At 50.0% G+C, this 570,608-nt stretch overlaps 8 protein-coding genes and 2 long non-coding RNA genes across 22 annotated transcripts in view; 5 read left to right on the top strand and 5 right to left on the bottom strand.

Annotated features, from left to right (window-relative positions):
- The window catches only part of LOC149853681 (complement receptor type 1-like), a 65,456-nt gene extending 42,144 nt beyond the window's left edge, over positions 1–23,312 (top strand). The window contains exons 48-70 of the mRNA XM_090026323.1: positions 372–554; positions 1,409–1,594; positions 2,399–2,584; positions 2,987–3,169; positions 4,586–4,682; positions 5,070–5,155; positions 5,784–5,966; positions 6,821–7,006; positions 7,811–7,996; positions 8,399–8,581; positions 9,998–10,094; positions 10,482–10,567; positions 11,197–11,379; positions 12,234–12,419; positions 13,223–13,408; positions 13,838–14,020; positions 15,531–15,755; positions 16,587–16,763; positions 18,040–18,219; positions 19,160–19,189; positions 19,994–20,069; positions 20,326–20,410; positions 21,744–23,312. Of these exons, the coding sequence (XP_089882449.1) occupies positions 372–554; positions 1,409–1,594; positions 2,399–2,584; positions 2,987–3,169; positions 4,586–4,682; positions 5,070–5,155; positions 5,784–5,966; positions 6,821–7,006; positions 7,811–7,996; positions 8,399–8,581; positions 9,998–10,094; positions 10,482–10,567; positions 11,197–11,379; positions 12,234–12,419; positions 13,223–13,408; positions 13,838–14,020; positions 15,531–15,755; positions 16,587–16,763; positions 18,040–18,219; positions 19,160–19,189; positions 19,994–20,069; positions 20,326–20,407 (3,350 nt within the window). The 3' untranslated portion in view covers positions 20,408–20,410; positions 21,744–23,312. The remainder of the gene's footprint in view (positions 1–371; positions 555–1,408; positions 1,595–2,398; positions 2,585–2,986; positions 3,170–4,585; positions 4,683–5,069; positions 5,156–5,783; positions 5,967–6,820; positions 7,007–7,810; positions 7,997–8,398; positions 8,582–9,997; positions 10,095–10,481; positions 10,568–11,196; positions 11,380–12,233; positions 12,420–13,222; positions 13,409–13,837; positions 14,021–15,530; positions 15,756–16,586; positions 16,764–18,039; positions 18,220–19,159; positions 19,190–19,993; positions 20,070–20,325; positions 20,411–21,743) is intronic.
- Positions 23,313–24,987: 1,675 nt separating this feature from the next.
- LOC149853680 (complement component receptor 1-like protein) lies at positions 24,988–33,595 on the top strand. Of its 2 annotated transcripts, XR_016438851.1 has the most exons (9): positions 24,988–25,382; positions 26,811–26,907; positions 27,656–27,741; positions 27,998–28,198; positions 28,874–29,053; positions 29,892–30,077; positions 32,113–32,142; positions 32,974–33,124; positions 33,448–33,595. XR_016438851.1 is itself a non-coding variant. In XM_090025152.1 (8 exons), exons 1-8 carry the CDS (start codon positions 25,307–25,309, stop codon positions 33,051–33,053), a joined length of 936 nt encoding a protein of 311 aa, XP_089881278.1. In that variant the 5' UTR covers positions 24,988–25,306; the 3' UTR covers positions 33,054–33,595. The 2 variants fall into 2 exon arrangements, 1 of the variants encoding a protein (XP_089881278.1); XM_090025152.1 differs by having other exon boundaries at positions 32,974–33,595.
- A 4,031-nt stretch (positions 33,596–37,626) lies between these two features.
- On the top strand, positions 37,627–48,753 carry LOC149853679 (uncharacterized). Its single transcript, XM_090026322.1, has 8 exons — positions 37,627–37,639; positions 37,804–38,325; positions 38,564–38,731; positions 40,953–41,369; positions 41,810–41,836; positions 42,655–42,721; positions 45,309–45,434; positions 47,668–48,753. The coding sequence occupies exons 1-7, from the start codon at positions 37,627–37,629 to the stop codon at positions 45,391–45,393; spliced, it is 1,299 nt and encodes a 432-aa protein (XP_089882448.1). The 3' UTR covers positions 45,394–45,434; positions 47,668–48,753.
- Positions 48,754–50,696: 1,943 nt separating this feature from the next.
- LOC149853678 (complement component receptor 1-like protein) lies at positions 50,697–70,399 on the top strand. Its single transcript, XM_090025149.1, has 14 exons — positions 50,697–50,880; positions 52,864–53,055; positions 54,343–54,442; positions 55,632–55,717; positions 56,961–57,173; positions 58,483–58,662; positions 60,065–60,164; positions 61,257–61,342; positions 62,603–62,812; positions 63,549–63,728; positions 64,393–64,599; positions 65,071–65,100; positions 65,747–65,807; positions 68,306–70,399. The coding sequence occupies exons 1-14, from the start codon at positions 50,781–50,783 to the stop codon at positions 68,355–68,357; spliced, it is 1,797 nt and encodes a 598-aa protein (XP_089881275.1). The 5' UTR covers positions 50,697–50,780; the 3' UTR covers positions 68,358–70,399.
- On the bottom strand, positions 65,746–72,847 carry LOC149853677 (uncharacterized). The gene is made up of 2 exons (XR_016438852.1): positions 72,292–72,847; positions 65,746–67,653 (listed from the first exon to the last, which is right to left on the bottom strand). It is a non-coding gene; the product is annotated as an uncharacterized LOC149853677 (long non-coding RNA).
- A 590-nt stretch (positions 72,848–73,437) lies between these two features.
- Positions 73,438–91,745, top strand: LOC149853676 (membrane cofactor protein-like). Of its 2 annotated transcripts, XM_090025150.1 has the most exons (10): positions 73,438–73,592; positions 78,787–78,978; positions 80,396–80,495; positions 81,913–81,998; positions 83,816–84,025; positions 86,006–86,185; positions 86,842–87,075; positions 87,539–87,568; positions 88,214–88,274; positions 89,948–91,745. In XM_090025150.1, the coding sequence occupies exons 1-10, from the start codon at positions 73,508–73,510 to the stop codon at positions 89,997–89,999; spliced, it is 1,230 nt and encodes a 409-aa protein (XP_089881276.1). In that variant the 5' UTR covers positions 73,438–73,507; the 3' UTR covers positions 90,000–91,745. The 2 variants fall into 2 exon arrangements, with proteins under 2 accessions (XP_089881276.1, XP_089881277.1); XM_090025151.1 differs by lacking the exon at positions 83,816–84,025.
- A 2,278-nt stretch (positions 91,746–94,023) lies between these two features.
- On the bottom strand, positions 94,024–125,624 carry LOC149853675 (uncharacterized). Of its 11 annotated transcripts, none has more exons than XM_090025159.1 (13): positions 125,493–125,624; positions 124,830–124,993; positions 124,201–124,678; positions 117,980–118,137; positions 113,974–117,523; positions 113,182–113,222; positions 112,297–112,514; positions 110,824–111,031; positions 106,400–107,015; positions 99,265–99,402; positions 98,075–98,209; positions 96,441–96,615; positions 94,024–94,651 (listed from the first exon to the last, which is right to left on the bottom strand). In XM_090025159.1, exons 1-4 carry the CDS (start codon positions 125,506–125,508, stop codon positions 118,109–118,111), a joined length of 687 nt encoding a protein of 228 aa, XP_089881285.1. In that variant the 5' UTR covers positions 125,509–125,624; the 3' UTR covers positions 94,024–94,651; positions 96,441–96,615; positions 98,075–98,209; positions 99,265–99,402; positions 106,400–107,015; positions 110,824–111,031; positions 112,297–112,514; positions 113,182–113,222; positions 113,974–117,523; positions 117,980–118,108. The 11 variants fall into 11 exon arrangements, with proteins under 11 accessions (XP_089881285.1, XP_089881288.1, XP_089881280.1 ...); XM_090025162.1 differs by lacking the exon at positions 110,824–111,031 and having other exon boundaries at positions 106,400–106,613; positions 106,951–107,015; XM_090025154.1 differs by lacking the exon at positions 110,824–111,031 and having other exon boundaries at positions 113,974–114,127; positions 114,591–117,523.
- Positions 125,625–167,864: 42,240 nt separating this feature from the next.
- On the bottom strand, positions 167,865–192,862 carry CD34 (CD34 molecule). Its single transcript, XM_090026005.1, has 8 exons — positions 192,604–192,862; positions 180,134–180,334; positions 179,069–179,334; positions 177,726–177,803; positions 174,499–174,649; positions 174,049–174,101; positions 172,091–172,255; positions 167,865–170,110 (listed from the first exon to the last, which is right to left on the bottom strand). Exons 1-8 carry the CDS (start codon positions 192,677–192,679, stop codon positions 169,919–169,921), a joined length of 1,182 nt encoding a protein of 393 aa, XP_089882131.1. The 5' UTR covers positions 192,680–192,862; the 3' UTR covers positions 167,865–169,918.
- A 10,031-nt stretch (positions 192,863–202,893) lies between these two features.
- On the bottom strand, positions 202,894–212,406 carry LOC149853673 (uncharacterized). Its single transcript, XR_016439026.1, has 4 exons — positions 212,285–212,406; positions 208,023–208,167; positions 204,301–204,567; positions 202,894–203,392 (listed from the first exon to the last, which is right to left on the bottom strand). It is a non-coding gene; the product is annotated as an uncharacterized LOC149853673 (long non-coding RNA).
- A 36,915-nt stretch (positions 212,407–249,321) lies between these two features.
- Positions 249,322–512,545, bottom strand: PLXNA2 (plexin A2). Its single transcript, XM_090026679.1, has 32 exons — positions 511,816–512,545; positions 480,561–481,836; positions 478,654–478,836; positions 398,309–398,443; positions 354,136–354,236; positions 347,673–347,796; positions 346,909–347,062; positions 345,456–345,552; positions 341,146–341,260; positions 329,826–330,026; positions 327,402–327,498; positions 325,379–325,572; positions 316,982–317,133; positions 313,500–313,617; positions 308,568–308,704; positions 304,355–304,522; positions 302,535–302,628; positions 295,950–296,189; positions 295,386–295,529; positions 292,986–293,220; positions 289,167–289,309; positions 287,122–287,390; positions 278,997–279,063; positions 277,719–277,865; positions 276,581–276,740; positions 275,611–275,714; positions 271,486–271,585; positions 261,935–262,125; positions 261,433–261,602; positions 259,000–259,212; positions 258,743–258,893; positions 249,322–257,662 (listed from the first exon to the last, which is right to left on the bottom strand). Exons 2-32 carry the CDS (start codon positions 481,746–481,748, stop codon positions 257,567–257,569), a joined length of 5,688 nt encoding a protein of 1,895 aa, XP_089882805.1. The 5' UTR covers positions 481,749–481,836; positions 511,816–512,545; the 3' UTR covers positions 249,322–257,566.
- Positions 512,546–570,608: the final 58,063 nt, after the last annotated feature.

Genomic DNA, 570,608 nt, shown 5'->3' with positions numbered 1-570,608 from the left:
GCCTGAGGCCTTGCCTATGGCAGAGGTTTCCTACTCCAGCTGCGCCAGCAACTGGTGTTGGTGCGGATGCCGCTTGCAAACACCTACATCTCTCTGCTTGTGTGGCTCACGCTGGGTCCCCTGGAAGTGATCCAGTCTCTGCTGCTCACAAGAACAGCCTCTTTTCAGCAAGGTGGGAGAGGTGGGCTTGCAGGAGGAACTGTACTGAGTTCCTTGTGCTCTTGAAGACAAACGCAACACAACACACTCGACCTGGACACAGCGGGCAGCCAGGGTGGGGCTGAGGGACCAGAGATGGATAGGGAGCCACCCTTTGCCGAGCAGGCTGCCCCTTGTGCCCCAGCCTATGTTTCACGTGGTTTCATTTGCAGCGGTCATCTGCACAACCCCAGAGATCCCGAATGGAAGGCAACTGGATGGACATGGTGCTAGGTATTTACCTGGGCACAGTGTGAGTTTTGAATGCAATGCTGACTATATCCTGAATGGCAGCCGCGAGATCCAGTGCCAGCAGGATGGCAACTGGGATCCCCCTATCCCAGTCTGCAATCAGGGTAAGCTTGAATCACAGTCAGTGGCCGGTCGGGGTGATGGGTAACGTGCAGCAGGCATGTGCATGGAGGAGAAAATAGAAATTAGCCTGGTTGGAGTCCCAGAATGAGTGACTGATCTGGTATGAGGAAAATGAACAAACCTGTCAGGAAGTCCTTGCCTGTCATTATATGTATTGGTTGGAGGTGGCCCCCTCCCTATGTGCAGCCCCTCTGAAACACAAAGCAGGTGATGTCTTTCCACAGGGCACCCAAGTGCTGGGAACTTTCTGTTATAAATAAGGCAAAAGGAGAAAGTGATTCTGATACAGAAAATGTATTTGAAATTTTCGTGGGAGTCAAGGACAGAGAAGCAGCGTAACAGAGACGTTCTCCCGGGCTGGAGGAGAAATTAAGTGATTGATTATTACCTCTTCTTGCTCTGTGCTGACTAGCTAGTATGATAATTGGTGCGACGTACATTTGCAGACTCGGTGTTTTGCCATGGCTTTTTGGCCAAGTTTGATTAAAATTTTAGGTAAGCTTTTTAACCTTTTTTTCCCCCCAACTGATGAAAAGTCAGCACTGTGGTTGCATCCATGGCATCTATTCCTGTAGCCAAGTGAGATCCTTAAACCAGGCTGCCTTGGGCCCCAGGAGCAGCATAGCCGCAGCCTAGCCAGATTCAGCTGCTGAGACCCTTATTAGGTCGGGTCTTTGAGAACGAGCTAGCAAAGGGCAAGCCAAAGCCGAGGCTGTCAGGTAGGTTAAACGTAAGTCTTGCTTGACGGACCACAGTCGCTCCTGTAAATGCAGCTCAGACGTAGCCTGTGTGTTTGTTTGAATTTAATGGAGCCATTCTCTTTCCCTGCTGTCAGTGCTGCTGTGTCCCCCGCCTCCAGCTGTTGCCAATGGGATGCACAATGCCCAGGCCCTGGAAACCTTCCCCAGTGGGATGTCTGTAAACTACAGCTGTGAGCCTGGCTATTCCCTTCGTGGAGAGGCTTCCATCCATTGCACAGAGTCTGGAAATTGGAGCTTTCCATATCCTCTGTGTGCAGAAGGTACATGCATTTCCTGTTGGCCTTCTCCTTTTGCTTACAGGTGCATTGGCTACAGAGTTTGCATTCCTATGATTTTAAATCAACGGATTGCAAACACTCAGATAAACCTGATAAAGATGCAGAGTTTTGGGCTGGGGAGTGAGCCTCCAGTGAGCGATACGGGGCCACGCTTGCGGCTGGCACAGCTAACTCCATTGGCTGCAGTACATGTTGGTGCTGAAACGGCAATGGGCTATGTCTCAGGAGGCTGTAACAGAGTACAAACTCATTTTAAAAATGAGGTAAAAGTTCTTTGCAGGAAAATGGCTCCATAGACAAACTAAGACATGGGTGTCAGGCTTTGGTAAACCCCTGCTCTTGCTTTTATTCAGTTTGTACCCATAATTTTTTATTAAAGTCCCTGGTACTATTGCCACTCTGGATGAGACTTTCTTGTATGAAGGCCTGTTGCAGTGGCAAATCGGTGATTCTTTGTTCAGCAACGAGACTCGCATCTAAGGGGATTATATCTGTATTGTGCCTGAAAGCCTTAGTAATGGGTTGGCCGCCCCTCGTTGTACAGAATAGATATCTAGAAGAGAATAACAGCCATGTCCCAAAGGGTAGTCAGTCCAGTATGTAAAAAAAGGAACAAAAGGAGGGGCCAACAAATAAATAGAGCAACAGCCCCAGATTGCAATGGCACTTTCCCATTTGGCGGCTGTGTGCATGGGAATGAAGCTAAAGAGGGTCGGGCTCCGTGGGCAGCAGCTCCCCTGTGTCCAGCAGGCATTTTGACATCCACGTGCTCCCCCCGGCTTTCAGCTTCAGTGGCTGGCTGTGGAGCCCCGCGGGCTCAGAACGGAAGGATAAGTGGATTAAAACATGTATATGATCCTGGAGACATTGTGACGGTGGAATGTGAACCCGATTACACCGTGAACGGCACGCGGCAGTCTCGGTGCCAGGGTGACGGTACATGGGACCCTCCCGTCCTTGTCTGTGAAAGGGGTAAGTCGACTTGGGGCTCTGCGGTCCGGGCAGCTGCGACCCCATTGGATGGGCCGTGTCTGTCAGCGGGGAGTGGAGGGGAAAGCTTCCTGGAACCAGTGTTCATCTCTGAAAAGCAAAATGCTCGTGTCCTGTATCGTGACCTCCTGGGGGTTTTGCCTCTCAAAAGGAACCCCAAGGGAGTGAGGTCTGGCCAGCCTTGCTCACCGATTAGCCTGGTGCCCAAATGGAGGGACCTCTGCGGCAGACATAGCAAGGCATGAGATGGTCCCGAAGGTCTGGACTTTGTGTGGTGACTGCAAACTCTGCAATGTGAATGGGACAGAGGGGAATGTTGACCATTAATTTTTTGTGTGGCACGTGACTTTTCTCTTCACTTACGACCTTCTTTGCTTCCTTCAGTGCTGCAATGTCCCCTGCCTCCAAGTATCAGTAATGGGAAGCTCAGCAGCCACGCGTCAGCAGTCTTCACTCCTGGGATGTCTGCAAGTTACAGCTGTGACCCTGGCTATACCGTGACCGGAGAGGCATCTATTTCTTGTACAGAGTCTGGACGGTGGAGCCTCCCCATCCCTCAGTGCAAAGGTGTGTTCCTTATCAGTCGGTTTGCTCAGCTGATACCGGACAACTTGTTCTTGGAGGGTGTTCTGGCAAGTCCACCGGCTCCATGCGTCCCAGCTGTGAATTCAGTCTGTAAAGAATCGGACACTGGTGGTGGTACCCCGAAGTGGTGCAATCTGTTTTTTAAAGTCTCCATAAATGTTTAAGTCATACTTGCAGACAGTTCTTGCAGGTAATTAACTAAAGATGTTAATGTGGGAACTTTCTGTCATTACAAATCCAGTGCTGCCATGGGTAAAAATAGCTACTGAAAAGGTAAAAAACAAAACAACACAGGAAGTTGCACTAAAGTGTGCTGTCCGCTGAAACCCCCCCAGGGGGACGGGCGGGGGGAAAGGCCTTGCTAGGGATGAACTAAAAGATGCACTGTTAAGCAACAGGTTTTCATCAATAACTTCTTTCTGATCCCAGCTCTGCCATCAGCTAGGTGGCCTAGTCAGGTCCTACCCTAACCCACAGGATCAGAGATAAGTATGTCCTGAGCGCAGGCCACTTTGGTATCATTGCATAAATGTTCCTTGTATACAGAAGTTATTATTACGGTGAATCAGATCCATATCCTAAAAGCTTTCGAGTCGCTAACTCCTTTTGATGTCTGTGATGATCAGAGTAAATCATCCCGCAGTTAGCTTGCAGTATTACTGAACAGTAGATGTTTTATCTTCCTGGAAGCAGACAAATCCAAAGCCGGATGTTACAAGTAGAGGGAAAGGCTGTAAGGGCAGGTGTGTGGTTTTCTGTCTGTGTTCATATTTGGGTGTGGGGGTATATATGAGCATCTGCTGCTAGAATATTTTTGAGGCAGACTGGTCCTTTTTCTGTGGCAGTCTATGGTACATACCTCACTCCTGAGATGCTCTCAAGTCACATGTCAGCATAGTAGACATGGTTCTAATTTCGTGTGTGTGTTTTCTTTCTGGGTAGGTGGCCATGGGGTCCCTCCAAGGTTAAGCTTTGCTGAGCTAAGGAACAAGTCTAAAACTCAGAATGGCTTTCCCGTTGGGACGACTGTGAAGTACACTTGCCACACACCCAGAAATACCTCTTCCCACCCCCTTACCTACTTTAAGAAAAGTGGATGTGGTCAGAAGTGCTAAAGGTCCAGTGGATAGCTCTGTCACCCCGGTGTCAGTTGTTAGGAAAAGGTCTTCAAGGCACCAGGTTTTGTCTGTGCTGCAAACAGAGAGATTTTTTTTTCTTTCTGTAACTGTCAATAAATACATGGCTTTACTTGTCACATACCTTGGCATTTTCTCTGCCTTTCAAAGTCTTCTCTTTGTGGGTGGTTTGAACTGTTGCAGATTTTGCAGAGAGAGGTGTCACTTGGCATGCTGTGGTGTATCAAGGCAGAAGCCTCATACTAGCCTTCTGCCCTCCCAGGGAAGTCGTGCAGTTATCCAGAAGAACCAGAGAACGGCACTGTTGTCATAACAGATCTCCTGATTGGGTCCACAGTGAACTACAGCTGCGAGGAAGGGTGAGTTTGTGGGTGTGTGAACTGACCGCTTCTCTTTGTTGGGAGCTGTGGGACTTTTAAAGCTGCTTCCTCACCTTTCTCAGCAATTGTGCAAAGTTCAGCATCATTTTGACCTGCCAACTGATCGGACAACCCTCACCAGGCTGTGCGGCAAGGCTCCAAGTGAGCAGGGAAAACCTTGGATTCACAGGCTCAAAAAATACCAGTGCATTGGACATCTACAGGATGCCCGACCCACGGCTGGTTGGTTTGGGCTGGCAACAAACTTTGTCCCTTAGACTCATTGGTCCAAAGTCAGGCATGTTGGTGGCCACCTCCCGTGCCTGAGACGTTAGGAGTTAAACTGGATGAGGTGGCTCCAAGTCATAACCCTCCTTCTAACTGTAGGTACAGACTGATTGGGGAGGCTCAGAGGCACTGTGAGATTTCTGACATGGATGTTGCGTGGAGTGGCACAGCGCCCATTTGTGAGCGTAAGTAGGTCACCACTAGTCAGGCTTTTTTTGACAAACTGTTTTTTCTCTGTTAATGCCAGGGAAACTGCACCAGCACTGCAGCTCTGACAGAGCCTCCAGATCTTCCAGGGCCAGGATGCAGTTTCTCTGGCTGTGCTCGCTCTGCTCCAGGAGCTGTCTGATGTGGTTGTGGAAAGCAAAAGATTTTGAAATCTCAGTGTTTCATGGAGTGGGAAAACTGTTTCCCACCCAGTTCTGATCACTCTTTGGGTGTGAGCCTGAGGCCTTGCCTATGGCAGAGGTTTCCTACTCCAGCTGCGCCAGCAACTGGTGTTGGTGCGGATGCCGCTTGCAAACACCTACATCTCTCTGCTTGTGTGGCTCACGCTGGGTCCCCTGGAAGTGATCCAGTCTCTGCTGCTCACAAGAACAGCCTCTTTTCAGCAAGGTGGGAGAGGTGGGCTTGCAGGAGGAACTGTACTGAGTTCCTTGTGCTCTTGAAGACAAACGCAACACAACGCACTCGACCTGGACACAGCGGGCAGCCAGGTGGGGCTGAGGGACCAGAGATGGATAGGGAGCCACCCTTTGCCGAGCAGGCTGCCCCTTGTGCCCCAGCCTATGTTTCACGTGGTTTCATTTGCAGCGGTCATCTGCACAACCCCAGAGATCCCGAATGGAAGGCAGCTGGATGGACGTGGTGCTAGGTATTTACCTGGGCACAGTGTGAGTTTTGAATGCAATGCTGACTATGTCCTGAATGGCAGCCGCGAGATCCAGTGCCAGCAGGATGGCAACTGGGATCCCCCTATCCCAGTCTGCAATCAGGGTAAGCTTGAATCACAGTCAGTGGCCGGTCGGGGTGATGGGTAACGTGCAGCAGGCATGTGCATGGAGGAGAAAATAGAAATTAGCCTGGTTGGAGTCCCAGAATGAGTGACTGATCTGGTATGAGGAAAATGAACAAACCTGTCAGGAAGTCCTTGCCTGTCATTATATGTATTGGTTGGAGGTGGCCCCCTCCCTATGTGCAGCCCCTCTGAAACACAAAGCAGGTGATGTCTTTCCACAGGGCACCCAAGTGCTGGGAACTTTCTGTTATAAATAAGGCAAAAGGAGAAAGTGATTCTGATACAGAAAATGTATTTGAAATTTTCGTGGGAGTCAAGGACAGAGAAGCAGCGTAACAGAGACGTTCTCCCGGGCTGGAGGAGAAATTAAGTGATTGATTATTACCTCTTCTTGCTCTGTGCTGACTAGCTAGTATGATAATTGGTGCGACGTACATTTGCAGACTCGGTGTTTTGCCATGGCTTTTTGGCCAAGTTTGATTAAAATTTTAGGTAAGCTTTTTAACCTTTTTTTCCCCCCAACTGATGAAAAGTCAGCACTGTGGTTGCATCCATGGCATCTATTCCTATAGCCAAGTGAGATCCTTAAACCAGGCTGCCTTGGGCCCCAGGAGCAGCATAGCCGCAGCCTAGCCAGATTCAGCTGCTGAGACCCTTATTAGGTCGGGTCTTTGAGAACGAGCTAGCAAAGGGCAAGCCAAAGCCGAGGCTGTCAGGTAGGTTAAACGTAAGTCTTGCTTGACGGACCACAGTCGCTCCTGTAAATGCAGCTCAGACGTAGCCTGTGTGTTTGTTTGAATTTAATGGAGCCATTCTCTTTCCCTGCTGTCAGTGCTGCTGTGTCCCCCGCCTCCAGCTGTTGCCAATGGGATGCACAATGCCCAGGCCCTGGAAACCTTCCCCAGTGGGATGTCTGTAAACTACAGCTGTGAGCCTGGCTATTCCCTTCGTGGAGAGGCTTCCATCCATTGCACAGAGTCTGGAAATTGGAGCTTTCCATATCCTCTGTGTGCAGAAGGTACATGCATTTCCTGTTGGCCTTCTCCTTTTGCTTACAGGTGCATTGGCTACAGAGTTTGCATTCCTATGATTTTAAATCAACGGATTGCAAACACTCAGATAAACCTGATAAAGATGCAGAGTTTTGGGCTGGGGAGTGAGCCTCCAGTGAGCGATACGGGGCCACGCTTGCGGCTGGCACAGCTAACTCCATTGGCTGCAGTACATGTTGGTGCTGAAACGGCAATGGGCTATGTCTCAGGAGGCTGTAACAGAGTACAAACTCATTTTAAAAATGAGGTAAAAGTTCTTTGCAGGAAAATGGCTCCATAGACAAACTAAGACATGGGTGTCAGGCTTTGGTAAACCCCTGCTCTTGCTTTTATTCAGTTTGTACCCATAATTTTTTATTAAAGTCCCTGGTACTATTGCCACTCTGGATGAGACTTTCTTGTATGAAGGCCTGTTGCAGTGGCAAATCGGTGATTCTTTGTTCAGCAACGAGACTCGCATCTAAGGGGATTATATCTGTATTGTGCCTGAAAGCCTTAGTAATGGGTTGGCCGCCCCTCGTTGTACAGAATAGATATCTAGAAGAGAATAACAGCCATGTCCCAAAGGGTAGTCAGTCCAGTATGTAAAAAAAGGAACAAAAGGAGGGGCCAACAAATAAATAGAGCAACAGCCCCAGATTGCAATGGCACTTTCCCATTTGGCGGCTGTGTGCATGGGAATGAAGCTAAAGAGGGTCGGGCTCCGTGGGCAGCAGCTCCCCTGTGTCCAGCAGGCATTTTGACATCCACGTGCTCCCCCCGGCTTTCAGCTTCAGTGGCTGGCTGTGGAGCCCCGCGGGCTCAGAACGGAAGGATAAGTGGATTAAAACATGTATATGATCCTGGAGACATTGTGACGGTGGAATGTGAACCCGATTACACCGTGAACGGCACGCGGCAGTCTCGGTGCCAGGGTGACGGTACATGGGACCCTCCCGTCCTTGTCTGTGAAAGGGGTAAGTCGACTTGGGGCTCTGCGGTCCGGGCAGCTGCGACCCCATTGGATGGGCCGTGTCTGTCAGCGGGGAGTGGAGGGGAAAGCTTCCTGGAACCAGTGTTCATCTCTGAAAAGCAAAATGCTCGTGTCCTGTATCGTGACCTCCTGGGGGTTTTGCCTCTCAAAAGGAACCCCAAGGGAGTGAGGTCTGGCCAGCCTTGCTCACCGATTAGCCTGGTGCCCAAATGGAGGGACCTCTGCGGCAGACATAGCAAGGCATGAGATGGTCCCGAAGGTCTGGACTTTGTGTGGTGACTGCAAACTCTGCAATGTGAATGGGACAGAGGGGAATGTTGACCATTAATTTTTTGTGTGGCACGTGACTTTTCTCTTCACTTACGACCTTCTTTGCTTCCTTCAGTGCTGCAATGTCCCCTGCCTCCAAGTATCAGTAATGGGAAGCTCAGCAGCCACGCGTCAGCAGTCTTCACTCCTGGGATGTCTGCAAGTTACAGCTGTGACCCTGGCTATACCGTGACCGGAGAGGCATCTATTTCTTGTACAGAGTCTGGACGGTGGAGCCTCCCCATCCCTCAGTGCAAAGGTGTGTTCCTTATCAGTCGGTTTGCTCAGCTGATACCGGACAACTTGTTCTTGGAGGGTGTTCTGGCAAGTCCACCGGCTCCATGCGTCCCAGCTGTGAATTCAGTCTGTAAAGAATCGGACACTGGTGGTGGTACCCCGAAGTGGTGCAATCTGTTTTTTAAAGTCTCCATAAATGTTTAAGTCATACTTGCAGACAGTTCTTGCAGGTAATTAACTAAAGATGTTAATGTGGGAACTTTCTGTCATTACAAATCCAGTGCTGCCATGGGTAAAAATAGCTACTGAAAAGGTAAAAAAACAAAACAACACAGGAAGTTGCACTAAAGTGTGCTGTCCGCTGAAACCCCCCCAGGGGGACGGGCGGGGGGAAAGGCCTTGCTAGGGATGAACTAAAAGATGCACTGTTAAGCAACAGGTTTTCATCAATAACTTCTTTCTGATCCCAGCTCTGCCATCAGCTAGGTGGCCTAGTCAGGTCCTACCCTAACCCACAGGATCAGAGATAAGTATGTCCTGAGCGCAGGCCACTTTGGTATCATTGCATAAATGTTCCTTGTATACAGAAGTTATTATTACGGTGAATCAGATCCATATCCTAAAAGCTTTCGAGTCGCTAACTCCTTTTGATGTCTGTGATGATCAGAGTAAATCATCCCGCAGTTAGCTTGCAGTATTACTGAACAGTAGATGTTTTATCTTCCTGGAAGCAGACAAATCCAAAGCCGGATGTTACAAGTAGAGGGAAAGGCTGTAAGGGCAGGTGTGTGGTTTTCTGTCTGTGTTCATATTTGGGTGTGGGGGTATATATGAGCATCTGCTGCTAGAATATTTTTGAGGCAGACTGGTCCTTTTTCTGTGGCAGTCTATGGTACATACCTCACTCCTGAGATGCTCTCAAGTCACATGTCAGCATAGTAGACATGGTTCTAATTTCGTGTGTGTGTTTTCTTTCTGGGTAGGTGGCCATGGGGTCCCTCCAAGGTTAAGCTTTGCTGAGCTAAGGAACAAGTCTAAAACTCAGAATGGCTTTCCCGTTGGGACGACTGTGAAGTACACTTGCCACACACCCAGAAATACCTCTTCCCACCCCCTTACCTACTTTAAGAAAAGTGGATGTGGTCAGAAGTGCTAAAGGTCCAGTGGATAGCTCTGTCACCCCGGTGTCAGTTGTTAGGAAAAGGTCTTCAAGGCACCAGGTTTTGTCTGTGCTGCAAACAGAGAGATTTTTTTTTCTTTCTGTAACTGTCAATAAATACATGGCTTTACTTGTCACATACCTTGGCATTTTCTCTGCCTTTCAAAGTCTTCTCTTTGTGGGTGGTTTGAACTGTTGCAGATTTTGCAGAGAGAGGTGTCACTTGGCATGCTGTGGTGTACAAGGCAGAAGCCTCATACTAGCCTTCTGCCCTCCCAGGGAAGTCGTGCAGTTATCCAGAAGAACCAGAGAACGGCACTGTTGTCATAACAGATCTCCTGATTGGGTCCACAGTGAACTACAGCTGCGAGGAAGGGTGAGTTTGTGGGTGTGTGAACTGACCGCTTCTCTTTGTTGGGAGCTGTGGGACTTTTAAAGCTGCTTCCTCACCTTTCTCAGCAATTGTGCAAAGTTCAGCATCATTTTGACCTGCCAACTGATCGGACAACCCTCACCAGGCTGTGCGGCAAGGCTCCAAGTGAGCAGGGAAAACCTTGGATTCACAGGCTCAAAAAATACCAGTGCATTGGACATCTACAGGATGCCCGACCCACGGCTGGTTGGTTTGGGCTGGCAACAAACTTTGTCCCTTAGACTCATTGGTCCAAAGTCAGGCATGTTGGTGGCCACCTCCCGTGCCTGAGACGTTAGGAGTTAAACTGGATGAGGTGGCTCCAAGTCATAACCCTCCTTCTAACTGTAGGTACAGACTGATTGGGGAGGCTCAGAGGCACTGTGAGATTTCTGACATGGATGTTGCGTGGAGTGGCACAGCGCCCATTTGTGAGCGTAAGTAGGTCACCACTAGTCAGGCTTTTTTTGACAAACTGTTTTTTCTCTGTTAATGCCAGGGAAACTGCACCAGCACTGCAGCTCTGACAGAGCCTCCAGATCTTCCAGGGCCAGGATGCAGTTTCTCTGGCTGTGCTCGCTCTGCTCCAGGAGCTGTCTGATGTGGTTGTGGAAAGCAAAAGATTTTGAAATCTCAGTGTTTCATGGAGTGGGAAAACTGTTTCCCACCCAGTTCTGATCACTCTTTGGGTGTGAGCCTGAGGCCTTGCCTATGGCAGAGGTTTCCTACTCCAGCTGCGCCAGCAACTGGTGTTGGTGCGGATGCCGCTTGCAAACACCTACATCTCTCTGCTTGTGTGGCTCACGCTGGGTCCCCTGGAAGTGATCCAGTCTCTGCTGCTCACAAGAACAGCCTCTTTTCAGCAAGGTGGGAGAGGTGGGCTTGCAGGAGGAACTGTACTGAGTTCCTTGTGCTCTTGAAGACAAACGCAACACAACGCACTCGACCTGGACACAGCGGGCAGCCAGGGTGGGGCTGAGGGACCAGAGATGGATAGGGAGCCACCCTTTGCCGAGCAGGCTGCCCCTTGTGCCCCAGCCTATGTTTCACGTGGTTTCATTTGCAGCGGTCATCTGCACAACCCCAGAGATCCCGAATGGAAGGCAGCTGGATGGACGTGGTGCTAGGTATTTACCTGGGCACAGTGTGAGTTTTGAATGCAATGCTGACTATGTCCTGAATGGCAGCCGCGAGATCCAGTGCCAGCAGGATGGCAACTGGGATCCCCCTATCCCAGTCTGCAATCAGGGTAAGCTTGAATCACAGTCAGTGGCCGGTCGGGGTGATGGGTAACGTGCAGCAGGCATGTGCATGGAGGAGAAAATAGAAATTAGCCTGGTTGGAGTCCCAGAATGAGTGACTGATCTGGTATGAGGAAAATGAACAAACCTGTCAGGAAGTCCTTGCCTGTCATTATATGTATTGGTTGGAGGTGGCCCCCTCCCTATGTGCAGCCCCTCTGAAACACAAAGCAGGTGATGTCTTTCCACAGGGCACCCAAGTGCTGGGAACTTTCTGTTATAAATAAGGCAAAAGGAGAAAGTGATTCTGATACAGAAAATGTATTTGAAATTTTCGTGGGAGTCAAGGACAGAGAAGCAGCGTAACAGAGACGTTCTCCCGGGCTGGAGGAGAAATTAAGTGATTGATTATTACCTCTTCTTGCTCTGTGCTGACTAGCTAGTATGATAATTGGTGCGACGTACATTTGCAGACTCGGTGTTTTGCCATGGCTTTTTGGCCAAGTTTGATTAAAATTTTAGGTAAGCTTTTTAACCTTTTTTTCCCCCCAACTGATGAAAAGTCAGCACTGTGGTTGCATCCATGGCATCTATTCCTATAGCCAAGTGAGATCCTTTAACCAGGCTGCCTTGGGCCCCAGGAGCAGCATAGCCGCAGCCTAGCCAGATTCAGCTGCTGAGACCCTTATTAGGTCGGGTCTTTGAGAACGAGCTAGCAAAGGGCAAGCCAAAGCTGAGGCTGTCAGGTAGGTTAAACGTAAGTCTTGCTTGACGGACCACAGTCGCTCCTGTAAATGCAGCGCAGACGTAGCCTGTGTGTTTGTTTGAATTTAATGGAGCCATTCTCTTTCCCTGCTGTCAGTGCTGCTGTGTCCCCCGCCTCCAGCTGTTGCCAATGGGATGCACAATGCCCAGGCCCTGGAAACCTTCCCCAGTGGGATGTCTGTAAACTACAGCTGTGAGCCTGGCTATTCCCTTCATGGAGAGGCTTCCATCCATTGCACAGAGTCTGGAAATTGGAGCTTTCCATATCCTCTGTGTGCAGAAGGTACATGCATTTCCTGTTGGCCTTCTCCTTTTGCTTACAGGTGCATTGGCTACAGAGTTTGCATTCCTATGATTTTAAATCAACGGATTGCAAACACTCAGATAAACCTGATAAAGATGCAGAGTTTTGGGCTGGGGAGTGAGCCTCCAGTGAGCGATACGGGGCCACACTTGCGGCTGGCACAGCTAACTCCATTGGCTGCAGTACATGCTGGTGCTGAAACGGCGATGGGCTATGTCTCAGGAGGCTGTAACAGAGTACAAACTCATTTTAAAAATGAGGTAAAAGTTCTTTGCAGGAAAATGGCTCCATAGACAAACTAAGACATGGGTGTCAGGCTTTGGTAAACCCCTGCTCTTGCTTTTATTCAGTTTGTACCCATAATTTTTTATTAAAGTCCCTGGTACTATTGCCACTCTGGATGAGACTTTCTTGTATGAAGGCCTGTTGCAGTGGCAAATCGGTGATTCTTTGTTCAGCAACGAGACTCGCATCTAAGGGGATTATATCTGTATTGTGCCTGAAAGCCTAGTAATGGGTTGGCCGCCCCTCGTTGTACAGAATAGATATCTAGAAGAGAATAACAGCCGTGTCCCAAAGGGTAGCCAGTCCAGTATGTAAAAAAAGGAACAAAAGGAGGGGTCAACAAATAAATAGAGCAACAGCCCCAGATTGCAATGGCACTTTCCCATTTGGCGGCTGTGTGCATGGGAATGAAGCTAAAGAGGGTCGGGCTCCGTGGGCAGCAGCTCCCCTGTGTCCAGCAGGCATTTTGACATCCACGTGCTCCCCCCGGCTTTCAGCTTCAGTGGCTGGCTGTGGAGCCCCGCGGGCTCAGAACGGAAGGATAAGTGGATTAAAACATGTATATGATCCTGGAGACATTGTGACGGTGGAATGTGAACCCGATTACACCGTGAACGGCACGCGGCAGTCTCGGTGCCAGGGTGACGGTACATGGGACCCTCCCGTCCTTGTCTGTGAAAGGGGTAAGTCGACCTGGGGCTCTGCGGTCCGGGCAGCTGCGACCCCATTGGATGGGCCGTGTCTGTCAGCGGGGAGTGGAGGGGAAAGCTTCCTGGAACCAGTGTTCATCTCTGAAAAGCAAAATGCTCATGTCCTGTATCGTGACCTCCTGGGGGTTTTGCCTCTCAAAAGGAACCCCAAGGGAGTGAGGTCTGGCCAGCCTTGCTCACAGATTAGCCTGGTGCCCAAATGGAGGGACCAAATGGAGGGACCTATGATTTTAAATCAATGGATTGCAAACACTCAGGTAAAGTTGATAAAGATGCAGAGTTTTGGGCTGGGGAGTGAGCCTTCAGTGGGGCTGAGGGACCAGCGATCAATTGGGAGCCACCCTTTGCCAAGCAGGCTGCCTCTTGTGCCCCAGCCCATGCTTCATGTGGTTTCATTTGCAGCGGTCACCTGCACAACCCCAGAGATCCCGAATGGAAGGAACCTGGATGGACGTGGCCCTGTGTATAGACCTGGAGACAGAGTGAGGGTTGAATGTAATGACATCTTTACACTGAATGGCAGTCAGGAGATCTGGTGCATGGAGAATGGCACCTGGCATCCCCCCATCCCTTACTGCAGTCTTGGTAAGCATGAATTGCAGTTGGGGGCTGGTCATGGCCATGGGGAGTATATGGCAGGGTCATTCACGGAGGGATACGTGAACTTGCTGGGAATCCTGGTTCAGCATTCGGAGGTAAACATGGAAAATACAAACTTCTGCCTGGACTCCCCCCTCTCTCTACTGCAGTAGTCCTTGTGATAGGTGTCCCCTTTCATTCTGCCACCCCTTGATGCTGAGAGCTCTGATTAATGGTCTGTCCCGTGGGTGTCCCAACAATGGTGAATTCCTGTTGGAAGTAGCAAAATACAGATTGAGAATTCATGTTTCTCCAGTAAAGTATTTCAGTTCCTTAAGACTGGATACCTGGGGATAGAAAAAAGTCACAGCATGGAGGGACCTTGCTTCTGGCAAGAGGGAAATCTTAGGAGGGTGAGTGCTGTTATGTGTGTGTGGAGTCAGTGGTGCAAGCATGAGTGACTTGGCACAAAGACCCTGAGCTTTTCTTACTCTTCCTGGTAGATCTGATTATTGGAAGCTTCTTGTTTTTAACTGGTTTACTATTTTCACTGAAAATCCTCCTTCCCCTCTCACCGCAGCATCTCCCACCTCCAGCCATCGCCTTTGGAAAGCACAGTGCCCAGGCCCTGGAAGCCTTCCACACTGTCAGCTGTGACGCTGGCTACTCCCTTCTTGGACAGGCCTCCATCCATTGCACAGGGTCTGGAAGTTCAGACAAACCTGCTAGCATACACAAGTCACAGCTAGGGACTGAACTTTCCAGTAAGAGGCTCACAGGGCCACATGTGCTGCAGTCTGAGGATTGTGCACACACATGCCACTGGTGCATGTGAGGCCTGGTGACTTTCAGGCTGACTTGGTGGTTTATAAAGTGCTGCCAACGTAAAGAAGTACTTAGGACTTCTACTGCTAATGAAGTGTTTGCCATGTCTGTGCATAGGACTGGTACCAATATTTAAGGAGAAGTTTAGTGGTGTGTTGGTGCATATTTGTGTGGGAGGGTTGCGTCAGTACTCCGGCCTAACTTTGGCTTTTATTGGTTTTGTTTGCACTGAGGCATTACAATCTGTTGCTGCTGTTACTGCTTTGATGTTTTCAAATAAGCACCTCTGACACAATGGTCTGGTTCTTCCCCTCATTCTTCTGGTGTTAGAACCATTTTCCATTCGTTTTCCCTACCCCACCCCCCGAATACTTTACACAAACAAACGAGTCTTCCCAGCCTTGGACACAATCCTGCTGCTGAATTAAGGGACCCTTGAGGAGGCCATGACTGCACAATTACATGGCCCTAAATTGGTGAAATTGCTGTTGGGAACACAGGGGAAGCTTGTTCTTTTTCATAGCTGAGGCTCTTGAGCAGGTGTGGTGTTAGGGCAAAATGGGGAAGGTGGGAATGCCTCTGGATATCTGGGAGGACCTGAACTGGATGCAAGGCAAGGTAGGTGAGTAACTTTATCCCTTGCGTGTGAGCATGTCTGCCATTCGGGTGGCAATGACTTTTCCTCTTCTAGATCAGCCCGACGACTCGCTTCCCCCAATGAAGTTCATATTGAAACATCAGTGTCCGTCTCCTCCAACAATCACCAATGGGAAGCACAGTGGCCAGGACCTTGAAGTGTTCACCCCTGGGGTATCTGTAAATTACAGCTGTGAGCCTGGCTTCTCCCTTGCTGGAGAGACCTCTATTCGCTGCACAGCATCCGGAACCTGGAACCAACCTTTCCCTTCCTGCAAAGGTGCATTTCTATTCTTTTTTTGGCTCTAGGTGTATCAGTTGCTAGACACCATTTCACCCCAGGCCATTAGAAAAAGGTGACAGCAGTCCCAGCAGGGGATTAGTTCTCTAGTTAACTGAACATGTTGGGGCTGGATTCATGCTTGGTCTGTGCAATGTCATTTCTTTTAGAGGAGTTCTGCCCTCTTAGACTGGTGGTGAATACAGCTCCTAAAAGATTGGATTGAACCAGAGTGCAAGCCATGCTTGTGTAAACAGTTACAGGCTCTGTAGAAGAAAAAGCCCCAATGGGCCTGTTATTTCCCCCTCCATCCTCTCTGCAGATCTGCCATGGAAAGCATGTGGGCATGGTACCCTTCTCTAAAGGTTTACTTCTGTGGAGGAGCCTTCACAGTGGAAACAGGTTCCCTGCAATTAGTGCTAAGCCACACTGAGGTAGTTGTGCGCACATGAGCAGTTACCCCTTGTCAGCAGTTCCGCTCACTTGATCTCGTACTTTGTACACATTGTGTGCAGGACATGCAGGGTAGTTTAGTTACTTGCTGGCATGCAATAAAGCTTGGACAAAGGCAAGGGTGCACACAGTTCTAGATCAGGAGTTCATGTAGATTTGCGGATGTGCTGTAAATTCATGCCCTCTTTTACTGTGTACTGGCCTCCCCAGACATACACACCCACAGTGAGGTTTTCAGCTGGAAATATGTAGACCTAGATAGATGTGATTTTGCTGCTTTGTGTTTCGACAAGGGACATTTCTATGGATTTGCTAACCAGATTCAGCTTTCCATTAGTGTGTAATGTCAACATTTATTGGGTCTGGGTTTTTTTCCAGGTTGTGCTGCACCTCCAGCCATTGCCAATGGGAACCACAGTAACCAGGACTTGAAAGAATTTGCCTACGGTTCCTCAGTGACTCATAGTTGTGACATGGGATACTTGCTCATTGGAGAAGCAACATCTCAGTGCACATCTTCCGGGACTTGGGTCCCTCCTCTCCCATACTGTAAAGGTGCCAAGTGTACTTATTTGCCCTTCTTGCTCCCTTTCCAGCACTCTAGCAGTAATGTAAGAATAATTTTAAAAACGGACTTGATCTGCCTGCTAGACATTGAAGCTTATGCAGCTACTTGTCTAAAAAAATGCATCTTGCCTCAGGAAAGCATTAAATAGACATTAGATAAAATGGATAGCAGCAGTAGTGGGGAAAAAGACTTCTTCTAATCTAGGGGAGGGTTCTTCTCACTGGGCTAGAGTCGGGATCCATTTTAGTTGCTTTCTTTGAGACCCCCTGGTTTTTGGATGCCTGTTTGTCCAGGACTTCCACACCAAGTGACAATTGCCCCTTTCACTAAGCTGTTGGATAAATGTGAGTGGGTCTTTTTTATCTTAAGGCTAAGGTGTATTGCAAAAGTAGGTGAAATAATGGTTTTCCCGGGACTTGAGAAGGCTGGAATAGGAATAGGATCATACTTAGAGACTTAGATGCCTAAAACCCAGGTCAGCATATCTTAAGATCTGGGTGTAAAGTTGATTGTGTCGTCCAGCTAAGGCCTTTTTCTATAATAAATCACATTACAAAACCGACACATTCATCATGGAAAGACTAAATGCATTTCTGACCCCTCCCCAAACCCCAGTTTTTAGGGGAAAAACATTCTGGCATCACCATTTGATTCAAGACAGTTCTAGTAGTGAACGGGGCTTTGCAAACAACCCGTAGTGAAATGGCAGCTGCTTGCACCAAGGAGAGTGAATCTGCACAACATGGAGCTGGCAAGACTAGGAGTAAACTCTGGCCTTGTAGCTGTTCATGGCTGTATTCCCACTGAACTAAGTGGGGCTTGCTGCTTCAGTCCTGGAAGGGCTTGGCCTGGTTCAGGTCCTTTTTTCAGGACTTCATCTTTATTTCTTCCATTTTATACTAATAGAGTGCAGTAAGCATCCCAGCCCCTGGGCCCACAGTCTTCTGCAGGGGTCTCTCTGTTCCCTTAGGCTGCTTGTCTGAGAGTTGTGCTCTGCTATAGGACTTTAGAGGACCCAGCTTGATGAATCTTCCCTGTTGAAGCAAGGGGCTCCTGGCAACAGTGTGATGCAACCCACCCACCTGCGGTGACTGACAGAGGCCAGGCTTATGCCCTGAATTGCTCTGCTTTTCCCACTGCCAGATAGTACATGACCCTGGGGATAGGGGAGAGATGGCAATACTGTAAAAAGCAATTGTTGTACATGCATCTTGGTTCTCCACCATTTATGAGAAGTACGTACTTAATGATTTCCAATTTCAGAGATCAGATGTGTAGTCCCAGATGTACCAGGTATTGGGAAGGCAATGATGGGAATGACATATCCTATAGGGACTAACCTTACTATGCAATGTGATGATGGTTACATGTTGGAGGGCAGCAGTTTAATTCAGTGCCAAGATGACTTGTCCTGGGATCCTCCTATGCCAGTCTGCAAATCGGGTGAGTGGAGACAAAATGGAAAGATGAGTTCAGTCTCTACCTTTCAGTGAAAGACATGTATAGTATTTGGCCTTTTGTAACCAGAGCAAAAGAGGGAAAAACTGCATGTCTGTTGCTTGGGTTTAGTCTTCAACCTAATGTTGAAACTGAAGTGGAAGGAAGCTGAGATGAGATTTGCCCTAGAGGTGATCTACAATTCACGTCCTGTTGATTCTGGAGTCTTGTCTGAACGCAGGCTTATTTCCCTTGGCTATTAATTTATGTATTTATCAATATTATATATAATCATGAATATTCATTGTGGTTACTATGACAACTGCTTGGGTTAAATTAGTGCATGTTTGTGTGTAGGTGTGGCACAGTTTCTTAAATTGCACAGACACAACTTTGTAGTCCCTCCTTACACTAGAGAAGATACTCTAGGGCTCAGTGGATTTAAGGTGGGTGTTAGAAAAGTAAATGATGGATTTAAGCACCCAACTCCCTTAGGCAGTCCTGAAGACCCCATGTGTAATCCCTGCCTACAACGTATCTCTCCGTGTCAGCATAAGGCAGCCTTCCAAGCAGTAGGGTAGTCCTTGTAGCTCAGCACTGTGTGAATAAAACCCAGACCCAAGCCCTTGCCAGCCTCTGAGCAACTGATATAGCAGGTGTGCAGATGTCAACGTCCTGGCCCAGCCACCTGGAACGGCACCGAGGTTTCTCTTTTGGTTTGTCAATGCTTACTCTCCCTTTCAGAGCTGCAAGGGCTTTTCTGCAGATTACGAGAATGCAGGGAAGATTTCCTGCAAACCTCATGCTGTAGACCTCTCCAATTAAAGCTCCCATGTGACCAAGATAGAGACAATATTTAAGTGTTGCTGAAGGGGGAATGGCAGGGCTGGTGTTTTTTTTTTTATTTTGCAGTTTCTCAAACATGTGTTTTCTTCTCCTTCTCTAGGCTCCTATAGCGCAATCTCAGCTGTCACAGGTAAGCAGCGTATCAAAAGCATTTGAGGCTGTACCCACAGCTGGTGTGAACAGATGTATCTCTATCACTGTGGTGGAGCTAATCCATGTTAGTGTAGCTGAGGGTCTGGCCCGCTGTTCCTTCACTTTCCTTGCAGAGCAGGATCTCTGCTCTGAAACCTTTGCTTGCCTCCAGTATTGCATCTGCACCAAAGGAGTGTTACTTCTGTAATCAGGCAGCCTTAGTTCAGAGCCTCCCTCCTCCCGGTTGTCTAGGCCCCAACAACAGCTGCATGGCCAAATGGGATGTGGCAAAGTCCCCGGGGCCTTGATGCTGGTCACCTCTGTGTTCTGCCATTCTGCTTTGTGACTTCCTTTGCAGTCGTTGGCTCAGTTGTTCAAGTTTGTGGTTTTGATTCATCACAATAGTGTCCCTTCTCTCAGTTCATGTGGCTTGAAGTGCCCTGGGCTCTGAATGGTAGGTTGTACTTCTTGATTTCTTTGTGCCACTATAAAAGCAAGTGCGGTACTGAAGCACCACCAGACAAATTGTTTCGCTGCGAATCAGGCCTTTTGAATTCAGTAACCAGGAATTAGGCCTTTGCATAAAAAAATCCAAGCCTAGTACGGGAGCAACATAAAGTGCTGACAACCTAAGCAATGAGCCAGCGCTCCACTTTACAAATGAAGAGATATACCCTCCAGTGCTCAGATTCATACTTTGTTTCATCAGGGATTTTTGAGGTTACTAATACTGTGCAAAAGCCAATAATTACGTTTCTATGTGCCTTCAACCCATTTCACTGGGCCCTTCTTGTTCATTCAGGCGTCTCGGGAGCAATGCTGCTGGTTCTACTGGTTATGGGCATTGTTTGGAGAGTTGCTTCTAAGAAAAAAGCAGGGTGAGGCTCTCTACAGTTCCATTTTGTTTCCTTGCATGTATGGGTATGAGTGAATTAATTCATGTTGTAGTCCTCTGATGTGATTACTATGAGCATCAGAACAGCATTCCAAACCATAAGCACAAGTATCTGCAATCAGTTGTGGCGGTACCTCATTTTGCTTGCCATCTCTCTTTTTTTTTTAAAAGCAGTGGAATTGCCTGTCCTTGGAAAACTAGCTCAATTTCTTATGTATTCCTTTTTCCTGATTGTTCAGGTACTATCATACCTATGAAAACTATGACTACCCAATCCCCATGACTGACATAACTGATCAGAAGTCTTCATTTGCACCTTAGCAGGTATGGGTTTATTTCAGATCATTTACCTCAATGTAAGAATATTGGAATTGTGGTGGAAACAGTTGAGGGATGCTTTGACCCCAGCTGACTTCTTGCCCCTTGGGCAGGGGGCTGGACCTGATGATCTTGTGAGGTCCCTTCCCGCCCTAATTCCTATGAAGTCTATGGAATCTATGAAGTTTGATTTGCTATAATTTAAGCTCAGTTAGTTGGTGAGTAGGAAATGAGCAGGAAATAACTGCTTTCCTCCTAATCCCCTGGGGAGAAACATGCTTCTGTGTGTCTGAATGCAAATGGTACACAGGTTTTTACCAGGAACACCATCAGCCAGCTTCTGTTCTCCTTCTAAGTACCTAAGTGGACTGAAGCACCCCGTTTTTATCTTCTTCGATCTTGTTTGAGCCTGGGGACAGTGCATGAGTCCTTGCTTTCTGGGCTCTCGCGTTGGGGCTGAGATGATGGTGTGTTATAAAAGCAGCTGGACAGAATCAAGTTGCACTTGAATGAGAGTGAGAAAAAGGCTGTGAAATAACAGTTTCGGTCTCTGCCTGCTTTAATGTGTGTGGCAATGGATGCTCGCTTGCTCTGCTCAGGATGCTGATACAGATGGGGAACGGCATGGTCAGCTATTGGCCTTTATACTTCCTATATGCAGCCCCTCTATTGTGTACCCCTCTGACAGCATATGAATGGATTTTGAATGTTTTTAAACACTGACTGAAAACAAGGAGGCTGGTTTGAGATCATTTCTCTCTGTGAAACGCACAAAACTTCTCCAATATTTACTGGAACCAGTCATTTTTATAATTTCAGTATCATGTTCATGAACTTGGTCAGGAGACTAGAAACACTTATTTTGGCTTTGTTTGTAATGGTGGGTGATCTCTCTGCCTGGTAGCAATCTTCTCCTCCTCCTGCCCAAGCATTTGCTGCTTCTCCACACCAGGCGCATTTGTGGGGAATTTAACTTTTTTTTTTTTTGCTCCAAATGGTTGGGAGTTGCATGGAAATATTTTCTTCCCCTTCTTGGTCAGCGGTTTGTGCTCTTGTTCTGATGTTCCCCATGGGATAGCGGGGGGAGCTTTGCTGTTTGTCATTCAATGCAAGTTGCTGCTGCTACCGCTGCTTCCATGAGTAAAACTACGGCAAGGATGCGATAAAATTCAGCCTTCTCACAGCAGTGACGTAGCTCCTGGGCTGACCTTCCTTGTACACTTCTACTCGATGCCCATGAGCACTTCTTGCCTGCAGACTTTTGCCTAAGCAAGATATGCTGAAGCATCCAGATGCTGGCCCCCCCAGATGAATCTCTGGCTTTCTTTCCTTTTCACAGATCATCTTGCTTTTGCAGAACAGAAGGCAAATGCTGATGATTTTGCTGCCTCAAATTGGAATCAAAAGAACAGCTCCTGAGCTTCCTCCTGAAGCAGTTTCACAGTCAACCTGGCAAGACTTCTTGAGAGCCTGGGAGGTGTAAGGAGCCTTTCCTGTGGAAGTGACTTGTTGCTGCCTTACCCCCAGGCACACTGACCCCCGTGCCTCAGTCTCTTCAGCTTTACTTGCTTTTCTGACACAGGGTACTACAATATGGCCCTTCACTGAGCTACAGCCACTTCTTTTGAATCAATTTCAAGGGTTTTTAAGACCTTTTAAAATTCTTTTACAATGCAAAGTGAATGCCCACAGATGATGCCTCTCTCATGTGGGAGCTTGCTGCATTTCTGTGCATAGAGGTTTACAACCTAAACTCGAATATGAATTGCAGTTAAAAGACCATGGACATCAAGAACTAGGTGCTGCCATGTAACGAGAACAAATGGTCTGATCTTGCAATACTGGATAACATCCGCCTATATTATATGCTCGCTGAAAGCATTTTTGAAGGCTGCACCTACAAACTGTTGCAGCTTGTTTTGCTCTTCCTTGAGAGATTAAGATTGATCAAATTTTCCTCGAGCTAATACTGTGGGCTCCCCTTGGAAAATGTTTTTGAGATCTACTGATGAAAGTGTTTCTCCGGAAGAAAACAGTCTTTACTTTAGATGATTCCTTTCTAAATAGTGTAAATTAAGTGATGCTGTTCTGGAATAACTGACAACTCTGCTTCCAGAGTAACTGATCTGAAATAAAGACTTGTATCCTAGAAGGGCATCCACGTAAGGGAATTGTACTGGTATATCGCTAGCAGGACTCTGATTTTGCTGAAGCTAGGCTTTCCTAGGGACATTTATATTTTTGAATCATAAAACAGAAACCCCAAGCCAGACAGACTATAACCAGAAAGGCTATAGGTTTAAATCTAAGAGTATGGACACCCAAAACACTCAAGCTTGGTTTAAATGCAATTTTAACCTGGAGCGGACTTATGTACAAACCTGTTAAACTGTTTCAAAACTTCCTGGAAAAGTTCAGAAATGCACCTGGAAAGTGAAATTCTCTTTGGAAACACTTTGCTGTGAACCAAGTCAGTGGTGCATACAGTCACAGAAAATGTGGGTTGGAAGGGACCTCAGGCAGTCACATCTAGTCCAGCCCCCTGCTTAAAGCAGGACCAGCCCCAACTACATCATCCCAGCCAAGGTTTTGTCTAACTGGGTCTTAAACACCTCCAAGGATGGAGGGTCCACCGCCTCTCTGGGTAGCTTGTTCCAGTGCTTCATCATCCTGCCAGTGAGAAACATTTTCCTAATATCTAACTTAAACGTCCCTTGCAACTTGAGACCATTGCTCCTTGTTCTGTCAAAAAAGGAGTGGATACAGGGTGTTTCGTGACACAGGTCAGCCAGGTTGGGTGTTAAGTGACTAGAACTCTACAGCTCCCCTCTTCTTTTTTTTCCTTTTGATTTGCACTTTATCCATAAGCTCCCTTGCACTGCTTGTTTAATAAAAGTGATCTTTTTGACACCCAGCTGTGTCCTCATTCCTTCCTTGACTGAAGCTCCTCATCATACCCCCCCAGCCCTGGGGAACCCAAAAGTGTGGGTCCAAGCACTGCCCTCTTATAAGTACCCCAAGTCAGGCAAGCACACTGGAAACTTTGGTCAGGTGTAGACTACTGCACTTGATCGAATTCATACTTAGGAGAGAAGGGAAAGCAGCAAAGTGAAAAGGCCTCAGCTACAGGACTCCTGGGACTCCTAAAATGTGGATGCAATCACCTCTCTACCCCACTCCCACTTGCCCACTGAGATGCATGCAGGGCTGGATGCTCACTCCTACCCCGTGGTGTCAGAGCCACAGCACTTCAACACCTACTAGGTGCCCATTCCACTTGGACCGCCAGGGCACTGACCCATGACAGCTGTGAGCCAGTTCCCAAAAAGGCACACTTGAATGGTTCAGTTCTTATGTCTGTCCAAATCCTGTGCCTAATGCAGCTTGGTGGTCACTGCAGATTTCTTTGGCATCTAACTGTATTTCATACATTTTTATTCTGTTGCTGAGAACTCGCTACTCATTGTTTGTACAATCCTTTCAACATGAAAACTGAACAGGCCCCCACCCTGCAGAGCTTCCAGTCCAGGCTAAACAAGATGCAGAGAAATATCTGGCAAATGCTGCGAATTTTGTGCAAGCGCAAAACTTGCACTTTGAAAGATTTTAAGTTCTGTTTTTGCTTGAGGTTCACTCTGGTGGGTACAGGAATTCCCTCCCCGGTAGCCGTCAGTCTATTAAGCTGGAACAGCGGCGTGTCTCAATATTGTTGGAAGTAACAGAGGAGTTGGAAAAGAGATGGCACATGTATTGTGTGATGCCTTGCAGGTTACCTTGCAGGGAGAATGGTTAAAATGCCAAGCCTGTTTATTCAAGGCAATAACAGTCTCTGATGAAGGACTGCTCCCACTTCCTGCTCTGTTTTCACAGCTACTTGCTAGCGGCTTCTAACATCCGTCAACACAGAAGTTTCAGTTTCACACGCATTTTTCTGTAGTCTTGGGTGCATGCTCTAGCAGTGATGGTAGAGGACAGAAAAAAAGTCTAACACGGGGGGTTTGACTTGAAATCTCTCATCCAATTTCCAACAACTAGAGTAGCAGCTGTAACAATAGGTGTTGTGCAGCTGGACCTGACAACCCCTGAAAGTGTCTGCAATGAAAGAGTTATAGAGGCAGCAGGAAAGGAGAAAGAGTCTGCAGCTCTGCCCAAAGCAGAGGGCTGTGAAAATGCTACTAGGAGTCTTCAATCCTGCATGGGAGCCAGATCCAGCCCTGAAGAATGGCAAAGGGAATCCTCAGAAATGTACCTAGGAAAGGGGATTAAATGACTGCAACAGGCAATAGGGCAACCCTTTGATAGTTAGCGAGTCTATAAAAGGGTGTACCTGCCCTGCCTTCTAAGCACCTAAGTCCCCCTGCTAATATTAGCAAAGGCCTCTGAGCCTGTTGGAGATGAGAGGAGACCAGTCCCTGCCCCAGTGAATGCACAAAAGAGAAGGGTTTGGAGCTGGGCCAACAAGGCGTGTTGATGCAGGAGGAGGCAGCAGAGGAAGAAGCCACGGCTGGGCCTGGGCGGAGCTGCGGCCAACTTCCTCCGGGACTTCATCTGCTTCTATTCTTGGCCTCTTTAAAAAGAATGGGTGCTCTGACTAAGAGAAGTGAGAATCAGGATCCAGATGCAGACTCATATGGCCTGACCACAGCGCTGGCTGTGAAGGCAGAGACTTTCCCGAGACCCCTCGTGCCCTCACAGTACTGAACCCGAGTCAGAGCTCAGGGTTGGGTACAGGCTTTCCCTTCAGACTTTGGTGCCTGCTAGGCCCAGCTGCAGCAGACTCCGAGCACAGCGGAAGGGGGGAGCTGCGGCTGCAAGTGAAAGGCCTCGGGGTCGACCCAGCCGCAGCCTTGGCACAGCCCGTGCCCTGTGCAGTGAGAAGCTACCCCAGCCGGTGCTGCCACGATGCTGCCGTGCTCTCTCTGGGCACCGAGTGTCCTGGTGCTGCAGGCTCTCATCGTCATATCCAAGAGCGCCAAGGGTAGGTGCGCCCCATGCTCTGCTCTAGCCATGCACCCCACTGGCCCTCTGGAAACTCCTCCTCTCTGACCTCTTGCAGGGAGCCCGCAGCTTGGGAGGAATAATCCAAAGTGGGTCCCATGGCAGAGCTTGCCCTGCTGCCTCACAAGGCTGTCCTTTGGTGCACACAGGCTTCTCTGCCCCTGGGGCACTGGTCTTGTGCTCCCACCTCAGTAGCAGGTGGATCCTAGTGGGTGAAGTGGAAGGAACAGGGTTTCTTTCAGGGCTTGTCTCCTGGCACAGCTCCCTGGCTCCTAGGGTTCCCCGGAGCCTGCAACTTGCTGCTTTTTCTTATGAGTTCAGAGGGTGCAGTAAGGAGACTCCTTCTCCACTAGGCTGTCACTGGAGGTGCCCCATTCAGGGGAGGTGGGTGATGCTGCACTTGTGGGGGAAGGAGGCAGAGGGAAATTGCCTAACCAAAATGATGCCCACTGCCTCTCCCTCATTCTTGGTTGTGCTGGTTTTCTGTCACTAGCCACGTCCCGTAGCGGTGTCTTCAGGAGCCACGTCCCAGCTGTGCTCCAGGACCGTGCTTTGCTTTACCAGCCGTGGGTTGGCCCTGGCGCGTTCAGTTTACTACAGTTTTCTCTGTTTAAATGTAGAGCCAGAGGAGTGGAAAAGGGCTACACATTAGTATTCAGTGTAACGAAGTACATTAAGTGCTAAAACTTTAAGGTCACAGGATTGGCAGTGTTCTGGTATTATAGCCCTTAATCTGCCCAGCTCCTGTTATTTTTAAGGTAGTTATTAGTGATTTCCAGGACTGCTATTAGAAGTTTTGAAAATAAGACTTGATAGCAGATCAAAAACTGGACAGTTTATTTTCAAGGCTTCTAAATCAGCCCTTTGGCAGATGTTTCCTCTTCACTATTGCTGCAGCAGCGAGCATACAGCACAAGAGCATTCAATTCAGTTACAAGTAGGTGGTGGGGTGGGGAGATGATATGTTCTTAAATAATTTATGCCTTCCGGTCTGCAGATAAGGGATGTTAGTTATTGTCAGTTAGGGTTTTCTTCCCACCCCTGAGTCTGACAGTGTCCCCCCTCAACAGGAATGGACAGTAGGAACAGCAGGGGCTGGTTTTCAGTGCTTTTCATCCCTGCAATGTCTGTAAATCATGCCTGCTGCCATTCTAGCCAGTCATAGGATCACAGAAAACAAGGGCTGGAAGGGTCCTCGGGAGGCCAAATAGTCCAACCCTCTGCTCAAAGTAGTCACGTGGCCTCGCTTGTGAAATGAGTCAAAGATAACTATCTGTTCAGAATAGGCCGCCAAATTCTGTGCTCTTCAAAATCACCATTGTGCAAGGCTTTAACTGTGAAAGAGCCTTTTGGGTAACTGCAGCACATTGAAAGGAAGAAGCCTAATTCTGTCCTTGTTCTGTCCCAGAAAAATCGTGTGGTACTCCAGAAGAGCCATTGAATGGAAGAATTATTATGACAGATGCCTTCCTTGGATCAGCAGTGAACTACAGTTGTAATGAAGGGTGAGCGTCAGGCTCCCTGAACATGTGGTTTGGAGCTATCCAGCCCAAGGTGTGCTGGGACGGGGCCTTTTCTTTCTTGTCTAGGCTACGTCATTTATTCTGAAATTGTTCTTTTCAATGTGGCCAGCTGAGCACATATTAGTCCATAAGGGCTGTCTCCATGGAAGAGAGGCCCTGCGGAGTTTTAACATCACTGTGACAGGAAGGACTGTATGCCTCTAATTTCTTACTTCCCAAACTCATTGTAGGATGGCAAAAGGGAATCATGTCACAGCAGCAGACGTGAAAAGCAGGGGGTCAGTGGAGTAGTGCTGGCCTGATCTCCAGGGATCCTGGTTTTCTCTGATAAAAAATAATCCCCAATTTTTGGAGTAAAAAAAATAACCCCAAATTCACACTTTTCTGTGATTAAAGTGAAACACCACTATATATATATAGTGGTGTTTCACAATTGTCAGTTGTGCTTGAGTGTTGAGGGAAAATGCAGCTGATGTTGGGAGGAGGACTGGAGTTGTGGGTGCAGGATGGAGACTTAAGTCCTTAGATCCAAGAATACCGGTGCATTGGGCCTCCAAAGGATTCTGTGCCAAGGACGGGCTGTTGAGGAAGTCTGAGCCGGTGAAAAATCTTGGCCTTTTGAACTGCAGCTTAAAAATAGGAGTATTGGTGGCCACCTCCTGGGGCTGAAAAGTTAGGAGTTAAGCTGTATGAGCTGAAACCAGCTAATAACCCTCCTGTCTAACTCTAGGTACCGATTGATTGGAAAGGATCAAAGGCGATGTGAGATTTCTGGCAAGACTGTTAGATGGAGTGGTGATGTACCCATTTGTCAAAGTAAGTAGGTCACCACTACCACTGATGGGGAATAGTTCAACAATAAAAATGTTCATCTGCTCATTAAAATGGAAGCTTTTGTAAAGACTCTCTTTTTCCTGGGTCCAGTTTCTGGGGTGTATATGTATGTGTGTGTGACGGGTATACTTTTGGGAAGTGCCAGTTTTGTAGCTTGCAAAACATTGGTGCACAACTGCCAACTGAAGCAGCTGCTTTGCTAGTGTTGATTTTAAAACCATCCTCTCTGTCTCTCCAGATATTCCTTGTCTTCCACCTCCAGATATCCATCACGGGAGCTACAGCAACACATTCACAGGTGACTTTGTGTATGGGTCAGCTGTGACTTACAAGTGTGACAAGGGATACACGCTCATTGGAAAGGACTTTATTTACTGCACAACAGAGGATAAGAAAAATGGAGAGTGGAGTGGGCCTGCCCCGGAGTGTCGAAAGACAGGTGATATGTCCGTCTGCAATCTTCCTCCTCTGCTCGTTTAAGCCAAAAAGGTTAGGTTTGGGGAAAATGCACAAATTTAAGAATTCTGCCAAAGCTGAGCTCTTAGGGGCCTTCATATTAGTGAGAGCTTTGAAGAATTTTCCATAGTTCGTGTGATGCAGGGACTGAGCGATGCTGGAGAAGGTATGCTGGGGAAACGATGCATTTGAGGCACTGGCAGAGGAGCTGTAATTGCAGAGCAGGTGAAGTTAGAAATATTCCCTTCCCCATTAGAATGGGCATTTGCACTCTTTCCATTAAAAAAACAAAATTAGACATGGTCCCAAAAGACAAAAAAGACAAAATGTGTGTGTACCACAGAACTAGCTACAGCTTGTTAGCAGTGTCTAAATGTGACTGGTGCTTGAGATGGCATAACGCTGTGGTTTGCTTCTTGGTACCCACTGTGAGCTTACGTGGAAGAATTATTTGTTTTCAGATGTAACTTCTGTCTCTGACCCGAACACAGGTAAGAGGAAAAGAAAACAGAACGTGGGTAGGAAACCCCTTACTGGTTACAGACCTTTAAGTGTGGTTCTGTGCCCACCTGGCTTTCACTGCGATGATGTGCTTTGATGTTTGTGCTCTCTCAGTGCTGTTTGATGCTTGTCAACAAAGGCCTTTCTCTGTCCACAGGGAAGCAGTGCTCGTATCCTCCAGCCATCACCAATGGGAAGCACAGTGGGCAGGCCCACGTTTTCGCCATTGGAACATCCGTCACTTACTCCTGCGACCCTGGCTACACTCTGATCGGAAGGGCACAGATTCATTGTACAGCATCTGAAGTTTGGACCTACCCCATCCCCCACTGTAAAGGTACGTTCGCTCTATTCGTTACTGCTTTTTGACTCTTTCATTGTGGCAGATGCACAGTAGGATTTTCCCCGGAGAACTTTGGGGCAAGCCACTGATTCAGCAGCTTTCCCAGCTGAAGACTAGACAGCCATGATACGCTGGCCAAATTCCTGGTGGCTAGAGGATCTCTACCACCTGCACTGGAATTACAATTATATCCCCCAATCTCAATGCTGAATGGCTTCCAGAATGTACCAGGGTATTTCTAATCCTGTTGCATGGTAATTAACCATAATGCTAGTTTATATTCATAGTTTAATGGAATCAGTAAAATAAAGTACTTGATAAAGGAACAACCTCCTGAGACAGTGCCCCAGAGCTTAACCTGCCCTGCTGCCTCATCTGCATGCCCCAATAAAAAGGTCTCACAGCACTTTCAGCAGACATCCAAGCTCAGGCTCTGATGGACTGAGTACAACCTCCCACGTGTGTTTTTTGCCACAGAAAGTTGGTGCCCTGATGGTATTTGCAGGAGGCTGCTCTTGGCTGACCTGAGGGATAGCAGTGGAACATGAGGGAGGCAGCATTCCCTTAGATGTGCCTGTGCCCACCTGTGATGCATCTTTTGACTAAAAGACTACATAAATTTAACTAAAAGGACCAGGTTAAATGGGTGCAGCTGTATACGTGAGAGGGGTCTGGAAGTGAAAATGGTTGTGCTTATCCTGTAGCAGCAGCTTGAAGTTCCAGTAGTTTGCCCTCTGACCTGGGTACTACAGTCTCATGAGAAATAGGTGCAAGGGGAAGATGCAACACCTGGGGGAGACAAGAGACAGAAAAATCTTAATTGTACTTTCAGTTTCATCAGCTGGTTGTAGAGTCCCAGAAGTTTGGCATGGAAAAATAAGAGACTTAAAACCTGCCTACAGTCCTGGAGAGAGTCTTCTGGTTGAGTGTGATCCTGGATGCACCCTGAAGAGCACGCAGGAGGCTCAGTGCCAAGATGATGGCACGTGGGCCCCTGGAGTCCCCATCTGTGAACCAGGTAGGTGTGACTAAGGCTGCATTGGCCAGCTGACTTGGATCCAGCTCTGAACACAGTGTGGCCAGGCTGTGCTGGGAGGCAAAAATAAAACCCTGGCCTGGCCCAAGGTCTTATTCATTAAGGAAGGAATCCTGACCAGCCTTGCCCACATAGTTGCATCTGCTCCCAAGGTAGGAGACCACAGCTGAGACATTAAATCATCCAAGATGCCTGGAATTCCTTTTGACAGATATGGTAGAAATTGTTCACTTGGACTGGTGGCAGCAAGGGACATGTCTACATGTGATGTAATCCTTACACAAGTAGTATTTGGGGAAGGTGCGTGGGGCAGAAGAGAGAACAGGTGAAAGGCAGGGCTGGCTGGCACCTTGTAGACCAACTGGTTCACAACTGTGTAAGCTTCTATAGGCAACCACCTACTTTGTCACACTCTTCACAGTAGGTGGATGACTGTGTCCCTTATGTGTGTGCGCACCTCTGCCTTTTTCAAGGCCAGGACTTAATTATAATGATGCTAGCTCCTTTTCCTCTTGGAGGTCAGCCTGTAACAACTTTTTTTTTCATTTGACATGCTTTCTTCCCTCCCTCTAGCACTCCAGTGTCACCCTCCTTCACACATCACCAAGGGGAAACAGAGTGGCCAGTCCTTGACAGTTTTCACCCCAGGAATATCTGTAAATTATAGCTGTGAGCCTGGCTTTGACCATGTTGGAGAGGCAGCTATTAATTTTACAGCATCTGGAACTTGGAATCAACCTCTCCCTCATTGTACCGATGCGTTCGTGTTCTACTTGCTTCTCTTTTCATTCCAAAGATATCAGTCACTGACACCACTTAGGTGTCTCAGGAGGCCTCCTGCATAGAGCAACATGGTACATGAGGGTAGCACTGCCAGGTGGGGCAACCTTCTCACCCAGACATGGCCAAATAAATGAAAGAGCAGCAGGTTGGGATTTGCACCTCAACTGCTTGTGTTATTCTTCCACCTAATGGTAAAGCAGAAGTGCAGGGAGTTTGAAATGAATTTTTCCTCTTGAGAATATGCAGCTGCGTCCCTGTCTATCTGGAGCCTGGCGGAAACAGAGCTCATAAAACAGGCTGTTGAGTTTCCCTTATTTCAGCTGGTTGAGGACACTGGCACTGACAAGGCTTATGTGTTGTTCACGTACAAAGAGGCACTGGATTAATTAGAGGAGTGTTTCATAGGAATTTAGTTATGTTGGTGCCTGGGATGGGCCCGCCTTACCTGATGCTATTCTGACTCTCAGCCTCTCAGGCTGCACTTGTACTGCAAGAATCATTTCTGAACGTCACCAAGTTCTGCACCCGGGTGACTAGCTCTGTTTAAATTCTGATACAAGATAAACCAGTGCAGTTTCCATGTGTTGACAAACCCCAGGTCTGGGAGCACAGGAAGCGAGCTGCAATGTAATGCGTTGTCTTCGTACAGCTTGCAGCGGGCTGTGTGAATGGGACCACCAACCAGCGTCGTGTTGTAGCTTCAGATTTACTGCGTGGAGAGCTTCATGCCAGAAACTCTTTGTGACACCCGAGTCACTTTGTGAGGCTCGCTGCAGTTAGGGTGGACAGTTCAAAACTACCTGAGGGAGTTAGATGCCTGGATGTACCCCACCAGGCAGTCTCCCAAGCAATAGGATAGACTTGTACCTCAGTTGTGTGCATGAGACCTGCTGCCAAGCCCTTGCCACGGTCTGAGAAGCTGATGTAGCAGGTGTGCTGCACAAGCTGCTTCCTGGCCCAGCCACGCAGAACAGCGCTGCACTTTCTCCTGTGTGTGTCAGTGGTTGTTTTCCCTTTCAAAGTTGCACGGGCCTTTCTGCGCAGTGGGAGAATGTGGGGATGAATTTCTGCAAAGCCCATGTTCTAGACCTCTCTAATTAAAGACCCCATGTGACCAAGATGCAGACACTGCTTAAATGCTGCTGAAGGGAGCGGCAGGGCTGGGATTGCTGTTGTATGGCAAAGCAGCTCAGTTGTTCTCTTTATATCTGTGTGTTTGTTTTTTCCTCTCCAGGTTCCCATACCATTGTCCCAGCAGTCTTGGGTAAGTAGCTTATCAAAAACATCTGAGACTGTACCCATAGCTGGTGTGAAGTGATGTTGCTCTGTCACTTTGGTGGAGCTAATCCATGTTAGTGTAGCTGAGGATCTGGTCCACTGTTCCTGCACATTCAAGGTCTCTGCTCTCAAACCTTTGCTTATCTGTCCCAAGAGAATATTACTTCTGTAATCAGCTGGCCTTAGTTCAACGGTTCCCTCCCTCCCAGGTGGAGTCCACTGGGACCACGCTTCCATTGCTTAGTTCACAAAAACAGCCAAACACATGGCAAAGTCATTTTGGCCCTGATGCTGGCCACCGCTACATTCTGCAGCTTTGCTGTGTGATATTCTCTCAAGCAGCTGGCTTATCAGCTCAAGTCTTCTAGTTTTGATATGTCACAACACAGTTGCTCTCCTCAGTTTCTATGGCTTGAAGTGCCCTGGTCTCTGAATGGTGGGTTGTGCTTGCTGACCCCTTTGGGAAGAATGGAAAGCTCCAGTTCTTTGTGCCAGTATGAGCACGTGTTCCATGCAGGATCGTCAGAAAATTACTTCACTATTAATGAAGCCTTTTGGATTCAGGAGCCAGGAGGCTGGCTTTTGGCTAAAGATCCAAGCCTGGTAGGGGAATAACCTGGCACGTTAACAATATAACTGCGTGCAATAGCCCAGCACGCTGTTCTGCCCGTGGAGGAATGTTGTATCCCCGCTGTTCACTTTCATACTTCACTTAGGGATATCAGGGCAATTCACACACTGCAGGGGCCAGTACCCGCATTTCCATATGTCTTCATCCTATTTGGCTGACTAATACTGTGTACTTCTGTTTGTTCAGGAGTCTTAGGGACAGTGTTGCTGTTTGTCCTTCTTCTGGCCATGATCGGGAGAATTATTTGCTGGAAGAAAGATGGATGAGGCCCTCCATACATTTCCATTTGTTTCCTTGTGTGCTTACACTATGGCCTAGCTGCACAGATGTAATTCTGGTAAATTGTTTCAATAAATCATAATCTAAAAATGCAAGAAACACTGGCAGAAAATAGAAGAGGTCGTCAGTAGTGTAATCTTGTGACTCTTTGGCTGCTGAGAGTTCACCGCCATCCTCGTTTCGTGGCGTATTCAAAAGAAAAAGCCTCCCACCGCTGGACTCCTTAAATTAAATTTGAGGGCCAGATTTTGGTGGTGTTTCCCCTTGGTTTGAGAGAAGGCCTTTAGGGAAGGAGCTTCTTTCTCTTTTCTGTCATACGCTGTTTAAAAATATTGGAGAAATGTGTGTTTCTGTTTTTTTATTTTCATTTTTTTGTTTCAGCTATCTGAAATATCAATGATGTGGCCTCCCCGAGATTTGTTTTATGGCATTTATGGGACTGTAAGAGAAGTCATTTACGTTACATGAATGCATTTTTTGTCTCCAGAATGAATGAATGAAGAAATAAATATGATCATTTTCTGGTGTACATGTGTGTCACTTTTTATGAAGCCAAATATCACTGTATTTTAAAACCAACTGACAGTAGAAGCTGAAAAGTCAAAATATTTTGACATTGAACAGTCTAAAAGTCAGAATTGAATTTCAGTTAAAACAATTGAATATGAATTCTTGAGTAGTTTTTGTTAAGAGAAATATTCATATTAAGAGATATTCAAATATCCATACTTTTTGCCTGGAAAGTTTTGCTTAGCTTTAAAGAGAGAAAATGGAATAATCAAGAACAGAAAGCTTTCCTTCTTCTTCAGTGCAGTCCTGAAAAAATTAACTAACTCATCTCTGTGTCTGCTGATGTTGTTCCTGAGACCACTGATGTCTTCATATAGGCTTCCCAACTTGTAACAGGCACAACAATTCTAGTTGTGAGATGATATAATTTTATTTCCAGTCATTCTTTTAAATCTGTCATTTCTTTGCAAACTGAATTGATTTATGTTTCAGCAAATGCCATGCAAATGCAAAATACACCACCCAGTGCTGCTGACACAACCAAACAGAAATCTTCATCTGTTCTGTAGGAGGTATGGAGTTATTTCCAGATCACTTACTGCAGCATAATTATATCGAAATTTTGGTGAAAGGTGCCAAGTTTGACTTGTTCTAATATAAGCTCTGTTAGCTGAGGGGAAAATGCCTGCTTTCCCTTGAATCCGCTGGGAGAAACTTTCTTCCCCCTCTGGGTGTTTAAACTGAAGAATCATATGTTTTTACTGTGAATACTGTAAGCCTTTTCCATGTCTTGGCTGCCTGTGATCCTATCCTACACTGCCTGAGTCCTTGAAGAAGAGTTACCGTCAAGGGGCACAGGTCTGGGCTCTGGCATTAAGACCGAGATGACAGCATGTTGCAGAAGTAGCTGGGGGACTCGAGCAGGGCAGAATCAAATCTCTCGTGGGAATGTAATTGCACTTAGCCACGTAAGAGGTGGAGGACTGCCCCTTTCTGTTGCTCTTGGCTTGGTTTGAGCCACAAGCAAAGCACGTGTTGCGTTCCACGAGCTTTCCGTGAATGCCGGATGATGGCGCAGGCTCTGAAGGCTGGCATGCACATAAACATATTTCCAGAATGGTGATCATGGGTTGTGTGCTATCTTCCTTCAACTGCTGGCTTGCTTGCTTGCGCGATGACTTTTGTTGTAAAGCTGTGGCAAGGCCTGTGGCTGTTGTGGTCCATAATGTAAACCAACCTTCCCTGTCACTTGTTCTGCTCAGGATACCAATACAGAAGAGAAATGTCATTGAACCTATCGGCCTTTATACGCTGCCTTTTTTGCGTTGTGTCCCCCCATTGAAAATGATCCCCGACCCACAGCAGGCACATTCGTTGAGAATTTTGCTTTCTTTTTTTGCCAGTAGTTTCTGGGAATTGCATGGAAGCATTTCCGTCCTATTCTCTGAGGAATTTATGCACTTTTCCTGACCTGCTATGAGAGAAGGTGGAAACCTTTGCAATTCTACTATGGAATGGGACTTGCTTCTGCTGTTTCCTGGGATGAACTGCTGCAGGGGTGTTGCCAAGTTCAGCCACTGCACAGCACCAGTGTAGCTCTTCAGCTGAACTCCCTTGCGCGTGCCGGCTGCTTGTCCACAAACACTTGTTGCCTGCAGATTTCTGAGACTGGTGAGGCACACTGGGGCATCAAGGAGTTACCAGATTTCTCCAAACCGTTGCTTATATAAAATGCTTTGAAATCTGCTGATGATAGTGCTCTTCCAGAAAAAAATGTATTCAGAATAATTATTCTCAAAGCAGTGTAATTTCAGGGACACTGTTCCGAAATAATATCTCTGTGTGCATAGTAATTAGTTGGAAGACATGTTGTAAAACGGGGGGTGTCAACCAGGGATACACTTACCCCCACATGGGGGTACTTGGGAAGGTCCCAGGGCATACATGGCGATGGCATGGAGAAGTGGGGGTACTTGAAGTGCCGAGGCTTCCTCGTGCCCAAGTACACACTGCTGAGGGGCCCCCTCACTGCCCGCTTGTCGAGTGGCTGTGGGGGGACCCCCCCCCGCTCATTGATTGTACCCCAGAAGGGTAGTCTGTGGGGGGGAACCCACCAGAAGGGGTACACCTGTTGCAAGTTGTTGTTGCAAAATGTATGTCTCTGTGTGTGATATATATACGTGCGTGTGTGTCCATTTCCGGGTCTGCTGCCGAGCGTGCTGGGGAGCCCCCAGTGCTTCTGTGGGACACTCCATCCTCCCCAGCACTGCAGCGATCATGAGCCCCTGGTACCTAGAGGTATGTAGAAAAAACATTTAAAGCTGTGTCTCTGTCCAAATCTTTACGAGGGTTCTGATTTGATTTCGAGAGATTAAAGGGCCCTCTGATTTGAATCGGACCGGATCTCTGCCAAATCAGATCAGGAACTGAAGCTTCGCACAGCCCTACTGGCAGTCCCATAGTTGACATGGTTTGAACCTGTGCAGGGAAACCCCAGTAGATTTCAAGCCCACCGCCTTTAGCACTCGGCCACAATTACTTTTGTTCGTAGAGAAGCTATCTGCACTCCGTGCGCTGCTGAATACAGAGCTAATAAAGCATGATTGATCATTTTGAAGGGAGTGAAGCTAAATGAGCCTTTCGGAGATGGAAAAAGGACTGCACTTGCCCTGAATTTGTCTGAGAATGGTCAATCCCTGCTTTCACCAGAGAGAGATCACGGGAGATGCTCTGTCCCTTTCATCATTGTTCCTGTAGGGATTGATGAATTTTAAGGAAGGCAAAAACCTGTCATCCTTTTTAGCTCCCTTTTGGTGTTTCTTTCTGTTAGTAATTTTGTCTGTGGCTTTCTCTGGTCAGCAGGGCAGTTTGCATTAGCATTAGACAGCTGCTGCCTTCTCTGTCTTGCAGTGTTGTTCTCCTCCTTGCAGTAGAGACTGTCCAGTTAGAGCTTACTTGATAGGATCTTAACGTGGCTCTTGAGCCATCTGAAAGATTTTGGCATCTTGATCTTGTTCTTTAAAGCACTGTGATTGGTATGAATTATTCTTTCTGAAGAAAGCACCCAGTCCTAGGTTGAGGCTATCTGAATATCCTTACACACTTTCTGTCTCAGGTTTGCCAAAGGTAATATGTATTTATATGAATGCAAAATTATTTCTTTTGCTGCTTGTGCATCTGCGTTGGACCTTTTGTATGATTCCCACTGTTTTTTCTCTTGGGGAACCTGAGCATAATCTCAGGCTTCCCTGGAGACTGCTAAGAACCAGATAGGATTCCGGGTCGGGAATATCCTCTTTCAGATTTCAGTTTATGGTTTCCTGATAAAAAAACACTTAATCAAGCAGCGTGTTCGCCAATAGATGCTGCTAACTGCAACACAAACTTAATAGCGAATAGTCCATCTCTGGACTACCACAATTATCAGGGTCGTTAGAACAGTGGCTTTACCTCTTAACTTCTAGATTTCTACCACGTGCACCAGCTGTGTCTGTGTACACGGACTGCCATGACGCTAGGAATAGATTTACAATCTACAATAGGTGCTTAGGTGTGTATATGTGGAAATGCTGAAAAGCTGGGCAGGGACATACTCATTTTGTGTTAAAAAAAATGTAAAAGAAAGATTAGCCACAGTTATTCTAGTGATATAGGTCAAAGAATTGTTGGATGTGGCTTTCTTACATTAGAAGTTGGTCCTTGTTATATACAGGTCAGTCTGAGGTCTCCGAGACCGCTGCCAGTGGTACCAATGCTGTCGCAGCGCTGCCCGTGCCGCAGGAGCCCACGCCCCGTGCAGCATGCGCGCAGGCATGTATCTTGTATTGCAGCACAACTCGGGCAATGCTAGGGAAGGAGCAACCGGGGAAGGGACTAGCGCCCCTTACTTTCAAGGCTGCCCACAGGAGGCCTGGACAGCTGCTTTGTTTGCTCATTATTTCTGGGGCAGCTGAACAGGACCATTAGATGCTCACAAAAGCAGCTACTAGGCTACTCGTGGGGTAGGACGTAAATGATCTAGCAGTCAGCGAGACAGCAAGATGCACGGTTATGTCATTTGAAGGTAAACTGCGCTCAAGGGCAGGCTGATGGTGCAAAGCGTGCACGCACACGCACCCCCCCCCTCCACTTAATGCTGAGCGCAGTGCTGTTTGCAAATGCCGGGGAAAGCGATCGCCCTAGCGCCCAGGCCAGCGCCCAGTGAACCATAGCCCTGTGCCTGTTCAGCGCAGTATAAACCACGCAGGTGCCGCCCTGCACGGGCAGAGGGGCTTAGGCTGCACCGCACGGAGCACCAGCAGCCTTCCCCGTTGCTGGTACCAGTCCCCGGGCGAAGCCGGCGCCGGCAGCGAGACAGAAGCGAGTTGCGGGCTCGACCGCAAACACGAGAACGCCCCTGGAGCGCTTCCAGCTACGACCCGACGCTGCCCGCTCGTCTCGGCCGCCTGGCAGCGCCGCCCAATGAGGAGCGGCCCGAGGGCAGCCCCTGCCGCCCAATGAGGAGCGGGCCTGGCGTAAGCCCCGCCCCTCGCTTCTCACCGCCCAGTGAGGAGGGGCCGGGCGCAGGCCCCGCCCCCCGCCCTCACGCGGCCGCGGAGGGCCGGGGCAGCGCGGGCCGCCGCCATGTCGCGCGCCGGCCGTTGCAGCCCGCGGCCCGCCCGTGCGGGAACGCCGCCGCCATGCCCCGCGCCGCCCGTTGGGCTCCGCGGCTCGCCGCGCTGCTGCCCGCCCTGCTGCTGCCGCCGCTGGGTGAGTGCGGCGCCTCGGCCGCCTGCCCGCCCCCCGCACGGATCTCGGCCCTTCCGGCCCCGGCCCCGTGTTGGTCTCCAGACGCGCTGGAAGCGCCCGACCTGTGGTGCTTTCCCTAGTCTGAGTCCTTGCCAATACGTTGCAGCCGGGGTGGGGGCAGACACCCCCGCGCGCTGCGGCTCTAGAGGAGCTCGTCGCCGCTGTTTCAGAGCTTTCTCTTGCATCTGTTTTCTTCCAGTGTCCGCGTGTCCGCCGATCGTGATCCCAAACGGGAAAGCCATGCGTGCCCCTGGCCATTACAGCAAGTATTACGCTACGTGCAATGAGGGCTACCAGCTTAACGGGCCTTCTACCATGTACTGCTCCGAAGCAGACACGTGGTCGACAATACCCACCTGTGACTTGAGTAAGTTGGAACGGCCGCTTAATTTCTTGTCTGATTTTTTGAATGAGGTTATGTGTTGTTTTTTTTTATAAGCCGCACGTGCGCTGAAGGCAGGTACGTGGGTACATAGCAGGTGCAGCTGGTGAGCTGCGAGACGGGCAGAGCCTCGCACCGGGAGCAGGCCTGCGCGGCTGGGGACAGTGGGGGCAAGCAATCCCTGTGCAGCCCCGCTGTCCTCAGCTGTGCCAGGTGGGGCCCACTGGGAGAGGAAAGTGGGATGGGAGCTTGAGCCCGCAGCCTGCCCCTGCCCCGGGTACAGTTCTGGGGGGCACGGGTCCCCTCGTGCCCCCCCAGGAGTGTGTGCAACAGCGTGGAACTCCCCCAGATTTGCTACCTGCAGCTCCAGGGTAGAGGAGCTCCAGTTCACCCACCCTTCAGCACCAGCTGCCCAGTCCAAGAATGAGCCCTTCCCATTCTGAAAACCGCAAGCATGGCAGGGAGCCTGGCTCTTGCTACGGGAACCCGGCTGCAGGCTCCCAGCCTAGCTAGATTCCCTTCTTCCCCTGGAACCAGCTTCTGTTGCAACACAGAATGGTTTGCAAATATCTTTCTGAGGTGCACTTTCGCCTGCACCCTGTGTGCCATTAGAACAGGGGCGGGCAAAATGCGGCCCACGGGCACCCACCAACTAGTTGTACCCTGCCTAGCCCGCATGTCTCTTTCCCACCCTTGTGGACGGAAGGGCCGACCCAGGCAGAACACGGCTTCTGGGCTGGGCTGCTGCTGCCATTGCTGCAGCAGTCGGGGTACCTCCTCGGTTTCCTGGGCATCCCACTCGGTCTGGGCACCAGGCACGGGAGTGGGGGGAGAGATGCAGCTGGGTCAGCGCATGGGGCTGGCAGCAGCATGGAGCCTGCACCCTGGGGAGGGGGTAGTGGGAGAGCACACCTTGGGTAGACAGGGCGTGCGTGGAAGGGTGTGCGACCCCCGCCCATGGCGTACAGCCCCTGCGGATGGTGGCAGCAAGCTCTTGGGAGGTTCATGGCCTGCATGGGCACTGCCACCTGGCAGTGCCAGCTCCAGCCAACAGTGCGCATGGTGGCAAGGAACTTCCTGGGCGCTACTTTCTCTGCCGACTGATTAATGTGAAGCTGGAGATCAGGTTATTGTTGGAGGGGTCTCCCTGGTCAAGAGGTGGGTCTTAGAGGATTGGGTCCACATTTGTGTATTTCCAGCATCGATCAGTAGTGTTAATTTCCCTTTTCTTCTGCAAGTCCTTGGTTGTTTCCATTAGTAGTGGGTATGATTCAGTGTCTTATCGCCTCTCCAGAAACACTCCTGAGCAGCATGGATCTGCTCTGCAGGTTATAGCTGTTTGAGCTTTGGCATGGGTGATGGGATGAAGCTCAGATGCAGTGGGTGCTCCTGCCTGTTTGCAGTGATGAGCCGGTTCCCTCTGCAAAGCAGCTCGTAGCTGCGGTTTTGCTGCTTCTGGGTGTCCAGGAAAGAAGCGAGTTGTCTTCATTCTTTAAATTTCAGTCCCAGTCCATCCAAAGGGCTTAGAGCAGCTCCCCAGCAGGTGGCACGTATTGTTCACCAGTAACGGGAATTCTTTCAACTCCATTTGCCTTTATTTATTCACATTCCTAGGGTTGATGTGCCTTAGGCACTGGAGCGTGGAGGCTTCTTGTCATGTTATTACCCTGCTGCATGAAGCAGGGTGGGAACGGCATACTGGGGAGTGTGTATAAGGACAACACATCTGAAATGGTGGAAGTAACATCTCGGTCTGTGTGTGTGTTTCACCTGGGGGTGGCTGCAAAGCGATGCTTTGATCATCTGCCTGCCAAGCTCGGGGTCATAGGTGGACAGTGATTGTAGGAGCACTTGATCAAGTGCCGAGTGAGTCCTGGATACTTCTGTGATGCTGTAACACTTGGAAAGGGTATGTGGGCCTCCAGCTATCTCCTTTGAAGATGTTGGTATGGAGACATGCCCATGGCATGCAAAGCTGTCATTTTCTGGGGTTCATAGATTCATAGATGGTTAGGGGCTGGAAGGGACCTTGCAGATCGTCGGGTCCAGCCCCCCTGCTCCAGGCAGGAAGACAAATGGGGTCAAGTGAGGTGAGGTTGTTTCATACAAGCTTGTGAGATTATACATTCAGGTAAGATTGGCCAGTTTCATGTTACTTGTGTTTTAGACAAAAAGTAATTTTTGGTTTGGCTTTTTCTTTTTTCAGTTACAACCACAGCTCTGCCAACCACGACTCCGTTGACGACCACGCCCTTGACCACGACTCCCTTGACGACCACGCCCTTGACCACGACTCCCTTGACGACCACGCCCTTGACCACGACTCCCTTGACGACCACGCCCTTGACCACCACTCCCTTGACGACCACGCCCTTGACCACCACTCCCTTGACGACACTTCCAGTAACCACCATCTCAGTTACTGAACCTTTACCTACCCCAGATAATCAGACAGAACTGTACATTCCTAATGGAAGAATAATCGGTGGGCCAAAACCACCTTATCTTATTGGAGATAACGTTACAATTCAGTGTAATCCAGGCTTCACAATGTATGGGGAACCTAGGATTCAGTATATCGGTGGAAATCAGTGGGAGCCTGGAATTCCATCTTGTCGGTTAAGTAAGTAAAAATAAGCAATTGTCAACACAGAAATTGGAAATGGCTCCCTTTGTGTGGTACCGTAATACTATCTGTGGGTCAGAGATTTTTCCTGGGGTGAGGGCGGGAGGAAGACGTATTCCTGGTTTTGAGAAGTCATCCATGCAAGTTGCTTAAGGCATTTTGAGGTTTGAAAGACAGCTTTTGCAATATTTGTAAAATGAGAGAAGTAGTTTAAGCTTACTGACTCCTTTGTTACCAAAAAAGCTGTGTGGAAATGGGCTCACTACAAAACACACAAGTACGTGAAGGAGTTTCACATGTCTTAAAAGACATTTAACTTAAATCCACAAGAAACATTTATCAATAAGTTAATGAAGTCAAGATAAATCTGTATTCCCTGTAATTAATTGGTATGCCTGCAGTTTTTATGATAATTAACTCACTTCATTTTTTTGTAGATGTATTTGCCATCATCATCATTAGTGGTGAGTGTTTTGGGTTTTTTTTTTAACTGTACAGGAGATGCCGTGAAACTTATTTTATTTCTTATCTGTTTGTGTGGGATCATAGTTTCTTTTTTGTTTAATCTCGCATGCCTGTAAGAGTGACGTAGGAATTTTGCCTTTGAAATACCTGTGCACTCTGGAAAGTGTGTGTTGTATTCCTGGAAAAGAGAAGAGAATGGGTTAGCTGTGCTTAGCAGTGTGTCAGTGTCAATCTGGCGTCTGCTTTTTGCAGGGGAAAGAAGGGGACTAAAGAGGTGAAAGGAGTTTAAACTGTAAGGCAGTTTTTCACTTTTCCACAGTATTGTGCTGAGCTCTACAAAGAATGAGAACTGTGCATTACTTTTTGTCAAGAGATGGAAGTTGTGTTCTTGTGGAATGAGAATTGCGCAACGACCATGGTACCTTGTCAGTCAAGATGCCTTGCCCAGCTTTGAATATGGTTGATTCTTATTTTTTCCCTCTTTCCCATTGGCTTTCCACTTCTTCATATTTTAGGGTTCTGAAATAAAAGATCACTCATGGACTTTCATTTCTTCCCACCTCAGTTTCTCTCATTTTCTCAGACCACAGGGTGGGTGACTTGAGTATTGTGGAGCAAGGAAGAAAGTTTTGTTAAAGCAGGTTTTTAGAAAACATTCAGTTGTAAGTTAGAGCTGCACAAGTCTGTGATTAAATGGCTACAGGCCTTTTCAGGAAAGCCTCAAAGCTCCTTCCCAAACCGATGCCGCCTGGGAATGGTCTGTCCTGTAAGTTAGTGGTGACCCTTGACATCAGACTGTGTCTTGTTTTTCTTCAAGGAACTCTCATCAGTGCGGTGTCAGTGGCATCCTTTCGGGCCTATAAGAAGTATTTTCCGCATGAAGTGTGAGTAAACTTTGATCATCTCCTTCTAGCGTCTCTGCTCTGGCATAAGCATGTGCTCCCAAGTTTTACCAGCCTCTGGTTTTAAACAATTAGGGATCCGTGAGTTTTAATGAAGGCAAAAACCTATCATCCCTTTCAGCTGCCTTCTGGTGTCTTTCTCTGTTAATAATTTTGTCTGTAGCTTTCTCTAGTCAGCAAGGCAGTTTGTGTTAGTATGGGACAGCGGCTTTCTTTGTCTGTCTTGCGGTGTTGTTCTCCTCCGTGCAGAAGAGACTGTCCAGTTAAAGACTCCTTGTTAGGATCTTAACGTGGCTCTTGAGCTGTTCAAAAGATTTTGGCATGTTATTCTTTATAGCACTTAGATTTGTATGAGTTATTCTTTCTGAAAAAAGCAGCACCCAATCCTAGGTTGAGTCTGTTTGAATATCCTTGCACACTTTCTGCCTTAAGTCTGCCAAAGGTAATATATATTTGTATGAAAACAAAATTATTTAATTTGCTGCTAGTGCAGTTTGACACGTTCTGCCATCCCCACATCGTCCCTGTTGGGGAACCTGGTAGTTACGTTAGACTTTTTTGGAGTTCCTTGGAGATTGCAGTTACAGTGCATTAATGAATGTGTAGATGCACCCAGATTGTACTAATTATTATTTCTGAAAAAGGCAGCACCTATTCTAAGGTTGTGTCTGTTTGGATGTTCTTTCACACTTGCTGTCTTAAGCTTTCCAAAGATAGTATATGAAAGTTGAATGATTCCTTTTGCTTCTTGTGCATCTGCATTAGACCTTTTGTACCATTCCCGCTGTTTCTCTGTTGGGGAACCTGAGCGTAATTTCAGGCTTCCCTGGAGACTGCAAAGAACCAGATAAGATTCCTTGTTGGGAATATCCTCTTTCAGATTTTAGTTTATGGTTTCCTGATTAAAAAAACTGTTAATCAAGCAGCGTGTTTGCCAATCGATGCTGCTAACTGCAACACAAACTTAATAGTGAATAGTCCATCTCTGGACTACCAGAATCATCAGGCCACAGAACACGGGATTATTTTATAATCTCTCTAATTTCTAGATTTCTACCACTTACACCTGCTGCATCTGTGTATGCAGACTGCCACAATGCTGGGGATAGACTTAATATTTACAATAGGTATTTAGACATGTTTATGCAGGAATGCTAAAAAACTGGGCAGGGACATACTCATTTCATGGTTGTGTGTATTAGAAGTTGGTCCTTGATGTATACAGGTCAGTCTGAGGTCTCAGAGCCTCTCAAGAGTTGCCTGTGGACTTGGGCTTGCATGGAAGATGGTAGCTGTTTAGGAATGTTTTAATCTCATGGCCACTGTTGTGTTTAAATTATGGCAGGCTAGGCAGAGAGTTCAGCCAGGGACTGACTTTTTGGTATAGAAGGTGGCCATTTCAACTCAGGTGGCTGAAGGCTTTGTTTATTAATGTGAAGGTTGGTTGTCCTTTTGATAGGGATGTGTGTAGTGCCTTAACACTGATATTTTTTAGTTGTGCAATATGATTTCATGTGATACATAACTTGTGCTGTGGGAAAATTATCCAAGGCTTTGAGTTAGTCTCAAAGTGAATGTCTAAAGTCTAATTTGTGTTGTTTGTACTCTTCCATACTGAGGCCCTGACCCTGCAGAGATTTCCACAGTGAGGCTGTGCAGAGACTGTGTAGGGTTGAGGTCTTGTTGAACTTGTTCCATTTTGGGAATTGTACCTCGATCGTGTCTCTAGATAATTTAGCGAGGAGTACATTGAAAATGCCTGTGTCATCACTGGATAAATCATCATTCTGCTTAGAGTGCCTTTTACCATATATTGTTGAATGCATATGCAAAAGGTACAGACTTATTACAGTAAATGTTTTGTCTGATATAAAGTACAGTAATAACTTCTTGTTTATAATGAGACGTGCATTTTAATAGGCACAAGTGTTTTGCCTATTATTTGTCCCTTCATCAATAGATATTCTGTACTTTTTCAAAGAAGTAGGTTCTAAAATTGTGTGGTATTCCTGGCATACCTGACAGGCTCAAAATTTGAAAGCCTGAGTGGGCAGAAATAGGCCACTTCATATTTGGGTGCTGAAGGGGAGTTAATCTGCCCTTAAAGGCACTGAGCAGTGTCATATTGACTTCAGTGAGAGTTGAGGGTTTGGCAGTCGATCTGGAAATTGCATCACTGGCATTTAGGGCTGCCTCACTCGAATATTTAGCAAATGATTTTGAAAGAAGAAAGTGAACCGGAGAATAATGACATTGATTATTGCATTAGTTGATCACGCTTACTCTAACTAGCTAGTGAGGATGCCTGAACATTGGCATGCTCGTAAGCTCCTGGGAACCCTCAAAGAATCTTTTGTTAAGTTTGTATGAGAAGAAACCCTGATCTAATTAGATCATGAGAAGGTTATTATTGTTATTGTCACTTTTTAGTTACAAATTACATTTAGGTCAGTTCCCTTTTTGCTAACAGCTGTGCCAGAAAGGATTGGTCTGTATAGTGCTGCTTTCCGTAAGAGAGCATTGAATTGTCGTTTGGGTTTGATCGTGGCACTGAAGTCCTTATTTCTAGGGTACCAACCACAGATGATGGAGCAGAAGCCAGTAAAAACTGGCCGCTTAAAATGTTCTCTGGCCTAAGACGTTCCGTACTGTGATGCTGCGGCAGAAGACTACGTGGAATCGCATGTCAAAACATGTAAGTCACAGGTTTCAATTTGATAGGAACTGGGGATGGTGGTTAAGTATATAATGAAAGCCTGGGCTAATACTGCTCGGCTTCATTTTGCAGCCAAAAAAGTCTTCCACAGCTGTGTCCAAATGAGTGAGAAGCAGGGGAATTGGCCTTTTACGGGGATGGGGGGAGCGTGGGAGGAAAATCTCTGCTTCATGGAAGAAGTGAATCAGATTGGTTGGTCAGTGAGAGGATGCACACGTTGGTGAGATGCAGGCAAGTGAGTTGGGTAGGGTGGAATTCTCCAAGTTCTGGAGTATGGTTTGGCAGCTGCTCTGTTTTATACCATCTTAGTTTGGTTTGGTGACTGTTTCTGTGACTTAATTTGTCTTTCACTTTAAGCCACCCTAAGCCCTTTTTCAGGGGTGGCACATAAATCTCATCAATAAAATCTTGGCTGCAAACTTCAACTTCTAAAGCGAGCTTGGTTGATGCTGTTAATTATGACCTCTGGGGAAAACGTGGCAAGATGGATGCATCTAGCATGTGCTAAAACAGCATGGACTGATGCAGGAGGCTTATCATTTGCTTGTTAATTTACTTGAAGGATGATTCTATATTGAAATCACTCAATCTGCCCTGAAGTGCTAACATTGAAGTACTAAATCAAAATGGTGAAGATGACAGTATTTTGGTTATCCTAATTCGGCCCAACAGGTACTGGTGGCCTGTAGTTTGTGTAAACTCGAGCTGGGTTGAAAGTAGTATGTGTGGAGAGGGTGTAAGAGTAGGTTGAGCTAAGTCCTGTGTTTTCAGAAAAATTTCCTCTGGGACTGCCAAAAAAAAAAAAAAAAAAAAGTCACCCTGGATGTTTTTGAGACCTTTTAGTGCAGGTAAGTGACGCTACAGATAAATGATTCTAGAGTTAGAGCGGGAAAAACACCCCCCATTTAGTCAGGGGGGGTTGTTCTATGTCAAACCTGCAGGTCACAGGACCACATCTTGTCATCAGCAATAGTTGCCAAAGCGTCATTGGCTGCTGCTGTTCGACTGAGTTATGACTCACAAAATGATGGTTAAAGCTTTCTTTCTAGTTCTGGTGGAACATAACTGTCCTGGCTTTGCTCTTAAAATGGTCCGTTTCAGTTGCCTGGCCTTTTGCTTTGTGGAGAATATAATCACTCTGTTAACACGACAGAATGAACAAACCGTACCCGCAAGACTGCAATGTAGTTTCATTCCTGAAATGGCCATTCAGCTGGAAAATGTAATGAATGTACGTCTACTTTCGTTCTTTTCATATAGGCCTCAATTAAAACAGTAAAATAAGTGACACTTGCCTGGCAGTAGGATTGCAGTGTGTATATGCTGTGCTTGTTACAGCAGTTAAAACTACTAATCTGTTTTTCTGATTGCACAACTGTACTGCAGTACAAACTTTCTACAACAATTCCCAAGGATTTTTATACTGAAAAAGGTGATATAGAAATGTGCCATGAAAGAATTGCTTTTTAGTTTGAAAGGGAATCTTCTGTTATGCTCAGTGCGGTTTCTGCTCTTTCCTATCTTTTTGCAGCATGTTGCTGCTATGTGAGGATCTTATTGCGCTTCACCTGAAACCTTTTCAGGTATATACTACTTCAGTTCACAAAAGATACGCAAAGTGGACTGATCTTTTAAAAGAGCATGATAGAGATCTCCAACTCTCAAGAATCCAGTGTATTCTAGGAAACTTAGCATTTCACGATGGTTTAGAAGTGGTAAAGAAACGTTATGTTATTCACCGTAGTCAATCTACTGTGAATAATGTATCATCTCCACCTAGCGGCAAGATTTAGCAGGAAGTAATATTTGGTTTTGTGATGAATCTGGATCAGGGGTGTCACTATCTGCATCCAGCGCACGGGGCTTTTGAGCAGGGCCTGGTACTAAATTCTGGCATTGAGACCCCCCCATCCCCGTGAAGGAGGCGTGTCTGTGGCAGAGGGGTGAGCGACAGCTGCTCCGCTGTTCCGTAATGCTACTGGTCCAGCTGCCAGAAGCGTGTTTGGATCCTGGCTATGAAGAACCCTGTGGTCCTGATCTGGCTGGGGCAGGGGGGAGAACAGGCAAGGGAGTTTGACACTCCTGATCTAAATGTTTTGGTCCAATTCTTCTGAATTGTATGACTTGAGAGAACATGCTTGCTCCAGAAATTAAATGATATTCAGGAATGTAAATGTGAGATACCAAATTGGTGTTTGTGTTTGTTTTGCAGTGCTTTCAGAATAAGAAGATGCAAACTGCACCTGGCGAGTGAGAGGAAGAAGCCTGTTTGTAGCAGCTGGATAACCAACAGAAAAGGACATGTCTTTGAGGCAGAGGCCAATACCACCTAGTACAAAATTTTATTTAAAATAATAGCTCAAAGTAGGTTACACTGTTTACAAGCTTACAGGATTGAACAGCCGCTTGTTTGCTTGCTAACAGTGAGGAAGGGGGAGGCACTTCTGCATATGCATGTGTTCTCTCTCGGGTCCCTGCACCTCCCTGAAATTCAAGAGTTTGGGCTACCCCTTTTAGATGATGCATTTTGAATACCTTAAGCATCTCTCCAAGGGGAATAGTACTACTGAATGTGCTTATTACACAGCATATTGAAAAGGTACTTACAACTAACTTAAGTTCAGAGAACATGAAGGTGCTCATTTGGAAACGCCTGCATATTTATGTAGCAATGTGTTGGTAATATGTTTTCTGATGCCATTCTGAAGCTACTGCAATGAACACACAGGAGTTGTTGGGGGTGGAAAAGTGAAGTTTCCAATTACTATTGCCTTTCCCCCTACATCATAACCAGTGTGTAATGGTGCTAGAAAAACTCTGAGACTCTGAACACCAAGAGAAATCAGTCAGCCTGTGTACCCATCAGAGGTTCCTCCTGTAGCGAAAAGCCATGTATTCGTTGAGGAAGACCATGCTGTACTGGTAGATGCTGCTTCTGGACAATCCTTGCATGTGACAGAATTTGAAGAGGCATGGTGGGTTTGAAGGAACAAGCTTAATTTAAAATTCATTTTCAGTGATTTAGAAAGATTGGCCTTATTGTAATAGAGTCCGTTTGAAATGGGCAGTATTTAAAATCCCATGATTAAATGCAATGTACATGAAGATATTTTTGAAAGAAGATAGCTTTTATATAAGAATACTGCCGACAAAAATAGTGTCATAATGTCGTACCCAAAAATGTATATAGCAGTGGGTTGTGGAGAAGAAGTCGGCATAATACAAGTTAATTAAATGTGTATGTTTTCAGGAATTTGTCAGACTGATCCATAAAAAACTTCAGTGTGAATTAAATTCTGTTGGGAGCAGCTTTGTGAGTGCATGAGCAAAGTAAACACAAGCAGCTGATTCCTTCCTCTCCTCCCTTCCACCTCCCCTTTTTATGGTAGACGTGCAGCAGCTAAAGCAATCAATTGTCTTGTTTATCAGATTTGAGAAGAATGTTCCACTGCTGTATCACCCTCTTGCCCTACCTTGTGATTTACTGTTAATGATGCCTTAACTGAAGCTGTTAACGCATCAAGTTTGGCATGTTACTTACTAGCCAGTACTTACCTGGAAGAGGGTAGCCACGTTTCTTACTCCATGACGTGCTGTCAGAGCCACACACTCTAGGGCACATGCTCTCAACAGCACGCTCCTTGGTTTCTTGGGTTATTTTTGTTCCTTTTTCATCTAGACCCCACACTTTAGTTAGCACAATCACAATCTTTGCCCGTCCTGCCCTGTGCAGATGTGGGGGCATCCCCTCACCTCGCCCATGCCCTGCCTGGGGTGTGTGCAGCAGCAGGAGCTGCCCTAGCCGCACCCCACCCCTATGAGTGACGGCTCCATCCCATGCCTCGCTCCACCCTGGCGGGGCAGCACCTGCCCCAGCCCCACTTTCTCCTTCACTGTGGGGGCTTTGATCTGCACCCCCCATGCCACTTCCCTCCCTCCTCCCCTTCCACTGCAACAAACTTACAGCTGCAAGCAGCATTTCAAGCTGCTGGGCTGTGCTTGCCACCTACGTGTTGCGCTGTGGCTGCGCTTATGTATGGGCCATTTACCTGCCACATCAAGCCAATTGCCGATGCACTCAATGTTTTTTATATTGGTGAGGATCTGATATTGGAGCGATGTATCAGTGCACCCCCGGTTGCTTTCCCTTTCAAAGTTGCAAGGGCCTTTGGGCATTAAGAGCCCATGGGGATGAATTTCTGCAATGCCCATGTTATAGACCGGTGTTTCTCAACCAGCGGTACACGTACCCTTGGGGGTACATGAGAGACGTGGGTGCTGTGTTTTGGTGTCTGCCGGCTCGGGCCAGAAGTTCTGGCCGTGCCGGCGGATAGGGAAGGAGACCCTGCCCAGTTTGCTTTGCCCTCGGCCATGGTGGAAAAAGTGGGACTTGGCTCGTAGCAGTGGCACATTGTGTGTCACGGTGGGACTTCCAGGTTCACTTTTGCCACGTCAACTGTAAGGTACCGAAGGCTGACAACCAGTGTTCCAGACCGCTGCAGTGAAAGCTCCCATGTGACCAAAATACTGTTTAGATGCTGCTGAAGGGAGCAGCAGGGCTGGGATTCCTGTTGTACAACAAAGCCGCTCCTTTCTCATCCAAAAGCGCAGCCGTACGGTACGTGGTGCCATGCTGCGCGTTCAGGTGTTTCCTATGCTGCTCCCTTGCAGTGTGTGTGTGTGTGTGGGGGGGGGTGTCTCTGAGCCTGGGAGATCAAAAAAAAAGCAGGGAGGCACCCAGAACTGCAGCCTGGCCGCTGGGTCGTACGTACTCCGGCTGCTGGCCAGGCTCCTAGCCGCAGGGGCCCGGTGGCTGCAGTGTCCCTGGCCACCAGGGAGGCAGCAGCCTTGCTGGCTCCAGACTCCCTACCCCACCTGGGGTAGCCTGGCACGGGCGTCCCCGGGGCCAGGCATCAGTGGCACAAGGTGAACCACAGAGAAGCGCTGTGGCCGCGCGGGAGCTAATCCGGGTTAACTGAGCTGAGGGTCTCGCCCACGGCTGCCGCCTTAGGGTCTTTTCTCTCCCCCCTGCGCTCGCACCCAGCACCGCGGCACCCTCCGCAGCAGGTGCGATCGCACGTGGTCGCCGACCCCGCCCCCTCCGCTGCGCCGGCCAATGGAAGCGCGCGGGCCCCGCCCACCAAGCGGAACGCCGAGGGGTACGAGGCTTTTTATCCCTTCCCGACGCCCGTCCTAGTCGCCCCGCGCCTGCGCGCTGCCTGGCGCCCGGCTGCCATTATGGCGACTTAAGACCTTCCCGTCGGTCGTACTGCTCGCCCCGCCCTCTGCGTCAGAAAGGGGGCTGCTGGGAGGGAAGCGGGCGCCATGATGGCTCGCAGCCGCCTCGCGCCGCGGCTGGACCTCACGCTGCTGCCCGCCTTGCTGCTGCTGCTGCTGCTGCTGCTGCTGCCCGGCGCCGCGCGCGGTGAGTGCGGCCCGGTGCTCGCCCGGGTCACGGCGGCTCCCGGGAGCGTCGGGCCCCGCCCCGCGCCGTGAAACGTGGCGGGCCGCGGCTGCCGCGTTCGCCCCTGGAAGTGTCGGGGCCTGGCTCCTGCCCGGCGGGCGCTGGCCGAGAGGCGCCTTGACCGGGTGCCACCGGCGGGGGTAGTGAATCGCGCCGTGAATGTAACGTGCAGCAGCGCCGCGAGACGGCCCCGTGCCCGCCGGGCGTGCGTACGAAAGCCGCCCGCGGACTAGCGCTAGAGTTGGTTCGCTGCTTCCAAGCACTGCCTAGGAGGCTGGCTCTTTCAGGCCCTGGAGAATTGTTTTTTTAGCGTGTAATAGTATAGCCAGCTTAAACACGTTCGTGACTCCCCAGCGAAGTGCGTGATGTACGTACCGTGTAGCAGATGGTGCCACAGCACGGGCCAGCATCGGGACCCTCGGAGGTGCTGACTGAAGGAAGGCTGTTTCTCGCCGAGCCTGTCCAACTCCCTGCTGCTTCCTTTCCTGGGCAGCGAGGAAACCAGTCCTTTGCCGTCTTTTTAACGCAGTAATGCTCCAGCTCCCTGGGGGGGCCTTAAATAAGTTTGTGTCAGGGTGCTGCAACGTTGGCACTGTTAGGTGCGCGAACGTAGTTTACAAGGCAAACCTAGGGATTGCCCATAGGTATCTGGAGTGTCAAAAGCTTTCTGCCTGTTGCGGTCTTCTTGAGTTCTTTGCCACACAAACCGCTCTGTTGTTCTGTGGTCAAAAAAGGAGTGAAAACTAAGAGCAGGGGTTTTCCAGGGTGTCCAGGGATGCCACAAGACTAAGGAGTACCGTGAGCCTAAAGAAGGTTGAGAACCTCTGCGTTAAGCCATCGCTAAACCAGCTAACTGCTGTCTTCTCTGGTTCCCCTTAATCCCCTTGTAAAGAACAGATGTATATTGACCGTATATCGCATCAGCACCAATAAAAGGAAAATTAACGTCATCATCAATCAGCTTTTTTTGGCTAGCGTAGCTAATAATGTTACCGATTAAATACTGTGTTCCTGTGTGCAGCCACCGCATGTGCCCAGACACTGCGGAGAGAAGCATCTGGCTTGTAAGTCTGTGAGGGGCATGGGGCAGGGAAGGGTAATGGGGGTGCAGAGCAAGGCCCCCTACAGTAAGGGAGGGAGTGGGGCAGGGGTTGCCCAGCCAGGGGGGTGAAGGTGACCCCAAGGGCTGGAAGCAGGATTTGGGGGAGGGGGGGCTGAATGCACATCCTCCTCCCCAGCAGGTAAGTCTGTGGAGGAAGGGATGGAGGGAGGGGGGCAGTGGATCTTTAAGTTGGTAATGTTAAGTTTCCTTTTATCGGTGCTGATCCAATATACAATCAAAATTTCAGTGCACCCCTATTGTCCATTGCTGCTTTGGTTGTTATTGCTATTCCCCCTTTGTGTGCTTTGCTTAAGATTTCAGGCCATGACTCTCCAAAGAACTGAAGGGCGTTAGATGCCCAGATCCCACTGAAGCTCTGAGGACCTGTTTACAATTCCAGCCTCCGTACCAGTCAAGATTTCCTTTGTTTCTTTGCTTCCCGCTAAAGTTACTGTTTTCTTCTTTGATAGGTAATTGTGGTCTCCCTGAAAGGTTAATAGGTGCAGAGCTAACGGATTAAGGGCTGCACGCCTGGCCTTGTGCGTGGCAGGTGCATGCAGCATTTATTGGTGACGTTATTGGTTACGCCAGCCAAAAAACGCTGATTGCCAGTCTGATGCGCAGCCAAGATATCCAATCTCTATTGTCCAGTGCTTGTCTGGCTGCTTTTCCTAGTCCTCCTTTGTGTGCTTTGTTTAAGGCTTCAGGCCATGATAAGGATGTTAAAAGGTCCTCAGAGCTTCAGTGGGATCTGGCCATCTAACAACCCCAGCTTCCACACCAGTCAAGATCTCATTTGTTTCCTTGCTTCCCACTAAGGTTATTGTTCTTTTCTTTGATAGGTGATTGCGGCCCTCCTGACAGGTTACCCTATGCAGAGCTAAGGGAGGAGTTTAGAGATAAGACCACCTTCCCTGTTAACAGCTCTGTGCGATACGTTTGTCGCCCAGGGTACAGGAGAGACCCTTTCTTGGAGGACACTCTAACTTGTCGTGCAGGTTCATCATGGTCACGTCCTGAAAAGTTTTGTATAGGTAAGTTCCTGTTCCCCTCACTCCCTTGTGTCAGAGAGAATGACTCAAGTGGTTGCTTTTAGAGTGGATTGAGCATTTTGTAAGCATTTAATTTGGGAATTAAAAGGGATGCTGATTTGTTTCTTTTCCACCAGAGTTGTGTGGAGGTGGTCCTAAGTAAGCATGCAGAGCTGTTAAAGTTCAAATAGTTACGTAGTTGATGTGACTGGAGACCCTAAGTTTGAGAACCGTTTACTTATGGCTTGACTTTTCTGAACACTAAACCTTGTACATTTGCCCAGGTTGCAGTGTTTTAAAAGGATAAGCTTAAGCTTAGTGATCCATTTTTTGAGGTCATTTACCAAGACTTAACTCCCTTCTCCCCTGTTTTCAAATATAGAATTATTCTCCCAGTATCTGTTCTTCTGTGTGCATGGATATCGGGCTGTTCTGGGAATATGCCACATGGTCTCAGGTGCACAGTTACTGTACTAATGCTTTTGGGTGACAAGCAGCCTAGACCACTACCATTTGGTGCAAAAATAACTCTGAGTGTAACTAGTTTACACTGGTATGGCAGGGTGCGTGGAACGTAGCTGGATAGGTGGCATTCTTGTGACCCAAGTGGCTCAGTCTAGGGGATGTGCTGTGCTTGTTGAACCTGAGCAACACCCAGCCAGCACCTGTTTGAAATCGATGCCGGGAACAAGCGGGAGTGGGGGAGAGGAAAGTAGGCGCTTGATTTCAGTCCAAGGGGCTTATGGCTTAGAAACCTGAATCTGAATATCAATGAAGTATGAATGCTGCTTTTTCAAAGGGAGTAAATGATGAGTGTGAGTGCTTCTGTCAAGGAATATTTGCAGGAGTAGAGGAAGGCTTGGGGTTCTGGAGAATAGAAGAGGGAAGTATGGGGACACAGGTAGCTGTGGGGGTCCAGTTCAGGGGCATCAGGGTGCTGAGATGGGGTGTTTGGGAGGATGAGTAGGTGGGTTACTGTTGGGAGCTGTTTGTCAGGCCAAGAGGTCCCCGACCATGTGTGCCAGGCTTGCGGGGGGCCTGAACCTCACTTCCTTCTTCCTACTCCCATGCAAGCTGAAGGCTGGGGTCCCTTCTCTCACTGCAAGATGGAGTGTAATGGGTTGTGCTCAAATGAGGAGGGGACTGACCCCTCCACCCCCTCCCTGCCCCAGCGGGAGGAGCAATCTGGGGGTTTCTAAAAGCAACTGACATTCAAGTCTTGGACAACTAGGAAGTATGACGTTAAAGGTACTATAGGGATGCCTAATTCCCGTTTGTGGTTGCTTTCAGGGAAGCTCTGTGGTCATCCAGGAGACTTGCCAGATGGTTCCGTTCATATAGAGACTGACCTTAGTTTTGGTTCAACAGTGACATTTTCTTGTAATGAAGGGTAAGGATTTCAATGAATGCTTTTCCTTCCTCTTGCTTGTACTACTGTGTTTTTTTGGAGCCAGCATTAAATTAAGACTTAATCTTTTAGTAGAATATTGTAGACTTAGAAATTTCTGGAGGCTGTTTGCAGACGAGGTTCTCTGGTTTAATCCGATATTTTTATTAGTCCCGTCCCTGAAGGCTATTGTGTGTTCTTGAAGAAATTGCACTTGTCTTGTATGTCCAATTTGAAAAGATTGAGTCTGGTGTTTCCATTATAAAAAGTGGGTGTCTTTTTGTGCTTTTTAAGATGTAATATTTAAATCTTACAGTTTTAGCAACCCTTTTCAGTTTACCAAAAAAAGTCTTTGTTCAGGCATAAATTTTTTAATTCTGTGAGATACTTTTAAAAATCTTTTTTGTTCCTACTAAATGAATTTAGCGTACTTTAAATGCATTGAGTACAATCATAATAGCTTTATTGTTGGTTTCTCTAGATCTGTGGTTCTCAGCATTTTGACACTCAGCTCCCTGGATCCTCTTGGAACAAGTTAGCTCTTAATTTTCACTTTTTTTTTTTTTTTGCCTACAGTAAAACGGATCAGTTTTTTTTCTATTGCAAAGGACTCAGAAACACCACAATTAGGGATTTCTGTTTAAAGTATCTGGGTTCTTCTTGTAAGTCACATTTATGCCCCTAACATATTGTATGGCATCCTGCAGCACCCTTGAAAGGATCTCAAGGCACCCAGAGTGCTACGGCATCCCGGTTGAGAATTGCCATTCTAGATACCTGACAACATTATGGTCCTGCTTCAAACAAATGAAGACAGAAGCCCAGAGATTTTAAATTGTTGGTAACTTCCCCCCGCCTTTTTTTACTGTATATTCATGCTGCTTTGGTAATTGCAACTGTGTAACCCTCACCGTGGCTCACATCTTGAAAAACAGATCTTCGTCGACTTATGAGTTAGAATCGCTGTTTTTATGTGCAGTTCTTCTGGCTTCGGTGTTTGGAATACTTGGCCAAAAAGACAGTTTTTCTTGGCAAACATAATTGCAGCTTAAAAACTTGGTGCTGCTGCTTCATTTGTTGGTGGGATAGAAGTGTATTCATGTGTATGAGCTGGTGGTTGGGAGCTTCCAGTAACTTAGTTGAAAGGGTTTTCTGTTTGTTTTGTTGTTGTTGTTGTTTTTCTCCAACTTAGGTACAGATTAATTGGACCACAGTCTGCTCAGTGTGAGATTGCTGGCAAAGGTGTTCGTTGGAATAAAGAAATTCCACACTGCGAGTGTAAGTGAACAGTGTCTGTTTATACGTTTTAAGAGCAAGTTCTCATTTTGCTACTCTATGCAACAGATAAACTACGTGAAAGGCAACTGATGACTAAAGAGAATGAAGTAGCTTCTTAACTATTTTTTATGAGCTATTGGATGCTGTGTGTAAGGCTGTCCAAGTTATGGTAGCTAGTGTACATGGGCTAAATTCATACTTTTATTGAAGGATTTACCTTTGTACAAATTTACCTTTTTGAATGATCCATCACCATGATTAAGTATGGGTGAATGGATCACTGGAAGTTGTGATTGGCCTTACCTAATTCAAAGTGTCAGATTGAATCGCAGAGCAAAGATTAATAAGGTAACTGTATTTTCCATTGAGCACATGTTGCAGACTTTTAGTCCTTTGAATTGATAAAATGCCAGCCTTGGCATCATTGCCTGAAGTTTTCATACACAAATCTTTTTATCCCCTACAACCATGACACTGTCTATAGAATTTGTTTGTATTGCCACTAGATTCTTATTTTGTAATTAGCTTTATTTGCAAATAATGTTAACATGAATCTGCAGCTTATTTTTTTTGTTTTTCATGTTCTGGCTGTTGATGTGTTGGGGAACTAAGCTTAACCTTGTGAGAGAATTTTACAGTGGGACTTCAGGAAATCATTAACGCAGTCCTTAAAGGGTGTAAATACATAATGTTCTCAGAGAGATTACTTCAGCTATTTGGTTTTTTTTGGAAACTGTCATTGCAGAAATGTTAATAGAATACTGTTTGTTTTCAGTTCTGTAATGAAACAGCAGTGTGTGTTGGTGTTCTTCAGCATGGTTTCCACACTTCCTGTTGACCATAATAGCATTACAGTTATCAATTAATTCTAATAGAAAAATCTGCGTTATGTTGTACATTTCCATTTTTTCTTTATTCTTTTTGATATTTTTGGTGATGTCCTAGATTTTTCTGTGGCCTTTTTTTTTTTTTTTTACTACACTAAGACAACTTATCGGATGCGTCATTTAATTTGGGGGAATTGCTATGTATAACCAGTATTCTTAACATGATGTCAGTTTGTCTGTAGTAGATACCTTGGCAGTTCATTCTCCTTAAATATTGCAGGAAAAATAGTTAAACCTGTTGTAATTAGTTTTACTTGCCTGAATGACTGTGCTGTTGCTTATAGATACTGTACCTTGTAAACTTTTGCTGTGACTTCTTAAACAACGGTTTTCTTCTTTATTTTAATATCTTGCAGCGATTCCATGTTTACCACCTCCAGACATAGAAAACGGGAAGCACTCTGGTGAACAGGAAGATTATACCTATGGGGCATCAGTAACTTACCGGTGCAATGATGTGCCGAGAGGTTCAGTCCCTTTCTCACTTATTGGGGAGGCAACTATTTATTGTAGTTCCGATAAAGATGATGATAATGGAGTTTGGAGTTCACCTGCCCCTCAGTGCAAAGGTGGTTATTTTTTATGTTGTTTATTCTTTGTATTCATCTCTCTCTATAGTGAGAAGCTCTTCAGTTTGGTGATCAAGGGGGATCCTGGCTTTCCCTGATTTTTAAATAAATCACAAATTCTCTGACTAAAAATCCCAAAATCCATGATTAAAATGAAAGGTCCCCAGGCTCTGCTGGGGCCCCCACTGCTATGGCTGTGGGGCTAGGGACCTGGGTTTGCAGCCCCTTGCCCTTGCCAGGAGGCGAGGGCTGCTGCAGCAGAGCAGATCCTGACTCTGCCTCCCCACCCCCTCCTCCACCCCACAGCTGCCTGCCTGCTACGGGCTCAGGTGTGGGGTCTGACCCCTTGCCGCTGTGCATACTTGCAGGGGGGACCTGTGCCCGCCTAATCAGTGTGTGAGGCAAGGGGCTGCGTGCTGTGGGCTCCTGCTCTGCTGCCCTTCCCTGGGGCCTCTGCAGCCTGGCATGTGCAGCCCACTACTGGCAAGAACAGCAGGGCCATGTAGGAAAGCTGCCTGTCACTGCATGCTCTGTGCTGTCTTGGCCACGCATCCCTTGCACACGTGCCCCAAACATGAGCAGAGAGAAATGTCAGAAGGTGGACATGGCCATTTGGATATAGGGAAGTAAGTGATACATTTCTCTTCCGGAACAAAATGACATGCTGTTTGGAATGTTTTCCTGTCCTGATGGGCTTACCATAAAGCCCAAGGCAGCTCTTACTTCAGTCACATACCCTAAATGCTGTATTTATTCACACGTACACCTTTTTCCAAATTCAGCTGCCGGAAATTGGAGTGTGTATTTTAAGCAAGTAACGATGGCAATAGCACGTGCTGTCTCTGCTGGGGGAAAGCAAAGACAACTCTGTAAGCGCCAAATCGGGCTCCCTAATTGCTGCCTGTGGACGCTTACTCTTTCCCCTTAGCTGGTGGAGGGGAAGGGATGGGCTCATGCTGCAGAAGCTGCTACTCTGTTACAGCTACATAGCAGTACTTTCAAGGAAACATCCTTTTTCCTTCATTCTGCCTTTCAAAACTGAGGCATTTCTTATTTGGGGGCACATTTTATATGAGAGAATATGGCATTATTTGCCTGGTAGATATTGATCGTAATATACTTTATAAAGGCTCATTTAAAACACTTGACCTTTGTTTCTTTCCTTGTCCAAGTCCTAGGAAATGTGTTGGAGGAATACTTTTTAAATTTGGTTCACTGAAAGTAAAAAATCCTGTTTGTGTTGTCTGTAAAATAAAAGTCCTGTCTACAAATTTTTCAGAGCTTTCTGTTCTTTTATACTTTCTTTCAGTGGTCAAGTGTCCAGAGCCAGCAGTTCCAAATGGGAGAAGAGAAACTGGATATTCACCAAACTATATTTATAAAAGCAAAGTTGCTATTAAATGCGTTCCCGGCTATGTCATGAGTGGAAGTGAAGTGATTGTATGCCAAGAGGATAATACCTGGCATCCTGAATTGCCAGTTTGTATACGTAAGTATGAACAGGAATTGAATTTCTCATCAGTGATGCAGTGAATCCTGCACAGATTATCTGAATTGCAAAATGAATCCGGTATGTTACCTGAAACCAGCAACTAGATGACCTGAGGAATGATTTGTTTGGCGAGCGAATGTGTATGACAGAGCTGAATTGTGCTACTGATGTGAACTGCATGCTTGTTTGCCAGGGGGAGGGGTTACGGGGGGGGGTTGGCCAACTGAAAAATACCTTTTTGTGTCAACCTTTTTTGGGTTTGAGATGGGATTTTGCAGGCTGTGTACTATAAGCTGGCATTGTGCATATTTAACATGCCGACATCAACCTAAATACAACTGCTCATCGAGCGTTAGAATAGTGTTAGCAGAGTACTGCTGGTGTATTTGTAAATGTGAGCCTGTAAAGTACCTCCAAAGTGTGAATGAGGGCTAGTGACCCTCTTGGTGGAGCAGACACAACTCTCTTCTCCCTTCTTTTCCAAAATGTAGAAGTATTCTCCCAATATCTTTTTGTCTGTGCACCTGGATATCCGGCTGTTCTGGTAATATGCCACATGGTCTTAGCAGCCCAGTTACTGCACTAACCCTTGTTGGGCGGGGGGGGGGAAGCAGTCTAGACCACTACCACTTGGGTGAAAAACTAACCCACGGTATAACCAGTTTGATATGATCACAGGAAATCTGGAACGTAGCTGAACAGGTGGCATTCTCGTGACCCAAGTGGCTCGGTCTAGGGAACATGCTCTGCTTGTTGAACTTGAGCAACACCCAACCAGCAGTTGTTTGAATTGGGCGCTGGGAAGAAGCTTGGGGGGAAAGTAGGCACTTGATTACAGTCTGTTTCAGTCTAAGCAGCTTACGGCTTAGAAATCTGAATCTGAACATCCGTGAAGTGTGAATGCCGCTTTTTACTAAGAGAATAAATGATGCGTGTGAGTGTTTGTGTCCTGGAATATTTGCTGGAGTAAAAAAAGATTTGGGGTTCTGGAGAGCAGAAGAGTGAGTATGGAGATGGATAGTTGTGGGGGTTCATTTTGGGGGCATCAGGGTGCTGAGATGGGGTGTTTGGGAGGATGAGTAGGTGGGTTTGTATTCAGTAGCTATTTGTCAGCCTAAGAGGTCCCTTGCCATGTGTGCCAAGGCTTGGGAGGCCTGAGCCTCGCTTCCTCCTCCTTGTCCCCACACAAGTTGGAGGTCTGGGGTCCCTTCTCTCCCTGCGAGATGCAGTGTGATGGGGTGTGCTCAATTGAGGCGGGGTCTGCCCCCCCCCCCCGTCTCAGGGGGAGCTGCGATCTGGGGGTTCCTAAAAGCAACTGACATTCAAATTTTGAAAAACTAGGAAGTGTGAATTTAATATATTTTAGGGACACCTAATTCCCATCTTTGTTCCCTTGCAGGTAAGTTCTGCGATCATCCAGGAGACCTGCAACATGGTACCATTCATATAGAGACTGATCTTGTTTTAAATTCAACAGTGACATTTTCTTGTAATGACGGGTAAGCTTTTCAATGAATGCTTTTCCTTCTTGTACTACTGTGTTTTTTCAGCCAGCATAGTAGAGTATTGTAGACTTAAACATTTCTGAAGGCTTTTTGTGTGTTCCTGAAGAGTCTGAAATTACAAGGCGCGTGTATGTCCAATTTGAAAAGGTTGAGTCTGGAGTTTGCATTGTAAAAGAAGTGGGTGTTTTTTCTGCTCTTTAGGGTTTAATATTTTGACTTTTCAGTTGCAGCAGCCCTTTTCAAAGGTAGTCTTGGTTCAAGCATTATTTATTTATTTATTTTTTTTAAATTTCCAAGAACTACTTTAAAAAATCATCTTTTGTTCCTACCAAAGAAATGTTGTATATTAAATGCATTGAATACCTTCTTAGTAGCTTTTCTGGTTTCTCTAAACGGGTGGTTCTCAAAACTTTATACTTTTTATACAAACCTTTTATACTTGAGAACCTCGTGGATTTACTCAGGGCACCCCTTGGAACATGCTGGGTCTTAGTTTCCACTCTTTTTTTTGCCTACAGTAGAACAGATCAGTTTTTCCTGTTTCAAAGAACTAAGAAACACCGCAACTATAGATTTCTGTTTAAAGTCTCTGGGTTCCTCTTGTAAGTCACAGTTGCGACCCTAAAATGTGGTGTGGCACCCTGCAGCACCCTTGAAAGGATCTTAAGGCACCCAGGGTGCTATGTCACCCTGGTTGAGAGTCACCATTCTAGAGACCTGACAATGTCAAGGTCCTGCTTCAAACAAATGAAGACAAAAACACCGAGATGCTAAATAGGTCAGTTTTTACCTTCTTTAACAGTATATTCATGCTGCTTTGGTAATCGCAAAAAGTGAGCCACAGTGAGGGTTACACATCTTGAAAAACAGACCTTCATTGACTTTACGAGTTGGAATCACTGTTTTTATGTGCCGTTCTCCTGGCTTTGGTGTTTGGAGTACTTGGCCAAATGGAATTGCAGCTTAAAAACTTGGTGCTGCTGCTTCATCCGTTGGTAGGACAGAGGTATATTCATGTGTATGAGCTGCTGGCTGGGAGCTTCCAGTAAGTTATTTGAAAGGATTTCCTTTTTTTCTCCTTCTTAGGTACAAATTAATTGGACCACAGTCTAGTCGATGTGTAATATTACACAAACAACTTGTTTGGGAGAAACCAATTCCACACTGCCAGCGTGAGTTAAACAGATACTGTTACATGTTCTAAGAGCAGGTTTTCCTTATGCTATTCTATGCAGTAGGTTTACTGTACATTAAAGAAGACTCATGACTACAGAAAATGAAGTAGCTTCTTAACTATTTTTCAAGCTAATGGATGCATTTGGGAGGGCAGGACTGGAGTAAGGCTATCCAAATTATGGTAGCTACTGTCTACGAGCCAAATTCAAACTTTAATTGAAGATTTTACCTTTGTACAAATTTCTTTTGAATGGTCCATCACAGTGATTAACTCTGGATTAATGGATCACTGGAAGTTGTGATTGGCCTCAGTCTAATTCAGAGTGTCAGACTGAATCAAAGGAAAGTCGCATTACTATAGGGTAACTGTCTTGTTTGGCAGTATTTTCCAGTGAGCACGTTACAGATTTTTAGTCCTGTGAACTGATAAGATGCAAGTCTTGGCATCATCAACTGAAGTTTTCATACAGAGATCTTTTATCCCCTAAGACTACGAGATTGTCTATAGAATTTGTTTGTATCGCCACTAGATTCTTATTTCATAAGTAGTTTTATTGGCAAGAAACGTTACCATGAATCGGTAGCCTTTTTTGGTTTGTGTTTTTATGTTCTGGCTATTGATGTATAAGCAGCTATGCTTAACCTAGTGAGGGAATATTACAGTGGGATTTTAGGAAAACATTATCCGGTCCTTAAAGGTGTAAGTACATAACGTTCTCAGAGAGATGACTTCATCTATATGGGTTTTTTGGGAAACTGTCATTGCAGAACTGTTAATAGAATACGGTTTGTTTTCAGTTCTGTAATGAAACAGCAGTGTGTGTTGGTGTTCTTCAGCATGGTTTCCACACTTCCTATTGTTGACCATAATAACATTACAGTTATCAATTAATTCTCATAGAAGAATCTGCATTATGTTGTACATTTCCATTTTTTTTCTTTATTCTTTCTGATATGTTTGGTGATGTCCTAGATTTTTCTGTGGCTTTTTTTACTACACTAAGACAACTTATCGGATGCGTCAGTTAATTTGGGGGAATTGCTATGTATAACCGGTATTCTTAACATGAAGTCAGTTGGTCTGTAGTAGCTACCTTGACAGTTCAGCTTCCTTTTAAATTTTGCAGGAAAAATAGTTAAACCTGTTGTAATTAGTTTTACTTGCCTGAATGACTGTGCTGTTGCTTATAGATACTGTACCTTGTAAACTTTGCTGTGGCTTCTTAAGCAACGGTTTTTCTTTTAATATCTTGCAGCAATTCCATGTTTACCACCTCCAGACATAGAAAACGGGAAGCACTCTGGTGAACAGGAAGATTATACCTATGGGGCATCAGTAACTTACCGGTGCAATGATGTGCCGAGAGGTTCAGTCCCTTTCTCACTTATTGGGGCAGAAACTATTCGCTGTAGTTCTGATGCAGAAAAAAATGGAATTTGGAGTGCACCCGCTCCTCGATGCAAAGGTGGTTAATTTTTATAGTTTATGTTGTTTATTATTTGTATTGATTTTTCTGCGGTGAGAAGCTTTTCAGTTTAGTGATCAGTGGGGATCCTGGTTTCCCTCATAATCAGTCACAAATTCTCTGACTAAAAATCCCAAAATCCATGATTAAAATGAAAGGCCTCCTGGCTCGGCTAGTGCCCCCCCCCTCCCCCCCCACTCCACAGCTCTTGCTCCCCCAGCCCTGCCAGAGGGGGGAGAGCCCCCACTGCTATGGCTGTGGGGCTAGGGACCTGGGTTTGCAGCCCCCTGCACTTGCCAGGAGGCGAGGGCTGCTGCAGCAGAGCAGATCCTGACTCTGCCTCCCCACCCCCTCCTCCGCCCCACAGCTGCCTGCCTGCTACGGGCTCAGGTGTGGGGTCTGACCCCTTGCCGCTGTGCATACTTGCAGGGGGGACCTGTGCCCGCCTAATCAGTGTGTGAGGCAAGGGGCTGCGTGCTGTGGGCTCCTGCTCTGCTGCCCTTCCCTGGGGCCTCTGCAGCCTGGCATGTGCAGCCCGCTACTGGCAAGAACAGCGGGGCCATGTAGGAAAGCTGCCTGTCACTGCATGCTCTGTGCTGTCTTGGCCACGCATCCCCTGCACACGTGCACTAAGCATGAGCAGAGAGAAATGTCAGAAGGTGGACATTTGCCACTTGGATATAGGGAAGTAAGTAAATTTTTCAGAGCTTTCTGTTCTTTTTTACTTTTCTTTCAGTGGTCAAGTGTCCAGAGCCAGCAGTTGAAAATGGGAGAACAGAAACTGGATATTCACCTAACTATATTTATAGAAGCAGAGTTGGCATTAAATGCCTCCCTGACTATGTCATGAATGGAAGTGATGTGATTGAATGCCAAGAGGATAATACCTGGCATCCTGAATTGCCAGTTTGTCTACGTAAGTATGAACAGGAATGGAATTTCTTATCAGTGATGCAGTGAATCCTGCACAGAGTGTTTGAATCACAAAATGAATCCGGTATGTTACCTGAAACCAGCAACTAGATGACCTGAGGAATGAATTGGTTGGCTGGCAAATGTGTATGACTGTTAAAGCTGAACTGTGATGCTGACATGAACTGCATGTTGGCTTGGTTTTTTGTGGGGTGGCGGTACGGGAAAGGGGGAAGGGATTGGCCAGTTGAAAAGTACCTTTTTGTGCCAACCCTTTTAGGGTTTGAGATGGAAGTTTGTAGGCTGTGTGCAATAAACTGGCTTTGCGCGCGTTTAACATGCCAGTGTCAACCTAAATATAACTGCTCATCACGCCTTAAAATAGTGTTGGGAGAATACGCCTGGTGTATTTGTGAAAGTGTGCCTGTAAAGTACCTCGGAGTGTAAGTTAAGTTAAAGGCCAGTGATCCTCTCAGGGGACAAATGCCATTGCAAAGTCACTAAGTAAATGGAGATGATGATAATTTGGCATTTAGTGTCAATTGATGCCCTGCCTGCTTCTGGGAGGTTGCCCATGGCATGCATGGCTGTCTGTTTCTGGGGTTGTTTTGTACAAGCTTGCAACTGTAAGTTCAGGTAAGGTTACTTGAGTTTTCTTTGTGTGGTAGGCTCAACTCCTACTGGAACTGCCCCGGTCATTCCTCATGGAAGAATAATTCATGGACCAAAGCCACCATATGCTGTTGGACATAGCATTACAATTGAATGTGATGCAGGCTACACATTACACGGGGAAGCTAATATTCAGTATGTTGGTGGAAATCAGTGGAAGCCTGGAATTCCCTCGTGCGAGTTAAAGCGGGGGTTAAGTACAGGTAAGTCAAAACAAGCAACGGTCCACGCACACAGACACAAATGACTCCCTTTTTTGTGGTACTGTAATACTGCCTGTGGGTCAGAGATTCCTTTGCTTGGCGTGGGGGTGGGAGGAGGACACATTCCCAGTTCTGAAATATCATTCATGTAAGTTTTTTAAGGCATTTTGAGAAGTGAAAGGCAGCTGTTGCAATATTTGTCAAAAGGCAGAAGTAATTTTAAGCTTACTGATTCCTTTGTTACCATAAAAGCTGTGTGAAAATTGGCTCGCTACAAGATGTGTATGTGAAGGACTTTTATGTGCCTTAACTGATTTTTTTTTTTTTTTCCCCCCCCTTTCGTAAATCCGCAAAAAGCATTTAGTTTGTAGGTTATAACCTCAAAATAAATATATATTTCCTGTAGCCTGTGTAATTGGTATGCACGCAATTTTTGTGATGATTAATTCACTTAACTTTTTTTTATTTTAGGTCTAATCGTCGCCCTCTGTGTTGTTTTTGGTAAGTAATTTCCTTTAAACTGAATAGGAGATGCAGTGAAGCCTGTTCTATTTCTAATCTGCTTATGGAGTATAGCTACTTTTCAGTTGATAGTGTGTGATTGTAAGGGTGACGTGGCAACGTTGCTTTTGAAATGCATGTGTTATCTGGAAAGTGTGCGTGCATTCCTGAAAAAGAAAAAACTGCTTGGCTTTTCTTAGCAATGGAGAGTATCAATATGGTGTCTGCTTTTTGCAGGGGAAGGAGGGGAAATCAATAGGTGAGAGAAATTAAATTCCAAGGCAGGTTTTCACTTTTCCACAGTATTGTGCTCTATTGTACAAAGAACTAGAATGATGTGGGTTCCGAAATAAAAGATTATCTCGTGGACTGACACCTCTTTGCTCAGTTTACCCAACATCCTCCGACCACAGGGTGGATGATTTTAGTATTGTGGAGACACCTTCTGAGCACGAAAAAGTTGTGTTAAAGCAGGCTTTAGTAAACCTTCAGCTGTGAGGAAGAGCTGCGTGAGTCTGCGATTAAACAGCTACAGGCCTTCTCAGGAAAGTCACGAGGGTCCCTCCCGAAGCGCTACAGTCTGGAACTGGTCTGTTCTGTAAGCCCGTGGTGAGCCTGACATCAGACTGTCTTGTTTTTCTTCAAGGTGGCCTTGGGTTGTCACTGGCAGGATATGGGGCCTATAAGAAATGGGGTGCACAGAAAAGGTGAGTAAACCGTGATCGTCTCTTAGTGTCTTTGCTCTGCCCCAGTATATTGAGCTTTACCAGCTTCTGTTTTTAAACACCCGAACACATCAGAGGAGTTCTGGTTTTGTACCTGCTGTCTGTAAAGTTTCAGAACATATTCAGTCCTTCGTTGCTGGCTTCTGATCGTTATCCCGTTGTTGGCTAATTTTATACAGGTTTACTGCAGTGCAGAGTGTTAAGTGCATTTAAGTTGGATTTGTGTGAAGATCACTGCTACTCCTCCCAGAGGAAGATTAAAGTTTTCCCTTTCTCTGCTTTGCAATGCACCAGTTGTTCCCCAGTAAAATTGGTGATGGCCCTGATTTGTGCTGTGTTCCATCACTTATGAAGCTTTGGCAGCATGAGGGCAGCAGCTGTGCCACTCCACAGTTGCCCAGTTGGCTGAAAACTCTGTGGTGTACTGCTCCAAAAGCAATGGATTGCAGGTGAACTAGAGTTGGTCACAAAAGCATATGGTAAAAAGAGCATGCAAACTTCTGTATATGAGTAGTTACAGTTGACTTAAGAATAAGTTGCATTTTTCAGTGTTTTTCTTAGTCGAAGGCTCCTTATGAAGGTCTGACGCTCATGGTTCTTTTACATGAGGCCCCATGGAGCTTTGAAAATTGTAACAAGGTTTAAACCCATTTGTGTTTTTGTGGTGGAATTGAGCATTTGGTGTGTCCTGTGAACACCGTGTTTTGTGTGATAAGAGTGTATGTGCATGTGTATTTTCACTTTTTTTGGCTGAAAAATTGTATTAAGTGCATGCTTAGTCCTTTGCAGCAGAAATGTTGTCACTTGAAACCGTGATGGACATCTTGCAGTGGTTATGTACCAAAGGATAACATTGCAGATTTATTTTCATGTCAATACGCTAATACCTTAAGTTATCTGAAAATGGTTTTGATTTTTGTGAAATACCTTTTGTAAGTTAGGAATATTGATGTGTGACATGGACCTGGTGGTTTTGGAGCTCTTGAGTTGGGTGCCTTCCTATTGCTTGTTGCCGCTGCTGCTGTTGGTCTTATGTGCAAATAGTCCAGTTGTACTAGAGCGTGAACTACCCTTTTGTTTCTCCATTGGCTTTGGCACTGTCCTGAGGGGTATAGTGCTAATATGCTGCACTGATTCTGCTGTGAAACGTGTTCAGTCCACAGTCCTATCAGTCTGGCTTCTTTCAAAACCACAACACGTGCGCTTGGGTTTCCTAAAATAAATCCCCAGAATGATTTGCTTCCAAACACTGGGTGGAAAGTGACCTCTTCCAGGACGTCTGATAGTGTGTCCAAAGTCTGGACAGATAGACCAAGTCATTCATGATTTGCTTCATTATTTTCCCTCCTGGCTTGTCGCAAAGGGTGTATTAGAAAACATCTGATACTGCTTTTTTTGGAGAGGTGGTAAGATATACTCATGTACAGTTTAAGTATTATGTAGATAGTTTTCTGTCTTCTGTGCATTTTTGCAGTTTTGTTCAGCCTGGAGCTTAAAAAGTTTCCCTTTCAAGTCAGTGTACCACTTGGAAAGGTTCACAGCTGCTTAGTAGGATGTTTCTAATTGAGTCTGGAGGTGAGTTTTGCTGCTGCTGAAGGGGTTACTGGCCCTTGTCGTGTGTTTTGTGAGGAAGAATCCATGTCTTGAGTCCACTGTCTTAGATGCAACACCTACATTGCTAACTTCTTCTTAATTATAACTTGTAGTTCTCAGTATGCAGCTCCAAGAATGCCTCCTGGTCAGCAGTTTAGGGCAGTAACACATACTTGGCCCTTTCGGGGTGTGGGAAAGGAGACATTTTCTATCTTTCAGTTCTCACGATTTTTTTCTGGAAACATAATTAAAAAATGCAAGTCAACTGTTGTTTCTTGAACAGTCTGAAAGTCTGCTGTACTCTTTGGAATGCATGAAAACAACTGTTAGTCAGTTGGAGGAATACCTAAAATGTCAGTCCTCGGGCGCTAACCTGAACCACACTTGACTACACAGTTGAAAAGGAAATTTTCTCAGTTCCATTACGACAGATTGTGGTTCTTCATCTGTGTGGTGTTCATGTGCCTGCAACAGTCTTTCAGAGTAAGGGAGTGGCTCACTTCTTAGCTAATCAGAGTTGAGAGCAGAGTTTATTTTATGCCGTTTTGCAATCTCTAATACTGTTATGACACAGTTTATTCAGTAACTGAATTTAATCTATGCTGCCTGATGTGTTTCTAGTATTCAGGTGTTTGCTAATTAATCAGTTCCCCAACTATTAAACAGAACAGCATGAACCTATTTACTGATGGTGCACTCCAGAGAGAGCTAAAGTTTAAGTACTTATTATGTCTGTGAAATATCAGGAACAGAACACTTTTTGCACTACTTCCTCCTTGTAATGGTAAAACTAGGGCACTGTTTTGCAGATCACTTATTCACATATTGAACAGGATTTTGTGAAAAATAGGTTTTTGACTCTTAACAGTACTTATTTTTGTTCACAGGGAATCTGCCCTCCGGACATCCACCGCTCAGTACAGAACTTGTAAAGCATGATTGATCGTTTTTTGGGGAAGTTCAGTGAGCCTTTGAGAGATGGTAAAAGGACTGTACTGCAATGACTCTCCCAGCAGTGTGGTGAATGAAGAAAAGTGGACCACGTGTACCCACAGCAGGAAGAATAAAAGACTATGAAAGCAGCCTAAAGGTGCTGGGAGAGGCTGTCTGGAGCCTGGGGTGACAAAGGGCTAAGCAGCTGCCAGGAGAGGTAGAGAGCAGGGCTCCTTCTTGGTCCTTTGTTGGTTTGTTTGCACAAGCCTGCAGGCTCTGTAAAGCCTCAGAAAGGTGAGGCCCAGAAGGGAAAGTGATAGCTTATTTGTTTAACTTTCTTTGCTTGTTTTGCATTGCTGACACGCCTCAGGTGGCTCCTGGCCTCTACTAGCCTTGCTGCAGCAGAGGTGAGGGCCCTGGAGAGCAGGTCCTTAGCAAAGGTGAGTATGGTCAGCGTCATTGGCATGGCCAAACATGGAGAGCTGTGATCTACCCAGAATCTGTCCTTTGCGGCTTACAAGGTTTAGTTCCTGCTTTCACCAGAGCTGAACATGTCACGGCAGAATCTTTCCCAGTCATGATTCTTTCCTGTATGGGTTGATGCGTTTTAAGGAAGGCGAAAGCCTGTCATCCCTTTCAGCTCCATCGGTTGTCTTTGTCTCCTCGTAATTTTGTCTGTAGCCATCTCTAGCTAGGAAGGCATGGTTTGCATTTGTACTAAACAGCTTCCGCCTTCTCAGTGTTGCTGTCCTTACAGAAGAGACTTGAAGGAAAGATGACTTGGATGGGCCTTAACATGACTCCTGAGTCCCCAAAAAGATTTTGACATTCAGATGTCATGCTTTTAAAGCACTTGAATTCCTTTATTTATTCTTTCTGAAGAAAGCCACATCCGTTCCTCTATGTGAATATTTTTCCACACTTGCTGCCTTAAATTTGCCAAAGGTAATATATGTTTCAACACTAAATTATTTATTTCCCTGCTTTTGAATACATTGTGGATTGACTTTGTAGTTGTTTTACCATTCTCACTCCTTCTCTATTGGGGAAGCTTTCTTGTAGGCTGCAAAGAACCCAATAGAAGTCGCTGTTGGAAATATCCTTGTTCAGGTTTTAGTTTATGGTAAACCGATTTAAAAAGCACTTAAGTGGTGTGCTGGTACATGTGCTGGTAACTGCCCTGTAAACCAGGATTATTAGACTGCAGGGATTACGAAATAATCCAATGTTCTAACGAACTTCTAAAATTCTGTCGCGTGCACCTACTGTGTCTCGGTGTTCAGATAAAAGATCAACCAAAGTTACTTCACTGACATAGGTGACAAAATTATTGGATTGGGCTTTCTTATACTGGAAGTCGGTCTTTGATGTGTACGGTTCAGTGTAAAGTCCCATGGCCTCCCAGACAAGTCTGCAGACTTCAGTTTGAAAAGGAGCTGATGCCTGTGACTTGTATTGTAATTTCATTACCAATATTGTGTGTATATTCTGGCAGGCTCGATAGACAATTCAGCCAGGGACTGACTGACTTTTGGTATAAACTCAAGTGGTTGAAGCCTTATTTATCAATGTAAATGCTGGTTGTGCTCTTGATACGGATGTATATAATAACTTAGCACTCTGTTTATGGTTGTGCAATATGATTTAATGTCATTTAAAATGTGCTGTGTGCAAAATTATGCAAGGCTTTGGGCAGGTCTCAAAGTGAATATCTAAAATCCTAATTTATCTTGTTTCTGCTTCTCCATACTGAGGCCCTGACCCTGCAGAGACTTGCACAGGGAGTCTGTCCAGAGTCTTTGCAGGGTTGAGGCCTTGTCAAAATAGTTTAATTTCAGGAATTGTACTTGGACAGTGTCTCTCTAAATACCTTACTGAGGAGGATACTGTAGTTATCCAGTGATGATACAGGTATCTAGATCCCACCTACAGTGCCTTTTACCATACTGGTTTTGATATGTATATGCAAACGATAAAGGCTTATTAAAAGTTCTGTCTCATGTAAAGTGCAGTAATAATGTCTTACTAATAAAGAAAAGTGCATCTTATTAGTGACAAGTGTTTTGTCGTTTATTTGTCCCTTGATCAATGGATATTCTGTACTTTTTCAAAAAAGTAGGTTCTGAAATTGTGTGGTATTCTTGACATAACTGAAAAGTTAAAAAAATTGAAAGCCTGAGTGGACAGAGAGAGGCCTCTTTGATATTTGGGTGCTGAAGGGGAGTTTATCTGCCCTTAAAGACACTGAGCAGTGTTGTACTGACTTCAGTGAGAGTTGAGGGTTTGGCTGTCTGTCTGGAAACTGTATCTCTTGCATTTAGGGCCTCCTTATTTGAATGTTTGGCACATGATTTTTGAAAGAAGGAAGTGAACAAGAGAATAATGACATTGCTGTGGCATTAGTGGATCATGGTTACTCTAACCACCTCGTTAGGATGCCTGTGTGTAAGCCCCTGTTAACCCTCAAAGGACCTTTTGTTAAACTAGTACAAGAGGACAGCCCGATCTTTTTGGATCATAATGTTATGGTCGTGGTCACTTTTTTTTAAATTACAAATTGCATTTAGCTTTGCTTTCCCCCCCACCCCTGGCATATACATGTATAGGGGTGACACATAAATTTAATCAATAAAATCTTTTCAGTAAACTCAGAGTTCAAAAGCGAACTGGGCAGACGCTATTATGACGGCTGGGGAAAAATGTGGCAAGGTGGATGCATCAAGCATGTGCTAATACAGCATGGACTGATGCAGGAGGTTTATCATTTGCTTTCTAATCTGTTTCAAGGATGATTCTAAATTCAGATCAGGTAATCTACCCTGAAGTGCTGACATGGGAGTATTGCATCGGCATAGTGAAGCTCACAGTATTTTGATTATTGCAGTTCGGTCCAAGAGGTACTCTTAGCACATTGGCCTATAGTTTGTGTCAACTTGAGCTGGGTTGAAAGAAATGTGTGGAGAGGGTGTAAGAGTAGGTTGAGCTAAGGGACTGAATGAAAGAAAAGTAACAGTTCCCCTTGATAAATTTTGAAAGTTTTTTTTTTTTAGTGCAGGCAAAGGATGTTCCAGATGAATGATTCTACAGCTGTGGCAGCAGAAACAGCCCCTTGCATGCACCCATTTATTCAGTGGAGCTTGTGTTGTGTCGAACCTGCTCATCACAAGACCTAATCCTTCAACTAACAGTATTTGCCAAAGCATCATGGATGGTAGGTAAAGGCAGTGGCTGCTGCTATTCTACTGGTACTTAGTTATCACTTGCAAAATGATGGTTAAAGCTGTCTTCCTAGTTCTAGCGGAACATAACTGTCCTGGCTTTGCTCTTAAGATAGCCTGTTTCGGTTGCCTGGGGTTTTGCTTTGGGCAGAATATGATCGCCCTGTTAACAGAATGAACAAGCTGAATGCAGTAAACTCCAATGTCATTTAATTCCTGAATTTGCCATTCTGATGGAAAAAGTAAGGATTGTTCATCTCCTTTCCTTCTCGTTATATAGGCCTGAATTACTTAGACAGTAAAATAAATGAAACATGTTTATGAGAGTGTGTGTATACTGTGTGTGTGTTACACCAGTTAGAAATAGCCAAATGCTGTTTCTACAGGAACTTCCAGGGATTTTTATACCAAAAGGTGATGTAGAAATGTGCTGTGAAATAATTGCTTCTTAGTTTGAAAGGGAATCTTGGGTCATGCTTGGTGCAGTCCCTGCTCTTTCCTATTTTTTTGCAGCGTGTTGCTAGGTGAGGAACTTCCTGCACTTCATCTGAAACCTGTTCAGGTATAAACTACTTCAGTTCACAGAAGACTTGCAAAGTGGACTGATCTTTCAGAGGAGTGATAGAGGGTCTCCTCCAACTCTGGAGAATCCAGTGTACGCTTGGAAACATTTAGCATTTCATGATGGTTTAAAAGGGGGAAAGAAATGTTAAGTTACTCACCAGTCGGTCTAGTGTGAAAAACACATCATCTCCACCTGGGGGCAAGATCCAGTAGGAAGTAAGATTTGGTTTTGTAATGAATCTGGATCGGGGTGTGACTATCTGCATCCAGCGCACGGGGCTTTTGGGCAGGGCCTGACACTAAATGTTGGGGCTCAGACCCCCATGGAGGAGGTGGGCTGACGGCAGAGGGGTGAGCGACAGCTGCACTGACCCTGCTGTTCCCTAATGCTGCTGGTCCAGCTGCCAGAAGTGAGTTTGGATCGGGGCTCTGCGGAGCCTTGTAGTCCTGATCTGGCGGGGGTGCGGGTGGAGGGGCCAAAGCAGTTTGACACCCCTGATGTAAACGTTTTGGTGTAATTCTGAATTGTATGTCGTGAGGGAACATGCTGGCTAGAGAAATAAAATGATATTCAGGTAGGTAAGGGTGAGATGGCAGCATCGTACTTGCGCTCGGCGTGCAGTGCGTTCGCCATAGGAAGATGCGAACTGCACCTGGTGCGCGGGAGGAGGAAGCCTGTTTGCAGCAGCTGGATAAGCAACAGAAAAGATCACGTCTTTATTTGAGGCAGAGGCCAATACCACCTAGTACAATTTTTTTTTTTCTTGAAAAGAGTTGCTCAAAGTCGGTGCCACTTCAGAGGTGCACACGGTGGTCTCCCGCGTTCCTTTTGTTCCTTCCTCCTGCAGCCCTGCCAGCGGGCGTCTGCACAAGAGGCATCTTGTGGCGAAGGGCGGGTTTTGGTCCCAGGCATTGCAGGACCCTGTCCCCTCCGGGCCCCGATCCGCACCCGGACCTTTGCTCAGTGGCACTGCGTGAACCTGCCCGAGGAACTGGGGCATGGGGCTCGTGCCAAAGTTGGTTGCAAACCACCAGCGGGAAAAGGAAGTGCTGCCTGCCAGCCGACGAAGAGAAGGCAGACCTAGCCCGGGGGCAACGTGGAGGGCGGCAGAGTAGAAAGGCCGAAGCAGGGGCGCAGAACAATCCTCCGCGTCGCCAGTGCTGTTGGCAGGAACAATCCCTGCCGGCACGGCGGCGGCACGGGGCGGGGGCACCGGAAGTGCCGGCAGCGCCTCTGTCTACGCGGGCAGCACGTGCGCCCCGGGCAGCAGCCCCGCACGGGGCCCGCCTCTTCGCCCCTCCCGGCCGCCGTACTCCTCGCCCCGCCCCCGCGCCGGGAAGGGCGACGGCCGGGAGCTGGGGGAAGCGGGCGCCATGACACCTCGCGGCCGCCTCGCCCCGCGGCTAGGCCTCGCGCTGCTGCCCGCCTTGCTGCTGCTGCTGCCCGGCGCCGCGCGCGGTGAGTGCGGCACGGGGCCGGGGGGGGCTCCCGGGAGCGTCGGGCCCCGCCCCGCGCCGTGAAACGTGGCGGGCCGCGGCTGCCGCGTTCGCCCCTGGAAGTGTCGGGGCCTGGCTCCTGCCCGGCGGGCGCTGGCCGAGAGGCGCCTTGACCGGGTGCCACCGGCGGGGGTAGTGAATCGCGCCGTGAATGTAACGTGCAGCAGCGCCGCGACACGGCCCCGTGCCCGCCGGGCGTGCGTACGAAACCCGCCCGCGGACCAGCGCTAGAGTTGGTTCGCTGCTTCCAAGCACTGCCTAGGAGGCTGGCTCTTTCAATCACCTCTTTCCGTAGCTGGGCCCCTTCCCCTGTGCAGGTGAGACCTGCCTGGGAACCAGCGCTAGAGCTTTTTCAAGCACTGTTTTTTTGGCAGACCCCACTGCCGCCAGCTACTCATTACAGATATTACGTATAGCCCAGGCAAATCACACAACTGACTCGGGCCACCTGTGCCAAGAGATGATAGTTTCATAGTTGGTCGGGTCGGAAGGGACCTGAGCAGATCACCGAGTCAGACCCCCTGCCATGGCAGGAAAGAGTACTGGGGTCAGACGACCTCAGCAAGGTGATTGTTCAGCCTTGTCTTAAAGCCCCCGCCCCCCCCGTAGGGGCCTGCACCACCTCTCTTAGAAGTTGGTCCCAGACCCTAGCCGCCCTGACCGTGAAGTCGCGCCTCCTGATGTCCAGCCTGGATCTCCCCTCTGCCGGCTTGTGACCGTTATTCCTGGTCACTCCTGGCGGTGCTCGGGGGAACAGGGACTCCCCCAGTGCCTGCTGGTCCCCCCTGACTAGTTTGTAACAGGCCACCAGATCCCCCCTCAGCCTTCTCTTGTGGAGGCTGAACAGGTTCAGCTCCTGTCGCCTCTCCTCGTAGGGCCTTCCCTGCTGCCCCCTGACCATGCGAGTGGCCTCCTCTGGACCCTCTCCCTGCTGCCCACATCCCTCCTGAAGTGCGGCGCCCAGAGCTGCACGCAGTCCTCCAGCTGCGGCCTGACCAGCGCCACACAGAGGGGGAGGATCACCTCCCCAGACCTGCTCGAGATGCCCGACAGGGTGCGGTTGGCCTTCCTGACCGCGTCCCCACACTGCCGGCCCACGTTCATCTTGGCATCAATGATGACTCCAAGATCCCTTTTTGCCTCTGACCTGACAAGAAGGGAGTCCCCCAGCCTGTAGGGATGGTGCTGGCTCTTCCTCCCCAGGTGCAGCACCTGGCACTTGTCAGTGTTGAATCCCATCCTGTTCTCATCCGCCCACCCCTGTAACCTGTCTAGGTCTGATTGCAGCCTGTCCCTCCCTTCTAGCGTGCCCACGTCCCTCCACATCTTAGTGTCATCAGCAAATTTGAACAGGTGCTTTTTACCCCCTTGTCCAAGTCGCTGATGAAGATGTTGAACAATGCGGGCCCGAGGACCGAGCCCTGGGGGACCCCACTGCCCACGTCCCTCCGGGTCGGACATGACCCGTCCATCACTGCTCTCTGGGTGCGGCCCTCCCGCCGGTTGGCGACACGTCTGACTGTGGGGGTGTCGACACCACAGCCCCCAGTTCCTTAATGAGAACGGGGTGAGAGACAGTGTCAAGGCCTTCCTAAAGTCCAGAAAGACCATGTCCACTGCTCCCCCTGCGTCTAAGGATTTGGTGACCTGGTCGTAGAAGGCCGCCAGGTTGGTCTGACAGGACCTGCCGGTAATGCATCCGTGTCGGTTGCCCCCAAGCATAATCTCCCCTGCTGACCCCTCGTGAACGTGCGCCAGAATAATTCTCTCAAAGAGCTTCCCCAGGATTGAGGTAAGACTAACGGGCCTATAGTTCTCCAGGTCCTCCTTCCTCCCCTTTTTGAAGATGGGAACCACATTGGCCTCTTCCAGTCCTCCGGCCTCACGCCAGAGCACCACGAGTGCTTGTACAGCTGTGCCAGGGTCCCGCAAAGACCACAGCCAATTCCCTCAGCACTCGGGGGTGGAGATTGTCTAAACCAGCTGATTTAAATACGCCCAGTCCTGCCAGACGTTCCCTGACTAGATCCTCCCTGACCCTTGGCCTGGGTGCGCCTCCCTTGGGGCCTGAGGGGAGCCCGGTGCGGGGGCTGATCTGGTCCCTGCTCAGGAAAATGGAGGCAAAGAAGTCATTAAATAGGTTAGCTTTGTCGTCTGGTGTGATGACCAGATTTCCTAGCATGTCTTGCAGGGGCCCCACGTTACCCGGTACCTTCTTTTTGCTCCCTGTGTATTTAAAAAAGGACTTCTTGTTGTCCTTGATCTGGGAAGCTAGTCCCAGTCTCACCTCCGCCTTGGCCTTCCTGGCTGCCCCCCTGCATGCCCAAGCAGCAGCAGCGTAGTCCTCGCTGGGGATGGCTCATCCCTTCCATTGGGTGTGCACCTCCCTTTTAGCTAGAAAACTTTCCCGGATGTTTTTGGTGAGCCGTGGGGGCTTTTGTGCCCTCCTGCTCCCTTTGGGCTTGGAGGATTGTCTCCTTAAGGAGCAACCGCTCTTCTTGGACCCCTGGCTCGGCTCCCCTTCCCTGCGGGACCTCAGTGCTTCCCCGACTATTCTCCATGATTGCACCATGGAAATAACTACAGCTTTAAAAAGAGCCACACCTCTGTGAAGGTAGTCTTTGCAAACATATAACAGTTCCAGAGCTGGTTTCTGTCTTTAGTTTGAATGTGTAGCTGAGCCCAGAGAGTCATTTTTGTTGCCTGGTAGTGATTTGGTCCATGTGGTCTGTCTAAACATATGTGGTTCACCAGTAAACTGTGTGGCGTTTATAAGGTGGAGCATGGGTAAGAAATAGCTCTTTGCCCTGTGGGTTGTTCCGCCAGTGACTCTTGCCCAGCCTGTTGCATGGCCCTGCTGTGCGTTTGTATGAAAGCTGCATGGAAACCAGCTCTAGAGTTGGTACACTGTTTTCAAGCACTATCTAGCAGGTTGGTTCTTTTAATAACATACCAAATCTCTTGATTTTGGACATGGTAGGGGTGGCAATACTCTCATGACACGATAAAAAAAGGCTTCCCAGGTATTTCGTTATATGTGTGAATACCTGGAGAGTCCTTTTTTTTTTTTTTTTTTTTTAAATCTTGTCATGAGAGTATTGCCACCCCTACCGTGTCCAAAATCAAGAGATTTGGTATGTTAATCATGAGATACTTCGTTCTAACCCCCCCACCCCCCTGGCTTCTCGCATGTGTGCCCTGAGCAGCACCCCTGCCCATTGCGGCCCCAGGCTCGGTGCTGATCTCTCCACGGCTGGGCCCTGCCCGGGCTTCCGGGGACCTCGTGCCTGGTGCCGGCCCAGTTGAGCGCTAGGCGTGCCAAAAGAAAAAAAATCCCAAGATCTGAGTTATATCATGAGATCAGGAGTCTGTGATTTCTACGTAAAATTAAATCTAAGCGCCAGGAAAAAGAAGGGGAGAGGAAAAAACAGAAGTCATGGGCTAACCTTTAAATAGATGGGTTTTTTATACCTTTTGTGTTGAGCAGAAGCTTCTTGTTTCTCATGGAAAAATAGCAACCAGCAGTTAGATGCATAATTGAATTAAGGGGGCAGTTATTGCTAAAAATTGTGCGCCAGGGTAATGTACATTTTCTTGGTAGGGATATCTGGAATATAACTCAGTCATTTTGTTTCAGGTTTTTGTCAAACCTTTGCTCCTCATCAGTTAGACAAATATAATGTGTACGTGTGGTCTGTTTGCTGCATTTCGCTAGTTTTATGCTGTTTTCTATGTGTGGGTAGATTTTGTGGGGACCGTGGAAAGCTTGGATGTTGGCACTGTAGAGTCTTGCTCTGCTGGTCCGCGTCTTCCGCTAAGTTATGTGTTGAAGTGCCTTGCTTAATCAGGGCTAGTTCTGCCCAAGGCGCGTGCCTGACTGCATCTCTGATTTCCAAGTAATTAATTTATAATCTAGTTCTGATGGGTGTTTTTTTTCTCTCCCCTCTGTTGGGATGACAACTTACAGCTTGGTACCCTTCAGCAATGACTTAATAGTTAGGTTTTTATTTTCTAGCATATGCAGCCAAATCAAGTCATGTGACTGTATTTAATGACAAGATTTCGAGTTCAGAAATCGAAGACTGTGTCAATAACATTTCTTAGTAGAACAGGAGTGGAAACCTTGGGTACCAGTCAGTGACAGCTGAGCATAACGTGCATGTTAGGATGTCGCTGTGCAACTGATATAGTAAGCAATGTTTAAGTTGAAATTATTAAAATAACATTAGGAGTTGAGGCGGTGTGTGAGGGGCAGCTCCTGCTGCTGTATGCACCCCTGAGGGAGGCACAAAGGGCATGTGCCCCCCCCCCCCCCCGGATGTGTGTGCGGGGCAAGAGCAGGCTGCCATTGTGTGCTCAAGGCTGGGGCTCCTCCAGCTTCTTGGTGGCTCTGCTCAGGACAGACAGCAGTGCCGCTGGGACGGGAGCTACAGGGGGTGGGAGGTGGGGGGCTACAGCCACACCAAAATTCACCATAGCCCCTCCCTTCCAACACTGCTACCTGCCCCGCCTGGTCTGAGCACGGTGGCCAGGAAGAGGCTGGAGTATCTCTGGCCCCACGCGCTCAACGGCAGCCTGTCCTTGCCCCATGCACAGATGCAGGGGACACATGCCCCCATGCCTTCTCCGGTGGTGCACGCAGTAGCAAGAGCTGCCACCCCTGGATGAGCTGCAGCTCCGTTTTGTGCCCCTCCCCTGCCCATTTCTCTAGCCCCAGCCCCAGCCCCACTCCCTCCGTCACTGCCGGGGCCTTGATCTGCTCCCACCTATGACCCTTTGCCGCACCCCCCCCCACCCGCAACAGACTTACCAGTGGTACACTGCTCTCCAGGCTCCTGAGCTGCACCCCTGGCCGTGTGTGTGGCAGGTGCATGTGGCATTTGTTGGTGACATTGGCTACACCAGCCAAAAAAGGCTGATTGCCGGTCTGATATGCAGCCAAGATGTCCAACCTCTGTTGTCCAGCGTTCCTTTGGCTGTTTTTCCTAGTTCCCCTTTATGTGTTTTGTTGAAGGCTTCAGGCCGTGATAAGGATGTTAGACGGCCCGATCCCACTGAAGCTCTGAGGTCCTTTTAACAACTCCAGCCTCCACACCAGTCAAGATCTCATTTGTTTCCTTGCTTCCCACTAAGGTTATTGTTCTTTTCTTTGATAGGTGATTGCGGCCCTCCTGACAGGTTACCCTATGCAGAGCTAAGGGAGGAGTTTAGAGATAAGACCACCTTCCCTGTTAACAGCTCTGTGCAATACATTTGTCGCCCAGGGTACAGGAGAGACCCTTTCTTGGAGGACACTCTAACTTGTCGTGCAGGTTCATCATGGTCACGTCCTGAAAAGTTTTGTATAGGTAAGTTCCTGTTCCCCTCACTCCCTTGTATCAGAGAGAATGACTCAAGTGGTTGCTTTTAGAGTGGATTGAGCATTTTGTAAGCATTTAATTTGGGAATTAAAAGGGATGCTGATTTGTTTCTTTTCCACCAGAGTTGTGCACATGTGAGCTGTTTTTTGTTTTCTGTCTGTCTTTAACAATCATCCTAAAAACACTCTTGATGTTTTCCATCCAATATAAACTGGACACACATGTGAAATGCGGATCTCATTGAAGGCAGTGGTAAGCTTATTGTCTTAAATAGCACAAGAGTATCACTTGGTAAATAGTGAGACTCTGGGAGTTAAATGAGAGATGCAAAGAAAGACAGTGCCTTGGTGATATATCTGTACTGCTATAATGGAAATGTTGGTTTGTTTCTCTTGCTTTCCCTTCCTGTGCAGACTGAGGGGTACTATACTTTCTGGAGGGTGGGACTATTTTGACTTGAGTATAACTCAGTAGCTAACACATCCTTCCAGAAGGTAGAAATGCTCCATGTATAGTTACTGCATTTTGGGGTAGAGCAGGAAAATAAAATACAAAGCACTGAATTTGTGAAGCTGCTCAAGCGCCCCAGGGTGGTGGTAATGGACCTGGAAAAAGGAAATGAACGTCAGAATTCAGTGCTGGTCGTGCGGCAGCGTGTTGACGTTGATCAGGATGCAGGAGTGAAGCAGGGAGTGGAGGTGGTCCTGAGTAAGCATGCAGAGCTGTTAAAGTTCAAATAGTTACGTAGTTGATGTGACTGGAGACCCTAGTTTGAGAACCGTTTACTTTCTTATGCCTGCGTTTCTCTGAACACTAAAACTTGCACAATTGCCCAGGTTGCAGTGTCTTATAAGGATCAGGATAAGCTTAGTGATCCATATTTGAGATTCCCCCCTCCCCTTCCCTCTTTCCAAAATGCAGATATATTCCCCCAGTATCTTTTTCTGTGTGCCTGGATATCAGGCTGTTCTGGTGATAAGCCACATGATCTTAGCTGCCCAGTTACTGCACTAACCCTTTTGGGGGGAAAAGCAGTTTAGACCACTGCCACTTGGGTGAACACCAAACGCACAGTATAACCAGTTGGTGTGGCAGCAGGATACCTGGACTGTAGCTGAACAGGTGGCATTCTCGTGACCAAAGTGGCTCAGTCTAGGGCAGTGCTTCTCAAAGCGGTGGTCTGTGGAACGGTGCCGGTCCACAGCGAGTTGCCAGGAAAGAAAGAACTATATTTTTAGAAGCATAACATTGATAAGTCATAGCACCTGCCCCCCGCCCCCTCCCCAGGGGGAGTTGGGATCTGGGGATTCCTACAAGAAACTGAGATTCAGATCTTGGAAAACTAGGAAGTACAAAGTTTAAGGTACCTTATGGACACTTAATTCCCATCTTTGTTCCCTTTCAGCAAAGCTCTGTGGTCATCCAGGAGACCTGAATCATGGGACCATTCATATAGAGACTGATCTTAGTTTTGGTTCAACAGTGACATTTTCTTGTAATGATGGGTAAGGATTTCAATGAATGCTTTTCCTTCTTTCTCTCTCATACTACTGTGTTGTTCTTTTTTAGCTAGCATCAACTTAATACTTAAGCTTTTATTAGAATGTTTTATACTTAGAAATTTCTGAAGGCTATTTGTGTTTTCTTGAGAAGTCTGAAGTTATACTTGTCCTGTATGTCCAATTCGAAAAGGTTGAGTCTAGTGAGTTTGGTTTTTTGTGCTCTTTATGACCTAATTCAGAGAGTCGGAGGGACCCATCCCTGGATCATCGTGTCGGACCCCCCTGCCCCTGGCAGGAAAGAGGACTGAGGTCAGACAACCACAGCCAGATGGTTGCCAGGCCTCCTCTTGAAGACCTCCAAGTTAGGTGACAGCACCACCTCTCTTTGAAGCACATGCCAGACTCTGGCCACCCTTATTGTAGAAAATTTCTTCCTAATGTCTAACCTAAATCTGCTCTCCATTAGTTTGTACCCATTATTCCTAGGTACTCCCTGGGGTGCTCTGGAAAAAGTGCATCCCAAATTCCCTGCTGTCCTCCCCTGATATATTTATAGGCAGCCACAAGGTCACCCCTCAGCTGTCTTTTGTATAGGCTGAAGAGATCCAGATCTCTCAACCTCTTTTTGTAGGGTCTTTCACAGTGACTACTAGTCATGCAGGTGGCCCTCCTCTGAACCCTTTCCAGATCCTCCGTGTCCCTCTTGAAGTGCGGCACCCAAAACTGCACACAGTACTCCAACTGCGGCCTGACTAGTGCTGCATAGAGGGGGAGCATCACCTCTCTTGATCTGTTGGTCATGCATCTTATATTTACATTTTTCAGTTACAACAGCCTTTTTCACTGTGTCCGAAGTAGTCTTTGTTCAGGCATTATTATTTTTTAATTTTAATTTATTTAGTTATTTATTTTTTTAAATTCCAAGAGCTACTTTTAAAAATCATCTTTGTTCCTACTGAGGAAGATTTTGTGGAAGGAAATGCATGGAATACAATCTTAATAGCTTTTTTGGTTTCTCTAGATCAGTGTTTCTCAGCCTTTGTACACTCAAGAACCCCCTGGGCTGATTCAAGGCACACCCTGGAAAATGCCAGCTCTTAGCTTTTGCTCTTTTTTTTGCCTACAGTAAAACAGATCAGTTTTTCTGTTGCAAAGAACTCAGAAACACAACACCTGTGGCTTTTTGTTTGAAGTCTCTGGGTTTATCTTGTAACTCATGTTTGCGTGCCTAACCGTGCTAATGTTGTATGGCACTCTCTGGGTGGCACTCATAAAAAGGACCTCAAGAGAGTTGCAGCTTAAAACTTGCTGCTGCTGTATTTTGTTGGTGGAACAGAAGTATATCTGTGTGTGTCAGGTGCTGGGTGGGAGCTTCCAGTAACTTATTTGTGAAAGGGTTTCCTTTTTTTCTCCTACTTAGGTACAGATTAATTGGAAGATCATCAATTCTTTGTGTGATTGATGGCAGTGGTGTTGGTTGGAGTAATAGAATTCCAGACTGTGCACGTAAGTGAACTATATCATAGATTTCTTGGGTCCGAAGGGACCTATTAGATCATTGAGTCCAACCCCCTGCTCTGGGCAGGAAAGAGCACTGGGGTCAAGTAACCCCAGCCAGGTGCTTGTTTAATCTCCTTTTGGACACCTCCAAGGTAGGGGAAAGCACCACCTCCCTTGGAAGCCCATTCCATATTTTGACAACCATCACCATAAAGAATTTTTTCCTGATGCCCAACCAAAATTACTCTCCTTCAGTTTACGGCCATTGTTTCTAGTAACCCCAACAGGCATCCTGGTAAACAGAGTATCCCCTGTTCCCGGCTGACACTCCCCGCCCTTTCCCCCCAGTGAGTTTGTAGACAGTCACAAGATCACCTCTTAGCCTTCTGTCACGGAGACTGAGGAGATTCAGGTCCCTCAATCTGTCTTCATAGGATCTTACCTGCCGGCCCTCAACTGTACAAGCAGCCCCCCTCTGAACCCGTTTCAGCTTATCCCCATCCCTCTTGAAGTGCGGCGCCCAAAACTAGACGCAGTACTCCAGCTGTGGCCTCACCAGTGCCGCACAGAGGGGAAGTATCACCTCCCTAGACCTGCTCATGATGCACCTACTAATGCAAGAAAGTGCAGTTAGCCTTACTTATTACCTTGTCTTAATGGCAACTTGTGTTCATTTTTGCATCGACTATGACTCTGAGATCCCTTTCCACTGATGTGCTACTTAGAATGGTTCTTCCTAGTCTATAGATGTATTGGTGATTCTTTCTCTTCAGGTGCAGCACTTTGCACTTATCTTGGTTAAATTGCGTTCTATTCAGATCTGCCCACTTCCCCAGTCTGTCTTAATCTGCCTGAATTCGCTCCCTACCCTCTAGTGTGTCTACTATACCCCATAACTAGTTTCATTTGCAAATCATGTTAACGTGACGCTGAAGCTTTTTTTGGTTTGTTTTTTATGTTCTGGCTGTTGATGTGTTAGGGAGTTAAACTTAATCTTGTACAGTAGTATTTTAGGAAAACATTTATCCAGTCCTTTAAGGGTGTAAGTATTTCACATTCTCAGAGATTACTTTATCTGTTTTGCTTTTTTATGGAAACTGTTATCGCAGAAATGTTAATATAATACTGTTTGCTTTCAGTCCTGTAATGACATAGCAAAGTGTGTGTTGGTGTTCAACATGGTTTCCACATTTCCTGTTGTTGACCATAACAGCATTACATTTATTATCTAATTATAATAGAAAAATCTACATTATGAAAAGCTGATGCCCTTTCAGTTTTTTTCTAACAGCTCATGAATGGGTTACACATGTCTGCAGTGAAGTTAAGTTTTTCTAAGCTAGCAACTGCTAATACAGATTCAGTGTTTTGAGGTTTCTTAAAGTTTTGTTGCCAGAGAGAGCTGCTATTCAGCCCCATTTTTTACCTGTCTGGCATCTCCTTTCTTTACCATGCCATTACTGTAAGGATTATACATTTACATTTTTTCTCTATTCTTTTGGATATTTTTAGTAGTGTCCTTGCTTTTTCTTCATTTTCTTTTTTTTTTTTTTCCTAAGCTAAGACAACTTATCAAAGGTGTCAGTTGATCTAGGGGAGCTGCTGTGTGTAACAGGTATTCTTAAAATGATGTCAGTTCATATATAGCTGATATCTTGGCAGTTCATTCACTTCAAAAAATATTGCAGGAAAAATTGTTAAACCTGTTTAATTGTTTGAACTTGCCTGAATGACTGTACTGTTGCTTATAGATACTGTACCTTGTAAATTTTGCTGTGGCTTCTTACACAACAGTTTTTCTTTTTTCTTTAAATATCGTGCAGCAATTCCATGTTTACCACCTCCAGACATAGAAAACGGGAAGCACTCTGGTGAACAGGAAGATTATACCTATGGGGCATCAGTAACTTACCGGTGCAATGATGTGCCGAGAGGTTCAGTCCCTTTCTCACTTATTGGGGCAGAAACTATTCACTGTCATTCTGATGCAGAAAAAAATGGAATTTGGAGTGCACCTGCTCCTCAATGCAAAGGTGGTTAATTTTATTTTTTATGTTGTTTATTCTTTGTATTAAACATCCTAGAATGAGAAGCTTTTGAGTTTAGTGATAAACGGGGATCCTGGTTTTCCCTGGTGGAAAAAAAAATCACAAATTCTCTGATATAACCCCCCAAATCTGTTATTAAAATGAAAGGTCCCCCACAGCCTCCCTGGCCCTGCTGGTGCCCCTCACCCCCTACTCACAGCTCCTGCTCCCCCAGCTGCCAGGGCTGTGAGGCCAGGGATCCGGGTCCACAGCCTCCTGCCCCTGACATAATTGAAAATGAGATGTAGCAGAATGTTGTTGAAATGAGAGAGAGGAAAAAATGAAGAAAGGAAAGGTCTTGTTCATTTAGAACCCGTGTGCGTTATCTTTTTCAGAAGCTTAAAAGTAATGGAAAAGCTCTGTTAACTCACAGTCCCATTTTATTAATACTTTGAAAGTGGTTGTCCAACTGTAGCCAACATCTCTATATGTTCCCTGAATTTAAACAGAAGTGTGGTGACATAGGAAGCATAACCAAACAATTCTAAGTTGCTTAGGATTCCTTCTCTTTTCCTATCGTGGTTTTGCTGGACTAGCCAAAAACAATCTGGTCCCCATTCAGGGTGAATGGACACCTGTCCAGTATACTTCAGAACAGTTGCTCATTGCCACTGAAATGAGTTGAATTGCATGAGACACACCTTCTGAAGGACAAGGAATCAGTCTGTCTATCTGACTTCATCCTAAGAGAGCAAACTAACTGCCATTGTGTGAAGTGCATGGAAATGGGCTAAAACAGGGCATGCTGTTCACCCCCCTCCCCACTGACATGCTACAGGTAATCCTATCCCCCCCCTAAAGTTGCACTGTGGGCACACCACGTCCTTGTTGCACTGGGCCCCTGGCATACCTGAGTGCTGGTTCTCATGGGCTGTACTTACACCCCTCCCCAGGGGCCTGAGGAGAAAGGAGCCTGGAAACCCTGACAGCTACAGGCAGAACAGTGTTTGGGGGAAGGGGGTTGCAAACGAACCCCTTGTTGGCTCAGGTCTCTGGGGGCTGGAAATTGAACAGCCGTAGGTTAAAAGAAAGGTGGAGCAGGGGGACTAAAAGACTGGGATACAGCTGGATTATAGGAGAAAAAAAGCTAGAAACAAAAGAAGTGAGAATAGCCTAAGGTTTGGATCTTGCGTAGTGTGATGGGAGGAAGGAAGGGGTGGGTACAGGGCAACAAAGACAATAAATACAGGACTAAGTAGGCTATAAAAAAGTGCACTAGGCATGAGCAGGGAGAACTGACAGAAGGTGGACATTGCCATTTGGATATAAGGAAGTAAGTATTACATTTCTCTTCTGGAACAAAATGACATGCTGTTGGCTACGTGGAATGTTTTCCTGTGCTGTTGGGCTTATTTCGATCATATTTCCTAAACAATGTATTTTCCACGTGGACACCTTTTTCCAAATTCAGATGCGGCAAATGGGAATGTGTATTATAAACAAGGAAATATGGCAATAGTAGGTGCTGTCTACTGGGGGAAAGCAAAAGCAACGCTGCAAGCACTGAGTTGGGCTCCCTACCTGCTGCCTGTGGACACTTGCTCTTTCCCCTTAGCCCGGAGGGCAGGAAGGAAGGGCGCATGCTGCAGAAGCTGCTACTCAGTTACCGCTAATTACCAGTATTTTCAGGCAAAGATCCTTTTTCCTTCCTTCTGCCTTTCAGAAATGGAGCATTTCTTATTTGGGGGCACATTTTATGTGAGAATATGGTTGCCTATAGTGTTATGATCTTCATCATAATACACTTCATGAAGGCTCATTTAAAACCTCTGTTGCTTTCCTTGTCTAAGTCCTAGGAAATGTGTTCGAGGAGTACATTTTAAATTTGGTTCACTGAAAATAAAAACCCTGTTCGTGGTGGCTGTAAAGTAAAGGTGCTGTCTACAAATGTTTCAGAGCTTCCTGTTCTTTTATACTTTCTTTCAGTGGTCAAGTGTCCAGAGCCAGCAGTTCCAAATGGGAAAAGAGAAACTGGATATATACCTAACTATATTTATGGAAACAGAGTTATTATGAAATGCCTTCCTGGCTTCGTCATGAGTGGAAGTGATGTGATTGTATGCCAAGAGGATAATACCTGGCATCCTGAATTGCCAGTTTGTCAACGTAAGTATGAACAGGAATTGAACTTCTTATCAGTGATGCAGTGAATCATGCAGAGATTGTTTGAATCACAAAGTCAATGCCTTGTGTTATCTGAAACCAGCAACTAGATGACCTGAGGCATGAATTGGTTGACTGGTGAATCTGTGTGACTGTTAGAGCTGCACTGTGACACTGATGTGAACTGTACTTTTTTGGGGAGGATATATTTCTGGCCAGTTGAAAAATACCTTTCTGTGTCAACCCTTTTGGGTTTGGAAATGGAATTTTGCCGGTTGTGTCCTGTAAGATGACATAGGCATATTAAACCTGCACAATGTCAATGAAAATTCTTATCAAATGTTAAAAGAGTGTTGGGAGAGTACTCCTGGTGTATTTGTAAAAGTGCCTGTAAAGTACCTCAGAGTGTAAGTTAAAGGCCAGTGATCCTCTCGGGGGACAAATGCCATTGCAAAGTCACTAAGTAAATGGAGATGATAATAGTTTGGCATTTAGTGTCAATTGATGCCCTACCTGCTTTTGGGAGGTTGCCCATGGCATGCATGGCTGTCTGTTTCTGGGGTTGTTTTGTACAAGCTTGCAACTGTAAGTTCAGGTAAGGTTACTTGAGTTTTCTTTGTGTGGTAGGCTGAAAAAGAAGTGGCTTTTTTGGTTTTCAGTTCCAGGCACCGTCTCAGTTAGCACAGCCTCAACTCCTACTGGAACTGCCCCGGTCATTCCTCATGGAAGAATAATTCATGGACCAAAGCCACCATATGCTGTTGGACATAGCATTACAATTGAATGTGATGCAGGCTACACATTACACGGGGAAGCTAATATTCAGTATGTTGGTGGAAATCAGTGGAAGCCTGGAATTCCCTCGTGCGAGTTAAAGCGGGGGTTAAGTACAGGTAAGTCAAAACAAGCAACGGTCCACGCACACAGACACAAATGACTCCCTTTTTTGTGGTACTGTAATACTGCCTGTGGGTCAGAGATTCCTTTGCTTGGCGTGGGGGTGGGAGGAGGACACATTCCCAGTTCTGAAATATCATTCATGTAAGTTTTTTAAGGCATTTTGAGAGGTGAAAGGCAGCTGTTGCAATATTTGTCAAAAGGCAGAAGTAATTTTAAGCTTACTGATTCCTTTGTTACCATAAAAGCTGTGTGAAAACTGGCTCGCTACAAGACGTGTATGTGAAGGACTTTTATGTGCCTTAACTGATTTTTTCCCCCCCCCCCTTCGTAAATCCGCAAAAAGCATTTAGTTTGTAGGTTATAACCTCAAAATAAATATATATTTCCTCTAGCCTGTGTAATTGGTATGCATGCAATTTTTGTGATGATTAATTCACTTAACTTTTTTTATTTTAGGTCTAATCGTCACCCTCTGTGTTGTTTTTGGTAAGTAATTTCCTTTAAACTGAATAGGAGATGCAGTGAAGCCTGTTCTATTTCTAATCTGCTTATGGAGTATAGCTACTTTCCAGTTGATAGTGTGTGATTGTAAGGGTGACGTGGCAATGTTGCTTTTGAAATGCATGTGTTATCTGGAAAGTGTGCGTGCATTCCTGAAAAAGAAAAAACTGCTTGGCTTTCTTAGCAATGGAGAGTATCAATATGGTGTCTGCTTTTTGCAGGGGAAGGAGGGGGAATCAATAGGTGAGAGAAATTAAATTCCAAGGCAGGTTTTCACTTTTCCATAGTATTGTGCTGCATTGTACAAAGAACTAGAATGATGTGGGTTCTGAAATAAAAGATTATCTCGTGGACTGACACCTCTTTGCTCAGTTTACCCAACATCCTCCGACCACAGGGTGGATGATTTTAGTATTGTGGAGACACCTTCTGAGCACGAAAAAGTTGTGTTAAAGCAGGCTTTAGTAAACCTTCAGCTGTGAGGAAGAGCTGCGTGAGTCTGCGATTAAACAGCTACAGGCCTTCTCAGGAAAGTCACGAGGGTCCCTCCCGAAGCGCTACAGTCTGGAACTGGTCTGTTCTGTAAGCCCGTGGTGAGCCTGACATCAGACTGTCTTGTTTTTCTTCAAGGTGGCCTTGGGTTGTCACTGGCAGGATATGGGGCCTATAAGAAATGGGGTGCACAGAAAAGGTGAGTAAACCGTGATCGTCTCTTAGTGTCTTTGCTCTGCCCCAGTATATTGAGCTTTACCAGCTTCTGTTTTTAAACACCCGAACACATCAGAGGAGTTCTGGTTTTGTACCTGCTGTCTGTAAAGTTTCAGAACATATTCAGTCCTTCGTTGCTGGCTTCTGATCGTTACCCCGTTGTTAGCTAATTTATATGGGTTTACTGCAGTGCAAAGTGTTAAGTGCAAATAGTCAAATTATACTGGAGAGTGGACTACCCTTTTGTCTCTGCATTGGCTTCGGCTCTGTTCTGAGGGGTATAGTGTAAATATGCTGTACTGATTCTGCTGTGAAAGGAGTTCAGTCCACACTTCTATCGGTCTGGCTTCTTTCAAAACCACAACATTAGCACTTGGGTTTCCTAAATTAAATCCCCAGAATGATTTTGATTCCAAACACTGGCTAGAAAGTGACCTCTCCCCGGACATCTGATACTGTGTCCAAAGTCTGGACAGATAGACCGGGTGGTCATTCATGATTTGCTTTGTTATTTTCCCTCCTGGCTTTTCGCAAAGGGTGTATTAGAAAACATCTGATACTGCTTTTTTTTGGGGGGGGGAGGGCGGGGTGGTAAGATCATGTACAGTTTAAGTATTATGTAGATAGTTTTCTGTCTTTTATGCATTTTGCAGTTTTGTTCAGCCTAGAGCTTAAAAAGTTTCCCTTTCAAGTCAGTGTACCACTTGGAAAGGTTCACAGCTGCTTAGTAGGATGTTTCTAATTGAGTCTGAAGATGAGTTTTGCTGCTGCTGAAGGGGGTTACTGGCCCTTGTGTGTTTGTGAGGAAGAGTCCATGTCTCCAGTCTTAGATGCGACACCTACATTGCTAACTTCTTCTTAATTATAACTTGTAGTTCTCAGTATGCAGCTGCAAGAATGCCTCCTGGTCAGCAGTTTAGAGCAGTAACACATACTTGGCCCTTTCAGGAGTGGGGTGGGAAAGGAGACATTTTCTATCTTTCAGTTCTCACGATTTTTTTCTGGAAACATAATTAAAAAATGCAAGTCAACTGTTGTTTCTTGAACAGTCTGAAAGTCTGCTGTACTCTTTGGAATGCATGAAAACAATTGTTAGTCAGTTGGAGGAATACCTAAAATGTCAATCCTCGGGCGCTAACCTGAACCACACTTGACTACACAGTTGAAAAGGAAATTTTCTCAGTTCCATTATGACAGATTGTGGTTCTTCATCCGTGCGGTGTTCATGTGCCTGTAACAGTCTTTCAGAGTAAGGGAGTGGCTCACTTCTTAGCTAATCAGAGTTGAGAGCAGAGTTTATTTTATGCCGTTTTGCCATCTCTAATACTATTATGACACAGTTTATTCAGTAACTGAATTAATCTATGCTGCCTAATGTGCTTCTAGTATTCAAGTGCTTGCTAATTAATCAGTTCCCCAACTATTAAACAGATCAGCATGAACCTATTTACTGATGGTGCACTTTAGAGAGAGCTACGGTGTAAATACTTACTATATCTAAAATAACAGGAACGTAACTCATTTTGCACTACTTCCTTTTTTTTATAGCAAAACTAGGGCACCTTTTTTCCAAGTCATTCATGTACATGTTGAAATGGATGGGATTTTGTGAAAAATAGATTTTTGATTCTTAACTGTACTTATTTTTGTTTGTAGGGAAACTGCCTGCCCTCCAGTCACCGCTGAATACGTTGCTTGTAAAGGATGATTGATCTTTGTGGGGGGGTGAAGTTAAATGAGCCTTTCAGAGATGGAAAAAGGACTGCGCTTGCCCTGAATTTGTCTGAGAATTGTTAATCCCTCCTTTCACCAGAGTCGAAGATGTCATGGCAGAATCTTTACTTTTCATTATCCTTTCCTGTTTGGATTGATGAATTTTAAGGAAGGCAGAAACCTATGTCGCCCCTTTCAGCTCCATCTGTTGTCTTTCTCTCGTAGTAATTTTGTCTGTAGCTTTCTCTAGTCAGCAAGGAAGTTTGTGTTGGTACTAGACAGCTGCTGCCTTTTCTGTCTTGCTGTCCTTACAGAAGAGTCTGTTAAAGGAAAGATGACTTGGTAGGGCCTTAATATGGCTCCTGAGCCACTACAAAGATTTTGGCATTTAGATGTTGTTCTTTTAAAGCATTTCAATTCTGTTAATTATTCTTTCTGAAGAAAGCAGCACTTATTTGTGTATATGAATATTTTTGCACACTTGCTGTCTTAAGTTTGCCAATGGTAAATGTATATTTTGCTTGAAAACTAAATTATTTATTTTCTTGCTTTTGAAGATATTGTGGATTGACTTTGGAGTTGTTTTACCATTCTCACTCCTTCTCTGTTGCGGAAGTTTTCGTGTAGGCTGCCAAGAACCAGATAGAGGTCCCTGTCGGGAATATCCTTGCTCAGGTTTTAGTTTATGGGAAACCGATAAAAAGCACTTAAGTGGTGTGCTGGTATGTAGATGCTAGTAACTGCACCATAAACCAGGATTATTAGACAGGCGGGATTATGAAATAATCCAGTGTTCTAACTAACTTCTAAAATTCTGTCGCTTGGACCTACTGCGTTTTTGTATGCAGACTGCCATGTCTCCAGGGTAGACTTACCGTGTTGTTAAATGGGTATGTTAATGGGGAAATGCTAAACAGCTGTGCAGAGAAACACTCATTTCATGTTTAAAAAAAAGTTAAATAAAAGATCAACCAAAGGTACTCAGCTGACGGAGGTCAAGGAATTATTGGATTGGGCTTTCTTGCATTGGAAATTGGTCCTTGACGTGTATAGTTCAATGTGAGGTCCCCACAGCCTCACAGACAAGTTGTTTGTAGACATGGGCTTGAAAGGAAGCTAGTATCTTGACTAGCTTGAAATGTTTAAAATTTCATTACCAACGTTGTATGTAAATTATGGCAGTCTACATAGACAGTTCAGCCAGGGACTGACCTTTTTTTGGCACAGAAGGTGGTCATTTCAACTTAGGTGGTTGAAGCCTCGTTTATCAATGTAAATGCTGGTTGTGCTTTTGATACGGATGTATATAGTGTCTTAGCACTCGCTGTATAGTTGTGCAGTATGATTTAACATAATTTAAAATGTGCTGTGTGCAAAATTATGCAAGGCTTTGGGCTGTTCTTAAAGTGAATATCTAAAGTCCTAATTTGTCCTATTTCTTCTTCGCCATACTGAGGCGCTGACCCTGCAGAGACGTCCACAGTGAGTCTGTCCAGATTCTTTGCAGGGTCAAGGTTTAATTTCCAGGAATTTTGCTTTGATTGAGTCTCTGGATACCTTAGTGAGGAGTATATTGTAAATGCCTGTATCATCACTGGATAGCTTAATTCTACCTTCAGTGCCTTTTACCGTATTGTTTTTGAAATGCGCATGCAAAACATACAGGCTTATTAAATGTTCTGTCTGATGTAAAGTCCAGTAATGATTTCTAATAAAGAGAAGTACATTTCATTAGTGACAAGTGTTTTGCCTTTTATTTGTCCCTTGACCGATAGACATTCTGTTCAAAAAAGTAGGTTCTGAAATTGTGTGGTATTCTTGATATAACTGATAGGTTCGAAATTTGAAAGCCCAACTGGGCAGATATAGTCCCATTGATATTTGGGCACTGAAGCAGAGTTATGGTGTCTTTAAAGGTGCTTGACCACTGTCCCATTGACTTCAGTGAGAGTTGAGGGTTTGGCAGTCCTTCTGAAAATTGCATCACTTGCATTTAGGTCCTCCTCGCTCGAATATTTGGCAAATGATTTTGAAAGAAGAAAGTGAACAAGAGAATAATGACATTGGTATTGTATTAGTTGATCATGCTTACTCTAACCAGCTAGCTAGGATGCCTGCACGTTGGCCTGTTTGTAAGCTCCTGGGGACCCTCAAAGGGCCTTTTTGAAACTTGTATAAGAAGAAATCCTGATCTCATTAGAACATAATACGGTTATTATTGTCTTTGTCACTTTAATTGCAAATTACAGTTAGCTCAGCTTCCCCCCCCCCCGCACCTTTTTTTTTTACGAAGAGCTGTTTGGTTTGGTTATACTGTCTTAAATTGTAAGCCACCCTAAGCCCTTTTTTTGGGTGGGTGGCATATAAATTTAATAAATAAAATATTGGCTGCAAACTCAGAGTTCAAAAGTGAGCTGGGCTGATGCTATTAATTATGATCTCTTGGGAAAAATGGCAAGGTAGATGCATCTAGCGCGTGCTAACACAGCATGGACTGACTGATGGAGGAGGTTTATCGTTTGCTTTCTAATCTGCTTGAAGGATGATTGTAAATTCAAATTGGTTGATCTACCCTGAAGTGATAACATTTAAGTACTAAATTGACATACTGAAGCTCAGACTATTTGGTAATCCTAATTTGGCCCAACCAGTACTGTTAGCACATTGGCCTATAGTTTGTGTAAACTTGCGCTGGGTTGAAAGCAGTATGTGTGGAGAGGACGAACTAAGAGTCTGCAAGAAAAAAGTTCCCTGCCTAAATTTTGAAAAGCTTTAGTGAAGGTAAGTGATGCTGCAGATAAATGATTCTAGAGTTGTAGCAGCAGAAACACCCCCTTGCATGCACCCGTTTATTCAGTGGAGCTTGTTTCGTGTCAAACTTCCAGGTCACAAGACCTAATCCTGCCATATTAACAATATTTGCCAAAGCACCATGGATGGTGGGCAGGAGCAGTGGCTGCTGCTATTTTAGTGGTAGCTATGGCTCACAAAATTATGGTTAAAACTTTCTAATTCTAGTGGAACATAATTGTCCTGCCTTTGCTCTTCGGATGGCCCCATTTAGGTTGCCTGGCCTTTTGCTTTGGGGAGTATATAATCACCTTGTTAACGCAACAAAATGAACCCTGTTTAAATCACCCTGTTAACACACCAATTCGTGCACAGAAGACTCCAGTGTCGTTTCATTCCTGAATTTGCCATTCAGCTAGAAAGCGTAATGAATATTCATCTACTTTCTTTCTCTTTATACAGGCATGGTTTAATTAGACAGTGATATAAATGAGTTGCCCAGCAGTAGCATTTATGAGTATGTATATGCCGTGTTTAAGAGGAGAGTCATAAAGGTCTCCTCCAACTCTTGAGAATCCTGTGTAATCTAGAAAACCTTAGCACTTCATGATGGTTTAAAAGTGGTAAAGAAATGTTAAATTACTCACCACAGTCAGTCTACTGTGAATAATACATCATCTCCACCTAGCGGCAAGTTTTAGCAGGAAGTAATATTTGGTTTTGTAACTAATCTGGATCAGGGGTGTCAAGAACCCAGCCTGCATGCAGCACAGAGGGCTTTTGGGTACTAAATTCTGGTGCACGGACCCCCATGGAGGATGTGTGCTTGTGGCAGAGGGGTGAGCGACAGCTGCATTGACCCTGCTGTTCCCTAATGCTGCTGGTCCAGCTGCCAGAAGTGAGTTTGGATCCTGGCTCTGAGGAGCCTTGTAGTCCTGATCTGGCTGAGGTACAGGTGGAGGGGCCAAGGGAGTTTGACACCCCTGATCTAAATGTTTTGGTGTAATTCTTCCGAATTGTATGTCTTGAGAGAACATGCTCGCTAAAGGAATTATATTCAGGAACGTAAGAGTGAGATACCAAAATAGTCAGGTGTTTGCACATGTCTTGTAGTGCTTTCAGAACAGGAAGATGCAAACTGCACCTGGCGAGTGAGAGGAGGAAACCCGTTTGCAGCAGTTCAGTAATCAACAGAAAAGGACATGTCTTTGAGACAGAGGCCAATACAATGCAGTACAAATTTTTATTGAAAATAGTAGCTCAGAGTAGGCTACATAGTTTGCAAGCTTGCAGAATCAAATGGCCACTTGTTTGCTTGCTAACAGGAAAGGAGGCACTTTGCGTACATACACATATGTGTTGTCTCTCGCACATCCCTGCACCTCCCTGAAATTCAAGAGTTTGAGCTAAATCTTTTTAGATGATGCATTTCAAATACCTTAAGTATCTTTCCAAGGGGAAATGTCTGCTCCATGCCCTTTATTTTACACAGCATATTGAACAGCCACATACAACTAACACAAAGGTGTTCATTTGTAAATACCTGTGTATTTATGTAGCAAGGTACCGGTAATACGCCTCCTGGTAGTATTCTGGAGCCGCTGTGGTCATCGCATAGGAATTGTGCACGGGGGGAAAAGTGAAGTTCCAATTACTGTTGCTTTTCCCCCTACATCATAACCGATTTCAAATGGTGCTAGACAAACACTGAGACTCTGAACACCAAGAGAAATCGGTCAGCCTGTGTAAGAGACTTTTTTCCAATTCAGAGGTTCCTCCTGTAGTGAACCGCCCTGTATTCTTTGAGGAAGACCATGTTGTACTGGTAGATGCTGCTTCTGGACAAGGCTTGTCCCTCTGCATGTATGACAGAAGTTGAAAAGAAATAGCAGGTTTGAAGGAGCAAGCCTAACTTGAAATTCATCGTCAGCGATTTAGGTTGATGGGGAAGATTGACCTTATTTTAATATGGTCTGTTGGAAATTGGTAGTACTTTAAAATGTCATGGTACATCAACATATTTTTCTTGGCAGATTTTGTCCTCCCGCCACTGGTAAGAAAGGAGTGGGATTTTCAGAAGTGCCAAGTACCTGTAGCTCCATAATGAAGTCTGTAGGAACCGGACATACTTATCACTTCTGAAAGTAAGACCACAAATGCCCCACGACTTTTGTTGGTCTATTTAAAAAACAGATCTTTGGCATAGCATGGCTTTAGGAATAGATTGTCAGCTATGCTCTTACTAGCTGTTTAACAAGAAGGTGCCCTGCGTCTTCAGTGTTCTGCTTGCAGTTGTGCAGCTTTATGCCTTTAGTCCAGACAGTTAGTGTGCATCAGTTCTATTAGGGAAAAAAAAGTCCAATAAAGTCTTTCCCTGCTACAGCCCCAGCAACACATACTGTAAATGGTGACCTGTGTCAGTGCCTAACACTGCCTGTTAACAGTTGGAATTAAATGATTTCTTTCAGGCCGAAGGAACTTTTAAAAGTAGACCCCAGTCGAGAAGTAAGCAGCTGCTTCTTCGATCGCTTCCCACGCTGTAATTCTTGCCCCTAGAACACTGATTTCAAATGGTGCTAGATACAAAGATGGGAAAATCTAAGCCACCATGTGAAACCAGCTTCCAGAGGAAGACTCATCTCCTTGCAGAGCTGCAGTCTGGAACAGGGAGTTGGCTGTTTATAAGGTTCCTAGAGAGAAGCTTCTGGTTTATTTTTGTCACTGATAAATGAGGAGACAGTTAGTTATATAAGAACAGACGGACCTCCAGATGTCAGTATGTAAGGTGCTGAGATATGGCTGTATTAAGATTATGAGTAGTTTCCCTTAAAATCAAAGTGAAATGATGGCAGTTAGTGAAGGATCAAAACCAGTGGAAAGAACATGCCAAAAGCATTCCTCTTAAGTAACTTGAAAATAGGGAAGGAAAAAGAGTAGTCTGCCCACATGAAGAAAGTTATCTGCTATGGTAGTTTAGACTGGCATATATACCTTTGTGTAGCAGCTAAATAGTGAGACAGCAGGTGCTTTAAAAAGGCTGAGTATGGGAGCAGGAAGTACTTACAGAAACTAAACCTCTGAATTACTTAGTGTTAGGCTGAAAAAGAACCACACATTCATGTAAGTCACTGCTACTACATACACCAGGACAAAGATGCACCGCCTGATAGTACCTATTGATAAATAACTATGAACTTGTCCTGCTTTGATGGTTGTAATGTACCATGATGAAAACTCTCAGTATGTGCACCGCAAGTGGAGGACAGTGCCTTTAGATGGGTCTTAAATAGGAATACTGCTATGAAAAAATAGAGCATCATAATGTTCTACCCAAGAATGTATGTAGAAGTGGGGCTTGGAGAAGGCAACCTATATAGTACATGTTCATTGAGCTGTGTTAGTATGAGCAAAGTAAAAATAATCAGGTTATTCCTTCCCCCCCACAGCCCTCCTTCAAATCCCCCCTTTTTAAATGGAAGATATGTAATGGCTAAAGCCATCACCTTATTTGTCAGACTTAAAAAGAGAAGCACATTCCATTAATGTATTACCCCTTGCCCTACCTTGTAGTTTATATTTAATTATGGAAAAACTGATTGTGTTGAACACATCAAGTATGGCGTCTTACTCATGAGCCAGTACTTACCTCAATGGGGAGGCTCTCCGGGAACAGGGTAGCCACGTTCCTTGTTCCATCACATGGTGTCAGAGCCACGAACAATAGGGCACACGCTCTCAACAGCACGCTCCTTGGTTACTTGGGTTATTTTTGTTCCTTTCTCATGCAGACCCCACAGCTGTAGTTAGCACAATGGCATCTTCTGTGGAAAAGAGAACATAATGTTCCTTACGTAAGGGGCAGGTTTTGTTCAAAGGAATCGTAGCTCCATGACACCTCAGCGGCCTCTCCCACTCAGAGCCCAGAGCCAGAACGGTTTGCTCAGGCCTGCTCGATATGATTGTGTTAACCTCCTCAGAAGGAATTTGGGAAGGGAATTGGTGCTAAAGCTTCTTCTACATCAGCAAATCGAAAAGAAAGTTACGGCTGTCAGCCAGTTAAGAGAAGACAGAAAGATCCAGGAAAAACGCGAAGATGGCACAGTAGAAAGGTGGGGTTTACGCTGCGGCTTGATTGTACACAGCATAAGCAGGAATGCAGAACAGTCTTCCTTGTGGCCAGTTATGTTTGAAACAAAATCCCTGGAAGCACATGGGCCGCATGGGGGTAGGGCAACGTGTGCACCCTTTGATTAATGTACTGTATGTGCTTACCGTGTCTGTCCACCTGCAGAAAGTGCTTTCTAAACATTAAACAAGTCCATTCTTTGTACTTGAGGAAACAGTGGTGAACACAAACATGGGGGAAAATTAAAGCTACAGAGGATGTCAAGAATTACTTGAGAATAACTGGGTCCCAATTCCACGCTCTGACTGGGGGTTTTTTGGTTGTTTTTTAAATGATCAGACCACTCTGAGGTGGATGACATTTTTCAAGAATATTCTTTTCCCTTTCATTTCCATCCAGTATTTTGTAACGACTTATACGGTGCCTAAGCTTCCACGCCAGAGGCCAGATGAGAGGCACAGTCTGCTCACGTCGGTGAACGATGCAGGACTTCAGACCCAGGTGGAGCCAACACTACAAATACTTGGTGAAACTGTTTAGGATGAGCTGAGCATTTAACTTATGTCCTAAAAACAAAATAGTACTAGAAAAGAAGTCCAGAATGGTGACTGTACATGCAGGATTCAGGAGGAGAGAAACTGTTCTTATTCCTGGAAAACTTACTGAGTTTGATCCTGAATCGTGGAATGTAATATATAGGAATGTGTTTGCCTCCTAGGAATTGGATGATCTTACTAAGACATCTTTAGTGTGCCTCCAAGTGCTGCTGCATGGTTGTATCTTTCATGGAGTACTAAGTGGGAAAGGCTGAGAGCTAAAGTCTTTAACAGAGAAGGAAATGGATTCAAAGCAAATGTTTGTTCCCAAGTATGCCAGGCACCACCTGTGTGGAAATACTTAGAGGGGAGTTGCTGGAAATTGAGCTGAAACCTTGCCAGCAACATTTCTACCATGAAAAGCAGGCTGCTGTCAGCAAGCACTCAAATTCATAACAAGCCGTTTGAGTTGCCTAACTGGGGAACTCAATGTGTCCCTTAATTCAGACATACAAACTTAAAGGAGTGGATGTATAAAGTGGCTGATGTTCAGAGCAGGTGGTGCTATTGGACTGTGAAGACTCATTTAAAATGTGTGAAACTGGCCTCTGTACCTACCCAGAAAGCAGACGTCAGTCTTGTCCTCACTTCACTTTTGATTCCTAGGATTGTATGGGACTTTCTAGTACAGTAGATGCAGCGGCAAGTTGACCAGAAGATAAGATGACAAGTAAGAGAAGCTTCTTGCAATCTCTAAATGGTTTTTGAAGAAGAAGAGTGAGAGATCAGTTTAGAAGTTGCTTGTGCTGTTGAGCAGTAGGAGTAGCACCACTTTGCCTGGCAGTCAGAAATCAGAGGTTAAAGAACATGGGAGATGGGATAGCAACACCTTTACAAGAGTCCTTAGGTCAATTATTTTAACCCTAACAATGCTAGTAGCTTTTAATGAATACCAAGAAAGAATGCGAAGTTCATCTTGGCTTTCAAAAAGTGCTGGCCACCTGTAGCTTTTGTTGAATTAGAGAAGTTTCTGGCACAGAGGTGAGAACTCCTGAGTTCCAGTCCCAACTTCAGATACAAGCCCTTCTGTCACCTGAAACAAGCTTTGGTTTCTGTGCATGAGTTTTCTCCGAGTGTTGAAATATTTATAATGCTCGTTGATCACAGGGAGGGAATGCAAGGAATAAGTATGATGGTTAGCATCTAGTCTCAAGGGCCACACCAGTAGAGCAAGCTCTAAATTAGAGGGAAAGGCCATTTCTATTTGAAGCTACCAGATTTGCACTATTAGTTTTGGGCGCTTATGGATGAATGTGCATTTAGAAATATAATTTGGAACTTTGTGGTTCTGAAATGCGTCCCAAGCTCTGGACATGCACGCTCTTCAGTTTTGGGGTGCTGATTCAGCTCTTTCTACTACAGGAAACCACTCTGCAATTTAGGTCCTTCCTTTGAAGCGTCTGTTCATGCTTTTGGGGTGGGCAGCTGGATCAAAACAGCCTCTTACTGATGCCAGAGCTTCACGAAATGCTCTTGAACATAAACTGGTCTCTGAACAGCTTGGACTCCATGTAAACTTTGTGGCCGCTAAGTGGCGGCTTTCCATTGCTCCATCCAGCAAAGTGCTCAGGCATGTATGTACTTCAGTCCAAACAGATCAGTTTTTGTAGTTAACATCTATAGTTAAGAACATACCCATGCACTTTGCTGAGGTGGGGCCAAAGCAAGAAAAACATTGGCTTTAGGCAGCTGCTGAACGGCCCCTGCCTTGATGGAACATGGTTACATTACCTGTTAAATATACTTACTGTTGGATTTGAATGTTTTTAAGTTCCCATTCAAAGGTAGCATGCAGTCTCAGCAAAGAAGAATGTTCCAAGTTAGTGTATTCCAGCTTTGTATTTCCATTCAACAGAGGCTTGTTCAACCACCCTCTTTTCCACACACTACAAAAGAAAGAACCAGAGAGAGACTATCAGGCTTCAGTCCATTCCCAAGCTTGTAGAGAGAGAAAATCATCTTTCAGAATGTTTATATCAAGTGTTGGTTTGCTTTCTTCAGCTCTGAGCTTCAGCATCAGCGGAAATTGTGTCAAATGAGCCCAAGAATGATGATACGCATGCACTGCTGCAATTGTTCTTAGACTCAAATTTTATTTTTTTAAACCTTCCATCTAAAAATGAGGTAAACAAAGATGTGTACAGAGTATCTTTCAGTGAATGAATATTTGGCCCTGTTCTGGAGTGGTATGCATGAAATCTTCAAATATATTATTTGGCAGGAACTAGAGGTTCGAGGCTTGCTAACGTTAGTTTAATCCGTCTTTCTTCATGGGGATATAGATGGTGATCCAAAAAATGGCCCCATCATTCTAAAGAAACCTGAAGAAGGGAAGTTTGCTCTGCGTTTGTATGAGACTAGGCTATGACACCACCCTCCCCACAGTGGGTTTGAACTGCCACGTCGCTCACTTCCAGCATTGTGCTCTGACCGCGAGGCCACAGCCGAGGCCTCTCCGAGCTGGAAACGATCATGCTGCAGGCAGGTTTGCCTTCAGCCTGCGGCCATGTGTGGTCCTGAGCCAGCACAGGGCAGGGGATCCTGCCAAGGGAGACAGAGGAGCTTCTGTGCAGCCCCAAGTGGGAGCAGCAGACCACGGGCTCAGAGGTCCCCCTACAGCCAGAGCAAGGCTCTGCCTCCCAACGCAGGACAGAGGAGGATGTCCTGCAGCAAGGGCTGCACCGGCTGCTGGCCTGCCCCTTGCACAGCTCCTGCGCCTTCACGCAGCAGCAGATCGCTCGGGCAGTGAGCGATCTACGAGGACAGCAGCCCTGGGGTGCTGCTCCAGCTTTTGACTGCTGCCTGCCCGGCTTGTGGCCCTTTGCCTTTTGGGGCCCCAGAGGCAGCTCTGCTGCTGGACCTTGGTCTGAGCCAGGCCCCGGGGAGGGTATTTAGGCAAGCGGCCTTCCCTGGGTCCCCACATATCCGTACTCTGCAGGACCCAGCCGTCCAGCTCCCTGAGGGCAGCCTGAGGCTGCTGCTGCCCCCCAGCCCCAGGTCTCCCCGAGAACCGGGGGGCCAAGGCACGGGCCTGGGAAGTGCGGACTGAGGCCGGATTCCCTTGTGGCTGGAGGCCTCCGAGCCCCTCTTCTCTGCACCCCCTTAGCTAGGGTTTCTCAGGAGCTGGCACCCCACAGCGGTCCCTGCTGAGCAGCCAAAGAAGATTGGTTCCCGCTGCCCAGGGGGATGTGCCGTGGGGTTCGCTTTTCCAGGCAGGTCCCGTGCCTGGAAACAAAGACAGACCTCCCAGTCCTGAGCCTGATGTCTCTGGACTCAAAAGCACAGGCAGCCCCTCGTGTCCCCTTGGCCCACAGCAGCTGGGCAAGCGCCACTGGGAAAAGCAAGAGGGAAAGCCAGACTCAGAGCTGCCCCCGGCACCGGCTCGTCCCAGCCCGGAGTGAGGGGCTGCCCCCGGGGGCGGCCATGCCCAGGAGAGCAGGCTCCTGCCTCCTGCCTCAGGTGGGGCTGCAGGGGAGCTGCCTCCAGCCCGCGCCCGGGGGTCGGGATCCAGCACGGGGGGGGGGCCGCCCGGAGGGCAGAGGAGCTCGTGGGGGGGAGGCACCGGTCCCCGGGCTCAGAGGCCCCCTGGCCAGAGCAACGCCTTCCCAGGGCTCCCCTTGCAGTGGGGCCAGTGCATGTGCACAGGGAAAGAGTCAAGGGGCCCAGAAGTGAGGGCGTGAGCTACCCTGCTCCTGTGGTGCAGCGTGCAGGGTGCAGGGCCTTTCTCTGTGGGTGCTGAGGGCCTGGGTTTGGGTTCAGGTCCAGCTTTCTCCCCTTCTGTGGGGAGGCACCTTCCTCTTGCTGTGAGAGGCCTGGCCCAGGCGTGTCAAGGGGCCCAGGCCCGGAATTGCTTTCAGCCTTCTCCAGTAGTCTGGTGGTAAGACCTACTACCTTAGGTGGCAAAGGTGGTGGGTTCAAGTCCTCCCTTGGCTGGAGCTCTCAGGCCCCTTGCTCCTCAGCAGGGGCTGGGGAAAGTTGAGTTAGGGGGTAGCTGGTGAGGTTTTTTCTTTGCACTTTTGCTTTTTCAAAACCAGGCCGAAAAAAACCCGGCAGACACCGGGTGGCTCAGGACATATCCAAACGGGCTACAGCTCCAAGTCCCCTCCGGCTTTCAACCAGGATCACCTCTGAGCACCAGCTGTTAGGCAAGCGCCGGAGGGGAAGTCGGTTGCATACTAGTTGGGGCCAGAGGACTCAAGCCTTGCAGAGACTTGAACCCGCAGCCCCTGCCCCCAGCGGCAGTGTCCCGAGCCACCCTGCTAAGGGGCCAGCCTGACTGTAGCTCTTCCCGCGTGTCTCTTGACCCGCCTCGCCACCTGCCCTACAAGCAAACAGGCACCAGGCACCCGCGCTGGGGCTTAAAAGGGTCAGCATATCAGCAGCAGAACTGAAACCCACAGCAGCGCTCCACCACCCTGCACCGCCAGCCAGCTCTGGCAGCCCCTCTCCTCCTGGCCCCTTGACCCGCCACCTGCACCGTGCACCGGGCCCATTGCACGGGAGCCCCGGAGCCGCACTGCGCTGGGATGCCGCCCCCCACCGGCACGGCCTCTACACGTCCCGTGCTGGCCGGGGCCGGGGGCTTCACTGCGAGCGGGGCTCCCCCTGCCCCCGGCAGGGCCCCTCTTCTCCGCCGCGCCGGGGAACCGGGCGGCTCCTGCTGCTGAAACCTGCAGCGACGACGGGCCCGACCCGCGGGCACCCGGCGCCGGAGCCCGGCTCGGGCACACGCGGGGCTGCCAGGGCAGGCGGCCGTGCCCGGGGAGGCAGTTACGTCGCGGGGCAGAGCTCTCCCCCGCCGCCGCGCTGTCACAGCCCCGTGCTGCTGAAACCTGCAGCGACGACCGGCACAACCCGCGCAGCCTGTGCCCTCGGCCCGGCTCCGGCACACGCGGGGCTGCCAGGGCAGGCGGCAGCTGTGTGTCAGGGCTCCGCGGTGCCCGGGGCAGACAGTTATGTCGCGGGGCACAGCCCCCTCACAGCTGCCGGGCTGGAGGGCCCCGCGCTACGGCCCAGCCCAGCCCCGGCTTTGCCTTCTCCCGCCCCGGGGCAACAACAGCGCTCGTGCTCGGAGCCGGGCCTGTGGAGACGACCCGGCTCCGGCGCTCCCCTGCCTGGCACGAGGCGAAGCCGCCGGCCCGGCTCGAGGGCGGCTGGAGCCGCCCGGTCCAGGCCCGGGCGCAGACAGCGCCTCCCCGAGCCCCTGCCCCGCACCACCTGCCCCCGCCCCGGCGCGCCCGGCTCCCGCGCCAAGTGCAGCCCGGGCTGCGGGAGGAGCTCGGCCAGGCCGGGCAGGGGCAGGGGCCGGCGTCCCCCGGGGGGCAGCCCCTCGCTCGGGCCGGGCCGCGCCGAGCTCCCCGCGCCTGCCCCGCTCCAAGCGCAAGCCCGGGGGTGGGGGGGCAGCCCGCGCCTGGCCGGGGGCGGGGCTCGCTCCCCTCAGTCAAGGCAAGGCCGCAGCCCGAGCATGCGCGGTAGCGCCCGGCGCCGGGGCCGGCGGCATCGCCTCGTGCCGGCCGGGAGCGCCGGAGCCGGGTCGTCTCCACAGGCCCGGCGCCGAGCACGGGCGCTGCTGCGGCCCCGGGGGGTGGCCCCGGGCCGGGGAGGCCCCAGGCGGGAGGGGGCAAAGCCGGGGCCGGGCCGTAGCGCGGGGCTCTCCAGCTGTGAGGGGGCTGTGCCCCGCGACATAACTGTCTGCCCCGGGCACCGCGGAGCCCTGAAACACAGGGCAGCCGCCTGCCCCGGCAGCCCCGCGTGTGCCCGAGCCGGGCCGAGGGGACAGGGCGGCACGCGGGTCGGGCCGGTCGGTCGTTGCTGCAGGTTTCAGCAGCAGAGGCCGCCTCGTTCCCCGGCGCGGCGGAAAAGAGGAGCCCTGGCAGGCAGGGGGAGAGGGGAGGCGAGGCCAGGCCAGGGGTGCGATGTAGCCCACCCCCACAGCAGCCAGTGCAGGGGGGCCCAGTGCAGGGCCTCTCCCCGTGGGTGCTGCGGGCCTGGGTTCAGGTCTGGGTCGCTCCCCTTTTGTGCGTGTCAAGGGGCCCAGGCCCGGAGCTGCTTTCAGCTCTCCCCAGTGGTCTGGTGGTAAGGGTGCCGCCCTAGGTGGTGGGTTCAAGTCCCCCCAGTGACTGGAGCCCTCAGGTCTCTCAGTCTGCAGTGAGTCCCTGGTGCCTGTGACCAGGTGTGGTGGTAGTGGTGGAGAGGCTGTGGGGTTGGGGGAGGCTGAGAGTGGCAAGTGAGGAAACCAGGGCTGGGAGCTGGAAAAGGGGGTGTGAGGAGGGTGGGGGTAGGTAGTGGGATTTTTAACTCTAAAAATAAGCCTGCTTTTTAAAAAAAATTTTTCCCCTCCTCCTTTTGTGAACTTGGCTACAGGGGCCAGGGACTTACCAACCATCCAGGAACCTGAGGGCTCCAGCCATTGGGGGATTTGAACCCACCACCTTTGCCACCTAGGGTGGCACTCTTACTGCCAGGCTACTGGGAAGAACTGAAAGCAGCTCCGGGCCTGGGCCCCTTGACACGCCTGGGCCAGGCCTCTCACAGCAAGAGGAAGGTGCCTCCCCACAAAAGGGGAGAAACCTGGACCTGAACCCAGGCCCTCACCACCCATGGGGAGAGGCCCTGCACCACAGGCCCTGGCTGGCTCAGGCCCTCACTTCTGGGCCCCTTGACTCTTTCCCCGCGCACACGCACTGACCCCACCACGAGGGGAGCCCCGGGAAGTCTCTGGCTTCTGCCTGCCTGGTGGCCAAGGCCCCGCGCTGTCAGGCAGGGTCCATGGGTTTGACTCAACACAGGGGCAGCGTCCTCCGGGCCCGGCTTTCGCTCTTGCTTGCCCAGCCGCTGCGGGCCAGGGGCCATCGTATTTGCCGTGCCGAGAGGACTTGTTCCAGCCGCCTGGGCTTGAGTCCGGGGACGTCGGGCTGGAGGCCGGGCGCTCTGTCTTTGTTTCCAGGCACGGGACCTGCCTGGAAAGAGCGAAGCCGCGCGGCAGGTCCCCGTGGGCTGCGGGGAACGGTGACCTCTGGCTGCTCAGCAGGGACCGCCGTGGGGTCCCAGCTCCTGTGCGACCCCAGCCAAGGGGTGCAGACAAGGGGGTCGGAGGCCTCCAGGCACAAGGGAATCCGGCCCCAGCCCGCGCTCCGCAGCACCGGGCCCTGCGGGGCCCTGGGCTTGAGCTGCAGAGCAAGGTTGAGCTGGGGAGATGCCTTGGTGGCCCCAAAAGGCAAAGGGCCGCGAGCCGCGGGGCGCCGGGCAGTACCCGGAGGGAGCAGCCCCCGGGCGGCTGTCCCCGTGGTGGGGTCACTGCGCCGGCCCAGGACGCCGCTTGCCCCCGGCGCCGGGGGCAGGCCAGGCCCCGCCACGGGACGCCCCCGCCGCCCTGCGCTGGGGCACGGCCTTGCTCCGGCCGGGGCCTCTGAGCCCGGGGACCGGTGCCCCCCCACCGAGCTCCGCTGCCCTCCTGGGGCCCCCCTGGCTGCATCACGACCCCGGGCGCGGGCTGGAGGCAGCCCCGCCCGGAGCCTCGCCCCCCCGGGCCTGCGCCGAGAGCCGGGCCCGCCTCCCGGCCCCCCCGCGCGAGCTGCGGCCCGGCGGGGGGAGGGGTCGCTCCCGCCGTCCCCCCCGGGCGGGGCCCGGCGAGCACGAACCGGAGCCGGGGCGGGTCCTGCCCGGCTGCGCCGGCACCGAGTGCCCCCCCGCCCGGCCGGCCGGGCCCGGGGAGCCGGTGCGGCGCCGGGGCTCGGGCCGTGCTGGCGCCGCCTCGCGGCCACGGCCGTGTCCGCTGAGGCCTGAGCCCGCCGAGCCTGGGCTCCGCGCGCCAGGCGGCAAGCTGCGGCCGGGGCGTGCGTGTTTCCTTTAAAAGGAAGCTTTTATGTTCCAAGCCAAGTGAGCCCGATCAAGTCCAAATCCATAAATCAGTCCAGAACCAAAGTGTCTCTACAACCCCCCAAACACCCTCTACCCTCGCCAGGGGCTTCACGTGTTTCAAACATCTTTTGGCGGGCATCCTACTGCAGGCCCAGGCTCGGAGGCGTGGGGTTCGGATGCCCCCAAGTTTCGCTTGCCCTCAGCCGTGTGGCTGCAGGAGCAAGCTAGGGAGAAGCCTTACCGCTTCCACAAAGTGGGCTTAAGGCCGCGACACCTCGGCAGAAGAGCAGTTATCCCGGGGCACTCAAGTAAAACTGCTTTTCTGGACCCAGATACATGGTGTTTCGCCTGCCAGGGGCTTGGACCTGCCCAGCTGCACTGAGGCCACACTGGAGGCTGGTGCTGCCCACGGGGCTGGCCCAGCTCGGGGCTCGGGGCACTGGCAGCAGCAGGCAGTGCCCTGCCGTGCTGGGAGTGCCCCGGGCCCCGGGCACACGGCACCCTCCGCCCCAGGCACACAGCCCCAGGGCCAGCGTGGGGTGAGGCAGCCCAGCCTGGTGCAGGTGCAGCCCTGGCTCAGTGCCCTTGCCCCATGCCCTCGGCCCCACCCGGGTGCTGCAGCAGCCCTGGGGGTGCCTGCCCCATGCCCGCTCCAGCCCAGGCCTCGCAGCTCCAGTGAGGGGGAACAGGTTGCTGTCCACCAAAAGGGCTGGGGCGTGGGAGAGCCGCTGGGTTTATCTGTACCCCGTGGTTTCAGTCGGGGAGCTCCTTCAAGGTCAGGGCTATGAGGGTGACGGTCCCTCTTCCCTGCACCAGGGATGTCTCAGAAGGGAAGGCAGCCCACTGATTCAACTCCTCTAGCCCCAGACAAGGCCCAGTTCACGTTCCCAGGGAAAGGGGCCCCTTCTCCCGTCCCTTGCCCCTGGAGCCCTTCTGCCCAGCCCACTCCTCGCTGCCACGCTCCCCACACCCGGGGCCCTCCCGCCAGCCACAGGCCTGCAGTAGCAAAGAAATGCTCCTTGCCTTTCGCGGTCACCGAGATGCCCATCGCTGCTTCCCTCAGGGAGTTCCTCTTCTTCCACTTGCCCTCGTCCACGTTGTACATCTCCACGATCTTCAGGGGCATCTGATTCACTCCAACCCCTCCGATCACCATGATCCGCTTGCCCAGGGTGGCCACCGCTACCACGGCCCGGGCCGTGGGGCACGGGGGGGAGGGAGTTCCACTGGTCGGCTTCTGGGGAGTACACCTCGAAGCTGTCCATGGGGACGCCGTTGTCATCGCAGCCCCCGATGGCAAAGACCTGCCCTCCCACTTCCACCAAGGAGCAGTACACCCTGCGGCTGGGGAGAGGCGCCAGGCTTTTCCACTGGAAGTCTTTGACGCTGGCCGCTTCCATCATGGGCCGTCAGGGGCGAGGGCAAGCATGTGCCGTGCCTGCCAGCTGTGCCTATGTGGACCACAGCAAAGCCTCCACGATCGATACCTCCATGTCCACGCAGTCTCCACGAACCCTGGGATCTAGCTACCGCACACATGCACACGCACACACACGGAAGCAGGGCTCTGGTACCTTTCAGCGTGTCTCTATTAATCCTCAAGTTCCCCATCCACCAGGGATTCGCACAGAGACCGGACCTAAAAAGGAAAGGCAAATAAGGTCGGATTCAGTTCCTTAGCCCAGTTTCACGTGCGTCCCCGCCCCCGAGTGACATTCAGCGAGAAGATGCTGCAAACTGTCGGCTCTCTGCCTGGCTCGGGGGTTTCCTGGCTTACAAGGAACTTTTTTTTGTTGAATTCTTCTCTGACACGATTGCTCTGACACACAGACAGACCAAACCTTTTATTATATTATGTATGTGTGTGTGTGTGTGTATACGTGTACGTATATACATGTATGTATATGTACGGACTATATATATCCACCCTGCAAATGCTTCAAAATAGCTGTGGCTGCATGAGATGGTGTGGATGGCAGCCAGCATGCAAGAGTGGGTGCTGCTGAGACTTCTGGCTTAAGGTGCCTTGTGGAGGCAGAATCGGGGCAGAGACAGCAGGCCTGACTTGCCAGGTAAGGTAGATGACTAGCACTTTGTCAGTACGAACAGAAGAAGTGTCCCCATTAGCCAAGAGAGAGCCTAGCACAGCTCCTCTGTGCCCCTATGACAGTACAGAAGCAGCTTGCAATGTACATTTTCCCAAAGCAGTCCTCAGCTCTCGGGACCAAAGCCAGCACTGCCTGTTGAGTTAGTAACGTCTACACTGAGAGCATGTTCAGCTGCGCAAGTAGCGTTCAGAGCTATGTCAGTCTTAGAGCCTGCTCTGCATGGAACAGCCCATAGCACCACCTAGGTTAAAGTTACACAATCGAGGAGTAAGATGATGACCAGGGCCCTTCCACCTTTTCACTCTGAATCCCCACACAGGAGTTAAACTCATAGTCTTAAAAATCTAAGGTCCCGCCTCTCAGCCTCAGGCTACAGGCTAGGCTTTACCCAAAAGAGCCCCCATTCCTCCTCTTGAAGCTGAGCCTTAGGGCAGGCAGGAGAAAAGATAATACAGGGACCTAGCAAACTGGCTGCAGTAGCTCAATGGGTTGCACTGTGCTACAAAAGTATGTAGAGAACTTAAGGGTCCTGAGTTCTAGCTTCAGTAAAGCTGAATTTAATTTGTTGCTGCCTACATCCATGCACTCTAGCTCACTGTCTCTTCACTTTGGCAGTGACAATTAAATGCGAAATACATAAGCACTTGGAAGCCACAATGGGGTCAACACAAAGACCCCCCGGCGCCTTCTCCAGATGGCTTAGTGGAACGGATGTTATACTCCATCAAGGCTGCAGTGCTTCTGGCTTCACAAGTCCTTCTCTTGGCTGTCCAGTGGGCCAGCTTCACCAGGGATGGCATGCTCACTAAGTCTTAGCTTGTGGCCTAGGGGCTAGGGTGCTTTGCTAGAAAAGCAGCAAGCCCTGATGGGACCACTGAACTAGAAGTTGAGAAGCTTAACAGAAAAGAAAGATGCTCTTAAACCTTCCTAGCTTTCAGTCTCAGCAGAGGCTGGAGACAAACCGTTAGTTTGGTGATTTGTGTTATGTAGACACCTGCCCATTAAGAAACCAGACCATTTAATGTTGGCTGCAGGCATCCATCAGATGCAAAAAGAGTCTCAAGCACCTGTCAAGGTGTAACGAATTGAAACAGAGTCGTGCTGCAGACTGCGGCGTAATGAATCGGCAACCGAGTCACCTATTCCCTTTGGTGTCGAGTTGCATGGCATGCTGCATCAGCTAAAATACCCAGCATGAAAGAGGCAACGGCGGACTTAGCCGCAGAGCAAAAATAAAGAAGACAGTCAACAGGGAAGAGCAGGCAGTCCCACTGACTCGAGTAGTGTTACAATACTAAAATACTGAACTTAAGTGCATTTCAGGCAGTCCTACGTCTGAGAAAGTAAGGGTTTACATTAAAAACAAGAACAAACCAACTGCGCTCTTCTTAATGTACTAAACACCCAGCTGTGTGATGCCAGTTTTCATATCTGGGCAATTAATATGGAATCATTTAGCACTGTCTGCAGCTAACCAGTTTCAAATGCAACATACACGTATGTTGCAGATGAGCAGGCAAAAAGTTTTGCAAAATTTTAGGGAGTCTACAGGATAAATGGGTCATAGCAGCTCACAGACACACTTGGATTAACTGTGCTTCCATTAAAAAGCTGCTCAGGCAGCACTGGGCAGTGGCTTCATGTCACCTGAGCATCAAAAGCAATTCCTGCCTCAGATGGATTAGTCCGACTGAGCGCCCTGCCAGATCTGCAGTGGAAACAGCATAACAGTAAGAGGCAGTGCCTCGTAAGGGAAGCGGGAAAGTGGGTGTTCAAAGACCTGGATCCTGTGAGTGGCTCACCTAAGGTCACACAGTACATTTTGAAGCTACAGTTGCCCCACTTCATAAAGCACGTTTTGATTCTGGGATGAAAGCGTGCAGAGCAGTATCACTTTACGCTGCTTCCCCATCAGAAAGGATGCATTCACAGCTACACTTGCTATACTGCATCAGCAATCTGGTACAGTTGGAAGGGAGCATCTGAAACCAGGCTCGAGAGAGGCAGCAGAAATGCAGCAATCATCTGTTACAGCTAGGGGGGCTACGTGCTTCTGCAGGCTCCTTGCAGCTCTCCTTTAGGCTCCACTTCTACTTCTGTCCCAAAGACTTGCAGTAATCCTCCACTCCTTCACGCCATGTCTGCTCCCTCCCCCTTGCCACGGCCCTGTTCTCTCCCATGCCGCCCCAGCGGCTCTGTACATCCTCCCCTTATAGCCCTTCCCCGTGTCTTCCCATGCACCTCACCGTTCCTTTTTTTTCCTCCTTTCCTCTCTCGTTCTCGCTGTCAGCATTTTTAACTGGACTGGAACGTGGAGCTTAGTGAGAAATAGGCATGTTCCTGCTCAATCATCTCATAGGTCCCTTCTGACCCTAAAATCTATTAAATCTTTGCCTGAGTGGGTCACTGGAACTACAGAAAACAGCATCTGACAGAAGTGCCAAATCCCCTGAACCATCTTCCTGGTTTTCCGGCATTCACCAAAAGCCATAGGGTTCTGTCTCAGAGATTCTCCCAGAAAGCCTGGAACCGAGCAGCTGCTTTGTTCCAAAGTTTCTAAGCTGCAAACAGAGAAATACCTGCAAGCGGGTTGTAAAGCCAATAATATTTTGCTTGTTTTCATCTTTCAGCCATGCCAGAAATGTCAATGGGATCTAGCAACCCCTATGCTGTGCAGGTACGTATTATTCATCTTACCACTGAAGCATAGTGAAGTTCTCAAGGTTACATACTAAGTCAGTGATGCACCCAGAAACCCTGAGCCAACCACCAGACCACGCAGGGATTCACACGTGAGCTACACCTGCAAGATTTCCACCCCCCAAGCACTTGTAAGTTCAACACGGAATATGTGAAACCCAGCGTTACTTCATAGCACCGAAAGTGCGTACTTCCTGTAATCTGCTCTGATGAAAGGAATTAATGGCCAAAGTCCATCTGAAGACAAGAACCAACACAGAACAGAGTGCTGGAATAGGGGAGAAAAAAAATCGCAGTGTTGTTCTCTGAAACCCCCCCGACTGTGTTAATGAGGAGGAAGCACTTGTGATTCATGTGCTACAGATGACGAGATGTATTATCCGAAGGCATTCAGAGGAACAGACAGCCATTTTGTTTCCTCAGGCTGAAACCTGAGGATGGCCAGAGCCAAACCGTGCTTACTCAGAGGCACGAGGAAGCATCGTGCCGCGTCCGTGACTGCACCGTCCGCTCCCACCCCAGGAGGCAGGTACGGCCGCGTGTACACCCACACCCACACAGCCTCGAGTCTCAGCTGCTCTCAGCCCCTTTTGTTCAGCGCACGTTGGTGCTGAGGGTCTGACCTGCCCGAATACCCACCCGCCGGCGAGGTCTCCTCTCTCCAGACCAGAAATCCGCGGGCTTCGGTGAACAGTCGTTTCAGTTAAACGCACAACGTTAGAAAGCACGACATTCAAAGGGGTCTTCCTGCTTCTGCTTTCGAGGCTTTGACTGCAGCCACTTTTAAGAGAAGTGACACACCTGCTTTTGGAGCACCGGGAACAGCGAGGGCCTACGGAAGGCCATCCTACAGGGAAGGCAGGAAATCAGCCTGGAAATGTACTGCCTCTGCCAAAGCAAGCTCACAAAACAGCAGAATCTTCCAACCGGTAGTCAGGTCCCCTCTTCCTTCCTCCACTATTGCTCTGTGCGGCCTACTGATCAGAGATTACCTGTGTCCCGAAGGCAGGCTCAGTAATGCACACTATCTGTTGCAGGCAGACAGCGTGCCACACCAGCAACATTACAGGTGCGGCAGCGGGACTGGAATCCAGATGCTTTCCCTACAACTAACATGCCCTGACTGTTTGCATCCAAGAGCTCCCTTTGCTTTTGACAAACAAGTCCCTCCTGTTGCCTTCAGGGTCAACTACAAGAACTGTGTAGGATCCACCTCAGTCCGACTCACAGCTGGGAGCCATCCCCTCGACCACAGAGTGCACATGGCTACACGCTGATGGAGGAGAGAGAAAACACCACATAAGCCGGTTCATCTTCCTGCCTTCCACGTGTGAATGCATTCTTAGATCAGACCTTGCTTCCACATCCGTAACCTGAGGGGGTGGCTTAGGATCTGAGCAGGAGGCTGAACATGAAGCCCAGCAGCATCAGAGAGGAGAAGAGGAGCAATGTCGCATGGAAGATGAGAAACTGAGCCCTTCCCAAAAGCCAAAAATCCCACTCCATTTTTGGTGACAGGAGGGATTTACTCTGTTGCCCTTGTCCAACATTTCCTGTCCCGTCAGGGGCCAGTTATCTGCTGCCTTCCATCCTGGAAGTGACCACACTTCAGTGACTCAACGGCTTGGGACCCTTTGCTGGTGACATGGAAGTGTTGCTGCATTCTCCCATTCTTGCCCATCTAAATCACTCCCAGTAACAATCTATCTGGAGGAAAGAAGAGCTCCCAGGCAACGGCTTGAGTAATGTTTGCCTAAGAGACTGTTTGCTCAGGTTGTGGGTAACAGAGCTACACGGATGTACTATGGTTTCACGGTGAGCTCAGCCATAATTAGCCAAACCTTTCTGCAGATTGTTATCATGGAACGTTTTTGAGACAGCCAGACATAGCACACACAACTCCATGTGTTCACAGCCAATTTCCCACCATCGTAAGGAAATAATCCACATACTATATTGTAGGTGGTCCCAGAAAGGAGGAAGGAAGTCCTTAGGCTAGTGTCAGAACTAAATTTTTCTTTCACTTCTCAGCAAATGTTTTGATTCTCACATCTCATTTAGAAATGAAAACAGACCTGTGGGAGGACTTGGCTTTCTGTGTGGTTGGCTTACCTCAGAACGTGCCCTGACTGTCTAAAGGGCAGCTGTGGGGAAACTCTTCATTCCCCACTCTCCACCGTGGTCTTCACTTGCATCCATGCCAAAAGCTGAGACCAGTTATCCCTGCTCACTGATCCGGAGACCGGCTGGATGGGCCACGCAGGGTTGAATGCAGGTTATCAAGGCAGCCACATGCACTTTCCACGGTGCACGTGGGCAAGAGTTAAGACCTGTTTTGGGAAGTGAAATAATTGTGTAGTATCTGAAGAGGTAGTTTTCCAACAACTGCGAAACAACATTCTGGCACCCAAAACCTTTAACAACGTTTCCCACTGCAGCCATTCACTTTTCCGAAGGCTAATGGGCATGCCTTGCAGGTGCACTTAGGCCGCAGTGTTTGAAAACATGGCTCTCGCACAGACACGTGGTAGGCTAACTTCAGAAACTGGATTTGTTCCAACATCTGGAATGCATAAATGTCTTGGCCAGGCTTTGGTTACTTGACCGGAACATTAGTTATATTTTTGGCATCATGAACCACCTGCCTCGTCACACTACAGGATTGTTTGCTAGTGGCAGACATTAAAAATGGCATTTAACCTTAGAACAGCGGAAAAGCCATAGCAATCACGCAGAACCTTTCAGTGCCGCTACGCTGTGCGACTGTGCAGTGTTTCCTAGAGTGGCCCCCAGGTGCTGAGCAAAAAAGATGGAGGTAGTCCATATGAATGACTTTCCCCTATGCTACCCTCATGTGTATTACAGAAAGAGCCTTCTGTAGTGGGGAAAGGAAATGCACTCCGTGGGATGTTTCAGTTGAGACTGCTTGCCAGAGAGTGCTTTCAGGCAAAGATCCAAGTTGGCACTCTGAAATGGGAGTGAGGTGAGACTACTCACCTTTAGCTCTCAGCTGGAACGCCAGGATCTTTGCCGCATCCCTGCTTGATAGAAAAGAGCAGTGCATTGCAAAGTGAGTCACTCAGGAGAATCATCCCAACTCAGTCAGGCCATTATAGCACAAGAACACTGAAACTACCGAGCCAAAAAACATCCTCTTCTCCCTTGAGCATATTGGAGGCATTAGTCCCCTAACATCACCCCCACCCAGTTTCTTGTGATCCCTCCGGGGCAGCGGCAGGGCTGGGCAGCCTGTGGGAGTGATCCGGCTGACACTGGGGTGGTGCGAAGAGCCAAAAGGAAGCACCTGTGGTGTCATTATAGTGAACTGCTCATGGCTTGTCCTTGAGTTCAGAGCTCCTAGCTATCAGGTTTATATTTCCTGTGCTAGAGCTTTGCCAAGCACCACACACAGTTGCAGTGACTATAATAGCAAATTGTCAGTAAACTCTGGTTTCCAAAGAAAGTAGCAAGCTTCAAAGCAACCAGAAGGCCACGTGTCATAGAGGTGACACTGCTGTATTTAAATTCAGCTCCCAGAGCCAAGCAGAAAAGGGTAAGAGGTAAAATTATGGAAGCAATTCTGCACCAGCAAGCCTGTGTTTGCGAGGAAGGGAAATGAAAGTGTGACATCGCCACAGCGCCTCTCAACATGCAAATTTGGTCCTTGGTGCCAGCTCAGTAATCTGCTTATAGCAAGGCGATGTGAAATAAATAATTGCCCTAGCAGTGGTTTCCACTGCAGTGACCCAGTGAGTCTTTCAGCCGTTCACTGGCGATGGAGACACTCACCCTCCCTTGCACAAACTCTGAAATCTGAATTCAGCTTCGGCTGGAGTTGTGTCTTTGCACACTGCTGCACGCAACTTCTGTGTAAGGCTTCATCGTCCTCTTCCCTCAGCATGTTCTGCCAACTGTTCTTTGGGGCCGTGCCCACTGTGCAAAGCTGCCACAATAAAAATGGGGAAGGATAAATAATAACTAGCTCCCCTGGATTGGCAGAAGCCAGGTCCAGCTCTGTGCAGCAGACCTGTCTGTACCCATCCATCCTTTCCCTTCTGTTGCTGTAGCACAGACTCCACATTCAGCTGATCTGAGCTAAGCTGTCATGTCTCACTGCTGCATAGTCAGGATTAAAGTGAGCATATGGATGCAGCAACAGTTGTTCAACAAGTAAAAGTGGGGTGGGGCTATCTGCTCCACAGTAACTTCCTGTGTGAATGCTCTTCACCCTGCAGTAAGTGGAAGCAAAACTATGCTGGTTTACCCCTTCCTTCACTGAGGGCAAGACAGCCTCACTTTGCTTCTGCTTACCATGGGAGAAGAGCATGCACAAGGAGCCCTGCCTCACTGCACCCCACACTCAATGATCTGCATGGCCATAACTCACACTCAGAAGCAGACCTCACCTTTCCCACTGCAGGGGTTGGCTTCTCAGTTGCACCTCAGGCTCCAGAGCATGAATTTTCCATCTTAGTATTGCAGAGCACAAAGTCATGGCAAATCACAGCACAGTGTTAGAAGGACTTTCCAGGGGAGCCAGAACAAAAGGGGAAGTGATAGGTCTGGGCCTTGGTCTGAATGACAAGTGACTCTGAAATGCAACAGTCTTAAAAATTATGCATCCTCAGGTCTGCCTGTCTTTTTTCATTTTTTTTTAAATAAAAAAAAGTACCCAGAAGCTGCTTCTTTGGGGGAAATATCACAACCAGCAGGAAACCCTCCTCCAGCCTTATGCCTGGTACTAGTTACTTGGATGCATTTATTATGGCCACAAAAGCAGCCACGTAAAAATGGTTTTTCTCATTCCTTGTGTCTGGGTCACATCTCCTGACTTGCAATCTTGTCAGCCTCACAAGAAGTACACCCTGTTCTGGGAGATAGGCTTTGCGTATTATCACCTTCTTTGCAACTATAAGCCATAACAGCTAGACCTTCAAGGTATGTAGGTGTCTCATTCCTCCTTAAATCAGGGGGAGAAATGCTTTTTGTTCAGGCTAAGGACATATTTGCCTACTCCAAGAATACTGTGTTTGAGAGCTGGTGATTTTTTCATGCGTCTCTTTAGGTTGAAAACATCACTGTTATTACCGGTGGATAGCGCTTTTCAGATGATAAATTTGTGTCAGCAATGTCCCCGATGATTCATATACACGAGCAGAATTAGCTGCCTGACATACGGCCATTTCAGTGCTTTAGGTGGTAAGAATAATTTGCATCTCACCTAGCAGAAAATTATTGCCCACTAATCCAGAAAAGTGCCAAAGAAAAGGCTGGGTCAGTATCAAATGCTGCCTACAAGTCCAAGCCATACAGCTCTGAAGTGAGCTGAGGTTTCATACTGCGGACCTCAGTTACGCTTGGCCCGGACAGCAGATTCTGCTGCCAGGTTTTGTAAGGGATCTTCAGGAGGCTGTTCAAGTTATGTTCAAATGAAGCAAGGACTGGCACTCAACTATTTATTAAGAAAATAAAACATATGCCACCACAACCAACTCTAAATCACGCCCTGATCTTTCCACTAGCCTCAGAAGGACCTCATCTGGTCAGCATGAGCAGTTTTACATTAACACCCAAATAAGCCAGAGGTGCCGAGGAAGTAGAGTATAGCTGAAAGCCCCCCGCTCCCTGCTTAATAGCTGGGAGCAGTCTCCATTTGAACCTGCCTGTGCAAAATGAATTGAATAGCCCAAGCTCAATTCTTGCAGAGCAAGAGACCAATTCTTCCCTGCCCCCGACTGTTTCTGGGCATGGAAAGGAGCGGTCGCACCAGGGAGCCCGTTCCAGCTCCTGCTTCTGAGGGCTAGTACCAGCCCCAGCACCCTCCTGTCCCTGAAGTACACAGTGCTTCGCCTGGCTGTCACCACCAGCCGCAGTCAGCACAGGGGCCAAGGCAAGGGATGAGGCACGGAGAAAGATGCCCTGGTTCAAGCGGGTGGCCCAAGCAAGCTGGATCCAGTGCCCACGCCCCTTCTATCACGTGCCGGTTCTGCGCCTTTGTGCAGATGCAAAAGGCCAAAAAGGAAAAAAAAGTACCAGATGCAAAACTCTCTTAAAAGAAAGGGAAATGGCACTGTGCTACTGCAGGATTGTGGTTTCTTTCTGCAGGAGAAATGGTTAATTGAAACAGTCGCATGAAACTTCGGAAACTTGGCATTACTCCTTTTTTTTCCTACTCACTTCTTCCAGTGAGCTCGCCTCCTCCACAGCGCTACTCATGTCTCATTAAGTTCATAGCTACTAACTGTCACACCTAGCAACCGTTCCCTCTGCGTGAACTAGTATCTGTTTCCGACTGTTCATCTCTGTCAAGATGGCCAGTCATTGTTATAGGCTTTCCCTGTCACAGTGGTTTGTTTTTTGGGGGGCGGGGAAGGGAAGAAAAAGGTTCTTCTTAAAATGAGCTAATCCAATTCCCCTGAGATTTGCAAGTGACCACGTCAGAAACCAATTTCTGATAAAAAAATAAAAAAACATGTACCAAATCGTAAGCTGAGAGCCACTGTTGGAAGCAGGAACTAGTGGTAACACCCTAACTCCTGTGCTCTAAAATGGGAACTAGATAATGCATCTAGTGAATTATTAACAGAACAGCATAATTACCAGAGGCAAACACTAAGACTCGGAATTTCATGTTTTTATAGCGCACAATAAAATGACCTTTCTCACCACTGCTAAATATCATCAGGTCTATTTAGCCTCAGACTTCCTGCTCAGGAAGCTTTAACTGGGTGTGTGTGTGTGCGCACGTATGTGTGTGTGTGTGTGTGTGCGCGTACGCGTATGTGTGCGGTTTACTTTGCCCTGCAACACTTGCAGTCACTTGCACCACTACAAGGTGGTGATTCACGCTCCCCGTTGCACACGTATCTATAATAATCGTTCAAGGCACAGACCTGGGCACCAAAGCTTTCCAGGAACTGGACACAAATGTGATGTTGTTTTACCTCTGGCCCCTCTTACTTCTCACAATTGTGAACGTTCTTGGGGTTTTTCCCTGCTTTCTGTCCTTTAACTGCATCAGAAACATGAGGGGAAGAGAAGCCAGTGAAGAAAGAAAAAAGAGATGGTATCAGGGCAATCCTGTTCATACAGGAGAAACAGGGAAGTAGAGGAGGAATTATAACCAAGATTTGCATGCTGACTTGAAACTACATTCTAATTTAAAGTTCATGCAGTTTAGTCTCTGCAAACATTTGCCCACTTTTCCCCACTACAAGGCTCACATCAAAAGCCGAGGCTCTCTCCCCGAGAATGAGTTACCGTCAAGAACTGTCATGTTCTCAGGTGACATAGACATAGCTTTGCTGGGTCCCTTTTGTTACTTCATTGAATTTTGCATCTGAAATATGAGCGGGAAACTGCTAAATTAAATGTTGGCTAAAGCCTTTTAACAAAACAGAAGCTGCATGCATGCACACAAAAGAAGATTAGGGGGCACTTTAATCAGCCTTGTACTGTTCATGCTCTCAGTTCTGACAGCAGCCACGCAACAGCTACAGAGAAGGAACAGAGCCAAAATGACTTCATAAAACAGCGACTTCGGTCGGTTAATGTACTAATTAAGACTGTACTCAGCTTCATAGTTATAGAAGAAAAGGGGAGAGGAGGGGGAAGGTTGCAGACACGTCGAAGTGGACTAACATTTACAAAAATATAACGAGGCAGCAGAAAATTAAAATGGCGCATTTGTTTTTAGACTTGCAATTGAATTTATGCAATCACTCATTCTGTGCTGTGTCGGTCAGAATTTGCAGTCTACAGCTTCAAGTAGAATTAAAACATAGATGCTACTCACAGTCAGAGGCGGATAAGTATTCCTGTGCCTTGCCGAGCCTCCCTTCCCACCAGTAGCTTTCCGCCACGGCTGGCAACTGCTAGCTTCACCTTCCCGATACATCGGTAGCAGTGGCGATTCCTTCAAAGCCTACGGCTTGCTTGGGCAGGCAGGTAATCCTGAGAGGGGGAAATTTTGACAACAAGTTAAAAAAATTAGACCAGTTCATGATGCCACACCAGGAAGCGAAAAACGACACATGGTAGAACTCCCCCTAAAAGTTGTGTGCGCGTGCGCCCCATCACCCAGTACAGTGGCAACGCAGACCTAGATGTTATAATGCAGGCACGGATGCACACACACATACACCCCTCTCTGGAAAATTACCACCGCTGGTGGGATCACCTGGGACATTTTTGTGACCAGTTTCCAATGGAAAACGGGAGAGCTGTGGAATTTCCACAAGGCTTGTTGGGATTTTCCGCTATCTCTAGTATCAGCAAATGCTTTGCCTCCAAGTGATTCGTATCCTCACGGCTGCTCCACGTTACTCGGACAGTGTAGGGGGGCCTGACAGCGGGCAGGGACTGCCCCCTGTGACTCTCCCCCAGCTTAGGGGGAATTCCTCACTTTTGTAAGTGCTCTAGACTGGCTCTGTAAAGGCTGCTGGTAGGAGGCTGGTGAAAACCACGTGTTTTAGCCAGTCTCTTTTTGCCAGGGCTGATGCTAAAGTGGTCCTGAAGCTGCTGGGACATGCACCGGAGGACACACAGGCTCCATCAAGCCTTTCCCCTTTGCCCCGCTCCATGTGCCGGCGCAGAGCGAATCGAGGATCAAAGCCTAATTTTCCCAGCCCTGACATGAGGAAATATGGTAGGTTGGGAAGCTGCCCACAGAAGACCTGTGAATGACACCCAGGGTTTGTGGTAGGGCCAGGGGCAGGCCCTAAAGACGTGGCGTTACAAGTGGGGAACTTTATAGGGAATGGAGCGGGGTGAACTTATGAAGTGTGCAACAAGCTCCGCGACCTGAGGCACGCGGGTCATTGCAGCCACTTGACACGACGCTCTCTCCCCGAGTGCTGGTGGGGGAGAGGCTTGTGCATCCAAACAGGCAGCCTTCTCCTCCGCCCCGATGCTAAACCAGGCCACCTCTCCGAGCGAACAGCCTTCTCCAGCTAAGCTAGGCCCAGCAGCGAGAGACACACGAGCCAACACGATACCTGTTGCACAGAATTTTAAAAAAGTGACCCTGCTCCCCAGACGCCAGCACCGCTTCGGCCCGGGACAGGGCCAGGCTGTGACAATGCCGTCTTCCCATCTGGCACCAAGAAGGATTGCAACAGGAATTTTGCTTCCTTAGGTACCGAATAAAAACTCCAGCACACCAGCCTCAAAGATCACAGCCCAGAGATGGCTTTGAGCCCATGTCTTGCACCTGATGCCATGAAACAACAGGTTCTGGTCCTCCAAGCGTTACGCACAGAAGTAAAAAGATAGCCAGAACACTGGTCGTGGGGCCTCCTCTCCAACACGTTCGTCCTGTTTCATCCTAACTGGACAACCGGCTTTCCTTTTCCAAATCAGCCACCAATTTTAGCTCCTATTAGAATGCAAAGTTAGTCTCCAAGATGCCAGCACACCCACACATATTTACCTTGGAAACATTTAACAGAGCAGAAGGATCAACAAGCTGCATATTTTTTAAACTGAGTAGCAAACAAGGGTTTGGCCTGACTGCGCACTGCACTGGGGGGAAAAAAGAGGCTAGGGCTTTAAATAGTACTTTAAACCCTGGGGAGAATCAGTTCCTAGGCAAGTGAATCACGCCAGGTATTCTTCTGGGGATGCGGGGCCGAGTGGCTATGTTGAAATGGCGGAGGTATTTGAAAACCAGCTGCTGAACAAATGTAAGAGTCACCCTTTATGGCGATTTGCCTTCCACGCTATTGCCACATGGAAACCTGCTACGGGATTAACTCTTGCTGCACCCGGTGATTTAATATTATGGCCAGTGATTCCTGTTCACACCGGTGGTTGCTAAACAAAGGCCGTTCCAAGCAGGAAAGCAGCTTGGAAATGATCCGTGCCGCATTCAGGCGCAGTTTCACGGAGCATCGAGCTTGCAAAGCCCTCTCCTCTTACCAAAAAAAAAAAACCTCTGCCAGGCTGGGAACGTAGGTCTTGGCGTCAGGCAGAGTTATGCCCTCCCAGACCGCAGACTGGCAGTGAGGTTGACGTGGCTATCGCAGGGGCAGTTTGGGAATGCCATGGGGGTAGTTTGGGGAAGCCATGTAGTTGTAGATCTACTTGCCCCTGCTCTTCCCGGCTTCTGCGGCAATCTGGAAGAAGTGCTCATGCCGCAGACCCCTGCGGCTCATCCTCCTGCAGCCTCCTACGGCTCTGCCAGCCCTCACACACAGGATACGCAACGGGCATTAACATGTGCCATTATGCTTATTATTGGACGGGACAAGGTAATGAAATAACGACCGGTCATATAGCTCGTCGCAACCCTTCCTACCGGCCCTGCAAGAATACGTGATACCCCTGCAAACCGAGCCAATTTGAGCGTACTCCACCGCACTACGTGTGGTAAATTATACTCAGTGCAAAAAAAATCACCCCACCTTTTTGACTCTGAACTGCCTGCCCCAAAGCCAGGCAGAACTTGAGGAAGCAGCGTTAACACAACAGCCTTATGAGAAGTGCTAATTATTGGGGCGCCATTTTCTGATGTTGCCGTGACTCATCAGGATGATCGTGCTGCTGCGCAGTTTGCCCTACGCTTTAGCGCTACACTTGAGAGCCCTGAGGTGGAAAAGCAAGTCCTCCGAATGACACAGACAGCAGGAAAAGAGGGTTTCTTTAAGGCAACGCAAGGTGCTGTAACTAGCAGGGATGAGATGAAGTTAAGCCAAGGGACGTTTTGGCTGTTAAGGAGAAGCGCTCACCATTTGGCTCTAGTAGACTGTGAAAGAGCTTCCCAAGAAAGGTGATAAAAGACTCGTCGTACTTCAGCCATATAAAACTAGTCTGGACAACACGCTGGGGAACAGACTGTAACGAACCGCCCTCTGCCGAACTGGACGAAGCCTAACAAGCCTTTTGCATTTGCAAGCTTTTTTGAAAACGTGCCCTCCTACAACGAACGCTGAATGCCGGGCTGGCAAGCTGTTCTAACACGTTCGCTGCCGCGACTCCTTCTGCCACTGCAGGACCCAAAAAATTCCCGCTGCCCCCGCTGCTATTCTCTAGACATTGCCCAAGGGAAGTCGGGACCCCCCGTGTCCTTAAAGGGATGACGGGCTGTTCCCAGCGAGTGGCTTGACACAGAAGGGCTCTAGAAGGCGGACACTGTAATGCCCGCAAGAGGCTTCCTGTAACATAAGCTGCCCTTGACGCATGCCGCAGGACAATGAGCTGTCTGTGTTTCAATAGATCTCCAAAGGTTTTCCCTTCTGCTTTTTCACCAGCTCCTTCAACTGTTAGTCTGAAGGGGCTAACTCACGTGTCCCAGACACTGGGCCGTGTGGTCACTAAGTAGTCCTGGGACCACAGCATCTTCTTGTCCTTCACTCAAACCATCATGGCCGTTTGGGAGCTAGACCTGAAGCTGTATAAATGGACAGGCTGCAAGAAGGCGCTCCATCAGGATACCAGGACTTCTGCGTGTTTTGCCTGAGCCTGCGATGCCCTGCTCTCTCCCTCTCCAAATGCCGTCACGTGCCCCTGGCTCGGTCGCAGCTCTGGAGCAAACACGGTTCAGCAGCCCATACACAGCCAGGGAGGACCGTGTGCCCCACTGGTGGTGCAGGGGAAAGAAGGCCTGGGTTTAACTAGGAAACAGTGTCTCCTCTATGGAAAACTTATGGTCTGATTCATGCTGCGTTGGCTTGGTGTTTAGCAGACAAGCTACCACATATGCCTCCCCGCGGGTGAAGAGTCAGCACTGCCATCAGGATTAGCAGGCAGGTTCCTTTCCCTGGAAAAATTATGTGAAAATGAGAGTGCACATTAGATTGACAAGGACCAGAGCTCCTTGAAAACAGGCGAGAGACGGGCAAAGAAAAGCTCGGAGCAGATTCAGCACTCGCCTCCATCTGGCAGCCCAACTCAGGGGATAAGAAGGCGGCCGAGCAGGGAGGACCGGCACTAAGAACAGACAAGGGTCACCCAACACAGAGATGGACTTGGTTCCCTTCTCCTTCCCCCTCACTCCAACACTGCCATGCCTGCATCTGAGAACAGTCCAAAAAATGGGTGGCTTCCTGCTCCCGAAAGCAGCTCGTGCCCCAAAACTCAGGTCTGGATTTTTGGAGACGAGAGATTTGATCGGCATTGAGACCCCAAAGCTGGAGTTGGCCCATTGCAAAAGCAGAGGGCGTCCGCACCACGCAGCTCGCGGCCCGGACGCCGGCCGTGCCGGGGAAACCGGGACCGAAAGTTCGAGAACCTGACGCCGGGTAACGGCGGGGCGGGCGAACGACCTTGCAGGAGGCAGCCTGACATTGGGCCCGCCAAGAAGGATCCCTCCCTGCCACAGACAGGCAGGGCCAGCCCAAGGTGCGAGCCCGCTGCATGCATCGCATAAATCCAACCGCAATGCCAGGAAAAATCTCTCACGAGGCAACACAATTATCCCATCCCGCAAAATAGGCGGGGGGCGGGGGGAGGACGGGCACCCTTGAACACGCAACAAGGGCGTCTCGGCAATGCGCGACGGCCATTTTGTGCACGAATGCTGTGATGAGATGCATTTTGCGTGCGTCTCCATCCACAGGCACCCGCTGGAGCAGATGCTTAGCTGCTGCGGCATGCGCCCCCATCGTGGGGACCGAAGACTGGCAATCCCCAACCACACCAGACACAAAAACATCTCACGCAAGGTTAAAACAGTTGCAGGGCAGGGGCTGGCTTCCCTGGATGGGCTTTGAGGCCGTTTCTGGTGCGGGGGGGGAAGAGGAAACAAACTGTCGAGGAGTTGACGGTAACAATGGATTTTCCCCAGTGAGAAAAGAGAAGCATTTGCTCAAAGCCTGTAACCTCCTCACAGCATCGGCCACACTCCTGCCACAGAGCACTGTATTTACATGACATGGAAATGAAGAGCAGCAGCAGCGCTGCAGGCTCACACTCTCCTCGGCAAGCAACAAAATGGCTAGGGGTGCTGTCGTGTTCGTCTGAATCCCTGCTCTGCTCTTGGTCGGCGAACCGGACAGGTGCCGATGCCCCTGCTGCTTCGCTCACAGATGCAAACCCCAGCACCGACGTCGAGCGCGCATCATTCCAGCCCCTGCCCTCACCATCCCGCTCCACAAAGCCCAGGCAACAGCCTCCAACAAAACGGACTGCGTCACAGATGTAACACGGCCGATGTTGGCAGAGCGAGCGCAGCGAGAGATCATGGCTGCCTCTGCTCAGACAGCCCCACTCCGGTGCAAAGGAATAAAATCAAGGTAATGCTCTCAAGCACGTACCGCCGGCTGGTGCAAAGACCGCACTTGCTTTTCCTCGCATGCATGGTCCTTGCACAGTTAAATCACCTCAGGAAATCTGCGTGGGTTGTGCCTCAAGTACTCAACCCAGCGATGAATAAGCCTCCTAGTGCCTCACTAAGGCAGCTATGTACAAGAAGACCCTCTTTACAGAGGAGGAAGCTGAGCCATCGAAAGACGAAGCCAAGTAACCAAGCAGCAGAGTAAGGAATCAAACCCAGACCTCCCAGCTCATGTTCAGCATCTTAGCCACCGGGCCACGTGAATCGGTTGCTTGTGCCCCTAGCACACTAGTATGAGCTCCTGCTCACACAGGAACCCAACAAGTCCGTCTCCCCCATCGCCCCTGCAGCAAAGCACCGCGTCTCTAGCACGTCATCAAGTCCCTGGGATTTCTTTCTCACAAAGAACTGAATTCCCACCCGGGGAGGGCTGAAGAACGTAGCTACCATTCGAGCTTAAAATCAGCCAAAAAAAGAACTCGGTCACTGACGCAAACCCCTCCGGGGCCGGCAGGCGACAAGGAACCCAACGTGAGCGTGCCGACCTGTGTCTGCTCGGGGCTTTGAAAGGACACCTGCTCTTCTCTGCACTGACGGTGTGCCAGCCCCACCTCCTTCCACGAATCCCCTCTGCCGCAGGAAGCCCTGAACGCCTGGCAAGAGCCCCCCGCCCCGCCGGCGAGAGGGGGCGAACGCAAGGGGCACCTGGACGGACCGCGTTCAACAGAAGAGATGCAACTCACCGCGCTCCCGAGCAACTGAGCGTCGGCTCTCGGTCCGGCCGCTGCCCGCGCGTGGGTCTCTCCGCTGCTGGCGTATCAGCGTGGAAGCGCGGCTCTGCAGCACTGCCGGCAGACGTGCGTGTACGCCCATCGGCCTCGCTGCAGGGACTGCCGCTGCGGCTGCTGTTCCTCCTTCTCTGCGGATCTCGCCCAGCAGGAAGCGCGGAAGCTCAGCGGGAGTCAGCTCCACGGGCGAGGGCCGAGTGACGCAGGAGGGTCGGGGACACCTGCAAGGGGGATGCTCGATGCGCCGTGGAGGGCGGGAGGCGGGGAACGGCGTGAGGACGGAAGGAGGGAAAAGGAGGCGCTTTTTACCCCGCTGGAGATACCACCCTTGGCTCTCCCTTTTGGAAATGGCTTCCTCCCTTCCGCTTTCCTGCCCCAGGGCTTCGAGCAGCCCTACCCGGCCTGATGAAATCGGGTCTTTGGCAGTGGGTGCCTGCGGGGATACGGGATACGCTTTTTGGAGACAAGCGGCCATCGAAAGCGATCCAGGCCGAGAACGCGCCACGTTCGCTCTGGTTATAACCAGGACGGTTGTTGCTAAATGACCGTACTTGACTCTCGAGCTCCCGGCAAATGAGTAATACCTGAACGGCGTCCGCCCCCTTATCCTTGAACTCGCTGGAGCCTCTACGTGACTGGAGGCTCGGGGCAGAAAGCTCCTTGCAGGATCCGGGGACCTCTCGAGCCAGGGAGCTGAGCAGCATCTGCCAAACACCTGGGCGGACCCAACCTCTCCCCGCGGAGCACTCTGGGAAGAAGGAGGGCAGGGAAACGGCATCAGAAACGGGTAAAAAAAATGGCCTCCTGTCTGGCTTGGACTCATGCTCATCCTCCATCTCCAGGCCTTGCTGGATCTGGGCTGTTTGTCCTCCCCAGCCCCATGTGCTGCACTCCTCCCTCCAACCCCACTCTCTAACTGTATTTATTTTTTAAATAAATCATCGCCGAAGGCCATATTCAGCCCTCGCGCGCTTCCCTGCGGTTTTATTCTGGCGCAGTCTACAGCAGAGCTGAGGCCGCAGTCGCCCTCGTATTCCCGCTCTGTATTTATACATCGCAAGTCACTCCGCCCGGGACACTTGGGCAGGCTAGCAAATCCTTCCTCCCGCAAGGGTACCGGCGCTCAGCAACGAGACCGAATACCCTTATAAGGAAGAGACACTCACAAATACACGACTTTCCCCTTCCCTGCGGGCTGCAACGCTGACGCGTCCTTGCGGCTTGTTTTGCAACAGAAGGAAACTCACCTGTCACCGATGCCATTCAAACGCCGGGTGATTTATCTGCGCCCACAACGACCCGCGCAGGCCGCGCCGGGGAACGTGCTGCGTTTCTCTTTTGCTTTCGGCCAAGTGACAGAGAGCTTTTCAAACGCCTGGCTTTAAAAAAAAAAAAAGCCAGAATGAAAACCCAGCTGAGCCCGTAGTCACAGAGCAGTTCCCAGCACTTTGAAGCGAGTGAAATCGACATTTAGATTTGACACCCTGCCCTCGGCCAATCCTGGAGAGGTTTTCACCTGCCATCACCCTCTCCTCCAATAGGATCCAGTGTTTAGACTCAGAGCCCACCCCAGCCAATGGTGTGCAAGCTCAGCCACTTAGTTAATGATGCAGCAGTACAGGGAAGACTATCACATGTGAGCTGGAAGGCTGCCAACATGGAGACACGGAGAGAGCAAGGTAAACAACTTCCCAACGCCAAAATGATGACATTTAATCCCTCCACGCTACCTTCCCTTCTCAACTCATCCTTAACCCCTCTCAGCTGGTCTGCAAGCCTCCGAAAGGCACCGCATACCTGTCCCTCCCCCCCGCCCCCGAGGCTTTTGCAAACTGGGCGACAATGATCACTGCGTCACCATTTCCCACTTTCCGAACTACGCAGCGACAGCCCTCCGAGCTCTGAAACGCGGGGCGCCGGGGAGTGCCCGGCGCCACACGCCAGCCTTGAATCGAGAGGGGGGGAGGAAACGAAAAAATAAAATCTAATCCACTCTCCCCCCCCAAATAAATACCCACGCGCTGCACAGCAGCCTCTGCGAAGTCGTCACCTCGCCCCCCACGACCACGACCGCGACCCTCCTCTGCATCGCAGCCAAGCCGGCAAGAGCGACATTAGTACAACCTGTGCAGTAGTCCCATTGAGAAACAGCTCTGAAGCAGAACCGAGCAGTGACATCCAGCCAAAATATTCATGCAGCCCACGCCAGGTTTTAAACTTAGGCAGCCTCCAAAGGGGGGAGGGAAGGGGGGGGACCTGCAAATAAATAAGTCAATAAAGAGCAATCCGGCACGGCGTGAGCCCCATCCTGATCAAAAGGTACGTACGTGGGGAAGATGGACCCCGAGCCGAGGAGCTCTGCCCCTTCAACATCTGCGCAGTCCTCAGCCCTCTGCTCGCTCGCTGTGCAGCACCGCAGAAGAGAACGTTCCAGAATTTTCCTCCCGTTAACCCTTCTCGCGTCTGCCCACCCTCCCTCCCCGCGGGATTAAGCGCGTCGTGTCTCCAGCATCGTCAATGGGCGAACCCCTCCGGTACCGACTCCGACCGAATATATTCTTTAAAAACGTCGCCGGACGGTGCCAGGAGCCCCGGCCCCTGATGGGGTTATGACTTCTGTTTCTGGATCCCTCTCTCTCTTTTGCTGTCTCTCTCTCTCTTCTCTTGCTGCAGCAGGGCTGTTGCTAGTAGACCTATCGACGGAGCTTGCTCTCTCTCTCTCCGAGCTCTGTGACGCAGCTCAAAATTCTCCAGGCTGCTCCTTGTGTTATAGCAGCGCAATTGCAGCTCTTCTAGAAGAGAGTCGGTGCCCACAGTGCCAGGCTGAGAAGGGAAGTCACTGCTGGACTCTGCACCTTGCGCTCCCTTCGCGCTGCTCCTCACCTCGGTGTCTCGGCTCCGCTTCCCAGCCTCGCACGCGTGCATCGTTCCCTCTGCTGCTTACTCACGCCGGCTCGGTTCGCTCCTTTAGGGTCGGTCGTCAGCAGTACAAATCTTGAGCAAGTGCAGCTGAAACCACGGCCGACTTTGTGGTGGTTTTTTGTTTTTAAAAGCAAGGCAAATCGTCTGAAAGAAAAAGAAGAACATACGTGCCAACAGGACGTTAATGCATCGTGTTAACTCCTTCAGCAACGTGCTGGATTTTCGGGAAGTCGCGTGCGCAGGCCCGGAGCCTGCCACGGCTCATGGACGTGCTCAACTTGAAGCACAATTGGGCCTCACACAAGCCACGCTAAGGCCAGCTGTGAGCATTTGCAAACCGGAGATGTAACACGACACCCCAGACAGCTCATCAATGGCAATCAACCCTCGGCCCTCTCGATCTGAAAGCCGGATCCTCTCCTGCCACGGCTGCAGGATCCGTTTGCATTGGCCTGGAGGCAATGCAACTCCCCGCGCAAGGCAACGCACTCCCGAGCAGGCCCGAGAGTGACACCCTGTGCGAAGCAGGTTGCTGTAAACACCGGAAAGCAATAGGCTCCCCCCCTACCCCATCCATCCAGATGTTAAGCTACACGGAGAAGATACAGCTTCTGCCCAGCCGGGGGATTTTGAGACTCAGAATAGCATTGCTTGGTTCACTGATAATATTCATTTCAGGCCAGGAAGTCTTACAAACAGGTAAATGTTTCCACATAGCGTGCGCGCATGAGCCTGCATTACCCAAGCAAAATGTTCCAGGGGGGAACAGCTCCTCGGGTTCACCTCAGTGTGACATACCCAACTTCACTGCTAGGCAAGGGAAGGTATCAAATTATTCATCCCAGAGAATGGGAAACCTAGGGGAGGAGCAAAGCTGGGGGAAGACGCCAGCAAAAAACCACCAGGCGTATAAGAATTTATGCGTCAGTTTGTGTCGCCACGAGAGAAAGTCTGTACGGGAAAGAAAGCCGTAAGGGAGACCACAACACAAGGCACACACTTGCCATTTTAATTCTGGATTTCGCTGTCGGCTGGGGGCTCTTGAGTTTTTCAGCGCAGCCGAAGCTGAAATAACCGATCTTTCTTTTCCCTTCGCAGAGCCTAAGCTATTTTGGGATTTCCCTGTACTACACTGAAAGTGACACCTGTTACACACATAGACGTGAGCAAGATCAATCACAAGCTCCCAACTTCTCAAATAAAACTCTGCAAAAAAAAAATGCAAGTCACCGAGTCTGTTTGTCTGGGCAGAAGAGCTAGCTTGGGGGAAGGAGAATGGCCTGTCCAAGCCCAACAGAAAGCAGAGCAGAAAACATGCAGTGCCTGATGCAAAGGAAAGCAGAGCATCCAGCTCTTTATACCGACCAAAAGGGGCAATGCTCCATGAAGGGGTGACACGGAAATGGGGGTGCCCATAGACACAGCTGCAGCAAGGACCGAACCCACAACCTTTATTCTCAAAGCAACAGGCCTTAGCTAGCTGAACCAAGCTGGCTAGAAGACAGGACCGTGGCATAACAGTTACTTGAAGCAGAGGCTCAGGAAAGCCATTACCCCATCAAATAACCCAGGGCTGCACGGTTGAAAGCAAGGAGCAGCATGCGGCTGGGCCCATCAGCAGCAGCGTGAAGGGCTGATGAGAGGCCGGAGGCTAGGTTTCACCATTTTGCACGTTAGCATCCACATTACTGGCTACTTTCATCTCCCCCCGGTTTCCAGGGAGGACGGGGGCGCGTTTTTGTGTATACAAGTCAGCAAACAAAACAGAAGCCAGGAATCCCTACTAACCACCTACCCAGCCGTCATCGGCTGCCGGGCTCCCCATAGGCCCCGTGGGAGATGTCTGTGAAGTAATTCATCCGTGACTACGCATGGCGAGCATAGGATTGCACTGTTTATATGCTAATCAATCACAAAAGTTTGTTGCATCTTCGTCTCTCACCCTGCCACTCTCCTCTCATTTTTTTTCCCCCTCGGGCCGCACGGTCTCACCAGCCGTTGACTTTTTCATAACTCTATATCTCACGCGCCAGCTCTCACGGTCCTCGGATAGTACCTGCGCCATGTGACAGCAGCGCTGCGGGCGACGCAAGAACCTCGAGGAGCCTCCATGACGGACGGAGAGAAATCCTTCGTCCGCCTGTCAGCTAGCATGTGGCCCAGGGCCACTGTAGATGACTGCACCGGATTTCCATCTTGGCCAGTGAAGCCTTGCCTTGTGTTACAGTTTAAATGCTATCAGCCCCACCTTCCTCTGGAGCACAGGAGACTGCCGTTGTTAAAAAATAGGGCATGTCCATGTTTAACTAAAAGCCCTAGATCAAATAACCAAAGGCCTGCGGAGTGCCAGACAAGCTCCTGCTGGAGAATAAATGGGGAGGTGGAGTTGTTAAATCTGCATAACCTCTTGACCTCACTCTCCACATAAATGACGCTGCAACATGTCATCTTGGGAAACAGATGGTTGTAAAGGGAACCAGACAAAGATCAAGAGCATGGTCAAAAAAACAACGCGACTTATATAAGTGCTTAGCACTGACTGCATCTGCCTACAGCCAACCCTCCCGACAGCACGCTGTAAAACATGCAGAGTGCTTTCCAAACATTAATACTATTTAGAAATGTGTCATTTTAAAGGCATTGCCTGAGTGTATCAGAACAGGGGGCCATCTAGTCCATCCTCCTTCTGGCTGCAGCTGTGTTTAAAGGTAGATGCAAGAGTTGAGCTAGGCAGCAAAGTGGTTTTCCATCCCATGCAGCCTTTTAGATTTAAAACGTTGTTTCCCAGCCCAAAGCATCAAAATCACAAAATCACAGTAAAAAAAAAATCAAAAACAAAAATCACAAAAATTTTAATCAGCTAGCTAAAACAATCCAAATTCAGGACAAATAAAATACTGTTACAAGAATTCTGAAAAGCTTCATTTTAGTGTTTATGGGTTTTTTTATAACATTTGAAAACATAAAGTTATGGTTTTTCAAAATAAAAATCATTTTGATTGGAAAACTGGAAGTGTACCTTTTGAAGATTTTGAAACAAAACCTTTGGGAACAACTTCTCCCCAAATGTTTGCACAACAGAAATCTCATGAAAGTCAACCCCTTGTCACCAGCAATTTTGCAATTTTCCGACCAAAATATGTTTGGAAGCAAAATTCTCAGCCAGGTCCACGTAAGGCATGCTACAGTGGGCAATGATGGATTACCGTGATTTCTGTAAAGTTTTAAAAATTGGGATGTTCTCATTATCCACATAAACATTCAATTTTTAAAACCCTTGCGAGGATCTTGGTCTCCATCCAGGACGATGGTTTGTGCAGTATTCCTTATGCCAATTACAAGTACAGAGGCAACATGAGTTAGCAATTCTAAAGCAACTAGCAAGCCTTGAAGGGGCAGCTTCTGAGGATGGCATTAACCCAGGTTTTCGGATGGGAGAACTGAGAGAGGAGCAACGACACGCATGCTAGACCTCAGGACAAGTCAGTACCAGAACCAGGATTCAAATACGGGCATTCCTGACCCCCAGACTTGCACTCAAGCGGCACTTGCTGCTTCGTTACAGTCCCTAATGTGCACCAAACCCTCACTCAGCGAAAAGAAAACGAGGTTTGTTCACTTGAAACAGATGCTGCCAGAACATTGTGGCTTTTAAAGGAAATCGAAAGGAAATTATTTAAAGGGGGTTTTTTTAAACTTAAGTAGGAACCTAACTTTTCAAATCTTTTTTAGATTTTATCATACATACCACATGCACATGTGTACATGCACACATACACATGCACACACGCAGGCTCACAGTTTTAGGATGCTGTATCAAGGACCACAGAAACATGGGGATGACCAGGAAGCTGGAAACACCCTATTTATTCCAAGATACAAGTCAGTGTTAATTTGTGCACATAATGTAGCCTATAAGGAAACATTTTAAGTGGTCAACATCGTGTTGTATTTCGTTCCAGGGCGTAGCTTAATCTCTCCTAGGGAAAAAAAGTTACCTGTAGCTCATCAGAGTTGGGTCTGGATTAACCATGGCAAGGTCATCTTACCAAAACTAGCTTGATCAAGACATGACGGGGAACCTGGCTTCTGTAAGCCTTCCAGATCCTCCTGGATTTGGATAGGGCAAAAACATGAGCAACACTCACTCCTCTGCCATGGCCACCCCAAGGCACGTACATTCTTCTCCGCTGTGTGCACAGCACTCCTCTTGCCGTTGTGGCTAGCACCGGGGAGAGCAGATGCATACGCAAACATTCAGAAAGGCTGAAACTTGCCCAGACTATTGAAGGCCTTGAGTCTGTGCACCTACTTGTACGTGTACAACCAACCGCAACCACAGAACTGACCGCTCCCATGCGCCGCTCCCACAGGTACACTGCAAAAGCACGCAGACTGAATTCCTCTGCTTCACAGAGACTGGCTGGGGCTCCCAGGTGAAGAGGCTATAGAAACTTTACACTTGGAGGTTGGGAGGGCACTTGTCACTGATAACCAAACCGATGGCATGAGCCCATGCCTGCTGGGCAGCTGCAGGCACACAAAGTGCCCGCACACCCACGTATGCAATCTCGGTCCACTGCACAAAAAGAAAAGCAGGACCTGAAACGAGCCCGGAGGTGAAACCGTGGCCCTACCTTGGAGAAAAAGCCATCCTACGATGTATCCCAGCAAGCCTGAGCAACACCCAGCTGCAGGCAGCGATCCATGTCTCCTACCCAGCCAGAAGGCGATAGTCACACGCAGGCCGAAAGGGAACCACACACCGCCCAGGCTGGAAGCCCGTCCAGCCGCGCTCGGCTACGCTGGCTGACTCCACCCCGCATCTTGCAGGGTTCATAGCAACGGTGTTAGAAAAAGGAGCCTTGTTCAGAGATTGGCACGTGTGGCAGTACAACACCCAGAACCACCTGCCACGCGGGGGGGAAAGCGAAAGGAAGCACCCCCCTCCATGAGCAGGAGGGTTTGTTAACTTCCAAACCTAAGGAGCCAACGGTGCTTAAGCGACCATAATTATTTCAGCTATTAGCTGCTAAGAATAGAGCCCGTGGGGGTGCTCCGCACAGCTGAGGTGCCCTGACAGCACAGTCGGAGGTAGCAGGGATTGCAGTGGAAGCATGGAAATAGCCGTTCTCTGCGCTCGCTGCTTTGCAGCATCATGAGTCACTGAAATAAATAAGGGGGAAAGATATAGCCCCTACACACGAGGCGGCCTACAGCACTGGAGCGTGTTTGGTGCTGAGGCTCGAGGGCCAACAAGGTAATCGACAGGCTGCATATCGCTCTAACACACAGCCATCTCTTATGTTTCAGAGTGTGACATGCTTCTTGCCTTTTGTATTCATGGGCGTGGCGAATTTTGGCATCTTTAATATTAGGTAACACAATAAAGCTGACCCTTCAAGTACTACAGCCCTTCTGGGCTCAGTTTTAGGAAGCGTGGACTATGCAACAAACCCAAGTGAAGTCATCAGCTCATCATCGGATAACGGCTAACCTGGTCTAGGCAAGCTTTAAGCCAGTCTATCCTTGTGTATTCCCATAGGAGTTGGGATGCCCGTCTTATTGAGGAAGATGGAAGACATCATTAAAAAACAATTATTTAATAAACCCATACTTTACAGAGAAGGAAAAATGCCGGACTCCTTGATGCCACTGCAGACACAGCAGGTCACGTTAGACAGATTTAAGCAGCATCTCAACTGGCGCACGGACAGGGTACCAGACGGCTTCCTGATGCACTAAAAATAGATGAATTCCCATTACAGCTACATTTCTGCTTTTTCAGGGTTTCTGGTTTCACATGCTTAGACAAAAGCCTATGAATGGATAGGGTGGGATTATCACCCATTGTGGGAGAAGAAAGGAAGGGTTTCTGCAGACAGCTTTATTGCATAATTCCAAAAAAACCCCGAAGTTCTTTGGCTGAGCTAATAAAATGATGATACATGGTTCCCCTGGGTTATGCATTTCTAGCACCAAAAGGCATCCTGATGCAATTAAAACTCACCCTTTACCAGCTCTGGAATGAAAGAAGGTACAAAATAAACTCCCCTGGAAAGCAAGGATTCAGACAACAACTGTCTTTTGTCGGTTAGTCCTTAGGGAATCACCATCTTCCTCTAGGCTTTTTGAACCATCCTAAAACCTTTAGATTTCTGTAGTGGAGTCCTAATTCTCTATTATAGCACAGTTCAGAAAAATTACTTCCTCAATTCAATTGTATAGGACTTGAATGTAGTTTCGTGTAAACCCCTTTTCATTCTCATCGATTTCCAGAGAACGTTTGTGCAACACTCCAATTTATCATTTAATGCAGGACTTTTTATGTTGTAAAAATATACAAAAATATGAATATTTAAACTCAAGCCTTTCAAAACCGACTGGGTCATTTATCTTGTGAAACTTTGTAAGCCTATGCAAATATTCTCCCCTCCCCTCCACCTTGAAATATTTCCATCAAGTAACACAGTCTAAATATTTAGCTGGTTGATGCATTCGTTCATACCCCCAAAATTATCACACTATCAGTACATTCATTTTTTTTTTTTTTTTTTTTACCTGAGGTAATGCCTACCTAGGGTTCAGGCCTGCAATAGGCTTGACACAAACCAGCTATAGGAACACAGCTCAGTAACTCAATGGCACCATCAAATAACTTGTGGACTCTTGAGACCAAGAATACTTCCTTGCTTTCGACAGTCCTCTACCACTATCTTACATTCGTTTCCCTGAGGTGCAAATGCCCTATGGCTGCTTTCAGCTGACACCTCTGTCTACGCATTGCTCATCCCTGCACAGATATTTTAAAAAAAAGTCTCTGAAAGTATTTTAGAAATAGTCACCGAAGAAGGAGGCATCTCAAATGTTGCAGCAGGGCCAACAAGCCTGGCAGTTTGAACTCCTTTGTGGTAGATGTTGTAGGGAACAAAGTAAGAGGCATTCCCCGACCCAAACAGCTCGGAGCCACTTCTGAAGTGTAACTTTTATACATTTACGTCCTACACCCTGGAGCCAGTCAAAGGAAAGGAACCATAGTTGTGCAAAACCAATTTCTGTTGTACTCTTGCTGAAAAGATCCAAATCTGGCAAAGATTTCAAGCTCCTCCAGTATCAACACAACGATACCTGACAGTGGCGGTGTCTACACAAGATGCTTTACTGCGCGGCAGACTAACCAACTTTGCAGTAAAGCATCACTGCCTACACGTACAGGCACTTACTGCACAGTAAGTTCATCTACTGCACAGTAAAGCTTAATAGCATGAATTGCGTGTGCAGACGCACCTAGCGATACCAACACCGTGGACCTCTTCATTGTCACTGATCCCTGCGTGTTCCACCGTTCCGAACAGACTCGGTGCTGCCACGTGTTTTCTGTCTCTTGTGCCCACCTGGTCTCTCACCTCCTGTTACAACTTTGATGGTAAATTCTTTACACAAGGACGCTCTTCTGATGATGTGGCTGCTCAGGGCTTCACACAAGATACCTCAAATCTAGACTGGAGCCTCTTGGGCTCCTATAAAGTCATTATACCTGCTGATTCGAAAGGATTTTCTTATTAAGGGAGATGATGACAGAGAAATGCCTCTTCCATTCAGATGCTTTGAAATATCCCCCCAACATCCTTTTTTTCCCCCCCTCTCTGAACCAAATTAATTCTTCCTCCAGCCTTTTAAAAACAAAAGCAGGTCACTAAAATGCAGCTCCTGGAATTCAGCAGGTGGTAAACCCAAGATTGAAAACATTGTACTTGGATGGCATCTTTCACCTGAGGATCTCAATGCAGATGTCAAAGCAGATGTCACATCTAACGAGGGGCACACTGAGTCCCGAAGCTAAGACTCAGAATTATATTTTTCATTAAATACAAGGCGGTTTTTTTTTTGCAAGATCTGGCCATTTTTCTAGATCAGAAATGCACTTAAATTTGGGTTGATCTTTTTCTGCTTTCAGGAATTCAACAGCAAATTTTATGCAAAATATTTGCCTTTCTATATTTTGCCAGCGTTGATGGGTTGTTTAGTCACGTGGCATTTTTTTCCATTCCTTTCCCAAAAGGAATACTTCTGTTTTGAAGAATTTCCCCAGGAAATTCAGAAAACCACCTTCACCACCCCAAACACACACCACACGCTGCAAACTAAACCGCTGGGGAATTGCCAGTATTCCTGCCAAATATTTTTCTGTTTTTGAAAACCTGCTTTTTATCAAACTGTCCATGACTCAGCATCTCTCTGTCCCTTTTCTGGGAACAGAGAGCTACAGACCAGATTTTGTCCTGCTGCAAAGCTAGCATCCAGGCCCTGGATAGATTGGGCCAGCAGCCTCCAAACCAGTATCCAAAGTGTCTGTCTGCTAATGGAAAAAAAGCAGTGCAAGAGGGGGATACTGCCCCATTTAGGAGGATCATTTTTACACAGCGTAACAGCAACTGCAAATAGGAAAGGAGTTTCTTTGCATTTAAGAATATACAACCATCGCTCCATATTTTCTTTTTAAATATGTCCAACAGGGCAATGGTAGGAGCATTATTTCATTTGTCCCGTGACATCTATGAACACAAGTCATTGCAACTTGCTGGTGATGATTTTCTCTCTCATTTTTCCCAGGAACGGGTAGTTGCAAGAGAGTCTCTCAAACAGAGGCGTCTCAAGAACTGGGCAAGCTATTGGGGGTTTTGTACAGTTTACTAGACGCACGTCTCCAAAGGAGTCGCTGTTAGTAACGCCGTCGTCATTTGCTGCTGGCTTCCAGGAGTCCAGGGGACCAGGCTCTATGGCCAAATCAGCGGGGCTAATACTTCTCCAGGCGTCATGCTCACTGCAGACTTCAATCACACACGTGCAGGCCTTGGTGCCCTCATGCTGCACGCGCATGCACAACTATGTAAGCACGTGGAGACCAGGCTCTTAAAAAACAGGTACGTGTTTGATTTGGAGCCTCCCTCCTTAATATTCAGGGCCTCAAAGCTTGGAGGAAAAAAAATCCAAAAACAAGACGTGAAAGGCTGCATAAGGAATTAAGATTTGGGCACATCAATAAGTAACAGCGGATCAGAGGCAGGATCTTTCTGCTGTTATCCCTTTGGCAGGTTCATTTATGCTGACCCCAGTTGCACTCTTCGGGCTGTGGCGCGCAATGATTCCTCCTGAGCGAGTTTCAGGAAGTTAACCTACAAACCAAGGCCCGGGTGGGGACCCAGGGATTTATGGTGGCAACCGCTCCGGTTACCGTTGCCTCAGGTGTGCGTAAAATGACGCAAGCCATCGCGCTGCATGCGACACTGGCCTGAGCTAACCTGAAGCCCTAGTTTCGATATGTAACCATGGTAACCTGAATTATCATTTGGAGGTGCACACTTAACCCCGTCATCATCGCACCCGGTCCGTCACCTCTGTACCTGGAAGCCTGCTGCCGAGCAGTCTCCGGCATGCCCACCTGAGCGACACGCGGCTGCAAAGAGACGGTCTCGACTGCGGCATTGTCATTTCTCCTCTAAATTAAGGAAAGGCGGAGTGGGAGGTGGGGGGGAGGAAGAGGAAGAAATAAGAATGCCATAGCAGTTCATACACAATGCTGGCTCTCAGCAATATGATTAGTTACTTGGCAACCAGAGAAAGGTGTGTCAGAGTAGACGGGACACAAATACAGGCATGCCGGCGTCAGCAACAGTTACAAAATGGATGAGGAGGAGGTCACGATTCCCGCGGCTCATCCAGTGGAGCAGTTTCGGAAAAAAAACAGGCCAGGGCTTTCGCTGCAAAGCAGGGTCCGCGCAGCATTTCTGAACCGTCGGTTCATGAGACTGCATCATATCGAGCAATTCATGCAAAAATATTGCATCTGGGAAGTCAGAACATGGCGTGTATCTTGACCCCCAACCTAGATGGAGGCTTCCTTGAATGCAGAGGAAAGAGGATCAGATACCAAGCTGACGAGCACGGTGCAAATGCCTTGATTGATTAGACTCGTTTGATGGAGTTCGTGATAGGCAGAGATTGCACAGGCACAGTCAAATCAACGAGCCTATCCGTTCTGGTTTTATAACCAGCCAAAGCCCTTAGAAAATACACACAAAAAAAAGAGTAAGGAAACACTAACCGCTGTAAAGAGAGGTGGAGATTTTTTTTTTGTTTCAATTATTTAACATATTACTAATTATGTAGGTTAAAAAAAAATTCTAGTGAAGGATCTTTAAGCCCACGGCGCCCCCCACTAAAACCGGGATTATAATTTTCACATAAAAGCCCACCGCGCCCCGCACTAAGACCGGGATTATAATTTTCACATTGTGATGAACTAAGATTTCAGTTGCATTTCATTATAAATGGGGTTCTCCTGTACACATCAATATGAAAAAAGTGCAAGGAGAAGATAGGTACTGGGTGGAGCGGCACACAAAGGTTGTTATGAACAAACTACCAAGCATTTCAACACAGACCAGAGCTGTGGTTGTGAGGCAGTGGAAGACCAGGGCTGACATGAATTTTTAATGGCTGGCAGGCAGCTGATGGAAGCAAAGTGGGTGAAAATGGTGCAACTGGAGCTTGCAAGGAAGAACCAAGGTGTGAGGACCCGGTGCTAGGTGTTCTGCTGCCCGGTGAAGAGAGAGATGAACCCCTGGACATTTGGGGACAAAGTGGCAGACTGTCGCTGGTGTGGATATGCAGGGAAGCTCTGCTTTTCCATTTTGTTCTAAGGCTCCTACAATACCACGTCCCCCTTGACTAATAATAACCCCTGCCTCGTTTTGGAAAGGCCATCCCGTGTCACTGCCAGCACCCGCGGGCTGCCAAGAGGACAAAGTCCCCAAGGAGTTCAAGTCCTTCTGGAGTCGCAATGAAGAGCAGGGGTGCTAAAGCCAGTGCTCAGCCATGGGAGACCAAAGGCTTCTGCTTGCAAAATGTGGAAGAATAAATGGGCTAACGTCCCAGAGGGACTGAACACAGCTCACAGCTGTGAAGCCCGGCACATGGATCCCACTGCAGAAGCAACTGCAATACACTCCTTGCTGTATGCCAGCAGTGTGACCGCCTAGCTATGCTGTTAGTTTTCCTTGCCATTACTGGGAACGAGGTTGCTTCTAGCCTTTGCAGTGATGAAAGGGTTCAACTGCAAATACCACTGCTGGGGCAGACATTGCATTGTTACCAAATACCGAGTTGAAAAGCTCAGAGTGACAGGGAGTACGGGGGCCTTAACCGTTGCCTTTCAGAAAATTAGTCACTGCCCTACCGCTTCTAATCGCAGCGTGACCCGGGCGACTCCCGGAACAGCCTTCATCCGGGCCACAGCAAAACCTTTCATTCACGAGCAAACCTCGCGCCTTTCTGAGACTAATTCTGCTGTAACCTGTGACCTTCTCTGTGGGGTGTTGAGAGAGAGAGGGGGCGTGCGGTCTCTTTAAGGTCATGCAGCGAGCTGGCAGCAGGCTCTGAAACAAAAACCACAGAGTTTCCAACTTCGATGTCATTATGTTCCCCATCGGGGCACCATGAACCCCTTCTGCAGCCCCCTTCCTCTTTTTCAATAGACTGTGGAAACACAGGTCACAGATTCAGCAATATAAAGCAGGAGATGCCCTTGCTTGAGTATAGCTATCTATCAGGGACCAGTTGAAGGGCCAATGCAGGGTGACTGGCTGCATTTGTTGGGCCTGTCAAGGATGCAGCATAACTCTTTGCCTATTGCGCTCCATCCTGCTGCCCTTGCGGTTATCCTTGCTCTTTACCCTTCGGATTCACAGACTTCGCAGCATGCCATGGGACTGTAGATCCTGCCAGAAAACAAGCAAAATAACAAGAAAGAAGGAGCTGCAAAAGGCAGAGCTGTAGAAACTCTGTCATCTACTCCTCCTAAACAGACAACATCACTCTACCACCCCATACAAGGTGCAACAGCCAACCATCTCAACGATCCTTGTGCATTGCTCTGATGCTGGTTTCTAACAGAGTTGAACACCTTTGATACCAGGACCTCTAGTAGTAACTTTAGTTTTACTAAAAATTTGGGTTTTTTTGTATTCTGGATGGCTCAAATGTTGGCATCTATATCTGGACACCTTTAAAGAGATGCGATTTTCATAGCTTTCATAGACGTTAGGGCTGGAAGGGACCTCGTGAGATCATCAGGTCCAGGCCCTTGCCCAAAGGGCAGGAAGTCAGCTGGGGTCAGATGACCCCAGCAAGATGAGTATCCAGGAGCTGCCCACAGATCGTTTAAAACAGCTCAAACTGAGTAACGAAGCATGTAAGGTGCCAGTATAACCACCCCCTTCAAACTGCCTTGGCTGAAGGTCTTTGCTTGGTGAAATTCTCAGCTGAGTGACTGAAGAGAGCAAAATGCGACAATTTCCCCAGAATCTCAACCAAAGAGGTGCGGATGATGCCAGAAGAGGGCAAAAGTGAGTCAGAGGACTTTCTGCTGTCCCTCAGTGTAAAGGGTCAGTAGAAACCCAAGACAGAAGACTCGATTGAGACATGTGAAAATGCGATCAGTAAGCATCGGCAGAAATCAGTAAGCATCGGTCTCTCATTTCAGAAGCTGCCTGGTTTTAGGAGAAACCTGACAAGAAAGGCAGCTCTGTAGCACAGGCTGTGAGCTGCTAGAGGAAAAAAAAAATGACTTGCCATCTTACCATGAGCCAGCAGATTCACAAGTGTGGGAAACCAGGATGCCAAGAGACAGGTTGGCTGACAGGAATGACCTGGAGTCAAAAACCCCCCGCTCTGTGCGTAATCCCGTTACGTGATTACCCAATATGAGGAGGAAATAAAGGGGCGGCAAGCACGGGTATCTCCAAATTCCCACTCAGCAAACATCACTGCATTATCTACTAAGCAGCAGATGACAGCTTTGCTCCAGAAGGAAACGGCTACTAAAGGTTAACCCAATTTATGCCTTATACCAAGATCTTCTAACTTGATGTGCCCAGAAGAATTTGATTTCAGCAACCGCAAACAGGACACTTGGGTGCGTGCAGAAACACGCGCAGGGAGTGAGCCAGCCAAATGGAAACCTGACCTGCCCACCTCCGACGTCTAGGACGTTAACGGAGGCCGGTCGGCTCTCGTCATTGCACCAGACGCGTCTGACCTGCCTGAATCTTCGTGTTATTTCCCCGCAGCACTAATGCTAACAAATCCCAACTCTCTGGCATGGGCTGCTGCTTTGCAGCAGCGATACATAAGAAATAAATGCATTTGTTAGGGGCAGTTGCCAGAACCTGCCCTTCCCCCTGCCCACCCCCCCTCCCCCACCCAGCCAAACTGCACGGAGAACTTAAAAATGGAAGATGGGAGCTGAGGAGGAAGGTACCCAAAATCAGGGTTGGCCCCAGCCTGGGAGTGTCTTTTCTCCACTTTCTTTACCACCTCTGGCAGGTTCATTGTGGTGCTGGCTGCGGCTTTGCTCACAGGGGAAAGACTATTATTCTGACGTGTGAATGCACACCGGCCAAAGTGTCGCACCTGGAGCCCAACAAGAAGCTAACTAAAGCTTTCGGAGAAGCAGAGCCCTTGTAGCTCCCGGGGAGAGCAGCCGGCACAGACATGCCTAGCACCAGACCCAGGGCCTTGAAAACTCTGCTGAAGAAAAATGCTAACCCAGACACGGCACTGAGATAAACCTCCAAGCATCCCCCTTCCCTCACGTGCCCAATGGGCAGCGCATGCAAACGTGCCAGCTGGCTCTTACCTGCACTGGGGTTGTCTAACGGTGGCAACCGTGGATCGAATGAATACTCCCACGTATGTGGGCTGGAGGTGTTGCTGCGAGACGGAGAGGATCCCATGAGACCAAAGCCTCTGTGCAAGATGCCACACACCCCAACTGTGCATAGGGATTAGAGACAATTTCTCATCAGCATTATTGTTCCCTAGCCCCAGGAAAGGGATTGTGCTGGAGTAGTAAGAAAGTCAAAATACTAAGCGTGGGATTTTCAAAATCCCTCACCACTGGCCTAGTTTTCAAAAATAACCAGCCTAAAATGACTAATATGATTGTCTATAGCCTGGATTTAAATATATGGCATTTCATCCACTCCTGTGGGGCTTGTATGCATTACAGACTCTACAGAGCACGGCCCAGGATGTTATCCACGTTTGCAACATGCCGCGCGGCTGCACAGCGCTGCATAAACACGGGGGGAAGAAATTTCGTGTCTAATGACCAAGCAAACCTGCTTATTTCATAGCTGGAAACAGCTGACACGGGCAACTCGTTAGGCATGCACACGCATATGTCTAAGGTGCACAAGCCCCCACTTTGCTTATCCTTTACAGCTGAGGACTTACGAACCCACCTTGTTCAGTGGTACACAGGAGAAAGACTCCTACAGGACAAGAACTAAAACCAGATAAGAAAGGTCAGGATTGCACAAACCCTCCCCAATGAGTCACACTTTGAAGACAAACTTCTCTCCTTCACAACACTAACCTAATAACCTTTAGAGCAGAAGGAGCAAAGCTTCCTTCTGGAAGCTGCTGCATGCAATAAAGCACTTGCTCAGGACTCTGCAGAATCTGTTCGATCCATTTACCAGGGAACATGAGACAGGGAAACGTCTCGCATTCAGGAGACTGATCTGTAAACCCAGGGCCAGCAGCATTCAAAGTGGCTTCCTCCAAAATTGCAAGGAAATACACCCGGGCGCCTTAGTCATTCCCTGGTAGTTAGCGGCACAAATGGAAACAAATAAGGCCGAAGAAACTGCCAACACACTGGTGCCTTGGAGCTCGGGAACACGGCGGAGGGAGAGGAGAAAGGAGAGAAGTTATCGAGACCGCACAAAAAAACCTGGAGGCTTGTTCAGGAACTGAAACTGCCACCTTCTAATAAACGTATGAAAAAGTACTTGATTTCCCATCTCCATGGTAACTTCCTCCCTCAAAGTGCTTTTAACACAATTTGTTTTCTGTTCCTCTAGCTCCTTTCCCGGCCTTGGAGCAGAGCAGCCCTGGCCAAAGTGCCCGCAGGAGACGGGCTGGGCACGGGTCCCTTTGCGGCAGCACGTGGCACGGGGGACTTGGTCCCCCGTAGCGGGATGCGTGGGTCGCCCGTGCTCAGCTGCACACACGTTGGCTGTAGTTGCAAGGTGCCACAAAGCGAGTCACAAGCACACCCAGAGGATGGTGAAAGGGGACTGGCGTGGCTGCATGCCCTCCCACCTGCCCCATTCCTCCTGGCACACGTGCTCCTGCAAAACTGCTTGCGTGCGATGCATCCAAACCTCCCGATGTCAAAGCGCCTCTTAGGGACGTTTCGGACCAACTCCCTGATCCCTCTTCATGCAGGCCCCAAAGCCTGGACCACTCGAGGCACCTCAGTTGCTTTTTGCTGCAACTTGCATATCCTCCGGGACTATACTGTGTTTCTCATAGCATGGTGCAGGACCCTGCCGAAGGGTATTTCAGCTGCACCTTTTTGTGACTCCCTTCCCAGTCAGCAGCACTTCATGGCGGGGGCGAGAAGAGTGGGGGCTGGTTTGGTACTCTTCGTACCAGGCAGGGTAGGGGAACATCACGGGCAGTCCTAGGCTCACGGTGCGTCAGCACAGGGCCCCGTGGCGACGTTATGTTCAACCGCACCTCCCATGCAGACGCATCCCAAACATTTTCAGGAGTCTTACAAGACGTGCAAACCGCAATCTGGAGTCACTCCGCTCCCCCCAGCCAACGGCCGCTGCCTCCAGGATGAAACCCAGCAGTCGCACAACTCAGCAGCTTAGTTTCTTTTGGGGTCCCCACCCTGCATGCTATTTGCTATCTGGGGAAAGGGAAGGGGACCGGGGCATAATTTTCAGGGATTCGTTTTCTGAGGACTCCAGACTGACCTCTCCTGCAAAAAGAAAAAGATGGGTAGAGGCTGAGGTATGCAATGACTGCCCTAGGCAGACATAGGCCTGCGGGCATGGGTGCCTGAGAATTAAAATGCATCAATATTAGAAACCATAAGCCTAAGGATAACGCAGCTGAGGAAGACGAGTGCAGAACGGGGCATGCTGTGCTCACTGAACGAGTGATGAAGTGCAGGTCGGGTGGATCTGGGCTGGCATACAAGTGGTCGCCCCGCAGCTCCTGCTGCTTGATTTTGCTATGCCGGTCGTCCTTTCTGCCCACCGAGACACTTGTGTGGCACGTGAGCCTCGGGATCACTGTGAGGCCAGGTGAAGAAGAGGGTCATACGATGCGAACAAGGCACACCCGACACCTTTCCGGGACCAAGGCTAGGGATGAAAATAGCAAAGGGGACTGACCTAGATGGTATCACAGACCCGAGAAGTCATTAGGAGACTGCTAACAGAAGCTAGAGCTGCACAGCGACAACTGAAGTGCATCCCCTCAGCCTTCAACTCTGGCATGTGCACAGAGGCAGCTGGGAGGTGGTGGCCAGGACTAGCTAACTAGCAGGCAGGGGCTCAAGCCAGGGACCACCGCTGGAGAAACTGGGGGCTGGAAGCACTTGTTTCCATTCCTGCCCCTTTTCCTGACGGTGTCACTTCATGCAGGTGGGGTAAGACTTGCTTTCCAAAGCACACTGAGGCCCTTGGGTGGGAAGGGCCAGGTTCCCGTGGTTTACTGCGACGGAGCCAAGGCCTGCCAGCGAGAACACCCTGTACTTGCTGTCAGGTTCGCAGAGCTCCATCGCTTCTCAGCCAGCCCCGGAAGAGAAGCCTGCTCCCTTTCTACTGAGCAATGCAGCATTGGCCCCAATCAACAGTCCCAGGGGCCCTGTTTTGCAAAAATACCTAGATGTTGCAGATGGCTGTCACGTGCAGGGGTTAAAATGAGAGAAAAGGAGGGCTGCAAGGAACCTCCGGAGGTCACATCTAGTCCTGCCCCAAGCAGCACCAGCCCCAACTAGATCACCCCAGCCAAGGCTTTGTCTAGCCAGGTCTTAAAACCTCCAAGGATGGAGACTGCACACCCTCTCTGGGTAGCCTGTCCCAGTGTTTTACTACCCTCCTAGTGAGAAAGTTTCTTCTAATATCGAACCTCAACTTCCCTTGCTGCAACTGGAGCCCATTGCTCCTTGTCCTGTCACCTGCCCCCACTGAGACCAGTCCAGTTCCGTCCGCTTTGCAGCCCCCCTGCGGGGAGGTGAAAGTTGCTATTAAATCCCCTCTCTGCAGACTTCACTGCTGTTTCCATCAAACGCCACCATCTTACCACGCTCTTCCCCCTTCGCTGGTTAGTACCTAAGGGATGAGCCACCCTTACCTCAGCAAGGCTAGACTGGAGCTCTCCTAGAAGAGCACGTCGGCATGATGGCACAGCGATAGCAAAGGGAAACGTCTTAATTCCAAAGGGATTAGACCCCACGCAACAGCCTGGAGGAGAGAGTTTGTAAATGAGCATCATGTGTCAACAAATCTATCGACGCAAAAGGACCTTAAGCTTCTTAAAGATTAAAGTTCCTAAATTAAACATCCACTGGGATAATATGATTGTGTCGCTGCCGCAATACATGGCAGCGCGCAGTGTTGCACCGAGAAACTGTGAAGAGCACCCAAGTTCCAGAAAGAAACCCAACCGGCGACCATCTGCAGGAGGAGAGGGGCTTGCCTAGTTTTTGGGCCAGTGGTTAGAGCACCTGCCAAACGGTACACACCCCAGGTTTTAGGCCCTCCAGACACAGCTCTTTGAACCCGTGTCTCTCCCTTCCTGGCAAAGTGCCCCGACTGCTAGGCCACGGGCTAACGAGGCTACGCCAACAGCATCTTCCTCTCTTCTGCCAAAGCTGGGCAGCCTGGAGGGGAAGATTTGTGGAGCCAGAAGGAGAAAGCTGGAGGGTGGGGGACTCAGTAGGATGGGAGCCACCCGGGGCTCTAATCCTTGCTCTTGTTGCCCAGTGATGTTTCTCTCTCTTGCGCTGAAAGGTCAACAGATATGACGGATGGATCACAGTGGGTTGGACCACACTGTCCTCCCCCATTTTTTTGCAGCTTATAAAGAGTTACACATCCTCCTAAGAGGAAGCAGGATCTGAAATCCACGCTTGTGGCTAGGCTACCCACCTCAGTGCAACTCACCTGCTTAAACACGAGTCTGCTTTGAGCCCCCATCTCCTGCACTAGGAAGCTGCGGGCTAGACAACCTGCTGCTGCATGATCCTTCCCATCACTAATTATCCCTCGCAACCCCCGACTCCCCAGTAACACACATGCCCGCTGTCTCATCGTCTCGTGCAGGGATCCAGCCGGCTCTCACATGCTAGGCTGAGTCAGTATGTGGAAAGGAAAGCTGTCAGAAACACCTGTGGGCAGCACACAGTGATGGCTGAATACAGCCATTTGCCTTCTCCAAATACACTGAGCCAGTGCTCTATGGCAAGGCTAAGAAACTGGAAATTTGGGGAGTTTCCCCCTCGCTAAATGAGCCCTACCGCCACGGTTCAACTCCCTTCTGCTTATGAACAAGTTCTCCTGGGATAGGTGCTTGCTAAGTTTGCGAGAGCGATGCATTAATACTGTTTTCCTAGCCAATGCCTCCCTTAATAACCCAGCTACTAGTACATCAATGGAAATTCTCCTTTCCGTCTCACCATCGCTTCCTGTTTTACAGCTTTATTGCACATTATCGTGGAGAACTTTTCGAAGGCACGCAAGGTAACGCGGGTGTCAGTCTCTCACTGAAGGCAGACGCAGAGCACTTGCGTGAGCTGGCCACAGTCTCTGCCTGTAAGACTAGGCCTTCTCGCATTTACTATGAAGCTGCTTAGCTCAGAGACAGCATCCTCTCCCAGGCAAGCTGATGGTGCCAAACCAATAATGATTTTGCAGCCAAAAGTAACTCAATACATTCTTTTGTAAAGAATCTGAATTCTTTTTTTACAGCTGGAGAGTGAACCTGATAATGAGAACAGGACGTCCACGGGACCTGCACACAGGATTAAATACGGCATGGCGCAATATCGGAAAGAGAGGACATCAGCAAGCAAAAGCAGCTGTGGGATTTGACTAAAATATTAACACAGGAGTAAACGGAAAGGGGAAAACGAAACACAGTCATTTCACAGACCCTTTTTTCCAGTTCCTCTTGGTCCAGAGGCTGATTTGTTTGTCTGGGGTTTTTTTAAATGCTTTTCAGAAAAAACTTTTTCCCCACTCTTACTAATTTTTTGGAAAAAAATCAAGGGCACAAAACAAGCTCGTTCAAATTCAATATTGAACCAAACAGCAGTTAACCCACAAATGCTGCATGGGAAGTACCAGGCCCCATCTAACTTAAGCTGCTGCAAGGGGAAAGCGTGTTTGTTGGACACATTTTTCTCCCAACAGTCTCACAATAAAAGGGCTCTAAAACCAGAGCCTGCGTCCTGGATGCCGGGGCAGGACCAATGCTCGGAAAAGACCTTTTGCGAAGCGGTTATTCCTATGTGGTGGTTCGCACTCTCCCACATGTGACGGCCCAGCATTCAAACAGAGACAGGCATCGGGATACCTCCCCACCCCTTGTGCCCATCTAGCATTAAAGAAAGAAAGAAAGAAGCCTTGCTTTTCATGCAGGGTGTAGGGCTGCTCTCCATGGAGGCATCTTCAGGCTGGGTCCAAATTTGCAAAGCCCTCTGGCATGTGCCTACATCCAGCTGTATAAGGAGAGCATTTCAGTGTGTGCCAGCATGCCTTGCTGGGTGGGGGACTACTGCTGTCCACCCATCCACCGTCCCACCCTCTGCGTTTGGTGACTGAGAGAGGGGTTTCGTTTCGGTGCGCTTGCCCGGCAGCTCTGACTGGGTCCTCCGCACCCCGGTGCAAGACAGGTCAGAAACAAAATAACACTCGGTCGGATGGATGCCCGTGCAGCGGCCTCAGCACTCCCGGTCCCACCAAGCTCTTGCTCTGCACTTGGAGGAAGTGAAAACAGCCCCGAGCGCTGGCGGTGAGCAGCAAACAGAGAACCAGGGCAGACCACGGGATCGCTTCATTTGCTTCTTTATTTACATCTTTCACCCTTCGCACCCTCGGGCTTTTTCTCCTACGCAGGTCTCGGTGCTGGGCCTCAGGCCTGCAGCAAAAGGATGCGCCTGGAGCCGGGGGGATGCCCTTGGGCCAAGGGGCCGAAGCTTCGGATGCAGGGGGTGCAGGGCCAGGCCGGAGAAGTGGGGCGCGCTCCTCGGGACGGCGCTTGCCGAGCCCCCGCGAGGTCTCCCCAGCATCGCACTCCCTGACCCCGAGACAATCTGGGGGAGGCTGGCCGGGAGCGGGGGAGGAGGGCAGGCAGGGGATGAGTCACTGTTTCTTGTTGCTTTTTAGTGTGCATTTTCGGTGTTTGGGGGGGGGGGGGGGGGTTGTTCCGCTCTCACTGAATCGCCGAGCAACTTTCCGCAGCCAGAAATACCAGCGGCCCGTCCGGGAGAGGGGCTGGGCCTGCCCGGGCCACCTGACGCGGCTGCGGGGAGGAGGCCCTTGCTCCTCCGGGCCCGAGTCACGATTTGCATCACGGTTTCACAGCTGCGGTTGTCTTGGCAACCATGACAGCGCACGCACGCACGCACGCACAGCCACGCTCGCGCACGCACGCCCCGGCACAGAGCGTCCCCCTCTCATGAGGGGTTTTCTCCTCTCCTTTTTTCCGAGCCAGGAGGCCTCGGGCTGTGGGGAGCGGCGGTGCCGTTCGTCCGTTGGAGCCGGGTGGCCGCGGCGCGCGAGATGACGTGGCCCCGGCTAGAAACCGCGCCCGGCGCCCGCCCCGCCCGCCTCGCTTAAGCCGCTCGGGCGGCCTCGACCCGTCCCGGCTCCCGGGCGCGCCCCAGCATCGGGACCGCTGTCCCGGCATCTTCCATGCGCCCCGCGGTGAAAGCACAGCGACACCTAACTGCTAACATCTCACGGCTTGCCCCTGGCTCGGAGACTTAGCTCAGCGACGCTATCCCCTCTCGCCTGCCGGCGCGGGTTTCGGAGCGCTGCCCCGAGGCACCCCGGCGAGGAAAGCACGAGGAACGGGCCCTGCCTCCACGTGGCGCAGAGGCCCTGGGGCGCAAGGGTTTCTCTGGCTCAGTGTGGCGCCGGGCTGTTTTTCACTTGCCTGAGTCTCGCCCCCGTGTGAGCCGTGCGGGTGCTGGGCCGTCTCCCGCAGGGCCGCAGTGCCAGGCGCCGCCGCATCGCCTACTCTCAGCCCTCGGGCACAGGAGCCTTGCTTCCCCTGACAGCTTTCCAAGGCACAGCGGAGCGCTGCGTGGTGCCGGCTCCCGCCTCTCGGCACGGCGACACGGGAGGGCGAGGGACAGGGCGTGATGAAGCCTGCAGCGAGCATCCTCCGACCTCGGCACCGCGCTTCCTTCCTCCCGCCGCTCCCTCCGTCTGTTTGTTTCGGGAATGAAGCGGGCTGCGGAGGCTCCCGGCCCTGCCATTGGCTCAGCCGGAAACACCTCTGCACGCTCATTTGCTGAGCAAAGAAAAGGACGAGGGGGAGACGAACAGAAAGGGGAGAAAAAGAACAAGCGACCATGGCTAAAGGGCCCTAGATCCAAACCAGGAACTGAACTTCCCCCTGGCATCCGCAGAGGTGCAAAATGAAAAACTGCAACAGCCAAACACACCCAGGGAGGGTACGGGCGCAGGCCTGTGTTCCCGGCAGGCTGCCGCGTTCCTGGATTAAGAAACTCCTGCCTCCGCTGCAGCCGACGCGGCGAGGGCGTATGGCCCACTTGGCAGGGGCAAGCATCTTGGACCCGGTGTGAGCTTAAAGAGGAGATGCAGTATAACGTCAGCAAAACCGGAGCTGCGTCACACTACGCGCTGCGCTGGACCACGGATCTAATGCAGCAGCAACGCTTACACCTTTTCAGCCGCAGATCTCAAAGGACGCTTCCCCAAGGGAGGTAACGGCCCTTATATCCCCCTCTTCACAAGGGGAAGCCAAGAGCTAAGGCTGTGAATTATTATTTTATTTTAAATCTTGTTCAAGGTCCAAAGTTGACTGGGCAAAGCCCACGAGTCATGTTCCAAAATTCGACTGAGCAGAGCTCAGCGGTGAAGTCTGTGTGGCTCTACCACCGGGCAAGTATCCTCCCTCCCAGACCCATCAGGCTGGGGCTTCGGATACTCCTCCAAATCCAGGGAGGCATCCTATGTGCAAGCCCCAGGCCTGGAGGCCTTGGGGTTCAGACGCCCCCCGTGTCACTTGATCTTAGCCAAAAAAAGTGCCAAGAAGTGATGGGGGGAATGCAGCGTGTGTAGGCCCACTCATGCTAGTTTTAGTCTCAGGAAGGGGCGGGTACCAGCACCAGCAAAATCGTGGTAGTGTGGATTTCTGTTTCGGCTAGCTGCCCAAATCCATGCCACAGTCCCAGGCCAGCTTGCACAGCGCGCTCTGGGCCTCTATGGCTTCCCTGCTGCAGGGCCCTCGTTCTCTCCTATGGACCGGAGGCGTACATCTCTGCAAATGCAGTGCCGGCTTTCCACTACACGGGGCAGCGCAGGCATGCTAAGAAGCAGCAGCAGTATGGGAGATGCACTCATCCCTGAAACCTCGGGCTCCCAGACTACAACTCCCAGAGGCACACGGGCCATTGTGGGAAAACCAGGTTCATACAGAGAATTTGTTCTGGGTCTGTCCCGTGGACCTGAATGTGGATAAAGCCCAAAGGGCGGTGCAGGAGCTCCTCGCGCCCCTCCACAACACGCATCTGCAACTCTCCCTCTGCCCTTCTGCAGCTCTCATAGCATGTGCGGTCTGGATGCCCAGAGCACCTCGTAACCGTTAACCCATCTAATCCTGGCAGCCCCTTGCCAGGTAGAGGAGCATTCTCCTTACTCTACAGACGATGACCTGAAGCCCAAGGCAGATGAAGTGACTTTGGCCACAGCTGTATCAGGAACTGGGAAGAGAGTCCAGCATACCCATCCGGTGCTCTGGTCAGTCGAGCCATCCGTCCACCTGCCTCGTTTTCATCCAGGTGGCTGTATATGGGGGGAGCAGTCACTACACACTAAACGTGCACGCAGCTGTGGTCACGCGTGTTTCTGCAGCCGCACTGCACGCGCCTCTATGCAGACTGTCCATGCATTACTTATTTGCATTGCTGCTGTGACCCCAAGACAGGGACTGGGATCGCTCTGTGCTGGGCACTGCACAAACACAGTGAAACCCAACACCTGTGGGCTGCTACAGGACAAGCCAGCACCCAGGCAATGTGGGCGCACTGCGGCCGTGCTGAGACACACCAGGTCATGTATGCTGTCATGAGACACCGCCACCGTGCTGAGACATGCAGCATGCTAGTTGCTAAACACAACGGGAGGGCACGTTGATGAAACACTGCACGTGTGCCAGTGAGGCAGAGCTTACGCTACTTTGGGTCTGGGAGCGAGCAGATGGGGCAGAGGTGCAGCGTACCCCAGACCAGCACCGCCTCATGGCTTCTAAACACCCCGGTAAGATGCGGGATGGAGGCAGACAGGGCCCAAGGAACCGCCGAGGCAGGCAGGGCAGTGTGCTGCGTGGCCGATCGGAGCTGAGCTCACAAACATAAGCGCTGCAGAAGAGGGGGAGCCTGCCTCTCCCTCCGAGCAGTTATTTGCATGGGTACAGAAGCAGGGAGCTCGGTGGAAATTTCCGAGGAGATTGCATGGGGCCTTGTGAGAGCAAATCCAGCTCCCTGGGAAGAGGCAACCTGGGATTCAGAGGCAGCAGCTTCTAGCTCTGTGCTGCATTGCCACAGAGGATCATCTCCAGGAAGGAGGTTCACAGCCCAGCACGCTGAGACCATTACACCTGCCCTCCCTCCCAGTTCGATCTTTTCAGCTCCCTGCCGCCATCATCCGTGACCACGGGGCACTTTTCTCGCACCCGATGCTAAATCAGAACTGGCCCTGCCCACCCCACCAAGCTGGACCGAGCGCTGGATTTCTTCTCTGCAGATAGACGCTGCGATAAATTTAGAAAGAGATCTTTGTGTGGGTTACAGACAACAACACGAGCTGCAGACTCCGGGGGGGGGGGGGGGAATAGAGTACAGCTCGGTCTAATTTACTTTTGCCGTTCCTGCTCGATGCATTTGTCTTCTCGCTCGGCTCGTGCTGCAAAATTAACCTTGTTGGTGCTGCGAGGCAAAGGCAATCGCTGTGTCAGGTGGGTTGATCCTCAAGTGCAGGGAGGGGATTTTCCAACAGCGGCTCAAGGAGTCCCTTGGGACACTCGGGGAAGGTGTGGGAAATCTGGGCGCCGGAGGGTCTGCTGCAAGCCCCGTCACAGCCCCTCTATGCCCCTGACAACCTAGCACTGCTTCCGCTTGATTTTTAAAGCTATTACATCATTTTAAAAATTGAAAAACCCATGCCCGTATCAGTTTGCCAGCCCTGCTCTCCCAGAACCATGGGCCCCAGTGGCCTCCCCTACCCAACACACACAGACAGTTCAATGCACGTTTATAACTCCACCAGAAACTAAGTTGCACAACAAGAGAAGAAAGAACAATTTTCCTGTAATAGGCTATTAAGAACTTGTACCACCAATTAATCTATTAATTAGACAGCTTATCATCCTTCCACATGCTAGCAGGTTGTCAAAGCAGCATCTAGCCTCTGGGGTAGGCAGGAGATAAGAAAACAGGGAGGATACAAACATGGGGAAAAGTATTTAAAAGAAAAAAGAAACCCACAGTGCCTCAAGTTACGGATCTAGAAATAGCTAATAAATAAGGGAGGCTCAACAAACATGTCAAATTAATTTACAAGGAGAAAAAACAAATGTAACCTGAAAAGAAAGTCATTGGGTGTCTAACTATCAGCGGGGACCTGTAGGGCATCTTATACGATGCAAGTAAAAGGCATTCAGAAACTTAAGCCATAATAGGATTCAAGCTTTTCTCCACAAACACAAAGCTAATTATGTTAAAAAGAAATAAAAATTTATATATATATCTACATCTCTCCATAGTTATCTATCCAGCTATCTATCTATCCAGTTATGTCAATACTGTTTTTGGCTGGACAAAAAACACATTTCCTCAAATCAAAACCTTTCACAGGTCATTTTTTCAATGGGAAACCATCAAACCACTTTAGCAATCTCCACCTAGGGAAAACGCATCCTATGTCCTGCAGTGGTTTGCATTGTATGGCCTCTTTTAAGCCTGTAATGCTATGATGGCATTTTAACTCTTACATTATTTTACCAGTAGCCTATTTAGGGTAATTTGTCAAAGCGTCATCAAAATACAACAACTAGATATTTTCCAAATGGCACTTTTCAAAATGCCCTTTCCACAGGATACTTTAAAATAGTCATTTCCATACAAAAAAACCCCATGTCAAAGTGTTGGACTTTCCTGCAGGAAAATCCTTCTTCAAACCGGCTGTACTAAACAACTCCCGTTTTTATTATTATTTTTTAAAACCACAGCTTGATCTGGTGCCACAGTGTCTTGGTGGAAGAGAGGCTGGGGATCACCCGGTCCTGGTGCATTTTGACCAGATGGTCATCGGCTCATGTGTATGAATGACGCTCTGGGGTTGTGCCTGTAGCAAGCACCTCTCAGGGCTCTGCCAACCAAAGATGTCACAGACATTAGGGGGGACGGGACCTCACGAGGTCATCGGGTCCCCAGGGGCAGGAAGTCAGCTGGGGTCAGATCACCCCAGCAAGATAATCATGCAAATGCAACTTGAACGTGTCCAGAGTAGGTGCTTGCATCGCTTCTATGCAGTGCTGAGATCCATCTTTGGCACAGACGGTAAAGAGTTTGTGGTTAAGTCCTTGATTTTAACACATGTCTAGCTACAGTGCATGTTATTCTGGACGGCACTTTTTGGGCATGCTGCTGCAGATCTACCTACCTCTGTTGGGCAGTTTGCCTGACCCAGTGCTGATACTGTATATGTGTCTTATGCTTTCCCTGTATTAGTTTTCAAGCCCTCGCGTAGCTGCCTACTTATCTATTAGAGCTGTGTCTCAGTGAATCTCTGTGTTGCATTTTTTCAAACATGTCTCACCTCCGCAGGAACAGTTCAGCTCCCCTGCTGCTAGCAGCCCCGGGAGCCCTTAGGTGTAAAGACCACTGGCTAACCCCACCCTTTCAAGCATCATGACATCTCCCTTTGCTCAGAGCAGGTCTAATTGGCAGCTCTTTCCCGTCATGGGAAAGCCAACAAAGCTTTCACTTCAGTCCCTTAAAAGGTCCACCACAAAAGGGAGCCAGGACTTGATAGGTTCAATATTTCTAAGGCATAAAAAAAAACCACCCACCACCACCTTTGCAGATCTTCTGTATATTGTAAAGAAGCACAAAAGGAAGGCAATGTTCTTTTTACCTTTGTGAGTCACCTCTCTGCAATTTCTCCAGAGGGTCTGAAATGCGGACGGAAGGAAATCGCAGAACCGTCCTGGCTGAGCTGAAGGGAAAAGGTCAAAACCACTATGAGGAAAACCAAGAAAATTGCATTGTTGGAGTAGCACGCCCAAGGGACTCGTAGCGAGTTGAGTTTCAGGTGAGGTAAGGGAAGATGGAAACATGTCTGCTCAGAGACGAAGGAGCTACCAGCGCCAAAGGTGTAAAGAATTGAGAAGTAAATGTTAGTGGAAAGACCACGCTAAACCTGGGGCTGAGCACCTCATGCTTGACCTGGGACACACCTGAATAGTGGGTACAACGGAGGGGTCTGGACACTCTCCCCTTTCCTGTGCTACCTACCATGCCTGCCTACACAGGGAAGATGTGGGGTCTTTGACCTGTCTTTGGCAAATACAGAAACTGGAAACAGAGAAGGACTGAGCAGACGTGCTCCGGCATCCCGTTCCCTGGATGGGAGAATGGATGCATTTTTCTGGAGAAGACAGGCAATGTCTAAGGAAGAGCGAAATGGGCTTTTCTTTCAGATTTGGCTGAAAGTTTTGTCAACTTTTTAAATCTCAGGCTAATTTTTTTGGCAGACCTGTTATTATAATTCCCTTCAGGTCCCTAATCTTCCTCAATCTTAGAAAAAAACGGTTGAAATATTTCAGGATCGTGATGATAAATGCTTTGCCTGCCTCTTAGATTTTACCTTATTCCTTGGTTCTCACTTGTAAAATAATGAGCTTGCTCTCTAGCTGCTTACTACTCCACGTTGCCCCATGGGTTAGGCAGACATCTGTGCTTGGGAGCACAGTGCATTATTTAACACTTTCAAGTTCTCACTCCCTCTATCGAATATTCATTTCTCTGGGGTTGTCTTGCTGGCTAATTATACTCCAGGAATCCTTTCCCTGGCACGTTAGGTGTGAGCCCCCCACTCGGGAAGCAAGAGGTTTAATGCTGTTCGATGCAGAGATCATGTCAGTAAAATATAATAAACACGTCATTTAGTGGAAAGAAAAGGACCGTCCACCCCTGCTGCTCTACCGGCGGAGGGAAGCATGAGTTCAGCATCTCAACACATGGGAACACAGTCATGGTGAAATGAAGAACTATGGCCATGTTTGTCAGCTGCACCAAGGTGGTCTAAGAGCTCTTGTCATGGATCAGGTCCCATTGTGCTAGGCACTGTACAAACACAGAGCAAAAAGACAATCCTTCAGTCTGAAATGGTAAAAGGAGGTGCACTTGTTAGGCAGCTTCTTTCTCTCGCAGACTGCAACCAGAGACTAGGAGACCTGTGATTCTTACTGTAAATGCTGCAAGACATGGACACTATTTGGCAGCTAGGCCATGTGCCATTTTGAAAGGCATCCTCTAGACTGCCAGCAAGGGCCCTGGACCTGATCAGCGACCCCTCTATCATGAAATAAAGTGTATGGCATCAGCAGTGCAGCTTTCCCAACTCTGTCCCCAGCCAATCTGCCACAACCCAGTTCTGGAGGGAGCATCTGAAGCCTGGGAAGTCTTCGTGGCCCCTTCAGGTCTCGGCTTTCTTGCTCAGATCACCTGGAAAGGTCCCATCACAGCTCTCTGGGCAGGTGAGACACAGCCAGGCAAAGCAGCAGCTTTGCAGATTGAATGGAGCTGTATTTGCTTTGCAAAGAAAACTCGAAGCTGCAGAAATGGGAAAGGCAACAGATGCGTTTACCCTGGCGGAGACTGTCAGAGCTGACCTGGGGGATGTCGACACACGACTGCCATTAGTTTCAGCGGGAAGCATGAGACTAAATCTTGCAGCTCGCTTGGAGACTCGCCGGCTCTGCTGTCCTACAGAGAAGGAGCTCTGCGAGCACTTCAGAGGAAGCAGAAGAGAAGCAGCCACATGCAGGGTCTGCTATCCTCAGAGAGTCTGAGACCTGGGCTCTACGCTTCATCCTCTACAGCCCATTACACCAGGCTCTGGGCAAACGTGGTAAAGACCCCACACTCCTCGTGCTGGAGCCCAGAGCACACAACTCATGGGACTGGGGCTGCAAGCGGGAGTGCTCGTGATCCCGCATCCTGCAACGTGGTGATGTGGGTTGAACTCTCTCTCGAGATGCAGACAGCCTGAGTTTGTGGACACGTGCTCTTACCTCCAGAGTATGGGCTAAAAGGGGGAACCCGCCATTCTCTGAGCAAGCCGGATCCTGACCCAAAACTCTGCCCTCGCAGCCCTGTGGCAGATCCCTTTGCTCCAAGGAGGAGTGGGAGCTCAGTCACAGCCCTCTACCTCCTGCTCCTGTCACCTGCTTGCGGTCACTCAAAAGGCAGCCAAACTGGCACGCTGTACTGCCTTTAGGAAGCACCTGGGTCTCCCCATTCACTGTGCAGGACGCCTGAAAGCCCAGCCCTGCGGACATGGATCATTCTCCAGAGGCAAGGCACCTAAATCTCTTGGCTATTGCAGTACCTAAGATGCATTAGGACCTGGCCCTAAATCCCCTCTGCAGATTGCCAGTAAGATGAAAAACCCTACCAGCTGCTACTGGGCACAGACCTCTGATGTCTGCTCTGCAAACTGAAGAGTGCGACTCCTCACTGACTGCTGCATGCAGCTAAATGAGCTTCTGTGCTTGCCTCCATCCCCCGGGTTAAATGGAGAGCAATATTCACTTGTTTACTTTATTTATTTATTTTTTTCAAACCCAATTCCTCAGCTCTCATCGTTGACAGCTTATCTCGAGGGACAGATAATCCCATTTACCTCTGCTACCACAAATCCAAGCACCGGTAAATTAAATAGATTTGCAAGAGAAGATGAAAGAGCTGGAATTAATACTCTTGTGAAGTGCAGGTAATAAAAACATTGTTAAATATAATTATTGGGGGGGGTGGCACCAATGCTTCACAGTCTGTAGCTGGAAGAGAGCAGGGAAACGTTAACGTGTTACACAGAGAGACACGTCGTCCCACCTCGTGCTGACTCAGGAGCAAGGAAAAGGAGGGACGAGGAAGGAAATACATTTTTGAATGTTACCCGTTACCAAAGCTGGCAGAGACCTTCCCAGCCGTTGGGCTGCCTACGGGAGGCCGGCCGGCCCCGTGTAACGCGCCGGGGAGCTCTGCGGGCTTGACAAGAGGTGGAAGAAGTGAGGCAGTTGTTCGAGACGAAGTTTATTTACAGGTTGTGAGCAAAAGACAAATCCCCCGACGGAATCTGTCCCCTGCCCAGTCTCCAGGGCTTTGCTAGTTTAATTTTTCCTTTCGGGCCACGTGGCTGAGGTCCATCCACCCCCCTCCTTTGCTCACTCACTTATTTCACTTGCTGGTCCCTCCCGGCACAGTTTACGGGCAAACACGATGGCTGAAGGGCACATCCACGCAGGAGGCCAGCCTGGCCCTTAAGTCAGGAGGAAAACTCTCGTTGACTTCAACAGGGTCAAGATTTCTCCGTGGGGGGAGACAGGGAAATTATACGCAGGAGCAGCTGAAGCAACCTTTATGCCAACTATCCGTCATCACCTGCTGCTACCCCTCCGGCTACACGACTTGCCCAGGGCCAAGCTGGGTCAGCCTCAGCGAACGCTGGGTTTGAGTCCCGACGGCAGGGAAGATGCCATCGTCCATCCTGTCTACAGCTCGTGGCTGCAGACTGAGCTCCCTCCACACGCCCGGACAAAGGCAGAGGAAAGGGAAGTGAAGCGAGTCAACAGCGAGAGGATGGGAGCACGAGCAGACCCGCACTCCACATGTCCTCTAATCCCCCTCACCTGCGCTCGCTACCCATTCCAGCATATCCCACACTAGAGATGCATCCCTTGGTGAGGTTGCCATGGACACAGAGCCCGAACATCACACCTCCAACCCGTGAAGCTTCAGACGGGAATCACAAAAATACTGAGGATTAAATCCGTGCTGGCCAAACGCCCTCAGCAGATGGCAGCATTGTGATGTGTATCCCATCCTCAGCTGCACCGGTTCTTCCACAGCGGGGGATACCGGTCTGATGGTGGGGATTTACTTTAACCCGCTGGTTTTCTGAGGAGAGGGAATCGACCGCATTTGTATGCGCAAAAGAGATGATGCTTAGGACACGTGAAAAAAAAAAAAACAGCATAAAGTTCAGCTGAGATTTCCAAAGGTGCCTACAAGATCGACATGCCGACATGCCAGCCCCATGAGCCAGGTGTGTATGGCTGCCCTCTGAATCAGAGTAATGAAAAAACCCTTGTTCCCATCTCTATGGGGAAGGGTGAGATATGAATCAAGAATGTCTTAAGCGGGTACAGGTATCCAGATTGTAGCTGTATTGGTCTCGAGGGAAAAGGAGTCAAAACTCATGGAAGAGATGATATCTTTTATTAAACCAACTAGATATTTGCAAACAAATTACTGTATTTGTCTGCAAGCTTTCAGGCACACACCCTTCAAGCTTGCCGATAAATGTAATTTGTTGGCAAATGTCTAGTTGGTCCAATAAAAGACACCACCTCTTCCACAAGTTTTGATTCCTTTAGTAGGTGCTGAGTTTCCCCCCAGCTTTTTTGGTGCCTCGTGCACAAGGTGAAGTCAGAAGCTTTGCAAGTCAACAGGTGTCTCTGAGCACGGAGCACGCTGTGCTTCTGGCCCTCTCCTAGTGCTTCCAGGAACATACCTGGCATGATGACGGGCCTGAAAAAGGGGGAGCTCCACAGCCCCCGTGCTCTGAGACCAGGGCTGCGTGCGTGTCCTCCAGCAGGTCCGCTTGGAGGGGTCTCCCCTGGGAGTTACGTAGGCAGTGGCATCGACACCGGGACAGGCATTACCGACAGCAGCAGCTGAAATACCTGTGTGGGTACATGGTGATAAAAGGTCACCGTAAAGCCTAGCGTGTGCCTCATACGCTTGCTGGTTTCTGCTGCATCGGACGGGCCCTTCTCTGCAAAATGCAGGCTTGTAGCAAAACCTCTCTTCCTCACCTGAAAGACCCTATGTGCAGCCAGCACGGGATATGACCCAGTCCTGTAAGACCTCAATGGTTTTGTCTGTGATTCTAGTCATGCTGCCTTCATGTGTGCTGGGCATCCAGCAGGCTGCAGTCCTAGAGGAAATGTGGACGCCTGCACCCCTAACACCCCCGCTTGGCCAAGAGGCATTAATAGCTCCTGGTCCAGTCGTCGGTCCGTTCTCCAGTGTTCTCGACGGTCCGCTCGTGCCAGCTCTGATGCATCGAGCGTACTCATACCTGGTCCCTTCGTCACTTCCTCTCCTCTTTCAGGAAAGAAATTAGCCTCTCCATAGCAAGTGGGCAGTGATACAAGTCATCAGTGAACTCAGTCTTACTCTTTAGATAAAGAATAATACAGCTATTTCCTGCGTTCCTCAGGACAACTGCAAACCATTTTTTCCCATTGTGGCAAGCTGATATATTCTTGGGGCAATAACTGGATTTCTTTTTCTTGCAGAAATTCCCATTTAATTAAAAAAAAATGCTAAAAAATGTGTTTTGAGTATTTTTTCACTAGCGCTGCTCTGCCCTGCTTTGTGAATCCCAGCCTTGCTATCGAGACACCCCTGCTTTTCTTCTAAGGCTTAAATCAGTTCATTCACACCTACTCCCCTGGTGTAATGGCTTACAGCGTATTTCTTCCTGCTAACCTGCTTGTGATACAATACAAGTGAGTTAATACAAGGTGGGGCTGGGCAGAGGGAATAGAAAAGCTGGTCGTGTTCGATCAGCGTGCGGCATACCCAGATCAGAGACACTCAATAAAAGTCAGTCCTCTGATGGATCGGCGTGAAACTACCAAGGGCTCCAGTGCTGGGAGGAAAAGCGCTACTCTCCCGCTGGCTCCCGGCCCAGCTGGTGATGCACAGCAACTCCCCGAGCATCTCTGGAGGTGATAGATACCCAGAGACACGATCCCCTCCAGGGGCTCGGTCCCAAGCCAGCCAGAGGCACAGTTCTGGGGAATTTGGCACAGGGGGTGGGAAGGGAGAGGCTATGCGGCCGATGGCCTGTGCACACTGATCTCAGGTGTATGAGATGGGCTGGCAGGGGCCAGTCTTACCTGAACTGATTTCAAACCAGACTCACTTTTAAAAACTTGTTTGTGTATCTAGGTTTGAGCTACAGCCAGGTACCCTGGGTATGCTCCTGCAAAATGCCAGAGGCAGGGGGGTTCATGCCCCTCCGTGCAAGTGCAGTGCTTTTGAGCTGTGCTTTTTGTTCCACCACTCCAGGAAGAGAGGGAAGTACTCATACAGCTTAATTAAAACTCATTCGCTGCAATGAAATTTCAGCACTGTCTGTAGCCAAGTGCCTTCACCTTAGAGGAAGGTTGTGCAGGCACATGCAGCCAAGGGGGGGTTGTTATTTCTAAAGAGGGTGAACCTTTGACTTCAAAGTGCAGAAGGGACTTAAGGTTTGGATCCAGAGGCCAGCTGTCAGGACTCCTGGGTCCTTTTCTAGTCACGGGATGTTGGACAAATCACTGAATCCTCATGTCTCCCTTTGTGAATGGCTACCTCTGCCTGGCAGAAGCATTGTGATGCTTTATGTTTGCACAGCACTTCATTTGCTTCAGCACATGCAGGGAGCAGGTGCTAGAGAAGGGCAAAGCATTGTCTGCTCGGTTTTAAACACCACCCTATAGGGAGCGAGAGCAACCCGGCGCTTGGAGCAGGCTCGCTGTGCTGCAAACCGAGCTATTTCCCCAGCGCTTGCCAGCCACGGCCTCCCCTTCGGCTTGGCAGCAAGCTCCACGTGTGGCTCCTGCGAAAGGGCTTGGATGCCTTTTGGTCTTGGCTGTGAAGCGTTGACAATACACGGGCTCAGTGGAACTAAATATGCCGAGTTCAGCGACAGGACAGAGGGGCTGAGCGTCGGCCAAAGGCAATGAGAGCCCTCACTATCTGGGCACCCGGCTCTGGCCTAGGGCTGCCCGTGCAGCTTGTTGGAGGGGTCGATACGGGCTCTCCGGAGTTTGCTCTCACTCTTGCACCTCCGGGCATGCGGCTGATGAGACAGGAGCCTCAGTTCTCCATAAGCTTCCCCCTCCCCACCCACCAACAACCTCCTGGCTGGACCTCAGGAGCATCCAAGCGCCTGCCAGCGCAAAGTGCTTCTAATTAAGTGCTCGCAGAAGGAACCGTCTGTCCCTGCTCAACCTCTCTCAGGGCACAGAGGAGGCCGACAGCCGAGCCTCTGCTTTGCACGCAGCTTGCAGCCGTGCCCCCGTCTCTTCATTATCGCTTCTCCGCCTGGATTTCCGTTCCTAAGGCTGCCCCAGCCCGACCCCGCAGAGCCCAGAAGCATGGAGAGGATCATTACTACACAAGCAGCTCCTCCCAGACACAGCCTGTGAACCTTGGTGCTAATCATTATTTTCCTCATCAGGCCCTTACATACCCGCTGGAGGCTTTCTGTGCACAAGCTCGAGGAAAGGGGTCATGCCCTGCACAGGAGGCCATGAATAGCGAGCGGGTCCTTGCATCGCCCCTGCGCTATCCCCGATGCCTTTCCACCCACGGGTCTCGAAGCTGCAGGGAGAAGTCAGAGCGACCCGGCAAGCACCAAGTGACGGGGTGGGACATGCATGCTCCCAGGCCTGGAAAAGGAAACGGCTGGAGCCAGGAAGCAGAGGGCTTGGGAGCCACAGGTGCTCAGAGCAGGGGCTGCCGGCAGCCGGTTGGGACCCGTGGAGGGACCCGCTGAGACAGGCTTGCAGATCTCCTCCTGCGAGGGACCTCCCAGGCTTTCCTTCCTGCCACAGGGGTTCCCCAGAGAAAGAAAAGCTCCCAGTCAGTGCTAGCCATTGGCCCCTGTCACGAAGCCCTCAGCTCTCCAATGCCATGATGGTAGATTTTATTCTTCCAGCAAAGAGGCAGCAGAAGCACCCACTCGTTTCAGCTAGTGCCCCTGACCGTGGGAAAAGTGCAATGGGGCCTTCAGGTAAGGCCAGAACAGCATAACAGTGGAAACCTTTGCAAACAGCTCGAACCCACCCGTCCCCCCTCACACCCAGGGAGGGGCTGCCCGAGGCCCATCAGGAGCTGCAGTGCATTAACCGGCTCCACGCCATCAGCAGTTTCTTCCCAACACAAACTGCCCAGAACCCGCGGGCACCTCTCATTTATGACCTCCGCTGTTCCTACAGGAGCAGCACCTGGGCTCCCTTTAGGCATGCAGGGACCGTAGCAGCCACGGGAGCCCTGGCAAGATGCTCGTTCACTACAAAAAGCTGGCTTAACAAATGCACGCAACAGACAAGCCACAGCTGAGTGTCTGCTACAGGTCCCCAGCCCAGGCCCGAGCCTCAGGGGCCATGGACCTGCCATGGGCCCATCTTGGGTCTTGAGCTCCTGCTTCAGCAGTTTGTTTTAGCTGCGGAGCACCTGGGTCATTCCCTGGTGCACTGGCCAAGCGTGTGGAGCGGGGTGCGGGGAATCCAGGGCCCCAATCCTGACTCAAACCACCCGAGCAGCCTGCCAGGCAATGGGGAAGCAGCAGGGCTTAACAAATGCGCTGGAGCAGAGCAAGCGGGATCCGGTGAGTATTCACAGAACACCCTTACTCCTTGTTTCGTGTCCCCCAGCAATATGACGATACTCGCTCGGAGCAGGTGTCATCGCTCTGCTGACAACCCAAAGCCAGGACAAAGCATGCCTCGGCTTTCCCATCGGTAAAAGGGATCGTGAAGCTGGGCCCTGTCGTACAGCATGCTGAGATGGACAGAGGACACGCGCTACAGGGAGGAAACGGATGTCATGCAAATGGGGACACAATGCTGCTGCCGGTCCAACTCACCTCGCTTACATGCCAGCCCTTACCAGGCTGTACCGTTCTTCCTCCCCTGCCCCTTTATATGAAGGGGAAGAAACCCATTCTGGGGTTTGGAGCAGCCATGCATTTGATATTAAAGGACCTGAGGCTTTCAGGCAGCAAGGGGCACAGGCCTCTGAGACCAGCCGGGGGCTGGATTATTATTTTTTTTTTTACCAAAGGTGCTGGGAAGTAAGAGTTGGGCGGTAGGACTGGCAAGGAGGAACGTACATGATTTGATAAGACAGGAATAATAAAACCTTTGTGTGGCTCGAGCGGGGCCTGGCGGCGTTTACACAAACACAGAAAACTTCCTGGAGCTCTAAGCTCAGGCTTTTCCGGCCTGGACCTTTCTTCAGGTCAGCACCCCGCTTCCCCTCTGACCACCGCACACGGCTTTTCCGCCGGCCTGCGACGCCTGGGGAAAAGCTTTTGTTTTGCCAGAGCAACTGACCCCGTGGCTTTGTTGTCCCAGCTTGGCTGCGAACGGCATCCTGAGCTGGGGAAAAAAAAAGCACCTTCTGCAGGATGAGCTCTCAGAAGGGATCAGGGCATGCGGCACTGGCTGGAAGAATATTTGGACATAAAAAATTTAGCCCTTGCTCCGAGGGGTTTGGTTTACCCTGCCTAAGGGGCCTCCCCATGGTCTGTGTGGAAGGAAGCAGGGCACAGGCTGGGGAAAGCCGCTTCTGCTCCCCGGATGGATGCGCTGCTTGCAGCCAGCCTGCAGGACCCCCATAGAGACACCGAGCTGTAGGGCAACGACAAGGGAATCCTTACTAGCAGCATCCGTGACGTGTCTGAGGGCCTGGAGGCCTGGCCATAGTCAGGATCTCGTTTCCCTGGGCACCACGTGCCAGCTTAGCCAGAGCCCGGCCCCATCCTGCAAGCAACCAGTGGGCACAGGAGGTGGAAGCCAGCCCGACGCTGCACTCCCAAGTCCTGCAGCAAAATGCAGGGGCAGAGTCTAAATGCTTCACCTTCTTGGGACCCTGGTTGGCCGTTCAGAAAAAACTCATAGTTTCATAGTTGATCGGGTCAGAAGAGACCTGCGCAGATCATCGAGTCCGACCCCCTGCCATGGCAGGAAAGCGTACTGGGGTCAAACGACCCCGGCAAGGTGATTGTCCAGCCTTGTCTTAAAGCCCCCCAGGGGAGGAGCCAGCACCACTTCTCTTGGAAGTCGGTCCCAGACCCTAGCCGCCCTGACCGTGAAGTCGCGCCTCCTGATATCTAACCTAAACCTACTCTCTGCCAGCTTGTGACCGTTATTCCTGGTCACTCCTGGCCGTGCTCGGGGGAACAGGGACTCCCCCAGTGCCTGCTGGTCCCCCCTGACTAGTTTATAACAGGCCACTAGACCCCGCTCAGCCTTTGCCTGTGGTTCAGGTCCCGTCGCCTCTCCTTGTAGGGCCTGCCCTGCTGCCCCTGACCATGCGGGCGGCCTCCTCTGGACCCTCTCCATGCTGTCCACATCCCTCCTGAAGTGCAGCGCCCAGAGCCGGACGCAGTCCTCCAGCTGCGGCCTGACCAGTGCCGCACAGAGGGGGAGGATCACCTCCCTGGACCTGCTCGAGATGCACCTGTGGATGCAGGAGAGGGTGCGGTTGGCCTTCCTGACCGCGTCCCCACACTGCCGGCCCATGTTCATCTTGGCATCAATGATGACTCCAGGATCCTTTTCTGTCTCTGCACTGATGAGAAGTGCATTCCCCAGCCTGTAGGTATGGTGCCGGTTCTTCCTCCCCAGGTGCAGCACCTTGCACTTGTCAGTGGTGAATCCCATCCTGTTCTCATCCGCCCACCCCTGTAACCTGTCTCGGTGCGATTGCAGCCTATTCCTCCCTTCCCGTGTGCCCACATCCCCCCACATCTTAGTGTCACCAGCAAATTTGAACAGGTGCTTTTTACCCCCTCGTCCAAGTCGCTGATGAAGATGTTGAACAGTGCGGGCCCGAGGACCGAGCCCTGCAGAGCCCCACTGCCCACGTCCCTCCAGGCGGAGAAGGACCCGTCCGCCACCGCTCTCTGGGTGCGGCCCTACAGCCAGTTGGAGACCCATTTGACTGTGTGGGGTCTACACCACAGCCCCCAGTTTCTTAATGAGAATGGGGTGAGAGACCGTGTCGAAGGCCTCCGAAAGTCCAGAAAGACGATGTCCACTGCTCCCCCTGCGTCTGAGGGTTTGGTGACCTGGTCGTAGAGACCTGCCGGTAATGCATCCGTGTTGGTTGCCCCTAAGCATCATCTCCCCTGCTGACCCCTTGTGAACATACGCCAGGATAACTCTCTCAAAAAGCTTCCCCAGGATCGGGGTAAGACTAACTGGCCTGTAGTTCCCCGGGTCCTCCTTCTTCCCCTTTTTGAAGATGGGAACCACGTTGGCCTCTTCCAGTCCTCCGGCCCCACACCAGAGCCCCCCGAGTGCTCGTACAGCTGTGCCAGGGGTCCTGCAATGACCGCAGCCAGTTCCCTCAGCACTCGGGGGTGGAGATCGCCCAGACCAGCTGATTTAAATACGCCCAGTCCCTCCAGACACTCCCTAGCTACTTCCTCATTAACCCTGGGCCCGGGTGCGCCTCCCCTGGGGCCTGAGGCGGGCCCGGCGGGGGGCTGATCTGGTCCCTGCTCAGCAAAATGTAGGCAAAGAAATGGTTAAATATGTCAGCTTTGTCATCTGGTGTGACGACCAAATTTCCTAGCGTGTCTTGCAGGGGCCCCACGTTACCCGGTGCCTTCTTTTTGCCCCCCCTGTATTTAAAACAGGACTTCTTGTTGTCCTTGATCCGGGAAGCTCATACTGCTTCGTCTTGCAGAGTGGGAAAGAAAGCCGAAGAGCCTGACTCCCAGGGTCACAGTACAAGCCCGGGGCAAAGCTGGGCAGTTGGGATGCAGTCTCTGGCCTGCTGCTGCAAACACAGGGCCTGGCTGCCTCTCGAGCAAACGCGGCTTTGGGTCGCAGACATTCAGAGATTTCCCGCTCTCCACAGAGACTGCGGCAGCCCTCCGGTGCAGAGGATGCGGTGTGCTGCTCCCATACACCCCTCACCAGGGTACACGCACGCCTTTCCCCGTCTCGCCACCCGCAACACGAACGCGATGCCGACCCATGTCTACAGCGCAGCCTGTGCCTGGAGCGCTCAGCTGGGCAAGGCAGCCGGCCCAGGGAGCAGGCGGCATCAGTGCGGTTTTCCCAGGCTCCCGCAGGCGGCTAGGCACCGGCACACAGAGGACCAAGCAAAGTCCCAGCTCTGCTTTGCTCTTGTTGTTTTGAGTCAAAGCCACAATCTTATTCAGACAACGCTGCTAATGCCTCAAGTATTTATTCTGGCCGCGGGGGCCAGCGCTCAGTGCAGGGAAACCATTTTTCAGAGGGAGCCTAAGTTTTCACCAGGTGATCCAAAGACAAACTGGCCACGAGGGAAAGAAAGTCACTAAATAGCACGTGTGAACACAAATGCGGTGCCACAGAGCAGCTTTCGCCTGCCCCAAGGCCAGGATCTACATCGGATTCATGAGATGAACACCTCTCTCGATGGCTGAGCCGGCCCCATGCCCCCATAGGACGTGCCAGGCAGCACCCCAGGAACTGCGGGGAGCCAAGCGACACAGAAAGCCGGGAGACGGGGGGCACTGCCCCTCCGCCCCCGACGAGAGCTGCAGTTCTGCAACAGGCTGCAGGCACCACGGTGCTTCCCCCATGCAGGGATTACAGCATCCGCATCCTAGACACAAAGCACAGGAAGGAAATGCTCTGCGGTGCACACAACAACTACACTATGCAGCAGTTGAAGCCACAGCCATGAACCAGGCCCCACGGTCCTAGCTACCGGCCCTTGTCCCCAGCCACTGTGCTTCAGTCCACAGGAGCGCACAAGCAGGTGGCACGAAGGGAAACCCCAGCCCCCGGTAGAGGAGGCTGCCATCTTAGCACATGTGCAGGCATGAGAGATCCCAGCCCAGGTTGCAGCACAGAGGAGCAATGCTGGGCAGGTCTGCGCCCGGTGCCCCGGCTCACCCTGGGGCGCAGCACAGCGGGGGCTGCAGCTCCTCTTACCTTTCCTGAAGCCTGGTGTTGTGTGGGGCAGACTCGGGCCTCCCCTGTGTACGCTGCCCCGTGGGCCAGTTCACATGCTGCAGAGAAGTGCTTCATCTGGGGAGCCAGACACCGTCCTTCCTTCCTTGGGATTTGCCTTCTGGATAAGCCTGGACAAGCCTGGGACCTGCCTTGTAAAGCTCCTGGTGCAGAGACAAGGCGGGGAGTCCCCACACTGCTGGGCTCAACCGCCACCGTGCAAAAAGCAAAGGAGCCCCTTGTTGCACGTGGCTCCTGGGAGCAGCTGAAGCCCTCCAGGTAGTGCCAGCTTCTAACACACCTTTACCCCAGGAAACTTTGCTGACATGGGCCAAAAAGACAAAGCCCTGAAGAACCAACGAGCCCTGCACAAAGCTGCAGCCCCCGCGGGGGATGTGGCCTCGCCCCGTTACCACAATAGCTCCCACCTGCGCCTGAGCGTGCAGCTGCGTCTCGCCCTACCTGCCACTGCTGGAGTGAGGCCTCTGCACCCTGGGGAGCTGCACAGAGCCCCGAGCAGCTTAGCTAATACCTGGAAAACTTGGATAAATGCAACTGCCTCCCTCTTGCATATTTAGGGCTCTGATCCCTCTAGTACTTGTGCTGCTCTCTAGGAGCAAGCAGATGGCAATGGGATCTGCTCAGTTGGTTGCATAAAACTGCATAGGTTTAAGAACTCGTAGGACCAGGGCTTTATTCTTTACTTCAAGCAGATGCTTATTAAAAAGGCAGATTTACAGACAAGATGCATGCCTTGCTGCCTGTGACCTGGGACTGAGGTTGCCAGAGGTTTCAACCAGTGCAGCATTTCCCTCCGAGGCACGGTGTTTCTCAGTGTTACGGCAAACAGCCCCTGCAGCCCATATTCTCCCTCCTCCATTGCCTCGCAGGCAAGCCCGCCACGTGAAGCCCTTGCATGATGCTCTCAGTGTGGGCAGTTTAGAGGGGGAGGTGAGGTCCAAATATAGCCCTGCAGCCTCTGGCTGTTTCGGGCTCTGCTTCCCATCCTGGCTTTGCAGCTTGGGCACAGCTGGCCGCTGGACTGGCTCCAAGTGCACTTTTTCCCTTGTTCCCCGCTTCTTTAGCACGCCTTTTAAACTCTACTTCTTCTGGACAGGAACCCAAATGCTAGTTCCTGCTGGAGGAAATGTCCACAAAGGTCCACAAAGCCTTGTTTAGAGCAGCGGCACACAATGACAGCCCATGTGCCCCACACCGAGCAGGGCAGAGTGCTGTAGGGCTGGGAGTCAGGAGACTCAATCCTATTCCAAGTCTGCCACCACCTTCTTGCTAACGTTACCATCTCCCCATGGCGTGTTTCTGTTTCTCCATCCACCCCGTCTGACTTCTCATTGTAAAACGTGAAATCGGAGACTTTCACCTGGCCTCCGGGCACTAACGCAATACAAATAACGATGAAAAATGCTGCATCTAGGCAAGGTAGACATTAAGTCTTAGCACAAAAAGCAGGCATGATGACACTTGACCCCTACCGATATTCCTGTCAGGCCAAGAGATTTCAATGCATATCTGAGCAGAAAATCAGCCGGAAATAAGGTTTAAGAGTTTAATTCTGAAAAAGTCGTTGCTTTTTAATATTTGATACATGCTTTCCACTCGCTCTGAAATCCTGTTCATTGAAAGCCTAGCAGGGTGAGGGCATGCATGCAAAAGAGAAGAAACACTTTTGGCTCGCACGGTTTTGTACTGGAAAACAACTTCTTAATGGTCACCGTGGCCTCCTGTCATCTTGGCATTTAACAGAGCTAGACTTTTTTCCCCACTAGCAACTGCAAAAAAAAGTCCATCGTTTTGCAAGAATAAAGCAGGGAAGTCAGGTTCAGCGCTTTGCTCTTTTTACTGGCTTCGATTAAAAGCTGCTATGTAAAAAAAAAAAAGCAAAAACAAACACAACCTTTAAAAATGTGTTTTTTTAAAAATATATTTGAAGTGACTTTAGAACCAGTGACAAAGGCCTGGTTGACAGCCCCAGAAATAACATCAAACACAGTGTGGAATAACCATAAAGCACAAAACCTAGGAAAGCCCAAGCTGTCTTCCCCTGTATCCCAGCTGCAGATGTGTCCAACTCTTGATAAAAAAGGGTGATGACCTTCACGAGCTCAGCTTTCCAGGCCCAGCCCCTGTGCCAAGGGCCGGACCCTCCTAGAGCTAGCAGTGATGGGGATACATGTTGGCTATGACCCATCTCCGGCTCCTCATCTGTTGGCCATCAATAACGGGATCCTACAGCAAATGTTTTTAGCCACCTACTGCCTGGGCTTTGCCAGAATCAGTGGCCTTGAGGTCAAAGTCCCCTGAGCCAGCCATCTGCACCCAATTTCTACAATGAAGTCCCTCTTCCTTTTCATAGTTTCATACCTTTTAGAGGCTCCTGTGGGCTTCTGTATGCCTGATTCAGCTCCCCCACTTGAACCAAGCTAAAGGGGCTTGACTTAACCCCCTTTCTCACCTGGTACAACTCTAGTCCATGACCAAGTGGAGCTTGTTCTCAGCCAACAAACTTACCGGTAATGGTTGACTGCTCTTTTTCATTTGTTTCTTATAGCTAAAGAGAGAAAAGCCTTCCCATCGATTTCTTATGCAACCCCCCTCCTTGAATACAGAGGGGCAAAGATCAGGAGTGAGAAACCAGAGGGCTCATGGCTGAACAGCAGCACACGGACCGGTAGGACGAAAAGAAAAGAAACCATTCAGCCGAGACTATTCCCACTTCAGCGGCAGGCCAGATACGGAAAATTAACATACAACATGAGCAAGCTCCACGACAGCATTAAACATGTGAAACAAAGGATATAAGGCACAAGAAGGGGAATTAATTTACTCATGTTCTTGAGGGAAGAAAGAAAGAGATGCATTTAATACAGAGATGAGGTGAAAACAAACCATCCCATCCAAAGACCCCAAAACACTAGACTAGATACCAATGCTATCAAGGGTCCAAATGCTTTCCCTGGATTTGGAGTTGGTTGAGGTCTGGATCCAGGTTTTGGTGGCTTGTGCTCACCCCTTGGCAGCAGTGGTAGACACCTGTGTCCAGAGGAAGGTGAGGGAGGCCGCGTCCCCACATGCTGCAGCCTGGTTAATTAAGAGCAACCTGTGTTGGAGGGACAGAGATAACACTCAGCCTGCTCAAGAGGGGTTGAACCCATATGTGGATGCCAGCTTGTGGCCTCCCTTCACTTCCCCTATGCTGAGCTGATTTCTCGGGATGCTAACGCTGCCCCTGGGTTTCGGCACGCCCCCCCACCCCTTGCTTAAGGGATTTGGATACTGGGTTGTTCTAAGTCCACCCCCGATCCTGCTCTTGGCCACTGGAAGAGCAAAACCGGGTCCATAGATAGCCCCACCCTAGTCCTGCCCTAAGCCCTGGGCAGTGCCAGGCTGCAGCAGTACTGCCCTGTACCATGCAGAGCTGCATTACCAACGGGGCAGAGCGCTCTGTAGACTGCGGCTTTTGAGTTCATTGTAGAAAAAAGGTGTATAATTCCCAGCCTGGCCGGGGGGGGTCCTGTCCTTGCTTGCCTCCCCTCTTCCCCCCCTCCCCTTTCAAACCACGCTGAAGAGGCCGTTGCCCTGGCGCACATCACATCTCCGTGTCGGCAAGAACGTGCGGCTTGGCAGAGCGTCCGTTTTTTGAGGCCGTCTGGCCGGTCCCGTTCTCCTGAGCTCCTCCCTTGAGATTCGGCTTCTCCTGCGGCTCCGGCTGCTCGTGGGCGCCCGCGGAGATCAGCGTGTTTCCCTGGCTGCTGTTTTCCATGTAATAGGGGTCTTCGCCCTAGACAGGGACATAGATAACAAATGCAGAATTAGCGGAGAGAAAGGAGTGACAGGAGCCATGTCAGTGCCACGTGGGGGCTCAGCCTTGCCCCGGGAGAAGGGGTGCACGGTAGCAGCCGGCACAGATACCAGCTTGGGCTGACATGGAGAACAAGCCCCGCTGGGGACTTCCATGGCCTCAGTTCTTCTCCGTGACCTACACGTAGAAGTCCTCAATTTGGCGCTGTCTGGATAAACAGGCCTCAGGCTCTTGAACTGTCCTAGGCTCGGACCACTGCAAACCCAGCTCTGGTTTTCATTTGGGTCAAATGACATATTTGGGAAATTTCCTTCCTTTCTTCTCTTCAGCCTGCAACCTAGCTAAGCGGTTCTGAGCGAGCAGATGTCAGGGGCCTGAGCGAAGTACTCCCAAGTTAAGCGTGGTGACCCGAGCTGCACCTCCAAACACAGACTCATGCTCTGCAGGACAGCATTATGGCAGAGCTGGCTAAACCATACTGGGGGGTGGAGACCCAGTTCACATCATCTGAGACAGGAGGCAAGGGACCGTGCTGGAGACAAAGTAGATGGACGGTGGACCGTCGGGATTGTTCAGCAACTCCCGAGTCTCTAAGATCTGGCAGCAATGCCAACCAGAGCCAGTGCCACAGGGCACTGAACGAAGTACGCTCACCACACAGTGCGTCGGGAAGCAAATGAAGAACAACTGAGGCTGAGGTCCTCTAATTGCTCCCTCATTACTGCTCACAGAGCATGGGCTGGAGCAGGGCCAACTTCCCGCCTGCTCAGTCCCCTCACCAATGTGTTTCAGCCCCGTCTTGGAATGGGATCTTGCAGGGCTGAAAGTGGCCTCCTGGGCTATTGGGTCCGGTCCCCAGCTCCTACATATGGAGCTCAGTGGCTGTGGCCCAGGTTGATTCTTGGCCGCTTTGCTTGCACTCTCTTTGTCCTGTGCGCTAGAAGCTGAATTTAGACCACCACGTTCATTGAACCATAAGCAATGACTTTCAGTGACAGCCAAGCAGGAGATGGGATTCAGTGCCCTACAGCATCCCAAAATCACCCCTGACACCCCAGTCCATTGCACATTAGCTCAAATTTGCATTCCCCCATATTTTGGCAGGATACATCCCAGAACACTGAAGTTTATTAGCTTCTTACAATATACAGTTGCTCCCGTGTCTCCATTTCAGTAACACCTAGACTAACATTGTGGGACCATACTTTTTGGAAGGATTCAAGTCTCCATAAATCACTGATAGGAAAGGACCCCGCAGAGCTCAGCAAAATCTGTACGTGGAAAAATGTATATAGGAAAATATTCTCTCTTTCTCGATATCCTTTATTAGCATCATTTGTTAAGTGGGGGAAACAGCTTTGATTATAGCACAGATACAAGAGAGATGTATAACTTAGCCTTTATATGTAAAGCATGGGGGAAAGCGTGCCATTTTTCAAGGGCAAATTAACAGGCTTTTGGAGTCCCTGGAGGAGTCTTCCTGGACGAGCGATTACAGCCGAGTGAAAATATGTTTTAGAAACGGAAGTGAAAGAGAACAAGGGACAACAGTCCCCAAGTGAAGTCAATGAACATTTAGCCTTAGAGAGGAAGAGTGATTGCCTTTCACTCTCCATGTGCTAGACTTGGGGGTGACTGACTGTACCGCACACCCCCTTGATGCATTCACCTCTTTCAGGCTGGCTCAGCCGTGAGCCCCCAGGCTTTCATTCTCCCTCTGGGGGTGTCCGAGGTGGCATTCGGACAGGCCCTGGCTGATCAAGCTGTCTCATGCAATCTAGAGATACATGAATATACTATAGGCCATTAACACAGAAAATAAGTTCACAGCTTCCACCTGCCCTCCCGAACAGAGAGCATCAGTGAGGTCTCGGCAGTGCTCTCTGGGGCCTTCCCCCCTCCACATTCCTCCAGTAGCTGGGTATCTCTCTACTTGTTTTGCCATCTATAAGCACTAACCAGCCTCTCTCTCATGGGGCTCCAGCTCCGTCGTTTCATAAGGAAGTATGCAGCCAAACCCAAAATCGCCACCGAGAGTCCAGATGTGACCAAGGCAATCAGCGTCTTCCGGGAAAAGTCCTGGTGATTCCGGGTCTCCTCCTTTCTGTAGGATTTTATACCGAGCTGGAAACACACCAAGCAGAGCCACGAACCTCAAAAACAGGGAACTTGCACCAGCATCACATCTTCTGAGAGCGCTTTGCACCTGAGTTGAGCTGCTTTCCAACTCAACTCTACCTGTGTTTATGAACGGACTCCACCCAGCTCCCAAAGTGATGAATGGATGGTACTCCCAGTCACTCCAGCGGGAGCTGGATCGGGGCCTTGGGGCCAGGCCGACTGCCCTGGAGAGGGCGATTCTCCATCCCCAAGACAGATACAGCAGAAGCAGGGACAGCTTCCCCTATGCTTCCCTGCAGCATGCTTCACTTCTGACCTGCAAAGGCCAACTACAGCAGTAAGAAATCCCTTGCCAGTCAGTCCTTAGCCCCTCTAAGACTGACGACGCTCTCAGATAACAGGCACTGCAGGTGCATGCCATGCTATATAACATTATTCTCTCCATCTTTTGGGTCCTGAGGTGTTTGCACTCTCTGCTGACCTTATCCACCCAGGACTGAAGAAATCACCTGCGGTATAAGCATCTTTCTTGGAGCCCTGTATTTATGCCTCCAGTGAAGGTCTCCTCCACTGATCAGAGGGCTCTGCCCCTGAGGTCTGCAGCATGCTGCTGCACAGATGTATTATCTGTGACAGGGTTACCCGCTAGCTGCCATTTGTACAGGCGTTCCCAGCGTGTGGTGACCTCACTGGAGTGTTGTGAAGACCCACTGATTAATGGCACTTTGAAGAGGTAAAGCATCAGCTAAGTGCTGGGTGTTATTTTTGGGGACCCATTGTGAATGTAAAACGTACAGTATCTGCTACTGTAAGCGTGCAAGAGTACAGGACACCTACTCTGGAGCACTAGAGCGAGTGTGTGCGTGCATATATGCGTATGCATGGGTGTGTGCACATATGGATGTCTCTGCATAGCCATGGCCTGGATTTGTCTAAGGATCTGGGGTTTCCAGCCTGAGATGCATCAGAAGGGCCTGGGTTTCAGAGGGCAGGTACCCAGCTCTGCAAACCAGATCTTTCTAAAAACTCTTACCTGGGACACCCAAAATTAATAGTCACGATTGACTATTTAGACCCTATTTTTTTATAATAGGAAGGCACTGCGTTCTTGAGGCTTGTTACGCAGAAGATAAAGTAATAAAAGATTCTGTGATTGAAAGCGACTGCAAAAGTTCCTGCTTTTGAGAGGAGGTAACAGAGCGGAGGCAGAGGAGGCTCCTTGTTAGATCTGCAAAGCCCCGTCAGAAGGTTTACAGAGTGAGCGGCTCATTTCCAGCCCTTTTGGGCCTGGCCTTTCTTGCAGCCTCCTGTGTTGTAATGCAATGCTGCAGCATTCTGCCGAGTGCCAAGTGAAGACGGTGCCTCTCTGCCTCCTCCTATTCCCCACGTGGCCGTGACAGAAGTCAGCCACTTGTTTATGTGCAGATACTCTGAGCAAATTCTGAACTATTGAAATGCAGGCAGGGAAAGGTCCCAGATTTCTCTCTGCAGCAGAGACCGCACGGGCAGCGGTAGGACGGCCTTCTCTACGCCATGACGGACCTGACGAGGATCAGACCAGGGGGCATCCTCTATAGTGCATTAGGTAGTTTGGCACCGGGCATGACCCCAGTTCACGGGGAGCTGGGCTGAAGCCAGCTTCTGTGCTCTTTGCCACAAAACGCCCCTCCGATGGTGACAACTCTCAGTTACCTCCAACCTGGCCTGGATCTGAGCAGTCAGCTTAACAGACTCTTCCCTATCCCGACCACCCCAGCCATTGCATCTCCCATCCCGCTCCAGTTGAAAGCATTTACCTCTTTCAAATCAGGCTCTGAAATCTTGAGCTGGTTTAGGATTGGTTTTGCATCTATAGTTTTCAAGAGAGAAAGGCCACATGTTATACAGTATAAAAGCTGTCGGGCCAACACTTGACCAGTTTGCAGTCATCCCGAGAAGACAAGCTGGAAGCTCTACATCCCTCATCCAGCCATGACATGCTATGACTAGATATAAGCCATATCTTCCTTAAGGCTCAACAAGGGAGAAAAGCAGCTGCGTTCCAGCCTGCCGTTACAGTTTTCCACGCATTCAGATACCTTTGATCGCCCTGAATAAAACAAGCTATGTCCCTCCACTCTCCTCTTGCAGATAACACTCACACTGCCCTCCACCAGCGCCCTAAGTTTCCTGCTCCTCTTCCACCCACCTGCGCATATGTGCACACACATACACACACACGTGACAGAGAAATGCGTCTCACTGACCTGCAGCGTCCCCTAGGATGAGCAGCATGCAGTAGGGTTTCACGTCCGATTTAGCCAGTTCAACGTGGCAGGGAGAAGTAGGGTGCGAGGCCAAGGGGTCATTACAAAGCAGCTGCCACAATCTCCTTCCCACCTTCGTTTTAAAATCATCCTAGGAAAGTCCCAGAAGGAAACAGCCAATAAAGCAGAAACCCGACCAACACAAATCCTCCCTCTCAATTAAACCTCAACTATACCCCTTGCTTGTGTTACCGTCACCAGTCTCTCTCTTCCGTTGCAAGAGCTCCTACAACCGGCTTACCAGGTCTGGGCTTCGTTGTGCGCGTCACTGGCCAGACGTGTAGCAAACGTCAGTGCGATACCAGTTCAGACTGGGACACAGCATGGTCAGAGGAACTGAGAACCAGACTGGGAACCTCACAAGTGTGAGCCCTTCCTTTCCACTATCTCATCTGACATTTCATTTCCGTGTGTCAGCTTCCCCATCTGCACCGGGAGGATATTGGCCCTTATCTGCTGCAGAGGGCGAGTTTATGCTGGTGAAGTGACATTCGATGTTATCGACAATGGAGTCGAATGTTATTTTTATTGACCCTAACTGGAGCATCGGCGGGGTTTGGGTGTGTTCCTTTCTGGTTTGGAATGAGAAAGTAGCCAAGGGAGCCTGTATTGTTTTGGAACTGCAGAAAGTCTGGGAAACCGGGAAATAACAGAGAATCGTTTGGCTTTCCTGTTTAGGAAATGCCTTGAATACTTCTGAGCAGGCACTGATCAAAGGCCGGGCAAAGAACAAAACTTTCTCACTTCCTGGAGTTAGAAAGACCCCATGGTGGGCCGTGGTCGAGGAGGAGAGAAGAGCTGCTTTTTCCTCCTCTTGACCAACTGGTGCATGCAACTATGTGGGTGCTTCTCCCAAAACCGGTGTGCATGCATGCACACACGGACACGGTTTGGGGGTCAGGTCTAGGTTTGCTGCCTTGGGAAATCTGGTTGCATGGGGCTAGCAGGACAGCTCAGGGCATTAATGAGGGGTATTCAGTCTTTCAGCTTCAGACGGCTTGAAAAAACCTGGCTTGCATTGGCAGCACATAAAAATTATTACCACCTTGACAGCTGTTGGATGTCACAAGGGAAAATGAGCTTGCCGTCCCAGAGGGCTGGACCAACACTACCGCATCTGAACATCCCCTTTGTGGGAACAAGTCTTGGGGACCACCCTGCGCTCCCAATCCTTGTGGCATCCCCGGCATGATGTAGCCAAGCTGGTCTCTGACTATAATTGACGTCTTTCCTTCGCCTGGAGGAGTTTGTGCCTAGTTTCTTTAAAGACCTGCCAGCCCTCTCAAACTCTTTTCCCCCTCAGCCTTATTCTCCATGGGATTTTGCTGGCCAAACCCCTGACTTCCCTCACATCTGCTTTCTTGAAATCAGCCTGTTACTTCAACTTTTCCTTTCCTAAGGATCACAAACTCTCTCACTTCCTGGCCTCATTTCACCAAAGCCATGGCAGAGCTGTGTCACTGATGACACTGATGATAAAACTGCTTACCCTTTCTCTTCTAGGGGAAAAGAAAAGAAAACAGCCCTCTAAGATTGCTGGCCTACAGCATGTTTTGGGCAAGAGGACCAAGATGGGAGGAAATGCCCATGTGCCAGCTTCCTTGTTCTGCCATGGAAAGAATCAGCGGGGGTGTCAGAGCTTCCTTTGCATTGACTGAGACAGACACCAGCGTCGTGTTCGCAGGCCTCGCAGGAAAAAGGAGAAGCAACTCAGCCCTTCTATCTGCTCTCCTTGAAGATTGTTATCTGTTTCCCAGGTTCGGCAACGAACACAGATTGAAAGGCCAAATAGTTTTTCCCATCCAAAGATTAGCTCAGATGGAGGCATGCCATAGATTAAAGATGCCTGGAAAAATCCTGTTTAAAATTGGTGTGGCTTGAATCTTTCGGTATTATGGGTTTCCAAATGTGGGAGCCCTCAGCTGTCAATTGCTACACCGTCTGAAGCTGAAAACCAGGGGATAGGTGTTAGAGAGGCTCAGCGAGTTGCCCAAGGCCAGGCAGAAGGTCTGTGGCAGAGGCAAGAACTAAACACTCAGTCCCAGCCCAGTGCTTTAGCAGGAAGACCCTGAATTGAGATTTTTTTTTGTACTGCTCTCGCTTTCTATTTTCCTCCTTTTGTTCTTTTTTGAGACTTGGAAGCTTTGGAGCCTTGCAGCGATGGCCGCACTTCACAAGACTCATTTACTAGCTCTCTTTTCAGTACGGGGGTCTTCCTCAGCCCAGCTCCTTGGGCAGGGAATCTCAGTTTGGCGACAGAAATGCATCAGCTCTGCACATCTGACAGGTTTCCGTTTTGCTGCCCACTAGATGGCATCTGTGATCCCAATAACGGGACTTCCGATGTCGAGCTTTGCTCAAAGGCTTTCAGCCTTTGTGGCAACAGGTATGATGCCAGCCGATAGGCGTTAGAGGAAGGAATAAATAGCCCAGCCAGAAGCTAACCCTCCCAAGTGATCTGTCCGGTGGGGGGAAGTTACTCACCATTAGTTCATTTTTTGTTGTTTATTATTGCTGTCTCACAATTCCCACAAGTTTCCTTACCAGGTGGCACTTGTTGCACGGTTTTCCCCTGATACACAGTAGATTTCCTCCCATAGCACAGCATCTTAGCTGATCCTTCCCCATCAATCTGTTCTGAATTTTACAAATACTTAATCATTTGAATGGTGTCCAGCTGCCAACGAGACCAGAGGCAGTTCACAGAAATCCAGAATTCCCTTTTAAGCCACTCTCAGAGGTCACAGCCGAGCCTATGATTTCCCACCCTCCCTCTTCATCTCATCAGACCTAATCTCTTCTCTGCACCAGTGGGCAGCAAGGATGAAAGGCTGTTGGGGCAGGAGGATAATTCATCCATGCATTTCTGGATCGAGTTAGGCAAGCAGTGAGATAAGTGGGAGACGCAGCGGGTCGGGCCGGTCCCAAATCGTACCACGACAAAGGGAGGAGACATGTCTGAACTCCTCCAGGCGATGCTGGCGACCATCCCCATGTGCTCAGCCATGCTCCCTGCAGCGGAGCAGAAGCAGCATATACCAGCCACCGTGGCTTGGCTATCCTGACACCATTGCAAAAACCTGGCCCAAGGCCTCCCCTGCCCACTCCTGTGCTGGGTTTGTCCCTACTGCTTTAACTGTCCAGCCTCCCGCGGGGTTTTAACTTACACACGTGTAGGGTGCGTTGAGTTGCAGGCATATCACATGAGGTTTCGTCACGTGCTTGACACTGTGGCACGTGATGCTCTGGGAAGCAAAGCAAAACGAGGCAGGCATTTGTAAAGAGCAGGGAGAGACGGAAGCAGGCCAGGGCATCTGGCTGCATCCCTTGAGGCCTTTAGACTGTTTGCCTTGATGACTCTCAATCCCCACCCTCCCTCCTCAGGAGGCTATTGATCTCTGTGTTTCCCAGGTCACCTCCTGTAATTAGCCCACATTAGACAGCATTCAGGAAGCCTCCCCGGAGCTGAGCTCCAGGCGGCTTTTCTGTGCCCAGATTTGCGGCATCCTGGTTGCTAGGTGCGGCATAACTGCACTAGTGCTAATCTTTGCAGCCGTGATAGGGAATCAGCCTGTTATGATTCATGTCCTTAGGGTGAGGTCCCTTGCTCTGCTGCCCAGTTCCCTGCTAGTCTCAGCGGACAAAAAACTCCAACTTCATTGCCTTGAAATCCCTCTGGCGATTCTGCCCTCGTGATGACGGTTGCATTAACAGCCCTATCCCGCGAGTCCAGCTGGCTTCAAGTCCTAATGTAGCCATCACTAGAGAGGCCTTCTGGAAAGAAGGTATTCTGATGGTAAATCTCTCCGTGTCGGGAAAGCAGGAGAGAGTGAACACAAGCAGGCCGAACTGCAGCGGGGAAGGTGCAGCCAAGAATAGTGAAGTCATCCTTATGGAAGATAACTCAGATGAAGCTTGAAATCCATCTGCTGGGGCTGCTTTGGGGGGAGTGGGAAAAGCCCTGCAGCCCTGGCTGGTTCCTTTTGACCCGAAGGATGCTATGATGTGCAGTGAGCTACAAGCTTTGCAAATTAGATCCTCTTCTGCCTGCTGTGGAGCTGCTCATCCCCACCCACAGAGCAAGCAGTCATGCACTTGGGTGCACTACTCGCACGCTCACAGCCCTCTTGCTCACCTGAAAGACGGTGCTATCCAGCACCCCTTTGCAATTCTATACTGCCTTGGGCAGCGGGGAAGGCAGGCAGGAATTCAGGAATATTAATGGATTTAGCTTAAAACCACCCAGGGAATTTTTGGTCTGCTTATCTCAAGTTTACCGAGGGGAACGGTGGCCAAGATCGCAAGGCGAGGTCGCGCCAGAGTGGGGACAAGACCAACGTCCTGACTCCTGATCTTGCAACCTAACCAGAAGGTCATCCTGCCCCCTTCCCCTCTTATGTACAGCAATGGGTCTGGTTTAGCACAGCAAGGCACTAACAAGCCACAGCTCCTGAATAAAATCTTCAGGAATTATGTGCTCAGCAACACACAGTCGAACACTTGCTCCTACCTCTGTTCCATTACTAATTTCGTTTCCTGGGCTCATGGTAACGGAGGAAACGGTGTGCTTTGTGCTGCCAGTAGTAGCTGTCCAGGCTGATTTCAGAGTTGTGTTTGGCAGTGTCATGGTGGAAAAAGATGATACTTCTAGCTGTTGAGTGGAAGATATATTTGTAGCCCCCGGTTCTGTTGCATTGCTGCCAACATAGCTGCACGCTGTGGTGGTGGGTGGTGGGCTGGGGGCTTCAGTCACGTTGGCCATTTTCAAAGTAGTTCCTATTTCCAGGAAGGAAAGTGTATGAAAACGCTGAACAACTTCAGAGCCAGCACGTGTCACTACGGTGACTGAGGTGCAACATGAATTTGTCATAGAGGTGCCAAATCATTTCACTGGCTCTACGAGACATGCATCTTAGACAGACGTCAGAGCTACCTGGTTCTTACGTGCACGTCATAATCTGCTTACAATGGACTCCTATGCATATTGCGAAACAGCATAAAGCTAGGCTTAGTCTCTAAAACCCACCTCCTCTGGGCTGCTCCTCCCTTCTTGCTGAATGTGGAGCCCTTAAATATACAGATTTACCCACCTGAAAACACTGGAAGGGAGAGCATGTGTCTCTCTAAGATGCTCCATCTCGAATCTGACCCCCTGTACCAGGGCAGCAACTTCTTACATATGCAGAAAATCAAATGGGAATGCAGAGATGTGCAAGGCGAATGCGTCAGCTGAGCATGACAGTGAAACTGGCTCGGGGGCTATGAGATCAGGGTTGAGCAGACCTTTTATCTCAAGCAATCACTTAAAACAGGTACAGACCAAACAGTTTGGGTATGGAACCAAACTTTCGGGGTTTGAGGTACAACTTTGGGCCTGTAATAAAGCAAGGAGCTAGGAGCACAAAATATAAAATCCAAAATACCCAAGTGTCGATGTAAAGGTGCCTTTTGATGAGACAACCTGTTGTCATTTATCTGTTGGGTGGGTTCTTAGGGCACTTGCATCCCTTGTAAATCTGAGAGCTGAAACACACTCACAAATGGAAACTACAGAGAGGGCAAGCAAAATAATTACCATTTATCGATACGTTTTTTGTACTTGGTGGTGCTCTGGTTCCTGCAGGACTGCTGGGTGTTGTATCTGCCGGGCCTGCCTTTGTCGTATTATCATCAGCTGTTCTTAGTAGCGTCACCGGGGACGTTGTAATAGATGTATTTGTGGCAGAGGTCTTTGCTGTCGAAGTGCCTTTGGAGTCACCGTCACCAGAAACTACATCTGTGGAGGGAAAAACAGAGGGTGCAGAGGTGTAAGAAAAAAGCACAGTGTGACTTATGAGCTATAAACTCTAGTGGGACTCTGCTATCTCTGTCACGTGGCATCTGAGAGCCCTTTGTGGAGGAAAAATAATGTGTCTGTAGTGCTGTGATGCCTTGTTTATTGTATGAGGTGTTTAAAGGTAGAGCAACCTGCTCGATCCTTTGGATGTTGGGGTTATTGGGAGGCTGGAGCTAGGTCACCCCTTGCGTGCCCCCAGAAAAGATCTTATTCCAAGCTTTTGGGCACAAATGCCCTTCTTTAGGTTTAGGGAGGGTCTGCTGGTGTTTTGTCTGCTCCCCTGGGTGAGCAGGAGAGCGCACAAACACAAGCAGAGTCTCCCTGTGCCTGAAGAAGGGTGTTTGTGCCCAAAAGCTTGCAAAGCACAATTTTTCCAACTATTTCGTTGGTCTAACAAAAGAGACCTCATCTGCCTATGCCCTGAGACCAACACAGCTACAACCAACACCTCAGGTCCAGGGGCAGTGGCAACTGAGGAGCAATGCAGGAGGCCCCTTCCCTCTTGCTCTGCCCTAGTCCTTCAAAAAGGCATGGCAAAATGGTCCCCCAGGCTGGCCCTGCTCCAAAGCATCACTGGGTCAGGCCTGTCTTGGGGACTGACTCCCTGTGAGTGGCTCTGATACCATGAGCACATGGCACAGCTCCCCCCCAGCTCCCTGTTGATCAGTTTTTCTTGCTGTGCAAATGGGGAAGAAAGGACTTTTAAGGGCTATTTTCACAAGGCAAGTCTTTTCTATGCCAAAAAGGGGAGAGAGGCCTTATCGCTCCTGTGGAAAAAATGCAGGGACCAGTTTTTTGGAGGGTTGGCTTCAAACGTTCAAACATTCACGGTTATTCCGGTTACTCTAGTGTCTCCGTTACCAGTTTTAAGGGGATGTTGAGCAGAACTGTTGGCACGATGGCTCTTGTTCTACTTTAAGCCTATACAAGGAAGGGGAAGAAGAGCTCAGTGTGGGACTGAACACAACAGGAAAGATTCAGAATTTGCAAAAAAAGATGCTTGGACAACAGAGAATATCCAGTTTCCTTTTCCCTGGAGTCACAGCCAGCTTTATGGCCTGATCTAAAGCCCTCTGAATTCAGCAGAACCATCCCCATGGGCTTTAGGTCAACTCCTTGCTATGTGCAAGCAGTACAGTCTCTTAAAGGCACAACTGAATGGTTACAGATTCATCAAATATTCTAGTTTAAGGTTTATAGGTCCCCCTGCAATTACCTGTTGTGTTAAAAACATGCCGTCTCCAGCTCTCTGTATGAAATAATCTTTAAACATTGATGAAAACATTTTTTTTCTTCCAGTGCTTGTATAGACTTATTATGCTTTCTTCCTGGAAATCTATTTATATACTTTTAAGTAAGCTTCAATGCCTACTTCAGGAGCTGTTCCTGTTTATGATTCTGCTCCACAACTTCAAGAGAAAAATAAAATAATTTTGAAAGAAATCGGTGTTTCTGCCCAGTAGAGGCTGGACTCTTAACACCTCTGAGCAGAATTATTTTATTACAAAAATTTCCTCCCCCCCCAAAAAGATTTAGCAGAATTGGTGCTAAATTCTGATCAGCTGCTCAATTTCCCAAGCCTCAAACATTATAAATATGACAATTAAGTGGTTTGAAAAATTTGCAAGGAAGGGGAAATTACTGCTTGCAACAGATAATGATGCAACTGTACTAGGAACTCAGCCTAAGCCAGGCTTCAGGAGCAGGTGGCTCCAGCTGCGATGGTTTAACAGATCATACAGCCTATGGCTATGTAACCAGACAAGAAATCAGCCAAAAAGCTGGCTGGCAAATTGGGGAGACTCAGATCTTCACCACATCCCTACATAGGCATTATTCTGGTGGGAGGCTCACACCTCTTTGAAAGTCTATCTGCTTCTTGGCCCTGCTATAGGAAATGGGGAGGAGAACTTGATGAGGCCATTTTTCCTAGTGCCCTAAAGAGGGACAGGGCATGCCAGGGGTGCCACAGCTGAGGGTCGATCCAGGAGCGGTGCCACCCTTAAGTACTGTCTTTAGGCTTAGGTATGAAACAGCACCAGGAGACGCTGACTGCAACTGCACACGAGATGGACACAGGGCCCATCATGCAAAGCACCGCACTCAAGTGCAGTTGCCCCAAGAACTTATAGCCCAGGGAAGGTTTCCAGGTTGTAGCCATATTGGTCCAGAGGCAACAGCAACCAGCACTCGTGGTAGAGGTGAGATCTTATTAGACCAACTAGATTTTTGCAAAAAAAGTTCTTTAACTGCAAGCTTTCAGGCACAAGCACCCTTCTTCAGGTATAGGAGAAATGATGGTAAAAGTTCTCCTAGGTGGCAATGAAAGTTCATATTTCATAGGAGAGTTGAAGGCGTAGTAAAATCTGCTGCATAAAATGAACCATTCCAAATGGGAGATTTAACACACCTTCAACTCTCCTATGAAATATGAACTTCTGTTTCTACCTAGAACTTTTACAGTCTTTTCTCTTATGCCTGAAGAAGGTGCTTGTGCCCAAAAGCTTGCAATTAAAGAACTTTTTGTGCAAAAATCTAGTTGGTCTAGTAAAAGATCTCACCTCTACCAGATAAGGAACTTGCTCTGAAAAGCCCCATTGTCCTCAGGGGCAGAGCTGCATTTCAGACAGGCCTGGCTAAAGTCATACATGAAATAAAGGTAAATGCGATGCATATACTGCCTTTCACTATCGAGAACAGGTCCTACTGATTAGCACAAGAGACTGGGTATCCACCCTCCATGGCTGTGTCTACTTTTGCTAAAAGGGAAGGATAAACACTCAATCGTAGCGAAAAGGCAGAGGAAAATTTTGAGCTAATGGAAAATATCCCAAGGAAACCTGCTGGGATACAGTGCAGCAAAGCCTTACTGCAACCCACTTACCAGTATAATGAGCATGGTCTCAGGCCAATGGCAGGAAAAGGTGTAAACTTCTGCAACCTACCTACTTGTGCAAGGCTGTAACAGGCAGGGGTGGGAAAGTTTATCACTGGTGATGATCTACTTACATCTTGGAGTATTTTTTTTTTTTTTTTTAGTTCTTTATCAATTTTCTGCCGGTTACTGAAACCGCTGCTATTCTTTATCCATAGACCCCCTAATCTTTTCGGAGACTTAACTATACAACTTCCAGTCACATCCACTTTGCTCCAGAAGAACGCGCGTAGGAAAACAAGAGAGCTGATTAGCATGGGAAAGACAACCGCGCAGCACGAAACCATCGATGTCGGAGAATCGCTAGTGCATTATAGGCAGGCACACAGCATCAGTTTGAATTAAAAAAAAAAAGATCTGCAAAGAATAACCTGGCCATCAAACTGAAACCTCCAATTCCTGACCGTCACAGACTGCCGGTTAGTTATGACTGTTCAGTTCACACCAGGTCTTACAGCTTAGGAGGGTCAGGCATTAAGGGAAGTTTCGCTTGTGTAGCCAGTGCGTGATTGGGCTTAAGATCCTCCAAGGATAGAGATCCCACCACCTCTCTAGGTAACTTGCTTCAGTGCTTCACCACCTTCCTAGCGAGAACATTTTTCCTAATATCCAACTTCAACTTCCCTTGCTGCCACTGGAGCCCATTGCCGCTTGCTCTGTCTTCTGCCCCCGCTGGGGATGGTCCAGCTCCATCCTCTTTGCAACCCCCAGCAGGGACTTGAAGGCAGCTATTCAATCCCCCTCGGTCTTCTCTTCTCCATAGTTTCATAGTAGTTTCATAGTAGCTAGAGTCGGAAGGGACCTAGGTAGATCATCTAGTCCGACCCCCTGCCTTAGCAGGAAAGAGCACCGGGGTCAGATGACCCCGGCAAGGTGCTCATCTAACTTCCTTTTAAAAATCCCCAGGCTCGGAGCCTGCACCACTTCCCCTGGAAGCTGGTTCCAGGCCCTAGCCGCCCTGACTGTGAAGTAGCGCCTCCTAATATCTAATCTAAACTTACCCTCCGCCAGTTTGTGACCGTTATTCCTGGTCACTCCTGGCAGCGCACGGGGGAACAGGGACTCCCCCATCCTCCTCATTCCTCTGCAACCACGTCCCTCTTGAAGTGTGGCCCCAGCAGGGACTTGAAGGCAGCTATTCAATCCCCCTCGGTCTTCTCTTCTCCAGACTGAATAAGCCCCAGTTCCCTCAGCCGCTCCTCGCAAGCCATGTGCCCCAGCCCAGCGCGGGCCCGAGGACCGAGCCCTGGGGGACCCCACTGCCCACGTCCTTCCAGGTCGAGAAGAACCCCTAAAGAAGTCTTTCTCCTGCAGCCCTCACTAAGTGGCCAAGGCCCATAGGGGCAGGATTTCAGACCCATCCGTGTCCTCTGCATTCCCCATTGGCCGCCCCACACTTGAACACACTGATTTCAGGCAACTTCCAGGGTGCGACTGTTTCAGTCCCATTCAGAGGTACTTAACGCTCCTCCCGTACTGTAAAAAGAGGCTTGGCACCCAATTCACGGGCCTGGAGTCTACTCCGGAGGTCATGGACCAAAGCTATACTGAACTGAACCTCGCCCTTCGTCTCCATGCCCCATTTAATCCTTATCCTCTCTGCTAACATAGGGCCAAACGTCTCAAATTGCTCAGCTGTTATTTAGGCGCCAGACCATGAAGCCAGCTTTTGGGAATGGCTGCCGAGTACTTGGAAATCAGGCCCTGTGGAAGCTGGTTGTGACAGATTTTTTTTCTGCATCTCATTATCAGCTTCTGAACTATCCGCCCCACCACAGAATGCATTTCCATGAACCTGAAAGCTAGAGCTGGGACACAAAGCTTATGGCCACATTCGAACTGCTGCAGCGCTCAGACATGTTGGGATCTGGGATTTCTGGTTCTGGCCTGATTTTTACTTTAAGGAAAGAGACACTGGAATTGAGATCCATCTTGTGGACAAAGAGTTATATCACTGAGTTTCCCCGATAACCAATTTTAACAAATCAAGACCAGGAGGCATGATTTCATGCCCAGAATAATAAGTAGCACAATGTCCAATCTCTCCTTTTCACAAGGCTTTTGTTTACAGGGACCTCAGCAGGAAACTTTACCTCATTGCAATGATGTAATGCCTTGAACTTGACCTCCCAAAGTGCCACAACCACCCAGACAAACACCTTTGAACTTTTCCAGATGTGTCTAAAAACACTAGAGCTGTTTGGCCAAGGTCTTTATACCAGTGAGTATTATAAAACAAGGACTGGATCGTTCTTATGTTGTAATTTGCTGTACCATTTGTTCTGCCGTCTCACAAGGAAAGACACGCATGCTCCCCTCCCAGCCCTGGCACATGCAACCAGCTTAAAATAAAATGAATTGAAGTATTTGCACCCAAGAGTTCCTAACAATACTGACGAGGACTGTACTGCCACTCTCAGGTGGGGCTTCATTAAAACCTCAGTCATTTACTGCACAGCGTATTTTTACTGGTTTTGCAACACTTGCATGAATGTATTAGCGTTGAAGGCTTGCGATTTCAAGCCAAGTGATGTATTAGGCAGGAAGCAATCCAAGCGAGTAAAGCCAACATATGAGAAGTAATGTCTTAGCAAGCTGCGTGAAAAATCAACCCTTTTCATCAAAAGACTTTTACCCGTACTTTTTTTCTCTTTCCTTATTAAGCTTCGTACAGAACTACAGCAAACGAGCTTCCATTCAATACGTGCGATATCCTCAATAATCTCTTAACATGCATCAATACCCTAACGGATGTAAAACGTATCTACTGAAGCCACATAGCAACAACATCACCTTAACAGATCGTTGTCCTACGCCCACGTCCCACCCAACGCTACTCAGCGTCCTCACTGGCAGGGAAGGAAAGAAATACACGTAGATCATCACTGGACAGGTCTCAACAGTTTATAGCAACAGCACATTAAACAAAAAGATTTCTTCCTCTTATCTGCATCATCACGCAATCTAAGGTAGAGCCTATAAGATGCGTGCAGTCCTTTGGGACCTAGCTCTCTCTTCTATTATCGTAATAATAGTTGAAGATAAATGATTTGTCAAATTCACCTATGCTTTAATAGTTTTTAAAGGAAAGTTTTTAGAGCCAAATCAATACCAAATCCGTGACTCATTCAAGAAACCATATGTGGCTCTACTACTGGCAAACATCCTCCACCCCTGCCTGGGGCTTCAGATGTTTCCAAATCATTTGGCAGGCATCCTATGTGCAGGTTCAAGCCCAGAGGCTTGGGGTTCAGATGCCCCCGAGCTTTGCTTGCCCTCAGCCCCACGGGCGCAGGAGCAAGCTAGGGAGAGGTCTCCCATTTCCACGAAGCCGAGACCTTCCCACTGGAAATGAAAGCGGGAGCTTACCTATACATGACCCCCGCAGGTATTACCCCGTGTCGGAAAAGCGGTTATCCCCAGCGACTAGGAAAACCGCCTTGGTGGTCACGGTGTTTCCCCTGCCAGGTATTGATGGCCTTTGCAACATATCCTTCATCTTTAGCTCATCTAACTCATCCTTACAGCCCAGGTATAATGAGCTGCATGTTACAGACACAGAGAGTAAGGCAGAGATGAAACAATATGACAAAGGTGCAAAGGCAGAACCAAAAACTTAGAATCTCCTGGTCTTGCCCTAAAATCACCCTTTTATTGTCAAATTTGATTTATTTATTTATTTATTTTACTGGACTGATACAGCCGGTGCCTTGGTGTGAGGAGGCTGCGATGCAGAACTTGGTGTGCTAGCTGGGAGGGGAAAGCAAGAGAGAGACAGAGAGAGCAAGGGCTCACTGCTCGAACGGAAAGCAGCAGCACACCTTTGAGGGGTCAGAGCTACACTACTCTAAAACCTCTAGCTTTACTCATCTCCTGCCCCGTGGCAGGAATTCAAGCGGGTGGAGCCCTCTTCCCTCTGGAAATATCTGATAAAATCCACCCCCACTTTTTCCTTTTCCACACAGCCTCCACAGGATATGGGTGTGGGGTCTGCAGTCATGAATGACACAAAGAAAAGGGCCAAGAGAACGTGGGAAGGAGAAGGGATGACAACTCAAACCATTACATCACCCTGTTGAGCTGTGAGCCGACTCACCTAATCAACACTTCGCTCTGCTTAGCCAGAGCTGATTAAAAAAAGAAAGAAAGAAAGATTTTGCTTTGGCTCATAGCCTGATTTAATGTCACTAGCTTATCTAAGAGTTAGTGTATGAGCCCAAGATCTTGGGCAGGATCTACAAAGCTTGTGGCTTACACAAATTTCTGAAAGTTGAATCTGAACTGCCCGTTCTCTTAAATGCCTTCTACATCAGCACGTTTTGGAGCGCTAACGTCTTTGTTTCTATAGGATCGTGGTAAAGGATACGTGCTTTAAGACAACAGCATGCAAAGCAAAAAGAAGACCCCAAGCTCAGGACTGGCACACAGAGCAGTCTCTTGCACTCGTGTCCACACGGGTAGTTTTGATATGGGCACTACTAGGGCAGTCGCTCTGTTCAGTCCATGAGCAGCTCTCCCTGCCCTGGGTGTACACACACATTGTTCCAATTCCTGCTTTAGCGAAGCAGTTAATATTGTGGCTATGTACGATCACATATTGCTGAAACTTGGCACGCCGTTACATTTCTGAATGTCATCGAGGGCTTGATTTGGGCTTGCTTCATGCTCGGCTGAATGTTCTTATTTAAACAAATGGATCTGCCCATCTCTAGTGATTCAAAGCCTGCGTTATGAGACGGATTGTGTGAGCAAATATTTTTCACTTAGCACCTTTCAATCTCAAGTATCCCAAGGCACAATGCATGTTATGTTTCCATACAGCACACATCGAGCTGTTCCTGGGATGGCAGGTTGGCACTTAATTGATGTATAGCAGCTTGTGCAATGAGGAAGGTAAAAGAAACTCTGTGATATGACACAGAAGCAAATGCCAGCTGAGGGGAAGGATGATTTTATGGATAAGGATGGCCAGGTCAGTGCACTGACCCGGAGCTCAGGAGGACAGGGCTCTATTTCCTGGTTCTGTCACAGACACTGTGTGACCTGGGACAAATTCATTAGGTATTAATTTATATTGTATCAGAAGGCATGGTCACAAACCAGGGTTTTAGAACTGCACAGGGGAAGCATTATATAGCAGGGTATTATAGTGATGGGAAAGTGTCCAATTTGCTGGGCTATGAAATATCACACGGCTGCATATTATCAGTTCACAGTAATATTACTTACCTCTTACTTAGCACTTTCCATAAACACATTTCAAAGCATTTAAAAAAGGGCCTTGTCATCCTCATCTTACAGAAAAAGAAACTGAAATGCGGAGAGGTGAAGTCACTTACTACAATTCACACAAAAAGTTTAGTGGTTGAACATGGGAAAGCCCCCCGGGAACAACTTCTAAAACACATGAAGAGTAGTTGATAGAAAGGCACTGAAAATTGCTATAGCAATCCAGTGTGAATTTTAGTTCGCGCCTAATATAAGCACTAGGTTATATTGCTACTGATTTCATGACTGGATTTGCCTTTACTCTGTGCATGTTCCAGCTTTGCTACAAGAGTTCAAAGTAACATGTCAACACATTTTTTCTTGTAACACTGTAGACGTGCTCTGTTCCTACTTACTGCCTGTCACTGGAAAAGATGAATCAAATGAAGTAACATAACATTATAAACCAAACAGATGATGGTCCTACACCCATGTTCTTATAATTGCAGGTCCTTAATGCCAACTCTTCTCTATGAAATGACATACTTAAAGTGGTCTTGCCTTAATGAATGCGAGTTTAAAGAAATGGTGACACACCTATGCCCCAGCAAAGCAACTGGAAATGGGCTACTGGAAAATCTACTGGAGTAGCCACTTCCCCATAGCTCCTACAATGCCCTTTGCAAAAGTTGGGTCTTTCCAACTCCCGTTAGACAAATAAGGGGCTTACTGAACCCCATCAACACAACGTGTGTGTGCCTTTAATCTTTGGATGGGCTAGGAAAGAGTTGTGCATCGTGCACAGACGTGCAAAAGAGTATTTGGTGGGGAATGCACCATTCAAGTTCGGTGTTGGTGACTTCTGGACCTCAGCTGGCAACTTCATGGCCTTGTGGGCTAAATCTTATTTCAGCTTGTTGTGCTTGAATGTCCCTTATATAGCTGCGTATGTGCCACTTTTGCATTTTATTTCCACCTGTGCTTCCCATCTTGGCAGGCTCCACTATAGCCACAACGGCACGGAAGTAGCCCTGAGCAAGGGCTGCAACCGCTCCATCGCTGGGCTGAGAGGTAGGCCCCTCCTCTCTTACCATTTCCTTCAGGATGATCCTTCCCTCACTGGGCCATGAACTTTGCATCTCATTTGTAATTTCATTGCAATACTAGGGCTGGGGCAAGATTTTACCAAGAACTTGGGCAAAGCTTGGTGGGCCCCAAGGCCTGAATCTCAGGCAAAACCCATAGGTATATTTTTGACCCGCTGCCAGGCAAAAGACAGCTCTGAGTGCTGGGATTTGTTCAAGCCCCATGATCAAATTAAAACTCAGTGGGTAGCCAGACCCCCATCCTTCTCCACCTAGAAAGATTGTTCATATGAGTACCTACAAATGACCTCATTTTGCAACATTTCTTCCTTAATGGAGACGAGGATTTCAGCAGCGATTTAAGTGATGAGTGCATGGAAGAGCTAAAAACTGGTACTGAAAAACAAATCCCTGAATTACAAGCTGGAAAATGATAACACAGTGCCCACTTCACCTGTGCTGACTCCTTCATGTTATAATGGCACTAATGTATTTATCCTCGAGTCTGTAAATGTTTCTGGATACTTGAAGCAGACATAGTATTTCAGGACTGAGAACTGATGAAACTAGAGCCCCCCTCTCCCCCCAGAAAGGCAACAGGCACAACACTATTTTGCTTTAGGCACCTCCCTGCCATGTATGTAGTTTCTGGCACCTGCCCACAGCTTGCAACTCAGCTTTGCATGCACAAGTCTGTGTGCACCCAACTAAGCAGGCCAACGAGGGCACCTGTGCACGGATATGTGCACAAGGCTGATTTAAGGTCCCAACTTCTAGTTGCAGAAAAATGTGACTAGTGGGCGTTACACACTTGAAGCGGCGGAGGGGGGCACCCACCCACTGCAGCTCACTTCCAGGCACAGCTTTTTCAGAGGGGAGATGAACCTTCATCTCCTGCCTTGTACCAAAGTGCTCTAGCCCTCAGGCCACAGGCTGGCCTGTCCTAGGTCTTCCCCCAGCTCTAGCCCTGCAGCTGACCTCCTGGGCAGGCAATAGAGGAAGCCAGATGAAGCAGGAGAAAGAGACCTAACCCCAGTGTGCATGACCTCCATGAGGTGGAGGCTCTCGTGCAGAGGATTGGGACCAGGGTTGTGCCTGGGACCCTGCTTCCAGTGGGACAGGGAATTTCCAGGTGCTGTTTATTCATCCTGGCTACTCAATATGAAAAGTAAAAGTACAAGGGGCCTCTTCAAGAGGAGGCTTCCATGTTGTGCCTAGCTTGTAGCATGGTGGTTAGAGCGCTTTACTGGGAAGCAAGCTCTCGCTCCCTGTGGGTGAGGACAGCCCAGGACTGGGGCCTCCTACTGCCTCGCTGCGCGGCGGACGAGTGGGAGAGCTCTTCCTCTCCTCCTCTGTTTTGCACTTGCACAGCGATTCTGTTTTGCTACAGGGACAAACAGGCTGCGCACAAGTGCCATAAACCACAGGTACGCCATTGCGCATATGCTATTTAGGCATCTACCATGCAACAGATGTAGCTCAACATATCTGGCAATTAAAATAGCTGGCTAGGAGATGATAGAGAGCTGGAAAGAGAATCCAGGATTTGTAAGAAACTGATTGTGAAACCGTCACAAATTCCTCCTTGGCCTGAGTTTCACTCACAATTCCAACAAACAACAAAAAAATATCAAGTGAAGGTCCTCCGCCCCTTGGAAAAAAAAAAAATCACATCTTTAATCTCTCTGTACTTCATATTACCCTGAATTATATTTGAAATACTAGTTCCCTACTCCAGCAAATGTTGGCATCTTATTTGGTGATTGCAAAGCAGTGCAATCCAATAAAATGTATCATATTCTGGACACACTGCAACTAGAAAATTAAAAAAAAAAAAACCGCACCCAAAAAACACAACCCAAACCAAGCCAAAGCTAGCATCAGATAATTTTGTCTTCACTTTTTTCATATCACAAGTGACTCAGGTTTCTAACGGCAGAGGAACACTTGCATACAAGTCTTGCTAGCCGGGCACCCCAGCGCGACACTTCTAAGTGTACTTTTAAAGGCTTCTTTGTACATTTTCTTTCTGTAAGATTAGTGCCCACTGAAGTCTAAGGTGACATGGCTCGAATGAGCAAATGTACATCTTGCCAGAGTCAGATCAGAGTGAACTTGGTCCTTTCTGAAGTTTAAACATTGCAATAAACAAGGAGGAGGAGGAGTAGAAGGTAACCAAGCATTTAAGAGGATCTACTATCTCACATTCCAGGGACTCGGGCACAATTACAGTAGGTTTGATACCCAGAGGATCCTGAGGTGTACACAGGATATGGCACATTCGATTAAAGAACAGTCCATCTTCAACTTGTTATATCCAGGATCATTTTGAAGATTCCTGGTTTTGAGGTAAAAGAGGTAATGCTTTCCCCCCAACAAGGTTAGACACTGCCTTTTAAATAAGCTACGTAAGGAAATCCTCTCATCGTTACTAAATAAATATTTTGCAATGCTGAGTGTTACTTGCAGACGTGTGATAGGAGGATTCCCTGTGTTCACTAAGCATAACTTTAATCATATTTTTAAGGAAGCATTTAACTTTCATCAAATAGTGATTCAAGTTGGAAATTCTGCATCAGTGCAGACACCCCAGTTACTTGCATCCACTGGATGGACTCGGCACACAAGCCCGGTCCAACTTTAGGCTTCCACCTAACATCCTTTCTGCTGGGAAGGATGTTGGTTCCCATCTGTTTAAATCATCACTAATTCCTGTTTGGGATTTTCGTTCTTTTTGGGCATTTGGGAGGGGCTGGATTATACCAGCATCTCTCCTCTGTATTGCCTTTAGCACCAGGCTCTCCACATCAGGTTGCGATATGCACTACTTCTATTGAATACACCTTACCTGACAGCACTCTCTTTAGTTTGCTATTCCAAGAACATATTATAGAGAAGAATTAATTGTCATCATGCTGCTCTATTTCATGCCTGAAAAAAAAAAGAGTGGCTGTAACTGCACCGTTTTGTTTAATACTCACCAAGCAGGCTCAGAGCACAGAGAGCTGCCCAGAAAAGCTGCTTCCTCTTCATTGCTCTGAAGCTTCCCAAAAACATCCCTGCTTGTGGCTCTCAATTAAAACTGTATGTTGCTCTGAGTAATCTTGGGTTTTTGAGTCCTGCTATGCAGCAGCTGCGTGCAGCTTTCCTGTAGCTCCAGTCTTGGCGATCAGCAAGCCAAGGGGTGGGTATTCCTTCACAGAGGTTGTGCTTCTGCTTCAAGACTGAGGTGGAGTTTGCCTGAAGTTTGATCTCATAGCTCTATATACTTTACAGCTTCTCACCATCATGCTGCACCACCACATCCCACCCTCCTTTTTTTCCTAGACATCACATATACTTAACTCTTTCATGGAAAAGCTGGTTTCTTTTACTTAAAAAATGAAGACAGTTAGAATTTGCTCTATATGGAAAGTCTGACTAATGTGTCTTGTGTGGGTAACCTCCCTTTTCCCCTGAGTTTTATATAAATCTGTAAGCAATATCCATGTGAAATGAAAGTGTTAAAGCTATAAAGCCGTGTTATACACACAAAACTATATTGCATATGCTGTAGGGTAACACTATAGGAACTTCAAAAGCAGATTTTAGCACCTTGATTTTTTCAGCAATCAAATAAAGTGATGATCTGCCCCCCAAAACCATCACTGAACTAAACAGAAACAACTGAAGTTACTTCAGCCATGTGGAAATCACTGAGACCAGTAGGTAACATGGTCGATGGAATAAAGGCTTTTGAAAGGGATGGGTTGCATTGGAGATAGACCTGTTGCATAAAACCTTGCAGGGGAATGACTAGAAATGTACTTGCTTTCTGCTTAAAAAAATACAGACACAAACTGGTGTACTAAAAAGGTCAGACTTGTTCTTCACTACTACCACAGAGACATTTCTCATGCCAAAAATCAAGGCGAAGTGGCCTGTGCTGAGCAATGTGCTGCTGTGGTTAGACCGCTACTGGTAACGGAGCTAAATCATTTAGAAGTGCAGCACGGCTGTGTAGCTAGTGTAGACATGGCCCCCATCCCAAACCAGGTGGTCAACCTGGCCAGGTAGCCAGAGAAAAGCATGACTAGTACTGTTCAGGTAAACCAAGGAATCCCACTTCTTAGTCCCATAAATTCATCTCTGTTTTCTTTCTTATTTTATTTCATTTTCCTTCTTTTTTAACATTTTTCTTGCTCCCCTTCTCCCAGTGGAAACACCCTCTGCCCCTCCTCCACCTCAAGAATACAGTCCCCTTTTCTGTTTTAAGACACAGGTCAGATCTTGATAGTGACTGAGAGACACCTTCCCTCCCACATCCTCCTCTGTTTGAGACAGTGGAGCGAACTTATGGCAACCAGACTCATTACTTACGTTGAAATTAAATATTTGGAAAACGTGAGCTAGTCTTGCAGCCATCTTAAATTAATTTTAACATGTGGAAACAAGACATCTGGCACCATGTGACCACCAATCCTTCAGCAGCCCAGAAACAAATGCAGTGCAGACCAGTTTGGGAATTTACCTCTATAATAATATACAATCCATAACTTGGGCAGGGGGCCGACCGTGTCATGAAGAAACCAAGAGACCTAGGCTTTGTTTCTAGTTATGTCGCTAACCCTGCGGTCTTCGGCAACTCAAAAACATGGATGAATTCCTACATCTGTAAAAAGGAGACGCTTCCTTTGTAAGACATGGATCCTCACCTCAAAAAACACCTTGGAAGTGCTATATATTGCTATTCTTTCTTGGTGCAAATTAGGAGTAAATCTGTTGGCAAACATGGAGTACAGGAAAGAACCAAAGCCTAAATGAGGTTTGGAGAGCTGTCAAGTGCAGGCATTGTTCCTTCAATATTTGTAAACATTAAAATAACATATAAAAACGCTGGCTTCTTGGCTTCCTTGTTCTGAATGTTAGAGCAACAAACTTCTCTTGTTAAGAATTCCTTTAGGCTCCCCAAAGTAAAAGTGTGCCAGCTTTTTCCCTTTCGCATGACTATAGAAAAGTAAACTGAATTTTGGCTTATTTTTTCCTTATAGCTGACTATTTAAATACGTTTACTTTACGAGAGAAGTCACTTTTAACAGGCTACCCGCAATGGCACTGACGGAATCAAGAGGTCAGTAAGAATAATCAAGCTACTCAGATTAAAGTTATGGGTTTCTATTTGGATACCACCCTCACACATCTTACCGAAATATGACATGCAACAAACTTCCGCACTAGATTGTATTTAATTGTATGCATATATATGGTAAAAGTTCTGGTAGCTTTTATTTTTAATTTAGGACAGGAAAAAATCCCTGGGAAGGAAACATCTGTTGCAAAGCTAGTCGCTCCAAGTTTATATATAGACTTTTTTTTTGTCTTAATGTGCCTTTTTTTTAAAGCTCACTGGCAAAGTTCTACATCTGTGACAAAAAAGCCTTCATAATATTCCAGTAACATATAGCAAAGGATCAGACTGACACACCTACACACACACACACACACACTTTCCTCCTCAACATAGACAATTTAATCCCTCCATCTTTCTACAATACACAAAGACTCATGGAGAAAAAACAATCCATACGTAGACATGCTCAGTCTTACTTAAAATACTATTAGGGTGAAAACTTCTTTTAAAAAAAATACAGAAGTAGCCAGAAGTGCAATACTGAAATGAACACTTCCAAGAAATCAGTGCACAGACACATTTATAAGGGATTACACACACACACACACACACACACACACACACACACACACACTTCACTTTAAGAAAACGACCGTAAATATCTGGCCACATCCTTAGTAGCCACGTAAAACCTCCTTAAAGATAAAATAGATCTTACCTGACCTTCAAACGTCAATACTTCTGGAGTAAGACTTACATTTCCTTGAAACATTTTCCAATATAAAAACATTCAAAAAATAAATAAAGGGGTGGGGGAGGAACAAAGTGCACGTAAAAGCATGAAAATATACATTAGTTATGTTTGGGGACATATTTTATTTTTTAGGACACAGTAGTTTGCAGAGTAATCAAACCAGGACTCTGAATTTCCCCTGAAAGCAACAGTGACTGCCTTGGTCACAGGTTGCTACAGAAGCGGGTAGCAGGTAAATGCAGAGACTCACGGCAGGGCATGGTCACAAAGAAGTGTGTGCAGCTAAAACCTAAACCACCCCAAGGGAGGCTGTGCTAAACCAGGCAAGGAAAGGGCCGGTGCCCAGAGAAGGGAAAGGAAAAGCCCCAAGCCCCGATTACAAGACTTGCTGACTTGGCACAGACTTCCTCACTTCAAGCAAGGGCAGGAGGGTGGGTGGGGAAAAGCCCAAAGGCGCAGCATCTGGAAATGAACAGGCTCTGGGAGCAATCCAGCGACAGCTCCTATTATTTCTTCCCCTCACCTGCACCTAGATTCATTTACCTGCATCCCCTGCCAAGAAAACCACTGCTCAGCTGGGCCCCAAGTCCTGCCAAAAAGGACGCACCTCACCTGTTCCACCTTGCATGTGAGCCTTTTCCCTGCAGCAGCTTGAGGCCTTGAACCCCGGCAGGGAAATCCACAGTCATGCCTGCACAGCCGCAAGAGCAGCTTCACACCACCGCATAAGGTCACCCGTCCTCTACTGCCAACCGGACCACGCAACGACACTTCACAGCCCTGCCGCAAGCCAGCTCCAGGATCACGGCTCCAGCGAGCGAGGCAAAGGGAGCTTTGCCCGGCAGAGTAAGCTGGGCTGGGCAAGTTGTGGGGAGGAAGAGGAAGGGGCAGGGGAAGCCAGCACTTTGCCATGGTGCCTGGATCCTGCCCAGCGCACCAAGGGGCAGCACGGCTCTGCAGCCCCGGCGCTGTCCAGCGCCGGCCTCGCTCGCTATCTCGCCGCTGTTCGCCACTCAGCCTCTCAGCACCAGGGAGCTTTGCTAGGCACAAGCTGTCTCGCACTTTGCCCATCCTGGCCCCGACAACTGCAGCACGACCTGCTTCTCTGCTCTGTTCTCTCCTCAGGCACGAGGAGCCTGGCAAGGCTCTCAGCGAGCTGCCCCGCCGTTCCCTGTGCAGTCCCATGCTCTTCCAGCCAGCTCCTGCCCCGTCGTGGGCACAGGCTTCTCCCAGGGGTTTATCACTGGCACTTTCCCCGCACACAGCCAGCAGCCCCACCCCACACACGGTCTCTCACCTGGCGTGCTCCCTTTTTTCTTGACCGTTCAAAAAAGAACTCAAATATTACAAAGGAGCAAAAATATTTCTACCTGCTCCTCGTGCTCAAAACAAATTTTGTTACAGCCACGTGACAAACAGTTCCCAGAATGGCATAGGAAGATCCATATGGCACCTAGGCATGCATTCATTACTTACGATGTAGTAAACACCGTCACTTATGAAATGGGTGTACACATCTGTCTCTTCCCATAAAGGTTTCGTATCAAGTGATTTCTTTACATTCAAAGAAGTATTTTAAGTCCACAATCTAGGTTTCAGTGTCACGTTTTATTTTCTGGCAATGTTATTAGGATCATTCTCATTATAGATTCTCAGCAGCTGCTTTTCTGGAAGCGATCTGCTGTGACAATGCATCATACTCTGACAATGCCTCTTGGAGGCATCACTTTTTGGACGGGACATGAGTAAGGTCCTAAGTATATAGCTCTTAGATACTCTGAGCCTTGTGCAAAGAGACCTTTGATCAGCAATGGATTGCTTTCAGCTTGCTAAGGAAAACTAAAACAGCCCTGGAAACAAAAGCTCTACTTACTAAGGACTGCGGCAAAAACAATGCACTGGGCATTATCCACCAAAACTGGTGGTGCCTTTTCAAAAGGAGTAGGACTGCCCTATAACCAAGTGGTCTGAATTATCACCCACAATAAAGCACTTAAAGGCACATTCCACAAAAAGGCCGTCAGTTCCTGCCTGCAGCATTCAGGCGACTACTCTAGTCCATACCCCAACACCTCACCCATGCTAAATAATACTTCTGCCCTTTCCTGGATGCCCTGGTTAGTCTCCAGTCTCTCCTGCTTCATTTCCTCCTATTCTTTTTTACACCCATGTGGGATCTTGACAGAGAGAAATGAGCAGGGCCATCCGGATCTAGGCTGCTGATCTTAATTTGCCTTGGTAAACAGGCTAAAAATAGACCATGGGGCTAAAAATAGACTAAGAATCAACTTGCCACCCAGAGGGTGTGGGAACCTAAACATTTTTTTCATTTCTAATAGTAGTCAGGACTTCAATTAAGTATAATCTAATCAGTCGCATCTAGATTTAAAACATCTTTATTTATGAGCGTTTCTATTGTGCTCATCACCTGGTGACTGTTTCTTTCCAAGTCTGCTGGTTTCACCCAGGCTTACTCACTGTACCGTGCCTAACGACCATTCAAAAAGGAAACGAGTCATCTTGTAATGGAGGGACCCAAGTGGAATCTCAGCTTTATAGGATTTCAGGTAAAAACCCTTGATCCAAGTCCCACGGTACTGTCCTTTAAGCCAATAGACACGACTGTAGACAAGTTCCCATCGACTTTTTACCAGTGTCCTTTCAATTTGCAGGTGTCAAGCGGAACAGTAGCAAAAAAAATGATGGAAGGTGGTGGACCCTTGTGCACACTGACGTTCCCTCTGGTGCTAACAGTGTTCCCAGCCTACTGATAGTCCTTGTAATTCTGTTGCTTTAAAATACCTTAATGCAGACAATGTCGAATGGTCAAACAAAACTGTCGGAAACTATATGCTGATATTTTAAAGTAGCTGTTTAAAAACCATAGAGTTGCTGCCTCTCTGATGGACTGTGTTCAAACTTGACTGCGAATTCAAGTCATGCTGTATTTTTGGAGCTGGAATGGTTCAAGGGATCTGAGAGAAGCAAGATGTGTGTGGTAATATCTGTAATTGAACCAACTTTATAAAAGTTAGTCCAATAGAAAAAAATTAACAAGCACATTTTGTCCCCTGTGAATTCAAGTTCATGACAGCACTGAACAACATGCCAACCAATAAGTCATGTTTAGCATCTTATTAGATATTTTAACTCTTAACAATCACACTTGAGCAATATATTTTCCAATACAGAGAAGCTCCTAGAGCACGGTGTATCTGCACACCAGTGGGTTCTTGTACATATTGAGCGAGAGAGACTACGCAGGAGAGAGTGATGGTTTCTTATGCTTTAGTCATTTATTTCTCTGTACTTGTTAAATGAATGCTAGTGGTGAACTTTCCACTCTTGTACCAGACCCCATTCAGAAGTAAACGAGTTCCTTCCCTCTCACTCCGAGATATGTTTGCACTGAAGGCAAGACAAAATGGGGAGCAGATACCCACACTTTCTGGAAGCCAATTTATATGCATTTATATATACGCACCAGTAAGCGCATAATTTGTTTAACTGCGTAACACAATGCCAGTGCCAGTCTGTGGCCTCTTGTTTCCATTAGCACAAACACCAGTTATTTGCATATTGGTTAAGTGCATAAACATCTTAAATACATGATATTTTTCAGCTCCGCCATCTACTGTGCAACCTAATTTTACTTCAGTTAATGGCATAGGAATGGTGACAGAGAAGCAGCTGTCCAAAGAGCTGCTATTAGAAGCCTCGAAAACAGGAGAGGCTAGTCCATCTGGGGACTGCTAGCTCACGTCATGTTCAAGGCCTAAAATAATCACCCTGCTGGTACCAGTCTAGCTCAAAAATTGAAGACCTGCTATAATTTTAAAGGCTTATAAAGCAGCCCTGAGTCTGACTGCTTATTAGAAGCTTTGAACATGATGGGAGCGATTCAGTTTTACCAAAGCACTTACGATATCCTAAGCAGTGCTCCTTAAGTACCCAGGTCCGCGTACTCAAAGGACTTTGCTCTCTTTCAGTTCAGATAAATGCATCATCTCGGTAACGGCATCACCTTTTTCAGTCAGCAGGCTACAGACTTGGACAGAATAGGCCACAGTATGTTTAAACCAAGTACAGCTTAATGCTAACCAGGACCATTTAGACTGAACTGTTATGGGATATCAGATCGACTGTCCAAATTTCACATGGCTCAATGATGAAGTCTCATTCACATTAGCTGGGAGTTTGTCCAAATATTTAAGGATGATTAAGTTAATTGTCAATGATGCAATAAACATATGGCTGGGAAGTTATCTGCCAGGAAACATGCTTTCTATAAGTACTTTAGCAGCACCACCAAGGCATTCTGCAGGCAGATGGTGTTTAGCAGGTTTCGGCCCAGTCATTTCCCCCTTAAAAAGTTACTTTTTTAGGCAGACTGAAGTCCTCCACTCCCAACATACTCTCAAGGCACCAGACTTACTGACCCAAAGGATATGCAACGCTAGATTAAAAAAAAAGTTGTAGAAAGATGTCTTGGCTAAAACATCACATTTCACACTCAACTAGCTCATTTAATCCAATAATTTCAATGCAAATTTTAAACGCATCTCCCAACTGACATACAAAGCAAATATGAACAGCCCCGTTTTACAGATCACAAAACTGAAGCACAGAACAGGACAAATGGTCCCCTGCCCTAGAAATTAAACCTCATTGCTTCGCAGACAAACCAATAAAACCTGGTGTCCATGGATTAGAAAATTACAACAAAAGCAACCCTGTATGTCTATAATGTTTAGACTGTTTAAGACCAAACCACATTAACCTGGTCTATAGAATTATTAAAAATATCCTACACCTCTATTCTAAATAGAAAGAAAAAGGAAGAGACCAGATTAAGTTAAAGATGTGATGGAGTTGCTTTTAATCAGTCAAAGGGAACTGCAAACGCTTCTCTCAAGAGCAGACCCAAATATTCCTCCTAAAGGCTTAGAGATGCAGTTGTAATAACAGGCCTGAGCTTATGAAATCAACTCACCGTTACGCTAGGAGACATAAGATCAAGTCCTGAGAGGTACAAGCCAAACTGAAAGGCCACCAATATTAATAGAGGCTGCATGAGCTCAGCCAGCCCACAGCATTTTTCCCTTTGAGGAGTAGTATAATGGCTCTCCACTTCGGGGGGGAGAGGACGCCCACCTGGACCTACTTTTTACGGTGCTGCCCAGTACTGTGGCACTGTTCCCGTGACTTCCCCCATCTGTTTGATTTATCAAACTTTTAGCAACAGCTCCACATTTAAATTGTAACTTTTTGTGCCAGGGATGGTGTTTTCTTGGGCCTTGGCTTCCAGACATTGCCACAAGCAAACCAACTAATGATGATGATGGTGTACACTTTGACCAAGGCTTCCTCTGTCCAGAGCCCATTGTTCATAGAATCACAGAAAAGGAGGGGTGGCAGGGACCTCAGGAGGTCACTTCTAGTCCAACCCCCTGCTCAAAGCAGGACCAGCCCCAGCTACATCATCCCAGCCAAGGCTCTGGCAAACCGGGTCTTGAAAACCTCCAAGGATGGAGATTCACCACCTCTCCAGGTAATCTTTTCCAGTGCTTCACCACCCTGCTAGTGAGAAAATTCTTCCAAATACCTAACCTCAACTTCCCTTGCTGCAATATTTGAGACCAACTGTTTTATTTCTAGGTTCTCCTAAACCTCCAAAAAGCAGTTGTTTCTCCAAGTCTTATGACATGCACCCACCACTTTTTTCCAGGGAAACATAGTTGGGGCTGGTCCTGCTTTGGGCAGGGCTTTGGACTAGATGTGACCTCCTGAGGTCCCTTCCAACCCTCATTTTCTATGGTTTTATCCCTAAGTGTGTTGTTGGCACATTGGCATTCATCAGAGACCTTTGATCACACACTTATTGCCTCCTCACCTTCCTTGGTGACAAGGGGACAACTAGCCCTCCTGTCCATTATATAAGAGTGCAGCTTCATAGCTCCAGAAATGGTACCAACTAGATATGGGAGGCCCTAGCATAAGCATTATTTCCCTATGCAAAGTAAGAGGTCACTGTACAGGGATAACATGTATTCTTAATTAAGGAAAGACTTTAGTTTGCTCAGACTTTTGTTGGAGCGGATCTCTCCCTCTTTATAGTCTAGAAGAAACAGCTTTAAAAATAGCCACCAATGGGAAATCCATCACTTTGGCAATGGGGTTTGAAGGAGACTAATCTGTCTGAAACGTTCACTATCTCAGGAAGTGTCAGTGCTGTACAGGCAGCCTGGAGAAGGGAGATAAGCATCTGCTTAATAGGCGCAGAACTCCAAAGGTTTAGCTATTGTTTGGCTGTTCACTTCCTCATCACTGGGAAAGGTACAACCCCGTTGCTTACAGCTGCTCTTTGGTTGCACTTGTGTCCATAACAAGAAAAAAAGAAAATCACCGTAGCGTTTAAACATATATCAAACAATAGTGCATGCTATTTAGCATGCACTATTGTTTTTAATCTATTCAACAAGCACTATTTTGAAAGTCTTTTTTCTCTCTAGTCAACTTGAACCGTTTATTGGGAGAAAGCAGTGGTGAATGATGCATTGAGGCTGATCTAGCCAATATGCCTGTGTTATTACTGCCCTAAAAATGCGAACAACAGTCATCTCTTAGCACTTCCCCTCCCTCCCCCAGTCAAGGTGTTAGCTCTGACTTCCTTGTCAAATCCTGAGTTGGCCTCTTGCTGTCTCCTATGGTTTCAGCTAGGGAAGCTCTCTGTTTCTTCATATCCCCTAATTCTTTGTGTAGTGTCACTACATCCTATTAAACAGCTGCTACATTGCCTATCAGAGGCGGCTGCCTTTCAGCAACACTCTCCCTACCATATTTTGCAAATGCTTTGAGATACCTTAAGGGGGAAGATTCTGTACAAGCTTAAGCAGAGATCTCCATGAAGCGTCTGCAGTTAATCATTGTGCCCATCAAATGTTTTGTTGGTCCTCCGATGGACCTGCAGAGATCAGACCCGGATGGCAACTGCCCACAGAGCTGGCATAGCCCATTTTCCCTGCAGGCTGATTAGTTACGACAAGCCAAGTAAAGAAGAAGTAAAGAGAAGTTTTATCTCCACCCTCCGCTAATACATGTCCAGTGAACAGCCCTTAAGGAACAACAACTGCGTTCCTTTCTGTATTCATTTTCTAAACATATTAGTCACTTAGAGACATTTATTTTTTTGGCACCATTTGTTGGCCTGAAACATTTCACTGGCTTAAAATACTCCTTTGTGTTTGTTTTTTCCTTCTTCCTCCCCCTCCCTACCCCGCTGTCCAAACTCTTTAAATATAAAGTGAGCGTGTTTGTCCAAGCGCCGAGCGGGTGTCGTGGACAAGGGGTGACATACTAGAATGATTTAGAAGCTATTTTGTTGCTCCCTTACCCACGAGGCTCCCTTCACAAGCCAGATCCTCCCTTCCTGTCCTGAAGGACTTGTCCGAAGACCAACCATGGCAATATTATGAACTATCATGAAGTCCAATAGTAGAAATTTTTGGAGATGCGTTCTGTAGGTTAAAGAAAAAGTTTTCAAAAGTAACTCGAAAAGTCCTAGTAAGTTAAAACAAACAAACCAACCTACCTAGACGCTTCAGTAATTTTTCACATGACTGGGCTCTTAAAACCTGTGTTTAGGACTAAGGTTAAGCATAGGTTTGCAATCACCGTATAAAAACATACAGCTACTCTATTTAGATGCATGCTGGGTAAGTGCATCATTAGTCTGGCTGCACAATAGGATGCATCCCAGATGTGTTGCCTTCTGCTTCCATAACAATAATCAGTACACAGATAACAACGTGTAAATGCACCAGCCACTTCAAAGCGCAGCGTCCACCTTCTGTACTTTTTCACACAGCTGATGTGCATGAAGTCGCAGGCTTTTCCCGAGTTACAACTGAAAGAAAGTTTACAGAGTAATGGTTAGGGTCTGGGATTTTATTTATTTAGTTTGAAGAAAGATCTGGCCTCTACATACTCCATCTACAGCGTTAAACAGGTGTTTCCGATTTATTACTCCCCTCAACAGGCACTGCTTATGCACTCAGACTCAACAGGTCCTCCCCTCTACCAGGGAGGTCAGCAAAAATATGATTATTCTAATTCTGATGTGTAAAACGTGTACGCTTAATTAAGAAAAAAAGCTTTTGGAAACAAACAAAAACAGACTTATAAGCTGTTATAACTAACAAGTTCAAAGGGTTTTTAAGCAGTGTACCCAGCAAAATGATTCCACTCGGCCTCTATGAGAAACAGGATCATTCAATACAGATGCTGCAGCATCAACATAGAAATTTTGGAGGGGAGAGCTAGGGTTTGGCCCTAGACTTTTTTATTTCTAGATCAGGGATGCTCAAGCCCAAGATCCAACCCCCAGCACCCCGTCATCTGACCTGCAGGGCTCCCTGCTGCCAAATCTCTGGCCCCATGGAGAGCCCTGGACTCTGCACATTAGCCTGGCCCCCGGGTCCAACCCCAGCATGTGGGGCTCAATCCAGCCCTGCACCACTCATCTAGCCTGTGGGATTAAAGGACTGAGCGCTACTACTCTAGACTGTTGGTTTAAATCCAGCCGAGATCAGCAGCAACTGAACGCTGTTACCAATGTACATCAGCACACTGTTTTGGAGGATAGTAATTTCTGGGTCTCGATCTACTTTTCAAGGCATAGCCATCCGTATCATTTGAAGCAGTTTCATCATATCCCACTGATCAGACCACCAAACAGTGGTCCAAGGAGATCAAGAATTGAACTACCTGCAAAACGTGCATTTTTTTTTTTTTTTGGATTTCTGAGGTACCTACATTGGCTAGCGGGTGTCTGAGAGCAATTGTGCTGCTACTAGCCATGCCTCTCCTGTGGCTAGAGGACTCCAGTCCCCCAGGGCGTTCGTACAGTTGTTGCCCTTCCTTGCGCTGCAGTGGCACCAGGGGAGAGTTAGCGTGGGAAAGGTAGACAATACGCTGCTGAAAGACACTACCCTGTTGGTCAGTCATTCAAAGGCAAATCTTGCAGTGTTTCAGCAGACGCACTCTTTTTGCAAAGCTTCCATCAGAAGTAATAGTCAACTCCTAGAAAGCAAGATTAAAATAGCAAAAATTACTTTGAGGCAGACATACAAAAAGCCTTTTTCCCTCCAATAGGTCTCTAAAAGGAGAGAAATACTGCATTTCTGGAGACAGGACGGGCAGAAACCAAACAAGTGCTCCAGCCCGAGCAGCTGCTCTCAGCTGAAAACAATTTGTAACATACTGAACACTGGAGGGGGGGAAAAAAAGACGGAGCGGATGCCAGTGAGGTCAACAGCTAGTTGGAGAGAAATGCGGAATAAAAACCTGTGTTGTATTTTAAGTCTCCTTATCTCCGAAAAGTGAGAGGAGTTAAACTAGACCCAGAGAGGCTGCATCTCATAAGAGGTTGGCGTGGAAGCAACCATTTAGCAAACTCTGCAACATCGTTACACAATATGCCCCATTCAGGAAAAAACAGCTGGCTAGTTACGGAGCCCATCTATTGTTTCTGTCCAAGAAAGAGACTTTAATGAAACCTAGCTGAAAAGGGTTTTTTTTCGGTTCCTGTTAATCCAAGGACATTCAGAGGAAATCAGCGGTATTGGAGGGATCTCAAAAAGGGAGAGATTTTTGCATTTATTTGGAACGAAGAGACCACATCCCTTCCTTCTCCAGTAAATTAAAAACATCACATGGGGCTGTTCCTTACAGTTTAATGGCTCATTTTTTTTTACAAGATGTGATCCTAGAGCTATTTCCTCTCTTCTGGGAGCGCCCGTGCATTGAGATAAATATACAAAGCATGACAAGTTTGCAATGACATAACTCCCAGGGAAAGTTCGATAAGGGAAAGGACAGACAGAAAGGCAGAGGAGAGGACAGAGATAAACTGGTCACATTGTCATTACTATTTATCACTACATTTGGAACGTGTCAGAGTCTCATTAACCTGGCTGATTTCACTGACGGCTCTTCATTGCTGCAGCGTCCAGAGTACTTAACTATAATAAACAGCAGCACAACAACACACCAATAAAAATCATTAAAGCATAAGTCTTGTAATTTAGTACACGGATTAGCTTCTCCATCCAGATCTGCAGATTGCTGATTGCAATTTATTTCCCCATTTATGGGTGTCATGTGAAAGCGTGAATCAGATTTATTACTCAGATATTCCATCCATCACTGTTACAGTCAGTCTTACTGGTGAACCAAGTAGATATTACTGAAGACAGATAAGACTTGCTTAATTTGACCTTAATTTCTGATAAACGTTATTTGCAAAACCATATATTTTACACAGCAAAAAATGGCAACTTTCATAAAATGGTTAACTGTACTGTACTGGCAAATATATTTTGAGCGCATCCATAAAATGGGCCACCTCTAACGGCTTCAAATTGACAAATAATGTGTTTTATATATTATGTGAATACAAGAAGCACGTGTAATTTTATTTATGCTAGAAAATATTTTGATCGGCAAAAACTCCAGCACTGGCAAAAGCAGAGGGCATTTCAGGTCACAACTGAGATGCATTGGCTGAGCTACGTGGAACAGTCTAGAGCTAGACTAGCAGGGGGTAACAAAATCCCAAAGAGATGCACAAAGGCAGATATGCCCATGTTGTTGTATGCATGTTGCAGGGGTTGTCGGCATGTCCGGACACAGGTATGTCCGTGGCGGTCTCAACAGCTGTTCTTGGCAGTCGCAGAGACTCATGTTTCAACTAACAATGTTCCCATGATGGCACAGACATGGCCTTTCTTGTCAGTCACTGTCTTAGGCCCACAGACTGAACAGGAATGCAAAAACTGCCATATCAGACCGATGGTTCAAATAATCCAGTGTCCTGCTCTCCGGAAGTGATACGCAGCGCAGGGAACAGTTTAAGAAATGGGGCATGTGTAGAGTGATCCAGCCCCGGTTTGTACTCTCCCATACGTTTAAGGGTGTCCTAAACCTGATGATATAACCCCAAATGTGTTGTTTAACAGCCCCTGATTGTCCATAAATTCATCTAACCCCTTTCTGAACCTGGTTATACTGTGCTATACACCACACCAAGTCCCATGGCCACTGAGTTCCACAAATTGCGGTGAGTGAGAAAAAGTGTTTTTCTTTTTGTTTTAAATCTACTGCTTGATAAAGCACATTGGGTACCCCCTAATTCGTGTGTTCTGAAACAGAGAAGTAGCTCTCTATTCACTTTTCCCCGTGCAATTCATGATTTTATAGACCTCTGCCATATTCCCCTTCAGTCATTTCTCCCTCTTTGAAGAAGACAAATGCAAATCTTTTCAGTCCTTTGTCGTCTGGAAACTGCTTCCTCCCCCTGATCATCTTTGTTTCCTTTCTCTGTTCCTTTGAGTTGTACCGTAACCGGTTTTTAGATGAGGGGACCAGAGCTGTACACACTGCTCAAAATGTTGATGCCCTGGGTATTTGTACAGGGGCATAGCGAACTATTGGCGTGGTTTTCAGTTCCGTTCTCAACAATTCCTGACACCGCTTGTCTTTTAGCATGTTATGCACTGTGGCATTTCCATCAACACCATATTGACTGCATCCCCTCCTTATCCCCATATAACAGAAGAAATCCATCAGCTCAGACGCATGATGTCCCTGCACAAAACCCCCGTTGACTCTTCCCCAGAATATATTTATTTGTGGCTGACTACTAATTTTGTTTTTGATAATCAAGTCAACGAGTTTCCTTGGAGCAGAAGTTAGGCCAGTATATAGTTTCCCGGGCTGCTTCCTGACATCCTCTGTGATAGGGCTCGATGCAAAGAATTCATTTATCTGCTCTCCTATGGCCTGCTCTGGCCTCTGAGTGCCCCTTTTCCACTTTGGTCATCTAATTCCCATCACCTCTTCTCTTACCTGACTTCCTGGCAGGCTTTCAGCTTCTGATTAGTGTTGGCAAGCCAGTCAATTGACCAGTTAAATATTGCCCATTAACTGCATATTTGTGACCGGTCAAAGATGATTGCAATTTTACAAAAAAAGGGTTTGCTTTTTTTAAATCGTTTTCTGGACAAAAGTATGATTTTATTGTTTTTGACACATTTCTTAATGGAAAATGTATACTCTTTTCTGTGTATTATTTGGACCTATTGGTATTTTTTTTTTACAATTTTTGAGTGATAGTTGACAAGTTAATCAAGCAATCAAATACCTAACCCCACTTCTGATGGGTTAAAATAAAACATTTGAGGAGCTTTAATGACTTTAGTAAGATGCTCCACCGATCCGTTCCTGGCCTGCCTTATTGTGGTTTCACGGTTAGCTTACCAGAGTTTATGCACCTTTAATTTTCCCCACGAGGGAATGAATGGATGAAGCAATGCTATCTTTTTGCCTCAAACAGAGCTAGTTCCCCCAGCAGTCAACCACCCTGTAGGGGGAAAAAGTGCATGGAGGATGATTATATGATCTAATACTGCCCTCTCATGGTAATCTTAGTTTTTACAGGTTTTTAAAAAAATAAATAAAGCTCGTTATTTACTTACAATGTAATGCTTAGCCAGCAGTGGGCATCCCAGACACTTGCACGTAAGCCTCTAGAAAGGTGTGGTCTTCTCTGACTCTTTTCACACGTTGTCTCCCAAGCCTGACGTGACCATTAACTGATATTGAGACATTACTTAAGGTACCCTGCAAGATCGAAATGGGAATAGTTATCATCTGATACAGGAAAATTGAGACGTAAGGAGATGAAGTGCTTTGCTAATTAACACACTGAACCAGTGCCAAAGCAGGGAAGAAAACCCAAAAGTCCTGATTCTAGCTGCTGTAAAACAGTGCCTCTTTTGCAGTACGTGACAGTCATTTGAAATGCACACACGTATTTCCAATTATTTCACAAGGTGCTTGACAAAGTTCCTAATATTTCTTAAAATGACAGCATTTTTCCATCTTATAGTTTGTTCTAGCTTACTGGGATTTAATCCTGGAAGCCTGCCACTATTAGGGGTTCCTTTCCCAGTTGAGTTCTTGCTACTTTGACTAGCACCATGGACTGGATAAGAGATGAATCTGGAGAAAGATATACCCAAGGACCCATTGCACTACTCAACCCTGTATTGTAGCAGCATGCGGTCATTATTAACCGCACCGTAAGGCACAGGGTCATAGAAAAATAGGCTGGAAGGGACCTCAAGAGGGGCTGGGAGAGACTTAGAATAACCCTTTGCTAAGTTGGGATCATCTTGTTGGAAATGTTCTAGTCCAGCGTTTATCCAATGGCTTATAGACCTGTATGTAAACCTTCCCCATATAAAAAGCCGGGTGGAACAGTTTACTTCCATTTTTGGGCACCTAGCTGCAAGTCTAGCCTTAGGTCACATGGGAGAAAGAATTTGGGTGGTTTTACCCAAGTCCCCCTGATTGTTCACCTTCGCCATGTTTCAAGAAACCCATGCAGTGCAGTCTCTGCACAAGAGATATTTAGGGTTCAGCAGCGAGGTGATAGTTTAAAAAAAAAAAAAATCTTGTCACACTTACCAGCATCTTGGCCAAAATACAACTCGAGTAACACTCTTCCACTTTCAAGTTCTTCATATTTCCCATTGGCTACAGTACTTATTCCTTCTCACAAACCTGCTATGTGCTATTAAATAGCTATCAAGCTCCTCCCTAGAGTTGGCTGCATTTCAGAAGTTCAAGTAAAACCCTTCAGGAGAAAGCCACTAAGGAAATATAAGAATAATATGCTATAAAAGGCCATTGCCTGATTAAATGGAAGGAAACCTTTCTGGACCTCATGAATAAAAAAATGACACGGTATTTCTTCAATGAACGTTTCCCTCTGTTAAAACGTAGGAGCGGGAAGGCAACTCTCAGTGATTTGGCGTCTTTGAGGGGCCTATCAAGCCCTTTTGCTGGTGCTTGAGGGGTCCATCACAGACAAATTTGATCAAATAGATTTTAATGCACTTGTTTGAAAACTTGAGGGAAAGAATAATCGATCAGCCAAGAACCTAATAAGCTGTAGAGAAAGTATCAGCTAGCCTGGAAGACTGCAAAAAATTGCAAAATGGCTTTATATAAACCTGAAGCGTAACCGGTGTTTGTGTAACTGCTGGAAGCATCAATGACCTATTGCAGCCCAACACACCTGTTAAAGGACAGGAGTAGCCAAGGTCATCTCCACCCCCTTTCCCTGCAGCTGCTGTAGGCACTAATCATGGCGCCTGGCTGCACAATTCAAGCATTCCTTCTTTGAGAGGTATTTGGATCTGGGAGCTTTGGTTCAGCCTTATCTACGAGACCCAGCTTCAGGTCAGCGCATCTTTAAGTCACTGCAACGGGGAACGTTCAAACAAAGCTCTGGCGCAGGGATAGGCGACCTTCCAGGAGGTCTGGAAATGCACCCAGAAGTCCAGACGCTTGGCTCAATCTCAGTCAAGGACTAGAGGAAACATGTCAGACTCAAAAGTTCTCACAAGAACGGGCTTTCTTCCTGCTCCTGTTGAGGCTTCAGAGTCTGACTTTCACACAAAGGGCTTCACGCCTCCAGTCTCGGCCAAAACATACCATAAAAGCACGGAGACCAACAGCCAAAGTGCAAAGGAACTCAAAAGTTTTAAAACAAAAAACTGTATCAAAACTTTGAAAGGGCTGAGTACTGGGTGGAGTTTAGTCTGGTTGATAATAAAATGGAGCATCTGAAGAGCACTTTCCATCCGTAGACCGCAAGACACATTAGAAACGAGGCTGGTGTCAATTATCGCCGTATGGCTGAGGGGAAATGGAAGCACTAAACGGGAAAGCAACTTGCCAGGATGTCACGGCTGGCCGGCGACAGAGACGGGAGCAGACGCCGGGTCCGATTCCTGGGCCCCGATTCTGTTCTACTGCAAAGCGTTGGCTCCCTGACCAACAATCCTCTGCGCTCGCCTCTTTTTTCATGTGTTTGCCTGAAAATGCTGTAGATGGAGTTTAATTTAATGTTGCTTGTGCATTAAAAAGAGAAAGTGCCTGAAAAACCGAACAGTCAAGTGAGGTAGTAACTATGATCATTAGACATAATTGGATAGTCTGAGATCATTGGAGAAGCAACATTAAGCAGGATTAGAAAAAAACCCCTACCCTGCCATCATTTTCGAGAAGAAAGTCCCCTCTGGCTGTAATTTATGTAAAGTAAGCACAGTGTAAAAGCAATGACAATATTTTTTCCGAGGAGAAACAGAGCCTCAAGATTTACTGTTCAGAGCAGACATGCGGTATCAGTTAAGTTTCGGACTCACTAAAATGGCTTTTGTAGCTCATCAGCTCCCGGCTGCAGTCACTGTGGGTCCTGCCAGCTTAACAGGGCAGGGCTCACCACCTCTGGAGAGGAGCAGTCAGTAGTCAGGACTGGGTCGTGCTGCAGCCCGGGGCCAGACGGCGCTGTCATGCCAGAAGAGCCACCTTTCACACGAGCCATAAAGCCAATGGCAGCCGTGAAAGATCCCCTGGTACTTTTGAAAATGGTACAAATTAAAAAGGACCCCTCCTCCCCACCACACCGTTGCTGAGTGGAAGCAATGCCAAGTTTTTGCCAGGAAACGGGGTACAAAAGGGTGGAGCGCTTCACCTCTCAAAAGGGCTGAGCCATGAGTCTTTACTAAGAACAGCTATATCAGCATACCCGGTAGCGAAGAGTCAAGTAAAAACAGAGTGCCTGTGTTTGGTACTGGAGACACGAGACGGTTTCTTCTCATGGACCTGCGCAGCAATTATGAACACATCCTTGCTCTCCAAAGAGCAGCTGCAAAGCATCACATACAGACAGAGGATTGATTTTCTAGGCCTTCAGGTGTCCTGCTGATGGCGGGTTTCGATGCGTCTCGGCACGGTTTAGACAGGGAAAGAGGATGCTCACGTTCCGGGCTCGTAACGTCCAACTATTCCACACGTACTTTGCTTATATAGGTGGCATCAAAGAAACTGGTACTGGCTTCCGAATACTCAACTCATACCATTGCATGGATGCGTGGCATCACCCTTCCAGGGTAGCACTGGGGCAACGTCTGGGGGACATGTTGTAGCACTGGAAGACCACCCCTAAAATTATCCTCTCAGCCACACCAGTGATAAAGGGTAGTATCAGAACTTACATTGAAAATGGGGCATGGTCATTCAGCTCAGACTGGACTAATGAGATAGTATATCATGTTTAATTGATTTTCTTTAAAGCGCGGCCCTTTCATAGACTACCAAACTTGTCTTGTGCATGATCCGGCTGACTGGATGATTCAGTAGACGCTAGTTTTTATCGTTTAGAAGTTTAATTTTCAGTCCAGGCACGGGCAGTAGAAACTTGGAAGCTGTTACCTTCTGCGAGCTGTTGGGTTGGTCTAGGGAAAATTACTGCTAGTCTCAGTCTTTCTCAAACAACTACGCACCCCCATGTCACCACAAAAATTAGACCCTGTGTAGATTTTCACATGCTAGCTTTAATTGAGCTAGTTCATCTACCAGTAGTAATCAAGCCTAAGTGGTCCTTGATTTTACAATGGCTAATTACCCAAATAAGGTCCTAGGGAGGATTGTACAGCCCATGCTGCAGCTCCTACTGCGACGGCTTGGCTGCTGTTGGGACCAATGAAGGTGGGATAAAATGAGGGTGGGCACACCTGCATATGCTACAATCACACCTCTTCTGATACCTCCTCTACAGATTTGCTTTATAGCTCCATTACTACACTATGGGTACGGCTATCATTACCTCTTGTCCTCCAAAACCCACCACACAGATGACAGTAAAAGAAATCGCTATTCAAAATACCTTTTCCATCTTGTTTTTCAAGTTGTCTTGCTGGGGTTTTTTGGGGGTGGGAGGTGGGTGGGGTGGCGTAGAGGAAATCAATGACTCTCTTTTTCCCTTGACTCTTGAAGCAAGGATGCAACAGCAAGACTATACCGAATTCCCAGTTAGATGACCTGAAAAAAAAAAAAAGACAGGGCTGTGTTAGCAATTATAAACACATTGCTAAATTCAGACACCACTTATTTATTGATGTGTGTTTGTACAATAGCAGCGGCTGGGAAAGCTGCAGACTCCCAGCTACCTTCTGATGGCACATAATAAGCACAGACAACATGCAGACCTACAGTGAATAATAGAACAAAAAGCTTCTAGAGGCACTGAAAATCAAAGCGCATAGGCAATCAGATGCTATCCTGGTAAACCTCCCGGGAACGGGAGCGAGGGGCATCTTAGGAACACAGCACTTACCAGGGAAGGAGGGAAGTGTTACAGGAAGGTTATGTTAAAATCTAAACATTCATGGAGAGAAAAGGGGAGCTTAAAATTTTGCCTAGGGTTTCCGAGTCCAGAATTGCACTGTACCATATCGTATTCTTAACAAGGCCAGCTATCATAGCACATCCAGGTTATCATGACATGGAGACCACAGGTCAAACCCAAGACTATATTGACAATTCAGGAAAAACAAAGTCCCCGTGACAATGCAAAGACCTTTCTAGCGACCGTAAAGTGGTTTTCTAGCGACGCAGAGTAGGACCTGTTCGTATTAGGGCAGTGCATAGGGGCCACCATCAAATATTAGGGTGTGAAGTCAGGCTTTTGCACTACAAACCAGGTGAAACTGAGCTTTTGCATGTTCTCAACCTAAAATCCTGCTGTAACAAAATTGGGAAAAGGCATATTTTTATAAATTCTATTAAAAAAAAAAATTAAAAACTCTTGCCCTTGCTCTAGGACAGCCATGGGACTGGCTCAAGTTCAAACACTTAGAGCCTTTCTTATTTTTTTTTTTTTTTATGATAAGCAAATGAATTTAAAAAAAAAAAAAATGAAACATTGCAGGCAACAATTTACAAACAAATGATAGGAAACATCCACAAAGGAAAAACTGTTGCAAAAATATACATGAAGATACGCCCAAACACCTATAAATTGGCTGCCAAACATCTTTTGACATATATCTGCTGTCCAATGATTGGGAAACGTCAGCTATTTTTAAACTATATATTTAACCTTTCTTTTCTTTGGTGAGTATTTCCAATTAAATGATTATGCATGCAGTGCTTATTCATACACTGAAGTTCACGTAAGTGAGATTAATCCAGTTTGTCACGATGATCTTTTCCTTTCTGCTGTTGGTAACAGCCTCTCAAGAAAAATGCAATTTTAAAACATGTAACAGCTAGACCTCGCCTTTCCATCAGACTCTGATTTTTATTTCTGTATGGATCTGAGTGGTGTGTGCATTTATAATCGGGGTAGGCAAAATGCGGCCATGGGGCTGGATGCGGCCCACCAGGCCATTCTATCCATCCCGTGGGGCCCCTAAAAAATGTAGAAAATTAATATTTAGCTGCCTCTGGCTGCCCGTCATGCGGTCCTTGACGGCTTGCCAAAACTCAGTTAGCGGCCCCCCGCACAAAATAATTGCCCAACCCTGATTTAGATCATGAACGGGCTCTAAACTGGCAAAATCCAAAGGCTCTAGTATTATTACTATACCTGCACACTAGGTCTGTGCAAATCTATTTCTCAGGTGACCTGGCTGATGAGAACCACTGCTAATTCTCAACTTTATCCAATGTACTTAAAGTAATTATTCATGAGTTAAGTAAGCAAATGGGTTTGGCTGACGTTAGGGACTAGCTCTCTAAGCATCAATTGTTTCAAAGCAAGCACTCGGATTTTCTCCTTCGCTTGCTTGTGTGGGACAGAGGACACAAAGAGACAAGACTGACTTAAAAGGGAAATTCTGGATTTGGCTTTTCTGTCCTCAGGGCAGGCTCAGCTGAGGATCCGGTTTTGAGGTACCTTGCCTAGAAGTCAGAGAGCTCAGGAGTATTTTGTTACGAATGTCACGACACAAGTTGGGGAAGTGCTCTGGAAAAAATATTCCCTGCAATGCTGAGACCCCAGAATTGTATTAGTGCAGAAGGAGGAACACCTTTATGGGTCATCTATGGCACCTGACTCCAGGGCTAGAGACAGCCGCTGCACATAAACCAATTCAAGTGATCAGAAACTGGTTTAAACGTGTAACAGAACGGACGTTCAGTGCACATAAACCAGTCTGAGAATGGCTGAAACCAGTTTGAGATAAACTTGGCTGAATGTAGTACCAGACCGAACTGATTTGGATCAAACTGGTTCATGCAACGTTGTCCAGAGCCCAGGACTTCCAGCACCAGAGCACCATTACCGGCCCACTGAGCTAGCAACTCCACTAGCTGGCAGCAGTAGTGAATTGTTATCCTCTCTGAACGAGGCTCTGGAAGCAAAATGCAGGAAACCTGTCTGGCAGCACATCACAGACAAGCAGCAGAAAAGAGCCAAAATTAATTACAAAACTGATTGCTTAGCAAAACTAGACTAATATGCAGAAGAGGTGGCAAAATACATTGAATGTTTAGAATGATTGCTCTTTTCCTCTAAGGTGCAAATAATGACTTTGGTAAGGAAAAGAGAGTGCAATTTATCTCAACAGCATCTTTTTATATTGTCTTCAGTTCACCGGTATGCACACAGTATTGGGGAGGGGGGGTCCTCTTAGGCAAGCACTGCCCTGGGAGACTCTAGATGAGAGAAACCGTCTTAATGTGCCAATTATTTTATTATAACAGGGTCTGGAATCTGCTGGTGTTAGAATAATTTAGCAATAAAAAAGCCCTAACATTTGGGGCCCGAGCAGCTTAATGAGACATCTGAGATGCCTTTAAATTGTCCTGTTTACCTGGCTCTCATTTATCTTGATGGCCCCTGGCCTAGAGGTTAAGTGTATTTGCAGTGGGTGATAATAATAAGTGCATTAGACAGCCCCAAGATAAAATAAGCCTCCTTAGCATAATGAAGAATTAATGACTCTTAATTTTTCCAGAGACAGAGAAAGGATGTCAGAGCTGATGGATGCGTGCTGGGTGCAGCAGATTTGTCCTTTCTGTGCTCAAGCTGGCACCCTGTCACCTTTCACAGCATCTGATGAAGTGAGTATGAGTTCATGCAAGCTTATGCTCTCTATAGATCTTATTTTGTTAGTCTGCAAGGTGCATATCAACCCTGCCTTCACTCCGTCACCCACCAGACATGGCGAAAGCTGGCCTTGCACCAAACACCCCAGGTGATAACAGGGATATCATCAGTGCCTCTCCTCCAGAGGTTGCTACGCTGATAAGGATTCAGGAAGGGCAGCTTCCAGCTGAGAGATCATCTCATTTTCTAGGTACTGGAGCCCAGGGGAGCTTCCCACTCAACTCAGCTGGCAGAATCATACTTAACTATAGCAATAGCTCTTCCCCTCTGTGTTTTTTTACATCTATCTGTTGTCTTTTGCTTGATACTTAGAAAGCAAATATGTGAGGCGGAGGCCTTAATTTTATTACGCAGGCCTGTGCAGCGCCTAGCATAACCCCTCTGTGGGGCCCATAGACACCACTGCAATATAGACAGACAGACAGACAGCAGCATCCTAATAGTAGGTAAACACGCCCACGACCAGGGAAGAACTGGAACGATACAGCTAACAACTGGCTAATTCCTTGAAGTAGCGTGGTCTCAAGGGACTGACACTAACTCCTCCCTCAGAAAAATGCAAGTTCATACTGGAGAGGTAACCCTTAATAGCAGTTTCATACACACTCTCATCAATGCAGCAAACAAGGCTTCCAATTCCCGATGCACAAAGGAAAGGAAAACAAAGTTGTGTATGGGGAAAAACAAAGGATGAAAGCTGGAAAAAAGAAGAAAAAAAAAAAAAGGCTGGCTTTCCCTTCTCCCATCCCCAGGCACCCCCCACTTACGTTACTCTCTTTGGTTTTATGTACGCATTGATGTTACAGCAAGTACAAGCGAGCCCATAATACGCTCAGCTGCACGGGGACCTGGGCAGGCTGCTTTTGACCTCGACCTGCTGGAGGCAGCCGACGTGGAGCCCCCAGGGTCAGCCGCCACAGCACGCATCTACCTTTCCATGGGGGTTCATGGATGATTTACCCCTAACCTATTATTCATAAGAACTCTAGGCCCTTCAATTACTTTTTCCTTTTAGGTAACTTCTTTCTCTGCTCCATCAAATACATTTTCCCCCTATGGTGCTGTGTGCACTTCCACCAGAATTACTTCTGCTGAAGGTCCTGACCTCTTGCAGAACAACCTTCGTCAACTGTTTATGGGAGACGGAGCTCCCTTACAGGGGGCTGATGATATCGCGCGTCTTTTCTTTAAAAACTTCCGAGTACTTAAGAGCGAGCCAACATCACCCCAGTTTTAATGGGTGGGAGCAGGTACAGTTCCAGATGATTTGGCCCAAAGACAAATGAAGAGTCTCTAATCATTCCAGAAACCTGATTTCAGGTGCCCCGCTCATGTTCACTAGCACTACATTCCTAAGCAAGCAACAGCAAGAAAATGCTTTTAATCAAAAAGGAGATTTATTTGATTTACATCTCACTCCTTGGCGTGCTTAGAACCTCTACCCCGACTTAAAAAACCCCCGCAGGTAAAAGCAGGGCAATTTCAGAGCCCATCCCCAAAGTATCGATGTTGCAAATAAGCAAATGTCCGTAAACTGGACACTGAAGGCAAGTCAGCTCCTCCACGATACTGTAATGACCTCGCCAGTAGAGAGAGAGAGAAAGCACAGCTGTCTGCTGGGCAGGATTAGCAAGTGGGATTCATAGGTCCTATGCTCCCTGGAGGAGAGTCCCTGCCTCATCCCAAGTCACACGGCTTTGCTGCCGGTGCAGCTGGGATTGGGGCGCTGGCCGTGCTGGCATGACGCACTTCTGAAGAGCCACAGTGCCGCACAGCTCATTGACAGCTAGGAAACTCCTAGCTGAGGACGGCTTGTCCTTGGCCTCCAGCATGGAAACTGCAGAACATTTCTTCTGCCTTCAAAGATTGCAGAAAATGTCAAAGGTAACGGGGAGAGGCTGCCTCTTTTCCTGCAAACACAAACAGAAAACAAAGGGAGCAAACACAGTCTCCTTGGCCTCTCCCGTAGAAGCCACCCAGCAAGCGGTTCTGACTTGCAGCAAATTCAATCAGGAAGTTTAACAACAGGCAGGGGACAGAGAGGCTATAGGTGACATGCTGCGTGCCAGCCGCCTGCAACGCACCTGCGGGGGCTGCGCCTATTCATCCCTCTTCTCCTCTCTTGCTCCCAGTGGCTGAAAGGCACAATGAGCCCTTGTTGACTGCATGTTTCCAGCCCTATAGGTTCTCATGATTAGGAGAGCAGGAAAAAAAATTAGGAGCAGACACAGTCTTACAGCTTGGAAAATAAAACAAACCAAAACACGTCTCCCCCTTTCTATTCCCTCCCCCCACCCCAAGTAAGATGAATGAGGAAAATTAATTGCAGCTGTCAAAGCTGCAGGATGCACCAAGTTTGCTCCTGGAAAAATACAGACACTCACAAAAACTTAGTGAAAACATGAAAATAAATTTACGAAAATGTAAACTGAGCAGAACACTATTGAAAAATGAGCCTGTCCCCCTGAAACAGCAGCCATGCTTCAAAACACAAGGCTTACAACAAGTCCGTCGTTCCACATTTCTTACAATAGCGCCTATTAATTTTCACCCGGAGGACGGTAAAGTTGGGGAGAAAAGGAAACAATGTGCAAGTAAACAGGGTCTCCATGTCGAAATCCAGCATGCTGGCAGTCTGACACTGGAGTCCAACATGTGATTTCTGAAAGTATCTGGGATCCAGATAGTAATTAGCCCCGCTCATTTCCAAAGCTAACTGGGAAGAGCCCAGAGACCTGTATGCAGGTATAATACATGGCACCGAGGATGAGGTGGACCAATGCACTTCTATAGTTATTAGCTGTAGGTAGCAAGAAGGGAAGATGGATGCTTTAGCTTTTTCCCTTTTATTTCCTACGGGGAAAACGACTCAACACACGCGGCTTTTAAGGCTGTGCAGCATGAGTGGGCACAGTGAGACATCCTGTGGAAGCAGGTTGGTTTACCTCTGCAAGGACAAGAGTCTGACGTTTCTTCTCTTTACCCGAACTCACGCTCAAACTTGGGAACGGGGACCTATCACCCATAGCAGCAACCCGGAGCAAGGGTGTTAAAGAGCACAAGTAATACAGCATCATTTAGTTAAAGAGTTCCCGTGACAAGGAGCATGCAATCAATAAGGAAAGGCTAAAGCTCCATTACTTACATGAAATGCTTCGGAGAGATAGCTTTGGAAATGCATGCAGTCTCCTGGGATTTCATCTTGCCGGCTTTGGGTTAATCATTATAGGGTTTTTCTGCACTGGTGTTTTACCATCATCTTGTCTCATTAGACTAGTGGCAGAGTGTCAATAAAAAGACTGCATTATTGGAGCCAGATCCCTGCATAATTTGAGAGGATTGTCATGTCCAACGGCTAAGACAAGAGACAGGGCCTGGGCACCCGGGGTTCATCCCTGTTCTACCATCCACTTGCTTGGCAATCAGCACCTGCGCCTTAGCTCGCCCTGCAAGAATAGCTTTGCGACCGGTAAAATGAAGTGACCGCCTGGCTCAGGGGGTTGGAATAGACGGCTCCTGCTGCATGGACCAACAGGGATGCGCAGTTCGCCCCTCGGTCCCACTCGGGCGTCAGGTTCAGGATCCAGCCTCCAGCAGTTGCGAACATGCTGCCGACTTGCCATCTTAATTGTTCCCCCTCCCCTGCTCTCATCACTAGCCCACACTCCCTTACCCAGGAAATACTGCTTCATTTTTCATTGCTTGGCCCTAGCGCAACAAACCAGGCTATAGCACACACCACCAGCTGCTCCCTTAAAACGCAGAAAATACAGCAGAGTTAGACAGCCTGCCTCCAGCCCCTGCCTAGGGACTGCTCTGCTCTAGCCTTGCAGTCTCTGGTCAGCTCAGCTCTCCAGAGCCACGGTGCAGCCACTTCCAACCGTCGACTAAGGAGAGACACATTTCCCCCTTCCCTTCATGTATATTCTTACTCATTTCTTGCCAGTACAACTATCCCCACCCCGCTTTTTTTTTTTTTTTTTAAATCTTTCTCCCTACTCCGTGGCTCTCATAATTATTTTGGAATTTACGGAGTAATTTGTCACCCAATCCTGAAGAACAAATCAAATGTCAGGTTCGCAAAGCTTTTTAATAAAGCAGATGGTATCACAGGCCTGTAAATCTCCTCCCAACTTCGAGGCATCTAAATGCTGACAGATTATCCATTTATGGGCAGATTAATCCTCAACAGTATGAACACTGGGAAGGAAAATCCACGATTTTGTCTCCATAACTGAGAAAATGAACACGTTAATATGTACACCGCACGAGAGCAGAGGGGGGACATCTACTGTAACCATATGGAGCAGCTGGCAAAGTTCAGAGGACTTTGGGAAAGAGCTGTGCTCAGAAAGTGGGTGAAGATCAATTGTGTTTGCTTTCAGTTTCCTTAAAGCCTGCCCTCTTGGATCTCATTTTCTTTATAAGTGAATCTCGTGCTGCTTAATAAGTCCCAGGCCAGCCGTCCCATGGACTCGAGGCTTCTATTTATCCGCAGAAAACACACGGCACAACAGGCTGGTACGATGCAGAAGGCTTCTGCCGCGCTTCCCCAAAGCCTAGCCTGAAGGCATCGCCTGAGTTTCTCTCTCCGCAACAAGTTCAAGTTAGTCTTGACTGCAGCTACCGATTGCTGCTATTTGTGATGCGGCTGCACTTGCCAGGGGTGGGAGCAGGTTCCTGCTACCTTTCTTTACGTGGGTATTTTCCGTGCCTTGCTCTGCTTCCTTTCTTTACCCCCCCACCCCAACAGCTCCTCTATGCCCTTCCCCATCCTCTGTGAAGCACCCCCAGAGCTTCTCCCTGCACATGGTCTGTTTTCTCCCCGTGTCCTGCTTTTGCAAATGCATCAAGGAGGAGGGATTAAGTGGGACTGGTCTGGTGGCTTCACCCTCGCCAGCTGCACAGAAGTCCTCTCTCTTTGTGTGCAGTGCTGGTGGGGATTGATGGCAAGTTGTATCCCAGATGCTCTATCCTTCGAATGAAACCAAGCAACATCCTTTTTCTGCCCGTCTCACAGCAAACCCCGCCTTTGAAAGCATTACTCAGAAATCTTTCCCTTGCCATAACGCTCTTCTATCTCCATAGCACTCTCCATCCCAAAGCACTTTCCAAAATGCTGCATCTACATAAATGCATGCCTGAAATGTAGCCAAGCTTTGAGATGGAAGGGAGCAACTCAATCCTGGGCAGAGGCGTTTCAGTAGGACTGGGCAGAGGGAGTGAGGAGACTGGGGCAAGCTTCGTGAAAACAAGCCAGGGGATTGTTCAGATCCATCCAGAGCAGTAAGGGATCAGCTTTCAAAGTCTTGTAACAAGCAGCAAGGGATTCAGTTCATCTGCTTCAGCAAGATGAAGATGGCTTGATAAACTGACCATGAAGAAACTCCAGCGCGCTGCAATATTTCACACCTGATGCTTGGGCGTCTCAACTAACCCCACTTCATCAGAGCCCGCACACTTGCTCTCGGGGCTGCTGTTTAGAAGTTGCCTGCAAGGATGAATGCATAAATCCTTGGGCATGTGTCAGCTATCCCTTTAGTAGAATATAGTCGGCAGCCTCCTCCTCCTCCTCCAGCTCTTCCTTCCTTGTGTTTTTTATTAATTTTTTGTTTATGAATTTTAAACAAACCTTCTTCCTCCCCTCTTATTTTTTCCAAGTCACCTTCCGAAGTTGGCAGCTGTGAAATATTAATCGTCTCACTTGAGGCCTGTCATAACTGTCAGAAAACATCAAACCAGTTTTCTCTAGGAGCAAAGCCATTTTGAAACATGATGCAGCAAGCTCCTTATACACTGGGGGAAGGCTGGGGCTTTGTGTACATAGTACCTTGACTTTTTCCTTCATATCTATCCACTGCTTGAGGGAAAAAAGGAGAGGGGGAGAAGAGACTATTTAAATTTGCAGGTCTCTATGGCCACATCATGCCGCTTATGATGCTGATGGGGAAGAAGGCCAAGAGATTTCTCCTGCCAGACTCTTATCACAGAGCAAAGGGACCCTATTTCTTCTGTTTTCTGTTATTCTCTAACTGCTTTGCTACAAGTACAGCCTGGCATGACAGTGACAGCTGATGAGCACGTCGTAGTGGCAGATATCGTCGTATGGATCTTGGGCAAAGTCAAGAGTCTCGAATGGGATGAGCCCTTGGACTCTGCAATGCTGCCACATCCAGCGAATATCAGAGCACGCAGCAGGGAGAGGGCCCGGGGCAGCAGAGCTGAACTCTGGCTTGCAACGAGGCCCCTGGACTGGACCTCTTCTGCTAGAGAACAAACCGTCACAGACTGGTTTAACTAGAGATCCAAGCTGAAGTCATCCTTTTCACGCAGGAGCTGCAACACCCCATTGCATAAGTTATGCAGGAGCTGAAAGAGAAGCCGCAGAGGGGTAAGACGCGTCTCCGGGGGCGCAGGAGCCGGTGTTCCTCGCGCGTTTTGCAAGAAGCTCCTGGTTCTGGCAAGTGCCCTGCTGTGCCGACTGCAAGGTCATAAACAACGGCTGTCGTGACTGCTAGCTAAGACGTACAGACGTGTTGCCTGGGATCTTGCATTCCAGGAACACAGGTCGCTAATCACCTGAGCCGATGACCATGCCGCTTTCGTTGCGGTCAAACTCGGTGTGGCTACTATGGGGCGACAGGAATATTATGTAGAGACCCCGAGCTGCTTTGTACCTTATGTTGTCTAGCATTTGCTGAACATTATTAAAGAAGGAAACATTCCCATTGAACCCATCTGTAGGTGTTTATCAGAGCAGAAGGTCTATATACGTACACTGCAGGGTGTCTGGAAGGAAATAAATTCCTAGTCCCACTTATGGCTTAAAGGCTGTCAACAGTGCAGTTATTCACCTTCATTTCTACAATGTTTCGTGGATGCTAATGGAAAAAAAAAAAAAAAAAAATCACCGGGGGAAAAAAACAACCCAGAAACATGGTCTCCATTGTTAATATGCAACTCTTCAAGGGTCTGGGTGTTAAAAGGACTTAAAGGAACAGTATGGATGTGGACTGTTGACATAAACGGCTGAATGTACACACACGCACTTTGCGTTTTATGGATGAAAAGTACTTTATGAGACCTAAGTGCACCAGTCTGTTCTTGCTCTCACCGTGTCCCCCCAGTGCACAACCAGTCTGGATGCATCTGTAGCCGTCCAGGCACGCAGAAGAAAATGCCAGCCTGTGCTCAAGTGGCTTTTCTGGAGACGTACACCACCAAAAAATTGCCAGGGAGGTGACCAAATCCCAGTGCTCCAGAGCTCTGTCACTGCCCTCCTGTGTGACACTAGATCAGTCATTTCTTTGTCACGCAGCTCAGTTTCCCCCTGAGAAGGGATATTTGCTTACCTTTAGAGACAGCTTCAAGATCGACAGTTGGGGAAAAAATGAATATAAAACATCTTATTAATTAATCTCACAAGGGAGCAAAATAAAAGCAGCTGCCTGGCAGAGATGCAGGCTGATCTCCCAAAGAGCACTTACATGGAAAAAATAAAGGGATAGTTGATGATCTTCCAAGGTCCCTTCTAGCCTTACAGCCTATGAAAATGGGTCCTGATGGGGTCCACCAGAAGCTAGTCTTTCATTGCAGGCTTTACTACCATTGCACACATTACATCCAAGCTTATAAAGCTGGAACAGCTATTCTAAGGCTGAGTATTGTTTCAGCGTGCATATGGGGAGTTGGGTAGAAATGACAGTATCGAACTAAAGGAAAGCAAAGCCCACTGCTGTGTGAAATGTAGCTGCAAGACTCACTGAGCCAGAAGGAGAGCAAGAGACGCCAATCTGTACAGCTGGCAGCGAGGCTAGCTGGCGCTCTCAGCCACAATATCCTGCAGGTATCTTCGAGGATACGGGTAGGGGGGTGGCAATTCTTTCCTAGTGAGCAACAGAAGAAAACATTAGCATAGGAGACGCTGGGAGAATCCCATTATCAAAACCCGTGGAGTGGTAAATAAAGGCATGGCTCTTTTTGAGTCAGCAAAACTTTCTGAAACAGCTGAAATGCAACATCAGATGGGGAAAGAGAGGGCAAACAAAGGGTATAGCTACACTAAGATCCAAAGGTGTGGATAAAAGTTTGTGCGAAAGTACCCAAAACAAGCCTTAAAATAGCTAGGTCAGATAGCGATAGCAGAAAAGCAGAGGCAGCACAGAGCTTGGTGGGGCTAGCTGCCCGAGTCTTCACAGCACCTGAACTAGTCAGCTTAAAGCTAGCTCAGGGAACTGCCATCACCTCTCTTTGCAGACTGGACGAGCACCTAGCTGGAGTCGTCCGACCCCAGCGCTCTTTGCTGCCCAGGGCAGGGGGCTGGACTCGATGACCTACTGAGGTCCCTTCTGACCCGAACAACTACGAATCTATGAGTCTACAGATTACCATGTAGATGCATCCAAAAGGGAGCCAAGCCATAGGCAAACCATCCGGGGGTGGCCACGTGCCAGTGGTTCTGCATTTCAGCACGGCTGGCACAGCCTGCCTTCCCATAGGAAGCACCATTACAGCTGCAGGCATCTCTTCCTGGGTTAAACACACACCCGCTCATCAGAGTGGGGATTTGCAGATTCCGTTTAGACTGGTCTGTTAATGGTCACTTTCTCTGCAGTGTGGCCCCTCTGGTAGATCTGTCTATATGGCACAATACAGCGCTATACAGATACATCTGCACTAGCTTGGACGCATGAAGAAGGATAGCGTGGCACTTCCTGATTTGGGCTAATCATCCCTCAGTCTCATGAGGACCTCTCGGGGCTAGTCAAGCACAGGGCTTTAACAAGGTGATCTAGATGCAATGCTTTTGGTACCTGAGCTCATTCAAGTACCTCTGCCTGGCACTACATTATGCCGTGTAGATATATCTTGTAGTGCCTATCACTGCAGTAAGTGCGTCTCTTTGCTTCCAGCTCTCTATTCAGAGGTAATGAGACTCTCTCTCTCTCACTTCTGGATCATCATTCATAAGTACGTGCTTCTATTTTAACTACATGGCCTTTCTGAATTTCTTACAGCTGCCTGATCCACAAACATAACAAGCACCTCTATCTATAAAATAGGTAGAATAATGCTTCACTGATTCGCAAAGGGCTGTGAGTTTTAAGTTGGAAATAGAGTATTTTGAAACGCTGAGATAAAAAGGTCCTGAAAGCGCTATAGGTTCCTGCACATGCCATGACCGACTTACCCATGTCTACAGTCCAACAGAAGTTTAGGGAAGAAAAGAGACAACAAAGCACACTGGACAAAGTAGGAGTTATACTGAAACAACACAGAAATATATTCTGACAGACTTAAGTAGGGTGTCTTCCCCCATACACCCTGGGTATGAATGTCTGTTCACCTGATTAGTCTGGTGAGCTCTACCAGAGTTGGGAGTCGAAAGCACCCAAGGGTTGCCTAGACACAAACACGTGAGCATAAGTTGCGTTGGTTTTGTATGCTGCTACCGAGCTGCGCCGAGAGATGGAGCGAACAGATGAATAGTAGTTATCCTGGGATAACTGCAAACAGTTGGTAGCTGTTGGAGCATCTCACATGGTGGAGAGCTGACAACTGCCCATCCGTCTCAAGTACAAAAGCAGGTTAAACTGCAGACACGATCTGCACAAGAGCATAACTCCCTCAGTTTGGGTGTAAAATTAGATCAGTTTGCATTATACTAGTGTGGAGTTGTGGGTCACGTACCTGCGATGCATGGGGTTGTTGTTTCTGTTTTCAAACACGAGTAGAAAAGCATCTGTCCAGACTCAGCCCCTTCTCAAAGGTGATGCAGTTGCTGCCTGTAGAAACGCTGGGAGCAGAGTGCTTCTTTATCATCTTCGCTCCAAAGATATAGATGGACAATTTCTGACCCATGCCGCAAAGATAGCTGGGTTGCAGGAGACACTGATCCTGGTTTCCAGGCTCAGAAGGGAGAAGAGAATGACCCTCCACCCCCACATTATTTTTCAGGTGCTTAGCTGGAAGAACCAGCTTCCTGATCCAAACATTGAGGGGCAATAAATTAGCGATAAACACTGGGAACGTGCAATGAGTGAGACTCTTACTTGGATCTGTCCTAGTGTTGGTCAGGGGCCTAGCGCCTATTCAAGCCCCTGGGGCCTTCCTGACATCACCTGCTTTTAGGGAGAATTAAAACTGATGCCGGGCTGGCTATAGCCGCTTGGTTTCACATCCCATCCTGAGGCAGATGGAAGCAAACAAGTAGAGCAAGTTTTTGTAGCATCTACAAGGTGCTTTCTTCAGTCCCGGTCTCTAAGCAGCATGGTTTCATCCCTCCAGTGCCATATCCCCTTCCAGGAACTTGGTGCATTTTCTCAGCCGCTGCCACTTCTCCTTCCTTCGGGGATCTGCTTGCTGCCATGCAGCTCTCTTGGCTGCTTCCGTTTCACCCACCGCTTACTTGGCCGCCAGCTGCTTTATTCTCAGGGCACTCATTTTGAATTGCCCACTCCATCGACTTGGCCCCCGCACACCGCCAGGCACAAAGAACCCCACAACTCTGGCACTGCGAGGGCTTGTTTCCGGCAACAAGTAAAGCCTCATCTCTGCAAGGGTGAGAGTCTTCTGGAGACAAGTCCATCATAGCCCAAAGTTGCTGGCACATCACCTGCTTTTGCAGCACTGAACCTTCAAGCTAGCAGGACTCGCCCCATTCTTCACTGAAAGCCATCTGAAGACTGGTGCGTGTTACATTGCAACCACTGCTCCCCAGGCCTTTTCCTCCCCTCTTCAGCCTTCATTCAGGTTCTTCAGGGCGTTGCTAGCATACTTCCTTTCATCCGCCGAGGTCTCGGGGCACGTTCGCTCTGCCTCTCGCCCAACCCAGAGCACTGCTGCGAAGGCAGGCCTTTCCCACGGGCTCCTTCCCTGCCTGTGCAAAATGCTGAGAAAGAAGGAGAAATTCAGGAGGCGGTTGATACAGTTATCCCCAGCCAACACAGCATTGGCGGCCTTGCTCCAGCTCAAAGACAAGAGTCCACACTGAGTAATACCATCAGGAGCAGAACTATATTGACCCCCTTGTTTGCAGCCTGAGAGACTTGGACGTTTTCTAGGAACGCCTTGTCCAGAAGATTTGGAGGGGCTCTGACACGAAGTGCAACGTGGGCAAGTTTTATAGCAGCTCCGTGGATGATACCTGTAGTCACAGCACTCTCTTTTCCAGGGCTCTACATCCAGTGCCTTTGAAAAACACCAAATTCACACGCATTCAGAAAAAGGAAACCCTCTCCATTTTCTCCAGTGCTCGTGGTATCGCAGACCTGAGCGGATGTTCTGGAGCCGTCAGGACGGCTTCCTGCGAGGCTTGCCCAGACGACAGATGCAATCCCTAGAAGAATATCTCCTAACGTTTTGCAGCCATTGACCCTCTGGAAGAGGAAGGAAAGAAGGTGTCTAACGTGATCCTTCCGGCTCAGTGTTGAACACTGAGCATTTCTCCAGATTTCAGACGTGTAGCCCTCTTCAACCACGCGCTCCAGCTCAAGGACTGTCCTCTTTTCCCCTTGTGGAAGTCATTTGGCAAACATGAGGTTTTGCTGAGCCTTGTTACCATGCCTGAATAATAAGGGTACTAACTGGTCACTGTGCAATGAAAGGGAGGATTTTGCTTCTTTCATGGTTTTCTTGCTTAAAAACTACGGGTCCCTGACAGGGCAACATCCCCTTTCCCATCCTCTTCCCTCCTCTCCTCCCACTGCCCGTCTGCTTGGCAGGTGTGAAATATTAATTGCCTCACTGGGGAACTGGGCTCACTGTCTGTTACATTTGACCGAAATATCATTCTCTGCTGCAAATATAATTACTGGGGGTCTGGATTTTAAAAATAGCCTCTCGCCTGTCTGTTAATTAGGAGCCGCGCTTTGCTACACAACAAGATATTTTGGTTAATTATGAAAAAGAGAAAAGGACAAATTTGTCACGTCTTTTGTTTTCGTTCCACTGCGTTTCCCCGTGACAGCGGCGTCCGGCCGTGATGGACTGCTCAGCCGACGGCACAGATGCTCCTGTGGGGAGCAGAGGGAGAGGGTCAGCATCCACATCGTGGAGGGGTCCGGTGCACGTTACAGCCCCCTTTGCAGAAGGCACAAATGCTGAAAACAAGATCTGTACCTGGCCAGGCAAACTGTTCAAGTCACTCCACGCAATGCAATATCGACAGAGCGCTGGAGCAAGATTACCTACAGGTCCTCGACTTATCACGCTGCAGGCACTGTTCTGGTACCTCTTGCAGAGCCTCATCCTCCTTGCGGACCGGCAATGCCCTCTCGACGCTCCTGCGGAGCCAGGGCACTGTGCTGGGCTCCTCCACCCACCCCAACAATGGCTATTATTTCAGGTTCTCCAAAGGCGCCAGCAGATCTCTCTGCATTGGTTGCACTTGGGGCACAGTCTCACAGTTTCCTTTGCAACAACAAGGATTAGAAACTACACTATTTTTTTAAGTGGAAGATTTGATGCAATCAAAAGACTTCAGAAATGGTGGGTCAAGGCACGGCTTTATATTACCTGCATCTTCAACTAACCCCAGTCACTCTAGAGTCTACATATTGCCCCACCGCTGAAACTTCAGCCAAGTAACATCCAGCCCAACGCCAGAGGAAGGGTGTTTGCACCCAAAAGCTTGCAAATAACTTTCCCCCCCAACTATTTAGTTGGTTTAATAAAAGAGATCCCATTTACCCAAAGAAGTTTAGGCTAGATATCAGGAGGCGCGACTTCACGGTCAGGGCGGCTAGGATCTGGAACCAACTTCCAAGAGAAGCGGTGCAGGCTCCTACCCTGGGGGGCTTTAAGAGGAGGTTAGATGAACACCTTGCTGGGGTCGTGTGACCCCAGTACTCTTTCCTGCCGTGGCAGGGGGTCGGACTCGATGATCTGCTCAGGTCCCTTCCGACCCTAGAAACTATGAAACCTTGTCTGCCTTAATAACATACAGGGCACTTCGCAATAGTAAGACATGCTAGGATCTCTCTTGCTTAACTCCTATTAAAAAAAAAAGAAAACCCAAAAAACCCTGGGATCTTTTAAGGTGAACTGACCAGGAAAAAGAAGAACTTATCAAGAAGCCAAACACTGGCACATGCAACTAGAAAACTTCCCTCCCGGGCACAGACTTACAAGTCTGATCCTCTTCCTCCCATCTTTGGCATTACCTTAGATGCACAGTTACAGGGGAAGCGATAGTCACGTCGGTGCACGAGACGGCACCGCCGCTGGAGACCTTCCAGTACAGAGCTAGCTAGAGAGGCTGAACTGCCCTCCGACCCACAAAGGGGACAGCCTTACCCACAATGTACCAGTTCACCCTGTTAATCTAGCATCTCTCACCAGCTTAAGTCAATGTCGGAGAAATCAGCAATGGATACAATGGACAGAACAGCTCACGTGAGCCGCTGCTGCATTTTAGAGACCCTGCAATAGCCACTTGCTCTGCACTCAAAGCTAGAGAAGCCACCACTGCAAGGAGTTTCTTTTCAAAGGGGCATTTAGCAGCTGCTAGCACAAACAGAGGGAAGTGATGACAGGTTTGAAAATGGCAGATGAAAGTGCTAACAAAACCTCCCATTGGTCCCAAGTGCTAATTAATAACGTGTTAATAAACCTCCAAAAAATGAAATGTCTGAAGATTAATGATGGCTGTTATACTTATAGGCATCGCTGAAAACCAGATGCCCACCAGCAGCGAGTTTGGGGCTTATGAAGTGCCAGGCCAGGGTTTAACGCAGGAGATAGGTAAGCAGGGCTTTACTGGCTGCGAAATTCATTGCTGTGGGCTTCTCGCAGGCCGCGGAGCAGACACAGGACCAAATTCTGCCTATCTGGATTAAGGCAACTCAAATTACCGGGATCCTGGGAAAGAAGCAAAGTGATCCAGTGGCTTTGACAATGTCTTTTACCATCTGCACATGAAAAGGAATTGCCAGAGCTGACCGAATCCGTCATAATTTACAGCCAACATCCTGCTTCCGAGCCAGATATTTGTACACCTGGAAAAGCACTCCCATTTGCGCTCATGGACCTGAGCACTACCACAGTCTTTCCCCATCTCGCCCCACCAGCCTGCTCATGGAAGGGAAGTGAACACCAAGGAAAGACGCTGGAAGTACAGTCCTAGGCACAAAGCCCTTGCATTTATCCTGCCAACAGGTGCAGCATGCATAGAGGTAGTACAAGCTTTCCTCCTGCCACCCTCTGCTAACATCCCCTTTGGATAGAAGGGGCATCCCCGTGAGAGGAAGGGCTCCTTTCTTGGCCCCTCTCCAGTATTAACTGGGTGCTGATACTGTTGTGATGTGTGTGATGTGGACACATGGCCAATGGGACAGACTGTATTTGTGCAAACCACTGAACCACTGGAGACTGCCGAACAGTCCCAGGCAAAGGCTCCCATCGCTTTGTAGGTGCTGTACTGTGCATCACTCGAAAGGTGACCGACAAGCTTTCTGTTCGACTTGTTTCATAGTACCGACCTGAACACGGTCCAACTCCCTGGCAGTTGAGGCTTGGCTGGAATAGTTATCGTAATTAAAACTTCTGGGCACCAGGAAAGATGGCTCAATAGACTCATAGAAAATGCGGGTTGAAGGGACCTCAGGAGGTCACATCTAGTCCAACCCCCTGCTCCAAGCAGGACCGGCCCCAACTACATCGTCCCAGCCAAGGCTTTGGCTAGCTGGGTCTTCATGACCTTCAGGGATAGGAAGTCCACCACCTCTCTTGCCCTAAAACACTTCAACCATCGCTAATATGCCCTTGAGAACTGTTGCTCTTTATTATACATCAGTAACATAGCTAGATTTGTGCCAGGCACAATAAGGACACTTTTTGAACCCACACTCAGTGATCCTTGCCTCACTGTGACCTTGTAAGACAGCAAAACTGCTGGACACTGGCAATGGTGAGCCCCAAGGTGGTAAGGTGGAGAGTGCTAAAAGTTAATTTCTCCCACTTTCCCTGTCCCATAGAATAAGTCACAAAAATTTGGACTCCCCCCAGGGAAGGAAAGTCAGGATGTCATTACAAGACTCAAGAGGGGACAAAGCCAGAGAGGAATACTGTAGACAACTTGCCGTTAAGCAAGGAGTCAGCATCCGTTTCTGTCAAAGGATGTTTCCCCTTCATTATTTTTGAACTTCAGGTGGTGAAAAAGAAACAATGACTATATTGTGTAGAGTGTTATTGGAAGCTGGAGAGAGACTCTGAAGGCAACAGCAGTGGAAAGAGGAAAGGAGAGTGAGCGCAGAAGAGAAAGTCCCTTCTTCACCTTGTTCCAACCGCAGCAAAATGCTGCAGTAAATGGTTTTGTTTTAGAGGCAGACAGCCGAGAGCAAAAAAAGGGGTAGTTTAGACACTAATGGAAACCTGGATTTGGATGATCTTTCCTCAGAAGTGGGCCTGGGACAGGTTTCCCATGGGTTGCTGCTCCCATCCAGGTTATGCAGTTTGGTTGAGCTTCTGCCCTCTCCCAACTATTACTAAGCTGAAGGTGCCAACACAGCTTCAACAGCAGTTCTGCTTCATCATCAAGCCGAGAGTTCAAGCTTCTACTTTTGGGGATTCTGGGAGGAGAAATTAAGTAAGGGTGCTTTGTTCACAGGGTCAAATGTCTGAATAAAGAAGAGCATTCAGCCACTAGTCCTCGAGCCACAGTCAGTTCTTTCCTGTATCCAATCAGAACTCAAAGAAACATTTCTAGAGAAAACGATCCTTTTAATATTTTTGTCTTTCGATCAAAAAAAATGTTTTCTAAATGGAAAAAAAATTCCAGTTGGAAATGCTGAGTCAGCAGTCTTCCCCCTATTTTTTCAGGCCTTTTTGAATTTTTCTTTTGCGATAGACAACGGTGGGGAAAAGGGTAAAATAAAGCCAAAGGTCTTCATCAAAACTATTTAGCCTGTTCTAGCTGACATTTATGAAATTCTTGTCCTGAAATGAAAGAAACACTACACACACTTAACATGAATTAGCTGCACTTGAACCGTAGAAGACAGCAACCTTTCCAAAAGTCTTGATGGGGGAAAGCTTTCATGTTTGGGGGTGTAAGCAACCCTGTATCGATGGGGGACAAGCTACCTGTGGGCAGGTGATCTAACCATTGTTTAGTGGCACGAAAGAGCCTGTTCTCGTTATACATAAGGCATAAGGCAGCTGTTATTAGCTGATCCTGCTGATGGGAAACAGGTTAGGCTGGACCACTGGACTGATCTGTGCGCCAATTCAGGTATTCTTGAAAACTTATTTTGTAAAGCTGAAGAATATTGCTCCATGCACTGCCAGCCCCTTCTGGTGAACAGATACAGGTAAAACTATGATGAAATTAAATCTTTTCATGAAATAGGTGGCACCAGCTTTATTCTTGGTCTGATGCTTACACTTCCCCAGCGCTCAGATTTGCATGCGGTGGGAAACAGCTCTGCTTACCCTGATGTCATTAGTCCCCCTCCATTTCAGAAACCTAATTGTTATTTCTGTGTTTATGAAAGATAAAGGATTAGCAACGATACTTTGCATTACAGTTCCATTTGTAGACTGTTTTTATAATTATTTATGAAATTATTCAGCATTTCATAGCATGTGCGATAATAACTTAAATTGATGTATTACATAGGCATAGTAATTATTTCAACAATATTAAATGTCGCTCTGTCGAATAATCATTTCATAAATATGAAGGAAGCATTCATAAGTGGCACCATAATTTCAGATGTTACTGGATTAGTGACACAAAAATCCCATATCCTTTTTCCTGAAGACAGATGAAACTTCTTATCTGGCTGAGAGGTTCCTATTTCTTGAAAATGAAAATGAGTTCTTTTTTTTTTTTTTTTTTAATTTAAGAACGAACCACCACATTATGAAGGTAATTTTAGCAGCGAGCAGAAAAATAGAAAGGGAGAGAAGAGGAGGTTTTTCTGACACTTAGAATAATTGTGCAAACTGTGTGCTGCTTCATAAACTTCCCCTGGGTCCAAAAGATGCAGGTCTTAGTACATCAGAATTAAACAGATACCTATATGCTCCCAAACTGATGACTGCATTATTGCAAATGCCACATAGCATCTTTGTAGTTTGTCACCTCCAGGAACTCTAGATGGACACAAAAATGGTTGTGGAAGATTAGCCATGACGTTTAATTGAAGTCTTCCTTCATTTCCCAGTGATAAGTGCAGATGCACTGTACATGTATGGACCTCATCATACGTGTGCACTCTCCACCACTCACATCTGTGTGGAGTGAAGGTATCTTCCAGTTTATCTCCTGCTTGTGTGCTGATACCATTGAGACTGGACTTACATTAACTTCCTTGAATTTCATTGCTCCAGGGTAGGCCGTAGACTCTGGTTCGGGAACAGGAAGGCGAAGCCTCAAATGGCAAAGGCAATATTCATAGCTACTATGTATTGCCTTTAATAGCCAACCTCTACAGAGCAGCATGAAGCTCCCCATGCTGGTCTGGCCAACTTTCACTTGCATTTCCCATCCACTCCCAGCTGGATTGTCACTAAGCCACTTTCCAAGGTCAAGGCAAGAATAAAACAGGCACTGGAGTTTGTACCTGGACATGCTAAGAGGGCCCACGGCAACAACCCGCCTCTGAGATCCTGTCTTCTCTGTGTATCTGGGTTCAAAGTCCCTGGCTCCAACACCCTTTCGCCATCTCATTGTGCCCTGAACAACTCCAAATACATCACTGATGTCTGAGAAAGAACAGCACTTACCACAAGTGCATCTTGGAGATGGTTGAAACAGGAAAACTGGCTTCTGCACACTAAATGACAGCCAAAACTTCTAACGAACAATTCCAGCCAAGCACCCAACCTGGCCGTGTTCAGTTCAGCACTGTAAAGCAAGTCAAACACAAAGCTTCAGGGAACAGCATGGTCATGAAAGGCTTTACAACCACCTTAGCCACTCAACTCTGCAATAGTAAAAGCACTCTTCCTCCCCACATTTGGGTCCCAGGGACTTGTCTCACCCTAGCTCACAGCCTCAGATGGGTCACAGCCTCTATAAGATGCTTTAAGTCCTACATCATCATCATCAGATTTCCAAGATGGCATCGGAGATGCCCAGAAAATGAATTGCAGCAGAGCAAGCCAACTCTCTGCCTGCCTTTCCCTCTGGCCCAACCTCCGAATAACACTTGGAGGAGTGGCACACATTTTATAACCTCTTGATGAAGATTAAAAATAAAGCCCAGTAAAAATCCTTGTGAATTATTGAAACTGCAGCTCATTATAAAGGAAGAAGCAAGTCTTTATTTTCAGTAAGTGACATGGGAGTAGAAAGATGACGGTGTAATGATGTTCAGGCAGAACAATTATTTCATTGTGATGGAGGAGCATAAAGTTTATCACTTTGATTACTACCCAGGTTTTTTTTTAAACCCAGCTTAGAGACTAATAAATCTCCCCTGCATGGGTCTCTGGTGCCGTCTCTCTCCAGCTGGAACTGGCTCCTTGCTCTGAGGGAAGACAACCAAGCACATTTAGGTAGTTGCCTAGCGGTTTGTCCCATTCCTGCCAGGTCTCAGACTGAAGAAAAGGCCTGAAAAACAAGACGTGCTGCCTTACGTGTGGACAAGCTACCTCGAGAACCTCGACCGAGCCATCTAGATCGCTCCGGCAGGGATCTCCGACCAACTCCAGACACGTTTCCGGAGGAACGTTGCAATAAATGTTGGACTCGCCGATAGGGGTTTTGGAAACCACGCGTTTTGAGTTGGCAGAGTCAGGATGTCTACAAACCCTGAGTGGCTACCGTCCCCTCCTCATTGCCTTGCTTCAACAATGATTCCTTTTATGCTGCCACTTCAGCTCTCCTACGGGTATGCTCTCGTGACACTTTGCCCGCAAAACATGTCAATATGGTGCACTTCATAGAAGTGACATAAATTTACCCTAGATAAACGTTAAGGCTTAAGTGCTTTAAAAATGCTGGCATCACTCACCCCATAACCCTAGCACTTTTTGGATATTACACCCATTAGAGGTAATTTTCCCTCCTCTTGGAGGAATATTAGCATGTGCTTCTCTCTGTGTCAATCAGGTCCTTGAACTTGAAGCCATTAGCTACTCTCTCTCCAAGACACAATAATCACCCTTGTTCTCATTCCCAGGCTTTTCAGACCCTCCCTCTTACCTCAGTAAGGAAAGCATGGTTAAAATGGGACACGCACACATTTGTATAGCAAAAGTCCCTCAAGGGAATCGAGAGCTCTTTGCAAACTATACCAAGGATTCACTTCACACAGCATTGAAATGCAGTCATTGCTACAAGGGAGGAAGGCTGCATATGGAGAGGGGAAATGCAGCAGTTTTGGGTTTCTTGTTTTTTTTCAAATACATGGTAAGAGTTTAGGATTGAACGTAAAGAAACAATGACCCATTTTGGGACATAGGAGTTAGAATGCAGTTATCCCGCCTGGACGTTCGTTAAGATGCTACAAAATTAAAAGGTGGTGGGTTTGAGTCTTGGGCTGAACATTGGCCAGACCTTGCAGTTTATAGCTTGTTAGAAAAAGTGCACTTACAGCAGCCATGCAACAATGCCCCAGTTTCTACCAGTTGTATGAGTTCAGAGGAAAAAAAGCCACCGGCTGATGTTACTTTCCACAAGCTGGATTCCCTTCCTAGCCCCACACCCACGTGCTGACCAGATCCAGCCTTGCTTAGTCTGAGAGATCAAACAAGAGGATTGCTTTACTCTTTGCCAATAAAGCTACTCCTTTGCCGACTGTGGATGGACACAGCCCCCATCAGAGGCTCTTGGTAACCTTGCCAAAAAAGAGCTTTTATTCCACTTCTTGATAACTCCCTCTTCTGCTGAGTCAGCATTTGCTTCTGGTGAAGTCATGGCCGTGGGCCAGAGAAGCTTTCACTAAGTCCGGGTTAGGTTTATCTATCACAATAGTGAAATATTTATGCCGGGGACCGTCCATTACAAGCAGATCTGCTCAAATATTGATATTGCCGTGTAATCGCATTTGGAGGGGCTGCCTGGGCGCACAGCGCCTGGGCAAGTGTGAGGACTGATCCAATGTTTCCACTGGATTGTGCCTTAATAACGGCACAGTAGGGCCTGTAAATTATGCATTGAATTTGTAAACGTGCAGCTCTTTTAACTCACGTCTCTGAAACAGTGGAATAAGGCGTCAGAGCCCAGAGGTGACACAGGGTTCAAGTTTCAGTCACAGATTCACAGAGATTTAGGGCTGGAAGGGACCTTGTGAGATCACCCCTCCAGCGTGCAAAGCCAGACAACTTTTCCTTTTTAACAAGGAGCCAAAATGCTCTGGAAACGGCCATCACAACCCTAATCCCACACCCTTCAGGACTTGTATGCGGGGGGGGCATTTGTAAACCAAATAATTTGAAGGATAATTCTGCCCCAAGCAAAGCTGAAGACCCCCAGCTCCCCTTACTAGAGTTGAGGGCACCAAAGACACTTAAAAAGGGGTAAGCGCAACTGAAACAGGCTTAGTTTTAAACAGCATACAACACAAAAGGAGACCACGAACTCGGACACTACGTGCATTCATCACCCCCACCCGTCAGTAAAGCAGCGTGCTGAATAGAGGAAAGCTAACACACCTTTAGTTCCCCTGCAAACTGATGCTTGGCTGTCCTTGTTCTTTCGTGGAGCCTTTCCTTGGCAGGAGAGCATCTCTGCATGCACCAGTGCAGCAACAATGCCCCTTAGGTTTTCTCTAAGCCAGGTGACTCTGCCACACTACCTCACCAGCAGACGAGAGGGCCCGCCCCGTGTGCTCCTAATTAGAGAGCTTGCTTGCACAGGTGATGTGAGTAGGCATCACCGTTAGCCAAGGCTGGCAATGCTGGCTCTAGGCGTAGGAGCTGCTGGGAAGAGGAGCTCAGGGACTCTTATGAGGCAACAGCAAACAGCCAAGGAAAAGCCTTGTTTTAAGGGACCTTAATTTCCAGAGAGTCTTCCTTGTAGTGGTATTGTCTTACAGTCCATCCAAGCACCTCTTCATGCCTGTATCGAACATCCTCATGACTTTAAGGACACACAGGCAGCAAACTAGAGTCCTTCCAGCTCCTGGCACAAAGCTCAGAAGCTCATTCAGATCCACAGCTGTTATGAGCTCAGTACAAGCGAGCCCAAAAGTTCAAAGGTCCTGAAGTCGAACCCCTCCTGCCTGCAAAACTTCACAGTGTTGGGCCAAAAAGTCATGAGACTTATGCTTGCAGAAAGGAAAGAACAGGGAAGGAACGGTGCTATTGTGCCATGGCTGGTTTTTGGTGTCTGCAGCGTGTGTAGGGACAATTAGAGATGCTAAGTTTATTGAACCAGGTGGTTTTAGCCCCTGCTACAGAAACTCTCACCTCACATTATCCCATTTCCTGCCAGCCCTCAACTCTGCCCTCAGCCCACCGGTTCTGTCCCCATGTCATCCCAGACTCCTTGCCTTCTCCAGCCTCGCCGCTGCTCCATCAAGATAGGGGTCTTCCTCTCCTTCCTGGGCAATCTGCACTGGTTCTTGGTCAAGCCCCTCGCCCAGGCTCAGGGGTGGGTGAGGCTGTTCCTGTGCCACAGAGAAGGAGAGCAGAGCTGCTCTGAGCAGCTGGGCGTTTTCTGCTCTTCCTCTCCTACTCCTGCCCAGGCTGGGTCTCCTGTCTAGCCCAGGTGGAGCTCCCTCCCCAGGCAGGGCTGAGCTCTGCTGGGGGTTGGGGTTTGGTGCAACGCGCAGGCTTGGCTGCAATCCCACTGTTGTGTTTGTGCTGATAACTAAGTGATGTGGTGCCTCATCCAGGGGCCTGGGCCCTGTTCTGCAGGCTCTGGGCTGGTCACCTCCAGGCCGCGGCAGGTATTAGCGGTGGCAATAAGGGGAAGTTCCACGTGCTGTTCACTCTCAGGGTGCAAAACCGGCTCCAAAGGGGAGAATCAACACCAAAACATGCCCAGGAGCTGTGTTCGGGTGTCTGACCTCCTCTCTCAGGGCCCACAAAAAGCCCCTGCGTGACAATGCCCTGGCATGACATCCCTCAGATTTGCTTCCTGCCATTTTTGCTCTCATCCTCCATCCCTTCCGTCCTCTGGTGCAGCCTCTCTGCTCCCCCTTCCTCACTTTACCCCCTCTTGCTCCAGCTTCCCTTTCCCCCAGCCCGTCAGGGCCCCAAATGCAGGGGAGGGCTGTTCTGGAAGCGCTCGTCTGTGCTGTTGCCTTCCAGACAAAGGGCAAGCCGTGGAGCGATCCAAAACGCCACAGCCGCGAACTTGCGCGTGCCTCGCCGCGACAGTGGAAACCCAAGAGCCGCGGCAGCAAATCAGCTACACTATCATCAGTGGCACGCATAAATTATCCCCCTAATTACACCATATGTGCAAATTGTACTGTATTAATTACTAGAGAATGCTAATTATTCTTCCCCCCGCCACCCTAGCCCCCGCACCCTTTGGGGAGAGGCTGCCGCCGCCAATCGGCACGGAGGGTTCGCTGGAGAATTAGCAGGCGCTATTACACGCTGGATGTTTTTCTTTGGGATTTGTTTGGTGTTGAGGTTGGGCAGCACTCTCCCAAACGACAATAATTAACCCAGCTGCAGAACGTGGCAAGCTGTGAAAATCCCTGTCATTTCCGTGACTGGGAGGCATTTGTGGGAGCTATTCCTTTTCTAATAAGAGTCTTTTTCTGGTGGCTGTTGTTGTGTTTTTGGGCTTGTAATTGCGGTAACAGATGCCGGAGGAAAGCGAAGTTTGAGTCCTGGACCTCTTGTTCTGCTCATTATCGCCTCTGCGAGCTGCCACTTTCACCCCAAAGCTGGTGTTTAATAAGCCTCACTCAGCAGCAAGTATCAATTAATACTCAAGCACCTTGGCTCGGGCTCGGTAACTGCAAAGCCATTGAGTTAAAGAAATAACGAGTGGAGCGCGAGCCCTCGTGTGATCCCTCACCCGGGGCAGCCCCAACAAACGGGAGGCTCGGCTGTTTAGCAAAGCCCGTGTTATTCGTGACGTGGCCCTCGCGTCCCCTGTCCCTCCGTCGCCCATGAAGAGTGTCCTCCTCTCGCAGCCATCTGTAAGATTTCAGACGGCTTATTTCTGAAGCGTGCGGCGAGAAGGAAATTAAAAGCCCTACTGTATGTAAATGGGAACCTGTGCAAACGCGCTCGGGAGCTCTGGGGAACGAGCAGCTGTGATTTGCCAAGCCAACCAGAAAATTAAAAAGATTGTTTTACAAACGTGCTGAAGAGGGATGTGCGTGTGAGGGCCCTTGGCGGGCAAGGGGCCGGGGCCTGCTTCTGGGGGAGCCTCCGAGACGGGATCGGCTCTCCTCCAGAGCTAGGCCGGCGCCAACCGGGCACGAACGTGTCGTGGCTGCACCAGTGGAAGCGGGAGAAGAGTCTGCAGATCGCTGGTTAGGGAGGTGGCTTTTCTCCTGAGCTCAAGACAAGGGATTACGGGTGATGGACAATTGGTGGGCTCTGGGGTGCAACATGGGGAATAATGCATCTGAGTCTCCTTCATTTCTAGGCCTCCTGTTTGCAAGAGTAGATTAAGAATCACTTAGTATCTTCTCTTCATAGTTTCTAGGCAGCGAGGTGGATCCAGCAAGTAGGTTTTCTTCCCTCCGGGCTTCAGTATACACAGTAATATATTAGAATAATAACAAAACCTTTCCCCCGCTCTCTTTGGAACATTTTTTAAATACTTACACTTTCTTACATTTTTTTTCAGTGGTGGAAGGGAAGGTCAGCTCAGCTTGGGAGTCGGCGGGTGGCACAGGACTGGATCCCCAGTCACCACTTGTGCCAAAGGCTAGTCCTGCACCTGCAATGTAGTCATGTGTGCAGGCAGCATCACCCATATCCCACACACACGCGCACTGGGACCCAGAACCAGACCCTTGGTCTTTTGGCTCGAGAAGCTCAGGCAGCTGCCCTGCATCTACAGAAAAGCTTCTTTAACCAGCGGCAGTAGTGAGTCTCTTATCTTCTCTTTGCGTGGGGCACATCATCCCTTCAGACAAAGCCAATGCGATAAACCGCAATTCTCAAGCATACTTCTGGGGCCTGTCCTTTCTTTGCCTCTGCTCGCCAGGGCTGAGCACGCTTCTTGCCGTGGGTTAGAAGAATTCACTTATGCTGTTATTTAATGAAGTGTCTTAAATGCAGATTTAATCACAGCATTTAGGCAATGGTCACTGCATTCAAATGGGTGATTGGAAACATCTTTCCTGAGTGAGCAGTTCTGCTGCATCCTTATTAATCGAAAAAAATCATTTCAGTATTAATCACCAATGTATTATTAATCGGCTCATATCCATTACTCTGCTCCTAAACCTCTGTACTATGTGCTGAAGTATTAACTTCATCACTGATGGGTTCCTTTGCTTCTCTTCAGTGGGTGCAACTTAAGCGGGTGCTCTTGAGCTGTTCAAGACGTCCTTGGCACCAGACACCTCCTGGGAGTCATCGGTTTAATGATCCAATGTTATTTAATGGGCAGATTTATTTTGTTTATTAAAAAATATAAATTGGGCATTTGGGATACAGTGGCAGTGCATCACTGGGAGCATCTCAGACTTGAATCCAAGTTACTTCACCTATTGGGCATCCAAGTGGACTTCAGCACCTAAGTATGATCCTCTTCTGCTCTGTTCAAGTGGTAAAAAGCCATCAGTTCACCTCCTTCTGCACCATGCCGCCACCTGAGCCTTAGGAATATAGTCACAAAAAGGCAGTATAATGGTGGAGGAGGAAAACCCGGCCACTTTCTGCTTTAACTGATTTCCAGGGCCTTGAGCAGGGTAGAAGAGAATCTCATTTCTTTAGGCACATGGACTAGAGTATGGCCCTAAGTCACCTGCCCAAGGTCACCGAGGGAGCATGCAGCAGTGCCGGTAACCGAAGGTAAATTTCCAGCTTCCCACTTTATGTTGCTATTAATGATGGTATTAATAATGGATTTTTGTTGCTATTAATGACGTACGTGGCAGTGACACCAGAGGCCTTATCCAGGATGGGGACCCTGTTGTGCTAGGTGCTGTAGAGATGCTACAGAGGCGGATCCTGGATGCCGAAGAGGTACTTTGGAGTCTAACTGCTTCCTTGTTGCACCCAGGTTGAGTCCTGGAGAACCCACGCTCAGGACAAAGGCATGTTGTAAATTGAATAGGTTTTCAAGAAGGTAGACTAGGATGGCACTTGGACATCCTCCACACCACTTAGCCTTCTGATGGGTGGAAAAGGATCTGGCCCATAGGGAGACAGGGTGAGAGAGACTCTTCCTGCCCAGCAGGGCCTCTAACTACAGCACTTTCCTTCCTCTAATGCCTGGCGAGGCAGAGCCCAGACCAAGCGCGCAGCAAACCTCCGATTCACGTCCTTAAATGCACTGAGGCTTCCTGCTTGTTTGTCATCTTCCTATGTGACCAGCCAGGTGCCATTCCCCTCCTGCACGAGGTGCTTGCCCTCTGACCTGCGCGTGTCAGAGGCCGAGATGCCGTTCAAGAGCGCTTATAAAATAAGCGCGAGGTCTGCAACCTAGTCTATAAACTCCTGTACTGCCCGAGGCGATGCCTCTGTGGTCTGGTGCGCTCCAAGAGACCGCAGGTTCCCGTAGCAAAAATCAAATGAACGTCAAAAGAGTGCTTAAAAACCCCTGCAAGAGCAACTCTCCCCCTGAGAGCATCCTGATGCTTCCCTTTGTAAAAGCTGAACGCAGCAAAAAGAACTTTTAAGCATCTCTATCTCCCCCTCAAAGCCCAGTCTAATTGAGCGCTAACAAAGGCGCAAACGCTTGGTCTTTAGGAAACCGACAGGGGCTGGAGTGGAATTTCAATTCCGAAAGTGCTCGAGAGACGGCTTCCTCCAGCCTTGCCTGCCACAAGCACGGATCCCGGGCTGCCAGGACGCTGCTTTGAGCCTCCGCTGCATTAGCATGTAGGGCGTGTGCATCCAGAACAAATCCAGCCGCCCAGCGGGGACTCTGCTAATGAATGCATTAATACCTGATGCTGCTACAGCCTTTCATCGAAGGCTCTCAAAGCACTCTACATGCTTTAATTAAATTTCCCCACACCTGGGTTGGCGGGGGGGAGGTGGCTCCATTATATTTTGCAGATTGGGAAACAGAGAGGTTAAGACGCTGGAGACAGCACCGCTTGGCTTTCACCACCAGTATCACTTTCTCCCATTTTTAAACCCCATTTTGAAGTGCATTGGCAAAGGAGTGGGCAGGGATGGGCTGACCCATCTGATTTCCAGAGCCAAACCTGCTTCCCTCGCTGACCTGAGGCTGGAACATGGACGTCTCTGAATGGCGCAAACAGTGGCATCAGCGTGCGCCCGGCTCCCCGGGGAAAGGGGCGGAGGGGGATGAGGGGCTGAAGGGGGAGGCCGAAAGTAGCTGGTTCCTGTTCTCTGCCAGGAATGCAGTGATTTCCTATATTTCTTCCTAACAGCTGAGCGAAGCAAAGTGATTGCATTAAAAATATAATTTTCAAATGATATGAAACACTATTGATTTCGCATTTTAAATGCATTACGGATTGGAAAATCCATTTTTCATATTTAGAGGCTCCACCAGACTGAGCTCCTCCCAGGTCATTCTGCTCCTCATCCCAGAGCGCAGGGGCCGTGGCAGGAGCTGGGAGATGCTGACACCCCAGGTGGACACAGCTTTAGAAACTCCCTCATCATAGCCCTGGCTGATTTACACCCCCAGTGAAACATTTTATTGAGGAAACAACACAATATCATTATCAAGGGCCTATCATAACTGCCCAGCATTATCCCCTGTGCTTGGCAAACAGAGAAGGCGGCCTATTTTCAAGCGCAGTAAGGGTGAAATGGCTGGCATAAAACTCCAGTAATCAAATGTAAAAATAATAGCCCAATTCATTAATATCAAGACAACCTAATGGAGACATTCTTAATTATCAAATACATCCATGGATTTAATTTTTACCTGAGTTGTTTAAGCTCAGTCATCTTTCCCTTTTCACAGACACTTTGCCGCAGGGCGACATTGAACATTTGTAATTGGATTCCATCGCTGGAGTTAATTATAAAGAGACAATAAAAACCAACTGGCTTCTATTTTAGTAGCTATTATTTTGTGCTAAAATCCTTTGTTTTGAGGATAGATATTTGTAATTTTAATTTAACACAAAGCCCTTGGGCACATTTTGTGCATGCGTGCGTGTGCGTATGTCATTACAAAGGCATAAATAGGTGCACTCCTGTTCTATATGGCATGCATTATATGCCCATAGACACACTCACTATATGAAATGATAGGAGGCAGAGAGCTTCTCCTCTGGGAGGTAAGATTCCCCTAATCAGGAATTTAGCCTCATTAGTCAATACAGAAACCATCCCTTTTCTACCCCTTAAGGATATATTGAATAATTTTTCAGCCCCAACAGCTTTATTAACAGAAATGTGTCCCAGGCTGACTCAGTGCCTGGGAAACTTTGACACACAGGAGGTAGACTGTGGTGGCAATGAGAAACAGGCTAAACTAATTAATAACTACAAGACAGAACGATGCACAGTAGGAAGCATTTCATCAGGACAGGGATTTCACTTCAACATGGTGCTTAAGCTTGTGTCCAGCTTGAAGCCTGAGAGTGCTACTGACTTCTGGCCGGGCACGTGCATCAGTTCCCTGCTGAGGTGGCGTCTCGATCAGTCCTCCTCCGTGGGCTTTATTCTGAGGACAGCTTGAGAAGTGGGGCTGTCTCCTGACTACCGTTATTCGGGCCGTGTTTTCTAGGTGGTAATCTTAACATGAAGCAGGAAAAATGACTGTTTTTTTTGGGACCACAAAAACCATCTGCCAGTTCATCAGTGCCCTCACGTGACAACAAAATCCAGAGCGGAGGCTCTGGGTCAAGTCCCCCATTAAGCAGTGATTTGCTTTGCGCAAGTGTCTCTTGCCATGCATGTTCTCCGTGCCAGGTGTCCAGCCTAGGAGTGGAGGATCACAGCGATTCGGCAGCTCCATCAGGGTTACCATACGGAGAGGGAAAGATCACAACCAGTGGGAGGGGAGGGGAGGGGGTCTCAGCGCATTTCGAGCTGGCCCGTTGTAATAGTGCCTGTTCTGCCCCGTAAAAAATCGGAGGCTGAATTGCAGTCATTTGGCAGCTGTTCCCACCCCGTCTCCCCTCCCAAGGTGAACTGGCCTAGTTTAGCGTCCTCTCACTGTGGGATAGGAGTGGACACATAAGAGGGTTACACCAGACCAGCTGATGCCCACTCATGGGGGGCGAGTACCCTCACCCTCTTCTAGGGGTGTGCTTGGTTCACCTGTCTGCAATCACAGCACCTGGCCACTCCCGGGGGCTGATACCCTCTGCTCCAAAGGGCCGCAAAGGTTTTCCACGATGCACCTAGCCCAGCGTGCAGCGATTCAGGGCTGGGGAGAGGCACATTTCCTTCCAGACCTCTAAAGCAGTCAGCGTATTCTGGTCCTGATCCAGAGAGGGGTATTCCAGTCTCCGTTTCACTCGCTCCCGCGTGGTGCTGCCCGGCCTGATTGAGCAAAGCGACTTAAACACATAATTACCTTCAGGCATTTGAGTCGTCTCCAAACTTACACGCTTGCTTCAGCGCATGGCTGGATCGGGGCCAGAGTTCTCCGCACCAGGCAGGACTGAAGCGTGAGACAGGACTACACCTCTCCGAGTATGTATGATTATAACAATTATTGATGGGCAGAAGATTGCCCAGCCTTCTCTTAAATTAGCTCCAGCGAGTGCCTCAGATAGCTATTGCTCCTACAGGCCGTTACAAATGGATCCTCCATCATCTAAAATGCCCGGGCAGGGATATTGCTATGCAAATCATAACCAGATTACTGAGGCTGAGTAAAGGAAAAAGGAGCTATTTCTACTGCCTCCTCTTAGAGCAAACACCCAGCACACTCCTACCCCGATGCCAAACACCACTGCCAGCGAGTTCAGCCCTTCCGAGCGGCTGAGCCAGTTTGGGCCTTTCTGTGTGCGACAGAATATCAATATTTTACTCAGAAAAGCCTTTTGCCAGTATATTTGTCCCAAACCCTAAAAACCCCTGATTAAAGGAGCAAAATACTATCTGGAAACTTCCTCTATCACAGAAGGGGGACACTGAAGTTTTACACCTGCCTGATGGTTGTAGGTGCTATTTATCTGTCACTCGTATTACATTTAAAGTACAAATGTGTTAGCTGTGCATAGGAATAAGAACTTGTGGTAGAGGTGGTAGCTTTCATTAGGGAATACTCTGTTTACCTCCAAGTTGCTTGGTGGGTCTGAGCTGTCCACGTGTATTAAGACAAAAGGATACGCACTGAAATAAAACACACTAGGTTTTTGTGTTTATTATTGTCAGTTTAAAGCAGCTGTTTTCGATTAAAACCAATTGTGTGTCACCCTCTGGCTAAGTGTTTGTAGAAGAGGCAAGATGTTGGAATTTAAACAACTGCAGGTCAAAATTAATGCCACGACTGTTTGATAATTAAAAACGCCACCTCCAGTAGCTTGCCTTGCTAAGCAGGCAGGAAAAGCCGGCGTCAGGATGTTCGGATCCGTTTCCGTTACTACAGAGGCTGATTGTGGCTAATCAGCAAAGCTTGCATCAGTATGTGCAGGAGGTAAAATAAAACCTAGCCCAGGGCGCACAAAGAACAAGGAGCGAACAGCGATACAGTTAAGGAAGGAAAAAACCACGTCAGGGAACGGAGAAGCCGCTCTGCAGCTATTTCATACAGGGAATAAACATGTAGATTAAAATAGCCAAGTGCAGCAATCAAAAAGTAAGCATATAGTTTCCAAGACAGTTTGGCATTTACACAGACAGACAGGCAGGAATGGAGGAGGATACAGGCTGGTGTCTCTGCGGGGAAGGGAGATGAGATGCACCAGGCTGCCAGGGCCAAAGACAAAGCACTGCAAGATGCTAACAGATCAGCTGTGATTTCTGTGCATTTACATTTTTACCTCACTCATTCGAATCTTTTTTGGTACATTTTCTTCTTTTTATCCCCTCTTTGTCAGCAATCTCTCGCTCTCGCTGTCTATGGATTCGTCTCTCTCTGTCTCCTGTCAGGCACAATAGGATTTTTCTGTCTTTGCGTGCCTCTCTCTCCATCCACTCCCACGCAAACACTGCCACTCACAGCCTGAAAATCTTCCCTTTCATAACCATTTTGGTACTCCTCACAGGGTTCCCCCTGGTGATCCTCACGCATCTGCATGCAGCCACCCCGCTCCTTCCTTCCTCCAGAGCATATCCTCATCCGCTACTCCACTTCCACCTACCACCTGCAAACGCCTCTCCCATGTACCCCAACTGCATTCACTCCGCTCGGGGGCATTTCCATGCCTCCAGTCAATCTCACTCACACACACACACACACACACACACACACACACACACACACACACTCCATGCCCAAACCCAAGCCCTGACCTCGTACATTCACGATTTCAAAACGGTACTAGCACATCGGCAGTAAGCATCATATAGTCCTACAGCTGAGGCTGTAGGCTGTCCTATGCTATGCATGACAGCTGGCCAATTTCTCAGAGGAAGGTTAGAAAACCCGCCAAATCTTATGAAGTATTCATGAGAAAAAAACAAAACCCCTTCCTGACCCCTCACTGGTGACTAGCAGAAGCCCTGACGCATGGGAATTACAGCTAGTGGTATCAGAAGAAGAGCAGCATGTCAAAGGCCAGTTTGCTGAGGGCCCGGCTGCAGTAAGAAGCCACCAGGACCTTGGACAGTAGCTGCCTTGACAAGCAACGGGCCCAAAAACTGTCTCCCAACCTTGCTGCAGAAAATCTGGAGGGGTCCAGAGGAGGTGGCCAAGAGGGGAGACCTGAAGGGAAGGCTGGAGAGGGAAATGTTCTTTCCCAACAGCTCCAGCCCCTGGCTTGGCCAAGGGGTGGGCTGGCCAAGCTGGAGGAACAACCAAGTCTCCAAGCTGCCATCTTGGCATCTCCCCCCAAAGAGTCAGCGAGAGGAATCTGCCTGGCTCCCTAACCGGCCACGAAACGCTGACAGGGCGAGGGCTTTAAGCGGCAGTGCTATCTGCATTTTATATTAACTTTGCTAAGCATCGCTTGACCTTGTCAGTACAGATAAAGCCCTGTGAAGTGCAATGCCAGATAAAATGTAATTTTAATTAAGTATAGTTATATCCGGACAAAGCGCAGCTGAATACAAATGACCCCGTGGTTTAATACTTTCAATTCATATTGAAATTTCTTTTGAATCGGTGGGGCTGTGAGAGTCAATGACCTCCCATAAGGGGCATGTAAGGTGGAGATCCTTCCCCGTCGCGGCTGCCAGGTCCCTGCCGCCATGCTTGATGGGTCGTCTCCAGCGCAATACAGTACGCAGCTGTGCAGCCCCACTGGACCTTTCTGATCCTGAAGACTTCTCTTATCCTCCCCGTGCTACCTGTCGGCACCGGGTTTATGACCGCCTGGAACAAGGTATCTGGGTTAAATCCCACCCCTCTCATTTAGGGGGGGGTCCTTGGCATTTTACATGCCATTCATTTACTGATTTTTGCTACAAACTTAAATCAGTCCATGACATGGGCCAGAAGCGATCCTTCTGTGTTCAGAATAAAACTGATTTTATTTTCTTCCCCAATAAATAATTTAAAAATCAACTGGATGATTGACTGACAGACCCCTAAGTCAGCCTCAGAGGAGTCACAGCCTGTCTAATGGCAGGAAAGGGGAGGGCGAGGGGGCATAACTGCGTGAGTAAAGACTACCGATCTGAAGAGGGGTTTACAGAGTCAGGCCACACATTTCTGATGGTCATGTGATGTTTGGTTCTTGATTTGAGAAAAGCAAAATAGACAGACCTGCCCACAAATCACCAATAAGTTGCATTTGCCCTGGCTGCTCACTCTAAAACGGGCAGACAAAGTGTCAAATGTCTACATAAAACAATGTCCTGATCAGAGGGAGTACCCAACCCTCAGCTATTAACCACTGAGTTCTCAGCTAATAGCTTTCACCACTGGGGCTAGATGTATCCTTTTTAATCTCTAAATTAAATAAAACAGAGCCCCTTTGGAAATGCAGCAAAGCCCTCTTGCTCCAGGCCACCACGTTTCCTTTTTATGCTTCCTTAAGGGTCTCTGTTTTTCTGTCTCTTCCCATCACCCAGAGTAATTTGGGACCATTAGAGAAAGTTCATTGCTGTAATTGCAACCATATTGGTCATTAAAGTTGACAGACAGCTGTTGAGAAAGTCACTCGCTGATTCCCGCTCCTCTGCAAATGCCTTGCTGTGTTTGCTAAATCGGGACTTTGAATTTATGAAAAGGAAGCAAAATCCGTTTTACCCCCAGGACCAATATTGTCAGGGAAGGAAGAGCGCCCCAGACTCAGCCCCGTCTGTATTTGTAAACAACGCTCACATGCCTCTTGCTTAAGCAGAGGCAAACTGTTCATTATTTACTTCATCCAATAAAGATTTCCCCCGAGCTCTCGCTCCTGGTTTGAAGTCAGTAATGCATTTTGGAAAGAGAGCTCATCCCTCCCGCCTCTATTTTGGAGCTGATAAAACAGCAAACCTTAAGTCACTTGTCTGCGCTTCAGGACCCGAGAGAGGAGAGAAGGCTATGCATTTCCACCGAGCACAGGAAGATCTCAGCACACCGGGGGCCAAGTGTTATTACCCTTCGTGCTAGAGAGGGGGAAAGGTAAGTGGAGAAATGAGAGGCCTGCCTGTGTCTAAATGAACAGTTAAGGTAAACCAGGCTCCAGTCTAAGTGCAAAGAGTTAGTGCCAGAGCCTGGGGATTATCCTGTCAAAGGATCCCTGACAAGTTATACCAGGTGAGACCCTGCCTTGAGGCACCTAAGAGCTCAGCTGACACAGTGAGGCAGGTGCATAGATGCAAGCAAGGATTCATTTTGCAGCTATGTTGGTTTGAGAAAGAGAGGACCAAAAAGCTCTTGGGTCAGGGGCAATAGCTTTCATTAGAACCACTAAATAGTAGCAAAGAAAGGGGGTTTTTTTTTTGCTACTATTTAGTGGGTCTAATAAAAGATATCACCTCTGACCCAAGAGCTTTGTGCATCTCTAGTTACAAACAGGTCACAGATGTCCTGACCCCCTGTCCCCGATCTCATCAGCCAGCCTACCTGCTTCCCACTTTGTCACTCTTTGAGCACCCTGAAGCGCAGGGGGAGAGGGGAGAAAACCTTTTCAAGAGTGACGTGCCTGGCGGGCTGCTTGTTGCCTCTCGAGGAGAGCAGCCGCGGGGAGTTACAGCAGACAGACTTCAGATGCACGCCGCGGTGCCTGCGCTTACTTGCTAGGTCTTACGCGCCGTTCCTTTTCTTCTGCGTTGGAAGAGCATCCACGCAAAGTTATCTTGTGTGGTTCGGCTCCACGAGATGCGCTGCCCCAGCGTCGTTCTGCAAACAGTTGAAGACAGACAAATCCTTCAGACAGCTGCTCCGGGGGGTGCCCTCCCCAAGCCACTGCCAGCAGCGTGAAGAGAAAAAGAGTTTGGCTCCTTTTCACTTCTTACCAGAAACATCTCTCTCCTACTCCCTAATTAGCGACCAAAGTCGTCGTGCAGGTGCTTGCGAGCTAGAGGGCAGTGTTTTACCTTCTGGTCCAGCCCTGTGACTGCCAAGGGCTCCGTAGGCTGTAAAAATAAATTGGACATTAAATATTTTATTTTGGATCTCCTACTACTGATTTATTTCTGGTGCGATGCAGCAAGTAAATATTTCGCGCCAGTATTCACAATAAACCGCACGCACCGCACGCCAGGCAGTAAGGGCCCACTCCAGATTCTTTTTGAAACCAGTAAACTTTATTTATATATAACAACAGTACAAAGTGAGTCCTTGGCTTGCAAAATAGGAGTGTTTCATATTTACAATAGGTACACAATAATATATTAGAATAATAACAAAACCCCCTTTTTTTTCCTCCTTGGAACGCTTTTAAATACTTAAACTTTCTTACATTTTTTTCCCCACAACACTTGTAAAAACAACAAAAACCAGACAACCATTTAAAAAAAAAAAAAATATAATACAGAACTCCAGTGTGTCAAGTATCACGGGGACAGGTGGACGGGGCGGGAAAGGGTTGGGGCTGTGTGGTGCAGACAAAGTATACAGTCAGATTTAGTGTATCTTGCCAGCCCACCAAAACCAAAATAAAATAAAAATAAAAATAATAAAAAAGGGGTCTTATGACGGGCATTTCTTTAATTTGTAAGGGACGGGTCAAATAAATAAAGAGCCCTTTGAACCCCACATATCTTTGCTTTAAAACTCACATTTTTTATTTATTTTTTTAAATTTGGTTGCTACCTTCACATCCCCCCTTTTTCATGACCGTCCCCTGCAGAAGGTGCCCCTAGCAAGTGAACTTTCTCCGCGGTACGGCGGGGATGGAGCTGGCTGTGATTCATTCTGAGTACTAGCAAGAATGAGGCGGAAGTAAGGACTACAGGCCGGGGCTCTTGCATTTTTTGACGCCTCCCTATTCAGGCACGTGCCTGCTCTGGCCAGGAGAGGAGGGGACCAGCATTCAAGGTTTCCCCAGCCCAAATGCAGCACAGGGGCCAGATATGGCAAGGGAAAGCCTGGTCAGGAGGTGACCACCGTGAGTTTGCAGGCTCCAGAGACAGGTGCCGGGGTTTGGGCGCGTGCCCCTGCGGTGAGGGCTATGCCAATCTTTGGAGCCTTTTGCCAATGGCAAGGAGGGAAGATGGGGATTGGGACGGGGACTTCTTCCACCCAAAGGGGTGAGAGGGCAGCTCACATGACGGCAGATGGGCGTTTTTAGCCAGCAGGGATAAACACACGGACACTGCAGCATAAACAACATGGGCAGGACACACGGCGTCTCATCTGGATTCAAAGGCCTGACTTATTTCGTGCAAAATCCTGACAGCTATGGCAGCCACAGCTGCTCTGGCAAGGGGAGAAACTGCTCGCTTAGCCATTTGCTCCAGTCTGTGGGTTGCCCATGGGGCGGGACACGACACCCCCGTGCTCGCGCTGCCCCCACGGCTGCTGTGGTGGGACGCTCTGTGCCTGCCACAAAACCCAGGACGGATCCGGGGACAGCCGGGCTCCCCTCCTGCCCCCAGGCCCTCTTTGAGACAGTCTCCAAAGCTGGCTCGCTGCTAACAGGACCAGTAAACCAGGGAGGGGATCAAAAGGGGTAGGACAGAGACCAAGAAAGCTTTGCACTGCACACTTGTCCTTAACTGAGTCTGGAAGAAGCGCTCAGCACGTTACCAGGATTTCTGGCTTCTCACTTTGCCTCAAACTAGACCAGGAGCCCTGGAGAACGGGCTTTTGAAGAGGCAAGGGAATAAAATGAAGCACTTTCTTTCACATTGGGGGCCTTTGTGGAGGTAGGAGGGAATCGTATTCCCTCCTGGTTGGGTGGATACATCATTCGCTGGCTAGGAACTGGGCAGAGATATTTTGCTTTTGTTCCTCTTTCTAAGAGAAGAAAAGTATGTTCAAAGGTTTCACAGTTTTTAAGACCCTGCCCTTCGAACTGGCCTGGCTGAGCGACACGTCGGTGTTGCGGTTTGGGGTGCTCAGGCTCTGAACCGCACCCCACGGGCTTCTATTTCTAAGTCAAACAGCTCCTTCAACAAACAGCTCATCCCAAAAGAAATGTCTCCAACAGCGTGACTGCCCTGGCCACGTTGGCCCTGGGCGGCTGTGTATGTGTCGCACACGTAAGGCCTTTGGCCCCTCGCTTGCTGATCTCAAGAGACCTGGGACAAAGCGGAGCGGGGCGGGGAGGGGGCATCGTGGAGGTTTCACTGAAGACACGTTCACAGAACAGATCGGACCGCTCACCTAGCTCTACCTAGCAAGTCACTATATACAACGTCACAGCTCCGCGTTATTGGCTGACGGTTTATGGTACACGTGGACTACTGAAATAGGATGACTGAAGCTGTGCTGCCCTGAAATGCATCGCGGATGCTGGTTGCTTGTCCTCCTTTTCTGAACCCTTTTGTCTTTCCTGCGCAGCACAGTCACTGCTGAGGTTTCCCCCTGATGGCCCAGCTTGTTCGAGTCCATCTATTTTTGTTTCATTCAGTTTGGTGAACTAAGTCCTCATGACAGGTAAATGCTGACAGCCCTGGAAAATGAAACAGAGCTGCCGGTGACAGCCAGAAACACTGCCCTGCAGCTGCTAATGGGAAACAGTACAGGCACAGGCTTAAAAAAATGTTTCTGGAATAATTCTCCGGCCCCTGCTCTGCCCCAGGTGGAGTTACACGCCCAAGGGCGACACACAACCCAGCTTCCCTCCAACTCCCTTGCAGCGACGAGCGGTTAGCAACCCTGCAAACCCGACCCTGCGTGCACGTCCACACCGGGCACCAGGCGGGAGGCGCCCACCCAGCAGCCCCAGCTGAACGCCTGGACTCGTGCTCGTGTAGGGCACTCGTACACGTTATGCATTTACACGCAAGAGCCCGGAGCACAAACACCGAACCGCCGGGTCCTGCTGCGGGGCTCCCCTACTCAGCCTGGACGTTGCAGACAACCCGTGAGGCGGATGGAATAGGGAAAGGCTCCTTTTTTTGGGTAAATTCCATATAAAACCCTTACCAGCAGTGGCATATGTCCTCTTAAGAGGACACGGGTGGCCTGGCTGTTGGGATTGTCACAGGGGAAAGGCATTGAACACCTGCGAGGCGAAGGGTTTTATCACCCGGCACTGGGATTTCCTGGGGAAAGGCTGGCCTCCCGCATCCGCAGATTCAGGTCCATGACTCATCTCAGTCCCCCTTTCCACGGCTCTGCTCCTTCACAGCCTGGCCCTGGGGTGTTTTTCATAACGCTTGTTCCTCATGAATTAAGCTACAGTCCGTTCCCCGCCCAGCTGGACCTAGGATGGCGTCAGAGGTTTTGTCCTTAGCTCTCCCGGCTTTTTGTACCTGGCAACCCCCTCCCCTGCCTCTCCTGTGGGAAGGAGTGGGCCATCTGAGCTCCATGTCAGCCTGCTTCTTGGAGGGATACAGCACTGTGGGGCAAAGGCAGCAAGGTCCAGGCAGAGGCAAGCTTGGCTAGGAGTTAGGACTCCGGCATAGGGGGTTTTAAAAAAGGCTTTCAAGGTGGAGAAGCATTTGATTAGCACCTTGCTACCCCTTGGAGTGGGTGCTTTGATGGCTCTGGATAATGCTCAAGTGCAGAAGATTAAACGGAATTATTTAAACAGCAGCACCAGACACAGATAGTCCAGAAATGACGTCTTCTGCTTTGATGTCGAAACACCTGAAACAAAGCCGACCGGAGAATCAAAACGCCTGGGCGCGTTTCTCCCACCCGGCCTGGTGCGGGGAAGGAGGCGCAGAGCTAGATGTGCAATCATTTCATCTGCGGCAAACCCGGGGCCTCCCTGCCGACCGAACCTGGCGCGGGGCTTGCCTGCAGCACGCGGACCGCTCCGTGCCGAGATCTGAAGTGCCAGCCCCAGAGGACTGAGAAGTCGGCTGTAAATTGGGCATCGGATCACAAGAGCTTCGCCACATAATTTCCTGCGAGCATCCATTATTCAGGAGAACCAAAGAAAGGAGCGCTGAAGAGACTTGCTCGGTCACACTTCAGCCACTCCTGCCCCTGCCTGCAGCAGCCTGCCCCCTTGGCTGCCTTACTACGTCCGGTCCCATTTCAAGCGATTCAAACGCTTTGGCTTCAGCTGCTTCCCTTGGGATGCTATGCCGCAATCTAATTAACGCTCCCAGGAGGCAGGCACATTCCCCCTTTCCTCAGATGCCTTTGCGTACACGCAGGAATGAATCCCAGATACTCTCTTTCCCTCCTTGTGCTTAGGAGCATTCCTCGAGCATGTGCAGCTGCCCCTTTCACCAACCCTTCATATCAGACATGTCTCGTTCCCTCCTCAGTGACATCCAAGCCCTGCAAGCATTTTGATTTTTCCCTAGTCTTCTGCACTTGGTGGGATGAGGAGCCCCACAGCTGTTTTCCAAGCCTCCAGACAGCAAAGGAGGAGAATGATGCTAAGGGGTGAAACAAGTAGAGAAGAGGAGACCGAGGGGGATTGAATAACAGCCTTCACCTCCCTGCCGGGGGGTTGCAAAGAGGATGGAGCTGGGCTGGTCTCAGTGGGGCAGACAGAATGAGGAGCAATGGGCGCAAGTTGAAGCAAGGGAAGTTTAGGTTAGATCTTAGGAAAAACCTTGTCACTAGGAGGGTAGTAAAACACTGAAAAAGGTTACCCAGAGAGGTTGTGAAATCTCCATCCTTGGAGATTTTGAAGACCTGGGTAGACAAAGCCTTGGTTGGGATGACGTAGTTGGGGCGGGTCCTGCTTGGCCAGTGGGCTGGACTAGATGTGACTTCCCGAGGTCCCTTCAACCCTTGTCTTCTATGCTTCCAAGCATGACTGATGAATACACCCGGCCTCGGGCGCTGTAGCACGCAACGTGGATGCTGCATGCTGGTAAAGACACCCTCTGCATAGTGCCACCCCCGAGGCTTGTGCAATGACCTTTATACAGCAAGCAAGAGATCTAGGATCTGCAATGTATCCCCACAGCTCCAGGGAGCTGTAGGCAGGGACTTCAGCCTTCACTAGACCGAAGAACAGGGCAAAGGGAGCCCACGCTGGAGAAGGCGGCTGGGCAGGGAGACGGGCGAGGCGTGCGTGATGCCTCCTAGCAGAAGCCCGCTGTTCCAGGCCTAAACCTAGTTAGACAGGGGATGGTCGATGAGTTGACAGGAAGGAATTTGGACTACAAGGTCCTAAGCAGATCCTGGCAGGAGCATGGGAGTTCTCCCATCAGGGTGCAGAAATGATGCCAAGCGACTCTGGAGAACAGTTAAGCAGGCAAAGCGAACCGGGAGCAAGAAATACTTGACGCAATGGCTGTGACCAGAATGCAAGGCTGAACAAAGGTGAGCACTGATCATGTGCGGGATTGCTGTGAACAGCAACAGCAAAAACCTGGGGAAACTGAAGTCTTTTGGGGGCATATCACAGATCTGCCTCTATGCAATGTCAGCGACAGAGGGCAGGTCAAGTTAGCAACTGCTCTAATGACTAGATGGTGAATTTATTCGGGTTGGGATGCCAGGCTTTAATAGGATGCCCTGGCAGATTCTCCCTGTTCTGTCTGTGTAATTAGACTCCTGGTGCAGGTAAGGGAACCTGGGAAGGAAACCCCGCTGATGATAGGCAGCCTGTCTCTGTGCTGGTCTCCACAGATCCCCTTCTTGTACCCATGTCTCAGTCAATCGGAGCCTTCTAGTTACAAAGCTTAGGCTGCAGCGAATGTCAAAAACTACGGCTTATGGCACCAGGTTGGTCATTAGTATTTCTTTCGAGCTACTAATAGGGCCCAGAGAAACTCACCTAAGTGGATTACCAGAGGAGAGTGGGCTCGGTGCAGCTTTCAGTGGAGGATAATTGAAACAGCAAGTTTCCTGAGTACTTCTCTGAATGCTTTTCCCTCCCTCCTTGTTGCTGTCTGCATTCAGACTCCTGGGACTCTCGCTGCCTACTTAAAGCACCAGTCTGAACCCGCCCGCCTGCGACCGGAGAGCTCCCAGCTCCCTTCTGCAGCACTGGGATGGGGGTGGTGGCTGGCTGCGAAGTGGTATCTTCTGCCCTGGCAGCAAGCTAAGACCCCAGCCCTGCCCCGGCATCGACGGCCGACGACCGTGGCACAGCTCTGCGAGCCCAGGGGCCCAGGCGGTCGGACCCCAGTGCAGGACTGCGGCGCAGGCTGTGAGCGGGGACTAACGAGAGCTTAAGTACAGGCGAGCTTCAGCCACACCTGCAGCCACTGACTCCCCTTTCTGCGCTGTGCAAATGCACAGACAAGGATGGATTTCAAGACGAGAAGGCTGTATAGTCCAATGGTTTTGCACTGTAGGTTCAGCTCCTTCCAGCGTGGTGGGGGTGAGTCTGTGGGCCCAGTAACACGAGGCCTTTCCCTCCCCACAGCCCTTCTAATGCTCTCGGGAGGATGCGGTTGCTTTACCGGAGTCCTGCGGCGGAGCGGATCCTGCGTAAGTCATAACAGTACCTAGCACGCAGCACCCGCACGCGTGAGACGGCAAAGCACCCATGCTCCTTTGGCTTCAGCCAGACCTTGACCAGCGCTTCACATTGCCAAGCCTTTGCTAATCTTCTCACCCCACCAAACACCGCTCCCCCCGCTTCAGAAGCAGGGGAAAGAGTACCGCGCAGGTGAAGCGGCTAGCCTGGGGTCAGCCCCTTCACAGCCGAGCTGTTCCTAGCCTCTCTGCAGGGAAACTTACGGCTGGGCATTTTCCCATCGGGTTTTGATTCCATTAGACAGACCCACGTAGCTACTCTGCTGCAATCGCCAAGGCTCGCATGGTCGATACTTCTATTTCCATTAGGTCTAATCACCTTGTCCTCCCCACTGCAGCCTGCACAAATATCAATATTTATTACAGAGAGAAATATTTACAGCATTCCATCTACCTCTTGGCACTCTTCAAAGGACATGAAAGCTTTGGTCTCTTTTAAAGGAATAACACTCACATACATTTGTCTTTTAGTGACCACAAGAAGATGGGCTGCTCTGGCCGCTAGAAACCAAACCTACCGAACGAGACACAGAGACAAAGACGACGACGACAACGGGAGTTGGCACTCGGACTGTGTGGGTTACGGCTTTCTCTTGCCTAGCACAGAAACTTCTACCCCTCCCTCAAATGGAAATAAAAGTCTTAGGCTTGACCTTGGGTGACCTTGCGTATGCCGGGAGAAAAATGCAAACGGCTTCTGTCCTCATTTTGTCTGTAAGGGTAAGAGAGTCTTAAACAGAAAAGCAATAAATACATCATCTCACTATGTCTACTCTTTTCAAGTATCACTTGCTGTAAACATTGGGTTTTTGTGTGTGTGTTTCAACCGCAAGAAATCACATTGCAGCTGGAACAGAATAGCGCTAGCCGGCCAGCACTCCAAGCGACTAAGAAAGCTCCAGCCCAGCTCTGCTTGACTGGGAACGGTCAGCCAATTGGTTTAGCTCAAATTGCACCTGCAGAAACCTACAATGCACCAATTTCAGTTTAAACCGCACGCGACTTCCTTCGCTTTGCGCACCACAAAAGGCAGAACACTCCTTAGGAACCCGAATGTCAAGCAAACAAAGATCCCGCTGAATGGTGGCACCTGGCTGGAGCTTTGTGTTGAAACAGCATGGAAATAAAAGAGGGGAAAGTTTAAAATCAGATCCTTCCTCCTTCAGCGGCAAGTGGGATTTAAAAAAAATAGATATATCGACACTATATAAATACACAGATAAAGCTGGATTTCAAGACAAAGAGGTCGAATGCTCTGATGGTTTTGCAACTCGGGTAAAGTTCCTTCCGGTGCCTATAATTTACTCAGCTGTTGGCTTTCTTTCCGGCTAAACTGTTATTTTCCTTTGTGTAAAAAGTTTTGGTGCAAACTTGTGCTCATATTTTTGTAAGTTCCCAGGAAGAGGAATAATGGGATTTTCCAAACTTTCCTATTAGCATAAGAGTCAGTTCTCTGAATGGCTGAGCCACACACTACAGGAACCTCACATGAGACAGAGAGAGAGAGAGAGAGAGAGAGAGAAGATTTGGAACTGAACTTGGTTGGCAGAAGTATCTCGGTGGCCACCGTGGTTTTTGTTAAATTGCTTTTTTTTTTCTTTTTCTTTTTCTAAAAAAAACCCCCCTTTAAATAAAGTTTTTATGATTTCCTAATATACATCACACGGTTTTCATGCAAAGCAGCAGTCATGGAGGCCTCCAGACTTCCTTCTTCCATACATACGACTTGAAGAGTTGATCCATCTGGACCCTATTTGGCTTGGGGATGCATTGTCTTTCTAGCTGTCTGCTCAAACTGGAATCTAAGTGATTTTGAACTCAGTAGGTATCTGGGCTCAGCTCTGCTCCCACCAGAGGAAGTCTCAGTACTTATAGGTGTCCAGTGCCTTCCCTGCTTGTTCTTACTCTTAGTTCCCGAGAGTCTTTGCAGTGACTATTCCCTTCTTGTTGAGCCTCGTGTCCTTTCTTCAGCTCTCGATAGACATGGCACCAATGAGCTGCTCTACTTTGTATGCCAAGCGCTGCCTGCGCGCCTGCTCGTCCTGCTCCAGGGCTCCGATGATCTGGTACAAAGCAAGAGGAAAAGAAATCAGCGTGAGATGGACAGGTCGAGCAGACACACAGACAGACACTCGTGGGTGGGCTCGTGGCCCAGTGGGGGTTGATGGCAACAGGCAGCAGCAGTTTCTAGGGTAGGTGCAGTATGCTGACTCCTCTCCTTGGGCAACAGAGTAGCAAGAGCTAATGATCCTGGTGAGACTGAAACAAAACGCCCGAGCCCGTCTGGGTTTGCCCAGCCTTCTCCAGGGACTGGGAGGCTCAAGGCACATTCCCTAGTCCAGGTGCACTTAGCGCTTGGAAGCTGAGCCTGGCCTGATACAGTAAATCCCTCCCTTTAGCTCTTCTCCCCCAAAGAGATGTAAATAATGAAAGACGGAAGCCAGCGGCGAGGGCTGTGCCATCCCGCCACCACGCCGCTTGGTCAGCCCCTTTGCTGCACAGCGCCAGCGTGATGCCGCCATTCCCACCCCGGTGTCTCCGACTCCCTCTCGCCTGTCTCATTCCACGTGCAAGTTCTGAAATGTGAACCCCTAATCGGAAAATAGCCGTGGCACGGTCCTGCCAATGCATACGTGCAATTAGACGCCCAAAGCCTTCCTTTTAATGGACGTAATTGCAAAATAGCTTCTTCTCGCCCTGCAAATGCAGGGGGAGAACAGATGGTGAGAACTTGGTTTCAAGTGATGCATTCATTAAAGGAGCCCATGCTGCCAGGAGTTCTCTGCAAATGCAAGCCTGCTTCCCCGCGCAGTGGGACTCAGGCTGTGCTGGCAGTTCCCAGAAGACAGGCGTTTTCGAGGAGGTTTGCTGGGTCAGGAGGTTTTCCACCGTGTTAAGGAGTGCGCTGGACTGCATGGGTGTCCCAAAGGTCTGGGATTCTGCATCACCCACACAGTGACAGGCTTTCAGGCCCTCAAGGCACAGACAAGGGCGGGTGGGAAGGAGCCACAGAGAAACCCTCAGCCCCGCTGACTTCCCAGTTGGCTTGGAGGGGAGAGAGGGGAACTCTGCCTCCATCGGTCCTCACCCCGTCTGCCGACCCTTGTCTCTTCGGCCGGTCCCGAGAGAGAAACCCCACTCACCTCTTCGCTGTATTTGCTGACGTAGGAGTAGATCTCGTTCAGCGCGCTCAGCATGTTGAACTCCGTGGCGTGAAGGCGCGACTGCTCCGCGAGGTAAGCGTTCATGTCCTGGTCGCTGATGGCCGGGAGCTTTGCAATGTCGGCGTAATACCTGGGGAAGAGTGAGGCAAGAGTGAGGGAGAGGGAGGATCTGGCCCTCCACGGGCACGGCGAGACGCTGCTGCCACCGCGGCTCCCAGCCACGCGCTGATGCTGACCTCTCCACCCAGCTCTTGTAGCTGGGGATGTCCTTGGCGTACAGCAGCTTGTTGGAGGGGGAGTCCTTGCCCAGGCGGTGCTCAGAGGTGGAGCAGGAGTCCATGAAGGTCTGGGCCACGACCGAGAGGCAGGCATCCGTGATGCTGCCCTTGTGGATGTCGAACACAAACTGGGGGTTCTTGATGACGTTCACCCAGAACCGGAGCGGGAGGCTGAGGAAGAGCACAGGAGTAAAGAGCGAGCTCGGATCCGAGAGGCAGGAGGGCAGCTTCCCTTCCCCATGCAAGTGAGGTGCCCGTTTGCTCTGCAACCCTGGCGTGCACGAGGCAGAAGCAATGGCTCTGCGAGTAGGACTGGGCGAACCTCGCTACCAAACCCCTAACTGGGCCTGGGGTCTGTTTGTCTCTGACTTCCCGGTGCCTTTGGGACAGACCTTGGCTCGGCTACCTGCATCAGGCCCAGCTCCCTGCAGGCTGGCCCCTGCCCACCCTGTCCTGTGGAGCACTGGCAAAGGGTGCCAGAGCCAAGGGGGTGGCAGGAGCCGTCAGTCCCAGCCCCAGTCCTTCAGGTTCGACAGCTGCAGTGGGAAACCTTTGTTGTTCGGCACGGTTTCCTTTCATAGCTTACAACGTGCTGCTTTCGTTCGGGCTTCCAGCATTTTTATCCTAATAACTCCTTCCTCTAAAGCTCTCTGCAAATTGTTTTTAGCTTCCCATCGCCTTGGTGGGGAATCCAGCTTTTGCAGATGCGATGATTAGAGGCTTTTTAAGCCCCGAGGGATTGGGAAGGGGGACGGGGGGTGCGGGGAGAGAAGGGAGGAATACAAAATCTTGCTGGAGCTCCCATGTGTTGAGCTTTTTTTCCAGCTCTGAGGGAAATGTCTAACCCACAGAGCTTTTAATCCTAAAATCACAGCCAAGGCAAAGCCATAATCACACCGGTTGTCTGGAGGACGTGGAATCCGAGCCGCAGTTTGTGTCAGCTGCGCGGGTTCGGAGCGAGCCCTCTCGCCCTGGCAGAAACCTTCCAGGAGTTGCCAGAAATATTTGGGAAGGAGCAGCTGCTAACTGAGCTGCCACCTTGGAGCATTAGTGGCATCCCCCCCGTGATGCTACCATGCCCAGAAGGGCTGGCGGGTAGCCCCACTTCTGTTCCTTTTGGCAGCCTGGCTTGAAGGTGCAAACCTCCCTTGCCTTCTCCAGAGCGCAAATCCTGATACAGAGGAGAAGCTGGCTTTGTGGTGCTGTCTGTGCACCTCTTACATAGGTCATCTATAGAGGTGCGTGCCTACCTGGCCTTCCGGCTGTCTTCAGACTAATACGTTTAACAGCCTCTCTGCTTATGGCTAAAGGCACTGCCTGGGAATCAGTTAAATTCCTTGCTCTGCCTTGGACCCTTCAAGTTACTGAACTGTGTTTCCCCACCTGTGGTCAGCAAGGCTTGTCTTGCCTATTTGGGTGTTAGCTCCTTGGGGCCTGCATTGTATCTCTCTCCATGTACAGCGCCTTGCACTATGCAGCCTCCACCTACTGCTGGCAGACAAATGGGGCCCCGGCACTGAGGAGCTGGAGGCATCTGGGAATTATTGGGGCTGCTCGCGTACCAGAATGAGGAATCAAAGCAGGAGGGAGGAGAAGCCGGCGATGGGCAAAGTTAGTGAGCTGTCATCTGTCTGCCGCGCCTCCCTGCAGCCTTTTGCACCGAAAGCCCCTTGCAGGGGAATGACATGGAAGATGCCCTTGTCCGGACGGTAAGGGGGAGGAGGGTCTCCATGAAACCCCACATGCTGTATCTTCGCTTACCCTAGAATAGCTTCGGGAAACCACCGGAAGCCGTTAACAGTTTTCTGGATGCTTCATGCTCGAGAAAATGACCCGATTTTAAGAGATTAGTGCGGAGCATGGAGCAGACAGGGAAGGAGCGCTTGGCTTAACTCTCGGCTGTGTTTAAGCTCTGCTTGGCTCTGTCAGTCATGTGGAGACTGCGAGCTGTGAGTTAGACCGCAGGAGGCATCTGTGCAGACCCGGATGGAGTTGCAACAGCTCCGTGAGGCTTTCCAAGGCTAAAGCACGAGCGCGCGTAGCCCTCAGGGATCCTGGGACTGGAAAGGCAGGGGTACGGCAGCTCCCGACTCGGGAGCGTGGCTCAAGTGCAACGCTAGCATTGCCTGGGGGTCCAAAGCTGCATGACTGGGACAGCAAAAGGCTGGAAGTCTTCTTGGGGACAGCCGATCCAGCATCCTGCCGGGGGAGCTTTGAATCCCCTCCTTCCATTGCACCTCACCACGGCCGGGTGGGGAGAATCACTAGTCCCCACTCCCACCACCACGAAAGCAAACGAGCAGGACTTGTGCCTCCCAGACAAGGGCAAGGGGCCAAGTGTGTGAATGACAGTGGGCTGGGGGGGGTCTGTCCCTGCTCCCGTGTCCCTACCAGTTACTTTTCCAGGTGTGCCTCACGTCCGTGTCGTGGATGCTGTGCTTATCCGCTTGCTCATCCAGGAAGTCGAACATGTACTTGATGGCCAGCGGGAGCGCGCTGCCGCGGTGCACGGTGCTGAACAAGGTCTCGAACAAGTCGTCCACAAACTTCTGCAGCGTACCCTGCCGGGATCAGCACCAAGAGGGTGAGGGGAGGGGGACACCAGGCTGTACTTAGCCTGTAACAGTGGTACAGCTCTACAGCCTGGAGGAATAAGCAAGGTCGAGCCCTTAAAAGGAAGGTCCGGCTGCACCGCGGAGGAGCTCCTGCTGTACCGCAATCCAGGGACCAGGTTCCCGGTGCCCCACTGCTGTGCCCAGCTGCACTACGCTCATTTTACCTGCTCACCAAAGGGTGAAGGGGCTTCATTTGCAAGCTGTGGGCCTTTACACAGGGGCTATGCCATGCATCCCATCAGACAGATCTATTCAGCTGCCGGGCGCGTGGCGCTTACCTTTGTAGCTAGAAGCCTGGTCAGGTAGATCTCGGACACCATCTTGCTGCCTCGGTCGCCTTCCTTTTGGTCCCCGTGGTCGTGGTTTTTGACCAAGTGCCAGACCTTCACCCCGCTCTCCAGGTCAGGGGTGATCATGGGTGCCCGAGAGCGGAGGCTGTCGGGACTGCCCGTGTACCGGAAAGAGGAATCTGAGCAGATGGGAAGAGAAGCCAGCGATAGGCAAAATTAGTGAGCTGTCACCTCTTTGTCTGCCCTCCGTGGAGCCCTTTGCACCGAGAGCCTCCAGGCTGAATTACCTGGAAGGCAATGAAATGGATTTTGCTGCAGATGCCACCAAAAGGCGGCATTGGCCAAAAGGAAATGAAAGAAGAAGGTGTTAACTGCAGCTCAGCTTTCCCTCGGAAAGGAGCAAGGTAGGGGCCTGGCTACTTAGGAGACAGGTAGAAGGGTGTCTCTGGGCAGATGTGACTGTACCTCTGGGCCAACCAAGCCTTGAAGTGACCGCTAACCTCTGTGGAAAAGACCCTGCTGATGCCATTCCACCGGCTCACCGTGACACTGCTGCTGCCTTGTAGTTTAATGGATGCAAAATTCACTGCTCCCTCAACCCTCCCCTGCTGGGGTAGGGAACTATGGCTAGGTGATGACTGCAAGGGTGCCTGCCCCTTTGAGTGCACCCATTGCTTTTGGTGCACTTTTAAAACATGCTCCATAAGCAGCCATTGCATTTGAGGTGCTTTCCTCAATGTAACTCCTACTTTGGAGAGCCCCAGCTCCTGACAACAGCTCACAGCTAATCATTATTTACCCAGAAAAGCTGTGTACTGCCCCTCCCGCATAGCCAGCCCATGCATTTGAGTGCAGCAAGTCAAAATGAAATGGAAACAGTGAAATGCCTCCCAGCAGGGGTGGGTGAATGGGTGGAGGAAGGATCTTCCAACCTGCACAGCATGTGGGAGAACCACAGGATCAATAAACCAGGTCTGTTGTGATCACAGAGCTCCCACCAGCCTTTTTTTCTTTCCTACTCAGAACTGGGGGACTCCTCCTAACTCGTCAATAGTGCGTCCTCGGATGTGCAACCCTGACGAAGTCCCTGCGATTAGCTACATGCTGGAAGTGAAGCCTGTTTGAAGTGTCTGCGAGGCGGGGGCCCTAAGGCTCATACTCAGAGCCTCTCGTGGGCAGCTGCCCGATGCAATCAAAATAGAGGCAGGAGCCCTGTTATTTCTAAAGCCAGTGATTTGCTTCTAGAGACCGGTGTCAAGTTTAACAAAGGATGGAATTAAGCAGTAATTGAGTTAAGCAGCAGGGCAGTGCTGTGCTTATACCTGCCCTGTTCCCAGCCTTTCACCCCCACAGCACCCTTCACCACCTCCTTCCTGGCAGGCAGAAATACATCTTTCTTTGGAGCACGTAAAAGCTGCTTCATTATTCATCACATCAGGAACCGGTGACTGATGTGAGAGGTGGGTTAGTTCCCTTGGGAAACGTGCTGCCTTGGTTCTTTCTGCCTTCGACAGGGGGGAGAACATCCTGGCGAGACCCCCAAGTGAGTGCAGGGGCCACTCTGTTCTTGCCCTCCTGCAAGTACTTGTTTCGCAGGGGCCAGCTTGGCCTTCCCATTCTCCACTCGCCCTTCCCAGCAAGAGTGACCATCAATCAGCAGAGAGGAATGCACAAACCACCACAAAACTCATCATTTCATAGTCAGTAGGGTCGGAAGGGACCTAAGCAGATCATCATGTCCGACCCCCTGCCATGGCGGAAAAGAGTACTGGGGTCAAACGACCCCGGCAAGGTTCATAGATTCATAGAGTCATAGATGCTAGGGTCGGAAGGGACCTCAATAGATCATCGAGTCCGACCCCCTGCATAAGCAGGAAAGAGCGCTGGGCCTACATTACCCCAGCTAGATACACATCCAACCTTCTCTTGAATACCCCCAGGGTAGGGGAGAGCACCACCTCCCTTGGGAGCCCGTTCCAGACTTTGGCCACTCGAACTGTGAAGAAGTTCCTCCTAATATCCAATCTAAATCTGCTCTCCTCTAGCTTGTGGCCATTATTTCTTGTAACCCCCGGGGGCGCCTTGGTGAATAGATACTCACCAATTCCCTTCTGTGCCCCCCTGACGAACTTATAGGCAGCCACCAGGTCGCCTCTCAACCTTCTCTTGCGGAGGCTGAAAAGGTCCAGTTTCTCTAATCTCTCCTCGTAGGGCTTGGCCTGCAGGCCCTTAACCATACGAGTGGCCCTTCTCTGGACCCTCTCCAGGTTATCCGCATCCTTCGTGAAGTGCGGCGCCCAGAATTGCACGCAGTACTCCAGCTGCGGTCTGACCAGCGCCCGATAGAGGGGAAGTATCACCTCCTTGGACCTATTTGTCATGCATCTGCTGATGCACGATAAAGTGCCATTGGCTTTTCTGATGGTTTCGTCACACTGCCGACTCACGTTCATCTTGGAGTCCACTAGGACTCCAAGATCCCTTTCCACTTCCGTGCCACCCAGCAGGTCATTTCCTAGGCTGTAGGTGTGCTGGACATTTTTCCTCCCTAGATGCAGCACTTTGCGTTTCTCCTTGTTGAACTGCATTCTGTTGTTTTCTGCCCACTTGTCTAACCTGTCCAGGTCTGCTTGCAGCTGCTCCCTGCCCTCCGGCGTGTCCACTTCGCCCCATAGCTTAGTGTCATCTGCAAACTTGGACAGAGTACATTTCACTCCCTCATCCAAGTCGCTGATGAAGACATTAAAGAGTATCGGTCCAAGGACCGAGCCCTGCGGGACCCCACTGCCCACACCCCTCCAGGTCGAAACCGACCCATCCACCACGACTCTCTGGGTGCGACCCTCCGGCCAATTCTCCACCCACCGGACTGTGCAGTCATCCAAGTCACAGCCCCTTAACTTGTTCACCAGTGTTCATCCAGCCTCCTCTTAAAGCCCCCCGGGGTAGGAGCCGGCACCACTTCTCTTGGAAGTTGGTCCCAGACCCTAGCCGCCCTGACCGTGAAGTCGCGCCTCCTGGTGTCTAGTCTGAATCTCCCCTCTGCCAGCTTGTGACCACTATTCCTGGTCACTCCTGCTCGGGGAAACAGTGACTTCCCTAATGCCTGCTGATCCCCCCTGACTAGTTTGTAACAGGCCACTAGATCCCCCCTCAGCCTTCTCTTGTGGAGGCTGAACAGGTTCAGCTCCCGGCGCCTCTCCTCGTAGGGCCTGCCCTGCTGTCCCTGACCATGCGAGTGGCCTCCTCTGGACCCTCTCCATGCTGTCCACATCCCTCCTGCAGTGCGGCGCCCAGAACTGGACGCAGTCCTCCAGCTGCGGCCTGACCAGTGCCGCATCAAGGGGGAGGATCACCTCCCTGGACCTGCTCGAGATGCATCTGTGGATGCAGGACAGGGTGCGGTTGGCCTTCCTGACCGCCTCCCCACACTGCCGGCCCATGTTCACCTTGGCATCAATGATGACTCCAAGATCCTTTTCTGCCTCTGCCCTGATGAGAAGGGAGTCCCCCAGCCTGTAGGTATGGTGCTGGCTCTTCCTCCCCAGGTGCAGCACCTGGCACTTGTCGGTGTTGAATCCCATCCTGTTCTTATCCGCCCACCCCTGTAACCTGTCTAGGTCCGATTGCAGCCTATTCCTCCCTTCCCGTGTGCCCACGTCCCCCACATCTTAGTGTCATCAGCAAATTTGAACAGGTGCTTTTTACCCCCATGCCCAAGTCGCTGATGAAGATGTTGAACAGTGCGGGCCTGAGGACCGAGCCCTGGGGGACCCCACTGCTCACGTCCCTCCGGGTCGGACATGACCCGTCCACCACCGCTCTCTGGGTGCGGCCCTCCAGCCGGTTGGCGACACATCTGAGTGTGTGGGGTCGACACCACAGCCCCCAGTTTCTTAATGAGAACGGGGTGAGAGACAGTGTTGAAGGCCTCCGAAAGTCCAGGAAGACCATGTCCACTGCTCCCCCTGCGTCTGAGGGTTTGGTGACCTGGTCGTAGAAGGCCGCCAGGTTGGTCTGACAGGACCTGCCGGTAATGCATCCGTGTCGGTTGCCCCCAAGCATCATCTCCCCCCGGCCCCTTGCGAACATGGGCCAGGATAACTCTCTCAAAAAGCTTGCCCAGGACCGAGGTAAGACTAATGGGCCTATAGTTTCCTGAAGATGGGAACCACATTGGCCCCCTTCCAGTCCTCTGGCCCCACACCAAAGCACCACGAGTGCTTCTACAGCTGTGCCAGGGGTCCCGCAATGACCGCAGCCAATTCCCTCAGCACTCGGGGGTGGAGATTGTCTAAACCAGCTGATTTAAATACATCCAGTCCTGCCAGACGTTCCCTGACTAGATCCTCCCTGACCCTTGGCCTGGGTGCGCCTCCCCTGGGGCCTGAGGGGAGCCCGGTGCGGGGGCTGATCTGGTCCCTGCTCAGGAAAATGGAGGCAAAGAAGTCGTTAAATAGGTTAGCTTTGTCGTCTGGTGTGACGACCAGACTTCCTAGCGTGTCTTGCAGGGGCCCCACGTTACCCGGTGCCTTCTTTTTGCCTCCCATGTATTTAAAGAAGGACTTCTTGTCCTTGATCTGGGAAGCTAGTCCCAGTCCCATCTCCGCCTTGGCCTTCCTGGCTGCCCCCCGCATCCCCGAGCAACCTCAGTGTAGTCCTCCCTGGGGATGTCCCCTCCCTGCCATCGGGTGTGCGCCTCCCTTTTAGCTAGAAAACATTCCCGGATGCTTTTGGTGAGCCGTGGGGGCTTTTGCGCCCTCCTGCCCCCTTTGATCTGTGCTGGGATTACCTCCCTTTGGGCTTGGAGGATCGTCTCCTTAAGGAGCGACCACTGTCCTTGGACACCCGGCTCCCCTCCCCTCCGGGACCTCAGTGCTTCTTCAACTATCCTGCTTAGCTCATTGAAGTCCGCCCTCCTGAATCCAGGGCCGCTGCCTTGCTGCCGGCCTTTGCCACCTTGTGCTGGATGGTGAATCCCAGTGAGCGATGATCGCTGTCGCCCAGGGGGTCGAGCACCCACAGCCCCCGCACCCGGTCATCGCCCCGTGGCCAGCACCAGGTCCAGCACGGCATCTCCCCGGTGGGGCTGTGCACCTCCTGGGTTCGATGGAGGTCCTGCACTCTGGCTAGGGACCTACGTGAGCGGTCAGACCTGGCTGACCGCTCTTCCCAGCAGATGTCTGGGAAGTTCAGGTCCCCCATGATGACCACGTCCTTTGACCTGACTACCTCCGTGAGCTGACGTAAGCATTCCTGGTCTAGCTCTTCCCCGTGGTTGGGGGGTCTGTAGTCGACCCCCACCGTGAAGTCTCTTTCCCCTCGACTGCCTTGTATCCTAACCCAGAGCACGTCCGTGTGCCCCCCTCTGACCCTGTGCTACCCGGTGAGGATGCGTATCCCTCCTTAATGTAGAGCACCCCCCCTCCCCGTCCTGTCCCTCCTGTATAGCCGATAGCCCTTGACATTCACCGCCCGGTCGTGCGTTGGGTCCCGCCACGTTTCAGTGAGCCCCGCTGTGTCTGGGTTGGTGTCAGCCAGCAGGAGAGTAACTCGCCCAAGTCCCGCCGTGACTAATGCTCAGATAAACAGGAGCGCTCCAGCCAATGCGATGGGGGGATTGGCTAGGGAAGCATCTAGCAATTCTATTTTTAAACCCGGCTCTGTGCTGATACACAGCGGACAACGTAAATCTGCAATGCTCATTTGCATGTCGTGTGCACAATTAGAAGTATTTATCTTCACTCCAGCCATGATGGTGCAGCTTGCAAATGCTTGTTTTGTCTGATGCTGATGAGCGCGTGGTTGACGCTAGGCACTGGTGTCTCGTCCCCCCAGCTGGGTCGTCCTTTTGCCTGGAGAACAAGTAGAACTGGACTCTGGCCGGATTTTGTGCTTTTAGTGGCCAGATGATCCTTGTGAGGGTGTGTGGATCTACGAGGCTGTTTGGCTGCACAACACTTGGATGCTCTTCAGAGCTCTGAGCTGATAGCCCATGGAATAAACATTTGAAACAAGCAGCTTGGATCCATCAGCGCTCAGTCTGTGGGTCAGTGGGCTGTAGAGCAAAAGACCTTAAAATTCATGGTGCTTGGGATTTCTTTCTGTGCTCTGTGGAGGCACATGATTATTTTGATTATTTGATTATTTATGAGTATTTTGAAATGAGGGCCCAGCACCACCAGAGCCATGACTTCTGACCGCACGTTCTTCTATTCAGGCTTGCACCCAGCTATGCAAACGATGCCCTGCGCCGTGGCGAGTGAATCAGCGCATGGAGCGTCAAGGCTACAGAAATCTGTTAGCTCAGATGTCATCTCTTCAGCCTAAGAAAAGAAATTGTTCATGGAGCCGCGTGTTCCTTTGATGCCAGCCTGTTTACTGACCACGACCATGGAAAGTCCTGTTTCCTGGAACTCACCACGAGATGGGTTCTTTGCTTGCAGCTTCAACCTCCTTTCAGCTAAATCTCTTCCCCCTTTTCTCAAGGTCTTGCTTCCAGTCCTGCATGATGCTTTCTTGCTGCCTCCCCTCTTAGCTTTGCTGGTCTTTCGTGCTGCTTTTTTTCTGGAAAGACTCATGTATGTCCCTGTTTGAGGGGGAGGATATTGCTCCAAGCCTCTGGTTTCATAAGGAAGCTTAATAATGTTTTACAACTTTTTTGACTCAAGAGCAGTGGTTACACTAACCCCTGAACAAAACTGCCCTGTCTCGGCTCTCTCTTTTATCCCAAAGGAGCCTTAAATGGTAGTCTGGCCATCCAGACAGAACAAGAAAAGAAAGAAAGAAGTTGACATGTTATAAATGAAGTAGTCTGAATCTTTTATGCATTGAGATAGTGTCTTTCTGATAGGATGCATTCACATCGCCAACCTCAACCAATTTTAATCTCATCTGTTGTTTTTGGGGTTGCCTCCTTTCCCTCCTTGTGACCAGTTTTCTTTCTCCCTGAGAACAGCAAGCTGTTGTGAGAGGATGCCACACTCCTCCATGCCTGGGTTTGCCAGCTGAGTTTCCAGTCAAACACACTGCTGATCTGAGGGTTTTCCCTCTGGGAAGCTTGACATAGTTGCAGTGTCCATTCCCTCAAGAACACGTCCGCCGTTCCAGCGGATGAGCTGCAACATTTGCCCTTTTGCAAATTATGGGAGGAAAGGAGACAGCCACTTCTTCTGAGTTTGTGCACTCCCCTGAGAATACATTTCCTTGCTTTCCTGCTTAGGGCAGTATTTGCAATTAGTCTTCCAACAAAGCTATCTGGACAAGGCCCTGCAGTCCTGCTAGGCCCCTGGCAACTTGTACCCCAGTATTCCCGAGTTTAAAGAGTCATTGCCAGGATCTACGGCCTTAGCCAACTACAGACTTTCTCCTATATGGATAGCTGCCAGACTCTTCAGTACATTTAACCACCACCAAAATGCCTTATGATGACACAATCCTCTCTTTCCAGAGAATGTAGACTTTTGCTGTAATAAATCATTTCTTTCTCAAGATCTTTGAGGTCTTGTGCCATGCTGCCTCCAACCCATAAGCACGAGCACCCGTGTCCACTGCAGAATGAGCTTTGAAACCTGGGTGGCTGTGGCAGGGCACTGTGGGTGCCTGCCACTTTAAGGGCTGAGCCAAGCAGCCAGCAGGTGCTTGACTGCGGCGGCCATTTTCAAACTCTGGCTGCCTATATAAACGGGGCAGTTCCCAGCTGGTGGGCTAGGCAGAAGCATCACCTGGTTGCAAGGTTGAATGCAACATCCAGGTGGTAAGGATGGGCACTTAAGGGGATAGTTTGGAGGCTCCTGGGCATGGCCTAAAACTACCCTGCTGGGAGTGGGTGGCCTGGTGGGGCCCCTAATGGTGTGGGAGTCCCCAGGAAATACCAGGCCAGTGACTACCACAGTGGAAGGTGGGTTGGGGTGCCTTCATAACCCCATTTCCCATGACTAGGTGGGCTCCCCTGTTGTAGAGCCAAGAAAGTGGACCCAGGTTAGGGAGTGAGCTAGAAGCTCAGAAGCCTGGCTTGTAACACCCTCAAATGCTTAATGCTAGGGCTGGGACTGAACAGGCCAGAGGCCTACTGTGAGGGATACCCAGACCTGAGGGCCTGGCATTTCCAACTTGCCTTGGAGGTGAGGCCAAAGGTCCTGGGGGGACCTTGCCTGAGAGCGGGAAAGAGCTCAGGGAGTGAAGCAGCCCAGAATGAGGGTGGAGCATGCTGCCTGATTGGAGGGATCTAGCTGGGGTCTGGACTGGGGGATACGGGGGCCCAGTGTGGGATTAGTGATGTTAAGAAGTGTGGATGCCATCTGTGAGACTTGGGCTGCGGTGTAGGGGAGGAATGGAGCTGCAGATAGTGCCCCCTGGCATTGGGGCAAGAATGGGCAGCCTCCTCCTGCCTTATTAACAATATAATTATGTAACAACAAGGTGTGGCAAAGAGGAGGTGGGTGGGCCAATGGCAGACTGGCTCTGCGAGTGCCCCCTGTTACAGTGCCCCAGAACAGAAGCAGTCATGAGTCATTCAGCTCTGAAAATGCTGAATTGGACTTTGTTGGCCACAAATATTTTCCCTTTCTTGGTCAACCCAGACAATATTTTGCAGTGCTGGCAACCGGCCCAGGAAGCTTTCTAGAACAGAAGTGGAGTCCTCCATCTAGGACTGTGAGAAGAGTTGGCTAGGTGTGGATGGCTTTGATTTTCTTTGTATTCGTGGAAATTTCCCCTTGACTGATTGTGCAACCAATGGCAAACTGCCTTTTTCTTCTTATGCCTTCACTCTGGTTCTGACTTGGCTCTTGACACACCACTTGTGAATGTATCTTCTTGCACGGAGGCATCGGGGTGTCCCCTAGTGATGAGCAGTAGGCTGAAGATGCTAGGCCAGTAAGGCTTTCGCTGTTAGCCTTGCAAAGGTGCACTGCAGAAACTAAGACTCTCCCTTTAAATTGCCATGGGCCTTGTCCAGTTGTGGAAGCAGGTTTCCACTGCCCTGCCTCCCATTTTATCCTCTGCTCCACTTATCAGTGTCCATTTATAAGATCTAGTAAACCAGGCTGAATCTCCTGCAGGGCCCAGTTGCCACTGGACAGGAAGCTTTTAAAATAAGGTTGTTTAGGGGGGGGGTGTGTGTGTGTGGGTGGTTTCTGTTGTTGTTACCTTTTCAGCTTCCTTGGCCTTCTCTGCTTTTATTCTCATGAGCCAATGTGCCTTCACAAAGCAGAAGCCCCTCTGCCTGCATGTGCATGTTGGGGGTGGTGAGACACGCCTGGCTTTGGGGCAGAGGCCGTCTTGTTTCAGTTCCCTGGGTCTACAACAGAGCTGAACTGTCCCTTGCCCGCTATCTGGAAGGGAAGGCAGCGGCTGTGTTCGCCTCATCAAAAATGTGCTCTCTCCTTACTTGAAAGCGGGGGAACCTGTGAGCTGGCACCTAATCAAGTTGTTTAATTAATGCCTCCAGGCTCTAATCTGAAGATGATTCTAGTAGTGGAAAAGACAGGTCACTGTCGGTGAGCCATCAATTCCCAGCACCCAACTCTGCTTCTTACCGTATCTACTAATGGAGGTTCGGGATATGCTGGCGGAGGCAGGGATGTTGTAGGAGGAGGTCTGCTTGGGAACGAGGGCCACGATGGAGCGATCCGACACCTGCGGAGGCACAGAAAGGGGATTGGTGAGATTAAGGCCCTGAATAGGTGGGGTATGGATGCCACCTCCGGGACTCTGAACATCGCCCTTTTGCAGCTGCACACAGTGCAAGCACTGACTGTTGGAAGGCAGATTTTGCTGGAAGCTCCTGAAGTTGCACTGTTTATTAGGACAAGGCTGAAAATAATTCTGCTGGGCTGGTCTCTTTTCTTCACATGAGAGAGAGAGATCCTTTTTTTATCTTGCTTTGATTCAGCAGGGGAATCAACTAGCTTAGGTCCAAGCCCCTAAAGGAGCAGGCTGATAAATGAAAAGACATATTGAAGACATTTTTGGTCATTTTGATTTAAGGTTATATTTCCTCCAATAAAAACAGAGGATCTTGAGAATTGTTGCGATCCAATTAAAGTAATAATGCAAAGGTTATAAAACAGCTATAATAATGTTATGGACCATAAAACATTCCTATTAAACCATTTTTTATTTTAACAACTTTTATGAACTTTAAAAGTTTGATTTACCGCCGAACAAGCCATAAAACCATGTTTCGGGGCCTTAAATTGTCAGTCCCTCTATTGCACCAAAAAAAGGGATTAAATGCTGGCAAGTCAAACTATAAATGAACATTAGTGCTAACGAGGTACTGTTATAGCAGGTTTTAGTGGCAGTGTTTAATTTTACCCTCCCTGTAAATATAAGAGTCATTGGAAGTTTTTAACTTATCTTCATTAATTAAGAATCTGCAGATTTTCCACTGAACAGACCTTGGCATTTTAATTCTGAACTAATGGCCCCATGGTGCACTATGGCCAGGGAATAGGACAGGGAGAGCTACCGTAACTTTCGGTTAATGCACTGTCTGGGACATGGCAAGTGAGTTGCTTGGAGAGAGGCATGGCATAAAAGAAATGTCTCCTCACTCCCCACTGTCTGTCCCCTGGCTCTAAATCCTCAGTAATTTGCTAGCAGGGAGCACTAGTGCACTATTGTACACACATGGGAGCTGCTCTGGGCAGAGGCTGTGAAGGACAGTATCTTCCCTAAGCTTTCTCTTCTCCCTCGGTGCTCTGCTATCAATTCTCTAACAACAGCACTAAAACCTATCCCGCTCTGACCAGGCCAGACTCTCTGTGTCTCGTACCTCCCACAAGAGCTCTTCATTTTATTTCCTTCATCTTCTCCCCGCTTCCACTTCTCTGCAGTGCTCGGCATGCTGCTATTTTCCTGATAAATCCCCTGTCTGCTCTCTCTTCCCCTCGCGCATCCAGGCTCTCTGAAACTGCTCTATACAAAATCTGATCCTGCAATACTATGCCTGTAGCCAAAACATCCTGCTCACTTCCCCTTCCTTTCTTGCCTCTGTAGCACCCTATTCTCTCCTCTCCAGTCTGTCCTGGGTGGAGCTGCTACAATTTCCTTCATCCCCCTGCTTGGTCCCCATCATTCATTTTTTTGAAAACTCGCCATTTGCTGCCCATCCCTTGAAGTCTAAACTCTGTATGATCGTCAAGGCCTCTGGGTCCAGCCCCTGTCCTGGATCACACCTTTCATTGTACCACCCCCCACTTCTCTGGCCAAAGCCATCAGCCTTTCTCCCACTCCGGCCCATCAATGTGCTGGTCTCCCAGTCACATGGAATAGTGTCCTGATCTGGATATCCCAAGCCCTTCTTCATCCAAACCCTTCGTAAAGCCTCCTGAAGTTTGCAAGCTCACACCAAGTGCAACCTCAGGGGAGATGTGCCCATAGTGTCTCGGGGCAACTAGGCATCTCCTGCTTGCATAGTGGAGCCCTGGTCCCTGACGGTAGTCTGAACATGACGCCTAGGACAAATGACGACAAAGATGACGCATGGTGGCTTTGATAAGATGGAAAACCTTGGTTCTGCTCAGTCCTTCTGCTGAGTAGATGAGAACTCGCAGTGGTATCTGAACCAAAGGCCAAGTGGGGCAATTACCCCAAAATCCTTCTGTCCCTTCAACTGCAGGCAGATCAAATGAGTGTTTCCAGTGGGAAGCAGCTGGCACACTCCACCTCAGCAAACAGACTGAGGGTTAACGTTTTAACGGGCTTTAAAATTCTTAGTGCCTTTCATCCTAAAGGATCACAAGGTACATTTTAAGTTATCCTCCTCCTTAACAACAATAAGGACTCCTGTTACACACAGCTAGAATGAGACATTTCTATTTGGCGGAGTACAACACTTCGCACACCTGCTATTTCCTCCTCCGTCCCCGCCTCGCTTCACCCAATTTATTAAGTCAATGGAAGAAACTATCAGTAGTGATATTATTTTCTTAGGCTGTTATTAGCTGCCACTTTGGTTTAATTTCACTAAGGTGAAATCTAAGTATTCCAGCGCGTGGACTACAAAGGCAGCTTCGGGTTTGTACATGCAGAAGCAACGATTCCCAGGCCGCTGAGGCTGCATACGGTTTCGTCAGAGCCGCAGTTAACTAGGAGCAAAATTAAAAATTCCAGACCCATGGAGCGTTCTCACTTGCTGAAGTTTTGGCTCGGATGACCTGTCAGCTAAAAAGCACCAGTGTACAAATTGGCATCAGATGTAACACGCATTCCTTTCCAGGCTCACCCCACTGTTGCCATGCTTCCACGAGCCCTGGAGACGCGCGAGAAGCTGGCTGACTTTTAGTATAACTTTATAAATATTCTGGTTGCCTTGCTTCCCCCATGCGGTGTGGAACACCTTTTTAAAAAACACAAGATGAAAGATGGAGAGAGGGGAACAGCAGAGAGGATACTGGCTATGCTCATCAACTCCCAGGTGTGGGGTTCAACAGCCGAACCCATCTAGGTGGCTGGGACTCCATACAGGCCTTTCCTAGCTGCTACTTATTTGTCATTTAGGAGTCTCTTTTTCTTTTCTTTTCTAATTTCTCAGCTCTTCTAGTCTCTGGCTGACAGCTCTTCATGGTTTGCTGCCTCTGAGTTAACCTTGCACATGCCACTGCATTGCTCTTGTGTTTAAATTCAGTACTTCATTTATTCCTTGGGGGGAGGGAAAGCTGGGTGTGGACATCCTATAGTGCTAAATGGGGATGAAACCAACAGGACTGTGCTGAAATGTAATGTGATTTCCAGCAAATTTATTCTAAATGCTGTCTAGAGGTCAGCACAAAATGAGACCCATTCTACAGGTATGTTAATGCTCAGTGGAAACCTGTAGCAGGTCTATATTTCTCTCCTCTTTTAACATAAGGCAGTTAAAACGTCTACTGAAAAGTGCAGATTTCCTCTTGCATCCTTTTTGGCTTGTCCACAAAGGATGGAATAGGAAAAACAGATTCCTGGCTGGACTGGACGTACCCGTATCAGTGCCTGCTGCTGCACATGTTACTATCTTATCATGTAAATGTAAAAAAACCCCTGAAAATCCTGCCCCAAAGAGCTGTAGAAGAGATGTGGGATTAAGGGGGGTGGGGGAGGAATTAAATCATCATCCTAATGCCAGATAATTGCTTGCCCAGCTATCACCTGCAGCTGTACTGCCCTAGGGTAGGATCATGCTCAGCAGGATAAGGTAGGATTAGTCCTGTGATGGGAGAGGGCTGCAGGAGGCTTGGGCACTACAGGACGCATGCACTGAATCTGCAGCAGTGGCATCTCCATCTGGGTAGGGGGTCGGTGCCATCATACAGGTGACATGACAGTAAGGTTTCACCCACGGGTTTCCACTGTCACCTGTGGATTTGGGGCATGATAGCCCCTGGTGGTCTCCTCTGCCCTTTACTGGCAGCAGCACAGCCCTCCCTGCATACCGTGTCCATCTCATGAGCTGCTGGCATTTTTAATTTGGCAGAATTGAAAATGGACTAGTTTCTATAAGATCCATGTCGGGGCCGCCTCCCTGTCTAATGCACGAGCACCTTGAACCAGCCTGGCTTATGGTTGGGACTCGACCTCCCTGACTGTCTTGTCAGATAAGAGGCCGAGGAACTGGTTTTCTGCTTTCCTTCTCCTGGCAGGCTCTGAGAGATGTGCACCGGGTGGGGGTTTCTTATTACCTGATAATGCACCAGTGTGTTCAGCCGCTTCCAGTCTCCCTCTATTTTGGTGGTGATGTCTTCGTCCTGCAGGACTACCCGAGCTATCCGTCCCTGGCGCCACTCTGCAGGGGAGGGAAAGGTGAGGTGACGCAGCAGTTGGGGAGGGGGCGGGGGTATTGCCAGCAACTCCTTCCCTCCGCTTCCAACCTCAGGAGATACAGATGCATTGGCAGAGAGGCTCAAGGAATAAGCCCGGAGTAAACTGCGCCATGGCTGCTGGGCACAAAGGAGCAGGCTGTGCATTGGGACCCAGGCACCTGATCGCGTGACCAACTGAGCCTTGATTTGGCCAAGGGTATGCGTACTCCGGGGCAGGGGCTCCCCTGTGCCACACATGTATGTTGGTTTTAACTTCTCACGGTTTGACTTCTGCGAGCAGGCTCACCTGCGACATACCTCTGGCCTAAGCAGGGTTGAATTCTGCTCTTGTTTCCACCAAGGAGAGTACATCCTTGGAGCTGTGAGCAGAAGCTTCCCCCACCCCAGGGCTGGAAAATGTACTATGATTTGGGGGTGGGGGGGTGGGGAGGTAAGAGGGCAGTCTGACCCAAGGCAGAGATCCCTCTGCAGTGCTAGTGCACATACCCGGCTGGCGGCAGGGGCCTTGCTTGGCAGGGCTCGGAGGGGTCTGATGAGCTGCTTGATCCCTGGACAATAGCGCTCCTATTTTTTTTGGGAGCCACAAATGACCCAGGCTAACTGGGACCACGAAGTGCAAAGGTTGATGCAGGGAAAGAGTTTGTCTCAGCGCTTGCTCTGGCGTGAGTCAACGGGGCAGGTGGTGTGGAAGTGCAAGGGAGTTGCTGCGCAGAGCCTGCCTCCTGGATCCAGCCAGGGCTGTCGGCCTCCTTTAAAGCTTGTCTAAGAACTGGCATAGCCCTGGCTGTCCATCTCCTCCTCCCCACTCCCACAGGGCAGAGACCTTTACCTAGGTCCATGTCGACAGCCCTCGGCCGTTGGGAGTACGGGACATTCTTGTACACCGCATCCAGGATCTTCTCCTTGACTTGAGTGATGGTGTCACAATTCAGCACCTTCACTGGGATCTCTGGGCTGTTCTCATTATCGGGGTTCACACAGTTCAGGATCTAGAAGAGAGTGGCCTGAATGGTTCTCAAAAGGTTTTTGACGGACATCTCACAGAGCAGTGACTGCCTTTGCCCTCTGGCATGGCCCCCCGCCCCTGTGGAGGTCCCACCTAATGCTGTGGGACCACCTGGGTATCACTGCTGTTGCCTTTGGGAAGCTCATGACATGCCTGGAACAAACTCTTAATTTAGAGAGGCATGCAGCTAAAAAGGGGTTACAGAGATCTACGATCCCCATAGGATGCCTCTTTGAAACCTTGGCAGATGGGACTGTGCACACATTCTGCACTTACAAATCATGGCAAACACTTAACTGTGCACTAACTCCTGAGGCTTTGTGCATGGACTCTGCTGCGGGAATTGGCATCCCACAACTTATCTCCCATTCAAGAGTTGGGGCCTGAATACAGGAGACTGGGTGAGAGGGCTGAGGGTCTGGGTCATAAAGCCATGCATTTCCTGCTTGTGGGCAGGATGAAGGATTGAGACTGCTCTGGAGCAGCCTGCTCCAGCCTGGGGGTGCCAGGGCAGTGCATGTGAAGCTCTCCAAGCTGGATGGGAACTTCCCAGCAAAATGGTCTTTTCACTGGAAAATGGGGAATGGTTGAACTAACGTGTGTCATGGGGACCAGCCTGTTTCAATGCAGTTTGCACAGGGGAGGTTTTAGGGGCTGCTCAGAACTGGGGTGAGGGAGAGACCCAGGAGCAACTCGGAGCTCAATGCTGAGGCAGCAGCCCACTGAAGCAGGGACCTGGACCTCGTCTTGCACGCCACAGGTGAGTGCCCTAACCACCGGGCCCTCTAGCCATCCTGTCTGCAGCCCAGGCAATAAGTGGGTGTTTACATGGCATGGCAGAGCTCTCCCAGGAGGGGACAGCTGCTTCCCACCCAGCTCCTTCCCAAGTCCTGGTGGGATGTTTGGAGCTGGAGCTTTATGTGAACATAGTTTCAACCGGGCCCTGCCAAAAGCAACTCACCAGAGTCTTGTACTCTATCTGCTGCCGGATCAGCTTGTCCTCGCTCAGGGAGTAGCGCGCCTCCCCTGTGATGGCATCGATCGGGCCCTTCTCCATCTGCTGCTTGATGGCGCAGTACAACATGAAGAGGGGCTCCCCAGCACATTCCTATTGCACAGAGCACACGGCAAACCCCGGAGGCAGGTGAGGGTGCGTCTTCCCCAGGGCCTGGACTTCGCAAACATGCATGCACAATCAACTTCCAGCCTCATCCCGCTGCCTTAGCCCTCAAACGCATGCGTGAGCCAGGCTCGGGGCCTTGGGCACCCGTGGGAGAGAACAGCCAGAACCAGCCCCCCCATGCTTGGGACGGTTGTTGTCTTTGGCCTTAGTAAGTGCTCCCTGCCTTTGCACGGCTGGAAAGCAGGAATCTGACAGTCTGGGTCTCCTCGGTCATTTCCATTCAGCTAGTTTCACAGAGCTTCCAAAAACAAGCATGGCTTTAACCAAATATTTATTGTAACTGGGGTGGGAAGAGGAAGTGATAATTGCCTGTAAGTACCAAACAGCTGCAAGCACCCAGGGGGAGATGGACTGATTGGGCTGCTCCAGCGGGTCCAGGGAGGTGAAATGGGGTGAAACCAAGTGGAGGGGAGTGAGACTGAAGAGCAGGAAACCTTCCCAGGCAGGGAGGTCCAATACCCTGTGAGTAGGGCCCAGGGGAGGTAGCAGGAGCTCTGTTACCAGAGGTATTCTGGGCTACGCTGAGCAGAGCGGCAGCGAGCGTAGTGCTATGCAGCACTGCCCTGGTGGGGCCAGCATAAGCCAAGCAAGTCTTTTTTGGAGGGAAGAAAGTCTCGTATGTGCCCTATATAAGGAGCCCACAAGTGTTCACTGCTTTCATCCAGCTGGCTGGAGACGAGGATAACATGCATCAGGTGTGTACCTTGTGCACGTGGTATTACCAGGGCTCCGGGCTGACCAAGGGCAAGCATGGTGGCTGTCAGCTTAGATGTGCCTGGTTTAACTCCAGCTCCACACCTACATGGTTCAGATTCAACCACTAGCCCTGCAACTAGGATTGTAGGAAATATGGGGGTTGCAAGGGACCTCAGCAAGTCGTGTCTAGTCCAACCCCTGCTCAAAGCGGGACCAGCCCCAGCTATCTTATTCTAGCCAGGGAAACTGAGTCGTCCTTTTTTGCATCTTGCCAGATGTTTTAGAAGCCAAGCCCCCCACCAGGGTCCATGGAGGCAGCAAAGACTATGACGGATGGAGGATGCTCTGTCTACCTCTTACCTTTAAAAACTTGTGGAGAAGGAAGGCAAACCAGTTGGTCAACATCTTCTCAGCTACAGACTCTGTCCTGGAAAGAGAAAGAGAAGGGTGCTTTATCCTGTGCATGTAAGAATACAAGCCCAGGCAGGTCCCTATCATTGTGCTAGTGCAGGGGGCTGGGAAGAGAAACTACCCATGGGCAGGAGAGGAACCGCTTGCTCTCCCATCCACAAAGGGAGTAAGAGGTAATGGGATGGCATTATTTAGCCATGACAATAGCAGGATTTCTGCCCCTTCCTTGCCCTCTGGTGGCATGACTCACTTCCAGGCCTAATTTCTGCATGCGCTAAGATGATTTGGGGCATGAGTCCACCTTAAGGCTGAGGTTGTGTGATGGGGACTCTGGCCTCAGCACCTCCAGGATTGACCCCCACCCACATTTCATTGGCAATTGTGTGCAGATTGCTCGGGAACAGGGAGGAACAAAGCCCAGCTGACAGCCCATCACAAGCCCCCCTGACGGGGATGCCTGGTGGCACTTCAGCTCCTTGCACGTGGTGCAAATTATACCCTGTGGCTCCGAAAATCACTGGAATTTGCCATGGTTGCTGGCAATCGGGGACAGCAGAGTGACAATGGCTGGGAAATTGCAGCTTTCTCCCCAGCCCCACCCAGCATTCTCTCCCCACATTGTGCCCGAGATTATCTCTAATTTAAATACAATGGCGCCTAATGATGGTTTTTAATGCTGCCTCTGCAGGATTGCTGGTGTCTCTTTAAAGCAATGCTGTCTCTCTTTTTCTTTTTCTTTTTCCCTAGGATGGGGGGACAATCTCTTGGCAGCTGGTGGCAGGGTGAGGAGCCCTCTGGTCACCACCCAGGTCTGAGGTGCTCAGCAATGGCTGTCAGGCAGGCTCCCGAGAGCAGTTGCTGCTTGTGTGTCTAGATCAGTGGACAAGCACGTTTCCTTTGTTACCAACCAACTGTGCTAGCTGAGCCCATGCTGCATGCCAGGCTGCTCCTTGATGGTCCAGCTCTCTCTGCACTAGGGCTCTCCTGATCCTGGCATGCCTCTTAGGCTGGGTTTCATACTGGGAGTTAGCTCCAGTTTCACTGACAGGTGACAGTGCCCACTCCACTCAGCAAATCCTGGTTTCCCAGCCTATGCTGCACTGGGATAGCTGGCCAGGCCTAGCAATGGGAAGCCAGTCCTCTGTACAGACGATCTGCAGCCTATTGTTACTGCCTGCCATGCTGGGAGCATTGGGGCAAACCCAACTCCAGGCATCTGATGTTTAAAGCACCATGTCCTCAAACTACTTAAGAAAGGGTCTGCTCACTGTGGGTGATAGCTGGCTGGCAGTCACCAGTGCCCAGACTTGGGCTCATGCCCTTACTCATCTGTCCTGCCTAGGTGTGAACTCCTTGGGTCAGGGCGTGTCTCTTACTATGCATTGTACCAAGCACACAGAGTGCTGCAAAACCAGGGATAATGTATTGCAGCAGCAGTAATGTTATAGGGGTTGCATGCACAGCTAAATAACAGTTGTAAATTCACCAGTGCTTCAGCAAGCAAAAAAAAAAAAAAAAGGAAAAACAATAGTGAGTTGAACTTGCTTGGCTACCCACAATTGTGTTATCCACCATTTCTCAGCACCTGGACATCAGCCCAGTATTTGCAAAAGTGTCAGCAAATCCCAGGAGCATGTAAGCCTGTATTGATTAGCTGTCTGGTAATACAAACTGGAAGTTGTCATATTCACTATTCTGCTGCTTATACTATTTCGGTCGCCCAATTAGGGTAGAGCAATAAGAGCACGTGGCTAAGGTGATGCATCACAACAGATGGAGAGCCACTAGGAGTCTGAGAGCTGGTTGTCTAGACTCTTTGTGAATATTAACGCAATGGAAGAAATCAAGAACAACTGTGAAGAGCTTGCTAACTAATATTAGAACAAATGGTGCAACCGGCTCTTCTTGCTCCTTGTTGTGTCGCAATGACTCTAATGCATTAGCCTTGCCTGAAATGCAGGTGTGTAGGCTTCTGTTTCTTTCTACTGCCTGCCCCTGCCAGGGGTTAGCCCTGTAAGCAAACCCATGCTTGAACCCTGGCAAACACCTGTGGCTAACATGTTACACTTATAAATGTTAAGAGTTGAGGGGCAATGGGGACAAAGAGCATCTCCCACTGCTCGTGCCCAGCACAGCCTAGCATCCTGCTGTCTCCATTGGCACATTCACAGTGAAGCCGTTGCTGCAGACGGCATTAACAGGTTAAAGGAGGCAATCCAAGTCCTTCCCTAGGCAAAGTAAAGAGGCAGCGTCCATCCTTCATCATCGTGCTGCAGACAGCATAGCTGCTTGTGAGCAATGGCCAGGGGTGCATCTTTGCCCTGCTCTCCTGTAGCAGGGCTAGTCTCTGACACGGGATCTGCGCCAGAGGTCTTGCCCAGCCAGCCCTCCGGCTCCACCTGCCGCGCTCTGGCCTGATCTCCCCGTGACACGAGACGGGGCTGCTGAGCTGTAGAAAACAGCTCCTTCAGCGTGCTGCACCGGCTCCTCAGCAGGTATCGTTTTTGCTCTGCGGTTGTGGTGTCTGAGATGCTGTTATAGATCCGTCTCTAAAAAAATAAAATAAGCTCCCGAAGATTAAAGCGGCAAGGACGATCCCCAGACTCGGAGAAAACCCTTTTCATATTGACCACATAACGAGGGCAAAGTACACTCCGGAGACGACTTTCCGAAAGAGCCTGACGCCAGAAACCCAAGCCCCTGGCTGCTCTTCTGACTTGCCAGGGCGCTGGGAATAAAACAAAACTAAACAGAGAGAGCTGGGAGAGCCCAAAAATCAATATGGATTTTATTAATTTTCCCTTGCTTTGTCTGGGTCTCTGAACCACTGCACGCTCCTTATGGCAGCAACAAGCACAGTCATTTGATTTAATGTCAGCTTTCCTCCTGTCTCCCAAGAGGGGTTGGAAAGGAGAAAGGGAGAAAGCACTGAACACCAATTAGCACTTGCTGCCACCAGAGAGCTCAGAAAATAAAATAAAATAAAATAATCTCTCACTTTGTGGCTGCTCATTCATTATTAACTCGGAACAAAATGTTCCAGCGTGGAATACTTTGCATACTAACTCGTACCAAGGAGCGCACAGATCCACGGGGCTGGAAAAGGCCTTGTTTGTAAGGTTTCCAGCTGAAATGCCTGGATCTTCATGCAGCAAAGACAAGCTGGCTCTAGCAGCCTGGCACAAGAAGCTGGAAAAGTTTCATGTTTCCTCTCCAGAGAGGCCGCGGGGGACCAGCCGGCTCTGGAGCGTGGGGTGGGGGAGTACCAGGCTCTGGGGAGGATGCAGGCCCAGCAGAGCCAGAAGATCTTCAGAAATCTTCTCTCCGGAGCAGCTCTGTGCTATGCACTGGCTTCCAGGCTCCAGGCTTTCCTCGCCTGTCTCGTCTTGCCTTGCCCAGAACATCTTTTGACGACGTGGCGGTGAAAATGGTGGCGGCGGGTCCATGCTGGTGGTCTTGGCATTGCTCATCTCGGTGACGCTGCCCCAATGGCAGAAGACTTAAAAAGTTCAAAGGTTGAACTGAGGAACCAGTAGCCACCCTCCACTGACATCCCTTGGGCAACTCCTGGCCAGCATCAACCTAGCTCAAAGGAGAGCTGGACCCTTCCTGTCCATGCATGTCTGGCAGGATGAAGTCTCTGTTTCACTGGTCTCTTCAATGGCTTGCAAACTTGCAGCTGCACGTATGTGTTGTGTGCTTGAAGTCCGGACTTCCCCTTTCACCCGTGGCCTTAAGCTGCTGTGCAACGATTTGCATTTGCAAAGACTCTGGTAATGCCAGGGGGTGAGGATGATCAAATTAAAAGCAAATTTGAATGGCTGATAATGAAGACTCTTTGGGTTCATTTGGTCTCCTTGTGCCATCCACCAGATTTGGGAGGATAATTCACAGGGCTAATCCACAGCTAATCGTTTCTGATTAAACACGGTCAATAGCCACCTCCTTCCGCCCCGCTGTCGGGCTCCTGCTACTCGAGTGCTGCTGCTGCCCGGGAGTCCTCTCCCCGCTCCTTGGCGTTGCCAGCTGCCCTGAGCCCCAGCACCAGGGGCAAGCGGGGCCAGAGCCCCTCCGTGCAGGACAGGCTCCCTCGTGCAGCAGGGGCAGGGCTGGGCGTGGGGGCAGCTCAGCCCCAGCCCTGCAAATCGTATTTGCAATAACGGACCGTGTAATTACAGCTAGGCTAGACATGGGCTCCGGGGTAGCAGGGATTACCTGGGAATTTACTGCTCCTTGCTTTCCCTCGGGCCAGCAATGATCTTTCACGCAAGCACTTGTGAGCATGTATGTACAAGCATGTGTGCGTGTGTGTGTGCACACTCCTGCCACCATCCATAAATACAGGGAGCATAAATCTCTCCTCCTCCTCCTCACCCCTGAGGCTGGAGTGACACAGAGGAGAGTGAAAGTGCCCTCATGCGCCTGCTCTTTAGTAGGAAAACACTAACCGCGTGTTCGCGTGGCAGCGCAAAGAGAGGAGACATGGTACGTGACCAGATGGCTGGAGCCAGTGGGGGCCAAGCAGCCCAGTTCAGAAACATGGACGGCAAGGGGCTCCCTACTCTCCCCGTGGGCTTTTTCTAGCGCCCAAGGTGCGTGGCAGCTAGAGCAGACAGAGGCATTGGGTCTCCCGTCCTCATGTCTACTCACATATTTCACTTGAAAATCTGGCTGGCACCAGCGTGCACAGAGGACAGTAGAGGCCCGGCTCTGGGGAGGTCAAGGCCAGGCTGCAGTGACTCAAAGGATTGGAAATAAGATATTGAGCCCATTCCTTATTCAAATGGGGCTCAGGGTGGTGCTCCATTGGACTAATACGCATGTCAAGATTTAGCCCAGGCAGGCAGAGGACATTCAGCACTCAGCCTCTTGCAGCCGAAGAGCTACATGAAGGGCTGGATGCATTATCCAAGGGAGCAGATCATTCCTTTTTTGGCTCAGCTCTTCTCCCTGATGGTGCCCAGACCCTAAATCTGAACCCTTTCCATGTCAGGGCTGGGTCCAGCGTCATCTGCTGAGAACAAAGGAATAACCACATCGTGTGGCTCCAAGCAGGGAAGGGGCTGAACGAGATCTGTGGCTGGCCACACACGCTCCTTGTGGGTTTGGCCCATCTCTCGGCCCGGCGGCTGCTTCTCTGGGAATCAGCCCGTGCCTGCGCTAGGCTGGCTCTGATGTGGCGCGCCGTACTAGGAACCGACTCCCGCGGTGGCAGGGGTGGAGAGGAGCGAGGGGGGAGAGTGCTGAGATCACGAGCCCTGTATTTTTAGAGCATAGTGAAAAGTCATTATTGATGGCTCAGGCAGGAGACGCCTTCACAGCGAGTCGTCAAACCACGGGGGAAATTAACACGGCTTCCATTTCTGAGATGAGTTATTGCCTCTGCAAACACCGCCAGATTTAGAGCAATTTCCTGTCAAGTACATTCATTATGACTGGAGGAATCCCTGCAAACTTCCTTGAGCCATGAAATTTTCCCCGTGGCTTCTGGCTGCCGCTGGCAATGGCTTGGAGCATGGGCTGGCTGGCAGCGGGGCAGCGACCTCCATCGCAGCAAGGCATTGGGGTGCAGCCCAGAGGCCTGCAAAACCACGGGCGCCCCAGGTATTGGGCTAAACGGACGTCGACTGACCAGGTAAACGGCAGTTCTCGTGGAAGTCCTTCTCGTGATAGATGGCCACGGAGAGGCAAGCCTTTGAGGTGGTCCAGAGCTGTTGTGAGCAGAGAAGGGCTGCTACACCTCTGGATCCGCGAGTTATATTTGTCCGCGGAGGTTTTTAATGTCTGGCTCGGCACTACCGTATCTGTGCGCAGGATGCAAAAGCAGGCTGGGTATTTACAGACAGGTCCCTGCCCTTCAGAGCTTGCAGTCCAGGGAGACGATGTATAGACTCAGGAGAGAAAGGCGCTTACGGTTCTGGGACCTGTCACCCACTGAATCCCTTTCTACCTTTAAAATGAAAGGAAATCATACGCTCCAAAGTTTGTTTTTCATGATGACTGGCACAAGCTCCTTTGAAAACCCCTGCCATAAAACAGTAGCTACTGCAATTCAGAAGAGACCTTGTCTGTTATAGTCCTTACCACAGCTCTTCCCTACCCCTTGCTTCTGAAATGTTAATGAACTGCAACCATGCAACGAGATGTCTAGTAGGCACAACATCCAAAGTATTTTTCTAATAGCAACTCAGCCTCTCATGCAGGGGGTGCCACTCAGAGCCATCATTAGGGTGCCGTGGTACAATATGCAAAATCACTGTGGAAGCTGGAATAAAAAGTTCAGTCAGACAGACGCCACGGGGCCACCAGTACTGGCATCCACACGCGGCCCGTATGACTTGGGCACAGCATTTGCCTTCCAGAGTTCATTAGCTCACATCACTTCTCCGGTTTGAAGTGCCATCCCCTGGTGAGCACCTGGTTTCAGTCGGATCATACCCTCCTGCTGGGGTTTATTGGAGTGTGTTCCCACCTCCTCACGCCGTCTGCATCAAAAGGTTTCTACTCCATGTGAGCAATCAGCCAAAAGGCGAGTGCCGGGGCGGGGACCTCCCAGTGGTGGTGCTTTCCCTGCCTGCTGTGACGCCGAACCGTGAAGGGGAGCAGGGTTGTGAGGAATCGCAGAAAATGAGGGTTGGAAGGGACCTCAGGAGGTCACATTTAATCCAATCCCCTGCTTCAAGCAGGACCAGTCCCAGCTATCTCATCCGAGCCAAGATTTTGTCTATCCGGGTCTTAAACACCTCGAAGGATGGGGACGCCACCACCTCTCTGGGGAGCCTGTTCCAGTGTTTCACTACCATCCGAGCGAGGAAGTTTTTCCTAATATCCAACCTCAACCTGCCTCGCTACAACTTCGGGCCATTGCTCCTTGAATTGTCCCCATTTTGAAATTCCTTTCCTTCTTACACGTCCCCGCCCCCATTCTCCTGTTTAGCACCCGCTAGCCTTGCCTGCCCAACTGGGGGGCAGTGAAGTAGGAAGCCAGGAAGTCTGACACGTGGATGCCTGCCTAACCTCCCGGGTCACCAGGCTGCAGGGAAGCTGATGGTGCTGGCGTCCTGCAAAGAGAGTGCACGCAGCCACCGCTGGCTCATCCCACTGCAGGCCGTGGACACTGGGAGGCCCCACTTGTCACATCGGGTGCTGGGAAGTAACGTCATGCTACATAGCCTGGGGCAGGAAGAAAAATGCTGCTGGAAGGGCCATCCATTTTCCTGCCCTGTCTCCAGTAACGTGGGGTTCACTCTACTGCACGACTTCACGGGCGGCTGCACACGGTCTTAAATTGGACCCAGGAAAACTATTAGCTCTGGTTCTCCTCCTTTCACTCATGAGCTCCCACTTTGCCCCATGCATTGCTCCCTCCTTTCAGGATGTTCACAACGAACCCATTTTTTTTTTATTTCCCAGTTGCCCCCCTTTGTGCTGAGAGCTGTGGAGGGACCAGGTAAGCTGGATGTCCACCCGCAAAAGGCAACCGGCTGTGAGCACGGCCTGCACCCGACAAAGAGGAAAACGAACGAATGACAACTCCGCTGTCTTCAAGGTGGCCAGGTTGGAAGGGAGGGGAGCTGCCCATGAAGCCTGCCAGGACTAATCCACCCCACCCCGACCTCTGGAAACATGGAGTAACACCTACTCATGACCCTGAAGACAGGGGCTAGCCCCCCAGCACCGAGCCACACGTTTCAGCTGTCAAGCTGTCAGCACCTCCGCCGTGCCCTCTGTCATCGTCACCTGGGTCGTTCAAGCCAGAGCAGCTCGAGTCCCCCCCGCCCCACTGCAGTGCAGGTGGGAGGAGTGAGCCTGGAGGGATCCCCGTGGTACTCGAGATGCCAAAGAGGCACAAAAAAACAATTAGTGAAAGCACAGCAGCCGGGAACTTTGCCTGGTGAGTTTGGCCCACGGAGAGGCCGACTGGGTGGGGGACTCCTCTCTCTCTGCTCCCGTGCCCTGCCACGTGCAGCTGTTGCTTGGGACCGGGCAGGCGCATGCTGGCTGCTCCCGGCCCAGGTGTGCCCCAGACCGGTGGAGGTGAGTCGCCTGGACCAGTGAGCACCTCCCCTCTTACCTGCGCAGAAGCAGCTTGGGGTGGTTTTTGTTTTCCAGGTTCTTCTCAATCAGGTCCGAGAGCAGCTGCTTCAGCACGTCGGTGGCATACTCCAGCTTGCCCTGCAGGCCGGTCATGATGAGCGAGGCCACGTTGCCCCGGTCGCGCATGGAGAAGCTGCGCTGCAGCTCCAGGGTGCGGATGAAGGTGAGCAGGAACACCTTGTTGTTGATCAGCTGGGCGAAGAGCTTCAGGGCCTTCTCCACGCTCTGCTGCCCGTTGCCCTGCACCTGCGAGGAGGGGACAACACCCTTGGTGACGCGCTGGAAGACAGAGAGCCCTTTGCTCTGACCCTCTGGGGCTTTGCTGCTGCTCTGAATTGGGCTCCCTGCATGCAATGCTGCCTCTGCTTCCAGCCTCGAGGCCCGGAAATGACACACATTTTTTTGCTGCTTCTGCATAAAAAGTGACACTCCCGTAAGTAAATGAATGACTAATTTAGACTATTGCTTTATTATGGGGCCACTGTAAAAAATTAATTGAGGCTTTCAGCCAGCCCCAGTTTTAAGTAATTTATTATGAGTCAAAATGATGAACTGCATCAAGCGATTCTTCACTAACCATCTTGGAGACTTATGTATTGGGGTGGTTTTTTTTTTTTTTTACTAACGTTACATAATTAAGCAACTGTGTAATTGGCAACACATTTATCACTCCTGCGCTTCTGTTTTTCATGAGTAAAACAAATAAAAGGCATTCATATTTGTTTGTTACAGCATCAGCTTATTTGGCAATATAAATAATGAACATAATGTGCGGGACCGGAAAGTTCAGGGCTCCGGGAATGGGAAACGGAGAGGGAGACGGTTCGGAGGCAGCCCCAGCTGAGCTGCGGCCAGCTGTTCAGCGTTCTCTGGCTGCGGAAAGAGGCTTTAATTGAATTTGTTGAGTCTAATCAGAACTTTGGTCAACAAAACCGTCACCTCTTACATTTCTCTCTCGCCCTCCGTGCCCCCGAAGGGTTGCCTTCATCGGCTGGCAAGTTGCAGCCACTTCTGGGGCGAAGTGCTGCTATTGTGCCATGAAGCAGAGGCACTGTTTGCTATGCAGCATGGCTGCCTGGAGCTGCAGGAGGGATTTATAGAGAGAGGATATACTTAACCATATGAGACTCTGGGTTCATGCTTGCTCATATGAAGCATAACAGGACGGTAATGACCTGAAGCGAGCACGGCCTCTCACATCTCAGCCCAGAGATGCTATCAGACCCTCAGCTGGTGTAGCCCAGCGTAGATCCATTGGCTTCCCTGGAGCGATGCCAATATGCCCTAGTGGAGAAGCCAGCCCAGCTTCTCCCAGGACTGCTACTCTGCTGGGGGACTGGTAATCCCATGAAATCAGTGATACGCTTCCTGCGGCACCAGGCAGTAGTTTCCCATCCAAGCACGGACCAGCCCGAGCCAGCTCGGTTGGAAGGAGGCGATGGGACCACAGCACAAGGCAGCGATGGCTGATAGCTGCCCTGACACCGGGACATTAACAAAGGGATGAATTGTTTAAACCACAGTGGAATAAAGGAAATGGCCCACCTAGAGCAAACCCAGGGTTGGGCTGTTCCAGGGTGAAACACTCACCCCTTGGGAAGCTGTAGCGAAATGTCAGAAATACAGCACATGCTGATATTCATTGGTTTTCTCTCCACCACAGAAGGACTAAAGGGAATAGTATATAAAGACCTAGAGGGCTAAAGCAGCCACTTTGATGCTGGTTTTGCAAGCTCAATCTTGGCACTTTAGTAAAAAAGTCCAAAATAAAATACACTGGGTCAGGCACAGAAGAGGCTGCAGGGACATGGGCAGCTTGGTTCAGGGAGACACTTCGGGGCCATTTCTCAGAACATGCCCACTGCACTTATCTCAGTGCCTCTAATAAGATTCAAGGTGGGAGGCAGGAAGGTGTGACTTTCAATTTAGGCTCCCAGAGGAAACCAGAAGACCATCCCAAGCCATCTAAAGACAAAGAGCAATGCTGGGGGGAAGAGCACGGGTGCGCAGGTGTTTCATTACCTCCAGCTCCCGCAAGACGGGGTGGTCCTCGATGCCGGGGAAAAGGACTCTCATAGCATATGTCCGATAATCGAGGTACGGGATCCCTGAGCGGTCGAGGTCACTGGTTAGCTCGTTGATGTCTGTCTGCAGTTCTGCAAAAGCTGGGACACAAAGAGGAAGGGGAGGATTAGGCTGTGAGGTGGCAGTGCAGTCACAGGTGAGAAGAGGCACCTGAGGACGGGCCTTTGGGAACAGCCAGGAGCCTGCCTCCCTAGCGGGGACAGCCCTGGGTCAGCTTGGGACACTGGTTCACCCTGGACCCCGACACGTTGCTCAGGTGTACCCTCGCTTTGAAGCGCCCACTCCACCGCACCCGAGAGCAAGTGAACACCAGCGCAGCACAACGCACAGATGCTGAGAACAAAAGAGGCCTGTTAATTGGTATGCGGTTCACACCTTGTGTATCAGCTCCTAAAATACTTGTAAAGGCTCCACACAGAAACATAGATCCTATTTTTAAACTCACGTCCCTGCCATATTCGCTCTCTTCCCCTCTCCACAGGTAATGCCAGTAACTTAATCTCAAGTTTCGGGGCATCAACCGTCTGCTGCAGGCTGGGAAAGGATTTATCCTAGTGTTTATGGCACAACACAGAGACATTATATACATCTGTGTGTGCGGTATGCTTTTCTGAAGCATAATATGCCAGATGCACTATTAAACGTGATGGACTAATGGTCTGATCTATCAGCCCTTTGTCTCAAGGGAGCCTCTCTCTGCTCTGGAGCTGGCTGTCCATCCTGCACGCTCCTCACCCCCTGTCTTCTGCATTCAAAGATATCATATTTGGACCAGCTGGACCTGTCCTGTGCAAAACATCTGAGACATCAATAGGCGTTATCACTCTCTGAAATGTGCTACTACACGCTTCATCCTCTGAGCTTCCTTCAGAAGATCAAACAAGTCTGAAGGAAACAGCAACCATCCTTCGAATGCTTTTTGTCTCAGTCCCAGCTACAGGCACCAGTGCGCGGGATCCGGCTTTGAACCCTTGCCGGGAGCCAAGCCCAGCTCGTCTCATTGCCAGGGACAAGACTGCTGCCCACTGACACGTGCAAGGGACGATTCTTACTAGTTCAAACATCTATCAGATTTCTGTGCCAAGATCTGTTCTTTCTCAGTGCTGCCGTTCCGTGGGACGTGCTGGGAAGGCTCGTTTTGATCTGTGGTTATGAAGCCAGAGGAAAAACATTTTGATCCTGAACACAGATCGTTATTTGGAGATGTTCAGTTGAGCTCTTCCATCTCTTGGCTGCCACGTGCTGCACAGGAGACACCAGGTGCTGCACCTACACGTGCAACCCACTCCCACCTGCACGCAGCCTTTCATGCAGTCACCATCCTCGGTGCTCGTGCATCCAGGCAAAGCAGCTTGCATCTGCATGTCTGACCGCGCATGGACTTCACGCAGGCGCGCCGCTCTCTGCATGTTCCCAACAGGTCCCTGCATAGCTTTGCGTTCATCTATAGCCGGCCCGCAGGCAGAGGCCCCTGTCCCTCCCTTCCACCTGCAAGTGCATAGCACATCTCCGCACGTGCCCACCTTCTGCCTTCATGCCGTCACCCATGACCTCTCTCTGGATGAGAGCCAGGGCACATCCCTTTGGGACCCGAGACTCTCCCTCACTCTGCCCTGGGCTGAGTCTGTGCTCGACCCTCCTGCCAGTGACACTGCATTAAGGACAGGCTTCTGCAAAGCTGCATGGGGGTCTTTTTCCCTCCTCTCCAGGGGACTGGGGATGACCCCACTCCTGGTCCCCTTTCCCTCCTCATGGAGCTCATGCCATTTCCCCAGGGGCTGAATCCCCGTATACTTTTTATTTTTGGTTTTTTAAAGCCCCTCAGGGAAGGCTGCTAGAGGACTGTGAGTACTGACCCAGGCAGCCTGGGGCTGGAGCAGACTCATGACGAAATCTAGACATGTCACTTAAGCAGGATCAAGTGCTAATCCCATTCTCTGCACATTAGGCAGGCCAAGGCTGCGTCTGCCTCTGATACACTTGTTAGCGGCTCTCCTCCCATGGCGGGTGACGGGCACACCAGCCTTGAAAGCACAGAGGATCTGCTCCTTTCTGGGGCTGGAAACAGGCTTTGGTTTGAGCCAGTTCAAAGCCATGTGGTATAAGCAGGGGCTGGTGATCAGGAAGCCCAGACCTGAGACTACATGCTGGAGATGACATCCAATCAGTGGAGCCTGACGAGAGTCCTTAGTGGGAAGGTCTTTGTGGGCACATCTACATGTGCATTTACATTGCATTAAATTTAGTGCGCAGTAAGTTACTGCACAGTAAGCAGAAACAGGCCGGTGTCTACACATGCAGGTATTAAAGCACATTAATGCTGGGTGTGGTCTGACTTGGGACTGAAGTTACACAGCGTTACCGCACACTAAGGCGTCTATATGTGTGTTACTACACAGTGACTAATTTGGTGTAATTTTGATACCTGCATCATGCAGGTATTGAATTCACACCCAAGTCAGCATAAGTCGCCATGCGTACTGTGCCGTATGGGTGTGTATGTGTAGATGTGCACCTGTCCTGCGCAGTAATTTTTGGTTACTGAGCAGTGATTTAAGTTACAGTGCAGTGAACGTGCATGTGTATATGCACCAGCGTGTGGCATCTGTCTGGCTGTGTACAGGTCTGTGAGGGTGAGAATAACTCTGTGTGTGTGTGCATGGGTGTGAAGTGGGGAGGCACAAGTATGTGTGGGTAGGACCATGCCTACATATTTGGCCGGAGTTTTGTCTGCTCTAAGGGGGTCGAGCAAAGCATTTCCACCCGTGGCCCCCTCGGTTCAGCTTCCCCAGCCCTGGGACGGGCCGAGCGGAGGTGAGGCTTTGTGCTTCACTCATAGGTTTTGCCACTGTGTCAACTGGACAAGCGGTTCCAGCAAATACGCCCGAGCTGTCATTGCAAAAGGGCTCTCGGGCACTGGGGTAGCTTCACTGATAGGAACTTCCCACGGAAATCCCATTGTGCGAAGCTGGCCTGCGCATAACACAACGTGCCTGCATGCTGCTGCGAGTGCAGGGGCCTTTCCAAATGCTCCTGCACATCAGTGGAAATGGGACATAAAAGTGGACGTAGGCTCCAGAGCCGACCCGAGGGAAAGGAAGGGAACAGCAGGAAAGCATGAGGTTTTGACAGGAGAAAATGTCCCCACATTTTTAGGACATGACACTGAGGATGCCTCATGGTCTGCCCTGCCATATTCATCTGCCAGTGGTGTGATTCACTGACAGTCTGGGAATGCTGCAGGAGGCAGCTCTGGCCTGCAGTCATCCTTTCTGCGCTCGTCTGGTGTGGGAGGATTGGTCATCTGGGGAGGCGCTGCACATCGCCCCAGGATTCCTCCCGAGGCTGCTTTCCAAAAGGATGTTTTTATGCTCTGTGACCAGGCCACATGGGCAGACCCTCAGAAACCTAAGCCATGGCTTTAGTTTTAGAGAAGCCAGCTGGGCCTGAGAGCCTGATGCTTGGTCTGCATGCTTTCAAGGGGGATGCCTGAGAACCATGGTAGGAGACTCCGGCCACAAAGACAGGCAAGCCAAGAGCTATTGCTCTCTATGGGCATGGCACTGGGTAGCCAGTCTCTGTCATTGCCTGGGCGATGGGTGCAGGTCTGACACCATGCACTGCCCTGTGATGTTCTCAGGACCGGAGGTCCGCATGAGGCACTGGGGTTGTGCTGGTGAGTTGTGCCCCGCACACAATGCAATCGCAGTAAAGTCCGCACCTCTCTTCCCTGGCCCCCATCAGTGCGGTACTCACCCTCCTTGCACTCCAGGGCCACACGTGATTCGAGGTTGTCCATCTGCATCTGGAGCCTCTTGAGGGTGAGGTCATTCTCCCGGGACTTGCGCTTGTAGGCGATGAGGACGATGATGACGATGATGAGGAGCAGGCTGCCTCCTGCCGCGATGCTGACGATGGCCGGCAGGGTCAGCAGGCTGTCCGAGATCACGCTCACTGAGCCGGGCGAGAAGATAATGCCACCAACGTGCACCTAGCCAAGCAAAATATCAAGTGATTATTTCACTCTGTGTGGCACTGGGGAGGCCACATCTGGAGTCCTGTGTCCAGTTTTGGGCCCCCACTACAGAAAGGATGTGTAAAAATTGGAGAGAGTCCAGTGGAGGGCAACAAAAATGGTTCGGGGGGCTGGGGCACGTGACTTGCAAGAAGAGGCTGAGGGAACTGGGCTCATTTAGTCCACAGAAGAGAAGACTGAGAGGGGATTTGACAGCAGCCTTCAACTCTCTGAAGTGGGGCTGCAAAGCGGATGGAGCTGGACCGTTCTCAGCGGTGGCAGACGACAGAGCAAGGGGCTCGAGTTGCAGCAAGGGAAGTCGAGGTTAGATATTAGGAGAAACCTTCTCACAAGGAGGGTGGTGAAGCACTGGAGCAGAGAGGTGGTGCAGTCTCCATCCGTGGAGGTTTTGAAGAGCTGGCTAGACAAAGCCGTGGCTGGGATGATGCAGTTGGGGCCGGTCCTGCTCTGAGCAGGGGGTTGGACGGGATGTGACCTCCTGAGCTCCCTTCCAGCCCTCACTTTCTATCATTCTGTGAAAACAAGCAGGACTCAGGCAGGGAGAGCCCCATTTAGCAGCTGGCTCAGGGACGGGCAGCCCAGGTGCAAGCTGCTCACCTTCGAGGCCATCCCCACTGCTCTCAGGCAAAGCCAACGTGGATTTGGGTAGTCGAGGCGCTCTGGGACTCTTGGACTCTCACTCGGTCCAACACCCGGCCCCTGATTCCCTGGTTGGGGGGTGTCCTATCTACTCTCACCTGGCCACCCTCTGCTCAGCCCTGCAACAATCCCAGTTTGGACCTGGACTGCCTGGCTCTGCTCCATGTCCCCAGCCCAAGATGTGGATGGAGAGAGAGAGATTTCCACCCTCCCAGCTCCATCCCAGGAGGAAAAAGGGTGGAAGAGGAAGCAGTGGCCTTTGAGTAAGCAGCACTGACTTCCAGCTCAGATGCCTGACACATTTTTTCTGCTCCCCAAATCCCTTTTATCTGTTAAGTTAAGGCAATCAGTCCACACTGTACGGATGTCTGGAGAAGACATGGCACACAGTTTGTCTCCATCACAGCCAAGACCGTCTGAACACTGCCTGTGTTCAAAAATAAAAAAGAAAAGAAAGGGCACAGCCTATTTGAAACACAGAGATGGCTTCAAGTCATGATAAATACGTCAGTCCTTCACTATCTGAAGCTTTGTTCTTATTATCTGATGGCTCCATTTCACTTTCATTTCACAGGCTTTCAACTCCCTTTTGTAAACTATGGACATTAGAGACACACTGACAATTTCTTGGACAAAGGAAGTAAAGGAAAACTAAGAAAGAAGGGTTGGAAAAGAGAGGGAAAGGAAGGGGAAGGGAAGAGAGAATATATGTGAAAGTTGGGGAATAAGCAGGCTGGAGGCTAATGATAGGACAGGGTTTTCTTGAACATGGAAGACCTCAGATGTAAACAGCTGTCTTTGGGGCTGCTTAGTACCCATCCTGTGGTGATAATTCAAATATATTTTGGTTGCTGAACTTGAAGAAACATAAATCGCAATTAAGGGCCTCATTTGAGCGTTACCCTGGTACGTTAGCAGCTGCCCACTTCGTCTCTGACTACACCGGAGAGGGATAACATTGCCTACAAGTGAAGCGAATGAAAGCACAAGAATTGCATCCTGGATCACGCTGTTATCCAATCAAACCCACCATTCAGAAGCAGCCAACTCCTGATGCTTCAGGAAAATGCAAAAATCCCTTGAAGTCCCAATATCACCGCACTGTATGCAGCGGCAGAAACCCTTGCTGACCTCGCGGCTGGGAGCGCTGCGGGTGACGGTCCGTTTCCCGTGTATTAGCACGGTCAGAAACGGGGCAGCCGATGCTGGGGCCCCGCTGGCAGAAATCCCCCAGCTTCCCAGCTTCTCTAGAAACCTGCCCTGGCAGCAGGAGGGGGTCTCCAGGGACAGGACGGGAATTCCCTTCTTTCCACGACATGCTATGCTTTTCACTTCCAATTAAACAGCCGTGAAGGGCTAAAATCCTGTCTGAGGCTTGACAACGGTGGCAAAAACAGCACTTAGGTGCTGCCTTGGAGGAAACAGCAAGGAAGAGAGGGTAGACAGACAGACAGACAGGTGCAGGCTGGTTTCTGACCTACCATAACTTTATGCTGGCCCGTGAGGGTCGGAGGCTCGCACAGCAGCTGTGTCTCAGACACGGTGACGGCGCAAGGGGTGTCTCCAATTAGGACGGTGTAGTTCAGCTTTGCTCCGCCGGGAGCTGGCGGGCACAGATTTTTGCCCTGGAGACAAAGGGAAAGATGGCTGCATGAAGACATCACATATTTGTTGGCCAGAACTCATCTACTCTTTAATTCCTAGTTGAAGCGTGCACGTAGTTGGAAACAGAGGCCTATATGTTGCCCCTTTCCATCTTCCCCTGCCTTCTCTAGCCAGTGGGTGCAATATTCCTGTATCATGGACATCACACCGTGCTTCCTAGATCTCAAAGAGGGCGAGAGAAGGGCATAAGGCTCTCCGAGTCCTACAGCACCTCTGCCTGTTGCACTTCAGCTCTCATCTACACCTAAAAGCTTTCTGGACATAGTGCTGAATTATAGCAGTCGAGGGTTTTAGACTTCACTCCTTCCTAGGACTAGGGCTCACAGGGAGACCAGCTGGGCTGCACAAAGGGCTGAAATGGATGTCTCGGGTGTCCTTACCTTCAGGATGATGGGAGACCCTGGCTTCTGGTCCAGCACCCCTGTGGGGCTCAGCAGCTCAAAAGTGGGGTTTGGGTAGTAAATGAACTTAGTGTCGTTATAGATGAGCAGGGACTGCACGTTGTTAAAGATGAAGCCAAACTCGTCTGGCCGCTCGACGGCATCCAAGCCAGGGCGGTACTCAGGGGTGAGGGAGGGAGCCAGGCAGGTCAGCATGGTTGTGTTCATGACCCTGCAGATCTGGAAATGCAAGAAGGGAAGAGGAGGGGGAGATGAACACTGTGAGTAAGAGATCCCTCCCATGGCTGGTCTTTGCCCAGCCTTGCATACACAACACCAATGGGCAAATTCACTGAAAACTGTGGAATCCGACTCCTTCAGACCTGGTCAGCGGGACGGCTACTAATCCCGGTGTAATACCCTTACAGACATCATAGCTGAAACTGTGCCTGTTACATCTAGAGATTTAAAGTCCCAAGCTCAGCCTGGCCCAACAGGTCAGCGAGGCCAGACACACCTGGCTGCTGTCTGAACAAGGCACAGTCCTACTTTTTAGGGTGACAGCTACCCCTGGCATTAAAGCTCCCGCTATAGTCGCAGAGGTGAGCTCTCCTCTCAGGCTAGAGCTGTCGTCTCCAGGGCAGGGCTGAGACATGTGGTTGGAGGGTCTTGTGAACATGAAGGTAAAAGCACGGTCACTGGGAGAGGTGACAGTGTCTGAACCCATTTGCAATAATGTGAAAGCACTAGCAAACCAAATCATGGCCAGTGACACTCTGGCCCCCCACCCTTCCCCTGAGTTCACAAGCCAGGAGTTGCAAGAGGAAGCTCCTGTCAACAGCCCCCTTGCTTGATACCGTGCTGATCTGAACGGGCTCCAGCCATTATTTTTAAAAGCATGAGTACCCGTGGGCAGTGAGCAGCTGTGCAAAGGATTGCAGCCATGCCGCTCCACCTTATTTCTCTTTCTCTAACTTGGCAAGTACAATTTGACTTCACACCGAGCCTCTGATACCCCAGGTATCTCTAAGTCGTGTTACAAAGCAGTGAGTTAGGTACTGAGGGCAGAAGGCAGGGCAGGATGCCCCTTAAAGACTAACTGATTAAGGGAGGCCTGCGTTTTTGTAGGCAACAACCTATTAGGGGTGAAAGGGCCACTCAGGGCAAAGGACACAGGAGCCAATACTGGCACGAGTCAGGGTTAATGTGCAGCGGGTGGGTGGAAGAACGGGCTTGCCCTAGAAAAAATTGGCCAAGGAGCCAGTGATGCTTATAGAATTTAATTTTTATTTGCAGTTTAGTCCAGGAACGTGCACGCACGCGCGCGCGCACACACGCACACACACACACACACACACAGACAACAGAGGGAAGAGACTGTCAGCATTTTCAGAAGCGCACACTGTTTGGAATAAAAAACAAAACCAAAACAACCCTTAATGCGATGAAATCCCTATGGGACTTTGGAACGAGCATGCTGAAGCAGCGACTGTACTCGGGTACCTTGCAAAACGTGAGATCAGCACATTAAGATGTGATTCTGTTCGACAACACATCCTCCACAGCCCGGTCAGCACTGGATCAGAAAGCATTGCCCAGGTGGATAGGAGGGACGCTGCTTTCTCCCCTCCAGATCAGTGCTGAATTACCGGGGTTGCAGTCAGGTGAGCGACAGGACGCGTGATCCGCCAGGAGAGGTATGACGCCAGGGCTCTGGTCCTCTGGGATGATGACAGCTGCTGGCGCCATCTTCACAAGTGGTGGGAGGATTAATCCTGGTGACCCGGCTACTAGGGCAGCTGTATCCTGCTGCCTTGACCTCTCCCTACAGAGTCCACTACGCTGGTATGTGGCCAGAACAAGGAGCTCAGACTTGAATCACTGCAGTCCCACATGGGGAGAAGCTATGCCCCCACCCTGCCAAAACCCAGCTCAAGGCCCGGAGTCGCGCTGGAGGGAGCTCCAGACAGCAAACCAGCTTGCCGAGTCCTTTTTTTCTTGCCTGTTGCATTGCCTCTGCCAAACATGCCTTTGAGCCAGACCTGTAATTAATACCTGGCCTTGCCTACAAATTGGTGATTAGAGACAATTTTCTAATACCAGTGGGAAAGAGGAGGGCTCCCCTGGTAACGAAGGATTCTGAGTAAATCGAAGGCTGCTGGGCCCCACGCCACAACTCCCCCGTGCCCTGGAGCAAGGGCTTGTTGGGCGGGCAGGGCAGGCACTTTCTGCTGATTTATTAGGAACCACGGCCTGTAGAACAGCAGGAGACCTTTAATTTGGCCTCTCTCCACACCAGGGAGATTTAACTCTGCGCACATTTGGGCATTAAGAATCATTTTTGTAATAATCATAAAATGAGGTGTGAAAAAAAGCCCAGAGCTGAAGCCCTGAGGGGAAGAGGAAAGCATGGCAGTCGAGCAAGTTGCCGTTTCCAGAGGCAGTTTTTTGCACGTGGTGGAAACAGCTCCCTTGGGTTCGTTCAGCTGGGTAACGAATGCGAGAAGCACGCATCTCATTGCAGAGCGTGGGGACGTGACCTGGTGCCTGGCCAAGCAGGGGTTCACTTCTGCTCAGCTGCTGGGTGCGAGAGGTATGCAAACATCCCTTCTGTGGCAAAGTGGAGGCGCTGAGCCTGGACCAGGCTTGTGCTCAGCTTTCGGGGCTGCCACGGGCTTCCTGTGTGAGCCTGCACACAAACTGCTCTGCTTTCTCTGGGCTTCAACCCCCTTTCGGTAGCCTGGGGAGGAGATGCCCATCTCTCCCACAGGGCTCTGGAGGGGGTAAAGCTCATTAATGACTCCAAGAGGAGGCAGCGACGTAAGGACCAGGTAGATAAGGGCCTGGAGAGTGCAACAACATGTTGGCCTGGTTGGAGATGGGTGCAGAAAGCTAGGAGTTATGTTCTCTGCTAATGCTTCCACCAGAGCGTAGCCCATTGCTGTCTCGGCTGGCCCCACCTGGACCACATTAGACAGCTACGTTCCAGGCTCACAGTGAAGATGCCTTATTTGAGGGATATCTCAGCAGCGTGGGCCCATCCTTCCAGCACGAGACAGGCCTGCCGCACAAGCTCTACCGGCTCCGAGCCGAGCGCTCCTGGTGCTGCTCAGGTCTACAAAGTCACTTTGTGTCCGTATGAAAGTGAAGCTGTTTCCTTGCACGACGACTCTTGAAAGTCACTAAATAATAATAAGAAATTGGATTTTTTATGGCATTCTGGGCGCCTCGCAAAACAACAACATTGGAGCTCGTAAAACACCCGAATGCACGAGGGCGCCAACAGATAAAATGGGAGGAGATAAAAGTCACATCCAGAGTTAACAGCCTGTCCCCATGCATGGCAGCAGGGCTGCAGGTAGGGTGCAGCGCCTTGCCCAGCACAGAGCACAGCTGTGCTGTCCGCTGGGAACATCGCTGCCAAATGCCACGCATGCATGACAGATGCATGGCTGCACGCTCCTGCCAGCTGTCCACACGCTCCACTACCCGTGAACCTGCTGCTACCCAGCATGTGTGCACAATCCTGGGCACCTTCCAGCCAACTGCTCCGTGCACTTTGCAGCCAGCACATCTCCCCATTTTACAGGTAAGCACACTGAGGCACCACAAACATCACTGGGCTGGGACTAGAACGTTGTGGACAAAGACAAAAGCTTCCTCTTTCAAGTTCTTGGGATCAAAAACTCAAGTCCATCTGGTCTCTGACGGCGGCTTGGCGAGACCCCAGCCTGCTTCCCCAAGCACTTTCCAGGGCAAAGCAGGGACTGCAGAAGGGTTTGCTGAGGAGTAACGTGCTGCACTCGGTGCCTGGGCTGCAGCCTGGGGATCCCGCCAGCTCCTCCGATGACTCAGTCAGAGGAGAATGCAATTTACAGTCTGAGCCCAATGTAAAAAAAAACCCCAAACCCACACAATATCACAGCTCTGTTTATTGGCTTCTTAACTTTCCCTGGCAGTTTACGAAGTGTGGGACAAATGGTTTAAATAAAGGGCTCAGCTAGAGCTAATTAGGGGAGAGGCATAAAAGCAGTGCCAGGCGGCAGTGGAATATGAGGAGGCCCCTGCACGCTCGCCCTCGGAGAGCTGCAACCCGGGGTGGGGAACAGGCGCAAAACCCATTTCCTCCGCGCTTGTCGGCCGGATCCCAGCTGCACAGAAGGCCCCGCCGCCCGGCAAGGGCAAGGGCGTCCCAGGTCATGCTGCAGGAGAGGGGTCCGGAGAGCCTGGGAGTGGGTGCGTGCAGAGACCCACTATTGCTGCATGCTCATTACAGTCCCAGAAACAGCCCAGGATCCGAAACACCTTCAAGGCTTATTAAGCAAACACCCAAGAGGCCCATTTGCTGTTGCAAACCTGGCGGGGTGTCACGTGCATGGTGCAGCTCCGGCTCCTCTGTTCCCCGCAGCTTTTCCCCCCGAACCACCCCACGCATCTGGATGCAAACTCTCCCTTCTTGCGGCGGGTGCAGCTTTCTAGCAGGGAGGCCACGGCTCAACTCATCTCGCACTGAGATCCTGGCGGCGAGACGGCCAAGTGCCTTGAAAGCTTTTCTCACGCCTCCCCAGCCCTGTCCATGATTACCAAGCCCAGAGCTGCTGCGATGCAAGCGTTATTTATGGAGAGACAGATAGAGAGAGACTATTAAAATATAATGGCTTCCGCACTAGCCGTTTCTCATTGCCTCGGCGTGGACCGGCACAGAAGGAGCTGGGCAAAAAAGAGATGGCAGAGCAGCTGGGCATGACGGGGGCCTGCATCCATTCAGCTTCTCCATGGAAACATGCCTCGGGATGGGGCTGGGACGCCCCTGCAGCCCGCTCTGTGGGTGCACAGGACATGCTGGGAGGAAGAAGGGCTCTGTGGCAGGCGGTGGGATGGGGATCCCCAGAGCAGGGAAAACCAGCGTGATTGCAACAAGACAAACGAGTTGCCAGGCCTAGGGGGTGGTTACGATGTCAAAGCTTTGGGAACCGGGCTGACTTCCTGGCAGGCAGGGCAGCCCCGGGGTCACTGAGGAACTCACTTTGCATTGTCTCCCTGTCACGCCGGCCCTGTACGGTCCACACCCCTGAGGCTGCTGTCGGGTTTTGTGCGTTTTCAATGATATATAGCCAGGTCTCACAAAGGCACAAGCACCATATGTCTCCGTGCTCCCCGGCTCCCTGCTGCTTCCCCTCGCTACGGGCTCCACGGCCGGTCATGCTAACAGCTTCTCAGGGCTTTCACCGACAATGCTCCATGTGCATTCAGCAGCCGGGGCGCCGGCTGCAAAACTCTCAGGCCCTCTGCTAGGGAGCAAGCAGCCGGGCACAAAGATCAAGGCCAGGCCCTGGCAGGGAACCCCCTCTTCACTGGAGCTGGGTCTACAGGCCATGAGGTCTGTGCTTGGGTCTCCGGCTACAGCACGCATGCAGGACGCGCTGGCATTCGTCTGGCCAGGACCCCGATGGGAAGTCAGCAAAAGGGGCAAGTCAGCACCAGCACACGGGGGCACCAGCTGGCAGATGCAACAATGGCTGGAGAGTGAAGCAGCCCCCAGAGCAAGCCATCTCAATTAACAGCCTGCTCTGTCCACCCACTTCACCACAGCAGTGCTGAGATAAGGGCTGTCAGCACTTGCACGTTGTAATGCCTATCTTTGGCATGTCTGCCTTCCCTGCGCAAACCAACCCAAATCTCCCGGTGTTCACTGACTTGGCCCAGGACCACGACACTTCTTAGAAATCCAGTTAATCAAAACAAGCGAGCAAATCAGCTGGGACGGTGATGGATGGGCGAAGCTGAAACCCCCAGGAGACTTTTGTGGGTTTGAGGTGCTTCCATTTAAATAGGCTTCCTACTCCGACATTTGTTTAGTCTGATGAAAAGGAGACGGGCTGGTTAGTCATTACAGTTCCTGTTACGTGGCACTTACACAGCGCCGTCCAGGCACAAAGTGCTCCTCAGAAACGGCATGTGGATCTGACTGATGGAGAGGGGGACAGTGTTCTTAGGGGAATTTTAAAAAGCTGAAAACAAATGGAAACATGCAGCTCTGGCAGCCTCTCTGGGCACAGCAGTGAGTCCTTTACAGAAACAGCTGTTTATCACTGGAGGTTGGACTCGGTGACTTCAAGAGGTCCCTTCCAACCCAACTTTTCTACTATTCTATTCCAGGCCTATATAGCTTCTGTCTATACAGCTTAATACCACATCTATATAATTTTGTTGATGGTGAGTCCAGTTATGTCCAGATAAAAGCAGCTGCAGCGCTGCTAAACGTAAGAGGTATGGCCGGCGAGCACGTCTGTATGGACTGCCTGCTCCAGGCATGTCTAGATTGGATGTACCAGCAGCTCTAGACTTCCCAGCTGCCTCCAGGTGTAGTGCAAAAGTTGTGCCACTGAAGGTATGAACTACGCCAGGTACACGACACCTGCCGTGCTGCTGGCCGTGCTGGTTTTGGTTGGGTCGAATGCGCCCGCTACGCTGCAAAGCCATGCTAAAGCTACACTCACTGCAACAGCTAGCAGTAGGCAATGGTGGGACAACCTAGTGCGAGAGGGGTAAAGCAGCTGTACTTTGATGACAGCTGCTACTTACATTGACAGATTCCTTGCCGTTGTATTTCACACGGATCCTGGGCTCCTGAATCACATCCAGATTGGACCCCGTGACTGTCAGAGGCGTGTGTCCACTGTAGAGAATAAGCAGACACCAGATTAATGAGGTTTAGCAGGGGGACCTGTGGCAATACATAGCAACTGTGCTCCCGCAATCCATATGCTTGTTGATCTCACAAAGATGTTTTCTGCCGACTCTACAGGAACTAGGTGACACCGTGGATTAATATACTGTCACCGAGTCCCCGGGGACTGCAGTCGCACAAGTTAATTGGATTTTCTGGTCTCAACTGTACCCCTGGTGGAGTGTCACCCCCCACGTGGCAGCGTTTTGAGGCTCAGCATAAGCAAGAGCAGGATGAAAAAAGAATGAAAGGCCAGGACTAAATAAATGGGAACGATTAATTAGTTGCCGCGTTTCAGGCTTGAGTGAGGGACTCTTGTAAGGAAGAGGCTGCTGTGCTGTGAGGAGCGTGCGCAGTGAAAGAAATCTCCTTTCACCCGCTTTCAAGTCCCTGCCACCTCTGGGGCGTGACGTGACACAGCAGGGGCACAATTTGCTGCTGCCTGGTTTGGGGTGGAGGGGGATGGAGAATAACATGGCCAGTTGCAGCCAGCGAGAATGCAGCAATCCCGGCTGGAACATGGAGCCCATCGTCTGCCCGTCCCCGGGATTTCCTGCCATGTCTTGGCTGCAGGTGAGAACCTGCTCTGCGCAGCTGGGGTCAGCGATGCCTCTTTCAGCATCAGGACCAGCAGTTCAGATGAGCCCTCCAGCTTAATCCCACTCAGAAATTCGGGTGACCTTGAATCCAGGCTTTCCTTCACGCCTGGCTTTGCGGAGGAGAGACGTATTTCCATCTAATAACGTAATGTGAAATCCGTGGCCCTGTTTCACTCCTTGTGCACCTTCACTGGAGACAAAGGACTTAAACGCAGGACGAATGTGATCCACGGCCTCTAACACACGCCGCGGTAGCGTGCTGCGGTCGTGCCTGCCGCCCCGTCCCGAGCAGCGAATCTTGGATAAACAGAGCACTCTGATTAGCGCCGGCTTTTCATTTCTTGCTTGCTGCTGCTTCTTGTTTTCTTCCAGACTCTCCACAGCTACAAGAAGGAGCCTTTAATGAGCAATTGTGTACTTCTTCAGCAGATGGAAGTGATCTCGGGGCTTTATTTGCTGTCCTGGAAGCTCTCTGCAGATTGCCACTGCTGTAATTGCTCTGGTAATTAAAATGGGTTTAATAATGCCAGACCTGACCTTCCATCATGGGAAATCTGAATGTTGTTGGTGCCCGGGAATGGCAGATGCAGGACCCCGAGCGGGAGACATGCCACTCGCCACGGCTTTTCTTTTGTCCTAACTCAGAGTAACCTGAGAGAGCAGACTGGGGACTCGGTGGTGATGGTGGTGGGCATTTCTGAGTTTCTGCAACCACCTTATAGAGACTCAGGATGAGCAAAAAGCCTCTGCCCTTCATTCTTCCTCCCAGGCCTGCCCCTGCAAGCAACTGGGTATTGCTAAGTTTCAGCAGCTTCCATGAGGGCGGGTACTCGACCCCAGCAGGATGAAACCTTAGACAGCAATATCTTCAGTACCTGCACCCAACACGCTCAGGCTGGATGTTGACCAAGCACGCGAGGAGAATTACAACAAACACCCACAGTATCCCCCTCTTTTCTGGGGGGTGAGCTTTGTGCTTCTGAGCTGTGAGCCATGCTTGTGTGTGTCTGTGTGGGGGGGAGCAGGCTATAACTGACTGCCACAAAACTGCAACCCCCCTGCCCCTCTCTGGTTACCTGGCTATGCTCCACTCGGGTTCGATGCGCTGCACCTTGGGGTCATCGATGTACTCAAACTGCAGCCTGCTCTCCAGCTGGGCCCGGTCCACGCTCACCGAGACATGGACGGGACCCAGGCCGTGCGCTGATGGGGCAGAGACGCACACGATCTCGTTCACGGACCTCCTGGAAGAGAGAGAAACAGGGCAGGCTTTACACCCCGGCAGCCAGGCCATGCGAGGGCTCTGCTACCTGGATCCTGGAGGAGGGACATCCAGCGCAATAACTTACAGCACCAAAGCACAGCCACCTCTCAGCTGGGATAAGACAGCCGTCGAACGGCACAGCAGCAATGCGTGCAGTTATTTAGGACAAAGAGTGAATCCTGTGCCTTCCTGGCAAGTTGAGGTGGGTGCACCTGCCTCAGAGGGTTCATTTACACCACAGAGAAGGAACAACCCTCCTTAGCCCCTAGCTCTTGCTCACGTGGGGGCCACAGAGAAACACGGATGCCCTGCACCAAGCTGCAGCCCCCCATGTCCCCCTGTGACCCTGCCGCCTGCTGCTGGCTGTGTGAAAGCAGATGGCTCTTTTCCAAGTGGGGTGTATGTACTCATTCAGAAGCCAGCATCTTTCCCCCGCTCTCCCAGCACACTGAGGTCCTTGAGATCAGCATAACGGACCTCGAACAGCCGCCAGTCTCAACCTGGGAAGGACCCGGCGGGACTGGAACAATGTCCTCCCCTCTCTCTGCAGCTTTGTTTCCCCGTCTCCCTTGGGGGACTGGGAATGAACCTCGGGACTCCATGCCTGGTGGCTGGACACAACAGACCATCTGCTTTCCCTCGGTGCCCCGGAGAACAGCTACACGGGCAGGTTAGCAACGTGTCTGCAGAAACCCAAAGGGACCAGCCAGTCGTTAGAGAAAGGATGAGAGGCAGGATGCCTGGGGTCTTTCCTCAGCTCCCACACTAGGACGCTGAGCAAAACCATGGCATCTCTGTGCCTTGGCTCATGCCTGTGCAGTTCAGAAGCAGCGTCCTTGGTGTGCACGTTAACGGTGCTGGTCGAAGAGCCCCCAAAACCAAGTCCTCTGTGCAGCCACAGTGGGCTCTGGCTATCTTGGGCTGAGTTGCCCTGGCTCTGCCCCTCACCTGGAGGGAGCAGAGGACTGGGCAGTCAGCACGATGCATGCTGTTCTTGCCTCCTGTTCCCCTTCCCTTTCCCCTCCCTGCTCTGCTGCTCCAGCTTTATGCAACTGAATAAAGGATGTGCCTTCTTGCAGGGTGGGAGGGGGTGCACAGGTGGCCAGGGGGAGGCTGGATGAGAGCGGCAGTTCTCTGCCAGCCCTCGCTGCTGCCATCTGACTCCACAAAAGGCCTCCTCTTGTCACCGCCTGCCTCAACTCTTTTTGCAGTTGTTGAACTGAATATTCCCACAGGCAGCTGTGTTCAGAAGGAGCTTGCTGCCTTCCCACTGAGGAACCCACTCACAACCCTGGCCCACGGGCCTCGCATTGGTGTGGGCACCCTGGTTTGCAAGGATCAGCCTTCATCGGGGCCTGCTTAGCTCTTGCGTGAGATGCAGAGTGATGCATCACTGCTGGCAGAGTCGCTCCGCGCTCCCTGTGATCAGTTAATTAGCGTTCTGTGCTATTATTATGTCGTCATGGTGAATCTACCCACTTCTCCAAGCAGAGATGGGAAATGAGGGAAGCTGTAATTAGAGTGAATCTCGTTAGAAACTGCTCCATCTAATCCAGCAGCCCCTCTGCCTCTCAGTACAATCGACATTCATCACCTCCAAACAGACCAAGCAAAATGAAGAGCACGATGTGACCCCGAACGAAAAGACCGTGTTGTCGGCACACCGCCGCTCGCTTGGAGTGACTACTTGTCTGGCTCAGGGAGAACCTGCAGAGACTTCAGCATGGTTCTAGGTCTCTGCAATTTGCCTGAATATCGCCATGTATTTTAGGGATAACACTCAGGCCACCCGCAGATGGTGCCCTACCTGCAGAACGCGCGCACGCTACTCCCACTGGAGCCAACAGCACTTTCGGGGGCAGCTGCGCCTTTGAGGACACAATCTGTCCCTTCAACTTGGGTAGAGGAGGAAACGAGAATACAGACATGCTTCCCCCAATGTCACCCCTTGTCAGGGGCCTGACCCCCACTCTGACCCTGTCCTTGTCAGGCTTGGAGGCATTCCTCCAGAGCCTGGAAGACCTAGAGAAGGGAATCACTTGCAGCCAGGATGCAGGATAATCACCTTCTTTTTCTCCATTTGCCTTCTTGTTTGTTCTGGGGACAGAAACGGGAGCTACGCTGGTAGGGCGTTAAATCTTTCCTGCTTCACAACCCGTTGTTCCTAATCCACTGCTTCCCAGTTCAAGAACAAAATAAAATAAAATAGGGACATGGAGGCTCTTTTATCTGTTCTGAGGGTAGAAGGGAGCGGACGCTGCCGATACACAGTCATCTTGTTAGTCTCCCTAGTGCATCCTGTGCCTATCTGGTTTTATGGCTTGTGTTCGAGGCCACAGAGGAGGAAAATGCCTCTTTTCACCGTGTCCTAAGTGCCTCTGGGGAGGCTCCACGAGGAATTCCAGGAAGCGAGAGGCTGTGGTGTGGATGCCGATTCACTGCAACCCTTTAGCCAAGATAGAAACTAAGACAGAGTTTACTTCTGAGACATTGGGGATTATAATCTGTATAATCTGGGGATTATACTCACCTCCCTACAGGTGGGGTTGTGAGGGTTAATGAACAAACATGTAGGAATGGCTCTGAGATCCAAAGATTTAAAGGGCTGGGGTTAGACACATCATAACATGTGCCCGCACCAACGAAGCCCTGGCTGGGATGATGTAGTTGGGGCTGGCCCTGGCTTGGAGCAGGGGGTCGGACTACATGTGACCTCCTGAGCTCCCTTCAACCCTCATGGTCTGTGATTTTATAATCACTGTGAATAATCCCACATGAGAGCATCCCCTTCACTGTGAACCTCTATCTTTCAGCAGAGGTATTCCCTTTCACTGTTTCCAGGTGCCTCATCTATTCCCTTCGAGAGACCTAATCCAGAACCCGAAGCCAGAATCACCTCACTCGCAAAGCTGCTGCATTTGGGTTCCTGGCCATTTCAGAGGCTTTCCAGCCCCAGTGAAAAAAGCAAAGGGAAGTTCTACCCTCTAGTCATTAACTTTGCAGCATTTATTAAATGCAGGTGAAAGGTGCCTGGAGACTGGCAGAAACCACCACAGCAACTGGCAGCCTCAGCACAGGGTGCAGAGGGCAGGATCAGAGAGAGTCCCTTGCTCTTATGTGTCTCAGCATTGTACAAAATGATTAATTCCCGCTTGTCTCATTTCCTGACCCCTTTGCACCACCGGCCAGAGCAGCAGCACAACACAAGGGCTGTATACGTGCAGTCTGGAGCACAGAGCTTCACGGCATATGGTTCCCTCGCTCCCTCTGGGGATTTGAGGAATATGCCCACGTGAGGCTTATGAACTGCTGGACACGGGGACTCTAGATGCACTGACCCCATATCAAGCTGCTTTTTGCCTCCATAAGAAGCTGAAAGTCACACGAAGGAACGGGGGAAATTCTTACACGGAGGGCTGTTAGCACTTGCTGGTTGCCCAAGAGGGGCATGGTAGGATCAAGAGAGGGCTCCCACCCAAAGCAAACCAGTTTTCCAAGTATGAGCTCCTCAGGGGGAATGACAGTGGGTCACCTATTGGAGGACATCAGTCTCGCATGAGAATGATGAAGGTGACGGGTGGGTATAAGAGTTTCTCGTTGCCCACACTGGAAAGCAAGTGAAGGCGAGCGTATATGTTCAGGCGCTCATGCAGGACGGTACTGACCGCACCGATCGGAGAGACAGGGACAATTCCTGATTCAGGAGAGAAGTCACGTGAAAGAGGAGGAGCCCAGCATGCTCATCTAAGGCAAGGCACTCTCGAAAAGGGTGAGGAAACTGTGGCAGGAAATGCCTCGAGGTGTTGTGCCCAACTGTGGGCATTTCCTATGCCGGCTAAAGCAGAGGGGCTGATTTGGGAACAGCTGCAAAGCTTCTGAGCTGTTTACGGGGGTCCCAGGACAGCAGACGTGTGCATTGCCATGCAAGGCCGCTCACTTCAGCAGCGATAGGGAGAGGCAGAGGAATCGCAGCACGTGCAAACAGTGGCAGGCAGGCATGCACGGACACATACCACCTCTCTTACCCATAAAATTCGCAGGTCTGGTTTCCGAGCAGCACAGACACGCGGCTGCCAGCACCCAGGAAATGGCCAGTAATGGTCACCATGGTGCCTCCTGATTCTGGCCCGCGGCTGGGACTCAGGGCACTCACCGCTGGATTCTGGAGAAGGAAGAGGGAGACAACAAAGTTACCGGCTTGGTCTGCAGGGAGCTGGTATTTCTTGGGATCATGTCCCAATGGGGCATCCGGACGGGATGGCATCTGGGAGCAGTCTGTCCTAAACACTGAGACCACAGGAGACAGAGTCTCTCAGGGCCCAGTAGCTGGGAGCAGCGATTGCAGAGAAAATCCTGCCCAGCTCCTGCAGCCCTAGTTGGAACATATTTGGTTGCTACGTTCCAGCATGCCTCCACTTGCAATGTCCAAACTGGGTTTTTTCAAAGGCTTATAAGCAACTCAATTATGGGTGCTTTTTGTGGGAACAACAAAAGGCACATCCTTGAAGAGTGGGCACGCTCTTTGCCATATTTCAAGCCGTTGTGCCAGAGCATGGAAGCACTGAAGGGTTTCAAAGATTGGACAGACTTTTTATTCTTTAGCGTGGGCAAAATCATGTCCTTTCCCGTAATCTCTTTGTTGGAAATGGCAGAGCAGCCTTAGATGAAGCTCGGCGGGGGAAGAAAATCATGGTGTGAAAAATATCAGCCCATTTGATTCAAGTCTGGCAAAGTTATAATCCATAAAAAACACAGCCTTATTAGAGGAAGTACTGATTAACCTTTCCTCCAGGCAGCACTGTCCCCTGGTTATTAATGGTTTATCTGTGGTCTACACCAGTAACAAAAAATTTTGGTGGGGCTGACGTCTATCTTTCATCAGGTGACGGAAGAAGCTACCTGGACATCTCTTGGAGTTTACAACCTATACCTGCTTTGATGTCACATTGCTGATACTATTGCAGAGATGCCTATTTTTTTTAAATCCAGGCTTGCATCAATGAGAGCTATTTATTCCCTCTAATAGAACCTGCAGAAAGCAGGTACCTTTCTATTTGTTTTCAATCAGTGGGTATAACCAAATTGTTTCACTAATGCTTACACATTACCCTCTTTATGACTCTCATCTGCAAGCTGGCAGCTTCCCAATTACATTCCCTGGGTGCCACCTGCTTGGCCGCTCTAAGTCAGTGCAGTGAGTTTGTGCTGTTTCCCCTCTTGCTTTCAAACTGTAGCACATGCTTATTTGGGTAGCACAGGAGTCGCTGGACTGCATTGGACTCGTGGTATGGGAAAGTGGCTCGTCAAAATGATATACTTGATATGCGCTAGATAGTCTATTCATTAGACTATAATTAACATAAGATTCTCACTTTGCAAATGCTCTCAAAAACGTTTTTCATTTGGGAGCCTACCCTACCATTCCCTGGCATCGGTACCTTGGGGTGGGGAGTTCCAGAGGTCAGCCCGGCATGTCATGGGGGAAAAAATCCTGATACTGGTTTTTTGCATGTCATTCTTCAATACTGCTGCGTGCTGCCTTGTTTAACTTGGAGATACAAGAACTTTCCAAGAGCAAAAGTGTGATCAGAGCACAGAGGCCACCCAAACTGGCCATTCGTATCCACAAAGAGAAGGGACAAGAGCCAGTGTTACCGCAAACTTCCTATCACCTCCCCCTGGCTAGCAGCCTTCACCAAAGGACTTTCCCATCTTCTGCTTGGATGCTTCTGGGATAATCCTGGGAGGTGTCCAGGTAAGCCGTTCCTCCAAGATCCCACCTCGCCAGGTAGAAAGGGGACAATCGGGATGACAGCATAGATGCTATGCAGTATCAGGTATCAAATGAGCTCATTATGCTCTGAACTCTCTGAGGCCCTGAACACAACTCTGCTCTAAGGTACCAATCAATTCCATTACTGAATTTAATAGCACAAACCAGCCTTAATGGAGTGTGTGGCAGGGCCAAGATAAAAAAAAATAAAGGCCAGGCAACAAAAGGAAATTATGTACCGAAAGCTTTCGGTGCCTGAGAAAGAGAAACGATAATAAGGTAAGTGCTGGAAACCAGGCACAACAAGGCAAAGAATGAGAATGTTTAACATGGGTTTCGCAGGCTGCTGCAAGGTGCGACTCCAAGATTAATCTCTGCTATTACCTTTGGCCGGAGCCTGCTTATTACTTAACGCAAGGCACAGGAGAGTTCCTTTTTGTACAGAGAAGGGACTTCCTTGAAAACACTGGTGATATTAGGACCACCCCAGGGGAAATGCAATTTTCAGATATCCAAAGGGCTATTCAGGAGAACGAGGGTTTGCGTGAATGTTTCAGGGTTGCAAAATCAACCTGACCCCCAGTGCAAACGCAACTGTGACTATCTGGTCCCTGTTGTTGGCCTCTCTGGAGAGAGTCTGGCACCAGTTCATTTTCCAGAGGGTTGGTGTCCCCGGCACTGAACTACCTTCCCATTTAATACCAGAGCTCCCTTGCTGGCAGTCTCAGAGGAGAGGGCGAAGCCTGAATGGGCAGCAGCGCTTGCACATGCACCTCAACTCGAGAACCCATACCTCTCCGGTGAGACGCGCTGCCGGAGAAGTTTACACTGCTGCATCTCATGCTGTACGTAGGCTGGGATAAAAGAAGCTCAGAACCGCCCTTTCATTAGCACTATTTTCACGCAGGACTTGATGACACCTAGAAACCGGGATACCTCCAGAGATTTGGAGTCTCGTTTCACTTAAGCACCCAGAGGGTGAGAGCGGCATGTGAACTCTGAATCTTTCTGACTTAGGTGGAGAGTCTCACAAGAGCAGAACGCCCTCCTGAGATTTCCAGCAGTGCCCATGCTCAAGCTGGCCACAAATACCACGGCCCACACATCCCTGCACATTTTTGCAGATATGTGTTCCAGATAGAAGCAGGGGGCACGGGCATGGGCACATTGGGGATAAGGAGAAGAAGAAAACTCAGTGCATTTTCATCCTAAATGCAGCACTGAATGAGGTTTAGGTTCTGGAGGGAAAGGTCAAGAAAATTCTGATTTTTTTCCAGACAAGTCTGTCCATTCAGGTCAGGACGCCTGGCTCTGCTCTGACCCATCACCAGGGATCCCGGTTTTCTCTGACAAAAAACATCCCCGATTTTCAGATTAAAAAAAGTAACTCAAGGTCTACATTTGCCCATGATCAAAATGACATGCCACTAATATACAGCTATATATACAGTGGTGTTTCGTTCTGATCATGAAAAAATGTGGACTTCTGGTTACTTTTTAAATTTGAAAATTGGGGATCAATTGGTGATCAATCAAATCATGTAGCCACTGGCAGGTCACTGAAGTCCTGAGTCAGCAAGGCATTTAAGCATGTGCTAAAAGTCCATCTTTATTCAGCAAAGCACTTGACCATATAGTTAGCTTTCTATGCCTCCTTAAGGGCTTGCCTGAACCAGGGCCTTGAACTCTGCGTATCAAACAGGGATTTTATAAACTCGGTTTCTTTCGAGAATGTGGAATCGTGATGTTACAATTGCAACGTGAACGAAAGCTTTTGTGCTTTTGTAAAGGTGGATTTATCAGTTCTAATTAAGCAATCGTTCATTAATGAATTAATTTAATTAACTAAACCAATTAATTTTATTCATGCCTGGAAAGTGCTTTGAGCTCCTCGAGCATCAAGTGCCGGAGCTGCACTGAGGACTGTGCCCCCCCTCCCACCGCCGCCTGTCCCAACAGCTTCTGGGTACACCAGAGCTTGGCCTCCCCTACATCCAGCTGGTGCCAGCAGTGGTATTTTACATCAGCGCTATGTCATGGAATAAATAAAGTCCCTGGGGAGCATGGTGCTCATAATGTTGATGAGAAGGCAGGGACCGGCCTGATTTATCTCTCAATTAGTTTACAAATTGCGGACAATTGGTAAGTGCTGGCGTTTCGCTGCATGCACAGATTCCACTCAGCACAAAATCAATGTGGCTGGATAAAGTGGCCTGTTCGGGCAAAAATGGAGACCTGGGAAACCCCAGCTGCATCCCACAAGTTTATGAATCAAAAGGCTGCTAATTAAATAAGGAAAGGAGGCAATGATCACTCAACAAATGGAAATCCACCCCCCCCCCCACCAAAGAGCAGCTCCTGATTAAATACAGGGAAGCAACCTGCACTGAATTAGCACCCTTGGGAAAAAGTCATTTGCTATCTGGATGCAGAATTACCCTCCCATCTTGAAGGCAGGTTGCAGGATGCATTTAAATCTGTGGAGACAGACTAAGCCACAGAGACTTCACATTCACACAGAGTGGATAAGAAAATGTCTCCATCAGACGTTCTGTACCTGAGGTTTATAAAGAGAATCCTTGGTGGTCTGTGCATGTGTGTATAAATGTACGTATGTATAATGTATAATACATTTATCCCTGTTAATTAAGCCCCAAAGTAACAAAGTGCCTTCATTATTCTTTTCCTCCTGAGAAAGAAGAAAATTATGCGCTGTGACAAAACTTCCATGTCAGGATGACTTGTGTAAAAGATCAGCAGCTACAGAACAAGCTCGCACTCAACCTGGTGCTTCTGCTCACAGGGATTGGCACGCTTTACCAGCAGGAGCCCAGCTGAACAATCGCACAAAGTAGCTAAATATTATCACCACTTTACAGCTGGGGAAACTGCAGAAGAGCGAACTGGAAGCCTCAACTCAGAAATCTAATTCCAAATTTAGGCTGGTGACCAGTGAAAGCCCCGTGTACGCGGCACTGCAGAAAGCCAGGCCTGTATACGCTATTGCAGAGAAGGGATGGGGTGAGACCTGGCATGTGAATGCAGCATTTTCCCTCTGGCTCGGTCTCACACCCAGTCTGTTGATCTGCTTGAAGCATGTTCTCCAAGCGCACGCACCGAGTCTGTGGCAGACTGAGCTCTGCGACCTGCCCCTCCGTCCAACTGGCTTTGCCCAGGTACTCACCACAAACATGTACTGCTGCATGGACTTGGCCATGAACTCGGGCTTGCACTCGCCAATGCACAGGAGCACTGGGCCGGAACTGATCCCCGGAAGCGCCTGCCCCATCTCGCACACGATTCTGGAAACACAAAGCCCCTGGTGAGACCCTGGCAGGAAGAGGCAGCAGTCGCTATTCAGCTTCCTGGGAGTCATTCTCCATTGACTCTGATGCCTGCTCCCCTCCTCTCTGGGAAGAGCTGATTACCAAGTCTATTTTTTCTCCATGTAGCAATTTAAAAAAAAAAATCAAAATTAGACATAATTATTACAAGCTGTAAACTCCAGAGCAAAGAAGAGCACTAATGGCAAATATATTAGCCTGAAGCAAAGAGAGTGCGAAGCCCTCAGAGTAACAGATGAGTTCATTAAGGGAACAGCTCACATTGTAGGCTCCTATTTAATCAAAAAAATAGGAGGCCCGGTAGGGGACAATGGAGAGGGATTTGGATAGGGGCCTCTGCGTAGAAGACAAGTTTGACTAATGGTGAATGCTCCTGATGCCGAGATGGGAGGTTAGGGGAAGTGAACTGTACACATACAGTATTCCTCGGCCAGTCCAGATCAATACCCAGCAATGCGTCCGCAGGCAGGGACATGTAAACAGTAATGACATTTAAGACTCGAACATGAGATGCTCAGGAGCAACGTAATGGAGCTGGGCAGTGGCTGAGGACCGGAGGAGGAAGGAAAAGAAGAGCATGTTCTGGCCCCTGGACATGACAGGTGCAACCAAGCGCACAGCCCAGGTCAACCAGACCTGCGACAATGGCTATTGCCTACAGGGGCCAAGAACCAAACTCATCCCCCGGTACACAAGCAGATTGGATAGCCAGGCAGAGAGCTGAGGTGTTTAAAACTGGCAGATTCCTCTGCAATGGGAAGTGTCACTCCCATTGCAGCACTGGAAGCACAAGCATCTTGCGAGGCTCTCCTGAGCAGACAGCATCAGCGAGCGGTGCGGTGTCACTGTCTACGTGGAGGAGAACGAGAGAGGTGGAGGAGGACGAACGAGGGCGAGAAGCAGCTCACATGCCCAGATACTCGGGGGATGGGTCATGGGTGTGAGCGGGTGGACAGGCGGACAGGATTCGAAACAGGAAGAGGAAACCCTGACGCAGTAGCTGGCCTGTTGTGGTCAGTCCCAGCAGACACCGAGGCTGGAGGGTGTGCGGAGCAGAGCAAGGAGAAGTTTGCACGTCTAACACTTGTGCTTACACAGACAACAGGCTTTGGTCTCCAGAACAGTTGTTCCACCAGGTTCTGCCAGAGCTAAATATGCTTCCAAATGACAAGGATATTTCTTAAAAAGGACTCCGTAGGCAGAATGCTCAGATGATGCTCCGAGGCTTCACGGAGTACATATGTGCTAACGGTGAAAGCCGTTATCGCTGCACATCAAATTGGGTTCCCTGTAGAGATGCTGCCTTTGGAGAACAGATGCTGAAGCGTCTCACAAATCTGCCGCGTGTTCCGGCCTCTCCTCCTTTCAGCCAGGCACAGCCCATGCACGTTTCTCTTTGGAGCTTTACTTTGTTGCTGCGCCTTCAAGAGAGGAACCGCAGACTTGGCCTTGGCCCCCGGGGCTTGGGGATGGAGAGGAGGGAATGGGGACAGGCTGAGCAAGCACCGTGTCCCTCTGTCAGAGCAATGTGGATCTGAGCCTGGGCAAGTGCTCCTCTATGCTGCTAATACTTTGAGAGCAAAGGGCTAGTTAACCACCCTTTGGCTCCTGCCACCGCACAGGCGACGAACATGTAGCATGGAGCCACCGGTTTCGTTCCAAATAAGGGGAGAAGCGGTGCCAGGGCTGAATTTCAGCAAGCCTGAGCAAGGGGCATAATGCTCACGGATTTGCTGGCCACGTGGCCTTTTCAGTCTGCAGAGGGTGCAGCCACAGCTCTGAGTGCCCCACAACAGGTAACAGGTGGCCACAGCTGTGTACAACATCAGGCCTGATGGAAGCGAGGGATGGTGGCACGAATGCTGATGGTACATCTGATCTCAGCTCCTAACCCAGGCCAAATCCCAGCAGGTACCAGTTACAAAACGATACACTCCACAGAGCGGTAGGGTGCTGATTACTGGGCTAAGTGGCCCTTTAACCAACATTAACCTAATTGCCAGCTGATAGATCGCCTGACTGAAGCATATGGCGAGTCATTACAGCCTTGGAAGGCAGTCTGCCCGCAGAACCCTTAAGAGGGTCCTTTTATCTGTGTTCATCTTTAAAAGGCAGCTCTCACGCTAACACTTGCTGTTATCTGCCCAGGATAAATGTTTTAATGATGTTAACAAACTTTGAAAGCTTGAGAGCTGTAATTAGAGCCATGATTTTAAAAAAAGAAAAAGAAAATCAGGGTTTCATGCCATCAAAGGGGGGTAATTTTACAATCTCCCATCCTTTGTTCGGAAAATAAAATAAAATACTAGTGTTACACCGTAACGGCCGGAAAACACTACAGCTTCAAAATGCATTGCTTTGGACCGTTTCTCCTATCGGTCGTATGGCAATCTGTCTTTGCACCTCAATAGCGTCTTTCACTCAGCGATTAGAAAGCTGCTTATGAATGTGGAGATGCGTGCGGCCCGTCTGGCAGCAACCTTTAGATAAGGACTGCTAGCCCAGGAGGAAGGAGAGGCGCACAGTAGTAATGGGATGAACCTGACCTGTCTCCTCCCTGGAGTGGCGGGTACCCGGCACCTGTGTCCCACATTTACCAGCAGACGCTCAGAGGAGCCCAATCCAGGTCCCAATCGAATTTTGTACAATGAGCCCCCCCAGCTTGCCACCACTCTTCTCCTTTCCCCTGGCTTCATGGGTGCCCTAACAGGTCCCAGGCCTCCCTACAAACACTGAGTCCAGCCCTTACCCCGTTCTGGGGTGGCCTAACATGGGGGAGCATGACTGGCCCGTCCCTCCAGTACACGCCAGGTTTCTAATGCTCGGCTGATGTTTTTTCCTAGCGAATAAATGAACCGACTCCAGCGGAGGCCTTTATGTCGGATTAAGCTTCTGGCACTAAGCACACGCCTAATAAATGGCGGGGATGCACTGCACTTGGGGGAAGGGAGGAGGGCAGGCTGGGCGTACGCAGCCAGGTCTGCAGGAAAGCTGCAAGGGCCACGGCGCGCTGGGAAACTGAACGCTTCACAGAAGGTTAAAGGGCCTTTGAATCCCCAAGTCCTGATCCTCTGCTGGGGGAAACCGGCCTGGTCTAGCACAGGCAGAGCTGTGCCAATGTAGGGCTGCTAACGAGGTGCACTTGCTGCCATCCCAAGGCAGCCTGATGGTGCCAATGCAGGGTTGGCGCCTGATGGTGCACTTGCTGCCCTCTCAAGGGCCATGAGGCCGGGCCCGGTGCATTTGCAACGCCGGAAGCTGAAAGCATGGCTCCGTGGGGGGCAGGTTCCCCGAGAGACCGAGACGGGCAGAGGGCACTCACTGCTCTGCGACGATGTACTGCTCTCGCAGGGGTGTGCACGGCACCCCTGCCACCCGCACGCTGTGGGCGATCTCTGAGAAGTCCAGGCCCAGGTTCACACCGCGGATGGTCACGTGTGTCCCTCCTTCTGGGGGGCCGGACACGGTCAGGATCTGGAGGGAAACAAAGCACAGCATCTCTGTTACCAACTCCCCTGGCACACAACGCCTGTCACCTGCTCAAGCCCCGGCACGCCCCCAGCACCTGGCCACAGGACAGTCAGCCGGGAATTTTTCAGTTAAAGGTCAATTTACTGGTACTTTCCTGGGAGACAGAAGACCTTATCTCAGGTGTTTTCTCCTCCTGACTCAGAGTGGGGACATGACCCTTGCACCTTCAGTGCATGTCCTGGTCACTGGGCTAGTCCAGGGTGCAAATAATCTCAAACAGTTTGCATCTCAGCTCACTGCAACATCAGGAAATATTCGAAGTCCAGACGATATGTATTATGTATTACGTAGTTAATCCACCACTAATGCAGTGCTGCTCCCCGAAGGAGGAGAAGAGTTGAAGGTGCCCAATTCTCCTCACTGCTTCCCACAGAGCAGCTTGTGTGGATCTGATGGAGAGGGGCAGGAATGGGCCAACTTCTCTATAGTTGCTCCACTCCTGCGGCCTCGAGGTGCACTGGGCTTGCAGGGAGAGGAGTCAGCAGGGCTGTGAGCAGGACGCCGCAATGCTGACCCTCCATATACATGCCCCAGCCAAGGCTGCCTTCTGCCCCTTCAGACCACCAGGCGTGTAATGCCAATTAATTCATCTCCATGCAGAGAGAAAGGGGAAATGACCCAGGGATCCTCTCGGACGCACTCAGCTTTGTGAATGGAGCTTGTTTACACTGTCGTGCCTCGTTCGCACAACTGCACCAGTCCCACCAGCCCAGGAGCTCGGTGAACCTTTGGGCGGCGTCCCCACAAATCCCTGCGCTTCTTCTGCCTTGCGTTCTGCTTCATAGCAGCCTTTTATCTGGCAGGCTGCACGCAAGACGTGAACGCTGCAACAGAAACCACTTCCACCTGGCTCCTTGGGGCGGCCAAAGACTGCTGTTATCACCCCCAGCCCAGCACACGTCTGCCACTCTCTTTGATCCAGATCGTGCCGGGACATCTTGGAGTAGGCTGGGGAGTCTGGCCCGTGCCTGTGCTGCCGATGCCCGGGGTGCTGTGGCTGGCAGAGGCCGGAGCAATATTGGTCACAGAAGCATCTGTCGGAAGGGCAGGATCCACTCCCTCTTTATAGACTTGTACAAAAGAGAGCCACCTTTCAGGAGCTGGCCACAGCTCTGGAGAACTTCATTAAGTTCTGCCTTGGACGGTCTCTGAATGTTAACACCGCATTTTATTAGCAAGTCAGGCAGCACAGGAGCACCTCGAATAACTCTCGGAAATGTTAAAGGCCAAGGAGTAAGCTGCGAGCTGTCTGTTTATGGCATGCCTCAGCCGTAATCGTTTCCACTACCTCCTCCCCGGCATCCCATTAAACATAACCACGCGCCCGGCAGGCGGCATGCGCTAGTATAAGGTGTGGTCCTGGGATCTGGCCCCAGCTGCCAGAGGCTTAGTTCTGGTTTAGCCACCGTGGACCTATGCGTGTCACCTGCCTTCTTCGTGCCCCAGCTGTACCAGGCGGCAAGGGCACTGAGGCTCCTCGTGCGGCAAGACTGCTCATTAAGAGCAGTAGTTATCATTATGAATGCGGTTATTATTATGCAGTTGTCATTCTTAATGCAAGACTTATCCTGTCCTCCCATAAAGTCAGGGCTTCTGTCTGCAGTTTCCAACTTCTGGCCCCTCCATCCTCCCTCACTCTTCTGGCTGGCTGCTCACTTTCACTCTCACCTTCACATCAACTCTGAGGAGCCTCCTAGATGAGATCTGGGTTGCTTAGCACACACAAGCGGATGCCTGGACACTGATAAATGCTTATCAAGCCAAATATACAATATCTATCATGGTGATGAGTTGTGCTAGTGCCCCATCAGAGCAGCCCTTGCTAGTCCTTTTGTATGGAGCAGGCCCAAGTGGCAGCAATGGCTTTTACTGGCACGTGCCCCATCCGGTGCTCTCTGGACGAGGCCCTGCCCGCTCCCTCCTCTCACCCTGCTCGGGCCTTTTCCCACTCTCACCAACATCAGTAGGAGAGCTTCATGTCTTCTGCTGTCTACAGGAACCTCTTTTTCTGCCTTATTTATTCCACTGTCTTTCAAAGCTCAGCTGAAGCCATTTCTTCTCTCCTGTGCTTAATTTCTCTCTCTTCACCTCCGCTCCTATTTATTATTTACATCTGAGGAGGCATTGAATTTGGCAAAATGTTCTGGGATGCAGCTTGTTGTGCAACTTGCATATAATATATGGCTGCATTGTATTTTAAAACACCTCTTCTTTCCCCTGCCTCTGCTTCAATTTCTATCTCCCTCAGCACTTGGCCTTACGACTGAGGCTTTAATTTATTCACCATACAATGTCTGTTGTGTTTTCTGTAACTCATACCATGTAGCCCGTCTTGTTCATTTAGCGCCGGAAAGCATTGTGTGCCTATAAAAGACGCTATACGAAACAAATTTGTATTGTATTATACTGAGCACTGGAGGCCTGGGTTGGTGATGTTCACGCTGCTAGTTAGACAGCACTTGAACACAGTGGTTCAACTGTTTTTGACAATTTATTTCCCTTACAACCGTCTATTATGTTGCATCTTATTTGTCGCAGTATTTACAGGACTGCGCTGGCTGCCTTATCACACCCCAAACAAGTCACGGCTTGCCATTTTCTGATCCAAGCGTGACCAGTGAAACTAGAGTGTATTGCCAAACAAAACAGCACTGGGGGTTTTTTTATAGTGAAAATATCCTGACCTGGAAAACGCCCAATCCGTGGTTCCATTCAACCTAGATTTTAGTGGCCGCTAATTGAACAGTTTTGAAGTAACTGTGCCATAAAGGAGCCCCAGGGCTAGAACAGATGCATTCAATTAATTACAGCTGGGGAGATTCAGTCAAAATCACAGAAAAGAAAGCCGTCTTAAAGGTCCCGTGACATCAGAAGTGGGTGACCCCTCGAAGCAGCACTGGACCCGGCCTGATGAGGCCCAGCTGCCAGGCTGAGACGGCCGTGGCATTCGACCTTGGGCTCTTTTCACACACCACGCTCGGACCCTGCTCCTATGTGGGTGCACGACCCAATTAGACAGAAATTCTGACCTAGGGCTGCTGCCGACACCACTGCCTCCGTCTCCTGCCATGGTTGGTCACCCTTGGAGGCTTCGTGAACTGGAGAAAGTAAAGGCGGTTTAAGGGTAATTGAGTTTTTTGGTCTGAGGTGTAGGGAGGAAAAGCTCTGAGTAACACGAGCAACCCTGCCATCCCCAGCTGTCTCCTGTATCTTCTTATCTATTTGTTCACGCTTTTATGCTCTGCTCATCCTCCTGCTCTTTCAGTTTCCCCTCGGCAAGTCCAATCATAAATGTCTCCAGAACATCTGTTTTCAATTAAAGCACTGGGTTGGGAGTTGGCACCTCTGGACTCTCTCCCCAGCTCTGCCAAAGACTCCTCACACGATCATGCCTCCCCTCTGCCTCAGTTTCCCCATCGGCAGGATGGGAATGTGAGCCTCCCCTTCTTTTGCCAAGCATTTCAGTGCTATCAGGCAAGGCAGCGGAGTGTGAAGCATTGCAGCGTTAGCACAAAGGTGCGGCAATGCCACCGAGGTGGCAGGAGACGTGACCTTGTATGATCCGGAGCTATGCCCTCATTACAGCCCCGTGTGACTGCTGCATTCGTGCAAACTGTTGCAGCTCCTATTTGTGCCAGCTCAGCCACGGAGCGTGGCAATGACGTGCTCAGGGTCATGAGACAAGCCGGTAGCGAAGCCAGCGGTAGGGTCTGGGTGTCCCGACTCGCAGTTGCTCCTGCTCTAGCCACAGAACCGCATCCTACTACGGGAGCTGGGAAAGGAACCCAAGAGTCCCGGTTCCCACCTCTTTGCTGGTCTCATCAGATAATACACCCTCCTATGGAGCCACTTCATTTGCACACCTAAGTTTGCCTCCCCCGGCTTCATGGCTCACCATTTCTGATGCAAAACAGCGCTCAGCAACAGCAAAGCGGGACACGTGTGCATGAGAGAGGCCAAGACCAAGGATGCTTTTCTGCCACAGGAGAGCCACGGGCCCAAAGAGCCCAGCAGACCATCTCATTTCAGCTCACACAAAATGCCCAGACAGTGCGAAGGAAATTCCTGGCCGCACCGAGAAGGAGGGGAAGGAATCCACCCACCTTCTTCTCCTCTTCCCATTTCTTATATTCTCAGGTATCTGGATCCCAGCTGATGAGCCCAGCGGGGACCCAGCACAGGAGCATACCTAACTCCTCATCCCGGCATGATCCCTCCTTGTCTCTGCCTTTTCTGATAGCGCATTCAGCACCTAATTGTTATCTCAGCAGAGAGACTCCATTATTCAGCCTGACATCTCCCCCCCCAGCTGTTTGTTGCAGTGATGTTATATTAATGAGGCCTGCAAATAAATGAATAGGAGATCAGAGCGCTGCGTGTTCTCCAGAAAGCGAGTTTTTTAATTTATTTATCGTGGAGACTGCAGACCGGGGGGAAGTTTCTTGCCGCTAAAGGGACATCACGGGCACAGGCTGGGCCCTGGACTCAGATCGCATATGTGGAAGGACTGCATGCCACTGAGCTGTTTGTTTTATTTCAGTGATAACATGAGCTTTCCCTGCGGTGCGCTGGATATCCAGACACAAGAGCTCTGGGTCTGAGAAAAGAGACCCAAACGCACAGGAGAGCTGCGCACTGGAGAGATGGACAGGATCCTTGGAGTGTGAACATCACTGGCCATAGCAGCACGGCCGTATACACGGGGCCAAACTCCACCAGCGCAACCGCGCTGAATGCTCGACCAGGAGGCTGAGGGCGAGGATCACCGGCACTCCCTGGTTTCCGATTTAATCCGGCTCCACTAAAAATCAATGGGTTCCCCCTGACCTCATGGGATGCTGAGTGTCTCGCATCAGCCCAATGCGTAGCTGGGCCACGTGGACAAGGGTCCAGGAGCTGAGATGCGAAGCAATGCTTTAATGAGCCCCTTGTCCAGTTCCTGGGGATTTTCCTGGGAAGAAAATTTTGGTATCCTCAGGTTTTGCTCTCATTTGGCATGAAGTCCCATTCCAACATTGCAAGGGAGCAAGACCTTCTGAGGAAGGTGTAGAGTGAACTGTCCCCCCCTAGATGAGGGCAAGATATTATTGCATCAGCAGGAAAGATTTCTCGACCGCCTTGTCCCTTGGATAATGGCAGAACCGCCAAAGGAAATAGGCAGAAGTCCCACTACCTCTGTTATTTAAAAGAAACCTAGACTTGCCAACCCCAGGTATAAATTCAAGGTGCCAGACTCCAGAAAAACACAAGATTACCATGAAAATCACGAGACTTATAACCAGTGCTGGGATCTTATCACTTGCCTCTGGTTTTGAGTCTGAAGGATCCACTTAGATCATGTCTTCAAGTTTTTCTTCCTCAGTTGTGCAGGACAGAAACTTAGTTTTGTATTTAAGTGACAGCTTAGAGTCTTCTAAATAGCAAGACTTGGGGACCTGGGGCTTCAAGGAAAAAAGGTCAAGCATCAGGAGACTTGTGATAAAACACAAGCGGGCGACGCTGGAAGACTCGACTGAGCGATTCCCCTGAACTGGACCGTTTTCTCTTGCTGACCCTGACACAGAACATGTCCATCTGCCAACAAAAGCAACTCTATTTCCGCTCCATCTCAGAGTCTGCCAAGGTGAATCCCCTAAGCCTCACATGGTCTCTGGAGAGGCTCCTTGCACCTCTAGATTGAAAGGATGAGTCATAGGCCTGGCCGTGGAGACAAGAAATACGTTGCAGCTAAGATATGCTCTTTTTTCTTGTTTAGGCAGCGCCAACATTGCTTTCAAGTTGGACGGTGATGAACTATCCCAAGGCAGTGCCCAGCCTGCAGCTAGCACGGATGCTGTGGGACCGGGGGCTCGTGCCCGGAGGATGCACGTTGTTGTGGTCGGGGCTGGGCACTGGTTCTTTCATTCTGCTTCATGCAAGGAGGGGAAAATCAATCCAAGGCTTTCCAAATCTTCTCCTTTTCTGCTGAGGTTCGTATTTCTCATGACCTGAGACTGCAGGGGACTGGAGAAAGCACCAAAAGGGAAACAGAGAAAGCAGTCACAAAGGGTCAGGGGTCTTCTCAGGTGTCAAGCACCGAGGGTTTCCTTTTCTAGAGCTTAACCCAACTACCAGCTCAGTCATAACATGGATGGTGGGTGTTGGGACAAGGAATAGGGAATTTTGTACCCATAAAGGGGAGCTCTGAGAAAGATTAGTGGGGAAGAAGAGCAGCTGAAGAGTTCCTCACCTGCGGTTTGCACAGATCAAGAGATTCTTGAACTGCTCCCTCTTCCAAGAGGCCTTGAATACTCTTCTCCTAGGGCAAGTTTGTTACTATAGTGATTATAAGGGGGGAAAAAAATGCTACAGCCTTCTGCGAAAGCCAAGCCGCAGCCTGTAAAACAAACCCAGGATGAAGACGGACTGAGGAGAGGCAGGACTCTCCGAGCAGGTTGTGATGAACTCTGCCGCCTGGTTTTGCACCCAACGTCTTTGTGCAATCAGTACCACAAGTGTTGCTGTTCCTCCACTTGCATTTGCCAGCCCAAAACCGCATCTGAATTGTTAAAAACCAGCAGAGGTGAAAACACACAGCAGAAGGGGCTGCAGCTACCGTGCCATTCGAAGTTGGGACTGGACGGTCAGGAGCACATCCAGAGGGGCTACAATCTCTGCCACTGCGTGGGAGATGAGATGCCTCATGGAAATGCTGAGCACTCTATGTTTTGAGACCAGCCCTTCATTCTGGCTCTTTCCTGCCATGTGATGATGATGGAGTGAAGTTAATCAGAACCTGACACCTTATAATAATAAGTGTTGTTTCTTGTCAGAACGTAACAAATGGAGGCATTAGCAACAAAAAGAAACCTCAAAATAGTCACATTGTTCGATGCGCGGTTGGGAGTTGCTCTGATACCCTAGAGAGATGCGCCAGCCCTGGACCTACAAGGGCCACAGCAGCAGAGGCAGGAAGGAGGCGGGATGCACACAAGGGACCACTCCAGTTTGGGCCAGCCACATGCACTGCTGCCCCAGGGCAAAGGATCAGTGGTGACGAGCAACTCTGCTACTTGCCCCAGGGCAGCTGACCCTGACTTCGAGCTAGCGTGAGCTGCACTGCTGCTTGCAAGCCACTCCTGTCTTCTAACGCCTAGCGCGAGGAAGATGGTGAACCTGTATTTTAACTCATGAAAAGTGAATTCACGTCTTCACTTCTCAGTAGGGCTCAGAAACAAAACAGCAGTGTTAAATCCTGCTTTGTACAGGAGCCACCAGCTCTGCTTATCTGGCTGGCTTCATTCTAGCCACTAAAATACCGGGATAGAGGCCGTCCTCCTCCAGCCATCTGTGACAGTACTGTAATGCAAAAGCCTGTACGAACTTTCTTGTTTTGGTGAAAGCCAGTATTTCCACTTAGCTTAAATTGACGAGGAGCAGATTTATGCTAACCTGTATTAAACCTGAACAAGAGTGTCTGCACAGGAGTTGACACTATGCTGGTTTAACAACTGATCCAAGTTAAACTGATGCAGCTCATGTGAAAGGCCTTAACTGAACTGGCGCAGCCCTCATTGTCCCCTGCCTGGTCCTCGGTGCAGCCTTTTACCCCATACTGTAGCAGCGTTGTGCAGGCGCTCTGTGCACAGTTTGCACAGGGGTAAATGGCAGTGCAGGAAGCACGAGGCCTTGAGACTGTACTGGGAATCAGCTAAGTGAGACCTCAAAGTCTCCCTTCATGCACACCCTGTCCAAGAAGCCCCTGTATTAGTGCAAGCATCCCACCACTAGCCGCTTCACAGTGGGTAATGCCTCCCAGAGACACTTTGTCTAGGGACCTCACTTCCCTGACTAGCTTGTAATCCACAGAAATTAATTACAGATTAAATCACTCTCCTGTTTTAATTAGCTTCCAAACAACAGGGTGCAAGTGGGCACCCAGGACCGGCGGTGCGATCTCACAGTGGATAGCCAAGGAGCAGGGCAGTGGGGTCGTACATTCTTGGCATGGGCTCGAGCTACCAATTCCCATCACAGGAGGAAGTGGGATGTTTTGCTCGGGACAGATGACATCCTATGTGCAGACCAGGAGGCGGCAGGCAGCCAGGCGCCGATGGCCCTCCCAGACCGATGCAACCGAACAGAACAAGGTCGGGGTGACGGACAGACAGCGGGACAGCCCAGGATCCCCGCGGCTGCGCTCCCTTACCTCGGTGATGCGGGGGTTGGAGCATTTGACGTTCCTGCTGGACCAGTCCAGCCAGGGCTGGTGGGGGGAAGAGCTGCAGTGCTGGCGGAGGGTGCACTTCGCCTCGCCGCTGCACCAGCCGCACTCGAACTTCTGATCCGCTTTCAGGCACAGGCCGCAGCTCTCCCGCTGGGCCGCGCACTTGTACAGGTGGACTGCAGGGAAGAGGAGAACGACACGGGCTGAGCACACCGAAGTTTACCTTGCGGGACCAAAGGAGGTCCGCCTGCTTGGAGCAGCACCGCAGAGGAGAAGCTGCCTCCTGGGGCAGCAGGGGAACCAGGCAGCACACTGGAAAGAATAAGGGATATCTGCAAGCAAAGGGGCAAATCTCAGACCTCAGCCAAGTCGCATCACTCAGTGCAGGAGGGCGGAGGCCTGTGGGGCTACAAGCGTCTTTCAGGGCACAACAAGTCATGAGCTTCCTGGAGAAGCTGCTCACATCTCTATTGCCCCATCTCTAAGGCCATGGGGAGAGGTAACGTCAACCCTTAGCTTTAAAAGGGCAAGGGGGCTCACTGTGTGGAAGCAGGCACGTGCTCCTTCAGTATAACCATTACATCTGCATGCTCCGGCAGTGGTCCAGAGGACCTAAATCTCTGCAACTCTTGCCCAGAATGAAACAGGGTTAATACTGCACCAGGGTGAACAGCTACAGTGTCACAGCCCGTCGGACTTGATACCGATACCGTTGCTACCTCTGTCTGCCCTCATCCATACTCCACCGTGGGGATGGTGGATGTCCACGTGAGCAGCAACAGCTCAGGTGTAGCCATCAGCAAGTAGGCAGCAGCCTTGCAGTGTCATTCATGATTGAAAGGCAAAGCTTGCAAAGCCCATGCTAGCCCATATCCCTCCTGTGCGTGCAGTTTTGTTAGCAACAGGGCACTTAGGCCTTCTCGTTCCTGCTTAACCTCTTTCCAGATGTTCGCAGACATTATTGCTCCCATGCTTGCTTTGGAAAGCAGTCTTGAAAACCTCTTTGTTTAGTTTACTTCCCTGACCTAAACCAAGAAAGAGCGCATTCAAACAACATCTCCTTTTCCACAGGAGCCGGGCAGGGTTTCCAGCCACTTTTCTCATATATCAAGGTACCACGGAAAGCTTCAGAGCATTTGAAAGCCAAACACAGCTCAGGCATGGACAGCAGGAACGTGTTAAGTGGAGGTCCCTGGGGCAGTAAGATAGGGCTCCCTAAAGGCACCGCTTTCAGGAGGATAGCCTGCTGCTTTAGGAGGTCTGTTCCGGTGTTTGCAGGGCTGCAGTGATTCATTCTGGTACCCGATATATTTTCCTATGGAGCTCCGTCTATACGAGGAGTAGCTGGAACTGTAACGGGTTTCTTTCCCTGTCAAGACCCGCTTGCATTATAAGCGCTACTTGGCTCACTTTAAAGCAGATGCGTTTTCTGGCAGTCATTTCTTTTAATGCATGCTTTTTGAACTTGGTCGTGCCATCCAGAAGCTAAGGCCACATAACAGCATCCAGACGGAGCGCTGCTCTTGCTGGGCGTCTCGTAAAAGGGACGCACAGCGCACGCACCGAAGTCCTGGCCAGCGAGTCACACAATGTTGTCTTTTTAGCGGGACATAAAACCAAGGCGCTGCTGACTCGCCATCATTAGGGAGACCTATGGAGTTTTTCATCAGGCTAGGTCAGACTGGGCCATAAGAAGTGAGCTACCTTTATATCCCCAAGGCCACCCTGCTAGACGAGGGCTGAAGTGCGCTGGTGAGTTAGTGGAGAAACAGAAGCATGCCCTGTTGCTGCCTCGCTTAGGACCAGTCCCTTAAAGATGAGGGTCTCTGACGTGACTACAGAAATATAGGCAGAGACCACAGAGTATCACAGTGATGTTGGCTAACCAAATACTGGCTGTGGCCAGCACAGCTTTACAGGCCAGTCTGCTCCCTGACCTGTATCACAACCCTCCCCACCATGACTGAAGGAGAGGAAACCCTGCAAGAAATCGAATGGCCGTTACCTTTCAAATCCTCAGGGTTGTCGATAATGAAGTTTCCATTCCAAACCACAGCAAAATCCACGGCTAAGTTGCTTATGTCCATCCCGTCGTAGAGATACTAGGGAAGACAAAGAAATGCATCTAGAGAAAGTGCTTGGGAAGGAGCAGCATGTCGAAAGAGATACCACGGGGAAAGAGATTTTTTTTTTTAAACCTTGAGAACCCAGTACCTAAAAGCACGTGATGGTGTTTGCATGACTGACAACGCTAACTCTCATCGCTAGGATCCTCAGAGTCCCTTCTCCTTGCCAGGGAAAGATAATTAAAAGCTGTAGATGGCCCCTGTGAGCAGTAATAGATTAATTATCCCAGTCACGCTGGCTGTCCTCTTCACCCAGACACTAGTTTACCAATTCAGTCCCTCTGTTTAATGAAACTGGAAGGATCGCTGCCCAGGAGGCAGGCTGGGCTGTCTCTCCTTCTAAACACCGCTCTTGCTGGGGGAAAAACACGTTGCAAAAGTTCTCACAACTGACTAAAGACCTATTCCTGTCGGCGTAGCTGCTTGATAGGTGCTGGAGCTGGACGGCTGTGGAGGTTAGGGAGTGGGATAGTGAAGCTCTTATTAAATTACCAGCTCAAATCAGCTTGGGGGGCGTTAACTTGAATTCCTCACCCTCTGTTGGATGTCTGGGGGCCAATGGACGATGGGTCTGGAGGTGTCGGCCCAGCTCTGGAGGACATGTTTACTTCAGCGTAATTAGGACAAACCGGGCTGTCTGCTGGCAGCCTTTGCAGAGCAACCCAGGCCTCCCAGCAGGCCCTAGCAAGGAAGTTTCCCCCCATCCCCACCCTTGCTGGGGATCAGTATAGGACTGCACCTTTGGTTATACTGTGCTTCAGCTCTTTGCTTTGGCTCCCTGTTTGTTCAACAGCGATAATGAGGCTTCCCTGAAGCAGGGCAGCTTTGAGTATTTGCCAGGTAATGCTTATAAATCACTTTGGAAAGGGAAAGTGATGCACAGTATTATTAGATGTATTATCTCCCCTGCTGCAGGGTCTACAGGGAAGTGTAGGTACCTGGTGAAATGTGGAAGAGGCAAAATTTCACGAACATCTGCCATGACTGGTGACCGAGGCCCTGCAGATCCCAGCGCAACTCCAGCCAGCTCTCCCTGCACTTCTCTGAGGGGCCCAGTGAGACCTGGTCGGGAATTACCATGTGTCCTGCCCTTCCTCCTGCTGTGGGCAGCCATCTCCTGCAAACAGGTGCTCTCGGGCGCTTCCTACCCCCGCACCTGGGTTTTGATGAACAGGTGAAGTTTGCCCTGTGCCTACCAGGGCCCCCATTTCATTTTCTATAATGGGGAAGTGTCATATAAGAAAGCTAGAGCCCTCCCTGCAAGAGGGGCTAGGTTATTGCAGGTCACCGGCCCAGCGGCTTCTCACAACCCTGAAAGTTGCCACAGCATCTCCCACGGGCAATGCCACCCTGCCCATTGCAGGCTAAGGTGTAGGTACCCCCCGGAGGCCCCTCCCTCGCGTCTGTGTCTCTCCACGTTACCGCGTCCCCTCCCGCAGCAGCCGTGTCCCTTTCCCCTCTTTCCCCGCAGCTTCCCAGCATTACGTGCTCTCTCGGGCGGCTGCGACCTGGGATTTGGCAGCCTCCTGATAAGAGGCCTGCGATTCTCTTTATCTCTCTGGAGTGAATTAGCTTGCCTTAACACCTCTGTCGCATTCTCCTCCCGCTGACCCCCCACAGCCACAGACAGGGAGCTGCCAGATAAAGGATCTTCTCCGGGGCCAGTATTATAATTAAACACCTTCACATGCCTACAGCAGGTTCCCGACTGGAATTCAGGATGAGTTTAACCCTTGGAGTCGTCGTTCCCTGCAGCTCACCACCGCAGGCTTCTTCTGCCTCTTCTTTCTCTGCCTAAATTCCCAGTGCCCCTGCACCGATGGCAGCACCAGGGCGGGTGCGCTGCTAGGGGTGCGGGGGCTGATTTATTTAATGACTAACACCCCCGTGCACAGACAGAAGCACGGCCCTTGGTTACAGAGCTCGGTGCTCCAGGTCCGACACCGATTTCCTCTGTGGCCTTGGGTGCGGGATGTAGCCCCACGGCTCTGGCCCTCCTGTCTACAGGCAGAGGTCACGCAGAGAGCGGTGCAGTGCAGCCCACATGCAGGCTCTGCAGCTGCCTCACACTAGCATTCATCCATGGGCGCTCAGGAGTGGAAGAAACTCCTGCTCTAAGGAGCCTGGCTGCCCAAATCTGTTTGCACAGCAGCCATCGATGGCTGCTCCCACTCCCATCCTCTTCTATCATTGCGGCCCTTCCTATTCCTGGCCAACTGGGCATCTCCCTCCCATCCCCGGGGGCTTTATCTGCCCTCTGACTCCGACAATGCGCCCCGCTTCCCAAAGTCCCAGGCTCTCACCGAGCTGTTCTGGCACTGGACGCTGGAGCTGTTGAAGCGCAGCGCTGGTACGCGATGGATCACGCCCTGGATGTTGAGGACGCACTCGTAGCCCCGCTGGCCCGACTGGGGCTGGGGCAGGTTTCTGGCTTTCAGTGTGATGGGCTTCACCTCCCCCACGGGGATAAGGATCTCTTCCGTGGGAAAGAGCTGCGGGCAGTCCTGCAAGGAGGAAACACAGAAACTCAGTGCTCCAGTTAGAGGACACGTGCCTTCATTCAACCCCAGGCCTGGCCATACTGAACTTGGGGACACAAATCTGGGTTTAAAGCCTGGGTCTTTATCTGGTTCTTTGCTCCTTTCCACTGGTCTTTAGGCTGGAGTCCAGCGTGTCTGAGCACAGTGAATCCTCTTCGCCCGCCGCCTCTGCCCACAAGGCAAAATAACCCCCGGTCACAATTTCCTGTGCAGGCAGCGGAGCTGATATCTCCACCGCAGTCGCGTGAGCGGAGATGTTGCTATTCAGGAAACAAATAGACGGCTCCGTCGTCCTTCCAGCTTGTTGGAGGTTATGGATTTTATCTCCCGGGACACAAACCCCGGGAGCCCCTCACCCTTCGTCTCCTCCTCCGCGGCTGGAGGCAGTGCATTATCAACCGCCTCGGCTCCCCAGCCCTGGAGGACCAGGGTTTCGCTCTGAGGTGGATCGGAGGCTCCTGTCACATGCTAAAACCCTCACTCCAGGTTTCTTTTTTAATCTCGTTTCATTACCAGCCACCGCATGAGCGCGCGTCACTTCAAAAACACACTGATCACCACAGGACAGGCTTCCCTCTCGCTCCCAGGTGCTGTTTCTTTGCCGCCTTTCATCTTAGCTGAATTATTTCTCTCTCACAAGGATTTCAGAGTCTGCAGCCCACAAATCTCCCCCCCCCACCATCCTCTTCTGCCTCTGCCCATCAGTTCACACCTTGGGTTTCTCTAAAGCAGCCTCCTCTGCAGAACAGAGGCCGCTCTCTAGGGCTGGGGACAGAAGTTACAAACCAGCCGGTTTAAGTCATCCAAAACTGACAGACAGAACAGAAGTGCAGTGCACGTAAACCACGTTCAACATGGCTGAAACTAGTCTTAAGATAAACCTGGTTGAATCTAGCATCAGACTTAACTGATTTGGGTCAAACTGGTTTGCAAAACTTCTGTCCCAGGCCTAGGAGCTCAGAGTCAAGGGGCCTGGGGCTGCTTCAGCCGATCCCGGTGGTAAGTCAGGTGTGGGACTCCAAATTTTGCCATGCTGCCGGCTGGGGTTGCTGCCACTGAGCCAAACCGAGGGCTCCCGCCGGTAAGAAGGGGCCTGATGGAGGACACGTGGACACAAGATGGGGCTGCTCCGTGCAGACGGGTGCCGGGAGCAGGGACACGCTGCCTGGGTACAGCCGGTGTGCTCCGGCTCTCGGCGCACTGTGCAGGCCAGCAAGGAAGCTGTGTGTACGTGCGGCCACATCCACAGATTTGCTGGATATATCACACAGAGCCAGATCAGGAGGAAGGCTAGTCATGGAGATGCCAGGCCTCTGCAGGGATGAACGCTGATGTCCCTGGAAGCCGAGAGGCTAACTCTCCGCCTTCTCGCCAGATCCTTTTGCCTCAAGGACTCTCCGGGAAATAGTTCCTTTCGATACCCTAAAGCTCTCCCACGTGAACAAAACCAGGCTGTCATCCCAGGAAATCCTTCCGTTTTCTAAAGGGAGCTGAAGGGCCTGGCGGGCAGCAGGGACGGCGCCGCTCGGGGCGGGCTGGTGATTCAAACAGACGGATCTCGCGATTCAGACCAAAGGCTCCCCTCCCTCCTGGCACGGGATCTGGGACGGCTCCAGCAGAGACACTCGGGGAGTCAAATGCAAACAGGCAGCGCGGCACTGCTCGGGCCCTAAGGCGCCGCATCCTGCCAGGTCAGAGTTACAGCAATTAGAAAGGCAACCGAGGAAACCGAGGGATGAGAACGGGGCTACTCAGCCGCAGGCCATAGGTCTGGGGGGGGGGGGGGGGGGGGGGGGGGGGGGGGGGGTGGGGGCGAAACACATGCACAAATTCCACTTGAGGCTTTTCCTGCTTCGGTCTGAAGAAACCTGTGTAGAAATGAAAAGGAAAGAGCAGCTAATGGGCTCCTTGTGCCACAGGGCTGAACAATCTGACTCCTACAGAGCTAACAGACTGTGACAGACTCAGGCGGAGAGTCTAATATAGCCCGGGATTTATCACTGGAGCCCCTCTCCTATCAAAGAGAAGGCTAAATAGGCTGCTCCTCTGTGATGCACAAATCCCTAACCAGGAGAGCTGGAGACGGACCAGGATGCAGGCGCAGAGCTGGGGCTAGAATAAGAAACCAAAGGCAACTAAAACTTTTCCTTTCCAGGGGAAGGGAGGAAAAGGACTCCTTCTCAAACTGCAAAGGGCTTCCAGTCCTGACCAAAGATCAAGTGACAGACTGGGCTGTACTAAAGATTTGGCTCGTGTCATTTGAAACTCAAATTAAGGTTTCAGAGTCCTTACCCAGAGCCGAATGAAACGCTCACTATGCAAATGATTTAACCTTTGAAATCCGTGTGATTTTGAGCTCATAAAACCTTGTGAATCTGGAGATGTTTTATTACAATTTTCCATGCAGAACTGGCCAAAACAATTTTCCTCTGCCTGGGTGTTTGCAACTAATGAGCCAAAAAAGTCATGACGCCAGAAATGGGGAATTCTGGGGGAAGTAACAGGGGCAAATGCCAGGTGACCTCGGGTCAGGAACAGCGCCGGGAGCCAAGAGGTCCTGAGCTCTGCTCCCACGCCCATCGCTGCCTGGGGCACAGCACGTGATTACTGATTATTTGCATTGCTGTAGTACCCAGGGGCCCCCACGCAGGAATCGGGACTCTGTCGCAAGGTGCTGTACACACACACACATGCATGCACATCGCCTGAAAGATTGCCCCTGCTCAAGCTAGGCACACGAAGAGGCAACAGGTGGACACAACACTCAGGGGAACACGGATGAAGCTTCGCACTGGCAGCATTTCTAGATGCAGTTAAATAAATGATGGCTAGATCAAACGGCTCTTGGGAGAGGAGTATCGTTAACTTCACTTCAGAGACAAGCAAACGGGCTCTGGGAGGGGCAGAGACTTGCTCACGTCCCTGAGGAGCAGGACGTCTCACTGCCCATCTAGGGCCAATGCCCAGGGAAGCAAGGTGGGTAGCTTGTCTCCAGCTCAGCGCCCGACTCCCCTTGCTAGCAATTCAACCAAGCCCCCGGGATGCAAACAGAGGCAGAGCTGTGCACACCCGCTCCAGGCCGGGCTGCCCATGAAGCAAACTCACAGATCTCATTAGCGATCCTTAGGTAGGCAAGCTGGAGCTCCCTGCCCAGTTACGGCCACCCCGGGGATCTGGTTTCTCCTCTGGCTCAAGCATGCTCCTAATGAGAAACAGACACTGTCCAGTTTGAGAGAGTCAGTAGCTTAAGTGACTGCCTCATAAACCCTCTTTTTAATGGCACTTTTCCTTATATATTTTTTATTTTATTTCTAACAGAGACTTTCGCGGATTAGCAGCCAAGAATGACTTGAAATGGCAGCCGAGGGAAAGCTGGCCATCGTGCCTTCGAAACGTGACCTTTCTTCCCATGCGCCAAGTTTACAAGCTGGAGGGGAACGCTTCCCCCTAGGAAATACCGAGAGGCTCCAGAAGCACAGGCTGAACCCAGCTGAGGATTAGACACTGGTCCACTTTGCAGGGGTCTTGAAATCATACAGACACTTTGGACAGCTCATGGCGCTCATCATCGAACGAGGGGCTTCTCCCCCAGCATCACTGAACATATTTTTTCCTTGCTCTCCTTATTGCGCATTGCTAACCAGAACCCACTCTCCACCCCAGAGCTGGCTGTATTTGGTGATCCTATATTTTGCCGTTAAGGCATCAAAGAAGAGCTAAAACAGACCCAGAATATGCCTAGCTCTTTCAGATCTCTTTAAGAAGCTCACCTTTGGGAACCTCTGGGATGAAAAGTCTTTTGTAACTGTAAATATTTTTAATGTGCTTTTCTAATAAAAGCCCCAAAGCAAATAACAAACTAGCAAAATTCTAGCTACTTTGCTGTAGGAGAACTTCAGGATTTAGCCCTAAAAAATGAATACAAGATACGTCATTAACCTTCCTGACAACTGTTATTCACTAGGCAAGCTGAGTGCTGCAGAAATGCTTTCTCCTACAAAGAGAAATCAAATCTGTAGAACTGAGACTGCTGGTAGCAAAAAAAAAAAAAAAAATTTCTATCATCATTAGAGGCAAGTAGGGCATCCTGGATATTTTTCTTCTACCAGAGGTTTCACTGGGGAAAAATGTCACATTGGGGCCCCGGTGAAAAGAGAGAGTCAGCCAGGCTGTGAGTGCATTGCACTCTGGGCACAAGGGAAAAATGCAGCCCCTCTATGTTGTTTGACAGCTCCAGTGATTGTATTAATAAGGGGATATTCATTTTGGAATGGAGGGAAAGGGAGGAAGATGCCACGTAGCCAACTGCACAGGGCACTTGTAGGGACCACATCACTGCTGGCTGTTTTTACTGAATTTATCAGATGAGTGAATGAAGCTAGAAAACCTGTAGGGGCTTGAGGAGGGTGCTGGGTTTGTTTGGAAGTGGCATGCATTACAGAAAGCACCGCTGGGGGACTCCACTCCCCATTTCCAATCCCAGCCCTCTGCCGCGCCTCAGGTTCTTTCAACAAAAAACCTGTTGATGCGATAACGCATGCAGCTAACTGTGCACATGTGTCTTGGTATGCGGCGTTCATGCAAATGGACACATAGCTCTGTGCACACGTGGCCTGGGAGGCTGCATATAAGCATCTGGGTATACAGTCGTGTTAGTGCATTCTTGCAAACACGCAGGTCTGTATTTGGGGCTGCGGCTGACATATATGATCCGAGTTCTAGAAGAGAATTTCTCAGAGAAATGACTCAGGTTGGGGCATTCTGGCAGCCGCGTGAATCACTCTGCCATCATTAATACGGTTTGCTTGTTTGCAAATGGTTTACACAGAAATGCCACACTCAGCTGAGCTAGCTGCAATCAGAGCTGCCCAGCTGTGTGGCAAAGGCCCTCTACTTCACCAGAGCGCCCCAAGGGATGACGAGGTTGAACGGTCACAAACTCCTGCAAGACCGTTTCAGGCTGGACATAAGGAAGAATTTCTTTCTTGTCCGAGCCCCCAAGGTCTGGGACAGTCTGCCAGCGGAGGTGGTTCAAGCGCCTACATTGAACACCTTCAAGAGTAAATTGGATGCTTATCTTGCTGGGATCCTATGACCCCAGCTGACTTCCTGCCCTTTGGGCAGGGGGCTGGACTCGATGATCTCCCGAGGTCCCTTCCAGCCCTAATGCCTATGAAATCTACTGCTGACAACTAATGGGGAGTCTCCTCTAGGGGCACGTGCTGTGCAGTTCTGCATGTCTGTGGAGTGCACTGTGAAAGGGGCAGAGAGATGCCATCAGTGAAATAGGCAATTTGTTCTATAATCAGTTTACTTTATTTTCTCATTCATGAAAATTAAATCCTGCAGCGACTTAGAAAGGCCATTACTACCTCCTCGTGCTAAACAAACACACACCAGACTCTCTCATTATCCTCCCTGAGTTCTGTACACCGGAATAAATGGGAATCTTAAGATAGTCTGGAGAAAGACAGGGCTTTAATGCATGCGTGCATCCCGTCAGTGAAGAGTCTTCACACACAGTTCATGGAGTGATGACTGCATTACTTTTCCACGGCACCGTTATCCCCAAAGATTGTGAAGTAACTGCACGTCTTCAACAATGAAATGCAGCCACTTCTGGAGTGGAACAGAGTGGCTCAAGCCATTACAGGCTAGATTCAAACTGGTTCTCCAGGTACCTGTACTGAGGTGGTGGTGATGGCGGTCACATCACTTCCCAAGAAAGTAGGAGACCTGGTTCTGGGCCCTCAGAGGACAAGGCTACGGGTAAGGCTAGGTGGAGGTCCTTGTCATCCCTCCCGTTGAAGCTGGCCCACTGGGTAGCCAAGAGAGCAGAGCCCTGGGGCCAGAAGGAAAGCAAGCCAAAGTCACTCTCTGGCCCAGTGAGGACTCCTCTGGAAGCAGCGAGTCCAGGTTCTGGTCCCTGCTCACAGCATCATTTCCCTTTTTCTTTTGGGACAGCGGTTGTCTAATGCAAAAGGCCTAAGCAATGCTGGCAGCGGGCAAGATGGAGCCTGCCTCTGTAGCCTAGTGGTAACAGTACCCCACTGCTACCCTTGGGCAAAACTACCCTACCACAGTGGGGCACTTCCCGTACCTAAGCATTACAGGATTTGACCCAACAGGAACAACAGTGAGGGTCTCATCATCTGAAAACCTTTCATGAACATCGCATATTACAAACACGTGTAACGTTATCAACATTAATCCATCTGGCCGTGAGCCAGGCCCGGATGGTTGTTGATGGTGTAAATCTGGAATTCAGTGGCTGATGCCAGTGGCACTGCTCTTCGCTTACACCAGTAGAAAGGAAGATAGAATTTGGCCCTCGGAAATCAAACACAGAAAGGACAAACTGAACCAAAGCTGGGCTCTTCTCACCGGTGAGTTCCCATGACCTGACCTTTGGTCCCGTCTCTTGGGTTGTATGAATTCATTTGAAGCCTGTGCCTTGGCCTGAATTTTGTAAAGTGCCGTGACATTTCCAGCACCCAGATTACCATCAATAATAAATGAAAGCCCAGCAGTTCAGATCAGCCTGCTCTTCTTCAGTAAACATCCCCGTGCATTGCCTAGCTGAGGTGTAGACACGCTTCCTCCTATAGGAATACAGGGGACCTCTGTCTTGTCATCCCCGATAGATTCAGATAATACCACCCCACCCCACCCCACCCCACAGCAGTCTAGATGTAACACTTCCCCACGCCCCTTCCCAAAGGACAGCAAGTGCTCTAGCTGACAAGTGACCTTGAAGTTAAGGATAACAAAGGTTGCCAGTAAATCCAAACACACCATTTCACAATGGGAGAGTTAATCTTGTTGCATTTAGGTTTTTCATTCCTGCAAATTCTTTTCCAGGGTAATTGCAAAGACTTGCCCAATACCTACATATTCAACAAACATATTACGCCAACACTTAGGTCTAAATGCAAACCTCATTGAAGCCAATGGAAAGTAACCTACTGCCTTCAATGGGCTTTAAAACAGGTCCCCAACACGATCCAGCTCTTCCAGGCTGTGCACTGAAAGGTTGGGACTGCAGTGGGGAAAATGGGGATGGTTCAGTTTTCTTTTATTTCTTTCAAAGACCCGCAAGCAGTGCTGAAAGCAGCAACAGACACAATCAGGTGCAAAGACATCCCTGCAAAGCAATAATAATTCAAACCAAAACGCTAAGGAGTCAGAACAGCACTGAAATCTGGCGCTCTATTAAGCTCTCATTCCAGCCCCCTGATTCAGCATCTCACACGTGGAAATGACATTATCCGCACACAGTGGACATCAAAGAGGGAATGGATCCCACATTCTGGGAAGCTAATAGGATTTACTTGGTTCTATCACTCCACTGGGATGGGACGCAAGAATATATTTATGTATCTACATCCCTCTTCGTCTGCATGTTTTATACATTTACAGACGCATCTGCTAGCCATAAACCTTACACACACATGCATGCACAAGCTTAGCCCTCTCACGTGCATTCGTATCATGTTATAGGCCTGACTTGAATCTCCAGGGGTGCATCTACATGTTCATTAATGCGCAGGGCTTACCACGCATTTAATTTAGTACTTGTATAATCAAGTACTAAATCAATGCACAGCATCCAAAGTTACTGCGCAGTAGCACTGGTGAATGCCTTTTTAGTGATGCTACTGTGCAGTAGCCTAATACTACCGCACAAGAGTGTATTAACACTGCCCATGATGCGATGTGCTACTGCGTAGTATTATTAGCCTGCTGTGCAGTCAGTGTCTCGTGTAGACATGCCCCAGAAGTAGGGAAATTCAGACTTAGGGCTTCATCTGTTCCACCCTGGGGATCAGAGCAATGCTGAATGGCTACAAGGTCCCTGCAGGGCCTCTACTTAAAAAGGCCTTGCTTTGGGTGAGGTGTAGGTGAGACCCAGGACTTTGCATTTTCAGCCCCTCGAGCAGGGAGATTTAACCACGCGACTCCTGCTGATATTCGCTGAAGACACAGGCTAAAAGAACTGCTGAGGAAACAGCAGTTCATTGCTTTAACTCGTACAGCGTAGATCACCTGGATTTCGTTTGGCTCCTAAGGGAGACACTGCGCTAGGGGCGAGAGGTTTTTGGCTGATGGAAGATGCCCTCAGTCGGGGAGCTCCACTCTGCGTGAAAGGCGTCGTGGGGGCCTGTGCTTATTGCGCCGATGAACCCGGATCAAACGGGCTGAGTTGACAAGTTTTCAAGGGCCAGCACCGGAGACTCAGCCTGAGATCTGAGAACAAAGCCAGGCTCCATCTCGTACGTCACGGCTGGAAAGAGGTTTGGTGGAGCAAGTGCCATTCCTCAGCAACATCAGGTGCCCCTTGGTGCTCAGAGACCTCTCTTGCCTTTCCCCAGCTGCCTACACACAGATGTGACTCTAAACACAAGCAGAGATTAAGTCTGTGGAAAATGAAGATGCTCATTTTGCACCGTTGCCCTCCAGGAACGGCAGATTAAGGGCTTTGGGCACCATTCCTTCTTCGATAAGCACTGGAAAATCCAACCAGCACCCAAGGAAGTGAACCGAGGGAATCCAAGGAGATCTCTGCAGGGCACAGCAACAGAGGGGCACTCGGCTCCATTTATTTTAAATCTTGTAGAGAACAGCAGATAAAGCGAAATTAAACCTAAAAGCTCGAGAGGGTTTCCACACCTGTATGAATGCAGTGGACGATGCTGAGTTCCTGCATGGAGGGGCATGCCTGTGTGCTTCTGTGTGTGCCCCCTCCTTGCATGGAGCCCATTTGGGTTGAAATATCATTCTTTATGGTCTGATTCCACAGATAAGAAACCCTTTGTTATGAAGGGAAAGAAGCCGGCGAGCACGAACGTTTAGCCAATACATCAGGTCAGAACGCAGCGGGAACGCCGTCCTCTGAATTGTTCTGAGCGAGGAAACTCTTTACCAGACATTTACTCAATTCCACGTATTAGCAGGAGCGAAGTGCCCAGAATAAAGGCAGCAGAAATACACGGCACATACAAGCAGTAATTCCTCTGCTTTCAACAAGCAAATAAATTATCCATCGGTAGCTAGGTTTGCATGTGTGAGGAGGAGCCGTGCAGAGCAACGAACCATCTGTCTCGTCAAAGGCAATCACCAGAATGGCATCAGCCATCACACAGCATCCACTGGTAGGAAACAGCATCGAAGCAGCCCATTTCAGCTGTCGGAAACTACCCTCCCCGGCTGGGTGGGTTTGGGATATCAGTAGTGCGATCAACGACCCCAAAGTCCAGGGAAGGGAGTAAAGGCTGAGCAGGAAGGGAGAGAAGAAAGGAATCACATCACCACAGAGGAGCAAATACCAAGATTATTGCTCCCTCTTGCTACCTTGAAAGGTAATTACTTGGTCTTGTATCAGGCTGGTAATGCTCCTGTTCTGTCTCCATGGGGGAGTTTTCCTTGGGCATCTTCACTCTCTGCTGCTCCAGACACTTCCTTGAGGGTGCGGCGTCAGCGCCTTTCCCCGTTACTCTTGAGCAAGGCAGCACCTGTTCCCAATTACGCTTGCCCTTCTCATCACAGCTGAAGTTTCCCACCGATGTACATACACATGCAAGTAATTTCTGCTCCTTGTCTTGTGTCTACAAGTCTCCTGGCATCGCTTTAACCAGAAAGGCACTTGGATTGTTTAAGCTTCACGCTGCTTGTTGATTCAGTGAGCTTCCAACGGCAATGAAGGAAACTCGATGCTCTTCCTTTCCTCGGTGGCTTATTCTCTTCCATCTCATTTCCTTTCAGGCTGCATGACAGCCATTTAACCCTGCTTTCTGCAAGTTGCCCACCACCCATATTCCCCACCTATTTGTGTCTTCCCTGAGAAAAGGGAAAACATGGTGAGCGGGAAAGGAGAGAAGAAAAGAATCACATTGCCTGAGAGGAGCCAAAGGCTCGTTGCTCTTCCTCCTCGGTGCTGCAGACTGATTTCTCTCCTCACTGAGTCTTTTTGAGCCCTCCACTCTCCACCTGACAGGACCTTGCACCCCTGTCTCTGCCTTCTGGCTAATGCTGGCCTCCTTGCTCTCATGGCGCCATGCATGTCCCACCGTGGTCTGTATGGGTGCTCCCATTGCTCCTGACAGCATTTCATCCTTTTCCCACTCTCGGAGCCACTTGTAATTTCTAAATCACTGTCTAATGCCCTCCTCTTCTCTGTGCCTACCTGACTTGTGCTCAGGAAGGCGTTTTCGTGACACTGTCTGAAGGACACCCTGTAAAGCCATGTCTGCTGCACAGGCAGTAAAGGCACAGACCAGAACCCTGCCTGGATCACAGACATTACTACAATTATTGTCTCTAATGGCAGCCACAGCTGTGCTTGGCGCCTCCCAAATGCAGCAAGGATGTGATCTCTGCCCAGCAGAGCTTACAGGCTGACGGCAGACGCAACAATATGCTTTGAAGTGTTGTTCTGGTTACCGATCTGTGAGCCCGTGCGGTGTCTGTAATGGAAGAAGATAGCATTGAGGAAGCTAATGAAAGCCACAACGTGGCCTTGTTCCAGTTCTGCTGAAGTGGGGCTACTTCTTTATTGGAAATCAGTAGGAGCATGGCTATTTCTTCTGCTGAGGAAGCAGAAACCCCAAGTCAAAGGAGACAGAAACACCCAAGCCTCTAGGATCCCTTTCCACAGCACTTGCACAAGGCTGGGCAAACTGGTCAGCAAGAGCCTGCTTCCATCAACAGTCCTGGAACTGGCATCCCAACTCCTCCTAAGCATTAGCAGACCAGGGCTCAAGTCACAGAGCTTGAATCTCGACTCGGTTCTCTTCCCCAAAGCCTGGGGCTGTTCCAGCTCTGACTGCTATGCAATCATGGTAGAAAGCACAAAGCTCAGATCTGGCGGCACAGCCCAGCGAACAGGACCCTGCGATCTGGCCACCAGCACTGCAGCTGACCTGCTGTTAGGCCATTTGCAGACCCCGCTGCGACCCAGCTGTAGAATAGGGTCACCGAATCTTACTCATCTTTGCAATGGTCTGGGAGACACTCGTATGCAAAGCGTTAGCCAAGTGGCGGTTACTGCCGGACCCGAAAGTGCTTCCTAACCCAATCCCAGTACCTCTGAAACATTGATCCTTCCCTCCTGAAACGAGCAGGTGGTGGGGTCGTGAGTGCAGAGGTTCCGATACTTGCACCAGTGGCAGCGGAAAGCGCTGTTCACGCAGGACAGACACCTGCAGAGACAGAGAGAGAAAGGAAGACCGCGTCACAGAGGTTGTCGTTGGGTCATACACTCGGTATTGCAACAGAGAGACCTACCTGGAGATGCTGGTTTATACACAGAGATGTTCCTTCATGCAGAAAAATGAAACAAATCTCCAGAGAGTCGGGGACCCAACCAGCAGCATGCCCGGCAGCCTTGCCTCATTTGCTTGCTCTTATTTACTTCTGCATCTCTAAATAGTTTTGCCTATTAAGTGTGGAAGCTCTTTGGGGCTGGGACTGGTATCATTATAGATCCACAGAATGCCTAGGGGGGCTTGTGGGGGCTACACAAGTAAGCAGTGGTAATGCAGTGTTGAGTGTGACAAACTGAGCACTCACAAGAGGGGGTGAAAGGGTTCTCCGCTTGTGCTCATGCCGAAAAATATAGTCAGTCTTGAAATGACCTGCCAGTTAAATCAACATATAGTACATTACAAGCTGCATTTTCTTATAAAATGTTAGCTTTTGGTCCTAGGTATATGTATATCGATATGGATATAGTAACATCTTCAGACCTACTCTCTCTATATATATGTCTCTCTCTCTCTGTCTTTATATAAAGGCATATATATATATATATATATATGTCTCTCCATATATAAAACATCTTCAGGCCTTCTCTCTCTATATATACATACACACAGAGTAGGTCTGAAGATGTTAGTATGTGTGTGTGCACATGTGTGTGCGTGCACACGTCCTGGCTTGATTTTAAGTCTCAAGCGGATCTACAAAATAAGCCAAGTTTGAAAGAAGTGCACTCCGTTGTTTTAAGGTAAGAAGGTTTAACCTGAGCGGCTCCTGAGAAACCGAAAGGTTCACAACGGCAGTTGTTATTTGCAGAAATGCTTCCCCCGGGCTTGGGAGCCCTGGGATGCATCTTGGTGATTTTCTCTGGGGGATGGCTTCTTGGTGATTTTCTCACCTCAAGCACTTAAAAGCAGGGATGTGCACACCCTCCAAAGGCCCTGGCACCTTAGCTCGTACTGAATGCGTGGGGATTATGGCAGCAGTAATAACTTAGCACCATCTAGTGGGTCCGGCAAACTGAGGTCAGCTCAGGCTCTGTCACTCCACTCTTCCACATACAAGCTAGTCTCATGTATTTGTCCCCGCTGCAGAGAAAGCTCTAGCTGATGTTTTGCACGGAGTTATTTAAAGAACAGCTGATCCTGAAGGAAAATCTTTGAAAAACATTTACATTACAGGCATTTTTGCTTCTTCAACATGGTTTATTTTTTTCCCCTCTTTATTGTACAATACTGGGAAGCATCTGCCTGAAAACAGGCTCATTTCTTCCAAACAGCGGAGATGACATCATTGTAGCTTATGAATTCAGCTGCTCTGGCTGATGATTTTCTCCATCTGATGTCATAATTCTCGGGTTGTGACATCATATTCATTCCCATTGCAATCAATGGTAAGATCACAAAATGCTGTGACCTAAGGTGGGCTTTAAAGGATTGAAAGGAAACATAGATTCAGGATCTGGGCAAACAGCAGAGCCCTCTCTCTGCAATGCCAGAGTTGGGGAAGATGGGAAGGGTTGCCTGCCTCTGTGCACCTGGGAAGTTCTTGGCTTGCAGTCCTCCAAGGGAAAGGGTTTGGGCTTCTTACTGTGACTGAATGGGTTTTACACCCCTTTTTGTGCTGCCTGCCAGCTGGGCAGGGAGGCAACGGCCTGTTATTTTCTCTCTCAAGTTGCAGTGACTAAAATGCATATTTAATAGCTTCCCCTTTTCATAACGCAATTGTATTTCCCTTCTTATGCATCTGTCGTGACCTTAATAGCTAAGGAGGCTTATTCTAATCATGCAAATGCAAATCTGGGTAGGAATATCAAGCGCGGCAAGCTCATTTAATTACTCATTTATTTGACCCATTTCTATCTCCATTTTGGTTTGCAGCATTTCCCCTGCCCCTGCCTTGAACCTGGGCTTTTGCTTTCCTGTCGGGCACTGAAGCGCTCTCAGCGCATTTTAAGCACTGCTGGGATTTCAGGAGCTCTGTGGCACTAGCCCCATGGGCTGGTTTAGCAAAACCACTCTGCTCAGACAGCATCCTCCTGTTTGCACCAGTCTCAAACCTCCAATGTCCTCTGGCCTGCTACGAAGCCTCAAGCAAACTTAGTGATTGGCACATCGGGTGCAGCAAGGGAGAGGTCTCCGGCGGGGGCATCTGGGGGAGCTCTTGGGAGACTCATGAAGTAATTGTCAAGGGCTGACACGAGCTGCAAATGCCATTTCCACCCCAGGCCAGCTACTCGGCAAGACAAGGGACCAGTTTCCTTTCTCGAAACATCCCCCCTCCTGAGACAAAGTGCACATAGCACCTGGCACGTACAATGTGCGCACAAAAGTGCACAGAGGCATAATCCGGCGTACCAAATGAACTGTACCCTGGAGAAAGCAAAGCCATTCCCCACAGCAGGATGCAGCCAGAGGGGCACATCTGGCCCGCTCTCCTTGCCTCTCCAGGACCCAAAGGCTGCAAAGCAACGTGAAAAGCAGGGGGAACTCTGCCCAGGTTTCCTGACATGATATATCTCCAGCCAAATGAGTAAGAATTCAGGGAAGAGAAGCCAAACTGATTACGGTACCAGAAAGTTGACTCAGGAGGAGGGGGAGGAAAGCAAGCTACTTCCACAGAGCTTGGCTAAAGGACAGCGAAGCAGGGACATGACTGTCTAGCAGCATTTGAAAGGTGTTAACAGAAGCGGGGACAGGGACTGTTTTGGGAAGGGTGGAAAGGGGCTGTCAGCAGAAGTAATGAGATCCATCCATCATGGGACACATACAGCCCCTATGGCTATAGTACCTCGGCTGAAACTAAAGGCAAAACACAGACTGAGTGCCAGGGAAAACCTGCACAAGAGCCAAGCCTACCGGAGCATGGGATTTCCAAGGGTGGGAGTGGGAGCCCGTGGCTTGGCACGTCCAAAGCTAGGCGGGACGGATGAAGGCAGAAGGCAAAGCGGGGGCCGAGTCTGCATGGACAGCCCCACGGGTCAGGCAGGGCAGGACAGGCTAACAGCCGCCGCGCTTCTGCAGCTGCCCTGCTCCCGGCAGCACTGAGCACAGGGAGTCAGGCTTGCCCCGGGGTGTCCCGTGCTCTGCACTCGTCTCTTTTGGAGGATCCAGACTTGCTTGTTTTTGCCTCGGGAGAAATCTAAAAACACTTGGGGAGCTTGCACATAAAGCACCCCAGGCCAGACAGCTCTGCGTGTCCTGAGGGCTTGGGGCGGGGAGGGGAAGGGTCAATGGTGGGGGTGTTGCTGCGATGCTCAGCTGCTTCCTGAGCACAGACAAGCGCCTGCCTGCCCCACGGCAGCTCCTGGCACCTGCCAGCCGCTCCGGGAACCGCGCAGCACGAAGCTGGATGGAGCCCCAAGTGCCGTGAGCTCCTCTAGCCCAGCCGCAGGGCGAAGAGCCGCAGCAAAGGAGGCTTCTCTGGTACCAGCTCCAGCCCCCGCCGCTGCCCTCCTGGCACCCCTCTCCTTCCTGTCCTTTTGCAGAACTGGGCACTGCACTTTCCTGGCTGCTGGGGATGAAAAGGCTCCCGTGTCTACGATGGGTGCTCCGAATCGGCCTCCGCAGACATTCCTGGGTGTTTTCCTCCCCAGCCCCGCCGGTGAGTAGGGAGAGCTGTGCTCACAGTTGCAGGATCATGCAGCTTGGGGGCACCAGCAGGTTAAGCTTTTCTCAGACATCCCTTCTCCAGGCAGGCACAGCAACCTCTGTGCGTGCGCACATACGCCGAGATCTCCGGGCTCCCTCCCTAGCCCCCAGGGATCAGACTGTCAGCATCAGGCAAGCCGGAAAGGGCCAGAGGGCTCCTGCCAGCCAGGGCCCAAGCTCCAGATCCCCGCTCATCCCCCTTCCCCGCTGGGACTCCCTGTGCTCCTCCTCGCACGTGGTGCCTTTGCCCATCTCGGTGACACAAGAAGAGCTCCCAAGCCACAAGTGGCACACCCAGCAGCAGCTGTGGCTTCAGGCATAGGGCACGGGTACAGCTTGGGAAAAATCCTGGATTTGGGTAAGCGCATTGCAAAGCTCACAGAGACCCCCATTCTCCCACCTGTGGAGACAAGGGGCCGCGCACTGCGTGGCTTAGCGAGAACCAGGGGGGCTGGGGAAGAGGGAAGGCAGGAGAGGGGTGACTTACAGCTGGTGGGCGCTGCAGTTGTAGAATTTGAACTCTGTGCTGACGAACGTCTTGCCCGTCTCCTTGGATTTCAGCTGGAGCTCCAACGCAAACCAGTCTGGAGAAGGGAAGAGGAAGAGACGGGTGTCACTGCAGCAGTGGCACAGGCTGCACCCTCGACCCTTTGTGCATCCACCTCCTGAGCGGGTGCAGGCCCCACGGGTGCGTCAGGAGCCCGGGCTAGCCTGTGACCTGAGAGTCTGGTCCCCCCTGCAGCTAAAATCTTCCAACGATGCAGAACCACAGCTCAGGCCCTCTGAACAGCCAGTCTGCACCAGGCCCGGTCCTAGCCCACCTCTTAGGGCCTAAGTGAAGTTAGCAGCCTAGGAGTGAACCTGTTCTGCCCTGCTCGATCCCTAAAAAAGGAGTTCATGCAAGAAGAAGATGGGTCTCCTCCTACTTGCTGCCTTTTGTGACTCAGTTAAAGGCTATGGTGCTGGTGTGTTATAGAAGTAGTGGGGTTCAAGTTTTCCCAGGGACTTGGGCAGGGTGGGATAGGATCATACTTAGGCCCCCGAGGGCTTTCCGGGCAACCTGCCAGTTTTGTTTCATGGCTGGTCAGTCGAGTCTGGTAGCCAAGCCCTATACGGCCTTTCTCCAGACTCCCTCCAAATGGATTTGATGGTGAGAGGCAAAAATATCTTCTAGATCCAGCGTTCAAACACCACCTCAGGTCACCAGTGAAGTCAGCCTGATGGCCTCAGGCCAGTCCTTAAAGAGTGCTTGCTTTGAGCATAAACTTGCAATCAATCATCGCCGTCTACCCTGAAGCACAGCCCGGGACTGGAAGGGGCTGGGCCTCGGAGGTGAGGAGCGAAGGGCATTAACAGAGCATTTTCAAAGGATCACCAATGGAGTAAGCGTGATTACACCGCACTGGCTAAGCCAGCCTGGAGCATGCTTTTATTCAGTCGCCCGGCGTCCTCCCAGGCTTTCAGCCCCTCGCTTTCTCCAGCACTCAAACTGAATGTAACATTTTACAAATACGAAAATATCAGCAGGGAAGCTCAGCTGACACCTGGAAGGAGGCCAAGGGGAAAATGAGTTTTAAGCAAGTAGCATTTGGGTTATGGAGAGAGAGAAACTATGACAGTGGTGACATTAATGAAGAAACAACCCAAAGATCAGAAGCAAGAAATAGAAACGCTAGCCACCTACTTGCCGTCCCGGAGTCAAGCCTCAGCGTGGCAGCCCCGACATGCCCCCCTCCCTGACGAGCACGACAGAAGAGGGGGCTACCTGGCTCAGGTCCGTTACCACAACACAACCACCTCCAGCAGTTTTCCTGGCTGGCGTTTTGCCACCCGGCATCCTCGGGGCTCCGGGCACCCAGCAAGGGCCTGCTCTGTCCGGCAGCTCCCCCTGCGCCGGCTCGCGTGAGCGCATGCTCAGAGCCCATAGGCCAGCCGCTCACCTTGGTCCACAGGGATGGTGGGGACATCTTTAGCTGCTGGCGAGACGCAGATGACTTGGCTGCCCAGCACTTGGCCTTCCACCTCGGTGAGGTTCCCAAAGAGGCAGGTGATCCCAGCCGAGAGATCGGGGGCATAGCTCACCAGCAGGCGCAGCTGGAGCAAGGAAAACAGAGCGGGGAGAAACAACGAAGAATTAATTAGCAACCAGGATGCCCTGCCTTGCCTTCATGTGTGCAGCACCCACTGCCTCTCTGTGCAACAGCAGACCCGTTAGCGTGTCAGCCGCACACAGAGAAGGAGCTGGCTTGCAAGCTAGGGTTTGATTTCTACCATAACCAGCACAGGAAAAAGCAAGAGAAAAACAGGGGATGCCCAATGCCCATATTGATCCTTCAATAGTTTCCAGGCCACTGAAGAAGGGGTGGGAAGGGATCAGAGACCCTGCAGGGTGTGCGTGACCCCTGCCCCAATGCATGTGAGAGGGAGATCCCTTGCACCCCATGTGCACAGGGCAGCAACCCACCTGCCTCCACCCCCTCCATGGACCTTGCTCCCTGCCCCCGATGCCAAGCTGTGTGCAGTAGTGCTAATGGTTCCCCGCACTGACCCCTTCCCCGTGAGCGCCACCTTAGCAAGAAAAGTTGCGGAGGAAAAGTGGCCCTTTGACGCGGCTTTGAAGCACGCGCGCGACTTTGCCGTTTGTAGTTCTCCCCACGGTCAAGCCACCTCCCCAGTCTGGCTGCGTGGCTGCATCAGGACCTACCGGGAGGCTGTGCTCGGACACCGAGATGCTGCTGGGCTGCACGGTGATGCTCATGCACTGAGCAATGCTGTCGGCAAATCGGTACGGCTCGTCTGCGCGCTCGCAGCTGTCCCTCGGGGAACACCTGAGACACAACCACGCCTGCGTCGGTGCCCAGGGACACCTAGTGAACCTGGCTCTGCCGGGGGAGTGGGGGCGATACCAGATTGGAGTGCGGTGCGTGGGCAGCGGCACGCAAATGCAGCGCAGGGCTGGCTCGGGAAGGGCAAGAGCCGGGTGTGCTGATGGAGACCCAAGCACTTGAACACCAGGCTCCTAGGCTGGGCAAAATGCACGACTGGGGACTTTGTGCGGACAACAGAGAGAGCCCCAACGGAGACAGCCCAGCCTGATGCATGCCTGGAGCACCCCCTGCTCCCATGACTTCAGCCGGATCTGTGGGTGCTCAGCACCTGTGGAAAGCTGGCCCAGCACCTCCGCTCAGCTCAGGCCTGTGGCGCCTCGTTCCCAAGAGCAATAAATTCATTACTCAATAACAAGCAACAAAAGGCAGTGATGGGCCAGCATCTGCATTTTAATTACTGAAAAACCCAATGGTTAATTAATCTCCTCCTGAAGCTGACGTGCGGGAAGCTGGCCTTGCTTATCCCCAGCCTGGAGACACTGGAGTTAAGCTCGGTGTTCATGGCTGAGCCTCCCCCAGCTCTCGGCCCACCACTTCCGCCTCAAAAAGCAACCAGGAGGTGTGCCAAGCTGCATGATGAGTGCTGCTGCCAGCATGGGCTGCGCCGCGTGCTCGGCACTGGGCTCACCCCCAAAGTCATTAAGTCCAGGACCTCTGAGCGGACTGAAATCATGATTCAGAATGAGAGCTGCTCTCGGTATGGCAAAAGGTGGAGTGAAGCGCCTAATCGACCCTACCACCGCCCTCTGGCCCAGCATCAGAGATGAAGGCCTAGGAATAGAAATGCTCCTTCACAGCACAAAAAACCAGCCCATGCAACTCGCTGCAGCCAGTGACCACTATTATCCGTACTATTTACAGCATGGCCAGAGGACAAGACAAGGCAAGGTGCTGGCGAGCTCACTGGGAGACCTAAATGCAAAAAGCTCACGGCTCTGCTCTGCTGTGCTGTGTTTAAGGCTGAGTTTGGGAGTGTGGTCCGTGTCCTGCCAACACGGCCACGGGTGATCGGCTGCCAGACGCATGCCTAGGAGAAGTGTGGACTCCTCACCTCTATGCTGACTTTTTTAATGGCGTTAACGGGCTGTCCTCAACCTTCACTCATCATTCTTCTCATTTCGACCGAAAGCAATGAATGGCCTCACAGGGAAAAGCCCCGTATGACAGACACCAGCCCCCAAGACCCCCGCGATGTGTTTTTCAACATCTATTTGGCTGCATTTGTGAATGTAAGCAACCAACTGTGGTTATCTGACTTCTGCCATTAGGACCCGAGTCAGTGGAAAAGGGAACTTAACAAAAAAGGGTCTTTTATTGTTTTCTTCTGCTTTCGCTAGGGCTGGATGCAGTTGTAGGCAGAGCTATAAGTGAGCAGACATGCTGCTTGCTCCACAGAGAGTCTTAATCTTCCCGTGCCAAACCTCTTCTCCATGAGGTGACAAGAGCCTGGCAAAATTGGGACTTCAAACGCTGCGCAGCTAAGCGATCTTCATTACTGAGAAGCCATTTGCTTCTGAATAAGAAAAGCCCTCTGAGGTTGCTACTTTCCCTTTCCAAACGGCAGCTCTGATACCTGGCAATTGATGCAGCTGTTCCCTTCACCCTCCCCTCCTTCCTTTTTCTGGAATATAATGGACCTAAATATGAATGCTGCCAAAGGAAAGAATTATTGAGTTTTAAGTGAATCTGTAAGATAGCTCTAAAGTGAGCTCTTGACTAGAGCCTTTATCTCATTGACTCGCTGGAACGGCTCTTTTTTATCATACTATTTATGGCAACAGCCTTAACAGAGATAAATAGGTCTGTAGACAATAACATACTTGTAAAGAGCAGCATATGGAAGAGGACTGCAGGTTTCAAATCTCGCTGGGCCAAAGAGACTCTTTAACGAATCTCCTTCCTACCTCCCAAAGAGAGGAGCTGCTGGAAGAGGAGCACAATTAACTCCTTCCATCCAGCAAATGTAGGGCAAGCCCAGTCCAAGCTGGGATTCGAGTTGCTGGACCTGGGGCAGGCTGCTCGTTCTTTGGGGCGTTACCCAATGAATCCAATTTCCAATTTTTGCTTGGTGAACTGAGAAGTTTTGCAAAAGAAAACCCATTTCTCCTTCTTTTTTCTGTGAGGTTTTTCGAACCTTACTTTATGCCCCAGGTTCCTTAGACCCATCTGCAACGTGTTTGCACAGCGAGTGCAGGGTCCTTCTCCGCCGACTGGTCCACCGCCCTTCAGCTACCACAGCCTACCGCTCTAGCTCTCCTAGATCAAGTCCTAGCCGCCTGCACTTGGATGCTGCAGCTCCCAGGTCCCTACCCAGGATGCCCACGCAAGGTCATTGCAAAGGCGCTGACACTTGACCGTGAGATGTATGAGCTACTGCTGATATCCCAGGCTAAGCTCCCATCTGCCGTGTTGTTACAGCCCTTGTTCTAAGTGCGATGGCTTGTTTTGGCGTCAAAGCTATTGAGAAAAATGCAGAGCAAGAAAAGCCAACGCACAAAAGCCAGAGGTGTCCAAGTCAGAAACTTCCAAGGGCTCTGGCTTGGATCATGTCACTTCCTTGCCAGGGAATGTTAATTCTCCATGCTTCAGAGAGACATTTATGATTCCCCACTCATTTCTTTCCCCTGGGGCCCTCCTGATTTTGGCAGAATATTGCACCCCGCAAGATGGAGGCAAGAAAACCCGAGCCTGGAAATACCGAAGAAACAGAACAGCTGGTGAGTCTGTAAGCGCTGCAGGCTTTCTGTGGGCCTTGGCAGGGTCTGAGACATACTGGGGGTACTAGAAAGTACCTAGAATAATACCAGGTTGAGCGGGGAGCCTACAGTGGAAGTGCTTTCTGATCCACTGCAACAGGAAGCCAGGCTCAAACCTCGCTCGCCTCCACTCCAATTTAAATTCTAGGCCTACCCCTTGCTGCTTCCATTTCCACCCCTGCATGCCTCCCAGCACCTCTGCTGGAGACTAACCAGCATCTGTGTGGAAAAGCATTAGTTCGACTCACGTCACCCCAGACGCTCCCACCACTGCTCCTCTCCTGCTTCTTGGACTCGTGCTGCTGGACACGTGTAAATAGGGCCCGCGCTATCACAACCTTTCTCTAGTGACCAGGTGGGTTTACAGAGGCCTGGGTCTGCTGCAAGCAAGCAGCTCCTGCTTTTGGATCCAGAGCTCACAGGTTTAAACCTTGCAAACAACTTGGCCACAGACATAATTAGGTTTAAACTGTAAGCATCTGTGTGTATACGATGCCAAGTACAACGAAGCATCAGTCCCTGACTGGGGCCTTGAGGTGCAACTGTGATAGAAATATGAAACAGTAGATAATATCAACCATAACGAGCCGCGGACACTTGGCTTCATGGCCGTGGCGGGCACAGGATTTGGATCTTCCTGCTTCAGACGAACCTGATCTTAAATACAGTGTCTATGCCACATGCCTCTGACTCCATCTGGGAAAAGGGGTCACACGTGTGCTCCAGCTCACAGCACGGCAGCTCTTTCCAATGCCCAAGCCTTTGCTGGCTCGAGGCTGGCCAAGGAAGCTGTATGCTAAGCACCTGCAAATTCAAGCACTTGTTTGTGTTCCTTGAGCCCGCAAAACTGCCCAGAAATCCTACGCGGTCAAGCCATCTGATGGGCTCCCCTGCTCTCCTTCCCTGCCTCTGCCTCCGCCAAGGACACGGTATTAAAGCAAAGGGTGTTTCAAGCTATCCAGGCATTTCTCTTTCCCAGCAGAGGTGTAGAGGCGAAGATATTAGCTGGTGGGAAAGACAGTTTGGACCAAGACTCATGGTTAGTTTTCGTTGCATCCCAACTGGCTCACGTACCCGCTGCCCAAACTGTGCTCTTTCTTTCTCTCCGTGTCACACTTCCCGGCCCCCCCACCCCCATTTGTGTTTCTCTTTTATCAATCCTCCATGAATGCAGCGTGAACGGCACATCTTGACCCGTGACCTCTCCGCTGAACACAGCAGCAGCTGGTCCATCTGGCAGGAGCGAAATGTAAAAATTAGAGGCGAGAGATGACAAATGAAATACAAACGCTCTGGCGTTGGGGGCCTCCGCGCAACGATGACAGTGGCTTCATGAGCAGCAAGATAAACTCCATTATTTACAGCTTAAGACAAGGGCTAAAAAAAAAAAAAAAAAAAAGATCTTTGCACCGAGCAGGCGGTGGGAAGGCCGAGCGGTTCCCAGGGAGGATGGAGAGGTACCAGGCAGGGAAAACATGGCACGGTCTCCTGCGTACCGCAGGCCGAGGGCCAACTTCACATCCTTAGCTCAATGCAGGGTCTGGCTCTCCTGGGCTCCCAGCTGTGCTCAGCCCTTTATCTTGCCTGTATGTGTGCGGCATTGCCTAGCGTGAGCTCCCTTGCTATAAGCCACCAGTCTCCGTGCTTGACTGGGTGAGAGAGGAGGCCTGGGAACCAGGAGTCCTCACTTCTGCTCCTCCCTCATCACTGACCTGGTGCGTGACCCAGGGAAAAACGTCGTCACAATTATTAGAGCCCCACTGCGCAAGGCGCTGCGCGTGCATGTAGCAGGACAGAGACACACGTTCAGTGACACGGCAGACAAAGGGTGGGAGAAAGGACGTCTCTTTGTCCCTGGATGCTAAGCTTTTCTCTCTGCAAAAGGCGGATGTTAATTCTTCCCTGCCTCCCCCATGAGCTGTGAAACTTAATTCATTAGGGTTATTACGGTGCTCAGTGGGCCTTGGCGGGAAGGTACCACAGGAGCGCCAAGGTTTCTTGTGACTGTGCGTGCAAACCCACGTGCAGGCCCTGGCTCGGCCGCTTGTTCCAGCCAAGCTCGGCGGTAAATCGCCCGGTCTGAGGTGATCGCACCCTGCAGCTTTTGCTGACCAGTCACATCAGGGCTTTTTCACCTGGATTTTGAGATCCCTGTATAACAGATCTTCCTTAGCCATGGGGGCAGTTTGTATTTGTTCTGCCGATACGCTCTCTGAGTCCTTAATGCCACCAGCCTTACGGACAACTGGGACCAGGAGCCAGGGCAAACCGCTGCACCAAGGCTGGGCTGGCCACACAGGTTTGCAGGTCCTAGGCTGCTGGAGACGATGGACAGTTTCACCGAGGGCTGGGCGGGCCAGCCTTCAAGGTAAAAGCAAGGAGGACAAAGGGAATGGGGCGGGAGGGGCGAGGGCCACCCCGTGCCCCCAGTGCCGAACAACGGCATCTCTCACTCATACGGCACAGGCGTGGGACAGCAGACGAGCCGGCCCCGGGACCGCTTCTTTCCATAAAGCTCCCCTGGCTGCGGCCAGGACGGCTGGAAATTCAGCAAACTGCCCACAAGCTGTGATGGGGAAGTTAGGTCCGAAACCACACCAGTCCCCGATCCAGTCCAGATTTTGCATCCGAGCCTTTATTCCTCTCTTCCTTCTGGCCCTCCTAACACCTGCTGCTTCGGCATGTGGCCAACAGCGATTGTGTGGGCCCCTGAACTCTGCGCCTCTGCCTCCGCCCTGATTTCCATGCATTTAATGGCAGCGCTTTGCCGGCTGGCACGGGGCCGAAGGGCTTTCGATTCCTTTCCATCGGTGCCCTCTAGATCTCTCCCCCCACCGACTCCGAGTGCCGGGTTCCCTTTCCGCTTTAGGAAGCGATCGTTATTGTGGCATAAGGAGAGAGGCCGAGCACAGGCACCTCCTGAATTCAGGCTGTTTCCTGAAGCTCCCCGGAAAAAAGCCCCACAACTTTACTCCTTTGTGTCCGTGGACGTGAGTTAGGGCTCAGCCCAGCGCAGAGCCCCCGGCGAGCTCTCGGTTTCCTTGCTTTGCTGGATTTCAGCCAGCGACACAGGAGCGGGGCATGCCGTTTCCAGGAATTGCAGAGCAGTATTTAAACCGTCTCGCCCAGCGGCAAAGAACGCACCCAGTTCTCTGCTAGGGACCTGTTGCGAAACACCGGCGCGGTCAAAAATGGGCAGGGACTCTGGTAAAGAGCTGGACCTCGCGGGGTCCGTGCCGAAGCGATTCAGTTCATGTGGTTTCAAGCCCCTGACATGGGCTTTGGGTTGGATTTATTCCACCTTGCCCACCTGCAGTGGCACCTTTTCTTTTCTTGTCCTTTTTAAGGCAGTGGTTGCCTATGGCATTGGCCCTGCAGGATAGGGAATGCCTCCCCAGGAAAGCAAGAGCCAGGGTGGTATTGTTTTCTTTCAAAGTGGAGGCAGGGGCATTTGGGAGGCTTTCAGGGATGCTCCTGTGATAACCAGTGGCCGTGCAAGGCCACCAGCTACCGAGGGACTTACGTGTGGTGAAGAGTGCACCAGCCGCAGTGAGGGTCTCCCGAGCTCAGACATTCCCCGCAGGTTGTGTACTGCTCACACGACTCAACCGGGACTCTGGACACCTGGAAAGAAAGCAAAACACCCACCTTCAATCCAGTCTCACTCCTCTTACAAACAGGCAGTAAATAGGCAAAGGAAAAAGCAGCCCCTGGCGCCTCTGCAACAACTTTTATTTGAGTATTGCAAAGCCATTCACAAACTTCAGTTTGCTAAGACTCACAAATCCCTGCAGGGTTGGAAATCGAAAGAAAAAAACTATATTTTAGAAACTGAGGCACCGAGATGTTACATGATTTGGCTGAAGGCACACAGCAAGAGCTGAGTACAGAACCCGGTCCTGGGCTTTACCCCGCTTCAGAAATTGCCTCTGAGCTTTCTTTCTCACCAAAAAGGTCCCAGAAAGAGAGTACAATCCACTTCTCCCAGATTAATGGTAACTGCATTTCACACAGGTTGGGGAAAAGTGTCTTTGAGGGTGGAGGGAAAGAGCTCTGCCGCAAAGCGAAGGCAGGGCAGTGTCTGCGGGAAGGGGGAGTCCATGCTCTCTGGGCTCAGTCCTAGCCTGCTCCGAGTCCACACAAACATTTCACATTTGCCCTCCTTGTGCCCCCCGGCTACTGCAGCACAATGTTTGAACACGATGGGATAATTCTCGGCCTATCGCTACTGTCTGCAACGACACATGGCTGAGATAAAGTTGATCGGCTCTCCAGCTTCCAGGCATGGGTAGGTAGCTGCTGCATCAGGAATTATTGCATTGCACTGAAAATATCACAACTATATCACAGTGGTCTTCGCCTCCCTTAGCAACGCTGGTGAGGGGAATGGGAGAGGTGAGCTTGTGCTGGACTAAAGACCCACTGGCCAGATCTACCGTGGTAATCCCATGCACCACGCGGGAGGAAACTGCTCATATGCCTCATGGGGGTCTGCAAAACAGAATAAATGTCACTTGGGTGGGTTCACATGAGCAGAACTTGTTTCCATGAGTTTCCTAGGGGAGGAGCAGACCTTGGGGACCCTTTCAGTACAGACTTTGCAATACTGAGCAGGACATGCTAAAATAACAGAAGTTGCAATTCTGTTTTCTACTATCACTGACAGACTTTGTCAGATAAGGGACCGAAAATTTCTTAAACCAGACAGTGGGGCTGCATGGCTTGCTAGGGTGGGTAAACCTGGAGTTACTGGTGCAGCAGAGACAGGAAACTGGGGAACAGGTTACAAAAAATCAGGAGGCATCTGACCACTGGGTAGTCACTGCTTGCAGATGCAATGAGATGCAACGAGATCCCAAGTGATTTGTCATCATTAAAGGCTCCTGTAATATGGTTACAAGGTGAAGGCTTTAATCTCAGTGTCACTGTCAGACTCCAGTCAGGTTAGTTCACTTTCACTTTTCAAATCCCTTCCCTGAAACTTCAGTCGGAGTTGGTGTTTTTCTGCACTTCCTGTCCTAAACCCACCACATGATATTGGTGCTCTTTTTTGCACACTTATCGTGTACCATCCCCAGAAGGCCTTATATTTCAGCTGAGGACTCAATGCCACAAGATATCAGTGAGGCCAAGACTGTAGCAGGAATAAGCATGAGAAATGGGCATCACATGGAGAACAATATGTGATCCGAAACAACCAGTTCATGTCTGCTCCTGGACATAATCCAGCCCCCATACTAATAGGGTCAGAAGGAGACACTCACTGAGGTCAGGTTATCTGCCCACTCTTAGGTACTTTATACCTTCCCCTGAAGCATCTGGAGCTGTCCTCAATTGGAGGAAGACTCTAGTTTTAGATGAAGCACTGCTCTAATCCTGTACAATAATTCCTGTGTTCCCATCAAGCACGGCTAGCCCATTGATTCAAAGGGCATATACTCATTAGAACGCACTTTAAAATCCCTTGAGATGAAAGGTGATGTGCACATATTTTTATTACTGTATAATTTAACAATTGCTATTACCTATCAGGGCATATCTCCGCATCAGTGATGCAGACAGATCATTTACAGCAAATATGACATAAAGCCAGGACTGCATGCCTCAAAGGCCTAGCGAGGGTGGTGGTCAGGACTTAGCCCGTGCAGACAGACTATACAGCAGTCTGGGATAAGCCCTTCAGAGCTGGTCTGGATTGCACTGGTGCTATGTCTCTGCTAGTGCATCACCACAGGCTCTCTTTAGCAGCCAAGAGGCAGGGTCCTAGTCCAAGCAGCAGTTCCCAAAACCACTTCTCACATTTCAGATGGTCCAAGATGGGATGTAAGTGACCGGCACCCAAAAACTGCTTTTGAACTTGTTGCTTTTGAGCTGGGACTTGCGAGATGTACTTGAGCAGGGCAGTCATCCAAAGCAAATCCACAACACATAATCCGTGAGCTTTTGTCTGAGTCGGGAAGCTGAATTATAACCTAGTGATGGTCACTCCTCCCAAGCAGAGATCCTATCTTACTGAAACACTGCCAGTCCTTCTTTTCCAGGATAAGACCAGAGGCCACGGTGTACTGTACTATATCACCTACTCCCTTGCTGCAGATGACATCCTATGCCAATCTCTTCCCTGTCCCCGGAGGTGAGACTCTGAAGGTACGGTTGTTACTTCTAGACAGAGCAATGGCTTTTGGGTGCTATATGCGATGGCTTGATCTTTGCCTTGTGTGCACTTTATTGCAGTCACTGAGCCAAGGTGTTTTTCACCAGTGCAATCTAATGGAAAATCCTAAACTGGAGGCATTCTGTGTTCATTTGTAAAGATGTAAAAGAGGAAACAAGATGCAGAGCACCACAGAACCAAGTCCCATGTGCCTGATTCACTCTTATATTCCAGTGTGACCCCGAGGTAATTGCTGATGGTTTTAATGGAGCTGCATCAGTACAGAACCAGTCAGACAGTGGTGCATCAGGCCTGGGAGTCCATGTGGATGTGGACACCAGGTCCCCCAAGTGAGGATTTTTATTGTGTGTAAATGCCAGGGCTTTCCATTACCCAAAGGGAAAAATTCATGTAAGAAACAAACAAAACAACAAACAACTAAAAAAACTAAACTAAAAAAAACCCCCCAAAACCCCAAACTACTTGGTTGCGTATCCAGAGCTGCAATAAGGAATTCCAGGGAGAAGGAGCCCCGAAGGTAAAGATGAAAGTGAACAGAAAAAGCAGCTTTTAAGTTCAAAAAAGAAAAAGAAAGGAGAGGAGAGGAAAGAATAGTAATAACAAAAAAGCCCTGCCTGCCCAAGTAGGGCTGCGGAGAAGGTTTCTGATTCCTGGGCCTGTTCACCTCTCCCATGCCAGTGCGCTGCCTGCCGTGCTCTGGCGTGTCCGGCACCACGGCCAGTGGGCGCCCCCCCGCCCCGCCGTGCAAACAGAGCCCCTGTGCAGAGAAAACTAGAGCCAAGTGCGCCGCTCCTTTCCTTGGGTTGCTGGCCCCTTGTGAGTGATGTCTGCAACTGGCTGCAAATTAAAACAACTGTCTGCATTACACTCGCTCTGTCTGTCAAAACAGCGCCCAGCTCTCAGCAGCTGGGGAGTGAGGGCCTGAAAGGAAGCTGTGTCTCTCTCAACAAAGGCCACTTTCATGCCAAGTGCTGTTGATATAGTGAGAACCCAGTTCCTCTCTGAACATGAAACCAATAGGGCTGCTATTCTTCTTGTTTCCTGGGCCCTACTTAACAGCTTTAAAAAAAATTGTGTGTTGTGTTGTGTTTGCATGTGTGTATTTGCGTGTGTGTGTGCATCTGAGCAGGGCCAAAAAGACTAGAGGGTATTTTCAGTCCAAGAAGCCTGGTATAAGCCAGCGTGATGATCTTGGAGGCCTCTGGGTCACACTCAGGGGTGAGTTAAGCAGGGGTAGAAGGTCCATACTAGGTGTGCAGTCACCAAGCTGTATGCGAATGGCACTCATTTAGCATTTTAGCACCATACATGTATTTACAGTGCCAACTTGGCACAACAGGGCCAAGGTTTGGTGGTGCCTCTGAGTCCTACTGCTCTAACAACAGAACAAGCACCCCCAAGCACAGCTGACAGCTACACAGTAGTCCCAACTCAGCCATGGCCAAGTTCAACTCATTGTAGGAAGAGCCTGTACATATGTTGCCTATCTAGGTCTGGTTAAGACCGCCAGCACCATAAATGACTTAAAATACACAAATTTTAAAGGTAAAATTTGCCACTGGATAGAATATCCTTGTGGCATATGGAAAGCCTGGTGAAAATTCCTGATAAATGAACGCATGCTGGCTGTCAGCTGAGGGGTTTAAACTAAGCTGTGTTTCTTTTCAGTGTCTCAGGTACTCTGTCCTGCCATGGCGGGGGGTCGGACTTGATGATCTGCTCAGGTCCCTCCCGACCCGACCAACTATGAAACTATAAGTGGGTGAGGGAGGGAAAAGGAACTTCTAAACCCAACAGGACGGCGCAGAAAGCTAAGTACTTCTGTCCCAAAGGTGAAAGCCTTCTTCCCACTCCCAGCCATGGCTCCTGGGTAGGATACCCGTCCCCGCAACCATCCCAGTTTCCCAGTGGCGACGCAGGAGCTAAAGTGAATGCAAGCAAAGAGCCCATCGGGCACTGGGCGGTGATGGGAGCAGAGCAGTGCGAGGAAGAGCAGAGCTGGCCCCGGGACGAGACTCCTGCGCCCTGTGCTGGGGGGTCTGCGAGTGCCTGAGAAGGTGGATGGCCGGGCAGCTCCGTGTTTAATTAAGGTGCAAGGGGTCGGGGAGGGCGTGTTTGGATTCGCTTTGCATGCATCCGAGTCTGCTCCGGGAAGTGCCTGCAAAAGGCGAATCAGGCATTACAACAACGTGGGTTTGAAACGATAAAATACTTTGCATTTTTTGCCTTTCATCTTAGGACCTCAAACCCCTTTACAGGCATTAGATTAGGCCTCACAACCCTGCAGGGGGGCTGCTAGGCCTGGCACCCTGCTGGGCCCAGCCACTACAAAGTAATTGTTCCTGTGGGTTTGTGTGGGTTAACGTCAGACAAGGCTACTGAGCTCTTGAAGGAGGGGTATGCTTCCCTCTTGGAGAGGCATTTACATCCGAACTCCTCTCTGCAACACAGAGAATACAGCTACCCCCCTTTCTGCTCTCTCCCACGCTGGCTCCCCAAAGCAGCGAGGCTCTCTCTACGATTCCCCATATGAAATCAATGGGCATCCAGTGATAATGCTAGTCCCACCTGGGAGTTCAGGAATCAATCTATACTGTTCATATGAAATTAGCAGGTGGGAATGATTTGTTACTCATCAGTATTGGCAGAAGTCATGGGCAACTGGTCAGTGCATGAGAGCACTGGGGTTCAGGAAAAACAGGTTACTGGGGCTCTACCCAACGCGTTGCAGACTACAAACCTGCTCCAAGGTGCATTAATGCCCGTGGAAAGGCTCAAATTGACATCAGTGGGAATTGGATGGGATCCTAATCTCATTCAGATATATTCTCCGCATTGGTCCCTTCCATAAGCTGCAATGTAAAGATTTATAGAACCCACTTCTATGAATCTACAATACATTTACATGCAGTTTAATCTCCTTTTCATGTTTGTGAAGTGCTGCGTGCTCTTAGGGTGCTCTATAAATAACAAACACCAATAACAATACTTACAAGTAATTTATATGGTGAATTTGGACTCTCTTTCTGCTCGTAAAACACCCGCGAGGAAACAAGAACTTCAGCAAACATGTTTGTTACTCAAAATTATTTGATAATTCTTTTAAATTTATGTGTCTATTTTGCACAGTTCATGGATTCACAGATCTTGAGGTGTTTAGGCCAAACGAGACCATTTAATCAAACGAGCCTGCCTGCCTGCCAAAGACGGACCAAAGAATTGTTCCCAGGCATCCCTGGAATTAGTAAGCTGTTTTCTGCAAACTATTTAGCTTATGCTCATTAGCTAAGCATACTTTGAATATCTGTCTCAGTGCTGGATAGATACAGAGGATGTCTTGAGGCCCCTCACAATCCTATATTTTTATGACTTCTCAAATAAGTGCACTGCTTTTGCACCAGTTCCCTGAGTGGAGGAGTGACTACACAATCTGGAGTGAATCTACCTTTCATTTTCCTGAAGTATTAGGGAACTAGGCTTCAAAATTTGCTCTCTGCAAAGGCTCAGGCCAGGAAACTTCAATTGCTATAACATCCAAAGAAATATTCACAAGAAGAAAACAAAAGGAGTGTGAACACAGCTGATGTAAAGTCATTTGAACATCTGGGTGAACACCAGAGGAACATGTTAGCGATATTTGCTCAGTTCTCACCAGACTAATACAGGATCCACCATTCCTGCAGCAAACTACCCAAATATCCTAACAATTCTTGCGCATGGGAAACACAACATCTACGTTCTGCCGGAAAAGCCCCGAAACACCCCCACCGCTCCCATTCCTGGCGGGCACTATCATATATCCTGACACGGCTCTGAAAGCTTAGGTTCTCCTTCGAGACACCGAGGGAAGAAAAACTCCAATTCTCCTGCTCCTTCTGGAGGCCGGGTAGAACAACTCATTTGTGTTTTAATTGTTTTCAAACTGTTCTCTGCCAGCCTAATTATCCTTATGAGACCAACGCGTTTGTGCGTGTGAAATGACGCATTGGGGGAGAAGGGAAATTAAGGAACATCGTGTTTCAGACATGCGGCTGTCTGCAGGCCAAGGGAGAAACAACATGGATCAGGGCTGCTTTAGGAAACAAAGGGAGGACAAGATCAGGGAGCAAAAAAAAATAAAAAAATTCAGAAAACAAATGTTAGATACAAAATGCTGCGGTGAAAGGACAGCAACACCTGGCAAACCCCTGCAAGCTCAGCCACAAGCAACGGCTGGCCCGGCAGGCCACCGCAGAGCCTCGCAGGAGATGAAGGTTGGATTTCTGAGCCCCGTCTCGTTTCTCCAGCTAGCAGAGCCATGAAGCAACGTCTTGAAGTGAGTTTATCTCCCCCCCCTTTCTGCCACCAGCAGCGATCACAAAAAAAAAGTAAGAGGAAGGAGCAAGATGCAGAAGCAATGATTAAAAAGAAAACAAAAAGCACGCAGAAAAGGAGCGGGGCAGAGAAAGGAAGAAAGGAAACGAGATGAAAGAAGTGCAAGAAAGAAAAGCAGAAGCAAAGGAGAGACAGGAAGAGGGGAAAAAAAGGGCGAGATGATGGACTTGTGCTTATTGCACACCTGCGTCTACCTGCCCCCGCTTGCAAGGCAGGCGTTCTTCGACAGGGACGGGTGACCGACCGGCTTTTGGGGGGAAAGAGGGAGCGCGCGCAAGCTGCTCTTCTCCACGGCTAGAGGAGAGGGGCAGGGGCGCGGGCATCAACAGAACAGCGCCTGCAGATTTTATGGCCACCAGTGGCACGAGCAAGGAGTGAAACGCGTTTCTGTCTGTAACCAGACACGGCAGAACTAACCACGTCCAGAGCTGCTTGCTTCACACGGCGACAAAGAGCCCCGAACCCATCCGCAACAAGCCCCGGAAAGAAGAGAGGGAGGGCGACGGGGAAAACAACTCCTCTCCTTCGTGCCTGCGGTTGACACGGCACGTCTGCTGCCGAGTTTTTCACTTCCCTAATTATGAACCTACTTCCCAGTAATTAAATGATAAAGTCTCATTGCTGCTTTCCTTGACTGGGTGACCTGTACTGTTATTTGTATTTGGTAAAAATCAATGAGAGTCTTTCCAAAGCCCCTTAAATTTCACATGTGCACGTACCGCAGCCATAAACCAGGAACGTGAGAACGCGGGCAACCGTCTGGTTCCAAATAAATGCATAAACAAATAAATAAAGGCAAAAGTTTCCACATTTTACGGCTGCTACGGACACGAGCACCTGACCTCTGCGACTAGGAGCCAGCCCACGGGGCGGCCCGGCAGTATGGTGTGCTGCCTGGAGACCCATCGGGGGTAGTGGAGTTCAAACAGAAAATCTATTTTTAATGACTTTGGGGAGTGCTGTGGAGATGCGGAGTAATTCACTGTAATTAAAGCTATCTATCACTCAGTGAGCAGGAGCTGAAAGTTGATGAACTTTACAATGAGGTTTTTTTTTCCCCTCTTCTTCATTCACAAAAACATGGCCATGTGCTCCAGAAGGAATCATAAAAGAAATAATAAAAAAAAAAAAAAGGGGGAAGAGCTCATCCGTTCCAGCTGTTAATTTTTCAGGATGCCAGCATGCAAAGCTGGCAGAAAGAACGAACAAACCACGTTTTGCTCAGGTGTGTAAAAAGTCCGACTAACTTTCTTTCCAGCTGGTTTTCCTGCTGCCTCCCTGTCCGAGCAGGGAGGCAAACACTGGACTCAAATACTGAGTCTTTCCATGGTCAGCCTGAGCAGAAGATTGAGGCTGGGAAGGACATGACACTGCTAGAGATGGGCCAGAAGGAAAACTAGGGGTCCAGTCAGCCCCAAGCTCTGCAAAACATCTGGCCAGGGACTGAAGGAACAGGGTTTAGGCTCGGTTTTAATGAAGAACCCAAGCATATGCAAAACTGACCATTGGCACTGGGGCACTCATCGTACCTAGGCACCGTGGAGGGAGGAGCAGCTATTCTGCAATGCAGCAGGTAAGGCAAGGACTTGGAGGAAAGCAAGAAAGACGTCCCTAGGTTGGATCAGAGGAGAGGTTTCCTGGAGATGGCAGCCCATTAGACCAGGGGTTAACATGAGACTGGACAATGCGCTCAAGTCCGTTGTTAGGCTGGGAGATGCTTTAAATATGATTTAAAGGGCCTGCTCCCTTCCCTCATTTCCAATGCTGTGAAGGCCAGCATACTCCTGCCAGGGAGCGCTTGCTGATTTGAAAAAAAGGCGTTTGTGTGTGCGTGCATCTCAATGCAGAGAAAAGCAAAGGATCAGTGACGGTCACAACTACTCACACATGGGGTATCCCAGTCTTGCACTGTTATGTCACTCCTGGGCTCTCTTTTAGGGTTTATCAAAGTACCTTGGGCCTGACCGACGTGCCCTGCTGTATCCGCACCTCCCAGCAGCTGCTCCGGTCCTGCTCTGAGTCTCTCCTTTGGTGTTAGTGAGTGAGAGCAGGCTGGGGTCTGGAGCATCTTTCACTGTCCTGGGAAGGTATGTCCTGCAGGGAGCTCGAGGAACCAGGGAGATCTCAGCACGAGAAACATCACCAAATGAACCTTTTGGATTCTCAGAAGAAAGCATTATGGATGGAGCTGAGACTGGGGGACGATCCAGAGGCAAAAGGACTTTTTACACAGAGAGCTCAGGAGAAACCCCCACCACAACACACCTATCCAGTTAAAGAACCGATTGCTCCAGTTCTTCAGGCAAAGAGTCTCAATCCACTGGTATGGAGCTGGGGAAAGAAAAACCAGGGAGACCATGCCAAGTCACTGCAAAGAACAAGCTGTGCTCGGTCCTGGCACCTGGGCACATGTGCCAAGGTCTTCAGGAACGACGTGGCTATTTTTAATCCATCCATTACAAAAGGGATACGATGTAAAGTGAGCTCTCCAAAGGGGGATGAGCTCATAAGGAGGATCCTGCTCTCCACAGCACACCAAATCCTTCCTGGAGGGCTCCCACACCAGCAGCCCCACTGCTTGCTTGCTTTTGCACGGCCCAGTGCAACGTGAAGCTTGCTTGGTGGCCAAAATCTGCCAGAAGTTTGCCAGAAGTGGCACTGCAGAGCCACTCCTCGTGCCCCATCACACTAGCCCTCACTGCATCCCTCCCAAAGGGAGGCAAAAACAGAGGAGCGTGGCCTGTCTTGGCCAAGGAAGCAGCACAGAGCAGTCCAGCTTCTAAGGCATGCCTTTCTCCAGCTTATTACGCCTGACTCGATATGCCCTCGTTGGACCATGGCAGGACTGGGGCTGGGAGCAGACGCCTTGCCACGGCAGACACTGAGGGCAGACAAGTGGCTTCCTGTGGTTTACCACAATTCAAGTTAATCATCTAGTCTGCATGAGGCGTCCAGGGTGGAGATCATATTCCCGCTCCCAGGGAGAGCGTGTGACCATGTAAACCCGGAGGAGGAGACATGCGGTCTCGAATGCAGCAAGAGCAGCTTGCCATCACTCGCGGTGCGCTCCACCCATTCGACCCACTGGTTCCACCTCTAACCCAGCAAGCGAGGGGGAGGCTCCCCCGCTTCAGGAGGCAGGATGTGGTACATGAAAAGACATCACCCGCATGGTGCTGGTGCGCACTTCCAGCCACCCGTGGTTGAAGGGAGGCTGCAGACAGGCAGTTAAAATGCTCCGCCATAGTGGATCTGCCTGGCAGGTCCTCAGAGTGGTGTCCCGCCTCCTGCCTTGCAGATTTGGCTTCATTAGGTCTCTCTCATTAAGCCTGGCACTGCAGTATGGCCCCTCCATGCGTACAAATGAACATGTTATGTGTACCAGAGCCACTGTCAAAGTAACCCAGGGGGTGTCTGCAGTGCAAGCAACCCGGATCTGCCAGTTTTGCTTGGTTTTTGCACTGCTGCCTGTCTGGACAGGGTGAGTATCTGACAGCAGGGAGAAAACTTCCCTCCTGCCATGGATCTGCCAGTGCTTTCTCTATAAGCCCCATCCCTGCGAAGGTGTCATGGCCTGGATCCCTTGCAGTCACTCGCACACCCAAAGGGGAGCCCAGAGCAAGCGCTGGAGCATGCACTTGAGGGTCTGCTAGAAAGAGGCCTGGAGGCATCTGCGCATCTCTGCAGACTGCAGCTGCGGAGCAGCCCAGGTGTGCACGATACCTGCACCTCCCAAGTGTTGCTGGGATGCCCAGAGCCAGGCAGCTATTCCTGCATGTGCACACAGGATGGTAGGAAAACAGATGTTCATCTACTGGGGGAATCAGCAAATGCAGCAAGACAAACCCTCTCCTGTATAATAATGTCAACTCAGACCAGAAAACACATGCAATGCTGACATTTATTGTCTGCAGACACAGTCCTCCCACCGAGGCTGCTCCAAACCCCATTACAGTGCCTCGGCTCTGCCAGAGGTCTTGTGTTTGAAGGGCCCTGTGTGAACGCTCACACATTTTCACACCCCAAATTAAGCCCGGTGCTGGGCTCACTGCTGTGCCATCCAACGTATAATCAGAAAGGCCAGCTTCTCAGGTGGCGTTAAGCAGAATAGGTTGGAATCGTTCAGCGGGGCTATGCCGCTTGATACTAGCATACATCCGCGCCGTTGGAAGGGGTTGGTTGAGACAGATAGATGTGAGCTTGGGTGGGAAGTCCTTTCTCTCTGATCTCCTCCCTGAAACGGCAGGGAACTGAACTTGACTGCACCCCTCAAAATGCACTGGTGCTTTTTTTCCCCAAATGGTTGTCTTCTTCCACTGGCACACCCTTGCGACAACTGGAGAACGGCTCAGCAAGACCACACACCCAGAGACGGCAACCCTGCCAATAACGCACTTCCTTCGCGTGACACTGATTAGTCCTCAAGCCTCCGGGGAACTAATTAATAAGGATAAAAGGGGAGCAGCTTTCCAAAATTTCTTGGCTGAGGTGGGGATCAGCCCAACAGCGTAAATCTGGATCTCGGACCATTTCGTGGCCTTTGCATTCGCGGCTTTGCCTTGCTGCCATGTAACTCGGAACTTACACCCCACAGTCATTTAAAAGTTGTAACAGGAGCTTAGAAAATTAATTAAGGAGAATAATTACCAAGCACACATTTTTCTCCCTTCTATTTTTGTGTGGAAGTGGCAAAAATAGAATTCTGAATAATATCGGAGTTATAACCGATGTAATTAGGTGTTCAGTGAGCACTTACAATTGAGCCACGCTTATTAAAATTACTGTTTTAATCAGAACATTGCCGGAGAATCATTAAGAGCACAATGGTTTGATTCCCTGGAACTCTAATTAAACCTGGACTCCTTGCCACCCAGGGGATCCACCTGAATTTCACCCGACTCCGCCGTATGCTACAGGTAATCCATTAGCCTCTCCGGGCCCTCTGGGAGGAAGCATCAGTGCTACGGTGCAGGGACCTCACCAGACCTTCCCGACCGCATCACAGGCCGAGGCAGTCAAACGATGCCCCAGGAAAAGTCGCTGTCAAAGGCTGTGAAAGGGAGGGGCAGGGGGAAGGAGCGTCCCCGCGGTGGGGAAGATCCCAGCCTCTTCCCTCCGCTGGGACTGGGAATCAGAGCTCCAGCCCAGGTGTTCGCTTCTGTCTGGAGCGCGGCCTCTTTGGTCAGACCGCACGGGTCACCTCGAGGCAAAGACGTCTCTGACTCTGTTGTTTCCTACAAGGGACAGTCTCAGCCTGCCTTGTAGCGGCTCCTTTAATTCTTCCATGTGATGGTTCTTTGTTGTGGCTTTTGGCAGGGAAAGGCTAGGTTTCTCTTCGTTCTTTCCTCCGACGCTCCCAGTTTGCTGCAGACTTCCTAGGCCGCATTAGTTTGTCCATAGGCTGTGGGTAGCATGAGCCGCAACAGGGCAATCTTCCTCCGGCTGCCCTGCTGATGGAGGGACCTGTTCTTCAGCCTGACTGGGTAGTTTGCTCCTATATTGCACCCATGCAGCTTACACCAGCACGTATGCCAACTGCACTGTTTGTACCACCACAGCTGCCCTGGTGTTTGAGTTCTCCGCGTGGATTACCCCAGGTGTAAGAGAGGCTTTCACCTCTGCTCCAAATCAGGATGAGAAGGAGAACCTGGAATTTGGGTCCTTGCCCATTCAGACCACTGAGCTGTTGTGAGCTGAGTCCATCGCTCCCCTTCCAGCCGTGTGCGTTAGAGCATGGTCTTTGTGTCTTGGGGAGGTAGCTCCTTTTTCTCCCCATGAATGCAAGGAACAGCTTCACGAGATAAAAGTGTGCCTCCCAGGGAGCCTCTGGTTTGTGTGTGCACGTGGGGCGGGGCGAGTCACTCTCCCCGTTTCTCAGCCCCGGATCTGTAGGTTGGGATAACAGCACCCCCACACCTCACCGGGGTGTTGTAAGGATAAGCATGCTAGAGAGGTGCAGGTATCCAGGCATGAAGGCAGAGGGGACAGGTAAGCACCTGAGAGAGAGAGAGCGCCCACCTGGAAATAGCCAGAGGACTGCATAATGAATGGAGACAACTTTGAACCCAAGGGAGTGATTCCCCCCAGTGTCAAGCCCCCTTCAGCTGCTCTGGCAGCATAGAGGGGATATAAATACAATCTCATGGAGAGGTCTCAGCATCCATGAGAACGGGACCCTCTGACTGGAAATTAGGCACCCAAATCCACACTGAAAGAGCGAGATCCGAGTGGCCAGCTCGCTGGGAGGGGGCACAGTCTGAGCACCTGCGGTGCCTGTTGACTTCATCCACCCATTTCCCCTACCTGACTGTGCTGCTGTGGGTATCGCTGCTCTTAAAAACCATACGGTAAGCAGCAGGGGCCCCTTTCCCCAGGTCACCTACCACTCCTGAGTCCAGAGAAGTTGTTAAAAAGGATTAGGGCAGGCTAAGATTAAACAGAGGAGTTTAAAATGACAAACAGACTCCTAAATGGGATTAGAGTCTTAATGAAAACAGTAATGAATGAACGGGGGATACAAATATTACCCATAAATATCAGACAGATAGATTAGATCCCTGGGTACTGCATTTCAAAACTACATAAAATGACTTCAATTACTCAACATCAATAAATAACCAGGCAATATTTAATGTTAAAACAGATGCCCTCCTACCACCCCCTCCTGCTTAAAGCTGCTTTTCTTGACTTGGATGCTGCTTCCCAGGAGGGAACAGATCATTCAGATACTAAAGCAACCATCAGGACTCCAGAGACAGCCCCCCAAACAACCAGAATTCAGGGTGTGCCTGTGCATTTATGCAAGCATGTCATGTGAAATCACATTCACACACACACACACACACACACACACACAGATCTATCTCATTTTCTATTATATATAGATATCTATATTATATATATGTCCAAAGGCACGCTGGCAGAGCACTTTGTTATCAATCCCCCTGCTCGAGCCTCCCCATTCCTGCGAGACTGCCCAGCTATCACTGCCAGCTCCCTTCAAGTCTGACACGTCCAGCACCCGCTCCCCTTCTGTCTCTGCGTGCCCATCGTTAAAACTGCTCCGATTCTTCCAGTCGCCTATTCTGCGTGGGGCGAGTGGGATTAACCCTGTGAGAAGCCAACAGTCACGAGCAGGAAGCCGGGCCGGTCTCTCCTGGGCATCTGTCGGCACTAAAGGATTAATGATGAGGGTGGCATGGGTAATGGCAGTATCAACAGCAGCTCCTGCCAAGCAGAGGATGAACCCTGCACTGCGTCACGGCCACGAGCCCCTGTGGGATGTCTGCCAGCCATCTGTTTGCTGGACCACACCAGAGCCTGAGAAGGCAGGATTATTCATGTGCCTTGCTGTCGGAAAAGCTGCAAAGGATGGTTTCCAGGTCTGCTGCCTCGGCTTTGGGGATCTTCGTTGGCTTCAGTTAGTCCAAGTGACTTCCACACGTGGTTAGGGGCCTCCCGTCCTCAGGCCCGTTTGCTGGTAGACAGAGTTAGCATCAGCATCTTTTACGTGCCACTTCAGGCACCCGGAAAGCTAACATAGAAATCATATAAAATGAGGGTGGGAAGGGACCTCAGGAGGTCACATCTAGTCCAACCCCCTGCTCCAAGCAGGATCATCCCCAAGTATATCATCCCAGCCAAAGCTTTGTCTAGCTGGGTCTTGAAAGCCTCCAAGGATGGGGATCCCACCACCCCTCCAGGTAACCAGGGGAGACTGAATGCCTTGGAGGTGCAAAATGAATGCGTGGCAGATGTGGGAAAGAGAGCTCTACCCTGAACTCCCAGATCTTTGCTCCCAGCCATTTGCCACTAAATTTAACTAAATTTAAGTAAACCTGCTCATTTTCCTCCCAGCCAGGATGAACCCCCTTGGGAAAATGCACAGCACTGGTTGAAAGGAATTTCTGGTTATTTCATCTGAATCACAGCCGCCCTCTGGGGATTCACTGAGTGAGGGGAGGGGGGAACGTAGACACTAGGCTAATACAAATTAACTTTCCAGAAAAGCAACACAGCTCTTCTTCTACTTTCCCATCCTGAAACAATGGCTGAAGCAGCCAAGTACAAAGAGAAGACGTGTGTGCAGACTTACTCCTGCAGCTCAGCGGACGGGTGACCTTTCCCATACTGTACCTGTATAAATCTTACATAATGAAATAAAAAAAAATTAATGAATAAATGAAGGTTAAATCACTTCCCACGGCAGATTTATACCAAGAGCAAGGTCCATGCGGGCAGCCAGCTGGTTTAACACAATAGACCTATCACATTCCTTTCCCAAATACTACGGAGACCCCCGACTAGCCGATCGCAAGGCGAGAGGAGAGAAGCCCTTGCAACCAGGGGCAACTTTCTACAGGGAAGGCAGGAGAGGCCTTATTTGCCTGGGGTTTATTTTAAACATGCAATTAAGGGTTTTGGCACATCTGATGGGCCCACCAGTCACAACACAGAGGTTTTGGCCTGTCCAACCTCCCCACTCGGCTTGCCCCGCAGGGTTCGACTGTAGTTCTTGACACCACCAAGTCAGCATTTTAAACTCTCTTTTCCTCTTCCCCAGCACACCACAAAGCAAATATGACTCTTGTGGCTTGGAAGTGCCCCTGAGAACCGAGAGCAGCAGTAACCACAAGCCTGCCATTAGCCTAAATAAAAGCAGAAGCAGCTGCCGTAGCCATGAAAGATTGGGCAAGGAGTTTAGTTGTCAACTAGCCGATAGCCGTTCAGGTCAGACGATTCTTACTCGCCTTTCGTCACCGTATGGTGCTGCCACATAGGGCAGCCAAATGAACATTTAGGACAGCCAGGGCCAGAGAGCAATTCTGGGGCTACAGCAAAGCCTCGGAGAGGCGCAGAGGCAGAAGACTGGAGTTGTAGGTCAAGAACTAGCAACCTTCACGTATCCTGTCCCAGGCTGGTAACTTCCTGTACCCTGACACGTCACAGCAGTGCCTACCGCTAGCAGCTGCCAAGCACTCCCGGCTTGCAGAGGCATCCAAGCCAAACCACTGGGTCCTTCAAAATTACCCAACCTGAGAAGTGCAAAGAGCTGATGCAGACCAGGCTCCTAGGAGAGGCACAGCGATGAGCAGGAATAGGTACCGGTTAGGAGACAGTGGGCACGTCTACATGTTCATTCATGTGCCATAGTTACTGTGCATTAACGTCAGTATTTGGTTAGCCAAGTCCTGATTCAATGTGCAGTAGCGCAGTAGAGCCAGCGCATGGTTTTTTAGCGACGCTTCTTGTGCCGTAGCCTAATAACACGGCGCAGTAGCGTATTAGTACGGGTGTAGGCTGCTGTGCAGCAAGCGTCTCGTGTAGATGCGCCCAGTGAAGGGAGCCAGGGCCCAAATGCCTCCTGGGTGGGGGAAAGACAAGTATATGAAATACGAATGGTCAAAGCAACCTTAAAAATACCCGCTCCATCCCAACTAGAGGCTTTTATGGCTCACAGCATCTGGGTTTCCCCTGTGAATAGCAGGAGGACCGACTCTGGAGGCAGACCAACATGAGTCCAAGGGATGAAGGGATGGGCACGGTGCTCTTCTTTCCTCAATTGCCCTCCCGTCGAAAGCCTGAACGAGAGCAGCTGCTGTAAGCGAGCTTCTCTGCAGGACAGTCGGCAAGGGTCGGGGTTAATAGTCCTGCCCCCATGCGTGACCTCCCCTCCCTCACTTGGAGAGCCTCTAATTACCAGGCAAGAGGAGAAGGGGCGACCTGCCGAGCGGGCCCAGCCTGCCCTCCGAGCTCTGCCATCTCTGATCCGATCGATCGCGGCCTGCTGGGTTGGAGGAAGGAATTTTCCTAAGGTAGAGCTGAGGATACCGGCTCCCTCGCCTCCAGCTCACACGCTGAGCACGCTAATCACGGCTGAGCCGGCTCTGGGAGACAAGGCCGCGCTGGCAGAGGCCCTTCTTCCAAAAGAGACTAGCTTGGGAAGGCCATAAATAAATAATACCGCTAATGAAAGGAGGCCTGCGCGGCTAAGATGGTGTGGAGGAGCAGACAGATGACTCTATTTCTGATGCACCGGCAGTCTGACAATTGGCAAATGAACCTCCACAGTTATCTGTTTCCCCTCTTTATTCTTCTCTCATAAAACTGGCAGGAACAGGGGTAGGAAAGAGACGCAGGCGGCAGCTGAGCTGAGTATGAAAAATGAGCAGCATATGCACACGAGGCAGCCGGAGCACGCAGCCTGCCGCGGCGCGAGGGCCCCCGGCAGCTCTCCGCACGTTCCCTTAGTATCTTCAGCAATTCTCCGCAGATTGCCTTTCTTTCCCTTCCCACCCTGCTCCCCAAATATTAACCCGTGCTCTGCCTTGCTGCTGCAGGCACTGCGGAGAAGCCGGCGTCGTTATCGGGGACTCGGTACCGGGTGAAACACTTGACGGGCGAGGTGCAGACCCGAGGGGCGTGCGTGCGCAGGGCTGCGATGTGTCGGCCCCGTTCTGACCGGCCGTGCACGCAGATGCATAAACTCAAAAAGCTGGCAGCTCAGGACAGGCAAACCCTCCTCACCCCCATATGACAGATGAGAAACAAAAATTAAATGACCTGCCCAGGGCCATGCTGGGCGTAAATGTCCGGCTCGGAAAGGCATCTCAGCTCTTCAGTGCCTTAAGCTACAAGATCACCCACCTTTGCCCCCTGACCCCTACCGCAGATCCAGCAAAGGCCCAGACTGCTTGGCTTCCTGCAAGCACCGACACAAAGATGCCACATGCTGTTTAGACCCCTCGTTCAGATGCCGAAGGAGGAAGTGCCCTGCCACCCACCTTGAAAGGGATCTCACGTGCCGCGGTGGCCGTGGGAGAGCAGGGTGGGGAACCCTGCATCTGCCTCTCCAGAACAGACCAGCAATCTGTGCTGGGCAACAATGTGAGCTTTGTCTCCCGGCCTGGCGCATCCCTTGGTATCAATGGCACTGAAAAGGTTTGACTGGCTTCTTCCGTTTGTTTGCTTGGCACACACCAGAGTCATTTAAATAACCCAGCCCCCACACCGCCCCGTGCACCTCGCTTGTGACTGCCATGGCTATGCCCTCTCTGCAATGCCCGGATGAAGATACCACTGAGAAAGGACAGCTTCCCCCCTCTGTAGCTCCCAAGGTTTCTGTTCACCTCCCTCCCTGCTCGCAACCACGGCGTCTTGGCATGGCAAATCCTCTGATCTCACAAGATGACTGGCTCAAACACTGTGGGAAGGAAGCTGCCGGCAGCGCGCAGGGTGATGGGGGAGGCAGCTCTCGCCTCTTTGAGTCGTTATGCCAGCAATACAGCAGGATAGGGGCTAAGGGGCTCCATGGTCCTCGAAGTGCCATGTCCAGGTGGTCTGCACAGTTAAGCCCTGACCACCTCATAGGCTTTGAAGCCAGAAGGGACCCCCTTATAATCATCCAGTCTGCATAACACCAGCCATGCGGTCGATGCTTTTTTGTGGCCGTTACAGTTCCTATGAGATTGGATGTTAATTGCTCAGCGATCAAATGTAGTGAACTGAAGTAGGTTGGATTCTGCTTTACTTCTTGTTCCAGCTGGTTGGGAGATGCTGCTGAGTGCTGTTCCTCTATCCTGCATTTCCAAGGAACACGACTCAGGGCTCCTACACTGAAGTTGTAAACTGGTTTGGGGTATTTTCAGGAGAGGAAGTGGTACAAAAATCCAGACTGACACAGGCAAACTTGTCGAGTGAATCAAGATGCAACAGCACCTTTTGCTACAACTGCAAGTGTACATTTAAATCTCCTGTTTCAGGGATGTATTTGGTAGCTGTGTTGGTCTGAGGCAAAAAGAAATGCAAAAATCTTGAACTCTTGGTTCAGAGATGATGCCTGTTATTAGACCAACTGAAAAATTGAAAAGATGGGGTTTTTTTTGCAATTTCTCAGTTGGTCTAATAAAAGGTATCATCTCTTAACCAAGAGTTCTAGATTTTTGCATTTCTTTAAATCTCCTAGGCAGCTTTGCAGCTCATGGCCCTGTGTTACTAGTGTCGTTGCAGGCTGACCATTATCCTTTTCCTCCACTGCAGAAAACCCCAGGCAGTGGTAGCCCATGGCAAGCCAGGTTACTGGATGTTTGATCACAACAGCATGATGGAGACGAGCATTACAGTACGACGAAGCTCCTTTGAAAACACCTTGGGAGAAGTCTCGCCGGGACATCGTTCTGAGAAGCAAGGGTCCAAGACCAAAGGACCTGGTCCAGCAAATGGGCACCGTTGAAGCGTTCGGTGCATGCACCTGACTGGCTTCCTGAGCTAACGCAGGAACCCGAAGCTCCGCGTATAGCCATGGAGAAGGACTTTGTTAGTGTAGATGCACGTGCACATGCACACACACACACACACATGCACAGGCAGAGTCACTTACCGCTCCTTTGCCCTGAGATCCACCATAACACTGCTTTACATGTCAGGACAAACACAGCATGTTTGGAGCAAAGGCTAAGTTGCTTTCAGCAAAAAAAAAGTATGAGGGTAAGCCCTGCACGTGTTAGCCGAAGGTTAAAAACACTGTGTAAGATGCTAAAACAAACGTGCTTTGTCCTTGCTACATTTTCACCCTGGGACAACTCATCCACATTATTTGCCCTGGAGTTAAAAAAATATGGCAGTAAAGGCCAGGTTGCAGGAGAAGAATGATGGAATTGGAAGAAATTGTTTTTTCCACTTCTACTTTGTGCTGTCTTACAACTTAAACCCCTTCCCCAGGCTTTGCTTCACTGTAGTTCAGTCTAGACTGGATCTAGACTGGGTGTTCGACTAGATGATCTCCTGAGGTCTCTTTCGACCCTAATTTTGTAGGATTATACCATGCCCCATGCTTCCAGCTTCTTTACACTTCAGAGAAGTGCTTTCACCATTGTTTGTTCCCTTCATTTCCTTGCTGTAAGTGAAAAAAAGCAGCTGCACACCTCACCTGGGAGGTGGCTGCAGGCTGCAAGGCAGGGAGAGACATGAGGGCTACCTGCTTCCTAGATGCCTGTCCACCCGGTCTGAGGCAGCAGAAAGGCAGAGGGGACTGCCCGGAGATGAGGCATGAAAGACAGGATGGTTCACAGGGAAGGGAACTAGCTTCAGGCTCTGGAGATCAAGGCCTTGGGCAAGTCTCTGTCTCACTACATCTAAGTTCCCTAGCTGATAAATGGGGACAAAAACACCCCCTCACCTCGGAGAGGTGTGGGAAGGTAATAACTGGGAGGTGCTCTGAGAGTATGGAGGAAACGGGAGACATATATATCAGAGATAGACGGGCTGGGAAACGCTGGAACCTGTGGCACATAAACTTTTATCGAGGATATTCTCAGAGCAAGAGAAAATATGATACACGTGGAAATGTCCGTGAAGATGTTCATCAGCAAAATCTATGGGACGAGGCAGAGGTGGCGGGGCTCGGGGCAGCAGAGCTCTGCTGTAATGCCCACGTCATCCCAGGAGCAGGCCGGGGCAAAAAATGTCCGGCAAAAAAACACTTACAGATTGGCTGTGGCATAACCCCAGTCACTCTCTTGGCAAAAAGTGCTGGAAAGCACTGGCTGCTGTACTGTCTCCAAGGTTATTCTGACTCCGAGAAACCAGCCGTGTGCCCAGCCCCTCCATACACAACGCTAGCTGTGCAGCACACACCATTAATTAGTTATTTCATTACAGAGACGGGCTGGAATTAAAGCCAGAAACAAAGAGCTTTCTAAGATTCAGATCAAACTGCTCCGTCCTTTGTGAGCTGCAAGGACATATGGAGCATGGGAGACGGGCGGCTGCATACTTAGCCGGCAGTTACAAGTAAGCTTGTCGCTAATAAAGCAACAATAAACGATTTAACAGTGACGACACTTTTCGCTCCTGCACCACGGTATGTCCAAGGAGCCTGAAGCCATTTCCTGCCCCATAAATAGACTCGTGGGTATTTTCCGTGCTTTAGTTTGATTGAAATTTTGTATAAAATTTAGTTTTATTGAAATTTTGTACAGACTTTTAGAATTAAATTGCTTGTTTGTAGCCTGGACAGCGGGGATCAGACTAAGGTCCCACCGAGTCTGCCTAAAGGCTCCCAGGAGGTAGATAAATGCTATTTTTGTTTTACTCAGGGGGAAATGGTGGCAGAGAGATGGTAAGTGACTTGGTTAAGGTCGCACAATTAATCGGTGACGGAGCCAGGGAGGGCACCCAGCAGCTCTGATGCCAAACCCTGCTTGGCATAACTAGGCTCCAGCACTGCCTCTCAGCACTGAAGGGCTGGCAGGAGGACCTGTGGCCCCAGCACTGCCCATTGCCTTTACCCCTCTGGGAAGCTTGCAGGCTAAACTACATTTTGTTTTCCTGCTTTACGTGGCTTTGGGGATTCTGGGGCCATCTCGGCTTCTGAACCTTTGCTCGGAAATCCCAGCCCAATGCGCCGCTTTGATTGCACATGCAAATACAACACACTGTTGTTCAGAGCAAAAGCAGAGCATCTTTAAGGGAGAAGCAGACTGACAGCTGCGAGGCTGGGGGAAGGGGGTTAATCCCTGCCTGGTGAGGACAACTGCTTATACGGACTCACTAACCTTCGGTCTCTCCCCCTCCAGTCCTTTGACAGGGTGCCATCAATTCGCTGGACTTATCTCTCATTGTATCTATGAGCTGGGCTCTTCTCTTGATTAACACTAGGCTGGAGTTCACTAGGCCCTCTGTCTTTCTCAGAGTGGCTCTTTCTTGGCTGTGTGTCCACCCACCTTTTGGTTACCACCTTGCTTATTGCTCCCTTGGGTTTTAGCCATAGAGCTTGCTAGTACCCACTTTGCTGGCAATAGAGGATTTTGCTTTGTTTGTGTAGTTTGAAATCCATCCATGGAAAACAGGGTCGGAGTAAGAAAAAGGCTTTGATTCTTCTGCAGGGGTCATAGGCCCTCTCCCCTTGTCCGCTGCGGCATCACACAAGAGCAGCGTACAGGTGTGCTGTCTCTGGCTCCAACTCCGTCAGGTGCTGGGAGACTGGCAGTGAGCACCAGGGTAAGGCAGGGAGCAGTGCCCGTGGTTTCACAAACGGTCCAAAGCCAGCATTTGGGTATGCTGCACGGCTGGAAGTGGAACTGAGGTGAGGCAGAGCACAGGTGGTCATTAGCTGCCCAGGTATTTATTGCAAGAGTGAGGATATTCATGCCAGCATACGTGCCAAGGCCCTGATTCAGGAAAGCATCCCTCTGCTAGACAGCATTTAAACACATACGTAAGTCCCTTTGAAATCAATGAAACAGAAGCATATGATTATGTGAGCACATGGTTAAGTATGCCCTGGAATGAAGTCCTAAGTTAGACCCAGATAATTGCATTCAGTCTCCCTAAATTCCCTGTGGAGACTTAATTAGATCCAATACTGTTCTTCAGCTTCTGGCTTTGCTTGTTGAAAAGTGTTCTGTCTCTTCAAGCTTTTCATTTTAAATTTGTTCACTGCTGTACAGCCCAAGTACAATTATTCTGTTGTGTGAACTGAACAGCTGCTACGGTCCAGCCCAGAAGTGGCTGCATTTCAGCAGGGGTGCAACAACCCTTCTGTGCAGTGTGTAGCTGTTCTGACATAAAGGGTGCAAAATAAGGACTTGCTGTTATGTGGTGGGTATGAGACAAACCCCTGCAGGGATTAAGTCGTGGTGGTGCTAATGATAACTTGGCTCCACTTAACTGCCAAATCTATTTGTGCCTACTTTATTCTTCCGTTTGATGGGGCTTGTATCCTGGTCCAGGAGGACATCTTTGAACGCCCATGTCGAATGAAGCTAAGGCACGACAACTGAAGTTGGGAGCTAAGGTGAACTTTACAACTATTTCTTTGAAAAGTTTTTAACCAGCCAGGAGCTCCCTGAGGTTTTTTAGACATAAAATAAAATTAAACGATTCCCTCCTCTTCCCCCTGGACCTATACAGGAACCTCCTGGTTGCTAGCAAAGCTCTATACATGATTTACTTGTGGAAGAAAAAATTATATGAGCAGTCTAATAGCAAGAGAGTGAAGGCCTTTAAATGTCTGCCCGCTGGCTGGGCTCCTGCCTTCACCCAGCGAGGAGATGTGCTGCCATTAAATACCTTTCAGTGAGCAGAAATGAAGCCTTCAGGGATGGTTTCCTATTGCCCTGGGATGAGTGGATTTTGGCCCGTCACCCATGAACAGGGGTAGCCCCAAGACACATCAGTCAGCCACAAACTCCCCTCTTTTTCTTGCGATGCCAGAAAAGCGTGTGGGGGAGAAGGTTGTCAGCTGTGCTAGCAGCGAGGGAACAGGGGGTGGGCGTCTGTACCAGCAGTGCGACAGTTGCACAAACTTCCTCCAAACAGCAACGACAGAAACCGGAGTTTCTTTATGCCAAAAGCTGTGGGAAGTGTGCACTTGCCTTATCTTCTTACCCGCCGTGTCTGCTGCTGTAATTCCTCCCAACGCATCTGGAATCTATCGGCTGAACTCATTGCTAGGATAGGACTCCACTCTTTGCAAGATTCATGTGCCTGGAAGGAATCGGGCCCTGCATCTTTGTATTTTACCCACGCATCTAGTAATCAGCAGCGGAAATAATTTGCTGTTTGGCTGCTCTGATGTTGCCATCTTTTGTGCAAATCAACATGGCAAAGACATCAGGCCCTCAAAGTCCGATTGAAGAATAATTGGAAATCCAAAGTGGCACTAAATGTTGTTTTCTAAATAAAATGCCTTCAATTACAGAACACGCAACTGTAAAGCATTAAGAAAGATTCGTTAGCATTTAAAAGCTGTATTAAAAACCTTCAGAGCTTTCATTATATGCACAGGATCCCCTACATTTCTCGGGGCAGACATGAAATAAAGGGAATGGAAATATTGCAGCAGCCCATGCCATCCTCAGAAGAGTCTGCAGCTTGTCTCTGAGCATAGCATGCAGTGTTTGGTTCTGGCAGTCTGCTTCTCCTTCCATATTTTTCCTCCTTGTATGACTGGCAAACATAACCAGTTTTAGCTCCACTAACCACCTTCTGCTATGTCTGCAAATGTTTAGAATTTGTATTCAGATGCAGCGAGTCTCCCGTATAAAAAAATACGACAGCATTACATAGTAACGGCCCCAAATGCTTCAGTAACTCAACTGTAAGCTCCTCTATTGGACAACACTATAGCCATTTCTTTTTATAGGTCCTGCCTAAGTGTTCAAGTGCAAGGGCAGCTTTAGAGGTGCAGACTGCCTTTGTAGCTCTGCGGGTTTGGCCTGATCTGTGTTTCGAGGGGCAGTGAAGCACCAACAGACCTAGGGGAGGAGAGGTATAGTGAACCCTGAGCAAACCCCAGACCAGGGTAGGGGAAGGTAGGAAGGGAAGACTCATGCCCATGCATTAGCTGAGAAGGAGAGGAGGAGGCAGGGAAATGAAAAACCCAGCCCTGAATTTATCAATAACGTGGTTTTCCAGGTCTGCAAAGACATATTATATCAGTGAATGAAGGATACAGGATAAAGTAAAGCTTCGCTTCTGGCCTTTTGGCTCAGATCAAGTTCAGGGGGCGTCCGGATCCCAAGACCTCCGGACGCGGGTCTGCATGTAGGATGCCTGCCAATGGACTTGGGAGTATCCGTAGTCCCAGGGTGATAGGTCTGAGATAGAGGATGCTTGCTGGTTGTAACGCCACACAAACGATTGAGTTCTGCCTGCTCAATCGATATGATTTGGAACTGATTTGGCCGATCTGACCTGGAACATCAAATCTGTCTATCTATCCCTCTATAGATAAAATATACAGTATAAAGTAAGGTCTCAGAAGCTGCTCAGCAGGTGTTTTGATGCTGGGATTGCTAGATACTGTGACAAAAGTCTCACTGACCTGCTCCACCATCTACACAGACAGCCTGGATCTGACAGCAAGTCGCTGTGCTCTGATCTGCTGATTAGGAACGATACTAATAAAATCAACAGCGCGACAGATGCGCACACAGCAAACACCCCAGTGGCCTCCAAACAGAAAAGGGCAGCGACAGGCCTCTATTTCCCACTGCAGGAGCGAGTAAGCCCGTTCTTAGCTGCAAAGGGGACTGAAGGGACCTGATCCTACAGCAGCCGAAGGCTCATCCGAGACGGAGAAGGGAAGACGAGAGGCAGTGCTCGAGGATACTGGCCTTCACCCGAGCTCCCAAGGGCTCTGGTCCTTCAAGCGCACACATATCGCAATGCCAAGTGTGGAGGTGGCATACGCTCCCTGTGTCTGTGCCCACATGCATGTCTGTCTACACGATGGTCTATTCATTTTATTTGATCTTTCATTGTGGAACATTAAAATCAGACATTGCTATTACTACTTTAAAAAAGAGGAATAAACATCTTCCGACTCTCGGCTGCTCGGGAGCACGCGCAACAAATTACGGACCGGAGGCTAATCTCAAAAGGCAACGACGGCATCTTGGCCCCACCAGTAAACAAAGGCACGCGGCGGAGGTGAGAAGAGAGCAGCCTATGCGGCTGAAGATGGATATATCCCAGACTCTGTTGTAAGGCTGAGGGCTGGGAAGCCAGATCCGTCTCTCCCAGGGTTTCATTAGCTGGGAATGGCTTTCTAACGAGATTTACACAATCTAGCCAGGAGCCTACACATTTCGCTGTGCACCCAGAGACAGTAACAACGGGAAGCTAAAGAGATGCCTTCTCTCTCTCTCTGGTCGCCCATAATTCCAGACTGTTACATTGCCGCCATCAATATGATTACCCAGAGTGCAAAACAAAATAAAGCCTGCCCTTGTCTAGCATTAAGGATCCAATTTCGACTGACCCAAGCCAGGAAAATTTATAGTTATGGGTACCACACTGGCTTTAATTCAGCCCATTAAGAAAAGATGTGAAATCTCCAGCTGGGATCCAAATGACACGCTCACCTTTCCTCCTTGTGTTGGTGGAGGACCCACAACACAGCTGAACTGGATGGTTGCTGTACAGGGCTGAAGCTTTAACAGCCCCCCGGTACAGACATGTCCTTCAGCAGGGCTCCTACGGCGGGGTAGGACAGGGGGCAAACCGGGGCGTCACAGCTGTCGTTGCGCTGCACCCCTGTACAGCCACACGAAGCTGCTGTGCCAAGTACGGACTTAAGTACTTTGCTGCATCAAGGCTTTGATACGGATTATAATGCGGTTGCTCTGGGATGTCTGTATCATCTGCTGAAGCTAAACGAGGTAGTGAATCAAAGCTACATCTCCTGCCACCCAGGGACACTTTCCATCAGTGAAAAAAACACCCCCGTAGCCCACGTTAAGCTGTTTTTTGCGAGTTAGCCTATCTCCCTGCTACCAGGGGGGTCCTGCACACTGAAAGGGAAGGCCCCAAATGGAGAAATGAAAGTTGTCTCTGGATAATAAGCAGGGCTGGCAGGCTCCTCTTTGCAGTCGGAGGAATGATGCTTCTGGCTCTGGTTCGTCACTGCCTGATATTCCTCTGTGGTCAGCTCTTTTGAAAAGGCAGGATTTCAAGCTAATTCTTGCATGGGCAGGAATGTCTGCCGGCTCAAACGCAGTCCCAGGAGCGCGGGGAGGATGGCTTTTTTTCTTTTTAACCTCCCTCCCGTACAGAAATATTTATCAGCAAGTTCCTAGGAGGATATTAATAGCACCCAGCACAGTTGCCTGCCTGCGAGTTCACCCCTTGCGGGCCTCGGAAAAGCTTGCAGCGGTAGCTTGGAGAAAAGGAACGTGTTGTTCATTAAGTCTCATGCTAAATGCTACAGATTCGATCATCCGAGGGGCTCAGGATGGAGCAGCCCATCTCACGGGGCCTCTTCCATTTCATCGAGGAGCGGATTTATAACTTGCCAGGCATGCTGGGGACCCCAATTCCCTGGGCAGCCTGGGAGGAGACTAGCAGGATGCAGCAGCGTGGCTTGGGCTCTGTTGCTGCCGTCATCACCCGACTGCTAGGTTAACTGTTGGTGAGGGGCAGCTTTAAGAGGAAGTGGTTTATTTTGGCCGTGTGATGTTACAGTCCTCACTCCATGCAGGGGCTGGGCCACATGATCCCTCCTGACCCCACGAGTCCTATATCTCTGGTCCTATATCCCTCTTGTTAGTCTACAGGCAGTGGTACTGTGGCAATGCTGAGGAGTGCCAAGTCTTGGATCGGGGGTACCAAGTGCTGCCGTGCTGAGAGCAAACATGCAGTCCCATCCCCAAGCAGTCTTAAACTGTATAATGGGCCCAGAGCTCAAACAAGACAAGCGATGAAAGCCCAGAAAAGATGCAGCCAGATCCAAATACAAACGGCTGCCAATGCCTGCGTCCCTTCTGACCCTGGCTTCTGTCCTGGGGTCCACGTGTAGCTCCTGAACTCACACCATCTGCGGCATGCAACTTCAAATGCTTCTTTTAATTCGGTTATGTCACAAAGCATCTTGGAGCATCTCAGAAACCTAATTTGGTCTCCTCCAGATCCCTCACTGCCATGCATGACAGAGCAGCAGGCACCCATCCCGCCCATGTGATGTGCTAATAATGCAAGTCACTTGAGCTTTCTGAAGACTTCCCTTGATTTCCATTTGAAGGGAATGTGAATACTAATTAAACAGACAGGGGGCACAGAGCAGATAAATACGTGTTGCAAGAGAAACTAGAGAGACAAACTTGGAAGACGAGCCAGAAAGAGAGAAGACCTGCCATTGTCTCTGGTGGCAGGACTTCAGGGGAGAGCGTATCATCTTTAAATAGTCACACAAACCAAACCAGCCATCAAAACTGCATGTGTGTGTGTGTGGAGGGGTATGTGCGTACGGGAGGGGGGTGTGCAATGTGCATGCGTGTCTTTAAACTGCTTCGAAGTCTGCTACCCTTTTTCCCGCCAAGTGCTTTGGTATCAGGGATATGTTATGAAATAATATTTTGCTCCTGACAAATATAGCGCAGCATTTACGTGCCCGTTCCCAGCACACTCCGAGATGTCCGTAGCGACTCCTCCACAGTTGAGTGCCCCAATAAATTCCCTTTTGGGCCGACAATTCTCAGCGTACCAAGATAATCATAATCGGAGGCATTATCTTTTCCCCGCTCTCCCTGAGATTTGAAGAAATCACCCATTTCCGTCAAACAAAGAGAGACAAGTAATCACACCAGGAAGATTGGATTTTAGATGGAGGCCCTGCCCAATTACATGGCCCTTGGTGAGCACAGCAAATTCGCACCTACTGGCTAGTAGTGGCAGAGGCTGCGTGCAGGTCTGCACCAAGTGCAGACCGTGCTGTCAGATTTTGCCTGCAGTCCCGGCGAGGCCAGTTTATCTCGCTGCTTTGCACAGAGCTTTGGAAGGGCTGTCTCGGGAATACAACCGAGGGCACGGCCAGCGCGCTAGGCTCTGGCTTTTCAAACATCTCGGCATGTCGGAGGGGTTGGGTTCTCTACATCAAAACCAGAAGTAGTCTGGATCCAAGCTCCAGCAGAAACGAGAGGATGCTGGAAGAAGAAAGAGTCTAATTCAGACCCAAATAAGACCCCAAATTTTGTTACTATGCAACGATTTAACTCAGCATAGAAATCTGCACTTGAATCACTGGGGTGGCCGGCCTGGATCAGGCTGCTGCTCAGCTGTGCCCGAGAACGTACCGCTGGCAAAGGCCAGTTCCAGATGTTGCACAGGCAAGTGAACAACCCCCCTGTAGTGCGAGTGTACCTGGCCAGCTGTGCTACGCGCTACTCCCTCCACACCACCTTCCTCTTTGTTCCCATTTGCTACGTGACTACATTTGTCAACTTTGAAACGGGAGGGGGGAGGAAGAGAAAAAGTCTTTAAAAATTCCTCGGCACCATCAGATTACAAATGAGCTGATATGTCTTCTCTAAACTACTGCAAAGGAAGCTGGGGGTGGGGGGCGATGCTTTTTCCTTAAAAATTAAATATTCTGCTCAAGGGAAGTCCTAGAAAAAGCTATCCTTGGGGATACAGACAGAGCCCCTTTCTGGAAGCCCTCGTGACATGGAGCTTGGGATTTGCTGGAGAAGAGGGAATGATTTCAAAGCGATCGTGTGCGTTGGGATCACTTGTTCACGAACAATTACATTTATTACCCCACCCCCTTTCTGAAGGCTAAATATAAATGACTCTGCATCCTGGGAGGCCATGACCGCTAGACAAATCCATCCTGCAGTACCAGCCCTGACAGTCTCCCTCATCTTCTCACCCCAGCTCTCTGTGCAGTGAATTTTGATGAAAGGAAGAATATTTAGGAAACCTGAGGTCACTTCCTACAGATGCCCCAGACTGCACGTGTGACCTCGGGGGAGCTGCAATGTTACTCTGTGCCTCAGGTCTCCACCCATGCAATAAGGACTCCTCTTCACTTCATCGGGGTGCAGCGAAGACGAGCAGATCTGGAGATGGTCAGGTCCTGTGGGGACAGAGACAGCCGCGCTGGCTGAAGGAAGATCGTGCCTCTCTCCCAACAGAAAGCAAGGACTAGAAAAGAAGAGGAGAAAACTTGCTGTGCAAGAGCATGAAGACGGAGAAGATTTCCCAGGGGGATTTTTTTTAGCCTGGTTACACTTGCAGTCTCTCCGGCTTCCCCAGGCTGAACTGGTACATCCCTGGCATGCTATTTCTCCCCACTTGCTTTTAAACTTGCCTGGGGACCAAGAATAGAGTCTGTGGGCTGCTCCACTTCCCCGCTTCTGACAGAAGAGCCCAGCCGGAGAGGATGCCAGACCTGCCAGTCTCCAGGCAGGTTTACAGATGGTAGGCTCAGGACGGGGGAAGAGCCTTCCAGACACGGGTACCGGCTCTAGGCCTGGAAACTGCTGCGTGTCGCACCGACAAGTTCTGCACGCAGGAAAAGTCTAGGCAGTACGCTGGGAGCTAGGTTCGGGTCCTGGCTCAGACACAGACCCACTAGGTGCCCACAGGCAAGTCCCTTTATCTGACTTCTTGCTCTGAAAAATAAAGACGCTAAAGCCAAAGAGCAAACGCGTCTGGGTCTGTCTGATCACAGCAGCGCAGGCTGGAAAAGCAGCCCACGGCCCTGCGTGAGCACGCACGGCAGGGCAGCCATACCCCCGACCGAAGCAGATATGCTCAGCGACATGGCCTTGCCGACAAACGAGTCCCAGCGCTTCACGGACGGGGAGGCGTTCAGCTGCACCACGTGCCTGGAAAGCTGGCAAGCGTCGCCATTCAGACATGGGCAAAGACAGACGCCGAGAGGTGAAGTGACCAGAACATGGATCCACGTAAGGAAACCCCAGGACCCCCGTTCCCAGGCATCCTGCTGAGCTCGTTGCACGTCCCTGGCTACTTGTGCAAGACAGCGAAGGTGGGAACACCAACCCATGCAGCGGGGATGAGGATGTGACCCCGGGGGGTCCCGAGGGACCCCTGCCTGTCTCCCCTGCTCTGCTGAACACCATGTTCCAGCTCAGGCCACACACTCACACACTTGGCAGCCTGAGAGCCTCAGACTTAGCGCTGGGCACTGCTGATCCTGGCACGGTGCCTTCCCCCCCCCCCCCGCTTTCTCCAGCCTCAAGGTGGAGAGGGGAAGCCAAAATGTTTAGTCTGCCTGGCACATTCCTGAATTTCTAAAATAAACAGCAGATTATTAATGGAGCTGCTTTTCCTCATCGGCATCGCCCGGAGATGCCAAACTTATCAAACGGCTCCCGAAGAACGTCAGAGACGCCGCGGGGTCGGGGCTTGAGCGAGTCTTGGGGGAGCACGTTCTTCTTCAGAAAAGACCTCAATGTGGGGCTGCACCACGTCGCTCCCCCGGCGCGAGGGGCTAGGATGGACGTAGTCTGGATGCCAAAGGCTTGGATCTTGCAAGGGCTATGATGAATCGCACCCAAAAAACCCTTCCCCCTTTTCTATACCTGTACTTCTGCAATGTTCTCTAAACAGGGAGGAGGGATTTCAGGAACCACTTTCTTCCGGTTTCCAACCAACATTAAGTTTCCATGAAGCCCTCATTACAACCCTCCTGCCTGGGGTACTCCAGGTACTCCTCACTCTACTTGGGATCTGCACAAAGTTTTTCCTGCTTTTCAGGATTTTTAGCAATTATTACTCATCGGTATAAGGACAGCAGCTCAGGGCTGCAGCTGGGACCATGGCCCTGTGGGTTAGACACTGTACAGATGCTAGAGCGATACTTCCCCTCTATCGGGCGCTGGTCAGACCGCAGCTGGAGTACTGCGTGCAATTCTGGGCGCCGCACTTCAAGAAGGATGCGGATAACCTGGAGAGGGTCCAGAGAAGGGCCACTCGTATGGTTAAGGGCCTGCAGGCCAAGCCCTACGAGGAGAGACTAGAGAAACTGGACCTTTTCAGCCTCCGCAAGAGAAGGTTGAGAGGCGACCTGGTGGCTGCCTATAAGTTCGTCAGGGGGGCACAGAAGGGAATTGGTGAGTATTTATTCACCAAGGCGCCCCCGGGGGTTACAAGAAATAATGGCCACAAGCTAGAAGAGAGCAGATTTAGATTGGATATTAGGAGGAACTTCTTCACAGTTCGAGTGGCCAAGGTCTGGAACGGGCTCCCAAGGGAGGTGGTGCTCTCCCCTACCCTGGGGGTCTTCAAGCGAAGGTTGGATGTGTATCTAGCTGGGGTAATGTAGGCCCAGCACTCTTTCCTGCTTATGCAGGGGGTCGGACTCGATGATCTATTGAGGTCCCTTCCGACCCTAGCATCTATGAATCTATGAATCTATGAACCCCTGCCCAAGAGTTTGTAATCAAAATTGGTGGGAGCTTAATGCTTTCTCTTATTTTGCATTCCAGCGGCACAGCTTACACCTTTAACACCCAAGTAAGTGCCACTTATAAGGTATGAAGTGCCACTTGATCATGACAGAGGACCTCACTCCTGTTCAGACTAGGACGAATCATTTGGGACAGAGGCTGGGTCTGCGGCACAGGGCAGACATGCAAGTCGGTCACGTACTGCAGCAACGGTTTGGCATGAAAACACGAACAGAGTAGCGTGCCCAGCCCCCGTGGGAGAACACAATGTCCCCAGGGTTGTTTCACCCCCCAAAGAATTTCGTGCTGTAGGAAGGCCTTAGGGTCTGCCAGGAGATTTTATCCGCCGATTTTGTATGGGAATGGAGCGGGAAGTCAGCCCGGGCTCCCTGGTCCTTCCTCATTTCAGAACTCCTGCAGGAAATGGTGTTTATCACTGTACTTCCTCCATCTGATCTGGACTGAAACCAGCTTGGACAGCTAAAGCAGTCAAACCCAGCCGACCACTTCGGCGGAGTCTTTTCAGAGGAAAAAAGAAAAAGAAAAATAATGGAGAAAACAAGGATTAGACCTGTTTAGACTTTTGGAGGAGGGGGTTTCACACCTTTCCATCTTTTTTTGCTGTAGCTTGCAGTCCTGGAGCACTGAGCTGGCCAAGCAAGACCCAGGAACCAAGTTGCTGGTGGGGACACAAAAGGGGCAGAGTGACACGAAGTCTGATACTCAAGCTAGAAAGGAAGGGGGCAAAGACGCTGCCCTGAGCCAGCGCAAAGCCCGACACGCTCCAAGCCGTCGCTTGCCTAGCGTGTGCCCAAGTGGCCGCGGGCCCTTGCCATGCCGCCTCTGAGGAGCCTTCAGGTCCGAGTTCAGAGCAAAGAGCCTCAGCAGGGGAAGCATCTCTGCGCTGTCTACATTTACTTCCTACAAACTTCATAATAATAAAGTGATACTCTATACCGTATCCCTTTTTCCATTTCACCCTTCACTGGATCATTTTATGCATCTATTCCCATTGCTAATTCAAACTAATTAAAGTATAAAATAGAATAATTTGTGCAATTTCAGAGCTCCCCTCTCCGTATTGTGAGTTATGTTTCTTTTTTTGTTAGCGCCCAGCACGAACAATTCCCCTCCTCACCGGCTGAGTAGCCGCCAAACTCATTTGCTGAGGTGGCTTTCACTGACACAGCAGCACGGGAGGAGAAAGAAAAGCAGCTCTGGGAGGGAGAGAAGAGGAAGCTGAGGCCTGCCTTTAAATTTCATAGCTGAGCACTTTCTGAAATGGGCAGGCTGAAATTTCAGATTTCTCCTTTAAGTAATTATCCAGCTTGGGAATACAATTTCCTGGGCTCTTATTCTTATTACGGAGTACAGCAGAGATAGACCTGCCTGCCAGTTTGAATAGCAGCTCTCTTCTGAACCCGATGGTCAAGAGATACAAAAATCCCTAATGGGGTTAGGTGCTTCTGTTTCTGGGTACTCAACCCAAAACGCCCATTTTTCAGTGGGGGAAGGGGCATTCTTGCACACTTTCTTGGAAACCAGGCTCCAGGAACCACCCCAAGTTCTGCTTTTTTCTGCTTGGCAGGAGGAAATTTGGTGGCCAAGTCCTGACCCTACTGAAGTAAAAGGGAGTATTGCCCATGAGCTCGATGGGCCGGTATTTCACCCCGGGTGGGCAAAACTGGAAACAAAGACATTGGAGCCGTGCATACAAAATGATTCCCACCGCACGTCTTGGCACTAAGAGTGCCAGCCCTTTGCAGGGTCCCTGGCCAGTCCAGCAGCTTCAAGCAGCCCATGGAAACACCAGCCTCACAGGGAAATTCAGCTCATCAAAACTGGCCTGGCTGGTGCCAGGGAAGGGGAGGCAGGCTGGCCTGGGGCTGCAGGTTCTTTGTGTGATACTGGCCTTTTACCTCCGCAGACCCTAGCATAAATCTCAGCTCAGGTCCTGCATGAGACCAAACTGGGTGGTCTTCGCCTGGTCCTATCGATCCGTGCCGCAAGGGATGGCAAGGCTGGAAAGCAAGGGAGGGCCGAGTGGGAGGAGAGGTCAAGGATTCCCGCGCCATCTCCTTTGTGTGCAGAGGTCACCCCCAACACCTAAATAATCTCTGCCTGCTGCATCAATCTGCATAGCCATCAAATGTCAGGAGGACCGCGGGCGCCTGGTACAGAGGGATAAGATAAGGCATGCAGAGACAGCAAGCTACCTAAGGCCACGGCACATCGCTGACAGAGCTGGGGGCAGAAGCCAGGTGTCCTGTGGCCCCACGGCCCTCGGGTTCAGCCACCGGGCTCGGCTAGACGAGCAGAGCACAGACACGTGCCCCCTAACCCCTGGGGAGGGAAGAGGCTGGGAACACATTGCCATGCTGATAGAAAGGCAAGGTTCATTATAAGGTTTTAAAAGCATTCAAATTAAACGGCAAGAAACAGACTGGTGCCTCAGCGGGGTTCCCTCCGCTGCCCCTCTCTACCGCGATTAGCAGCTTCAATGGACGAACAGGTATTCGCACCCACAATTTGCTTTTAAAAACAAACCCTGGAGCCCCAGAGCTGTGCTTGTCAGTCAGTCCTGGGTTCGGCACCCGTGAAGTCACACGTACTCGCTGAAACCAAGGTACCCGGCAAATTCAATAGTTACTAAGCCAGAGATGATAGGAGACCTGCCATCTGCAATCAAAAGCAGCTCAATTAATAAAGCTGCAACAGCAGTTTGAGTTAAAGTGGATAACATCGGATTAGGTTCACTTGTTCTCATTCTACCAGACAGAGATGGGCCAAGGCAGTGCTGGCAGGTAGGCCGAGTCGTCAGCACAATCTGGGCTGCTGCTTGGGGACCCCAGATCGACAGCAGCTTTAAACCTTTCCCCGATGGCTGAGAACTGGCCATTTGGTCCCTTTGCCAACTTCTTCGGCAGGGAAACGTTGGAAATATTCCAGGATTGCGGCTGCCTGTCTGAAAACTAAACAATCGGTCTGGAGGGTGGGAGAAGTTGGAGAGCGAAGTAATTGCTGAGGCAAGTACATGAGAATCCTACAGGGGCGGCTGGCAAGGGAAAAGTAAAGTAGCAGAGACAGACAGAGAAAGGGAAAAAATTGTCAAATCTTGAGAACAAACCTAGTGAATGCTACAAAAAGGAGAAAAGACGGGTGAGCAGAGACTAAAACATGCCACGTTCAGATGAACAACCTCCCTGGGCGGTCTCCTGCCAAATGCTGGCGCTGGGGAGGGGCAGTTTTACCCCTCTCTCTTCTGGAGGTTCATCATTGAAGGACCCGATACCACAAGAGACTCATGCACTGGACTGGGCCCCGTTCAACCCAGTGCAAATCCTTCTCCGCGCTGCAAATCTTTGCAGGAGCGAGGCCTCTGAATGCCCAGAAATCGACCCCGACAAGGAAAAATAAGAACCACTGGTGGCCAGTGCTTTGCATATGTGACAAATTGGCTGCTAGCAGGGGAGAAAAATGAGTCACTGTGCTATCCCACCTGCCTGGAGTTTTTTTTTTTTTTTTAAGATCAATTAATGTTAATTAACACATCCTGCTTGTCAGATAGCTTTTCTTAATGACCTCAGACTCCTCTTCAGCCAGATTTCTTAATGATCTCTAATTGACTACAGGAAAAAAACCCCACAAAACCCCACATGCTAGATTTTTATGCTGAAGGTGGTGTAATGTGAGCAGGCCGGCCGGGAATGGACCTTGATGTGCTGGTGTGAACATCTCCCTGAGCCGGGGGCCCAAGAGAGGCCGTCTCCGGCCTTTTCGCTGTCCCGGGGACAGCGTCGTAGAGGCACCGCTTCTCCCCATCCTCAGCTGCCTCAGCTCCAAGGCTTGGACCCCATCTGCCAAGATCCCCCCATACCATCCCACCTCCGTGACTCCTCCCCACTCGTGACCAGGGACCTGCCTAACTCATGCAAGAGAAAGCACTTTCCGTGGCTTGGTTATGACCCAAAGAGCCAATTCCAAGGTGATTTCATGGCAGCCCCGGGCTGCTGCCCTTCATGCTGCCCCACCAGCCGATGCCTCCCCCGCCAGGCAGGCTGGGTGAACGCGAAGCCCGATCGTGCTCCCTGCTCTACCAGCTCAGGTGCTGCCGAGATCCAGTTACCGACTAACTGGATAATAGCGTTAAAAGTTAAATCAATTCAGTTTTCCCCCTCATGGCTCCAGACCTTTCTACCTCCCTCGTACGTTTTTATTGTGTTTTCTCAGTTCTTCTCAGGCCACCAGCAGTATTTACAGCCTTGCCACGCCAGGATTGATGGACTTCCTTGTTTTCCTCAGCCCTCACTCCAATTCCAGCCCCCTTTAAATCATCTCAGCCGCTGTTTTCCTCCCCCCCACACTCAGCATCCAGAAAAACCAGATCAAAACAAAGCGCTTTCCACGGGATTTACACGTCTCGGGGTTACAGGGCACAGTGTTATGCTGCAAATTACTCTCAGCGACTTCTGCGGATCGTCTGCTCCTGACATGGGGGCATTTCCTAGGCAAATATTTCATGGCTAATAGAAGAGAGAGATGTCTGGGGAGGGGGAGCTTTGTTTCACCTGATCCAGCCATACAATGTCTTACCCTTGTCCAGCTGGAAGCAGGGCAGTAAGCACTCACCGACACACCCTTGCTTCTGAGCTATCCCGCCAGGTCCCTGCCTGCCCACCCTAATGGCCGTGATCTGCGGTCCTCACCTGGCAAGGGAGAGGGGAGGCACAGGGGACCTCTTAACTCCGAATTCGTACCCCCGCACAGACACCTTATCATTGCACCAGGCCGTGTCTCCGTGCCCGAGCTCCAAGCATAAGGGCTGACCGCTGAGCCGGGGCAGAGCTGAGAATAAAGTCCAGATGTCACCGTGCTCAGCGAGGAGGCTTTTCACACGCGCCTCACACGAGACCCTCCAAAATGCAGATCGCCGTGTCTGCGGCTGGAAGCTACAATGGAAGAGGGATTTGAATAAACCTGGCTAACAATTAGAAAGCTGGCGACTCCCTAATGCCCTTCAGTTCACAGCTGCCAGAGGCGCGGAACGAGGCGCCCGCAGCAGATGCTGGGTCCCGTCTCCACTTGCTCCTCTCCAGCTGCAAGTGAAGTTGAAGCAAAACCTCTTTGGACACGCAAAACAAGGAGGAGCTCCCTCCACCCCTTTCATTCAAATAACCTTCAAGAGTCAATCTCTCCGCCTCCCCGGCTCTTCCGTGGCAGGGTTCACCTGCCTCTCCCCAGCTCGGAGGGAGAAGGGCCATCATTTATACGGGCAGGCAGGGGCTCGGCCCACTCGCTGCTGCGACTGCCGTGCCCTTCTTGTCCTGACGTGAGGGGAATCTTTAGGGGCTGGCATTAATCTTCCCTGCCTCCCACCAAGTGACGGGCAGGAGCACAGCTCTGCTCATAATATTCTGCATAAGGGTCTCTGAACTACATCAAACTGGTATAAAAATGTCACATAAGCCATGAGAAATCGCTCAGGTGCTCCGCTGCACTCTCTCTCTTCCTTTAATTATTTCCAAAGGTAGACCCGTGCTTCCCCAGGCAGGCTGCAAGGACGCTGGGCAACATTTGGGAACACCTGGACTCCAGTTTGCATTTACTCCGAGGTCTCTATGCACCGCTCCGGCCATGCAATGTATTTTTAGACCCACTTACACTCCAGAGGGACGTGAAGGGGCTTACCAGAGCTCAGTCCCTGACATGTACCTAACCTTGTCACTGCCGTGGCTGAGCTGCACAGTCAATTGACTTTATCCTCATTGGAGTGGACGATGATCATTGCGTTGTTTCCATTTGGTAATGCCAAGAACCTGCAGTCATGGCCCAACCCTTCATTGTGCAGGGTGCTGTGCAAAATCCTGAACCAAAAGATCAGCCCTGCCCCAAATTGCTTAGAGTCTAGCTGACTGTCTAAGGAGGTGTCCACTAGCAGGACTGCTCAGGGAGGCATCAGGTTTGCATGGACACTGGAGGAGGTTTATGCAAAGTCTAGTTAGGACAGTTGCTCTCCTCCCATATGGGAAGACCTGCATGTGCAATCAAGGTACCCCAAATGCTCATCCCGGAACAGTGACAGATCAAGAGATATTCTGAGATAGGATTCAGCAAGTGGTGAAAGAAAGGTATGCTGGAGCAAAACTGCCATTTATTTGCACATGCAAAGGAAGGGTAAGGTTTAATGTGCAAACGCACTATATACGGTCTGCCTGTCTCTGCACTGAGATCCTCCCGACTGCGGTGCTGCCTACGCAGCTGGAACCTGACAGCCCAAATGCCATAAAGAGGGTTTCCAAGGAGAACTGAGCTGACAGAAATCTTGTACGTGAGAAAGGAGAAAGGCCAAGGAGGCCCTGTCTCCTACACCTGGGGTAGGACTGCCCCTTGCATTGATCTTGTTCGTGGCCATCCAAGTCTTACCTGATCGCTGCATAAGCCTTCAGGGCAGAGGCTGCCTTTCCCTAAGGGCCTGTACAGAGTCCAATGCAGTTGGGTTGGGGACCTATTGGCTACTATAACTTAAAAAACTAAGCCCCTTTTAATGCCACAGGACTAACTGGTGCCAAAGAGCCAGGCTGCATCACCAGACAGGGCGAGGGGAGCGTGTAGGTGAAAGCATCCCTGCCTTCTGGCTCCGCTTCATGCACACCACTGCCTAAAAACACATAAGACAGCTCTGTTAGCCTGGGGCAGACAGGGTGGGAGGGAGTGCTCAGGTGTGTTATCATGGCGGTACGGACAGCCCTTGGGCCAACTTATCTTGATGCTCACACCATTTCATGCTGAACTATGCCCCATGATGGTATTTGTGTCCCTGACACGTAAGAGAGGGCACAAGCAAAATCACTGCAGATAGCCACAGCTAGCCTGGGACATGCCTGGACAACAGGGAGACTGAGGCAAAAGGGGTTACGTCCCCGGAGCCAGAGCATTGCTCCAGTCCTGCAGTGTATATTTAAGCGAAAGGCACAGAGTTTTCCCGTATATCAGAGCTGCTTTCTTCATGACAGATGGACGATTAAAGCTCCAGGGAAGCATTTTATAAAGCCACTTTCCCAGCTATAAGCAGCACTTGATGGGTGTTCCCCACAAGCCACAGTGGGAGTCATGCTCTCGGAGGGAAAGGCATCTCTGAGCCTTTGCTGCCCAGGCTGGTGTTGGGCTGCTGATAGATTTACTATTAGAGTGAACAGGTCTTTAATCTGGAGACTCCTGGCAGCCCCCAGACATTTATGGCTGCTTTGCTCTTGCAGTGTCATTAACCCCTTGACTGCTGCTTAATCACTGCAGATCCAGCCCAGGTGGAGAGTGTCTGCTTCAGCTGCTAAATGGGCAAAGTGCATCCTTGCGCCTCATTGATTTCAGCGGCGGGCGGTGAAGCAGGCAGCAGGCCTGGTCACGGGCAGCACGGACCTTGGATTCAGTGCTTTATTTCATTTTTAATGAACGCTGTTAATTGAATTTGGACGTCTGTAAAAAACGAGAGGTGGGCACAGAGCTAAAAGGGGCATTCTCCAAGTCTTCTTGGCACGTCTGCATGAGCTGATGCATCTCAGTCCTGACCTACAACACCCGACGCTGTTTCAGTCCTTAAGTCTGCCACTGTAGCTCATTCTTGATGGCTCCCCAGTGCTGCTCCTCCAAGCCTGGCATCTCTGCGAAAACATGCCTCCAGCCCGGCAGCACCCACCGCTGAACGGCTGGATAGTAGATGTGCAGTTTAATGGACCACTGCTGGCCTGTTTGGGGAGTGAATTCCTGTTTGGGAAAGTCGCACTCAGACTCACTCCTCTTGTGATACTAGGGTTATCTGAAGCCAGGTGTGAGGGGCGCAGAAGCTGTAACCCCCCTGCACATAAGCCCCTAACAAATCATTCCCCTAACACACATCTTACTAAACCCAGAAGAGCGCCTTGGAAATGGAGTGATTTTGTTCCTTGTGCCCCTGGACTGGGCTATGAATCCTTGCTTCTGCTTCACGCTGCTCCAAGGTGTGTAAGAACTCAAGTGTCAAATATTGGGAAGCAGGACACAGCCGAGGAAAGGTTATTACAGTGCACGAGGGGGCCGTAGCTGAAATTGCAGCCGGCAGGGACTCTGCTGGTAGGACAATCAGATGAAAGGCAGCGTGAGGGCAGAGCCACCGAGCATCATGGGACTCCAGGCTCCGAGATGAAACACCTGCTCTTTCCACGTCATTACAACATAAACCTGACAGCAGCAACTTCTAAATGTGCACGAGGATGAGCTTGATGCAGAAATGGTACAGCTGCTTTTGGATGGAAAATGCCTCTATTATCAAAGCAGATTACTGACTGCGCGATACTAACCCGACAGGGATCTTTATATCTTTGGCCCACTCGCTTGTGCCTCATCACGGGTGGTGTACGTGAAAATGCAGCTCAAGGAGCAGCATTTGCTGCTGAGATGCTAGGGGAACACACCTTTTTTGGAGGACCTTGCAAAAAAAAAGTGTTTTTTCTTTCTTGTAATTTTATTTATTTTACAGTCTGCTATGGAAACAACCCCATCACTTTTCCACCATGTATGTAGCATCGTGAAATCTGGATGACCTTCCTCATGTTTATATATCATTTCTTGGCGCATCTACTCTAAGGGTAAATTTCCAGTCTGTGCGTCTTTAATTAGGGCAGGACTTTTGCTTTCCTTCTAGCCTTCACGATTCGGAGACATTTTTATCGGGCATTTCCAGTTCTTTGAAGGGCATTTCTCGATATTTACAGCCTCAGGCTCTGCAACGGATGGGCTTTTCTACCTTTCTCAGTGGTGACCCTTTTAAATCAATAGGCACCTTTTCTGCATGGCATTCAAGGGAAAGAAATACTACCTATCCCCTCTATTTTGCTGAACTACCACATCACTGGCAAGCTCAGAGGACCTGGAGAATTGTGTATGCAGTCATGCAGTGGGATCTCCAGCTCCAAATCACAGGCCTTTGCTGGTTGGGTTAGAGGCTTATGTCCTTAAGTCGGTCCGGCAAGCAATCAGGAACAGCAGCTCCTGATTGCTCCAGCTCCAGCTCGTAACGGAGTTTGCGCTCCAGGTATATTTCATTATTTACTAATTCTCTCCACATCATTTTGCTTCACAATTAAGCAAATTAGTGATTTGATGAATATTTAGACCCTCTCGCCTCATAAGAGATGAGTTGCAGGCATCCCTGCTGGATTCTCCTCCGAAAAGATTTTGAACCTCGTTTACTTTACCTCCCGCCTGCGGGGCGGTGCGAGAGAGAACACGGCCCCCCGTGCAAACGTGCACAGCATCCCCATTTGCAACAGGGGCACTGGGTTTAGAAAGGCCTCACAGCTCCCCAGAGTCTCGTGCCTCCAGTCTTTCGATCCAGACCCAGCATAGCGCCAAGGACAATAAACGGAAGAAATGGCCTAACCCAGCGGCCCGATGCAATCTGGGACAGAGCCCTCGATCTGTGGCCCTTTCTGGCAGTTGCTGTAACTGAACTGCTATAAAATCAGATGACTTAACTGCAGAGATTTTCTTTGTGGGGGGAGAAACTCCCTGCTCTTTTCCTAAACTATTTATTCTCAGGCCTTAAATAACTTCGTAGCCAGGGAATGTATTTGCCGACTTCTGGGTTTGTACTGCAGTTTAATTATTGTTGGCAAAGATCCATCAACGGGCTAGTGCGATTAGAGTAATAATAAAAACAACTGTCACTGGGAGACCGCAAAGCCCTTGGACACAGAGATCGGTATCACCAGCTATGTTTTACAGACCGGGAGCCTGCTGCACAGCAAGGGGAAGCGCCTTGCCCGTGTTCACCCAGCAGGCTAATGACCGAGCTGGGAATGGGACCCAGCTCCCTTGTGACACCGCCCTGCAGGAACGGGCTCACCCGCATAGCACAGGCTCTCTAATGCAAGGAGCTAACTACGATTCACCTGCAGACCAAGGAGAATGAGCCAGACGGGCCTGAGCTCTGTCCTTGCAGTCACTAAGCACCTCCGAGCGGCCAAGGCACACCACAAAGGGGAAACTGCATGAAACCAGGTGCTCACACATTCACTGCAGTAACCACCTACAGCTCCCAGCTTTTCCATAGCATCTCCTGACCCTCCCCCTTCCTTGGACTCGTATCAGGACAGGTAACGCACAACAGGCTGCACACGCGACTCCTTTAGGTTGCTTTTGCTCGACAATCCAAGGGACGGCATTAGGATCCCGCTACCCAGCTACGGCACTGACGGACAGCTGGGACTGAGCTCTGGGTAATTCGAGGAGGAGCACAAGGTCGTCAGGGGGCATTAAACTGCAACAAATGTGTGCTTCCCACCCCAGGGGCAAAAGCTCTGGGCATCCCCTACGCAAGCAAAACTGGGCTCAAACAGACTCCCTGTTCCTGTACTGGACCTTTGGGTGCTCTGGTACATGAGCCACCACCACCACCGCGCCCCGGCTGCATCACGTCAGACTGCAGCACCGTGTGCACGGACCCCCGCTAGCACTGAACAAGCAGCTTCCGGTGTCGGAGCAAGGGCTGTTTTGTTGCTACCTTTGACGGGAACAACTGTATAGTTAAGAGAAATGTGAGACAGGCTTTGAGCACAAAAGGCCCGTCCCTTAGGTCTGTGCCCTGCTGTGGCAGCACAGAGCTCCGCGCGGGCTAATTTACCCTCCCAAGGACCCTCCAGGGATGGCTTTACGGGAGCTGGCTCTAACTACCCCGCAGCACAGACATGTCCTGAGACAGGCATCCATCAAGCCACCAGCCTTATTAATCTGTATTATGCAGTCCTGAGTGAGAGCCACTAAAAGGCTTAACCGAGTCAGCGAACCCAAGACCCTGGCTTAGTGGTTGGGACCCCCTGTGTTTTCCATCTCCGACAGGAACGTCGCAGGCTGGATGCGTTACAGCTGAGGACCTGGATTATTTACACTGCGTTGGCTCCCTCAAGCAACAGACTCCAGTGGCCTGCAGGCCATAAATTTCCATCATAATCATTTTGGTTTTGCTTCGCACAGTGCGGTCCCTCTTTGCAGAGGGGCAGTTTATCATGCTTATAAACAGGTTCAGAAGAAGGGCCGAGCAGACAGTAAATAGTGAGGAAGCCTGGAAACGCTGACACAGGCAGGGAGGCGATGACTCAGTCGCTGGCGCTCTTTCTGCATCCCCACTTGAAATCTCACTTTGGGCCAGAGTGAGTTAATAATCACACCTCACAACTAGCTCACGAGTCGGAGGAGTTTTAACAGTCTCACACTAGTCTTTTGTGAAGGGAAACAGTCTCCAAGAAACTGCTGCCTGGTTTGTCACAACACAACCAGCTGCTCCTCTTCGATGGGCTACAGAGGAGGAGAGAGAAACCCCGGCAGAGCTTGAGCATGGGGGGAGAGGCAAGCCAAGAGTCAAGTGCATTAGCAGAGCGTGGGGTGGGCAGCGTGCCTTGACCAAGGTATTCACATGACCCCCCCAGCACAGAGGCTGTCACCAGCACAACAGCACCGGGAAATGGGAAAGTGCCACCCCTATTTTCCAAAAGGGGACCCGAGGTACAGACCAAGTGCCCTGCTCAGGCTCACGTAGGAGGTTTGTGGTAGAGACAAGAATAGAAACCAGGTCTCCTATTAGTGCAGGGTTTTTTTTTTTGGTCTGTTTTTTTGCACCGGTCCTGCAAGCACTGCCATACCAGGTCAATGCATGCAGTGGATGGAGCAAGCTCCAGTTCCACCACCCAACACCAAAAAAAATCTGCTCAATATAGACCTCCGATGGAGGACATATTAGTGCAGTGCCCTGTTCACCAGCATGTCTGCAGGAGGGTGCATGTAAATGCATGTACAAGACTGGAAAGCAGGAGCGGCTTCAGGTCAAGACTCATTGAGCTCAAGGGAACAGCAGCTGGGAGTAGGATGGGTGAGCAGGACCCGACATAACCAAACGCTCGGTTCTGTTGGCCAAATCTGCTCATACAGCGCCTGCTCGAAGCACGTCCTGACTCTGGCCCTGGGCACTGCAGTCACTCATGCTCATAAAAAGTTTTAAAACATCACTGAATCCAGAAAGAGGAATAGCGAAGGACGCTCCAGCAGAGCCATGCATAATAGCTTCCTGCCAGCCAAAGAGGGCAACGAATGGCAGAGGCTTGTGCGGGGGACACACTTTCCGAGCAGACCGAGGTCCAAATCCCCAAGCCATATTTCACCAGTGGCAGCTCAAAACAATTTCCAGCTCTTGCAGACAATAGTGTGCTGGCAGGGAGAGAAACTCTTTCCCCTCTAGTGTGCACAAGGTTTCCTCTGGTCAGAACCAGATAAAATTCAGCTTCCTTTGGCACCATACCTGCCTGCATCGATCCCTGAACTACAGCTCAAGAGAGCACAGCAGTACTGCAGCTGCTGATGCCACTTTGATGCCTTTAGGGAAGAGAGCTGCAGGTATGAAGGTGTAGAAGAGTGCTGCTTACCTGTCTTTCTGACATGACGTACAGGTACTTGTGATCGATGGAGAAAGCCATGTCTCGAAGGATAGGGCTCCCGTCCTTGAAAACTGTGACCATTTCATACTGAATTCCTCCATGAGGGGGACCATCTGCCCGGATCTGGAAAAAAGGACAGGAAAATCATGGGTCACATTCTCTTATCCTAACGTGCCAAAAAGAAAGGCAAGTTCTTAAGCAAATGCACTGCTTGCAAGCTGGCGACACGAGGACAGGAAGGCAGGGATTGAAGCAGCCGCTCCTTGTGCACCATGGTACAAAGGCTATAGCAAACAAGAGCTTTCCAGCCTGGCAGGGAGGAAGAAGTAGGCAGCTGGTGCGCTGGGACCAGCGCTTCACAAGCCGACCACAATTGTTGCAGTATTCTTTTGTGCTCTTTTCTCGGTTGGATTTGTCATGTGTATACCCAATGCCCATCAGTACCCATACCAATAAAGAAAACCTTTCAGATCCTGATAGACTGTCTTCGCAGCTTCAACAGAGTCAAACGAGCTACATCAATTTATACCAACAGAGGCTCTCACACCGCTGAGGCCTTTGGAGGAAAAGCAAAACTCGGAAAGTCTCAGATCTCTCCGCTAGTGAATGCGAAAGGAGAGATAATGTATGAGGGCAGCCTGTGAAACCCAGACCCTCCTTCATTATGTGCGAGTTGACTGTATACACAGATGCTCAGGCCCAGGTTTCTCTGTACTCAGCACTTGTAACTGGGACCAATTTTCCAGAAGAAAACTTAAGGTGCACCCGGTGTGCTGGCTTCTTCCGACATCTGAGGCTCCCTATTGAGCCCTTCTGCCCACGGGGTCTGGATCTGATCTCACCGACTGCCATTAATTTTAGTGGACTCAAGCTTGGCGGGAGAGGAGAACCCAGGCTCCCATGTTCATGCTGTGATTTTGGGAACACAAGGCAAGCAATAAGGCCTTTCAAATGACTGATCCTTTTTGCCTATCCCTTCTCCCACAGCCCCAAATGCAATTTGAAATCAGTTCAAGTTGGTACCACCGGTAAATACCAGCCCTGGATCTGATCTAATGTAGAGTGGCAACTCTTTTAGTGGGGTCCTGCATTGCTGATGGCTCGTCACCGTGATATCAGAAATGTAAGCAGCACATGGCTAGCATCTGTCACATCGAGTTGGTTCCTTGCGTCTCCTCGTTCTCTGGAGCAAAAAGTTGAGCGTGGGTTAAAAATAAAACCACGTTGGGTGAGAATTTCAAAGCCGTAAGCACGAGGCCCGCTGAACCGGGACTGAGGGGCTTTGAAAGGCCACCCTGGGTGACAGTCCCTGCAACCACCTCCCTGGGGAGAACCAGCCCTGTAGTTTCATGCTCGGAAAACGAGCGACTCGCGACGGTTACCATCTCTCCTCACCAATGTTCCCCATCAATGTAAAAGCGCTAGGGACCGAACCTGCACGTCGCCCAGCCTGCTGCCATCTCACCCCTTGCAAATCCGCAAGGTCCGGCAAGGGAAACGGAGCCACCGCGCAAGCTGATGAGCTGACAGATAAATGACTCGGTGGCCATATGGTCCGATCACTCTGAAGGCCTCCTAGTCTATTGGTATGGTGGCTGCAGGATTGCGCTGATCCCTCCCCCAGCAGGAAACCCTGCTCAAGTTGCGACGAAGCCCGCTGCGGGGGGGCAGGCACCATTGCTGGCGAGACTACGACTCTTCCCAAAGTTAATGCTTTATGGCTTTGGGGGCTATGCAGGGGGGGCCAGGAGGAGGGATAAGCAAACCATTTACACTGCGCCTTCCCGACCAGGATTTGCATATTTGAATAGCTGTTTGACTGCAACACGGTGTCTACATCATGCCGAGCTGAAAGCACTGGCAACCATCAGGCTGGGGGATTAGACCAGTCATGCGAGCCAATGGCTCCATGGCATCAGCTAATGGCCCGGTGGCTCTTGGTGACAGAGATACTGCTACACGCTGGCCAGGAAACTGCGCTGCGTGCCGGGCGCTTTCCGGCACGTGCGTGCGGCCCTGCTAGGAGAGGGGAGCGCAGGGGGACCGCGGAGACTTGGAAAAACCTCTTATCGCAAAGAAGCCATCTGCTGCAGGCTCGCGCCGGGCTGTCGTGCTGGATGCTGCTTTGCTGTTCAATTACTCCGTGCCCGACGGCTGCAAGGAGGCTCGGGCACGCAGGATGAGCCGCGGCGGATGTGGCTGCGTCCTCAGTAACGGTGCAAGGGGCGTGCAGCAACTCTCACTTGCAGGAAGACAGTGGCGTGGAGGGGTTTGAACTTGGCCTGGGGAAACAGGAGCGTGGGGGGTCTAATTCCCGTCTCTGTTGCTGCAACGTGGCAGTGGGAAGAGTGCTCGCCACTGCCGGGATCCCTTTGCATGTGAACTTCAAGCTCCCTCCCTGGGTGGGGACAACAGCACTGATCTGGCTTTGCACAGCCCTTTAAGGCCTCAGTGGGAAATACCGCTGGGTTTCCATGCTCACCGGGAGAAACCTCCGCAGTGCATCCCACTGGCCTCAAGGAGCCGGAGTGCTCCCCATCGAACCAGCACAGAGCCGGGGCTGGACCCACAGCCAGGCTGGGCTGCTCTCCTGCCTCCTCACCTCTTAGCTGTTACAGGCTGAGGGGCAGAAAGCCAGGTTTGGGGTTCAGACCTGCCGAACGGCTCACGGCGGAAGCGCGCGGCTGAGCTGCGTTGCCTCTGCTTCCAGAAGGGAAGTGCCGAGCACGCCCGGGGGGCCGAAGCGTCCGGAGACGCTCGTCCGACTGCGTCCAGGTCAGCAGGAGAAAGGTGGACGCTGCACCAGCAGCAGCCGCTGGAAGCCTTGGGTGGCCAGGAGCCACGCAGGTGATCCACGACCTCCGTGGCCTCTGCTCCTGGGGACTCGCTGGCTGCGCCGTCCCCGAGCCACATGTGTGCTCCCAACCTCAGCCTCTCTCCTTCGCTCACCCATCATTAAGCCAGCTGTTTAAAGCTGTTGCCGTGGCAACAGCCTCCCAAGTCCTTCCATTAAAATGTCTGATTGTAAGTTAATTATTCCTTGCCGGCCGGCCGGAGACGTGGTGCGCTCACGGGCAGCCATCGAGCCCGCTGCGGCGACATTGCTCCCGCGCGGCCCGGCTGGCACGGTCAGCAAGGACGTGCTCTCATTCTGGGCTCTTCTCCCATTTCTGGGACTCTCAGCTATTCCTCCTCCCAGTTGTCTTAAGGGGCAGCCGCCTGGGGAAGGCAGCAAACTGGGACTCGAGGGTTCGGGCATTACAGCTGCCGTCTCTGCCTGGGGTTTGGGGTGCAGCGTCTGCAGCAGCCTGTGCAGGCAACCGCCTGGGGCTTTCCTCCTTTCTCCGGGGCCACCCTCCTCCTCCCGAGCAGGCAGCTCTGCTCTTGGCTGCTCTGAATATCACACTTTTCTGGCAATCATTCCTGTCCAAAAATAAACCTGAACTTGGCTACCTAGAGTCCCTCCTGCATTCTGGTCGCAGGGCAACCTAGCTCCAGGGTGTCATCCAGCCAGAAAAGATGCCACGCTTAGACCCACGGCACCGTCGCCAGTCTGTTCCTGATGGTTTGGTTTCCACGACAACAAATGGGGATGTCAAGAGGGAAGAATGATGCCCTCAGCGAATTGGGAAAGGGAACCGAGGGGTCAGCACCGCAGCAGGGAGAGAGAAAATTATTCTTCGACTTCACTTCTGGGCATCGTTGCTGCCGCGTGAGCCTCCCACGGCCTGGCAACTGGGCTAATAAATACGGTGCCACTGACACCAGTGGAAGGAAGTGCCCATCTCTGGCTTTGCAGAAATGCTGTTCTGCTTTGCTCTTGGAGGTGCTACGTGGACCACCTTTGAACCTGAAAATATGGGCACCACCATGGATGGTCTTTCCAAAGGGACCTAGCTTCCCGTGACACCTTGTGCGCGCAACAGGACTCTCAGCATGCTCCATCGTGATCTCTTTCCTACAGCTCTGATCGCCTGTTCTCTTCTTAATTGCTAACGAAGCCACATGTGTGCATTGGGTGCCATCGTCCATGCTAGGCTGGTTCTGATCAGTACTTGGGTGGGAGAAATGAGGAGCAAACAAAAGGGGTAGCGGTCATGAGTTGGCACAAAGAACAGCAATAGTTATAGCTTATAACAGGAACAGGAATAGCAATAGGAATAAGAAGCCGATTCTAGCAAACCTGGAAAACACCTCGTCTGGGAGAGCCTGAACACTGATCCCAACTTCGATTATTTTGACAAAAAACCTTGCAATTTTTTTGGCAGATCCAAACTTTCCTTTGGGGGGTTGGGGATGATAGGGGCAGGGGGTCGATGCTTGGGGGGCGGCAGTATTGAGGCGTCCCCGTTCTGACACCAGAGGACCCATTTCTGATTCACTTTGAAATCAGTGGCAGGGAGGCAGCGCGGCACTGCTGAGCGCGGCAGAAAACCCAGCACAATCCCGGTCTCTCTGTGTTCCTTTAATTGTGTCAAGATGACTTTTTTCTTCCGCCGGCTGCAGGACCAAGGAAGGGGAGGTTTGAAAGCGAGGAGAGAAGAAGGGGCCCGTGAAAGAAGGCCAGACTGGCAGGTGTGGGGGTAGGTGGAGATCCAGCGACAAAAACCCAAGCAGGACAAAGTGCCCAGAACAAAGGCACGCTCATTGCTCAGCAGCGTGAGATAGCAGAGACAGAGGAGGCTGAGGGCAGAGCGGAGGCCCTGGACTTGGCTGTGGGTCGGAGGAGTCAGCTGGGACAGATACAGCTCTTTCCTCGATCATCTTGATGCATGCTGACAAATATACCCTGGAAAGGTGCCTAACCCCATAATCTGCAAATCCAAATATCAGCCCTAGCTCCGAGCACGCAGGCCCGGGGAAACATGCCCACATGACGAAACAATGCAGTTCCCTTCGGAAACGGCAGTTCTTCAGAAGGCATCGGGGAGATTTATGTGGCTAATACCCCTACAATACAGACTGCAGGCATAAGCTCAGCATTATCTTAACAGATTAGCAAAATACCATATTGTGTCACGTATATGTTGCAGCGTAGCACCCCCGGTGATAGCGTACGATCCATTCACGGCGCTAATATGACATGAAGCTCCAACGTACCCATCGTATTAGTGCTTCCACAATGCGTTTTGCCTGGTGTTACGACTACGAAAGTGAAAATGCATCTGGGTCTCCTTCTCGTGCCTCCCACCGGGCTCCCATTAAAGGGCATTAAGACCCTTTGTACGAACCTCTTATGATTAAATTACCTGTCTTTTTTCATTATTATTATTATTTCATTATTTTTCCACGAGACTAAATCTCATGCTGGAGCCCTCGGTGCCAGAAATATAGCTGAATAAGTCTTTGTGTGGAAAGGACCGGCTCCCCGCTGCACATCCTGAGAGCAAGGCAAGGCCAGTTTGTGTTAACCCCTTAAAAGCCGCAGCTACCTCGCCGCGTACACGGGCAGCGGAGGGGAAACGGCACCGAAGGCATCTGTATTGTTAGCTCCCTACTGTCTGCGTGCAATGGGCTGTGCAGGCTTCCCATGAGTGCAACAGATATCCTGCTGATCAGGTTCTCCAGGTCAGGAGGTGAGGGGCTCTGGGCGAGTGCGTCATCTCCAGCTCTTTGTGCAGGATCACGACAACGTGGAGCACTCAGCTGACCCCAGAGCCCCGGCCTCGCTCCCTTCCTGCTGGGATTTCAAGCCCCATGGGGTGAATTCCTCTGCATAACATTAAGTTGGTGTCAATGAATATTCCTGGTGGGCCCTTATGAGCTCCAGGGCTGCTCAGCAGCATGTCACTGCATCTATTTCTGGAAACGAGAAACAAAGACGTTTGGAAAGTGCCATATGCTCCCAAGGCATCTCCTTTGAGAACGGCTGCAACAGCCTCTCATGCTGCTTTAGCTCGTCTGATCCAGCTCACAGGTATTCCTCCCCCCGCCCGCGCTTCCCAGGGAAGTCTGGGCCGGATGCCTTGCTTCAGAGATGGGACACAGCACTGCCGTGAGCAAGGTCCGGCCGCAAGAGGGGCAGGGAACGGTTTAGGCGGCCTAACGCGCTGCTGTCACCTGCGTGGCCTGTGATTCCTCGGGGTATCTGCTGCTCAAAAGAGTTTCTGCGAACAAGGGATTCGGCAATGCAAAGGCAGGAGAAGATAAACCGTGCCAGCCCAAGCCCTCCTGTGCGTGACTGTCAATAATCTCTGCTGAGGGGATTTACAGGTCCTAATTCAATTTAATTGCACCGGGCTATCCTGCCACCACGGTGAGGAAAGAAGAAGGGGAGATGTGCATGGCGATACGGTATCTTTCTGCTGGTTACTGTGCTTTCCCCACCCCGTGCTGCTCACGTCAACACCTGTTACAGGGATGCCAGGTCCCCTGCCTTTGCAATGCCCACTCAAGGAGAGGTGATTTTGCCTCCCACACAGAAAATGCACCTGCTTGTCTCTTCCATGTTGCAGCACGACCCGTGGAGGCTGCAAATCATAATGCAGGCCTCTCCAAGAGCCCTACAGACCTAATATAACACTCTTCTGTGGATGCAGAACCTGATCCAGTTCCTGCTGGAGCCAATGGCAAATCTTCATTGACTTCAGTGGCACAAGACCAGGCTGTGATAAAGCACCCTTCACTGGAGGTTTGCACAGGGCACTGCCAATATCAATTAATCCTCTCCGCACCCCGGCAAGCTGGGCGAGGATCAATTTTACAGGTGACTCTAATGAGGCACAGGAGGTCAAGTGACTTGGCCAGGGTTATGGCATAAGTCAGTGGAGGAGCTGAGCGCAGAGCCCTGGCTGTAGGCACACGGCTCCAGTCCCAGTCCCCAGACAAGCCCCTCTCCGTTTCCGTCGGGCAGCGGGGGCCCGACCTGACAGAGCTCAGCTTTCCCCACTAAACCTGTGGTCCCATGTAGACGAGCAACAACGGTGGTGTGATTTAGTACCCTGCTCTCTGCTCTGTGGGAAGTCGCCCCTCGCCATTAAAGTGAAACAGTAATACTCTTAAGTATCTTTCCTTTAAATCATAGCTATGCCCATGAGGAAATTCATGACAACCCTTTACATGCACATTCAATTCAAATCAGCATATCCAATTAACTCCGTTACCTGAAGGCCCCCTCATATCCGAGGCTCTTTCACTCCTGTCATATTTCCTCTGCTTGGCCCTAAATTATGGCAGGATAGAGTCATTCTTGGTGGGCATTTTCTTCAGCTCCCCTCCTCACCCCAGCAGATGTTATTGGGATTGAATCAATAAAGGGGGCCATTTCTAAAAGGTCACCAATTTCCTGTGCTAAATGGATGGTAGAAAAAAGAGCCCCTTATGACCAAAAAGAGCAGCCAAGTTCCCCTCTCCAAGGAGCGAGGAAATCCATAAACTCTAGAGCCACCTTGTCTTGCTAGAGATTAAATACACAGACCAATTCCTTGCAGGTGTCTCCTTTCAAGCCTCATCTGGGAAGTAACTCAGGGCTGTGAAGTGGTCCACGAGCTCTACAGATCAAGCCATTTGAAGGGCACATCGTCATGTGGATCTGCAAATCCCTGCCTCTGTCTGCTAGCACCTTCTGTATCAAGTGCACTTATGAGTATATGCATGCAGTTCCCTTCCAGCATGCACTGTGAAAAAAGGTCTGAAGCACAGCAAATGTGGTCCCCAAATAAGAGTAGGCCCCGTCTCTGCATCGCTTGGGTGACAGAGACTCGATGCTGACTGTCACTTTGCACAGAACCACTTCCATCACCGCTGTGGGCCAAGGGAGGGGACACAGTGACGTTTTTGGGAACCCCAGTTGTTTTGGCTACAGAGAGATGTCGAAAGGGAGGTAAGTAATGGGGTCAGAAAGAGAGAGAGGCGGCTACAGGACGCAGAGGAAAACTTCTGCAGGAAACCCCACGAGAAGCCTCACAGCAGCCCGGAGGGTAGCGAGGTGGCACTCTCTCCACACACGGCTAGTGGGGAAACTGAGGCAGAGAGCCTGGAAGTGATTTACTGAGGTCACAGGGTTCATTATACTGCTCATTTAACACCGTGAGTTACTGGCCCAGCTGACTTTGTAACCCAAGTGTCCCGACTCAGTCCTGTGCCTTCATCACATCCTTCCTCACCATTGTCAGCACAGAGATCTGTGCTCCACGCAACGCTAACCCCTTCCTGCGACAGCGCACAGCACACCACGGCTGTTGTGCATTCAAAACAGCGTCCTCCCAGCATCCATCAGACGTGATGGGGAGATTCAGGGCTCTTTGAAACAGAGCATCTTAACTATCCAAGAAACCACGAAAGCTGAGCCAGGAGAATCTGCGCTCCTTCCACCCCTCCTCCCCCCATGCTAGCCACACATTTCCGACCCTCTTGCAAGGAAGGAGCTTCCTCTCCCCGCTGGTCTCAGCCGCAGCAGGAACGCCCAGCGAAGCTCTGCCTCCGAGCAGAGATGCTGGGATCTGGGCTGCAAATCCAACCCGACATCCCAGCTCCCCATTGCACTGCTGAGCATGAAGAAACGAAGCAGGAAGGCAGCGTGAGGCTGGGACCACCTGTCTGCTCAGATTTTCCAGCGCTAAGCATTTGTTTCTCGACATGCTTTCCTCCCCCATCCTCTTGCCAGAAGTAAGCAGAGCTCCAGGTGCCCACGTAGCCCGACTTCCATGCAGCCGGTCTTGTCAGGAGCCTGCGTTTCCCTGCGGATGGACGCGCGGCTCTTCTCCGCTCCAGCGTGTCCCTCATTTCCAGGGACCAAAAGCTTCATTTGTTCATCAGAGCACGGGCAGGAAGTTGAAACTTTACAAACCAGGGAGGAAGCAAGCAGGAGGGTCGGGAAGCAGGCCGGGGTGAGCTGCAGAGTCAGTTAATGAGGTGTCTACAGCCTTGCGGCCAGCGCGGAGAGCGATGCGGGGCGAAGAGGAGACAAGCAGCAGTTTATTGCCATCAGGCTTCATGACCCAGCTCTTGTATAAATTCAGCGCTCGTGCCAGAAACGCATCTCCTCCCTGAGTGCTTCTGTCCCACACATGTGCTTTTCCCGGTTCCCTTGCCCAGCCATGGTAGTGAAACATGCCAAGTCCCCTGGAGAAGGACACTCAGCTTGGCCTCAAGGGCTGGGAGAGGAGCATGGAAACCTGTGCAGGCTCCTGCTGATGAGCTGAGCTGAGAAAGGGGACTATCAAGCGGGGACAGCAAGTGCCGCAAAAGGGCTAAAATACCCCTGATTGATCAAACGCAACTACTTTGACTGTCACTCATGAGCCTGCCTTTGACCAAAGCTGCTATTAGCACTGATTTCTACTCCCCCCCCCGGCTTAAACGATGCTGCATACCGTCTGTCTGGAGTTGGCACACAAACTGGGGAAAAAATACTTTCTTTCTTGAAGTCTCAGCCCACTGCCCAGACCAAGTGACTGCAAGGACATTGCTGGGGTGGGTAGGGTGGCGCAGAGAGTTGCCCCTCTCTCCCTTCCTGGAGCTGGCACCAAGCACAGCCGGATGTCATGTCAAGGGGAGCACAGATCGCTTCTGTTTCAGAGAGAGCCGGAGCAGCTCTTGGCAAATGACAGGCGAGTGCAATGCTGACGCCAAATCTGCTGCCTTGGGATGCACCTATGAGGCTGCTGCGGAGGAGCTCGGCTCTCCCGCCAGGGGCAAGGGGCCCTGGGAACTCAGCCTTTCCTGCTCACAGATTTGAAAGGGGGACTTGGCAGTTTTTCCACTGGCCTCTTCCCCATACACGCGTGTGCACGCTGGTTCCTTGTGCCAGCGGTTCACCAGTGTGCTGCAGGACCCTGCGCACTGGTTTGTGTGTGTCGTGGCTAAGGCACCCAGTGCTGGACCCACAGTACAGGAGGAATCAGCTATTCACACGTGGCACACGGGGCCCTCGGGAGCAGGTCGTGACTGCGGGTCTGTTCACAAACACTGGAGTTATTACTAAAGGATGGCTCATGAGCACTGTGGTGCTACATGCCCATTAGTTATTGCAAGATCCTTTACAAGAGCTGGGTCTGCACAACATGTGACAAGTAGCACCGAGCTCTTGCCAACTTTTACTTTAAGGGAAAAGGCGGCTGAGAAAACCAAATGTGTGCACGCACAGAGTAGCATGACTCCAGACTCTGCTAATCTAATGCACAACGCAGGCAAACCGCTACAGTCCAGAAACAGAACAACTCTTTCTAAACCTTGAAATAAAGGAGGTTTCTCTTATCGCCAAAAGTGGTGCTGGCTAACGGACAGCTTCGATAGCGAGCCTGATCTGAGAGCAAACAACTCATCTCACACTATCCCAGGAGTTTCCGCTTCCTAAAATAAAATGTATGCATCCATTTCCCCTTGGGCTGCTCTTTACAGCAGCAGCTGCAGCACAGACCTGCTGAGCAAGATGGAAAGGAAAAGCCGATGAAATAACCGCCTCTGACAACTGAAGCAAGAGAGCGAGGGGGGACAGTGCCCTGGCACTTCGCGCTGCCTAGGAGCTGGGTCCATAACGGTGCACAAGTGCCCCTGCTGATCAGCAAGTTTCCCAGCAGCCGTGGAAAAGAAATATCCTGGTCTACACAACTTCTGGAAAACAATATGTTGAAGCTTCAGTCCAGACTCTGCGTAATTCAAGGGAATTTTGTTCTTTTTAAATAATGTAAAGACCTTTTAGGGATTGGGTTTGTTTGAATGGTTCCATTTTTTGTCCGTCTACTATTCACATGCAACACATCCTGGGGTGGAGGGGGCTTTCTCTTTCCACGCCAATCCTCTGCCTCCCCTCAAGCCCCTTTGCCATGCTGGTCTGCCTGCTTCTGTTTTAGGTGTTTGCAGCACACCAGGGCTCTCAGCGCTCCATCTGATGCTGTAGTGTACGGGGTAAGTAGGCCATCACGCTCAGGTACTGATGGCGATCCCAGCATTACAGTATCGAAGCTTTAAGTGAATGGGTTTATTTTCACAACACTCCTGTAAAGCAGGATTATTCCCAATTGACAGGCTGAGGCCACTTTAACTGTGCTGGCCCAGGCATGCCCCCTGCCTAGGTGACGGCACAAAACTGCCTGGTAGCAGATCCGGTGCCGCACGTGCTGATGCAGCTCATTCCGGGTCGCCGGAGCAAAATAATCCCTGCTGACATCCGTGCCTCATGCCAGAGAGCTGCAGCCGCTCCCCGGCTTTTACCAGCATAAGGAAAGATAATCGCTCCCGACTGCCAGCAGCGCATACGACGCGTTGACGCGGCCATGCCAGGGAAACGTGGCGATGGCCGAGCAGCTTGCACTGGAAGTCCAGTACAGCAGGCAAGGGACCTGGTCCCCTGACTCCCAGGCTGGAGCCCTAATCGCTGGACTGGCCTTGCTCTCCCATCAGGATAATGCAGCCATGCAACCTGGGATTACCCAGGAAACCACCAGCAATGCCGTGGGTTGCCGAAGCGTTGCCCAGGCTCAGCGCTGCAATGTCCCAGTGGAAGCTGGCTGCATCTGGAGGTGCTGCCTCTCTGGTGACAGGCGGCCTGAATGAAGGTCCGGAGCAACTTGCTGAGTGAGCCACGGCTCCCACACCCTGGAGGCCTTTGCACTGCCTGCAAATGAGGTTGGGGAGGATCAAACTCCAACTCAGATCCCATGGGCTACAGGTGCCAGTACAAAGCCTTCAAAACAGAGCTGCGCGGCTTCTGCCTCCCTCTTTGCAAGTCCTTCCTCCTCTCCCTTCCCCCTCTTCTCCTGGAGAGAAGATCTTCCCAGATAAAATATGGAGGATGGTAAGGAGGCACCATGCAGAGACTAATCAGCAGCCCCAGTGTCTTTAATTTATTACCGCATGAGAGGCTTGTTGAGAACAAAGCTGGCAGTTCGGAGGATCATTCCTTTAAAAGATTTTTTATTTGAAAAGCTGTCAGCTCGCACCTCGTCACATCCCTACTCGCAGGAGAAGAACTTTAATAATGTGCCACCTCATGCAAATGAGCTCCTAATTAATTAAGTACTATTCTTCTGGGGAATGGATTCATTAGAATCAAAATTTGGGCAGACGGGTTGGTTAGGTTGTATTTTTTTACCTTGATTTTAAATCACCTGGCGTCTGCTTTGCCTCGAGTCCCGGCACTGGAGATGGAGCTGATTGAGGGAGCCCACTGGCTTCCTACAAAACTTTTGCATACCTGCAACTTCTTTTGGAAGAAACACCATTTCTGTGCATAATCTTGGCCTTTGACACATGCCTCCCAGCTGTTTCTCATGCACGGGATTTCATTTACTCCAAACTCCAGGTCACTCACGCCCTACATAAAAGTACTCCCTGTGCCTGAAGTAGGGTGTTTGTACCCAGAAGCTTCCATAAAACATTTTTTCCAACTATTTAGCTGGTCTAATAAAAAATACCTCATTTAATCAAAGAACCTTGCCTGCCTATGTCCGCAGACCAACACAGCTACACCCAACCACCCTATGGACAATTTTATCATCCAAAATTATTCACTTCACAAATGAAGGAATCTTGGAACTGATTAATATATTTCAAGATCAGAAGGCATGAACCGTTAGATATCTAGTCTGATCTCCATATAACATTAGCAATGTCACATCATTAAGCCTAGATGGGAAAGGCCTTCCCCTTACTCTGAAAGTTTGCTAGATGTTGACCTTTCCCCCCATCCTAAACCAGGATGAAAACTGAACGCCTCAGCTATTTCTATGAACAAATAGGGCCACAAAATCTATAACTCCCCTGACCTGTCCAAGCAAGTCTCCATAGGACTGAAAGAATAATATAAAATGAGGGTGGAAGGGAGCTCAGGAGGTCACATCTAGTCCATCCCCTGCTCCAAGCAGGACCAGCCCCAACTACATCATCCCAGCCAGGGCTGTCGACTCGGGTCTTAAAAAACCTCCAAGGATGGAGAGTCCGTAAGCTCTCCTGGTAACCTGTTCCAGTGTTCGACTACCTTCCTAGCGAGAAAATCCTTCCTAATATCCAACCTCAGCTTCCCTTGCTGCAGCTGGAGACCACTGCTCCTTGTTCTGTCATCTGCCCCCACCACCGAGAAGAGAAGAGACGTGGGGCCCGATCCAGAACCCAAAGTCAAAGAGGGGGTTTCATGCATTGTAGGAAACAAGGGTTGAAAGGAACCGCAGGAGGTCACATCTACTTCAGCCCCCTGGGTCTGGGGCTTTCCAGTGGTTTGTGGACTTCTGTACACAGCGGGTGTCTTACTATGGCAGTGGTTAGAGCTCTTCTCCTACCGACCTCCCCTCAAAAACCAGCCCGAAAGCCCACCCGAGAGCCGCAGCTGCGAGCAGGGGATACTTCCTGCGGCACCGCTAATATGGGAAAATTTCTGTGGCTCAGCCTGCAAGGCCCAGGCGGCCCATCAATCAAGCAGGCACCAGAGTCACTTACAACAGTTACCGGTTAAACCGTGCAAGCGCTGGAGAGCATCCTGCCTGCTATTCCCTGGGAGAGACGACGTCTGCAGAGGATGACAAAGGCAGCCTGCTTCTAATCTGTCCCTTAACAAAGAGCCCGAAGGTGCAATGACTTCCATTTTCTTTTGTTAAGCACTAAGCACCTTCCCCCCTGCCACCCCACCAGCACCACACGCCTTCTGTTATTATTCTTAAAGAGACGACTCCGTGCTTCTCTGGGGAACGGGAATCATTACCTTAACGGCACTTTGCTGCTGCAGGCTTTACATCTTGGCACCGAGCAAGGGAACCATCAAACAGGCTGAGAATTGGTCTGGGAGAGAAGGGAAGCAGGTAGGTGTTTCTGCTGCATCAGGCACTGCCTGCTTAACCCCTTCTGCAGCCCGGTCCTCCTGCCTCTGCGGCTCTTTCCATGACCGTCTCTGTCCCCAGCGCTTTGCAAAGCCCTTATGCATCTCCCTGCCCTCTAGGTCGATGAAAACATAGCAGTGTTCAGGGACAAGGTGTGATTTAAACCCTGCTGTGCCCACACAGGCCCTGCCTCCCTCCCAGAGATACTCCAGGCCTGGGCTGTCAGGCACGGTGCGCATCCTGGCGCTTGCTGAACGGGATCCCGACGTGAACGGACTGGCACGGCTGCACTCGCACCCCAGACACGCCGAACGTGTGGGCCCCACGACGGCTTCGCCTCGAGGCCGCTGGAAGCTGGCAGGCATCCCGTCGGCCCTTGCGAACCCTCCACGGGCGAATAGGGGCCATCACGCCTCATTGTGCTGGATGCCCGCAATGCGATTAAAGATTAACGTGTTTGGGGGTCGCGGGTTGGGTTTTCCTGGGAAGGGAGGCACACGCACTTGGGGTGGGCACGCCGGCTGCAGGTCAGGGGCAAGCCGAGCTCGCGAGCGCGCAGGAACTGGATGAAATAATCATGGCTGACAGGCCCAGGCACCGGAAGAGGCAGATAGAGATATAATGAACACACGCGCTCACACAACCCCCGGCAGGAAACGGCGATTAGGTCCTGCCAGCTGCCCAGAAGAAGAGCTGGCAGAGAGAGAAGGTCAGCTTGGTGCCTCCTCAGCTAATGCGTGTGGACTGGGCTGGATTCCAGGGGAGGCGCCGCCAAAACCGCGGGGCAGAGACGCAGAGCGCCGGGGGGCACAGCAGCACTGGCCGGCATTTCTTTCAGCCCCCCAGGGTGACCCAAATGCCTGGAAGTCCTCCCTGCGCCACACTGAGTTGCTACAGGACACAAATCCCACCCCCCACTCGCTGGCAAGGATGTCACGGGAGCATCTTGCATGGCACGACAGGGTCCTGGCGTGCACAACGCACGAGAGGGACGAACATGCTCACACGCCAGTAGTCTGCTGCACAGTGCTTATCGCTCCCCAGGGGCACGATACCCGCTCCCACAGGCCCGGGCTTGGGCACAGCCCCTCCGTGCCCGGCAGAAGTTCAGCAAGCTTCAGCAGCGTTATCCTGCTGGCTCCACCGTCGTCGCGCCGGTACTCCCTGTTAAGATGCGGCTTGACATGTCGTGCTGAATAGGCTGTGCTATTTATCAGGGGAGTTCGCAGAGCAGCATGGGCTTTTTAAAAAAACACCTTCCCCAGCCCTGTGCACGGGCAGGATGATTGTCCACAGGCAGAGTTCACAGTGCATGGGTTATGGGGAGCCCGAACAGGGGAAAGAGGGAAACAGCAGCCGTGGTGCAGCCCATGTTGGTACCAGGTGCTGGGCTGCCGAGGGATCAGGGAAAGTCCTGCATTAGACGTCTGCAGGCACGGAGGAACAAAAGGTTACTGTCCAGGTCGTGCCACGGAGCCCAGTGCCAGGTGGCCAAGAAAGAGGATGGGGTGCTGTTTAGAGATCAGCCAGTGTTGACCGTGCCCTTTCTTTGGAAATATCTGGATGCTTTTTCCTAAAGCCCCAGCTTCAGGAGTCTCGTTACTAAGTGAGAGCCCCCGTTCTAACAACAACCACCGAGTTTCCCAACCTTGTTAGGGCAGAGAACAGTTCGTAAATGAAACCCTGAAAAATAGAAGAAAGGTTCAAAACACAGAAGGCAAAAATACCCTGGCTTTAAGCCACACTCATCATTTCAGGGGGCCTGCCTCCGGGGTTTTGAAAGCTTGGAGGTGGCAGTATAGGACCGAGGCGGTCTCCCAGTCTCTGGCTTCACCCCTGTGCCGGGCACCAGCTGTAACCTCTGCTGAGCGAGAGGATGGAAAGCGCAGCGAGCCTGGCTGTTTTACCCGCACGTCCCCAAGTCCCAACCCCAGTGCTGGCCCTGCCGTCCATCGTCAGGCAAGCTCCTGACTGACATCCACGTGGGGCTGCAGGTGACTGGCATACGAAGAGGGAAGCGCGCGCCCACGAGACGATGCTCCTCTCTGTTAGGAAGCGGGCCGCCGCGCGCGAGGCAGAAACCCACGAGCTGGCTGCTGGCTGGCGGAGCAGCTTGCACTGAGCTCACCAGGTCACTTGAGGACAGGGCTGCGTCGCAGCCGAGCTGGCACTGCCGCATCTCCTCCTGGGACGCAGCGCCGCGCTGGCGCCGGACGGGCGCGGTGCAAGCCGACGGCGCGGAGGTCTGGCACCGCCTGCTCTGGGCAAAGCGACCCGGCGCCCTGCCGTCTCCTGGACCTGAGCAGAAGTTCATCTCGGCATTACGTAACGACTCCGCGGGGGAAACGTGTCCTGCAGTTGGCTCCTGTTCCCAAGCGGGCGTACGGGCCCCAGCCCAAGGCCAAGTTAACCAGGCCAGGGACAGCTCTGAGCCGATGCCTGCAATGGGATCCAGCTTTGCTGGATATCGGTTTGCACAGGATTTTCTCCCCAGGGAGTGGGAGCTTCCCAGTATCTGCTGCAATTCACTCTCCAGGTCATCGCTGGATGCAGACGCCAGGCAAACTCACATCCCCAGTGTGTCTGGCGCTCTCAGCAGCACCCCTTTTTTCCTCCCATCCTCCCCACCCCCTTTTTAGTCGAATCCCTGGTTTCTATTTAGCAGCTCTCTTTCCTGCAGCCCCTTCATCGCATCTGCTGAAGCAAGAGGAGAGCTCATACCATACGCCCCTGATTCAGTCAGTCTATCAAGATGCAAACCTAGCCTGCCTTCTGCCAAAACCCAAGTAGGCCAGGCCTTGCCCCAGTGAGCTCCTCCCCACCCTCTCCTTGTGGAGATCCCACTTGCAAAGAGCATCCTCTATAAGGAACATTTCCTGCCTCTGCCTCTTGCTTAAGGGTAGGGGGATTGCAACTTGCTCCAGTCTCAGGGAAGTGGAAAACTTTTCTCAGTCCTTTAGCCAGGGCCATCAGGTACTCTGGCACTGAGAAACCTGCCTGGGGGTCTCTGGACGAGCAGACAGATCACCGGGCTGAGGCTAGGCAATGCCTACCCATGGAGAAGCTAATGCCAGCAACCCAGAGCAGTATAAAAGCAGATGCAAGCCAGGCTGGGGGGAGCAGAGCGGACAGCGGACTGGCGCTGCGAGGCACCTGTGGCCCAGGTCTCACGTGCCTGGGGTCAGAGTTCAAGTTCAGAATCAGCTCGGCAAGAACGATAACATTGCAGAGGATCGCTGCTCTGTTCATAACCTCCGGGGCAGTGACCCAAGGTGGCTCAGCCGGGCTTTGAAAGGCCCTGTCGCCGGCAGCCGGGAACAGCAGCAGTTACGGACAAACCCCCTGCTCTAGCGCGCGCTGCCAGCAGGAAGGCGTGCAGCCACGGCAAACCACACAGCTCAGGTCTGATGCCAGATCCTTGCTGCTCTGTCACATCCACTGTAACCAGAGCCGCGGAGGGGATGGTGCGAGCTGCCCCAAACCATGCAAACTTGCCACGCAGAGGGTCAGGCTGGTGGCAGCCTGGTTCTCAGACCCAGACCACGATCCCTGAAGCTGATGCCACAGCATCTTCTCTGGAATAGGCACCAGCAGCCGAAGCAAAGGTGCTGGCACGAGCAAGACGCTGCTTTCCATGTAAGCCTGCCCCTGCACGCAGCTCCCTCGGCGGAGAGAGCCTGCAGAAGTCGCTGGGCTGCAATGGGCTTTGGGTCAGACCTGCAGCGAGAGTCACCGGTCTTGTCAGCTCAGGTGTTTATGTCCCCTGGCACCAGCATAGCACCGGATCCCCTCTCGCAAGCACGTGGATGTGAAAAACAGAGGTGGGCACAGTTAGGTCACACGATGCACGACAGGCACGTTCAACAGATCTGCAAGTACGTGAGAGCGCAGTGGATGCAATCAACTCCTTCCAACCAGGGCAAGTGCGGCGCACGGGAGAGCTGGGGGGCGGCACTGGCTCACACTGCCCTCCTTACAACCAGCCCCAAATACTTCCACTGGACACGGAATAGAAACGAATCCAGGCAAAGCTCAGCTCTGTGCAGATGACCCGTCCTGTGAGACCACAGGAAGCCGCTCTGCACCGCGGCGCTGAGACGTCACCCATGAAGAGACTAGCTCCTCTTTCCCTAGCGCCCTACGATGCCTGCAGCTCCCACACGCATCCATTCAGACCGCAGCCGCAATCCCTTAGCACGCTCCAGACTCACGATCCTCATCACGAGGCAGGGGCAGGCGAGATGAGGCTGCCCCACGCCACTGCTCTCGCTTCCATAATGCACCCACAGACAAACACGCGACTCCTGCCTTAATCCCCTCGGCAGCTTCGGGAACATCGGCTGCACTAAATTTTTCATGTAATTAAGAGAAAAGCCCTAATCCAGTGTAATTAGCTCCCTGATTGCCAACGTCAGGCAGAAAACCACTGTTTGAAGAGCAGCTCAGGCCTAGCTGGTTAGGCAAATACAGCAGAGCGTCAGCAAGTCCATGCCAAAGCAACCCCCCTCCACACTGCCATGCTAGGCTTGTTTCCCCAGATAACACTGAATGGTTTTGAGACCAGAGTGGGCCCAAGGATGGCTGCACTGGGCGGGGATCCTCTCTGCAGGGCTGGAGATGGGGCTAGACAACGATCCCCAGAGAGCCTTGCAAGCTGCTTAACTGAGGACTGCACTCCACCCCACTCCACCTCCACCTCCGCTTGAAAACTGTGAAAGAGAAAGTCTCTGAGGACGGCAGGGCCTGTCACTGGCTTGTGCTGCACAAGGTAAGCCGATCCTCACGCCCTGGCTCCAAAGTTAAATTGTCCGCCCAGGAGGGGACTGCGGACACAATATTGATTGCAACTGGAGCCTCCCGGTTTGATGGCAAGATGTCAGTAAGGGCCTGAGTGTGCAATGTGATGTGGCAGAGCAGAGAATTGTCACAACTCCCCTTCCAGTTCAGCAGCACTGAAGCCATCGCATCTGTCCCCGGGGAACGTCAGCCCGCACTGCTGGCGGATAAAGTCAAGCCCTTCGCTGCCGCTGCTCTGCCTTCTTCAGCATGCCCTGCACACTGATGGCTCTGGTAGGAAGCAAAGTTTCTCCAGGAGCCAGACTTCCTCCAAATAACACTAAATGGTTTTGAGCCCAGAGTGGGCCCGAGGATGACAGCACCGAGGGAAGCCTCTGCTCAGATGGGAAACTCCACTTTCTGCTACAGACCAGCTGAGCAGGATGCGATTCTGGCCCCCACTCGAACCAGATTGGGGAGGAAAATGGTGTTTTTCTTTTTTGCCACCCCCGTGGTCTTGGATTTTCACAGCTGCCTCTGCACTTCGGGCTCTGCCTGGAAGTGCCAAAGCACCGTGAGCAATGACCATCTGCAGAGCGTTTTTAGCTACGCAAGCAGGAAGGTAGCAGCAAACTCGCAAGAAAGCCGTGTGCGCACATGCAGGCAAGGCCCAAGAGAGGCTGGGTACTTCTCAGACTAACATCTGCTCCTCCACACTGAAGACCGGTTTTCTTGAGGCTTGACTGGCACTGACCTGGGACGCGACGAATACCGCCTCAGACCTCTCTGTGCAGGAGGCCAGCTGAGTTGACAGGAGGAAAAGCAGTAGTGCTTTCTGTGGCAGGACGGGATGGGTCTATTCCCTTTTACTGCCTTCCCTAATCAGGCGGGAGGGCTTCTCAGGAGCTCCTGGCTGACTTTGAAGGCTCTCATGAAAGTCACCTCCGGTGCCCTGTTATCAGACATAGATGCGGCTTCTGACACGTTTCCAAAGCTAATCGTTCCCAACCCAGATCCCGCAAAACTAGCACGCGTCCTTATTCAGACTTGCTGTCTGGAGTCCAGGCGCTTGACACAGAGCTAACTCCAGGGCACGAGGCGTTCTCCATCAGCTGCACACGCATACATGCACAGCCACGATGCACGTGGCAGGATGAAAGCCTGATGCCCCTGCTGCGTAGCCAGGGCCTGGTGCCTCTGCTTTCCCCCAGTCTTACCTAGCTAACTTGAGGGAGACTTCCACTTGCCGGGATTTGCTAAAAACGAAGTAGGAACGTTGAAAGGGCTGTTTCATGGACGGCTCTGGCGCTTCAGGTGCAAACCGTGCGCAAAAACTTCAAGCAAGCGACTTTTCCCAACACGCTTGATAAATTGCACCCCTTTCTTCTCTGCCCGCAGCCCCTGCCATAAGCTAAACACACTGATGGGGGCTCATTTGCTAATGAATTCCAGACAGGGTATCAAGTTTACACGTTGCGGTCAAAGTGGTCATGGCAGGGCGGGTGTATTTCATTTTTCTGTCTCACTGCCGCTATTCCAGCTTTATTCGGCTTCAGGGAAATCACTCCTGCCAGAAAACCCACCGTGGAATGCAAATGAAACATGAGTCTGAGTCCTGACGAGCCTGTGGTCTCGCTGCCTCAGATCCCGCTCTAATTCGCCTCTCAATCTCCCGTGCCTTTGGAAAGCGAGACATTTGTAAGGTCAGTGGAGAGCAGCTTCCAGATGAGACGAGCTTAGCACGGCTCCTAGTAGTTCATCTGAGGGCAGGCTACCTTCAGGTTTCCTTTCACCAGGAAGGTCCTTGCAGAAGGAGCGGCAGGAGTCTGGACTCCCGGCCTACTCTCCAGATGGCTGGGCATGGGCGAGAGCCCGGTTAGGGCTACAGCCATGCCAGCACGCTGTGCCACCAGTTGGCAGGTGAGATGGCAGAACTCAGATCACTTTGATATTTTTTTTTCCAGCCGTCTCACAGCCAGCCACAGGATGGTAGAGCAGCCTCCAAACGCAACCGGGAGTTGATCTCAACGCTCAGTTTGCAAGCCAAACAAAAGTTTCATCGGAAGTCGAGTCTTAGGGACAGCGAAACAATAGCCTGCGCCTGCCTTTCAAACTGTACTTCAAATGCCGTAAGGTTAGCAGCTGCCACGCCACTATCTTGACATGCAACTATTTAAACATTAAATAGGCAGTGATTCCAGAGAAGGAAGAAGATAATTGGAAGAGCTGTGGGCCTGAAATCAAGGCACAGAAGTGACAACTGCAAATGGTCTCCGAGGATGATAGGTCTGGAAGGTCGTGACTGTGAGGAGGATTCCTCCAGCTTAAAAGGCCTGATCCAAAGGCAACTGAAGATGAGAGGAGTCTTTCCATTGCTGTCAGTGGGCTTTGGACCAAGGCTGTTAAGGAGATTCAAAGGTAGGTGAGGACAAAGCATTCAGACGCCTGATGGAGCGGAAGGGAAGAGGAAACTTAAGTCTTTGGCTCTAAAATACATTCAACCAGCTGAAACGTTGGACGCATCACAAGCCCTTGGGCCAAAAGGGCTCTCCCTCGGCTACCAGCCTTCATGCAACCTTCCTCCTGCAAAACCTTCAGCCCCAAAGAAACAAGGGTCTGTTTCGATCCCTCTCCCTGCAGAGGCAGCGATTTTCCGTGAACGAGAGCGAACGCCTGAGCCTGTGAAGTTCGCAAAGTGTTCAGAGAGAGCTACAATCCTAGCCAAAAATTGGAGACAGCCAAAATTGCTATGGAAAAGTACCATACGGGCCAGATTTGCAAGAGAGCTCAGTACCAGTAATCGGGCCAGATGCTCAAAATAGCTCAGTACATTGGGTGCTCGGCTTGCTTGGAAATCTGGCCCACGTGTGGAAAGAGTCATCAGTTTGTATCCAGCTAACTGCTGCCCACTCTCTCCCCTGGAGCCTCACAGCTCCATCCCGCCCCAGCGAGAGGCACTTTGTGGGTGGGTGTGGGTGGGTAGGTGGAGGGGGAGTCACCAAAACTGCCTCTACACCTGCTGCTCCCTTAGTCCAAGATCTAGATCCCCAAATCCTGGGGCACAGTGTTAGCTCAAAGAGATCATCTCCACGTGCCCTGCGTCTCCCCTTCGCCATCTCTGCAAACTCCATTCGTCCCCTCTCAGTCTCCTCTCCTGATCGTTACCTGCAGACACCAGCTTGCGCTACCCCATCAGTCTCTTTGCAATTAGCAGGGCTTCACTATTTGCGGCTTATTGTCAGGAGAGCAGGGCTATTTCTTGACTTTCCCCGTCAGTCTTCTCTCCTGTAGCTCTGACATAACGCCCCCCCCCACGCACACATCTGCATAATGTAATTTGCTAATGACTTTCAGGCTGATATTTTGTCATAATGTCACATTTTATTAGTCATGTCGTGGTTTACATTCAGCTTGAGAGAACTCTTTGGGAGCGCGAAACCCAGGGAGTCCAGCCTTGCCAGTCTCCGCATCCTACATACCCACACCGAGGGGCACTGCCTGTGGAAGAGGCCACGGTCTGAACAGACAAGACAAAGGATGGGAGAAGAGAAGATTATGAGCTCCGTTTTACCAAGGCAGGCCTGAGGCTACCCGAGGTCTCGATCCGCACCATTACAGCCAACTACACACCAAAAGGAAGTCACTATGAGCATGTAGCACCACCGGCACACTTGGATCTCATCAGGGTCTGCTCCCCTTCTTGCCCCTTCTCTCCCTAATACTCCATGCTGCTCCTCAGGGGCAAAAGCCAAAATGTCACAAAACCCCAAACTGGAAGCACCCCCTATCCATCATCCCTCCCTTGGGGTTTCTCGTGTCACAGCTCCATCCTGGGCAGCATTTATTCACTCCATCTGTAGCTAATTCCAGACAAACAAAAAAAAGCAAACACGAGCTGCAGCTTCCTGAGGCCGTCCCTTTCCAAATCAAAGTTACAGCCAACTCCAATTAGCAGCAAAGGAGCACATGCAGCCCCGTGCCCTCTTGCACTTCCAAAACTCAGCCACATTCATCTTGGCCTTTTCCCTCGTCTTCTGAGAAGCCACTGCTTCCACTGCCTGGTAACACCAATCTGCACTATTCACACCATAACTGGTGTAGAAAGGAGGAGGCAGCTGTGCCCTGTTACCCCTGCCTGGCAGCTCCTCTGGTCCTGCATCTGCGTGGGGTCTGCCAGCGAGCATGCTAAAGGTCCCTCAAGCCTCTGGGCTACACATCCTTGTCTTCTCCCTTAGTCACCTTAGCCATTCCTGGAAGACTTCTTAATTTTCCCACATCAAGCCTCATCCACAGCTGCTAACCCCACTGCTATTTCTTCTGGCTTTTATCCCATTGCTAGCGAGGCATCTGCACCTTTTGCAATGGAAGCAGCCTCGCCCAAACCCATTCCTCCACGGCTGTGACCTCTGGATCTCATCTTTCCACAGCAGGCAGAAGCACCGTGCAGGCTTGCACACGATAGACAGTCATTAGCAATCAGACAGGAAGGACGGCAGTGGCTTTCAGAGCCGCTGGGTCTGACGTGATAAATGCATGCCGGAGACAGTGAAATCAACAGTTCATTCTGGTGAGAAACACGCCTGACTTTACAAGCCTGCTGGGTTTAGCCAGACCAGGTGCAAATGGGGGCAGGGAAAGGGGGTGTGGAGCTGCTCTTTAAGCTCTCGTTCGACAGCTGGATGCTATGGACTTACTTCGCTTCACACTGCCTGGATGCCCGTGGGATGCCTGACGCACCCAGCGTGTACCTCAAGCAGTTGCCTGGAGAATGGCACCTGCACCAAGTGTGCGAGCAGCCTGCGGGTTTCTAATGGGCCGGTTGCAAACCCAGCACTTTCTCTCACTCAGCAGACGGCTCCGGCTCCATTAGGGAGCTATTTTGGGCACTGATTCCAAATGAAAAATCTGTATTTTATTAATTATGCGTCTGCTTTTCTGCTGAACTCTTTAATGCATTTCCCAGCTGTATCTATCCATAGCTATGAAGGAAGCCATTACATGTGAGAAATGGGGGTGGTGCACATGTGTGTACATGTGCTCACGTGTGTCCATGTGCATGCATGTGGATGTGCAGATGCATGCAATGCTGCTGCTAAAACACATTCATCACAGGCAGGTTTAATCAGAAGCCCCCAAACTGAGCCAGCTATTTTCACTACCCTCTGGGACGCTGTTGCTCAAACAGAAAATTCCCAAAGGGAACAGGAGAGGAAGGCATGTGAAAGGGGAAGGGGTAAAAGAAATGGAGGAAAAGGGAAGAAAGGGAAAAAAGAACAACTCTAGAGTCTCTCTTGGGTGCTGGCGAAGCTCCCTGGAGGTTGCAGTGACATCAAGTGCTACTCTTAGATTATCCAGCACGCACAATCGTGGTGGTGCGCGACAGGACAGCGGACCCCAAAGGGGTACTCCCTACCCAAGAAGTTTGAGATCCTGCGCTCTGGAGATAACTCTCACCTCCACCTAGTGGGAAAAAAGTCAATGACACGCCAAGAATTAAGAGCTGGAGGATGCTGCGGCCTGACAAACCCATTAGGATTGTAAATGATTGCGAAGCAAAGTCCATCTGGTGACACTGCCGGATTCCTCCATCCTTCACATTGGCTGGCAATGAATGCAAGGAGCCAGCACCAACACTGCTGGGCTTCAACTGTGTGTGCCAGCAGCTGTCAAGGAGACAAGATGCGGACAGGAGCGAGGATCATTTGCATGGTTGCAAACCCTTCCTCCAGACTCATTTGCAAACCTAGGTGCCCCAGCCAGCTCTGTATTGATGAATCCCTCCAGCCCTCCCTGCCCCCACCACGCACACGGCTCCTGGGCAATTAGAAAGTGGATTTCTCCGGAGCAAGCCTTTCCCGACCACATGAGGACATGAGAAAGCCATGTCTGCGCGCTGCAAGATTTATTCACCTGTCCTAACTGGCAAAGCTGATTGGTTTTGACGGACACGCCGGGATGTGCAGCGGCATTAATGAGTGCTTTAGCATGGAAGCTGGCAAAGCCACGCGCCTCCCAGATGTTATTAGTGGAAGTTTATTTAAAACAAACTTTATGGCTGTGGTAAATTTATTAGATCAGCAACCTGGAGAAAAATCACTTCAGGCTCCTTCCCTAATAAACAAACAGCAACACCAACAATAATAAATTAGTATAATACCACACAGCAGCTTTCAGCCCCGGGAATTTTATGAGCCCTGTATATGCTGCCGAAGGAATGCGACCACCTCTGGGGTGAGAACGACGTGGGTAGCCAACCTTCACCATTGCAAGGACTGAAATCCTGAGCTGAAGGGAACTCTCCCTCTAATGGGAACGACGAGGAGGGGATTTTCAGGAAGTAACAGGATTTTTTAAAGCTTCTGTGAAGGATTCCCATCAGGGTGGATGAGCCCTCAGACAACCCAGCCAGAGCCCGAACACGTGGTTCCAGAGAATACGACTCTACAGCCCTCCATACGTGACAGTTTTGAGCCTCTGTGTGGTCCAACACACCCATCTGCCTCCTCAGCAGCCATGTAAGGTTGAACTGGCCCTGCAGGGATTCAGCTATAATGGTGATGAGCACAATAAGAGAAAGATGCTGCACAGCCTTGCTCTTGACGCTGTTCCCATCCCTGGAATCGAGCTAAGCAAGAGCACGTGAGGTAGCTCCTCACTCTGAACATTACCAGGGACCCTTCTGCTCAGGAAAGACAGGCCACGAGAAGTCAGAGCAAGCCCACGGTCTTCAGTGGTCCTACCGCTGGCCAGCGAGCATTTCCCCACCTGCCAGGGGACCAGAGAACGGGTGCCAACCCAAGTCATTATGCATCCAGGAGGCACGGGCCAACGGACGAGCAAGAGTGGACGTGCAGGGACAGCCCCCGCCCCACACAAGTCACTGTCAGAGGTCCCCTCCATTTTTCCGATGCTATGACGGGTTGCCCGTGCATTGCTCTTGAGGAGCGCGGGGAGGAGTTTTGTGTGAGGCTCAGCGCTGCTTGATTATTCAGCTGAGCCACCCTCTCGGTACACTCAGTAATTATTTTCTTCCCTTTGACTTGCCTCTGGACTCTGAAATGCAAATACTCCAAAGAGGACACGCTCGCTTCGCTTTCTCAAGCTGCCTTTTGCCATGAGTGAGCAAAGCGCTCTCAGCATCAGCCTGCGTACGCAGCTATTCGTAGAGGAGCCTCAGGCTTCCCGGCCCCCACTCTGCCCGGCGTTTTGGTCAAAGGCCTGGTAAAAATAAAGGAGAGACCAGAAGTACCCTTGCTGGGAGTCGCAGCAGAACCACCCCGGAGTGGCTGGGCCTGGGAAGCTGCCAGTGCCATGAAGTCCTGCGGGACAGGATGGAGATGGGGCTCTGGAGAAATGACTCTGAACTCCACAGCCGAGCAGAGCGAGCCCCTTTCTGCTTTTTAAATCCTCCTTTAAGATTCAGCAGCAGGAGTGATGCTCTGGGAGCGACCTGCCCTCCAGTTCAGCTCAGAAACACAGCGATGGGGCCACGGAAGAAGCTAGTCTGGAGATGCAGTCACCCCCACGCTTGAACCACTGCAGGAAATAAACTAACTAATGAATTAACAACTTCCTCGTCATTCTAGCAACACTAATAGCACTGCTCTGGTTTAAAGACCGGCCGGTCTCCCCGTTGAAGCAGGAGAGGCTTTAGGCTAGAAGTCTTGCCTGTTCCAAGCAACACAGGTTTGTGTTTGGATCTCAGAAAAACGGAAGCAACAAAAAGTCTCCAAACCCGACCGTAAGGTAACGGAAGAGCAGGTTTGCCGCGTTGTACGGCCATCTGGCAAGGACCCGCTTTCCATTTCAGCATGTGCTGGAATGGGCGGACAGCAAGGGGAATGTGAAAATGGGAAAGCAGCAAGAAGAATTAAAACCTGCGGGACAACACTGCTACCTTGGTACGAACACTGTACATCTATTCATATGAAAATCCATACAGCTGCTACTGTTGCGTGCACTCTTCTTACGCAGCATGAAATTAAAATTCCTCTTCAGTATCACATTGCCGGCACTACACAGCAACTCCAGACTAAGCTAGCAGAGAATTTATCCTTTGGCTTCCTCGGTCTGACTTGTGCTGGGATTGGAAGCCACTGGGGTGAGGGAGACAAGTCTATTGCCCATGGTGAAAAAATTCTACTTCCAAAACAAATCTCACAAAAATATTGCTGGCCTAGAGTATGACTGTTGGTACTAATTTCACAGTGTAGTTTCACATGCATAATTCCCCCCACCCCCTGCCACTTTCCTTCTTATCTTCCCAGAACAAACTCAACATGCAGGCTAATTTCAAGGAGTGTTTCATCCACCAGAGTCCAGCCAAATGTCAGTGGATCTGCTGGAAATGCAAATTGAACCAATCATGCAAAACAAGAGGGCTTACAGATTGTGCACAAGGGCAAACAGAAGGCAAATAGAGGGTGGGGGAGCAGGGGCTGACTTCCCCCTGCCTCAAAGACCATGTCATTAGCATGTATGCAAAGGGAGTGTGTTTGAGTGGGAATTTCCCAAAGCACCTAAGCAGCGTGGGGACCTAAGCCCCTTTGACTTTTGATGAAGAATAAGCACCTAAGCCATAGGGGTGCTTTCGAACATCTCCCCCAAACCATGAACCAGACTTCTCTCTTACTTTGGCCATTTGCTTCCACTTTGCCAGCCCTGAACACAGCTCCGCACGGACACAGATTTCTGCCTGGATTGTGGCTTCATGTGGTTAGATACACCAAGAAACCTGGCTACTCTTTCTGCTGGTGCCCCCAGCAAGGGCCCAGGAAGCACAGAAGTAACCCCCGCCTCATACATGGGAAACGGAGGCAAAGAGAACGTAAAGCCATAATCCCACAAACCCTTAAGCGCTGGCAAATTGTCCACCCACATGCCTTATTTGCAGGAATAAGTGACTTGCCCTGGGTCATGCAAGCAGCCTACAGCAGGGCTGGGAAATGAACCCACGTTGCCAGGGTCCTGGTGCAGCGCCTTGACACCGAAACCATTCTCCAGTCTCCATGCAAGTCGCTTCTCGCGGGCATCGGGTAAGAAGGGAGTTCTGGGCAGAGCCTGACATGCGGCCAGCCTGGCTGGCAGTGGTTTCCTGCGAGGAAGCCAGATCACAAAGAAGCCAAAACTTCTACAAAACTTGTCCTGGTTGCCCTTCTCTGAAAGTTGGGACAACAATGGTTTCCTTGAGATCATCTGGGGATGCAGTAAGGCAGAGGAGGGGAATGGGGCTGGCTAACACCCTGCAACAAAACTTTCCGGATAATGCAGACACCTTGAGAAGGTTTGCTTATTATGCATGCAGAGAAGTAGCAAGCAAGAGCGGGGAATCTATATTGTGCTGTAACATGCTATAGAATTAATCCCCCTAGGTAACAGAATTCCTCATAAATGGCAAATGGGGAGATATCCACAGTATTATATTTTATCACACTTTCTGTCAAAATATCCCCTGCAGGGAGCCTTTCAGGAGACGATATCACAAGCAAAGCCTTATTTGGGAAGGAAGATTTGAACTAGGCAGCAGAAAACTATCAATATGTTCTTAGTGAGATGAGGAGATAGAAGTGGCCTTACAGCGGTGTTAGCAGGGTAATGGAGTACTGCTCTCTCATGTCATGCCGGTTCTTATTTCTTTCATGTCCCTCTATGCAGTGTGTGTGTACACACACACACACACAAATATGTGCTATATAGTTTTAGTATGAATATTAAACATAATTTCAGGTGGCAGCCTCTCCTGATGTAACACTCTGCGTCCAGAGGGACTGCACAGCACTTTATGAATTTATATGACAGGAATAACTTCGACCATAAAGCACAGCCACCTTTTGGGCAACGCCGGGGAGCTGCTTGCACAGCAAAGCTGCAAGGCAGAGTTCAGGGGAGCATGCGCAAGATGCAGCTGGGGGTTGCACCGGGACTTCAAATAACTACTGTAATCCCAGGGGCTGGCTCCCTGCTGATGGGAGAAGGATCCCAGGGTCTTTGATAACCCGAGTTGTCAGGATTCTTCTTTTCTGGTACAATCCCTAAGGTCACGCTGCTAACAACGTCCTGGGGAGCCGGGGTCAGAAGGAAGAGCACCTGCTGGGGAAGTACCAGAGCCACGTCTTGTAGTGCACTGGGTTTTCCATGCAAGCACAAAGTAGACCCAGCCCAGCGGCACTCCTGAGATCTGACAGATTAGGAGCCTGCCGGGAAGAGCTTGGGCAGTGCACTCTCGTGAACTTCCCGGTGCTTGGAAATGGGTGCATCTCTGTGCCACATCTCCTCTCCTGGGAGCACCTGAGGCCTTCCTGACCTTGGAGATGTGCCCTGGCAACGGTCCCTGGTATAACTGCTTGAATCTGCCCATCTGCAGGAGGAGTCTGCAGCCGGCAGCTCCCCTCCAGACGGTGCCTGGGATCAACCTCCCAAGTAGGGGGCCAGAGCAGCATCATTTCTCTGGGCGGCTGGAGCCCGGGCAATGCTGTCAGCCGCAAATGCGAACGTTGCATCGCACAGAGGTGCTTGGCTGCTCTCAGAGGTAACGGGCACGGACGCCACTCTCCTCTTATCTCTTGCCTTCAGCTATAAAAAAATCAGCATGCCCTGAATGCACATCAGGAATCGCCCGTGCACCCACCAGGCCGTTCTCGAGTGTTTCTGCCTCGCTAGGCCCGGCGTCGCGCCGGCACTTGAGGCACTCCAGCATTGTTGGCAGCCACCGAACGGAAAGGGGGAGAACCTGATTATCTCCAGCACCTAGTATGTTGGTGACCCAGATCGTGGCCCCTTCCCGTGTCATGCTGCATGCGCCGTGGGCATTTCACACATGGGTGGGTCACGGCCATGACTAGTAATCCAGGCTGCACCTGCTGTTTTTGTTGGCATCACCTCCCCCCGCCGCAGCCCCGGGGGTCCAGCTGCCTTGCACGCTCTGTGTCACCAGGTCAGGGCATCTCTCCTGGGAAGGCCAAGCACCAAGGCCCCTTTGGGGATTTGAATATGCAGCATCGGGAGTGACCGCGTGTCATTTTTCCATGGCCTCAAGCAGGCCACGCACTGAGATGCACAAGCCCGTTTGGACTCCAGCCCAGTACGCTCCCCGCGAGCAAGGGAGCGAACAGGCAGGGGAGAGCAACAAGCAGCACCAGGGCTGCGGCTCGCGTCAACGGGGCGTCTGCAAGTTAGTGACATCGATCAAGGTGACTGCGTATCAATCAGCCGGCGCTAACTCCCCCTGACAAGACGCCGCGGCTGGCGCTCCCCACACCCCACAACACCCGTTAATTATTTACGGCCGCGGGACTTTTTCAATTATCTCCCCGGCCACGGGGAAAGGCCTCCTGAGCATCAGAGATATTGATTAGGTGGGGAAGGAGCAGGGAGAACGGGGAGGTGTGAAGTGTGATTAGCTCCGTGTACCAAGAGCTTCTTTAATAGGGAAATTAAAAGTGCCCGATTGTTTGCTGTGGCTAATATTAGAGACTTAGTCGAGCTTATTTCATTGCCGTATGCTGCAATGCTTCCCTAGGCAGTGGTACCACCCGGCGGCATCACACGGGGAGCGAGGTCCGAGTGGGCAAACATCAGCTTCCCACAACCCCAGTCTCTCTTTTCCTCCGGTCCTGGGAGGACCCCACTCAGCTGCAGTCTCCACAGCACAGTCAGTCCTTGGCTCCTCGGCCAGGCCTGCCGACGTCCTTGCCAGCTCATGCCAACTCTGCTGCGTTCGGTGTCACTTTCCCATGGGGAACCAGATGGAAATGACTCACTCATGTCACATGGGCCAGCAAACAGCCATCCGCTGGCGTGGACCTGCCCCGACTCGGCCCCTTAGGTAAGCAGCTCTGCAGCATCCTCGAGCCATCCGGTACTCTTCTCTTTCTGGGAGAAGAGGCTGTGCCAGCCTCGGCGCACAGACAAGCCCACCTCTCCTGCGCCTGGCACGACTCCGTGTGAAAAATGAAGAATAGCCATCTGGATTCCTGCGGCGAAGACAGCCAGGCAGTTTTTGGAGCAGGATCCGTTCTGCGGGAATCTGCAGAAACATCCTTGCTGCTGCCAGAGCGATGTGGGAGACAGGAGAGCCGAAGGGACAAGAGCACAAAGCCTTCCACCCACTAAGCCACGGGCTCTGGTCCAGCCCAGACTGGGAGGCATTGCCTTTCTGATGGTGGCTTGGCAGCACGTGGGGAAGGAGCGGGAGGTCTCAGGGCGGGTTTGCATCATGGTCTCGCCAAAAGGGCCAAAAATGCTGCCGGCCAGCTGAGAGGGCTGGGGAAATCAGAGATCGGACCCCAGCTCTGTCCCTCTTGTGCCGATGCTGCCCGTTCCCCAGACAAAGGGATGCATCTTGGAGGCAGATCGCGCCAGCATTATGCATGCTTTAAAAACCAGAAAGGAACAGATTCATTGCTAGAGTTTTCCCTTCCGGGAAACTGAGCACGGATTGAAAGGTTGCAACAAAAGGAGCTTGCAGGACTCTGCACCTTTAAAACCAGAAGGGCCAGCTAGACAACAGAGCAGGAAACGCGAAGGCATCCAGACAGCAGGGCAGCTCCCACAGCTTTACCCAGATACGGTTTCAGCAGGTCATCTGAGCTCCTTTGGCTGTTCCCGGGCTGCATAGCTGCGGTATTACAGTCTCTCTGGCCTGTGGCTGCTGCTGGGAAGAAACCTAAGGGGTGAAGGGTCGGTTAGCTTAGAAGCAGGGCTATGCACGATGGGCCAGGGGCCAGGACTGACACGAATGCAACCAAGCTCTGCTCCTGCTTGGACTCCATCGACCCATGAGCATCCGTCTCTCTTCAACTGGGCCCTGCAGTGGGGATAACCTACTTCAAGGACGCCTGATTCAGAACGGACCCTTTTAACCTCTTTCTGTCCTCGCAGCACCTCCTGCACCCGGACAGGATGACACAGGGCTGGAGTGCAGCCTTGGGTCCCAGGTGTCCGTCAGCAGCAGCCAGCAATGAATGACAGGCCGGCCCCACGTCTATGCTGGTGAGAGGAAAGGGCCTTGCAACTGGCTTGGTGATGCCCCGGCTGCGGGGTCCTGGGGAGGGAAGAGTCTAGCGTGTGCTTTTCATAGTTTCATAGTTTCTAGGGTCGGAAGGGGCCTGAGCAGATCATCTAGTCCGACCCCCTGCCACGGCAGGAAAGAGTACTGGGGTCAAACGACCCCAGCAAGGTGTTCATCCAGCCTCCTCTTAAAAACATCCAGGGTAGGGGCCTGCACCACTTCTCTTGGAAGTCGGTCCCAGACCCTAGCTGCCCTGACCGTGAAGTCGCGCCTCCTGATATCTAACCTAAACCTACTCTCTGCCGGCTTGTGACCGTTATTCCTGGTCACTCCTGGCGGTGCTCGGGGGAACAGGGACTCCCCCAGTCCCTGCTGATCCCCCCTGACTAGTTTGTAATGGGCCACTAGATCCCTCCTCGGCCTCCTCTTGTGGAGGCTGAACAGGTTCAGGTCCCATCGCCTCTCCTCGTAGGGCCTGCCCTGCTGCCCCTGACCATGCGAGTGGCCTCCTCTGGACCCTCTCCGTGCTGTCCACGTCCCTCCTGAAGTGTGGCGCCCAGAGCTGCACGCAGTCCTCCAGCTGCGGCCTGACCAGTGCCGCATAGAGGGGGAGGATCACCTCCCCGGACCTGCTCGAGATGCCTCTGTGGATCCATGACAAGGTGCGGTTGGCCTTCCTGACCGCCTCCCCACACTGCCGGCCCATGTTCATCTTGGAGTCAATGATGACCCCCAGATCCTTTTCCGCCTCCGTGCTGACAAGAGGGGAGTTCCCCAGCCTGTAGGTATGGTGTCGGTTGTTCCTCCCGAGGTGCATCACCTTGCACTTGTCTGAGTTGAAACCCATCCTATTCACATCCGCCCACCCTTGTAACCTGTCTAGGTCTGACTGTAGCCTGTTGCTTCCTTCCAGTGTGCCCACATCCCCCCACATCTTAGTGTCATCAGCAAATTTGAACAGGGTGCTTTTTACCCCCTCATCCAAGTCGCTGATGAAGATGTTGAACAGTGTGGGCCCGAGGACCGAGCCCTGGGGGACCCCACTGCCCGCGTGCTTCCAGGTTGAGAAGGACCCATCCACTACCACCCTCTGGGTGCGGCCCTCCAGCCGGTTGGTGACCCATTTGACTGTGTGGGTGTCTACACCACAGCCCCCAGTTTCTTAATGAGAACAGGGTGAGATACAGTGTCGAAAGCCTTCCGGAAGTCCAGGAAGATTATATCCACTGCTACCCTGCGTCTAACGATCTGGTGATCTGATCATAAAAGGCCACCAGGTGGTCTGACAGGACCTGCCACTGATGAACCCGTGCTGGTTGCCCCTGAGCATGCAGTCCCCTGCTGGCCCTCTAGCTTTTCCCCTCTAGCTTTCTCAAACCTGCTGCCTATTGGGGGTGCTGAGCATCTGGAGTCTGGTTCTTGAGGAGGGCAGTGGTAGAAGGGTCCTGGGATCCACCACCTAGACCGGGCAAAGCTTCTGCTCTCTCAGGGCAGAAGGGAGGAGGAAGCAGAAGGGCACCATGCCGCAGTCCACCTGGAACAAGAGCCGCTGGAGCCCGGTGCCCCCATGACAAGCTGCAGCCGGAAGGAAGTGGGTGGAGGACGGCAGCAGCACGTGGCTGGGGCAGCTCAGGCTCCAGGCCTCCCTTTCTGTCTCAGATGCCGCTGGCAGCCATCTGACCTGGCCCCTCTAATGAATTCATTAAAGTATTCTTAAATTAACTCCAGCGCACCTCTTCTTGCCTGCACTTCCCACTCCCAGGAGCGACTGTAACACGCTCCGGCTTTGTTATATAATTAAACAGCGACACGTGTATCCTGTGCTCAGCACAGTTTCTGTATTTGCTTGTGTTAATTAGGAGGTGAACTAAAGAGTCTCACAGCACAACGGTAACGTGCTTCCAGCCTAATTGCCCTTAAAGGGTTGGAGAGTGAAACCCCGTCTTCTGTCTGCTCCATCTTTCCCTCTGGATCGCACCTAGCACTCCACGTCTCACATTAGCTCTCCTTGGCTGAAGCAGGGAGCATCTTCCCCAGCAATCCCATATCACACATGCCTGCCTCCCTCGGGTACATCCTTTCAGCACCCACCCACCCTATCTCTCTGGCAGACTTCTGTCTCCAAGCCATTCCTGCTGAGCCTCTCCACCAGGCATACGCACACATGCACATACACATGCTTGTGCGCGCGCACCCACACGCACGGCGTGATAGGTATAATTTCAAGCAATTTCCCTGCCACTCACTCTGCAATCTCATGTAATCTTCCCCCAAAGGGGAGCAGAGATTTCACTGTGCTTTTGCTCGGCCATAAAGAATGCAAATCATATCTCCCGATGAGTCTGAATCGTGTGAACTAGAGCAGCCGATGAAACAGAGAAGCTGGGGTGTCTGTTAGCTGCCAGTTAGCTCATGTTTGTGGTTCCTGGGTCCCCAGATCAGGGCAGGGGCAGGCAACGAGTTTCAGAAGCAGGTGGCCCAGGGAAGGGTACTGTTTAAATGGTCAGCTCCTTGCAGGTCCTGTATTTAAACCTGCTGGGGGTCTGTCAGAAACGCTTTGGGTGGGATTTCCTATCCAAATGGTCTGGCAGGTTATGTTCCCTCTCAACACCTGGAGCAACACAGGAAAGGGGGATTCTCATCATACATCAGGCCTGGTGCCACGTCTCCGGCAGGGCCAACTCTTGAGCCTGGGGGCAAATGAACTAAAATACAACTACAGCAGTGACAACCTGGATGGGGCTCCATCATACCCACAGGGTCCAAGGCTGTCCTGATTGCAACTAATGGCAATGCTGTGATCGGAGAACACCCTGGTCTCTTCTACAGCCATCTATTGATCCGCGTGCGCTGGAACACGCAGCCCTCAGGAAAACCTCCGAGACTGGACGTCTGAGGAGGTAATGAGCCAAGGCAAGAGCCTGCCTTCCTCCGGAGCACTAACAAGCCCCAGCTAGAACGCGGTATACCAAGAACATGGGTTAATGACGATGTTTTACCCTTAACACACACAGATTATTTAACAATCCAGTTGATATTACTGTTCTGACCTCTCCCCGGCCCCAGATTTCAGAAACAGCCACGTCTCCATTGTCCAAAAAGCATCTAAATGGGCCTAAAATATGTTCCTTATGCTGAATTCTCCAATCCATTTGAGTGAGAAGATAAATGCAACTGGCCAACGAACTCTTTCTTCCAAGCCCTGGAACTAATTAGCTGCTCCAGCTCTCCATCTGTGAGCTGTAGCACTCTCCCTACTAACCAGAAATAGCTGGGAGGAGCGAACAGGAGGAGAAGGCAAAGGCAGACACAAAGCAAGCAGGGGGAATGGTACCAGCGACATGCTGTTCTTATCAGGGCAGTGGAAACCTGATGTGGGGCAAGTTCTCAGGGGATATTTGAAACGTCTGTAAAATCATCTTCCCCCTGTAAAAACCACACTCGGGCAACAACAGCGTCTAAGATTAAACAGAATTGGTACGTTCTGGGATTTTACTGTAATCCAAACCAGGGTCGCTCCCCTAAGCTCCAATTTCATCTGCAGACTGATGCGTCCCAGATGCCTAAGCTGCCACTACAACCCCCAGCCGGTTCCTGTCCTGATATACCGGGCCCAGCCCCAGCAGGAGCTGTGCACAAATCACCCGTTAGTATTTCATCAGCCGTACAAGCAGCACTACCCATAGCCAGGTAGGAGTGCGACAATCCTGGGATAATGACTGCATGCTCAGGCAAGAGAGCCTGTGTACTACTGCGTGCATGTTTAGTAAAGGGGGAACATTGATTTAAAAGAATAATAATCAAGTGTGCTGCAAGGAGCTGCAAACTCAGGAGCGCAGAGCCATCCATCCTAGTTAAATTAACGTGCTGTCCTTTCTTAAAAGTAACTTTTTTTTTTTTTTTTTTTGTTGAAATCATGTACCTGCTTGTAAATGAGATTGAGTTCACAAGCTGTAACTCATCCCGCTCTTGTGAAAAGGATGCTGTCTATCCAAGAGCAAGTGCATCCCCACCTACTCTCAGAGCTCAGGCTACAGCACGGCTGAGAAACCAGCTCCAAGCTCAAATCCACACCCCCGCTGTTTCCCGGGGAACACGGAGAAGCAGTGCAACTCGCACTGCTGTGGACTCCCTTGCTGCCTCTAAAACTTGTATGTCACATTGATGCCGCTGCCGTAAGCACGCGTCGGAAATGCCATTGGTAGAGCATGCTAGGGAATGACGCACGCGTGGCATTAGAAGGGCTATCCTGGGTAACGACCTGCAGATCACTGTGCAAGAAATAAATGGAGAGACCCAAAGGGGAGCCTTTAGGCACCAGCCCGTACGCGAGCAAAGCCTCTTATCAAACTCAGGATGAGGCTGCTGGTGGTGTGAAACATCCTGCGAGTTATTAGGACCAGACAATCCCCATTAGGAGAAGAAATTCTCCTGGCCAGACAAGCAAAGGAGCTGGTGGCACTGAGCATGGAGAATCCGGGTCTCAGCATGATTTTGGGGGTGGCTGTCTGGTGCCGAGCTCTATTGCTACCTGTCAGCCTCGGCTCACAAACCTTTCAGGTCTTTTTGCCTGGCAGCCCCGCTGAAGACGCCAATAACAAAGCGGACAGAGATGCCCACAGGGCGCACTCGGTGCAGTCAGGGCAGGCTGGTGAGGACCAGAGCCCTGCTGCTGTGTGCGTGTCAGATCGAATCTCACAGGACAAGTCGCATGGAAAGTTTGAGCGAGGCACCGCTGACAACAGATGCTGACAGGGGTTGCAGAGCTGCATCTTCTCAGCTGACAGGGAGCTCAGTAGTTGCATCCCCTTAAAGGTACAGCTGCTTCATTACCAAAGCTGGGCCTCTCTCAGAAAAAATGAAGCTAATAGTTATGCAAACCTCTGGCATATGCTGGTCTCCAGAGAGCTCATGGGCATTTGTGCAGAGCCTGCCTTGGAGGCCACCCTCCTGGCATGCCATCTCCCTGCAGGGACTGGAAACAGGAGAGCACACAGCCCAGTTCTGCATCGGCCAGGAGCGATGTACTGAGGCTAGGGCACCTCGGCCAGTTTGGTACAGGTAAGCACTCCCACATTGGACCCGGGACTGGAGATTTGGGTTCACTTGCTATTCCTGCCATAGGCTCTTTTTTTTCCAAGTTGAATAAATCCCTTCCTGCCTGTCCCTCACTTCCTGGCTTTTGGGGCAGGACAGGCTCATGTTTGTACAGCTCCTAGCACACAAGATGCTCAGCCTCATCCCTTAATAATGCACTTAATAAGGCACTTCTCTAATAATGCCCACAGGGTGCAGCCTGTTCCTCCATCTGCAGTCCCCTTCCGCCCCCTTTAAACCTCAGAGAGATGCCGGGGTTGATACTGCTTCCCATTTTGTGCAGAGGCGCTTGGCAGAAGGCTCGTGCAGCCTAGATTGTGACAAGTTATTTTTACACCCCGTAATTAATCCAGCTAGGATGTACTCATGGATTTTATTACTGCTTTTTTGTTGTTTGATTGGGTTTGGGTCAAGAGCTCCTGTCCAGGGCGCAGGTAATAACAAGTCACCTCGCTAGCAGTACAAATTTAGCTTCCTCCTCAGCCAGGAAGATGTGACATTAATTAACAGGGACGCCTACTGCATCTGGGGGACCAGAGGAAGGTGAGCTACAATCCTCTCTGGGCTGCTCACCCCTGTGAAGGGTGAAGCTGATGTGTCTTTTTCAAGTGGCAAAAGCCCATAATTCAGAGGTACCACATCAGTGACTTATGAAGGTCTCTTTCATGGGTGAAATATCCTTTTCCCTAATGGGCTTTTACTCGCAGGAGGTTTCATATTTCATCCTTAAGAGACAGGTTGGGATGTTTTGGGTGCGCTTAACTCTTGGCACACTGGCAGTTTCCAGACTGCCATCCAAAGCAATGCCCAGGAGGACAGAGGGAGGGATTAGGGAGGTGGTCTGCTGGAAGAAGAGGGATGCTTGAGGCTGAGACAAGGGGAGGCAACATCAGCTGGAGGGGCAGGGAGCAACAGCTACCACAAAAGGCTACCAGCCCTTCTTTAGACAGTCATGATCTTTTAAATCCCTGCATTTTCTTTGCTGTGATCTCAGAGGCCTCCCCAGCCCTAAGCCGGACGCCCTTTGCTTAGATCTGCTGAATGCAAGCAGCCAAAGGCAGGCTAAACCCCAACTGCAGGCTCCCCTCCCTGCTATTTGACTGCGGGAAGAATACAGCACAACTCTCATTAGCTATTCACCTCCTCCTCCCTCACCCCCACACTCCCCTCCATAGAGATGGCATTGTTTTTCCAACTTTCCCATCCTGATAGATGCTGACAGGTAAATTGTTCTCAGCACCACTAGGCTGCCGGAGGCTGATAGTCAAATGATTTTTTCTAATAACATGGAGCGTTGTTTTTTTTCCGTCTCCCCCCAACCTCCACCCCCAGCCCCCGGCCAATAATTTTTCAGTACCTCTTTTCTTTCCCTTAAAGACACAATGCACCAGTTGCGATCTTTGCAAACCACAAGAAAAAGCAAAAGGAACTTTAAACCAAAGCCGGCATTTTTCAAAGCAGTTATTAAGGGCGGGGAGGGAGGGAGACAAGAGGAGGGGGTTCAGAAGAGATTATTTTTAGAGATTAGGCCTGGAGTGATTGACAAGTTGACACGCAACAGTGTTTGTTTTAATCTGAAACAGGCAAAGAGAGGAATAAAACACACAGCCACCCACAGACAAGAGCACTTCGGAGCAGAGAAGCTGCAACTTCCAGTGCTAATACACGGCTAGGTTACCACGCGCGCTTCAGTTTTAAAGGGCGTCTCAAGTGTGTGCTCCCATTTACAGAGGTAGCATCTGTCGTTTCCAACCATACCATGCAGCCGGCCCTCCCTTAGCAGAGAGGTCCTGGGGAGGGCAGCCCAGACCCCAAAGACAGATCCCGAAGCAACAGCGGGACACTGCACCGGACTAACGGCTCCTGCTGAGTTCAACCACGCGCTGGGCCGGCTGGCCTCTGCATCCAGGGAGCTATGTACGCATCTCTCTGGACATCTGAAACATCCTACCGCACGTGAAAACTGTGAAAACTTGGACCGTCTCTCTTGCACAAAAATACAAGACTGGGATGTGGTGACAAGACTGCCACAAGAAAATTGAACTCCGCTAATGGCTTGCAACCTATTAGGCATGGAGACAGGGAGTCTGAGGTACCCAATACCAGACCTATGCCATACGATAATAAAAGTGATGGTTAAAATTGTTGGCAGACACCTGACATGCTCATCATGCATATTTCCAAGCTAAGAAAGCCAAAGAAAAGCTAAACCAGTCTAACTAGAGAAGGCAAGGAAGCTACATGCACAGTTCAATTGAACTAGTAACCAAAGAACACAAAAGACTAAATACATATTTCAAGCAAAACCTGTAAAAGGTGCATTGAGTACAGGAGAAATGTCTTGTACGTGACATCCTCACATAGCTTAGGCATTGGATGCCTATTTTGAGGAATTACAAATGTCTCGATAGTTCATCTTATGTCTGGAGTTTTGTAAATAGACCATCACTGGTACAGGCTATTGCAAATCTACCCCACTGATGAACAAATACCCAAAGACAGGTCTGGTAACCGATGCCTCTGGGTATCCTCTTTGACCATGCAAGACCCATCACCACACATAAAACACAGTCTTCACACCTAGACAAATCCAAAAACAGGAAGGAAAAGGGTGACCATCATATTACAACAGTTAAATTGCGTGGCTTCTGTTTGGTTCAGACTTTAGCCAGCCAACTATCAAGGAAAAGTGCTTTGAAGCTATATAACTAAATGGTATAAAGCAAGATGGAAGTGCTAGCGAGGTGTGTGCGGTCCAGGGAAGAGCAAGAAGCAGCTGTCCTGCCACTCAGCCAACAAGCGAAGGATCCCCGCCGTAAGGCTGTACAAGAACTACTTCCTGCCTGCATTGGGTAAAGATCTCTTTGCAGCTCAGATAATACAAAGACTAATAGCTCATTTTGTATTGGGAAAGAGTCTTTTTTCTGTCATTTAGTTTTATAGCTTGTTGGTAGTTATTAAAGCAAGCCTTTCTGCTATTCATCACCCGAATGTTGGGTCAATTCTTAGAGCACTAGGTTTAAAAACCTGTTTTTAAGTGCAACGCATCCCAGCCCGAGGGAACTGCAGGACTCACTCTGGGAATGAATACAAATCAGAGCCACACCTGTGCGGGTCCTGGGATGCGGGTTCAAGCCCCACGCCGGCACCTTGTTGGACCATGCTGATATACAGCTGCATTCGTACCCTATAGCCCCAAACCCCATACCGCTGCATTCATACTCCATTCATACACCTGTACCCATACCCCAGGCAGGTCACAGCCCACCTGAGCCTCACCTCTCCCCCGCCTTGGTGGAGTGAGGCATGGGCCAGGGTGGCTGCTCCTCCTCAGAGGGACACAGCTCCAAAAATAAGTCACCCCAGCCCTTGAGGCTGAATATTACATACGCTCCCTTGGCTTCAGCAGACCTGACGCCCCCGTCAATTTTGCTTTTTGGTTCTGAAGTGCTGGTGCAATGTGGCTCCAGTTGGACTTAGAGGCCTAGCACTATGCCATCTACTCACTTAAAACCCCCTCAACAACAAACCCCAAATGACTTTAGACTCGTCTCAAGCCAGAGTTGCATCCCTGCCTCCCCCCTCCATCTTGACCTGAGTTTACAGTCACGCTCCCCTATTTTTAGAAACCGTTTTCTGTCTCCTGTCACTCTGCAAAAGGCCCAGCACAGACACTGGTGACAAAGGAGATGGTATGGTGGGGCCCTATCGAACACAGGTCTGTCTGCCCCCCGCACACGTGAGAGCCTCTGCTTTTTCCTTGTACCCCGTAACTCTCGTACGGCTTGTCATGCCACAGCCTTGTTGAATGGATCTGAACTGGCACCAGAGGGAACCATCTCTACACAAAGTGCTGTCAAAAAAACCAGAGAGAAATCTGTATTCCCCAGTCTCCTTCGATTGCAGGTGTTGTCTGTAGCCTAGTAAGCAATAGTTTTGCAGAGAAAACGGCTGGGTTGTTTTTTTTTTTAAGTTGACACAGTCCTTCAAACCTCATGAGAGCAATTGTATTGGGCATTAGGCTTGGCAAAGATTCTTTGCGAGAGAAAACTCTAAAATTTGGGCCAGTGCACCTGAAAAAGATGTTCTCTTAAACAGGAAAAGACTTGCCTTATACTCACGGCCTGTGTTGCTGCTGAGGGAGATGTCTAACCATGACACAAGATTTCTGCGTCCTGAATAAAGACAAGGTGCTTTGGGTAAATGTGATGCCGTTTCCCCAAAAGCACCTTGTCTGCCAATGTCCTTAGACCAACACAGCCATAGCCAGCACCCCCAAACTACATCACGGTTAGAAAGCATTCCTCGTGCCTGCTCCTTTCCCTCCGCCGCAGACCCAGGTATGGCACCATCCTGCTCTGCCCCGCGCAACTTTCCCTGCTGCAGGTAACCGAAGTGAATCCAACAGCGATGCATCGGGCTGTCGCTGGGAGAGCAACGTGTTGTCGGATGAGGAGTGAAGTGGCAGGGTGCGCTCTTGGCTGCCTCCAGCCTCTGTTGCCTGCAGCATTTAATCCGAGATCTGGGGAAGCCAAGCTCTGCTGTTCATCTTCGTGCGGCGCTTTGTAGCGCTGATGGACTCGAGGCCTCTCCAGCGAGCGCCCGTTCAATGCAAGCTGGATCCACGGAGGATGCTAACAGGCTCTGGGCCCTTCCCCCCTCTGCATAAGGAGGAAGGAAAGAGAGAAAGGTGTGGGAGAAAACACACTTTTGCACTTCAGAGGTCCATCATCCTAGCAACAGAGTATTCATCCTCACCAGGCTCTTGGTGCCTGAAAGCCAGAGTTGTCTGGTGGGGATCTGAGTCCACCAGGTTGCAGGGAGGGAGAAAGCCCACAGCCATGAAACCGAAGCCAAAATAACGTGCGTCTGCATTTCAAAGGCCCGCGCACGCCCCACGTTTGGAAACAAGCTGTCATGCCAGATCGATGATCCTGAAGCTTTTTCACTGTGGAGGCGGCTGTTGAAGCGTGTAGTACGTTTCCTGTGCTGTGCAATTTTTAAACTACGCCGAACAGCAGGAATGCTACAAGAATTGGATCGCCTCGAAGGTGCTTGAGTCACGCTGCTCGTACCCACGGATCGGGAGGCTGTCACCGAGGGTGGGCTGGAAGCGCTCTCCCTCCCACAGCTCAGCTTTAGCCCAGTGCACGTGGTGCTGCTGTCCGCCTTCCAGCACTGCCAGATTGGTCCCTTTGGAAGCCCGAGTTGGACCTTGGGGGCTGACTTTGCAAAGCGGTGAGCAAAATTTTAGCAACGTGACACCCTGTGAGTATAGAGGGGTGAATGCCTTGCATACTTTTTATTGCATGTATGCAAATATAATGAGGCCCTGATCCTTGACTGGCTTAGCACAGTATGGGGAACTGGCCATATCTGTTGCCCAAGTACCCGGAGAAGGGTTTAAATATTTCTTCCAAGTGCAGACAGCTTCCAGAACTGTAATAGCAGCAACGCATGTGTACAGAATAGAGTCCCGAGGATCTTGCAACGCAACACAAAACATGCCCATACTGCAATTAGTGGATTGATCTCCGAGATGCAACCAGTTCTGGGACTCGTCATGACAGAGGTTTAAGGGGGATGGTGGCACAGATCAGCTGATATCCATTAACATGTTTCAGAAGATGAGTGGAGGCAAGGCATTTAAAGATGCTTGTGTGGACAACTACACAGTAAGAGCCTGGCAGGAGCACAACTAGCATCATCCCTTAAACCTGGGTCTAGACAAAGCTGCTGCAATAAAAGCAATTTAATAACACATGGCAACCCTACGCAAATGTGCAGGGCATGAGGAATAGTAGGAGGAATCTAAAGGAGGGTATCATCAACCAGGTTAGAATTTGGGTAGGGCTGGAGCCCATGGCTGCACAGTACGGTGGGGTCTTCAGTGGCCACAAGAGGCCAGGCCTTCTGCTTTAACCCTCCCAAAGCAGCTCCACATCTCACACCAGCCTACGAAGGAAAATATCCATGGCTCAGAAGGAAAGCATGCCTCCTAGTCGGTCAACATTTGGATGAACACCTTGCTGGGGTCGTCTGACCCCAGTACTCTTTCCTGCCATGGCAGGGGGTCGGACTCGATGATCTGCTCAGGTCCCTTCCGACCCTAGAAACTATGAAACTATGAAACGTCACGTTCTCCCAGCGCGGCGGCAGATCCCCATCCGTGGCCCCGCCGATTCTAACTGTGCTCAACTGACTACACCCGGGTTGCCTCTACAGGTGTATTAATGTACTTTAGTTAACGCACATTAAATCTAGTACCTCCGTTGTGAGGTACTAAGAAAATGTGCATTAGCCTATATTAATGCATATCGACTAAAGAGCATGTTTGGTTTTTTTTAATGATGCTTTAATGAGCATTAAAATCAGCTAATGCGCATTAAAGTGCACATGTAGATGCGCACCCAAAGCAAGATGGTACAGCTGGAGATGAGAGCGATGCCCAGGCTGTCCACAAGGAGGACTCTCGCACAAAAACCCGGACGGCCAGGAATTTCATGAGCTTTAGGCTGAACTGTGCCAATAAAAACACGAACAGATGAACAGGCCTGGACCAGCTGCACGAGGAACAGGGGGCAAGGGTGGGAGAATTAAATTAATTCCGTCATTATCAACCCGACCCCTGGAATTACTGAAGGAATGGGTTAGAGGGCTCACGGCAGCACGCTAAAGCCAAGGAGATCAGCTGACGCAGCATCTGCCAGCCCAGGCCGGTTCTGCTGTAATCTCCACTGTTCCAGCTGGGGCCGGAGTCAAACCGGAGCGCCCCAGGCCGCACGATCCTACCGAGGAGCTCTGCCATGCACCGTAACCGCTCAGAGAGCAGAGCTGGCCCAAGCAGCAGGGGAGGGGGCAGGCTGGAGATGGCGCTGCTGGTGACCCACATGCTCCAGCTGGACTCTGGAAATCGCTCCCACTATCCCACAGATACAGATTGGCCCGAATCTATACAACCGCAGACCATGCTGCAAAGCTCATGCCCCTCCAGTACACCTGGAAGCCCCCCCACAGCTCTGCAAAAGCGCCTCATTGCTGACCCACTGCCCCCCACCTCCGCGCCCCAGGCTCAGGCTGCCTTAGCATGCATGGGCAGCTCTGTTGACGCCCCTCGATCCCAGCCCGCTGCTGCTGTTCTTGCCCTGGGTTCAACATCCTGCTCTACCCAACCTGCCCAGGGTGTCTCTACCTGCTAACCGCATCTACGCGGTGGAGAGCAGCAAACTTATCGGATCTGCTACAGAGAGTTTAGTCAAGTCCCTTAGAGGTAAATGGCCAGAGCATAAATCCGCTGCCTTCCCAGTTCAAAGCACAGAAGGCTGAAAAGGGGAGGTCGCGGGCAGGAAAACGCAGAGGCGTGCCCGAGACAACGTCTTTGATCTGGGCAGGGAACATCCCGTGCTTTGAGGCCAGACCACACGGCAGAGCAAAACCAACCACACAGCGTGGAGAGATTTCTACGGCTGCAACCCAATCCCCACCGCTGAGGCGCCCGCCAAGCACGCTCCGGGCCCCTCTGGTTCCCAGCCGCTGCTGCACACAGATATTTATGTTCGCTTAAGAAAGAGAGAGCGAGAGAGAGAGAGAAAAAAAATCCATCTCACCAGATTAGATCTTGAACGAATTCAACCCGGTATGAAAAGCACTGGGGAGGGAAGGCAAGGGAGCACAAGCCTCTCACCCTCCTACCCACCTCGAGACTGAGACCGGCGCGGCGCTCACCAGGCAGGGAACAGCTGCCCCCGCTCAGACCCGTGGCCCTTAATGGCATCCCACCCGAAGACCACGGGGGCACGTCAGGGACATGAAGCAGAGACGAAAGGGCCTGCTGCTGGCGAAGATGGAGGAGGGGATGTGGGGAATCACCTGGACATGGGTCAAGGAGATGTGGGGACCACCTGGGAGCAGCAAGGGAAAGGCAGGGTGCCAGAGATCTACAGGATGGCAGGGGGAAATGGTCTCCTGACAGGAGGAGAAGCCACAGCTGAGTGTCACAGGGCAGGCTGCTAGGCCTGGGGTGGCTGCTAAGGAGCAGGCCCAAGGCTCCCTGCCCTGACACTGCCCTCCCAGGGGCTTAAGGGGTAGAGCAGCAGGCTGAGGAAAAGCCCTGCCAGCCCACACTGATCCTAGCATTGCCACTGCTAGAGCCCCTGCCCTGACCACCCTTTTGCCCAAGGGACCTCACCCAGAGGCCATGCCATTTTGCCCCAGACTTTCCACACCCTGTTTTCATGCTTTCAGAAAGCTCTGGGCTTGGTTTGCAATTCACGAGCTCCCCGCTCTTCTCTGCATTAAACACGCCCAGCCAAACTAGCTTCCGAGGCCTTATCCTGCCCAGGTGCCTGCATAGGATGCTTTTTAAAGGAAAAAAGGGTGGCAGCTCCATTGCCAGCTTCCTTTATACACAGCATACCGCAGCCCTGCCCTGGAGGGACCTAGGGCAGGTGATGGCTGAGCTTCCCGAGCACTGATCCGGGCTCCACCACAAGACATGCCCTCTTGGCACTGCTGTATAAAGCCACCTCCCAGAGCTGCAGACTTGGTCACTTAGCACTGGAGACGGCAGAGGGGCAGGAGGAGGTGGTGGGAAGAAGGGGGCAGGGGGTTGGTACTGATTTCAGAGATTACATGCATGATCCTCTTTAACTTTTTGGACCCTGTAACAACCGGCAGAACTTTCTAGGTCTGCCACTGACTCTCTGTCCACTGCTCCCTGCCTCAGTTTCCCCACTGCTACAGCAGGCCTGATGAGGCTTTACCCACTTTGGGAAAATGTTCACACGGGTACAAGTGAGGCCCACTCTGCAAAGTCCAGTTGCTTCCGACTGGTGCAGCCAGCCGTCGCCTTGCAGAGCCCTCACAGGTGGAGAGGGAGCTGGTCCCTGGGATGCAGACGCTTGCCTGCTATGGTACTTGGACCGAGAGCTAGTACATCTTTTTCACAGGCCACTGAACAGGCCTCAGATAGTAATGAGTTTTGGTGACTACTGACCTGAGCCACATGCAAGACCAGGGTCCAAGATGGAGAGGTTTCTCCCTCCCATCACCAACCCCTGGGAGCTACCCTCTGTTCCCTGCCTCTGAAAAGAGGATCTTATAAAGGAAAGCCACAGAGACCCTTAGCTCCAGCGGTGTGGTAACCCTATCAGCGTGCACTGGAGATAAAGGCTCCTTTCTCCCTGGGAAGAATCAAAGCTTCATTGAGAAGTGAATTATGAATGAAACCTTAAGCTTTTAAACTTTTAACCTGCGCGTTTCTAAGAAAGTCTCCATTAAGGAGGAGACAGGGCAGGACAGAACAATGGATTCAAGCGGAAGATGCTGAATTTTCCAGGCTTTTAAAATACACCTTGAGTTTCAACGGAGTATTTCATGTACAGAGACTGCCATTCTCAAGACACATGGGAAACACCGATTCAAACCGAGACTTAGGCTCTTCTCATGCAATAAGGTAGATGAGACCAGCTAAGGAAGAATCAGGTCTACTCAGCCCCTCTGCACAAATTCATCCAGGACCAGAGGTACCGATTCATAGATTTTAGGGTTGGCAGGGACCTATTAGATCATTGAGGGGGAATCATTTCCTGCCCCCTGCCCTGTGTTTGTCCAATCTCCTCTTAAGTACCTCCAGGGAAGGGGACAGCACCACCTCCCTTGGAAGCGTATTCCATATTTTGGCAACCCTCGCTGTAAAGAATTTTTTCCTCATGTCCTGTCTAAATTTGCTCTCTTCCAGCTTGTGGCCATTGTTTCTAGTTACCCCCATGGGAAGCCAGGTAAACAGAGCATCCCCTACTTCTTGCTGTCCCCCCCAGTGAGTTTGGAGGTGGCCACAAGTTCACGATAAAGAGGTCCACATTCCCAGCAGACCTCACAGGGGCATTGGGACGTGACAGTCGGGAGTCGAGAGGTCAAGCCACCCACTACCAAGACGGTCAAAGCTGGGCAGTACAACGAAAATGACTCATAAGGGGTATAAATGGCATTGTGAAGAGAGCCCAAGAGTGACTGGCTCAGGATAGGCGCGGCGGCAACAACGCTCCAACCCTAGCTTGGGGTGAGAGTAAGGGAACGTGGCATATTTTACCTCTGGTCTACTGAACTGGCTGGTAGTGACTGAAATTCATGGCTCAGAAGAAGGTTCCTCTGCTGAAAGGACTCCAGGCATGACTATGGTGCCATCCATCACCAGTCCAACATTTGGGATCTCAAAAAAGTCCTCTCTTGCTTTTTCTCTCCTCGTTTAGGGATCAGGAGCGTTGCCAGCACTGTGATGGGAGAAGCTCTCTCAAAACCCTGACCCACCAAAGGCAGGGGGGGCGCAGGTGACTTAACATGCATGAAACCCTGCGTTTGTTACACCCGTGCAGTGAGAAACTCATTAAAGGGCACGACGTCCATCAAGCAGCAGCAATGCAGGGTGATAGATGAGAGCTGGCAAGCTATAAACGCTGTCTCACTCTGCTGAGACTCAGCTGCCCCGGTTTTATTACAGTGTCTTTCCTTGTATATTTTGGTGTGTGATGAGGGAAGCCAGGCATTTTAAAGAGCAACTAAACCAAGACAGATCATGTCCCAGGGGTTTATGGGCACCTGGGATTAAGGTTCATCATCCCGGAAGAGAATTTACCGCCGCATAAAATGCTTCAAACCCCAGGGGTCCAGCTGCACAATCCGGTGAAAACAGCCAGCGCGGTGTCTTGGGGAAGCCTCCCCAGGGGAAAGGGCTGAGGGAATAATCCTGGCGAAGGCGGTGCCATGCCCAGACTAGCCACAGTATTTCCACATCTGCCACTCATGCTAGATTTGGAGGATGAAGTGTGTTGCATGGAACAGCTTGAGGTAGGGCAAAAAACAATGCATCTCCCATGGGCAAAGTTACTCCTTCTAAACTTGAACATTGCGCGGGTCCCTATTATGGGATTCAGCCAGGGGAAAACACAGTCCGCTTGAACTTGACCCTCTCACACCTCGGGACTGGCAGGCTCGATTGCCCCAAGACCTGCAATGGGGTCTGCCTGCTCGAGTGCAGAGGGCAGGGCTCCTTCTTCCCTTCTTTCCAGCTTTGCCAAGCGCTTGCGACTTGCCGGACACATCAGGTGCTCGCCCCTTCCAAAAGCCAGGCCTCTGCTTGGCCAAGCCAATCTTGAGGTGCCCCATTTAATGGCAGCTCTTTTAAACATCGGTCCGAAGTGGCTGGGTTGGCAATGCATCCTCAGGTGACGGGAGGTGCTGCAGGTCAGCACCAAGGGGCACCGACCATGCTAAGAGGTAGAGGCCTGGGGCAGAGGTGGGGGAAGGCCCCAGCCCCTGTATTAGATCCTGCTCCATCAAGGGCTAAGAACATCCCTCATCTTCACCCACAAACTCGACATAAGAGAGAGGAAAGGTAGGAGAAAACTAGACAATCCCCAGGTGGCTTCTTGCCCAAGGCAGCTCCTGCTAATTTTAGCTTCCCCTCTGGTTCCCAGCGCTGCTTGGTTCAGCAGCTGTTCGGTCTGAGGTGGCTCAGTGCGGCGTGGGCTGCTTACGACCCAGCAACACATCCACGGAGCCCATCCCTGAGGACCCCGGTGTCTGAGGCTCTGCAGTCGAACCTGGCACCCCCGGCGGGGGAACTGCACCGGCTGCCTGCCAGGGAGAGCATCATCCAGTGGCTGACCAGCTGTGCCCGGCCTCAGGCGCCTCCAGGACTAGGCACGCATGCACGTGGTGTGCCCATGCGAGGCACACGCCATGCCCCGAGACCAAGACATACCCTGCTGCAGAGACTGAGGTTACGCCAGGCGTGCACCCCTTTTCCTCTGCCCCAACTCAGCAGAGGAGGCCGAGGAGCTGCTCTGATCTGCTTCGAGTCGTGCGTGCAAGGCAGGAAGCAGGGCTGCACGACAGCTCCCACATCTATTCATTCGGCAGAGAGAAAAGGCAGCAGAAGCTGCTACCCAGCAGAATGCATTTAAATACCTAATAGGAGAACGAATCTGGGTGCGGGAGACGTTCGCTGCATTTTTATTCGTACAGTGCCTGCGTGTGCACGGGGGGCGCGGGGAGCTGGTGAGGCATTGCACCGCACCTGCGCTCCTCACCGAGAGCTGCTACGCATGGGGGGGCGACAAGCACGGCCGGATCCTGCGGAGGAGCCTCAACCCGGCAGGGAGCAGACAGGAACGCTCCCCCATCCCCGTGCGCTTGGGCAGACTTGCTGAAGCTCAGTTGCAACCCAGCACCTTCCAGGCAGAGCCCCATTGCAGCAAGCAATCGTCGGAGAGACCCGAAGCCGGGCTTGGCCCATCACCAGTGCTGGTTTGGGGCTACGAAGGCTGGCCGGCTTCTACGCTCCCTGGGCAATGTGCTGGGCAGCTGGGATCAGCTACGGCATGCGGCGGTGACTGAGTTAGTCCCAAAGGCAATGCAAAAATGGCATTTTCAGTGCCAGGTCCAGCCCTGTTTTGTCAGAGTCTGAGCCTGTTAACCCCATAACCAGCACCCGGTCAGCTGCTCTCCCGGGGTCGCAGGAAGGGGTTAGGCCAGCCGTGGCGTGACTGGGCTTTGTCAGGCAGGGGATGGCAATGAGGTTGCCAGGAAAAGGGCAGCTTCTCTCTTTCAGGGCTGATGCACTTGTAGTAGGAGACAGCCCAGGTCTTGCATGTGCTCACAGGATGTTAAAAGCGGTAACGGCTTTACCATATTCAGTTTAGGCAGTGGCTTTCAGCTGTCTTTAAAGGGGTAGCTGCAATATTTCCTAGTCACTTAGGGACACACAAGCTGCTTATTTTCTGACTCTGAAATATCCAAGCGTCTGCCTCTGACATAACATGAGCTCCGGGGGTTTTGCTGTAGGGAGCAGGGAGGACAAATTAAAAGCCAACAAAGTTTTTACACAGGGCACAGAGGGAGCAGCTATCACTGTCCTGGCTCTTCCCGTCCCCATCTCACATTCATCCTTTAAAGCCTGCTCGGAGAGAGTCAGCGCTCAGCCCCGCGGCCTCAGGATGCAGCTCCTGCACATGTGCCGGAGCGATGGCTCCTGTCCCACGCGCTCTCTGCTGGGTCCCTGAGGCCACGCGTGTTAAAGTCACTAGGGCTGCGGCAGGGAATTTAGATGCAAAGAGCCAAGGGCCCCATCCACGAGCTGTCAGCAGGAAACCTCCTACAGGACAGGGGGCACATGATGGATTTGTGGCTCTCTCTGACCCACAGCCAGGTCGCACCACCTAGGTAACACGCAGGGCTCATCGGCATCCGCTGCTCAGCCTCACTCTCCCGTGTCTTTGAAACGACCCGTGTTCATGCACACAGCAGTTGGGCATCCCACCTTTCTCCTTCCCTCGTGGGCCTGGAGATGCCTGTCCCCAGACCCTAACTGAGGGTTCAGGGTAGGGGTCCCGATGACAGTCCATACGTGCGGGCCGGTTCCTTACGCTCCTCTCCCATTCAGGGGTTTCTGAATCATCCCTCTCTCCCAAGGACAGGGAAATGCTTCTCTTCAGATCTTATCCCAGAGACATGTGCGCGCTAAAGGAGGGCACAGCTGCTGTGGGGGGGATTTGCCACCACCCTGACAAAGGCTTGGCTTTGAGCATGCACGGAAAGGGGAGGGGAAGGCGGGTGGCATGTCTGCAGATGATATTTAGAAGCGCGCGTGTCCGGCGCAGTGGATGTGTTTGGTTTCTATTCCTTGCTTTGCAGGGAGCAGAAAAGCATCTCAGGACTCCGTGGAAAGGGGGACAAGTTCAGGCAGGAGGAAGCAGGTACACCCTGCCATTCAGGCTGTGCCCTCAGCTTGGCTTGTTATTTTGTTTTACAGCACCACAGTTACCCTGCGGCAGAAATGCACCTTTTTTGGCTGCAGACGTAAATGAACCTCCGTCCTCCAGTGAAACTGGGAAGTGTCGCACTCCTTGCCACGCAGACAAGGAAACCGGGGGTACTGTCTACATCCCTTCCCGGTGCTCCTGGAGAGGGTCGCTCTGCCCACCTGCTCCTGCTGCAAACCACGAAGCGCACCCATGGCTCATGAGCTCTCTGTCCCCCGTGTACTGGACTGCGGTGGGCACGCGCTGGGTACAGGTCCCTGCAGTGCTGGGGATGTGCTGTGGACATAACTGTAATCCCAGATGACTTGCGACGTCCCCATTTGGGGCCTGACCTGAGCACCTTGCCCCTGCTTCAGCGAGGAGGAGCAGCTGCTGGTCCCCATCAGAGAGCACCTGAACTGCAGGCCCCGAGAGCCGGGAGTTTTAGCTGCGCCCAGCCCGAGAGGCGGGTGGGGAAGGCTTTCCTGCACTGCCAGCATTTTCCCACCAAATGCTGGGAATGCACCAAATGCACTGCCATTTCTCACTAAAAGAGGGAAGGAAAGAGGATGCCGAGGAGCCGGGAACCCCGCGATCAGGGTCCTGCCTGGGCTGGATGAGAGCAGGAACCCGCTCTGTGCTTTTGTGCTCCGTCTCACCTGTTTCGAAGGACGTTTCTAGGCACAGTGCAAGGAACTGACACAGCAAAGCAAAGCGCGCAGAGCCAAACTGCCCAACAACGGCACATTCAGGCCGGGAGAGCCCTTCCCAAGCAGATCTGGTTTCTCTGCTGGGCTCCCCCAGGAGCAAGCCGCGTGAAACCCAGCTGGCCAGGACAACTATGTAAAGCTGACGCTAGTGAGCACCCCTGTCCTGGCACCGCAGACCTGGGAGCTGGCAGACTATTTGCCCCACGGTGGCAGAAGCCCCCAGCCCTTGCAGGCAGCTGAGCCGGCTAGGACACACGTGGCAAGGCTGCAAGGGCCGAGGAAGCATTGGGTGGTGCGGATTTGAAACGAGCTCAGCCGCTCGCTTGCATTTTACGTTCTGGGGAATGAAGCGCACCGGCGAGGATCAGAAATCGATGCTGCCTGATGGAGCACCCCCAATGCCGCCCACGCGCTCCAGAGCACGCACGCCCCGTGGCACTGCCGCACTCAGGATCCCCCACCCCCAGACAGAAATCACCTCATCTCAAGCCCTTCCTCACCCCTCCGCTTGCCCGCCCTCCTGCCGTGACAGGAAAGGTCAGCTCCGAAACCCGGAGATCTCCAGGAAGAAAAGCGCTGGGGTCAGAGGTGAGAGGAGCAGGGGCGGGAGGAATTTCACCTCCCTGCAAAGCATTTGCTTCCCACAGGCCAGCTGCAGCGCAAGCAGTGTGGCTGCTGCCGGGGGGTGGGCAATGCAGCCCCAGTTGAGCTGGGAGATTCGACCCTCCTCCTCTTACCTTCAAGGCAGGACATGAGGCCTCTGAGCAAGCCCAGAGCTGGGGTCAGGCAGCTGCAGATCCAAAAAGAGGGTCTGTGCCGTCGCTGCCGTCAGCTACCAGCAAGCCAGACTCCTGGGCCAACAAAAGCTGCCCCCCATCAGACATCCCCCGTTGGTCCCCAAACATCTCTCCTTACTAGACCAGCTACAAGACACCGCCTCACCTCCCAATGCATCCTCTTGAAACTGCTTTCTTGTCCCTGTGGTCCACCCAGAGCTAAGGAGGTTGCCAGGTCCCATGGCCACTGACATCAAACCCAGAGCGACAACCAAGAGAAACGGCCGTGGTACCTGCGCCCCATCAATAGTGAGCACGGCTTCTAACTTACATGTGCAAGGAGCCTCCTGAACGTGCCAGGTAGCCAGCGTACCCCAAGCCCGAGCCACCATCCACAGGCAGGCTGCCTGGAAAACCGTGTCCTTGGGTAACGCGGGTGAATCCCCTGCGACTTCAGACTGCTTGGGGCCAGACAGGAAAACTGCCTTTGATCCCACTGGAGTCCCCAGGTCAACTCAATGGCTCCGGGGGCCTGGCCTGTGCAAGCAGCGGGGACTTGGAGGCAGCGGATCCCAGAAGGGATTAAGGAGAAGCCCAGAAGCCCAAGGGAAAGGCCGTGCAGAGGGACCGCATGCTCCCGAAGCAAGCAGGGCCCAGTCAGCCAACTCCGCTCTCAAGACCATGGTTTTGCCAGCTCCTGCTGCCAGATTTATCAACACCCCCTGGCCAGGGGACCCACTACAGCCAAGCGCTTTGCATGAAGCACAGGGGTCTTCCCTTTGCCACCCGTGCCGGCCACCACCAAAGCTGTGCGTGACCGTGACCCAGACCCACGCATGACTTTGACCGGAGACCCTAGCAGAAACTTAGCGTGCTTGCTATTTGTCCGTCTCTGCCTCGTAAAACCCCAGCTCTGCTGCTTCGTCCCCTGCTAACGCTCTTCCCAAGCTCAGCCGCCAATAAAAAGGAGCAGCGGTTACTAAAACCAATCGAGAGAAAAGCAACAGCTGTCTCTGCTCTCCAACCCCCAAGTGAGAAAGTCCGAGGGAAACGGGAGCGCTGTAACGTCAGCGTCACACTTTGCACAACCGATCTCAGTGAAACAGCAGGAGTTTCCACCGTCTTTCAAGAGTCACCCGATGCCAAGGCTGTCATAAGGCTGTCAGGAAAATCTCTGATGAAGGAGGGACCACTGGGCCTCACCAGACAATCAGCGCTGTCCTTCAGGTTGCTGGTTTGCTTGTTTTCGGCTGCCCCCCCAGGATTTAACGGAGAGGTATAGTCTGACATCAGTCCCCTTTGAGGATAATGCACAGAGAAGTATAAAGGTGATTAATTCTCCATTACACTCCACAAGGTTTTAGACTATTTTATAGAGGACCCTGTTGGCTTCGGAGAACATATTCCCAGCAGCCACAACTCCAGCCTCTTCCCTTGCCTTGGCTGGTCCCTGAGGGGAGGGCGCCTCTATCGAGACCCCTGAACCAAGGTTTGGGGGTGGCAGGGGCACAGGTTGTAGAGTTGTTCACCCTTCAGCACCCCTTCTTCAAAGGCCAGGGGCTCCCTCCTTCTGGCTGGGTGTCTGCCTGACCCGACTGCATAAGAGCAGGCTGAACACACATGCATGCAAACCCCTACCCCCTAGGAGGGTTATTAAACCAGAGGAAAAAAAAAATGGAGCCAGAAGCAAAAGGCATGTTTAGCACATCTAGATTTTACGCATCCCCAAGGGTAAACCTGATAAGGCCATCAGCTTATTTACAGGGCAACATAAAGCTCTTACAGGTCTGAAAAAAAGACAATCCTGGTCTAATGCTGACATATTAGAGTCTGCTCCCCCTTCCCTGCTGCCCAGAGGGAGAGGCGCGACGCCTTCCTGCCTTCAACAGCCACAATAAGCTTCACCCCGGGGGTCATTTTTCACGTCCAGGCAAGCAAGCCTCTCCGTAACCCAGCAGAGCTGCTCCTGCCCGGCTCTCCCGGTCGCTGCTCTCTGGTTAACGGCTCAGAGAAGAGCGTCTGAACTCGACCCCCTTTGAAAGCAATGCCAAGAATCACTGGGAATACAGGCAGGATCCCGTGACACCTGTCCCATCCTATGCATCACACCACACCGCATTGCTTGCCATCGGTGGGGGAATTCGGCACCTCGATACGTTCGAAGACCCTAAGACCGTTGGGGATGGGCACATGAGAAATGCATCAGGTCGAATTGAGATGGGTGCTGGGCCTGCGTTGCACACAAGCTAAGGTCTATGCACCCTTGAAGCTGTAGCAAGAGCAGAGGCACACCGGAGTAAGCGAAGGAGCTGCTTGCCTCTGGACAGGGGGGGATAACTGTTCTCAGCTGTTACCCTGAGAAAGCAAGCCCAAAGGACTGGACCCAGGTGGTCCCCAACCTTGAGTTGCCATCTGTGGGCACCCAGACCCTTGCGGGATGACAGCGATAGGGGTGCAGAGGGCCGGCAGCCGACTATGGGGTCTGTTAAGCACCCGTAGAGGTCAGGTACATTGCAGAGGTGATGAGCCTTTCTCCCCAGGAATAGGGCAAGGGCAATCCTCTCTTTCTCCACCTGCACTCTCCAGCCTACAGCAGAAAACAGGTGCTAGGAGCCCAAAGGGGCAGCTCCCTGCAAACAGCTGGAAATCAAACTCCTGCTGCACAATACACTGAGTCTGTCTGCACTGACACCGGAGATCATGGCCAGGGAAGGGTCTCAGGGTATTGCTGGTTGAGAGGGTGCTGGCTGTATCCCCAGGATCCATCTGGATCGTTGCAGTTATGCTGCTGCTGCTCAGACGACGAGCACATACCTCGTGCCTTCTGGCTCCCTGAAACAGCCTCCAAAATAAAAGTGAAGCAGCTGGCAGGAGAATAGCGATGCCCATGCCCAAATGGCATCAGCTTTGCAGCGAGGCTTCGAGGGAAGGAAAAAGAAAAGGAAAAGAAAAGCCATCCTTGTTGCAGCAGGCGGAGCGCAGTGTGTAAGTGGGGATAATTGCACACCTACGGGCTCTAAGAACGTAACAGCTCATTGTAAAAGCACGGCAAACTTCTCCTCACGTGGGAAGGCAGGTCGACGAACACACACTGCTGCTGTCTGCAACCTCAAGCACGGCTCTTCTGGCAGTACAGGTGTCCTCCCCGCTGGCTTCGGGACAGTACTGGATGCTTCCCCAGCACAGTATCCATGCAGAGGATGCAAAGACGACAAGGGTGAGCCTAGTTACGAGTAAAAATATTCCTCAGGGAATATTCCTCCTTTTGAAGCGTAACATTTTGGGGCCCAATTATGCCGATGTATTTGGTTCGAGCAGTAGCTCCCATGCCAGGCAGACACTGTCCCTGCCTGGGAGAGCTCACGGTGATGGACAAAAGGCACAGGAAGGAACAGGCACAGGGAGGTTAGGTGGCTTGCCTGAGGTCACTTGGTAGGTCTGACCAGGACTCAAACCCAAGGGTCCTGAATCTCCGCCCGGAGCCCGGTGGGCTGAGTCACCTGCCTCTCCCAAAGGCAGAGGAGCGCCGAGCGCCTGCAAGTCGATGGCCGCCGAGCGCTCTCCCGGGCTCGGTCTGTAACAACAACTCGGAGAAATACTCTCAGGTCTCGCTCCACTCGTCTTGGGGAAGCACACGTTTCAAGCACCCGCGCAGAAGACGCTTGTCGCATCCTGCTTACTCATCACTTGGCCTAACGATGCACGCTTCACTGTCAACACTTCATTCCAGCCCCTTCAGCACTTTTATTGCTCGTCTGAGTTCCCTCCAGCTGTGGGGGATTTCTCTGATACCGAGGTGCCCAGCGCCACATCCGAAATCTAGGCCATTGTGGAGCTAGGGAGAGAGGCGCTGTCATCTCCCCATCTCGTGCTGGGTTGCATCTGGTGTGCGCCCCAAATGGCATTAGGCTCTTGTCATCTGCATTATCACCCTTTTCCACTCTCAGCCCTGTTTTTGCTGCTGTTGTTATCTCCGCTTTCCAAGTTTGCACCTTCCCTTGCTATACAACTGCAGCCAAAGTTAATCTCCTCCAGAAACTCTGAAGATCTTCCTCCCTGCTTGGAATTTAAATGGGCTCTTTCTCCTCCTGAAAGAAGAAGAGCAGCTCCCGTTCCCATTAACAGGGTGTAAACAAATGCATCAAACATCCAAACCAATATGCATCATTTCTGTGACAGGAGCAGGGCGAGCAGGGGATACGCAGAACTGCGTCCGCCTCCGCCTGAACAAGGTTAATTCAAGAGCAATTTCCAGGGGAGCTGTCAGTCTGACCATGACACCGAGTAGGCACCAAACCAATCATTTCCAGGACAGAGCTGCCAGGGGTGCTGGAGATCTCGGGGGCTGAGTAACTGCAACGACATGTGGGGAATCTGCTGCATGAGCAGAAATTCCTGTTTTCATGCAACTCTCCCAAACAATAAAAGCACCAGAGAAGAGAGAGGAAGAAGTAAACGTACAGAAAATAGTCCATTTGTGCTGGGGAGGCAGAAATGAGTCTAAAAGGAGGGGGTTTACCAACCTTTTCCAGAAGGCGTCAGATGCTCTTTAATGCTCCTAGAGGAATAACACCCAGATCGTGCCCCGCCTCGGCTTCTCCGTGCCTCTCATCGCAGGTTTCTCAATAACTGCAGTCTCGATGTTACACGCTTTCCCCCTCCAAATGAAGCCGGTTACTGGCTCAATGTTTCATCTTGCAAACAATTTCAAAGCTCTTCCATGGGCTTTTTAGCAGGTCGCCCAGTTTTCCAGCCCACCGATTCTGAAGATGCCCTCGCCAAACACGGCCCTGAACAAGAAAGATCTCATTCCTTGCTCGTTTACGACCGGTTAATGCCAGAGAAACCCCATCAGCTTCAATGGGCTTCATCTCGATTTGCATCTTATTTTGCCTAAATTCGTATCATTCTCTTGCACATAAAGAGCTTCTACACAGCTGAGGCCTTGTGTGAGCAGAGAACAGCTGCTGTGCCGACCCACAGCCGCCCAACTACCAGGTTGTGCACAAGCCCGTGCTCTGCAAAGCCTGCCGAGGTAAAATGAACATAGAAGGTGCTTTACAAAAAAAATGAACTTCCAGATCCTCAAATGCCTGCCATTCACAGCCACCCGAGGCACCCCTTCGTGCAGAGGTAACGGAGAGGACTGAGCAATGAGGCGCGAAAACCTCCGAGAGCAAAAACACCACAAAACTCTGCACCGGCGGCTCTCGCGTTCTTGCGATAGCCACTTCACGCAAAGAAGCTAACGGGCCTTGTGCTGCATCCAAAGGCTTGAGACACCTGGGTGCAGGATAATTAAAGAATTGCCTGATTTGAAAAAAAAGAAGCAAACAACAAAAACAGCAGAGAGGTGAAGGCCGTTAGGCGGGGGAGAGATGCTGCAGTGCCGTGCCGTTGCGGAAGTCAAGCGGCTTACAGGAACCTTCTCCCCAGCGCAGTCCTCCTTAATCAGGCTTTGTTGCAAGATTTCCTTATGGGCCATTTACTTCTCCATGAAACTGCCCTCATTAAACTCAATGTGCGACAGAGCGGGATGTTGCCCAGCTTCCATACTGCCAGCTCCCGCCGCTGGCTGGCTGCCTACCCTCCCACTCCGAATCTCACAGCAGCGATGGCGCAAGCTGCAGTTTACTCCCTTTTCTCTGCCGCCAGGAGCCAAAGGCTTTCTTGGTTCCTCTCCCTCCATGGGACTGGACTGGGTCAAGTCAGAGGCAGAGCAAATATAAGTTCTGCAGACATATACAGATGCAATTGTTAAGATCCACCCTGGATGGGATTCCAGAGAATGGTAATAACAAATAACTGTTAATTCAACCTGGGGCGTCCAGGGTGACGTTGCTGAATTCACAACTTATCGTCTAGCGAGCCCCATCTAGTCTCTGAGACAGAACCACAAGCAACAGCCTCATTCAGGGGTGTTGGTTGTAGCCGTGCGGGTCTAAGGATATCGAGACAAGGTTCTTTGAGAAAACGAGATATCTTTTATTAGACCAACTCAATAGCTGGAAAATTGTTCTCTGCAAGCTGTCGGACACAAACACCCTTCTTCAGGCACAGGGAGAGTCTGCCGGTGTTTGTGTGCTCCCTTGGTAGAATAGAAACCAATTTGCAAAATGCAGGTCTGTAAAAATGCAAATGCATGGCAATGAAGATCAGCGGTGATGGGAGACGATAAGCATTATTTTAAATGTATTAGAATAAATTTATTACAACATAGGTGTTATTTCTGCATTTGTTTTAATGGCTAGACAATTGTTCATACACGCAACACCAGCAGACTCTCTACGGCTGAAGAAGGGTGTTTGTGCCCGAAACCTGCCAGGAAAAAAAACAAACTTTCCAACTTCTTAGTTGGTCTAATAAAAGATAATGCAGCCTCGTTCAGGTTCACGGAAGGGGCAGGTGGTGTGAAATAACTATCTACCTCAGAAACAACATTAATCAGGTTTCTGTTTGGAGCCTGGGGGTGGAGAGCCTGGGAGGGAGCACAGGGACTCAGACCTGCCTGTCCCGTGACCCACCCTTCTCCTGCTTAAAACCCCTCAGCAGGGAATCCCCCCAAAAGCACTGAAGTGACCAAGCAACCCTGCGCCCAATTTCCAAAAGCAAGGTAGCACTGGGAAGCCTAAGTCTGAATGTTTTAGTACTTGGGAGGGGGGCACATGTGAAAGGGCTGCAATTGCTTCTTTTTGCACTCTGGCTAAGCGAGCAGCTGCACACCCCCGCATGCAAGCTGAGATGCTGCCGGCTGTTCAGAGATGCACGGGAGAGCAGTATCCTGGACAGGAGTGTGCAGAGTGCTGGGTCCGCACCCCCTTGCTGGCAGCCCATCCGTCTGCCAGGTGAACAGTGACTGAAGGCCTTGCTTGGTGCATGCTGGGTTTTAAAGATACTCGGCAAGTGCCTCCCGAGAAGGCTCAGGGGCGTTGGTTGTAGTCGCGTTGGTCTAAGGACACGGGCAGACAAGGTTCTTTGGGTAAATCTGAGATTTACCCAAAGATACCAGATTTACTCCAAGAACCTCGTCTCTCAACAAGGCTGGCAGCAGGCAGCAGGACAGGGCAATGCAACAGGAAGCCAGCACCCGCCGCAGCTGCATGCCAACCTGTTGCTGGCCTTTTCAACCTCCCCTGAAGGCCTCTCCCAGTCCCACTGGCCCAAACACAATCGACTTTGCCATATTCTGCTTCTCATTTGTAAATGGGGTCTCTGATGGCAGCCTCTTACTGGCCAACAAACCTTTGCCTGTGTGTATTATATGGCTACTTTGCTCTCTCAAAACACGCCGTACTTCCCTATGGTAGAGGCAGGTACACCAGCGCACACGGGTATTAATTCAAGTAAAGCGGTCCTGCAATTAGGAGCTAAAAGAAAGACCCAGAAGCTTATGATTCCCTACTCTGACCACTAGGCACTTGCAGAGAAAAGAACAGAACCTGGGAAGCTGCACTCCTACCCATTTGCTCACGCTCCTCCGCTTGGCAAGCCTCAAGGAGAGGGAGAAAGAGCGAAAAGGACATTGCATTGCCTGATCAAACACCCTGTTACTTCACTGCAGCATGCACGGAGGGAAAAATATTGGAAATGTGCAGTCAGAGCTAGTGGCCCCTGGGCTGGGGTGTAATGTGGAAGCTCAGTGGACCATGGGGAGGTGGGGAGGGTTGCTTTGGCTTTTTATGGATAAAATACATAGGCAGAGCCAAGTCCGGAGCAAGAAGGAGGCTGCAAGGAGCTCTCCAAGGCTGCTTGGATCAACAGAATTAAAAATAAACACACCATTGTGATGCCAAGGCTGGGAAGAGGGTGGCGTAATGAATTTCTAAGGGAGTCATTATGACACCGGGTGCCCGAGCGCTCTCTGCAATCTGGGAGACGTCAGTAATCCTGGGGACTGGGGGAGAGGCCCCCTCCACCCCTGTGTCCTGCCAGGAGGGCTGGGGCGAGTGCGAGCAGCTGGGAATACCCAGAGCCTCTTTTTCCCCTTGGGTGAGGGCTCCTCAGGCAAATGCTAATGAAAGGCTTACTTCACATGCATGAGGGAGCTTCATTTATGTGTCTGCCTTGGAGCGTGGGTGGGGAGGGAAGCAAGCCCGAGTAGGGTCCTGATTCAGCACATGGACTTAGAAGCATCAGACCCAAATCTGCAGGTGGAAATCACCAGTGTAGTTTCATTTAAGTCAGGAGAGCTCTGCTAATGTACAGCTGCTGCCTACCTGGACCCCAGGCTTTCCGCCTTCTCAAAAGGTACCTTTCCCCAAAGGCAGGGACCACTTTTGGTCCATGTCTGCATCTCACCTGGCACTGTGGTCCAGGACAGGGACTTCTTACCCTATTGTACCATAAAGCGAAGAGCAACAGCATTAGTAATAATTTGCCAGGAGAGATAAAAAGACGGTCATAAAGGAGCAACAGGAGGCCTGCAGGATGGGTCTCTATCTGCCCCTTGGCTGGAGCAGTCCTGCAAGGAAGTTCCTTCCCCACCCCCTGTTGATATTCAATACAGAACAGGGAAATCACACCTCTTCTCAGGACCAAAAGCCCGGGCGGGTTTGGCAGACGGCCTCTGGAAAGCCCACAATAATCCCCAGATGGCAAATGGCTTGAATGCCTATTTGGGTTCTCCACTGGGTATCACTCCTTAGGCCCCAAGGAGGGGCGAGGGCTGTGCAGACATCAAACATCAGCCCCCATCACTCAAGTGCCTCTCCTCACCTACCCTAAAAATAACCTAAGCTTTTCACTACAGAGAAAGCCAGGGTTTGAGCTGGGGCTGGGGCAAGGAGGAGGGAGCTGCACGAGAGAATCACAGTTAATTCCCTCATTGTTGGGACAGTGACAAAATCTTGCAACAGAACAAAACCCTTTATCCACTTTCATGGCAATTATTTCCCCATCACTTGCTGCAAATCCGGGCCCCCCTGGAAAGCCAAGTCAGTCCTAATCCAGCAGGGGATCTTAACAGATGCCGTTTGGTCTGGGTCCTGCCCCCCACAGCTCCTCTTAGTAGCCTTATCAGCCGACCCCAATCAGAACCTGCTCTATTTGTACCACATCCCTCTGAATTAAGAGGTGTTTTTTATTTGCTGGATTTCAAAAAACAAAACAAACAAAAAAAAGCAAGCAAGTCTGTCCTGCCAGGTGAGGGAGCCTAGGGAGGTCGTCATCTCAGCTGTCCCAGTAACAGCTCTCCTGGTAACACAGCCTTGTTTGGGGGTGGAGAGAGAGATGTGCTTGAATGCAGAGTGCTTGCGGGGCAGAATCCCGAAATGCAGAGCGAAAGCCTCTGCCCCGGGCTAGGCAGGAGTCCTAATGGTTCCTTCTGGCCTCAAAACACAGTCCGGGTTCTCATCTGGTACCAATCCATGCAGCCACATCCACTTCAATGGACGTGAGCTGATTTACACCTCCTGAGACTCTGGCCACGGGAGCGACGGGAGCAGCGACAGTCTACGCATTCCTGATGCGCCACCAGCTCCACCTGACAACCGATCGCTGCAACTCCCTTGAGAGGCACAGGGAAGACACCGCTTTACAGATGAAGGAAGCCAAGGCAGAGGGCCGTGATGTCATTTGCCTGGGACACAGAGGATCCCTTCAAGTAAGAGAGTTTGGGCACCTCCGAGGCTGAACGCTGACACTTAATTCAAGTGGCGGTGACTTCTGACAGGAGATGCTCAGCGGACTAGGAGAAAAGGTGTTTCCTGGAGCATGGTGGTGACACGGGCTGGCTACCAGTCTCCTTCTGAACCATGCAGCTCGTGGGAACCCCAGACTCTTCTCTTTCTCCTTAGGAGCCTGCTGGCTTTCCACTCTGGTTACCCCCAGTGGCAGGGCCGGCAAGAGGAGCAGGGCTCTCCCCGCACACATGCAAAAAGTGCCTCACTTTCTCTCCCTTTCACATGCCCGCACACCTCGCACTGGACAGGGAACCCAGCAGGTCTCCAGCTGTGCTGTGCTGTGCTGTAGTCGCGGACCTGGACATCCTTGTGCAAGGCGCTGCACAAATGCTGTATGCACACAAAACACTTTGGTCTGAAAAAGTTTTCCACCTAAGCGATCCCTAACTAACAGGCAGGGAAAGGAGTGATAGTCACAGAATCATAGAAAACAAGGGCTGGAAGGGACCTCAGGAGGTCTCATCTAGTCCAACCCCCTGCTCCAAGCAGGACCAGCCCCAACTCCATCGTCCCAGCCAAGGCTTTGTCCAGCTGGGTCTTAAACACTTTGTTGGGCTAATTGTCAGCGTTCAGGCCTGACTACAGCAGGCCTTTCAGGGGTGCTGGTTATAGCTATATTCCACCCAAGAGAGCACACAAACACCAGCAGACTCTCCCCATGCCTGGAGAAGGGTGCTTGTGCCCGAAAGCTTGTAAAGAACAATTGTTCCAACTCTCTAGTTGATCTAATGACGGACATCACATTTCCGGAAAGGACCTCGTCTGCCAGCAGGCATTTCATACATTCCTGGATTACCACGATACTTCCGATTAAGTCACCCTTCCCTTGGGCACAATCGGGAGTTCCCAGCTAGGACATGGAGAGTGTGAGTCATGGCTGAGATCCCCGTTTTGGAAGCGAGTGTGCCAGACACCCACTGGGCAAAAGGTACCTACAAGCTTTGTCGTCAGCCCCAAGGATGGAGAGGGTGGAGCTTTTTTAGTCTTTTCACACGCTGCACGATCCTCCCATCCATCCCTGGCTGTTCACACGTACCAGGAACAGAGTTTGGGTAGTGTCAATCTCTTTGCACTCTGTTTCTTATGAGAATAACGAGGACAGCGATGGGGAACTGTGCTGCTTGGCGGCCGCGACTTCTAGCCGGCAGCCCATTAAACAGAGGAAATGCCTGCTAAGTAGGAGCTCCATGAGGATGTACGGCACATCCCTGCCCTGCCGCCGCACGGGAATCCTGTCACGAGCTGAATGAGCTCACGCCAGGGGGCCGAGGCATTGCAGGAGGCAGCGGTGGCACTTCACGAGCGGTGGCTCCTTCTGGCCCGGGAGCGCGAGCCAACCCTGGATGCAGCGCTGCGTCCGGCCAACATCGCGACTCCGCTCCTCGGATCCTGCCTCACGGTGGCTGCCCAATTAAAAATGTTCTGGGGCCATTTGCAATCGTTTAACCCCTCTGCACTCGGGACCACCATGCCCAGCAATCAGACGGGAGGCTGGGAAGCCAGGCCTGCGGGGCCACTTGTGAAGGTAGAAGCCCTGCCACTTTGGCGAGCTGGCCTGCGTGTTTCCCACTGTGGGAGTTTTGGCTGTGCTCTCGGAGAGCTTGTGGGGTACAGACAGAACAGGGCAGGAAAAAAGCCTGCTGCAAGCTTGCCCCCCGGGTAAGCTATTGGGTGCAGGAAGACCAGCAAAAGCAAATATTGCATTAGTCACCCAAATGTTAACTTAGAGCAGCTAGCTAGCACACAGCCACCCCTTCCTAGTTAGTCAGGAGGGTAAGCATCCTCTGCTAGACGCACATAAACTTTCATCTAAAAGAACTCGTTTTATCAGAGCACGCGTTTCTCTCACTACTTCCAGCAGCTCCAGGGACTGGGTTTCGCTGCTCTCGACCGCAGCCCCTTGGCTCTCGGGACCTCTGCAAAGCAGCAGAGGCGAATCAACTTCGAAACAGGTGGCGATGGCCAAATGAGTACCTGCTCCATGGGCCCAACTGCTTTTAATGAGCTGATGAGGGGGAGGGAAAGGCCAAGGTAAGATGAACAATTACAACCTACTGTCCTTCGAGTGCTTTGTGCCGCCTGACTTGTGTGCTTTACCAAATGCTCAGGCTGATGCGCGTAAGGCCTGCAGGCAGGTTTATGAGATTAAAGCCCAGTGCACAATAAATAATTTAGTAGCTTACCGCAAAAAAATCCACCCTGTATAATAGCTAGCATCTCAAGCAGTATGATGGGTACATTCATTTTAAATGCACATCACTTTCATCTGCATGTATCTATTTGATGCAAAGACATAAACTCAAACAAGAGGAAGGGAAAGAACAAAGGGAGGGGGCAAGGGGCAGCGCAGGAGCAGGCAGCACGATGACGGAGCCAAGTCTCGGCAATCCACTTGCTAATTATCCCGGCCTGCCCAGGCGGCTGTTTGTATCTGGGCTTTGCTGTTTGCAAGTCAGAGGAATCTTAAATCCTCCCTTGGCCAATTATTCATTCAGATTTATTTATTTATTTTAAACAGGCCGCCTTTTATAGAGTGGAACTGGCTCGTTTCAGGCATCCTAAGCTTAGCGATATGCTTACGGGGAGAAACAATGGAAAGCCTGCTATAAATAAGGTACTAACAGCATTCCCATTGCACAGCAGGCAGGTCTGCGTCCTACCAGGAATCACTCCCGTATTTGATGAAGGATGTCTGGGGTTTGCCATCACTGCTCTTTGCAGCGTGGTTGGTGCCGCGGGGGCTCTGTGCTCAGTGCTGTACAGGAGAGTCCCCTGACCCAAGGAGCTTATACTTGGCTGAGACAGGTAGGAGAAAAGCAGCCTCGTGCCCCCATTTTGCAGGTGGGGAACTGTTGTCTGGACAGATCAGGGGACCCCAGTGTGCAGTGTGGATGGGGCAGTGACACCACATCTCCGGATCTCGAGTCTCACACTTTGAGAGCCTGCCCGTATGCCTACAGCTCCTTTCACCACGGCATAAAGCCTGCCTTTCTGGAGGTAGGCACTGGCCCTCCCAAAGCACCGAACACTGTTATTGTCTCTTGATGCAGGTGTAAACCAAGGCAGGAAACGATTACCATATTTCACAATGCACAACTTGACACGGTGTATAAGCTGACGCCATTTTTCTGATCCAGAAAGTTAGGATTTTTGTAGATCTGGTATAAGTCGACCAAACTTTCTGGATCAGAAAAATGGGGTCAGCTTATACCGGCCCCTGCATGCCCTCACTGCAGGCCGGGCACCTGGGGGCAGAGATGGGCTTGGCGCTTGGCTGGCGTGGCCCAAGCAGCATTGCTGGCAGGGAAAGGGGATGAGGCCAGGTTTGGTGCCCGGCCAAGCAGCATCTCCACAGTGATGGCAAGGCCCACAGGCCGCGCTCGGGACCCTCCACTGACAGGGATGCCATCTCATGGTAGGTGACAGTCAGGTTGGGTCAGGGCCAGGGTTGGGGTGGCGGTCAAAAGTATTGATACGCTATATAAGTCGAGGTGGAAATTTAAAGGGAAATATTTTGGCTCCAAACCTCAACTTATACACCATGAAATATGGTGGTGAGTTGCACCAATAAATCAGTGGTGGAACTGGAAGCAGAGCTTAAGAGTCCTGACCCTGCCCTAGCTGCATGGCTGTCTTCTCAGGCCAAGGGCAAGACTGCCCCTTCCTGCACCTACGCTCCAGGCCTGTCCATGCCCCTGCACCGCTAGAAAAAGTGAGCGACCCTCATTCATATATTCCCAGGAACTTCCCTAAGGCAACATTACTGTGACCCCTGCCGTCTCCAGCTGCGGAGAGTTTTTGCATCACGTGCTGTGGTTTCTCTCTCACTGTTTATTATCCGTGCCGGGCTGTCTGCAAAGAGCCCCCCGAAGACCCAAGAAATGTAGGCATGTGCCATTTCAGGCAGCTCCCTTCAGAAATGAAAGGACAGTAATAAAAAGGTGTGTGTGGGGGGGATGAGGGGGGCAGACCATGCATCATAAAGGGCGCAATGGACTAGTACTAATGCACAGACTGGCTGCATCCAATCCGGGCCTGTTTAGCACAGCCATAAATATCAAACAGACGTTTAAGTGATGAATTTGCTGTCTCAAATCCCATAATATTTTAGACCTTGGCTTACACATTTCTCTGCACACTGCTGCCACTGCCCTGGCCAATGGCAAAAAATAACTGTAACGACAATGGATAGTAAACTCCATCAAATGGATGAATAGAAATTAAAGAAGGAACCAGTCCGCTGAACAGACTTATGCACAACTGCAAGTCTAGCCACAAACACACTACTGCTTTTGCACCATGCCCGCATGGATTGTGCTCCCTGGCTTTCCATGCCCCTGCCAGGTACCGATATCAGCTTGCGCATAAAAGACCTGTCAAGCTGGTCGCCAGCAAGAGACGGACGTACTCTTCAAAGTGTTGTGACAAACACCTGTGGCTTTGCACAGCCTGACCGTGGTCACACAGCTGCCGTCCACGGGCAGTCACAACTTCAGGGCTAGAGCAGGGAGAAAACTTGTTGCCTGCTCCAACCTCTGCAGCTTACCCAGGCCCCACAGCCGGCGGGAAGGAAGAGCCCTGCTGCTACCAGGGGGATGCTGGCAGTCATGCACCAGTGCATATATGTGCACACAAGGATACATGTATGCACACACCAACACACACACACACACACACACACACACACACGTGCACACGAATACACACACACAAACAAAATGAAATGTCCATCTGCCTGCTTATAACTTGAGAATGGGTGGTCCCAGCTACTTTAAACCTTTCAAAATCACTGAATACTACCTGATGAAAATTATAGACACATTATTTTTCACTTGGCCCTTTTTGGGGCTCCCAGTGACTAGTTAAGGGAGCAATGCATTTCATATGGACAGTTATATATGGCTTGCTCCAGAGCTGGTAGTTGAAGAGGGCTGTACATACTGGCACCGACAGGAAACGCCGCAAACATTGTTTACGAAGAAGCTCTGCAATAAAAATCATTCATTTGGATGTCACCTGAAATGTCACTGCACGTTAAATATTAAGTGTTAAATGCGTTGTACTATGTTCTTTCAAAATCCATGTTATTTTTTACCTAAATACGTTGTACTAAGTTCTTGAAAATCAGCAAACACTGCAATTACAAAAATAACAACCCAGACGAAGAACAAGTCTTTCCGCTAGACTGTGTGTCAGGGTGCGTGTGTACATGCACACACACTATATATGTATATACACATATGTAGACACACACATACATATATTTATTTATTACATACACACACGTGGACCATATTTCTGTTGAGGTGGGACACCGTTTCCTAGCTCTGAAGCATATCCTAAGTTCAAAGGGGTATAGCAAGAAGGAAGAGGAGGAAGCTAGGGAGTCTTCCCCCCCTTACCCTTGTATCCATATCAGTTAATGCGTGACTGACAGATGGGGAACCGAGCACCTTTATCCCTTCAAGGCAAGCGCTCACCACCTTGTGCTATTCCCTGCAGTCACTCAGCCGTGATTAGGATGACCACTGAGGTTCTGGTGGCCACCAAGGGAGTTTAGCGCCTAATTTATACCCCAGCTGAAGTGGACAGATTTTCCCCAGTGTTTGCACTCAGAGATGATGGCAGGACACCCCTTCCTGTGCTCAAAGGGAGCGCTGGGTGCTGAGCTCCTCCGAGAGCCTGCCCACGTAGGGCTCCCTTTGCTCCACGCATTCATCTCTCCCATCGTTTCTTGACCCGAATGAGTCCGCACCAACGCCCCAGGCGCATGCACAAATAAACCATACAGGACTCTGCCCTGGAATTCCTCGGCCTCTCTTATTTACGTTTGTTCTTTTCCACAGGCATTTTTGCCTTAGGGAGGCATTTACAGGGCTAAAATAACATGGTCTTCTCACAGTGTTTTTGCCACCCAGGGATTTAAAATCCTGCACAAACAGACCAGATCTCATGTGGATTTGACCTCGAAAAGGAATGCTGAGAGCCCTTGGAAAAAAAAAAAAAAACGCTAAAAAAAGCAAAAATTCTTGATGCTGAAACAGAAATCCAAGAAGCTGGGTACAGCCTTACCAGCGTGGAAAGGAAAAAAAGCTGGAAGTGCCAAGAGAAGGGGAGCTGCAAACACACGTGGCAGACAGCCAGGAACTCGTAGGTACAGCCGTGTGAATGACAGATGCTTTGGCTTGCTGACAGTTCCAGAAAAGCCAAGGGAGAATCACATTTTTGGGGTGAGTCAATTTTTCACAATGTCTGCATGAACTGAAAAGTTGGGAAAGTTTCATTTAGGTTCTCAGCCTGGCTTCTTTCCTTTATTTAAATTTTAAAGGAAACCATTATTTGAACAATAACTTGAGAGGCATTTTCAACCCAAAAAGTCATTTCAGAACCTGGGAAACAAACCTTTCGTTTCCAAGACATCCAGAGGAAAGCATTTCCACTTCCTGGGAATTCTCCCCGCACCTGAACAAACCACTCGGGGAAACGGAAGTAAATCTGGTAAATGTTTCAGTGGCACCAGTCCCTCCCATTTTGGGGGGGGAAAAGTGAAACTTTGAGCCAAAGACCATGCCCTGTTCTACTGTGGACACCTGGCAGTGTTGGCAGGCTGGAGACCCTCAAGAGCTGTCAGATTTACAGCAATCCACCTTTTTTCTGGCCTGTAAAAAGGAGCTAACACTTCTTGCTATTGCATGCACCTGGCTATGGCAGAGCAGGACAACCCAGAGTGGGAGCCATGAACACGCCCCCATCCCCTGAAATACAAGGATCAAAACTCCTTGAAACTCCTTTGCCCTCATGTGTGCTGCTGCAAACTTTATTCCCAGCCATAGAAAAACCTGACAGTTTCTTTGAACTTTGCTGAACCAATCACCTGAAATGGAGGAAATAAAAATTGGTTAAGAGGGGGACATAGTTCAGCTTTGAATATCCAAGAGGCATGAGTATCAGTGCATGGGATGGCAAGTGGGGTGCAGCAGGGAGAATGGGCTTAAAAATGATGAAGAGCAGCCTGGCAGCATCCTTTTTAATTATACTAGAGCTAACTGATTTCCACAGGGAGGAGGCAAAAGCATGGCCAGTTGTGCAACAGCAGCCCGAGCACCACTGTGGAACAAAGGCCGTCATAACACGGTGCCTGTTTCAATGGCACTAGCAGGAAGTTGGGGGCAATGACTGGCCATGGGTGAGGCCAGGAGGCCCGGGGGCACCAGACACTGATAAACAGCAGGGCAGATGGAAAGACCCATGGGACTGCAGTAATCACTGACCCAGGTCAAAGCAAGGCCCCATCCAGTCCTGCACCCCGTCTCCAGCAAGCTGGTACCCAATTTTTTTTTTTAAATATATTTTGTATTCCAGGTCAAATGACCCAAATCAGTTCCAAATCATATCAATTGAGCAGAACTCAGTTGTTCCAAAAGCCAAATTGATTGAGCCGGTGGAAACTCAATCATTCCAAACCCCGCATACGATGCTACAGCCGGCGCGCATCCTCCATCCCACACCTATTGCCCGGGGACTTCCGATGCTCCCAAATCCATTGGCAGGCAGCCGACTTGCAGGCCCCAGCCCGGAGGTCTTAGGGTTTGGCTGCCCCCAGATGCTACAGGCAAGCATCCTTCATCCCAGACTCTTTAGACGGGACTTCAGATACTCCCTATGCTTGATCTTAGCCTACAAGAGACCAAGAAGCACTTCAGAGGAAGGTACAAAGCTACGTGCAGTGAGCACCTCTGGAAAAGCCGACCCCTTTACACCACCAAGCAGGAGGGTTTCGATCTCCCAGTCTGAGTGGCTGCAAGTTGTGAAGCAGGGCTGAGTTTTCAGCCTCCTACTTCCCCCTTCCCTGCTTCCCAGAGACTCCTTTAAATGCTCAGCAGCCTCTTTACAAAGCCACAACTCAAGAGCCAGAGGAGGAGAGAATTCACCACAATTTATCCCGAAAGCCCTCCAGTTTCTCTGCCTTCCTTGCTAGCATTATAACCACTTCAGCGGAGATGGAGAAGTCTGCCTTCCCCTGAACTATGACTCGATGGCTCTGACTTGCCTTGAAAATACCCATTGTTGCTTCCTTCTACTTTGCTCTTTTTTTTCACATATCTCAATGCACTTGTTCATCAAAAAGTAAGGCTCCAACTTCTGCGGGCGGCTGACACTGGCAAAGCTCAGGGAGCCTGGGGCTGCAGAGGCACAGCTCAGGGGCTTTATTTGCAAGGGCCATGACTTGAGAATGACCCTTCTGCAGAAGGCAGGTGGGCGACTGGGTGCAGCAGGAGAGTTTGTGACGAGGGGAAAGATTTTCCCCGAGTTCAGGCCATACAGTCAGAGCAATTCAACGTAGACAACTGGATGCTGGCCAAAGACTCACCTTTTTGACTGGCAAAACACCTGAGCACTGAAGTCAAGCCGTGTCGTTTTCCATCAGGGACACAAAGGGCTGCCTCACCCAGGTTGGAAATCAGGCCTCAAAAGCACTGGGCCGATAAAGGAACAAACATTTACATCTGCACTGACAACCAGGCAACTCCTCTAGAAGGAGCCTTTTCATCTCTTCAGCAAGCGCTGGAAGTCCCTGCGGCTTCCTTGCATACTGATACAACCACTTCTTTCCTGAAGTGCCTCGGAGCCCGTGTGTGGGCTATCATTAAGGGTAAATTAAAAGGATAAGATCACCATCCACAGACCGGAGCCAGATAAGGCCAGGTTCTGGTGCATGTTTCATTCCGAAAGGCCGATTTTATTCCCTCCTAATGGCACAAGTTAAATCAGCCGAGCTGAATAAAACTATCGCATACCAAGGAGAAACAACACATTTGAAAGTTCGCCTTTCCCCCGACTGGGTAATCTGATCGGTTATCGCTGTTCTTTACAAGACTAGAGTATCAGCCGTCACGGCAAAGGAGCACAGGCAGCACTGCGCGTCGGGGATTCAGACTGTCCGCAGGGAAAAGCGACCGAAGGCGTGTGCAACCACAAAGAGCCCGAGCACCACGAAGAAAAATGTTCCCACAGTGCCTTTCCTTCCAAGAGATACCAAAGCACCCCACAAGCAACGTGGAAAAGCAACTACAACTGGGACAGAAAACCAAGGGGCAGCAATAACACACAAGACTAGGACCAGAAGTGAAGGATCCCATCACATCCAGAAGTGTAAGGGCCGGGTGTGGATTTAGGCACGGACAAGAGTTAGTTGCCCATACTGCCCGGGGAAAAAGGCTCCATCACTGAAAAGAATCTGATAGGATCCATGATGAGTAAGATATTAGGTGTTTTTGCATCTCCAGAGGCACCACGCACACACTATTTCACCATGCTGGGACAAAGGGTGGGCAGAGAAAATGTCATTACTGGAATCGCTAGTGCCACCCGCTCCCCATTGTCACTTCTTCCTTGGCGTTCACCCATCTAAGCACCTCTGACCCTACTTAGCTGGCATGATCACACGCAGTGGTGGTGCGGCTGCAGGCTGTCGTATGAATCTCAGTTTTCTTGGGGTGGTTATAAACAGCACGATGGCAAAATAATACACCTGCTCTTCCATGTCTGACAGTGCCGAGACATTTATTTATCCTCGATCGCAAACGCTGTCCTCCATTGACAAGCTGAATGAAGGGCACTTCACTGATTTATTAGATATAATAAGATACACCACCTCTTGGGATGAAATACAAGATTGATTCTCACTGGCGAGCCACGCAGCGACCCTAGTTATTCCATTCACCTGACTGAGCCAAAGCAGGGGAGGCAGCGGTGAGGGATACAACCCCAAAGGAAAGAAGGTAACAGACCCAGGATGGAGGGGAAATAAAGAGATGGAGGGAGATTTTGCATCGTGAGCAGCAGGACAGCTGAACGACAGATTGTGAAGCAAGAGCCTGTGCTAGCCCTCCTCCAACCCTGAAAACAGGTACGTATTCTTCTGCTCTCAGATTCCCCCTCACTCAAATGCACAGCGACGCGCTTTAAGAGAGAGATGCAACGCTCACGTGAAGCGGAGCGCTGGCCGCACTCTCGTGCTCCATAATCAGGGAACTTCACGAGGAGGCCCAGCGTAACCATGCATATTAGAAGTCCCTTTTAAATATAGAAAGTATAATTTTCACATCAGTCTCAGCACCTACCAGGCGAACCGCATTAGCCGAGTTCTGAGGATGCCATTTTCCATCAGGAAAAAAAAGACAACTAGCACAGCAGCGCGTAGCTTGAGGCCCTATTAATAGCAATCCTAATTATATGGCTGCAAATTTAATTCATAGCAATGATTAGTGTCAAAATCAAAGCCATCACGCATCAATATTGATGGAATTGTATAAGGCCCGTAAACACAGAACAAGCAAGCCGACGCATTCCCCGCCAGCAGTTGGTTGCTGTTAACTGTTGCATTAATGTCTCTTCTAATTTTGCTTGATGGAAATCGCTTTATTCCAGGAATCCAGGCTTCTGAATGGGTCTAATCTTTAATACAATCCCCTGCCCCCATCAGGAGCAGGGGCCTTTTGAAAGGGACTTTGGACTACCAAGATGCTCAGAGAATAGACTCCCGAGTGCCCGTGCTTTATCCAGTAGGTCTTGGCCTCATCAGCACGTTTGCTTTGTAGGCACTTAAAGAAAGCTCCCAGGGAACAATGGCTCTCAAAAATAGGAGTCTGTTGGAAACCATCCATGGGATAATGGGCTGGTCCTAGTGCATTGTGGGAAGTGTGCAGGAGAAGAAGGGGTTCCAACGTGAAAAAAAGAAGAGTGATGTGTCACGTATTAAATGGCACGGATTTCGCTGCGGTCCCTTTCCAGAGGCTAGCCACGCACAGATGAATGCAGAGGATAGATGGGAAGAAGCGAGCTGATTTAATGAGACTTGTGTTAACACATACTGAAGACGACGGGCACAAGTTTTTGGGAAAAACCAGATTTGTCAGTTAATTAGCAGGACATTTTCAACCCCCCCACATCCTCCAGCATCCCAGGGTAAAGGGCGGCCAGGCAAATGGATCGGCAGGTCTTGACCGTTCGTGGAAGGAGTCGGGCTCAGACGCAGCTATCCCGATCCCCCTAGCAGCCACAGGATAGGCACAAGGTAGGACACCTTGCCTTAGCCCTGACTTTGAGAGGCAGCTGCTAGCAGCAGGAAGGGGCAGCCCCTCTCCAGAGACCCTTCAGTCCTTGGCCTCCCCGATACAACAGCTAGCACAGAAGGCAGCTAGTGCCAATTGTGTGATGCGGACCCACCCGTTACTCCGCCGCGAGCTGAACCTTGCTTACTGCATTTTGCTTCGCTAAAGCTGCCAGTCGGGTCCAAAATCCCAGACGCTGCATGCTCCCCAGCTGCGAAGGACGCCCATGCCTTGTGCGTGCAACCTAGCGCACAGCCAGAAAGGCCTCCCCCCTCAGCAGCCACCAAACCACCAGCACTAGCTGCATCGCACTGCAAAATGCCTACGAGGCCCACCCTAATAAAAGGAGCCTTGATCCCAATGAGGCTTGCTGTACCAAACTGGAGAAGCGTGGAAAGAAGGGTGAGCAACCGCCAGCCCGGGTGGTGTAACCGGAAACCCAGATGCAGCGGGATTAAATTAGTTAGGCTTCAATTGTGCCCAGCCCTTTTAATGTGTTCCCATGACTCACGCCTGCAGAGAGAGCTTTTAAAACTGACCTCTGCTCGCGTGCGACTGGAAAGCCCGATCAGACGCCCCCCTGCCACCTGAAGCGCTTAGCTCCAGACAGCGAGCTTCTGCCGAGGCATGGCACACTTGGCAAGGGCAGCCCTTGTGCAAAACCCTCTGGGCCTGGCGCCGTTTGAAAGGAAAGGGGCAGCAGGCACAACTGGAGTCTGCCCGTCTACATTCACCTCCCTAGGGCTGAGGATTATGCTGAAGCTCACTGCTCTCTTAGGCCTGTTATGTCTACTGGGATTCTTCCCACTTGTGATCAATAGGAAGCAACAAGGCTGCTCCCACATCATGAGCCCACCACAGGGAAAAAAAAAAAAGTGTCAAGGACCACCACTTCCATCTAGGCATAAGGAAAGGGAGATCTTGTGAGCCCCAAGAAGAGAATGGATGGGCTGCCGGTCAGACCAGGGGAGGGACACACATGCCACTGGGGGTCATCTGGATCTCTCCCAAGACAGAAGTGTGACCTGCTTACTGGCCTGAACCTCTGAGACGCTGAGCACTGCGTTGCCTGCAGTCAGCGGGAGCCCACGGCCTGAAACCACACAGCAAGCCCCTTCGACTCGCGTGCGAATGATCCCACTCGACGCAGGGTGGTACTACGAGATGTGGAGGGCTGGGAAAGTCATCACCGAGCTCTGAGATCTTGATACGAGCAGTGCAGCGTCACGTGACGAAGCGGTCGCAAGTCCCCGTCCACCTGGCGCGACGAAAACCTCGCACACGGTTGCCGAATAGCGCTTCTCAGCGATCCCCTTCTCCATGCCAGGCATCCTGCATTCGTGAGGCTCGTCGCAACCCCCCTCCCACAGCAGGCTGAGTGTCAGCTGTAGGCTCCCCACAGACCATGCTCCCCAGCTCCCAATGCCCAGCTTGCAGGACCCCGCAGGGCTCATAAAAGCAACAAAACAAACAGCAAGCTTGCTAGCAGGAGTCTGGGAAATGAGCCAATCTCATTACAGGGGATGCGGCATTAAGTGCTCGGCTCCAGAAGAGACCAAAAAAAAAAAATCTCTCCTCTCTTTAAAAGTCACTTGAAGTGGTAGCTGCCCGCAGGGGCAAAGGAGAGGGGAGGAGGAAGGTGAAGAGCTGAGGGACTTGCGATATCCTGTAGGGATCACAACAGAGCGGAAAGGACAGCACTGTTAGGGACTTTAACACCAGCAGGAGCCAGCCAAGTGTGGGAGACACAAGCTCTGTCCTAGATATCAAGTTCAAAGGGTCTGGTCAAAAATAGCCAGGGATAATTGTCCACCGGTGAAAGCAGCCACAGAATCAGAGAAAACGAGGGTGGGAAGGGAACGCCGGACGCCACATCTAGTCCGACCCCCTGCTCCAAGCACATCCAATTACATCTTCATAGTGAGAAAATTCTTCCTAATCCTAATATCCAACCTAAACTTCCCGCGCTGCAATTTGAGCCCATTGCTCCTTGTTCTGTCATCTGCCGCCACTGAGAACCGTCCAGCTTCATCCTCTTTCACCCTGCTTCAGGGAGCTGAAGGCTGCTATTCGATCCCCCTCGGCCTCCTCTTTTCCAGACTAAGTAATCCCAGTTTCCTCAGCCTCTTCTCGTAAGTCAAGTTCCCCAGCTCCTCAACCATTTTTGTCATCCTCTGCTAGACTCTCTCCAATTTGTCCACATCCTTTCTGCAGTGGGAGGCCAGTGCTCCACGCCTGGCCTCATCGGTGCTGCATAGAGGGGAAGAATCACTTCCCTGGACCTACCGGCAACACGCCTACCGATGCAGCCCGGGATGCCACTAGCCTTCTTGGCAACCAGGGCACACTGCTGGCTCCTACTCAGCTTCCTGTCCCCCAGGTCCTTTTCTGCAGTCGGGCTGAGTTGATTCAGCGACTCCAGCAAGCTGGTTTCCATAGTCTTGTGGGCACCGATTGTGGCTGGGAAGTGCAGAGTTTAGGGACTTTGTCCTTTTTGGGGAGAGAGGCCCAGCTAGAGAGACAAAGGCAGGCAAACTACTGGAAACAGAGGCAACTAACCCACGGGACGAAGGACAGTGACCAGAGACGGCGACGCTCTGAGCCACGGCGCCTCGCAGGAGAAGCACACACAAATGGAGAAAGTTTCACAGCTAGCTCCCCAAATCCCTTCCTCTGGAGAGGTCTCTGCACAACAGAAGGACGAGACTGAGACAACCAGTTACATCCCTCCGCTGGCTAGAGGGAGGTCATCTCTTTTGGTTGCTACTGGCCCAAGGTAACAGCACAACTAAGGAAGCATAACATGTGCAGGTATGTGGCACTTTTCACAGACAGGCCTCACGACACTTGACAAGGTGGACACGTCTGTAATGAGCTTGTTTAACAGGTGGAGAAATTAAGTGTCCGTGGTCCAATACCCAGCAGTGCTGACCATCTCCGGTGCCCACTGTTTTCACAACTATGACATCTTAGCCAAAGTCACAAAAGAAGTCGGGGAAGAGGTCCGACTTCCCCGCCGAATAAAAGATGCGGTCACCTCAGGACCACAAGCCACTGCTCCCTCAGCTCCTGCTCAGGCTGCCTGGCCTCTTTTTCTGCTCTGGGTCGTATTTTCCATGCTGCGCTCTGTAGGTGGGTCAGGAAGCTTCCCCAGATCTAGCTGCATCTGAAACCTGGAAAAACCGAAAGGGTCTTCTTCCTTTGAGACCATTTGCGCTTGTGAAAGCAGATCCTGGGCAGTCCTGGCTCCTGTCGAGGAAATGAATGGACATGCCTCCTTCCCTCCCCTTCTACTGAGCTATTTGTTTTCCCCCCGGCCCATCTCCGTTAACAAAATCCCAGAGCTTGGCAGCGGGAAGCGTTTCCCATAAACATTCCAGGGCTTCCTAATGGGCCACGCGCGGTCCGAGGGAGCTGCTCAGATGGCAGCGCAATCAGTCTGGGGGAAGCGGGGAGGGAAGGGCTGGGGTGCAGAACAAGGCACAGGCAAGAGTTCACATCAACAGCCCTTGAGCCTCTCAGTAAGCCATGCACAGGTGGCTCCACCTCAAAAGCTGTTCTCGGATGTAGGGCATCTCTTTGGGATTACTGCAATTAAGGGAATGGGGAAAGCAGGCTGGACTGTTTTGGGGGTGCATTGGGTTTGGTCTTTCTTTTTTTTTGTTTTTTTTTGCAGGAGTGCGGTCCTGGAGACCCCTTCACATTGGGTGTGCATGGAGGATAAGTTCCTCTGCTTCCTCATCCTTCCCCTACAATTAGCACAATAATCCCCTCCCTGGTTTCTGCCACTGAGGACTCAGACACATGCAGTCTCCAAAGCTGCCAAGAGGGGCCTCCTGCCCCAGAGACCCTTGCTCCTCACCATGCAACGCATGCGACTGCAAACGACAGGTCTGCAGAGGCAGGCATAAAGAGAGGATAAGGGGCAGCACTGGCAAGGTAGATGTCACCAAAGGCTCGACTCTGTCAGGGATCTGGAATGAACTCAGGGGAGACCAGAGCCAAATTTCTCAGCACCTGTTTACTAACAGATCAAATGACAGGTAAAAGTGGAAGCCCCCTCCTCCACACACTCGCATGCACACCCACCCACCCACCCACCCACCGAGATGCTTCAGCCACTTCCCGCTAATGGAGCAAAACAAACGAACAGAAATAGATTTACTTTGCATCCAAACCGTAGATGCTTAAAAGGTCCCTGCTGTATAAATGGCACGAGGGATTAAAGCATGCCGGAAAGAACACTTCTTCTGTAATCCTACATAATTAATGGGACGCAAGCCCGCTCAATACATTAAATGCCCAACATGCAGGCGCAAGCTGTTTGCTTTAACTGTCTTAAGTGAATCACACCCCCACCCACCCGGTGCAGCAAACAGCAAGGGGCTGGCTGGGAACCTGACATCACCGTGTTTGCAATCTGCTGTCCAGGGGGCCTGTCTAATTGCTTCTGCTGCAAAATGCCCAGGAGCTTTTGTCTGTGCCCGGCGGCGTGTAGGGGTGCAGCGCAGACGGATACACCTGGGAGAGTGGCTCACATTTCAAGATGTTACCCCTTGGTAACTCATGAGGAGCCAGGGAAGTGCTTCATTTACCGCTGTTCCGCCCTTGTGCAGAGATGAATAAGTATTAAGAAATGATGCGATTAAAATAATACAGATATCCAACCCAACTATCTGCCTGTCCTTGGATCTTTCTGGGAAGTAGAGGGACAAATTCTCTGTTGCTTAAGGACACCAGACAGAACAGCCTGCAATCAATTACTTCCCCCCCCCGTCTTCCCTTGGTGTTATAGGGAATGGGTAGCCGGGGGCCACTTTTAAGCCCCCCTGCCAAATGTGGGTATTTCTTAAGTTACTTGAAAAATCTCCGTGCCTTGCCAAACAGCTGATGCAAGACAGATGTTTGGATTCAGAGAGGTACAAATACTGTGACAAGCATAAAATTGTGCCTACAAACAAGGGCTGGGCTGAGGTCCTGCAAGACAGATACGTGGATAACCATAACCATCATTCTGCTGGCAGTGGGGACATGAGTAATGAACCGTGATTTCTGCTTTTCTGTTCAGACCTGGTTATTTGGGTACCTCAGCCTCCTGCACTTACCCACCTCGTTCCCTGCGGAGAGGCAGGGATGCTCTTACTCATTACTTGTCTACAGGGTAGTATTTGGGGCTCAGGTCCTAACTGAGCCTCTGAGTTGCCACTCTCATGTAAATCAATAGCAAGGATGATGACGATGTAGTTAAGGTGCAGTGGTATTCATTAGCTCCTGCATTACCAGGGGGAAAAACAACCCTGCTGGGGAGGACTCAAGCGCCTTCTGACTATCGTGGGCCAACAAGATGCTAGCCGGGGCCTAATGCCACAGGGCGGGACAGGATCCCTGCCGCATGCCCAGAAGTCTGTTCCCATGCTATTGTAAAGCCCCGGCTTCTGAGCTAATGCTCTGATACCACTACGGATCTCATTCAGCAGGCAGAGCCAAATGAATGGATTTGGCCAGCTTAATGCTGGGCTTTGCAACCTGTTCATCAGGAGGAGGGAAGAGCCCAGTCTGATGGGAGATCAGTAACAAGGCCCAGCAAGACCTCCTGCTCCTTTGAGAGGAAAGGAACAGGGGATATTTCTTTGCCTTGGGCAACTAGCCCTGCTTTTGTGATGCAAACAGGAAAGAATTTTATCTTCCAGGGCCAATCAGTCACCCAGAGGTCTATGGCAAGGGTGGGAGGTAAGGGCCAGCAGACAGCAGCAATGTGGCTTTGCCCTTATGCTCAGCTTCAGAAGGCAGCAAGTTAACCCATTCACAGCCCTCCAGCAAGAAGAAGTCCTGCCATAATCAGCCACTTTGTCACCAGCACCAGGGGATACCCAAGGCCTTCCTACCTTCACAGTCTTCCCTGCAGAGCAGAGGTGGTGCCGGAGCTGACATGGAGAGAAACAGGTCCTCCTGATGCAAGCACATCCTGGGTGACCGTGAATTAGGATGAAGCCAACACGATACCTTCCTGGCATTGTCCTTACCAAGCCTTTGCTCCTCAGCAATCCCGGTGTTAAAGGTTTCCAGCCCTTACATATTTGCTCTCTATAGGGCAGAGTGTAAACTCCGAGTGGCTCCTTTGATGTGGGGATTTACACCAGCCAAAGGACCGGCTACCTCTCCACCTTCATGCTCTGTTGATAGGTCAACTAGGCCTACATTTTATGACCCCAGAAAAACTGCAAGCCCCTATGTTTTATCCGAGCGGTGTTCAAAGGAAATCTGCCATTGCTCTCCCCCCAGCCAGCGACGACAAGGACACAGGAGCTTTGGGGGCGATGGCTGCAGCTCAGTGGAGGCGAGGAGGAGAACAGCAAGGGCAGGAAGCCCCCCCTGCAGAGGGGGTGTACACCTGACACTGTGCTGTCATCCCACAACAATTAAATTCCCTTCCACGTGCGTGTGTCCTTGCTGAGATTGTTTCTTTCTGTTCCTGGGTTGGACGGATGTCACCAAATCTTAGGTGCACGGTCTGAGTCTGAAAACAATGCGTGCATCTGAGGTGAAAATTTGCTATACACGCAGATGTTCCTACCAGCCAGGTCACTCATCAGAAGATTTGGCCAAAAAAACCCCAAAAAACAAGCTCATGTGACCCATATGCCCTAAGCAAACTGGCACCGCTTTTGGATGGAAAATGCTTGCAATGAATTGCTCAAGAAACATCCATGGACCAGGAATCATTCACAATCAGTTCAAGCCCACTGGAGGCAGCCTGCTGGCAATGCATAAAGAGAACAAGGAGAGTCTGAGCCTGCTGCAGAAAGCAGTTTCTCTGGTTTGCTTTTGTTCCCTTTCCTCTGAACACATTCCCCTCTTTCCAATCCAACCCAGTTTCTCAGTGCCAGACTAGCTCCTGTTGTGCCATCCGCAGAGGCAAACCACAATTCACTTAGAAGCAAATGCAAAATAAACAAAGTGGCCGCCCAAGACCGGGATTCAAAACAGACATTGCAAAGGACTGCTCAACTAATTTTGGGAGCCCTGTGTGTTCCCAGACCAAGTCACGCACTCCTCGGTGCCCATAATCAAACCGTGGGCTAACTCAGCAAACGTATCTGTGGCTGGCCCAGAGTACGCAACACCGAGGTGCACAGCTGGGGTCAAATGTTACTCATTCTTGAAGAAACAGGCTGCCTGGAAGCACAGAAAAATGACAAGACCTCAACTACGTTCAACTTTGGGTGGGAGTAGAGAGACTTTTTAAGCTCTAAACCTTTCATTTCTTGGTGCAACGCCAATGTGCTGCCTCATTGCATGAGATCACTTCTCAAGGAGGTGAAAAGATATTTTTGCTATGCCCCAACATTTGACTCTCCACAAAAGCCTGAGCTATCCTAATGCATAGAGCCTCTGGCTTCTGAGCAAAATGACACCCATTTTCCTCCACCGATGGCAGGAAATTTCGTCTCTCCAATTCAAGTGCCTTCCACACCCAAAGACTCTGGTTTTATCCTCTTCCACTTCTTAAGTCCCTAGTAGGAAAAAGTGGGGGAGCAGCGCAAATCTGGCATACGCAGTGCATTAGGAGAGGAGAGAAGACACCGAGCAAGTCACTCCAGGGACGCAGAAGCTGGCTTACCTTCTTCAGCTTGCCGCTCTTGGTCCCCACGAACACCACGCTGTAGCCGTTGTAAACGTACGAGGCGACCGAGGTCATGCGGTCCCGGCTGGTGGTGAAGAGGGTCACCCCTTCCACCGGCGTGGAGCCCCCGAGGGGCTGGTTAATGTCGAGCCCACAAAAGTTATCGTCTATTGGGACTGGCTGAAAAAGAGAAGACATTGAGCGGGGGTGAGCGAATGACCAGGCCAATGGCAAAGTCCAGACCCAAGCTTGCAGGCTCCTGTGGCACTGGGAGCCCATCCCTAACCCACGAGTGAGCGCACGAGGGGGTCCCGTCCACGACCGGGGACTCTTTCAGCCACCTTGCCAGACAACGTCAGCTCCTTGCCCTTTGCTATCTAGGCCCAGGAGCATGGCACCTGCACGGGTTCAGGCTTTTGAGGATGAAATGCCCAATGGCTGCCAGGAAAACCAGCACAGATGGGGCTATTGAGGATCCCCGGCTTTGCCAACAGGTTTATTAAGGATTTTGCTTCTCCCCGCTCTGAAATCCAGAAGTTTTCGCCCCCTGCCCCACACTTGGGTCTTCTCCCCACTACAAAAGGATCTGGTCTGTCACATGGCTGGGCTTCAGCTGCCCCAAAGCACCCATGCTCCCACTCCCAGCCCGGCTCAGAGCTTGGCAGGAGGTCAAAACCCATTCACAAACCAAAACCCTTTCCTGCCCCCTTCGGCACTGTACAGGGGGCAGGGAACCAGGCAGCTGGTGCCCGCTCCCTTGCCTTGCACCCGCAAGCAGCCTGCAGGAGTGGCTGCGTTGCTGCCACAACCCTGGGAAGGCAGGATCGTAAGCGCTCGCCAAAGGAAATGCAGGTGTCTGCTCTCAGCCTCCGCACTCGGAGCCCAGAGAGGAAGCTGCAATTTCCTCCTTGTGCTACTCGGTCCTTTGGGGAAGCAGCCGCCTCCCTCTTGTACAAACAGGCGGGCTCCAGGCCCCCTGATTACAATCCTCGTGTGCACGTGACGCTGTTGAACGGTGCCAGCCTGGCTGCCCCGCAAAGCGAGGTGCCCACCTGCCCCCCTGGACACCCAGGAGGTGTGCCTGTGGCAGCACAGGATTCCCATCTGCCTCACCCAAGCGGTCTCATCCCCAAAATGCCCCAAGGGGGCTAACTGGTACCTGGGCTCTGTGGCAGAGGACGGGGCAATGGACTGAAAACCAGGAAGCCAGGGGGCTGCTCCTATCTCCGCCACTGACTTACTGCGCAGCTTTGCACAAGTCACTTCACCCCACTGCAACTCAGTTTCCCCCATTTAACCCCCACGAGTCCTTAGTCCCAGGGCGCTAGATGCTGGACAGAGTTCACAGCGGTGGAAGGGATCTTTAAGGATTTCCACGCCATCCCCAAAGGAATCTATACGTGAATCAAGATTTAAGAAACCAGCTAAATACCGGCACAGGGCGCCACTGTCATTTGCATTTATCTCGACAGCACGTTCGTACTCTGTCTCCTGCTGTGGGATGGGGCGGGAGGCTTCCCTGAGGTTACTCTGATGTTTGGAGCCAGAACCGGGAGCTGGAGACAGCAGAACGCTTCTAACAAGCTGTGCCCTTTCATCTCTCTAACTAGATATGTAAGGTCCCCAGCACCATAATAACCGAACGGCTCATAACATGAAGGGTGAAGGTAAGAAAGCATTATTATCCCCGTTTCATCTTTGAAGAACAAAGATCAAGCAACTTCCCCAGGCTCATGAAGGGAAGGCTGAGAACGGCAAACCCGGTCTACTGAATCCCGGCCTGGTGCGTCACACCCCCAGGCCCGCCCCTTCCACGCCCCCGCAGTGCCAGGAGGGGGATTAACTCTCCGCGCCAACGGGCTGCGTTTCTCCAACGCAACCCTGGCAAAGGGCTGCTTCCTTACTGCTTTGGTGCACTGGACATCCTTCCCCAGCAGCCAGTTGAGCTCCAGGTTGCCTTCCCCCTGGTAGCAGGACTGCAGGCGCTCCTTGATCTGGGTGTTGATGGTGCGGATGGGGAAGACGCACAGAGCCGAGTCATCGGGGGGCTGGTGGTACTGCTTTTGCCCCTTGGAGAAGATGGCAAAGAGGACGTCCTCCTGGGCCGTGATGTTGAGGGCCTTGGCCAGCACGTCGCCAGGCTTGGAGAGGTAAGCGGCTTGCAGGAGGCGGTACTCCATGTCCCCCTTGACGCAGCCAAAGGGCAGAGAGACGTAGGAGTGGAACTTGGGGTCATCCTTGCAGAGGCGGACAATGCGGGACGTGTAGAAGAGGTCGTTGGCCGAGTTGATGGAGACGCCCTCGGGGGTCTCGGGCTGGACAGTCAGGAAGTAGACGAAGTTGCCGCTGGCGAAGCCATAGATGTAGAAGATGTCAAAGTGCGAGACGAGGGCCAGCGTGTCGGACGGGATCTTGATGAGCGAGGAGACGAAGTCGCTGTGGAGCTCGTAATCCAACATGGCTGATGACTCCGGGTCCCGGGGCAGCTTGCGGCTGGAGAGGGTGGGGAAGTAATCCTGCTTGCCGTCCACCGCCGTGCCGATGAAGAGCTTGCCGTCCTCGCCCTCGGAGCGCACGATCACCCCGTACATGGTGCCGGTCTTGTTGACGCTGGAGAGGTAGTGCTCCTTCTTATGCGAGGGCTCCACCAGGATGAAGAGGTCATCCAGCCGCAGCAGCTTGCAGACGCCCTGGTAGAGGCTCCCGCAGGCCAGCAGCCGGTTCTCCGAGTAGTCGATGAGCAGCAGCTTGTTGACGTTGTTGGTGAGGGTCAGGATCTCGCTGCACGGCTGCACGATGAGAGGCGGGTAGCAGGATTTGTTGTCCTCCTCCGGGCCCGTCTTGTGGGCCACCAAGATGGTCAAGTTGCCCGAGAGCTTGTAAACCCGGTTGATGGCTCCGACGTAGACAGCCCCGGTGCCCCGGTGGACGGTCAGGTGGTTAAAAGTCCAGTCTCTGTTCTCAGAGTGGAAAGTGTTGAACAGGGCAGTGCCGGCCACGCTCCGGGAAAGCAGGACCAAAACCAAGACGACAAAAGCCACTGACCAGCCGTCGGAGTCCAGTGTCCGAGGCCAGTTCTTCCTCTGATCCATCCTGGGGTGGGGGAAAGGAGGAAGGGGAGGGTGAACTTCCAGGCTCCCTGTACGTGTCGCTTGCCCCAGCAATGCACCTCACATGTTTCTGGAGGAAATAAAACAAAAACAAAAACAGAGACAGAGGATTAGCTCTGGAGTGCCTTGAAGATATAATTCAAGGGAGGTTTTTTAATTATACAGTCCTTGAGATAAAGCGAGGACGTCTCTAAACCCAGCAAGAATTAAGCAGGTCTCCTAACTTTTTGGTAAGCAGTTCAGGCTTGCTGTTTTGCCATTTGGTTCTGCCTCCGTGCGTTAACTCGTTATGTGCTTTACCTGTTTATAATGCGCTCTGCATTGAGCATTCAGCCTGATGATGCCCGAGGGGACAACCATCCTCAGCCCTGCAACAAGGAGGCTGCACCCAACCCCTCCTGGCAAAGGGGACCCCCTCTGCAGGATGCAGCACTGGAAGGGAGGGAAGGACCTGGACTTTATTTTGCCTTTACATGTAAAAAAGTCTCAAGCGAGCGCCCTGCCCATCTGTGCAATGGTGCTTTGCACTCCTGCTGCCTCCCCCTTCCCCCTGCAGAGTAATGCACAATTTAGTACTTTTTGCCCTGGGGTACCCCTAACCATTTCACAAAGTCAGATGCTTCTCTGACGTGACCCCTACCTGTGCAAGCCCCTCGAGTTTGCTAAGCAAAGTGGCTTTTGCAAGACTTCCGCTGTTCTTAGTCATGCCCCCGACATGATCTCTCGGCATTCCCGGGTGATTATTTTTGCTCAATTGTCTCATTTTAGACCTAGGTTGGGTCTCCACGCTCTGCTGTGTGGAGAAAAGTAACCACCAAGGCGGCACGTGCTAGAAGCAGGCAGGGTGAACGACAGAGAGGAGACTAATGGGAAACAGCGGGAGACAGGAAAGCAAAGGAGCAGTGGGATGAGCTTGGGCCCGAGCGGCTGAAACGAAGCCCCGTTTGCAGAAGCGACATCGGCATCTGCTCCTCAGCCTATGTACACCAGGAAGTTAGCAGGAAGAGCATGGCACCAGGTCACCTCTGCAAATGGGATTAGTTTGCAGCCCGTTTCCAGGCCCAGCCGCTGGGCACCCCTCAAGCCGAGCGACCAGAGGCCGGCTGTGCAGACCCCCTACCCCTCCCGGCGGCCAGCCTCCTCTTGCCCTGAATGAAGGTGCTGAAGAGCCGCCCGTGGTCTCGCTCACCGAACACCTAACTAAAACCAACACAACCTTGAGCCGCCGAAACCATCCCACACCTTGTCAAGACCCCCTTGCACCAGAGCCTCCGCAAGGAGACGGGTTTCCGAGACGGGATCTTGTCCGGGCGATGCGGGCTCACCCCCGAGAGCTGGTCATCTGCCTGCCCAGGACAGCCAAGGGAGGCCGAGCTGGGCGGTTTGGGCTGGCACCCGGACAGGTTTCGCTTGCTCTGCAGCCTCCTTCGCTTCACGGGGCCACATACAATGCGAAAGCTGCGAGGAGACCTGCCGAGTCCTTGCAGTCCCACGGCAGCTCCCCAAGCCTCTGCAGCGGGCGCGCTGCTGAAGGGGCGATGCAAGGGTCTGGGGCCGCCATTCAGCCCCTGGCCCGAGGAGCATGCAACGTGCGCAGCGGGGGGGCCAGGGAAGCGTCCTCCCCGTTTTACAGCTGGAGAGCTGCGGTGCAGAGAGGGGCATTGGCACGCTTTGCCTTTGGGAAAGAGTGAACCAAAAAGCTACCTGGTGCAGCCCCGCAGTGGCAGAACAAGCTGAACACGCAGTAGTGGGTTCGGTAGCAATAGCAAAGGTCCCCTTTCGCGGCCACCGCAGTCACGGCCGCGAGTCGTCTCACAAAAGCCGAATGAGGAGAGGCCGCGGGCGCGTAGGAGCCAGCGCTCCTTCTGCTGGCTACAGCTGAAGCCTGGCACTCCCGGTGCAAACAGCCCAGCAGCATGACTAGGAAAGACAGTGTTAGGGACTGGGACTGGGAGATGCAGGTTCAGTTCCCAGCTCAACCACAGACAGCTTGGGTGACTCTGGTCAAGTCACTTAGCTTTTCCATGCCTCAAACTGGAGATGATCCCTGCCTCCCTCCCATGCAGGGGCCTCGGGACCACAGAAGGCATGCAACTGCTTGAGTTTTACGGCAAACAAAAGGAGCCAGTAGCTAGATGCCCAAAGCAAATCACCTGCCAGGCATATCACGAAGGCAACATGTTCGAGCCTGGCCACTGGGTTTTTGTTTTTTGTATTTTTTTTAATGTGAACTGGCTCCCCACGACTCCGGTGCCTGTTGGGTTGATATCTGTGACAGATGCTGGCCCCTTTCTCAAAACAGACAGGCCCTAGAGTCCAACAAAACGACTCTCTGGAATGAGTCCCTTAATTCAACTGCAGCTGTCAACACACACAGCCCCAGGTACTAAATGGCAGTGGAGCAATGCCAGAGGTGAAGTGCTCCACGACCTTAACGTGACACCCAGGAGCAGGACGGGCTTGTCCGACAGCTCAGGACTTGCGTCTTTGGAGCAGCCAGCCCCGTCAGCCCACCACGCTAAGACTTCAGCCCCACCACCCAGGAGCTGCCCACTGCCCATTTGCTCAGTGTAAACCTGTTTGGAGCCATCCAAGATTAAAATGCAGCATAAGGCTGAAGAAAAAGGAAGGGGAGAAGGCAGCAGCAGGCCAGGCAGCGAGGTCCAGCCCAGAGACGCATCAAAAAACAACAAGCACTAGCAGCAAAGGCTGGGGATAACGTTTCTAGCAACTGCAGCACACAAGGTTTTTCACTCAGCTTGGACCCAATGCTTTTTTCTGAGATCCTAGCACACTCCGCAGAGCCGGGCAAGTGTCCTGCACCTGATTTTACACAGGGGGAAAGAAAGATGCTGAGAAAAGCTGGCTCGAGCGTACACATATCAGAGCCAAAACCGACTCTGCAATGGTTATGCTACCCATTAGACTAGCACTGCCTACAAGCCCAGTTTGCCTGCCAGTAGGCTTTGCCACCCACCGTGTTGGTCATCACTGTGGCTACCTACGCACAGTTAGCCAGTACACTCCCCCGAGCACACAGACACATGGCGCCAACGCAATCCATAAATTACACTAATGTGGGGTAGTGGGGAGATGTCGTGGTGCAAACTGATATGCACCAAGACTGCGCGCCTGTGCGAGGAGCTTGCGCCGATGCCATCACACCAGTGCGAGAAACCCTGCATCACTGGGGAAAGCCAGGGGTCTGGGACAGACATTGTATAAAATCGGTTTGACCCAAATCAATTGAGTCTGATATACTGCATTCAACCAGGTTTATCTCAAACCAGTTTGGGTCATTTTCACACCGGTTTATGTGCATGGTTGTTACAGGTTTACACCCGGGGCAGGGCGGCAGACACAATGATGCTTTGTGGTCCCTTCCGACTCTACAATCCATGAATCTACGAGTCCGTTTCTGATCCCTTGAACTGGTTTACGTTCAATGTCTGTCCCTAGCCTTGGAGGCCAAGCACCAAACGCCTCTAACCCAGCGTGGTGCATCACACACCCAGGCAAGGAAGCTTGCTCTGCTGCTGCCTGCACCGGTGAATAAATACAAGACTCTGCCTTGGCTGTCAGGCAGGCAAAGATTTGATTGACTCCGATCTCAGTTTTGGTATTCAAATTGTTTAGGCCGCCCAAATCTCCACACAGCTCCTCCGGGAAGGGCTCTTTAAGCTTGTTATCACGGAGAAGTCAAGAGACAGGTGCCTTTGAGAGGTGACTAGGGAGCTTTGTCCCCAGCTGCAGTCTCTTGTCTCAGTGTCAACGAGAAGACAGGGGACAGGCAGCAATAACAAGCTCCCGGTTCAGCGAGGTGAGGCTCTTCCCCGCCTCGCCTGCTGCTTATTGGCACTCTCTTGCTTTCCACCTTTGGTTGCGGCTGTCTTGAATCTTTCCCGGCCACCATGCAAATGAAGCTGCATTCCCATTATGCAGCAAAGACTGTGGCAGAAGTGTAGGATCCTCCATGCGCTGAGCAGGAGGGAGACAGAAGTCAGGGGTCCCAGCTAACCTTTGAGCTCTGCCTCGCTCGGCAGTGTAACGAGAGGAAAATCCCAAGTGAAAGTCCTTAAAAGTTTTCTGTCTTTTGGCCAGAGAGCGTTTCCAGCGGGCACAATCAAGCGACTCCCGAGCCGTCGCTCAAAGGCAGCCTTTCCACGCTGCTAACTGCTGCTCAGGCATGCAGGAGTTACCGATAACCCGCAATAAACACCGATGACCTGATTGCAGGCACCGTGCTTTTCCAGGGCAGCTTTGTTCTCGGATAAAATGACAGCACAGCCTGACACAAGATACTGAGTAGTTAGCAGGGAGAGGCAAGCTAGCAATGTCCTGCCTTGTTTTAGACTAGAGGAAATACCAGAAAACTACACATGGGAAAGGAACAAGAGGGAGGAGAAAAAAAAAAAATCATTAAAACCGATGCCAGACATGCAGGTACAGGGGTCCCTAAGCAATCTCCAGGCAGCCTGCAGAAGAACTCAAGTTTGCTCAAGCTGATCACGGATAAAAAAAGCGAGCTGATCGGCCACCCCCTCACATACCGCGGTGACCCACGTGAAAGCTTGAATTTCATTCCTTTGTGGCGTGTCATGACCCAACACCCTTTCGTCTTATCCGGTACAACTGTGTTAATGATGGGGATGCTGCTGGAGAAGAGGGAATTCTGCTCATTGATGTGAGGAGGGGATTTCTAAGGAAACAGTCATCTCCGGGGCCAAATTAGAGGCCCCACTAAAGGTAGCCCAATTATTATTTTTTTTTTTATTCTCTCTGTTCATCTCTACCTCTTGCCAGGGGAAGACAGGCTCCTATGGGAGAGGACTCCTACTTGTCTAGGAAGTTTAGAGGGCAAATATAGCTCTTTGCTACATTTCAGATGGACTCGAGGAATTCTTGCTAGGCAGGAAACAGTTTCCTGTTCTGCGTGTGCATACACACACACACACACACACACACACAGATAAAAACCTAAGACTTGCAAACTGTTGCCATCCCAAATAAAGACAAAAATTAAGGTCTTGTTTATTGTCAGAAGGTAAAACATTGCTTGTATTCTGCCCCCCCAAAATATGGGGTTCCTCTTAGTAATGGGTGCTTCAGTGATCGCCACCAACTCAGAAAGGGGAAGGAAAGGCAAAAGCTAATACAGGCCATCAAACAAACTGTACATCACAATTAGTTAAGTACAGTTACGCTGCTGGTCTCCTGGAAATGAGACCAGTGGTATGGTACCAAGGAGCCAGTGCTTCAGTTTTCCAAGGAAGGAGCGTGGCCCCTACCTTCCATCCCACTGAAATGCAAAAGGAGTCATGTGCTTCTCTCCCTTTGGCCTAGCTCCGCTAGAAAAACCTTATGTTCTTACCACATTTTGGCTAACAGATGGTGAGTAACACAAGGTGTAATCTTAGTGAAGGCAAGGTAGTGCCCAAAGCTTTCTCACATTAGCAGGTCAAGATAAAGAGCGTGAAAGTGCTTAGGGCTTATCTAGACCCCTTAACATATGTCCAAAAATAGGTACTGTCTTGTTTTCACTGTGTTTTACATCATGCCAGCTACTGCATATTACTTAACACATGATAAGAACATAGATTTTTCTTTTTGGAAAAAACCCATCTCTGCTGTTTTGAAGACTCTCAAGGGGTCTGATCCCTCAGTGCCACTGGCTTGAGTAATGGCAGGGCCATCCGCTCTTGCTTTATTTACAGCATATAACATCAGGTCGCAAACCTTTAACACCACAAACGATACAAAAGTGCCATTTTGTCTGAACTAAATTGTTCTCCAAAAACCTGTTGATTTCAACAGCAGCAGACTTTCAGGCAGAGAGCCTGAGCGCAGTTTGACCTTTTCTATCCCAACCCAAATCTCATGCCATTTTGAAGCGAATGCTTTTAAATGCTCTCCACCCCCTGGCTGTGCACCACTTCCGAAGGGCAAACCGAAGGGTCTCCCAAGCTTGCGCTCAGAAGACGACTCTCGACTCTACCAGCTGCTTCTCGGACACACGCGAGTGACCGATCACCTGCAAACGCTGATAACCCAGTAGCAAGACTCATGCTTTCAGGCCAAACAGAGGAAAAGTACGCTCCAAAACCTCAGGAGTTTCTGCAAAACAGATCTGCCATTTGCAATCCAATTCAACACAGTCCTGATTTTCCTCCATGCCTTTCAAAACTCAACTGCAAAAGGGGGCTTTAGAGGTAATGTGAATATCCGCCGAGGGGTAACATTAGCCGCGAAGAAAGAGCTGTGCTTCCAGGTGAGGTTTAAAGGCTGTGGAGAGCGAATGGTGCTAGGCAGTGATCCCCGAGGCCAACAGCTGCTGGAAAAGCTGCTCCGGCTCCAGGGATGAACGCCAGCATATGAAGGGATAAGCTAGGGGAGAGTGAAGGTGGCCTGTCTAGCACAGAGACTGATAAAGCCAAACAGACGACTATTCGAAACGCAGCTGTGAGCCGGTGGAGAGGTACGAGAGCCGGGTCCAGCTGGGGAGTTAAACACTGAGAGTGAAGGGCTGGCGCAGGCAGGTTTAACCCTTGTCCTCAATACTCGCTGACCACTTTTTTGTGAGTGGCCGCACAGGGTATAATTTAGGCTCAAAAGTGACCTTAAAAGCAATCTGGATCCGTTTGGTAATGCAAGGTGGAAGGGAGAGGAAATTCAGGGACACAATGCAAACCCCAGCAGCTGAAAAGCCTCAATTAGACTGAAAGGAGTTATCTGGTATTTAAATAATTATTAGATTGAAGGAATAATCATGGGTCTGAGCTGATTTTTTTCCCCCACTGTCATCCTAATGGAGACTATAATATTATTATTCAAATGCCCATGATTCTCATTGAGGGGGGAAGGAAAAAAAAAGGGCTCATTTAATCTCCATGTGACAGGGCTGCAGGAGGCCCGATTAGTCATTTCTCTTATTTCAGCTGTCACTCAGGCCCAGACACCACAGTTTGTCATTAGTGGTATTTTGTGCACACAAGAAAAAAAGAAAATTAAAAACACAAATAAAGGAGAATTTCCTGTAGCAAATGACGGGCCCCAAAAAAACCAAACACTAATTCTGATGTTGTGGTGCAGCAGCTGCATTCACTTCACTAAGCTGCAGACTTTTTAACAAGGGTATGTTTAGCTCGTGATCGCTCCCTGTCCTAGTTGCAGGCTAGAAATACGCTGCTTTCCCCAACTCAGCTGCTGCCCCCACAAACCTGCAGCCTTTCGCCTCCATCTTTTACTGCTCCACGGGTGTCTGTATGCAGGACTCCCCTTTCCCCTCAAAAATAGATGGGGCAGGCTCAGCTTTCACTGAAGTTGGCAGTGGCTCCTCCATGACCGGTGTCTATGGAAGGCTTCCCAATGCCGCCTCTCCGGCATGTGTAGGGTCATTTCCATCCAGACAAGTGGGTGCAGGGTGCTGTGTTGAGACGCTGCGCTCTTAGTTACATCAGTGGTAAATGGAGGTGCATTGCTATAGCAGTGCAAGTTCGTAGTAGCCAAGTCGCTTTGCCGTCGCTTTGCCATGCTTCAATTAGGGGGCCAGTACACACATCCACAGGAGGCCTCAAATGCCTCTACACAAACGCCTGTAGTATGGGGAACAAGCAGGAGGAACTCCCCCTCCTGCTAGCTGACACCAACCCAGACGTAGTGGGGCTCACTGAAACGTGGTGGGACCCAACGCACGACCGGGCGGTGAATGTCAAGGGCTATCGGCTGTACAGGAGAGACAGGACAGGGAGGAAAGGATTGGGCATGGCACTCTACATTAACGAGGAATACACATCCTCATTGATTAATAAAGAAATCAGAGGAAGGGCACTCTGAAGTGCTTTGGTTTGGTTACAGGGCAGTCGAGGGGAAAGAGACTTAATGGTGGGGTCTACTACAGACCTCCCAACCAGGGAGAAGAGCTCGACCAAGAACTCTTAGGCCAGCTCACGGAGGTAGTGAAGTCTAAGGACGTGGTCATCATGGGGGACCTGAACTTTCCAGACATCTGCTGGGAAGAGCGGTCAGCCAGGTCTGACCGCTCACGTAGGTCCCTAGCCAGAGTGCAGGACCTCCATTGAACCCAGGAGGTGCACAGCCCCACCGGGGAGACGCCGTGCTGGACCTGGTGCTGGCCACGGGGCGATGACCGGGTGAGAGGGCTGCAGGTGCTCGACCACCTGGGCGACAGCGATCATCGCCCGCTGGGATTCACCATCCAGCGCAAGGTGGCAAAGGCATGCAGCAAGGCAGCGGCCCTAGATTTCAGGAGGGCGGACTTCACCGAACCAAGGAGGATGGTCGGGGAAGCGCTGAGGTCCCAAAGGGGAGGGGAGCCAGGTGTCCAAGGAGAGTGGTCGCTCCTTAAGGAGACGATCCTCCAAGCCCAAAGGCAGGTAATCCCAGCACAGATCAAAGGGGGCAGGAAGGCACACCAGCCCCCACGGCTCACCAAAAGCATCTGGGAATGTCTCCTAGCTAAATGGGAGGTGCACCCCCAATGATAAAGATGGGACATCACCAGGGATGACTATACTGCAGGTGCTCGGGGATGGATGTAGGGGGGCAGTCAGGAAGGCCAAGGCAGAGATGGGACTGGGACTAGCTTCCCAGATTAAGGACAATAAGAAGTCCTTCTTTAAATACATCAGAAGGGGTAAAAAGAAGGTCCATTCCGACCCTAGAAACTATGAAGCTATGAAACTATCACCGACTTTGCTGCCTCTGTACTGGTGCCAATGCCCTGGCTCGGTGCAAGGTGGTAGAGGTCCAGCCCTACTTTCTTCTGAGCTTGGGCGAACAGCAGGAGAGTCGCACCCTCAGCCTCATGGGTCTCGACCAGGATGCTCTGCCTGTTTTATGAACTGAGCAGCATGGGATCTGGGGTCGAGTTTGTTACGTAAAGGGATGCACCACGTTCTGCCTACAGAGGAAGAGGGGTGTAGGACAGCATCCTCGGAGAGGCTGCCCATCATGTCCAGAGCCACGCTCAGACAGAACTTGTCTACCATGGCTTCACATCCTCCCTCTCTGCTTGCTGGCATTGCTGAAAGCTGGCAAGAAAGCTGTTGCCATACATGCAGGTGTCTGAAGCCCTCATGAGAAGGCTTGTTCTCACTAGGTTTTCACAGCCCAGTGTGGCTCTCATGGCCCGTCTGACCCTCCATTTCCAGCCACTCTTTGGGGAATCCAACCCAACATAAACGCAACTCAACAGATTTCTTAGGGTCTGGACATGCTGTCCTGCAAGTCTCTGTGATCCGTGTTATTTCCTGACAGTTTTGTGCAACAAAAAGGTACCCAACTCCAGAAAAACTACCGAAAATCCCTGGCTGAATTCTGGGGCTTTGTTTTTATCCAAGCAACAGAGCAAGGTGCGGGTAGGGGAGGGCTCAGTGGAGCTGAGTCTACTGATGGCAGGAGATCTCTCATCCAACCCATGAAATCATTTGGGGTTCTCACACCCCAGAACAGAATACAAGCATGGCAGATTTTATTTGATTTATTTGGCCGCCTACTCCACTCCCATGCTGTATTATGCAAAGCACAAAGCTCTGAAAGCAATAATCTAAAACAGAGCATGTGTGTGTTTGGACCCAGCATCTTCCTCCGCCAAACAGTCCCAGCATGTCCCCTTCTAGGAGTGCTTATTACATCCTTCTACAACCAACAACCCTATTACTTCCTTCTTCCTTTGTCTTCAGAGAGAAATGGAAATTTTTTTACTTTTACTGAATGGGAGCTAATGAGATGCATCTGGTCAGGATGAGTCAGTAAGGCAGCTCCATCTCTCAGCCTGGCTGTTTTTGGGGGGAGTGGGGTGGTTCTGCTCCCCTGCAGAAGAGAGAGGCTCTTACAGAAGTCTCTACCACCAGGCAGGGCTAAGCTATTGCTACCTTCACCCTGACCAATGTCCATGTGGCCAAGTATCTAGGAAAAGCAGCAGCATCCTTTTAATGCTTGTCCACTTTTAACCCCTGCAGGGACTGCCTTTCATCCCCTCTTCTACGTCTTTTTCTCCCAGACTGTGCCATTGATGCAATCAAGACCTGGGAGCCACACTGAATCAGCCCAAACTTGTAGCAGGGAGAAGGAAAAGTCTGCTCGTGTTAGGCTTTTTCTTAAGGCCATAAAAGTTTGGAGTTGTCGTCCTGAACTTATGAAACCTCCCAAGAAATGTGTTGGAGGGAGGGGGCACCCCTGCAACTGGCTGAGCAGTCTTTGGGTGTGGGTTGATTCCACCTCGCTTGCTTTGTACAGTCCGATAAGATTCATTACTTTGGGGCCAGGAGCAGCGAGATATACTGGCTCGTGCTCCTGACCTCTTCTATAGGTCACCAGCCTCTCAGAAATCCCTGGAATTAGTCAGCAGAAGGGCAAAGCCTGCCACGCTGCACGGTACAAACTTCATCGTAATCTGTCTGGAGCAGCCTCCTCCAGCCCGGGCCCTCTTCTTTACGGTGAGTCTAGCTCAGCACACACCAGCTGCGGGTAAAAGGGCAGATGGAGAGCTTGACCACTGGAAAAGCGTCTCATCCTGAACTGTGCAAGCAGGTATGCGCCTTGTCTGCCTCTCTCCACTGGCACTGGTTGGGAGTGAACCAGCCCCAGGCACACCAAGCCTGTCAGCAGGAGATGCTGCTGGTGAAACCCAGGGTGGGACAGGAGAGGCCTTTCAGCTCCAGGATGGCATTTCTGACCAAGTCAGAAAGACAGCTAGGCCTCAGAACAGCTTCTTTAACTAAGCACCACCTTGCAGCCATCTCCCCACAACCCCAGCACCTCTGAGTTGGGGCTGTTTCCTTTCCAGATCTGAAAATTTGTGACACAGATCTAATAAATAAAAAAATAAATCACACCACTTAAAGGACCGAGCCCCATTTTGCAGACTCTACACACACAGGGATCAGGATGAATGCTACTCGCATGCAGCACGGTTTTCACTAGACCCTGCTCTGCCACTCAGACCAGTCACTTAGTGTGAGGAAGGTTGTATTGATGCTATTTCTACGGGTAGCAAAAGCCCCAGTGCTGTGAGAAAGGTTTCTCCTCTGGAGCCAAACTCTGTTCCTATGGAGGAAGAGGTCCATCTAAGACTGGTCCAATGCCTCCTTCACTGGATGGATGCCGGTACCTTGAACTGTACGCAGCCTGGCAAGGGTACAAGTCCACGGGGTCTCAAAGTGTGGGATTTGCTCATGTCTTCATCTCTGCACGTCTGGCTGCCAGCTCTACAGGCACCAAAAGATTGGGGTGTTTCTCTCCAGATACTGGTCTCATCTTAGCACATCCAGTTCAAGGCACACTTCAGAATCTGTTGCAAACTGAAATTACACAGCTTGACTTGAGGCAGTTGTTCTGTTATTGTAAGATAAAGGTAATTACTGGGACACTGTGGACTTCAGTTTTGGGTGTTTTTTTATGGTTTAAATTTAAAGAAATCAAATAAAACAAGTTAGAGGGAATTAAACTAAAGAGATGTTCGACAACTCATCACACATTAGGCTTCGAATGGTTAATTAGGATGCTACCAGAACTGCCAGAGCTGTTTCTGAGTCTGTTTCATTCGTGAAAATGAGGAACTGATTGCAGGAAACAGCCAGGCACAATGAGAAGAGGTGGGCTGCTGAAGCCCCAGGTGCAGTTCTGCCAACACATCTATTTTGTCCCAAGAAGGCTACTACTTGCCCGGCTCCGACGTCCCACCCCGATGGTCGGCTGCAGAAACATCCAGCAGGGACTCCTGGCACTCACCACTTACAGTTTCATAGTTGTTCGGGGCTGGAAGGGACCTTACAGATCAGCAGGCCAAGCCCCGCTGCACACAGGCAGGAGAGACTGCTGGGATCATTCGATCCCAGCAAAGATGGGTGTCGGGATGTTTTTTGAAGATCGTTAAGCCAGTTCTCAAACTATAGATGGTGCAACGACAGAGGGATCTGCAGAAGCCAGCCCTTTCCAAGCCGAAGCAGCACCATGCACTTGACGGTAAGGACAGAAGTAATTAAGCAACTTGGACAGTGAATGTTGAGATTTTTTTTTTTAATACACCTGCAGCAATTAACCCCTTCAATGGCAGGCTTAAAACACGCCTCACTTTTGGGTTTCGCTGCCCATTGCACCCTTGCTCCCTATGGGAACCTACATTAATTTCTCTAAACCAACCATCATCACAACCTCCTTGTAGCTGTCGGTCTAGCAGCCAGGATCAATAACCGCTTGTGACCCTGATAGCTGCCCTCCCTGTTCTGTGTGGCTGCTTATTCATGGGGATGGTATTTTCCAGGCTTGTGCTCAGCTTTCTGAGAAAGAACTTGGAGGCCAAAGTACAGCATTGTAACTATTGCTTCCTCCAGGACGGGAATAGGGTGGAGGAGGGGAAGAATGAAACCCAGCTGTGAAAAGGCATTTCCCTGATAACAAACATAATTGCATGAATTATGCACAAAATTCGCTCTTATTGTCCCAGCCTCCGATGTTGTTTATACAACCAGTGTACCGGATGAGCCTTTCCTCTCTTCCTCCCTCTCCATATCTGTCCCTTACCCACATGCCACACCAGCCTGTCTGGGATAAAGGGAAGCTCAAAACCCCAATGAGTACAACTTTGGGCAAGCCCCTTCCTCGCAGTTGTGACAGTGCATGACACTGTCAACCAGCATGATGTAGTGATCTGAGCAGCAGACCTGGCTCTGCCACAGACCATGCATAAACTTGCTTTTTCTGCAAGCTGGGGTTATACAGACTGCCACCCTGGGGAGCTTTGGGGTTCAAGGGGCACAGATGCTCTTAAGACAGTGGTTTTCAACCTTTTTTCATTTGTGGACCCCTATAAAAATTTCAAATGGAGGTATGGACCTCTTTGGAAATTTCAGATGAAGTTGTGGACTCCTCTGAGTTGTAAGCGTAGGTATCCACATACTTTTGATTGATCACAGTTATCTTTTGGGGACCCCTTAGACTGCGGACCGCAAGTTGAAAACCACTGTTTTAGAGGCGAGCAGCTACGCACACATTGCTGTTTTTCTCTCATTCAGCAAGGCAGAATATGATCAGGCACTAGATTAAGAGTCAGGAGACCTAGCTAACCCAGGTTATGCCACCCTGGGCAGGTCACTCCACTGCTCAAGGCCTCCATGCCCAATCCCACCCTCGTCTGGATACAGGGTTGGTCAGAACAAAGCACCCGTGTGTGCAGCACAAGGCAGTTCCTCAGCAAAGCCAAGCAGATCCATCTGTGAACTGCAGCCCAGGGATGCTTACACACCGCAAGCTATGGTCTGGCATGGAAGTATCCCATGCCTGGGTCAAAGCACAACTTCCCTGAATCAAGGGCACAATTCTTACCGACGTCAATGGAGCCAGCATTTCTCCTTAAGCTACTCATAAGGCCCCAAGACAGATTCTCAGCTTACTTCTACATCAAAATTGCATCCAGCTGTTCCTCTCAGCAGGATGCATTCACCTGAAATTTATGTCCCAACCAACCTGAAAAGAGAGGCAGCAAAATTCATAATCAACCTAAAACACCTCGGTGGCAGAAATTAGACACCTTTTCTTTTCACTGCGCCGATACCTGACACCTGTTATCTTATAAAGTGCAGCTGGCAGCAATTCAGCGTTAAACGCACTGCTGCAAAACGGCTTCTAAATGACCGTGCGTCAAGAGGGAAGGTGCAGGGAAGAGCGCGGAGAGGGAGTTATTCGTTATATGACCACTCTGCACAAGATCCGGAGTGGGGGAAGCACCGTGCCGGTCAGTGTTTGCCTGCCTTGGGAAAGAAAAAATGCTCACCTCCTTTTAAAATCTTAGAGATGCTTCATTCATGGTTTGCAAGGGGAAGGGTGTTATTCAGACTCGGTGCTGTGAAGAACATCCTGCATTAGCAGTTATAGGACCTACATCACTGAGGGCCTCATTGCCACGAACGGCATTTCGCCCACTGGCTTCCCAGCGAGGTGGGGCTGTGAGGTGGAAGAAGTACAAGTGCACTGAGAGACCTGCCCAAGGTTATAGTGCAAGTCACTGGCCAAGCTAACAATGGGATCCCTGGTCTCCCGGGTACCAATCCACCACTCTGTCACTAGCCTGCCCCACGGTACATTATGGAGCAGCATCAGACAGCAACTAAGGACCGGAGAAGTGGTCGCTCCTCATGGCACCACTTCAAGAGCCGCGTATGCAGCCGACGAACCTCAGCTTCAAATTAAACGGGTCCCCGGCCACCCCATTAAACAATAACCTGAAACAAGAATCCTTTGTCTGCGCCCGCCCCGTCTGGGAGAACGGCGTTCGTTATCCTGACTGCTCCCCCCGGCAGCAAGCTGTATTTACACAGTGGCCACGGTGCCGTTACCTAAGTACATCAGGAAGTTGTATGTTTGTTAAAATTAAGTACTGAAATGTGGAATCCCCAACTGTGCAGCTATAGATTTCACTCCGCCAGCAGCACTGCAATTACTCAGCACATGCAAGTGCCCCTACGCGCATACACACACAATCCCTGTTTGGAGGATGCTTTCTGGCTCCGTAATAAATAATTCCATTTCAGAGGGGGATTATCTTTTCAGTTCATGAGCGGTGCGCACCAAGCAGGAGCCACAGAGAGGCTGGCTTTTATGCAGCCCATCATAGCTCTTACAGCTGTGGGGCACGAGAGGTAAACGTGAGGCGAGGGAGCAAGGAAGCTTTCTTGCATTTACCATGGAGGCAGGGTGTCAGGACCCCTGGGATCTATGTTTTGGCTCTGCTGCTGACTTGACTTCCCTCTTCCTTCCCCAAGGTTACAAAATGCATCGATCACTGCCTGCAACACAAACAGGTGGATGGTCCAGTAGACACCTAGATTCCTGCCCCCTCGTCTCTGCTGGTTTCTCGAGGAAGACAACTGAGCCCAGGCGATCCAGCAGACGTGCTGCTCTGCTCCAGCTTCCAGCTGCCGGTCGGACAACTGCAGGCACCACGGGGGGAAATGATTTCTCTGCTGTTTAAACAACATCAGTTGCGGCGCTCCATCGGCAGTAAGGACATAGACATGACATAAACCCTTAAATTAACAACCAAACTAAACCAGTTATGCTAACACAGGAGGAAGCCTCATGCCACTAAAGAACCCTTTAGCCTCCATCAACGCAGCCGAGCTTCAGATACAGCCCTGAATGGACATATAGGCCATGAAGTGTAGCCAACCTCAGCTTTGTCAGGGAGGCAACGGTCTCTCTGGACTTCCATTTACTCATCTGCTGAACTGCCTCACTAAGGTGTTGAGAGCTTAATTAGTGTTCATTGAGAGGCCTGGATGCTGCAGAAATGCAGAGCATCTGCACGCACGTGACAGCCCCTCCCCAGCCTGCCACGGTGGGAGACAACCAGAGAATTCGCGGCAACCAGGGGAGAGGTTGCGAGTCCTCCGCAGGGCTTCTCTGCTCAAGCCCTGGCTCACGGGCTCGTCAGCCCTTCCACACTTGATAACTTGGGCCCCTTTGAGCTTGCACTGAAGAGAGGAGAGAGCTCGCAAGCTCCACGCTCCCAGCATCTTCCCAGGGACACCGAGGAGGGGGCTCCGCTTCCCACAACTTGCAGGACGTCGGCGTCTCTGCTGCAGCTTTGCTACATCGATTCCTACCTGAGGACGTGGCTGCTTTCTACTCATCTGCTCCCTGCTCCTCAACCCCGCTTTTCAATTTCAGAGTGCTGGCAGATCACTGATTAATTCAAGCTTGTTTAATAACCCTTCTGTTTAGATGAAACAAGCTGTCTTGTTTCCTTTATTTTTAACACTGTCTCTTGTTTCTTTGCTAAGGATCTTACTGTCATTTAAAACTTCTCCCTCTCCAACCAAGCTGGTAATAGGATGGAGAAAGCAGTTGCTTGGGTTTGCGTCTGACAACCATCACAAGTCCCAGCCCACGAGGCTGGGGGCTAGCCAAGGAGGAGTGGAGGGGGTGATGCTGTTATGAGGACCCCAAAATCTTGCCCAGCACAGAGTGAACCCGTCTGTGAGTCTCCTTCTCTATTATTACGGTGGTGCCGAGCAGCTGGGACGGAGGTCAGTGCTGCACAGGGGGAAGACCACCCCAGCCCCACGCCCCGTACAGACATAATGTGCCACGTGAAGGAGAGTAAAGACAACCGAGGCAGAGAGACGATTCTTTTTTGCAAAAATATTTATTTCTATATTTATTTCTCTCTATATGTATATTTATATAGAGAAATGAATATTTTTGCCAAAAAAAAAAAAAAAGTCTCTCTGCCTCAGTTGTCTTTACTCTCCTTCGCATAGCCCATTATGTCTGTACGGGGCGTGGGGCTGGGGTGGTCTTCCCCCCCGTGCAGCACTGACCTCTGTCCACGCTGCTTGGCACCACCATAATAATAGAGAAGGAGACTATATATATAACGAGGCAGAGAGACAATATGAACTGCCAAGGAACAGAGCCCAAGTTGTCCCAATTTCTTGTCCGGTGTCTGTCCACTAAATCCCAGCACTTCTGTACACACCTGCACGTTTCCTTTTATGCTGCCCTGTCTACATGGGAGAAGCTCCTCATACAAAGTTGAAATGCCACTACACCACCTTCTTTAAACCCCCTGCTCTGCCCAGCAAACCACTGAGCAAAGGGTCCTGCTGCTTATTAGACAACTGCTCACTAGGTCCGATGCAGCCTTTCCACATGGACTCTGCTCCACCACCCCTGCATTTGTTTCTTGAACCAAATACCTCCAGACCGTAGGCTCTCTGGGGCAGGGAGTGTCTTGTGTTCTGCTTGTCTACGGTTCCCAGCTCCTAACTGGAGCTGCTCGGAGTTGCCAGCAATACGCAGAGTTATAATACAACAACAGCTTTGCTTACTGAGGAAACACGTTTGAGAGTCTCAACTGTCTCCTGCCTCTTTCATTTCAAAGTTGCACTTGTCTGTAAAGCAACTGAGTCATTTCCTTCCCACCACCGGGCTATCGGACAAGATCCAGTAGGGAGCGGAAAACAATAAATCCTTCACGGACTTGGGAGGGCCGCGGCGGGACCTGCCTCGCTCCAGCCTTCCTCGAGCTCAGGACCCTCTCGCTCTGGGTCGAGTCTCATCTTCCGGTGCTGCATCCCCACCAGTTCATAGTGCTCCGCTCTACCCCGGGACTGCTATGAACTGGGATGAAGCTGGCACGGTCAGTGACCGGTTGCATGACTATGGGCAGTTCACTTCAAGTCTCAGCATCTTTATTTCCCTAGCTGCAAAATGGGGATAATGATACTCATGTGCTTCTGTAAAGCATTTGCAGACCGAGGGAGGAGAAGCAGATGAATCCTACAAGTCCTTGCACAAAGTGCTCAGTGCTGCAGCAATTAACACCACACACAGATTAGGCTGGTAGGAAGATTTTTGCGTCTGGTCACAAGAGTTTGTTGGGGGACCACAGGGGTATCGTTTTGTGCTCTTTCACAACCCCAAATCTCAGGCTTGGTTCATGAGCTCTGGCTGAAACAAGCTTGGCACACGTGCGGCGGAAGACAGGCAAAATTAGCGTTTAGGGCAGAAAGCAGGCAAAAGTCTGCTAAATTTTGCCAGTGAACCCCAGAGCACTAAGTGGCCCGCAGCAGTGCATCTCACATAGCCATGGAGAAAGTTTTCCTGGATCCAGGCTGAGCCTGGACTCATGGACTTCAGCAGGGAAAAAATTAAGCTCTATAATATGCATGATAAGGCTGAGAACATTTGCCAAATTAACCAAAATAGAACAGAAAACAAGCTAAATTACAAGGAAATTAACCTTACATCCTACTCAGTCACGATGGCTGGGATAGATAGCCTGGCAACGCATGTTGTTTATAGGTGGGGATGGAACAAAATGAATTGTCATGAACAAATTTGTGAGTCAATATTTTGCTTTTCTTCGTGTCACACTTCGCACTACTTGGGGAAAAAAAAATCCCAAAAGCTTTTTATCTTAAAAAGGAGGAGGGAAATGATGTCAGGGTACAGAGGATGCTTGATTTCCAACTCCAGCTTCCAGTTTGGGTTTTGCAGCCTAAGTGAAGATTGATGCAATTAAAATGGTGGCAAGCTGAAGACACGTCCCCGACACCCCTGTACTGAGGACAGTCGAAGAAGTTCCCATCTGCCTGCAGTTTCTTGAGACTGCCATGTGCTCCCTATTGTAGGGTACTGGCAAGTGCGAGCACCAGTCCTTTTAACGTAGGAACAGATGTTCTTTTGACAATTTGGCCATAAGTGTCATTACAGCAATTCCAGGGCAGTCAATAGCTTTGAAAATACAGCCCTGGTGGTGGCTCCTAAGCTGAATTAGTTTGCAGTTTTTCAATGACACTTAAAAAAACAAAACTTAACAAAAAACAACCAACCCCCTCCCCCCCCCCACAACTCAGGGAATGCAAATGTGTCAAAAACCAAATCTTTAAAGGGAAAGGGTCAATTAAGAAAAAAAAAATCACCTCAAAATATGCTGAAAACAGGTTTGAAAGCATAGAAAGGTTTTGCAGTGACGTTTTCCAAATAAAGAAAAAAACCCTGATTTTGGAGTTCCAAACAACTTTTCATACAAAAGTTGAAGCATTTATATTTTATATTACAAATATAAACAAAACTTACGGTTGATTCAAGTTGATTTTCGTTGTTGCTTATTCGCCTGGACTTTCAGTTTCCAAAACCGTAGGGTTTTGGTGTTTAAATCTGCCTTCAGGCCTGAAAATATTGAACTCTCAAAAATGTTCAGAGGACGGGGGGGGAAAGATATCTTGTCCTGCTCTAATATAGTGAGCACTGGAAAACCTGGCCCTGGGCTGATTCACGTGCTGTGTTTTAACCAGATGCCTAGGAGCTCTCCGAGGAAGGGATGATCTCGGTGTTCACTGTACGGCTTGTAGGACAACGGGACTCCCACCCGACCATGGGGGTCCTAAACACCATAATCATGCAAATTACGTGACATATCAGCAAAGTTAGTGAGATGTTGATCCAAAGGGATGACTGATTCTGGTGGACCAACATGATAAATCTCCAAAGAAGTCTGATTTTCAAGCAGGACATTCAAATCTCTCTAGTCATCGTAGAAAAATTCACCCTCGCCTGCCAGGAACTAGCCTGACACTGAACTCCTTCCATATACATCACCAAACCATTCCAGGGTGCTAAAAAAAGTAGCCACTGCTGGCCCAGAACCAAACGGAAAGGGCCATGCCCAGCTTGCAGCATCACGCCTCATCCCACCCAAGCCTTTCTGGGACCAAAGTCTCGAAACAGAGTTTCCCAGTGACCTTCTCTCCTGGGAGCCTGGCTGGTTTTTTTTTTAAACAAGCTACAAAACATGCTCCCAAGTCCTTCAGTAGCAGCTGCCTTTGTCCTTTCCCGAGGATTAGTTGTAGCACTTCCCAGATCAGCCGCACACAATCTGTGACCACCTCAAAGCCAGAAAATGCATTTGGTGGAACTGATGGCCCAGAATTGCCCATGCCATACAATTTCTACGCCTTGAAAAGCCCCATTATGTGAGCCCTTGCATCTGAACATCATCACACACAGAGCAGACAAGCAAGCAGGGCCCCAGGCCCTCGCTTCCAAAGTGTTTGCAAACTTTGTGTTGTTGCTATGAGATTTTAAAGCTCAAAAGGCCAAAGCTATCCCTGCCTTAGTACTCAGCGTGGATCCCGCTCCCCCAAGGCTCGGTGTCTAAACAGAGTCGAACCTAGCGCACCAGTCGGAGAAGCGCTCGCCACCTCCGCCCGAGTTCATGCATCACTCTGCAGAAAGCTCAGCGCGGGTACTGATGGATGGCCGGTAAAGGGAAATGGAGCTTCTACTGTGGTGCCACAGTCCAGCCCAATGAATTATTAATGCCACCAATTTTTCACCCAGCACTCTCACTTTTCATAATAGGAACCCAAAGCAAATTATGCTTCTGCAGCCCTGTGAAGCAGACCAGCTCCAACCCAACTCTCAGGCAGGGAACTGGAGTGGCAGAGACCAAGGGCAGCCAGGGGCAGATTGCAAGCTCCCTGTGCCCAGAGTCAGGTGCAGCTTTTGAGAAGCTTTCAGCATCCTCCCACCCTCCCCTCTCAACCTTTTGACTACAGCCACTTATATCTCCCTCCCCCCCACCTGTCTCTCACCTATTGACCACCTCAATTTACATTTTAATTGACTGGATTTCTTGCGTGCACGGTGGCCTCTGGCTGTTTTAGCACTCCATCCAGGAAGAGCACACTCCATCTGCAGACACTTCCTCAGCCTGACAAAGGCTGTCCGCACCCGAAAGCTTGCTAAGAAGAATTTTTCCAACTGTTTGAGTTGGTCCGATAAAAGACATCAGATTTACCTTGTCGGCCCACGTCCTTAGACCAACACGGCTACAACCCACACCCCTGAAACATCTCCCCTTTAGGCAAGTGACGATTGCTATGACACGAGATGCCGAATCCTTTCCAAGATCCACCCCCGCTTGTTGGCACTGACCCTTGGTGGGCAAGTCACAAAGGCCAGATGTGTCAAAAGCCCTGAAAAGAATAAGCAGGAAGCCAAGCAGAGTCCAGATGTTTCTTATGACTTAACACTGCCTTTAAAACACCTCAAAGTGCCAAAAAAGTGGACTGGGCTCTTCTGGGGCAGTGCTGCTACAGGGGAAGTTTGCATTTCTACAACTTAACATGCTAGTGGCTTCTGACACCTCCAGGCTCTTTCACAACACTCGTGTCCACACCATCTGCTTGAGCAGCACTGCTCACAAAGTCAACGATGTGAGCAGCTACAGGAGACCATTGCACCCTGAGGCCATCTCTAGCTACAGCAGGGGCGAGGTTAATTTTGGGCCCACCATCTTACTAGTCAGTGAGAATTTGATCTTGGACCTTTCAACTCGGAGACTCTGCTGCGCTGCAACGTCGGCCCCTTCCAAAGCTGCAGTACAAAGACGGTGACATGCTTTATTCCCAGCACCAAACAGAACAATGGCTTTAAGTTTCTAACTCCTCATGCCACTTCAAATCCACTGGGAAAAAAAAAATGTTTAATGCGTAACCAAGCATTTTCTTAAATCATCAAGAAATTGCCTTTCCCTGTTCTCCCCCCAGCTCTTAGGCTACCACTAAAAAATTCAGAGGAAAGGCACTGGCAAAAAGTATGCCTGAGTAACATTACAGACAGCAATAAAAAACAGCAAAAGCAGGACATTTGAGCAGAAGGTCAGTGCTCCCTCTTGTATTTTTGCCTTTCAGGGTATTTTGGCATCCGTATAAGCTACAGACACAACATCAATACCTCTGGGGCCTTGAGCATAACGCCCTAACACAGCCAGCTTCCCCGCTCTGTCCCCCCAATCCCAACAGATCTATTCAGTCAGGAAACCAAAATACCAGATGGGATGAAATCAGGCAGGCTGGCTAAGGCCCCCCTGAGGCAGCCAAAATGCTGCAGGTTGCAGTGCTCAGCGCTGCTTTTGTAGCCTTCTCAAGGAACCGGGCAGTCCCACTTCAGAAATACGTTGTAGTCTCCCATTTGAACAGCCCTGTTGACGCTTCTGGTTTTAATCACAAGATCTGTCATATTTGGGGCTTCCCTTAAAGCTCAAGCTTCTGGAGTCATGAGGATATTACCTGCTGATGCCATGAAAAGCCAGTTTCTGGCCTTCCTCCACTAGAAAAAAAGAAACAAGGAAGGAACCAAAAATCCCCAAACTAACCCAAAGGTCTTCAAGTTTTATTTTTAAGTAAATCTCAACATATTGAGACCGACTGACTGTTGAAGGCCTAGCTCTGGCAGTGCTTCACGTGCAATGTGGGGGTGACTCTGGCAAGGTATCACTCACAGGACCTTTAAGTCCGGTCCTGACTACATATAAGCTTGCATTGCTTTAAATCTGCTTTAAAACAAGCCTCTAGTTAAAGCAGTGCAAGTGTCGGGTGTGTAAGGGTGTGTGCACTGCAACCGGTCCTCTGCCTCTGTGGGGTTGGGATGTATATCAACCCAAAAACACCGGTGGAGCTGCCACGGCAGGCAGCGCCGTGATCAGCCATGCAATGCATTTCAAGCTCTCCCCGGCTGATGACGCATGAGAGGAAGTACCTCAACTAAAAGCCACAGTGTTGGATGCACTTAGAGGTCTCCTACAGGCATCTATTTCCCAACTCACTAAGCCTGGAAATAACATGAGTAACCTGTTCCCAGCTGAGTCAGGGGTAGGTCGAGGTAGCTGTGCTTCCTCCGAGGCCTCGTGCTACACAGCAAAATGAGTGAGTAAGCAGCCACTCACTGCTGAAGAGGCTTCCTGTTTTCTCCAGCCTCGCTGGGCTTCCTGACACAAGGTAAAGGGCAGTCGGCGCGCTGATGCTCGGTGCTGGCCTGGGGCTGCCGATGAGTGAATTAAAACTGTTGCTCCCGCTTGCTGGTCACAGCCCGTTGGGAGCCAAGACGGGAATAAGCCATTTCCTCTTGCTTTCCACGGGGTGCATGGAGCGCGTCCTCTCTGTGAACCGTCATCCTCCCTCCGCCTCCACCCAAGCTCCTCGCCGGAAAACCCGAGGCAGAAAAAGCCCTGGGTGAAGCAGTGCGGGGCTGAGCTGTAGCTCCCAAGGCGGACGTGTCCCCTTCTGCAGCCAATCCACGCCAGAACCAAGCCTGCTATGGTGGGCCCGTCTCTTCAGCTCGGGTGCTAACAGGCCTGGCTTCACTTTCCGGGGGTTCGCTAGTTCAATCCTGAGCGTGGCCATCACAGCAGTGGCCGCCTGGCATCTACCTGGAGCGTGGAGACAGCATTTCTTGGTCCCTCCGGAGGGGCGGAAGTTGGATGCATGCTCAGCCTTTTGCTGCCTGCAGTTCTTAAAACCCAGGCTGCATGGCCATGCGCCGCACCCCCCAGGTTGCTATTAGAGAAATACCCGGTGTGGCTAAGCCAGCAGACCCCGCAAACTGCACCCACTGCCCCCTTGCTTCTCCCCATCCTGGTTTGGGTGAACCGTCTTTTTTTTTGACAGGCTGCCCATGCAAGCTGAGCTCCTAGCATTGATTTTACACTTGCTGTAAAAGGTGAAAAACAGCTTGCAAGATGATGTGGACCTTCCCCAGCCGCGAGCTCGGAAAGCAAACCCGTTAGCGGAGTCATCTAGCTTCAGCCGGGTCCCTAAACGGAAGAAGCTAGGGAAGCAGAAGGGCCTGTTTTGCCAGTAGCACCCCACGGATGCCAGGGCTATTGCTGGCGTGTCGGTCAGGTGTGGGGAACATCTGCACTGCAGCCAACCCCCTTAACACGGGGCAGCAAGGAGTCCTGCTGCCGGGACGCTACGGTGGCTCCTCAAACAGGAACACTTCTAGCTGCGAAAAGCACAGTTCTTGGGCTCTTCTTGATACAAACTGCTGAGAAATATCAAGGCTCCAGCTAACACTGCTCTCCCAACCAGACGTGGAGGCCTGGCATTAGCCTCCTTTAAGTAGCTATGAGGACTCACGCTCCCCAGGGCCCAGCAACACTCCCAAGCTGAGCAAATGCTTATCTAGCACTCGAGGACCAGGGCTGGGGAGGAGGGGCAGCCTCACCAGGCAGCAAGGAAGGAGACTTTCCTTTCCTGTTTAGCTTTCGGCTTCACATGAAGTCGTCTTCCTCGTATTTTGGACCCACCCTTGCCCTGGTCTCCCACCCTGCCTGGCTCGGCGCAGACGGAGAGGGAGACCGGGATCAGCTCCCACCCCTGCCACCGCCGCTCAGCCCCAGCTCATCTGATTGCTTCATTAACGAGCGGTAAGAAAGGAGCTGCCGCAGCTGAGGGAGGGTGAGGTGAGAGGTCAGCGTAATATTTACTCAGACGTCACCTTTCACTTTCAGGAGGTGCTGAAGGGACTTCGAAGCAGGCCAAGGGCTGCGAGTCCGTCTCCCGCCTGCTGAGGAAGCCGGGCTCCTGCTAACACAAAGCCCCTTCCAGCCCAGCTCCTGCCAGGCCTCCACAGAGCACGCTCGAGCGAACGGGAGACACAGGGAGCTTACGGGGAACCCTTCACTGGGGAAAATCTGCAGGTAGACAAGAGGTCTCCCTTCCAAGTGGCCCATGCTGCACTGGAAGTGCCCGTCCGCTGCAGGCCAGGACGACCAAGAGCGGGCAGGGTGGGTTGTGCCAGCTCTCCATCACCCAGCCACCACGCACCCGCAGCCAGGAGAGCGCTTGGGTCTCTGCGTGCCAGAGGCCAGGGATGCTGCTCCGTCGGATGAAGGGGAACCTCCATTAGCATTTTGAGCCATCTGCTCACCGCAGAGCAACCCCAGGTGCACCCACCCCGCTCTAACTTGCAGCACAACGGCGTTTCCATCCCAAATGAAGCTGACCCAGGGGCTTGGCTCTTGCAAGCTGCTGTCTATAGCCCAGCTACACGCCCCCCCACAAAAAAAAAAGCATTTCTCCCATGTGGCCTTTAATTTCTGTCCACTCCCACAGCTCCTCCGCAGTTGTGAGTGGGGAGCACCCCTCATCCGCTTTCCAGTTGCAGTGCAACAGTTTCTGCCTGCACGCTGGGCAAGCTGGAGGGTTCGGCTGACAGGTCTCGGCCAGGCTCGCTATCACTTTTCCTTTTGCGATGATCTGGACTTTTTTTTTTTTATAATGCGACTCTGATGCCTTTTATCTCCCGCTCCGAATGTAATTTCAACCCAGGCAAAGCAGGATTAAACTTTCATAACATGATACATTTATCTCAGTTTTCATTCCCCACAACCACCTCCCCGTTCGGTTTCGCCCAAAGAGAGGCAGAGATTACACTGGGAAACATGAGACGGGAAATATCAGATCAGGAAGAGGGAGGCCACCTCTTTCCCAGTGCCCCATCTCTGGTCTGAGCATTTCCCCAAAGCGGCCAGAACCGCTATGAGCTGGCAAAGTTAGGCGAGCAATACTTCTCCGCCCCAGTGAAACACAAGGGTGGATTATAACCCGGACAAAAGGCCCGGCAGAGAATACACAGCGGAAGATTAGATTAGAGAGATACATCACTGACATGCGCTACACTCACTTATTTTGTCTCACTTTATTTTAAAATCCCGTTAGAGCCATTTCACCACCGCCTGAGCGCTTCTCGACACCCGAATTCAGACGGCGGTAGGGAGGCAGAAAGAAACCAGGTTGGAGACCTTGCAAGAGCACACAGTAGCGAGGGAGGAATCAGCCACCGCCAGCCAGGTTTGCTGGAAATCTTTGCATAACATTAAAATCTTACTGCCTCCCCACAAGAGCTATTTCTAGTAACGGGCAGGACTTGGCAAAGCGATGGGTCGAACATTGCCGCTCATCTTAATGTTCCCTTTTATCAGAAGGGACCGGCGACTCTGAAGGGGATGGTAAAACCAGCCCTAGCAGCTTTCCACACTGCATTTGGTGCTGATTTTTCTCTTCTTCTTTTTTCCCCCATCAAAAAAAGCTGTTCTGTCTATTTGAGTCTAGCTGCCGGAGCCCCCCTCTAGCGGGACGAGACGGTATTTCAGGCCCACAGCCCAGGCGGATGCCGTCTCCCGGCAGAGACAAGACCCTGCACAATCCAGCCAACTCCTGAGCTGGGAACTTACGATTTGGCCAGCTCATTATTTCACTGCTCTGCTGCCTAAGCCATTTTGGAGCTGTCTCGGTCAAAATTAGATTTGAGTTACGGACCTGAGGCCAGCGAAGGCAGGAGAGGAAAGATTACAGGGCCGAGGGGGCGGAAAACACAGCAAGTGTCTTGCTCAGACTGGAAAAGAAAACCGATCGATTGGAAAAAGAATCCAGAGCCGAAACAGCGGGTGCTAAATTCCCTGCACGATGCCAAAGGCCGGGCGGCTCTACAGCTTCCCCCCGCCCAGAAGCCTTGACCGGGGAGTGCCGCAAGTGCGACAGACTCCACGTGCTCCGTTTTACCTGCGTTTCCGCCTCCGTCAGGAGCCCGACTCCCAGGTCTCGGACAAAGCTCCGGCCTGCGGAGAGGACCCCGCGTGGCTTTGCCACAGGTCAGCGCGGCACCGTGCCGTGCATGCCGCCGGCCCTCCTCTCCGCCCCAGTGCACACCCAGCTTCCCTTGACCTGCAGGGAAAGGGTCTGGACACAGCACCCCCTTCAGAGCACCCTGCACCTCCCGAGGACAACACGCTGCCTGGCTCCTTTTGTTCACACTTTCTCCTCTCCATCTATGAGCCAGCCCGCAAACCGCAGGCAAAAAACTTTCCGCTACCCCAGCCAGCCTGAGACGCTTTAAAGTCCTGCAGTCACATGAGTTTCGGCATCGCTGGGGGGCTGCAGAGAAAGCAGCTTGGAAGGCCAGCGGAGACGAGGTATACAGCTTTGGAAAGCAACTGAGGAAGCGGACAGACCCAAATCACCTCTAGGATGCTCTGGGCTGTGAGCATAAAGACGTGATGAACTTGGCCATCAGCGTTTGCGGGGGGGGGGGATTGGATGATGCCTCCCCGCCCCCGCCCTCTTGCCCTCCCTTTCTTTGTTGTCGTCGCGGCCTCCTAGCCAAGCTGGTTAAGAGATTAACACTCTAAAAACCACATTTACTCTAATTAGCCATGAAATCTTTGTAACTAAGTGAAAAAATGTTTCCCTTGAGGGATTTTTGTCCATTCATCACTGTTTGAAATGTAGGGAGGGGGTCAAAGGTGGGGTGGGGGGGCAGGGAGAGAGAGAGAGAAGGGGGAAAAAAAGAGGGATAGAAAATTTAGACGTAATGAATTAAGACAATGCCCAAGGGGGAAAGCAGACTCCTGCCATTAAATGCAGGCACCTCAAAGGGGTGGGGGGGAGCTGATTTTTTTTCTCCTGGCTCGCCAAATGGACGGTTCCTGAATTATTTCTAGTTAACAGACTGTAAACACAATGCTTGGGTCTCTTTATGGTTTGGTTAGCTTGGCTAGCAAGCCCTGCTTCTCCCATTTGCCGTGATGGACAGAAGTACATTGTGCCCCTGGCTATGTGTGCAGACAGCTGTGCGCCGCTCCCCCACGAGACAGCTGGGTGAGGAAGGGGCTCTGCCGGGAACAGGCACGCGGGCCCCTGCGCTGGATGCTTTCATTCGCCTTTTGCCAAGGGAAGGCGCTGGAGAAGAGGAGGGGAGAGGAGAGAGGGCAGGGAGCAAATCCTGCCACAACTTAGACCCATAAATATTTCATATCGGCAGAATAAGACTGAATATATTCCTGCCAGCGCCTTTCTTGTGTATGTTAAATGTGCCACCGCCTTCCACTTCCCCCCTCCCCTGTTTGTGTGTTTCTTGTAACGTGCCCATGAAATAAAGATTAGCTGAATAATCAGGAGTGTTTAGAGATGTGAAAGGGCCTGTCTCAGGAGCGCTCTGGGCTCAGGTTCATCTCTCTTGGTTTTTCCCCCACTCTTTTAAGGATGCCCGAGACAGAGGGAGGAAGCAATATTTGCACTTGCTACAAAGGCGCCGGGGCCGAATGGAAATGCCAGGAGGCAGATAGGCAGAGAGCCGCGGCGTTCAGAAATATGGGGATGAGGGCGAATTCCCCCTCCCCTGTCACGTGGTTCTTGTTCTAGCCATAGAGGGGCCAATTAAAAGCGCTTGATGAGGGCAGGGTTTGAACCAATGCATGCAAGTGCATGGGGAAGAGTGGGCGAGCATTGCTTAACCCATCCTGGCTGAACAAAGATGCCTCTACGAAGCGACTCTAGAACGTATTGTGCCGGTACCAAGAAGCAGGTATGGCATCTCCTCTCCAATTGCCCGTCCGCACGCACCACGCCGCATCTGGGCATCGTCTCCCACTTCTAACCATTACCCATGCAGCCTGCTGGCTCAGCTCTTGCACGAGCGTATCCATGCTGAAACCTTCCCCAGACATCGGATCAATCCCAAGAGACACATCCAAGGCTCCAGGCTCAAACTGCATCAAAAGTTTCCAGAGCCAGTTCTGGAGATCCCCAGAGCGCTAAAGCTCTCGGGAGACAGTCAACGGGAGACCTGAGGCAGATCCTGCAAGTCGAGACACCGCAGCGTCTACACCACAAACTGCTCCAAATGTCATTTCCATTTAGCTGCTTTGCAAGCCAATTTGTCATGTCCTAATGCAATTTGCTGAAGAGAGTTAAAGAGCAGGGCAGGAGGAGTCATCCATTCTTCAGCATCATACACCTAGGTGGAGAGTGCTTGGGGTCTTTGGGGGTTTTAATATCTAGCTGCATTTTGGAAAGTTCAGTTTCACTCAACAGCTGAGGGGCCAGGGAGAGCTCAGGGTTAACTGGGAGAGCAAGACAGAGTGCGAGGAAAGCACTGGGAGCCGCTATTTCTATCAGATCCGTGGGTTCGCAAAAGCATCTGTTACCTGCTTCCACTGCACAAACTTGTTATAAAAGCCAGGGGGAAACTGTGCGAATAATGATATCAAATACAGCTATAAAGGCAACAAAGAGTGAATTGGGTTACTTCATCTTCCTGCAATGAGCACAGCAGAGGAGAGAAGGGCAAGGTGTCTGCATTTGGTGCCATGAGCCATTTTACAAGAGAAACCATACATACAAGTGACTCCTAGGCTGGACTGTGCTTCCAAAGTCAAGGTGACTCTGCTCAGATCCTAGAACCACTCCTAACTCTGGTATTTAAGGCCTTAGGGTTTATAAGCCGAGACTGAAAGAGTATCTGGCAAAAGGCAGCAACATAGGACACACTTATTTGTATTTTTTAACCAGGGCAAATATCTCCACATTGGGAAAAATATAAGCATCGACTGTGAAGGGGGCACAAAGGCATCAGTCATTCTGTGGTAGAAGTAGGTCATTTGACTGAACTTTTAGAGATACTGATATCACCGAGGCCGTCCGGCACATGAAAGCAGAGAGTCGGCCTCCCAAAACTCAGTCAGGGTCCATCAAACAGATTCGTTCTACTAGCAAAATGTCAAGTGGTAGACAAGTAACGAGGAGGAAACCCTCCTAGAAACAGGACTGCATAGCTATGAACATTGCATCCTTGCTCACTGCTGAGCCAGTATCCTGAACACAGATCACGGAGGCATGATTTTTCCCCCCTCTATCGCTTCCTAACCCCCCTGCTTTCCCTTAATGTTAACGTACTGACTTTCAGATGCTCCTTAGAACAGTGATTAAATTAACATCATTCACCCTGCCTTCACGAGCATAAAGTACTGGCACAGCTCGCACAGAGAAAAGGCTGGTGTTTGACCACACCAGGTTAAACTGGGGGCCGGATGAAGAGAGGACAACGGGGCCCCTCATTGTACGTATAGACAAGCCTCTGTTATGATAAACACGCATGTAACATCCAAGCAACTTCAGGGTTTAATGAGGCTGGAAACAGTCTATGGGACCTAGGAATTTTTTCAGAAAAGCATGCACAGATTCCCCCTTCCCTTTCCCAGCTTCTGTAAAGGGATCTTGCAGGATCTGGGACTTTCACAGTGGGGATATTATTTTTTCCAGGAATCCTGAGTGCTGGCAAAAAAAAAAAAAGTCTCTCCTGGTCAGTGGCAACTTTTGAGGGGTTTTGTTCCTTTATGATGCACTGCCTTTCCCCAGCCCAGGACTGAATGGTAGAGATTGCAGTCACTTGGATTTAGCAAGGAACAAAACATATTTACAGCAGAACTACACGAAGGGGAAAAAAATAACAGGATGCCCAAACTGGATTGGGAAGGGTGGGGAGGGGGACAGACAGAGGGGAGCATCACAGGACTTTCATTATGGGTCGAGATTTAGCTAGCAAATTAGGAACCCCCTCAGGATGATGCTCCCAAATCCAGCTACTTCCAGAGGGGCAGGTTCCCAAGTGGAAGGCAAACATGCTCCTACAGCTTCCAGCCTTACCCAGAAAACAACCCCAGGCTCTGGAGCCCTTCATGCCATGCATGCCCCCCCCCAGCCCCATCCACAAGGAAGTGGTGGGGGTCCTTCCCCGGGGGCACCTGGCAAGACTCCCCCTTTGGCGCTCTCCCCGCTGCCAAAGCCGCGGTGCTGGGAAAGGATATATGGGGGCTCCCCTCATGCAGAATAGGAGAGGGGCAGGTGCTGGCTGGAGGCACCACCCCGCTTTGCCCACCCCGGCTGGGTGGCTTACTTACCAGACCTAAAGATCCTCTTCCGTCTGGCTCCTTGGGGGCTCTCTGCTTTCTCCCCCCACCCCTCCACCTCCTTGGATTTACGGAGAGGTAATCCAGACCGACCCTGAATTCATTGAAATCCGCCGCAAGTCACCAGCTACTTATCTGTATTCCTAAAGTCTCTCTGCTCTTCCCTGGAACAGCTCCTCCAGGCAGTCAGTCAGTCATTCCTCTGAAGCCCCTGTGCGGCTGGTAGCCAATTATTCTTATTATTTTTAATGGTCCTTATTCCTAGGATTCGCCCACCTAGACTTCTCCTCTACCCTCCCTGACATCAGCCATCCCGGGCTTCCTCTGCTTTTTTTATTTTATTTAATTTTTTAATTTTTTTTTTTTTTTTTTTTTTTTACAGTCCCATTTCCTTCACAGAGCTGTTTTTTCCTCTCTCTCCGTGTCTCTCCCTCGCTCTCTCTTTCTACCAGCTGAATTTCACAGTAACTGTGCACTCCTTCTCCCGGCTCTAGGCTGACACTGGAAGCTCATCCCCCCATCAGCAGCAGAGGCAGCAGTCTGCCTGCGAAAGCCTGCCTCCCTGCATTACCATGTAGCTCATTAACATACAGTCACTGGGGGTTAACTCTTGCTCAGCCGCCAGCTCCAAACCGCAGGCCTTCCCCAGTGCCGAATGCTGGACCCTTGCATTTCTCTCTCCGGTGTCATGCAAGGAAAGCGGCTCAGGGGATGCAGGTGCAAGCTACAGCCCTCCATTGACACTTGTTCCCCACGAACTTGCTGAGCCGGCCCAGCCACCCGCAAACTACCTTAAAGGTAAAACTCCAGCAAAAGCAAAAGGATTCAGAAGCAGGGCTGGGAAACGGGGACTGACACATGGGTGCTGCCCACTCAGCCCGGTTTGCAAAGAGAAATGGAAAGGTGGGGATACCGCCAGCCCACCCCTGTCTACCTGCTCCCTGCTGCCCCTCACCAGGCTTTGGGAGGCTTCCCTGATAGGGATCCTCTATGCACCTATGCCTTTTATTTTATATGCATGTGGACACACGGACAGAAATAAAAACGCAGTGAAAAATAGGAACCGTCGCAGTTTCAAGGCAGCGCCCGTGTTAGGGCATCCATTTCCTGACCTGGCCACTAGCTAGCCATCATATGGCAACAACTTCTGGTTACTGCCTGCATGGGTCAGATTTGAAATGCTGAGAAAGGCTCCACAACCCATTACTCACCCTCTGAGCCATCCAGCACCTCCTAGTTACATATGTGCATGTTGCACTGCAGAACAGGAGCGAGGAGATACAGGCATGGACCAGGGCCTGTGCTGCAAGGAATCTGAATCAGGCCGTCTCGGTTCTCATCTCAGCTGCTGCCGCACACTTCCTACGTGCACCTGGACAAGTCACAACCCCGGCTTCCTGCTACACTTTTTCTCCTTCAGCGCAGCAAGAGGGAAACGAGTTTCATGCAGCGTTTGCATTCCCAGTACCTGGCCATGCCTGCACCCACCAAAGCCCCTGGGTTCTGCTCCTTTCTCAGGACGCTGGTTCAGAGCCCCTGGGGGTGGTTTCTGCACCTCGTATGCTCCTGGATGAATTAAAGGGGATGACTACATCTAACGATTGTGCTCGGGAAATCCTACTGCACAGGTCTGACTTGAGATGCAACTGGACTGGATTCAGACCCTTGGGCCACAAGGCAACATGCAAGTGCTAGGTATCATTAACCAGCACATTCCTACTGGGAAGAGTAAACGCAGACTGCAAGCAGCCCAGGGTCTACCACCCACATCCAACTCGACAGGCAAGAGGACCAGGAGCCGATTGCAGACCATCCCAACCCAAACCGCGCCTGATGCAACACTCTCAGAGTGGACGAGCAATTGGGATTCCCACCTAAAAACTTCAGGCCCACCACAGCATACAAGTGGGAGGACCAGGCTGTAGACACAGAAGATCCTGCCCCCCATCAGACCAGCTGAAGAAGGGGCTGTAGCCAAGTGGTGATATGTCAGCGAGTTGCCGGTTGCCAGGAGAGCTTTGAAGGCTTGTGGTTGCACCGTGTTATGTTGGGGTATGTCTCTGGGACATGTAAGGGAGCGTGAGTGGGGTAATAGTCAAACCAGGACACCACTCTAGAGACTGAAATGCTTTAAATAAAGCCAGGTCATCCGATTCAGATAATGTTCCCATCCCCAGAGAGGCTCGGAGGAGCTGCAAAACAAATTATAAAATAAAGAGGGAACCATACGTACAGGAACAGCTGAGCCTTGCAATCATCTCCACTGCCCTGAGGAGATAGCAGACAGACCACATAGCTACTTATGTGGCTTCTCCGCTCTTCCATATGGAGCTCCCGAACAATGCTCCCCTACTCTGAAGTGGGTGCAGGTGCTGAAAGCTGCTCTTTATATAGCAGAGGCAGGCTCACATGACTAGCTGGCTCTAAAAGCTACAGCCACACAGACGTGCATTTCAAATCAGCACAGCTTCTTCAGGAGCAATGGAGGAGTAAGATCCTGACCGTCCCTGAACAGGAGAGGCCAGTCTCTACTTCCCAACCTCTCCAGTAAAGGCTTTAAATCAATGCATCTCGTCCCTAAACTAACACGCCTACAGCCTATACCCCTTAGTCAAGGCATACCGCTCACCAGGTATCCGGGAATAGTCAGGGGAAGAGATTAACGCTACTGAAGAGGCTCCCCAGCTGCCCCCTGCCCACAGATCACATGCCTGCAGCCAACTAAAACCATTTAGGGGAAATAAAAAAAAAAAAAAATCTCTTCCCTGAAGTCTCTATGCCTGTTGAGGAAGACAGACTCAGTGATGCACCAGAAAGGTCCTTTCCCTTGGCAGCAGACTAGACAGGTGCTCAGCAGGTTGCTGCTTGCCCTCTTTGGCCCCTGTTGCTTTTTCCCTTTGCAGAAGTGTATGTTTGAGAAGGGCAGAAAGGAGATAAATTAAGCCCGTGAGCTCATTCCTATTGCTCACAGGCAGTTTAAAGGTATTTCTCCCCTCGAGGGGACTACAACAGACAAGAAATCAATAGTCTCCCCAAGGAGAAAGCAACCCAGTAGGCAGCGAATTCACCTAAGAGGAGATTTTCCCTGTCTCCATGTTCCCTGTCGCTCAGGAAAGGATTTCCTTGTTTAAGCATGCTCCCTGCAATTCTCCAGCAGGAGGCCCTGGCCCAGCTCAGGCCTTGCTCCCCTTTCCCCTCAACTGCTTCACTCATAGCTAGATTTTATTTTATTTTTTTTGCACCGGTAACACCAGGCCGATGCATGGAGTGGATGGAGCAAGCTCCAGTTCCACCGCCCAACGCCAAAAAAACCTGCTCAATATAGACCTCTCATAGCTAGATTGAGTCTGGGACTGGGGATATTTAAGCACCCTGAAAGGCTATCTACAACACAGCTATTCAGCTTGGGACAGGGAAATGAGGCCGCTCTCTGCACAGAGCAAGCTCTGCTCTTTCGTTATTCTGCCCCCGCTACATTTTCTGTGTCTTGCCTTCACAGCAAACGCCACTAAATCCCATTACAAATACCAGCCTTGGCTAAACGCTCGTCCCACTAATGCAATTTCTCCTTTCGTGGGAAGCCGTACAAGGCGGGTCAGAGCATCTTAATTGCTCTCTCCTCTTGGCTGGACTGTCGGCATCCTGCATTCTGGTTATTATTTATTGATGGCCAGTTGTTGTCAAGATGGAGAGTCTCTCTCCGGCTAATTACACGATTGCTGAGCTAGGGGAGCAGCCCAAAAGGGCAGCAGAGGAGGTCACACATATGATGCAGGTGAGGAGCAAGGGTCTTTTTCAGGGTGTGCGCAAGAGCAAGAAGGCACCAGCCAGGATTCACCTGGGGTACGGAGGCCAGGGAGTGCAAGCTGATGAATGGTCTGTTTGCCTAACCAGTTCTCTGGTCACGCAGGTTTTAGGCAACAGCAGCTTCATACCTGAGCCAACTACAGGTAAAATCCTTGTGTCAAGTTGTGTTAACCCATGCCCAAGGCCTGTGACAATAGCAGTACCTGGAAATTGCAGGAAGCCCTTCTGTCACTGGAAGCATACCAGGCCTTCACCATAAGTATTTGTCACTAGGAAGAGAACACACGTGTTTGTGGTACACTCATATTACACACCACACACAGTATGTCTGTACTTGCATGTGCATTCAAGAGGTATGTGCATGTGGCCGATCTGGGTTTGATGCCAGCATCTTGCATAGATGTGCTTGTTAGCACGTGTGTCAGTGTTTGATGCTGTATTTGTGTCTTCCACGCAGGTCTTATTTGTGTCCTACATCCTGTGGCTCCGTCCACGTGCTGCTGTGTGCTAGTACTGGGCATATTTGTTCCTAGGCCTATGTGTTTGTGTATGTGTGTACTAGGCTTCGGGCATCTTGTCACTTTATTTTGAAAATATGTCTCCATGTCTCTTCCTTGCATTTGTGGAGCATTTGGTGCATTGCTGCCTCTTTGTTATATGCACAGATCCACATTTGTGAAGCTTGTGTGTGCAAGCGGTGCGTGTTTGTGCTTTCTGGACACGCCACACCAGTGTTCTGCATACAGGTTTAGATGTGCATCTTCTTCTTTTGCATATTTGCTTGTGTGGTCTGTTCTGCACACGTATACTAAGGGAAAACTGAGAGCACTGCACAGCACGGCATCCCTTTCAACAGTCTCGCATCATGAGCTGATGGCAACCTGCTTTACAGCCACGTGGGCATGGGTGCCCAGTGCCTACATGGAAACTATATCTCACTTTGCACCAGGGAGTCTTTTCTCCAGCTGCCCCCAGCACAGTGGTAACCACCAGCAGAGAGGTCTGGTGCAAGTCACTCTGGATAATTTACCGGCCAAATGATAGCGAACAGAGAACATAAAGACGCCCTGAGAAACAGAAAGCTGTTTGCGTAGGAAACAAAACTGGGCAGGACCCACATAAAAAAGAGCCACGGAGCCATAATTTATGGCGGCATCTCCCCCCACAGCTTTGTGGGAAGCTGACATCCTGGGGCACCAGAAACAGAAGCTTGACTCATCCTGCTACAAATCAAACAGGATGGTCGTGGAGTCCTTTAGTGCTCCCCACAACCCTCTGCCTGCCCCTTTCCCCTCCTCTGCGAGCATCCCCCTTGGGGCATGCCATTCTGCTGCACCTGGCAATGGCAGCCCCGAGGCCCCGCGTCGATAGGGGTCACGAGATGCCGTTTATGCGCCGTCTCCCAAGCGCTGCCGAAGCTGGCTGGCCTTTGCGGGGCACGTGAAGGCTATAAACAAGATGCAGGGCCTTAAACCTGTTCTGCCCGTGCTCCCGTTGGTTGAAGCCAGGTAACAGACATGATACTTTTACCAGTACGGGGGATCAAAAACCAGGCTGTATCTGGAAGATCAGCTTACAAAACCAGTCCATACCCATAGCAGAACAGGAGCTCGGGGCACAGCGTGGTTTAAAAATGGTGGAACCTGCTCTAAGATTTGTTGTGTATTTGTGTGCGTTTCTGGTCACTTCTGATCTAACCTACGCTGCTTACAGAAAATGGCACCACTTAGACCGATTCCACCTCGGGCTTTTTAAATGCCTGTTCCTAGCCCGAGAGTAACCGAGCATGAGGGAAGTAGAAGGGAGGAGGTCTGCCCCACTCTCTGTATGCATGCACATACCCTTTGCTATCTTCAGTCATTTCCCCTGGGAGAGGAGGGAGTTGCTACCCTGCCACGGCCAGTTCTAGCACTTGCGTCTTGTGGGAGGTCAAGGCAAACCTCTCCCTGTATAGAGGGTGGGCTCTGAGCCCACTGTAAAAGGCGCTGGGGGCCTCATCACCCATAAACTATGTAACGAAGATGAACTCCACCTGGAACAAGGGCTATTAGGGAAATGGCTTATCATGAACGGAGACAAAAACTGTTTGGCAAAACGAAGGCTGAAAGAGGATGCGATTCGTGTCTGCTAATGCATCAGAGCAGGAGAACAGCTAGGTTCACTGAGAGGCAGAGCTAGTGCCAGAATTAATGGCTCCAAACCAGCCATGAAGACATTTAGGCTGGAAGTCAGAAGTAGGTTTCTAACCCAAAGAGCAGCATGTTGTGGGACAGCCTCCCACCTACAACCCTCCCTTGTTTTCAGATGGAGCTCAGTCAGTCCATGCAAGGGACCCGAGCTATCCAGGGACTGCACTTGGTGACCCATCCAGTCCTGTGCACCAGTATCAGGTCCAAGGGCTTGAACCAAAGTCTGAACCCCCACCAAAAATTTTAACTGCTCCAGAAATGCACGCACATGTATGAGAGGTAGATGCCACCTCCTGCACGTACAACCCTGAGGTGAACACTGAACCAGCAGGAGTGTGGACACGCGTCTGCCTTGTAGCATTAGGAGCTCCTGCCAACACCAGCACATGACACAAGTAGCCTCCAAGCCCTAAAGGCCACAGCCTCCACGAAGCAAGGGGTGCTGCTGCCAGAGACCCCGCAAAGTGACACACGTGCAGCTGCTGCGTCATGGGGAAGCTAGACGTCATGACCCACCCGTCCTCCAGTTACACTCGCAGGCCTTACCCTGGGGATTTCCGGGGTTTCCAGGAAATTTGACATCCCACTCTGTGGAAAGGGTGGCACGAAGCCGCACTAAGACACAAGCAGGGTGGGAAGAAGCCGTGCCTCAGAGTTACAGCACCTTCTCTGGTGCCCCCGGTCAGGATCAAAAAGCACCGCCGTGCTAGCTGCTTCTCACCTGCTCTCCACCCATCCGCATGGGTTGGGGCAGAAAGAGCAGCACCCCGAGGAGGGGCTGGATGGTTCCTATGGGTGCGCTGAGCCTGGGGCCCCTTCATTATCATAACCAAGAAAGTTGCCTTGATAGGCCTGATCCTACAGTGACTAAACCTGACTGTGCAAGGTAGGGACTGGGGCAGAGCCTGATGTGTGGAAAGCCTCACTGGGCCCCCCGCCCATCCCAAGCTATAGAAATGCTGCTTCTCACCAGGGTTCAGCCCCATGCATAGGTTTAGAGCATCCTGACAGAGCCCTGGGACCTGAATAGTGACTGGATAGTCACAGGACCAGGCTCAGAGCCCCCTCCGAGCTCCTACCACCCTCCTTGCAGGGCAGAAAGATGCACCGGCTATACCGCAGCTGCAGCTGAGGCTCCGGGCCATAGCTTGCAAACAGCTGAGCAGCCTGTGAAGCTGGGAGGCAGGGAGAGGGGTCTGCTGTCTGAGCCTGGGTATTGGCTTTTTTCCTCTTTGACAAACCCCCATGCTTCAGAGCACAAGGGTCATGAATCTCTGCACCACACACTCCTACACGTCTTCCCATCTTCCCAGCCCTCAGCTTTTCATACGCTTGCTAAGACCTGGATAAAGTGGCTTTTATGCCTTACCTCTTGTGTTTTTTTCTGGGCATTTGCACATGTGCGCAGCAGCAGGCATTACTGCTCGGTCTGTAATAGCTCTCCCAAGAACAGGCAGACAAATCTCTTCTTCCACATGCCTGTTCAGGCCACTCCACAGGAGTCAGGGAAACACCATCCAAGAAGCCTGCTTCACAGCTGAACTGGATTTAAAACAGCTGCTGGAAATTGTGGGGAGAGAAGAGAGCACCATCTATAGGCTCCCAAGGATAGCACGCCGCGCTCAAGCGGGGAAAATTTCATTCATTAATGCTGATGCCAATTGCTGACAGCTTTTAGCTACTAGCATCATATCTATCCAATGCAATATTCAACAGAGCTAATAATTATTCAGCATAAATCACTACAATAGGAGAATTGCAGGCAGTTATTTCAAAGTGATTGTTTCCACTCAGTTATTACCTGTGACAGTAACATCAAATAGTCAAGCCCACATGTACATGTGAAGCTGAGTGAAAGATCAATGGGAATAGAACCTGCACTTTATGCTATTCTTCCTCTTTAGAAAATCCTTGTCAAGTAATTTTTCATAGGGTTTTCTCTTCTTTTTCCCTCTCTATTGGTCATAGTATTTCCTTGGAAAACTGAAGGGATTTTTCTTTTCCCATTACCAATTTTGCCCTGTTCCTCACCAACACATACCATCGGCAAATGCAAGTTTTTGTCTCCACCCCGTGATTTGAATGAAGCCAAAATTAGCATGGGATAATTTTTTTTTTTAAACTGAAATATGTTTTCATTAAGTTCAATGACAGGAGAACAGAACGTCTCAGACTCCTGAGTTACAGAGTGTCTTGTTACTGTCAAAAACACAATTGCCAGCAATTCCTGTGCTGAGCCTGGATATCAAAAATTGAAGGTTCAGATAATATGCCATTTCTAACCAACCTCATGAGGCACCTAAGAATAGCTCCTCTGTAAAAGGGCGCGATGGAGAGAAAAGGGGGAAATGCAAGGATTCTGCGAAGCGCTAAGAATATGTACTAAGGTGTCTCTTCTGCAAAAAGCAAAGCATTTCTTGAGATATTTCAGAGTCTGTACTTTGCTAAGTCTTCATGCAAATGTGAATCTTAATCGTCCTTCCTGTACTAATAAGGAAGCACCTAGGTGCATATTTGATGTTTCTCTTCAGCTTTTGCAGCTCTACTAGCAATTAGTAAGGAGAGAGATCGTGTATACATGTGCGACTTCCCTCTACTGGCTACAATCCGAACTGCTCAGCTGCCTGTCCCCGACCTGATCATGCCGATACCAGTGGTCTTCAGTGATGCTACCCCAGCGAATAAGGCACTGGACTAGGTGCCAGGAGACCTGGGTGTTAGTCCAGGCTCCAAGGCTCAACTGTGGTGTCATCCAAAGCAGCAGCCTGCCAGCTTGGCCATCCAACGGCTGCCTGTCAGAGCTGAGTGTGCATCTTGCCATGTATCTGACACCACACAGAGCACATGGGGCCTCGAGCTCAGCTGGGACCCCCAGGCACTCCTGCCTTGCCAGCAATGGCAGCACAAGGGTAGCTTTGTGCTGCTGGGGAGGGTGGGTGCATATCTGAGCCCCGCTGTTACTGTGAAGTCATATGTGGCCCTGGGTCCTAGCCACAGCCTCAGCTGGTGTAGAGCCGACTAAGTTTTATGGACTTCGGAGCAGTTGCTCTGAATGACGGCATCTAAGCATCTGGCTCGTTATCACTGGCTGAAGCCTCTTTGCATCTCAGAATTACCAATACCCACTCAGGCCCAAAACCTGCCTTCACTTACCCCCCCTGCAACAGCTAGACCTCAACGGGGACAGGAGGTCAAACCCCAGATCTGCCCTCTTTAATTCTCTTGCCCTGCAAAAGGGCTAATTTCACTTCTGCTGTGCCCGCAGACAAAACGCATGTGATGGTTAGACGTGGTACGCACAATTACTTGTGTGGGACCAGCACACATCAAGCCTTATTACCATCTTTGTTATCATCTTTACAAGTGTAGTCACCGAGTATGGCCACAATCATGTCGAGCAGAATAGCTTCCAGTTTGGGTGATTATCGAAGCGACCGTGAAGGAGCAGCACGCCAGATATCACCATTGTTAACGGGCACGCACCTTTATCCAGCCCCAAAAGTGTCCCTGTAACTTGACTAGGAGGCATCTACATGGTGCACAGACCTTCGCAATCCTTTTTTTAAGGACCCTGCTGCCTCCTAATCATTTGCACTCCTCAGGCTGCACATTTCGTTTAAAAAAGGCAATGGAAGAAGCACAGACAGTCTTCAACAACCGCATGCAAGGTAGGAGGGTCCAAATAAGGGACATAGGAAGGGGCTATAATTTTGCTCTGAGTATTTCTTTTGAATCGGAAACAGTTTGGCTCACACTGGGTAAAACTGTTTAAAGTGCCTCCATGATTTGGACTCCCTGCTTTAAAAGTGACAGGTACTTTGGGAGCCCAAATGGCTTTAACAGTCTGAGATTCATCAGGTTCCTAATGGCAAGCATTTTAAAGAAGTGCCTAGGTAATATTGGAACTTGGCAGGACATTTTGAAAGGAGATTTAGATGCCTGAATGACATTCATGTCTTAGAAAAACTCCTCTGCAAAAGTCCACTGGAAGTCAATAGGATACGAGCTCCAAAAATCCCTTAGGAGCTTTTCTATATTTTAGTTCAAGTTGCTTAGTAGGAGGCCTTCCCACTCCCCCAAACAAGAGCTGAGGCTCTACTTTAAGATTTTTTTGCTTACTGTGAATATGGTTGTAGTATATAAAGTGCCACAGTGAGACTGCGATGCATTTCAGGCACACATGGGTAGCGCCTTCAGAAGTTTCCCTGCCATGCACCTCTTCAGAGCCATCCCACTAGAACCAATTTCAGTCTCTGTGGTCCGCTGAGGCTCTTTTCCAAGCCCACCCACGTGAAAATATCAGCCGGGAAGTGGGCAACTGGACCGAAACCAGACCGAGGCTGTCAGATGGGTCAGGAGTGAACTGGGCCAGATCACAATTAGCTTGGCTGAGCTTCTCAACGGTGACTGGTGATTTCAAGTGCTCCTGGCTCAGGGCCCTGAAGGCAGCACTCAACGCTTTCTCACCACTCAAACACCCAGGTCCCTTCCAGCCCTAATGTCTATGAAATGTATGAAAAGCCCCTGAAACACCCTATTAGGCTCTGCCTGCAATTACCCCCTTAAGCTATCCTGTCCCTCCAGGCTGCTTTCTGCTGAGGTCTAGCAAGCATCTCACGAGCTCCGACGTCTCTGCAGAACGGAATTTAAAACAAGGGTGAGTTTGTGTGTCTGAACAGGTCACTGCGCATGGGCAGAGACCTCGGGACAGGCTTTGCCACGTGACTTACTGAGCAGGGCCGGCTTGTGCATTCACCCAATGGACTGGAACTGATCAGAATGAGCTATTACAGGCCATTGAGTCAATTATCGACTAACTAACGAAGGAGTCTCTACACAGCCTGTGACATGAAACAGAAGAGCAGAGTTACTCTAGCTTGTCATGCTAAGAATTTACAGCTTAATGGATTTCCTCCGGGCCAGATCCTGCCCTTGCATGTAAGCGGGAGGCAGGGTCTTGGGAAAGGGTTACAGCAGGACTCAGGAGAAGGTCGCTGCTCAGCCTGACACCTCTGATGTCACCTGTTTGTGGGCTTCAGCTTGCTCTCCTTTCTTCCCTTCCCGTGGCAGGTGGCCAAATCCCCCCACCTTTTATTTGCTTGCTGTGGTGAGCCAAAGCTGAAGCCTCAGAAAAGGCAGTGGGGTCTCCCATCATTATGTACGAGGGGCTCCTGCTATGAACCAGGACTCCATCGTTTCGAAGTGCAGCACAAGCAAAACATAAAGGCCCAGGCTCCCCGACAAATTGCCAGTTTGGGCAGTCTACCAACACCAAGAGACCCTCCCCTGGATGCTGGCTCCAAAAAATCACTGAGGAGCTTTTCTATATTTTTGTCCAAGTTGCAGAAAACTTGGGACTATTTTAGTCCAAATTAGGAACAAGTTAAGTGTGACTAGTTAGAAACACAAGATCTCCTGAGCTATAGCCACAATCCAATGCACCTCAGAGACAAACCAAATATGCCCTGAAGCCGCAGGCTCTGCCAAGTCTGAAAAGGTGGGTGTTACTCTCAGCAAGTGACTCTAGGGATAAAACTGTGCATTACTCATAGCACTCGCTTGACATCTCTATCATCCGCCACATCATCATGGAGAAATGAGCATTTTAGACCTACTGTCCTAATGAACACAAGCAATGGAGCATACTGTCAAGACTGACTGGAACTAGGATGATTATCATGCAATGCTGTCGCCTTCAATGGTCCTGTATCAAGTGTGTTGCCATAAGAAATAAAAGGGTTTTCTAAAATCCTAGTTGCACTTGCTTTCTCCAACTTGGTGTGGGAATCAAGATCTTTAACAGTGGGGGCAGGAAGAAAGCAGGCTAGAAATCCTTTTATTTAATGGTTGCATTATTGTTAATCTTTCTGCTGCAAGTTCTATAAAGCATTTTTGTAAGCGACTGAGAAATGCAGAGCCCAAAGGCTGCTTATCATTTCAGATCCTTTCACTGGATTGCCAGCACTTCTTCCCAGGCTGCTTTTTGGAGGATGAGGTAGGGTGTAGGGACCTTGACTTTCAAACAGATGCTCCAAACTTTAGAGAAACCCTTTTCCCTCGCTACAGCCCAGTCTGGCATCCATAAGAAGGGAAGGTGCAGGCTCATATTAAACAACATTCATGCAAATATTGATAAAGAGCCATTAAGAATATGGATCCATCCCCCCCCCCCCCAAAAAAAAACAAAACAAACAAACCCCAAAACAAAACTACAGGTCTTTTTTCATTTACACTGTGATTTGGCAGAACAGCTCCTGGTCCAATCCGTCTCTTCAGAAACTCTCCTTGACTGTTTCTGCCCGTGTACATACAAACGCACGTGCACTACCACCACATGCTCCGCAGAAGAGCCAGGGGTCCACCCCAGATTTCTGTTCACAAACAAATGTCTCCCCGCACAAGCTACCTCAAAAAAATGCAGAAAAGCCCGCTTTGAGTCATAAAGACATATCATAGGGAAAGATTTATTCTGTGTCTTTAAATTGTTATTGCAGAAAGGTCTGTCAGGTTTAATTGAGGTATTGGATTATGTATGATAAGTGTACCGAGGGAGTTTTTGCATTACAGACAGATGTATAGAGGACGACCTCCTCCAGCTCCTTTCTTTAGCTCAATACCCGGCAAGGGGCCCAAAGATATTGGGGGATTAATGTTACAACAGAGGGAAAGAGGCCGCCTTTCAATATATTTTAGCATTTTATTTCACCAGGGCACCAATTAAACATTCCCTTTCTGAACAGGCTAGAGATTAAAGCAGTAGCAAGGCAGTGAGAAATCATCCCTTTGTAGCTCTGTCCATGCAGCTTGCTCACCACCTCTTCCCCTCACAAATGATCAAGAATAATATACTGAAACTGAGAAAGCACTTAAAGTAACTTTTATTGGGGGGTTGGGAGGGCAGGATCAATGCCCCCCCCATCGGCATTCCCTTAATGAAAAGGAGGTCAGTCTTGGTGACTCCACAAGACTCCAACCCCAACCCTTCAAAGGACTCGGGATCAGGTCCTTGAAGCGTGTAGGGTTGGACCCTTCAGGTCCAAGGTCAGTGGATGATAATCAGAGCCTTTCCGGCTCGTGCTGGAGAACAAGTTCACCAAGCGGACCATTAACGGATCACGCTACAATGCCAAAATAGGACTTTATTCAATGCTGGGTGGGTGGCTTGCTTGCAGAGAAGAACGGCTGCACGCCACCCGTCCCGTCAATGGCTGACGTAACACTTCAGTGGCACTTGGCCTCAGACCGGTCTTCTGCACAGAGCGGCCAGTGCATGTCCATACAAACTTGGGAGAAACTCTTCTGAACAATGACAGAGCACAGCCCTGGTAGGAGCTTACCCCAGGTTTGCTAAGGAGGAGGCCCCCCGAGGAGGCTCATTCAGTCCCTAGGCTCAACTGAGATTGCTGGCCAAGGGATCATTGCGGTAGTGTCTGCGGGGTGGGCTTTATCGTTCCTTCTTAACATTAGATTCCTATTTCATTAGCAATGGCAACAACTTTTCACCAGCACTGAGTTGGGATGGACTCAAACTGGAAGGGCCAACTTCTCGGCTTGTATAAATTGCTATAGCGTGGTTGAGGTTATTTACATCAACTGAGGATTTGCCCCCATAACGTCCACCATGCACGCAGCATCTCATTAACATGTTCCTAAGCCATCAAGTCATCATGCTCCAGTCCTTGAGTCTACCAAGAAGGGTTTCAGCTCATGGCTTAGCCTGGCCTGGATGCAACTTCTCCTGATTGCCTTGCATGACAAGGGATGGCCCTAGACTCATAAGGAATGGAAAAATAAGGAAATCCATCAATCAATCTTTGAACAGCATGCCAGCCAAAGAAACAAATTAAGGAAAACAGCCAATGAAGAGCTGAACGCTGTGACTGACGTTGTAAACAGCCCCATGTGGTGGGCAAGCTGTATGGCCTGCTGGTCGTATGTACAAGCAGACCAGACACCCATTTCAAAGTGAAACGGACTGGATCAAAATTAGACACAGCGGATTACTGTTCCCAACTGAAATCCATCTCTGTCTCTGCCAAGGCCCACTTCCAGCTCTTCTCTCTTTATTTGGAGAAGCTGAAGGTTTAAACAAGAAAGTTTTCCTTGGCAAAATATTTATTGGCAGCGCAAGACAACCAGCTAAATATATCAGCCCAGACAACGGGAAAGGACCACTTCCAATTACACACGCTTAGATATTTCTGTTACACTACTTCTCATATTTTCTGGGCCAGAGATGGAGCTTGGGGGAAAGTTTGGATTGGCTACAGGGGAAACCAAAGAAATAATTCTGCCAACATCTGACGAACTTTTTCAGATTTCTGAATGATTCTGGCACACAGGTTTCTTCAGCCTTCCATTTCCCTTGGCATTTTCAGGGCTTGAATTATTTCATATGGCCTCGAAAACAAATCCCAAGTCATATTTGTTTGTCCAGTGCTGTAATTTCAATTTGCACAGAAACTAAAACACCGAGCGCCTTCCAAATGCGCGGTTATCAAGCAGTGCTAGCTAGGCTAGTACTGGTGCTTCGTGCTTCGCCACTGATGCATGCCTGCGTACCATACGTGTCTTCTACCCTAGCCAGGGTCCAGCTTTCATGCTAAACACTTGCGCGCCAATACTGCTTAAATCATCCCTATAGCCATTTACCCTGTAAGCCAAGACACAGCTCAGGGTCCTCTGAACCCGAGCCTTGAGCGATCTGCCCTCCTAAAAGAAATGAATCATGTTAAGGCCTGGGTTGGAAGGTAATGGCAATGCAAGAGGTCTGGTGTTCAAGCTCTTCACTAGGGAGAGGAGGTCCTTGACTGTGGGCGGAAAAGAAGGGACCAAGCTGGCTGGATGGTGCAGCTGTAACACGGTAACCTGAGCAGAACTTCCTGGAGAGGTTAGGAAGTGCTTCTCTATTACGATTTTCCTGGTCTGCGATCCACAGACCTGCCGAAGACTCGCGAGAGTCGCTCACTCCTGGACCACCACACACCGTATGAACACGGCCCCTCTGGCCCTCACCTTTTCCAGACTCCCCCTGCTCTACCGTGGGCAGCAGATGCCTGAACACAAACAGAGATGGAAGGTGCGTTAGCAAAAACACGTTCAATGCACACCTTTACATGGTGGAGCAGAGCGTAGCATACAGACCTGGGGAGCAAAGCCTGCACAAGGGACCCCGTTTCATGTAGCTATCTAATCAAAAACAACACGCACAATTACAGGATTCATACTGGCATTTCTGGACTTTTTTTGGGGTGCTTATCCCTGTAGGATCTGCATCTCCTCAGCAATTGCCAAACCACGCCAGCATACAGCAGAGCTGCTGCAGTGGTTTGGCCTACTGTTACAGTATGGTTTTCTTGTCTTATAGAGGGCTATTACAAAAGCAGCTAGAGGCTTCAGCCAAAACTGGAGTCTCACTTTGCTATACAGATACAGCAGGAGATGGCACAAATCCCACAGATCTTCAAGTTTAAACCCTGAGTTACCAGTGCATCTTTACTAAGAAAAATACCCCACTGTATGCTAAACCTGAAGTATCTACTTAGTGGTATTCAGTAGTATTGAAGCACCTATCTAGCATTAAGCACATGCTTAGTAGTTTCATTGAGTAAGGATGGAGTACTGAACTGGATCCTTGTAGATTATGAACTGGAGCCTTTTAGATTGAGATTATGAACTGAATAAAGATGAATTGAGAACAATGCTCATTAAGCATTTGGCTGAATGAGGTTCTGAACATGTAAGGCTAGGGAGGGATTATTTTTTATTATTTGATTTTCTTTTAATACACACACACACTATATTTTACACACACACACACACACACACACACACTCCTATACCTCACTGATCCCCAATTTAGAGATGAGGAGCTGCAGAACAATGACTGACCTAAGGTCCCAGAAGCAAGACCGCAGCACACATGCTAATGGGGCCTGCATCTCGGCGTCCCGTGCCAGCACCAGCACTGAAGGATTATCATCCCTCTCGTGTAGCAAAAAGTAGTGTTTTCCATAACAGCACAACATTTTCCTCCCTCCTTGGTTTGTCACAGTCTCCAGTAACAGACCTTCTACCCGACTCAGAACAGGAGAATTTCAAGTCAAATACAGAAAGTTTTACACGGGCTCAGACAAAGAAAGGAAGGAACAGGCCCCCCCCCCCCCCACACACACACATACTTCCCCCATTAAATACGAAATCTTTATTCTAGGGCATGATTTCTCAATGTTTTCAATATTATTTGTACTGTGACAGTGCCTACAACCCACAGACCAGAACTACTACACCAGGCTTCGTACGCACGCGTGATAAAAAAAGATGACCTTTGCTCTGGACAGTTTACAGCATAGCGTGTACAGATTAAATTCTGCCAAAAGGGCTCCAAACACCCATTTACTATAAGGATACTGCAGGTTATGAGACTATCACTGCTTCGTGGAGAGTACAAACTGATTTGGACTTTTCTACCAGTAAGCTCCTCTTTCTTCTTCAGTTCATTACAGGAAAAAAATTGAGTATTATTTCACAATGAACCACCGCCTCGCTTTCCCCTGCAAGAAGGATGCCGACATTGCTGTTTAGTCATAAATGATGATGAAGCAAACAAACACAAAATTAAATAAATCCGACTCACAGAAAACCTCCAAAACAAACAAGAAGCTTTAAAAAACATAATAAAAAAGACCATTTGTTTCCTAACAAAGGAAACAACAAAACCTGACAACAACAAACCCCCAAAACCAACCACCAACCAAACAAAACCTTCTTTGATATTAAGAGAGGGCAATTTGTTCTCATGGGCCAACGAACATCCAAATATTTACAAGCAGTTCTCAGCAGAGTGATTGCAGTTAGGCCTGATGCTATTGTGTATGGTTTTATATATTTATATACATATATATGTATAGCAGAGAGGTACTTCAAAAAGCAAGTAGGGTCTATTCATTAGCACAGATTATTTTAGTGAAATCTATTTTTCACCCTCTTTAGAGCCATGTTTTCTTTTATGTTAATTTTGTGCTGGTTTAAAGTTGAATTCTTTGATCTGCATCATCTTTAGCCTTAATTTTTTTTCCTTCTCCTCTTACTAGGGAAATGGATTCCAATCATTTGCATTTATTGCTGAGAATATACAGCCTCATCTGTAGCCTTTAGTCTGACTGAATTGCTTTTCTGCTTCACGAGGCACACGGCATCGAGGTGGAGCATGCCCCTCATCACTGCTATTGTCAGAAATAGCCCAGTCGCCTCCTCGATGTTTCTCTAATATTTATCATATTGATCATATAAAAATGGATAATAAGCAAAATTATATTACTAGACGCAATGATCTGATGCATCTTACAGACCAAATCAATCACTTGAGGGGGAGTGAAAAAGAAAATGGCTCTCTCTCAACTATTTCCAAAGTTGATTTTCCTTGCAGATTGGAGGATTCTCATTAACTGAAGCACCCTAGAGAGGGAGCATGAAGACCAGGTGTGGGGATGTGTGCCTGCCATGCCAAATCTCACTCCTTTGTAAAGCAATGTTCTCATTTTTGGGGGGTTGTTTTGGGGGGGGGGGGTTCTGTTTTTTTTTTTAAAGAACAGTCAGTCTCAGTGGTAGGTTATTAACATGAAGTGACCAAAAGAACTAAGCCAAGTGTCCTGGTCCAGCTGCCCCACACCGGAGCTCGTGAGCAAAGAAATCAGCAACAACTACAACGTAGAAGAGCGACAGGCTTCAACACAGTTTGAGCTCCAGTTCTGTCTACTTTGTTCACCGCAGACTCCAGCCTGTGTACTACACCCTAGATAATGGCGGGGAATGCAGCAGTTGAATAATATGCTGACAGATACCTGAATATTTCAGTACTGATATTGCATATGCTTGGCCTGGATAAGATGGTACCAGCTGATCAGAGCTGTGATCAGATTAAATAGGTTACCAAGCCCCCAGGTTATCTCACTATTGTGACCACCTGCAGGACTAGATGCCAACTAGAGAGGTAAATACCTGCAACTATTACCCTGCCTCCCCAGAAGCATTTATTGATATACACTCTGTTAAGAGGAAACTTTTCCTGGGTAGACAGATGCTTGTGCCATGCTGCGAATGGCAGTGATGACTGCTTTTTTCACTCCAGGTCTCTTTCTATTCCTCCTCTCGCATCTGAGTCTGCAAAGTGGGAATTTTGCAGACAAAGCCAAGATAACCGGCTTGCACGGTGCCCGGTCTTTCCCCTGGAAGTGTCACTTCTGCTAAACCAAACCACAGTCAGGCCCTCCAAGCTCTGGCTTCACTTAAGTGGGCACACGTGCAGAAACACAGCTCATTCAGTAAGGAGGTGGCTTGCCCCAAAATATTGAAGCAACTGGGGCTGGTGGTGGGAGGGGAAGACTGTCAAATCTACCGACTGCAGTGAGGTGCCCAACTCCCACTGGTTGTCCATTAGGCACCTAATGACCTTGTTCTGTTAGGCATTTGAAAGTCTCCCCCTGAATGAGATTTAACAAGGTTGTAAAACAGTTGGTTTTAGCACATCGTTGCAGATGCTGTCGCCACCACTCCCACCAATCCCATCAGAGGCATTTCCACCTAGCAACAGTATCCAAGCTAGCAATTAAACCATCAGAATTGGTGGCTGTGGACAGGTTGCGAGACCAGCCAGAGAATTTCTCAATCACTCTTGTGCTGTTTAGAGCAGGTCCTAGACACGAGTGACAGGAACAAAGAGGCAGGAGGCAAGAGGGGAATTGATAAGAGAGAAAAGCTTGCCTGTGGATGTCATGGGAGCTGGCTATTCACACCCAAATGCTAGCTGTTTTCTCTGTAATCTCCTGTTGTTAAGTCTTAGGAGATGAGAAAGGAAGGTGTTCTGACTTTGGAGAGGTATAGGGGTATAAAGGTATTGGGGTTGGTCCCTGCGGTTCAAAACCCTCCTGTAAGGTGCTGAGTCCTGCAGACACTTACATCCACGCTGAACCTAAAGCACTGGATGCCCCCCCGACTTCTTTATGCTGCTGAGCAGACACCTTTCTCCCCTCACTCAAGGTTACTTGGGTAGTTTGAAGGAGAGAGATTTACAAATCCATCTAAAGGCCCAAGATACAAACCTGGTGATCCCTGTGGGTTGGCTTCAGTTAGCCCATGCACAAACCCTTAGATCAGGTGCATGAGTCACAGGGTGGGATGTGCCAGCCTTTTATGCAGGGGGTCAGGGTTGGGTGGTTCCTGCAGCTCCACTGAGCTTCAGCTGGGTGGAGTGGACAAAGCCACAAAGCCCATTGCTCCTGCAGACCACGCCTAGACCTCCCTGATCATCAGGCCTTATACCCCCGTCATGAGAATTAGCTTATCTTCACATCTTTCATATAAACTCCTTAGCGTCTCCAAGTGACATTAAAGACCTTGACAGGCATGCTGGGGAGACCCCCAATTTAAGAGTCTGCATCTTTTCAGTACAGGATCGATGTGCCTGCTAAGTTGTGAAGCTCGTGCATCCTACTGATATCAAGCACAGATACTGAACAGCTTTGCTGACAGAGATGGACTTGGTCACATGCTTGAGCTCTGTGCTAAACTGGGTCATAGTAGAGATTTCCATGCACAGCCAGGGAGAGCCTGAGTCTGCATCTACCCTTTGATGTCTAGAGACACGGCCTTTAGGCTAACAAAAATCCTCTGGGGTACCTCCTGCCCATCCTGGCCTATTTCAGCTCTCACAAGAGTTTTGCTATACCCGTGACAGATGCTGCTGCTTTCAGATGGAAGCAACACTGGGGCCTCACCAAAGACAGATGAAACTGAGAATCTGCGGAAAGCAGGGCCAAAGGGACTCAAGGGAGGCAAAAAATGCATGGAAAGGAAGGAAATGGCTACTGTCATTGTAATGCTTCCCAACCCTAGCACAGGACTCAGCCCAGGATCTCAAAGCACCCTGCCAAGAGTGAAGGAGCCTTACAGCATGCTTCTGGGTTCACCCTAGTGTCCATTTTGCAGGCAGGGAAACAAAAAGCTCAGAGATGGCCACAGTCACGCAGTGGGACAGCAAGTCAGGGGAAGAGCTCAGGAATCATGACTTCCAGGCAGTGACTTCACTGAGCAGTTTGCAGTCATGGCTGCCCTGTTGTCCAGACCCTCCGGGCAGTTGCATTAAAATTCCCAGGAGGCAGGTTGAGCAGGAAACCCTTGTCCTGCTTCAGCTAGTGAAACCCTGGACTCCATCCCGCTCTCAGTTATACCAGGGTACATCCAGAGTCAATCTGGGTTTGTTACAGTTAACCGAGATCAAATCCTGGCCCTCATCCTTCAATCAGTTTGCAAAAGCAAATCATCTCATCAGTGGGGCTGTCTACCCTACTTGCATGGGGGTACAGAAGCAGTGCCACTAGAAGAGGTGTAAGTGGGTAGGGTTCAGGCTGTATGATTTTACAGGGAGGGTTGTGCAAATAGATATAATGAAATAGCTGTTCATGGGCATATGGGTGAATTGCACACCACCGAGACATGGAGCCTGCTACAGCTTTCAGATGTCCCTGTGACAGACTAGTAGAAAGAAAGCAAGAGAGAGATCCTCTGTGCACTGTTCTTCCCTCGTTGCAACTGCATCCTGATGAAGTCTGAATATATTAATCAAGGTTACCTTTCTTGAGGGAAGAGCCAGTGAAGGTGCCTTAGCAAGCAACTAAAAATATCATATCAAAAAGAAAACAGAAAAGCCAGTTATATATGGGCCTTTTAACAGCTGTTTGTAAATATATTTCTCATAATTCATTCTGTCAACCTGTGCATTTTTCTATTACAAGGAAATATTCATAAACAGCATTCCCAGTACTGATGGATCTATTTCCTTAATGAAATGCACACAGTTTATTTTGCAAAGTCTAATTGCTTGAAGAATGAGTGTCAGATTTCTTTGTTCTATTTGTGGCACTGAAATCATTCCAGCTCCCATGTATGACAAGCAGAGAGGTTAATGGAGCTTTTATTGCGGTGACTTAGTAGCCAAAACATCTTTTAAAAAAAAAAAAGAAACAGATGAACATGAGAAAAACAGCAGCAGATACTGGACTCTTCTCTCTGGTGAAAGTCTCCAGGACAAGTCACTTAAACCCGACTGGTCTTTAGTCCTGCTGACTAACTGGATAAAATGAGCTAGGACTGTTAGGGAAGTTCTCGGAGCAGGAAGCCTACGTTACTGCGCCCTCATCTTTCTCAGGCATAAGTGACCAAATGAGCAGATAGCTGGATGGAACAATTTAGGACTCCTGTTTTCTGGCACATCTGGGCTTGCAGGTCTGCCAAGGATCAAGGTAGGACAGGACAAGTCTAGAACACTTCCTCAATTTACTCCGCGAGACAGATCTAACAATACCTATTTGGCATCACTGGTAGGAGTCTTTCCTTAATTAAAAAAGTGTTTATAAAGCTCTAGGAGATCCTCAGGCTAAATGTGCTATAAAAATGCAAAGTATTGCTATTACTACAGGTCTCAAGCGTCAGCTTTTTAAACTGCTACGCTCCTCGGTAATAGGGAACCCATAGGTTGTTAACCGACACTGAACCTGATGCTCGCAGCCATGAATGTCCGCACCCCTACCGTTTGATCTAAGGCAATGATTACTTTAGCTGATAGCTGTAGTCCGGTCTAACTCCCTAAAGTAGACCAGCCACTAAAGGAATTGCAGATCATACACATGCAACCATTACAGGGATCCAGACACACACCCCAATTCTGCAACAACAATACCTAAGTCAGCCACTCAGAGTTTTGCATGAGTTAGGTAGCTCGCCATCATGCACAGGAGAGGCCTTGTTATGGACTATGCTTTTTAAAGCATCACATAGCAGCGGAGAGCTCGACTGAACTCAGTGCCGGTTTTGCTCGACTGAAGCATAGGCACCCGGCGCGCCTCACCTTTGCGTCTAGGTAGGTCACACATGCACGTGACAAAACCAGCAAAGAGAAACTTCCCAAAGTGGGCTGAAGGCTCCTCCTCCTGCCCCTGCAAGGGGAACCAGGGGGAGAAAAATTCCTATTGGCTTCCATGTCCCCTGTGCATTAAAGTGGTCCTAGCTTGAGTCTCTTGTTGACAGTCGAGCTGTCAGAGCCCTGACATTCAAGACCCAGTTGCTACTTTATTAAGGCTGCAGGGCTAGATGGCAGGGTGTAATGTGGGTGCCCAACAAATTTTACCGTGACAGAAGATTTCTATAGAACTCCATTGAACGCAAAGACTCGTCCGTAGGTGTGGTGGTCACCCTACTGAATTTTGTGGAGGAGTCTAATCCTGCTATAGATTTCCAGAGGCCAGTTAAAGGAAGAAAATCCCCAATCGGAAGGATGTCATTCCATTTACAGGTGCAACAGTTTCTTTCAAATCCTATTGGTGGTTTTGTCCCTATTAAACCCAACGGCTCGAGTGCAGACATTAAAATAAAGCCCATGTCAGAGGTTTTGTCACACCCATTAAGTGCCAAGCACCTGCTCCCCACCCTCTGCATAGCACATGATTAGCTCTAGATTTTTTGGGTCATCCCTTGCACCAGACCTGTGACTCAAATGTGGGTGCACCAGGGGCAATTTGGGCCCCATTTCCATTTATTGGCAGGGATTCAGTGCACTGCAAGCAGAACGGTTAGATTTAGGGTGCGTGAGGGCTCTGTCTGCCATGTCATGATGCATAATCCTCACATGCAGCAAAGCAAACGCTTTGTGGCCTCATGTCCCTGCTTCATCTTGGTGTTGCTATGCAAGACAAAGCATTTGCATGGTGGCAAATGCCAAGCTCCAGTCTGAGGGTCACCTGAGTGAGAAGTGGGATTGTCTGAGAGCGGGGCAGTTCTTCCTTTGAGACTCGTTCCCCAACTTCCCACCCCAGCATCCATCAAATCTACAGGGAACAGAAGGCAGCAGTTACCAGGGAGCCTCTGTGTGCTGCGCTCTTCCCAAGACGGCACATGCACCCAGAAGAAGACACTCATTGTCCGGGCACAAAGCTTGAGAACCAGATCAGTGGGTTTGGGAAACTCAGAGGGCTTCCCTAAGCTAGGAAGGCCACAGAACCAAATGCAAGTGTCAGCAGACAGACTGCAGTCCCAAGGGAGCTGACTTGATGCACAGTGTAGAGCTACTCTTTTCGTAGCATGGGGGCTCCTGCAATGCTAGGTCACTGGTACCGAGTCCTGCACCCCAGACAGAGAAGCTGAGCCACGTCCCAGCACTGCACGGGCTTTAATCAGGGCCTGAAACTCAAAGAGGAGCCTGGGAATTGGAGACTGAGATGCATCAACATGTACCAGCAGGGGTGAGGCATTTTTTACTCATGCAAGCCCCCCTCCAAGCCCTGCAAAAATAAATAAATAAATAAATAAATAACCCTCCCCAAACCACCGCTGTCATCATCATACCCAACAATATAAAAAACTAAAGAGCCTTACTGAATTCTAGTCTCAAACTCTCTAAATCCCAGTACAGAAAGCAGCCTAGATCATTCATACTTTCGAGTGGGACAGGAAGGCCAAGTGGACACCGGTACTTCAAACACCGTCAACACTTCTAGGGGCAGTCTGAACAAGTGCGCAAATCTCCAGATATTACAGCAGCAGCTTCTCATTATTCAGCGTTCTCGAGCCATGTAAAAAGAAGGCGAACCCTTCCTCCCGACCCAGCTTGGGACATGGACAGTGACAGTAGCATTGTTAGAGAGCCTCCACAAAAATGAAACGGCGTGCCGGTGCAGCCGGCGGTGGGTCACTTCAGCCAGGGGAGATGCAGAGCCCTGGCTTTCCGACAAGCGGACCTTAAAGATCCCCAGGCACCATTCACAGGGATGCTGGCTCTGAAGTCCTGAGCAAGCTGCACCTCACATCATGATATTCTGCCTCCCTAAATGTCCCCCTGTTCTCAGGCCTGCATAGGATTTTCTTTATTGTCTGAAATTTTGGACAGTGTCGTTCCATCGCTGCATCTCGACTTGGAGGCAGCTGCATCATAGGCACAAGTCTTGGGAAAGGTATCAGGATCTTCCAGGGCAAAAGGTGACAAAGGAACAATGTCAGCTCCTTTCTTCCAGGAGCACTGTAACAAAGCTGCCCCGGCGTGTCACTCCAGGACGATCCAGCGCTGTGCGACTGCTTTCTACCGACCTTATATTTCTGGCAGCTGAACCAATAGATTGGGATGTGGCAGGAGGAGGATTTTGGGTTTTCTTCCCACCCTCCCTGCAAAATCTGGGGAGGCCAGGCCTTGCAACGCAGCGACAACCATGAAGCTCCTAACCAGCCCTGGATTAGTTACGCTATTAAATCAAATCATGTAATGTTCACAGAGCTGTGAAAAGTCTGAACCAGGCGGCTAGTCGGGTGAATAGTTTAAAAACGTTTTCTCCAGCTAAACACAGAGGCTAATGGCACAGGGAGCTGGTGGGAGAGGCATGACAAAGAGAGAGCACTTCCCATGGACCCTGCTTGGCACTGGCAGCAGCAGGTTTCTGCGGACTGGTTTGGTTTAATCACTGCATGGTAATGCCCACACTTCCCCACGAGGAACATGCTTCAGGCTAATAAAGGGGCCAGCAGCCGATTTAAGTTAAGCAGCCATAGGGTGCTATAGTGATGCTAGAGGATGAGTCAACCCACTTGGCTGGCAGATGCTGAACAAGTCCGGAGACATGCAAATGAATAAGTTTGATCCACATAAGATCTCCCCGCTGGCAGGGAGCAGTGTCAGGAGCTCTGGGAAGCACCGTGCTCTCAAGCTGCCACCGCTCTGCCAGCGCTGCCGGGTTTTGTTGCTGACACGCGGGGAGCTGAGTGTTTTGCTCTCTTTCAAGCTGTGCGCAGGCCTTGTCGGAGTCTGACTGCACTGCGGCTTTGATGGCAGACGGGGCCCAGCCACCTCCCGTCGCTGCGTGGTGTCATCTGCATACATGCAAGTCCTGGCCTTCATGCAAAAATAGGCAGCTCGTTAATGAGCATCACAGAGCCGCAGCCCCCAGAGTTGAGCCCTGGGGAACGCTTAGCGCTAAGAAGGGAATCAATGTGGTTAATAGCCACTTCCTGTTCGCAGCAGGAGAGGTAGGGCTGGGACTCACGTGGCCTCCTTCGGAGAAAAGACCAGAGGGCTACTGTGCATTAAACAGCCCGGTATTTACATTGGCAAAGAAGCGTCTGTTTGTTTTATCTTCTGTCTAAATCCAGCAAGGCAGACGCTGACTGTAAGTGAAAAAGCCAGGTGTTGCATGAGATGCTTTAAAAAGCAAAAGGGAAAGTCCCCGCAGGGTGGAAAGAAGAGCACAGTTGTATTCCCAGATGTTTAACAGGAGCTGTGTTATATTGGGTGCTGAGGGCCAGGGGGAACCTGCCTTGCATCTACATCACAGGCTAACATGCACAAGCCTTTGCATTCAGGGCATTGCAAGGGGCAGAAAGGTAGCCCTTTGACCACTTATTCATCTCTAGAGCTGGTGGCTAATCACTTGACAGAGCTTTCTTCCCCCCCGTAAAAATCAGAAGTCACTGAATCCTCAAGACACCCTTTCCGTGAGAAATGGTCAGGTTTTTCACAGATTTCTTGACCTTGGACCCACCCCGAAAGGTTTTAAACCATTGAAGCATTTGGTTTGACGTTCCTAAACAAGAGGCGTTGGTTTTCTGGTACAAAACAGCTGTCTGGATCGAAGTTAAAAATAAGTGGCCAAAAACTAAGCGTTTCATTTGAGTTATTTTTCAGCGTGCAAAACTGGGATCTTGAGTTTGTTCAAGCCTCAAGGTAGCGCTTCTCTGCTGCACCCCGTTTCTAGCATGGCTGAGCAACTGCACCTACAGCAGAAGTCCCTGGGAGAGGCACGCACCCAACACCCCTGAACACCAGGGCTGCAGCCAGGCTCAGACATCTGCTGAAAATGTGGTGACCTGCATCTGACTAAAGGCAACACTAATGCCTGCAAAGCGCAGCTTCAAACCTAGGCCTCCTTTTCTCCACGTTCTGCTGCTGCTCTTCAGACCCTGTGCCATTTATTTTATTTTACTGGTGAGAAGGGATTGCATTTGCACATTTTTCATGAGAAAGAGAAGCGTTGTTTAAAAAACACCACACGTGTGCCAGCACTGGCCGAGGGGAGAGAGCAGCGCTCAAGGACCTAATGTGGAGACAGACGCTGGTTGCTCTCCCTCATTGGAATGGCTTGTATAAACAGGCGTGTAATTTTTGGCTCGGCCACTCTCCTGTGTGCCAGGGTCCATGCTGAGCTCATGGGCCTTGCTACTCTCACGAAGGCTGGTAACAGTCACAGATTTGGGAAGCAGCTTGATAGAAAGGAGCAGGCAGTGGGGACGGTTGCAGTTGCCATCTATTGTAAGCCATCTGCCCGCTGGAGATCTGCTGATATGGGGGTGGGCGCACAGATCTTGACTGGCTGCTTTGTCTCAGTTTTAGCCTACAGAAACTCCCATTGCAACCTGGGCTGTCTCTCAACATGCAAGATGTTGGCACAGCTCACCTGATCCGTGCCAAGTTGGGGTGGGGGATTTAGGATCTATTTCTCCCTCCCCTAGCTCCCTTCATTCATTATCCGGAACAAAGCTGCAAAAGACAAAAACACATCTGGCGACTTAATGGACAGCACGAAGCGGGAGAAATTTATCCTTTGCTTTGGACTCTCAAAAAACGGCAGAACAACGCAGCCGCTGAAATAAATGTGCGATGACGGAAGGCATAAGCACGTTTGACAGGATGGCTTTAAAGTGCACCCCTGTTTATACAAAATGTGTGCCGTACGGAGCCTGACAGGCCCTCAGTGAAGCAGCCTGTGATAAATCCACAGCAAACAGGCACCAATCTCCCTTAGGAGGAAGGTTTTCCTACAACACCACAGCCTACCTCCATCAGGCATCCCACCCGCAGCACACCCCGAGACCTGTAGGAATGGGCTCCTGTCTCCAAGCAAGGCAGTTGGGCAGAGCACTAGTTTCTTTCCCTTGTCCTGCTCCTCAGGCCCTTTTCCAGGGAAAAAGCAAATGAATGATTTATGGTCAAAATCAGTGTCAATAGGAGGTAGCCACCTGGCTCACCCTGGCACTTCCGCAAAACCCGCAGGGCACCAAACTACGTAAATCTCTTTCTAAAAATGCTCCACATGAGTCAAGGGTTAAATAGATCCCCTGCAAGGGTTAAATAGATCACCTGCAAGCCACTACTGCAACCTCCTGAAGAACATGTTAACCACATACTGACTCTGCTTCCTTCTCTCGGCCGTTTAAATCCCCTCACCCTTCTCCCGAAGGAAACCAACCTTTAAAAGTTAATTTTACTGCACTTGAATGGACTCCCCTCCCCAAAGAGGTGAGGGCCTTTGCCAAATGCTCCCCCCTAGGCTTACTTGTGAAAAAATCAAGAGTCACTCCATGAAAAAGTCAAGGGAATTACATCAGCAAGAGCCAGGGCATAATTTAGTCCAACAAAATTGAGACGAGTCCATCCAGGACTTCACACCTGTTCACTGCTTCCTGCTCTGAGGAACCTCCCTGAGCCACGAGTTCTTTTTAATGATACTAAAGGTTAATTAATGATTTTTTAGCCTTAGTGATCAACAAGGCTTTTATGAAAAACCCTGCTGACCCAGACCCTGAACTATTTGGCCTGCTGATACTCATCATTCAGGTGGAGCTTGATTGCCTAAGCGCCTCAATAGATGCCGACAGACACTCAGCTCCAGGCAGGATAGGGCTGTCACATAATAAGGTTAGAATAACGCTCCTGTACTCGCTTTTATCTTTTTTGGCTCTGGCCCTGTATGAGTTATTGTTCAGTCCAAGCCAATCTTACCTTGGCGGCATCATATCATATCAAAATATGGACGTGGCAAGCACAATACCCAAACAAAAGATTATTACAGTGATGACTGACAACACAGTTTGGCAAGTTGTGCAGGGATACTACTGTTCAGCGACTGTAAATCATCAGTGCAGTGGACTTCAATCACAATACAATGACTTAACCACATATATTTGCAGTCAAACGCATTCTAGTGCCCATGCAGTATACACAGAGCATGCAGAAGGGGTAAAAACAACAGATGCAAGATCACACACACACACACACTCAAAGCAAAACCAGCCTCAGCTTTCCTGACTCCAGTGGAGCTACACCAGTTATATCAGCTAAGAATCTGTAAAACCTGAGCGCTGCTAAAAAGCCACGGCTCCAGCCACACACAAGCCTACAAACCATGGTTGAGATGGAGGGCAAAGGCTCTTTAACAGCAATAGGGGACTTTCTGAATAGATATACAGGATTAACACTTAGAAGGTTACAGACACTGTCCTGTGGGCTTGATTCTCCCACACCTCTCTACCCCCCTCCCAGCTGCAACCTTTTTTTTGTTTAACCAGTGAAAAGTCAAAGCAGAACAGATGTGAAAAAATGCCACTCTTTCTTGGCATCATTTTGCATCTGCTTTCACAGACGTTCCCCGTGGTCTGCATCTTGAATGCAGCCTGCTCCATGCAAGGGAATAGGCCTGGCAGTGGTAGCAGGAAAAGACAAGACACTCACCTGAACACTGTGTAAACCATGCTCGTTAGAAGAGCAGCCTTCCATAGCTACTTGCACCTCATTTAGTCTCTCTGCCTGGTTTCAGAGAACACCTTTAATAGCCACTTTGAAGACACTCTGTCATTAGGGGCTGCTTGAGCAGTTTTAAATTGAGAGCCCCTAGTTAAGTTGGACTGATTATTATGCAGTTAGTTGGACTACAGTCTTGCTACAAGATAGAAGGTGAGGCTTAAGGATGCCCTGAACTTAACCAATATGCACACAGCCAGTGTTTGTTACAAAGGTAAAGATTTTGGGGGTGATCTTTTTTACTGGTGATGTTTATCGTCACCCAAAAGATCCTTGCTTCACATCAGTCCCAGGCCATCACAGCTGCAAATCACTCCAATGTGACAATGATGAGCCACTGGGAAAAAACCCGGCAGCAGCACTAGACTATGCAGTTGAGCAAATCAAGCACTTACCCATTATGTGAGAAAGTGGGGTATGTTATGGCAGTTTCAGAGGAAAGGGGCTTTAGGCTGAGGTTTTCCATTCACCCTAACCCAGATACTTTGGGTGGCTCTGAGAAACATTCACCTTGATGTAATCAAACTGGACTGCAGGTGAAGACCCAGGCATTAAAAAAAAAAAGTCACCCAAAAGACACCCAGTGACCTCAGTGGGACACGGTCTTGCCTCAGGGGGGTGGGGGACCCAGTCCTGTCTGCTTGCCTTGATTTGATCCCAGAGCTCCCAGTAGCCCGATTTGCAAGCCCTGTATTTCTCCAGACACTCTGGATGCATACCTGGGGTGAAAATGAAGGGCCTGAGACAGAAACCATGCAGAACGTCCTCTTCTTGCTCCTCGCTCAGACACCAAGCATCGCCTCACCTCCACTCTTTGACCTGTGGGAGGAAAGCAGATCAACCAGCGGGCAGCAGGAGCTGGCAACATAACACCCCATATCCCTTTCCCCTGGGCTGGTTTTAGCAAGAAACACAGTCTCAGTGTTGACCCAGGCTTACCTCACTTTACCAGGCCGCAGAGGCACACATCCTCTTCTCCAGCTCCCTCTTCTTGGCTCGGACACAAGGACACACCACCCCAAAAACCCCTTTCTCAGTCCTCACCTCTCCCAGCCTCAGCCAGGACCCTGCTTTGCTCCAGCTCCATCAGGCAGCCGTGTGACACCCAGCCCGCTGAGCCTGGTGAACTCATCCCTGCCCTTCACAAGCACCGCAGGGACCACACATGGCTGCTGTGCTACTGCCCGGGGCTCTGCAGACCCACATGCACTCGAAGGCACCTGTTGTGCTCTGACTCGAGCCGTTTCAACCCAAAGGCCAAAGCTCAAAGGTACCCTAGAGCCTGACCTCTCTGGTTACTGCCCTGCAAGGCAACGCTGACTGCCAGGCAGCATGGAAGCCCTCATCTGCCATCGCTGCAATGTCTCTGCTTGCACAGAAAGCCTGTCTAGGGCTGTTCATCCCACAGCCACCTGGCATGCCTGCTATTATTCAGTTATTTTTATCTTAACACAAAGGACAGGAAGAAAGCATGCAAGAGTGTCTCCTGGTTTTATTTTTTCGGGCCCGCTGTTCCCTGCTGGCATTTCATGCTGTCCACACACCCCTCCTATCCTGACTCATTTTGCTGCTTCTAAGTTTCTCTGTTTCCCCCACTTTTGTTAGTGTTTCACTGCCATTAATGACAAGCCTGAAACAGCACCATTTCTCAGGCCCCTTCCCAGCTGCTCACCTAACCTGGGCAGAGGGCCGTCAAACTCAGGCCTCCACTGCATGGAAAAAGGATGGACACGATGAACAGCAGGGTTTCGCTATGCCAGAAAGGACCTGTGTACCATGCAGGTTGTAGCTGATACATTTTATAGGCTGCCCACCTTGCCTGGAGGGGTCTGAACCTGCATGTCTCACTCCCCAGCAAGCGTCCTAGCCAGCAAGCCTTGGGCTAGGCAGAGCCCAGAGCACCTCAGGCTCTAACTTAGTCCTTATTTCAGGAAACAAGGGTTATGCAGTTCTTATTCAGGCTACCAACAAGGGCCAAGATCTTCAAAGGCAGCCGGTGATTTCAGAGGCCTCTGTATTCGGACATCCAGTTTCAGGCACCTTAAAGGGGCCTGTTTCTTGTGCGCAGGACTTTGACAACCAGGCAGGCCCCTTTAAGGTGCCAAAAATGCTGCACCAGAAATGGAGATGTCTCAAACAGGTGAGTCACTTAGCCAAATTGAGAACTTCTGGGTCATGGTTTGTGAAATCCATGATCCAGTTCAGGAATTGGTGCAAGGGCGGGGATGTAAAGGGGCTTCAAAAGGGACTGCTCTGATCCTCCGATTTGCCCTTCTGCCAGCATCCGTTGTACAGTTTTACTCCATTAAGCAAAATATCCTGACTCATTGGCAGTACAGAGAATTATTCTTCCACACACTCAGACATACAGAATATAGATATCCACCTGCAGCATCACAACTGACGTTTGAGCAAAACAAAAATTCACAGGCAAGAGGTCAAGCTTAGGGAAAGAAATGGTCATATTGGCCCATTTGAATTCTGCCTCCTTGTTCATCTCATGTAGGCATGCCCAACATTTTTTTTTGATAGCCCACATTTGTGGCAGATAACAAGATACTTCATCATTAAAAAAGTGAATTCATTTCCAGCTTGTGTAATGAGTTAAATTAATGTGTTACCTTTTCAGTTCTGGGACCTCAGTTTAAATCCTTTCCTGTTAAACTTGATCAGGAAAGAGCCCAGCCTGGCCCCAATACAGAAATTATTCTATGCAGTCTAACGTGTTAATAATTAATTTCACTTGATGGTTCCCAAAGCTGAATGAAATGCATGCAGTTTGGAAGTCTGTAGACACTTCCATATTTCTCCCTTCCTCTGGAATCACCTTCATTTGCAATGGTTTCTCCACTGTCTTTTCCCATCTTCACCCCTTCTCCTTTCTACTCTCCCCTCCTGCCTTTTTTTTTTCCAAATGTTTTATTAATTAAATACACAGACACAACTAAAGGAGAGAATGAGAGCTACAGCAGAGGTGATTAGTTCAGTACCAGTTTGCATTTAGTCATGGAGCACAGTCTCTATGCTGTAGGTTTAATAAATGTGAACAAAGAACCATATATATGCAAAATTTTAGGATGCAGAAACTAATATAGCAACAGGACAGCACTGTGTATGTTTGCGAAGAAAAGACTTTAGTCTTGGCAGATCTAATTATTGTTTCACCTATTGTACAAAATGGGTTCTTCCTTTTTGATCAACTTTGCTTGGTGTCCGTGGCAGAAGACTGAGGACCTGGGCTCTCGATTTTTATTTCCGGCCTCCCCTACTGACTTCCTGAGGGACCCCAGGCAACTCACTTCATCATACTGTGCCACGGCTTGCCTATTTATCAAAGGGGCCCGGTCCATTGTGAGGCTTAATTAATGAATGTCCATATGTCACTTGGAGTTCTTCAGCTGGAAGATGGTATAGATCTACACGGGGTTATTAGTTTCAGACAGATTTCTTTTTTAACCTTATCACCCATCTATCCATGCATCTCACACCATGTTATGCCATGATTATTTACCACAGTAGCCTGGAGCCTGTTGTGTTTTAAGACTAGTTACACTTTTCTTTCAGGTTTTTATAAACAGACTGATTCTGGACATAGACCCTCAAAAAAAACCAAGTGTTTGTTGCCAGTGAAAGAGTTGACTGGCAAGAAAAGAGGTTATCTGCCTTAACCCTGTAAAGGCCACCAGAAGATGCAATCCCGTTCAGCTAAATAGGATGTGGTGATGGTTGTTTTTATTGAAACCGTGATCAATAATTCATCCTAAAACGCATTCTCTTCCTGATTACTCCCCTTGCACATCTCCCCCAGAATGCTCCCGGATGTATATTCGATTGGTTAACTGAAGAAGAGTATTCACCTTCAAGGTGAATAGCTTTAAACAACAGAGGTCAAGGAAAATGGGTCCAAGTGGCTGTGGCGTGATTCATCTTCCCAGAATTACCAAAACCAAAAGCTGATGCCACTGGGAACTAGATGGCAAAAATCAATTGGCTATTGTTAAAAAACAAAACAAAACACAAAACCGCATTTGAAAGTGGGAAAGGTTAAGTAGATAAAATAGCTCCCACAAAGGCCTTTTGTAGCTGGCATCTTTTATAGGAGCTCGCATAAGCCATCTCAGAGCTTTTGTCACAACAGTCATCTCCGGTTTCAAGCATGACCTTCTGTTTTGGAGGGTTTCTTACAAATAAAAGATTCTATGCAAGAAAAATAATTGATGTCTCATAGGCAGTTTAGTATTTGGAGAGAAGTTTTATTTGTATGCATGCTTATTTACCTGCACAAACTGCTGTTGAATAGTTACACAGCTATCACACAATCCTTGTGTGGAACAAGCCTCCAAATGACTGGAAGAAGAGAAGTTTCCAACTCTGTTAAGCTAGAGCTAAGTGTGAGATTAAGAAGAGATCCCCCCCACTTTGAATTGACAGCTGAACGGATGTTGGCAGCAGGGGCAACCACATAAGAGTGTGGCTGGAAAAGAAGAATTTGAGCCCCCTGTTAGATACTGCAGACAAAGCAAACTCCAGCCACCTTCTTTCTAGGACAGAAGCAGGATTGGGGCCTATTTACTCAGTGCTACCACTGAGTTTTGTGCTGCTGTGTTATGGACTTGCTGAAAGAGCATTATGCTTTCACTTACAGCTAATCAGTCCATGCATTTAGAGGCATAGTGGACACAATAAGATTTATCATACCTGAGGATGAACAGCTTTAGCAAGTGCAAAAAAGTCAGCACCAAACAATTTAGCAGAGAGCACAACCAAGGAAAAACCACCATCAACTGAATCCCCACTCTTTTCCCCTCTAGCTCATCACTGCCCACCCACAAATCACCATTGCTAAAAAAGAGGCTCAGTTAATCTCAGCCCTTATTTATACTCCAGCAGGATAATGCTACTGCCCCCACCCCCTTCATAAATCAAACCTGTGCAAGATGTGGGTTGTCATTGATTGGACTGTAGGTTAGGGTTTTGATCCTTCTTGGAAAGAAGGGCTAGGAGCAGAGTTGGACTGGAGAAGATGTTCCTGTTTTCTGTCACAAAGTTTTCAGAACTTCTCTTGGTCTCTCTTGGGACTAAACCAAAATCTTTTGAGGATGTAGGTGGGAGGGTAATAGAGGGGAGGGCAAGCACGCCATGCATAGCTCAGAGCCTGACTGCTGGGATATCTTCTCTCTGGGTTGTAGAGGAGCTTACTCAAAACTTTACTCTGCCATTTTAATGCATTTTGGGCAACTGCTGTAGAGCCCAGCCCCACTTGGCCTCTCTGGGGTGAATATCTCTTTAGTCCAAAATTTCATTCTGGATCTGAGAATGCATCCCAGCAAGCACATTGGTGAAAACAGTCCATTCTTGTGGGAAACACTTTACCTTCAACCAAATGGCATGTATTCACAAGCATACCATTCCTGGCAAAATTCCCATCTAGCTTCAGCTGGGAGTCAGGTGAAATCTGTAGCTATAAACCTTTCAAACATGTGGGAACAAGGACCTGTGAGCAAGGAGAAGTGGGAACAGGTGAGGGAACAGAGAGAGGGGTGGAGGCATGTATTTGGCATTGAGGCCTCTTTCATTCAGAGGAATGGTTTTGAATTGCACTTGGTGAAATAGCCCTAAGATCTCTAAGCAGGGAATTATCCGTTAAACTCCAGCATGCTGACAGTAATGTCTGTCAGCCTCTTGATTCTGTTACCCCATTAGTCAACCATCCCATTAGCAATTATCCTGCAGGCTCTGGGAATTGTTACCCACAGATTAGCGGGATGGGGCAGCCTTGCAAGGGGCAGTGGTGCATGGGGAGAAATGAAGGTATTTCTGTTGCACTCAGTTGCTCTCACAGCAGCATTCCTTGGACAGGCCTGCGTGGTTTGGTATTTATTTTTCTGTTGCAAACTCTTAAGAAAAACAGCTGCAGCCCATGACATTTCAAACCCAGCTGCCCTTGCCTCCCCGCTTCTCCCACTAAATGTCTCCATGCTCCTTTCTGCCACACAGTAGGAATAACCTTCGTTAAGCTGTTTGGCATACATCTTCAAATTGTTTTGTTTAATGAGAGAAAAATTGATGCTCTCATGTCTTCTTCACCTGAGAAGTCTCCTTGGGGGTTTTCATTTCTGCTTTTCCAGAAACAAAATTAGAATATTCTGGAGGTTGTTTGAGTACAATGCTTGTCTGTCAATACCCAGAAGTTACATAAAGCCTTGCTTTATAAAAGGTAAAACACAAAGCATTTATACCCAATGAATGTATGCTCTAAAAATAAAAGAGCATGCTCTTTCTCTCTCTGCCATGTTTTTCCTATCTCACATTCACTCTCTCCCCTTTCCTCTTCCCATTTTTTCTGCTACATTGGGAACATACCCTCTTAAACTGGCAAGGAAAGGGAAGGGAGCTCCTCAACCAGCACTTGTGGAGAGAGGGACAGCTGACACGCCCAAAGGGGATGTGACCCTAGGAAGATGAGCCATTCACATGGTCTTTGCACAATGCTGCATCACATTGCCCTTTCGTGCTTGACCCTCTCTCATCTGCAGAATTTAAAACATTGAAAAGCATGTAACATTAATGTCTTCTTAATCTTATTACGCAAATAATTCATAGGTCTTCATCTGCAAGATTTATAGATGAAACGAGGAGATTTTTACAATTGCCCATCATGTTTAAGAAGCCACATGCAGAAAGTGTCTGCTGGATCATTTTTCCCACAATTATGGGTCTTGGCTTGCTTTCTTTTTAGTTTGTTTTGAGGTTTCCCTTCCCTTCACAAAGGATCCTCCATCTTAAATTGCCTTCTAGTTAAAAAGCTCTTAGTTATATGAGCTGGTGAGCTGGCCCCATATGTTGATAGGTAAACTATCTGCAATTGTACTTTGTGCAACCCAAGGCTGGCTTTTGATCTTCAGATGGATTCTATTCATGCAACACAATGCATTTTTTCCTGTAGTCCTCCTATTTAATTTCTTAGCCATTTTTTTCTTCTGTAAACAAATTATTACAACAAAAGTGAGCCGCATAGAAGGGAACTTTGGCCTTTGTTGCAAATGTCTGTGCATTTGTGTGTTGAAAGCCAAAGTAAAATTACCAAGGCTAAGAAGAGGTAGACATGAGTCTCAGCTATAGATTGAAGACAAAGCCACTGTAGATCCTCTTTGGTTGAAAATGGATCCATCTTACAGTAGAGTTACAAGACCAAGTAATGGGTTTGTGTGCTTGTTTTACACACAGGACGTCTTCCCTGCAAGGGAAACACTCTGCTTAGCAAAGTAGGTTGGACTCTCAGCTCCAGCTCATTCATTTATGGTACAACTGCTACCATACCAAGGAAGTTGGTTACAACAGGATTATTTCCTAAGTGTGTTAGAGTACTGTTTTGTTTCGCCTGGGCAGATGAGAGCAACCCTGGAGGGTGGTGGCACGGTTCCCTCAACATGGACCAAATGTGGTTGGATCTAACCAAGGCAAAAGGAAATTAGCTATGAATGATAGGACACAGCTGGACTGCACCTGGGCATTAAGTAACTGTAGTCTAGATAAGGTCAAATCTCAGAGGCTGCATGGTTTCGAGTCATTCTGGACTGAGACTTCATAAACATTAGGGCTGGAAGGGACCGCGGAAGATCACGGAGTCCAGCTCCACTTCAGGTGATAGAGATCAGTATAGCTTCAATGAAGTTAATACAGCATGTTAATTTACATTTTCTCAAGATCTGGCCTACTGACTGAATAGAGTTTGTTTGAGTAAGGACCGATTTAAACATCAAGACATTTTTCAGAATTTGGCCCTGAAAGTGAGTTACATTACATCCAACTCCAAGTAAATAGATGTATTAAGGATAGGAAAATTGCTGGATTAGAATGAAGCTAAAAAAAAACAACCCGTGCTAATTTTCCCAAAGGCTTTTTTTGGCTCTGAGGATAGGAGTATAGATCTAACCTCATCCCACAAAAACATTCAAACACAAATCCCTGTGTGTGTACAAATAGAAATTAAAAAGAAAGTCAGCTCCCCCAAACCATTTTCCCTCTTCTAATCTTATGTAGCAAAAATTAAAGCTTGATAAGGCCCAGAGATGAAGGCGAGATTGTTCTGCATTAGTTTCTCTGCATGTCACCTTGTTCCTAGCCAAGCTTTAATAATAAGCATGTTTATTTGTATAGTTTGCTGATCACACTCATCAATTTTAGCATGTGGTCTCTTGCCAGATGAATTATAACCCCTTTTAATATGCTCGGACGTGGGAATGCGTTTAGACTTGTCGGAAAGAGGGATAAACCAGGTGACTATGGTCTAGGCGGGTTTGTTTATTAGCAGTTCATATCACCTAACATGTTGTGTGATGAAAATAATAGTCCCCGTTTCAGAGTACCCCTCTTACTGCAGGAAAGGGAATGGGGCAACAAGAAGTGTATGGAGTAGTCGAAGGTCTGCTACAAACCTGTGTGGTCAGCTCTCAAGGATACCAGGGGGACAAGGGAAGGCAGGGAGCAGAAGTTTGACTAACTGAATTGTTAGAATAGTAGACCTGGTAAATTGTTCGATGAAGTGTTTTGCAACAAAATTAGCATTAAAATTGTAGGGGTTTGAAACACTCTTCTGGTGGGCAAATCACCTAGCTTGTGTGGACAGGGAAGATTTATGAGAACTCCCCGTGCAAAGAGATGACAGAGCTAAAGCCCATTGAAACTAGTGGGCATCTCTGAGTTTCTCAGCTCTAACATAAACTGTCCCTAAAGTCACCCATGGAGCAGGAGACTCATGTTTCTGAGGGCAGCTATTCCGCTCTAGTTGGACGGACCAGTGACTTTGTCTGGGTTTGGTGGCTGGCACTGAGCTCCACTGTGGGAATACATTGCAGGAGGCTCTCTGATTTCAGGGCCTGTGTCCCTGCTTGGAGCTGGCCTCTGTTGTGTGGCTGAATGTTTTGGAGACGGGGAGAACTTTTCAGACTCATTGCTTTTATCCCATTTCACACCTCAGGCAAATCAAAAAAAACAAAATAACTGGCTTTTAAACTCTAATTCCTGCTTTAATGGTGCTTGTATAGCACAGAAATATAGGAGAGCAGCTGCAGATAAAAAATAGGAATATGATTTTTGTGCACACCTGGAAAGAGCTCCCTGGTTTATTGATAGCTTAAGTATTGTATCATCTCATCACATAAACCCAGAATTGCTTGTCCCCACTGGCTTTTTTCTGCCTAATCCTTTTCAACACCTCTCCTGTCCTCTCTAGTCTATCTTGCTGCTTCTGGAACATAAATGGTATAAAGCAGATTTGCAGCCTGGTTTTAACTGACCTTTGCTTTTTGTGCCTCCAATGTGCAGAGGCCAACAACTGTAGGAGTAAAGATATTGAGACTTCAGCATACCCAATGGCCAGACCAATTAAGCATTAAATGGTCAGCTGATTTAATCTGGCCTCCAGCCAACTGGGACAGAAGTATTACACCCCAGATTATTTGTGCTTGCGAATGGCAGGCCCTAAATTTAGGGTGCTGGTGTCTGAAAAGCTCAGCGTGTATGTTCGTGATCCAAGGCGCACTGTAGTCAATAGGGCCCATCTACCAGAGTACATGCCCATGCATGCTGTGCACCTCACTGCAATGTTAATAGGACTACACATCTCAGTAAGCTTTTGCCCAAGAGCGCAACTGGACTCTGCATTATTTAAAAACTAACATTTATCCCTGCTGAAATTAAGTTCCATCTCTGATCCCATGGAGCTTGGAAACAAGTGCTTGAATCTGAACTGCATTAAATAATTCTGCTGGCTTCCACGTGACTGTGTGCACTTAAAATTAAGCACACGGGTAAGTACAGGAAGGCCCTTTCCAAATTTCCAAATCCTGGGAAGCTGTGAGAAAGCAAAAACACACCAATAAAGCGAGCAGAGCCGCTGCATCCCCAAACACCCTTGGTTACGGTATTTCACAAGGGTGGCTCAGTATTAATTATTTATGAAGATACTCTACACCATGCCGGAGAATGTCCGGCAGTATATTTTGTAGGAGTAATGAAGTCTAGACCTCTCAAGGACAGCATTTTCTCTTCTCTCTATTACGTGTCTGCTGAGAGGTAGGGTGAGACTATCATTTTGTGTTAGTGACTTATGGGCTGGGCAGCCTAGGAAAGGGTGAATTAGTGAGGTTTTTTTAAACACTGTGCAATGGTGAAGTCACGCATGTTTGCTGGGGGGGCAGGCTCTGACATTTCATTCAACTGCACTGATGTTTCTTGGCTTGGGTTTTTAGATGTCATTTATAAAGCCAAAATGACACAGTGAGGGGAACTCTGTGAAACCACCTGCCATTTATAGGATTTTCAGCAATAATGGAATAGCAGATTCTCTGCTTAAGACTTGGAACATGAAACCCATCTTTTTTTCTTTCTTTTTTTTTTTTTGAATAACCACTAGAAGCGGTTATTAAAACCATCTTAGCCCACCAGTCTTGGAGGGGAACACAAAAGCCTGTGAGCAACAATTGCTACAAATATTAGAGCAGCTGAGTTGCTGTTAATAGGACAGAAACTGTTCCTTGGTCTTTGGGTGGCATTAGGCTCACTTGGGTAGGGACAGAAGTTACACATAAACTGGTTTAAGTGATTAGGAACTGGTTTAAATCTGTAACAGAACAGAAGTTCATTTCACATAAACCAGTTTAAAAAATGGCTGAAACTGGTTTAACATAAACCTGGTTGAATGTAGTAGCAGACCTAACTGATTTGGGTCAAATTGGCTTATGAAACTTCTGTCCTACACCCCTTCCTAATTCAAGTTAAATCACAGTCCCCCAGCATCCCAGCATGCTTTGCAGTCCTGGGCTGGGCTATGCTGTCTGCTCCAGTAGAGAAAGGCTAGCTCTGCTCCTCAGTGAGGGCTGGCTGACAAGGTGGGGAAGGTGGGGACAAGCCTGGCTGGGGATGCAGCCCAGTCTGCAGGGTGGGGGTGGAGGAATGCCTCCTCCCCCTTCCCCTGGCAAACCGCGGCTTGGGTCCAGGGCCAGGGAGGGGGACTAAACGCCTGTCCCGCTGCTCAAACTTACTGCTGGCTGCAACTGTGGACTACAAATCCCAGAGACACCTGGAAGAAGGAAGAGGAAGTGATGAGAAACCCTGCAGAGTCCTGTAGTCCTGATTCTGGCCTGAAAATCCCAGAGACCTCGGGGGGCAGCAGGAAGAGGAAGTGAACACATATCCCGTACTGGCTACATGCCGGAGAGCCATGCTCTAGCACTGCCCAGCTTCTGGCCTGAGCCAGTGCAGGCCTGTGGCAGCATTTCCTGAATCAAAGGCAAATGTCTGTTCGCTTCTGTTTTGGTTTGATCTCTGCAGTTTAGACTAACCTGCAAAGACTGAATCCATTCAGCCTTAGATTTTTTGACTGTCTGTACTTAGCTTTGGAGTCCCCAACAAGCTCAAGGGTAATGTCATGGTCATAAGATGCTGCTTTCAGCCACAATGAACTAAAAAGGAGCCTGAGAGGGAGACCAAAGTGTGGTGCTGCCCAGGAGCCAGCAAAGGCTGGTGTAAGAGCCACGTAGGGTCTGTTTTAATTGTAAATGTCTCCTACTAAAAAATTATGCTGGGTTGGGGGGGACACCTTGATTAGCACAGGAGCTGCCTAAAAAATTAGGAAGGTAGAGGCAGCTTCTGCTTCCTCTCTGCCTCTTGAGAGTCTGCCCTGATGTTGGTATTTAACTTCAGCTGGCAGAGACTCATGCTTGGGCGTCTGCACAGGAGTCACTTAGCCAAGATCCCAGCCCCGCAGAAAAACCAAACGCAGGGAGGAAAAACTAGCAGCAATGTGCTCCTCTTTAGCATAGAGGAGTTGTGCACACAAAGTACGAGAGGAAAGGTTGCAATGACGGCGAAAGGGACTTGGCCAAGATTGCTCAGATTTTTTGATTAACTTTCCCTCAGGGCCTTCTCAGAGGAAATAAAACTGGCTCTGGCTGTCGAAAGACATGATATGCTAGTCCTTCAAAGAGAGGAGTAGCATGCCGCTGCCAAGACTCCTGGTTTGAGAGCAAGTGTGACAGAGGATAGGGATTTGGTATTGTGGGTAAAACTGACCCGTGCCCAAAGGGCCCACACAAGGCTTATGCAACATGTAAGCTTTGTTTTGTGCATTGGAGTGAATTCCCAAAACAGTTACAAGTGAAGCCACGTGCCTTTGGACCTCTTTTTTTGTCAGCCAGCACAGCCTTCGTGGAAAGGCAGCTGTGGAAACACTTGATCTGACATTCAGAGGATGCAGATCGGTGTGTCAAGCCCATCAAGGAGATGGAGGAGAAGGAAAGAAATCACATCTTTTGCTAGAAGACGGAGCTCTTACTGGAATCAAACCAAACTAACAAAGCCAGATTGTTTGCTTAAGCAGGAACGACGCATCTCAACCTTGGATCTTGATACCCACTCATGCACTCTGCCCCCTTCCCCGTCTCCTCCCAGTTCTGGCCTTTGAAACTATCTCCATTTCATTTGCAAACTGATTTCATGATGGAGCAGAAATGCCAATCAATTGTACAGCCATCAGCAGGAGAGCATCACCAATCTGCATTAGCCAGCTGGGCTGCTTTCCAGAGCATCATCTACAACACATGAATTATTACCGAAACATTACTGCTGTCAGCACATTCCTCTCTATACAACTTCCTATTATTATTTTTTTGGCGGACAACCCTGAAATTTTAAACAGCTCAATCTTGCTAAACTAATGCAACTGCCTGGTGCCTTCAGGATGAACTTTTCATAAAATCAACAATAATCCTTCGACTGAGGAAAATACATATATATGTATACTCCAAACATCCCTTTCCCCCCCACCCTTGTTTGTTTTGCTCCTGCTCTCTGTACTAGCTCTGGCTTTCGTTCTCATTGCTATAACAGCCTTTTATTTGTCTTGCAAAGGAAGAAAGAGACTTAAGGGATCCTTAAGCTTCAGTGACACAGAGTATGAAGTAGCTTATAAATCAGAGCTGGAGAAAGCAGGATCAGCAGGCACTGCTGCTCACATCTTAGCTCATAAAAAGTGTGCGTGAGAGTACTACCCCCCTTAAAAACTGCTCGTGTGGCTGCGATTCGTTCAAAGCGAGGCAATCGTGCAGTGAAAACAGGGCGGTCTGAAGAGTCAGATGGAGGATTTGGTGACTTTTCTCATTAAAGATCCTCCTTTTGGCTCTTCAGCAGCTGCCAGGTGGTGATGACTTGGTGTCGCCTTGGTGCAAACTGAAAAACTAACAGCTTACAGCCGGATGTTGTGAACTCTCTGCACATGAGCAGCCCTACTGACTTCAGCGGCTCTGTTCATGTGCACGGAGATAGGGGCACAGATAACCACTTGCAGGTTTTACAACCTTTATAGACTTGGATGGTAGTAGGATGGTACTGTTTTTAACAGTAAAAATGCTGCCTCCATGTCAGCAGGCGTCTCTACAGTGCTTCAGCAAGGCACACTGTACCTCCGTGCTTGCTAACTCCTGGAATGGGACCAGTATAGCCATTTTAGAGCACCAGTGGGTGCACACCCAGGAACTTCTCTGTCCAGCCACGCTCTGGATCGTGGCCGCACGAAGGAAGCTACATTACTTCCAGTTTGTGTCCTGGGTGGTAGGTCTACTGGCCTCAAGGTGGTGGTCATTAGCATAAACACAGGCCTGGTCCCTTGTATTAAATCACCCCTGGCTTCCCCCAGGTTGTTCACATGAAGGTGAAAATAGCAGGAAGCAGCAAAGAATCCTCAAAGAGGAGGAGATAAAGGTCATACTTTAAATTACAGAAATCAAATAAAGATTTCATTTAGCTCTAATAAGACAATTATGTTGATTACACTTCCAGCGGTTATTAAAAAAAGAGATATGTTTCATTTTCCAAGTCTTAAGCAGAGAATCCGCTATTCCATTCTTGTTGAAAATCCAATAAATGCCTTAAAAAAAAAAAAAAAAAGTCACGGTCATTTGCGTGTGAATGAAATTAATGCAGATTTGTTAGCATAAAGAATTAATTAAACTTCAATTGGTTATTTAAATAATATTTAGTGCAGATTTAAAACTGAAGTTGCATGTTAATATTTCAATAAAATATTTAAATAGTTAATGTTTCCTTGCTGACGCATTGATAAATGTGCTTTTAATTAATGTGACATTAAAAATAAATGGAATGAGGTATATTTTTAAATGCAATCGTTTTAAACAACAGGTAATCATTTTCCTTTCATTCTGGTATACATCAGGAATGGCATCCCTGACATCCGTGAAGCTACACCAGGGTAAAATGAGTTTTGCTCAAAGACAGAACCATGAGACGAGGGGGAAAACTTGGAGTCAATTTTTTCAACTCAATTTTGTAGACGCCAGGAATATATTTGCATGGTGATTATTTGTATCCCAATAGCACTTAAGGCCTCAGCTGGAAACAGGACCTGCTTTATACCAGATGATATACAAGCCAAACAGCTCCTTTCCTCTCCTTAGTTCACAGAGAGATTAAGACATTTGACCAGGGTCACAAAGTAGATCTGTAGCAGAACTGGGAACTGAGCTCAGGGTCCCCATCCAGTTGCTTGAGAGCACAGTCCCCTCTCTCCCAAAGAGGGGCGGGGTGATAATCTATGCTACTCTCCTGCCCATCACTACTAGGAATAGGTCAAATGTCAAAACAAGGCACAACGAGCTCTTTAAGAACGTACCAGCAACACGCCTCTAACCAAATAACCATTTCAGTAACACAGGCAGGGTGAGGTCGGGAAATAGGTGGAAGGAGATGGATCCTTTATAGCACTGATGTTATGAGGTCCTCAGAATTCACCATGCAGGAGATGGGGGAAAACAGGCCAGATCCTGAATCTTAGTCCCGAGACGGAGGTGGCAAAACGACCAGCATCTGTGGTAGCTTTGAGCTCTCTTCATGATAGGAAACCAGTCAAAGGAGAGCAACGAGCACAGTCTTTCAAGGGGTAAATGTGGCAGATGTCCATGCATCACTGCGCACATCTGCCGTGCGAGCACTCTGCGTTGTTGGTCCGCATGCCAGCTGCCAGCAGAGGCCAGGAGTCGGGAAGCAGGGAGACCTTGATAGAGAACGTATTAAACACAGGCGCTCCTCGGACTTACGACACAATTGGTTCCGGAAAACCACGTCTTCAGTTGAAACATTATAACTCAGAACTGATTTTCCCATAGGAAACAACGTTATAAATGGCGGATTGGTTCCTGAACCAAGGCCCGATACCCTATTTTCACTAAAAATAACCCATAATTTTGTACTCAGTCGATTATAAATGAGTAATATAGGTACATTCATGTATTTATATTGTAAATAGCAATCATATTGATTTGGAAGGACTTCTTTCAGGTGACTTTGCTGGACTTTTTGAAGGGCTCTTGGCTTCTCAGGAGTCTTGTCTGCTTCCTTAAAGAAAGTGTCCAAGGAAGCTTGGACAGATGTTTTTCAGGGAGGTGGGTGATGCAGTGAACGTGTTCACTGGCATGGCATGGCATGGCGTTGGATCAAGCATTGTGAAGTCAAAACTGATGTCAGAAAGCTGAAATGGTGTCAATTTATAAATGTTGTAAGCGTGAAATGTCATAACTCGAAACACTGGAAGTCGAGGACTGCCTGCCTACACCTGATCCCTCACCTCTTTTCTGCCTGTTCCCATAACATGCATGTTAGGAGGACAGATGCAGAATCTCAGCTGTTTTCCCAATTTCTTCCCCGCCCCCAGAAACAAAGTGAGGCACTAAGCACTGGCTGTGCTACATTGAGCTTCTGGTCCATCCCATTGCTGCCAGCAGTGATTTTCATGCAGTTGTCTGTCCTCTCTCTGCCCAGTGTCAAGAGATCAATATATCCCGAGCACCACAAGATAGCTTTCAAGGATATTTTGAGAGAGGGAGGAGGAGGAAAGTATTCAGGTAGATATGAGCCTTTTCTGTCACAGCTGAATGGCCTGTTCCTAGTGCATTTAAAACGGTCTAATCCCTGCAGGATCATTAGAAATGGCATTACTTCCTTTCCATGAGGGTAGGCACAGATTGCATTTCCTTGGAGAGCACCTCTCTGATTTGGGCAGATGACAAGAAGTCCCAAGCTGTCTGTGTGTGCTTGGCTGCACTGAAACGCGGCACGGATGCACATTGCTGCTGCTGCCGGAGCCCCTGACCCGATGGTGGTGGCCTGTGTGTCTGGGTTTCCACCTTAATTCACTCTGTTTTGCTGCTTGGGGGAAACATGCCCAGGTTTCCTTACCCAGTTGTAGTGAGAGAGAGGAAAAAAAAGGCACTTTTCCTCAACCCCAGGAAAGGTTGGACAGCTCTCTTTCTTCTAACTCTGAGGTGTAGGGCAGGTAAGAGGAGAAAGAGGACAGAGCCAAACTCAAATGCCGAAATGGCTCTTCCACCGAACTCTGCCGTTGGAGCCCTTGGTAGCATTTGTGATTTCCCCTCCTGTTGCAGGAGCGCACTCAATCCTGCCCCAAGAGGTAAGTACCAGTCACGGGACCAGAGCCGACTTCTTTGGGGAGGGAGATGAATGCCGGATGGCAGATGCAGGTTGTCCAGGGAGAGAGAAGCGCTGTGGGTAGCAGTCGGTACCTAAGAGTCAGGAGTCCTAGGCTCTGCTCTCCAGTCTCGTTCATGAATTTTAGCATTGATGAGCCTTCGCTTGAAATGCCAGGCAGGGCAGCCTGCTTTATCGGAGAGTCACTATTTCAAAAAGATCACTCAGCCAAACGGCAGACAGACACAATCCCGTGTAGCTGTCGGGTGCCTAACTATACACCAACACAAACACTGGGATACGGTGTCAGAGGAGAGAGCAGAGACAGCAAAAAATACTGTGGCATGAAAATACCCCATCTCCTGCGTGAAAACTTATGAGTAACAACCCCAACACCGAGATGCATTTAGTAAACAAATGCGGGCCTTAACTCCTAACATTATTCCTAAGAAATGATTTGGTCAGCTGCAAACACGAGTAGCCTCAATGAAAAAAATGAAATAAGAGATAAAATAAAGAATTGCAAGGTGGGCAGTCCATTCTTCACAATGTCACTCTCGTGGGAGCTCATCCAAACATCCTTGAGCTTTTTGCCGATGGGGGGAAAACACAAATGTGTTTTTTTGGCCAACTGTTTTGGCAGCTGGGAATTTTTCCACACAGCTCCATGTCTGGCTTCTGGTTCGCCTGTGTGGGAGCACCTTTCATTTCACCCCTGTAATCCCTGCCCTACAGCTGGTATCGCACTGAGGACCAAGTCATTGATTTCTCTCTTTTTTTTTTTTGGTATCTAATGAAAGAGACCAACTGGCAAGCACAAAGCTGGGAGAAGCAGGCTCGGTCTGGAATTTCCTCGCCCCCCTCCATGAGACTGGAAGAAGCAAAGGCATTCTTGGGATGGCTTTGCTGCCTGATAGCCATGCCAAGTGCTGCCCCAGCCCGGCCTGCCAATCAAGCGCTCGAACAGCCGCATACACCACATTGCCTGACTCCCACTGCCAGATGGGCTACCCTGTCCTGACTATTGTTATCGAGCAGCGCCTCCCTCGGACCCTCGCTTTCCACCCTTGCACTTCGGGCAAGCCGCAAGGTTACAGCAAACGCATGCGGTTGAATTTGATGAAGCACGCTAATGCTTCAGCAGGGGAGAGACTGAGCTGGTCAGGGGAGGCCTTGCTACCGAAGCTGTCTTTTTTCCTCGCCACTGTGGAGCACACCTGCAGCAGCGGGCAGGCTGCCCTGCTGACAGCCACTGCTCCGAAATCTGGAAGTCCCACCTTGGACCTTCTCTGGATTTCAACAAGCAGAGGTAGAGAGAGATTTCAGGACTGCGCACGCACGTGCGTGGAAGACGGTGACAGGGAGATGGAGCATTCCCTCATTGCTGCTGTGACACAGCCGGCCCTTAGCAGTACTAATATATATCCTTGGTTCCCTTTGCCAGCGTGCCATCGCTATAATAGATCAAGCCCTTTGACAGTACAGTTTTTGCTTGTTTATGGAAGGGGAAATACTAATGCGTGCTGCCGCTCTATAGCCTGATTTATTAGCTGTTGTGTGCCAAAGGCGTGTGCTCTGTGCGGTACATGGTCCTCTCCAGGAGAAATTTGCAGTGTTCACCTTCAGGAAGAGAAAGCGGGCTCATGCGGTGAAAAAGGATGCTGTGAGGCTCCCATGCCTCTCCTGTGTTTTAGGATAGGCTGCTGCCCTGCTGTAGCTCCAGGGGCTCTACGCTGTTTTTGTGCCGCTCCTTAATTGTGTTCTGTTACAGGCCTGCAACGTACCACCCGGCCACTGTCCCTGAGTAGGGCACAATGCAAGAGACAGGCGGAAGAGATCAAGGGTATCCAGAAAAGGGAGGAATTTGATGTTTAGGCTCCTCTTCCCTTTCACTCATTTTTAACTCTCTCCTTGGAGGTATTCTGACAATCACTTGATATACAGAGCAGTAGAGGAAAGGGCATTTCTGAGGAAAAGGGACAGAATCCTCCAGTTAGTCTCCAGCCTATTGTACAAGGCTTTAATCCTCTCAAATGATCATCTGATTATTCACAGACATCACAGTCTCACTGCTTTTCATACTACGTAGCAAGTGGAAGGCATAAGCAACAGCAAAAGCTGGAATAGTCCCTTACGATTTGCCTCTCAGAGATTCATCCCAGATAAAGACGACATCCAGAAACCTGGGATTCTTTATCCGTCCCTGTTAACACGTAGATGGAAAATGAGCAGGGCTGGGCTGTACGTGTTTTGCTGGCGATGGGAGTGTGAGTGCTCATTCAGGAAGCTATATTGAATCTAGGAAGAGAGTGTCCAAGGCTAAGTACAGACAGTCAAAAAGCCTGAGGCTGAATTGATTCAATCTTTGCAAGTTAGTCTAAGCTGCATAGATTGAACCGATAAGCAAGTGAACAGACATGCCTGGCTGGAGCAGACAGCTTGGGTGAGGGGGAGCCTCCAGGGGAGTTGCAAAGCATCCTGGGAAGCAGGGGGACTGTGATTTAACTGGAATCTGGAGGGGATCCAGGACAGAATTTCAATAAACTGATTTAACCTAAATTAGTAAATCTGATACTACATCCATCCAGGTTTATCTTAAGCCGATTCTGGCCGTTCTGAAAATGGTTTACGTGCACTGAACTTCTGTTGTGTTACACATTTGAGCCACCAATCACTTGTACTCGGTTATGTGTAATTTCTGTTCCTAAACCCAGAGGATGTCTGGTATTTATAAGAATATTCAGACAAACTGGATCCACCCACTTACTGTATTCTCAGAGTCCTGATAAGCCTGAGTATTCATTAAGAACAGGCCTTTGGTGGGTTCTCTGAACGGAGGTAAACTTCACCCTAAGGAAGCACAACTTTCCCAAGTAGAAGTACCCTACTGAGCCCAGGAGGATTGGGCCCTGTGTGTGGTGACCGCTTGCATATCTGTGGCAGACCACCTGCAGTGCCAGCCACTTTAAAGTTTTTAGCTGGCACTGGAGCAGCCAGCAGGTGAGTGCTAGCCTCATCAAGGCTAGCACATGATCCTAGGAGGACCCTGGGATTGGCTGAGGGGGTGGAGCAGCCTCCATTTTAACTCAGACCCTCAGAGAAAGAGGGTGGTCTGAGCTGAGCTGGCCAGGAGGCACCATTAGGCTGAGCTGCTCCTGGAACATCTTGGGGGCAGGAGCTATGAGGATGGTTTGGAGGCTCCTGGTCCTGGGCATGACCTAAAACTGCACCCTGTCGCGGATGGGTGGTCTGGTAGGGGAACAGTCCCCCAGAAATACCAGGCCAGTTACCACCCTGATGAAAGGTGAGAAGGGGTGCCTGAAAACCCCAGGCCCTGCCTATGGGCAGGTTACTGACAAGAGAAGAGCCCTGGGCTGGCAAGCCCAGAGGAGGACACCTGAGCCCAGTGTAGTGGGGCCAGGCATGGCAGCAGCCACCTGAGCCCCATGGGGTGGAAGATCAAAGCGGCTCATTGAGGGGCGGGAGAGTGAAGCAGGCCAGTGAGGGGCCGAGTGTGGCCCCAGGGAGGGGCTGAGTGCTTAGAGTGGCTTAGTTGAAGATGAGTGACCCTAAGGAGGGGCAGAATCACTGAACTGCGAATAGGGATTCTGGATGTGATAACGTGTAAAGACCAGACGTGACAATGTAGAACCACTGGATGTGAGAATATAGAATATTTGATGCAAGGCACGGGGCACATGTAAGGGAAGGTCGAAGCATGTACTTAAGCCTTTGTTATCAAGAGGTTGAACAGTGGGATGCCTCCTGCCTTAGAAAGAACGTTCGTATTATTTTCATTAAGGCGTGGCAGGAGAGTGAGGCGGGCGTTTAGTCCCGAACAGCCGAGCGGCTGGCACTGAGACCTGGCCATGAAAGGTCAGCCTGTTACAACATCCTCCGTCTCTTGTGAATCCCATGCTTGTGAGATTCAGTCACTGATGGTAAAGATCTCACCCTCTGTCTTTTCCTTGTTTGTTTGTTATGAACGTCACATTTTATGGATCAAGATGGGCCTGTAGTTCCTGTCCTGATCTGGCAGAGGATGGGTGTATGGTTTCCTCCCTGGCTAGCCAGCCTCTGTTTAGTCACATCATCAGAACGCAGTCTTCTCACTTTCTGTTTTACTCTAATGAGAAAGAGAGAGGAAAAGCCAATTCTCTGGAGGTCTAACACAGAGGCTACTGTAACTTGAACCACATCATTATCAACTGCCATGTTACAGGGCACAAGAAGATGACCAAGTTGGGTCAGGAAGTTGCTAAAGCACAAACATCTTCCAGTAATGAGAGTTGTCCCCATGCAAGCAGGCAGCAGAAGGCCTATGCACTGCTAAGTTGAGGTCCTTGTGCAAGAGACATGACACAGAGTGAATTTCACACTCTTTGTCCTAGCTCTTTCCAAAAAGTGCTTTTAATATCACAAAAAACTATTTAGTTACAGGCAAGATCTACTGCCTTCTGCAGTACCACATGGTGCTGCTAGTAGTGAGCACCTGCTGTGGCAGGAAGCATGCCCAAAATCTTGGAAAAAGCTGACTCTACCAGCCTGCTCCACTTTGTGCCATAGCTCCATTGGCTGAGTGGAGGGAGGATGATACTGGGAGAACAAAACCAACACCCAGGCTTTTAGAGTCTTTGCTACCCTGGGCCAAGGTGAAGTGCTTTGCAGGGGACTCACGCTGCTTCTATTTACATGCAGAAGCATCCCAGGTTGTACAAATGTCCATCAAAGACCAGCGTCAGACTCCATTAAACACTTGGGCTGTCAGCCAGAACATGACCACATCAAAAGGCCCCATGAATTATTACAGAAGCATTAGGGAGCATTAGCAGAATGGTTTCTTCTGCAGTAATGTCCGGGTGCCTTGGAAACACAGAGTAGAAAGAAGGACAAAGGATATTACACTTATAAGATGGGAATGGATCAGCTATAACAGAAGTGTCTTGATTTCACGTGTGTGCACATGTATCCTCAGCAGCATCAAGAGAGGCCTGCTTACAGTGGCAGAGGAAGGGCTCATGCATTGCAGGATCCCAGCTGAGGTAATGCCCCAGGGAAGGCCTGCTTGTCCACTCAGCACTGCAAAGGCTTCTGAAGTGCTATGCTGTGTGACATACAGTAAATGAAGATGGTGGTGCGCAGACCATTTTACACCCACCTATATTGCACAGCATTATTAACCAGGTACATACCAAGGACTGCTGGTACTTCTACAGGAAGGCTGGGGGAAGCAAACTTGGCATGGTGCACTAGAGTACATGGGACTATAAAGCAAATAATGGCAATGAGTTAGACCTTGTGTCAGGCGAAAGCCTGAAATCCGTGTGCAAGTACTGACCACATTCTTAAAAGGTACACTGTTGGTCCGTGTTTTTGTTCTGTGTTGGCACAGCACCTAGCACAAGAGTCCTTGGCCTGGGACTAGGGCTTGCATTGTTGAAGATGCCTGTGCATCACTTGCAATCTGTCCATGTTGTCCAGCTAGGGTTTAAATGGCACATGGGGCTGTCGAGCAGGTGCCTGTCCCGTGGGCAGCTGTTCTGCCCTCACTTCTCAGGCTTGCTCCCCTTCACCTCACTGCCACGCATCGTTGTTACTAGATCCTGGGAAAGGAGGCTGCCCCTGGAGCCCATGCTGCTGTTCAGACATAAGAGCTCAGCAATTTAAGGGCTTATTATATCCCCTTACCACACACCCATGCCTCACACACATTACCAATCATGCTCTATGTCCCACCCAGTAAGTGTTTCTCCCCAGGGGCACCCCAGCACCCTGGGGGCCAGAAGTTAGACACAAGTTAAATCCATCATCTGGGCCCCCCATGCCTTCAGCCTCTGGCTCTTTAACCATCCTTTGCTCCTTAATTAGACTCAGTTCCCCTTGGGCTCTCTGGCCCAGCTCCACCCCACCAGTGCCCCACTTTGGGCCCTCTGGACCCAGTCCCTGCCTTTCTCTAGGCTATGGACCACTGGGCTCCCTGGTCACACTCACTTCTCCGGGGCTCTGGCTTCAAACTCAGCAACTGGGCCCCGAGTTCAGACCTGCCGTCCCAGCCCCACCTGGGGCTCAGGTGCTCTGGCCAGGCTTCCTCCTCTTTCAGCTCCGCTCCTGCTGGGCTACGAGCCCAGTCAGCTGTGGCTCTCTCTCTCTGCCTTCAGCCCTAATTCCCACTCAGCTGTAGCACTGCTCCTCTGCCTCGGCCCTGGGCCAGTTGGGACGTCCTCATCTCCCCCTAGTCTCACCTTAAACCTCTGGTCTTGCCTCCCCCAGTTTGGGGTTAGTTAGGAGCCTGGCTGCAGTCTGGAGCTCTTCTTCATTCAGCTGCCAGGGTCAGACTGCCCACCCCAGCTCACAGCCAAGACTTATATCCTCCCTAAGCCTCTCCTCTTGCTGTGCGGTGACCCCCTGATGGCCAGCTGGGTCTCCCTAAAGTAACAAGCATCGCAAGTGTCCTCGTACAGGCTGGTACTTTAGCCCATGGATGAAAAACACCTTAACACTACAGAAATGCTAGACACAGAGGTAGGAATTACAGCAACGCTGAACAGCCTTGCTGCGTGCTGTCCAATAGCTGTCACGTCGCATGCAAGAGATGGCTGCCTTTCTACGCACGTGCATTTTTTCAGCTGCAATGCGTTGTACGCACACGTGTTATTTATAGACCCCTTTCCGTTATACCGGGGCAAAGGTCAGGGATGAGGTGTGTAGGAGGTTCGTCCTTTGCTAGGATAATGTTGATGGTTTGCATTTTGTGGGGTTGGCCTTCTGCGCTGGCACCTGGTCCTGGGCAGTGCCCTGCAGGAGGAACCCTCTCCAGGCCTGCGCTGAGGCCCTGCATGAAGGACTTGCAGAAGGGGCCTGTGTGCAAGGAGATCTTGAAGGAGAGGAACATGTGTGATAGAGGTAGCGTCAGCCTTGCTTCCCAAGGGGCAGCTGCCCGAGCCAGGGCTCTGAATATCCTTGCTCTTCAGGGGTGCGAGAGAGCCTGCTTTGCTGTAATGAAAGTCCCCTTGTTCAACGTCCTCCAACTATCTGCCTTTAATGGGGTTACTATTGCAGAGGTAAAGCATTTTATATGGAACCAGGTTTACATTATCCTGCTCTTCGGAGATCTAGCTGGCAATGCTGTTCAAATCCTTTAATCCATAAATAGGATTCCAGCCAGAACTGGGCTGCCTTCCAAAACTGTAATCTCCAGTATATGAATTATTACAAAAAGATTAGGGTGTTTCGAGTAATAACATTTCAAATAAATCAGCTTTCATGGAGGAACAACAAACTAATATTGGAAATAACAATATAAAGACATTTATATAGCCACTTGCTAGAATAACTTCACTAACTGGGGGGATTCTTTTCTCATTTACATCCTTTTTATGGAGAAAAATACCTTTGCATTTGTCACTTCACTGTTGGGCTTCACTGCAAAGCAACTTCTTCAAATACTAGTAAATCGCCAATTTTTGTTAACCAAAGATTTAGAGATGTGGCTCTTATTTGCAGACTGTTCTGTTCTCTCTGGGCCTTTGGTTTCATGTAACATTGTGCTGAGCATTGGCAAAAACCTGACAGGCTAGGGATAGTCCCCTCTCTCCCCCGTTACAGTGATGATGAGCCATAAATATAATCATCATTCATTTACCACGAATTCAGTAGCAATAGCACCAGCACATAACGGCTCCAAACAGCCCCGCACACTGCCACGAAGGCTTACATGCGTGTGCCCCAACACGTGCACTGTTTTGAATAATGAGGTTTTCTTATTTTTCTTTTAAGTTTTAGAATGAGTCTTAGGAATGGCTTTATTGCTATTGGCTTTGGTCCAAATGGCATTGGATGCGAGGAAGTAGGATGGATCCAGACTGAAAGGTAAAATAAATAGCAGTGGGAGGGGAAAAGGAAAAAGCACTGGGAAAGAGATTAAAAAAAAAAGTCAGTGGGGTGCAGAGAGAGAAACAGGCTGTTCTGCAGTGGGCAGGGGACTTCAATGGTACAGAGTTTAGCTAAAAATCGCTCGGTGCAGGAGGGGATTAGGCTTCTGAAGCCAGGGGAGGCATGTGCTAGCCCCCCTCTCGGCCATGATGCTCTATGTTGCCAAGTGGCAGCTCCGAAGTCCGTGGTGACCAAGGATTTATGACACTGTGTTCCCTTTTCCAAATGCTGTGAATAAATGACGTCTCTCAGTTCCTTATTTATCCATTTCTGAAGCGTAATGGACATGATTATGGAGGTCTTATGGGGAAGGGCATGCCGCCTCCCTGATTTACACTTCTATTGCTACGGAGTGCAACATGGACTCTGCATCTCTCTCATTGATGCATGTAGGAACAAAACCATGGGAAGGCTGGCTCCTATGCAGCACCAGCTCACTGCAATCCAGTCTGGTCCCAAAGGTGTGGAGACGCATTACTGAAGCCCTGATTCTGCCTGCTGATCCTATAGAGAGCTCTCAGCACGCGGAGGCCGGAGGCGTCCTCCCACTCTGAATCAGTTGCAAGGTGGGAGCTGGGCGCCTATCCCGTGCATGCCCAGGGTCAAAGCCCATTAAAATCACTGGGATCCTATCACTTAACCTCAGCGAGGTTTGGATCAAGCAGTAAGACACAAATCCAACAAACATGCTTATACGTCTTAACTGTAAATGCGCGAGTCTTCCTCTTAAAGGCAATTGAACTACTTATGGGATTAGAGTGAAGCGTGTATATAAGCATTTGGAAGATCAGGGTCTAAAAGGAACATGTGAGCCCTGCCTCACTGAAGTATATGAGCCATGTTATTGCTGGATGATATAATAGGCGATGATCTGTATAGGACCCATCATACCGCTGCCCCACCTGGTCCAAAATGCTCCCTCTAACTATGCCCTTTACCAAGCAAACACACAGTTAGCAGTCCCAAATGTTACCCTGGCATTCTGGGGTTTTTTTGTGATTGTTCTTATTCCTGTAAACTAACCCCTAGAGACCTTCAAAAACGAATCACCTAAAACTCCTGAAATTAGATCTTACATTACCAAAAAAAAAAAAAAAAAAATCCCAGCATGCTCTCAGAAACAGCTCTCCCTTAAATTGATATTTTATCGTAAAAAAAATACTTGATGATCTCCATAATTTTTTGGTCAGCTTCTTTATGTATTCATCTGTGATTTATCCAGGACATTATACTCTCCAGTGATAAATTACACCAGGGCACTGGGGAGAGTGAATAGTGAGTGAATCAGGTGCATCTGATTTTCATCAAGGTCCTACAAAAAAGGAAAATTAGAACTCAAAATTAATTAAATAAAAAAAACCCCCACCCGCTGTTGATTCAAGGGAAAACATTAAATCACATCTGCAATTTTCAGAGCAGTGCTATTGCAAGGTTAGATCCCCAAACTCCTGCATTGTAGATTTTTTAAGACTGGGTTTGATGATTAAACGACCATCATTGTGATTGGTTTTATAAGTAATTAAGTAAATCCCAGGGAGAAAAACATTTGATGCAGGCTTAAAACACACAAAGCCCCCCAACAACTTCTTTTTCTTTGTTTCCTAATGGATGGGAATGCAAACAATCCCTAATCACATGAAACCCAGCTCTCCCTTCTAACCTACAATTATAGCTGCTGCTTACTAAGGTAGAGAGCAACACTCTAGTTAAAGACTCTGTCAGACTGTGCATTACACAGCCGGTGTTATTTTTCCCCTGGAATTCATCTTTCAGCCATTTCAAATCGAGCTGAAACTTTGACATACAGGCTGTCAGCTCCAAAAGGAATTATTATTATTCTTACCAAATTAAATAAACCAGGTCAAACTTTATGACCATGTTCCCCACCCATCTCCAATAAAATTCCCAGGTTTTCTGATTTTTTTGGCAGTTTCTAAATGCCTCGAATTTGAAAATAAGTAAAAACACCATTTAGTAAGCAGTTAGGGTGGAATTCATGCCCCAAAGGGGCCAACAGAAAGACTAATGCATCACTTAAAGCTTGCCTAGGGGCTCAAAATAATACCTTGAGTTGTGCACAGACCTTGTACTGGCTCTCTGCATAGGGATGGATTTCACTCGAAGTGAACGTAAAAGCTGAGAGGGGTAAGATGCTCTCAGTGACTAAGGAGAAAGGACCTTGGGCTTGGGTACTCAAGTTCAGCAACTCTGCTACAGAGTTGGCATTTGACCTTGGGCAAGACACGTATGCCCAGATCCTCAAAGAGATCCAGGCATCTAATTCCCACTTACATCAGTGGGAATCCGACATCTGAAGACCTTCAGGTCTTTAGCTCCGTCTTTATTACTTTAAGAGGCGCGTCTTTGTACTGAGATGGCAGGCCTGAGTTACTAATCTTGCTGTGAAAGCCCAGGGCAGACGAGACGCAAGCAGCTTTTCCCTCTGGGAGGCAATCTCCTGGTTGGGGACATGGTACTGACTTGAATAAGTTACAGCGATTTAAGAAATGTCTGTGCCTTCCCTCCATCAGCAAGATGGACACACTCGGGGCGCCCATCTCACTGCACACACCTTTCCCACTGGGGGTACTGGAAATAACAAGCCAGAGTTACTCTCCGCCTCCATAAAACAAATACAAGTGCACTTCCATATATAACAGACGTGCCAAGACAGATGCATAAGAGCCAGTGATGCCAACCGTAAGAGGGGCTTTATGAATACAAAAGTAAATAGACTTCTGCCACCTTTTGCGATTTGCTTTTTTTCTTCTTTTTTCCACCTCTGCAGCCATTGTGAGGCAAGTTGGCTTCGGTTGTGCTGCTTACTGTGGACCAGACTGTGCCCCTTACTTGAGCTCTCAGACCGTCCTCTCCCAGCAGTGTCACCGACGCCGGAGAGGCCTATTCTCAGGGTGCAGAGATATTGTTTAGGGGGTTTCTGTCTTAGGTTGAGATGCTAGTTCCCACTTAAACTGTTTAGTGGCTCTCCTGTTTTATAAATATTTGGTTTTTTTAATTGTCAGCTGTCCTGAGCCACGTTAGGAAGGGCAGCATGCAAATCAAATGAACAAGCAAACAAATTCATATTCATCTGGGTTGATGGTGAGACGCAATCTCTGCTGAGCCCCTTCAAGACACATGGCTCTGCCTCATGACACTTCACAGTCCGAGCCCACGATGTGTTAACCTTGCTGTTATTGTCATCCTAAACACTCCCAGCTCACGTCACCAAATTTTGAGGCAACTCCAGTCCAGGAGCTGCTCCGGTTTTGTTCTCTGGAGCCGAGCTGTCCCACACTTTTCTCCCACACTTCACTTTTGTTCTTTCTTGGTCTTTTGTTTCAGCTGAAACTAAAATAAGAGAGTCGCCAGTATTGAAAGTGTAGCCTTTGGTACAGAAAAACCTCACTATATTCTCTCTGCGAATGGGAGAACAAGTCCCTGGCATGATTTCAGATTCCGGGTAGCATTTGCAGAATGTGAGACCAGAAAAAAAAAAGGGGTTTTGACTGAATAAGTGAACACATTCAGCTGCTGGGACAAAATGGAGGGCCCTTCATGCTGCTTTCCCAGCCCCTTCGAATGATTAATTCATGCTTTGAAAGTCACTGGCCACCTTATGGAGTATGAGGAAAAAGGGCTGTTTAAGCAGAGACAAAAAAGCCCAACTAGATATTTGGATCAGAAGACGGAAGAGGAAATGAAACAGTGACTCCTTATTACCTTGCACGGATGCACTGAAAGCCCGTGATGCTGCAGCAAGCCACGAGGGAGAGATGATTTTAAAGCTGTTTTTGGCTGGATGGTTCAAACCGCAAGCAACTGATCTGGAGTGAATCCCCAATGCAGCACAATTTGTCTCTCCAGACATCTTCTTTATCAGGCAGGGGACTTGTTGGGGTCTTCTGACAGGTCCCCGAGGCCTGGCTTCGCCCTCAGGGCAGCACAGAGCAGACTGCCCTGATGCCCAGATTATGAACCTGTCCGAGCTCCCTGTGGGATTAGGTAACCATTGCAGCTGGGCTGTTTGCCCACCCCTGCAGTGGGGCTACACACAGAGCTGTGATGCTCCCCTCTGCTAACATGTTAACTCTCTTCCTGCCAAATACTAAGCTCCAGCTCCAGAGCTGCCAGTGTTATTGGGGTGGCCATTAGTATTGCCATTGATTATTGATGGAGGAGTAAATGATTTGCCCTGGGTCCCATGGGAAGTCTGTGGCAGAGCTAGGACTTGGACTCGATCACCCGAACCCGCGTAGAGTGCTTGCCCACAACAACAGCCTTTCTCTCTCCTCCAGAGCTGCCTCTTGGCTCACGTGTAAAAAGACTTGTTCTGGCCTAGCCCGTGTCCCAGCAGGTTTGCTGTCCTTGTCAGCGTTTTCAAGGGGAGAAGGAAAAAGGAACGAATGAAGCCAGGACGGGGATGGTTTAGATGCAGGCAAAAGTGGCCCTTGCCTGACTCGTCTCATTTGTTTTGTCCTTTTAACCGGAGCAGCGTGCTGCAGCCTGGAAAATAACACTTCCTAAATAACAACAACCTTCCCGAGCCGTGGTAAGTGCTCTTCATCATCATGATTGCCCTCGGCGGCTCCCGCCACTGCCTGGCTCGCTGCAGGGCGGGGGTGTTACGGCTACTTTATCTTGCCCGGGGCTTTCTGTCTTCACACTGGGCCCCAGTACTCACCCCTGTGTCCAATTCTGCCACGCTTCCCCATCCCTGATGTACAGCCCATTGCAAGAATAGATTGGCCCATCTGTTATCTGCCAGCTGACTGTGTCCCTCGCCTGCTCCCACGCAATGAAGTTGTTTGTTGCCTCGACATCACTTGCCTTTGATTCAGACTCTTCCTTTGCTCTTGAAGCAGCTCTCCTCCCGATGCTGCCTGGCATCTTGCTTACAGGCTGGGCCTCGGATCCGCACGCCTCTTCACGTACGTGGGGATACTCCTTACAAAAGGTGCTGCTCACCGAGATAGGGGTGACCACTTGAATGAAGCACCCAGATCATCAGTCACTCAGCGGGCGAGCTGATGGTTGGGGTGGTCCTGCTTGGACCAGGTGGCCTAGACGTTGTTAGGATGGTAAACCCTTGCATTTCCCCGCCCTTTTCCCTTGTTTTTCCCTGCCCTTTTCCTTCATTTTTCCCTGCCCTTTTCCCTTGCTGATTTATGCTGAGCCCGAGCACTGAAGGACCTGGTCTTGCAGCTGACACATGGCTTGCCTATGGCCAAGTAAGAGATTTGACTGGGCCTAAGACTTAAGATGCTAAAGTCAGCAGAAGTGTAATGCTTATTTTAACTAACATCGGCAAAATGACACGTTCCTTTACTTAGTGGGATGTAGGGCTTTAAATGGTTAATCATTCGTCTAATCATTTGACTGTTTGTTTCGTGGTGGAATAGGGGAACTCAAACCAGACAGGGGAGGAAAACCAGTGGTATATCAAGAGGGAAAACGCAAAAAGTGGGCTGGAGTAATGGTTACATTTCTTGCACAGGGGTGTTGGGAGGATAAATACCTGTACCGCTGTGAGATGGAAGTCAGACACACGTGCTACCTGGTGATGGACATGGGGAACCCCTTGCTTGCTGCACATTCACTGCAGTTACTCTCTTGCAGCGTGCTGTGCATGCCTCATTGTGATCCGGGGCGTAGGTTGCAGCCATGTTGGTCCAGGGACACAGGCAGACAATGATCTTTGGATAAATCCGATATCTTTTATTAGAGCAACTCAAATAGTTGGA

The sequence above is a fragment of the Crocodylus siamensis genome, chromosome 13 (assembly GCF_052110815.1).
Source record: "Crocodylus siamensis isolate JL-2025a chromosome 13, ASM5211081v1, whole genome shotgun sequence".
NCBI lineage: Eukaryota > Metazoa > Chordata > Crocodylia > Crocodylidae > Crocodylus > Crocodylus siamensis.
This window is presented reverse-complemented; position numbering and strand designations above follow the sequence as displayed.

Excerpts from the sequence above, each read along its gene's own strand:
- LOC149853680 (XM_090025152.1), top strand. The coding sequence starts at position 25,307 with ATGCTGCCGTGCTCTCTCTGGGCACCGAGTGTCCTGGTGCTGCAGGCT. Across the intron at positions 28,199-28,873 it reads CCCGGAGTGTCGAAAGACAG|GGAAGCAGTGCTCGTATCCT; the intron begins GTGATATGTCCG and ends CTCTGTCCACAG. Across the intron at positions 30,078-32,112 it reads AGTCCCCATCTGTGAACCAG|GTTCCCATACCATTGTCCCA; the intron begins GTAGGTGTGACT and ends TTTCCTCTCCAG.
- LOC149853679 (XM_090026322.1), top strand. Across the intron at positions 41,370-41,809 it reads AATTCCATCTTGTCGGTTAA|ATGTATTTGCCATCATCATC; the intron begins GTAAGTAAAAAT and ends ATTTTTTTGTAG. Across the intron at positions 42,722-45,308 it reads AAGTATTTTCCGCATGAAGT|GGTACCAACCACAGATGATG; the intron begins GTGAGTAAACTT and ends CCTTATTTCTAG.
- LOC149853678 (XM_090025149.1), top strand. The coding sequence starts at position 50,781 with ATGATGGCTCGCAGCCGCCTCGCGCCGCGGCTGGACCTCACGCTGCTG. Across the intron at positions 62,813-63,548 it reads ACCCGCTCCTCGATGCAAAG|TGGTCAAGTGTCCAGAGCCA; the intron begins GTGGTTAATTTT and ends CTTTTCTTTCAG. Across the intron at positions 64,600-65,070 it reads AAAGCGGGGGTTAAGTACAG|GTCTAATCGTCGCCCTCTGT; the intron begins GTAAGTCAAAAC and ends TTTTTATTTTAG.
- LOC149853676 (XM_090025150.1), top strand. The coding sequence starts at position 73,508 with ATGACACCTCGCGGCCGCCTCGCCCCGCGGCTAGGCCTCGCGCTGCTG. Across the intron at positions 80,496-81,912 it reads ACATTTTCTTGTAATGATGG|GTACAGATTAATTGGAAGAT; the intron begins GTAAGGATTTCA and ends TCTCCTACTTAG. Across the intron at positions 84,026-86,005 it reads ACCTGCTCCTCAATGCAAAG|TGGTCAAGTGTCCAGAGCCA; the intron begins GTGGTTAATTTT and ends ACTTTCTTTCAG.
- LOC149853675 (XM_090025159.1), bottom strand. Across the intron at positions 124,679-124,829 it reads AGGGGGCGGACGCCGTTCAG|GCACCCACTGCCAAAGACCC; the intron begins GTATTACTCATT and ends GTATCCCCGCAG. Across the intron at positions 118,138-124,200 it reads CTCAGTTGCTCGGGAGCGCG|GATTACCTGCCTGCCCAAGC; the intron begins GTGAGTTGCATC and ends TCCCCCTCTCAG.
- CD34 (XM_090026005.1), bottom strand. The coding sequence starts at position 192,679 with ATGTTTTTGGGAAGCTTCAGAGCAATGAAGAGGAAGCAGCTTTTCTGG. Across the intron at positions 180,335-192,603 it reads CTGTGCTCTGAGCCTGCTTG|ATGTAGTTTCTGGTGACGGT; the intron begins GTGAGTATTAAA and ends TTCCCTCCACAG. Across the intron at positions 179,335-180,133 it reads AAAAAACGTATCGATAAATG|GAACTACTTTGAAAATGGCC; the intron begins GTAATTATTTTG and ends TCCTGGAAATAG.
- PLXNA2 (XM_090026679.1), bottom strand. The coding sequence starts at position 481,748 with ATGGATCAGAGGAAGAACTGGCCTCGGACACTGGACTCCGACGGCTGG. Across the intron at positions 293,221-295,385 it reads CGGGCCAGCATAAAGTTATG|GTGCACGTTGGTGGCATTAT; the intron begins GTAGGTCAGAAA and ends TTGCTTGGCTAG. Across the intron at positions 279,064-287,121 it reads CCCAAGCTGCTTCTGCGCAG|GACAGAGTCTGTAGCTGAGA; the intron begins GTAAGAGGGGAG and ends TTCTCTTTCCAG.